This window comes from Vulpes vulpes, chromosome 16 (genome assembly GCF_048418805.1).
Source record: "Vulpes vulpes isolate BD-2025 chromosome 16, VulVul3, whole genome shotgun sequence".
In the NCBI taxonomy this organism is placed as follows: domain Eukaryota; kingdom Metazoa; phylum Chordata; class Mammalia; order Carnivora; family Canidae; genus Vulpes; species Vulpes vulpes.
The window spans coordinates 38,289,189-38,865,904 of NC_132795.1; the positions used below are offsets into that span (position 1 = coordinate 38,289,189).

The following is a 576,716-nucleotide window of genomic DNA, read 5'->3' on the forward strand; positions in this document are numbered from 1 at the left end:
TTCTCCCTCTGCCTGTGTCTCTGCCTCTCTCTCTCTCTCTCTGTGTATCTCATGAATAAATAAAGAAAATCTTTAAAATAAAATAAAATAAAATAAAATAAAATAAAATAAAATAAAATAATATATAAATAATATAAGAACAAGTATGTAAAAAAAAAAGAACAAGTATGTAGATAAATAAATCCTCAACAAATAAAAGATATATGTAGTGGACATATATCTTATGTAACACAAAATATTAGAATTCAGAGCATATGAATAACTGATTAAAAAACAAACAAATTAATAGAAAATGGGCAAAAGAAATAAATGGTAGTAGCAGGGAGTGGCAGAATGGCAAAACAGAAAATGCACTGATGAGGGTTTCCAAGGACATTGGTTTTGAGACCTAGCTCTGCCAACATCCAGTTACTTTTCTGGAACAAGTAACTCAATCTCTTTGAATCTCAGCTTTCCTATCTGTAAAATGGGAGTAAAGACTGGGCACCCAGCATGAAAAGGCAGAGAATGAGAAAAGCTTGAGATGGGGTGGGATTAGAGATGTATTTCAGTTAGGCCACTCCGGGTTCTTGAGGCTAGCTGCCCGTGAGGTTGGCCTAACGAACTTCTTAAACTTTTTAAACGAGCTTTTAAAAGGTAGTTTAAATCTCACCTTTGAGATTCTGTTCACTTACCATGGCCCTCAAACTCTAGCAAACGTGAGAATCACTTGAAGAGCTTGTGAAACCACAGACTGTTGGGCCCACTCCCAGAGTTCCTGATTCAATAAATCTGAGGCAGGGCTGATAATGTGCATTTCTAGTAGGTTTCCAGGAGATGCTGATCTTGGGAACCTACCCACTTGGAGAACAACTCAAAGTATGAGTAAAAAGGATTAGTGAAAATGCCAGAAGAGTATTTGAGAGCATATGCTTTTTTCTCTCCATTAAATGAGGAACATCTCTCACCACTGAAATTCCTCTGCATTTTGTTAGTCACACACACAGGATTTAGCTTTTAAAATACTTCTGGTCTAGGGTGGCTGAGCGGTTGAGCATCTACCTTCAGCTCAGGGCATGATGCTGGGGTCCTGGGATAGAGTTCCGCATTGGGATCCCCTGCAGAGAGCCTGCCTCTCCCTCTGCCTATGTCTCTGCCTCTCTCTGTGTCTCTCATGAATAAATAAAATCTTTAAAAATAATAATAAAATGAAATACATATGTTATGCTCAGAGAAATAAGTCTATACAATCTCACTCATATGTGGAATTTAAGAACCAAAACAGGATCACAGGGGGAGAGAGGGAAAAATAGAACAAGATGAAATCACAGAGGGAGACAAACCATAAGAGACTCTTAACTCTAGGAAACAAACTGAGGGTCCCTGGAGGGGCACGGGGGTAACTGGGTGATGGGCATTAGGAGGGCACGTGATGGAATGAGCACTGGGTGTTATATGCAATGATGAATCACTGAACTCTACCTCTGAAACTAATAATGCAATCTATGTTAATTAATTGAATTTAGATAAAAGAAAAAATATAGAAAAATAAATAAAACACATGTGTTAAGGAACTAACTCTAGAGATTGCTCCCAGGAGGGAAGCTGTTTGATTAGAAGAGATTTCCACTATATACATTTTGGTACTACATGAATTTTACACCACATGCGTGTATTTCCATACAAACAAACAAAAAGTAAATCCAGCAAAACCTTGGCTCAATTTAATGAGTAACCAAGGTAATAGAGAAACCCACTGAATATATTCTGTATGACTATCATCTTCCCCATATTTAGTACCCCAATATTTCTTACATTATAGTAAAATTCATTCAAACAGTTAACAAAAGATTGAAAAGGGGGTGGGGGAAGAAAGGAGGATAGATAGGGAGGAAAGGAAAGGAACATGGGCAGGTATAATAAAATTTGTGATTTGTGCTGAGTCAACTTCACTTTCAAGGCAGGCATACAGGTGCAGAGGCCAGAAGTCACACTGAAGAGCTAGATAAATATCTGGATCAAAAGGTACATAACAAAACATGAAGAAAGACATCAAGTCAAGGGCAAATTATCAATTGATAACATTTTTAAATACCTTATTGAGGGGTTTCCATATCACAATAACTTAGGAGAAAAGGAAGAAGAAAAGCAAGGCAAGCTGTCACCTACGGGTCTATATCCACCAGCGACACATACATTAGATGATAGATACATAGACAGATGATGGATAAGTAAAATACATTTATTTTGACTCTTTACATATTACATATATTTTGGTAAGCCTTGGTTACAAAGTAGAAATACAGAAGAATTTGTCATCGCAATATGCAGTGGCAAGCCGACTTTCCCAGTGCAAGTTCAGGATTTGCCCAGAAGAGGGAGATGTGAAACTACAAATTGCATCATGGTTTGTCTAACTTTTTGCTCCTGATCTTTCCAGGCTGAGCAGCCAGAGGGAAGTCCGGGATTGGGGCAGGGGAGCTGTCGGTGTCTGGATAGGTAAGCCTGTGTCTCCCACGCTGCCGCTCTGGGATCTCAGAACAGAGCACCCGGGCATGACATTCTCTGTCAGGTTCCTGTCCTTTACAACCTGGGAATCAAGATGACATGCTTACCGTTAGTTTTCATTCTTTTCACACAAACTGGTTAGAATACATAATGTGTTCACTGTTTAATGAAAAATGGGTTTACATTATTGACGTTTACGCAATCAGGAAAGCAGGAAATTTCTGTGAAAAGAACAGTGTTCAAGTTTTCAGAATTTTGATAGTTTTTCATTCTTCTTATTGTAAAAAGACAAACGTGATTACTTATATTTTATTAAATGTAATACAGTGAGTAGTTCCTCATGTACACTTCACTTGAAGTTACTTGAATAAATAAACCCCACTTAAATAACCATCAAGGCCTAGAAGGGCTCAATTATATTTTCACATGGGAAGTGGAGTCAGTCTCCTAACTTGTTTCATGTGATCTAGACAATTCAAGGAAGAGGAAAGACAAATGGCCAATAAACATATGTAAACATATTCATCCTTGCTAGGGAAATGCAAACTGAAATAAAAAGGAGATACCATTGTAGGCTCATCATATTGGTGAAAATTTAAAAGTCACATTTGAATATGGAGGAAAATGGACACCTTCATGCACTGCTGGAAGAGTTTAAATTGCTATAGCCACACTGGAGAGCAGTTTAACACATATACTAAAGTTAATGATGCATATACCCTGCAATCGGCCAGTTTCACTCCCCTTAAGTTGAAAACCTGGCTGCACATTTGACTCATTATCCCAGTAGGTTATCAGCCCACCACCCTATGAGAAACTCTTGCACATGTACACAAGGAAACAAATTCAAAAATGTTCACAGCAACCCTATTTATTGCAGCCAAAAATTGGAAACAACATGAATGTTCATCAAACAGATGAATAGTGAAATAAAATACATGGTAAAATCATTCAGTAGAAAACTAAAGAAACTACGGGGTGGGGGGAGCCTGGGTGGCTGAGTCTGATAAGCATCTAACTCTAGATTTCAGCTCAGGTCACAATCTGAGTCAGGAGATGGAGCCCTGAGTCGGGCTCTGCCCTGAACATATAGAGCCTGCTTAAGATTCTCCCCTCTCTCTCTCCCTGTACCCACCTCCCCACCCCACTTGCACTCTCTCTCTCAAAAAAAAAGAAGCTGCAAAGTACAGATGCATGCAGAAACATAATTGAATCTCCCAAATATAATTTTGAGTGGCAATACTCAACACACGCAGTGCAATTGCACACAGCAGTTAAAATGAATGACTTAAGCCTATATGTCAATCTTATATTTGTCTTCCGTGACTGATATAAAAAATTGCTAAAGACCGAATAGCTTAAAATAACACAAATATATTATCTTACATTTCTGGAGATGAGAAGTCTGAAATGGGACTCATTAGTCTAAAATCAAGGTGTCAGGAGGGCTGGGTTCCTTTCTGAAGGCTGAATGGGAAAATCTGTTTCCTGTGTTGATTTTGCTTATTCTCTATGCTTTCTGTACACTTGGAAGAGTTCATCATTTAAGATAAAATGATTCTAGGGGCGCCTACCATTCTATCTATCATTCAGTAGAGCATTTGACTCTTATCTCAGAGTTGTGAGTTCAAGCCCCATGTTAGGTATAGAGATTACTTTAAAAAAAAAAAAAAACGAAATGAAATAAAAATAGAATGCTTACATGCATCCCCATGACACTGTCTCAGTGGAATACTCATGCAAACTGACTAATCCTGTGGAAATTTTACTTATCATTTTGTTCCTTTTTTTTTTTTTAAGTAGGCTCTAACACAGGGATCGAACTTACCACCCTGAGATCAAGACCCTCCAGCCAAAGGTGCACTGCTCTCATTCCAGAATCTGGTGCATCACTAGGGCACTGGTCACCACACAAAAACCTCTGGCCAAATGGGGCCACTGGAAGCACAGGTGCCCCAGCTGAGGAAGTAGATGATTCTAATGACTGGGGAGCAGCTGACACATTCTTAAACGTGCTACTGATCATAAAATTATCTTACAATTCCTAAAGAATTCAAAGAAAACCCCATTTCATTCCCTTACACCTGTTTTTGTGAAACAGTTTTCTCAGCCTTTCCATTTATCATAAACAAAAGAAAAATGGAAAGAGAATTCATTCAACCTCCTGTCTTATTTTAGAAGTAAAAACCATCCAAAGAAATATGAACTAATTAGGAAATTAAAGCTCCATCCATTTCCCTAAAAGATGCTTCTCCAATAAAATTTTACCTTTTATGTTTAATAATTATTTTGTGAGATTTGTAACATATTGTTTCATTGATTGTGTAATGCTAATGATTTTAATAATAACTTAAGACAATATTTTTTAACACTGCAGAGTCCTGTAGTCAAAAGAAAGAAAAGAAATTTTAATGAATTAAAACTTATTTTATATATATTTTTATCACGTGGATTTATGACAAAAAAAAAGGCTCAAGACAAGCAAACATTTCCAAACATAAAATATAATCTGTTAAGATAAAATTCTATGGGGAAAGTAGAATGGAAAGATGGATTCAAAGAGCTAAAAGAATAGTGTAAAATTCCTGTCTGTTGAAAAGAGCTAATCCAAGGATTTTTTTTTATAAAGGTGAGTTACCAAATCACTATGGTAGTTAGATTCCATTGGATACATTTTATTTTTTTCAGAGTAGAGTTGACATACAATGTTGTATTAGTTTCAGGTGTACAACGTGGAGATTCAACCCATTGGGTATATTTTAAAATAGGAAACGACAGTTAATGTTAATATACCAATACTTAAAATATGATCCAATTTATCCTTTAAACTGTTTACAAATAGGATAAAACATTCTAGATATCAATCCAAAAATGGTCAGAGGAGTAGAGAGTTTTACGAGATTACTTTAGGGGGCACAGAAGCAAAAAAAATTCTCAAGACAGCTACTCTAGGGTGGAATTGCTGGATCTTAATGTATTGAAGGTATTAATCTTTATGGGATAAAGTCAAGTTATTTCACAGGATGATTGTACCAATTTACACTCTCTCCAGAAATCCATTTTCTTTGCTAATAGGTCACTTGAATTTACTAATGAGTTAGCTGAATTTCCCAGGAGTAGGAAAACATTTCTTTTTGCCAACTCTTCAGTGTTCATGGAGCTCTGCTCCTTGGTTAATGCCAAAGGCAAGAGCTTCATCAATTTTGACCTTCATGTATTCACCAAGTGTTTTTGCAACCCCCTAGCTTTGGTTTACACCGTTCCCTCCCCTGGGATGCCCTCTCCATCCACCTGCCACCAGTCTATCACCTATGCTTCCGGTCTGATCTTAAATGTCATTTCTTCGGAAAGTCTTTCCACAACCATGCTCCCTAAAGTTTCCTAATTCTCCACCACAGAACCCTGTAGAGTTTATACGAGTTAGGAATGATATATTTGCTTCTTTGCTCATATGTTATCTATCTCTTCCACTGGATTGTAAGCCCCTTGAAGGCAAGAACTGTATCTGTTTTATTCACCTACCTATGCCCTATCATTTAGTATAGCTCCTGATACATAGCAAAATCTCCATAAATATCTACTAAATAAACAAATGAATGAATTTTTTTCAGACTGAAGCAGACATCATCCCTAATCCAGTCATTGGTGGCTTTGAGCAGGATGTGGCAGGTGTTTCCACGAATAAAAAAATGTTATTCAAGTCTTTATGCTTCATTTCCATTTTGACCTGCTAAAAAGAATTCTAAAACCCTCTTCATATTACCATGCCTCCTCCTTTTTATTTTTTCCTCCTTCTTTTTAAATTCCTTTTCTCCCCTCCCTGCTCTTTAAAGTCTCTTCCTTTTTCTTTTTTCTTTTTCTTTTTTTTTTTTTAGCTCCCTCTGTACTATCTTCAATTCTAAGAAGATGGATAAATTTGGTAATTTTGCAAATGAAACAAGAACATTTCTCTTTGATTTCCCCCCCAATCTCCAGCTCCAAGTTTACAGGCAAACTTGGAATGTCAGGGATTGCACATGCAATTAATAGTGATGGAGTTCAAGATGTGATACTCCAAAATAAGGCACCTTGGCATACTAAATATTTTAAGCTAAGGGAAGTTGAGAAATGGCAGGTGCTGGACAGATTCTCTGATCTTGCCCTAAAGAAGACCATTAGACTTTCATAGGAGAGATGCCCTCCCTGTAACAAGATCCTTACACCCAAAGATTGAGAGAAATCTGAAGGAACAGGCCTCACAAAGTGCCCCCCTCCCCCAGTTTATTACATTTAGCTCATATCCTTTTGCCTATCACATTTCCCCCACTGCTTTGCAATCTTTATCAAACCTAGCATAAAAATGCCCAGATCTTGGGATCCCTGGGTGGCTCAATCAGTTAAAGACCGATTCTTGATCTCAGCTCATGTCATGATCTCAGGGTTGTGAGCTCAAACCCCATGTCAAGCCCACATTGGGATCTGCACTCAATGGAGAGTCTGCTTGAGATTCTCTCTCTCCCTCTGCTCCTCCCCCTGCTCTCTCTCTCTCTCTCTCTCTCTCTTTAAAACAAATAAATATACCTTTTTAAAAAAATGCCCAGGTCTTATTTTCCTTATGAAGGCTTCCATGTCACATGAAACTTACTTTAAGCAGATTTGTAGGCTTTTCTTTTAATAATCTGCCTTTTTGTACAGAGCTCTAGCCAGGAATCAAAAAGGGGTGGAAAGGAGATTTTTTTCCCTCCCCTTCAATAGTTAAGATAAAGTCATCAAATCCTCAGGTACAAGACAATACTTCCCCATCTGTAATACAAGTTTCTTAAGTGTGCACTGTCATTCTAAGCCCGCATTTTACTTAATTAATTTATTTTTAAAAGGTTTTCTTGTTAAGTAATCTTTATACCCAACATGGGGTTTGAACCCACAACCTGAGATCAAGAGTCATGGTCTCTACTGACTGAGCCAGCCAGATATCCCGCTAAGGCCACATTCAAAAAAAATCATTTGTGAGAGTGAAAGAACACAATTTTAAGTCTGTCTAAATCTAATTTCCAATTGTATTTATACTTATCCCTGAACCTCCCCTTTATGTTGTTCTGATTCTGTATATTCGAAGACGAATTTAGTGTTGATGATAACAATGACAACTCTACAAAGAGTTTCATGTTCATTATCTCATTTAATTTGATTAATATTAGACAGATGACTTCTAGGCAGGCCCTGGTAAGTCCTTGCAGGAAGAGAAGCTGGCAGGCAGCCCTGGTGGCTCAGTGGTTTAGCGCCGCCTTCAGCCCAGGGCGTGATCCCGGAGACCTGGGATGGAGTCCCACATCGGGCTCCCTGCATGGAGGCTGCTTCTCTCTCTGCCTGTGTCTCTGTCTCTGTCTCTCTCTCTGGGTCTCTCATGAATAAATAAAATCATTTAAAAAAGGGGGGGTAGAGAAGCTGGCAGCAGCCTGCCCTGGTACTGAGAGCATGTCTTTCCACAGGGCTCTGGTCCTGCTGTCACCACCCAGCACCCACCGAGTCTATCCACAGCTTCTCTCACAGGCCAAGGGCCGCACCCCAGATCTGGCCTGGCCTGGAAGGGTAAGTTTGTTCTCTTGCTTGAACTGGGACATCCATCTTCTCCTGTCCTCAGACATCAGTGGTCCTGGTTCTCAGGCCTTTGGGTTTGAACCGGAACTTCCCCTTGGCTGTCCTGGGTCCCCACCTTGCAGATAGCAAGTTGTAGGACTTGTAGCCGCCATAACTGCATGCGGCTTTCCCTCATAATGGATCTTTTTCTTTTTTTTGAAAAAAAGTTTTTATTTATTTATTCGAGAGAGCCAGCATGAGTGGTGGGAGGGATGGCGGGAGAGGGAGAAGCAGGCTTCCCTCTGAGCAGGGAGCCCAATGTGGGACTCCATCCCAGGACTCTGGGATCATCACCCGAGCCAAAGGCAGCTGCTTAACCACTGACTGAGCCCCCCCGATGCCCCAATCTTTGTCTGTGTTTATGCCCTATTACTCCTGTGTCTCTGGAGAACCCTAAGACAAGGACCAAGTATTTCAGAATCTGCCAGATTTAGGTGTGCTTTCCCACACAGATCCAGACTTTATTTTGATTTTTTAAAAATTATAATTAGATAGGAGTTAAGGGACACAAAAAGGCAGATACTAGCCAGAAGGTTTCACCGTCTCTTTATTTCTTGAAATAAGAGCACCAAGAACCCTGGGTATAACCTGCTCTCCTGCTCTCTGCTGGCAGGGATCCATATGGTCTAGGGTTCAGAACTGGTTCTGCTCCCATGGTCTCTGGGGACAGAGGAGAGAGGGGCTCTCCTCATCTGCCCCTGAGCCACTATATGCACAAGCAGGAGATCACTGTAAAGAAGCCAAAGTGTTTTTGATGTGGGAAGGGGCTAGGAGATGTCCTGGCCTCTTCTCTGCTTTCTTCAGAGACTGTGGGCTGAATGGTGGTATCTATAACGATTCCCTCATCTCACAGGGAGCACTGAGACAGGGGTTATTTCCCCATATTCTATAATAGTGGCATTAAAAATATCTGTTTTTTTTTTTTATTTTAAAGCTTATTTAAGTAATCTTTATACCCAACCTTGAATTCAAACTCACGACCTCAAGATCAAGAGTTGCATGGTCTTCTGACTGAGCCAGCTGGCTGCCCCAAGACAAGTTCTCAAATAAAAAGGGGGGGGATGGGGAACAATTGTTAGTAGGGAATCGGCAAAGTATTGCATATGCTATTCCACTGCCACAAATACATGGTCAACAGCATGGTGGTTAAGTATTAGACTCTGGAGCTGGACTGCCTTGGTTCTGATTCCAGCTTTGCTACTTTCTGGCTATACATCCTTGAGAAAGAATCGTCATCCTCTATGTCTTAATATTCTCACTATAAAACAGGGATGATAATGACAGCACCAAACTCACAGGGCTGTGATGAGGATTAAATTAGCTAATGCACTACAGTGCTTGGAGCTGCACCCATGCACATCTAAATGAGTGTTCCTTGTTGTTGTTGTTGTTATTTAAAGATATTCTTAAGTAACCTCTACACTAAATGTGGGGTTTGAGAGACCCCCATTGATCGCTTTGTGAGATCAAGAGCCAAGCGTTCCACAGACTAAGCCAGCCAGGCACACCCTCCACCCATTATTATGATTGCTGTTGTTCTGGGGGGAAAAACCCCCACAGATCCTTGTGGAGACTTAGTTAAGAATAACAAACAGACAGTAGTCATGGTTTTCTTATTCCAAACTGGATGTCAGGCCCTGTCAAAGAGATTGAGTAATGTAGGAATCCCAAGAACCAAGGAAAGGCCAATAAAGGAGGCTTTTTGGCCAAAGAGCTTCTCAGGGGGCCCTCCAATCATACTACTTGGGCAGTTACTTGCTCTGCCTCCTTGTACCCCACTGTGATCTCTGGCACTACTCCACAGCTTAAGGCTGTGCCCATAATAGGTAAACAGATGGATCTGGAAACCCCATTTCCAGCTAGATAGCCTTTAGATAGCCTGCCCTGGGTTTGTGCAACTTGACTGGAACTTTCAGGAAACCAGCAGTTCCAGTTTACATTTGGTGAGTGTATGCCGAGCTCAGGTGGACAGCCGAAGGGCCTGATGCCCCATCCCGTACCTTCACAGGAGACGCTCCCACTGCCTGGACAGACTGGGGTCCCTGTCGTCAGGCTGCCCTGACCCTTCACACTATGTACAGAGTTCTGAAGTGTATGACGCCATTTCAAATGCATTCTCTCTCTCCCAACAGCTATGAAGTCACATGTTCTTTCCCCATTTCCTAGGCAGGAAAACAACAGGCAAAGAGGTAAAGAGAGCTGGAAGCCAAGCCTAGATTTCTCCTGTAAACCTTGGGCTCCTTCAAATACACCTCAGCTGCTTCAAACTGAACAGATCTGACTCTCTGAGACCTCACCGAAAAGGTGATCTTCTTTTTATTCTAAGTGTCAGAGCTCTTTGTCTTTTACTTTCATTCATCATTCTTATTTTGATAATTTAACCTCAAAAATTTAACCTCGGGGATCCCTGGGTGGCGCAGCGGTTTGGCGCCTGCCTTTGGCACGGGGCGCGATCCTGGAGACTCAGGATCGAATCCCACATCAGGCTCCCGGTGCATGGAGCCTGCTTCTTCCTCCGCCTGCGTCTCTGCCTCTCTCTCTCTCTCTGTGACTATTATAAATAAATAAAAATTAAAAAAAAAAAATTTAACCTCGAACCTAATCAAAATTAATTAGGCAAGATTCTCAAATATAAGGAGTTCCCTCTGAAAGGCGATACAATTTTCAAATTGTGCAATTTGTCAAAGGACGTCGTCAGTCATTCAAGTTTTTCAACAGACATTTATTGAGCATCTACTTTACATCAGGAACAGTGTTCAGGTATGCTCTGGGGACTCACAGGAAAGAGGTGGGATCAGACAAATGAACAAATGAAAACAGTATAGCAAATGCTATGGCCAAAGAAGCACAAGGTGCTAGGGTGGTATGAGTAGGGGGGTAGAAGGCAAAATTTGTTACCCCAAAATATGTCTCTTTGGCTTAAGGATTATTTTAGGTTGATTACTTTTAAGAAACAGAAGACTCAGGAAGAACCTTTGTTCTTCCCCCTAACTGCCTAAAAGAATTGAGATTGAAGAGCTGCTCCAGGAAGGGAGTTATCACCATAGATAACTACAGTATAAAATGAACTAGGTGTTGTAGACACTGCTAAATTCCTGCGGATACTCTGTGTTGTTGTTGTTGTTTTTTAATCTTACTGTGAATTGTCTTTTTTTTTTTTTTTCCCTTTCAGGTCCCGGACCCCCACCTTCTTCTCCTCAGCTCTAGATGGCATATAACCCTCCATGCCTGACTGCCTGTGGGCCTCATAGTCCCAGATGGTAATCCTTTTTCCAAAATCATCTTTTTAGGGGCACCTGGGTGGCTCAGTGGTTGAGCATCTGCCTTTGGCTCAGGTAGTGATCCTGAGGTCCTGGGATCAAGTCCCCCACCAACTGAGCCAGCCAGGCACATCCTCTACCCATTATTATTATTGTTGTTGTTTTTTTTTAAAAAAAAACCCACAGCGAGCTCCCCACAGGGAGCCTGCTCCTCTGTCTGCCTATGTCTCTGCCTCTCTTTCTGTGTCTCTCATGAATAAATAAATAAACTCTTTTTTAAAAATCATCTTAAAAAGTATTTTATTTATTTATTAGAGAGGGAGAGGCACGGAGAGAGCACAAGCAGGGGGAAGATCCGAGGGAGAGGGAGAAACAGGCTTCCTGCTGAGCATGTAGCCCTTTGCTAGAATCATGACCTTAGCTGAAAGCAAACACTTAACAGACTGGGCCACCCAGGCGCCCGTCCATCATGTTTAAATAAGATTCTATTTACCAACCTTTGGCTTGTCTGGTTCACTCCTGAAGAGTATTTATGTAGACTGGTTTCTCTGTAAAAGAGGTAACAAAATTAGGCAGTCTTAAAATGTCTGCTGCCAAAGTATAATGGCAAGAATGTTATTCATTTCCTAAAATACAAGCATTAGAGCCACATACACTTCTTGGTATAATAAATCTTTTTGTTAGGGTTTGCTCTACATACTAATCCATCTCTGATTCTGATAACTGAATTGCAGCTGCCATTTCTTGTCTAACTTTGGCTGTTTTCCTCTGAGTGATAATACCATTTTTTTTTTTTTTTGTATAAGTGATGGGATTTAATACTTTCATCAGGATGGGCTCATTGAATATTCATATTCCACTTATATTGTGCAGCAGCCACATGGGAAGTTGTAGTGGAATTTCAAAGCAGACGATAGTCACTCCAATGAGAAGACTGTTACGTGTGGGTGTTGGGTAGTTATAAATATGAGATTACACAAAGCAAATTCTATTTTAATAATGATCTATGCAAAATGGAAACAGGTGATTTTGAGCAGATGGTTAAAATCTTTATAAAGCCGTTTTATTCAGAAAAAATTAAAGGTATTTAAAAGCCCTCATTTATTTTAGCTCTAAAGAGTTTTCTTGAAAATCAGAGATGAGTGTTTTTGGCGGAGAGGAGCTAAATTATGCAACTGAACATTTTAGAAGAATCGTGCCTTTTATTGCTCTCTTTTGCTTTTTCTCTCCCTGTGACCTTTAGTTTCTTCATCTCTTTCTCTTCTATCCTTCCTCTCCTGCTGTCTCTTTGTAGTATCTTGCATTGACCCTTCCAGGGCCTCATCCAAACTCACCTTCATTGTTACATTCTACTCTCTTCCCTCTCAGGGAAAGTGCATCAGAATGAAATTGGCAGGATCTTTTGACAGCTTGTCTTTACTACTGTGTTGCCAGAAAAGGGAAAAATGGCTATTTATACGGTCCATTTCCACAAGCTGCTGTTAAGTTTGTGGGCCAAGTTTCCTTTAAAACAATGATTAATATTTCTTGATTGACTACCTGGCAGACTGTACTGGACTCATCCAACCTATGAATGAATGAGATTTCCCTAGATTTGGGCAGGGTTCAGTTGAGCTTTCACTTGGATATTTGGAAGTGGGTTTTTAATGTTGAATTTTATTTATGCCAATTGCAGAGCACAGGGCTCATAGTAATACATTGCATCATATAACTGACATATTTTATGTCAAAAATGGTCAGATATTAGCAGCGTCATGTTGTGCAACTTAACAGATACCCAATACATATTTGTTGATTAGAATTGAAGAGACTATGGAGATCATTCTATAAAGGATTTGAGGTGCCGTATACGAAATGGAGACACACAGTAAACTAACAAGACAATCCTATCAAAACCAAAGAAATTCTCAATTAAGCAGGAGGTTTAAACAAGGTACGTACACACACGTAAACACACTGAAAGGTCCTCCATAACTGCAATGCTCTTGCTATAAACTTGGAAGTTAGCTTTTGGTACCAAAGAATCGTGATGATGATGACCAGAACAGCCAAAATTTATTTATGACTTCTGTGTCTGGGTTGGTGCTGCTTTATACACACTTTATATTTACTGCCTACCACAACCTATGAAGATCATTATTATCCCCATCTTACGGATGGAAAAGTTAAAAGGTTTATTATCTCGGAGGAGAAAACAGTCTAGTTTCTTGGAGATCCACTAAATTGAAAAAAATTCTCGACCATGTCGTCAACACTACTCAAGCAAATGTAGCTAGAGTTTTGTAAGGACATTCTTCTATTTTTATTTATTTTTTAATTTTTATTTTATTTATTTTTTACATTTTTTAAAATTGGAGTTCAATTTGCCAGCATATAAAGCATAACACCCAGTGCTCATCCCATCAATTGCCCCCCTCAGTGCCCGTCACCCAGTCACCCTGTCCACCTCCCCATCCACCACCCCTTGTTCGTTTCCCAGAGTGAGGAGTCTCTCATGGTCTGTCTCTCTTTCTGATATTTCCCACTCATTTTTTCTCCTTTCCCCTTTATTCCCTTTCACTATTTTTTTATATTCCCCAAATGAATGAGACCATATAATGTTTGTCCTTCTCCGATTTACTTATTTCACCCAGCATAATCCCCTCTAGTTCCATCCACGTCGAAGCAAATGGTGGGCATTTGTCATTTCTAATGGCTGAGGAATATTCCATTGTATACATAGACCACATCTTCTTTATCCACTCATCTGTCGATGGACACCGAGGCTCCTTCCACAGTTTGGCTATTGTGGACATTGCTGCTAGAAACATCGGGGTGCAGGTGTCCCAGCGTGTCACTGCATCTGTATCTTTGGGGTAAATCCCCAGCAGTGCAATTGCTGGGTCGTAGGGCAGGTCTATTTTTAACTCTTTGAGGAACCTCCACACAGTTTTCCAGAGTGGCTGCACCAGTTCATGTTCCCACCAACAGTGCAGGAGGGTTCCCCTTTCTCCACATCCTCTCCAACATTTGTGGTTTCCTGCCTTGTTAATTTTCCCCATTCTCACTGGTGTGAGGTGGGATCTCATTGTGGTTTTGATTTGTATTTCCCTGATGGCAAGTGACACGGAGCATTTTCTCTATGTGCGTGTTGGCCATGTCTATGTCTTCCTCTGTGAGATTTCTCTTCATGTCTTTTGCCCATTTCATGATTGGATTGTTTGTTTCTTTGCTGTTGAGTTTAATAAGTTCTTTATAGATCTTGGAAACTAGCCCTTAATCTAATACGTCATTTGAAAATATCTTCTCCCATTCTGCAGGTTGTCTTTTAGTTTTGTTGACTGTTTCTTTTGCTAAGGACATTCTTTTAGTATCCCTCGCCCTTGGGCAAAGATTCTCATGCATGAGAATCACCTGAGGACTTGCCCCTCATCCAAAATGTGGACCCTCTGAGTCTTTGTTCCTCAAAGTGTGGTCTTTATGACCACATTATCAGCCTGGTTGAGGAGCCTATTAGAAATGCATGATCTCAAGCCTCACTCCTGAAGGCATCGGGACCTTAGTTTAACAAGATTCTCAGGTGATTTATATGCATATTAAAGTTGAGAAATGTGGCTTTAAGTGCAGAATGTTTGAATTCTAAATAGACTCCCAAGGTGATTCTGATGAAGGTGATCGCTGGTTAGATCATACTTTATAAAACACTGCCCCGGGACATGATACCACAATGTAATTCACTGAAAGCACTACTGCAAGCAATTTGAGAAGCCACGGGGTCACAGAGTCAAGACAACATAAGTTATGCATGCACAACAGTTGCTGTTGTGAGGTTCTGCCTAGATCCAATAATAAAACCGAGGATATTGGTAGGGCTTCCCCTACTTTGCCATCCCAACTGACAGAGGAGAAGGTATCCGTTACAGGAAGGGGAGTATCAGAATGGCCTACTTTAGACATGAAACTATTTTTTTTTTAAGATTTTATTTATTTATTTGAGAGAGACAGAGACAGTGAAAGATTGCACGAGTCGGGAAGAGAGGAAGAAGCAGGCTCCCCGCTGAGCAGGGAGTCCCATGTGGGGCTTGTTCCCAGGACACTGGGATCATGACCCAAGCTAAAGGCAGACGCCCAACCAACTGAGCCACCCAGCTGCCCCGACATGAAACTACTTTTAGATACTGAAACTGTATCGAAAAGAGTTGTGTGACTTTGGCATTGACTCCTTAATGTGTTTGTATTTAACTTTTAAAATTGATTTCAGTTATTTAGAATTGGGCCAAAGTGGTACTGTAGTAAGGTGTGCGGTTTATTTTGTGGCTGCAAGGACCCCTGTGTATATTCTTAAATACACCCATGATATATGGCCACATGGTATGTTGACTAGTACTTCTGGAAATCTGGAGTGGTTCTGAAAGGCAAACACTGGATAATAGGGTGGATTAATACGTAGTAGGGATCCTACTCCATGGGGTGCTCTAAATTTCTCATCATGTGCCCCATCAAGTAGGAGTGTGGCAGGGGAGGGGTGAGCTTGAGCGGACCATCCCTGTTATACAGCTAAGAAAACAGCTACCACAAGGTGGAGCAAAGTCATGATATTAGAATCACAGTGGCCTGTCTCCCAAACTTGGCTCACCCCAGCTTCTGGATTTTAAGTCACAGGCATCTTCATATCCAGCTTTGTGAAACCAAGTGGGCTCCTAAATATGGAAAGAATAAGGAGAACCTGAAAAAGAGAAAACTATGAAAAGAACAATTGACTGTTCAGTCACACTGCATGGCTGGATAAGAAGAGGTCTATTGGGGGGGGGGGGGAAGAGATCCACGGAGGCAAAATCATGAATCAGTCAACACACTTCACCATATGTGAAGCTGCTTAAAGAACCATAATGCACAGGAAGCAGAGTAGAAAATTGAGAAAACCCACTATGGAAGCAAGCTGATAGGAGCTGGAATGCTGGCCCAGACAGGTCTTTACACATTTACTGGGCTTTCTAGTTTCTCAACTGTAAAATGAGGGCAATGGTATTCACCTTTGTAGGGCTCTTGTAAGAATGGACACAAAATGCTTTGTTTAGTGGGTGGGACCCAATTTCCAACAACGGTAAGATGGTGATTTACTAATATTAAGACATTGAAACATTTATTGGTGGTTTATCGGACATGTTGAAGTCAAAGATATTTGAGATACAGTCTCTGATTTTTATCTTTTTAAATCTTTTTTAAGTTTCATTTATGTAATCTGTGCACCCAACATGGGGCTTGAACTCACCACTCTGAGATCAAGAGTTAGAGGTTCTTCTGACTGAGCCAGCCAGGCACCCCACGCAGCTTCTGATTTTTTAAATAGCTTTCTTTCAAAGAAGATTAAAACTGAGATAATAATCACAAAGATTACTAACATCCTCTGGGTATGTACAATGGCTGATGTTGCTATCAGCACGGTAAGGGACTATCTCGGTAAGTGCTTATCACATCCCCAGGAGCTAGGCATTAACCCATTTTACAGATGAGGGAACCGAGGCCTGGAGAGGTGCTGTACTTTTTATCAGCTCACTCAGGAAACTGCAGAGCTAGAATTTACTTCTGGAGGCTCTGTCTTTGGGGTGTGTGCCTACCACCGTGGTTCAGGTCTAGCTTCAGCCAACAATTTGTTTCCAGGGGCTGTACTTTCCACTGCTAAGTTGTGCTTCCCAAGTGCAAATATAAAATAAATCTCAGTGGCACCATGAATGGATGATGTGAATCACATTTATGTTTGACTGCAACCATCACCAGAGAAAGCTGCTTATCTGTCTGTGGTCTCTCTCTGTCTCCCCATGCCCAACCTGTCCTTCCACCCTGCCAAGTTATCTTTATAAAACATATATGTGATCATGACACTTCTTTACTTAAAGGTTCCCTGTTGTCTGCAGGACGGGGCCCAAGAGCTCAGCACAGGAGCCCTCTCCCAGTTGGCCCTGACCCTCCTTCCCAGCCTCTCTGCTTTAGATATTCTGGCTCTTTACCCAATGCTCTTACATAAGACAGTTCCACATGAAATTAGGACAGTCAGGAGTTCCATAGTTAACCTCTTGTTTGGCAAGATGGAAAAAAAAATAATTTTTTTAAAGATTTTTTTTTTTTAAGTAATCTCTACACCCAACCTAGGGTTGAACCTACACCCCCCAAGATCAAGAGTTGCACGATCCACGGAGTGAGCCAGCCAGGTGCCCTGTTAAAAAAAAAAAAAAAATCTTTTAATTAAAACTTAAAAACCGTGCAATTTAAACAATGTGCACACATTATCAGCTGAAACATAAATATGTATGGAAATCTTCAAAATGTTGTTCACCTCCTATGAGAGGTCGGGTGTGTTAGTGGAGAACATCTTGTAAACTATACTTCGATTGCCCCAAAGTGTGTCGTTCTCTTTTTCCCCCCTGGAACCGAACCCCTTCCCTCTGTGAGGGGGCAAACAGCTTACTATTCATCCTTCCAGCCCAGTTTAAGTACCACGTCTCCCCAAACCTCTTGCGGCCCACTTTTTTCCTTTCAGGACTTCCAAAGCCACGAGTATTTCTCTTGCCTTACGGCATTATTGAGCTTTATTCTCTCTTCAGTCAAGCCTGAGATGCCTTAAGGCAGGGCCCAAGCACCTGACGTGGGAATCCCCAGCTCTTAGCCTGGGGTCTGGGCCCACGGTCAGGCCCAGGGTTACCGCCGGATACAGGGGCGCGGGGTCAAAGTCTCCAGGTCCCTACCCGGGTCAGATCCCCAGGGAAAGCATCTCGGGGGCCGGACACACCCCTCAGCAACTGCTTTGATAAACGAGGCCACACGGTGGAAAAGTGACCGGAGAGCAGACAGACGCCGGGGGGGGGGGGGGGGGGGGGGGGGGGGGGGGGGGGGCAGGCGGTCCGCGGGCGGGGGGCCGCGCCCCAGCCCCGCGCCCTCCCCGCGCCCCGGCCCCGCGCCCCGGCCCCGGGCGGCTTCCCCGGCGGCTTCCCGGGCGGGGAGCCCCCTGTGGCCGAGCCGCGCAGTCCTCTCCACGTTGCCCTCCCGGCCTCGGAGCAGCCGAGCCGCTCACGCCCCGTGGGCCCCGCGTTCTCCTGCTGGGGTGCAACACCTGGGGGCCCGGCCCTTCCCGGCGGGGGGAGCTCCGGCCCGCGATCCCTCCGGTGGGTCTGGAGCAGGCGGGTCGGGAAGCGCGACCCCGTGGGCCCCGGCGGCTCCCCCCGGGGCGGGGCGGGGCGGGGCGGGGGGCGGGCCGCGTGCGCGCGGGCGGCGGGGCGCGGGGCGGGGGCGCGGCTGAAGGCGGCGCGCGTGCGGGTGCGGGTGCGGGTGCGCAGGGCCGCGGCGGCCTCCTGGGGGCAGCAGCGCCGAGCGGGACGCGGAGGGGAGCGCGGGCGCCCCGGGGCCGGGCGGGCGGACCGAGGCCCCTCGCGGCGCCGGCTGTCGGGACCTGCGCCGCTGCTGCCGCTGCCGCCGCCGCCGCGCCCGGGACGCCGCTGGGTCCCCTCCCGGCCCGGGACCCCGAGCGCCCCGCGCCGCCGGCGGCTGCAGCAGAAGGAGGTCGCGGCGCCCGCCCCGCCCCGCCCCGAGCGCCGGGCGCGGGTCCCCAACAATGGTGCGGAGCTCGGGCGCGGAGCCCGCGTCCGCCCGGCGGCCCTAGAGGCGGCGGCCCGCCCCGTGCGCCCGGCCTGCCCGCCCCGCCCCGTGCGCCCGGCCTGCCCGCCCCGCCCCGCCCCGCCCCGGCCCCGGCCCCGGCCCCGGCCCCGGCCCCGACCCCGACCCGGCCCCGCCGCGCCCCCGACGGCCGCTCGGGCGGAGAGCATGGTGCCGGCGCCCGGGCTAGTCTAGTCCGCGGCTCCTTCTGGTTTCCGCCGCCTCCCCCTCCCCCTCCCCCTCCCCTCCCCCCTCCTCCTCCTCCTCCGCCTCCCGCGGGTGCTGCCCCCGGGTTCCCGGCGTGTGCGCCCCCAGCTGCGCCTCCGAGGGCCGGGTCTGCGCGCAGCCGGACGGAGCCCGCACAGCTGGATGATGTCCGCTCCCAGCAGATTCAAGAAGGACAAAGAGATCATCGCCGAGTACGAAAGTCAAGTCAAAGGTAAGGATGGGAGCGGCCGCCCCGCTCCTTTTGTGCGCCTCCTTGTCCCTGTGCTCGCGGAGTTGCGCCTCCAACTTGGGGGCCGCTCGGAGGAGGCGGCGAGGCGAGGGCGGCGGGAGCCCGTCGCGGTCCCCGTCCCGGTCCCCGCCCCCGCCCCCGGGCTCGAGCCCCCGGAGCCCGTCCCCGCCGCCGGCCGGTGCCCCCGAGCCCAGACCCGCAGCTGCCGCCCGGGCCGGGCCCCCGCGCCCCCGCGCCCCCGCGCCCCCGCGCCCCTAACTTAGCCTCCCTCCCCGGGCGCAGCTGCGTCCCCGCCCAGGTGTCCCCCTCCTCCCCTCCGTGTGCCTTTTAACTATCTTTGTCACAACGTTAATTTGTTTTTTGTTTTGTTGTTGTTGTTTGGGGAGTCTCTTTTTTTTTTTTTTCTTTCCGAAGTCTGGACACCCAAGTGGTCTAGAGCTTCACGGAGTGCACAGGATTTTTGGACACTGACACCGCTCACTCTGAATTTAGTGGGGTGAGCCCTGCCTTTTAGAAAACAGCTCCCTAAAATAAAAAAAATAATAATAAAAAAAGAAAGGAAAAAGAAAAAGAAAGAAAGAAAACAGCTCCCTGGAAGCCTGGCACTGGAACCGAGCAGGGACTAGTGGAATCCGACTCCTCCTCTATAATGGGCAGGATTCTGGGCCATCTTTACCCTCACGCGGGGATATTGCTTTATCATTTGCAGGAAGCTTCTCGCCTGTGAAGCGCTTTGAATATTTTAAGTACTCCTTTCAGTCCATTGACATTGTCAACTAAGGAAGCAAACTCATTAAGGTTGATTAAGCCTTTTTACTTAGTGTGCCTTGTGGTTTGGAAAAAAAATATATATATATATACCCTCTTTCTTTATTACAGGTATTTTGTGTGGCTGTCCAAGTGTTTAATGAACGTATATCTCTGTTGTGTTTGTGGGTTGTTGTTGGTTTTTTTCTTTTCTTTCTTTCTTTCTCTCTTTCTCTCTTTCTTTCTTTCTTTCTTTCTTTCTTTCTTTCTTTCTTTCTTTCTTTCTTTCTTTCTTTTTTTCCTCTTCTGTGATCTCTCCTGGGTGGTTTTCCCTATGGAGACAATGGGTGGAGTGTTGAGATAGCTGCTGTTATTTGGACTCTTCAATGCAAAGTTCTTAGCAATTGCTATGTAGACACCTGTGTTGTTTCAGATCCAGCCTTACAAAAGAGCTGCTGAGAGAGGAATTCCCTTACTTGCCTTGGGAAAGGCAGGAGCAGCCTGGGTGTTCTTTTGTGTGGCCAAGTTGTGAAAAATGCCTGGAGTCCTGTGACAGGACCTGGAGGGGTGACCCTCCATCACCCGAGGGTGAATTTGGACCATCTCATCCCGGCCACCGACCTATTGGATTTAGGCTAAACAGTGTTCAGGAAATAATTTTTAACTGCTTGTAATTAATGTAATTTATTCGTAGAGGAGCTGGTTACACTGGCCTGGAAGTTCTATTAGCAGAGAAGCAATTAAGTCCTTAGTGACAGGTAAACTTTTTAATAAGCGGAATCTTTCTTGCTGAGTGCAACACAGCCTAAAACCTTTCATTCTAAGGCAGAACTCCGGGTCGCCACTCCTCGTGCCGGTTTTCCCCCTGGCCCTTTGTGGTAGATCTTCGAGGGATGGCAGTGGGGCTTTCTGGCCGCCTGGAGCACTGATCCGCAGAATGCATATTCAAGTATTGGCTTAGTTATTTCTGCTCCAAAGTCATTTGTTCATGATCCAGTCCTTATATGAAAAATAGTCTCAGGATTAATTTCTACCAGCGTGTGCATTCTATTGTTACATGATTACTGATATGCTTGAGATAAAGGCCCTCTATGTTAAAAAAAAAAATCAATAAAATTGGACACGTTACAGTGTTTAGGATGCATCTATCAAATCCAATCCAAGGAAAATTATGGACAAATTCTGCCCCAGAGAAAGTGATCTCCATTCTCTTCAACCTTCCTCATACCGACAGTCTTCAGACTGCTTCAGGACTCTTTTCTACACCTGCCCTGCCCTTCTCATCAGGACCTGTGTCCAGACTTTATTTGCACACATCCTGTTTCTAACCCAGATCATTATATCCACATGTGGTTACGGGAATAGGATAGTACAGTTGAGTCGGATCATACGCACCTTTAATGGCACCGGTTTGTCTGTACTTATAAGCAAAATTAAGAAACGAGTAGAAAAAAAAGAAATAATGACAGTGACCTAGTGCATGGGGCCAAGCTGTCCCGTGCAGTGAGAGTAGGTTCCTTAGTAAGGTTGTGGAAATGCAGGACTCTGGTTTTCTAACAGCCCTATGTCCTGAGTCCCCTTGTAAGGGTGAGCGCCTTACCCTGGCACAGTGCTAGTCCACTGTTTGAAGGTATGTGGTTTTGGAACAACCACCTCTTTTTAATTGCAGCAACTATTTCACCTGATGATAAACAAAAGAAAGGTGGCCTGTTCAATTGCTGAAGGACAACCCGGCTGTGCTGGACAAATAAGACATAGGTCTGTTCCCAATGAATAAAGCCACACATATTGGAGTCTCTGGGTTACTTCAGGGTATGGGTGACTTCAAGAGTCATTTTGGGGGGCGCCTGGGTGACTCAGGCCGTTAAGCATCTGCCTTCAGTTCAGGTCATGATCTCAGGGTCCTGGGAGGAGCCCCGGGGAGGGCTCCTTGCTCGGTGGGGAGTCTGCTTCTCCCTCTCCTGCTTCCCCTCCCTCTGCTCATGCTCTCTTCCTCCCTCTCTCAAATAGTCATTTTTGATTATGTCTGATTTTTTTTAACCTTCTGATTTAGAACTTAAATCTCTGGAGTATTCTTTTTCTCTCTCATTTCCCTAATACCAGTTGCACGAATCTCAGAATTTCTCAGATAATGGTTTCATCTAAAGGAAAGACTCCAGGTATGGGATTTTGTCATTGTGGCTGCCCGCACATGTTTTGGGAACAGACTTCAGGGAGCTATTCTCAACTGTGAAAAGAACCATCATAGTTGACTATGTAAGACCATAATTGCATTTAGTTGGGTACATCATGTGGAGTAAGTCACTTAGCTTCTCTCTGGCTTTTGGTTTTCTTACCTATAAGATGAGGAGTTTGGATTCCCTCAGTTCTAAGGATCTTTGAGTCTGATTAAAGATGTGTCAGTTCACATTAACCACTCAGTAAAATTTTCAGGCTTTTTGCATTTTCTTTCAGCTGCCTGGTGTTGGGGCAAATCATCTTTGCTTTCACTTTTTTAAATAATGAATTCACAAACACTATGATCATTTGAGTTCTCAGAAAATTAAAATGTAATGCAGTGGGGGATACAGAAAAATAATAAAACCATGTTCAGGAAAGTATAGCACACACAATTGTAAGAGGGAATAGAATTACAAATTATACAAATTGTCAAAGAAGAGATAGGTTTAAATCAGGGACAAAAGGACCTCACTTAGTAATTTAAAAGGAGTGTGTCAGCTAGGAGAAGAAAGACTTTCATGCACTTAGTCAACTTCCGAAAGATTTAGAATCCAGTGAAGTTAATCTGTCTGCAGGGGCCCTTAAAAAGCAAGCTCATCTGAAGAAGTGTATGAAACACAAACCAGTTGACTATGTTACTTGTTAGCATCTCTGGGGGGGAAAAAAAAAAGCTTAGCAGTAGAATAAATCGTAACAACTGGCTAGCAGAAGGTTTGGAGATTATCTGGATTTTAGTATTTTATGCAATTTTTAAAATTCTGCAGCAAAAGTATTGTGGCACACATATAAAAAATACTGGTTCCCATATGGGAACTGAAAGAATCAAAAGACACATTTTGTGAGGTGGAATTTATGGACCGAGAGGTTGTGTTTGTTTTTAATAATGCATGTTGTTCGTTGCTAAGAATTGACAGCTATTATTTGCAATATTTTCCCAGGGATAATCTCATACTCATCTACATGCCATATGTACAGGAAGTGCCAAGAAAATCTGTTGTTCTTCAACCACTCTGCTGCCTGAACTACAAATAGTACGTTTTGGTAGCAGATGGAACGTGAGGAAATGCCAATTCCATTTGATACAAGCCCATGTCATGCAGTGGATTTCAATAGGAAAAAGTGCTGCTGTCACTAATATGGAACCTGTATCCATATCTGATGGTCTTTCATCCAACCTGTAATAGAAAACAGCAACAACTTAAATTATGAATTAAAACTTTATAGCTGGGAGGGACTTGGAACATTTCCTGTCCAACCCATTCATTTACCCAACCCAGGCCAGCATAATGACAGAGTTACACAATTAACTGTAACATACCTGGGGCTAGAACCCAGGTCATTTGTTTTCAGGAACAATGATTTGCTTTTAGATTCCTCACAAGTAGAGCAGGAGATAGAACACTGTTGAGACTTTTTTTTTTAAAAAAGATTTTATTTATTTACACACTCACACAAGCAGGTAGAAGGAGAGGGAAACAAGCAGACTCCCTGCTGAGCAGGGAAGGGAACTCCAGGTGGGGCTCCATCCCAGGACCCTGGGATCATGACCTGAGCTGAAGGCAGATGCTCAACCGGCTGAGCCACCCAGGGGTCCTCACTGTTCAGACTTTACATTCATTGAAGTAACTGTAATTGAACCTCGAAGAGAACAGCAGTGCCTCTGGTCTGTTAACAGGAGGAGTTAAATTGATTAACTGTAACTAAGTTGTTGTTGTTGTTGTTGTTGTTTTTTTTTTTTTTTTTTCACCAAGATCATTTCAGGAAACCACAATGTGCAGGCAACAGCTTCACATCCTTGCCTTAGGATCAAGAAAAAAAAATGGTGAATATGTGCAAATATAACTTGCTTGGAATTTTGGTCAGAGTAATTGCAGCTAATGCAATAAACCCTCTGATTTTGCCCAGAAACCCTGATTAGTTTCATGAACCTCAAAATGTATTAAGGAATAGTTTGGGAGACATTTTTGAGCAAAATGCATCCCTCTGAAATATAGTGAAGGTTGGCATGTACTACAGGATGATAAATCTCAGCTTTAACAGTCTGTATGGGTTTGCTTACTCTTGTAAAGTGTTGACCAATTTAGGAGCCACAGATTTTCACCTCTGATTCTCATTTGAGAGTCTTGACTTATAGCTTGGCCAGACTTCTTTTTTGTTGTTGTTTAAAATATTTTATTTATTTATTCATGAGAGAACGGAGAGAGAGAGAGAGAGAGAGAGAGAGGCAGAGACACAGGCAGAGGGAGAAGCAGGCTCCCTGCAGGGAGCCCAATGTGGGACTCAATCCTGGGTCTCCAGGTTCATGCCCTGAGCCGAAGGCGGGCACTTTAACTGCTGAGCCACCCAGATGTCCTGACCAGACTTCTTATTTCATTCATGCTACCCATTTTCTCTTCAATTTAAACAGTTAAGAGCTGAGGTAAAGAAAAGGCAATAAGCTATATGTTTCATCACTCTATTTTTTGTTTAATTTTTTGAAGGTAGAAGGTGGGATTAGGGACAGTTATTTGAAGATGTTTTTTAGTTATTTAAAAGTATATTTATCTGTTGGTCCCAAGTTTTTTTGTTTGTTTGTTTCTTTCTTTCTTTTTAAAGATTTTACTTATTTATTTGAAAACGAGAGAGGAGGAGAGTGAGAGAGAGCACAGCGGGAAGGAGAAGCAGGGTCCCCACTGAGCAGGGAGCCTGATGCAGGGCTCGATCTCAGGACCCCGGGATCATGACCTGAACCGAAGGCAGATGCTCAACCAGACTGAGGCTCCCTCTGAGTTATTTTCTAGTCTTTGGCAGCATGTATATGTGCACTCCTGTTGACATTTCTGGATGGGAGGAAATAGAACATATGGTTAAGAGTAGAGATTTTGGTGTAGCCATCCAGCCTTGCCACTGATCACGTGTGTGGTCTCTGAGAGTCAATTTCTTCATCTGTAAGATGAGGATAATACTAGTTCTTTCTTGTCTTTGTAAGGCTTCAGTGAGGTGCTTTGTGGAAAGCTTTATCACAGGCCTGGCATGTAATAAATAGTAAAAATCAGTTCTTGTTATCTGTTTAATTTTAGTTTTCTTTCCGTATCAACTGCTTCTTACTACATTCTGACTTAGATAAGCTTTTTGAAATTCAAATACTTAATCACCAGTCTGCTATCTGACTAGATCCCAAAGTGGGTGAATCTTTAATCATCCCGATAGAGTCCCATGTACTTTGGGGATGGAGTGGAGCAAGTTTCATGATGGAAATTAAAAGGGAAATGTGATAGGCAAACCAGGGAGATTGCCAGCTCCTTATAAGTGGATTTTATATGGTTATTATTTTTTATCCAAATACACGCAACAGAGCCTAAAAGCCTATTTCCTGGGCCTTGGCCGCCATGTGTCTGCTTACAATCTTTGCTTTGAATTTTCTTTACCTTGGTTTGGTGATGTTGGTATGGAAAACAAAAACTAGTCCAGTTCAGTGGATTTTATTTACCTGTGGTAAAAAGGGTTTTTCAGATATCAGATTTAAGAATCAGTCCCTGATTTAATTTCATGATCTTGAGAAAAATACATATATTTTAAAGTCAGTGTGGAAATGAAGAATTCACTTAAAACTGTGAATTTGGTTCTGCTTCATGAGACAATACTTTGATTTTTCCCCCCAGCTTTATTGAGTATAATTGACATATAACAGTATTTTAAAAAAAGATTATTTATTTGAGAGAGAGAGCTCGAGCAAGGAGAGGAGAAGAGGGAGAGAGAGAGAGAGAGAATTCTAAGCAGGCTCCACATCTGTCCTGTGGAACCCCACACAGGGCTCAGTCCCATTACCCCGAGATCACAACCCCAGCTGAAACCAAGACTGAGCCACACAGGCATCCCATAAGTACTTTGATAATAAAATTTATTGTTCATATATCTTTCAAACCTTTCAGTGCAGAGCCTTATTAATAACGTTTATTGAATGAGTAGAGTGCTCATTTGGATTGTCATTCCTTTACAGTGTAAGAATATGGTGATCATTCAAAATTTTGTGGGGTGGCCAGTAAAGTATTTCCAACAAAATTAAATAGAATTCAAATGGTGCGTGCCTTCTTCAGAATGCCATAAAATTAAAGCCAGTCTCAACAGTGGGGAGTGGTTACAGTGGGTAATGGTCAACTAAATTCCACCGGGGGTGGTTATCTAACGTGTATCTGTGGAATGTCACGCAGTTATTACCAGTAGTTTTTGAAGACCGTTTTGGTATGGAGAAATATTTTATAATAATTGGGGGGGAAAAGACTATAAAAGGGTGTTGAAATAATAACGAAAAGTAATCACAGTTAATGAGTGACCATGGTGTGTTGGTCACTGTTGTGGCGGCTTCACAGAGGAGACTGGGCCTTACCTGCCCATAGCAGGCTGTGATGCATGGTGGGAGGAATTGCTGGTTATTCTCACTTCTTGGTACATGTTGTATTTCTGTGTCTTTGGACCAGAAGGAAACCTTGGTAGGTTTCCTGGTTTAATGCAGGAATCTCACTTTGAGCTCCCCTCTCTTTGAGGATGGGGATGGGGCAGGGGTAAAGAAAATCCAAGCAAAATTTGGTCTTGGATTGAACCTCTGCTAATCACAGGACAATTTCAAACTTCTTATTTGCTTACAACTTGGTGATAGACTTGGGTTTTCCTTTGCTTTGAGTTTAGCTAGTGTTTGTGTGTGTGTGTGTGTGTGTGTTATGGACAGCAACTTCTCTTTTTTGGTATAATACACATACAAATGATAAAGAGAATGATTTCCATTAAAAAAATAATACAAATAATATCTCGACTACTAGCCACCAGGGCTAAGAATTACAAAATTAGACGTCATGTTGCTCTTTTCGTGACAAATCTTTCATCACATAGCCTCTGCCACCTGAGCAATTCTTTTTTTTTTTTTTAAGATTTTATTTATTTATTAATGAGACACGGAGGGGGAGAGAGAGAGAGAGAGGCAGAGACACAGGCAGAGGGAAAAGCAGGCTCCATGCAGGGAGCCCGACGTAGGACACAACCCTGAGACTCCAGGATACACCCTGGGCCAAAGGCAGATGCCAAACGGCTGAGCCACCCAGGATCCCCCACCCCAGCAATTCTGAATTGTTAAAGTCATCCTTTTGTTTTAAAGTTTTATGAACATTTGATAGTTTCCTTTGTAGTTTTGATGTACATTGTATTCATACATCAAAACCACAAAGCTGGGATCCCTGGGTGGCGCAGTGGTTTGGCACCTGCCTTTCGCCCAGGGCACGATCCTGGAGACCCGGGATCAAATCCCACGTTGGGCTCCCGGTGCATGGAGCCTGCTTCTCCCTCTGCCTATGTCTCTGCCTCTCTCTCTCTCTCTGTGACTATCATAAGTAAATTTAAAAAAATGAAAAAAAAAAAAAAAAACAAAACAAAACCACAAAACTCTTTAGGGGTGCCTGGCTGGATCAGTCAGTAGAGCATATGACTTGATTTTGAGATCAGGAGTTTGAGCCCCCATGTTGGGTGTAGAGATTATGTAAAAAAAAATACAGAGCTGTTTGTGTGCCAGATTTTTTTCATGATATTGAGAAATTGATATTAATTTTTTAAAATTGAAATAATAGTTTTTTGGCACATATAAAAATCTGTGTCCCTTGAATATACATGTTCAGATATTTATGGGTGAAATTAGAGTGTCTAGGATTTACTTCAAAATAATCTGGGGGAAGATGAAGTAGGTAGGAATACAATAAAATTGGCCATGAACTGATAATTGTTGAGTACATGGGGTTCATTATGTTATTCTTCTTTCGTGTATGCTGAAAATTTTTCCTGATAAAAAATTTTAAAAGTAAGTGCTCTTATGACTTCCATTTTTCACTCAATATTATGATATTAAGATTAATCCACATGAGGGGTATCAGGGTGGCTCCGTCAGTTAGGCATCAGACTCTTGATCTTGGCTCAGGTCTTGATTTCATGGTCATGAGTTCAAGCCCTGTGCTGGGTTCCAGGCTGGGTGTGGAGCCTACTTGGAAAAAAAAAAAGATGAATGTACATGGATGTATGTAGGTGTAGTTAATTTCTTTTCATTGGTATATTTATTCCAGTGCATGAAAATAGTCTATTCATTCAGTATGACATTTGGGTTATTTATAGTTTTTTTGTTATCAATAATAATAATAGTATAAGATGCTATAGGTGTCCCGTAGTGTACATGTTTTTTGAAGTATACTTGCTGTGTCATAGGGAATGAATGTGTTCAACTTTACTAGGTCATATCAGACTTTTCTGAAAATGCTGGGTATTTATACTCTTGCCAGCAGTGGATTGGAGTTCTGTGTCCTGAAGCACTATGGACTAATGTATTTAAGGTAATGCTAAACTATTATACTAAAGAGAACCCTAGAAAATAATAATGTAAAAATAGAGATTTCTCCTTTTCTGTTTCCTTCCCTTTTTTCCCCTTTTCCCATCCTTTCTTTCCTTTTTCCTCTCATATAACATTCTGAAGGTGTGCAGAATTGTTTTGCCACCAGAATTGTTTTACCTCACTAAATTATTTGGGTTTTCCTCCTCTGGTTTTTCTGCCATCATCTGGGGAACTGAACTTGTCTGCCTGAGTGAAACTGGGTCTTAAGTATATCCACGTTTTAGCTTGTGGGAAGGAAAATGAGTCTTGAGGAGCACCTGCCTCAGTGTTTTAAAACCCAGGCCAGACATATGCCAGACAATTTTCATTCATTTACTGGTGAGAATTTAACCACACAGCCACATCTGCTGCAAGGGAGTCTGACAAACATTGTCTACCTAAACAGTTCAGGTTCCTGCTACAACTCTATGACCACAGCAAAAGGAGAGGAAGATTTTGGTGGATAACTGGCAGTTAGCATAAAGACAGGGTGGTTTTTGAATTTTTTTCCCTAATTATTTATTTATTTATTCATTCATTCATTCATTCATTCGAGACACAGAGAGAGAGAAAGAGGCAGACACAGGCAGAGGAAGAAGCAGGCTCAATGCAAGGAGCCAGATGCAGGACTCCATCCCGGGTCTCCAGGATCAGGTCCCAGGCTGAAGGTGGCACCAAACCACTGAGCCACCTGGGCTACCCCTGGATTTTTTTTTTTGAGGGTAACTCTATTGGGGTGAAACTGTATTTTGTTTTAATTTGTATGTCTTTGATTGCTAAGAAGATAGTGCATCTTTTCACATGTTTACTGGCAGTGTGTTTTGGTCACTAAAATACTTACATTTTTGCCCATTTATCTGTTCGTTCCTTGTTAGTATCTTGTACTTACACAATTATAAAAGATATACCTTTTGATAAACAGGTTGTTTACCTTTTTTAGATGTATCAATTATTAACTTATGTTTGGTATTTAAGCAGTCTTTCCCTACTCTGACGTCAGAAGGTTATCTGTCTATATCCTTCTGTAAATGTTTTAAAAAGTTTCCTTTTGATGCATAGGGTTTTAATTCATCTGACGTTTATTTTTCATACCTTGAACTAGGATATATTTTTAGTTCTTTTCATATGGTGGATGACCAATTTTTTTAGCTTTATTTGCTAAATAGTTCCTTATTTTATTTTTTATTTTTTATTTATTTTATTTTTTTTAGATTTATTTTTTAAAGTAAGCTCTAGGGCTAGTGTGGGGCTTGATCTCATGGCTCTGAGAGATCAAGAGTTGCATGCTCTACTGACTGAGCCAGCCATGTGCTTCCCAGTCCCTTCTTCTAAAAAGTGATCGATCTATCATCTCCTTCTGTCTTGATCACAGTTTCATATGTGCATGAGTTTATCTATGGATATTATTGTGTTTCATTGGTTAATTTATGTGTTCTTGTACCAGTATTACATTCTCTTAATTACTATAGCTTTATAATAAGTTTTTTTATCTAATGGGCCAAATCCTCCTTCCTTATTTTTTCAGAATGATCTTGGTCTTTTCTGTTCCAAATACATTTCAGAGATTTATTTATGTATTTATTTGAGAGAGAGAGAGAGAGAGAGAGAATGACTGTGCACACAAGGGAAAGAGCAGAGGGAGAAAGAGAGATTCCTCAAGCAGATTCCCTGCTGAGCATGGCACCCGATGCTGGGCTGGATCCCCGGACTCTGAGATCATGACCTGAGCTGAGGGCAAGAGTTGGATGCTGAATGGACTGAGCCACCCAGGTGTCCCTCCAAATACATTAAAAAAAAATTTTTTTTAAAGATTTTATTTATTCATGAGAGACACACAGAGAGAGGCAGAGACAAGCAGAGGGAGAAGCAGGCTCCATGCAGGGAGCCAGACGAGGGACTTGATCCCGGGTCTCCAGGACCACGCCCTGAGCCGAAGGTGGTGCTAAACTGCTGAGCCACTGGGGCTGCCCTCCAAATACATTTTTGTTTTTTGTTTTTGTTTTTTTTTTTTTTAAATGTTTTTTTTTTTTAATTTTTTATTTATTTATGATAGTCACAGAGAGAGAGAGAGAGAGAGGCAGAGACACAGGCGGAGGGAGAAGCAGGCTCCATGCACCGGGAGCCTGATGTGGGATTCGATCCCGGGTCTCCAGGATCGCGCCCTTGGCCAAAGGCACGCGCCAAACTGCTGCGCCACCCAGGGATCCCCCAAATACATTTTTGAATCAGTTTTTCCTTCCCTGGGAAACCCACTGGCATATTGATTGAAACTGTGTGACATTATAAATCAACTAGAAGAGAGTTAACATCTATGTAGTATTAATTCTTCCTACCCATGAATACGAATATCCTCTATTTGCTTAGTTCTTCTTAAAAGATCTTACTGTAGGGGCAGCTGGATGGGTCGGTTGGTTAAGTGCCCAAATCTTGACTTCTGCTCAGGGCATGATCTCAGGGTCGTTAGATGGAGCCCCAAGTTGGGCTCCACACTCAGCGTGGAGTCTGCTTTAGATTCTCTCTCCCTCTTGCTCTACCTGCCCCCATGCTTCCATGGTCTCTCTCAAATAAAATCTTTGAAATAAAATAAAATGTCTTACTGTAAAGGTTTATATTTTCTGTTTTGTTAGATTTATTTCATAATATAATTCTTATTACTAATATTCATAAGATCTCTTCTAAAATTGTGTTCTAAATGTTTTCTGTTATACAGAAATGCAGTTTTCAAGCACTTTGCTGGTCTCTTATTATGTCTATTCATTTTCTGGTAAAAAGTACTTGCAAATCAAGACAGTTTTATCTCCCCCTTTCTGAACTCTAAGGCTTTAATTTACTTTTCTTGTATTTTTGCCCTAGGCAGAATATTGACTACAAAGTTAATAAAAGTGGTGACTTTGGCATTCTTTTTTTGTTCTGGATTTAAAGGAATGGTTTTAAGCTCCTCCTCCCTTAAAGGATGATGATTGTTTTTGATTAATTATATATACTCTTCATCAAGTTAAGTAAAATTTCCTGTCTACTTGAGGATTTTAATCATTAATAGGTGGTTGAATGTTATCTTTTTTTTTTTTTTTTTTGCTTCTAGTAATACTATTTTCTTTAATGTGTTGATGTGCTGAACAATGCTTATAGGTTTCCTAATAAACCATCTTTGTATTCCAGAATTAAACCTCTCTTGGGGTGCCTGAGTGGCTCAGTCGGTTGAGCATCCGATTCTTGATTTCAGTTCAGGCCTTGGTCTGAGTTATAAGTTCAAGCCCCATATTCATGCCCCACTAAAGTGGGCATGGAGCCTACTTTAAAAATAAAAATAAAACTCACCTGTCTTCATCATTGTATTTTATGTATATAAAAATAGTTGGGGGCACCTGGATGGTTCAGTCAGTTAAGCATGTGACTTGATCTCAGCTCAGGTTGTAATCTCAGGGCCATGAGTTCAAGTCCCACATGGAGCCTACTTAAAAAAAAATAGATTAAAAAAAAAGTTGGATTCAGTTTGCCAATATTTAGGGTTTTTTGCCTCTCAGTTCCTGAGTGAAACAGGCCTGTGGTTTTCTTGATATGTCCTTGTTTGGGTTCATAGCTCTTACACTAGCCTCATAGGATGTGTTGGAGAGTATTGCTTCTTTTTCTATTTTGTGGAAGAGTTTGACATTTTGGAATATTCCTTTCCTTGAAAGTTTGGTAGAATTATTTGAGTCTAGATATTTACTTTGTGGGAAGAACTTTTTAACTCATCAGCAGTCAGTCATTTCTTTATTAGTTATAGGATTATTTATTTTTTCTATTTCTTCTGGCATCAGTTTGAGTGTGCTATATTTTTCCAGAAATACGTTCATTTTATGTTTTCAAATATATCGATATGTTAATGATAGTATTCTCTTATTTTTTTAAGTGGCTGATCTGTATTGAATTTAAAATACTATTAAAACATTTCTTTTGCTTTATCTCTTTCTTGCTGAATCTTAAAAGAGATTTGTCTATTTCTACTTGTTTTTTAGTACTGTAAGCATTTAAAATAATACATTTCTTTTCTAATATAAATGTAATTTCTAATATAAACATTAGTATTCCTAACAAAGGTGTTTATTCTTTGTTTCTAATAAATATATATGATAATTCCCCTTCAAGTATCACCTGAGCTGCATCTCACAAGATTACATATACAAAGTTTATTAGAATTATGTTCTCAGTATTTTTAATGTTTCATAATGGTTTCTTCTTTGACCCATGAGGCATATAGGAATATGCTTTTAAATTAAAACAAAAAAAAGTGGGGATATTTAATTTATCTTTTAAAAAATATATAATTACATTGTGATCTGAGAGTAATAGTGTTTGAAATTAGTTGGGGATTTTTTTCCTCTTTTACTATTCTCTGGAGGATTTCATGTAAGATTGAAATTATCTGACTCTTAAATCTTTAGTAGGACTCATCAGTAAAGTTATTTAGGTACAGTGCTTTCATCAAGAAAAAACATTTGTCATTGCTTCCGCATTTATACATTTTCTGATTGACTAGCATAACATTGTTTATAATATTCTTAAATCTTTTTAACCTGCAGTAATGCCTCTTTTTTATCAATAACAATTGTCGGTGTGCCTTTTCCCCTTTTTTCCTTGATTGACTTTGCCAGAGATATATGTAGTTTATTAATTTTTTTAAAGAACAAGTTTTTTGCTTCCTTGATTTGCTATATTGTATATTTTCTATTTCACTATTTGATTCTCCCTGTTATTCTCTTCCTTTTACTTTTTTGTGAGCATTGTTTCGCCAGTTTTTTAAAGTTCTTATTTTCCAAGTTTTTACTTTCATTCTTTTCTAATGTAAATATGTAAGCTAATAACATTTCCTCTAAGCACTGCTATACCTGCATTCAACAAAGTTTTATATGTAGTGTTTTGGCCATCATTCAGTTTTGTGCATTTTCTATTTCCATTATGACTTTTGCCTGTAACTCATAATGTCTTGAAAAATGTGTTTAAAATTTTTCAAATATATAGTTATTTCAGTTATCATTTTGTTACTGATTTCTAACCTAATTGCATTGATTTTCTTTGGTATAAATCTTGTATACTATTGAAGGTTGTAAGCTATATCCTCTCTTGGCTCTTTCTACCACCCTTCCCTGCTTTATGTGTCTCCATAGCGCTTATTATCATTAATCTATTTTATACTGACTTTATCTTGGTTTGGAGCTTTTAAAATTCCTTGCTTATATGAAAGTGATGTGATTAAATCATATTTCAAAAACACTTTATCCTGCATTTTAGTTTTAACCAAAAAGGTCAAACTGGAGTATCTAACTTTAATATACTGTGGGAAATAGAATTCTAATACTCATTTTCTGAGGCTATCAATATATGATTTTTATTAATGAGATTTAATTGACATATAACATATCGGTTTCAGGTATACAATATAATGATGTAAATATTGCAAAATGATCACCACTATAAATCTGATCAACATCTATCATCACACATAGAATTTGTTTTCTTGTGATGAGAACTTTTAAGTAAAATTTATCCCCAACGTGGGACTTAAACTCACAACTCAAAGATCAAAAGTTGCATGCTCTTCCAACTGAGCCAGCCAGGTGCCCTGTGATAAGAACTTTTAATATCTACTCTCCTTAGCCCTTTTCAGACAATTATTTTAAATTTTTCTGTGTTGTTAACACAACAACCCTATACAATATATAGTTCAAGTTACTGTGAGAAGGTATTAGTCTTGTGTTATATCTTAAAGAATATTGTAGGGTCTGGTCCTTACTATGTAAAATAATGTTCATAATCCAAGATCGATACACTGAGTAAGATATACATACACAAGAGAGCGAATAATACTACACTAACAGTTTGAAATTCTTCACATATAGGTTTGCATCTGCACCTGGGAAAATCCAGGATATATGGATTCTAGGGATGGAAATGTGTAGTGAGGACTCCAGTAATGGGCAGAGTATGAAAACATCCACATTTTGTAAATAATCTGAGATACTATTGGAAAATCTCTGGGGTTTTGTTATTGCTAATCATGCAGACTCTGCTCTTTGATTCTTGCAATTTGCAGGTTACAGTTTCTCTCTTCTTGTGGATCTATGTCTACCATTTTCTTTCACTAGAGTTCTACTCCAAAGCTGACTGCAAAGACCTTTAATAATTCAGGGCCCCCTGGAAGAGGTAGCACCCTCCAGCCTTCTTGGCATCACGGCAGAATAGCTGACAAGAGCATTTACAAAGGTTCCAACAATAATTCTCAGAGTGCTTCATGTTCCAGTTTCTGGGCTCTCTTTATTAACTCCCTTCTCAGTTGGTCTATGGAAGACCTCTGGACTTTTGCCCTTTGCTCTTTTATTTTGAAGGTGTGGCTTACAAAAACAGCTCCCTCCCTCAGACCCCTTGCAATTAAGATAGAACAATAGGTGTCTGCTTATCTTAAGTCAGACAATTTTCACTTCTGAGGAAGTCCAGATTTTAGTCTGGCTGTGGAACTAGCATGTTTGAAAAATGGAATTAAGCCCCCAGACATTTACCAAGGAGAACAAGTAGGAAGAAGCCAATCTGCTCATCCTGTTTGACAGAGGTCATGGTTGGGTGGCATGTGTTGATGTCTGGTCGGTGGAGTTCACCAAAGTTCTCCCATGAGGATTAGGGATGGCTTTTCCTTGTGCCTCCGACAGTTCAAGCACAGTCCAGTCAAATTATAATTTCTAAGCATTAGGAGAAAGTCTGGAATTCCAAGCCAAAGGTGTGACCATTATAGGACAGAGTGCTACTAGCTGCCCGTCCTTGGAGGAGAGGAAAGTGAGGAGAGGTAGGTCAAAGGAGGCACCTACCTTTGGAGGCACCTTCAGAAGGTGCTGTTCTCTGGTGGGCCTTTGGGCTCTAGTCATTGGCTCTTATTTCTTCTATGTGCCCACCTTTCCTTTTTCTCTTCATCATTGCAGAGGACTGATGCATTCCTTACTGATAACGTGACACAGAAAGCTGGTTCCCTTTAGGAGAGGGAATTTGTTAGATTTTGTGGCACTTAAAAGAGTTTTCTGGGTACGCTACTATAAAAAAGAGAAAGAGCTGATGAATGCTTCTTCAAATGGCCACAACATGTTTTTAGTTGAACTTCTATTGCAGTTGAAGTAACAATGACTCTCATGTGTCCCCAAAAGTTTATGTTTGAGAGATTGCCAGACTGTTTTTCTAGAGTTTAAATTATACCCATTTTCCTGCATTCTCCAAATACCTAACATACAAATAGATATCTGTTGTTTGAAGCTGGTATATCTCCTTCCTGCAGTATACATTGTAGTCCCTCTCTCTTTTCTTTTTTTTTTTCTTTTTTTAAGATTTATTTATTTGAGAGAGAGAATGGAGGGAGGAAAGAGGGAGACAGAAAGAGACTCTTAGGCAGACTCCCTGCTGAGCAAAGACCCTAACTTGGGGCTTGATCTCAAAACCCTGAAATCATGACCTGAGCCAAAAATGAGTCAGATACTCAAACCACTGAGTCACCCAAGTGCCCCTGTAGTCTCTTTTTTTTTTTTTTGTCAGACATTGCAGTTGCTCAGTGGTCTTGGAATTAAATTGTGAAATAATGTACAGAAAGCTCTGTGCACTGTGAAATACAATAAAAGTTACTTTTATTGCCTTCGTGGTAATTCATCTTTTGGATGTTTCTGACATTCTCATACTACCGTATCCCATTTTCAGATACCACATGGTGCTCTGAAATAACGCATGCTAGCCTAGATCGATATGTTTTGTATGTTTTGTGTGGCATAGGAATAGCCTAGATCGATATGTTTTGTATGTTTTGTGTGGCATAGGAATTTATAGTTTATGGCTTTGGGAATCAGACTGTCGGGGATCTGAATCCTGGCCCGCCCACTCCCAGCTCTTTTAACTGTGGGCTATTTACTCCCATCCTGCCCTGCATTCTTGCCTATAACATGGAGACAATAATAGTCACTGGATGGGGGCTGTTTTCTGTGTGTCTCATTGCAGCTGCAGTGAAAAAATTCACCCACTACAGAACCAAGGAGATAGCAGTTATTGAATATACTGCACAGGAGCAGCGTGCAGGGCAGCAGAGGAGAGACTGTCTGCTACCAGGTGGTGATGAGGGCCACAGTTGTAGGGCTCTTTGAGAGAGTATGGGGACATACGGAAGTTCCCCTTTTTTGGTCACCTTAGGAACTATGCCTGGTTGTAAGTAACCTATTGGTCACTTAGGGCCTAAGGCTCTTCTGACAAGGGTTGCTACATGCACCTGTTTGTGTTCAGCCCCGTGATCTCCGTGGGCCCTTTGGCCTTACTCAAGTTTGCATCCATTGCCCAAGCCTACTGCGTAAACGTGGCCTCTACGCTTACCTCAAGGCATTGTTAAGTAGAGTGTTGAACAAACTGGCACCCAGTCCGTGCTCAAAAAATGTTAGTCTATTACCACTTTATGAGCTCTGGCTCAGGAAGCGATAATAATAAACTTCAGGTTATGGAAGCCTTAGTGGCCAAGTGGAGACGAGGGAGACAAGAGGACTAAATGTAATATATAATCTCTCTATGTACTTATTTACCAAATGTGGTCATTTGCAGAATCGTTAACGTTGCTCAGCAATGTATCACCTAGAGCAGTGCTACTCAGAGTTGGTCCCTAGACCAGAAGCTAGACTAGGCCCAATTTTAAAAGAATTATATCAGTAAACTTCTTATGACAAGAAGTACTTTGTTATAATTCTTTGCATCATCGTTGTTAGAGAACCTTGAGGGTTCATGAGTTCTGTTTTCTTTGTGTCTCATTGCAGCTGCAGATGTAGGTTGGCTCTACCATTAACCTGCACCAGTTAGTTGTTCATCAAGGGTCACCAAGAATAAATCATTTGCCAAACAGATGAAGAGAACCATGGTTATTCCAGCTGTTGTCAAAGGCATAATCCTCTCCTCTGCTTCCAGATAGAATATATCTGTATAGTGTGTTTCTTTCCTCCCTTCGAGCATGGCAGCAAGCATCCTGAAGAGCACCTGGAATAGACAGCAGTTTACAGGTCTTCCATAACTAAACTCTGATTTCTCCTGTGTTACCTACAGGTGTTCACGGTTCCTTTAAAGTCTTTATCATTTGACTATTTTGAGCTAAGATCTAGTCTCCCTTAATAATGAATCAGGAGAAAGCTTGGGTCCACACTTACGCTTGTGACCTGATGCAGAATGCCTGGTTACAATATAAAGGTCGTCTGCAGTTATCACTGTCACTGCTCACAATACCAGCAGCTAACATTGAGGAGGGTGTTTCTTTGAAAGAAGGTCTTATTGATGTCACCTTACAAGTGGGGAAAATGAAACTCAAAACTTAGAAAACTTAGTTTTCCCAAGATCACACAGCTACTAGATGATGGAGTCACCACAGTTCAAGCCAGTTCCATAGAGCTTCGTAACAATGCAGCGTTATGAAAAGTTAAATGCTTAGATTTTATGTCACTCACTTTCTTTAAATTTGCAGGAAGCTAGGAAGAATGATTGCCATTTTTGTCTTAATGAACAGTATATCAATTCAGATAAAAGTCTTTGTTGTGCAACAATATGTACTAATATGAAATTGTTGTCTTATCTCAATGGATTACTTGATGAGGAATCTCATTGTGGGGTTGCCTCTTAGTATGAAACAGAAAAGGCATTTTGGGGAAGAAATATTTAAAAACCTAAACCAAATACTCTTGCTAAATTTAGCGCTCTGTTCCTAGGGATAGGAATCTCTGCCTCAGCTCTCCTGTTACTCCCACCAAAAGGCATTGCAGGTTCCCCAGTGAAGAGGCCCTGGCCTGTCTTGATTTTTCCTGGGAAAGAAGTTGTATCCTGTTAGTTAGCTCCTTAGGTTTACCTAAGACTTCACTTCTTATTGTTCCTCTTTGAGCGAGTGTTGAGACTTCTGGTAGACCCATTCAGTACAGGTCAAACTCACCTAGAGGGCTTGTTTAACAGTTTGCTGGCCCCACCCCTTGCTCTAGGATTTGCATTTCTAACAAGTTTCCAGGTGATGCTGATGCTCTATCTAGGTCAGAGACCATAGTATGGGAACTGTTGCTGTAAAAATCAAAGCAGTTTTGTAACTTCCTTAAGTTAGCCAATTTAGATGCTAATTTTATTCCCTATTTCCCTAAGATCTTTACCTTTCTTACAATTGCTCTCGATTCCTATAAATGGACATCAAATCATGGCAATTTAAACTAAGAATATAGGAAATGGAACCCTCTGCTTCTTGCTTTGCTTCCCACCCTCCCCCTCCCAATCTTACTAATTCGTTGGTTTCTCAAATTATAAAAAACCTTTTCACATCACATCTGGGTAAATTGAAAACTAAAGTGGGAACATGATGAGCCCGTAAGGAATAAAGCTTCAATTTCCTTGCAAATCTGCATGTGCTTTTGAACTAAGGAAAGAACACAAGGCAAAGCAACCTTTTTAGGATCTCCTTTAGCACATTTCCATTTCCTACCTTGACTACCAACTCTTGGGACCTGATGCCTAACTGGAGCTACTGAAGTGCACCTTTTACTCTGGGTTCTGGTAAATTCAGGCTAGTGTAAGGGTGGAGTTTTTCTGTAAACAGGAAATGTTATTTTTCGTGAGAGCTTTTATTTGATTTTTTTTTAAAGATTTTATTTATTTATTCATGATAGTCACACAGAGAGAGAGAGAGAAAGAGGCAGAGACACAGGCAGAGGGAGAAGCAGGCTCCATATAGGGAGCCTGACGTGGGATTCGATCCCGGGTCTCCAGGATCACGCCCTGAGCCAAAGGCAGGCGCCAAACCGCTGCGCCACCCAGGGATCCCCTTTTATTTGATTTTTAAAAACATCTTGGATCCACTGATAATTTATGAAATTGTTATAGCAATAGTTATATAAGAATTATAACATGTGAGAGGCTCTGAAGTCAAACAAGTAGAAAACTTAAGTAAAACTACTCTTGAGAATCCCAAAGTTATCACATTACCAAGAATTGCATCTATTAAAGCTCAGAAGCCAGTAAACTAACGTGTGTGTGTGTGTGTGTGCGTGCGTGTGTGTGTGTTTTAAGTAATCTCTACACCCAGTGTGGGGCTCAAACTCATGACCCCAAGATTAAGAGTCCCATGCTCTTCTGAATGAACCAGCCAGGCACCCATGTTTGTTTGTTTTTGCTTATAGATTATGGCTTCCCACTTGCGTGTGGCCAAGGTCTAGTTGAAAGAGCAAATGGATGTTGAGGGAAAAAGATTTTCCTTCCTCCCCAGGTCCCTTGCAATTAAATAGGGATGTATACTTAAATCCCAATAAATGAAATGTGCTTATAGTGGGACTCCACTATATTGTTAAGATAGTTTAAACTTTTGATTCAGGTCATTGGTTTAAATGCTTTGACTGTCATGCTAGAATTAAATATCATTCATTCATTCAACAAACAACTATTGAACACCGTCTTTACCACACTGTTGTAGACTCTCCAAGTACAGATTTTTTTTTTTTAATTTTTTACTCAGGGCACCTGCTCTACCTTATTGTATTTGCTCAGTGTTTATTGAATTTATAGCTAATGAAACACAGCTTGTGTCTTTTTGTCTATTGTGCTCTACATTTAGAGATAGAGAAGTAAGTGAAGATATTTGCTAACTGGTATGTTAGAGGTGTTTCGATTTTATGGGAGCATTGTGCAGGAAGAAATTAGATCTGCCTGGGAGAGAACAATATACCCTCATGGGAGAGACATTTGAGCTAGCCTTGATGGATGAGTAGGAGTTCTCCAGGAAAGGCAGGGCATTCCAGGTAAAGGAGAATCTCTTCCAAGGAGTGATTCTGTGTTGTTCCTTTTTAGGAGGTGTTAGATTAGTGTTTTAAATACTTTGAGCAGAGTAAAGAGATAAGAATAGAAAGGTGTGTATTGGGTGTGTACCATGTGTCTGACAGTATAACTGCATTTTTCATGCATCATTTTGTTTCAGTCTCACAAGAAACACATGAGGTAGATGCTGCTCATTTGATTTTCCAGATGAGAAAGTTGAGGAAAGTTTATTTTGCCAGAGATGACCTAGTGAGATGACAACTATTATGCTTTATGTTTTTATAGGCATTTAAGCAGTTTAGACTTAAATGGATGGTGAGAAGATTCTAGGGTGCTGGGTAGGCTAGAAGAGTTTAGGTAGAGAGAGGCCAGTTTAGAAGTCTTGTACTCTCCAGTGGCATATTGAAGGCTTCAGTTCTGCCCTTGACCTTGAGGGTGGAAACGTTGAGAGATAAGGAGATCTGAGAAGTGGAATCTAGAGGACTTGAATGACCCACAAGAGAAAGAAGTCAACGATCGGGTTTACAGAGGGGAGAACAAGATGCACGGCAATCTGGTGGAAAACAGTGTCACGTATTATTTGTCTCCTTTCAAACCTTGTGTTTTTTCTGTGTATAATATCAACACATATTAGCACAGTAGGATATGTATAGTTTGTAATTATAGAATTGGAAACACATTGGGAATACTCACTTTTTCCTTCTGTGGTGTACCATCAAACAAGTTTGGAGGCTAGGATTCCAGTGTATCCAAAAGATGGGTCCGCATCCACTGGGACAAGAAAGATTGAATAGGTGAACTGGAAAGATGACTAGCTTACTTTCATTTCTGTAGATGATACTTCAAGTTTTCTTTGTGAGCCATTTGTCTTTTGCTTTCAAAATAATCCAAAACATCTTTAGAGGTGGGTTGATGATACTAAAGGTATTCCTTTCCTATGGGACTGATTCTCTTCTAAGCTGTTCTCATCATTGGAAAATGTTAGAAGTGGACCGGGCATTAAGGTCATCTCATCTAACATCTTCCTACCCATCCATAATCTCAGACAGGCAGCCATTGGGCTCTTGCCTCGTTGAGAGGTAGGCATGCAGTCCTATACAGGGAGGGTTATTGGTAGAAAGTCTTTCCTTGTATAAGGCGTAGTTTGCTTCCCTGTATGCAGTTCTACTCAGTGGTTCTTTCCCTTCCCTTAAAATCATTACAGAGCCACTAACACCATACATGGTGCCTTAAGGTTCACCAGGCACACATACATGCAAGTCATATTTGATGCTCACCACTCCTCTGTGCGGACCATGAGGCAGTTGAGTCCCATCGAAAAGCATCCTAGTTATTTTCCCTACAAGTGTTTGTCATGCCTGATTTGTATATTCTGTATAGGAAGCATTGAAGTACGAGGAGCCCTCTGATCCAAATTTCAGTTCTGGTTCCACCACTATTTAGGAACAAGAGCTTGGGCAAGTTATGTTGCCTTTCAGCTTCCTTGCTTATAAAATGGGGATATAAAAAAAATAAAATGGGATAAAGCTCTCCATCTCAGAGCCCTGCTGGGACCATTAAATCAGAGAACTCTTGTAAAGCCATCGTAAAAGTGTGGCTAAGAGTTAGATGTGCAGCCGTTGTTGCAAATGAGTGTACGTGCTTTGCCTGTCTCCTTTCAAATACATTTTTAAAAATCTGTGTATAGCATGATGTTTATTTTTGTCCAATTTTGTATTAGGGGCTTAGTTCCATTATATCAGCTAATAGAAGTTACTCTGTTTCTCCCCCCTCTTCCAGCTTTATTGAGATATAATTGACATAACATTCTATACATTAATGATGTTATATCATAACGATTTGATAACAACTATATATGCAAAATGATTACTACAATAAAGTACATCCGTCACTTCACATAGTTATAATTTTTTTGTGTGTGGTGAGAACATTCAAGATTTACTCTTAGTGACTATCAAGTGTATAATACGATATGCTTATAATCATTCTACTGTATATTAGATCTCCAGAACTTACTCATCTTATGTATGGAAGTTTGTGCTCTTTGACTAGTATCTTTCTATCCGACCCCCCCCCCCCCCCGGCCCTTGGCAACCACCATTCTATTTTCTATTTCTATGAGTTTAGCTTTTTTTTTTTTATTCCCCATATGAGATCATATGGTATTTGTCTTTCTCTGATTTATTTTATTTGGCATGATGCCCTCAGGGTCCAGCCACATTGTCACAAACGACAAAATTTCTTTCTTTTTTTGCTAAATGATATTCCTGTGTGTGTGTGTGTGTGTGTGTGTCATATTTTCTTTATCCATTTATCCATCAGTGGACACTTAGGTTGTTTCCCTATCGTGGCTATCATGAGTAATGTTGCAGTGAAGATAGGGGTGCAGATACCTCTTTGAGATAGTGTTTTTGTTTCTTTCAGATGTATACCCGTAAGTGGAATTGCTGGATCATGTAATAATTCTATTTTTTTTTTTTTTTGAGGAACTAATGGAAATTACTTTGGAACTTAATCCTATCATTTGTTTAGTTACCCCATGATGATTATTATCTTGATTTTGGAAAAGTTTATTTGATTATTTCAAAAGTCATAGAAGATGCATTATGAGATAGAAATTTCAGCTCTTTCCATTTTGAGAAAAAAATAAAAAAGCCCTTAAACCTGCATTGACTCTTTTAGAAACATTTAATTGTATATGACATCAGATGGGTCGTTTTACTGCCTTGTAGCCATATGGGACTAAATGAAAAGGAATGAGGGTAGGTTTTCTTTTTAATTTGAAATTTTTCCATCATGGAGTCATGCAATAAATGCATGCATATGTATACCTTTGGAAGTAAATGTTGAGAAAGAAAGGATCAGTTAGTTCCACTGGACTTTCTTTCGTCCCATTTTCGTGTTCTGTATGGAGGGAAAAAATATTATTTTTCTTCATTCTGAGAAATCTGTCCCTTTCAAGGGTTTCAACTCTTGATAGATGTGAAAGCCCTTGGACAACTGCTAGCTCGTGTTTAAGTGTATTTTTAGCCTGCCAGACTGTGAGCTTTCTGAGGCCTGGGATCCAGTGAGAATTTTTCACTCTGAATGGCACATAGCACAGTGCCTAAAAACATATAATAACTGATGAGCTGTTTTGCTGACCAACTGGAAATGTTATTTATTATTAAGTCTGTCAAAATTTAGTGAATGCAGATTTATTAATACATCTTGGGAGTGTGCTGCTTTATCTTTTACTGCAGAAACATAGACTTAAGGTCAAATATATAAATGCAGAAAAAAGATTTTTTTTTCTCCACAAATATACAGAATTATATTGAATGTCTTTACATAGAGACTGTAGAAAGGTAGGAAATGCTTTGTTATTGATGGTAATTTTTCTTTGGACTTCCTTGGAATTTTTTCTCTTGAGGAACACATTTTTCTGTCCCCTAGCACTTTGGTGATGTGGATGGTGCCATAGGCCCTAATTAGGTAGTCCAGGGTACATAGCAGATAAACTTGTCCAGAATTCCTGCCATCACTACTTTCAGCCAACAGTGAACAGCTCTGGTTCTTTATTCTTAAGGTCTTTTTATATGTCCTCTTCGGATTTCATCCAATAACACATTTCTGCAAAGGTGAAATCTTTGCCCATCTCCTGTCTTGAATGTTTTCCCCCAATAAGTCTAGCTATGCAGGGAGTCTGTTGTATCCATTTTCCAGCAACTTCCAGGGCTCTTGAGGGATAATAAGCAGAAAAGAATTCAAGGCCAGACACTGTGGGTGAGGGTATCTCCAGTTACAACTTTGACTTTTTTCCAAAAATTGTAATGACTCATTGAGGAATGATGCATTATGCATTCTGTGTATTTCTTTTGTCCATAGTGGAGTTGCTTGTGTTTTGTTATGGTCAGTTCTCTGTAGTAAATGTTTCACTCTTCATTTTATTTCATTTTAGTCATTATTTCTAAATCACTATGTTCTGTATGCTGAATCACAGTTCTTTCCATTTTCTTCCACTGTTTTGGCATTTTTGCCTCAACATGAATTTAATCTGAGAAAAAATTCTACTGTCCTGACTTTGGGCAGGAAGTATTTGCTTTAGGGAACTGACTTTTCCTTAAGGTCTAAAAAAAAATATATACGTAATGTTTGCCACTTGAGGTTTTCTAAATATTAATGTTACTCAATGTAATTAAGTTGTCTTTAAAAAATATGATGCATATAGCCATAGTTAAGGAATGTTTGCATCACAGGTTGACCACACACAGTGACATGTGATTATACTTTCCAGGTTGGAAAATGTACTTTCTTAGGATAATATTTGATTCATTTAAGGGTGTGGCATGATAAACATAATTCCTCATGAAGTATAAACTGATACACTTTTTCTGGAGTGATCTTTTGGAAGTCTGTCCAAAGGGAATAATCAGAGATGTGGATGAAGAAAAGTGCTCAAGAATGCTCACCATTGTTTTCTTTAAAAAGTAAATGATAATTCAAAGCCATATAAATCTCCAAGAGTCAGGAAATAATCAATTAGGGTATGTATAGAGAATGGAATATTATGGAACCACCAAAAAAAAAATAACTTTGAAGAGAAACCATTTAAGATATACCATTAAGTGGGGAAAAAAATCTTTGGTGAATAAAATATCAGGTGCATCAGAACATCACAATCATTTCTGAGTAAATGGGATGGGCAACTTTTAAAAATTTTCTTTGCGTGTTCTTGTATTATCCAAATTGTCTATAACAAATATGTATTACATTGATGATTAAATGAGTGAGTACATGTAAACCACTAAAATAATGCCTGTCTCTTAGTGAGCTTTCCAATATGCTTTTACTGTTGTGATATTTACTTTTATAATAGGAAAAATATTTTTAAGCCCTCTCTAATTGTAATTATTTTTATAACTCCTTATTTATCATCTGTTTTTCATAGACTGTGGCCCATTATCTGTCATATATATGCTGCCTCCAGCACTTACCTAGTATAGTGTGGGTGCTCGATAATTGTTTGGACTCTTCAAAGATCAGATTTCTAATATTTTATTTCAGTTTCCTAGTAGGAAGGTCTTCAGTGAGAGAGCTGTTAGAATGTTAGCTATTCCCAATTGAGAATTATGTTTTTATGAGTGTCTAAATGTATGTAAATGAGGAAATAGCCCTGTGCTAATAAATATGTTCCACCAGAAATTTATTTATTGGCGTATTTTATGTACAAATTGGCACTGAGACACCTTTAAATATTTCTTTAAATATTTTTCTAAAGTTACAGTTTTCAAATTTTAGAACATTAAGGACTCAAAACAGATTGTGACAAAGCTACTACTTCAGACGTCCTTTTTGATTGGTCCTAGGTTTCATGCTTAAGCAAGAAATAGGCGCATTTTAAAAAAAGATTTTATTCATGAGACACACAGAGAGAGGCAGAGACACAGGCAGAGGGAGAAGCAGTCTCCTCGCAGGGAGCCCGATGTAGGACTCGATCCCAGGACCCCAGGGTCACGCCCTGAGCTGAAGGCAGATGCTCAACTGTTAAGCCACCCGGGCATCCCGTAAGCACATTTTTAATGGCCTAGAAGGTTTTTTTAGTGGGACAGTGGGAATGTGTTTGGTTACAAAGATCCATAATTCTGTAAAAGGACAAAATTTGAATCTGTAGTTGATTACAAGTTTAAAGGTCTGTAATATACAAAGTTTCTTAATTGTAAATAGTGACTTCCCAAGGTTTGCTGACCACTATAAGGAAGTAATGAAACTCAGCAAGAATAACCGGCTGCTGTTTATGAAACCAAATAATAAAATTCACTTAATGAAAGTAATGTGCTGACAACAGTGTTTATTGTTTAAAACATAATAATCATGTTTATTGTATCTCTGAGACAGAATGTATCTGAGATGTACCAGAGGAAATTGAGAGTAATGTGTTTTTTCAAAAATGTGAGTTTATTTATATGAAACCACGTAAAAAGTTTGAAAAGCCTTTCATCAGAGGTCTCAGTTTTGTAGAGTTTAAATGGCAAAGATCACAAAATTGGAAAGTAACCACTGTTTATAAAAATCTAAGAAATTCAGAAATGTGAACTTGGAAAACATAGGCACTTGGGAAGAATTTTAATATCATGAACCAGAGACCTTGTGAACTCCAAAAGACCTTGAAACTCACTTGATGATGATTTTTGGAATCTCAGAACTAGTGTTAAAATACCATAGCATAGAAAAGAATAATCAGGAAGCTTAATGCAATCAGAACCTCATAGCCTGTTATGGGAAGTAGCATTTGGCAAAGCCTGCAAAACTACTGTAAATGAATGTTAATCGCATTTTATCAGCCACTTGTACTATCTTTGTTACATAATTTGAATATTTATGACCCTGTAAATATGTTTAACAATGAAATTACAGTGTTTGTGGAACTCAGATTCCAAAAAGCATATAACCCTTTGATGAAGAATTAAATCTAAAAAGTACACAATTCAGGATATTTCTACCATTTAGCAGTGGTCTGGATACTGTGGGGACAAGTATTTCTGTCTTAAATACTGTGATAGGCAGAACGATGTATGTCAAAATCAATTTTGAAGACAAACATGCTTCAGTGAATTTATTTTTTTATGAAAATTGATCAACTGGAGTATTTTAACTTTTGGGGATCAAATGAATTTTATTTTCTCACTGTAATGTGTATCATTTTGATTGACTGCATCCTTATCTGTTCAGAAATTATTAATGGACCTATGAACCAGGTTTAGAAATTGAACAGCTCCTCAAGTACGAGTAACGTTGAAAATGAAAATAATGGCTGGGAATGCTTTTTTAGTTTTCTAATCTGTACTTATTTAGCATATTATATGTACTTTGGGAAAACGTGACTCTGCCAATGCTTTTTTACTTCTTTGCAAACATAAACCCTCTAAAAGGTATTTTCCCTTTCAGAAGGATTTAAATGGCATTGTTCTTCTGGAAAGTATAATCTAATAGGAAAATACAGTTCTATCAGAACAACAACAAAAAAAGCCTATCATTAAGATGTGTCTCAGTCACATTTTTTTTTCCCCCTGTCTTTTGTTAAGACAGAAACATGGGCTCATTTAAGTAAATAAAATTGTGAGGTGAAACATTTGTTTAAAAGGTTATTAATGTTACAGATACCTGGCAACTTCATTTTGGTTGTCTAAAATATTAACAAAGTCTCATTTTTAAAAACTGGGGTATATCAGGTTTTTACATTTTGAGACTAATTTAGAATCTTTTGCACGTTGCTGTCCTTTCTCAACACTAGAGAGAAGTGACAGGGTGAGCTTCAGAGTGAGAGTGTTGGGACCAGATTCTAGATCCAGCACTCACTTAGCTTATCACCATCATTCTAATCAGTTTACTGAATCTCAAGGAGCCTGGTGGACCTACCTTCCAGGGGTTATTAGGAGGATTGCCTGAAATCCTCACAAATATGTGGAAAGTGCTAAAAATGTGTGCCTGGAGTCCATGATGGTTCTTACACATGGCTTACACAGTTTGATGGTAGAGCGTCTTTATGTTGTGGGTTATTTAAAACCCTTCATCTTTCTGCCACATTCATTTGGGAAAATTAGCTAGTTAGTATACTTTCTTATTAAAAACTTGACAAGGGAAAAAAATATCCAGAATGCAAGTCATCTCTGCTTAAAACCAATGTTTCAGAAGTTTTGATACATCAGACACTGAATCCTACTGCCTAAAATGAGATTGGGCCTTACTTTATCCTTTCATAATCTGTGCTGTTGCCTGCCTTACTGATACAAAGAGTTGACAGTTTTTTCTGTTAAAAGCCAGGAAGTGAACATTTTTAGCATTGTAGGCCTCATAGTCACTGTCACAACTACTCTACTCCGTCATTTGTATCCAAGACCAGCCATAATTTATAATGTGTAGATTAATGGGCATGGCTGTCTTCTAGGAAAGCGTATTTAGAAAAACAGGAGGTAGGCTGGATTTTGCCCGTGGACTGCAGTTTGCCAACTACTGTTACAAAGAATTGAGAGTTTTTTTTCTTTTTTAGAGATAAATTCTTGTCCTCCAAGCTGTAGTTGATATGACAATTGATTTTTTAGTTAGGTCTCTCGCATCTCTAGGAACAGGAGGAGAGGAATGGGGAATGCCTGGGTTACCTGAGAGGTTGGACATTACACCTGTTGATTCATAATTGAGTAGATTTTGAGTTATATTAGGCAGTATCGAGTTCTGGCTCTGCAGTTCAGGAGTCTCATCTCGTGACTCTGCCCCTTTCCGAGCTGCAAGCCATTGCCTTGTGATGTGGCTTTCCTGGGGCTCAGTTTTCTTATAGATAAAACAGTGATAATTTTTACTTTGTTGGATTGAGGATCCAATGAAGCCATGTGCATGGAGTGCAAGGCTCAATGCCTTAAAAAGATAAACCAAATAAATGGTAGTTCTTTTTTTTTTTTTAAGATTTTATTTATTTATTCATGAGAGACACAGATTGAGAGAGAGGCAGAGACACAGGCAGAGGGAGAAGCAGGCTCCATGCAGGGAGCCCGACATGGGACTCGATCCTGGGCCCCCAGGATCACGCCCTGGGCCAAGGGTGGTGCTAAACCTCTGAGCCACCCAGGCTGCCCAATAAATGGTAGTTCTTAAGAACTAAGATGAGACTCTTATCCTGAAGGTTACATGCTTTTTTTTTTTTTTAACTTACTCTATGTTTTTTTGTTTTGTTTTTGTTTTTGTTTTAAGATTTCCTTACTTATTTTAGAGAGGAAAGAACAAGTGGGAAGGGCAGATGTATAGGGAGAGAGAACCTCAAGCAGAATCTCAGCTTGAAACCCGACATGAGGTTCCATCTCGCTACCCTGAGATCATGGCCTGAGCCAAAACCAAGAGTCGGTGGCTTAACCAACTGGGCCCCCCCAGGCATCCCTCTTTGTTCTTTTTTTTCAGGGGTGGAGGGAAATACACTTCTGTGTAATTATACACTCAAAATTATTTGGAACTGTGCCTCTCAAGCTATCTGTGGTGAAAAACTGTTTTGTTCTAATCCGTCATGAATCTATGTTTTTATAAAATATACTGAGATGGACAGCCTGGGTGGTTCAGTGGTTGAGCATCTGCCTTCAGCCCAGGGCATGATCCTGGAGTCCCGGGATCGAATCCCATGTTGGGTTCCCCGCAGGGAGCCTGCTTCTCCCTCTGCCTGTGTCTCTGCTTCTCTGTCTCTCTGTCTCTCATGAATAAATAAATTAAATATTTAAAAATATATATAGTAAGATGAATTATTACAAAAATGTAATAAAGGCAGAGAGATATATACAAAGTCCCACCTTGGGTTTTTTTTTTTTCCCAAACTTTTTTTTTTTAATGATATCCATTAAACACATAAAATTTCAAAATGCTTACTCTCATTTCTCTATTTCTTTGGGGACTGGTAGTAAATAACTGGCAGCCTGGAAGTTCTGATCCACAGCCACACTTTTAGGAGCACTGGATTGGGGAGAAGCAAGTTCATGGGAATTCTTCTAAAATGGGTAATTTTGGAAAAAAACAAACAAACCCTTATCAGTCACTCTTGAATAGAAGTAGTTACTAAATAGTGATTTGTTTCTTCTTAAAAAGTACTCACCAACTGCAAGTGAAAGCTATTTACTGACCCAAATCCATGTTGAACCCATCAATGGAAGATGATTTGGTGTGAGGTAACTGGAGATGCTCCTAGGGGAATAAGCCTTGGTGTTGCTCCAGACCAAGATGACCCTCAGTTGGAGTATCCCCATCCACAGACTGTCTGGCCTGTGGCTCCAGGACTGACCCTGCAAGCCCAGAACTCATAGAATGTGGTATCTCAAGGTCTCCATTTGTCCTCCATCTTCGGCCATCCAAAAGTACCCCCCATAACCTCTCTTAAACCACACTTTATGCTATTTAGCCATTATTTTCTCTGACTTCTGCCCCACAGAACTGCAGGTTTTATGAGGATAGGGACTCTTTCATTCTTTTTTTGGCTCTGGCTGCTGGCACATCCTGGGTGCACCTTGAAAATGTATTGATGTGTGAATGAATGAGTGTGTGATGCTGCCCATGCCTCTCACCAGCCTGACGTCCTTTATCTGCATGCTCTTCACTTTGCTAGGGTCTCTCTCAAAAATGTAACCAGATTGGGAGGGGGGAGGGGAGATGAGGATGTCACTCCAGAACAACACGTTACTGTCAACACTTTTTCAATACCCATAACTGAAAAGAACATGCACTGTGTATTTTGGGAAGTCAGCTGTTTTCCTCATCCTTCATTTTTTTTTGGTGCCGATTGTGTAATAGCATTATAGGAAAGCAGCCAACGGTGGTGCTGCCACTTTCAAAGCTGTCACGTTGACTTTCTGGAAACTGTCAGGGACACACCTTACCTTAGTTGAAATCCAATGGCACTGAGCTCTTGAGATTAGATAGTAATTTTCTGGAGTAGACACAATGGTGTGTGAACATATGACTGGGCTGGAATATATCAAAGTACTTGCGTGGGATATTACGGATCATTGATGCATTACAGTAAACCATTTATGGGTATTTTATGATACATATGTGGAATAACATCACCCTATGATGAGAATAGAGAAAGCTATCAGAATTTTATTTGCATGGTAATAATCACCTGCAAGGGGGATCCCTGGGTGGCGCAGCGGTTTGGCGCCTGCCTTTGGCCCAGGGCGCGATTCTGGAGACCCGGGATCGAATCCCATATCAGGCTCCTGGTGCATGGAGCCTGCTTCTCCCTCTGCCTGTGTCTCTGCCTCTCTCTGTCTCTGTGACTATCATAAATAAGTAAAAATTAAAAAAAAAAATCACTTGCAAGGAGAAACAATTTACCAAAAATAAGTTATACCCTATAGTGATAGATTAGATTTTTTGGCAGTTATATTTTGTTTGGAGGACCAGTAAAGTTTATAGTATGTTGACTGTATGCTGGCTTTGGATCAGGATGTTTGGTTTCCCATCCTAGCTCCATGACCTCATTCAAATTAGTTAACCTCTTTGAGTCTTGCTTTCTTATCTGTAAAATGCAGGTAATAATAGTATGGAGGCATACACTATCATGAAGATTAATGTGATAATTCATGTAAATCACTTAGTGTGCCAATATTTCTTTAGCACTCACTATTACCACTTACTGTGTACAGATTATTTGTTGGCATAGTAGTAACACTTTTGGCAAGAAACAACAGGCTTTAGAATACCCATAGCAGTTGTATTTGAAAATTAATTTTATGTGCAGAGCACTATTTTAACATATTTCTGCCCCTTTTAACTATTTTATGTACATTGATTTATTCTTCTGGACTCCTTGAAATAAAAGTTACTTTAAACATTTTTTTAAATGTATTTTTCCTGTTCGCTTACATTTTATTGTTAGTTGAATTTTTTATAAGTTTGAAATTTTTATCTATTTCAGATTGTAGGTCTTTCCTTTTGCCCTTTCTTCTTTTGCTTATAAACCGAATGATCATTTCCCCCATAGACCTGATAAATATTATATTCTTTTTTCTGATGGTTTTTCTATAATTTAATCTTAATTAAATTTTAGAATGATTTTTAGAGTGAGTTTTAGAATGAGTACTTTTTCATCCCTTCAGTTTTTCTATTTGGTTGGAGCTACTTTGGTTTTCTACTTTAAACTTTTTAACACTTAATATTGATAGATGATTTATAGTGTGTTAAGAGCTTGTGACTCTTGATCTCAGGGTTGTGAGTTTGAGCCTCATGTTGGGTACAGAGATTATTTAACTAAAATAAATTATGAAAACCCTAACAGAAAATAAGCGAACCATATTAAACAAAGTTCTAATTCAATAGAATACAATATTAGGAAATAGTATGAAAACTAGCAATGTAGAAAATAAATGAAAAATCATATAGAGTTGTTTATATATGAATATAATTAAGTGAAATATGCATTTTGAGCTAATAAAAATACTACTGTAGTGTTGAGATTGAGAATAACTTTTTTCTCTTTACTTTCCAGTGTTTATAATATTGTGTTATTAAGTTTTTATAATTTATTTTTTTACAATTTATTTATTTATTTTTAGAGAAAGAGCATGAGCAGGAGGGGCAGAGGAAAAGGGAGAGAGAATCCCAAATAGACTCCATGCTGAGCCTGGAGCCTGACCTGGGGCTCAATCTCATGACCCTGAGATCAGGACCTGAGCCAAAACCAAGAGTCAGACACTTATCCAACTGTACCACCCAGGCGCCCCAAGGTTTTTATAATCTAAAAGTTTATTTTTTTATTAGAGAGCGCATGAGAAAAAGCGTGAGCGGGTGGGGTGGGTGGGGGGAGCAGAGGCAGAGAAGCAGACTCCCTGCTGAATCAGCAGCCCCATGGGGCTCCATCCCAGGACCCCATATGACCTGAGCCAAAGTCAGACACCTAACCAATTGAGCCACCCAGGCACCTCTATAATTTAAAAGTTTAAGAGACAAAATGTCTGCTATTTAATTGCTCAAAATGATAAATATTAAAAAATCATACTGTACCTAAGTCTTTTATTATAGCTAGCAAATTTATTGAAATTATTTACAAAGTGTTTGTTAAAAATCAGATCTGTTTTGTAAATCAACTTCCTATACTGCTAAGAACAAACAGGGTCTCTTGGTTTTATATTTTGGTACCCAAATATTAATTAGGTACCTGCCCAGGACCCAGACAGTTCTCGTAAAACTCTTAGTTACGTTTTGTAGATATTTTTAAAAGTAACTTGTCAAGGCCAAGGAGAAGTCAGCAGCAGAAATTTCTGTGACCCTTAAAGGGGCTGCCCAGAGGTTATCGCTGGTTCCTGAAGCTTGGGCGGGGGTGGGGGTGGGGGGGTTGGGTTATGCAGTTAGAACCCCGGGGAAAGTGCAGATTTGGTTCATCATGCAATGGCAGAGCTATGCCTCCCAGTCCAGGGGACCGTCTGCCAAGCTGACATCTGCCTGGCAGGGCCCGCAGGAGGGTCGGGCCAGCAGGCACCTTTCTCATTTAACCCTCAATGTCTTCATTTCCATGAGGTTTTCAAAGGAGAATGAAAGACTCAGCCAGGCAAGTGGTGGGATGATTGAACACATCCCAGTTTATGAAATTGTAGGACTGTTTCTTGGTGACAGATGAGATTTGTCCTTTGTCTATCTCAGGCTATCCCCAAAGCTTCTCTTGAAACAACACATTTTTCTAGTAGCAAAGGTAATTTACCAAGGTAAGTCTTTTCACCTGAAGTTAGAAGGAAACCTTTTTTTTTTTCCTTTTTTTGACGTGCTCCAGGCGGTAGGTCCTGACACATCTCTCATTGCAAATGCTCTTGTTCTTATGACCAGACATCCTCCTACATTGAAAATTTTAAATACACACACACACACACACACACACACACACACACACACACACATTCTGACTGAAAGCAGATGACATTTTGCATATATAAAATTGTTGAACTTGTAAAAATGCCTCTACTACCGGAATGTGTCTTCATGCTGACAGCCCTGCCCAGGGCTTGTTCATTGTTCAAGACATACCTTTATTTTGACATTTCCTGGAAAGGGAAATCCTTTCGAATGCATACAGTAAGAGCATTAGTCACCGAGATTTTTACATGTAACAGTTGGATATTATTATTAGTTTTGATTCCCACATTATTGGAGTAGATTTTTAAAATCGACTCAAGTTTAGGGAGCCCAATACGAAGCTTTCCCCCTCTTTCCTACTACTGTGCCTTGGAGAGCCACTGGCAGGAAGAAAAGCATTTTGCTACTTCAAACATCCCTAATAGCTGAACTGCTGGTGGGTAATACATTGTTGAGGAAACAGTGGTCTGGCTCATCAGATTCAAACTTGCTGCTTATATTTTCTAGAATATATGATATAATGGGAATAATCTGAGCTTTTTTCGCTACAGACCTGTCTAAAATTTATATTGAGTTGCAGTTTGAGCAAAAGTTAAAGACATGTATGTAAATTTTTCTAACTAAATATAAATAACTCAAAAAATACTTCATAATGAAAAGTCAGATGCAGAATGACTTAAGGCCCTCTCTGTGTCAGGATTTTGAGCAGTGGAGTCATGTAGAGGCTCAGCAACCCCCAGAAGGTAGCTCACTTCTGTTTTCTGCACAGGAATCTCCAGGGAAAACCTAGCACAGGAGGGAAAATAAGAAAAAGAAGGCCTGGGTGGAAACCCAGCTGGTGGCGGGTGGTGAGGGTATTCGTGCTTTCTGGAGAAAGGAGAGGAGAGGAAATTCTCTTGCCATAAACACACCATTTGGATCCATTGGAAACACTGGACTATCAATAGAGGAGGAAGGAAAGGTTTGGCTCATCAGACGTGTGAGCATCCACTTCAGAAGTGGAGTGTAATGCTGTTGAGCTGTCTCAGGTCTGCAGCCATCTCTTGAGGTTTCTTTCAGCTTCCCATGCTCTTATCCAATGACCACGAGCTTTCAGTTCAAGGAACAGAGTCTGTTTTGAAAAGAAGAAATAGGGGCGCCTGTCTGACTCAGTCGGTAGAGCACGCAACTCTTGATCTCAGGGTTGTAAGTATAAGCCCCACATTGGGTGTAAAGATTACTTTAAAAAAAGTAAAATCTAAAAAAAAAAAAAAAATTAAAAATTAAAAAAATTTTTTAAAAAAATTAAAAAAGTAAAATCTTTAAAAAAAAAGAAGAAGAAATGGTACTTTCCCACTTTTCTTTAAGGTTTTTGAGTGGCTTCCTAAGGTTTCTAGCTCTTTGTCCTCACAGCTTATCCTGTCATCTGCCCCAGAACTTTCCTCCTCTTGCTCCACGTCATGATCTGTCCAAGAAGCTCCATTTCTTCTTGACAAAGGGTGGTCATTTTATTTCCCCTCTCCCGAAGCTTGCAAACTGCCCTTTGGGTTTAAGCTGTCACAGTCTGACAACTTTAAGGATGATTTGTTGGGTCCACACTATGTTCTGTCTTTTAGAAGTATTGGTATAGAATTGGTATAGAATTTATTTTTCTCTCTCTTCTGGGTATTGAAATGCACACTTTGCAACATCCATCACTTTCCTGCTGGCTCCTCTTATCTGGTCATTAGCATGGTTTCTGTCTCCTGAGTCCATGTTATCACCTGTCTTGCTTCTCCAAGGGCAGCTGCCAGGTCTTTGACCTTTCACACCCATCCCTCTAGTCTTTTTGTTGTTGTTGTTGTTGTTAAATTGAATTTTTTTCAGCATGATCAGTGTACTCTTTGATCCCCATCCGCTATCTCACCCACCTCCCCTCTGGGAACCACCGGTTCTTTGTAGTTAAAAGTCTGTTTCTTGGTTTGTCTCTCTTTTTTTCCTTTGCTCATTTGTTTCTTAAATTCCACGTATGAATGAGATCATATGATACTTGTCTTTTCCTGACTTATTTCACTTAACATTATCTTTTTTTAGATCCATCCATGTTTCTGCAAATGGCAAGATTTCATTATTTTTTATGAATAATGTATATATACCACCTCTTCTTTATCCAGTTATCTATTGATGGACACTTGAATTGCTTCCAGGGTGTAGCTGTTATGAATAATGTTGCGATAAACATAGATAGGAGTGCGTGTATCCCCTTGAATTAGTGTTTTTATATTTTGGGGGTAAATGCCCAGTAGTACGATTATTGGATTGTATTTTTAATTTTTTAAGGAACCCCTAAACTGGTTTCCACAGTAGCCGCACCATTTGACATTCCCACCAACAGTGCGAGAGGGTTTCCCTTTCTCCACACCCTCCCTTAACACTAGTAGTTTCTTGTGTTTTTGATTTTGGCCATTCTGACATGTCTGAAGCGATATCTCATTGTGGTTTTGATTTCCCTGATGGTGAGTGATGTCGAGCATCTTTTCCTGTGTCTGTTGGCCATTTGGATGTCTTCTTTGGAGAAATCTCTATTCATGTCTTCTGCCCATTTTTTAATTCGATTATTCATTTCAGGGGTATTGAGTTGCCTCAGTTCTTTATATATTTGGATACTAGCCCTTTATTGGTTATGCCATTTGCAAATATCTTCTCCTATTCAACTAAAAGGTTGCTTTTAGTTTTGTTCATTGTTTTTGCTATGCAGAAGCTTTTTATTTTGATGCAGTCCCAATAGTTGATTTTTGCTGTTTCCCTTGCCTCAGGACACGTACTACAGAAAAAATGTTGCCACAAGTCAACGTCAGAAGGATTACTGCCTGTAGTCTCTTCAAGGACTTTTATGGTTTCAAGTGTCACATTTAGATCTTTAATCCATTTGGATTTGTTAATTTGTATGCATGGTATAAGAAAGTGGTCCAGTGTCATTCTTCTGTGTGTGTCTGTCACATTCCTCTGGTCCTGATCTGACTTTCCACAGAGACTCTAGAGCTCTATATGGAATCCAGAGGTTTTTATCTGTTGCCCTGAGTAGTGTTGAGTTTATTGTAGCTTTTCCTCTGTGTCTGTGGATTTAGCTTCTGTAGAGATATTCTTTCTTGCACTATCAGACATTGGCCCATCTTGTTCAGAACATGGAGATTTCTCTTTTCCAAGTTGGTTTGCTGTAAAGCACAAGATGGACCAAATTATAGGATTCATGTGTCCAAGGCTTTGGGTGTTGTGGGTCTTCATCTTCGTCCACCACAGGGTAGAGCTTGACAGGGGCTTGACATTTTTCTAGAACTGTGTAGAGCTGTTAAATGTTACGTTTCTTGTCTCTCTGTATAGAAAAGCTTTTTTTTTAAGTGACTGAAAATTCTGTTAAAAGTAAGAGAAACTAGTAACTTACCAACTGTCCGGGGACATGTCACTGTCTTCCATTTTTACCAAGTGAGATGAGAGTGGTCTCACATCATTAGGTACTTTTGCCACACAACAGTGCAGTTGTCTCCCATTTTGCTCAGAAGGCCAGCTCATGGCAGAACGAAGCCCCTTCAGGGTATTCCCAGCTGCCATAGAACCTTCTGCAGCCACCCTGGCCACCTGGGTCACAGCATACCCTGCCGCACACTGGGCATGGTTCTGTTGAACCTGGCACCTGGGCTGGAGAGGGTCAGTGGGGCTGCAGACCTGGGCCAAGAAGAACACACCTGAACCCTGCCCATGGCTCCTTCTTTTCTTAACTGTGTTCCCCGCGGCCCTCAAGGGCCATCCCCTGCACAGGTGGCTTGTGCCTTGAAAGCCGCACCTCTCCCCGTGTGTGTGGGGGTAACATCCATCCTGTAACCCGCAGCCCCGGGACCACAGTGCCCAGGGCAGAGCCAGGTGCACAGGGGATGCTGAGTGCTCCAACACATGTTTGTGGGAGGAAGGAGCGTGCGAGGGACAAAGGGGCATGGCCATCCCCGCAGGTTTGCACACGGTGTCCAGCTCATCAGCAGATCGTAGGTAGGAGAGCTTGAAACTCCTTTGAGAACTCTCACCTGGGAGGTGGTGGCCCTCCTGGCCTGGGCTCCCCATGCCCTCCCTGGCCCTCCACTCAAGGAGCTTTTAAGGCAGCGTATCATGTGTGAATTGCCTGGTCAAGTAGCCAACGCTCCTGCTCCTGTTCAAATTATAATGTCACCCCACGACTTCTGAGAGCTTTGCTCTGTAAAAACAGTGGAATGCGATGCAGTAGAGCTTGTCCTCGAAAGAAAATAATAATGGCCTCAGAGAGCTGCTTTTTTTCTTTTTTAAAAAAAAAATTTTTATGATTTTTTTTTATTTGTACATGAGAGACATAGAGACACAGGCAGAGGGAGAGGCAGGCTCCATGCAGGGACCCTGACGTGGGACTCAGTCCTGGGTCTCCAGGATCACACCTGGGACCAAAAGCAGGTGCTCAACCACTGGGACTCAATCCCAGGTCTCCAGGATCACACCCAGGGCCAAAGGCAGGTGCTCAACCGCTGAGCAACCCAGGCATCCCCCCTTTTTTTCCCTTTCTTTCTAAGATCTTTGTCATTTGGGGGCAAGGGGGGGAGTGAAGGAAGGGCTCAGCTAACGACTGGCTTTTCCCTCTAGAGATCCTGAGACCTGGTGTGTGTCATGCCAAATCGTTAGGTCTTTTTTTTTTTTTTTTTTTTTGGTTCCCCAAATAGTTACATCTTAGTCCAAGCATCTAACTTGGCCAGGCACGTGGCAGGTACCTGCTATGTATTTGTTGAGTGAACAAATATGGTAAGTTCTAAGCACTTCTTAGTTACGCATAGTTGAAATAAAAGTACAAGAATGTCTGATGGTTACTGTTTGTTTGCCACGAGCGAATGTTTCCTTTGTTCCACATAGTTTTTCCATGACATGACATCTCTCCCTAACTGACCTGTAGCTTCCCTCCTCTCTGTTGCTTTTACAAGTGGCTGCAGGTTCACCTTGATTATGTTTCTCGACCTCACAGGTACTTGTGGAGTGCTCCAGGCTCTGTACCTGCCCCGGAGGAGGCATTAATCTTAGCTCACCCCTCTCCTACCCATCCTCAAGAAGCTGGTGGGTGGGTTTTTTGTGCGTTTTTTTTTTTTTTAAGATTTTATTTATTGAGAGAGAGAGAGAGGCAGCGAGCATGAGTGGGGGCAGAAGCAGAGGGAGAAGGAGAAGTAGACTACCCACTGGGTGGGGAGCCTGATGTGGGACTCGATCCCAGGGCCCTGAGATCATGACCTGAGCTGAAGGCGGTCGCTCAGCCAACTGAGTGCCCCATCAGTGCTGTTTTTACCAGAAAAGAGTGGAATGGTTTGTTTTTGAGAGTCATGCTTACACTTTAGAGACAAATGTTGACAGAGGGGCCAAGGGGCAGGGGAGAGTAGGCTGGGAGGACGTAGATGAGCGGACAGGGGTGTGTTTTTTCTCCTCCATGCTGCTGGCTGCAGCAGCTCCTGGCCGAAGTTGGCAATTTCATTTCATGGTAGAAAAAATATAACCCAGGTTAATGCAAAAGGCTGTGTTTTCTGATTATGAGAAGTTGGAATCAGAGCTGTTTAGTTCCTGTGGTGTGAACAGTATATGGTCACACTGGGGGTTGGCCTCTGCTCCTGGTTCACCCCTACAAAGCCCAGCTGCCTCGAGGACGGGGAGGGAGGGCTCACCAGGCCTGGGTGGTAGCCACCTGGGCTCCTCAGGCCAAGCCTGCCCAGGCACCTGTAGCTGCAGAATTAAAGCTGCTCACCTGGATGTGTGGAAGGGCCGAATCATGATATTGTTCACCTGAAACTAATACTATGCTGTATGTTAACTAACTGGACTTGAACTAAGAACTTAAGAGACTAAGAAGCTCTTCACCTGGCCTGCAGCAGGTCCACACGGCTGCCCAGCTTCATCCTGAGCCAGGAGATAGGATGGCGGCCTCCCCGCCAGGCCCTCTGCTCTGTCCCTTTCCCGTCCTCCTCTACTGGGCCCTGGACAAAACTGTGTCCATTGTAAGTAAATGGCCCGGCCTTTTGCCCCTCTTCATAGGCTGGTCCTCCCCAGCTTTCTGTTTCCACCTCCTCCTTTCATCTCCAAGGAGAGCACATCCTTGGTGGCCTTTCCTAGAGGAAGCTCTGCACCCTGCTAGCTCCTCATTGCATTGATCCCAGACATCTTTTCATTCTTTTACCAAAGGCCCTCTTCCGTGGGGTCAAGCCACCTGCTGGACCCCACCCTCTCTTGTTCCTTGTGCTACTCAGGGACTGGGTTCTGGGTCACTCCACCACACTGATGGAGGTCTTTAGTACCTCCCTCTTAGCATCCTCGTGGCCCACATCAGAGGCCTTCACCTCCACACCTGAGTTGTTACCGGAGGAAACTTTTCTGATGACAAATAACTGCTCTTGCAGTCCCCAGTTTTCTTGCTTGTGTGCTCCCACATGCCTGTTCTGTAGTAGATGGGCCTACCCAGTCATGTGACCCCTCTCCGTTCTTTCCATCATCCCTACACCACATACTCTTTAGCCCACCTGCTTCTCTTGAGGTGAGTTTTGACCCCATCACAGCAGATCACTCCTGCCACTGAACCCCTGGGCTAACATTTGGAGCATATTAGTATATCCAGAAAAGAAACTGGCAAGGGAGGTAAACCTGTTCCTTCCTCACCCTCAAGAAAAGTAGGGTGTAGTGATGAAAGTTGTGTGTTGGGAAATTATGATTGAAATTTTGTTGTAGAGATTCTTTTTTTTTTTTTTTAGATTTTATTTATTTATTTATGAGAGATACAGAGAGAGGCAGAGACACAGGCAGAGGGAGAAGTAGGCTCCTTGTAGGGAGCTGGATGCGGGACTCGATTCCAGGACCCCCAGATCACACCCCGAGCCAAAGACAGACACTCAACCACTGAGCCACCCAGACGCCTATTATAGAGATTTTCAGAATTTAGTCTTGTAACTTTAAAAACAAAAACCCAACAAATTATTACCTAAGTTGTACATGTACCTAATTAACACATAATAGACAAAACAAGCTTATAGTGAAAAGCAACCATTCCCATCCCATCCCCCATCTTGAACTACAGGGTCAACCATTTTCAAATGTTTGGTTTTTAGTTTCCCTGGTGGTTACTGCCATATTTCTAAATTCTATAGTTTAATCTCAAATAGGGCTAGTGAAAAATAGCTCCTAAAATAGTGAAGTCATATGATATGTAACACTGAATTATTATTACCAATTTCATTATGAAAATTATCAAAAAATAATCTAGACAAATGCCTTTAGGTCATGATGATACAGAGTCCAAAATCTTCACCTCCCACTTTCTCTTTTTAAAGTGTTAGGAATGGAATTTTAAAAATATATTTCTGGATATATTTTGTATATTGATTTTGTATATTTTAATAGCATAAAACTGATGTTTTTCCCCAACTCTTTTTCTTGTTCTTGTTCTTTTGCCTCTGGAGGCCATTTGTGTTTATTCATTGCAAGAGGATACAGTATGGAAAGTTTACAGCACCTCATTTACAAAACCATGATAAGCACTTGTGTAGCTCTTTAAAGCTAGAGCTTATTTTGTCTTTGAATCTTATCTCTGAAGGTGGGCTTAGAAAGAGGCTAAGGACACGAAGGGTGGGGGGGACACGAAGCACTCTAGATGCCTCATTTTAGAGTGCAAAATGGCTGCCTGTAGTTGAAAATAAGTTGGTAGGTAGAGACTTTTAGTGCATTTAATTAAAGTACTGTGCTAAAAGAAATTGTAGCAATTATGTATTATTAACCTAAGAGGTGCCAAGGCTTTGAAGTTATTTGCTATGGCCCATTATTTTCCTTGATTGCATGCCATCTGAGATTGAGCTGGGCTGCTCAGTTATGTAGGCATTTAGAAGAAGAGCGACGTAGTAAACCCAAGTACAAAATTAGGATCTTTGGGACTCTGTGCTACATACTCAAGCTATCGCTCAGTGAACCCAGTCTTGTGCCACTACAGTTACTTTGTGATTAAGCTGCTTTCCCTGCCCACTCCCCAGTCAGACATTATTTAGTTTATTGGAAAATACATGTTGTATGTGTCACCTAAAAACAGGGTGTCATTTGGGGGCTTAAATGGAGGAGGATTTAATTTTAGGCCAAAGTGAAAGAATACGGAGATTGAAGATCTGAGAACAGTGCTGGGTCCATTATTCGAGAAAGCCAGGCTTTGCAGATGTAGGGCTTAGACGTCCTTACACGTGGGGTAGGCAGCAGGGGGGCATCTCTGGCCAAGAAGAGATCAAAATGTACTTTTCTGTATTAATAACTCTGCAAAGTGGCAGAGGGTTTCAGTGAGAAGAATAAAATAAGGTTCTAGATCTGATTTTATCATTTTTAAACTGTACTCAGCTACAGTTATTAAGTAGAAAAGGTTTCCTGAATACCCATGATAGCTAAATTTTGACAGTTGACAATGACTAGGAATCCTCAGGCCACTCTCTTCATTTAGCAGAAGAGAAAACAAACTGGAGAGGCCAAGGGACTTGTCTAAGTGACCTTGGACAAATCCCCACATAGTACGTCTGCTCCGTTGTACTTGTATTTGCTCTCAACACTTACACATATTTTAATATTGGTGAGAATTTCTGTTACTATAGTTACATGTGAGGTTATTATAGAGCTTCTTCCTGCATTAGGACACAAAAGCCCTCATCTGTTCACTGGAGGAGATGTTGAGCGTTTACTGTGTTGGAGGCACTCTGGTTGCTTTTTAAGATACGGCCCGTTAGCTGAATATAAAAGTTAGTGTTCAAACCCAGACCACAGCCTTTCTCTGGCTCCTCTGATCATCTGCTTATCCCGTGAGGAGCTTGTCAAGCCTCTGTAGAAAATGTGTACACGCATAGGACGTGCGGTTGAAAAGGTTTATAGATGTAGTCATACAACAGAAAATTCTGTTCTTTTTCTTTCCTCTACACTCAACTCTCTATACTTCTGTCTACCAAACGTGTGGTGTTTTTTTCTCCACACCAAGCAATTCTTAAGCAGCTAGGTGTCCTACAATTTAACTCAGTTGTGCCCTGTGATTTAGTTCTGACACAGTCTACCCGGAGATACCATCAGATCCCCCGGGTTAGGGGCTCAGCCCTACAAGGCTGCCCCACCCCCCACTTGAGATGTTAGTTCCAAGTCCAGGTTGTCACCTGGGCTTCTGACCAAGCAGCTACGAACTGGAAGTTCCATGGACTCCTTCCTGTCGCCCCCTCAGGTTCAATTGTCAGCTAGAATGGCTCACAGAACTCAGGAAAACCATTGATTTACTAGATTACTGCTCAATTATCAAAGGATACAACTCATAAACAGCCAACTGGAAGAGATGCATAGGGCCAGGTATGGGGGGGAAGGGGTATGGAAGCTCCACACTTCCGTACCACACCCTCTCCCGGTACATCATTCTCCCAGCACCTCCACATGCTCACCAACCTGGAAGCTCTCCAGATTCCTTCCTTTGAGGTTTTTATGGAGGCTTCATTATACAGGCATGATTTATTAAATCAATGGCCGTCTATCCATTCAACCTCCATTCCTTTCCCCTCCCTAGAGGTGGGGAGAGTAGGATGGGGTTGAAAGTTCCAACCCCCCAATCTTGTGGTTGGTTCCCCTGGCAACCAGTGCCAATCACAGGGGCCTTCCAGAAGTCGCCTCGTACGTAAACTCAGATGTGGTTGCAAGAGGCTTATAAATAATAAAAGATATTCCTTTTCCCATTTATCGCTCTTATCACTTAGGAAATGCCAAGGGTTTCAGGAACTCTGTTTTGGGAACCATGCACAGAGACCAGCATATATATTTCTCTTTATAAATCACAGTATCACAAGTAGCAACTTGCCACTATTTAAATTAAATTGTGTGAGGGCTTATGGGACCCTCGTGTTTACAGCAGGTTGGTCAGAAGCCCAGGTGACAACCTGGATTTGTAGTTGGCATCTGAAGCGGGAGTCGTTTTGTAGGACTGAATCCTTAAACCTGTGGGGTCTCATGCTACCTCTGGACAGTTGACTATTTAAATTTAAATAAAAATTATTTTAAAATAAATAATACTTAAAAATTCAGTTTCTCAGTCACACAACCACATCAGGCTATGTATTGGACAACACAGATTTAGAACTTTCTCATACAGGTCTTTCGGATGGGAGAGTGACTGAATCTAGACTTGGGATCCCAGGACCTGGAATTTGAATTCTGCATTTACCGTGGCCACTGTTACGTAAACTGGAAGGTCTTGAGTCCTTGAGTCTAAACGGAGCTTTGGTCTCCTTTTGTGTAAAATGAGGTTACATGTCTTACAATGTCTGTGAAATGCTTCATGTCACCCCTCAAGTGCTCAAGGTAGAAGTTGGGGTTGTTGGTTACTACTGAGGAATACTTGCCCGTGAAGATCTTTGCCTTTCTGCTTGCTTCCTGTGGAGTTCTAGGATGGGACGGCATCTCAGATTCATCTGTCCTGTGGATGAATTCTGACCCTGCAACACAGGGGCCTGCATGCCTTTGGTAGATCATAGGGTATGCCTTCCACCAGCCTTCTTGCTCAGGTCTGTTCTTCACCAGTGCAGCCTTCAAATAAGGCTCAGGGTAGTGTAATGGTGAAGACAGTTGGCCCACTCCGCCTCATACTCACTGTGTGACTTTGACAAGTCTGACCCTGTTTTCTCATCAATAAATGAGAGGATCCTAAACGGACATATGCCATAGACTTGCTGTGGGAGTTAAATGATGTAGTACTCATGCACTTTGCCTAGAGCACAGAATTTAGTGAATGTTCAGTAGATGGTTCCCGTTGATACAAGGATGATGACATTGTGAGAATTTAGTATAGAAAACACATGGGGGAATATTCTAGTTGAATTAAGGTTAGAGTAAGCCTTCAGGGTCTAAGTATTGATCACGAACACTGAAGGAGAGATGCTAACATGGAAAAGTTTGGAGATTTATGACATACGGGCTTTTTCACTAGACCTATAATTGATCAGCTCAGCAGAACAGGTTTCTGACTCTTCTCCCATGTTCTTCTTTCCTCTGCAGTCTCATGGGCAAATAAATGCCCAGGAGAAGCAGGTGGGGAGTATCCATGCATGCTGTGGGGAATCATGGGTGAGAAGCTTTGAGAATCGGAGGACTGCACCAAGCTTGTCAAAGTGGTCAAACCCCACTGCTACCCTTCAGCTAGTCATGATTCTGCAGGGACTGAGTGGTAGTAAATCTGGATGTTGTGTGAAATCGTCAGATTTCCAGTACTGGCCCATTTTGTTTAAAGCTCTGTGTGTACTCTAGAGACTACGTGGGTAGGAATGCTAATCTTTTTTAAAAGACAACATTTCTCAGTATCTTTCAGAGAATGCAGACTCCGAGTTGTTGATTTGGAATTATTTTAAAAAAAGGTTCTGTAGTCAATCAATTTTGGGGAACCTTGATTCTGTGACCCTAGATATGTTTAGATTTCATACTGGATTTGATGTGTTGAACTTTCTTGGTCAGAGGACCCTGCTCCCAGAGGACATGTATGTAGCTCTCCTTGTCACCACGCAGTGTGGTTGGCAGTATTCTGGAGGATGGTGGTAGGAGTGAATTGATCTGCTGGACCTCTTTTTGTACAACAGGTGTCCCTTGAATGTTAATTAACATGGAAGAGATCATTATAAGTTACTAACTCTTTTGTAATGTAAATAAAACCCTTGAATTGTCCATTTTTCGACAGGGTCAGATTTTCTGTTTTTAAATAAAAGATCTGCTCAGAGTAAAGCCTGGCTTTTTTTTTTTTTTTTTTGAGGTAGTTTATGGAGGAATAAATATTGAAATTACTTTTGCTTGAGGAATTAGGCTAATGTGCTCCATAACAATATGCGCAGCCAAATTTGGGGGAGGTAATAGTGTGAGAACCAAGGCCACTAGAGTTGTACTTAGGAGAATAATGTGTGGGCATGCCAGTTGTGGTCTCAAATTTACTACCACTACATTGTTTTAGTGGCTTGGTTATTTAGGGCAAATGAATATTTTCACTCTCGTCAATGAAATCTGTGCACAGTCTAGGGAGGAGGTGAAAAATTCCTCCAAAAGGAATTAGTAAGCATTTTATTTAGGCAGTAACTCTTGAACATGCTCTCAAGAATTCCTTGGGTAACAACCTCAATTTACCTTGCCTGCTATTTCAGATGTGTCTTAAAATAGCGTGATTTCCCACAGTCCTATTGAAATGATGGTGTTCTCCACTTAGTAAAATGTTTCTGCATTAGATTTCATTTAATTGCATTTTCGTGTGTCTTTATTCTGAGCCTCAAATTCAATTTGGGAACACAGTTAACTAATACAAATCTTTCTGGATATTTCATTTTGGTTAGCATTTGGATTTGGGAAAGGGAGATTGATTTTTTTTTCCCCTTGATGATTTCCAAAGGTATTTCTAGATATTAATATAGAAATCGGAGAACAAGAAGGCACAGAAAGCCCACCCGCCTGCAGCTAAATGTATTCCAAAGACTGAGAAAGAGAAAGGTTTAGGGACATGGGATGGTGATGTCTCATCCTCTGCGCAGCTGCTACAGTGTGATAAGAAAGCAGAGCTCAATTTATGCTGACCTTGTGTCCAACCAAAGTTCATCCTATGAACTGTTGGAGGACTAAAGGGAGAACTTCCTGTGAAATGCAGCTAATGTTGGCCTTTAAAGGGTTGCAAAATGAAAAGCTGTGAGCATGACGCATACTGGCAGGGGGGACTCCAACAGGATTTCCTGTGCTGGAAAGGAAGCTTGTTGGAAGCCTTTTAATTCATTCAGAAATGTGGAGACCAATATGGCAGTTAAGAGCTTGGTTTTGCAGTTGCGGCATCTAACCTAATACAGTCAGCTCAGTAAACCCATGTCTAATTTATAAGAAAATTATGCATTCTGTATTCATTCCGAACACTCGTGTTACCTTGATTGGGAACATTTTCCTTGAACATCTCATGTGTTCCCTTCTGATAATTTTAAAATGTAATGCTGCCAGATAAATGGACACTTCTTCCATGGGCACGTTAGCCTCTATTCCAATATGGGCAGTTTCCTCAAGTTAAAATTTAAATTATTGCAGGGTTTTCAACTGGATGTATGAAGACTTTCAAAAGATTTACATTACATAAATGTTATAGAACCGAAATAGACACCAGAAAATGTTCAGTCAGAATCATTTGTGATAATAGTATAAATCAAGACTCAGAGCAGCAGTTACAAGCCAATAAATGCATATTGGTATTTTAGTTCATGTTTGTGGAATCTTCATATTTGCCATTGTTAGATATTGCTTTAAAACTTTTTTTTTCAGGGCACCTGTGTGGCTCAGTTGATTAAGGATCTGCCTTCAGCTCAGGTCATGATCCCAAGGTCCTGGGATTGAGTCCCACATCAGGCTCTTTGCTCGGCAGGGAGCCTGTGCCTCCCTCTTCCTCTGCCTGTTGCTCCCCTGATTGTGCTCACTCTGTCTCTCTCTCTCTGTGTCAAATAAATAAAATCTTTAAAAATTTTTTTTATTTTTATTTATTTATTTTTAAAGATTTTATTTTTTATTCATGAGAGACACAGAGAGAGAGAGAGAGGCAGAGACACGAGGGAGAAGCAGGCTCCATGCAGGGAACCCGATGCGGGACTTGATTCCAAGACCCCAGGATCACGACCTGAGCCAAAAGCAGATGCTCAACCACTGGACCACCCAGGTGTCCCTTAAAAAATTTTTTTTAAGAGGAAAACATATAAGTAAGATTGAATTCAGGTATACCTTTTGGAAAATAATGCCTAAGAAGGCAAACCTGCTTGACTTTTTTTGCTTCAGATTGGACCAGTTTAGTTGGAAGAGTCTTGAATCTACGTATTTTTCTTATTGGCCACATGTCATTAGTTAAGTTTCACTGTGGTTTTTGCTATCTTATTTAGATCCAGCTGACTTACTGGGATGACATTAAAATTACTATAGTATAATATGCTATACTTTAAAAATTCTTCAAGAATCAAGTTTACTTTCTCAAAAAATAGAACCAGGTTTGCTACATAACAGGACTATTGCAAGTTTTATATTTATTGTTGTGTACACATGATTTTTATTAATCTCTGTATTTTGTATGTTCGTGAGACTCTAAGTAGCTTTGAAGAGTCTCTATTTTAAACTATCTCTGTTCCCATATGTCAGACTTTAGAAATAACTGATTATAAACATGAAGCACTGGACTCGATGCCAACGGGGTATGAATGTCAAGACTTTCTAGAGTCTCTGTAGAAGCTCTTTTTTTTTTTTAATTTTTATTTATTTATGATAGTCACAGAGAGAGAGAGAGAGAGAGAGAGGCAGAGACACAGGCAGAGGGAGAAGCAGGCTCCATGCACCAGGAGCCTGATGTGGGATTCGATCCCTGGTCTCCAGGATCACGCCCTGGGCCAAAGGCAAGCGCCAAACCACTGCGCCACCCAGGGATCCCCCTCTGTAGAAGCTCTTAACAGAGCTTGTTTATTGTTTTTTTTTTTTAGGTGTTGGAGGCAGCTTGAGAAAAAAGATAGGTAATAAATAATGGTTTAAGGTGATATACCAGATATACCAAAGGACTCCCCATTACCTCCAGTAGACCATTCTCTCTCTTGTTTGGTAAATAAATAGATGATGGTGATGAGAATAGCTCCATGTCTGTAGCTATAAACTAAGCAATGTCTCATATCTCCATTTGCCTTTTGTTTTTTCTAATTAAAGGTAAGCTCAATTACAAGGAAGAAATTATTGTTTAGAATTTTGTGTTATTGAGCTTAAAAAAAGAAATCATGTTTAAAAAAAATCATCCTAAAAGAGGAGGCTTATAAATAACAGGAGGAAGTTGTAGATGTAATGAAATACATCTATTTGGTGTTTATGGAATGTGAACTGTCAATCAAACTTAGGCACCTTTTTTTTGTTGGAGTCACTCACGGCCTGCATTTGGTCTACTGCTATGTGGCTGTTGTTCAAACATTTGTCAGACATTTTTAGAACACTTACTATGTGCCACTTACTGTCCTAGGAGTGCTAAGAATTTATAAATGAATACAATTAAGACCCTTCTCTTGGAGAAATTTCATAGTTATTCTTCAAAAATGCTATTCCTGGGGTGCCTGGGTAGTTCAGTTAAGTGTCCGACTCTTCATCTCTGCTCAGAACTCAATCATAGGGTCATGACTTGAAGCCCTGTGTTGAGCTCCCAGCACTCTTCCTACTATGTTTTTTTTTTTTTTGTCTCATCTATACTGAAAGATGAAGAACAAATAATTCCAAAGGTGTGTTAATTATTGAAGAAAAAACCCATTCATAGTCTGGCCCGTGTGTAGCTGTGTAAGTTTATTTTCTCCAGTTCTTCAAAGTGAAGACTCTTCTTGCTTTGTTGTCTTGTCTGGTCTCATTATGGCCCACCCTGAGCTCACCCATGTTGTTGTGTCTTCACTGTAGCTTGTTCCTTTCCACTCCCTGACTATGCAACTTGTACTTAAGCTTTAAGGTAGAGCAGAATTTTACTTTATCCACATACAGTGCCATTTTTTTTCCTGGTTGTTCTGAGCTCCCCATAGTCCTGGACAATCAATATTTGGCATCCACAGTTTAGCACTTTATCAGATACTGGTGTGTACAGTATGTTTTAAGTCCCACCTCCCCAACTTGATTGAGCTTTGCTCGGAGCTCTTTCTAACCACAGCTTGGATTCCCACCTGCTTTGGGAGGAAGGCTGGACTAGAGCATGGGAGGGCACCGGAGAGCCTGAGATTAAAAATTAATCAGATTATCATCAAGGAATGTAACCCATATGAGGAATAATCAACTCTAAGTTAAGCCTGTGAATTAGAATTATTTGAGCCCCGTAACTTGCCAACATTTTGTTTGAATATCCTCTCAATGCAATAAGTTGCCTAACATGGTTCTCCATAAACACTTAAATTGAGCTTTATTGGCTCACTAGAGTTAGCTGCACAGCTGCCTTGTTTGGCCTTCATGGTATTTGGACAATCAGGACATTTTACAAAAATTCGGATCTCTAGTTTGTCTGAAACAACCTCCTCCACCCTGGTGAACTGTAGGGGAACTTCAATGAGCTCATTTTCAAAGAGCCATGGAAAAGGCAGAGAACAACAGCCTCAACCACATATTGAATGTTTACTATGGGCCAGGCTCTGTTCCCAGAAAGGACAAACCGCACAGAATCTCTTGTGAGTAGATACTATCATTATCCTAATTTTATAGACAAGGAAACTGAGGCACAAAATGGTTAAGCATCTCATAGTGCCATCGCACAGGTTGCAGATGGTGGACTGGAGATCCAAACAGGAGCTAGTGCCCTGCAGAGACCTGTGCTCATCATGCTTTATTTCCACCTTCCCAGGGATTGAGGCCCCCTTTTCACAGGTCTCCTCTAAAATGATTGACAGCCTTGGTTATAAAGTAACAGAGTGGGTTTTATTTTTTTTTATTTATTTTTATTTTTTTATTTTTCAGAGTGGGTTTTAATGTGTGGAAGTAGAAGCACAGTTTATTTTCTTGCCATTTCCCTAGATTGCACGTGACTTGATTCTTTGAAACAAAATGACAGCTGCCCGAAGAAGCCTGCGCAAATCTATTTGCTTAAAATTAGTGTGCGTGTTTATTATTTTATTACCTACTTACTATTTTCATCATATTTGCTCATTTCCAAGGGTCTTAGCAACCTCATTTTTCCTAAACCAAACTGACCTCTCCTTTTTCTGAATTCTGGTTGTATTTCTCACTTGGTCACTTCATCATATACTGTCTAATTTGCATCTTGATCTCCCAATTAGACTGTAAGCGTTTTTAAGGGAAGAATTGTCCTTTTGTTTCTCGTGTCCATATGGCCTATGCACGTATGTATGTTTGTAACAACGTTTAGGACATTATTTTTACTAGGGTTTTAATAAGTATTACGTGTCTGAGAAGGTATTAAGATGAAAGGATATCTATTAAGTGTGCGTGTGTAAAATTTCTGTTCTAGAAGTTTGCAAGCATACTCAAAGTGGAGGGACTAGTATAAAAAAATCCCCAGGTACCTAGCAATACCCAGCTTAAACAATTCTGATATGATTTTATTTTATTTTATTTTATTTTATTTTATTTTATTTTATTTTTATTTTTTATTTATTTATTTTTTAAGATTTTGTTTATTCATTCATGAGAGACACACAGAGAGAGGCAGAGGCACAGGCAGAGGGAGGAGAAGCAGGCTCAAGGCAGGGAGCCTGATGCGGGAATCCATCCTGGGACTCCAGGATCACGCCCTGGGCCAAAGGCAGGCACTAAACGGCTGAGCCCCCCAGGGATCCCTCTGATATGTTTTTTTTTTTTTTTTTTTTTTTTTTATTTATTTATGATAGTCACAGAGAGAGAGAGAGGCAGAGACACAGGCAGAGGGAGAAGCAGGCTCCATGCACCGGGAGCCTGATGTGGGATTCGATCCCGGGTCTCCAGGATCGCACCCTGGGCCAAAGGCAGGCGCCAAACCGCTGCGCCACCCAGGGATCCCCTGATATGTTTTTAAATTGTGAAATATACTCTGAATATTGTACATACATACACTCTTAAGGGAATAACAATGAAAAATTAAACCCCATGCTGTAATCACCTGGCTTGAGAAATAAATGTTATTATGTACTGGAAGTCCCTGGAATGTGTCTAGTTGTCTCCCACCAGAGATAACTCTTACCCTAAGTTTTGTATTTGTGGCTGGCGTTGCCACGATTATTTGTATACCACCACCTTTCTCCTTTAGCAATGAAACTTCCCAAGTTTTAGCTGGACATTTGCCTTCTAAAGACCATTTCCTATGTTCCCCTGTAGTAACCTGTAGCCATGTGACTAAGTTCAGACCACTGTGATGTGAACGGAAATTATATGTGCAACTTCTTTGTAGTGTCCTTAGAAGGGCTGTGCTCTTTTTCTGTTGGTTGGAATGTGGACATGATGGCAGGAACCAAGGCAGTGTTTTAGAGACCATGAGACAGAAGTGTTGAGGATAAAGCGCAAAGATTTAAGAAGTAGAGTTTGTTTTCCTTGGCTCACAGTGGGCCATGCATGGCCCTTTCCTGATCAGTTGGCTTCTAATATACCCTGGTAAGTTCTCCTTCTCTTATACAGTTTTTAAAAGGATTTCACTTATTTTTGTCAAAGTAATACAGTCACATGTTCAATATCCAGAAGGTATTTAGGGTGGAAAGTTCCCCATTTCCCTCCTGCCTGTGACCTTCCACACAAAGGAAATAGTGGCACCAATTTCTTTTATATCCTTCCAAGGAAATTTATGTGGCACATTATGTATTTTAAATGTAATTAACTAGATTATAAAAATTAGAAAATAGCCACAGTTCCCAATCAAGAAATGACTGTGATTCTGCTTTTGGCTTTGGTTCTGGGTTTTACCTTAAGTGATAATTCTGTATTGTTAGTTTTGTTTTTGTTTTTTGGCTGTGGTTCTGGGTTTTACCTTAAGCGATAATTCTGTATTATTTTGTTTTTGTTTTTTTAAGGTTTATAATTTGAAAGAGAGACACAAGGCATGTGTGTATGACTGGGGGGCGGGCAGAAGGAGAGGGAGATCATCCCAAGCAGACTCCCCACTGAGCGGGGGAGCCCCCCATGGGGCTTGATCCCACACCCCGTGCCATCACGACCTGAGCTGAAATCAAGAGCTGGCCTCTCAATGGACTGAGCCACCCAGGCACCCCATCTGTCTTTTATTAGTTCCTTACTAAAGAGTTGTCAGAAAAAGAATTCTGAACCACGCTATGTGCAATTACAAAAGAAAATGTTGTCATTTGTCAAAATCTGAGCAGAGGCGGAGGTTAAGTGTCCAGGTTAACTGACAACTAAACTGTCATTATTTTTGAGTTCCTCAAGAGCTGAGTCGGTCAGAGCTGAGCAGAGGGGACACAGCACAGTCTTGTTTTTAAAAACAAATGCATAGGAGTATGTATGGGGTGGTCCAACTATCTCGGTCACTTGGTATGAAAAACCCAAATGAATGTACCAGAGCTCATGCAATTGACATACTGGGGAGGTTAAAAAGTCTACTCAAAACCCACACCCCAGCTTTGATTTATACACAGTGCTAAACCAGCAAGTTTAAGAAGTCTGCTTCCAAACATAGAACAATGGAATCCATGCATCGGAAACCAGAAACGGGTGCTAGCTATAAACAGGCCTGCAGACAGAAGGACAAGTAACAGCAGACAGGATGACAACAGAGGAAGGGTTTGAGCCTGGGTAGCCGAGGGCCATTTAGTGGGTGACACACACTCCCACATACCCCAGCAAAGCTCTCTTGGCCTGTAACACAGCAAAATGCCATATTTAGTGTGTTTTTGGAGATGAGCTTGAGTCCTCAAGATAGTGGGCTCAGTGCATTGTGTTTTAAAAGATTATAATCGGACCCATGCACGAATGATAACCTCTAGCCTTGAAACTCAAGATAAACAACCTAGAAAGAACACGAAGAGATCCAACGGTGTTACAATTAGTAGTTTCTACAACACAGAAAAAAAGAAACAGAAATAAAACAAGCTAAAAAACAAACCGGGAAAATAGGTTTTGGTGTTTATAATATGCAAAAGGTGAGGGGTGCAAGAGTGGCTCAGCCAGTTGAGTGGCTCGGATTTCGACTCAGGTCATGCTATCAGCAGGAGAGGGGAGTTCCTGCAGTTGATATGTTAAAAGAAGAAAAAAAAATTACAAAGGTGTAGAACTGTATGTTATTTTTAAAAACGTATTTTTACAGTTTTGAGGGGTTTTTTTGGGTTTATGTAATTGTTTAGTTTTTAAGTAGTCTCCACGTGGGCCCAGTGTGAGGTCCAGTGTGGGCCTTGAAATCACAACCCCGAGATCAAGACCCGAGCTAAGACCAAAGGTTCGGTGCTTAGCCGACTGAGCCACCCAGGCACCCTTACAGTCTTGTTTTTAAAAATAAATGCATGTGAGAATAAATGAAATATAACGGTAAAGGCATAGGACTTTGTTTAAGGCACACTAGAAAGATTGTCATTAAAATGCGTATAAAACATTGCTGATTTGTTGTTTCATCTTTTTGCATCCATACAGGAGGGAAAATATATTTAAGTCCCCAGAAAAGTTTGTTAAGACTATCTTACACCCTTGGGCAATTTTTCTGAACTATATAGAGATGTTTGAAGGCATTCTCAGAGGTCCCCGAATTCTCTAGAAATTTTTATTTAAGTACTTTAAAAGTCTTCTCTGTGATCTTACAGGGAATATATTTTGGATTATGACCTCTTGACCTATTGTTGCCTCGCATTTATTTTTCTCCCCCAAAAGCTTTATTCAGCTGTAATCTACATACCATATAATTCACTGGTTGTAAGTGTACATATCAGTGATTTCAGTAAATTTATAGAGTCATGCAGCCATCTCTGCAGTCTCGGGTTTGTTGTTTGGCTATTCTCAGGCTAACTTGGAGTTTGAGTCTAGATTGAAGACATGCCCGTTACCCCAAAAATGAATCCCTCCTGTTTTTATGTTATTAACCCCTGATCTAGCTTGCTGTCCTGGGCACCCACCAATCTGCTGTCTGTGTGTATGAAGTTGCCTTTCCTGAACATTTCACAGAAATGGAATCTGACAATCTGTGATATTTTCTGTTGTCTTTTAGGATGTTTTTGATGTTTATCAGGTTGTAGTGGGTCAGTAGTTCATTTCATTTCACTGCTGATCAGGATTCCACTGTATGGATCTCACATTTTGTTTATCCATTATCCTGTTGATGGACATTGGATTGTTACCAATCACACTGACTTTTGCTTTCATAATCAAATGGGTATTAATAACCATCATGGGGGTGTCTGGCGGACTCCATCAGTAGAGCACGTGACTCTCAATCTTGCTATTGTGAGTTCAAGCCCAACGTTGGATGTAGAGATTGGCTAAAAATAAAATCTTTTTAAAAAGGTAACTATTATAAAGCTAAAATTATGATCTAGGGTTTCTCAACTTGAGGTTTTTCGATTTTTCCAGGACTCCCTTGTATTTAAAAAGTTCACTCATTATTCAAATTTGAGAAACATTGTTCAGGTGTATAAGATTTGTCAGCCATATCCTCGTGCTTGGATTTACCTCCTTTTATTTATTTATGTATTTATGTATTTATTTATTTATTTTTAAAGATTTTATTTGTTTGTTTGTTTATTTATTTATTTATTTATTTATTTATTTATTTATGGTAGACAGAGAGAGAGAGAGAGAGAGGCAGAGACACAGGAGGAGGGAGAAACAGGCTCCACGCAGGGAGCCCGACGCAGGACTTGATCCCAGGACTCCAGGATTGTGCCCTGGGCCAAAGGCAGGCGCTAAACCACTGAGCCACCCAGGGATCCCCGGATTTACCTCTTTTAAAAGTGTTAGATGTAGGGCCGCCTGAGTGGTTCAGTGGTTGAGCATCTGCCTTTGGCTCAGGTCGTGATCCCAGGGTCCTAGGATCGAGTCCCGCATCAGGCTTCCTGCAGGGAGCCTGATTCTCTCTCTGCCTCTTTCTGTGTGTCTCTCATGAATAAATAAATAAATTATGTATATATATATATATACATATATATACACATATATATGTATATATATATATAAATGAGACATAATATTTATATTTATTTTTATCTGGATTGCTTAACAGCATAGTGAATACTGCCTCACTGGAAAGAATCCTTGGTCTCTGCCTAGTGAAGTTAGAACAACAGTTGGTTATAGTAACACATCAGTATCACTAGGTGAATTCCTAAAGGAATCTTCTGTAGCAGATATTCTTCAGGGGAAATTAGTTTATGTACTTTGTCTCAGTAAATCTCATGATACTTGTATGCATCCAACTGCCTTCCCTGAATATCCAAAAATAACCTTTATTTTCCCTCTTTTCTCAGAAGACACTGACGTGGGGTAACCTAAGCAAGGAAGGAGAAATTTATTCAAAATATAGAATTCTAATTATGGGAGACAGAGTTGAACAAAGTTGAAAGAATCCAAGGACAGTGTCTCTAAGGCACTAACGTTCAAGTAACTCAACTCCAAATGCCTTTAGTCCTTGGTGACTATTGAAAATCAGATTCCTGGGGGGTTGGGCTCCCCTGTTTTTCCCTGAGGAGTTGAGCATGGAGAGTGCTCGCTAGAGACCCACTGTGAGGCAACATCAAGCTTCCACACTGTACTTCTCTCCTTTTCTGGTAGCACCTTCCTTTTCACACATCTGCTCTATTTTGAAAAGGTTTTCTGCTTAATCCAGTTTGATGATCCAACGACATATCTCCCTATATTTACAGCTTTATTGAGATATACTTCACATTCCTTGAAATTCACACATTTAAGGTGGTTTAATGGCTTTTAGTATGCTCAGAGTTGTACAACTATTGCCACAATATAAACTCAGAACATTTTCCACACCCTAAAAAGAAACTCTTTACTCATTAGCAGTCACCCCAGTTTTTTTCTCCTTTATGCCCTACCCTAACACCAGCCCAGCCCCAAGCAATCACTAAGCTACTATCTGTTCCTGTGGATTAATCTGCTCTGTACATTTCCTATCGGTGGAATCCTACAAATATTTTGATCTTTGCGTCTGGCTTCCTTCACTGAGCATGTGTTTCAGGGTTCATCTGTGTCATCGCACGCATCAGTACTTCATTCCTTTTTTTTTTTTTCTTTTCTAAGATTTTATTTATTGAGAGAGAGATAGAGCATGAGTGGGCAGAGAGAGAAGGAGAAACAGACTCCCTACTGATCAGAGAGTCTGACGTGGGGCTGGATGCCTGGACCCTGAGATCATGACCCAAGCCAAAGGCAGATGCTTAACCAACTGAGCCATCTCGGTAGGCACCCTACTTCATTCCTTTTTTATGACCAAATAACATTCCATTGTAAGGAAGTATCACATATTGTTTATCCACTCATCAGTTCATGGATATTTGGGTTGTTTTCTTTTACTATTATGAATGATGCTGCTGTGAACATTTGTGTACACATTTTTTTATCGACATAAATTTTCCATTCTCTTGGGCATATACTTGGAAGTGGAATTGCTGAGTCACGTGGTTACTCTGTGTTTAGCATTTTGAGGAATCACCAAATTGCTTTTTTGCATTGGCTATGCCATTTTGTGTTCCACCAGCAATATATGAGGGTGCTAATTTTCTTCACACCATCATCAACGCTTGCTATTATCTGACTTAGTGATTTTATTATTATTTTTTAAGATTTATTTATTTATTTATTTATTTATTTATTTATTTATTTATTTATTTATGACAGACATAGAGAGAGAGAGAGAGGCAGAGACACACAGGAGGAGGGAGAAATAGGCTCCATGCCAGGAGCCCGACGTGGGACTTGATCCTGAGACTCCAGGATCGCGCCCCGGGCCAGAGGCAGGCGCTAAACCGCTGAGCCACCTAGGGATCCCCTGACTTAGTGATTTTAGCCATCCTAATGACTGTGAGGTGGTATCTCATCGTAGTTTTGATTTGCATCTCTCTGATGGCTAATGGTATTGAGCATCATTTTATGTGCTTAATGGACATTTGTATATGTTTTTTTGAGAAATGTCTATTCAAATTCTTTGCCTAATTTAAGATTGAATTATTTCTCTTTGTTGTTGAATTGTAAGAATTCTTTATATATATCCTAAATACAGATCCCTTGTGTAAGATACATGACTTACAGATATTTTTTCCCATTCCAGTGAATTGTTTTCATTTTCTTGATGGTGTCCTGTGAGACATAAAAGGTTTAAATATTTATGAAGTTCACCTTACCTGTTCTTTTGTCACTTGTGGTTTCGTTCCATATCCAAGAAACCATTGCCTAAACTAGGGTTCATAAATATTATATATTTTCTTCCAGGAGTTTTATAGTTTTAGCTCTTACATTTAGGCCTATAATCCATATTGTGTTAATTTTTGTGTAAGGTATGAGGTAGAGGTCCAGATTCTTTTTTTTTTTTTTTTTTTTACATATGGTTATCCAGTTATCTAGCACCATTTGTTTCTGAACTTGTTCTCCTTCTCGTTTTAAATATATCTTCACAGTAACAATTTAGTATAATCTAATAGCATTCATTTATGCATTTATAAAATCAACCATTGAACAGCTATGAAATTCATTAGGGCCTAATAGGCTTTAAGCCTTGTCTTCCATGATCTTATCTTTCTCACATGCAGACATGGCCTCTTGTGTGCAACCTAATTTATCTCCTATCATATCATTTGCTTCATCCTTTGACCTCCATTCTCTTTACTTTATGTTTCTGTACGTAGACTCTGCATTCTAGCATCTCTTTTCAACAAATCTTCTTTATATCCTTTCAAATCACAGGTCTTTTTTCACCATCTGTGACTGCCCCAGGCAAATATAGGCATTCCTATGTTCCTACTGTCTTTTGTACTTGGTTCCATTATAGAAATCATACTACTATACCGGAATTCTTTGAGTGTGCACTCTTGAACATACCTTTATAAGGCATCTTTGTAGCAATTCATCCTGTTTCATTATAATTGCTAATGAGAGTGTATATCGGTCAAGGTTCTCCAGAGAAACAGATTAAGCGGTATGGATTTCAGCAAGTTCAGAATCCGTAGGGGATGACAGCAGCCTAGAAACTCAGGCAGGAATTGATGCTGCCTTGAGGCAGAAGTCCTTCTTCTCTCTGGGAAACCTTAGATTTTGCCCTTATGGCTTTTCAAATCATTGAGACCCTATGGTCTCAATGGAGGCTACTCTCCTTTACTTAGTGTCAGCTGTTTGTAGATGTTTTAAATACCTACAGAATATCTTTACAGCAACACCTAGATTAGTGTTTGCTTATTGGGTACTATATCCCATCCAAGTTGACACGAAACTAACCATCAGAGTACAAATTTCTGTGGAGAGGGGTTGGCATCTCTATTTATCTTTTATTTACTATAGGAAGTCAAGCAGTGTTATGTAATTAATAGATGTTTTATAAATGCTGATTGAACAGGGTTAAGTTCAAAATCTAACTGGAAGACTTGAGAGTTGTAATTTTGGCAAGATTATTGCTGCTTAGCAGGTGTTCTATAGTGTCAGATATTATTAACAGGAAATTGTTTTCCTCAATCTCTGGCAACCTATTCATTTTAACTAAATAGGTCTATGCCTTCTGTTCTGGGTTTATTTCCAAGGTCACTGGCATGTAAACCACTGTTTTATTTTCTTTAGTTGACTATCTTTTTTAAAAAAAAATATTTTATTTATTTATTCATGACAGACAGACAGACACACACACACACACACACAGAGAGAGAGAGACAGAGACAGAGAGGCAGAGACAGAAGCAGGTTCCATGCAGGGAGCCTGATGTGGGACTCGATCCCGGGTCTCCAGGATCACACCTCAGGCTGAAGGCAGCACTAAACCGCTGGGCCACCGGGGCTGCCCTATCTTTTTTTTTTTTTTTTTTTAAGATTTATTTATTTGGGAAAGGGAGTGCATGCATGTAAGGGGAGGGGTTGGGGTGAGGAAGATAAGCCGGCTCTCCCGAAGCTGGTAGCCCCAGTGGGGTTCTATTTTAGGACCTTGAGATCATGACCTGAACTGAAATCAAGAGTCAGATGCTTAACCAGTTGAGCCACCCAAGCACCCCAGTTGACTATCCTTCGAACTCTACTTGATTATTAAATTTATCATTCCAGACTGACACAGCATAGCCTGATTCCTTCCCTACCATCTTTGACCCCATTTTGATTGTGTAAGCATTGAGATGCCTCTCTCTCCACGTACAATAATACTGAGTCTTTTGAAACACATTGAGGTCATGGCACATGGTTAAGGAAAAAAAATACATGGGGCCTTACAGTAATGTTTTCGTAATATCTATGAGACATGGTAACAAGGCAGAATTAGGAGGTTAAAAATATAACGAAAGCAGATATGCAGTGGGGAGGTTGTTGATCACGGTTCTAGACGTCATAACATTTTCTTTTGTGCGTTTATATTCTCTCTGCAGGTGATGGTAAAGCCAATATAATTTTTGCCTTCTGGGGACAGTGCTTGAACTTATTTCCTATAGGTCAGCTCTTTGGCAGGTGAGAGCAGAGTCCAGCCTACCCTGGTCTTAAAAGACCACACCTGTGGTTCAAGACTTCCATTGTCCTGACAGCTTCAGGGTGAAGATGTGGAAGTGTCTGGAGAACAAAGGAAAAAGGATTAGGATTCAGAAACAATACACTTGCCAATAAATTTGAAGTGTAAGGAAAATGAAAAGCTTAATATAACCCAGGATACTGAAAGCCTCCTAAAAGCATGTGTGAAGTGCCTTTAGCATCCGTAAGGTGGCCCACAGAATTCCCTGGCCTCAGAATTCTTCAAGTTTCTGCTAATGTGCCAGCAACATCTGAAGTAGCCTTGGCTCTATCTCTGGAATTTGTGCCGATGCTGGGAGCCCCTGTGCCCATCCATGCAGTGGTGGTGTTTTGTCTAGACGGCTGTGCCCTATGCTGATCTCCCTGAAAAGGCTTCACTCGATTTGGCTGCTGCTGGCTCTACAGCTGCTAAATTAAGATAAACTCTTACATTCCTGACCCAAAATTACTCCATCCCCTTGCTAAGCCTCTGTGTGAAGTGGCACCGCATTGCTTATTCTGTAGTCCCCAGTTGTTGTCAAACTCTGGGCAACCATCTCAGACTTTAAAATATTTAAGCATCGCCTTGATTACTTTACATTTCTAAGAGGTGCTAAATGTTTTAAATAAAGCCTGCCTAAACAGTCTTGTCTCATTCCGGTTTCCTCTCTCAGAGGAAGTGTCTTTCAATAACCCCAAACTACTGGCTTCTAATTTTAGGGATAACCAAGGTAAGATCAGGATGGAAAATAAGCTCCTCTCTATTGATTTGCCTTAGTCATTTTACTCCGAAGCCTATAATTAGCTCTATTTTCTCCACCTGTAATACGTGTTTAGGTTTACAGTGATGTTGAAGAAACAGTGGATGATGTACAAGGTTAGAATTTAGGGAGCCCACTTGGTCCTACTTTTGGATACTGATACAAATGACATTGTGGGCTTTGGAGTGAGGAGAAAAGGGATATTATCCATCCACTTCTTTTTTTATTTTTAGTGATATTAACTCACTTGACACTGATCACCCACAATTTTTCAGTTACTCTTTGGAGCGCTTTACCTGCATTAATTTAATCCTCGCAGTACGATAAACCTGGGGGTGGGTGGGTGTAGGACCATCACCCTCCCTCTCTTGGAGCTGAGGAGACTGGAAAGGGTAGATGTCCAAGGTCACGGAGCAGGTAGGAGGGAGCGTACACAGAGCCCACGATCTTTGCGGCTTTGACCAACTGCGAGGAAAGATGGCAAAGTCAAAATCAAAACCAAAAGCAGGACACGGAGTATAAACCTTGCTCCTCCACATCTGAATGTGGCATGATGGAAATTTTTCTCCATCATTTTAAAGCTATGATGAAGGTTCATTATCTGCAGTGTTAACTCTAAAGAAAGAGGAAGTCACCTAATTATAAGGTGGTAGGCATTTAAGGAACCCCACCCAGAGGGCTTAGTTAGATTCCCTTGTGACTGTCACCAGAGTTGTTTTGTAACAGAATTTTAAATACCCAGCAAAGGAATCACCTGCTTGCTCTTTTTTTTTTTTCCAGTCTTTATGAAATTTCACCAGATGGGGGCCATTCAGCTTATAAAGCTCATATTCAGCTTATAACCCCCTCCTCGACTGGCCTGCCCTTTCCCTCATGACTCAATTCTATAGAAATTCTTGCTTTTCCTGCCTCTGGGTGTTACTCCTTCTGCCTGGAATGCTCCTCACTGTATTTTTCTGGGGAATCCTCCCTTTTTTTTTTTTTTTTAAAGACAGTTCAAAGATCACATCTTCCATAAAGCTTTTTTTTTTTTAAGATTAACTCTCTGCCTCTCCTCATAAACTGATTACTTCCTTCCATGTGACACCAGCTTTACATACTTTTATTTTAGCATGTAATACCTTCTTACAGTGCTTGTCCATGGACTGAGCTGTGTTACTCTTCTTGTTACAGAAATTGAAGATAAGCGTTTAGAACTTTTATTTCATTTTTCTAGGTTTCTTTTTTTTTTTTTTTTTAAGTATCAGACTGTGAAAAATTCAAAGAAACTGGCCCTTCACCATGATAATTTGAGAAGTACTAGTTGTCATTTTTTCTTATCTATCCTCTCTGCGGGACTGGAAGCACCTTCAGAGCAAAGTTGACCTTGTATGGACAGTATTTTGGTGTCAACAGTAATGAATTTCACATCCAGAACAGAGAAACTGTAACTCTCATAAAACGGTTTTTCACAGCAGATACTTGTCCCTTTTTAAAGACTGAATTATACTGTTTTGTGCCTCAGTTGTTACACTTTTATGGTTCCATCTTTTCCACTAAATTCTTAATCCCAAGTGCCAACCATTCGCCAAAGTGTGAATGTTTGGTAATTGATGTTGATTGAGTGAACAGGTGAGTGAATTCCAGCTATTTATTTCTCCTTGTTAGTGACCTCCCTAACCCACAGGGAGCAATCCATAGATTGCTTATGATTTAACCCTCTATGCTAATGAAATGTTTAAAACGGGCCCAGAAGAATTAATTTCTAATGCTTAACTCTTTATAAAACTGCATTTCAATATAAATTAAAAATTTATATTAAATTTTTCACTGTAAAAATCACTAGGCTAACTATAGGTAGGACAGTTTCACTGTAAAAATCACTAGGCTAACTAGAGGTAGCACAGTTTTTTTCATATGAGCAAAGCATTTGCATTCTTTTATTTATTACCTGTACTACTGATAAAATGCCTTTGTATCCTGCTGCCACTGGTTCACGAGATTGTAACCCTGCTGCACTGGCATTCCCTCCTTTGAAGACTTGAGCTTTAGTTTTTGTCTCTGAGTTGTTCCTCTTTTCAAAAATAATGGTAGCTACAGGAAGCCCTATGTCTATGATCCATTTACCATATATTTTTCTTCTAGTGTTTTCTATCCTGCAGATTTACCTAGTTAGGATTTTGGAAACCCTTTGAACGATCCTCTTGTAATTTACATTTGAATTCTAGATTTCAATAACGTAGCTGACCTTGCTTGGAGAGTGCTCAGATTGTTTTCAGATACTGCATTTTAGCTTTCCCCATTTACTGAGCAGTCAGGACTTAGGTTTTGTTATAGTGTATTCGGCTCTTTGAGTTCTTTTTCTTCTCACCTATTTGTAAGAAATAGCCATCAGGAAATAAGTGAGGTATTTGAAATGGGACTAATGCATGCAGAACCGAATAAAAGTATACTTCCATTAACTTTGGTCAAAGATACATATGTTGTAAAATTAATCTTCAAATATTTCAAGCCAGGCTTGTTAAATAAGCAACATAATAAGAATCAACAGATCGAGTGTTTTCATTGTCATTGCTTAGTTTCTTCCAGGGCAAATTAGTATTTTTGAAAAAAGAGGAGGTAGGCAGGGTGGACTGTCCTCTGAATAATTTACTTCCAGGCAATCAGGAAGCATAAAAGTATAAATGATATTCCAAGCGAGCTGCCAAATGTTATAACCCAAATAAAAGCATTTCTAGGGGAACCAAAAGAACCAGGGATACTCTGTTTGGAATACTATGGGATTAAAAAAAAAAAAACTGCGAGCAGATTGCATTCATAGAGGAATAAACTCTGGGTGAGGACAAAACCACTAATAAAGAGGAGATGAGAGAATAAAAGCAGCGGTCCACATTTTGAAGATTTTTAGCTAGGGACACTGAGTGATCATAGCAACCGTCTCCAAGGAGACCCATGGAAATGTGAAAAACGCTGAGGTCACACAGGCGCCCAGAGAAATTCCGTATTGATTAACAGCTTCTAGATGTAGCTTTTTCGCTTCACCTTCAATGCCTCCAGCCTTTTAAACAGCATTTATTAGAAGGATAAAGGAAAACTAAATGTGATTTACTCAGAAGAGAAAAAGTAACTCTCAGAACAGACACTCTGCTTAAAACATTGTGTGCAGCCTTTCACTGCACTTCAAAAGCTATTCAGAAACTTGGATATTAATGAAGTGAGAAGCCCTAGGGATTCAATGGAAGCCTTGGTCATAGGTGGTAGTGATGGTTATTGTTTCAGTGAAAAGGATGCAAGTTTGAATTCTAGGGGCTAGAAGCAAAGCTCCCAGAAAAGGTTCTCTTGTAAGTTCTTCATTACTAAGCAGGCAGCTCCGGCTGGTTTAGGGACCCCACCCTTTTCCAATCCTCCCATCCCACTGGCTCTGCAAGGGCATTGTTGAGGTGGATGGTGAGAAACGATGTGTTGTGCACCAGGAGCAATGGTTTCCTTAGTTCACTCAGCCAGTTAACATCATTGTTTGTCTGCAGCAGCCCAGCCAGCTCTTTTATCAGACACTGGGAAAGCAAATGTCGCCTGGGGCCTCCAGATGCTAAAAGTTTAAAGAGGAGAGGGACTAAATAAAAAATGAAACCAGTAATTGCATGGGATAGGAAGCATGCACAGGACGTTATAAACGTACAGAGACTAGAGGGAGATGATGGGGAGACATTGGAATCAGGATGCAATTCCAAGAGGAAGCTTTGGCTGTGTCTTGAAAGCCCAGAAGGGGAGGATAAGGTGCCCTGGGTGAGGTTATGTGGTGGGATATAAGGTAGGTCTGGGAATTGTACCCAGGCCAGGAAGCTCAAGGGAAAGTAGTCAGGGCGTGGGATGGGACCGCAGTTAAAGACTCCTACGTGCTCCTCTTATTTATTAATTCTGGAGAAATAGCATTTTCTATTGGGAAAGGCGGTGTCCTACTTGGTCAAACTCAAGAGGCTGGACCACTGGGAGCTGCTGACTTTATTACTAGAGGACCTTTGGGGATTTCTGCCCTGATCTTAACCTTGTTCTGCAAGGTCAGTTTGCATATAGTTATCACATGTCAACTTTCATGAATCTCACTTACAGGATTTAGTCAAATTGCAAGCCTTCTATCTACACCATGGAGTAGTTATGCAGATTACATGAGCAAATATGTGTAAAACACTCAAATACTGCCTAATATATAGTAAGAACTGTAGAAAGGATCATTGTTATGAGTCAGTATTATTATGAATCTGGGAATCTTCCAAGTCATTGGAGCACCTGGAGTGTCCTCTGGATCCGTGGCCTGAACAGAGCTGGAACAGATCTCTCAGAAGCACTGAGAGGTCTCCAAGAGGCTATGGTCCCTCTGGAGGGAGGGGTGCCCTGGGTCCTTGGCTATAGCTCAGATGGAAAACATGGATTAATCCAGTGAAAGTTTCTTCTTTATGGTGGGTGTGCTGGGAACATCGTGAGCCAGCAGCACTGCAGAGTTTGATCCTTTTGGGTAGAGTTGTTGCTATAGAAATTTTTAGAAGGGACCACATGGGTTCCACACCAATAAAGGCCCCAGGTTTCTTTTTCTTTCTTTCTTTCTTTCTTTCTTTCTTTCTTTCTTTCTTTCTTTCTTTCTTTCTTTCTTTTTTTACTATATAATAAGGTATTTAACATGTGAAACACGGATTTATCTTTTTGTGGGGTTTTAAAAATTATTTATTTATTTATTTATTTGAGAAGGAAGGAGGAGGGGTGGAGGGGCAGAGGAAGATGGAGAAAGATATCTCAGGCAGGCTCCATGCTCAGCGTGGAGCCCACTGTGGGGCTCAGTCTTGCAACCCTGAGATCATGACCTGAACTAAAGTGAAGAGTTAGTTGCTCGACCAACTGAGCCACGCAGGCAGCCCTTGCTTTTTTGTTTTTGTTTTGTTTTAAAAGAGCGTGTTACAACCGGTAGTGCAAACCTACTCTCAAGAATTGCTAATTACTTTTTGAATATCATCTCCAGAGCAGAACCTGCTCAGGCCCAAAGTTCAAAACAGTTTAGTAAGCCTGCTTCTGGAGTTCTTGCATACACTGACTTCCCAAGCTAGTTGTGAGGAATTAGTGAGATAATGTGTCTAAGTTGTTTAGCTTAGAGAAAAGCCCTCAAAAGATGGCAGGTGCTGTTTTTACTCTGTTCATCTGGATGATCTCCTAGGTTGGTGTCTAGGGCAGATGCAAGATTAAATTGTTCTGTCCTCACTGGAAGTTTGGTGGTTACAGGGTTTTCCTAGCACATCTTTAGTTTGACCAGACTACAGAAATAACTATAGGATCCCAAATTGGTCCATGTTTTAAAATTGGACGTGGAGGAAGTTGGTCATAGAAAAACTGCCTGAAGAATTCCAGTTGCTTACAGCCACTGAGACAGACATCTTTCATGCGGGAAAATTATGTTATTGTGTAATAATAATATCGTGCCAGGAAAAGTGCTTAATTCATCCTTCCTTCTTTCCTTCCTTTGTAATGTCTCAAGTTTTTATTTAAATTCTAGGTAGTTCACGTATAGTGTAATATTAGTTTCAGGAGTAGAATTTAGTGATTCATCACTTACACATAACACCCAGTGCTCATCACTACAAGTGCCCTCCTCAATACCCATCACCCATCTAGCCCATTCCCCACCCACCTCCATCAACCCTCTATCTCTACAATTAAGTAAATTCCTTCCTTCTTCAGTGATCATAACCACTCCATTACCCTGTTTTATAGATGAGGATACTCAGACACAGTGAAGTTAAGTAACTCACTCATAATCACTCAGTCTAAGAAGACTGACTAGAGCCTGGATTTGAACCCAAAGGTGTCTGATTCCAGAGTCCCAGCATTAAATCCTTAGTGCTCTACTGCCTTGCTTGTGCTATCTAGGCCATTCGTTCATGCATTCATTCATTTATTCCACAAATATTTATTGTATACGTCAGGTACTCTTCTAGGCCTTGGTGATACTGAAGTGGACAAGAATGTCAAAGACACCACAGTTACAGAGTTTATGTTCCAGTGGGAGAAACTTAAGAAAATGAATGTGTGTGTTATGTATGTATATATACATATGTGTCTTGAGCAGGCATGTGTCCCATGAAGAAAAATAAAGTCCAGAGAAGGGGGACGGCAACTATTTTATACAGTTAGGGAGAAAGTAACTAAAAGGTTACCTAAAACAGCAACTTTCTCCTTCATCTTGTTTTAGCCATTACTTTGTATTTTAATTTATATTACCTGAATTTAACACACGTGCTACTGTGTTTGTAAGTTATGAAGCCTAACAGTATACCTGGGAATCTACCCCCCAATCTCAGTTCTGTTTCATCCCCCCTACTCTGTCTCAGCCCATCTACCTGTCTATTCTTTAGAGTAACCACTTCTTAAATTTTTCGTTAAATTTTTCTCTTGCCTTTTTTAGAAGTAGTGTTAATCACTTACTGGAAATATCCATAGCACTATAATGTTTTATTTTGCCTATTTTGTCTTATAAAAATAGTATCCTTTTTCCACATTGTTGCCATGTGGCTGTAGTTCATTCATTTTAACAGCTGAGTTATGGTCTGTTGGGTGAATGTGCAAAACTTATCGATTCGTTGCCTCGTTGATGGATATTTGGATCGTTTCCAGACTCTTACTCTTTGAACAGTGCTGCTGAACATTCTTTTGTGCACGTCTTGCGGCACATACATGGGAGTTTCTCCATGATATTCCTGCAAGTGGAATTTACATGATAATACCGAATTGTTTTCTAAAGGGGTGGTACCAGTCTATATTCCCACCTAGAAGTAATTAAGAGTTCCAGTTGATCCACTTGGGACGAGGAGACATTTTTGCCAGTCTAGTGGGAATAAGATAATGTTACATGGCGTCTTCATTGTCGTTTCCCCAATAACTAATGAGATTGAGTCTCTGAGAAAATGATTTTTGAGGAAAACCTGAACGAAATGAAGGACCAAGCCATGCAATACTGTGGAAATAGAACATTCCAAGACAGCATTTCAGAGGTAGAAACAAGCCAAGGAGCAGCAAGAGATAGTTGTGAAGAGAGAGAAGTGAACCAGGGGAGATGAGATGAGGGAAGGAAAGCAGGCACTAGGTCTCCTGGGAGCCCATGGTCAACACTGTGTTTTAGGCTTTATTGTAAGAGTTATGGGAAGAAATGGGAGGGCTCTTTAGATGGGGAGGAACATGGTTTGATTGATGCTTTTTTTTTTTTTAATTTTTATTTATTTATGATAGTCACAGAGAGAGAGAGAGAGAGGCAGAGACATAGGCAGAGGGAGAAGCAGGCTCCATGCACCGGGAGCCTGATGTGGGATTTGATCCCGGGTCTCCAGGATCGCACCCTGGGCCAAAGGCAGGCGCCAAACCGCTGCGCCACCCAGGGATCCCTGATGCTTTTTTTTTTTTTTAAGATTTTACTTATTCATGAAAGACACAGAAAGAGATGCAGAGACATAGGTAGAGGGAGAAGCAGGTTAGAGGGAGAAGTAGGTTCCCTGCAAGGAGCCTGATAGGGACTTGATCCCAGGACCCTAGATTATGACATGAGCCAAAGGCAGATGCTCAACTGCTGAGCCACGCAGGCGTCTCTTGATTGATGCTTTTAAAAGATCCTTTGGGGGCGCCTGGGTGGCTCAGTCAGTTAAGCATCCAACTCTTGATTTCCGCTCAGGTCGTGGTCTCAGGGTTGCGAGATCCAGCCCTGTGTCGGGCACCATGCTCAGTGCAGAATTGGCTGAGATTCTCTCCCTCTCCACCCCCCCTCTGTTTCTTCCCCTGCTTGTGTTCTTGCTGTCTCTCTCAAATAAATAAATCATATCTTTAAAAAATATAAAAGATCCTTTTGGCTTCTATGTGAATAAACTCTAGGAGGTGAGGAGAACAGGACCCTAGAGAGGAGTTGGACACATGCAGAAGTTACAGTAAGAGATGAATCTAGCTTCAACCAAAATGCTGGTGGAGAAGGTGGTGAGAAGTTGGGTTCAGGGCATTTGCTGAGGGGTGAGGCTGGTGAAACTTGTTGATGGTTTGGATGCAGGGGTGAGGAAGAGAAGAATTAAGGATGATCTCTTTGTTTGCGAGTGAATAGCAGTGGGTGTAGACTCATTAACTGAAATGGGAAAGACTGGAGAGAATGACAGCCCTGAGGAGATTTTTTTTTTACTGTAGAGACTGTATGTTATATCCATAGATACCTACTCACCAAGTCATCTCCTGATGTCTTAGAAGTCCCTCCAATTAAACATGGGCAAAACTGGACAAGTGCTGTCATCCCACACCTGAACGCCTTCCATCTCCATGAGTGGCAGCCCATCCATCTGGTTGGACAAGCCATAAATTTGGGAGTCATTTCTGACACCTCCGTCTGGCTTATCAGCATTACCACTCCATCTCCACAGCATGCCAGTTTTCCCTCTGAGATATTTCTGAAATCTGTTCAGTCCTCCCCATTTCTGCTGCGGCCACCCCTACTCTCAGCCAGCATCAGTTCTCACCCCCAAACTGCTGCTGTAGCCTTCCTAACTGAATTTTTTCTGGTCTTTCGATCCACTGTCCTCTTTGCAGCCAGCTCATTTGAAACCCCCAGTTGAAAACTTTTGAAAGACTTTTTTTTTTAAATTGCTTTTAGCATAAATCTAATATGACCAAAACCCATGGATAAGTAGACTTTGCTCATATCTGTAGTCTCATCTCTAGGTTTTCCACCCTCTCTGGGCATCTCTTAGTTCCTGGAAAGCACCAGTCCCTTTCCTTTCCTGGGGCCTTTGCACAGACTGTTCCTAGAATACTACCTCCTGTCACCCTATGTCATAATGATCCTTTAGATTTTAGCTCAACTGTTACGTCCTTGAAAAAGCCATGTGCACCATTCTCTTGCCAACTAGCTCAGGTTTTCCTGTTACCTGTTCTTAACAGGTATAATTTCAAAGTTTTCCTTCTTAGCACTTACACAGTACATATATTTGCATAGCTGTTAATATTTTTCCTTAGGATGTAAACTCTGGAAGGTCCATAAGACTCTATTTTGTACACCATTATATTTTCAGGGCTGAGCACAGTGCCTGGTACATAGAAACTACGTAATGAACATTTGTCGAGTAAATCAGTGAAAGGGGAGGAAGAAGCCTTGTCTAATACCTGAATCAATATTATAGGTCTTTCTAAGAGAGATGCTTTATTGATTGTGGTAGAGCCTTTCAAACTTGCTTGAAATAACCTAGTTCTGTTTTAGACATCCTTATCTGTCACAATTTTACATTCATTGTTTGCTGTAGATGAAATCAAGAATCAATTATTTCTAACCTAAGAAATTTATTTCTAACCTAACCTACTCTAAGAAATTTCTGGGCACAAATTTTAACTCAATTGAGAATATTCTGTTCATCATTCCAGAGCAAATAGCCAGATATAAAGGAGGGTGGCTGAAAATAATAAGTATTTCTTTTTTTAATATCATTTTTAAAAAGATTTTACTTATTTATTTATTTATTTGAGAGAGAGAGAACAAGTGGAGGGAGGGGCAGAGGGAGCAGTAGACTCCCTGCATAGCTGGCAGCCTGACAGGGACTCAATCCCAGGAACCCTGGGATGGTGACCTGAGCTAAAGACAGACACTTAACCCACTGAGCCACCCAGACACCCCAATAATAAACATTTCAATAGCATTTACAGGTTACAAAATATTTTTGTATTACAAATACAAAATTTCAGATGCCCTGGAATGAATGAAGTTCTTCTTTACGCAGCATGTAACTTCATCAGTTAAATCTTCCAAATAGTCTCCATTATCTACACAATTAAAATCTTAGTTCTTTATAAAAATAGACTAGGTCTCCATCATTTTACCCCAACCTACTTTTCTGGCATCAGGTCTCAACACGTCTTGGGTTATCCTTCACATTCCAGCAGCACCAAACTGTTTGCTGTTGCCCCAAGTTAGATCAAGCACCCCATCTCTGTGCTTCTGTGATACTCGGGGCAGGGTGCACATCAGTTTACTTGTCTCTCCAAATGGACTGTGAGCTCTTTGAGGGAAAACACGATGTCATTTTTTATAGTCAGCTCCAGTAGTACAGAGCCTGCTACAGAGTTGGAACTCAGTGAATGCTTGATGAGTGAATGAACAAACTTACAGTCAACCATAGGCATAGGTCTGTTTGATTTATAAAAGGGGGCACACACCTTAAGACTTGTTACTTGATCAATACTTCACCGAAGACTTATTTGATAATCAAGAACTTCTTCTCTATTCTGTCTGTATCTAATCCTATCATTTGTGTCATTGAGGTTAACCTTTGCTTTGGGTTGTGGGACTGCAGTGAGTTCCTGTTTAGAAAGCAGATAAAATGGAAAACCCAGAAATAAGCCCACAATAAGATGGCCAGATCATCTTCGACAAAGGAGGAATGAATATACAGTGGGGAAAAAATCTCTTCAACAAATGATTTTGGGAAGACTGGACAATCACATGCAAAAACAATGAAACAAAGCCACTTTCTTACAGCATACACAAAAATAAACTCAAAATGGATTAAAGAGCTAAATGTGACACCTGAAACCATAAAGATCCTTGAAGAGAGAATAGGCAGTAATTTCTCTGACACTGGCTGCAGCAACATTTTTCTAGATGTGTCTCCTAAGGCAAGGGAAATAAAAGCAAAAATAAACTCTTAGGGCTAAATTAAAATGAAGTTTCTGCACAGTAAAGGAAACAGTTAACAAAACCAAAAGACAACCTACTGAATGGGAGGAGATATTTGCAGATGAGGTATCTGATAAAGGGTTAGTATCCTAAATATATAAAGAATTGATATTGGGATCCCTGGGTGGCGCAGCGGTTTGGCGCCTGCCTTTGGCCCAGGGCGCGATCCTGGAGACCCGGGATCGAATCCCACATCAGGCTCCCGGTGCATGGAGCCTGCTTCTCCCTCTGCCTGTGTCTCTGCCTCTCTCTCTCTCTCTGTGTGACTATCATAAATAAATAAAAATTAAAAAAAAAAAAATAAAGAATTGATACAACTCAAAACCTAAAAAACAATCCAATTAAAAAATGGGCAGAAGACATGAACATTCTTTAAAAAAAGATTTTATTTATTTATTCCTGAGAGACACAGAGAGAAGCAGAGACATAGAGAGAGAAGCAGGCTCCTCGCAGGGTCCCACGTAGGACTCAATCCCCAGACTGGGATCATGCCCTGAGCCAAAGGCGGATGCTCAACCACTGAGCCACCCAGGCATCCTGAACAGATATTTTTCCAAAGAACACATACAGATGGCCAACAGACAAATGAAAAGACATCAACATCACCCATCATCAGGGAAATGCAAATCAAAATCACGAGATACCACCTCAGATGTGTCAGATTGGCTAAAATAAAAAATGCAAGAAATAACTAGTATTGGGAAAGATGTGGAGTAAAAAGAACCCTCTCGCACTGTTGAGGGGAATGCAGCCACCCTGGAAAACAGTATGGAGGTTCCTCAAAAAATTGAACATAGAACTACCCTATGATTCAGTAATTGCATTTCTGGGTATTTACTCCCAAAATACAAAAACACTAATTCAAAGGAATACCACTCCTGTGTTTACAGCAGTATTATTTACAATAGTCAGACTATGGAAGCAGCCCAAGTCTCCATGGATAGAAAAATGGATAAAGAAGATGTGGTATATATGTATATATATACACACACACACACACAAAGGAATATTATTAAGCCATAAAAATAATGAAAATTTGCCATTTGCAATGACGTGGATAGAGCTAGAGAATATAATGCCGAGTGAAATAAGTCAGATAAAGACAAATTCCATATGCTGTCACCTGTATGTAAAATTTAATAAACAAATGAGCAAAGTAAAAAAATCAAAACTCTTAACTATAGAGAACAAACTGATTGTTGTTACCATTGGGGAGGTGGCTGGGGGAATGCGTGAAATAGGGGATGAGGATTAGAGAGTACACTTACCATGATGGAAAAAAAAAAAAGCCAATAACCAGAGTAACCAGATAATTAATAGAACGTTTGATGGTATCTGCTGCGGGATATCTGTACTGTTTGCTACTATAATTCATGAGGACTCGCCTACTTAAGTGTGAAATCCTTATATTGGCCAGTCCATAAACTAAAAATGTTAATTCTATCACTCAGGAGTAACACTGTTAAAACTCTGTAGTACCTTATTAGTCTTTTATCTATGCCTATATAATTTTCCTAAAATGGGATCACACTGTGCCACTTTTTGGGTATGAGGACAAGGAAGTAGTTCTCAATATTTTTTACCAGTCATATCAAAGAAATTTCTTGTGATTTCACATAAAAGAGAGAAAAATTTGAGATTATAGCTTCTTGGGTACGTAATTATGATGGTATTTAATAGCTAGCCTCATTCTGTCTCTCTAATCAAAATTATGTACCTCCAAATGCCCATTTTTAAATTCATTGCATAATATAATCAAGATAATTTCCTCCCTTATTAGACTAAGTAAGACACTTTGATAACAGTCTCCTTTGAGTTTCTTAGTTTTATATAAGAAGTACACAAGATGGCTGTCAGAAGTTAATTTCAGGGAAAGTTACAAGAAAAGGCTCTAGTTTTGTACCATTGGCTCTGAAGCAACCAAACTAATTAATTAATTGGTAACTTGAACACTCTAACCCTGTAAGACACTCAACACAATTTGATATGTGACAAAAAAAAACAGTCAGCTCCTTTGTCTTCAGATTTTTGTTACTGTGCTAATTTTACTTCCTCAGAGGTGCCTCAGTTTATTATAGTCTTCTAATTAAGCCTCAGAGAAAGTGGGTATCATCTGTCTTTTAAGTTGAGTTTTTGAGGTTGAGCGGGGCTTCTATTAGGCATTCCCCACCCCAGTCTAGTGCTACATATGATCAGGAGGTAAGTGGGTCACAAACAAATTCTCTATTAATTTTTCATGTGTTCCCTGACTACGTATTTTAGTAGATCTTCTAATTTAGGCATGATTTTCTGGAGAAGCATCAGAACTTTTAAAAATGCCAATAGCTGATTTATTTTACGATTTCAAAAAATATATATTTGTAATCATTCTGATAACTAAAGAGTATAGGACTGAGCAAAAAAAAAATACTCTAATGAACTTTGCTGCTTAAATGAATAGTGGCTTCCTTGACTTTATTCTCTGGGTCTCTGCCACCTGTTACTGAGGACTGAGTAGGGAGCAGTTTGGGGAACTCACAGAGGGATCGTCCTCTTGGGGGTTTGGTTGCTTTGCAGCTTGGTTCTTGAGAGCCACTTTTTTGGGATGTGAAACTTGTAAAATGTGTGAAGGCCTCTAAGAGACTTCCAACCTTTAGGCTCTGTCTTTGTAGTGCCTGGCACATAGTACCAAGGCAATAAATATTTGCCAAGCGAGTGATGGAAATGAAGAATTAATTATTTTTAAACTTTTGTTTTTTAAAAAAATGAGATCACAGCTTGAGCCCAGCCATCCCATCTGGTTGAAGGCTATTTATAGCACTTAAAGTGGTATCATTGTGCCATGGTACAGGAGGGGTGACTGTCACTGTACTTGACGTTACCCTGTGTGTCCATAATGCTTGAAAGAACAGATGATTTAAAGTAGGTGTGATTTGTTGCCTGGATCTTGATTTAGCAGCAAAAGCTCTTTCAGATTAAGTGGCCAGCCTTCTCCAGCCTAGACTCAAAGATGGGCTGCTTTAGACATGTATCATACCAGCATTCGTAGATTCAAGGTGCATCTATGGCGGACATTACTCACTTTCTTCTTATGGGCTGTTTGCTTCCCACCTCCACAACTTAGTCTCTCTTTAAGGCAGTTAAATGCTAGGCCTTCACTTTTTTATTGCTTGGACATTTGGAAAAATAAATGGATGTACAGCATCTTCATTTTGATGAGTTAAATTAGAAGAAGAAAAAAATGCTAATATTTGCATACATTAAAAAGCTTCATTATTAAAATTATGCCACCTAAGGTGTACCTGCAGTGTGGAAATTAAAATTCATAAGTGACCTGATACCATTCTCAGTGACCTAGAATTCAAATTTTCGGGGGAAGTGTTACAGCAAAGAAAAAGTGCCAACACTTACTGAGAATTTATGTTACCTAATTTTCACAGTCACGAACATAGTATCAGAAGTAGGAAATCCAGGGGGGCTGGGTTGGTTCAGTTGGTTAAGCAGCCAAATCATGATTTCAGCTCAAGTCATGATCTCAGCGTCCTGGGATGGAGCCTTGTGTCCTGTTGGGTGGGGGATGGTGGGTGGGGGTGGGGGGGGGTCCATGCTCAGCAGGGAGTCTGCTTGGAGATTCTCTCTCTCTCTCTCCCTCTACCCTTCTGCCTGCATGTGCACTTTCCCTCAAATAAATAAATAAATAAATCTTTTTAAAAAAAAGGGGGGGGGTAGAAAATCCAGCAAGGAAGAAATGAGAATGGAGGAAAGTAAAGAGAGGGAAGAAAGGAGTATTTTGTGTGTGTGAAATACTGGATGCATTAATAAGATGGTCCTGGGAGGCGAGTGGAAAATCAGTTAGGAACAAGGAGGAATACAGTTTGGCTGAAGTTTCAATGGATTTCTCTTACGGCCTTTTCCTCCAAATTTAATTTTATTTCACGTGCTAAAAATCATTGCATGAGGTATATTTACAGCACTTTGATATTATACTAGTGGCTTAAGGTACATGATTGTCTCTCCTTCACACCATACATCAACTCTATGGACTATTTGAATGCTCCAGAATTACCTTTCTAATTTAATATCTTAACAGCAAACAAGTGTGTTTTTTTTTCTAAATATAACTAATAATAATAGCTATGAGTTACTGAGCTGGGACTGCGTGTTAGTCACTTTGCTGTTCAGTGTCCTTCAATCTGCACAATATCCATAGGGTGGATGCAAATACAGTTATCATACCAGTTCTATACATGAGGAAAATGAGGCTCAAAGAGGTTAAGGTCCTTGGCCAAGGTCATCCAGGTTGCAAGTGGAGAGCTGGGATTCAGATCAACTTTGTCCCCCGTCCTGAGTCTGAGCGCTGCCTTCTTTCTGGGTAAGGCTTACATCTCTTTTTGTTTATAGATCTAATGTCATCAGGATTTTCATAGGATTTAAATATGAGTTTCCAGTCATACTGAAATTATTCCATTTGTTATATTGCCTCATAATGAGCGCAGACCTCTCATCTAACGTTTCATTGTGTTTGCCAAGCATCTCTACCTGGATATTTTTCTAATACCTCACACTCCTCATCTCTATACACTCCGCTTTACCTACCCCCAAATATATTGTATAATAATGAGGGTTCAATGACTAAATACATATATATTTCATTTTTATGTCTCTGTTATTATTTTCTCTTGGAACTCTCGAATAGATTCTGCTCTTTTGGCTCAGGGGATGTTGGGTGATCATCCATTCCAATTCTGGAGTTCTAGAACTTACTCTTTCAGGCAGCCTGTGCACACCCCTACCACACTGCAAGATCCCCAAGGACAGGTATCACTGTATCCTGCTACCTAGTGTGGTCCCTGGCTGGCCCATATTATGTACTTGGTAAAAATTTGTTGACTGACTGGATTGCTACCCTTACACTGATGCTGACTAGCAGACAAGCCAGCCAACATATTTGAGATCACATCCTCATATTTACAAGGGAAACTGCAGATTCCTCACACCTGACCCCATTTTTCCTTAACTCACAGTGACCGAATCCTTTTGGCAAAATTGTTAATTTATGCCCTTCACACTTCCCATTTTGTTATTTCCTTAATACTCTAAAGTCTGGAATGAGAGCATTTCTGCTGTCACCATTTGTTTCAACAAGTCTAAGACTTTACTGTCCAACAAAAGCCATATAAAATATTATCTTCTTCATGAACTCATGCTCAGGCTCCTCAGACAGAAGTCATTGCTCTCATCTCAGTCTCCCAAACCTTATAACATCGGGAACACCATAATCTGCCTTGGATTTCTTTTCTCAGAGAACCAGGGATGGGGACCTGTGAGATCAGCTGGTTATACATGACTCACCAGTTGACTGATTTCCTTACTGTTTCCTTATTATTGAGTTTTTCAGAGCCCATGTGCATTTAATACGCTGAAATGCATTGTGAATCTTCAAGTGAAGGGCATATGTGGTGGCTTTTTTCTTTTGTTTGCCTTAGTGTCTGGCAACACCAGTATTTCACTCTTGGTATGCTGCTGTAGGACCAATACCTGTGGTGGTGGTGTTTGGGTTGTATTTTCCCTTTCTTTTCTATTTATTTTTTGTCAAATAGTGAATCCACATTCTCTGCTGCTTCTCCTTCTGGATGCTTTGCACTATGAAGATAGCAGCATGCTTTCCCCTAAAAGGCACTCTGGGATCTGCATTGCTGATGGGAGGGTAAAATGGTGCATCCGCTTTAAAAAATAATTTGACCTTATGAAGTGAAATGAATACCTACTACTTTCAGTCTTGTGCATTAGATTGTAATTAGATCTAACAATGAGTTAGATTGTTAGTGGTTTTTAAGTTCTTGTTAAAATAAAATTTTAAAATAAAACACTCTGACCTTCATGACAGTACCCCCAGATTCTTATCCCTGGCTACATGTGAGAATCACCTGGGGAAAGTTCTAAAAATAACAATACCTGGGGAAGGTGCTAAAACTCACAATACCTAGGTTCCATTCTGATATAATTGGTCTGGGGTGGAGTGTGGGCATTGCAGGGTTTTTTTTTGTTTTGTTTTTAAGCTCCCCGCATGAATCTAATATGTAGCTAAAGTTGAAAATTATTAGTTTTTTTTAAACTATATTTTGATGAGTAATGCTTTATGGTATTGCAACATTCTCAATTTCCAGTAATTCTGGTGCTGTATAACAGAGTAGACTTTATTTTCTCCATTTCCAGTAGCCCTGGAAGATCTTTCCAGAGAAAGCAGATCAACTTCACACTGAGCTTCCATAAAAATTTGGTGTTCACTTTGTTATATTTACGTGGAGAAATAACAGAAAATCTTAACATCAAACAAGACTACTACTTCTTATTCAAATCTTTTTTTCTTTTTCAGAATGAAACATTGCATACCTAAAATGCTCTAGGGGGGAAAAAAGCACTCCTCAAAGTTGAGAGGATAAAGCATAGAAACTTGAAAACACCCGAAATGCAAATTGTGAGGCCTTTCTCTTCAGAGCTCTCTAAATGTTAGGTGTTACTCTCCTCTCTTTTTAGTTGTGAATGCAGGCGGTGCTGCAAGAACAAGAGTCTCTGATTAATATGAGGAAATAGGTTACATTGACTTTTTAGTCTCTCAGAAGGACATCAAAGTACCTCGCTTTTGTTGGGAGTGACTGAGTGAATTGTTTGCAATTGCATTAATGGAAAAGATGATTATATTCACTGAGATAAGAAGGAAAACATTCACAGAGTGTCAAGAGTGTCATCAATGAAAAAGCCACATATGGCCCTAGACTCACAGACACACTTTGGAGTATTATGTAATGCTATTTTTACATTTGAAGATGAATATAGCCAGATGACTTTTTGCATAAATGTTTTCTAAATAAAGAGTTGATAAAATGTTTTTGTTTATATTCATGTACCTCTTACTGTTAATTAGTAGCTACTGGCTGGTTTATGTTTCTAACTTAATCCCTGTGTATTTGTATAGTTAGTGTTATCTTCACCCTCCCACCATCATTTGTTTTTAAGTGAGAAATAACCGAGTCATGTAAAGGAAATCTTTCTAATTATTGCAGTGTGTTTCTGCATCAATAATGAAGTAATGTTGGTAGTTTTATTTTTGTAGACTTGGGCAGATGATTCACATTTGTTCTGTGTGTTGACTGAAAGAATCCACCATTAATGGGCAAGAGGTAATCAATGCAGTAGCATAGTATACTTGAAATGAAACCAGTGGCCTTTCCCTGCTTTTTTCATTTCATAACAATTCTGATGTTGGTTTCTACATATTTAAAATGGTTTTCATTTTTTAAAAAGGATTTTATTTATTTATTCGAGAGAAGCATAAGTGGGGGTAGGGAGGCAAAGGGAGAAGGAGACGCAGACTCTCTGCTGAGCCAGGGAGCCCAATGTGGGGCTTGATCCCAGGACCCTGAGATCATGACCTGAACCGAAAATAGACACTTCACCAACTGAGCCACCCACTTACCCCTAAAATGGTTTTCATTTTGAACAAAAAAAGGTAATACCACAAATACAGAATACCATTGATCAGTTGATTAAACCAGTCACTTTCCTTTTTTTCTTCTTCAGTTTACTGTTGACTATCCTCTTGTTTAAGGATCATCAGAATTAATAATTTATACAGTGGATGTTACTGTTCCTGCCATACATAAGACATGATGCCAGGTACTGTGGGTCTTCCCAAGATGAATAAGGCAAAAATGGTAAGAGTGTTCAGAAATTGAACATCATACTTTATTAGGGAAGGCTCAAGATCAAGGAATGTTTTACAAAGTAGAAGACATTTGAGTGATGCCTTAAAATAAGATAGGTAGGATTTTTACCAGTATAATGGAAAGTGCATTCTAGAAGGAAGAAAGAGCAGAAAAAAACAAATGAGGGCTGGAGAGTCAGGCCCTGATCACGAGGTCCAGTTTAGGGCTTAGCGTATACACAGAACCACATAGGGTGAGGTCTGAAAATAAGAGAAGGCCAGACTATCAAACACCTTGAATGTTGTCAGCCCAGAGAGTTTGGTTAAATGTCTACCTGTCTTTGTGAGATTTAACTGAAGACACTGGGACAGGTGCTAATGAGATGTAAAGAAAAATTTTTAGGTGGTCAGTTTGGAAACAGTTGACTATGTCACATAAGATATATAATTTATTCTTACCATATATAGTTTGGAGACTTGCCTTTAGAGCCTCTATACTTATATTAGATTTGCAAAAAGCCCATGCAAAGAATAACATATGCAGATGACTATTTTCTGGCAGACCTTAAATTGAAATTAAGTTTCAGCCTTTTGCTGGTATGAATGGTGGTCCTACAAGAAATATTTATCATGAATTCTTTTAATAAATAGCAAAATTCTTTTAGTGAATCTTTTGGATTGTATTCCAGAGTCCTAGGATATACTGCTAGGGGCCTAACACTCTCATGAATTTTAATAGTGTGCTAGTTAGCAGAAGACCCAGTAATGTGATTTTATCATTGGTGGTTAAGATTGTACCTGCCCTATGCTTTCTTGGGTTTATGAGGGAGAAGAGCCTGCATTCTTTGCTCCTCTCCACTTCCCTATGTTCTTTTGCATTTTCTCCTCCATTCTGATCTGAGTCCAGCTGAAGTAGATAATCACCTAGCAGCCAACCGTGTACCTATGTGACTGCCAGAAAGCATCCTTACTTGAGGACAGTAGTTTTTCTATTCTTGGGAGACTGTATTTTGGAAGTAGAGGGGTCATACAGGTTCAGACCTAGGTTATAAATGTTAGAGAAGGGAAAGGGATGGGGAAAAGGAAACTATTTTCCATTCAGTAAATTGAGATGTAGCAGTGTCTATGAACTCAATCCCTAACTAGGATTAGAACATACAAAAACACAAAACCTGGTTAACTCGCCCTGAGAATATCCCGTCCAGTCAGTACTATTTAAGAGATGTAGAAAAAGGGCACCTGCTGGCTCAGTCAGTGGAACAAGGAACCCTTGATCTTGAGGTTGTGAGCTTGAGCCCCACAATGGGGTAGAGCTTACTTTAAAAAAAAAAAAAAGATGTAGAAAAGAAGACATTACCTAGGGACTGCAGAAGAGGCTCTGTGAAAAAAGCCATCATTTTCTTTCATGCCTTGTTTAAAAGGATGTACAAATACACTAATAGTCAACTATTTAGAACAAAAAGCATGAATAGTTCAGAGCTTGACTCTAATGTGAAGAAACTTAGAGAGCTTATAAAACTTGAATAAGTAGCCCCAGGTTTCATGAGCAGTCTTGCAATTTTAAGTGGACTAATGGTAATCCATAGAAGTTCTTAGTGTTATGTAGGATAAAATGGAAATGAAGAATGTCACCGCAATGTTAACAAAAAGGACAAGCTATCTACTGTCGATGTAAGTAGTTCTGGCATATGTGGGAACACACCCAAGGAAAAACCAGCATTGCCACTTGAAATAACCTTTATGCAAAAGCAAAGCTTATGGTGGAGAAGGATAGAAATTTTAACCTGAAAAACAGAAGAGACTCTTCTACTGAAGTCAGTTAATTATTGCCCACATGAAAGCCCTCCACTGGGCAAGGCATGAAACTCTCAGAGAGCCCATGGTGCTGCTTTATGTGTCCCCTGTTTATGACCCTTGAGTCAGTAACTCTGGCCTGATGTCTTGACTGAGCTCAACTCCCATATTACCAGCTGCTTTTGAATCTATACCATTGCGTTGGCCTCCCAGGGACATTCTGCCTGCCACAAGTGGCTTCCCCATCTCTGTTCCTGCCTCCATTCCTTCCCATCCTAAGAGGCCCAGAAGCTAAGCCACCACTTTCATTAAGTCATTGGGATATGCACTGGCCTACTGAGTCCTTCCTACCTCTGAACTCCTAGAACTCTTCACTGTTATATTTTTTGCAGTGTTCATTACCCCCCTTCCAGTAATTCTTAAATTTTGTCTATTCCTATGCATTTTTTAAAGATTTTATTTATTCATGAGACACACACATAGAGCAGGAGACATAGGCGGAGAGAGAAGCAGGCTCCCTTTGGGGAGCCTGATGCAGAACTCGATCCCAGGACCCTGGGATCATGACCTGAGCCAAAGGCAGATGCTCAAGCAATGAGCTTCCCAGGTGCCCCTATTCCTATGCATTATTATTTCAAGTTTATGTTACCCTTTAATGTTCTATAATCTGTGATTCTTCCAAGATCGGAGCACAGGTCCCTCCGTGTGCTCAGTAAGTATCTGTAGGCTGACCAGTTGCCTTGATGCCTTGAAGATACTGACTGTGGTAAGTTAACTAACAAGGGAAGAAGGGAATTTGAGGGGTCATCTCAGCCACAGCATGTCCCTTTCCTCCTGGACTAGCACGTTCTGTATATTTTCACGCATGTCTTGAGGTCCTCCCACGTCCCCCAGTATTTTTAACTTAACCACTTCATCCTCTCTTTTTCCCAACAAGTGTCTTAATCTGAATTCTTTTGTTTCATTGCACACTTGTTTGTTCTTGTTGAATGATCAAAGATGGAGACTAGAAAGTCAAAAAGAAGATGGGGAGACCAGATGCTTTGTCATTGGGAATTCTTACTGAGACAATGTCTTCAGTTCCCTGTAAGCCCTCTCAGCAGTGTCTTTGGGTCCTCCCCTCTCCTCTGAGCACCAAGAGGGCAGAGTATGCCTTTATTCTTATGTACCACTCAAGTCACCATGGCTTGCACAGGGCCTGGCACATGGTAGATACTCAATAAATAAAAACTTGTTAAACAAAAACAAGCCCAGGAGGGTTTGAGTGATGGCGGGTTTGTCATTTGGGTTTCATGCCACACAGAATTGTGCCTTAATTTAAGAAAACCCTGTCGGTAAAATCAGAGACCAAAAACCAGAGAAGTTATTAGATTAGTTTTTATAATAATATTTATGCCATACTTCTATCAAATAGCTACTTCTGTTCTTTGAAAACGTAATTTAAGTGTATAAAAACATTGCTTTACACAAAAGTATTTGTGGACTTTTCTCTTATGAAGGGAATTATCTAAGAATCATGCTTTCTAAATTTATATTTCTCCTACCTAGTTTGGCGTCATATTTTTAAATGGAGGACTAGCTTAATTATAAATATAAAGGGAATTGCTAAACATGAGGGAAATTACACAATACTTTCTTGTCTGAAAACAACACTGACTCACAGAAAGCATATCTTATTGCCAGAACGTTTAATAAGTTCTCTGAAAAGTCTTGGTGAGAAAGAGCATCTGAAAAATTAGTGGACATGTTTTAGAATGTTGTCTTATTAAATCTTCCTTCTTAATCCCCCAAAGAAAAAGAATAGCTTATTTAAACTGTCTTTGTGTGATCTAAAGATTTTGAATCAGCATGCATTTTTTTTTAAAGATCCTGTAACTGTACAGAGGATGGAAAGACGGAGGGGACCCCAACCCTCAGTGAGTTTGAATTTTAGTTGGGAAAACCAGGAACATTTATAACAAACAAAGATTACTCTCGTACATGGACACACATAAATAGAAAAAAGGAAAATAGGTGGAAGGGAGTGTTCTGAATTATTAGTAATGGTTATTTATCTCTCTTGATGAGACTCGGAATGATTTTTATTTGTATGCTTCTGAATTTTCTTCCATGAACATATATTGCTGGTATAATTTTTGAAAGTTATCTCAAACTACTTAACGCTGTGTAGTGAGTATGCAGTGAGAGGTATGAATAGAAAGGGCTAGAATAACCCAAGGGAGCTTGAACTCACTTGAGCTTGTGTTGTGAGGATACACAGAAGAATTGGGGCCTGTGCTGGGTCTTAAAAGAGTACGTAGTACCACAGTAACCATGGTATCTTGAACTTACGTGACACTTTTGTACCAGACCAGTTGCCTCCTCAGTAAACATTCTCCCTTTCTTTGTTGAAAGAGTCTCAGTTTTGTTTTCAGTTGCTGGGGAATTGTTTGGTTTAAGGTTGGACATGTGACCCAGTCTTAGCCAAGAAGATGATGAAGGGAAGTGTGCTCAGGTGTTTTTGAGAATGTTTCTTCGGACATTGAAGGAGATGATCCTTTATTGCCTGTGGACTTTATCTAGTCTGCTATCACACCTGGAGCTGCTGCGTAAGAGGAACCTCTTGCCGCCATAAGAAGAACCAGACAGGACAGTGAAATGTAGACGTCAAAGGAACCAGGGTCATGAACACCATTACTTAGCCACTGTGCTTTGGGCAAACTAGTTTCTTTTTCTCTACTTATAGGCTTATAATTTAACTAATTTCCTTATTGCTTAGAGCCATTTGGATTGGGCTGAAAGTGTTCTCAAGAACACAACAATTCTACAACGTGCTAACCTGTTCATATCCAATAATGAGTTTAAACAACAAATCGGTGCATAAGACAAAGTATTACGAGAACTTACAGGATGCGTGTGTGTGCGTATGTGTACGTATACACGTGCACATGCATGCATTGTACATATAGCAAAAGAGACTGATTTTTTTAAGGAACTGGCTCACAGGATTGTGGAGGCCATGTGAGTCCAAGATGTGATGGGGAGGGCTGGCTGGCTCAGGAAAGTTTCAGGTTGTATCCAAAGGGAACCTGTGAGGTGGAATTCCTTCAGGCTCGGGGAAGGAGGTAGAGAGGTTGGGGGTGGTGGTGAGAAGGTGTCAGCCTTTGTTCTTTTAAAAGGGCCTTCAGGGCAGGGTGGCTCAGCAGTTTAGCACAGCCTTCAGCCCAGGGCCTGGTCCTGGAGACCCGGGATCGAGTCCCAGGTCTCCCTGCATGGAGCCCGCTTCTCCCTCTGCCTGTGTCTCTGCCTCTCCCTCTCTCTCTCTCTTTCTGTGTGTGTCTCTATGAATAAAGAAATTTTAAAAAATAAAATAAAAAATAAAAATAAAAGGGCCTTCAGCTGATTGGATGAGGCTAACCCACACCAAGCGTTACTCAGAGTCTACTGATACAACTGCTAATCTCATCCAAAAAAACCTTCACACACACACAAAAAAATCCAGAATACTATTTGACCATTGTGCAGCCAAATTGACACATAAAACTGACCATAATTCTTCCCATTTATTGATGATGAAACCTAGGAAGCTACAACTTGCCTAAGGGTTCAAATCCAAGTTTGCTAATTTTAAATCTTCCTGCGAATGAAGAGATGCAGTGGTTATGCTCCATCAGTTCCGAACTGAATGTCTGCTCTTATGCCAAGCAGTGTTCTAGAAGCCAGAATCCAAAGTGGAAGAGGGGCAAGAAAAGACAACCAATAAATGTGAGAATGTGCTCAGTATTTGGCTGACAGAGTCTTCTATTGGCTTTCGTGGACGTTGCCTGTTGGTGGTTAGTGATTACCAGATCAGAAAGTTAAGTTGAGACTAGATTATGGGGACCTAAGAATTCAAGGCTAAAGAGTTAATGATTTTCTAAAATTTCTTTCTGCTTTATTTATATAGAAAAATAACCTAAAAAGCATATACATTGTAATGATGGAAGTGATTAATCCTTTTTGTTTTAGAGAGGCAGTTCTGTGATTGGATGCAGTGGACAAGAAGGATTTTATCTTTATCCATGTGATGTGCCTTTTTTAAACTACTGTAAAACATTATGTTAATTATTAATTACCACGATAATTTGGTTGGGATAGAATTCTTTTCTATTTGATAATTCTCTATATAGCAGGAAAAGCTGTGATGTTGACGAAAATGTCCCAGAATTAAACAGAACAAAAAAAGAAGAAGAAATTTAAAAGGCCTTTCATCTTTAAACAATTGCTAAATTGTTACATATAATTATATATATAATATACCATAAAACTTGAAATAAAGGAGATGCAAAAACCATCAAGAACATTTCTTTTTAGATGTGGATAATTTAACATTATCCATACCTCAAAAAAAATCTATTATTATTTTATGCATTATTTAGTTCAAATCAAACTTGTCTATGACATCTGGGCCCCATATGGTCGATTAATTAAAGCAGAGATGCTGAATTTGGATAGTTTGATATTCTCTTCAAAGACTGGTGTCCCTTAGGACTAAGACAGGAAAATCCTGACATTTTGATTTCTCTGTGTACAGGGATCTTTAGCATGAGAACAATAAAGAGCCTTTTGTAGCTTCTTAATGAGACGTGTAGTGTGTTATATTGACAACGGGAGCTTGCCCAAAACTGATCTCCCTCCCTAATAACTAATAAAATGAGTGCACTCTTTTTCTTTTCTCCGTTCACCCACGTTCTGCAGCCTTTATTTTCCCCCAGTATTAACTCCACCCCCTTGCAGTGTGTGGGAACAGCACAGTGATCTAGAAGCACCCCTTGGTATGCTTAGCCCGGAGTCTCCAGTGATTTCCCCCACACAGCCGTGGCAGCCCTGGATTAACAGGTCAGCCAAAAAGTAAGTTGAGTGTTTTGCACATTAGTACACCACACATGTGGGCCAAGGGATGTGTAATAGTCTCCAGAAAGGGATGCTGAGTGCTTGCTACTGAGATGAGAGCACCAGGAGGACGGGAAGCAGGCCACACTTCCCGAGAAGGCCTTCTTCGAGGAACCAGAACAGTGGGGAGATGCCTAGGAGATTAGAGGTGGGAGGCACAGGGCCTCAGGAAGACCTGGAGTGTGACAAGTGTCTGCATCCTAAGCTGGCTGGGTGCCTTCTCTGTTTCTAAATTTAAATGCTTACATTGTAGTCAGTTCACATTTCACTTTTCTCTGAGCCACATAAATTATGTAGGGACCTTTAAGAACCCTTGCAGATGGCGGGGGGGGGGGGGGGGGGGGTGGTGGTGGTGGGGAGAATAGCAGGTGCCACCCTAGTTTGAGGTGGAACCTTCTGGGCCTGAAAAGGTGTCTGATGTGCTCACCTGTCACCTGTGACTGCTGAGCCAGAGTGTACTCCTTCTTTCTGCTTGCTCATGTCCTGAGGCTGGAGAAAGAACCTTACCCTGGGAAACAGGATAGGAAAGAATAGTTGATTGCGTTTTCTGTTCCTCTTTTCATGGTCCTTTCTATGTAATATTGTCCAAATAAAAATGAAGCCTTGGGCACTTGAACAGCTGGAAGTTGCTATAAATTATGATGCTGTTTGTAAATGTATGGAAATAGAGCGAAACAATGATTTTCACCATATTGGCACTTTCTGACTGCATTTGTGAAATTCCTGTAGAAATGTATTTAATTTTGTTCTTAGTCCAAAATGTCTTTAATGAAAAGGTGCCTTAAAGGCTTAAGGTTTGCTAACGCACGTCTCAATTTAATCTGGGCAAAAGATGGTATTTTTATTTCTTCTGTATAAAGGTCTGAACTGAGTTTTTAATTCGTATACCAACAGTTCTTGCTCAGGCAGAAGTGTGTTCTACAGGAAGAAGCATGAATTCCAATCCCAGGCTCTTGCTGTGACCATGTCAAGGAGAACAGTAATGCTTGATCTCTGCTTGGGGGAAGCGCACCAAAATTTTTGGAAGGGCAAGTGCTATATATAGAAGGTATCTGTAATATATTTTCTTGTTGCTCCAGAAGAGGTTACAGGGAGTTTGCAGGGACTTGTAAAATGCAAGATTAAAATAATATATTCATATTTGATATATTAATAAATTAAATATATATTATATATGAATATATTAAAATATATTAAATGGAAGACCTGGAAGAAATGAGGAAAAAAATAAGGCATAAAAGGAAAGTAGAGATGAGTTAAGAAATGTGCCCCAGCACTACCTGGGGCCTCTCAGTTAACTGGCCCGCCCCAGGCCTCCCAGGAAGGTTTGTTTCCTCCCCTGAAGAGGGAAGCCTGGTCTGTTAAACACCTCACAGCAGCCATGAAGTGAAAAACATGTTTTTTTCTTGGGAGAAGAGTAATTATTCATCGTGTTAAGATCGCATTTTCTCCCAAGGGTGCTTATAGTTAGAGAAGCTGTAATTATGTTAACCGCCTGACATTATGACCCTGGGAAGGTAGCTTAATGGCTCTAACTTTTTCTTCCTTTCCATAAAATGAACAGATTGAACTAAAAGACCTTTCGGGTCCCTGCAACTCTCAAGTTCAGGGATGTGCTCTCCAGCACAAACTAGGTTTTCTTCTAAAAAGCGAAACATTCTCTTTTCTTCCTCTCTCCTGTTTCCTCTTACTGAACGTGGACACTCTTCCCCACCCCCCACCCCAACTCTCCTTTTGCTCTCGCCCACCCTGGTAGTTGTCCAGCCCCATGTCTTTCTCAGACAGCTGCTTATCTAGTTTCCCTGCTTTAAAAAAAAAAAAAAGTGCTGAGCAAAAAGGTCTGTGACCCTGGAATGTTCTGCGGTGTCCAGGGAGGAAGGGGGCGGGTGGTGTGTCCCTGGGATGGGGAAACACTGTCTGGAATGGAGGTCAGCCAGGAAGCAGGAAGCAGTTTTTATACTTCCTTCACTTGCAGGATGGTTGACTATTCCGCTTGGAAGCCTGGCTTTTTGTTTAAAATGTAGGCCACTGGGAGAACTGTCTCTGGTGGTGCCACTGAATGGCTAATTGTTCTTAATTGTATTCTTCTGTGTTCAGCAGACCACTAACTACAGTATCAGCTTAAAAACAGTGTTTAGGGAAATTGTTTGGGTCTCCGCTTATTTCTAACATTCCAGTGTTTTCATGGTTGGAGGCCACATGCCTCCGAGTTGTCACCATGAAGGCCCACAAGGGCATGAGCTTTAGTCAGCGTAGGGTACATCCCCTGGGAATTGTGCCCAGTTGACATCTGGAGAGTGGGCACTGCCTAAGGAAGCCCTGGACCCACTGTCAGCGAGATAGCTGGGCTTTACCTTCCCAAGACCAGGTAAGGGGGGGCTTTCCTCTAGATGGGGGCTGTGAGTCTTTCCCCCTCGTGTTCCCCAGAGACCATCAGAGCCTAATGGCTTCTGGATGGCAGTGCTGCTTTTGTATCATCTAGGGTTGCGGGTCTATGAAAGAGAAGTTTATTGTGGTAAGTAAGATAGTTGAGGCAGGGTTAATTAATGCCTGATAAATATATATTACAGTACAAGGCTTCCTTTCCATCAAATGTATTTTCTCCTACTTCTGGCACTTTTGCAGTTTGGTACCTCTGCTGAGATGAACTGTAATCCCTCGTCCTTCTGTTTGAGTTTAAAAAAAAAAAATGATTGTCACCGTGCCAAAAGATGAAGTAATTACTTTTTTTTTTTTTTTAAACAGGAGACTTGGGTGATAGGGCTTTCAAAGTTAAAAAAGATACCAGTTGGGTCCGTTGGATTTGGCTGTCAGCTCAACCAAGTGACTTATCTTGAGAATGTCTGTGCTGTTCTGTAGTCAATACGATAAGCTACATACACGAAGGAGGAGGGAAGCTCGTGGTGTTCCCTCAAATCATAGCTGGGGCTTTATTTCAGAATTTTACCTAGATTTCATCAAATCTGGCCTTTAATAGTAAATTGTGTGAACATTCTTTGCTCTACCTTAAGTGTTGTATGGTGTTTTCCAAGAGAAGGATGTGCAGCCCCTTTTCCCAATACACCAAAAAAAGCAAAGGAATTCACTCCTCTGAGTGGAAAGCCCTTTCTAGCATATTAGCCTTCCTCTTGCCTAACATCTTACATTTTGCTGAGAATTATTTAATGCTATTCTCTAGAGTAGTGATGCCAGTGAGCCTGGATTCCGTTGAATGGAATGACCCCACCTGGGCTGTGATTTCTGAGCTTTTCTAAGGAAATGTATTATTGTATTATCTTTCCTTGTTGGCACTTCTTGACTCTTTCCCACATTCAACCTACTGCCTCCATTACAGGTTTGTCAATCAGATCTCCAAGCGTATTAGAATTCTCTATAAAGTAAGAGTAAGTGCATGTTAATAATAACCTGAGGGGAACTCCTCTGAATCCTGTGCATTTATAACCATGCCATCAATTCTACAAATCAATCCCCTACCCCAGCTCCCTTTACTTATACTCAAGTAAGAAAAAATTGAAGGTAGTCTTGTTGCAGAGATTCTTTATGAGCATCAAAGTGATGAACAGACAATTCTAGCAGTCTTTGAGACTGTCATTTATACCATAAGGAAACCCTTTTTTTCTAATTAGATAGAGAGCGCACATGCGAATGAATGTGAGCAGGGCTGAGGGTGTAGGGACACACAGAGAATCTCTCTTAGACACGGAGCCTGACATGGGACTCGATCTCACGACCCTGAGATCATGACCTGAGCCGAAATCTTGAGTCGGACCCTTATAACCAACTGAGCCACCCAGGCGCCCCAGGAAAACACCCTCTGATGGTTCTTTGATTAAATAGAACATACTTGAGAGTAACCATGCACAATATGAATTATATAGATTTTCCAAGCAATTAAGTTAATAAGATATCTAAATAAAGCATATAATTATGAATTAAAATTGTATTGCCTTTTATTCTAAGCCATCTCAAAGTATGTAGAAGATTTGGCAACTGTGTGTTGGGTACGTGGCAGTCTCTTTTTCTTGTTCACTTCTGCATCCTGGTCAGATGCTGTTGTTCTTTTCCAGCCCAAGTGAGGCCATGGTGATTTTGCTGGTCGGCCCAAGTGGCCTGGATTTTCAGAAGCCTTTTACCCACTTTGCAGTGCATGTCATAGTTCCTCAGTAGCTGCTTCAGTGAACATCTTAATGAACCATTGTTGCCATCCCTGAAACTTGCCACTGAGCACTATAGTGCACATGGCTGTTACTTGTTTCTTCTCGTCTGAGCTTCTCCTCTCTCCTGCCCTCTGCACTGCTCCACACCGCCTTCCATCTGTCTGTTCTCCCCATGCCATCTCCCAGCATGCGCTCATTCCATTGTTCATCATTGGTCATTGTTTTTAACACAATGCCTAGCATATAAAAGTGCTCATTAGACAGACAGATATTTTTAATGAATGGATACATCCAAAAATTACTTGAGCTAGCTTCCAGTAAAAGCATTAAAATTAGAAACAAGAAAGGGAGCCCTTCAAAGTAACTGGGAAGGAGTTATAGGTAAAAGAAAATCTAGGCTAAGTCTAGTTACTACAAATGAGTTCCCAAGTTTAACTCTGTGTCTCTGGAAGGTTTCAGAAAAGGAAGCACAATGAGTTGTGCATCACTCATTGTCTGGTGGAAGGAAGAATGCCAGTGCACTAGGAGAAGTGGTTTTTTTTTTCTTAGCACTCATTGCTGTATATATGGTTGTTCATTCAATAAAACAATTGATAGTGTCATGGAATTTTATGATAAGCTGCAGAAAAAAATTTTCTCAGTTAAAAAAAAATGTACTGGTCATCTAATATGCACAAGGCTCTGTGCCAAGAACTCTCCCTACAAAAGTGAACAAGAAATACATAGTCTCTACCATCAGAGAAAAGCCTTATTTGTTCCATTGAGTTAATAGTAATAGTTAGCATTCATTGAACTGTTAGCGTGTTTCAGGCCCCTATCTAAGTGCATTAACATATTAGCCTGTTAATTCTTAGGACATTTGTACCATTTCTCCATTTTATAGTCGCAGAAACTGAGGCAAAGTGAGGTTAAATAATTTGTCAAAGACTCAGTAGCCTGTAAGTGGTAAGAGCCAGGGTTTGAACCCAAGCGAGGCTGCCTGGCTCCTACACCCTCCCTTTTAACAACTATCCTGTATTCCTTCTCTAGGGGTAGGAGAGAAGGACAAAGAATGGGTTTATGGGGACAGGAGGTGGGCAAAGATGACTGGTTTGGAATAAGTTGGTTTTGAGTTGCCTGGAAGTATTCAAGATAGAGATGTCCATTAGGCTGTGGGACGTACAGGTCTGCAGTTGGGCAGAGAGATGTGAGCCGACACTTAGGTGACTTTTAGGTGTCCACGGCACATAGTTGATGTATAAAACCATAGGGAGAAAGTCTATGAAATCAGTGAGGTGAATATATTTTTTAAATCGACTCTCGGGAAAAAGGTCCAGGAACATACATTAAATGCTAGGTCAGGAAAGATGACACCATAGAGAATTCATGTAATGTTGATAAGGACGTTTAACCTTCTGGCAACTGGAAGTATTTATGCAGGCTAGGTGCTAGAATTGAACTCAACTAACAAGGTAGAACGGGTCAGAAGCTTTTTGGTAGTAGCCGAGCATGTGCTAGGGCCTAGGGTAGGTCAGGTCTCACAGCTCTGTCTGGGAAGGTGCTCTTATCTCTTACACTTGAGGAAACTGAGGCCTAGAAAAGTAAGTAATGTGCTAAGGTTTGCATACTCACGAGTGGTAGTTTCAGGCCAGAGCTGTGTGACTGCCCTGTGCTTCTGTCCCTGCTACACAGGGTTGGGAGTAGAAATAGCAGTGGGGGTGAGAGCCTTGCCAGGGAAGTAGATGTGGCTCTCCTCCCCGTCGTGCAGCCAGACACCCAGAGAAGGTTCGTAGTTGCCTTTGACAGGGCTTGGAAGAAGTAACCCAACCTGAAAAAGCTGCTGGGGACGAGGGAGTGCTCCCGCCTGCTGTCACTCTCCTACAGGAGCCCCAGAACAGCTGCAGTGATGGAAAATCTGGTCTGGAGCAGGGCCGGAAGCCAGGGGCATGCTGGTTGAGTGAGCAGCAGAGTACCCCCAGCTCCGTCACCTGTCCCCCAGCTGCTGCCATCCTACCCCAGGCAACCAGCACCATAGGTCAGTTGCCCCTAGCCGGCCCCTCGACCTCCCCCCCCAACTGTGCAGTGCCATGGCCAGGTCACCAGTCCACTCCTCAGTTATTCAGGCAGGAACGATGACTTCCAGGCAGAGGCCTCAGGAAGCCCCCCCACCTCAGCCCCAGGAAACAAAACAAACAGAACTCTTCCTATTCTCCTGTTTTGACATCCTCTTTCTGCCCACCCCTCCCCCACCAAGAAAGAGCAGAAATTGGGATTCAGCACTTTTACTCTTAACTCTTTATTGACATCAGTATTGTTGGGTGGTCCTTCTTGGGGGAGAAGAGCTTCTCTGATCTTCTCTGATCATCTCTGTCTCGGTCTCTGTCTTTCTCCCTCCCTCTCCCCCCTTCCCCTTTTGATCATGGCTGGTGTCCAGCCAAGGTCCTAATAGCCATCTCCTCCTCACTTCCTGTACCACTCTACGTCTCAGCTGAGTCACCTTATAGACCCCACACCTTCAAAGTCTTTTCATCGTTGTTACTCTACAGAGGTCTGGATGTTACAGGACGTTGTCACCGTGTAGGATGGACACACGTACGTTTTGGGCCTTTGTTGTTGGCTGTCCATTAGAGTGATCATTTATTTTCTCTCTCGAAAATGGTGCTTTCTGAAATGCTGTTCCTTTACCTTGACCAACTTTCAAAAATTCTTTCTTTAGTCCAGATCGCTTCCACAAGCCCTCGCTCGTATTTCAGCTTTCTTCTGCTTTGAGGAGGTGTCTTAGGTCCTGCCCCCTGGGAGACAGATGGAGATTTGAGTGCACGCTGTTTATTGGGTAGTGCTTGGGGATTAGCCCCTCTCCTGAAGGTTGTGCTCATCCCACAGGGAGCTCTGGAGTTGGGATGACCCCGAGGATGGGGGTGGAATCTTGGGTGAGGCGGCTCCCTTTTGCCAAAACAGTGAGTGGGGAAGAGCTGAGCTGTGAGCCATCCCCAGCCAACTCTCCTGGCGGGAGTGAGAGCTTCAGCTTCAGAGCAGAGATTTGGGCAGGATCCCAGCATCCTCTGCAACAGTGTTTCTGTCCAGTCACTGCACCCTGATCTCTTCAGGCTCTGACGTCCCTTTGGCACAAATCATGTTGGCAACATAAGGAGCCTCTTCAACTAAAAATACCTCCTACCTACATTTGTCCTAAACTGCATCATAACTGGAGATCTTTGTAATGAACAATAGGAATAAGCCAACATAATGATGGGGAAGATGTGGTTTCCCTGTTCTCCTCTACACGCCCATTGTCACCATCCTGATGTTGGCCTTATTTACCTCTGTTTGGATTCATGGAATGATTTCTTTTTTCCTCTCGTCTTTTAAAAAAAGATTATTTACAGTTTTATTGCCATACAATTGATGTACACTAAACTGCACCTATTTAAAATGTACAGTTTGATGAGTTCTGACATATGCATATGCCCATGAAGTCATTAAAATAGCGAACGTTTCTACCACCATCTCCCCCTAAATTTTCTCGTACCCCTTTATTTTTCTTCCTTGAGTCCCTTCCAGCCCCACCGCTCCAGATCTGCTTTCTGTTTCTAGTTCATATTTTCTAGAGTTTTATATAAATGGAATCATAAAGTCCTTTTTCTTTTTTTGAGGCAGAGTCTGGCTTCTTTCACTTGGCGTAATTATTTTGAGATTCAGCCGAGTTACTTTGTCTACCAGTAGTTTCCCTCTATTGTTGAGTAGTGTTCCATTGGGTAGATGGATACATCATAAGTTGTTTTTCCATTGACCCGGTTGATGGACGTTTGAATTGTTCCCATTGCTGACTACAAATAAAGGTGCCATGAACATTCGTGTACAAGTAATTATGTGAACACATCCACTTTTACCCTCTGGGGTACTTAACTGGATCACACGGTGGGTCTGTGTTTAACTTGATAAACTACCAAACCATTCCCCAAAGTGTTAGTACCATTTTATGACCTCACTAGTCATTAGAGAGTTACAACATCACCAACACTTGGTATTGTGAGTCTTTCTAGGTTTCCGTCAGTCTGGTAGTGTGTACCGATATCTCACTGTGGGTTTATTTTAAATTTCCTTAGCCTGAAGTTCACTAATATTGTTCTCTTATTTTTTCTTTTAAAAGTTGTGTATTGGGATCCCTGGGTGGCGCAGCGGTTTAGCGCCTGTCTTTGGCCCAGGGCGCGATCCTGGAGACCCGGGATCGAATCCCACGTCAGGCTCCCAGTGCATGGAGCCTGCTTCTCCCTCTGCCTGTGTCTCTGCCTCTCTCTCTCTCTCTCTGTGTAACTCATAAATAAAAATAAATAAATAAATAAAAGTTGTGTATTTTTAGCTCCTACATTTAGGTCAATGGCCCATTTTAGCTTAATTTGGTTTATGGTGTTCGGTAAGGGTTTCCATTTTTTTATACGTGGATACCTATTGTTCTTGAACAGTTTGTGGAAAAGATTTTCCTTTACCTATTGAACCTTTACAGCAAATCAGCTGACTATATATATGTGTGGCTCTGTTTCTGGACTCTCTTCTGTTTTTCTCCTGACCTATATGTCTTTCTGCCGATACCACACATCAAATTATTGTAACTTTAGAAGAAGTCTTAAAATTACCTAGTATGAGAACTTCGACTTATTTTTTCCACAAGTGTTTTGGCTATTCTAGGTCCTTTACATTTTCCCATCAGTTTTAGAATGAGCTTATTGCACCAACTAGAACCTCTAGTTCTGTGTCGAACAGAAGCAGGGAGAACGGCAAGAGGTCCTAATTATAGGGTATAAGCATGCAGCCTTTTACTGTTAAGTGTAGTATTAGCTATAAATTATTCATAGATGCTCTTCATCAGGATGAAGAAATTTCCTTCCGTTCCTAGTTTGCTGTGAGTTTTTTAAATCATGACTGCATTTGAATGTTGTCAGATGATTTCTCTTCTGCATCTATTAAGATGATTTATGTTTTTTTTCTACCTTATTCTACACACCTCACTTTAGCAGTGAGTATAAGGAATCATTTCAACTGAAAATACCACCTGGTTTCTTTCGCCCTAAACTTAATAATGAAACAGAGGTCTCCATGAGGTAAAACCAATAAAAACTAACACAATGGAGAAGACGTAGGTTCCATTTCCTCCTTTAGTTACCATTGTCACCATCCTGATTTTGGCCTGAATTACCTCTAATTTGCACGCGTAGACTACTTCCTAACTGTTCTTCCCACCTGTCTCTCTCCCTTTCTAAGGAGAGAGAGATTTTATTTTTCTGTCTTGGTCTAAGAAAATTTTTCCTAAAGAACACTTCTGGTCATGATGTTAGTTGTCCTCATAACAAAAACCATCACTGGCCCCTCGTTACCCTTCTAGGATAAGATTCATCTGCTTGGTAGGGAGGTGAGTGTCTCCACAATCCATCTCTTTCTAGGGATAGCCCATGCCTGCCCTTCTTCTTGATCCGGTCTATCTACATCATGGCTGTGTTCTTATACTGAAGACACTTATCTGTTTTATTTGTCTGTTTTATTTTTCTCTATATCTGTTTATATTTCATATTTCCCCTGAGATGATAGGCCGCTGAGGATTCAAGGTACATTGTGTTTATTTTTGCATACCAGTAAGTGCCTCCCTGATATAATGCCTCCACTTCTGTAAGTGCTCTTTAACTATGATAGCTTCTGAGTGAGCACTTTGAATTCTCCATTGGTTTTTAGGAAATGTGGAGTCTTGGATCAGATGTTTTCATTTGAAAGGATATAATGTATTTTAGAAATGTGTTGGATCGCATATGTGGAATTTTATGACTTTGAAGCAGTTTGCAAAGTACTTATAGTTACAATTTATTTTTCTGACCATTACCAGAGTAATCCAATTATTCTTGTGGGGGAAAAAGAAGAAAGGAATCCAAACGAACACACACACACACACACACACACACACACAAATTCCCTTCACTCTGATACTGATTGAACCTAATAGCTCATGTTTTGAATTTCATAATTCTAGAAGAGTTAAACTTGAAAATGTATCTCTAAACAATGGCGCCTCTGTTTTTCCACCAAAAGGCAGTGATTGTGTTGAGCATTTTAACTGGTTATCAGACCTCAGGCTGCTGGTTTGAAGAGTGAACTTTGGCAATAGGAACTTGGCTCTCAGCGCTGTTTTGCAGCTGGCTAGAATGTGAATAAACTTCCTATTGAAAGAGAGACATATCTTCTCACAGGAGGAGAGGAATAAAGCCCTCAACCTACTAACCTTTCTCCTTTCTGTCTGCCTGCCCCAGCCTCTACTTACCTTTTTTGAAAGTATCTTCAGGTCTTAGAGATGTTTTTAGATTCTCAAAAACTCAGAAAAGAACCAGACAGTTATTGCTTCCTTGTAATCCTCATCCTGGAGGTTTATTCTTTATGAAATCCCTGTATCAAGAGTATAGTTCTCATCTAACTTATCCCTCGTTAAGGAATTGTGCAAATACCACAAGCCTTTGTGCTCGGTGGAGCTCAGCTGTTTCTCTTTGGCTTTTATTAGGTTCCATCTCTGTTTCCTTGCAGGATAATGACTTTCATGTACGCTGTATGCTTCCTTAGGTGGCCCCATGTCATCAGCTCATGACACGCATGAGGCTCTTTCCCACAGTGCTGCTTTGGGACAGCAGCCTGTTAGTCTCAAAAAAGGTTTACTCCTTTCTGAATCCCTCTGTGCCCTCCCTTCACCCCAGAGCCATCTTGACCAAAGTGAGCTTTGAAGTGAGGGGGTGATGAAAGCTGTGCAGACCTTCACATTCTATAGAATTTTTGACATTCTATGAATGTAGCAGAAACATTTGCGATGTGTTGGAAGCCCTGCCTGGGATTTATCTTTTCAAACAGTGAGCCGTTCTTGACTGTTCTCTCACACAGTGTTATCTCCTCTAGAATGACTTACTTGCCTACCCCGCACCCCCCATACCCCTACTCTGCATTAGATGTCCTGCATCTGGGTTTTCTTGCCCTTCCCTGCTTCTTGCTGTCATGGCACTTACCCTGTCTATGTGACACTTGTCTGGTGTTTTTTTAATTAGGTGAGCTTCTAGAGGTCAGAGAGGAACACATTGAGATCCTTCTTCTTTTTTTAATCTCAGGTGTCTTATCTGAGTACCTGACACATGGTGGGTGTTTAATTCATGTTTCTGAATGGACTAGTTCATGCCTTTTAGAACTAGTTTAACCATTGCCCTCACTTGTCTGTTGTGTTAAAATTATGTTCCAGCAGGGGTGCCTGGCTGGCTCAGTTGGTGGAGTGTGCGACTCTTTGTCTTAGACCTGTGAGTTCAAGCCCCTCATTGGGTGTAGAGGTGACTTAAAAATAAAATATTTTTTCAAAAATTGAAAATATATATGTTCCAGCAGCCACAGCAGTAAACCTGATGTGGAAAACAGAATTTTGTTTATTAAATCAGTATGGTATTCTTGACCCAGTTTTGGCAGATATTTTTAAGAGTGTTGTACATCTGAGTTTATAAAAGCAGATTAAACTTGAAAGCTTCTTTCACCATTGCTCTTCATTTCATCAGAATTTTGATGTATTTTTTAGCCTGACTTTCAGAATGTTTACATTGACAGTATGAAGATGAATTTTCTTAACTTTACAGACACTTTGGTTCCTGAGGCACGCTCCTTTTTTTCTCATTTAAAGGTTCTTGCTGGGGCATTTGGGTGGCTCAGCTGGTTGGGTGTCTGCCTTTGGCTCAGGTCATGATCCCAGGGTCCTGGGGTTGAGCCCCACGTGGGGCTCCCTGCTTCTCCCTCTCCCTCTGCCTGCTGTTTCCCCTCTTGTGAGCGCTCTCTCTCTCTCTGTCAAATAAATAAAATCTTTTTAAAAAATAAATAAAGGTTCTTGCTGTTGGGGAAAGGAGGATTTGTTTTTTGGACTTAGTAACTAATAAGCTTATGTAGCCTTTTATAGGAATTACTAACTTTTTAATCTCTCAGAGAATATATCTTTACTTAGTGGATCCAGCATTTTTGTTTTGTAAGCTCTGTGTGATTTAGCCAACATTTCTGTTTGTAACTGGGAATATGGAGAGGGGCAGCTGCTAACCCATAACTTGTGCTGAAGATGACTTGTTGGCCTAGATGTTTTACATCTTTATCATCTAGGACATGTGACAACTTTAGGATTTGCATCCTCTCGACTTTAAACATACTTTCTCCTGTGTCTTACACATACACACACACATACACACACACACACACACACGAGGATGCTTCCTGTTGCCCTTGTAAACCGAAATTGGTAAATCAAGATGGAAAAATAAAACCCATACTACTGAGCCTGCCTTCTGATTTCTGGATGAGAAAAAGAAACAATGCATTTGGAACACCAAATGGAAGTTAGCCCCAACGTGATCAACTTAGGGGATGACAATTTGTGTTATTTGACTTTAGGGATGCAAAAAATGCATCTATGAAGCCTTTACAAAGAGCCCCAACATGGGATATGAGAGCATTCAGGAAAGCTTAAATTAAGTATTCAATGTGAGAGAAGAATGGATGGCAGGAAAAGGAAAATGAAGGGGCTATCATTTTTTAAGCAATTTGCATATATCATCCCATTTAATCTTTATAGCCACCTTGATGGCAGGTGCTGTTCCCATTTTACAGAAGAAAAACCCAGACACCAAGAGGATAAGTCAGACAACTAATTAGTGACAGGAGTGTGGTACAAACCTCAGTCTCTGTGGCTGCAAATCGGTACCCCTTCCATTACCTTTGATGGCCTAACGTTCATGGTAAGTGACTGTTGATAGTGTGGTCACAGCATCTCAGGAAATGGAGAGGAAGGATGCCCCTGTCGATTAGTGATGTCTGCTACAGGGCTGAGGGAGACTGAAGGTCTCTTTTGGAGAGACTTGACATCATACACTTTCTCTTTAAATGTCAGTGTCACTGTCTTTGTAGAGAGAGGGAGAGGTGCCTTACCACTTTGTGAAGCCTTTGCCTTATTCTTACACAGGTCTTCATTTAAGTTTCTTGAGTTAGTGTATGCCCTTCATCCGGGGGAGGATGAACTATAAAGTTAAAGGCAATTGTTCCTCCCAGACTTTCATCCTCATAGCTGCCATCCCAGCATTTATTAAAAATAATATCAACTTGGCTTACATCAGCACTTCCAGCAGTGGTACTGCAGTAAACGGTGTGAATGCATTTGGGGACTCTGCCGTTGGCTTATTTCTGAGCCCTGGACAATTGCTGACCAATCCTCCTTGTGTATGAATATGGAAGAAAATGATATTTTTGCATTGTCTAAGTTTTTTTAAAGGTTTTATTTACTTATGAGAGACAGAGAGAGAGAGAGAGAGAGAGAGAGAGAGAGAGGCAGAGACACAGGCAGAGGGAGAAGCAGGCTCCAGGCAGGGAGCCCAACATGGGACTCGATCCCAGGACCCCAAGATCATGCACTGGGCCGAAGGCAGCGCTAAACCGCTGAGCCACCAGGCTGCCCCAGCATTGTCTTAAGAATTTTTGTTTTAAAAGACATTTTATTCTTTTTATTTTATGTTTTTTAATTTTAAGTAATTTCTACACCCAACATGGGGCTAGAATTTACACCCTGAGATTAAGAATCACATGCTCTACCGACTGAGCCAGCCAGGTGCCCATCACTAATTCTTTTTAATAGTTTGCCTGCACATTCTCTTGCTAGCACAGGCCCTCACATACATTGGTTTGAATGATTTTCCAAAAGCATTTTCTCCTGTCTTTTTTCAGCAGGCTGTGGTTTGAGAGTTGCACCATTTAAGTGGTTTCCCTCTGCCTCAAAAAAAAAAAAAAAAAAAGAAGGTAGTTCTATATACTAGCAGGAAGATGTCTTAAAGGGTCAATATATTAGTGTCACAGGATATTTAACATTTTAGCATTTTGTTTACTTAATTGCTTTTCCTGAAAAGCTTTTCTTGGTCTAGCAGTTTTTAGACTGATTTTCTTTTATACTTTGCTCTTTTGAGTGGAGATTTTTCACCTGCCTCCCCGCTCCATTTTCCATTAAAAAGGAAAAAAGCATTAGTAGAGGCAATTTGGTATGATGGAAAGATTTTCAATCCCCACAGATACAAGTTCAAACCTCAGCTCTGCTGCTACTTAGTTTGTGGGGACTGAGTATTTTATACCTTCTTAGAGCATCCATAAAATTGTTAGGGTAACTACTTTTGTGATATTTGTCATGCCAATAAATATTAGTATTTTTTCCTCCTTCCTCTTTCCCTTCTTTCTAAATACTTAGTTTAGCTAGACTTAATACCCCATATCCAGCTCTGTGTAAGGGGCTAAATAAGTATCTAGTAACTTGAGTCAGTTAAAATGTAACTTTTAGAGAAACCCTCATTAAGATATAAAATAAGAACAGCTCATAGAAAAGGCAGTGTCCTGCCAGTTGGTTTTTTTTCTTTTTTCTTTTCTTTTTTTTTTTTTTTTTTGAAGTGGTTCCTGAAATTGAATTGTCTTTGAAGTAAATAATGAACTGCTTCTGGACATATGAGTTGGGGGTAAGAAAAAAAAAAAAGCATAGAATACTTGCAAATGCATTTCTTTTGGTGACTATTAAATAAATGGATGCTTGGATGCTTTTATTTAAAATCATTTGAAGATGTACAGTTCTGATTATAAACCACTGCTGTAAAAGAACTTTTTATTTTCTTCTTAAAGAAGACAGACAGAGGATGAGCTAAAATGGTGGGCCTCTTTTAAAAGATGCCATCCAGAACTGAACATGTGTTTCAGGGTTTGTTATGACCGAGCCACTGATTGTGCAATGTGACTTGGACATGTTACTGATGCCTATTAGCTTCATTTGCATGACATAGAAATGATTCATACTCTTAGGCAACCTAAGTTTGTAAGAAATAGGAACCACTGAAAATGGTATGATATTTCGCAAACATATAATGCAGTTTGAAAATTTTGATAATAGTGTTTAATTATAGACCAGGACGTTCACCAGAAATCTCTCTGAATTACCAGAAAACTTCAGTTGTTGAAATTCTTTAGAAAATGTAGCATTCAACTAATCAGCAAATATTTGAGTACCTACTGGGTGGCAGGCAGTGTTCTTAGCTGAAGAGAGAATAGTGAACAAAATAGGCACATAACCAGGCACCTGGCTGGCTCAGTCCATAGAGCATGGGACACCCTCACCCCAATCTCAGGCTCGTAACTTTGAGCCCCACATTAGGTATAGAAATGACTTAAAAATAAAATTTTAACTGAAAAAAAATTTGGGGCACCTGGCTGGCTCAGTCAGAAGAGCATGGGATTCTTGATATTGGGGCTGTGAGTTCAAGCCCCATATTAGGGATAGCGATTACTTAAAAATTTTTTTTTGAATCTTAAAAGAAAGACACATAATCCTGCCTTCACAGGGCTCCAGAAGGAGGAAGACAAACAATAAATACATAAGTATGTAAATTATATGGTGTGTCAGATGGTGGTAGGTGCTAGAGAGAAAAATGAAGCAGGGGCCTTGGTACATTTTTAGTTAAAACCAGTAAAGAACTCACTTAGAAGGTAAACATTGGGCTGAGATGTCAAGAAGGTGAGGAGGCAAGCTTTTGGGACATCTGGGGGAGGAGCCTTCTAGTTGAAGGAATAGCTGGTACAAAGGCCCTGAGGTCAGAGCATGCTGGCATGCTGGAATAAGGACAGAAGATGGAGAGTTGTAGAGAAAGAACCCGTACAGTATGGTGTGTGAGGACAGTGGACGAGACAGGTATAGGCTTTTACCCTACATGGTATAGATTTTGAGTAGAGGAGGGACATGATTGTATTTTCTGTTTGAAACAATCACTTTTCATTTCTATGAGATGAAATGAATTTTGGCTTTTTAAAAATATTTTATTTATTTATTTGAGAGAGACAGAGCACAAGCAGGGGGAGTAATTAAAACCATTCCGGGACCCTGAGATGATGACCTGAGCCTAACCTACTGAGCCACCCCTGCGCCCCTGGCTTTGTGTTTAAAGTGGATTCTATGAAGCAAGGACTGGAGAGGAGATACTGTACTGCTTTACAAAATGCAATTATAGTAAAAACAGTCAATGGTTTTATTTTTTTAGTGAGGTGTTTTTCAGAATAGGTAAGCGATTTTTTTTTAATTACAGTGTCTTGTGATGATCATCTGAAACCCAGTTTTAATTAAGCATCATTTTTTTCTAGTTTTTTTTTAAGATTTTATTTTTTATTTATTCATGACAGAGAGAGAGAGAGAGAGAGAGAGAGACAGAGAGACAGAGACAGGCCGGCAGAGGGAGAAGCAGGCTCCATGCAGGGAGCCTGACTTGGGACTCGATTCCGGGTCTCCAAGATCACACTCCGGGCTGAAGGCGGTGCTAAACCACTGGGCCACGGCGCTGCCCTCTAGTTTTTATATTAGCCCTGGAGATAGTCATGAATGTGGCATCAGGAGAAGATATAAGAATTGAGTCCGACTGCAAGAGTGCCTGGAAAGTTTTTTTAAAAAAACTAAACTTTACCAGTTTTAATTCTTTCTAAAAGTGCAAGAAAAAAATATAATGAAATTGAAGATCTGTGTTTATTAGGTTTAGTCAGTCAAGATTCCACAATTTGTGGATTAAAAGAGCTTATTTTTAAAAGCGTACATTATTTTCGTAAGCAGGATGTACCTCCTTGGTGAACAGCAGGGGCACAGCTCTGTTGATTTAAAAAGCATTTGCTGAATTTTCACTCAGTGTCAAGCACCGTGCTCTATATGGAAGTTATACAGATGATTGAGATGTAGTTGCTGTCTGTGGAGCTCAGAATGTAGAAGAGATACATGCATATTAATTTCAACCCACCGTGGCTTCACTAGGGGCCCTCATAGAGATCTAAAGGAAGGTTAATGGGAGTGTCAGAGATAGTATTCTAATTGAGAAGATCTTAGATGACAAATAAATACTATACTGTGACATTTGTAGGTTTTCATGGACCAAAACATTAAGACATTTTTCACAATATAAATTTGTCCTTAAAAATTTGATCTGTTATGTAAACTAGAACTTCCATCAAATTCTTAAAGATACAGGTGCACAAATTGTTCAAGGAGTCATCAGTGTCAGTCAAAACCAAGGTGATGAAAACCCAATTCTCACTGTCATGAACTCATTTAGAAAGAAAAAAAGTGATAGCTCAAGATCATCAGGCGCTTGACAGTAGAGGCATATACTGAAAGAGAAGTAGGAAAATTACAAATAATTAAAACATGGGTGTTTATGGTAGTTCTATTCATAATTGCCCAAAACTTGGAAGCAAAGACGTCCTTCAGTAGCTGACTGGATAAACTATGATACCTCCAAAGAATGGAACATTATTCAGCACTAAAAAGAGATGAGTTCCATCAAGCTCCATGAAGGAACCTTAAATTCATATATCTAAGTGAAGAAGCTAATCTGAAAAGGCTACCTTCTGTAGGATTCCAACTATATGAGATTCTGGAGAAGGCAAATCATGGAAATAGTAGAAAGATCGGTGTTTGCCAGGGCTTGAGTTGGGGGACGAATGAACAGGCTGAGCACAAGATTTTCAGGGAAATTAAAATACTCTGTATGATTCTGTGATGGTGGATATGATATCATTCATTTGTCCAGACCCACAGAATGTACAGCACTAGGAATCAACACAGTTATAAACTATGGATTTTGGACAATTATGTCACTGTAGGTTCATTGATTATAAATAACAACTGTATCATTTCGGTAAGGGATGTTGACAATGAGGGAAGCTATACATGTTTGAGGGTAGGAGGATATGGGAAATTTCTGTCCCTTCTCATTTTTGCTGTGAATATAAAACTGCTCTAAAAAACTAGAGCATTTGAAAAATTACTTCCTGATACAACAAAAATATAAGGAGCTGCTACCATCTGACCCAAGGTTATGGGCATACTCCCTTCATTCATAAAATAGAAGTTTGTCTCTTGAGGATCAATAAGGGACATTTCTTTGGTAACAGCCTTAATATTGGTTCTTTTCTAACTGTCTTCTGTCATTTAGCATGAATTTTTCACAATTCATCCCTGTTGTAGTAGGTACCACTACTCCATTCCTTTTTACTTCTGAATAATACTCCGTGTTGGATACACAACATTTTACTCATTCATTCATCAGTCGGTGGAGATTGGGGTGGTTTTCCCTTTATAGTAATTATGAAAAATGCTGCTGTGAACATTTGAAGCACAGTTTTTTTGCCAGGTCATCTCTAAGGCTTATGGACCAGTAGGGCCGGACTTTGCTGGACCTAGAGGCCATGAGTCCTCACCATTACCCTAACTGGTCCAAGTGGGCCAGGAGGAGTGGGTCATCAAGCAGGTTGGCACTGGTGACCTTCTTAGGCATCGCACTCCTTGGCAAACTCAGTTTGTCAGTCTGCTGCTCAGGTTTAGGCCTCAGGTAGGAGACCACCATGAACCAGCAAAAGTGCCCACAGCTGGACCAGAGAGCCAGTACTTGTGCCAGGGACAGAAGGTCCAGAAGTACCTGACGTTGGAGCAAAGATGGAGAGGAGGGACCACAGTCAGGGCCTGCTGCAGCCTGGCCCTGGGAGGGGCCTCTGTCTAACTCAGCTTAACCATCTGCGATGTTCTCGGATACGTGGTGTCTGCGGTTAACTTTCATACAAAGTAGTTGTGTGCTCACTCCTGCCCCCACCCCACCTCCAATTTCGTAATGAGAAAGAGAAACCATATGGGAACTGAGAGTGAGCATATGGGTGTGAGGAAAAACATACGGGCGGATGGAGACAGGGCTGCAGTACCCGTCTGCTTGTCTTTGTCTGTTGGCTTCTTACTGTGTTCTCCCTCTCATCAATTTTCTTCTTGGAAGACTTGCCTTTTTTTCTTTTTTCTTTTTTTCTTTTTTTTTTTCTTTTGGCCTATACATGATTTAATCTTGAGTGAGCCATGATGTAAAAAATCTCCAGAAATGGTTCATTGGTTGGAATTGCATCTCAGTCTACATTGACTCAGTGGGCCCTTTGTTGGGAATAATTAGTAAATGCTGGTGGCCAGTGTGAGCCCCCAGGTGGACAAAGCTAATGCTTCCAGAGGAACAGAGAGCAGTCGCCAAGTACCTATTTGAAGTCTTTTGAGTCTGGCTTCTTTTCTGGCTCCAGATTTATACCAGGACAACATAGCAGTGAGTTTTCCCCAAAGGTCACCAAATTGGTTCAGAACATGCTTGGTGGGAGATAAGGCGAGAGGCAGGTAAAACAGCTCTCAGTGGTGTTCTTCTGGCCCCTGGATTCCTTCTCAGAGACTTTGAGGAGCCCCAGAAAGCTATGCTTGAAGGGTCACCCTTGCTACCCCCTCCACGCGTGCAGAGACTCAGCTGTTTGAAGCCATGCCTTGGCCTAATCCTCAGCACTCCCCAAAAGACTTAGGAATTAGAGCTCCCTCCCAGGAAAGCTCACGGCTCCCACTTACTCCTTTTTTTTTTTTTAATATATATATTTTTTTTAATTTTTTTTTTTTTTTTTATTCATCCATGATAGTCACAGAGAGAGAGAGAGAGGCAGAGACATAGGCAGAGGGAGAAGCAGGCTCCATGCACCGGGAGCCTGATGTGGGATTCGATCCCGGGTCTCCAGGATCGCGCCCCGGGCCAAAGGCAAGCGCCAAACCACTGCGCCACCCAGGGATCCCCCACTTACTCCTAATTACAAAATTGTCTATTAAGCGTCACAGGCCAGCTCTTATAGTGACCATTAACTACGATTGATTGTCCGTGTTGAACGACTTGACTTTTATGAGCAACTCCACCGAGTGTTTAATAAGGTGAAGTAGAGTCCAGAGGATACCATTTTAAAAATATTGTTTTTGGACAGCGAAGATGAGCATTTAATTTGCTGTCCTTTGGTAATTAGAGTTTGCAGAGAGGAGGGTGGCTGGACAAATAGTGGTACTTCGGCAGTCTGTATCTTAAGCTGCTTACCTGCTTCCTGCAATGTTCCCTCAAAAAAAATATGAATTTAAATCCTGTCCTAAAAATCAAAAATCATACACCACACCTTACTACAGACCATATCAACAGAATGCTAATTTTTAGTCATTTCTTGGATTCAAGGTCCAATTTCCCCTCGTCAGACTTCTTTTTCTCTGTGCGTCAGATTAATGGTGTGTCTATTCATGAAGCTGTCCCATTTATCTAAAAATATTTATTGAAGGTGGGTAATTGCTTTCTTGACTGTATATGAAATCTCTTGCCCCAGGAAGGTAATACAAACAGATGTACTGTACTTTATATAGTCCATCTTCCGCTTTGTCATTTGCAGGATGGGATGTATTTTTCATTACCAGACGATGGGGGGATTACTTTGCCACTTCAGTCAAAACATGACCCTAGTAAGATCCAAAATTTAATGTGGAGAATCTGTTTAATTTTATCTGTGCCAGAATGCCAAATACCGTCCATCCTAATCCTATGGCCAGTTCCAAAAAAAAAAAAGAAGTTACTGCATTTTTCCAGCAAAACAAGTTTTCAAAATTATCACCGGGGGAAAAAAGTTCTGATTACCAGAATCTAATTTGCAACATACAGAGTCCTTCAGGGACATAGCTTTTCCATAAATTGAGGACACCTGTATATATTCAGGGTTTCCCCCCCCCCCCCCCCCCATTCAGTCCTGATGCCAGGATAGCTAATTAAGCTTGGAGTATTTTACTAGGTTCCTTAAAGCAGTAGTGACGCCTGATGGATCCTTTAAAGCTGGGATAGAAACTAAGGAAATTCAGTTCAGCTGGCATTTATCCTGAAGACTTAAATCCATGTCATGAGATTATCCATAGTTACTCTGTGAGGTTTTGCTGATGTGTTTCTTTCCACATTTGAAATTCCTACTTGTGTGGGTTTTTAAAATCTGTTTGGAGAGCCTTATTAGATTTATTAATAATAAACAATATGTGTTTCTGATTATGGTTCTTCCGAACAAGGCTTTCAGTTAATAATAACTACCTTTATTGACGACCTACCCTGTACGGGACGTGAATAGGATATCATTGAACCCTTGTAGCAACAGAATAATATGCATTATCATGTCTTCTTTAAAGATGCTGAAAACTGGTGTTCAGAGAGCTAAGTAAGTTCCTCAAAGGTCACAAAGCTAGTATTATGGCAGCGTTGGTATTGAATCCAGATCTTTGAGATATCGAAGCCTGACATACAGGCTTTGATCCCCATACTACGTTCAGATGAATCCACCAGATTGATCTTTTGGTTTTGAAACTTGGAAACTCCTCACACTATACCTTTAAAAAAAACAAACTAAAACAAAACTCCTGAGCCCCGATCCACATGCCTTGGCATTAGGCTGAAATGACCAGAAACAACCCCCAAAACAAAACAAAACATCTGGAGGCCAGACTGACCCTCTTGCCCTTTTGTACAATATTATGCATCTGCATCTGTGAATAGCTGTTGAAAATCCTACAGAGCGCCTGCATGATGGATCAACTTTTTAGAACACCTCATATTGTGAAAAAGACTCTTGTGTTTTGGCCCATGAGTAGAATCACTGATAGACAGGACAGTAATACAAATACTCTAAATCACCAGCTGGACTAATAATTAAAATTCTCTCATGTCCTTCCCGCCAGCATCCCCATCAGGCCAAAGTTCCCTTCTGGAAGGTTCTGTGGGTTCTACATCCTTACTACCTCTCAGCCTCGTACTTTCTTCTCTTTGCCCACCTCCACTGACTAGTTTTAGGCATCTTCTCACCTCACCTCTACTCTTGCCTTCCATGGAGTGACTTCATCGGTCTCCCTGCCCCCACTCTGACTTCGCTCCAATTACTCTGCAACCTGAGTGATCTTTTCACGCCACTTTCCTGATGAAAGTCCTCCTCTGGCTCTCTGTTTTACTCTCCTTGTCTCCTAGAGGACTCAGTAGCCTATGGTAGGCTGAATAATGATCCATCAAAGATAACTTTATTTCAAGAATGTTATCCCATTTGAGGAAAAAGGACTCTGTAGATATGATTAAGTTAAGGATCTTAAAATGGAAAGGTTATCCTCGATTATCCAGATGGGCTCCATGCAATCACAAGGGCCCTTCTAAGAGGGAAGCAGGAGCGAGAACAAGAGAGAAAGGTGGTCATGTGACAGTATTAGCAGAGACCGGAGTGTGCTTGTAGTCCAGGGCCAAGGAATGTAGGCAGGCCGTAGAAACTAGAGGAGGCAAGGAATGGATTTTCCCCTAAACCCTCCAAAAAGGAACTAGTCTTCTTGACACTGTGATATTAGCCCCTAAAATGTTTTCTGGATGTCTGACCTCCTTCTGAACTTCAACAGGATAAACTTGTGTTGTTTTAAGCCATTGGGTTTGTGACAATTTGTTATAGTAGCAATAGGAAGCTTGTGCAGACTGGTCTTATAATCACTGACTTTTCTGCTAGACTTGTACTTTCTAATATGGTAGCTGTTTAAATTTAACTTTAAAACTAAATACAAAAACCAAACATTTCAGTTCCTTAGTCACACCACATTTCAAGTACTCAACAGCCAAATGTGGCCAATGGCTTCCATATTGGACAGTGTAGATCTAGAACATTTTATAATATAGCATGTCCTGTTGGGCAGTCCTGCTTGGGACAGAAAAATTGTGGCTGTGTACCTAGAATTGACTCCTTCTATTCTCACCCCAATTCTGTCTGTCACTACAAAGGGCTTTGGGTAGGTCTGGAGCAGAGATTGGGCAGGCCCTCGCAGCAGGCTCAGGCTGCGTGGGTAGGGAATATAGAATATATTCTACATGTGAAGACATGCCCTTGCGCCCAGGACTTCTTACTAACACAGGCGCCATCTGCCCGAGTCTAAGGGTGTCCTCTTTGCACCTGTCAGAGCGGATGGTGGATGCATGGCATTATTGAATAAACAAATTTGTTGAAAACTAATGCCCTGTTTTGTGTGAGTACTGGGATTTCACAGTGAATTAAACAACTTTCCCGTCTTCATGAAGCTTCCATTCTAGGGGTAGAAACAGCCAATAAATTAGAGCATATTCTATAAGTTACATGAAGAAAAATAACTATAGTTTTGGGAGCACTCGGTTGGTGTTGGGAGCTGACAGGTATATTTTATATTCATGGATAAAACCTTTCAGGAACAGTGACGTGTGAGGACAAACCTCAATAAATTTGACACAAGGGAGAGGAGAAGCAAGAAAAAGAGGAAATTAATTGATAGGGGGTTCAGTTCTAATTCAGAACCCCAGGTGCACTTTCCACATTGCCTCACACTGCTTCCCTTTGCATGGTCACAGTGGGTGTCCACACCGGCCAAGATTGTATTTTTTACTGATCACTAGTTAGATATTGAAAATCGTGTGTCTCTGGATGTGCAGACACAAGTTTACAATCTGAGGTGTTATTTAAGGTCTACTTGGAGAAATCCTTTACCATAAAACACTGTGTATCTCTGGAACAGTGCAGAATTACCATCGTATTGTAGCTTTTCTCCTGAACCCATGCTTTGCTGTTTGGGGTAAGAAACTGGTTGATTCTCTAATACCCATCATACTTTTAGACCACCCTATAAAATTGTGTGGCCCAATATGGTAGCCACTAGCCACCTGCGGTGATTCAGCATTTGAAGAGTGGCTAGTCCAAGTTGCCAATGTGCTGTAGGGGTAAATACACACCAGATTTTGAAGACTTACTACAAGAAATCACAAAAACATCTCATTAACGTTTTTATATTGATTATATGTTGAAATTACAATATTTTGGTATGTTGGCCTAAATAAAACATTTTAAATTAATTTCATCTGTGTCTTTAGCTACTAGAAAATGTAAAATTTTATATGGAATCTACATTTGTGGTTCATATTCTGTTTCTACCTGCTAACTTTCTGAGGTTTTGTGTCTACACTTTGGGTATATCATTTGAGTGTGTAATAATGTGGGGGAAGGAATATATTCACCAGCAGTCACTGACTTGTGTCTATCTTGAATAATATTTAACTCCACAGGAACCACTAGTGAAGAGGGAAGAATGAATAGATGGTGTGCTGTGCAGTAGATTACTGAGGAGATTTTTTTCTTTTTAAATAGGACTATTGTATACTTTAAAATTTTATCTCCATTGCATAATTTTCTCCTTTTTAGGTTTCTTTTCCCCCCCAGAACTGAACATTTAAGATAGCGAGTGTCATCCCTTTCAGAACAAAGTGTAATTTTTCAGGATCATTGGGGAAAATTTTTAATGAGAACCATCTTAGAATTGTGCACCCTTAAAATTTTTTCTTAGGGAATTACCTGATATACTTCAAGATAACATTGCTGAAAGAGATAAAATCATTGCTTTTTTTTTTTTTGCCCTAATCAACAGGTTTGTCAGAATAGCTTCAAAGTTTTCTTTTTAAATTGGTTTAACAAAGAAAATCGTGTGATTAGAAATTGCAAAAGTTGCTGGAACAGTATATATCGGTATTATTTTCCCCTAGTAGGGGTGGTGCAAAGGCTATTGTAGGTAGGAGAGAGGAAGTAAGGGACTTTAGGAACCTCCTTTTCATGCATTTAAAAGCATGGACTGGAGTCAGACTGCCTGGAGATTCAGAACCTAGATTCACCCTCTGGCCAAGTGACCACAGGCAAGTTCTTAACCAGTTTTTGCCCCAGTTTACTCATCTGTAAACTTGAGGTAATAATAACATGAAAATTAAATGGATTGATTCATCTAAAACAGAGCAGTGCCAGACATGATTTGTATTGAGTCACCTACAGCTGTAGTAATACGTTCTTAGTATAGTTGCCATTACTTTTATTAAGTACCTTACGGATAAATGGAAAATTCAATTCTCTAATCCCTTTGTCATTCATAACCTTTACCCTCTGACAACAGTGTGAGTCTGAGGGTTGAGGGGACGGGAGGGAGACTATTTATTATAGCTGTTTCTCATCCAGGTCTCTAAATTCCCAGTTTGCCCCTCCCAGTAGTCTGATAAGCAGGACTTTTAAACCTCAGTTTCACTGTGGTATACATTAAGACTATGTAACTCCTTAATTATATTTTGGGCTTTCCCTCTTTGAATTATACCCCAGAAACAGCTCACCAGTGAGTACTTGTGGGTGGCTTGAGAGTGTGTTTATTTTATGTAAAATCCCAGCCAACTCTAAATTTAAACATCACATAGCAGAGAGTTATCTTGTATTAAAATGATGGTGTCCTCATCTAACTTACGTTTAAAGCCCAGCTCTATCCGTCTTCACTGTGTAACTTTGAGTCACTTTTGTCCTTTTATAAAATGAGAATCATATGACTTTACTCTCCAAATCAGGATCTGGATTGTTTGTGTTCATTTAAGTGTTTTCAGATAGAGAATCTGTATCTCAAGAGCTTAACGTGAGGCTGCTGCTTGGGGAGGATATACATATACAGGCTCTGGCTTCTGACAAAGATGGATTGAAACCTAGCTCTGTCGTGTAGTGTTTTGAGGTCTTGACTAGTCACCTAATCTTTGAGTCTTATTTTTCTTATCTGCAAAACAGGGATATTGGAATGTATTTTGTAGGACTGTTGTTAAGGCCTAGAGGTAATTACCAATGAGCATGGCCCTGAGGAAGGAACCAGTGATGGTGGTTACTGATGGCTCTGGCATTTCTACCTGTGTATAGGCAGGTAGAGTCATAGCTTCTACACCAGAAATAGCTTCGAATAAACCATTATAAACCAATAAACCATTGGAAAGTCAAAATGGATAGAACCTAGAGCTTTCTGTATTAGAAAAATAGTTAGAACATAGAGCAAAATATTATCAAAATTACTCTCCCCATGATAGAAAATCAGGTGGGTTTTTTAAGTTATGGTCACTGACATTTTATAATAGATATGTCTGCTTTTGTAACAAGAAATGTTTTTTTAAAAAAAAAACACAAAAATTAATTGTCCCGTATTAACGGCATGTTCCTAAGATGGGTGATTTCCCCCCTTCCTTCTACTTTTCTAACCTTCTAAAATGAATATGTTCATATGAATAAGGGAAGAAATCAAAGTACATTTTTAATAGGCATAATCACCACCTTCAAATGGAATCTGCAGAGCATTAGAACTCACAAAAATGTGGATTCTTGAAAAATATGTTTAAATGTTTTAGAACCAATAGATATGAACATGATATTAATAAAAATAGGTAGCATTTGCTGAGAATTTTCTATGTGAGGCTCTATTTGAATTCTTTATAAGCTTTATCTAATTTATTCCTTGTAACAATTAAATGAGATTGGTTTCAGTTGAGGTTTAAATTTCTATAAATTACCCAAGGTCAGGACTCAGAATTTCAAGGGAAAAAAAAAATCTTGATTATACTAACAGAGGACATTTTCACTTTTGCTTAGTTGGGGAAACAAAGTTTTACACAGAATATATGACCAAGTTTTCTTTGGGCCAAGTCTTCTCAGCTATTACTGTCATGCAGACCTTAAACTACCATATAGTGAATTCTTTTTCTCAAATTTCTCTTAATTGGGCAACTTGTAGGTGGAGGGGGAATGGCGATGGAATGAACTGAATTATCTTTTTCTTGAGTTAGGCTTGAGGGACAGCATAGCAGAAGAAGGATACAGGTATCAATGAGGGAAGAGGTTTGTTAAATGAACACAAGTGAAACCTGGTTTGTGACCGCTCCAAGTATGAGAGGTCCTGGGTGAGTAAACCTCCTCCTAGTGTAGGTGATGAACTTGGTACCTGTCTTCCTTTTTAGCCTTTGGTTCCCAGAGTGATCAGGAAAAGATGTTAGGTTAGTCGAAGGAAGCTTCATATCTGAGTATTCATACCTATTTCCCTATTAACTATTAAATCGTTTCTTTCAAGTATTTCTGTATTCACTTCTCATGAATTGCCTTACATCTTAGACTTTTTGATTGGTTAGCTTTGTTTTGTCTCTTGAGTGCACTTATGCAAAATACCCTTTTGGAAATTTGAAATTTAATTTTAAAAATATTTCTGTGAATTCTTTGCAGAGGGGGAGGAATGTCTCAGCTTATTCATCTTTATATCGAAGCCACTAGTAGGAGTCATATCATTGGCATTTTGATAGGTTTTTGTCAAACCAGTGGATGAGTTCTTGTTTTAGTTCAAGAAGACTTCTCTAAGGGTTGGAGTTGCCAGATGGTAGCACAGGCTGCTCTTGGGACACAATGAATTCTGGGCAGGCATGGACTTGGGAGAATTTGATCACCAGACAGCAGCAGATAGGGCCAAGTGATTTCTAAGGGTTATTGTGAATTTGAGATTCTGTGATTGTTCTGTTTCTCTAACATGTGTCCAAAGAAGAGAGATACAAAAAGTAAATTGGAACACATTATTCAGTAAAGCCTTTGATAGCAGTGATGGTTAATGGGATTTGTACCAGCACTGGGAGAAGTGCTTTTCTCAGATTTCTTGAGTCAGCACGAACAGTTCTTGAGAAAGAGTTCCAATAAGATTGGACTTCAGATCATCTTCCAGATTTAGGGTAAGCCCCAGGAGAGAATGGTGAAAAGGAGAAACTGTTCTAGTATTTTCAATTTCAAGAAAACTAGTGTGAGTTTTAGAGTAAGTCAAGCCATTGTCATCCAGGTTACAAATATAAATTGACTTAAAAGCTGGGAAATTATACTACTCACTAAATATCATCTTGTTTTGATTGGTTTTCCATACACCATTTACATTGCTGCCTCATTTCTGAGGTCCCGTCAAATTATCATTTATCTCAGTTTTGTTTCTCTTGTTATATTTATGACAATTGAAGGTGTGATTTTGTCCAGGAAGCTTAGACTTTCTGTCAGGGAGCACAAAACGGTAGTCCAGAGGCAAAATCTGGCACAGAGATGGGTTTTTTTTGGCCCATACACTGTTTTTGCTTTAATATAATTAGTTGCTGATCTTGAAGAGTTTGGAAATTTTGCCCCAAAATCGAAATTTCAGGCTTCTCTCAAAAAACAAAATCAGATTGGGCTTAACTGGATCAGGCTTCCTGTGTAGCAACTGCTGTCTGGAGCTTGGTGGCTGGATGAGGTGCATGTTCCCACTAAGCATGGCCATTCCCTTCTCTTGTTATCTTATACCCTGTCCACTTCACTCACTTAGGGGACTTATCTGGATTGTGAGGGCATTTGAGTCTTTGACCCTTGCTCTGTGTGTAATGCTCACGTGCAGATCTTAAGGCTAGAAGTAGCTATTATTTATTTCAGCCTCCGGAGGGGACTGCTAGACAATGTAAGGTATTTGATTGGATTTGGACACAGTGTTGTGCCTTTGGGATGATCCCAGCCAGCTAACCCTATAACCAGAGGGAAGAAGAAAAAGATGTATCCATCCCATGCTCTGCTGCCAGCATTCAGGAGAGCTAGTCTAGGAGGCAGGGACTGAAGTGCCCTGTGGACTGTCGCTTGCCTAACTCAGGGTGACTTGGCACCTGCGCTGGGGAAGGATCCAGGGCAGTGGCAGGAGGCTCAGTGCCATCCATTCAGACCGCTTTCTGAATGCTGCAGCCAAGGGAGCATCAGCTGTGCCTGTGCGTAGTGTGGGTTCTCACCAGAAACATCTAAACTTAAAAGGGGGAGAAAAACATCATGCTATAGGTCAGTATGGAAAGCTTTGGGCCTTACTGAACTGGTCTCATTTTTACGTAGGAGGAAGACAGTGCAAGAATTCTGAAAGGTTCTACCTATTTTTAATGGCCTTTCTGCTCTACCCTTGAGGTGCCCAGATAACTAAAAATGCGCTGGGAGCTGCAAAAATTAATTATGAAAATAGGATGAATACAAAGAATTTCTGCTGTTTGGTCTGAGAGCTACATTAGAATTAGGGTTCCTGTGAAAGATGAGCCCGGATGAGTCCCATGCTCACTGATTGAACTTGAAGTTCCATTAAACATGAAATTACACATTCATGACCAATTTTGATTTCACCCACGTTTCTAAAGGTCTAGAAGGGGAAGATCTTATGATTCTGAATGACCTATGCTTTGGTTCTAATAAGAGAAAGAAATTAGGCTTGACCTGGAAATCTTATGCTCATGCTAACCTAAGACTACAGCCTGATATCTGGGATTTGGGAACAGCAGAATACTCTGGAAAAGTCTAGGAGCCTAGGACAGGCCTGAGTACACTAAAGCACTCTCTGCCCCTCCCATGCCCAAGACTGATGAAGTGACTTCCTCAAGACCTTCATCACTTTACATTTATTTCATTTTACCTGCCCCCTTTCCTCATACACCCCTCATTTTTCCTCTCTTACTTCTCTCCCTCTCCTCAATTCTTTCCTCCTTAAACTGTTTCCCTTTATCTTTTCTTCTCCCTCGTTTCCCCCAGTCTATCATCAGTTCATTGTCTTTTATTTTCATAGTTTTGTGACTTCCACCTCTTCCATAAGACACAGGTGTTAGAAAGTGGAGGAGGGACAGTGGAGTATCCCCTAGTCTGAGAAGGCACTTAGAGATGAGAAAACGAAGCAGGCCACCCCCACACAGTTGACGCAGAGTTGTGTTCAGGGTAACTTATTGATGGGGGATTGGGCAGGCAACCATCCAGCTGCACATTTTCTGCAAAGTCCAGACCTCAGTCCACAGCTTCTCTAGAACAAGCAAGAGCTCCTGTGGAGGGGTACTGTAGTGATGCCGAAGGGCTCGTTTTCATGCACCTTGAAGGGTTTGCATGCACCTAATTGACAGCTCACCTGTAATTAGGTCTTGTGGCACCACCAGTGCATCATCAGGAAGGGGAAAGGCTGTCATCTCTAACAGATTCATGGGAGGCCGAAACATGCCGCTCCCATCCTGGCCTTGGTGGGCATTTCTAGAGTATGTTTAGTGATCTCCAGAGAAGGCCATCCAGCAGCCATGAGCAAGATGGAGGGCCAAAGATGGAGTCATGTTTGCCAGCATTCCCACTGTACGGAGTGCTGTGTCCCGGGGTGAAATTCAGCAGAGGAAGTACACAGGGTGGGCAGAGACCTGGGGAGGAAAGGCTCAAGTGAAAGGCTGTATCTAAGTTGGGGGGCGAGGTGGAGAGAAGCTCCCTGGTCCTGGGGATTTGAGGGAAGGGCAGTGTTTCACAGCAACACACTGGGCTCTTTGCACAGCTGATCCTATTTAAAAATGACTCTTCCAGATGAGAGCAGCTGTATGAAAGCATGGACATGACAGAGGCTGTAAAGTTAATATTGTACCTGAGATCTTATAAAGAGCTTATAAAAAGGCGGAAGGTTGGAAAATGCTAGCATTTTTACCTTAGCATTTTTTTTTAAGATTTTATTTATTCATGAGACACACACACACACACACAGAGGCAGAGGGAGAAGCAGGCCCCATGCAGGGAGCCCGACGTGGGACTTGATCCCAGTCTCCAGGATCACAACCTGGGCTGAAGGCGGCGCTAAACCGCTAAGCCACCAGGGCTGCCCTACCTTAGCATTTCAGAAATGCTTTTTGTTGTGAAGATTAAATGATACAATATCTTTTAAGAAGTATGCCTTTTCAAAGTCAGTCATAAGATGATGGACGAGGGTGGAAGAGGGTGAGAAAGAGAGAAGATAGGCATTTTAAATAATTTGTCACTTTAAGCTACTTTAATTCAAAACTTAAATCCAAGTTCAGATTTAATTAGTGAAATAGAAGGCAATTCTAGGGACTTCTGGGTGGCTCATTGGTTGAGTGTCTGCCTTGGCTCAGGTCGTGATCTCAGGGTCCTGGGATCGAGTTCTGCATCAGGCTCCCTGCATGGAGCCTGCTTATCCCTCTGCCTGTGTCTCTGCCTCTCTCTCTGTGTGTATCTCTCCTGAATAAATAAATAAAATCTTTAAAAAAAATCCTTTAAAAAAAAGGCAATTCTGACCATGTATGGTACTTATAAATCCTTCCACTGCATATCCTCAGTATTCTACTGAATATAGTTGACACTGTACTCCCTTGTCTAAATTAGCATAAAATAATTTTTAAAAATCTGTTGTCAAGGACTTGGCAGGAACTGTCATTTTCTGGTAATTTCATCAGTTAGAACATAGTTCTACAGCTATCTTTTCTAGATGTGAATAATAAGCATTTGTTTTTAACTTCCTAAAACAATAAATTGTGAAACATTCCCGATAATAGTGAATGAGAAACTGAATAAAAATAGCATCCCTTACCATTTTAGACTATTTACTTTTATTTATTTATTTATTTTTAAGCTTTACTTATTTTAGAGAAAGAATAAGCACGGGGGAAAGGAGCAAAGGGAGAGGGAGAGAAAATCTCCAGCAGTCTCCACTGAGTGTGGAGCCCGACTCAGGGCTCGATCCCACAACCCCAAGATCAAGGGTTGGACACTTGACTTGACAGAGCCACCCAGGTGCCCTTATTTACTTTTAAACCCCCTGGTAATTGGCCCAACTCCTGCTTATCACTGTGCAATATGGAAGAGACTGCCATGTGCAATGCCCTGAAGTCTCCAGATAGTCCTATGCCTGGACCTTTGCACAGGCCAGTCCTTTTGCTCATAATGCCGTTCCCATACCTGCCCCCGACTTGGCAATTTCCTACTTACCTGCTAATCCTGGTTTACCTGGGCAGTTTGTCGCTCCTTCCTGTGTGTCCTCAGCACTTTCTTTCTGCTTCCATTAAAGGACTTACCACATTGCACTGTAAATGATGATCATTATAAAAATAAGTTACCTGCTTTCAGGTCTGTAGACAAGGAGCTAGTCTGAGAGGCCATAAGGCACAAAGCGGTTGGTTTATCTTTGTTTCCCCAGAGCTCAGTCAGCATCTGGATGGTGCTCTGTAGATGTTTGTCAGATGAGTAGCATAAGCATCTCTTTCTCACCTGTTCACTCGTTTAAGTGGACATTGTTGAGTGAACATTGTTGAATTCAATTTTGCAGATTATGTGGGTAAAAGTTGGATGTTTGTGCAGGACTAGAAATACTATTTTATCATAGAGTATGGCTCATATCTGAGGATAAAATAAAAGAATGTAATTTTCCATACATAGGTTGTAGCTCAAATTGGACATTTTACTTGATACTTTGAAGAGATAAAATAATGAGAATTAATGTTTTTTTTGACAATTTTAAAGATTTATTTATTTTTTACTTGAGAGAGAGTGAGCACAGTGGGAGGGGCAGAGGGAGAGAGAGAGAAAACCTCAAGCAGATTCCCTGCTGAGTGCACAGCTCAGGGAGGGGCTCAGTGTCACAACCCTGAGATCATGACCTGAGCCAAAATTAAGAGTCAAATGCTCAACTGACTGAGCCACCCAGGCACCCCCATTTCTGACATTTTAACTAGTTGATGTCCGGTACTTTCTTAAGCCTGAAAAATCTTGAAAGATATACATATTGATATATATAAGTAAATAAACAAGTGTGTGTGTGTTTTAATAGCATTTCTTTTAAGGATTATGTAACCCAAAGCTTGAAAGGCATTTATTTTATGATCCAGAACTGTGACTGTCAGTAAATATAAAATGAATATTGAGGAAGCACAAGTACTGGACCACTTTCTGATTTCCTTGTGTCACTTCCTGACTCAGTTTCAGTTCACTTGGAGCCAGAGATTATTGGAGCTCTTATGTGTTGAATTGTAGTTAAATCAAAGTAAAAATTTTTTAAAAAATGAATTAAAGTAACATATAAAGTTGCCAGTAGCAATCCAATTGAAGTCTGTAGTAGAATCTAAAGAAAATTAAGTGAAATGATTAGTGTTTCCTTTGTCATTTTTCTAGATGAAGGTTTTGTCTATGGTAGAAGTAGTCATATAAAATACCTTTAATTGAGAGATGTGTAAAACAGGATTTAACTGGAGTCTTTTCCCACTGTTGACCAAATAGGGCATGGTTAATGGGGGAAACCTTGTAGGGCTGGATGCCAGAAGTGCCACATGGAGCAAAAAAAGAAGAGTTAGTCATGAGGCAGTGGACTGTGGGGAGAAGGGAATGGAAAACCATTTTATAAATTAGCAAAATTTGGGTCCTGAGTCCGTATGTACATAACTAAGCCTTCTGATAACTCCTCTTACTGAAACAAACATTCATCACAGATAGTTATTAGGTATCTATTATGTGCTCTATGGAAATTTAAAGACATGATATTTGTATTCAGGGATTTATAATCTGTAGTTCAAAGCTTTACAGTAATTTTAACATATTAACAATTTATAACAATTTACAATTTAAAGCATCAACTTAATACCCAATTTAAAAGCAGCAGCAGTTGACCTAAATACACGATTTCCCATAAAGCCACAACATTCAGAAAATACTAGAGAGGGATCCCTGGATGGCACAGCGGTTTGGCGCCTGCCTTTGGCCCAGGGCGCGATCCTGGAGACCCGGGATCGAATCCCACATCGGGCTCCCGAAGCATGGAGCCTGCTTCTCCCTCTGCCTATGTCTCTGCCTCTCTCTCTCTCTGTGACTATCATAAATAAATAAAGATTAAAAAAAATGTTTAAAAAAAAAAAAGAAAATACTAGAGAATTAGTATTAGTCACTTAACTGGTTTTTATAAAATATTTGAATTTTGGAGAGAAAGAGGAGATTTTTTTGGCTTTCTTAATTGAAGTAAATAATAGAAATGTAATCATTATTATTTAAATTGATGCTAGCTAGTTACTTGGCAGTTAAATTTTGTTTGATACATTAAGTTATATACAGCACCTATATATTTTCTAACAAATTATCTAGAAGGCCAGCCTGGATCACTGGGCTTGCTTTGTATAATTATACACTATGTGTAATTGTTGAACCTGATAATTTTGTATCATGAACTTTGGAATCAGACAAACTTGAATGGGAATCCAGGCTTTCATACCTAGTAATCGTATGACTTTGGACAAAATAACCTCCCTCTCCTTTGATATCCTCATCTGTTTAATGAAGGCACTACATAATATGATTGTTGTAACAATTAAATGAGCTAAGCTATATCAGGCACCTATCACAGAATTAGGAGCGTAGTAGGAACTCAATAAATATTCTCCTGGCATTTACTATGTAAATGGTAAATTCCTTGGGAGGTTAAACTGTACAGCCCTGGGTGGCGCAGCGGTTTGGCGCCTGCCTTTGGCCCAGGGCGCGATCCTGGAGACCCGGGATCGAATCCCACGTCGGGCTCCCGGTGTATGGAGCCTGCTTCTCCCTCTGCCTGTGTCTCTGCCTCTCTCTCTCTCTCTGTATGACTATCATAAATAAAAAAAAAATTTAAAATAAAATAAAATAAAATTGTAATTACTGCAATAAGGAGAAGAGCCTTAATTTGAAAAAGGCTCAGTCTGGGGCATCTGACTGGCTCAATCAGTAAAGCATGTGACGCTTGAATCTTTGGGTTGTGAGGTTGAGCTTGACATTGGATGTAGAAATTACATAAAAATCTTTAAAAAAAAAAAAAACACCAAAAAACCTCTCAATGTGTAAGTAATTCAGTACAAAACAATTTAAACTACTTTAAACGTTTTTCTTTTTTTTTTTTCTTTTTTAAGATTTATTTATTTGAGAGAGAAAGAGCCCACAAGCATGAGCTGGGGGCGGGGTGGGGGAGAGGAAGAAGCAGACTCCCAGCTGAGCAGGGAGCCCAACTCAGTGCTTGATCCCAGAACCCCTGGATTATGACCTGAGCCAAAGGCAGACACTTAACCAACTGAGCCACCCAGGCACCCCCAAAATTTTTCATTCTTAAAATTTACTTTAAAAAATATGCAAGCTTTTCTGTTTACTCCACGAGACTTCATGTTGAATTATATCAGTAAAGAAAGTCAACGTTTAGAGAATGCCCTGAACCTCTGAAAGGTCAGCAATCCAGCCATCCCAAAATGTAAATCTTTGTACTCCCTACAGGTCAGTGATTTCCACACATGGTCTTTTTCTGGTTGTAAAAATCAATCTACTAATAGTCTGAAATGTCCTTGCTTAATTATAGGGAAGTTAATGAACTCTTACCTCTTGTGCATCCCCAATACAGGCATGATAGTGAATCATTCAGATCTGTACTTCCTTAAACGGGCCTTTCCTGCAGTGTATTAAACTGCAATAATTGATCACCTTAATTTATTGCATTTTATCCTGGCTAGCTTTCATCAAAAACAACAACAAAAACAAAAACAAAAAAAAGGTGCATATTTGTTTTCCATACTTCACCTGAAAATGCTATCTAGTCCAAAATATGTTTGGCTTTCAAAAGCTATGAAAACTGACGGTTTCGTACTAAGCTTTTATTCTAAAATAATACTGAGGATAATGTCCTTTCAGATGAAGATGTTGTAGTGGAAACTTAGAAAAGTGGATACAGCCTCTCTTTAGTGTCCAAAATGTTGTAAAAATGACTTTACTTTTACATCCAAAACAATGAGGATTAACTGTGCTGAGAGGACAGTTACCTTGTTTTATTCCAAAAGGTTTTATCATAATTCTACTCCCCTCCTAGAATTCTAGGATGAGACGGTGATTTTCAGCTTAGAATGGAAGCCACCTAATTTCATACATGTCTGTGCTACTTAGTTTGCTTAAATTGTTGGTAATCTCATAATTTAAATGCAGAAAGACTAAGGAGTTACATTTTCCATGAGGCAGTAACCTGGAAGGGTACATTTGGTCCAGCCACCTAAGCATCCTTCCCCAGAACCTAACTTTTCTGGGCCACAGTGTCAAAAATACCATTTTTAGTTTAAGAAACTACATTTCTGGGGATTCCCAGGTGGCTCAGCGGTTTGGCACCTGCCTTCGGCCCAGGGTGTGATCCTCGAGTCCTGGGATAGAGTCCCACGTCGGGCTCCCTGCGTGGAGCCTGCTTCTCCCTCTGCCTCTCTCTCTCTCTCTCTCTCTCATAAATAAATAAATAAAATCTTTAAAAAAAAAGAAAAGAAAAGAAACTACATTTCCATTCCCCAAATTTGCACAACCTTCCAAATCCTGCACATCCTTTAAAGGCAGTGCAGGACCACTGCCCTCTAAAGCTGTCCCTGAAGATAACCCTAGTTGGCCCATGATCCGATTTCTTCTCTGAAAGTCCTTTAGCCTTTGTAGTCAATATTATCAAATCTAGAACATCTTCTTTTTTCATTACACATTTTATGATAATTGGCCAGTACAGTGCTGTACAAGCTGAGAAGGTCTTTTCATTTCTCCGTAAAACCTTTCATTGTCTTTGCAAGGGGGAATATGGCATCTATAATTAGTAACCATTTTGCAGTTGAGGATTCCAAAGAGAGAGAGTTACTTTTCCAAGGTCACACTTCTAACTGCAACTAGTGTCTTGCTACTCTGTATTCCATCCCACATTTGCATTATGCTGGAGTCTGGTCTTCTGATCAAGCCTGCTAATTCTTCAAAAACCTTTTCTGATGAGAACTCGACATTTTAGATTCCACCTAGGAGAAACTTGGTTGCTAATTTATCCATATTCTAGAGGAGCTTTGTCATATAGATGAACTACATTTCTAATTTTAGATTTTCTTAATAATTACTTTAAAAAGTGAACAGAAACAGATGAAGAGGTGAGGTTAATTTTAATAATGTCTTTCTATAATCCAATGTCTAAAGTTTTATACCAGTCTAAATTTTTATATTTCAACATTAATGATTATCAATGAGACATTTCACATCCTTTCTTTTTCTTGCTGCAATTTTGAAAGCTTGTGTGTGCTTTACACTGACAGCACATCACAGTTGGGTCTAGCCACATTGGAAGCGCTCAGTGTGTCTAATGGCTACATATTGGGCAGCACAGCTCTAAAGCTTTCTCCACAATGTGGTTGAAAACCAGCTTCTGCTTTCTGATAACAGATTAAATGGAAATACTCATTAGTTCCATACCAGATGACAGAAATGAGTGATTCATAACTAATTAAAATAATAGGCCTAGGCAGGGGAGAACATGGATACCATTCATTCTTGTGAGGCTTTTATTGTTGGTTTGTTTTGCCTCGTAAATCATAATTCAAACAGGGAACCATACAAAAAGAAACTCTTATTTCTTGAGGTGTAGGATGTTTAGCATTTCATTTATTTAATTGGTTATTTGTATGATTTTTCTGGAATGCAAGTCTGATGGTATATCTTCTTTATTTGGAATTGTTCAGTTCTTCACTCGGGTTTCCTGAAGTTGCCCAGTGAAGAGTCACCTAGGTACTTAATTAAAATCCTCCGTTCCAGGTCCTTCCAGACTAACAAGATAAAAATAGCCAACCGAAGAGACTGGACACAGGTACTTTTAATAAGCATCCCAGGTGGCTTTTATCATCAAACCAGTTTGAGAAACTGATCTCGGATATAAAATCTTACTCCTTAGTGTTTTAACATGGGGCTGCCCTAGGCCCATAACTAGACCCTGTAGCCATCCAGGGTTGGGTTGCAGCAGCAGAGAAGCCCTTGGTATAACTCTCCTTGTTCTCTCCCTCCTCCTGCATGTGCATATGCTGTTCTTTCAGCCCAGAGTGACCTTACCCGCCCCCCACCCTTGCCCTCCCACCACCTGTATATATCAACACACTGCCAGGTCAACCTCAGGATCACTTCCTCGGTACTCACCCCTTTGCCCAACCATGGGAACTTCCTCTGCGCACTTCCATTGCTCTTTGACATTCATACCTTAAGGTCCTGCAGGTCACTGGCTCTCACTGCATTGCCTGTCTTCTCACTGAGCATGAGGCTCATGGCTTTCAGCCTATTATTTATAGCCCCGAGTAAGGAGCCTGGCACCAGGAGATAGTCAGTGAATAGCTTTGTAATGAGAGCCTGCAGATGCTAGTAATAACAGCATCTTCTCCTGGTGGTTTACAGATTGCCGCATGCTTTTCATTTCTACTCATTTAATCCTCATTGGTCCAGTGAGGTGGGACTATTATTTTCACAAGGTGATATTTGAGAGGTTAAGTGACTTGCCCCATGTACGATGATTTTTTTTTTTTAAGATCTATTTATTTGAGAGAGAGAGGGAGTGTGCATGTGTGAGTGCGGGGAGGGGCAGAGGGGCAAAGGGAGAGAGAGAATCTCAAGCTGATTCCTCACTGATTCATCACTGACATGGAGCCCGACCCGGGGCTTCAATCCCAGGACTAGGAGCCAGGATCATGACTGGAGCCAAAATTAAGAGTGGGACGCTTAACTGACTGAGCCACACAGCGTCCCTCCCATGATTTGTAATAGATAACACTGTAACTCCAGTCTAGATCCATATTGATGTCACCTAATTTCTGAGTGTAAGAGAAGCATAGATCTTGGATTTGGATTTCTCATGAAAAGGAGAAATGGTCTTTGTTTACTTTTGTGGATTTTTCTTTTTTGCTCCAAATTTCTAACCTAAAAAAACATATTTCACCAAAGTTTGCACCCAATAGTTAATCAGCAGCTGCAAGGTTGTGTAAACATTGATGGAACTAGTTAGAGGATCATTGGGTTCTTCTCTGAGACCTTCCATTGGCTCTCACCTGTCATTTGGGAAAACACTTTATATCCATTGGATAAAGGTACTGATAAATTCTAACAGAATGTATACCTTTTTTATTATCATAAGGAACAATCTGACCAAACAAGACTATGAAATAATTGAGATGATTTGGGATGACTTAGAAATGTTGTTGCATTTCCACTTGCTGGATGATCATGAGTGTCACACTCAATCTATCAGTTTTATGCACTAGTCCTAGTTATTTAGCAACATATTAGAGAAGCAACCCAGTCTCATGAACTTAATCTTTCCCTGAAATGTGCATCATCAGTCTGTGGTCTCCCACAAATTTATTTCAAGAATTAGGACTTCCCTTTATCAGAGCAATAGGAAGAAACGACTCCATTTCCTCCTTTCCTAGGCAATTCTGCTTTATTTAGTATTAGTCAGCAGATTTCTATAGCTTAGAGGAACTGTTTCAGTTTTGTTTAACAAAATAATTGATTAGTTTGAAAGCACACTTCTTGCTTATTATTGTTGGATTGTTCGTGTTGATTTCTTCTGTGATGTCACTCTGGTAGAACAGAGATGAAATAGTTAAGTCAGTTTTTTTGTTTATTTTTTTTAAAGTCAGTTTTTAAAAAGCAAATTTTAGCCCTGTTAAAATGGTCAGTATTATTATTTAGTAGGTCCTGACCTTGATTTAGATAATGACTGCTTAGAGCCTCCCCAGAGATGGCATTTTTCTGCCTAAAAGATATTGTGCTGTTTTATGCAGTTGTTTGGGAGTCATGGTAATGAGCCACTCCTAATGTTCGGTTAGGTAAATCTTTTCTATACCATTAGAGATTGTAACACATTAATGATGCTCACCAGTTAGTAAATTTACTAATCTCTGGCTTATAAACAAATTCAGGATGAAGTAAAAATACTGAAGCAAGAACCATCATGAAGACATCATTTTAAAGTGCTTGCCCTTACGTTGTCAAATTTGATTAATTACTAAAAAGTAGTAGGCATGGAAATATGAAGAGCTATTTTGTTGTTACGATTATGATCATTCTTGGAAATGTCTCCACAACCAGAATTTCGTGGAATTATGATCCAGCAGTATATCTTCCTTCATATAACAGCTGTAAGTCACAGATCATTTAACTCACTCACTGAAACTGATCATTTAACTCAGTTCACTGTTTTTTAGTGTGTTCACAGTTTTGTAACCATCACCACAGCCGCTTCTAGAACATTTTCATCATCCCATAAAGAAACCCGGCACCCCTTAGCGATTCCCTCCCATTTCCCCCAACTCCTCCAGCCCTAGTAATAACTCATCTGCTTTCTATGGATGAGTCTCTTCCAGGCATCTCGTAATGTAATCAGTTTCCCTTTGTGACTAGTATCATTCACTATAAGGTTGTATTTACAAGGTTCATCCATGTGGTAGCATGATTCAGTACTTCATTCCTTTTTATGACTAACCTTCTATGGCTAGACCACATCTTGTTTATCTGTTCAACATTGATGGACGACATGTAGATTGTTCCACTTTTCAACCATCACAAATAATGCTGCTATAAACATCTGTATAGAAATTGTTGTGTTCTCATTTTTCTTGGGTATGTAGCTGGGTAGGAGTGGACTTGCTAAGTCTATGTTAACTCTACGTTTAACCTTTTGAGGAACTCCTAGATTGCCTTCCAAAGTAGCTGCACCATTTTGCATTCCCACCAGCAGCAAACGAGGGTTCCAGTTTCTCCACATCCTTGACAGTACTTGTTATTATTTGTCTTTTTTATTGTAACCATCCAAGCAGGTGTGAAGGGGTGTCTCATTTCTTTTGATTTGCCTCTTTCTGAAGGCTGATGATATTGAGCCACTTTTCATCTGCTGTTGGCCATTTGCAGATCTTTTTTGGAAAAAATGTCTATTTAGATTCCCCATTTTTTTTTAAGATTTTATTTATTTATTCATGAGAGACAGAGAGAGAGAGAGAGAGAGAGAGGCAGAGACACAGAGGAGAAGCAGGCTCCATGCAGGACCGAAGGCAGGTGCTATACTGCTGAGCCACCCAGGAGTCCCCTAGATTCCCCATTTTAAAGATCAGATTGTGTTTTTACCAAGTCACAAGAGTTATTTATATATTTTAGATACAAGTTCCTCATTAGGTACATAATTTGCAAATATTTCTCCCATTCTGTGGGTTGTCTTTCGACTTTCTTGGTGGTTATAGCTGTATATCTTGTAATGTACTTATCCTTCAGGGCATTATGTCTTCCAAGCTCTTCCACTATCAGCTCCTCTTTCCATAGCTTCCTGGTACCTTTCTTCATTATAGCACTGAGCAATAATGTATTGATACTATCAATTTAGGATTCGTATTTCCTACCAGAAGGACTTGTATACTGTAAATCTTCATAACTCCTGCCTGACACAAAATAGGAGCTCAATAATGGCTTGGTTAATCAAATTAAAATGAAGCTTGAGTCTCCAAAAAATGATCCAGATCAATACTAATACATGAAAGCTAATAGAAAGAGTCCTGAAAGGATGTCTTTAAAGAAGGTGGGTGGGAAGCTGTAATCCCTTTTACAGAAATAAGACTGATACTTTTTCTAGAAATCACTCCTTAATGTGATGCTTTCATCAGTTCCAGCCCTAACGGATTCTTTGGAACCTGGGATGACAGTGGTGCTGTGTCCTGTAACCCCCTGTGGTCCCATTGTAAGGATGGATATGGTGTGGGGCACAGTGCATCACAGGCTTCTTTGACCTGTTCTGAGCAGTGGACCAAAATTTATATGACTATTTCACTCATTTATTTAAAAATATTTTAAATTTCCCAGTGCTGCATAAGGTTAGATTTTTTTTTTTTTTTTTTTTTTTTTTTTTTTTTTTTTTTCTGAGGGTGCTGGTTCTTCTTTCAGGTTTGGGATCCTTGAGCCCGGGGCAACCCCCTCGCTGGTCACAGACCCGGATCCGGAGGAATGAGTCAGGGGTCCTGCCGCAAGCATCAGCGATTCCCAGGCGGGTGCCCAGCCCAGCCCCAGCCCTGACCCTCCTCGACCCCCACTCACCCCCAAGGATGTTCTGATCCCCAGCCCTCCTCACCTGTGCTCTGGGCGCAGAGGAGCCTCACCCGCCCCGACTAAACTTAGAACCTCAGCACCTGGGACAGGGCCCCCGCGTTCAATGGAAATGTGATGAAGGGACATTTCCACCCTGACCCCAGCCACATTCTGGAGGTACAGCCCCTGGGCTTACCCCCACTCGATCAATCTCTCCTGTTGCAAAAGGGAGAAAGGAAGGGGGTGTATTGGTGTGGGAGGGAAGTGGGTGTGTCAAATCCCGGAGGGCTTGCAGGAGGAGGTGCCTCTAAAACCGGGTTCCTCATCTGGTGAGGTCATATTGACAAAGCTATACCATGAGTGGGGAAGTGAGCTCCCCTAACATTGTGCTGCCTTGTGGCTCTGATGTAGTATAAGGAACCCAAAGGTTTTCTCTTCCTAATAAAACATGCCTTATGATAGTACTTTTATATTGATTTTTTTTCTTTATGATCTTTTTTTTTTTTTTGGTGATCTTTTCCTCATTTGTCCCCAGCTTGTCTAAATTAAAGAGGGAATCAAATGAATTCTTCAGTTTTTGGAACATGTTTTATTTTCTCACCATAATACCCTACATTCTGTCCCTTCATATTTTCCTTCTTGAAAATGCTGCTGTCCTATTTTGATGGGAAAATTACAGATAATATGAAGGAACAGTTACTCCCTGCAAAAAGATGAGACTTTTAACTGTTTAAATATGGTCTTTAAAATTCCCTAGCTCTTGATTTTAAACACTGAAGAGAGTGAGCAAGCAGAAATCAAATGAGACTGAAGAAGGAAGCCTACAGAATTTTTGTGTAATTCTATTGAGATCTGTACTCTCGGCCACTTTTATTTCTTATTTGGCACTAAAGCCACTTAAAAGAAGGGGGGGGGACCCTTAGTTGACAGCCTAAGACCATTGATTTATTTTCTCTTAGCACAGCAAGATGTGCTAAAATTACTAAATCTTAAAAGACTTAACTGAGATTTCTGAATGAGAATACCCACACCCCAGATTTCTTTTCTCTTCACAAAACAAAAATAGTTCTGTATTTTTGAGGGAAAGAGTTTGGCAGACATGGTGATTATAATACTGTATTGAAAAACACTTACTTTGACTAAAAACCAGATGCTGTTCGTGGTAGTTAAAAGCCTCTAATAATGTTTTCACTTTGGTGATCACCACATTTCTATGAGATTAATAATAGAGTCCCCCAGTCTAGAGATGGAGAAACCAAGAGAGGACACTTGAGAAACGCTTACTGCCCTTTCCAGGGTTTCCCAAAGCAGTGTTGCCTGGAACATGACCTTATCGAGGGCTTCATGTCATAGTTATTGTGTCTTTTTTGCCATGATAAAATATTTAATCTCCTTAAGCCTGAGTTCTTTCTTTGTAAAATGTGGATGCTACTTGTACCTGCCTCAATAGGGTGTAGAATAGTGTTTGATTACTGTTAGCCATGATTAAATTGAGCAAGTTTCCTGACTCCCCATTCAGAAAGTGACCACCCTGCTCTTAACGAGCTTGATTAAACATGGCCAAATGTATGCATACATATCGTGAGTTTGGTCTTTCTCTGCTGAACAAGAATAATAGGAATTGAGGGGATGTTATTTGGACATCGATTTCTCTTTTTTTTTTTCAGATTTTTATTTTGGAGACACCTGGGTAGCTCAGTGGTTTAACATCTGCCTTTGGCTTAGGGCATGATCCCAGGGTCCTAGGATCGAGTCCCACATCAGGCTCCCTTGGGGAGTCTGCTTCTCCTTCTGCCTATGTCTCTGTCTCTCTCTCTCTCTTTCTCTGGGTCTCTCATGAATAAATAAATAAAACCTTAAAAAAATTTTTTTTAGTTTTAAGTAATCTCTACACCCAGCATGGGGCTCAAACTCACAACCCTGAGATCAAGAGTTGCACGCTCCACTGACTGAGCCAGCGAGGCGCTCCTGCACATTGATTTTTATTAACTCTACTCAATTAGATTCAGCCCTCATTTTTAGGGCCTGTGCACTGACTCTAGGAAAGATGAAATAAAGTTTTCCAGGATGAGTATGCTTGTCTGGAGGTTAGCCCTGGGTCTCAGACAAAAACAAGTCAGTAATTGTTGCTGTATCTCATTTTCCAAAACACACAGGTTTCATTGTTATAGTCATTTACAGATAGTTTTGCGTGACACCGCTCTGCTTTTGTGTTCTTTTCCAAATCAGTAAAAGACTAACCTTCACCTTCCTAATGTATTAAAATCATCAAAGGATTCTTTGCAGGATTATGTGTGTCAATAGAGCTGTTAGTTTGAACGATGTGTAAAAAGTGAAGGCCAGTGAAGAGCCTTTGATGTTGTGAATAGAATAATAAAGTAGAATCTGAGGATTCCACTTATGAATGAATTATTTGGTTATAGAAATAAGTTATTTTTAGGCTCAGCATCCCTATAAACCCAGAAGCTACGTGTTTTACAAACTAGAAATTTATGCACTAAATAAAAATTACCAGATGTCAGTGTCTGTGTTTGCCAACTAGCAAATATGCTGTGGTTTAGAAGTTTGGAAGAAATGATGCTCTCATCTTTGCCATTTAAACTCAAAAGGTACAGTTGAGGTAAAGTGCTATTGAAAAAAATTACAATGTGTGCAGCTCCCCAAAGATGTCACATGTTATGTAAATTATCTTAAAGGCTTTGCCCTCGTCACTCCATGCATGTTTGTGGCATTGCAAATGTAACCCATGTTTCTATTCCAATTTATAACATTCCTTCCTGGGATTTGTCTCATTCTTTTAAAGGGTCAGCAGATTATGTAAACGGATCTGGACCTAGGAGTCTCATAAAGGTCCAATATAGAGCTAATTATTACTTTTATCTTGCACATCCTGCACACCTCAGTAATTTTCACAAAATCATCAAATGTATTCTCTTCTTTCCTTAGAAATTCGAGCTCAGCTAGTAGAACAGCAAAAATGCCTGGAACAGCAAACAGAGATGAGAGTTCAGCTTCTCCAGGACCTGCAGGATTTCTTCCGGAAAAAAGCTGAAATTGAGACGGAATACTCTCGGAACCTAGAGAAGTTAGCAGAAAGGTTCATGGCAAAAACAAGAAGCACTAAGGATCATCAACAGTACAAGTAAGAGACACTTGACTCAAATTTATGTTTCCAAGGTGATAGACTACCTTCTAACTACCCTTCTTGGTTTTAGAATTTTCCATCTTTGAGAAGCTGTGATTGGCATATCCCCTAGGTAAAAGAAACTGTCTGCATTTATAATTTATGAGCATCAGTGTATCACATTTTAAAAGTATTCCTTTGACATTTTTCCTTTCCATAAATATATATTTGTGGATAGCTTTATATATAAGAAGAAAAGGTGTGTGTTTTAAAATCCCTAATCACAGAAAAGTGGGAGTTGGTCTCTACCACCAGGTAGATATATCAGTGGGCACATTTAAAATGGCTGCTTCTTCAAGCAAAGACCTCAGGATTTCTGTAGTGATTTTGGATGAAAATAAGCAATAAGGGTTGCTTATGTTTAGCCCCTACCCCCCAAGTTTAGCTGTGGTCACTGCAGTTGAGATTGACTTAAAACGAGGATCTTTAGTAAAATGCTTCTGACCAATTGTAGTTAAACCTTGAATAAAAAAAATTAATTGTACTTCATCTGTTCAAAAAATACAGATTTTCTGACAATGAAATTTGCTTTGTAATTTAGATCCTAGAGACAGAGACAAGTAGGCAGACAACTTTCATAGAGTAAAGTATACAAGTACTGTGACAGAGTGAGTGCAGGATGCCATAGACAGACCCGATGGAAATCCATTTTATAATGGAGATGGGGAAAGGAAGAAGTGATAATGTAAGTGAAGACATGAAGGACTAGTTGACAAGTTGAGGGGATCAGAGCAGGATGTTCCCAACAAGGGGAACATATCCTGCATTAGGGGGTAGAAGGGAAGAGGTGTAGGGCAGTTTTGCAGAACAGAAGTAGTTGGATGGGAGCGAGTAGTGAAGGGGGTCATCTGGGTGGCTACCTCTAGACTTTGTCCTGAGGTCATGAGAAGCCTTTGGAGAGTTTTAATTAGAAGTTACCAGCTTAGACCTTCAACTTAGAACGATGATGACGACCATCGATAGGATTGTGGACTGGAAGAAGCTGTAGTGGAGGGAGGGAGACCATGTAGGGGGCTCTCACAGTAATGGCATGAACCAGCACCACTGCAGCCAGAAAGGGACTTGTCTAGGAGATATTTAGAAGGCAATGCAGTCTTTCTGTTCTGGAAATAAGCTATACTAGGTAATCTGAAAAGTATTTCTGCTATAAAACTCTCAGAAATGCCGATTAAAATATAATAGACATCATTTTAAATGTGTAACTGAACTCATAGGAAAATAAGGGAAATTTCCAGGGGCCAAAAAATAAAGAGGGAACTGAAAACTCAAGTGGACATTCATATCCACCCTTTAGTCCCATATGAGGCAGATGATGAGGCCTGTGCAAGGTAGAGAGGTGGGCCTAACGGCTTCCTACCACCAACCCTATCACACTACATCCCACCCTAAAATTGAAACCAAAACAACTACTATCTTTGTGTTGGTGAAACAGAAAACTGCCAACCCACTTGCAACAATGAGGAGTCCTGTCTACTCAGGCTGAGCTGCAGGCTGGAGAGGGGCTGCACAGAAGCCCATCTTTGTCTTCACCGTTGGCTTTGCTGTTTTGTTTTATACCCCTCTATGGCCTTGGATCCTGTGTAAAAAAGTAGGATGAGCAGTACCCCTCGGGTACTTTTGCAGAAGCAAATGCAGAACAGCTCTAGATAGGGAATAATTTTTCTTTCAATGCCTCACCTCTTGTGTTGGTCCAGCCCAAAAATAAATCTTGGCAGTGGTTCCCAAGGTGGACACATGTCAGATGTACTTGACAGAGACTAGAGCTGGAAAGGAGATTGGAGCCAGTACTGTATTATAGTAACTGTGCCTTTTTAAAAGTGATTACAGGTAAGAAGACAGCCCATTCATCCATTCGGTAAATACTTTTTGAATGTTTTCTGTGCACTTGGAAATCCGTTGTGAACTGAAAACTGGTATGGACCCATGCACTAGTCTGATCCCTTAGGGATTCAGCTGCCCTTTTCTTTTTCCTGCTTTGTTGACGTGTTTTGTCCAGAGGTAAACTGTTCAGAATTTTCTTTGATTTGGGTAAGTTTATCAAATATGGAAATGAAGGTAATATGGTAATATGTCCTTTCTACAGAAAGGACAAACCAAGAGTAAGAAGCAAAGACACGCTTTATGAAAGAGCCAGACCTGGTTTGAATCTGGGCTTTGCTGCTTGGTTTCAGCCAAGTTGCTTGGCCTTTCTGAAACTTGGTCTCCTAACTTATAAAATGACATTTTGTGACCATTAAATGAGACACACCATGAAGCCCTTGATGTGATTGATAGCTGGCTTGGGTCATGCATTCATTGTTTCTTCTCTCCACCAAACAAAGGTTAAATCTTGGGCACAGTACTCAGCTTTGAGATGCTCTTTATGTAGAACAGTCCTCAGCTTAGGGTTGCCACTGACAGAAGACGGAAGCTTAGATCAGCCTTCCTGGACTCAAAGACTCTGATACTAGCTTTGGTCTTAATAGCAAATCAGCATGCCTCGCTAAGCTTCTCTCACTGATAAAGGGGATACAAAGAATTTCTGCCTTAAATTGTAGTGGTCGGATTATGTAGAGTTGCTGTGTGTAAAGTCTTCAGACCAGCCGCTAGATAAAAATAGCTAACTTTGTAGAGCACTTCCTGTGGATCTAAGGCATTATAGAAAGTGGTAGGAAATATATATCAACGGAAATAATCATCATAATCTTATAAGTACTGTTATTTTACCCATTCTCCAAATGAAGTTACAGAGGCAGAGAGAAGTTTGGATAATTGGGCCAAGGTCACACAGCTAGCAAGTATAGTTCTGGGATTTGGACTTGGACAGTATAGCTCCATATTCTGTGCTCTTGTGTAGTATTTCTTACAGTAGGTGCTCAGTACCTGATAGCTGCTATTATTGTTGTTGTTGGTATTCTTATCACTTACAAAGGCAATAATATGTGTTTATTCAGGGAGTGACATCACATTTATTTAATGTTTACCATGGGCAGGGCACTCAGGATACAAAGACGTAGGAAATGTTGTTAAAGTAGGAAAGGTTGTCCAAGAATGTATGGGTTACTTCAGTGTAAAGGATAGACATAGAAGTTAATATGATAAGGTGACACGGATCTCTTGGGCTGACCAGATAGAGAATGTCAGTGGAAGGGCTGCCAGGGAACCAGTGCCCCTTGCTTGATGGCTCTGAGGGGAAAAAAAAATAGGTTCTCTAGGTTGGGGGTGTAATCCTGGGGGCTTTTCTAGTGTGTGCCAGCACGAGGACCCAAGAACAGAGGACTGTCCCACTGCACTTGTTCCTGCTTCTGCTTCCATCCTCTACTTCTTCTTTCTTCTACAGAGGGTTTTGACTTAATTCAGTGTCAGATCCTGAATCTGAGGAACTTACAGGCAGAAAGAGCTGACTGAATGATTTCTTCCCTGATTTAATTAATATTCAGAGTCATAGATGATCGTGAATAGTAAGATACCATGTCTGATACAAATGGCTCTAGTGTCCTGAGTTAGGATAAGCATTCTTGTGCCTTTTTGTCATTTTTCAGTTAGACTTTTAAAAACAAAAAAGCATTGTACTTTTTTTTCTTTCTTTTTTTTTTTTTTTTAAGCAGTAGCATCCCAGTTAACTTGCTGTTTTTGAGGTTTGAAGATTTTTTATGAGTCCCCTTTTGTGGCTTATATTCACTTTTAGCTTTATTACCTGTAATAAACAAGGTAGGAGCACCTGGCTGGCTCAGTTGGGGGAGCATGAAACTCGTGATCTTGGAGTCATTGAGTTTGAGCTCCACGTTGGGTGTGGAGCCTACTTTAAAAAATAAAATAAAATCAAAATATCAGAGTAAAACAAAGGATAGTTACAAACATGAAAGTGTTTAATGACAAGTCACGAGCCACTACACTCCTTGGTTCTATTCATGAGCCTTCAGACAGTGTTGTAGAGTTGTGATTCCCAGGAACACTTTTTGGGATGCTGGGGTTTATGTATCAGGGGATTAATAAATAATCCTCAAATGTACGTTCCATGGAAAGCATACCTAAGCCAAATCTCTTTTCCAGCAGCAGACTGGACATTCAAAGCAGACTTTGTGTGCAGTGGCAACCACAGTCTGTCTGAGAGACAGTAGTCAATAGGTTTTTGTGTAAATAGAAACTACTTTCTTCAATGGGGTGATTAAAGCTGAAAGCCTGGCTGATTACTGTGTATATTAGGGTCCCATGGCCCTTGTCAGGAGTGGGGGGTTTTGACTGGTGTCCATGGTCCAAGTTTCTCCCCCCAAGTTTAGGGAATTTCTGGCTTTCAGCCATCACAGCCTGGAAGGCCATCCTCCTGGCTAGGGAGTAGCCCGCTATGAGCAAGACCAGCAACAATACCCATCTGTTGTGGCTCCTCGTTTGCCTTGGTGGCTTCCCTCAGCTGCTTGGGGCAGCTTTGAAATTGATGGTAATTCTATTTTTCTTCCCTTCTCAGGAAAGACCAGAACTTGTTGTCTCCAGTGAACTGCTGGTATTTGCTTCTGAACCAAGTGAGAAGAGAAAGCAAAGACCACGCAACTTTGAGTGACATCTATCTGAACAATGTGATTATGCGGTTCATGCAGATAAGTGAGGATTCTACTCGGATGTTTAAAAAGGTACATCCTCTCCCCCCCCCCCCCCCATCCTGGTGCAGTGTGTCTTCTCGAGAAGACACTGCGCGATGGAGAAGGGGCCAGCACCTTCGCTACTTATTTGTACTCTGTAGGTTTTGGCTAAGAGAAGGAAAATTCTTTTGAAAACTCAAGACACAAAACGATAAGGTCAGCCCTGAGCGGGCATGCCTACAGAGTTGTAAATCGCTGAATCTGTGACCTGAAGACAATGCAAGCAAAATTGTGAAATGAGATGGACCTGCAGATTGCACCCCTGTCCTTAGGAATGTGTTGCCTACACTTAGGAAGAAAATCAAACAGGAGAGGAAAAGCCTTTAAGTTCTGTGTTTTGGGCTCACACATGATCAGACACTTGTGAAGGACAAGGCAACCGGATGTGCTGCTCTCTGGGGAAAATGTTAGCATGGTTCATTTTTTTTTTTATCTTTGTTCTCACCAGACTAGCAGCGGAGGTGGTGAGAGGATGACATGAAGAAAATCTCACAGAGCATAGAAAGTTCAGTCTCTTACATGCCAGAGAGCTTCCTCCTTTCCAAATCTACTTTAAAAAGTAGGGGCTGGGCTTTTAAGCCTTCTTATCATTGTTAAGCACTCTCAGCCAGCCCTCAGTAATTTTATTTTTGTTAAGAATGGGAACAGAATCGGACCATATCCTGGGTAGGGAATGCAGCTACTTGCCCAATGAGACTCACTTTCACTTTTTATGTTTATGGGACAAGGGCTCTCCCCACCACTCCTCAGTTTTGTGCTTAGTGGTGTGGGGTGTCTATACCAGTATCTGTACTCTATTCAGTAAGTAAGCATTAGTTTCAGAAAGTAGGGGGGAAAAACCCCACCTTGTAGGTAAATGACATATTTATGTTTCAAAGGGGCCCTTGAAAACAAAGATGTAGTGTTCAGCGGGCCAGCTGGAAAACCTCTTAGCTATGTTTGATGTGTCCACACTAGGCTCCATTTCTTTCTTTCTTTTTTTTTTTTTTTTAAAGATTTTTTATTTATTCATGAGAGACACAGAGAGAGAGGCAGAGACACAGGCAGAGGGAGAAGCAGGCTCCATGCAGGGAGCCCGAGGTGGGACTCGATCCTAGGTCTCCAGGATCCCGCCCTGGGCTGAAGGTGGCACTAAACTGCTGAGCCACCAGGGCTATCCACTGGGTTCTGTTTCTGACCCAGAACTGTAATTTAGCAAACTCCAGGTCCTCCTTTGCTCTGTGAAATAGGAAAAAAGTAATAAATGTTTCAAACAAAGGAGGCCCTTAAATTTGGAAGAACATATTAAGAAGAGTACAGGTAGAGAATTGCCCAATGTGTCTTAGGAAATAGAAATTTGAAAAACAGTTTAGATGGAACCATGAAAGTGATTTTCTCAGATGTCAGCCCGTTCAGCCAAGGCCTCATTTAGTTCACTGGGGTTTTTTGAGCATCTTTTAAGAGCAGGAGATGGTGTCAGGTCTTGGAAAGTCTACATAGAGGAAGAAAAACCAGTCCTTGTGCTCAAGAAGGTCACATTCCAAATTTGGATGGCACTATATGATGCCTCTAGTTGTGTGAAGGCTGGCATCTGTTCAGCCAGGGCATCTGGAGCCAGCACCTTGTCAAATCCATTTTTTTTATCTGTTCAACAGAACATCTTTAAAATGCCTGAGGAAGCAGAGTTAAAAGACACGTCCCTGCCTGCATGGAGCTCATTATAGTAATAAACAGTTATCATGCTAAAGGGACACACAGCCCGCTGTGGGAACTCAAAGCTGAAGATCGTAACCTTCCTAGGGGGAGGAAGGGTCAGGAAATTCTTCATGGAAGAGGGAATCCTTGGAGTGAGACTTGCAGGAGAAGGAGGTGGTCATCAAGCAGACAAAGACACTGTTCTAGGGAAAGCAGTAATACAACATGTTCAGGAAAGAGTTTGCTGTCACTGGGCCAGGGTCACGTGGGAGTTGAGTGAAGAGATGTGAGGCTAGAAAGGATGGTGGCTATAGAAAGGGCCCTGTATGTCTTGCTAAGTAAGATGTAAGGATTTATATTTTGTGAGTCAAAGTCTAGGGCTTGATAAAGTTGATAGAAACCTGGGGCTGAGAGTTTGGATTTGAGTGGCAACTCTTCTGCTTACTTGCTTTGCAGTCTTGGGAGATGATTCAAGAGAGTGCTCTCCACTGTTGAAAGGAGTGGGTGAGGCAGGATGGGGCAAAGGGGGAGAAGCTGACCTCTGGTGGCTCTGGAGCTAGGGTGGTCCTTTGGAGTTGTGTCATATCCAAGCAAACAGGCCTCGCCTCTGTTTTGCAGTCATTGGATTTGAGCTGCCCTGGGGGAGGGGCTCAGTAATCCTAGGGTGAAGCAGCTCCTCTTGGTGGAGGGTAATTCCCAAGAGTAGTTCTCAGAGAGGCATCAGGTGCATCAGCAGCCAGCAACCAATATTCCCAGTTGTTAGGGGAATAAGATCTTGGCTCTTGAAGAGAATCTGGAGGATGTGCAGTAAACACACAAACGTGTGTAAGGCACTCACACACACATACCCCACGCCTGCTTCTTTGCTACCTAGAAATTCTTTTCTTTCCAGATTTCCTGGGACTCGCAAGAGTTATGATTCTTGGAATGCTATTTATAGGGGACCCCTGGCTGCTTTGGCATTTAGTGGGGTGAACAGTCTTCTAACCATTAGTGACCAGCTGGCAGGTTAACAGTCATTAGAGTTCTGGGTGTCGAATACTACTTTTCTGAAGCAAACGCAGCACACTCCACATCCCACTTTTCTGTGTATAGTCTTGCTGGAAAAAGAAAGGACAAGAGGCAGAGGGCAAAAGGGAGAGATTAAAGCTTATTGAGAAGCCAGATCAGCTCACTAGGACACATTTGTCATCTAAAAGAACAGGAAGCTAAACCCATACCTATCAAGTCCAGAGAACTTTAGGTCCCTTTAGATTAAAAAGCAAGACTAGTCTTTTCTGCCACCACCCCCCCCCCCTTTTTTTATTGGCTTTTTTGATTACCAAATGTTTCTCTTTGGTCCAGCTCTTCTTCCATTATTGTGATTCCAGAAGTACATTTTCCATCAGAATGAAAAGAAATAATCAGAGCTAGTCTGAAGTGACCTTAGAACTATTATGGGGTCCTTAGCACAATGCCTGTCTTTCTTGGGAAAGGATTTTGAGACTTCCTCATTTTTCAGGAATATCCCCATGTCTGTATGGAGATCCAGGTAGATGCTGGGGGTTTGACAGTTTCAGCCTCGTACACAGCTGTATTGTATTCCCTTTAGCCAGCGGTAGAAAATCCTTTTACCCAGGATGCCTGGGTGGCTCAGTGGTTGAGCATCTGCCTTTGGCTCAGGATCCCCGGGATCCTGGGATCAAGTCCCACATCGGTCTCCCTGCAAGGAGCCTACTTCTCCCTCTGCCCATGTCTCTGCCCCTCTCTGTGTCTCTCGTGAATAAAAAAATAAAATCTTTTTTAAAAAAATGACCCAAACTGTTCTTTCACATAAAGAGTTTGAAGCAGATAATTCTAGGAATGTTTTTGTGCCCAAATAGACATAATAATTGGAAAGACACATAAAAATACCTAATTCCACACATAGGTATAGGGAACAGCCTTAAAGCTTAAATTTTAATCACATCAGAACTAGTTAGAGTTTTCATCAGGTAGAAAAAGTAAAAAGTGTTTTAGAAGACAACAATACCCAATAATTCAAATACTGATTATTTCAGATTTAGGCCTTTAGAACTGTAAATGAATCCTGTTAGTCAGAATAACATAGTGGTTCATCTTTTAGGCTCCGAAATCAGATATTTTACGTTACGAATCTTGGCCTTTTCACTATTACTATCTGTGTGGATTTGGGAGTATTCGTAAATCCCTTAGGCCTTAGTTTTTTTAGTATCTATAAAGTAGATACAGTAACCTACTTCAGATAATTGTATGGAGGATTCATGAGTCATCCATGAAAAGCCATTTAGCCCAGTGTCTGGACTTGAGAAGTCCTAGGTAATTTTTAGCTATTATCTTTATTATCGTCTGTATTCTAAACCCTTACTCTGTAGCATTACACTAAATGTTTCCTCAAGTCATTATACTAAATGTGCCCTCATTCTAAGGAGAATATATGCTGCAGCTGTGATAACCACAGCCAGATCATTACGCAGCGTTGGTCTGTCACTTACTATGAAATTGTTCCAAACCATATTTGTAAGCACACTCTGAGAAATGTCCTCCCAAGATGCTTGTAGCCCAATTAAAATTTTGGTTCTCACATTTCATCACTTAGTGGGAAATCAGGTAGTAACCCAGTGAATATCCATGTTGGTCAACACACCCTCCACCCCACCCTGGGCCTCTGAGGTCCCCCCACAGCTATTTCACATACAGAGTCTTAATTTTGAGGCTTCACTGATTTCTTCATTCATTCAACAATAAGAGTTACTCAATTCCAGACCCTCTGTTAGATATGGACAGGGCAGGACTCTGTTTTTACTCTCTTAACTTCTGCTTTGCCTTTTTAGAAGAAGGTCAGGAATTGGAGCCTCCTTCTATACTTGGGTTTGTTTCATTATCAGCCCTTGTTTCTTTCCCAAAGAACAAGAGGTGGTGAGGTGTTTCTTGCCCTGTTCTCCAGCCCTGCCTCCCAAAGTGATGAGATTTTGTGGTCTTCTTTCCATTACTCATGCTGAAAAAGAGTGTCCTGCATCTGGTTTGGTGCTGCAGCCAGAAAATGTGCAGATCATATGCTACACATAAAAACATAATTAATGTCAGCAGTCATAATTGCAGGAAAGAACACAACCAGCTTGCAGTAATCACTTTATTTAAGCACCTTATCATATGATCTTATTTCCCAATTTTGAGACTGTTAATAGGAATATGTAGTTTAGAGGAAGCACAGTAAAATGGTAGCTGTTGAATATGCTAAATTCTCTTTGTGTGTTTTAAATTATCTTCAAGTCTATCATTTCCCCCATAGATTGTTTCAAAGTATTAATGTTTTTGTCTTCTTTGGTTTGCATAAATATGCGTACAAGTTTATTCTTCCCCAATCATACTGACATCTCTACACTACCACTTACCAAATTTTAACAACTGTGCACCAAGCACTGTGCTCTGCGTTTTTCACACATTCACTTACGTGTGCTGCCCATAAACAGGTTTTATCACCTACGTTTCAGAGAGGAGGAAATTAAAGATTCAAAGATATAAGTTGTAGAGACAAGCTAGTGGGTATATATTTTGTCTTTACCCATATGTCTTAGTTCACACTGTGACTTCGTTGGTATTTTTCCATGGTAACGGGAGATGTTATTCCATGCATAGGTAAAACACTTCTTAGAATTGGGACACTATGGTCTTGGCCCTATTTATTTCTTATGAAGATCCTGAAGAATGACAATTTTGGGTGAGGCAGCCAAATCTGTCCATCGTCCAGTTATTGGCAGGTATTCAAAGCAGCAGAGACCTGTCACGGGCCACTAAGAATGACTCCACTTGGGGATCCCCAGGTGGCTCAGCAGTTTAGCGCCTGCCTTTGGCCCATGGCATGATCCTGGAGTCCCAGGATCGAGTCCTGCGTCAGGCTCCCAGCATGGAGCCTGCTGCTTCTCCCTCTGCCTGTGTCTCTGCCTCTCTCTGTCTCTATCATGAATAAATAAGTAAAATCTTTAAAAGAAAAAAGAATGACTCCACTTTGGCACAGATACTATAGGTTATCAGATTCAGACTCACAGAAGTTAAATTAACCTACTTTGGGTATTGCTGATTGTGTTGTGTGGCCCAATCTGAAAGGAAGGAGAGATTATTAATAAAATTTGGAAATTTGCAGTCATTTTTTATTTTGATCAAGGCCAATCATATTCTACTTAAATACCCCAGTATGAAAAGAAAGAAAACCAAAACATTCCCTAGGAGGAAAAGTGTTGTTTCATTTAGATCATTGAAAACATTCAGAGTCTTTAATGTAAGTTGATAAAAGATACCAGTCTACAACAGATCTCTAACACTCTAACTTTGTTTTAAAGAAAACTTGCATGAGTTAAAAAAAAAAAAACCCTGAAAACTGGCGATCTGTTTGAGTCTCTTTTTTAATATAAAAATATATATTTGTTGTAGAAATGTAGAAAACATTAAAAGTGGAAATAATTCTCCACATTAATATGACCTGTGGTTAGTACCTTGGGCTATATCTTTTCAGTATTGGTATATATAAACATATTTGTGTAGTAAACAAACATACATATGTATGTATTTTACAAAATTGAGGTCTCGTTGCATATAGCTTGGGAACTTGTCCTTTTCATACAAAATTTGTTAGCATTTCCCATGTCTGGAAATAATCTTTTTTTTTTTTAATTTATTTATGATAGTCACAGAGAGAGAGAGAGAGAGAGAGAGAGAGAGAGAGCCAGAGACATAGGCAGAGGGAGAAGCAGGCTCCATGCACCGGGAGCCCAACGTGGGATTCGATCCCGGGTCTCCAGGATCGCGCCCTGGGCCAAAGGCAGGCGCCAAACCGCTGCGCCACCCAGGGATCCCTGGAAATAATCTTTTAAACTGGGATGCTTCATGTCTACTTAGTGTTTCGCTATCTGCATGGCTATGTTCTTTTGCTGTTTTTGCTCACTTTCCTGTTGTTTCACTCATCTATGGTGGTTTTTTTTTTCTTATGCTGTATTTCTTGAAGTAGAATTATTAGGTCAAAGAGTGGTATTGGAATGTCATGCTTTGGATAAAATTTTTATCTTTTGCCTTTTTGGAGAAAGGTGGTAATGGCTGTGATTTACCAAAGAGTAATCCATTCCCTGAAAAATTGCCTATTTTCTTAGCAAAGAGCTAGCACATGTAATTTAGGACGCTGATGCAACAGTAGTAAATAATATAACAAGAGGAACTTTTTTCAGAGCATTTCAGTGCAGTGTAGCAGAAGAATTAAATGCTATGCTGGTGGCATTGGGGGGCAGCTTCATTATTGATGAGACCTGGATAAATAAGTGAGAATAGTTCAAGCAGACATGACTATCTGCTTCTCTTGAGTCTTATTGACTCTATGGCTAGCTCATTTTTCTGAAAATAAGTCAAAACTAAACTCTGATACCTTATAGTGATATAATTTTCTGAAATATTATAGAAGATGTTTTTAATTTGTATTTATAAGTTGCTTATCAGTGTGGCTAGAACAGAGTACTTAAAAATTAGCAGTTGTCTGTGCTCCTGCTCGAGCATTGACATCATTGTCTTTATTAATGACAAAAGGACACATGTGGATTGACCTAGCTATAAATTTAGCAGGTGAGTTACTAGAAAATATCATTCACCATCAGTTCAGAAGCTTTACTAGAGATTTTTAGAGGACACTAAACAGGTGATATATATGTCTCCTTGCCAAGTGGTAGAATTAAAAACCTGACATAGTGAAGTTGGACATTTTGTCATGCAGCATGGTACGGTGGTACTGATGCTCTCGTGTTAGTGGCTGAGCCCATAATTACCTTGAGACCAATTGTTGAAAAGCCCTTGAAACTTACTTGTGGTTAAAAAAAAAACAAACCAAAACCTGGGAGTATATAAAACAGAATTTTTTTTAAGATTTTATTTATTTATTTGACATAGAACACATGTAGGGGGAGCGGTGGGCAGAGAGAGAGGGAGAAGCAGGCTCCCCAGGCACCAGGCACCCCTGGGATGTGGAACTTGATCCCAGGACCCTGGGATCATGACCTGAGCCAAAGGCAGACACTTAACTGACTGAGCCACCCAGGTGCCCCCAAAATTATTTTTAAATGGATATTTTCTCAGTTACCTTTCTTCCTTCTGTTTGCTTATCTATGATTTCTGATTTTTGTTCAATGAGCCTATTTATAAGACACACAAGAAAAGAATTATTGTAAACTAAAACCTTAAAGAAACTTGGCCCAGAGTACACGAGTCAACGTTTGCTGTTAAAAAGAAAAAAGTAGGGAGCTGTAAATAGTAACTAATTCTACTCCTAATGCTGTTTATTAATAGAGAAGTGGCGTGTTCTCCAGGTATCCTTGAAAACTGTGCTTTGAGCATATAGAATTCAGAAGATTAAAAAGAAGAGACGTGGTATCAGGGAACTTCTGAGCAAGATGGCAGGTTGCACATGGACTTCCAACTGTCTTACCTCCCAAATTATCTTTGAAATGAAAATATATAGGATATATATTTCCAATAGGAAATATTGGAACAATCCTTTTAACTTCAGGCAGGTCTCATTACTCCTTTCCTCACTGTCTTGGCTCCTACTTTACTTTGAGTAGAGTCTGCACCCCTGCTCACTCTATCTCTCTCTAGCACTTATCTCTTTCTGACATATCATATATTTACTTAATATTTATTCACTTCATTTCCCCTCTTTTTTTTTTTCAAAATTTACCATCTTAACCATTCTTTAGAGTATTTATTTATGATAGACACACAGAGAGAGAGAGAGAGAGGCAGAGACACAGGCAGAGGGAGAAGCAGGCTCCATGCAGGGAGCCCAACACAGGACTCGATCCTGGGACTCCAGGATCACGCCCTGGGCCAAAGGCAGGTGCCAAACTGCTGAGCCATCCAGGGATCCCCCGTTTCCCCTCATTTTAAATGTAAGTCCCTGAGAGAAGGGTCCTCGAATCATTCACTGAAGCACTGACTCGCACATAGTAAATGCTCAGTTAATATATATTGAATAAATAAATAATGAATGTTTACATTTGTATTAGAAACCAGAGATGAGTGTCACCTACATAACAGAAATTTCAAGGCATTTCAACCAGATCCAGTATTGACAGCTAGATTTAAGTAACACTGTTGTGTGCAGTCAGTCTACTTCCCAAGAGCAAGAAACCAGGAAAATCACATGGTTAGTTTGTGGCAGACTGGAAAAAATGAAGTACAAGCTCTCTAGTCAGAGGAGTGTCCTCAGGAACCAAAAAGTATCAGGCAGATTAGAGAGACAATGAAGATTTTTTTAAAATCCCATAAAGTTGTTTTCTTTTTTAAGATTTTATTTTTAAGCAATCTCTACACCCAGTGTGGGGAGCCCTAACTCACAACCCCAAGATCCAGAATAACACACTCCACTGACAGACAGACAGGCGTCCCCCATAAAATTCTTTATGAACTCCTCAGCTTACTCCTGAGCTGGATGTGCTTGGGTCTGGTTTTAGGCAGTATGCTTACCAAGGACTTTGAGAACTGAACTAAGGGATACACCACTGCCTGGATTCCAGACTGAACCCTGGATGGAGCATATACAGGATAGATCCAGTAGTGTTACAAAGATGTTGGAAAAGAGAACTGACTTTGAAACCACAACCTATAGAAGGCCGGTCAGAATTTGCATTCTGAATCCAACCAGGTTGATCTCTTGATAAAACAAAAATACCAGCATTTCACATATGGTTTAAATAAGACTCCAAATCTCATAACATAATATCCAAAATATCTAGAATACAATCCAAAATTACTCAGCATGTAAAGAACCGGGAAAACTTCAATTCACTTGGGAAAAGATAATCAACAGACTACTCTGAATTGATGCAAATGCTGGAATTTTCTACCAAAGACTTTTAAAGCAATCATGATAAAAATGTTCCAAGAAGTAAGGGCAAACATTCTTGAAGCGAAGAGAAAGATAGAAAGCAACCAAAATTTAAAACCCCTCACTAAATGGGTTCAGTAGCAGAATGGAGGTAACAAGGGAAGAGTCAGATTAATTTCTCTTAATCGTGAAGACAAATTAATAGAAGTCCAATCTGAACAACAAAAAATTTGAAAAAAAAAAAGATCAGTGCTACATGGACCTTTGGGACAATACCAAAATTCTGACATTTGTGTCAGCCAACAGCCAAGTCCCTGAAGGAAAGGAAAAAAGAGTTTTTGCCCAAAAAATATTTGACAAAATAATTTTAAGAAAACTTTCCAAATTTGGCAAATAGACCTCCACATTCAAGAAGTTCAGCAAAATCCAAACTGAATGAATCTTTAAAAGTCAATACCCAGATACATTACAATCAAACTGAGAGCTAAAGAAAAAAATATTGGAAGCAGCCAGAAGAAAAATGAAGCCTTCCTTATGGGAGAACAAGAATTGGAAGGCTGGATTTCTCTACACACTAAATGCCAGTAGCACCTTACCAGTTGTGACAACCCAAAATGTGTTCAGATATAACCAAACGCCCCTGGGCAGGAGGAGTTGGCCCACGTTGAGAACAGTGGATTCTTATTGAGTCCTCCATTCTCCCAAGCACATTTTTTTTAAAGAAATGTTATAATTTGATTTTTTAATTACAAGGTTTACAATTCTAGATTAAATTAATGAACATGGAGTAAGTCAAAAGATACCCAGGCTCTCACCTCCCAGAAAGAGGGGTAAAAAATATCATTCAGTTACTTATAACAGATCAACACTTAATAAAATTCCTTTTCAAAGAATCCACTGGCTCTGAATCCTTACCATTCTCCTCATCCCAGAAGGAAATTGCATCCTTAAGTAAAGAACTGATGAGGAGAGAACATTCCTACCATATGTCGAGGTGTCTGCCTTGAGATCAACAAAAGTCTAAAGCAACCTGAAAGCAGTTATTCTGGTCGCAAGCCAAGGTTTCTTACCGTTTGAAGACTATGTTTAATTTCACATGGTAGGATTCTAGAAAATATCTAGCAGCTGTAAGAAATGCCATATTGGGGGATACTGCACATAGAGTAAATATTTGAATTAAGAAACATTGGTGATACCTTGAATTATAGCAACCCAAAAATATGCATTTACAAACAGCACTGACTATGGCTGTCAGTTTGACTGTCAGATTGATTTCAGGGGGGAAAAATTACTCATTGTTAGAGGAACAATTAAGTAGAGACAAGTAGAAATTTTGCCAACTAAATACATGGTCATGTGAACATAGGAAGTTATGAAAATAAAAAAATTTTGACACTGAATATATGAACTATTTAGATTGAGAAAAAACAGTAATTTTCAGTAATTGATGGTAAATAAATACATGCACCGTTTTATTTTTTTTAAGCTTTGGTACTTTTAAGTGGCCACAGATTCCCAATTGGCTTAGTACACTGGCTTGAATAAACATGCCCATAAAAACTTCATCTCTTTAGCTCTTAAGATGGAGATTGCAGGGGTCTATTAAAACAATATTTTATTATTTGGCAAGGTCTTACAATTCACTGAACAGTCATGACAAATCTGTAATTTCTACTTTTCTTTCTTTTCTCATTTTTTTCTGGAACTTTACGGAAATCAGCTTTCTTTTTCAAAACAAAATAGACATTTTATTTTATTACTCACTCAACAAACATGTATTATCATTGTGCAACAGACACAATGATAGGTTCTGAGGTTACAAAAGTGAGTAAGATACGAATCCTCAGTACACCAGAGGAGCTCATAATCTAATAAGGAAAGGAAGTACACAAATAAAAATTACATTATAAATCAGTAACTGGTCCTACAGAGAAAAGACTTAAGACCACAAGAGCACAGAGGGGATTGTAAGGCATAGTGCCTAGGAAAATGCAGAAAGGTTTCACAGAGTGGCATTTGATTATCATCTTAAAGTAAACGAGGTTTTACAGGGGAATTAGGAGAAGTGCATTCTTTTATATGGAGACAACAGCAAAGAATAAGGTCTTGGGGTTCTGATCAAGCCTAGCACATGTCTAGGAAATGGTGGTAGGGAAAGATGGTGGTAGATGGGGCTCTTGGTGGTCCCATCTACCTAACTCTTAACAGTAGTGAGTCGTGAAGATATATTATTAGGCCACCTCCTTTTTGGCTCAACCTAAAGCTCACATCTGTTACACAGCTGGCTGAGGTTAGGAACTTAGGATGGTGAAGCGTACATAGTGGGATAACCGCTATCTGAGATTTAGAAAGGCATAGTTGGTGGGGGTGCAGTGGGGGGAGGTGCAAGAATTTCCTTAGTTTGAGGAATTGGTAGGTTGTGATCTAAGCAACCAAGGAAGCCAAGAGTTTTTCTCAGGGATACAACATAATCAGCTTTGTTTGTTGAAAGCATTGTGAAGAGTAAATTGGAATGGGAAGAAACTGGTCTTGGGGAAAGCTGTCGCATTAGTAATGTGACTGATAATTTTTGCTGTATCATGAATTAAGGCCAGAGAGGAGTTCCATACTTGTAATGATACTGTCTTCAAAAAGTATGCATCTGCATAGATTGAGATGCTTTGTTATTGTTGTTGTAGTTGTTGTTTTATAAAAGGTCTGTCCCAATCAGATTTTCTTAAGGCTTCTACTCTTTTATCTGATGGCTCTTTACCCTATTGGAAAAGAAAAAAGAATCTAACACTGATTCCAAGATTCTTGGGCTTATAGAAAACCACGCAGACATCGGTTTGGACTCTTTCCATAAAACAGGGTGATTGCAAGTGACTACAAGTCACAGGGCTGGTGTGTGTGGTTTCCTAATCATCCTTTCAAGATTTTAACCTCCACCCCTTGAAGTAGAAAGAAAGTACCTTTCTTTTTTTTTTTTTTTTGAAAGTACCTTTCATACCACTAGCTGCAAGACAGTAATAATCGGGGGGGGGGGGGCGGGGGGGGCAAGGAAAATGCTCTCTGATTTCTTTAAATTGTGTCATATAAAGAGTAAAGACACCGGGGAATGTTTAGTATGAAGAAAGTACTGACACCTTCGCTAGGACACAGTAGCTGTCTTCACATATTTGAAGACCTGTCATATAGAAAATAGCTTACATTAACTAGCTCTGTAAGTCGACAGAAATTAAGACCAGTTGATAGAACATGAATGGAGACAAGCTCCGTAGCCCAAGGAAGACATTCTAACAGCTAACGCGGTCGGATGTCAACCAGGAGGAGCTCAATAGAGTTTTGCTTTGTTGTAGCTTTGGAAAGGACTTTATCCTCCTTGCTACAGTACCTCAAACAAAATTTAAGTAGTCTAGAAAGTAAGTCTTGACTTAGACTGAAGTAACCACCTGAGACATACCAAGTTGAAAGTCAATATGAATATACTGTTGCGTCAACACTTAGAAAAATAGAGGGTGACTTCATGAGCTGAAACGAGCATATGACACTGAGTTGATAATAGCATCATAATGACAGAAACCACATTTATGGAGTTCTTCATATGTGCCAGATACTCTTTTAAGCACAAACAATGGATATCTCATTTAATTCTTATAAGAACCCTAAGGAGTATATGATTGACTCTTGAACAACATGAGGGTCAGAGGTGCTAACCCCCTGTACAGTTGAAAATCTGCATATAACTTTTGACTCTCCTAAAACTTAACTACCTCTAGCCTACTGTTGACTGGAAGCCTTACCGATAACATAAAGAGCCAATTAATGCATATTTTGTATGTTATATGTATTATTTACTGTATTCTTACAATAAGCTAAGCTTTGAGAAAAGAAAATGTTATTAAGAAAGTCATAAGGGAGAGAAAACACACTTAGAGTACTGTACTGGAAACAAACCCACGTGTAAGTGGACCCCTTGTAGTTCAAATCCCTGTTGTTTAAGGGACAACTGGATCTTATAATACTATTTTACAGATAAGGAAACAGCTCAGAGAAGAAAAAGATATTTTAGTCTGACTCTATACCATATTGAAGAAACCTTCATTAGGCTTTTTCCCCCCCTTCAAGTGGGCAGGTATCCCATGTACATTTGCCTACTCGCCACAGATGTTTTCTAAATTTCTCTGGTTGCATTCAGGGAGCCAAGTCTTTGATGAAAGGACACTTACACATGGGAATTTTTTCTTTTTTTTTTCCATCCTTAACCTAACTTTGGCTTAGATTGTTTCAGTAAGCCCAGATCAGGAGATCCCTGGGTAGCTCAGCCATTCAGCACCTGCCTTCAGCCCAGGGCATGATCCTGGAGACCCGGGATTGAGTCCCATGTCAGGCTCCCAGCATGGAGCCTGCTTCTCCCTCTGCCTGTGTCTCTGCCTCTCTCTCTCTTTCTCTGTGTCTATCATGAATAAATAAATAAAATCTTTAAAAAAAATAAGCACAAATCAGGCTAGATTGAAATCATTGTATTCATCTCTTTCACTAGGCTGTGAGGTTCCTTTTCCAACCTTGGCACATAGAAGATACTCCTAAAAACCGGTAGAGTGGGGGATCCCTGGGTGGCTCAACGGTTTAGCACCTGCCTTTGGTCCAGGGCGTGATCCTGGAGTCCCGGGATCAAGTCCCGTGTGGGGCTCCCAGCATGGAGCCTGCTTCTCCCTCCTCCTGTGTCTCTGCCTCTCTCTCTCTCTCTCTCTCTCTCTGTCTATCATGAATAAATAAATAAAATCTTAAAAAAAAAACAAAACGATAGAATGAATAAGTGAATGCATGAGTGAGTAGATGAATGAATGAACTTTTATTAGGATCTCAAAGAATCTCTGCCTTTGCTAATTCAATGGATGGCTTATAAATGAGCAAATCTACTTAATTGATTTATTTCTGTAAATAGTCCATGGTTTTTTCTTACCACAGTGCTATTAAGACTGAGATCTTCCACAATGTGGTTCCCTACATAATGTGGTCTAGTTTGCAGACTATACTCATAACTCCAGCCAACTGTGCCATTGACATAAGCTTTTGGTCACTCTGAGAAGCAGTGTGTGCCTAAGGATCCATGCACATCAGGCCTGCCACAGGAGAGAAAGTGATAATTTTGTAGACTCAGGTTCATGTACTATAGAGAATATATTATACCTTTTCATGCTAATAAATATATTATTATTATGCTAATAATAAGAAGTGTTACTAAAGTTTGAATTGATAAATTTTTGCAAAGTTCAGCATATTGAAAAATGCTCTGGAAATACACATTTCTTAAATTTTAGTCAATTATACTACAGTCTGAACCAGAATTTTATAACACATTCTGATTTTAATTGGATGAGTTTGTTTATATCAGCTACTGTGAAGTTATGCCTAAGTGATTATTCATTTAGTGACACTGAGAAGATACTTCTAATTTATCACCATTTTGAGTAGAGAAATAATCCTAGCATGAAAAATTGTTGTTTCTTGAAGAGATGAAGAAATGCAAGCTGAAAATGAAAATAGTTGTCTCATCTCCTTCATTCCCTGTAGGATTTTAAATGTGAGTCTTGAGTTACTTAATCTGTCTGCTCTGGTGCTGTTTATACCTGGGAAGTTATGAGTGACTTTGGATACATGACTTTGCGCCTTTCAAATTGTTGGCTTTCAGGCCAACAGCAGACCTTTTTCACCTGGCTGCCAAATGCCACATTTGCCTAGCAGTTTGTTAGTAAATATCCTAGGAGATGTTCCAGACACTTCCTTTAAGGTTAAGTTTTGTCTTGTTTCAAAATGAAGCTCTGTTTTCCATGCATCTGCGATTCTGATTTTCCCACATCTTCTTGAGGCATGGAGTTTTGTCTAAGAGAATATTGACTGATTTTCTTCTCAGGGATGAAGTAGATTGTGAGGCTAATTCCATGCACAATACTTGGTTGTGTGTTGTAATAAATACAAAGCCACGTCCCTTGACAGGTAGAAGGGAAATATTTGGAACACTATTAGATATTACCCAGAAGCTTGGTTCAGGCCATTAAGACCATCCCAGCTTTCTCCATTAGATGTTTTGGAGGATGCTGTTCCTCTGTCTTCAGAGTTTACGTGATTTTTTTGTTTTTATTCCTTAAAGATTTTTATTTATTTATTTATTCATGAGAGAGAGAGTGAGAGAAGCAGGCTCCATACGGGAGCCCGATGTGGGATTCAAACCCAGGTCTCCAGGATCACACCCTGGGCTGAAGGCGGCACTAAACCGCTGAGCCACCCGGGCTGCCCAAGTTTACATGATTTAAGAGAATCTAATCTCTCTCCCTGTATCTATCATGAATCAATAAATAAAATCTTAAAAAAAAAAAAAAGAATCCATTATTGGGGCACCTGGGTGGCTCACTGGTTGAGGGTTTGCCTTTGGCTCAGGGCGTGATCCCAGGGTCCTGGGATCGAGTCCCACATCAGGCTTCCCACAGGGAGCCTGCTTCTCCCTCGGCCTATGTCTCTGCCTCTCCCTCTGTGTCTCTCATGAATAAATAAATAAAATCTTTTAAAAAAGAGAGAGAGAATCTATTATTATAAAGACACATGAACATGAGCCTTGGAAACTTAAAAGTACACACACTATAGAAGTAGGGTCTGACCCTTTTAACCAAAATTTACATCCAAAACTCACTGAGCATGAGACATTAAAGTCATTTAAAATCTTCTCATTAAATATTTAATCTGGTTTTTCTCTTTCTCACTTATTCTCCCTCTGACTCAGCATAAGGTCAGGATTCTGGTCATCACAGTGGATTTACTTTAAAAATGCCTCTGTGAGAAGTCAGAAGCCCTCTGGATTGGTCATTTAATCCAACCACATAGATCACTATTGATTGCTCAGTGTACTCACATGTGGTTGTATTAATTATGCTCTGCCTTCTGCCTTTCTCTCTCTTATTTCTGGGAGTTTCCAGGGAGCAAGACTGTAGGCCTCCAGGAATAGAGATCCTGGCCAGAACCTGCACAGCGTAGAGCTTCTTACAGTGCTCTGTCCAGAAAGCTGTTTGGGCACGTCTGGCTCTTCCATGAGAATTTAAGCTGTGGAGTGCATTAGCCATGCTGTATTTAGTCAGGTCTGGGTCTATCTACTCAACAAATGTGTGTCTAGAATCTGTAGTATGCCAGGTACCCAAGCAAGCCCAGAGACATAGTGCCTACTCTCAAAGAAACTGTTTATGAGGAAAGAAATGTGGCAAGTGTACTATTAACGGGTAGCATCAGCTTAACACTCACTGTACGCCACATCCTGTGGTAAGTATTCGTGAGGACCATCCCGAGAAGACTCTGACGTGGAAACTACTGATGTCTCCATTTTGCCATTGAAAAAAAAAATGAGGTCTCACAAAATTATATAACTTAGGCACAGACTATATAACAGGTTTGGAAATAGGCAGTTCTGATTTTAGAGTATGAACTCTTAACCACTAAATTATACAGCCTTAGGAGTGGTGAAAAATGAATATATTATAAAATCAAAGAGAAGGGAAGATGTCATTTCTTTCTTTGGGAGACCAGGTGAAGTTACGAGAAAGTTTTCAGAGTAGCAGGTAGGATTGTACCAGGGAAGTGAAGGAAGGAGAGGCCTGGTCAACAGGGACCAGCCCTGGGAAAATATAGGGATGTGAAAGCAGGACAGGTGAGATGGCATTTTAAGACCATGAAGTAGACTAGTTAGGCAGGCGACGTTATGGGTGATTTAAGCATTTTGAACTCTATCCTGAAAAAATACAGCAAGCCTTTGGAGGGCTTTAATCAGAGAAAGGACATAATTAGATCTCTATTAAAAAAAAAAAAAAAAAAAAAAAACCTTTCTGATGGCGTGCAGAATGGATCAGCCCAGATAGATAGGATTGGTCACTTCTTCTATAGGGAGAAGTGACTCTTAGATAAACCCCAGATTCTGACTTGAGTGACACTGTTGTCCTAGAAGCAATACAAATTCATTAGAACCCCTTTAGAAAATAATCTTCTATGTATCAAGGGTCTTAGAAATGTCAGTACTTCCATCATACTAATTTCATTTCTGGGAACTGAGCTTAAGGAACAACATAAAATACAAGATGTGACCTTAGACCAGCAGTTGTGATCATAGTTCAGAGCGCTTAAAACCAGATGGGTAAAATGGAATGAATAAGTGACTAAATGATTGAATGATTAACGGAAAATGGTAGTTGAAATATTAGTAACCGTAATAGAAGAATGGTTAATATACATTCACTGGGTGGTTATGAATCCAGTAATGACAGTTCTGAAATTTATGCAAGTACATGGAGAAATGCATTGTAACTGGGGAAAAAAGCAGAGTAGAAAAAGATACTTCAGTATTATAGAACGATTACAAGGCAGACCTATGTTTAGATAAACAGACTTGAAGGAAATACGTCAAATTGTAATGGTAGTGCTGTGTCCCTCTATGTTTCCAATATTCTTCCGTGCCCTTAATTCATTTTTATAATGCAAAAAGGCTAAACACTTGGGGACTGTTAATTTTGAACTTCATGTTTGAGGTGTCTGAAACATCAAAGTGACAATAAGTAATAAACAATTAGAAATAGGCTTGGTTTTCAACTCTCAGCTTACACATTGGAGACAGTAAATGACAACTGAATTGAAACTCTAACCATTTTCCTTCCCCTTGGGTCAGAATTTCAGAGTTTTATTGTAATATATTAGAGGTTTTACCACCACTGGAACTTACATAGGCTCATCTTAATAGGGGCAGAAACCCAATTTTTCCCGTTTCCAACTCCATACCTGAAGCAGTTGAGGGGACTTGTCCTGCCCTTTGCAAAAGTAATTTTAATCTACCAGTCTCAAATAACATAGAAAATACCTGATTTCAAAAAATCAGGTATTTATTATCATTTAATAAAGCTATTCTTTTATAAGGAAACACTGATTCCTTTTCTTGATACTGAGGTATCATTTTTCTTTTTTTTTTCTTTTCTTTTTTTTTGGGGGGGCAGCCTGGTCAGGCAGGTAGAGGTATCATTTTTCTTACTTAGCAGTACTTATTCAAGGATCAAGGGTCTGCTTCACTGTTTTTAGAATTTTTTTAAAAAGATTTTATTTATTTATTCATGAGAGACACACACAGAGAGAGGCAGAGACAGGGGGCAGAGGGAGAAGCAGGCTCCATGCAGGGAGCCCAATGTGACACTCAATCCCAGGACCCCAGGATCACGACCTGGGCGGAAGGCAGACGCTCAACCACTGAGCCACCCAGATTGTCCCTTAAATATACACAATTTTTAAATTTTTATGTCTCTTTCTTAGAATCCCTCAATAGTCTTTGTACCCTGCTATGAGAATGAAAATAGTAGTCAAAGAAAACATTCTGCAAAGGCAGAACAGGTCAGATGCTAGAGGCACGAAGAAAGTGCTACAGGAAATCATAGGAAGACGGGGACTTGACGCTGTGTCCTGCCCGTGTATCTGTGAATTCATGCTTCACACATGAGTCACACGAACTAGTGCTTCAGTTCTTTAATAACAACCTTTGCAGACTAAAGAAATTGTGGGAAGACAATAGTTAATTTTGAAGTTATTTCCTAGACTATGGAGGATTTGGACTATGATTTCAAACAAACAGGGAGCAACTTTGGTGGTGCGTCACGAGGATAGCCAGGGGTTTACCCTACCTAAAAGGAACTTCCCACTAACTTTTCAGAAAAATCTAAAATTCCCATGGGAACCAGGATCCTTAAGTCCTCTTTCATGATTTGTATATATCTTTTCCTGTTGACTGGAGGAAATTTCCACTTCCCAGTGGATGTTTGATTAATTCATTGAGTACCACTAGGAGTAGGACTCCCATGAGAATGGAATGCAGAAAGGTAAGTTTAGTGAACATTTAAGGGTTAGAGCACAATACTTGGGACCTTCCAAATCAGGTATCCCCTGGAGGTTATCTAATGACCAGGGCAATGGGGAGGGACATCAAAATGAAATCAACCACCATCTGCCAAGCACTTTCTACTTGAAAGTCAATGAAGCAAGTGTCTTTACAGACCAAGAGAAAGAAAAATATGACGTGTCCTTTTTGCTCAACATTTGTAATGTTGCCATTACAAATAATGTCTGGGAAAGAAATAATTATAATATTTATGGGATGTTCTCTGTGTATTAGGTATTGTTCTAAATGCTATGGATGTGTCATCTGATTAATGTTCTCATCAACCCTGTGAGATAGGTACAATGACTAGATTCACTTTACAGATCTGGAAACTGAGGCCCCTGGGAATCCAAAGTCTTTGAAACTTAATGCTGGGTTATTCTGACTCCAGAGTCCTTGCTTTTAAGCGTTATACAATACTGCCTCTCAGACAAAATTTTTTTTTTTTTTATATTTCAGGGCCTCTGGGAAAAGGTGAAAGAAAAATGTAAGAGTATGTTTAGTAGAGTATAGTTTGTAATGCCAGATTTCTTCTACCTCACTCATTACCTGGAATCTTGTAAAATGTAAAATGTACAAAGAATCTTCTTGCTTGTTCTAAGATTTTTGACCTAGGATGGCTTGGCAGGACTCTTACCACCCCAAATCTAAGTCTTCAATCTGATTTTAAATATTCTTGTTCAGAGCTAATTGGACCTATGGGATTTTGTTGTTGTTGTTGTTATCCTAAGTCTTTGCCAAGAAATACTTTATTTTTGGAGTTTCTACCTGAAATATGGACAGCTGAGCAGAGTCACTTGGTGGCCTTTGATCCCATTAGAGAGTTCTGAATTGGTGACCCAGATCCTTCAATGAAATTTGATATTAAAATAACACGAAACTGAAGTCTTAGGAGATTGCAGTGTAATATATACGGTCAGAGTAACCAAGACTTGGGGAAAATAAAATGAGTTTAAGTTGGCTTCATTTGCTCACTTGTGACTTTCCTTTCACTCTTGAGTGATTCTTAACCCACCTCTTCACAATCAGGGACACAGCAAAACATACAGTCTCTAACTCCAATTTAAGGATTTTAGAAGCTAGCAGAGCTCAATAAATAGCAGTACTCTTTATCACGTCCAGAAGACCCAGTGACAAGTGCTGCTAATGAATTTGAATTCCTCAGAGTTCAGGTACTACTCTGATGTCATTGTCCCACACTGTTTTATCTTCCAGGAGTTTTTGCTTCACACATTTGGCCTTTTTTGAGGGAGGCCTAACCCAGTGACTGTGTTTACAGATGGACTGACTGTGTTTCAGCTAGCTCCTAATATTCTCTCTCTCTCTCTCTTTTAAGATTTATTTATTTATTTGACAGAAAGAGAGAAAAAATACAAGTAGAAGGGGCAGAGGGAGAGAGAATCCAAGGCGGACTCTGTGTTGAGTATAGAGCCCGATGTGGGGCTCCATCCCAAGACCATGACCTGAGCTAAAAGCAGGAGCCAGGCACCTAACTTTCTGTGCCACCCAGGCACCCCCTGCCCTTATATTTTCCTAAGAGTAGCCTGTAAGCTTTTCCTTTCTTCTGTCTCACCAATGTCCAGCCTTCAGCAGATGTAGTAACAACTGCAGCTATTACACAGACACAGTATTTCAGCTTGTTTATGGATTCATTTAGCAAGTGTTTATTAGAAGTTTCCCATGTGAGCCAGCAGGACCTGGTCTAGCAGGGGAGGGAATGCTACTGTTGGTTCCTCACCTGCCTTTTCCTGGTCCCGGCCTCGTTCCCAAGCAGCACTGTGCAGGACATGAGAGTCACAGAGCTGATAAAGATATAGCCCTTACCACCGATGCAGACAGTCCGGTGGGAGACACATAAATGATCCAGTGAATGTTCTTGATTCAAACTGTAGGTGAAGCCACACTACATTTTTTCCATTCTCTACAGCTGACTGCGTAATGAACTCGAAACAGGAAGCAAAAAAGTAATTTGGATATATGATTTCCTTTAAAATACCTTATAGATTTTGCTGGAAAAAATACTTTAATACTCATATATCAGACTCACACAATTAGCCTGGGGGAGACTGTTTTGAATGTTAGTTATTTACCAACTGTGCAGAAGAGTAGAACTCTTTTTCATCTTAATGAAAATAATAAATGCATATGAGCACCAGGTGTTGCATAGAAGTGATGAATCACTAGATTATATACCTGAAACTGTATTACACTCTATGTTAACTGGAATTCAAATACAAACTTGAAAAAAAAAGAATATAATAAATACAGAAGCAAAAGTATATGGATGATAAGTAGCCTCACCGTCTCACTGCTTTGAAAATGCTTTCCTAAAAATTATAGATAGTTCTTTTGACAAGGGAGAGTTTAATTTCTATTTTGGTTTCTAACTTAGCTTTTTGGGAATCACAAAATTTCTTTGTGACAGTACTAAGATGGGATGCCACAATTCATCTTTTTCTTTTTTTTAAGGTAGGCTCCACCCCCAGTGTGGAGCCCATCGTTGGCTTGCACTCATGACCCTGAGATCAAGACCTGAGCTGAAATTACGGGTCAGATGCTCAACTAACTGAGCCACCAGGCACCCTTTTTAGTGACTTTAGTTTGACAACTCAACTTCTGAGTAGGAACGATGCTTCACCCTGCTTATTTTTTCTTTCTTCATGATAAAGTCTGATTCAGATGATGGGAGAGCCTTTCAGACTCGACTTATTTGCCTCTATTTGGCCTGTGGTGACTTGGTGCACACATCTAGTGTTTAGAAAGAGCCATTTAACTAGAATCAAAAAGACAAGAAATACTGTTGCAAAGATGTAGAGGAAAGAGGACCCTTGTGCACTGTAGAAATGTTAATTGGTTCACCCACTTTGGAAATCAAAATATTAAAAATAGAGGGGCACCTGGCTGGCTCAGTTGGTGGAGCATGCGACTCTTGATCTCAGGGTCTTGAGCTCAAGCCCACATGGGATGTACAGATTACTTAAAAATCTTTTAAAAAATTCAAAATACAGCTATAATATGACCCAATACTTCCACTACAGGTTATTTGCCCAAAGATATTATTCTTTTCACTCATTTGAAAAGAAAGACATATGCTCCCCTGTGTTTATTTATAATAGCCAAGATACGGAAACAACCCAAGTGTCCATTGATAGATGAATGGATAAAGAGGTGGTATGGAATATTACTGCGACATAAAAATGAATCAGATCTTGCCTTTTGTGACAACATGGATGGACCAAGACAGTATTATGCTAAGTGAAATAAGAAAGATAAATATGATTTCATTTACATCTGGAACCTAAAGAGCAAAACAAACAAAAAACAGAAACAGACCCGCACGTACAGACAACAAACTGATGGTTGCCAGAGGGAAGGGGAGTAGGGGTGGGTGGGTGAAATGGATGAAAGGGTGTAGGGGATATAGCCTACATCCATGGGAATAAAAGGAACAGCATAGGGGAGATAATCAATGATACTGTAATAGGGTTGTATGGTGACATATGGGAGCTACCCTTGTGGTGAGCACAGCATAACATCTAGAGATGTTGAATTGCTTTGTTGTACATCTAAAACTAATGTAACATTGTGTGTCAGCTATACTTTAATGAAAAAGAGAGCAGTTTGGTCAAAGATGTGTATTATATTAGGAACATGCTGGCCTTCATTGTATTATATACATTCTCCTATTTTCAGTCACTGGACTTTTTAATATAAGTAATTTAGAAACAAGTTTCTATTACATTTTAAAATATACTTAATTTCTTCTTACTTACAGAGCAAAGAGATTGCATTCCAACTTCATGAGGATTTGATGAAGGTTCTTAATGAACTCTACACGGTAAGCATGTCATCTTTCTTCTTTTGCAGTAATCTTTGGTTTAGAATTTTGGTTTGCAGAAACAGAGCTCTAATTAGAATTTATTCCAAGCTACGGTGTTGATGAATCTTTCTCTGGTTGAAGTGTGGAACCAAGTGGATAGATGCACACTGCTATATTCTTTTGCCATCCTCTCAATTTGAGGAGACTGTATTCGAGTAAATATATATATATATATATATGCAGTTAGCAAACTTTTAAGGAACTAGAGGATAGGTGTCCCAGGAAGACATGTTTTTAACTGGTTGGATTATAGGTGATCTGTACATATATTTAATTCCTCAATATTTTGTCTTACATTGTTACCATTATTAAATTAGCCATTCCAGGATTTGAGCAATTTAGAGTTGCTTTATTCTGTTACTATAAGTAATCTTTTTTCCTATTTCAGTTAAACTGTTTGGTTAATGACTTAATATGATAAAATTACTTTGGGGAAGGTATATATTTTCTCCTGGGGAATAATCTGCTTTTTTGAATTTAAATTTTATTTAGGTTAATGCATATAATCATAATAAATTAAATAATTTAAAGCTTTTTTAAAAAAACAGTGAGGTTGCAGATTGGAATCAGTCATATGTTCATATAAATTTTTTTATACTTCATGATCATAATATTAAATGCAAATTCCTTCTGAAGGAATTTGATGAGTTTTTATTTTATAAGAGAGAAAAACATAATGAGAAATGAGTAATATTAATTCGTTATAGCTATAGATATTTGCATATTTTCATTGTACAAGATTATCTGAGTTCTTATTTATAGGCAAATTAAACCTGAAATATTATTAACATGTTTCTTGATTTACAAATTCCATTTGTTCTTAAAAAGCCATGTGTGTAAAATTCAATTTTGTAAATTGTTTTTAATGCTCCATTGATACTTGCTAATTAAAAGACACTGTAGTTTTAAGCTTTTTATTTATAAAATGAGTGATATGCTCATAAAACTCACTTCCCAATTTTTTTGTATGTGTGATAAATTTGTACTTTTTTAAAGATTTATTTATTTGAAAAAGAGTGCAAGTGAGTGGGGAGAGGCAAAGGGAAAGGAAGACAAAGTCTTAAGCACACTCCACACTGAGTATGGAGCCCCATATGGGGCTTGATCTCATGATCCTGAGATCATGACCTGAGCCAAAACCAGGAGTCACTTGCTTAACCAACTGTGCTAATCAGTTGCCCTGCTAATGAAATTGAGTTTTTTATGATAAAACCCATTTCTTAGGCCATGTTTTATGTGATTTGTTAATTTCTGATAATCTTAGTTGGCAACCATTTCTAGATTTAGAATTTAAATTTAGAATTTAAAAGTTAATTAAGCATCGTGCGTCTGAGACAGCCAAAGAAGAAATTCTGTATCATCTTCCATTGAACTGTTTTAAGATGAGAGTTCTGTGGCATTTTCCTTGTGGATCCCTTTGCTTGGACATTGTTTTACCTAGAAATATAAATCAGTCTCTAATACTTTAAAAAATAGATATGCTGATTGCCATGACATCACAGACAAGAGCACGTTTACTGTGGTCTGAAGCTAGTAGTCCTAGTCAAAGCAACAATGGCAATGTAAATGTAATTGTTGAATATGAAGAAAATCAGTAAAATGTGAAAATTTTATCTCAAGGAGGGATGTGTATAGTGAAATTTTTCCTGGATTTGGCCTATCAAATGGACTTAGACATTGTTATCAGACTCTATGTAGATGAATCAAGTAAGCTGACACCTCAAAACTCTCATCATTATCATTCTGAAAGAGTAAAGGAACCAGGTTCTAGGAGAGGCCACTGGAGTTTTAATGACCCTGCCAGAGTCATTTAACTTCTCAGAATCCATTGAAGAACTAAAGGATAGTGGAGATAAGCAATGACATTTCAATTAGGTAGTCTGTAGATCACTGTATACTCTTGGGGAAAAAATTTAACTTGGGGCACCTGGGTGGCTCAGTCAGTTAAGCATCCAACTCTTGATTTCAGCCCATATTTTGATCTCAGGGTCATGAGTTCAAGCCCCACATTAGACTCCGCACGTAGAGGGTGTGGAGCCTATGTTTAAAAAAAAAAAAAGATCTTAACCAGAGAGCATGCTCATATAAGGTCAGAGGTCATGATCCATTGGGAAAGACCTTCATGTTACACACACTGCTTACTATAAAAGATGATGTTTGGTTTCTCTTGTACTTGAAATTCAAATACACAAATTCTGTCTTGTTAAAATGAAATCTATTTACTATACATTTTCTGCTTACATTTGGAAAGAAAAGGTGAGCAGTATTTGAACAGGGGACCAGGAGTTGGGGGAATGTGATTGAGGTTCCTTGTGCAACCACTGACTGGTCATGTACAAATGACTGTCTGAGTCGCCTCATACGTAGGAGTTTTGTATAGCTGATGATGCTATAATGATTGCCGAAGCAACAAGTACAAAATATGTAGCCTTAAAGAATTGAGGAGGCTATTTTCAGACAAATGTTCATTCCTCCTTTTTTTTTTTTTTCATCCCTTGATACTCCTTGGGAGTCGAAAACATTTTGAGAAATACATAACTTCCTTATACCAGCAGAGTTGGAGTACTTTATTTTATTTTTAAATATTTTGTTTTTTTATTTATGAGAGACTCGAGAGAGACGCAGAGACACAGGCAGAAGGGGAAGCAGGCTCCATGCATGGAGCCCAATGTGGGACTCGATCCCAGGACCCCGGGATCATGATCTGAGCCAAAAGCAAACGCTCAGCCACTGAGCCACCCAGGTGCCCAGAGTACTTTGTTTTAAATTACAGTCAACCTTAGTAGTGAGCAGCAGCCTATGTGTGGGCTTCCTCACCCAAAGATATTTCTCCCAGAGGCCTAAATATTCTATCAGAAGGTTTTGTCTTAAATAAAATGCAAACACCCAGGAAAAGTAGAAAGAAATGCCTTAGGATCGTTTATACCTTAAAGTGAACCATGTTTTATCATCCTTTGAGTACAGGTTGGGTACATCAGACGTAAAGGCCTGGATTTCTGAGCAGAGGAAGAGAGGAAAGACTTTGAAAACATGCATTTTCTCTTCTAATTTTTTCCCCATCCTTGCCTTTATTTGCAGAAACAGGGCCCTCAAAATGGTTTTGAGCCTCCATTTAGATTTTTATACCATCACAAGGGCCAGCAAGACAGTTAGGATTCCTTCCGCTTTGAGGGGCAGAGACACTCAAAATCATGGTGTAAACAGGATAGAAGTTTATAATCTGTCTCACATAAAAAAATCCAGTGGTTTGTGGCCCAGTGCTGGTGTGGAGGTTACATAAAGTCATTCATGAATCAGGCTCCTCCTATCCCACTGTTCAGAGAAAGCTCATTGTAACCTTTGCCCTTATATTTACAGTAGTTGCTAGACCCCAGTCATGACCTCTTCATTCCTGAAATGGAGAAAGGAGATCCCAACAGAATGGAGAAGGGAGGGAGGGCAGGGCAGGCCTCCTGTCTCTTAAGGGGACTTAATGAAAGTCCCATGTGAAACTTTCACATATGTCTCATTGGCCAGAACTTAGGACAGGATTCCAGCAGGCTGTAGTGAAGTCAGGGAGTTATTGTCTTGTAGGTGGCCAGCTCGTTGCTAACCAGTTACAGATTGGGGATTCTTTTAATTTGAGAGAGAAGGGGAGATATTTGTAGGTAACTAGCCATGTCTACCAAAGTAGCTAACATTTATTGCATGCTCATTATGTATGTGCTAGTTTTTGTGCATAGCACATCACTTGCATTAAATCATGTGATCCTCCCAGCATCTGCCTGAGGTAGTTACTGTCTTTTCCTCCATTTTACAGATAAGGGAACTGAGGATCCGAGAGGTGGCCCAGGTTGCACAATGAGTAGTAGAGGGGGATGTCAGGTCCAGGTCTGGCTCCTAGAACCCATGTCCTATACTGTCATTTTATCTCCATTGCTATAGCTTCGGGGAAACCATTGTCTAACAGAGATCTCTAAATGTTAATGCCTCCCTAACAACATGGAGCACTTAAGCACTTTATTACTTGTTCATTTTTACTGTTAGAGTCTGTACATTGGTGTTGCTTTAATAAAAACAGGTAAAAAATTGAGCATGTGCCTCAATGGCAACCTTTCCTTCTTAGTAATATTAATTTAAATGATCTAACAGATGGACTCACCAGGCCAAAAAGTAAAAGGGTGAACCAATATCCTCAGACTCCCTGAGTAATCCACTAATGAACTTCCTTTTGCATCTCACGTTTGAAAGAGAACTTAAGTAGGTTATGAAAGCAGGAAGAGTGCTGTGTTAGTACAAAAAAAAAAAAAAAAAAAAAAAAGAAAAAGAAAAAAAAAGTGGAATGGCCTGGCAGTCAGCAAACATATTTGAATCCCAGCTCACTTAGCCAATCTGAGCATCTGTGTTAGCATGGATTCTTCAGAGAAACAGAACCAAGAGAATATAGAGAGGGAGAGAGAAATCTAAAGATTGATGATAAGGAGTTGACTCCTGTGGTACTGAGGCCAGAAGTCCCACAATCTGCAGCAAGCTGCAGAGCCAGGATGTGCGTTCAGTCCGAGTCTGAAAGCCTGAGATACAGGAAAGCCAGTGAGGTTCTAAGTTCTAGCCCAAGCTCAAGTCCAAAGAAGATGACCACATCTCACCTTGAAGACAGTAGAGCAGAGAGAGCAAATTCTCTTACTCCGCCCTTGTGTTTTGTATTCCGGCCTTCACCAGGTGGGATGAAGTTCACCCCCATCATTACGAAGACTTAATTTATTTATTCAACAAACACTTTTTTAAACGCCTATTACAGTACCAGGCACTTTGGGATATATTGGGGATGTAGGTGTGAATAAAAACAAGCCACATACTTCTTCTCCAGGTATTTATATTCTGATGGGGAGACACCGACAGTAAATACATAAATGTATAGGATGGCAGGCGTTAAGTGCTAAGAGGAAAAAATAAAGCTGAGTTAATATAGATAAGGCATTCAGAACAGTGCTTGGCACACAGTAAATGCTTAATAAGTGTTAGGTGTTAGTGTCATCCTGGTCGTGTCATCCTCTTCGTCATCAGTGGAGTGGGGATGCTATGATATCAACAGTAATTACAGATGGTTTTTGTGATATGTAGGTACATACACATGCATATGGTTTTTCCTTATAGTGGATACGTATTTTGTACAAAAAAGAAAAAGGAAAATAACTTCCCCTAAGAAAACCAAATCAATAGTAGATAGGAACAGGGCTGCCATCGGGTTAATGGGGAGGTAGAAACGCAAAAACGGAACACGGGTGACACAGAAAGTCAGAGGGGGGCATTCAAAACAAAGTTTGCCTTTATCAGTCTGGCAAACAGTAGTTTCAAGCATTAAGACTCTCCCCCAAAATCTCTAAAGATTATGCTGCATTTTAGTAGAAAAACCATGATCTGTCATATATTAATATCTCTTTGCTTTGCAGCATTATACTCAGCATTTTCAAAAACAAAGAGCTTGCCATCCTCAGTAAGCAAATTCTAACAAAGATTAACACAGACGGTCATGATAAATCCACATGAAATTGATTTTTAATTATGTGTAATTGATTATCACACCCCCTATACATCAGTGACACACATGGCTAACCAGACTCAAGAGGTAATCCATCCTCAGTTTCCAATTAACATTATGAGGAATGAACTGAGAAAATGAAGATTTATCCAACCCTTATCATGAAGCAAGCACGTTATCCCATTCATTTCTTGCAGCAGCCCTGTGAGGCAGGTATTCCTAATCCCAGTGAAACAAATGGGAACTGGGGCTCAGAATGATGAGCTCAGGATTACGCAGTTAATGAATGCTCCAAAATCTAAACCCAGCTTCGTCCTGAAGGCCCATCAGTTGTCCATCTGACAGCTGCCTTTCGGGAGGATGTGTAGGGCAGGTGAGGGAAGGAAGGGTGGAACGTGATCTAATAGATAAAGCTCATAGGTAAAACTCACACTGCATGCTCTCCCGGACACTTGTAAAAACTCATTTGAGCTTTCCAGACTGTCTACGTGGGTTACAGAATAGGAAACTCAAATGACTTCGCACCCCAAGCTTTAATGTTGGGGTCTGTGCATTTGGGCTGCCTCTTTAAGATAAAATCTTTCATTTATCTTTAACGTTGTATGTGTCAACACCACCTGTTCAGCTGTGTGTCCATATCCAGTGATTACTGCTAAGGATCTATTACTGGAAACTCCACTCACCTTTGTTTCCTCCTGCGTAACCTGTAGCTCTGATTTGCCTAACAAATATAAATAGAGAATGGAAGTTGTCCTAGTACAAACCCAGAGGCTTCTAAGCATCTTGTATAGGATTTGGAAAATGGGGCTGCTGAATGCTCACAGATATCCACCCGGGCCTTTACATATCATTGAGCCACTTATCTCTTTAAAATGTTAAAATAAAAAGCTAATTATTTTTGAGAAGGGATGAGAGGGAAGACACTGTTTATTATTTCAAGCCCTTCCTTGAAAACAACACCTCAGAGGACTGCTGAGGAAAGCTTTCTTGGCTTGCTTGTGAGCCTCCCACGAACCAGGAGCTAATGCATTCTTCTATAACAAAGAAACATGCCCAAGGCAAGGTTGAAAAGTCGTTCCAAAAAAGCCCAAGATACTTGCCACCACATATCAGAAGATTTTTCTCTGAGCCTCAAAGAGGATTTTTACCTATTTATTTTTTTGGCTATTTATTTTAGCTCGAGGGAATTTTAAGTATTTGAAATATATATCTTTGTAGTGAAAATGAAAATTCATTCCTTTGAGATGGACTACAAAAAGGTCTGGGTCTCAGAACAAAACATGAACAAAGAGAAATAAGATAGAAAAGATATGTAAAAAGCTCTAAAATTGAAAAGCTCTTGGGAATACCACATTCTCCATGATGCCACCTGGAAAACTTTTTTAAAAAGCAATCTATTTAGAGATCTTGGGCTGACAAAATGTTCACATATATCCTTCTGGCATTATTACTAGACACTTCGATGGAAAGAGAGAGAGGTGTTGGGATCAGATGACTCTGCCAACTTCTGAATTCTAATCTTGGGGTTGACACAGACTGACTTTGGAGACTAAGTTACCTAATTTAGCCTGGCTTCATTTTCCTCCCAAAATGTTTAGAATTAATAAAATTTTTCCATTGCATGAATCTCTGAGGACAGCTGTTTGATAAGAACTTTATACATAGATGCCTTTTAGGACACCTTGCTAATTAATGAAGCCAAATGATCCCAAGTGCCTGCTGGGGGTTTTCATTTTCTCTCTGTGACTTGAGATTTAGTTATGGTTGGTGCTTATGAACTACAAAGAAGACTATGTCTTAAAAGAAGTGAGCAATATGAACTGGAAAAAAATATCTGGCTTAGAAATGAAAAATAAAATGTTGTAAAGTATAGTTCAGGAAAAACAAAAAATTTCTAAAGAAGGTGTCATACAAAGAATCCTTCTCAAAGAATATTTTATTCTGTTACATTCTGAAATACAGTATTATGACATTTAAGCAATTACAGTGTTTTAATAACTAGCATCTTAATCAGAATGTTTTGTTTTTATTGGGTAATTAAAGTATTTAATTTTGTTTATCATTATTACCAAGCCCAAATATATAGAGACAACATACATATACATAAAATAAATTAGGAGCATTTTGCTTGGATTTCTTTTCTCCAAATGGACCAGAAATGTTCACGAGTAAAAAATGTAAAAATCATGTGACAGAAATCAAGCTCTAAATTAGTTGTATCCTTTTCAACATATCTTAACACATGATTTTCTAACTCCTGTGATTATCTGAATTTCACCCTACTCTTGGCTGACTGTAGAATTGTAGACTGTAGAATTTTAAGCACTGAACGGGCCTTAAAGATAATCAAACTAACCTCCTCATTTAAGGAAACTATTACAAAGACTCAGATTAAGTGATTAACTAAAAGTCCCAGGTTGGAACTGAAACCCAAGTTTTATTTTAATTCAGGTTAGTAAATAGTTTCCTATGCTGGCAGTTTCAGATGAGAGTTTCCGGTCAGGCTTCCAGTCTAGAAGATTAAAGCTCTTCCAGAACCTATCAGCAGCTAACTCTTATGAGGTCCTATTCTAAGCATTTGACATCATTAGCTCTTTAACTTGCCCCACCAGCCTCATGCGGTAGTGAGGGACAGAGAGCTGGATACCTTGCCAAGGGTCACACAACTAGGAAGTGTCAGACGAGGCACACACTGTAATTTCTTTTTTATTGCTGATTATAACCTAAGATGTAGACCATTATGTACCAGCAGAAGTTTAGGCAGAGCGTTTGGAGACCCAAAGAGGATTTGAGACACATTGAGGACTGAGAAAAATTCAGAGGAAAAGGTAAAAAAATGGACAGTGTTTCAGTAATGAGAGAGGTGAAGGAGGGAGCCTGGAAGGTTTTGGAGGCAGAGGAGTTAATGTGAGCCACTACACACAATTAGGAAGAACATGAGGCATATTCATAGAATTTCCTTCTGGACCCGTATCTAGAGAGAAAGGACAAGTCAGGAGTTGAAGCATTTCGAGAGAATACCAAAATGAAATCATCATCAACATAGGGCAGCAAAAAATGGTTAGACATCTCATCAAAAGCAGTTGAAAACTCAAAGGCTTCTTTGCACAGATTAAGGCCTTTCACCTCCCTTCTTTGTTCCTCCTCCAACCCTCTCCCCTTTTTTTGTTAAATAAATGGAATGAGAAATACTAGATTTGAAGCACAGGGTATGGTGTCAAATTCCAAACCATTTTCATTGAAAGAAGGATCCTCCACTGGTCTTTCCATTTTAGTTGATGCTGCAATTCTAAGCGTGCTAGGGCCTTCATTTTATGATTCCAAGTAGCCTGTGTCCTCAGTTTAAATATTTCACGTACTAAACCTTATAACTTAAATATCTAATACACACATGTAATGCCGTAGCTGGCACACAGGAGTGCAAGAGCACCTGGTTCCAGGGGTCCCAAGCAGACCCAGGTCAGCCACCTGCTGCTGACACAATCCAAAGGCAGAGAAATGAGTGGTGGTAAAACAAGAAAGGGATTTATGTCAGTGAGTCCCCAACACCAGGAACATAGTCAGTAGCTTCTCTGAAGTGGCAAGAAGACTTCCAGGTTTATACAAGGAAAATGTGGGGCAAAGGTATAGGTGGGTAGGTGTGGGTGGGCAGTGAAAGTCCAATCCATCACTGTCTTGGAGTCTGTCAACAGGTGGGGTCTGGCTGGTTCAGGACAGCCCTTCTCTCTTGAAGGGATTATTGCTTCCTACCAGGGAGTGCTCTGCCCTCAGGGTCTTCCAGGTGAGCCAAGAGGCTAGCTGGAAAGAACCCAGGTAGCAAGTCTGAGGTCAAAATGGAGGCAGCCAGTGTCCTGTTTCGATGTTGAAGACATGTGAAACAGTCTCCGGAAAAGAATTAAGTGTTTAATATTGTGGGAGACCTTGAAAGTCTAGTAAATTCTTTGGCTTTTCCATTTTACATACGCTTTCCCCCTCCATATTGCCAACTACTCTGAACTTTCCCTTTGCCACTGCTGCCACTGTGATCAGGGTGGCCCTGGTTAGTAAGTATTCCAGGTGCCAGCCCTTGGGTATTGTTTTTTAGGAGATTAAACTTGTATTTCAGTGCTCTGAGGACTGTCTGAAAATGCCTTTTGAAACAAGGGCTTGCTGAATGACCTTCTCTACACTGACTTTCTCTGTTGACTTGTTGAGCAAGGATTAAGTCTCTGCAGCTCTGTTCCTTTGATGCATAAAACAAAGACCGCATCCCTCTGCTCTCAGCCTCTCAGGTGTGAAAATAGACAAGTCAGCGTCGGTGGGGCTGAGGCCTTTGTGGGCTTAAAGGGTGTGATAGAAGGGTGTTTTGTGTGTTGTAACGGCCTCCATTAAGCACTCAGTGTGTGTCAGTTCCAACTGCAAGGGCTTGACATGTATTCATTCATTCATTCATTCTCTCTCCACAACAGCCTACAAGGTACTGTTCTTACTTCCAATTAGAGATGGGGAAACCTTCTAAAAGGCAAAACATAGATTTAAACCCAGGTTGTCTGGTGCCTGAGTTGAACCATTAGAGCCGGTGAGAAATGGAACCAGCTGTCCTTTGAGACTGTGTTCTCCTTCCTCAGAGAGAATGGTTGCCCATTCTGGGAGGAGGCCTATGATCTGTAATGTTCTAGGATTTATGGAATTTAGTTATTCGGCATTTGTCCCAAATCTTGGTCTAGTCCCTGTCTCTAAGTCAGTTAATGGAAAGCACTAAAAGCCTTGTCGCTCTTGCATCCAAGTACTACACACAGAGTGGCCTTTCATCAAATATACGGGTCCTGGAAATGCATCGATGACAGGCATACCCTATCACCAATGAGCTAGTCTAGTGAGATACTTCCATACATGGTGTTAGATGCTGGACTAGATAGAGACAGGTCTCCACAGCTCTGTGCAGAGCCCAGGGCCACCTGGGAACCTCCTGGAGATCGTGAGGCCTGATTTTAGTGATAAAGAGAGGGTAGAAAGAGTATTCCAAAAACAGTACCTGAGGGAAAGCACAGATGTGTGAAACCACGTTGCCTGTGCAGGGAACTCCATGTGCTTGAATTGCCAGAGTATCAGCGAATCATTGATATAAAAATAAAGGGAGTAGTACGTTGGGCTTTTAAAAAAATCCTCTGCCCTTACACCCTCTCTTTACCCCCACTACATATGAAATACTTGAGAGACAAGGAAGGAAAATATCCTTCACAAAATCAGAATTTCTTGGATAAAGTGGCATTTATTTCATATTAGAAAGCTCTGATAATTGTGAAGTGGCAGATTTTATGCCGCATTAATTGCTCTGATGAAAAATTACTCTTAGGCACTAATGAACTGGTATCAATCAATAAAGAATAAAATGTAATTGGATTTCTAGTAACAGAATGTAATGGAATCACATAGGACAAGGCCTATCTGTGGTACATAGTAGGGGGCTCCAGAAATGTTTGCTGAATGTGAATGTTCATCAAGAGTTCATAAACAAAACCAACAATCCCTATGACTCAAAGACTTAAATTAGAAACTGCCTCTAGTGACTGTTGCAAATAGAGCTGGGACAGATTAAGATTAGTAAGTACAGGTCACTCTAACTACAAATAGAACTACTCTCTTTTTGATGAGGTATAAAATAATTTATCTTCTTTAGGATAAATTCGTCATTTTTTATGAAAAATTTTTATTAAAGTAGCAAAATCTTGGGAAACTAATTGTAATTTATATTACCACTTTAAAATTATTAAGTTTAGCATTTTGAAAACGATGACTAATGCCCGGCTTTAACCTAAATATTACAATTAAAGAAAAAAAAGCATGTGGCAAATCTGTATATCACCCCCACACCCACCAAAGAGTTCTGGGGTTCTCCTCCTTGATGAGCACTTGATGATTGATCACTAATCAGCTTGGGAGCTAATTAAAGTCACTAGAGTGATAGATATCCTGGAATAAGGTTCATCAGTATAACAGTGTGTTAGACTATCTGGGCATCGTTCATTTCTAGGTATTTTCTGTGCAACGAGGCAGATGAGTTATGGCCTCAGAGCCCATGGAGGTTTAGAGGAGGAATCTTCTATTCTCAGCGTAGCACGCTGTACTACTTGCTGCCTCAAGTCAACAGAAGCAGAAGGCGATAATTAGTACAATTTGTTGTTATACTGGCTTTTCCTTGGGGTTAAAATGTATCTGCCATTTACTCTGACACTGAAAAAAAATCAATCCCTTTAGCCACCGAGAAGTATTTTACATGCACACACACTCAAATCATGAATTCTTACAGTATTTAGTGTTTGCGAGATGAGTATCTGAAATCATGAACCCACAGAATTTTAGAGTTGGAGAAAACCTGAGGGATCGTGTGGTCCAGCCGCCCCCTTTACAGGTGAGAAAGCTGTGGGCTAGCAGGCATATGAGTAGTTTTGCCACCAGGTCACCTGGGTGGGGCGCGATGGATTAAAGCCTCACTCCCTTGGATATCTAAGACATGAACGCGCCTTCCCCTAACACTGGCTCTTGAAGCTGAAGAAGAAAACAGTCCATTTCCAACAGAAAACAAAAATACTAAATATTAACAATGGCTTGTATTTTATTTTCCTATAGACTGCTAAATGCCATCCTGTATTATTTCCTCTGAGCTTCATCAACTATTTTCCTTTTAGCGGGGTATATTAAAATCCTTTTAAAAAGAAGACTTCTAGTTACATGATCAATTTTTTCCTTCTATGATTTGGCCTCTAGTTCGCACATTTTCTTTCATTCCGCAATTTTCAAGGTGTTTGAGAGGCACAGTTTGATTGTTCCCCTAATTTTGGTTATGGTGGGAGACCTCATGTTGTCATCTCTAATAGATAAGACTCGCACCCAGGGTCAGAAAAGCTGAGGTTACAGAGTTGTTTTGCAGCAGAGTGAAGATCAAAATCCAGGTTTATTGGATTTCATAGACCTAAGCTCTTTCCATTGAAATAGTGCTCTTTATAATTACTCCTGAAACAAAATCTTTAATGGTACACTAAATATAATTATTTTTAAATTTTCTTTAGCCATATTTCCTCCCTTTGCATGTATGTCTTCTCTATTTTCCTTTGTGTTTATTCTCTGCATTTCTGTTTCCCTGTCTTTTGGTTGGTTGGCAGTACCTTAGTCAGCAGAGTCCAGAGTCCCAGACAATGCCTTTTGTTCAAAGCATTTGCTTGAATTATAAATATAATTTGATGATAAATTCAGACTGTTGTACTGATTTCATTTCACTGGAGCCACAACATACCTCAAGTTTTCCTTGATAAACTAGCTATAAAGACAGCATATTGTGCTATTTTAATTGTTCACCTTGATTGATTTGCTCATTCTAAAGAGCTTTGCTAAAATTCTCAACATACATATAAATGAAAATATTGCCAATTTCCTTCCCTTTACCTCTATTAGACGTGATAATTTTGGGCTGCCTGGCGGGCTCAGTTGGTAGAGCATGAGACTCTTGATCTTGGAGTTGTAAATTTAAGCCCCATGTTGGGTGTAGAGATTACTTAAAAATAAAATCTTAAAGGGCACCTGCATGACTCAGAGGGTTAAGCATCTGCCTTCAGCTCAGGTCATGACCTCAGGGTCCTGGGATTGAACCCCACTTCTGGCTTCTTGCTCAGCCGGGGGTCGGCTTCTCTTTCCCTCTGTCCCTGCTTGTGCGCTCTCTCTCTCTCTCTCTCTCTCTCTCCCTCAAATGAATAAAAATGTTTATTTTTTTTTTACCTGAGCCAAAGGCAGTGCTTAAGTGACTGAGCCACCCAGGCACCCCAATAAATAATTTTAAAAAAATGATAATCTTTCCAGTCATAGAGAAATCATTACCTATTTTTAAAATGTGTTGTAATATGGGGTGTCTGGGTGGTTCAGTCAGTTAAACATCTGACTTTTGGTTTCTTTTCAGGTCATGATCTCAGGGTCCTGGGACAGAGCCCCATGTCAGGCTCCATGCTCAGTGGGGAGTCTGCTTGAGAGTCTCTCTTTCTCCCTCTTCCTCTACCCCACCCCCTTGTAGCACATGTGTTTTCTCTCTCTCTCTCTCTCTCTCTCTCTTCTTACTCTCCATAAAATAAATCTTTAAAAAATGTTCTTTAACCTTTTTTTTCAAACATCAATAACTGACATTTACTGTATACTTATTATGTCAGACTTTCTGTGTCCGTTACATGTGTGGACAACTTTAATCCTTCCAACTATGCTGGCATGCAGTGACTAGGAATGCTATGCTGGTTTTATAGTGAGGAAATTGAGGCACAGAAAGGTTAAGTTGCTTCCCTAAGATCATACAGTGAGTTAAGTCCAGAAAAAGGATTTGAACCCAAGCAGTCTACCATGTGAATCTAAGCTCAACCGCCATTATACTCTCTCTCAAAGTGAGTTCTTATGTTATTTTTCAAATATAATGGAATTTTGTGTTTTTTTAATTTATTTTTATTTTTTTTAAACTTTATTTATTTATTCATGAGAGGCAGAGAGAGAGAGAGGCAGAGACACAGGCAGAGGGAGAAGCAAGCTCCATGCAGAGCACCCTGATGTGGGACTCGATCCTGGGTCTCCAGGATCAGGCCCCAGGGGGAAGGTGAGGCTAAACAGCTAAGCCACCCGGGCCACCCCTATAATGGAATTTTGTAAATTCTGCTTTCATTGACCTACAGAGAGCCATATCAGCCTAGGAAGAGAAGATGGACTTATGAGAGTTCATCACTATGTCTGTCCTACAGACCACTCAGTACTTCCAGCCCTAATGCCACAAATGATAATAAACAACAGTGACAAGTGTCACTCATAGGCCTTAAGTGGGAGGTAGAGGTTGGGGTGGAAATAGATGGATCCATTGTAGGTATTGACTAGTAGTAGTAATGTAGAGGATTGGCTTCTCTTTTGTCTTTACATTCTTTTTTTTTTTTTTAAGATACTATTTATTTATTCATGAGAGACACACAGAGAGAGAGAGAGAGAGAGAGGCAGAGACACAGGCAGAGGGAGAAGCAGGCTCCATGCAGGGAGTCTGACATGGGATTCGATCCCAGGTCTCCAGGATCACCCCCTGGGTCGAAGACAGGGCTAAATCGCTGAGCCACCCGGGCTGCCCCCCCCCCCCATTTTTTCTTTTTTAAGTAAACTGTATGCCTAATATGGAGCTCAAACTCACAACTCCAAGATCAAGTAGCATGCTCTACCAACTGAGCCAGCCAGGTGCCCCCATTTTTACATTCTTGATATAAATAAAATATGCACACACCCCCTCCACTTTTCTCCTTAAGTGAGCTCCCAGACTTAAATGTAAACTGATTAAAAAGAAGGAATCTTTCTCCCACTACTATTCATTCAGCCTACCCTGAAGTCACAACTTTGCCCTCCCCACCTCGGGTTTGTCTTACTGTAAGAGTAGGCTTGCTTTTGCCTTCCCACTGAGTAGGGATTGTGCCTGTCATCTCTGGTCTGAAAGCCTAGTACAGTGCCTGGCTTATGATACTCAGTAGCTCTTCAGAGGATTAATAAATGCAGATCAATATACATTGCTTCATGAAACCTGGGCTAATGCCCACTCAATTTCACAGTAACTGTCAGCACCCTTGAAAAGGATGCTAATTGTGGAGTGTACGTTACAGACACGCTAGAGGCCTGTTTTCAAAGTATGAATTCACACTGTGTGTTTTATGAATACGTGTGTACACAGACCACCTGGACTTTCCTTCCTGATATATTCGTTTTTAAGAGGTTTTGGCTAGCCTAGGTCTCAACATGAAAGAGCAGGGAAGGCCTCCACGTGGTCTGCCTTGCCTTTCAGAGACAATGGCCTATACCTCTTAGCTTGGAGCCTCAATATGAAGCCAAGTAATCTGGCCCCGGAGCCCACATGCTTACTTCTATGTCAGATCTTAAAAACTGTCAAGAATCAAAACTATCCACTCTGTTATGTGCTTCTTTTTTTTTTTTTTTTTAATTTTTTAATTTTTTACTTAAATTCAATTTGCCAACATAGAGTATAACAGCCAGTGCTTATCCCATCAGGTGCCCCCCTTAGTGCCCGTCACCCAGTTACCCCATCCCCGGCCCACTTCCCTTTCTGCAACCCTTTGTTTCCCAGAGTTAGGACTCTCTCATGACTTGTCTCCCTCTCTAATTTTTCCTCAGTCAGTTTCCCTCTTTTCCCTTATAGTCCCTCTCACTATTTCTTATATTCCCCAAATGAATGAAACCATATGATGATTGTCCTTCTCCATTGGACTTACTTCACTCAGCATAATACCCTCCAGTTCCATCCACGTCAAAGTAAATGGTAGCAAATTCGTCCTTTCCGATGGTTGAGTAATATTCCATTATGTGTTTCCATGCATTCTGTCATCAAATGTGAATTTTACCTCAGAGGAGATAGGGCCCAGAAAGGTTAAGAAGCTTGCTGGCTAGTAAGCGGTAGGATAGAAACTCAAAGCTCTAGAAACTTCATCACCAGGGTTAGCTCAGTATTCTAAAGAGCAAGAAGGCTCGAGGTTGCAGATGGGAGGATCATGGCCTGGAGTGTTAATGAGTGTTCTCTGGAGGGTACTTCCTGCCACTGCCCCTATCGAAAACAAGCTGTGCCCCAGAGACACAGCTTGGCCAAGCAGATTCCATAACCTGAGGCTGACCAGCCCCGGGAAGGGCCAGGTTCCTTGCAGCACAGCCCCTGGGGCTTAGCATATGGTGGCCCAAGGGTCCTGCTTTCCTGGGGAACCCAAGAACTTGCTGAGAAACAACAGGAATGGGCTCCCAAGGCCTTGGCCCTGACTTGGTGGTTTTCCTAGTCTGGCACTTGCAGAAACTCAGTTACAATTAGAGCCTTCTCATGTACTGATTGTAGAAAAGCGACCCTTATCTTAGGATGCAGACAGTTAAGGAAACCCCAAAAATGTGGTTTCTCAGAAGAGCTTTCAATGATTAATGGAGTCACTAACCCAGCAGGCTCTGTATGGAATTAGGAAATATTGTCACCAACATTACTGTTTTTCATTTCCTCTCAGCCTCACCACCACACCTTTCTTTTCTCAGGGGCCATGAACTCCAACTCTAACTATATCTCACGATGATTTAGAGCTATTTATCATCTCATACGTCCACCCCTAGGTATTTAATTGACAATGCCATTTCGAATAATGGGGACGGAGAAGAATAATGTCAGGTGCATACTAGGTATTTAGTAAATAATTGTTAAATAAATATATGAATGGACAACCTGACTGTAAAATGCCTTCCTGCCCTTCATTTGTTGCTCACCAAATGCCCATTTTACTCCCACCCTAAAAAGGCAATATCAAGGGACGCCTGGGTGGCTCAGCAGTTGAGTGTCTGCCTTTAGCTCAGGGCGTGATCCTGGGGTCCCGGGATTGAGTCCCACATCGGACTCCCCACAGGGAGCCTGCTTCTCCCTCTGCCTGTGTCTCTGCCCCTCTCCGTGTATCTCTCATGAATAAGTAAGTAAGTAAAATAAAATAAAATAAAATAAAATAAAATAAAATAAAATAAAATAAAGTAAAATAAAAGCAATATCAAGAATCCAAAGGTGTGCAAGACTCTGTTGGTGCCCTAGCTGAATTTAAGGACAATCCATGATACTGGATCATACGCAGATATCTATGACACATGGCAGGGAGTCTGAAGTGCTGTCAATGAGAAGGTCTTGGCAGTTGGAAGATCAAGATAGCTCTGGTTGGAGAACCAGGGAACATTTAGCAGGAGGTGAAATCTGAGCTCGCCTTGGAGGATGTCAAAATGTTAGGACATAATGCTGGGAGAGGAATCACAGGCAGCAGGACTGGCTTGGGCGAGGACCACAGAGGCAGGAAAGCACGCATTCTGAGGAGGTAGTGTTAAGTGATTGGTTTAGAAGAGTGCACAAAGTGCTATTTGGGCCCATGTTAAGACCAGACTGGGAGGGTGTTGCACCCCATGGTGGAGGGAGACATTAAGTCAATGGAAAGGTCAGAGTAAGAACAGGAGAAAGGCCCTGTGACGATCACCCTGGATTCTCTTTCTTTCCATACCCTCTTGTTTTATGCTACATCAGGTTGCTTCATACCCCAGACCTTCCTGCATATCTTCACCAGATTACTGCTAAGATGCTGCTTTGACCATACCATTCACACCTCTGTGGATTCATGAATCCCTATAGAATACATTGTAAAAAAAATTTTTTTTGGTTGATATTTCAGGGCTCCCCTGATCTGGGCCATGACAATGTCTACAGTCTTATCCTGCTGCTCAATTACCCAACTATCCACTTTCCAAGCCCTGCCCTAGAGCCCCTTCTCAAAGTCGTAGTCTACACATGCCCACCATCCCTGTATGTTCCCCTTACCCACATACCTTTGCTGGGACTGTTCTTCCAGCTTGAGTGTGTTCTCCCTTATCTGTATCCATTAGAATTTCCAAGGCTCATTTTTTAATCTTCAACAATTTAAACTCTTAGAAGTAGGAAACCAAGTCTTTAGTTTTACACCCATCATTGCCTTATGGTTGGTAGACATCAGGCAAATGGTGAGTGAATAAAAAATTATCTTTCAGCCCTTCTTTTCCTCTGTTCCTAAATATAACCAGGAATAAATATATCCCCCAGGTAAAGAGGCCTTCCTTTTGTATAGTGCTTTAGAGGTTCCAAAGGTTATAGCCTAGCAGTCAGAACACCCAGTGTGGAACCATACTGCCAGGGCTCCAACCATTATCCTGCAGTTAGCACTGTGTGACCTTAGGCAAGTTTGTTAACCTCTCTATGCCTTTCTTGTCTCATCTGTACAATAGAAAGAATAAAGGTATGTACCTTAGAAGAGTTTTTAGAGGGACTAAATAAGCTATTATTTGTAAAGTACTTCGAATGGTATCTGGCATTATAGCAAGCATTATGTAATGCTTTTAAAGCTGATTATATACATATTATACATATACATAATCAGCTTAAATTACATTAATGATGTACATTATATACATATATACACACACAATACACATTGCAAGTACTCAGTGAAGTTTATTACGTGCACACATACCACACACCTAGAGATGCACAATTGAGTGACCACAGTGACCTTATAAGGTGAGCAAAAGTGTAAAATAAATTCCCCACACCTGGTAACTGGTAGATCCATTCTTAGAACCACACCTTCTAACTTCTGTGCCAGTGGTCAGAAAGTAAAATCAGTACACTGATTAATACACTGATTTCCAAACATGACAGTTTTCAGATACATAATGGTTTTATGACACTAAATATTAAAATTTACTATAGATATTTTAATTATTTTGATTTAAAATACAAGAGTAGTATCAGATACATTAGATGAGTCTGTTAGTAAGGAAAAAATATTAACAGTTTCTGTGCAGAAGTTTTGCACTGGATTTCACAATTGCAGAGAAATCTATTTGACTATATCCTGCAGTTAAGAAAAGATGGAGTGGGAAAGATAAATTGAGTGTGTTCAATGGGGAATTATGCATGAGGTTTTAGTAGAGAAGAATTCAAATAGGAAAATATGTTATTGGAGCATATTTAAATGGATATATGCCTATCCTGTCATTTGGTATGCAAATGCTTGTGTTTGTATTAGGCTGATGGAGAAGCTGTTATTTTCTTTGTAGTATGTATTCAAAATGCACCTTTAAAAAATAAAAATGTTCTTCTACTTCCTTGAAAAAGAGAAAACTGTCTGTTATTTTATTTTAAATACAAAACACATTTAACTTCTGTCAACAGCTTACATTTTAAATAATGTAGTTTGTACTTGCATTCATTATCTGCAATTAGAATTCTCAAAAAGCTTTTAGTGTTTTTCTCCTCAACTTTTAAAATTCATTCATTGTCATTGTTAATGTTTTAGAAAATAGTGGAAACCCTAAGTCGCATTGGAAAACTGAACAAAGAAATTTCCTTCTGGAAATTACCATTGAACTGGGTAGAAAAACCTCAGCTTTTGTGCTGAACCACATTTTGATGGGATATTCACACTCTTTTCTTGCTAGTATGAGGTCAAGAATGTTTTCTTTTTAACCCAGGCTAGTCCATAAGAAATACCATGCTGGCAGCCAGCTCAGTATCCTCAGTACATAAGGCTTAGATTGTGCAAATTGCTTGCTTACACAGGCCCTCAGCATCTAAATAAAGCAAGAGTTCAAGTCTTTTCTTTAGGATGTATTTAAAAGAAAAGAATTCTCAGATACTCAGGGCTATCTGGGATGCCTTTTCATCTCTCTGTGGTGGGAGTCACATTTTCTCATTTCTTCTTTACTGGCTTTTAGCAAGAAGAATACAGCTGATACAGCTGAGAGAGATTTATTGGGTTGTGGTTTTGGGTTGTTTTTTTGTTTTTTTTTTCCACTCTCTCTTTAAAGATGTAACTGGAACCAAGACCCAAATGGTATGTGGGTTTGCTTCAGGCAGAGTACAAACACAGCCAAGCCTAAAAATGCAAGGTGTGTAGTAGATTCATTGACCTCCTGTTTGCCCAGCTGTAGGGTGACTCCCCTTTCATTCCCCAGCTGCCCAGCTGCTTCTTACTGCTATTTTATTTTTCTTTTAAACTGCAGTAGCCAACCAAACTTCTCCTGGACAGGTTTGATAATTACTAAAAACAGATAACTTTGCAATTACACACAGCCCAGAAAAAGCTGCCACGACTTTGCAGTTTTGCCCTTACTTTGTTCTTGTTCAGCAGTGCCTTTAATGTGATGTGCTAGCTTACATTTTTAAGGAAAGACATCATCAGATTTTGTGAAAATAAGTAAAGGCTCTTCATTAACCCCATGTTTTACCCTGCAAATAGTCACCTTGAAAATGTGTAGTTAGTTGAACCATTCTCAAGAAAGTGCTGACTTTCTACCTTTTACGTAACCTACCAAAACAGCAATTTTCTATGCTTCAACCTAAATAAATATATTTCAGTGATGCTTCCAGTTCCCAAACTATTTTCAAACTCATCTTTTGAAATGGAAAAAAATCAAGGTCCTTACTTCAAACTGTTACATTAAATCTCTTAACAACTACATTTTAGTCCTAAAACTGGCTCTGAGTAATTTATGGATTATTTACAAATGAAATAAATTTTTATGTGGATGAGAATTTGACATAATTTTTTTTTTACTTTATTTATTTATTCATGAGCGACAAAAAGAGAGCAACAGAGACAGAGGGAGAAGCAGGCCTGAAGTGGGACTCTATCCCTGGTCTCTAGAATCAGGCCCTGGGCTAAAGGCAGCACTAAACCGCTGAGCCACCCAGGCTGCCCAAATTTGACATGACTTATGAGAAAGTGCCACCACTGACTATTGGGTGCTAAGTTCCAGTAAATTCCCTGATATGCATTTTGAGTCATACCTTTCCTGTGTTGTCTCTTTTAAGCAGTATAATTGTGCTTAAAATAAGCAAGTTTTAGAATTGGCCCAGGTGTCTGATTGCTTATAAAAGCAGATTGAAATTATGTTGGAAAACTGTGATTTTCAGGGAAAATCTTTTAAAATCTGTGACTATTACTCTGTATATAAGAATATGGGGATTATATATAGATATGATAAATATTATGAGTAAATACACTTATTTATTATTTGAAAAATATTTATTAAAATAACATCTATGTTTTTTAAATGCTTGGGAAATCGTATAGATCAAGTTTTTTTTTTCAAAATTGCAGAGTGTTAAATTGGCAATATGTGTCAAAAACCTCAAAAATGTGCAGATTATCTAACTCTGCAGTTCTGAAAATGTACCATACGAAATATGATAATTTTGTGCATAAATATTTGTGACAAATAAAGTGTTTAAGGATTTAAAATTTTTTTAATTTTTAAATTGATAATTCTTTATATAAGTTTACAGCATACATGGAAAGGATACATTACAAAACTTTATTTCTACATATTCCTAAATATATTAAAATGCAGCTCAAATGTGTATCATTTCTAAGAGAAGAAATGAGATAGGATATATGTATTAAGGGTTTCAGCACAGCTTCTTTTATAAAACTAAAAGTGAACTAAATATATTAAAATGCAGCTCAAATGTGTATCATTTCTAAGAGAAGAAATAAGATAGGATATATGTATTAAGGGTTTCAGCACAGCTTCTTTTATAAAGCTAAAAGTGAACTATCCTAAGATGTTCCACAATAGGAAATCAGTCGTGTCCCAGTCATATAAAGAAATATTATACAGCTCTTAAAATTATATTCTAGAAGAATATTTAGTGATACAGAAAAGTGTTCTGATATATTAAGTGAAAAAAGGATATAGGAGATTTAATACAGTATGGTACAAATTTTTTAAAAGGAGAAATATGTGTCATTTTCAAATGAAGATTGTGTGTGTGTGTGTGTGTGTGTTTTCATAAGAAAAAGACCAAATGGCTGTACCAAAAATTTTTTCCGTTTTAAATCATATGTTTTCTACATTGAACATAAAGTATTACTTTGTAGTCAAAAACAATTTTTTTAAACTGAAGCTCTGTATGAACCTTAATATTTACATTTGTATTTTGACCAGTAGACTTTATGCAAAAAAAAAAAAAAAAGTCTTTAGTAAGATCTGTACTAATTTGGAGTTTTTTAGAATTCTAAAACTGCGGTAAAATTTATCCATGAGTAATGGTTTATTCTGCAGATTAATAATGCAGAGATTTCAGAGAACACTTTTAAGCTTAAGGGAACTTTTCAAGTGCACTGAAAGCATGCATAAGACTCTGTAAATCATTTTTTCATCAAAGCCTGTCCCCTAAGTGCCTCTTCCTGGCAGGTGAATTTGCATATTTCTCTTTGCTGTACGTAGAAGCAATAGTCCATAATTCATCTATTTGACTAACAATCTGGCTCCCTCCCTGCCAGTTGGAAGGTGATATTTTTAACATATTCCTCACATAATGGCTTCCATTCACTCTCGGAGTTACAGACAGGCACCTTGTAACAATTTGGGTCACATTTTTGCAGGTGATGAAAACATACCATATGTATCATGCAGAGAGCATCAGTGCCGAGAGCAAGCTGAAAGAGGCTGAGAAACAAGAAGAAAAGCAAATCGGAAGATCTGGTGATCCAGTCTTTCATATAAGACTGGAGGAGAGACATCAGCGGCGCAGCTCTGTAAAGAAAATTGAAAAAATGAAAGAAAAAGTAAGTAAAAAAACATCACAGAGCCTTTCTGCCCTCACTTGAGGTGACAATATTAAGAACCCCGATGTAATAACTGATAGAAACACATTGTAAGTTATTGTGAAATGACACATTTCTTACCATGGGAATGAAAAATGCTTAAGAAACATAAAAACCAAAAAAATAAAAATAAAAAAATAAAATAAATTTAAAAAGAAACATAAAAACCATGTACTAACAGCTGGACATCTTTGAGTGCCGAATGCCAAGTACTATCAATATACCACGTGAAAAACTTGAATATTAACAAAGAGTTTTCCTTGCAGTTGGGCCTGAAGCCCAAATACATTGTTGAGCACTTTGAGTTATTTAAATTAGATTCAAAATGTACTTTTCTCAGAGGACTTGCAAGGTCATGGGCATATGTGGAATACATTGTCTGGATGAGTAGAAAGTCTCATATATTTCTCTGACTAAATGGCTTTGTTGTCTTTCCCAATACCTGGGTCATCTTCATTTCCAGAGACAAGCAAAGTATTCAGAAAATAAGCTAAAATCGATTAAGGCACGGAATGAATATCTCCTAACCCTCGAAGCAACCAATGCCTCAGTTTTCAAGTATTATATTCATGATCTTTCAGATTTAATTGACGTAAGTATTTGAAATTTTTATATTTTCCATATAGTTTTTATGTTTTATTTAACTATACTTAACTTTTGTTTTTAGTGATCTCTACACCCAGCTCAGGGCTTGAACTAAAGACCTGGAGATCAAGAGTCACTCACTTTTCCAACTGAGCCATCCAGGCACCCATAAATTTTTCCATAGTAAGATATAAATAGCAGTAACTATATTTCATTGATTCTAAAACACCATCATTTCTCAATAACCAATGTTATTTTATGTAATACTTAGAAGGAAAAAATACTGTCAATTAAACTATACATGATTCTAAGACAATATTGATTGTAAGATGCACGTGAAAAAGTGTGCATCCTAAAACCAGTGAAAAACAAATTATTAGGTTCTGCAAAGCTACGAAGGCCTGGTAAACTAGCTAGGAAGGGCAACCAGTCATTTTTAAATTATGCTACGGCACAGGCCTAACTGATTCAAAAACTATTGTGAGGTGCTGAGGCTATGAGAAGCATATGCAATTTTTTTTAAGTTTTTATTTTAATTCTAATTAGTTAACATAACAGTGTTATATGAGTTTCACGAGAACAATATCGTGATCCAGCAGTTCTGTACATCACCCTGTGCTCATCATGAGTGCCCTCCTTAATTCCCATCATCTATTTCACCTACCCCCTCACCCCCAACTATATACAGATCTTACCTTCAGGAATGTAAAGTGGAAAAGACAGATGTTAAGCAGATGACTACACACATGATAGCTTTGCTCCTAGTTGTGGTAAATAATACAAGCAAAGTAGAGTGGACTTAAACCACATTCATAAATTCATCTAATGCTGTACTTTTCTCTCTGAGGATATGCTATCAAAAGCAGTAATTTGGCTCATTTTGAACTTTCTAAGTATAGGGGCACCTGGGTGGCTCAGTCAGTTAAGCATCTGCCTTCAGCTCAGGTCATGATCTCAGAGCCCTGGGATCAAGCCCTGCATCAGGCTCCTTGCTCAGCCTGCCTCTCCCTCTCCCTTTGCCTCACCCCACATCCCCATCCCGCTCCCACCCTACCCCCCTGCTTGTGCAAATGCTCACTTGCTCTCAAATATATAAAAATCTTTTAAAAAAAAAAAAAGATCTCTTCAAGTATATCCATGCAGTGATTACTGCTATGACTTCCCAGCTTTAACCCTTTCATTGTTCTTTCATTTAGAAAACCTCCAATTGTAGGAGACTACATAGGTGACACAGAAATCCCAGTCCAAAAACATCCATCGCTGCAAATTAAAAAAAAAAAAAAAAGCAGTGTCTTGTAAGAAAAGCACAGATGAAGTGATAGAGGTTCAGAGAATTATCTGCTGGAAATTTATTCATGTGCTGCCCTGTATTGATTAAATTCAACAGTTTACAGATACAATAAATTTTTTTTGCCTGCGGCTCATAGTATCGTAATTTAGGTATGCAGTACATTAAAGCAACTTTATTTTATGCTGAATTAAAGTCTCATGGCTTTAACTGTTTTAGAGACACAGTTTGGGACTTTTGCAAAAGAACTGTTAAGTAAGGACATAATTTTTTAGTTTATTAACACTCTGATGTGCCTTTTCTTGGAGTCTAAAAACAGTTTTATTCCATACTATCATAATTTCTTTACACAGAACCCTTAAAAATAAAACCAGGGAAAACTTTTTTCTCTTCCTTTTTTATAATTATTTTAATGAAGTAATTAATTTTCTTTTAGCACTCTGATGAAATGGAAGGGAATTTTTTCTGCTAGACTGCTAGATTTTCTGAATAAAAATGAACAATTTTATGACCCCTGTCTTCAAACTTAGATTTATAGAGATTCTGCAAAGTTTATAGAACATGGAACTAATTCTTTGTAACTACTCTACATGTTTATTTTTTGGTTGGGGGCTTATTTTTGGAGTACTTGGCTAGACTACCAAGCCAATTTAACACCAGGAAGTTTCCATGTAGTGAGAAATATTTTTTTTGTAACACCTGCAAGGTACTAAGCACTATTCTTGACCATGGGGATTCAGCAATGCACAAAACAAAGTTCCTGTCTTAGAGAGTTTATGTCCTAATTAGACATCAGCTCATAAACATATTTACGTATACACACACATAATGAGAATGCTATAAATAAAAATAAAATCACTATCGGAGTGCTCTTTTGATGGTATTCAGGAAAAGTCTGATATTTGAGCAGAGAAGTGAGCTGGGCACCACATGGCATAGTGGGGAAGGAATCCCTCATACAGAAGGACTGGCAAGATTCAAGGTACAGAGTGGTGGCATGTTTGGTGAGCTCAAGATGCTCAGGAAGTAGCAAAGAGGAGGCCAGTGTGGCCAGAGCAGAGTAAGTGAGGAGGAAGGTTCTGGAAGAGAATGTGGGCAGAAGCCCAATTACTTAGGGTCTTTTTGGACAGGGAAAGGGGTTAGATTGTGTTCTAAGTGTTGTGGAAAGCCGCTGGAGGGTTTTTCAGGGAAGTGACATCACGTGTTTACCCTTTCAAGACTCCTTCTGGCATCTGGGTGGAAACAGACTGAAGGAGGGGATGAGAATGAAAACAGTGAGCTGTATCTGCAGTCTTTTGCAATTTTCCAGGCTAGAGACAGTGCTGGCTTGGACTGGGGTGGTTGCAATAGACCTGTAAGAAGTGGTTGGTTGGATTCACAATATATTGAAGGAATTTAACATGATTATAAAGTGAAAAGAAGGATAAAGATACGCCTCAATTCAGGTCCTGAGTAACTGGGTTAGCACTGGTGCCTTTAACTGAGATGGGGACCGTAGGGAGACATGCGTCAAAGGGCAGGGATCGGTAAGTTCTGTTACACTCAGGGAGACTGAGGTACCTGTTGGTCATCTGTGTGGAGAGGACAATAACATTCTCAATACTATAGGCACTTATAGGACGGGATTAACCTTTCAAGAGAGTCATCATCATTGTCGTGGGTATTTATTGAGCTCTTACTATGTGACAGGCAGGTTTCTAAGCATAACCTCATCAAATAATCACAAACCATGTGAGGTAAATACTATTTTCTATGCTTTATAGATTAAAGAACTGAGGCTTATATAGGCTAAATAGCTTGTCAAAGGTCACACAGCTAGGGAAGTTGGTAAGCTTCATACTCAGACTTTTTAACCTACAAATCTAAGTCTGATGTAGATACGTCATGGTTAAATACATCAAGTAACTTTGAATTTTAGGAAGGATGGACTTTTAAAAGATCAGCCTTAAAATGAATGAATAAATAAATAAATAAATAAATAAATAAATAAATAAATAAAAGATCAGCCTTAAATTTAAAATGTTGAGTAATTCTCAAGGAATACAACTTCATTATTAATTTTAAAAGAAGGGAGTTTGTTGTCATATCCAATTGAAATTTAATCCTTTCTTCGTGAAAATTATGCTTTCATTGACTTAATTGTTAAGGGAGTCAGAGGGTGGATGTGTACCTTCTAAAATGGCTGCTTATTTTGTAGGAATGCAATTTGCATATATAGTGGTGATCCTAAAAACCATTAAGCTTGACCCTACCTGGTGAAAAAGAAACACTGATTATCATGCAAAGGTATCTAGAATCCTTTATGCTTTGTGAGCTTATTTAGCAGAATCGCTTTAATAGTGAGCTAATAATTATTGGAAGAGTTGTTATATCTCTAATGAGAAAAAGTCAAGACAATGTTGTTGTTGTTGTTGTTTTTTTAATTTTGTTTATTTATTCATGAGAGGCACAGACACAGGCAGAGAGAGAAGCAGGCTCCATGCAGGGAGCCTGATGTGGGATTCGATCCTGAGACCCCAGGATCATGCCCTGGGCGGGAGGCCCGTGCTTAACCGCTAAGCCACGAAGGCATCCCAAGACAACATTTTTGTTGCTTAAGATGCTTAACATCTTATTTGTGAAATGACATGGAGGATACTGAATGTATCTTGACTGAGTCAAAGCAACATAAATAAGAATTCAAATTGAGACCTTCTTTATATACACGTCCAGTTTGCCTTCGTTTCTGCTTGGATCAATAATCTATCTCCTACATTTCCTGTGATGGACCATGATGAATGAGTCTGTTGGTATAAATAAAAGTCATACAAATTTTCCGTAGAAAATGATCATGACCTGAGCCAAAGGCAGATACTTAACTGATTGAACCACTCAAGTGCCCCTAGCATCTGTATTTTAAAACTGGTCTTTTATTATTACAGAATGAGTTCACGTAGGTTGTAGAAAATTAAAAAAAGAATTATAAGCAAAAATAAACAATCACATTCTTAACATCATGTAGACATTTTTTGTGTCTAGGTAGATATATAAATATATTTGTGTATATATATGCCAGCAGAGTATGAAATCATATACAGATTCTTAACTTACTTTTTTCAATCATTGATCCCCATCTTTCTATTTCAGAAAAATTTTAACTCTTCTAATAGCCACATCATATTCCTGTTTATGACCCCAAAGAAACATTTCACCTCTGGTATGTCTAGACTAGACCAAATTTAGGATCACACATTGCATCTAGGTGATGTGTTCCATTAGTCTTCTTTCTTTCTTTTCTTTTTTTTTTTTTTTTAAATCTAACAAAGCCCCTTGTTGAGGAGACATGGACAGTTGTTCCTCAGAACATCTCAGCTTTTGTTTTGTTTTTTGTTTTTTTTTTAATAAATTAATTTTTTATTGGTGTTCAATTTACCAACATACAGAATAATACCCAGTGCTCATCCCGTCAAGTGTCCCCCTCAGTGCCCATCACCCATTCACCCCCACCCCCTGCCCTCCTCCCCTTCCACCACCCCTAGTTCATTTCCCCGAGTTAGGAGTCTTTATGTTCTGTCTCCCTTCCTGATATTTCCCAACATTTCTTTTCCCTTCCTTTATATTCCCTTTCACTATTATTTATATTCCCCAAATGAATGAGAACATACACTGTTTGTCCTTCTCTGATTGACTTACTTCACTCAGCATAATCCCCTCCCGTTCCATCCATGTTGAAGCAAATGGTGGGTATTTGTCATTTCTAATGGCAGAGGAATATTCCATTGTATACATAGACCACATCTTCTTTATCCATTCATCTTTCGATGGACACCGAGGCTCCTTCCACAGTTTGGCTATTGTGGACATTGCTGCTAGAAACATCGGGGTGCAGGTGTCTCGGCGTTTCACTGCATCTGAATCTTTGGGGTAAATCCCCAACAGTGCAATTGCTGGGTCGTAGGGCAGGTCTATTTTTAACTCTTTGAGGAACCTCCACACAGTTTTCCAGAGTGGCTGCACCAGTTCACATTCCCACCAACAGTGTAAGAGGGTTCCCTTTTCTCCACATCCTCTCCAACATTTGTGGTTTCCTGCCCGGTTAATTTTCCCCATTCTCACTGGTGTGAGGTGGGATCTCATTGTGGTTTTGATTTGTATTTCCCTGATGGCAACATCTCAGCTTTTGGATTTGTCTCTGTTCTTTATGGTGTCAGTTAGCCTGTTTATCTGTTCCCTATAATTTCTTCAAAGTGAAACTTATATAAAGGCTTGATGACTTCAAATTAAGCACTTTGCAACAGATTACACCATAGGTGATGTTGCTGTGTCTTATGTAGATATGTAACAACATCTATTTAACTCACCACTAGGGATGCTAAAATTGATCACTGGCTTGGGGTGATGTGACCCTGATGACTCCATCATAGAGTTAAGTTTTTGCCCCTAGCAATAAACTAAGGACATGCTGAAACTTGTTGAATTTAGATCCTATTAAATTGGAAATATACTAATTTTGAATCAAGTCTGAGCTATAATTTACTTCAGTCAGCAAAATGCTTTTTCAGAGTACAAATTAATAATGTAAAAGAAAGTCCTAGATAAATTTTAGTTTGTAGAGTAACAACCTCATAGTTCGAAATCAGGTGGGAAGTGAAGGAAAAGTTAATTTCACACCAAAAACAGATGTTTATTTTGTCACTTGAAGAATAAATACAAATTTAGGGCGCCTGGGTGACTCCATCAGTTGTGTCAAGACTCTTGATTTCAGCTTGGTCAGCTTAGTCGTGGTCTCCAGGTTGTAGGATCCAGCCCCAAGTCAGCTCCACACTCACAGGAGAGTCTGCTTGAGATTCTCTCTCCCCCTCTCCCTCTGCCCCTCCCCCTACTCACACACACTCTTGCTCTCTCAAATAAGTAAATCTTTAAAAAAAAAAAAAAAGAATAAATACAAATCATAAGAAATAGATTGCAGATATTGGCCAAAGGAAATTTCATTGGTTTGGGAAAATAAAGGTATAATTATAAAAGAAAACAGATTGTAGTTTTATAAATAATAGGTTTCTCATTTGTAATCATTAGTATCTCCTTCAATAGGGGCATCTTTAAAAGACTGTAACTAGGGCAGCCCGGGTGGCTCAGTGGTTTAGCGCTGCCTTTAGCTCAGGGCATGATCCTGGAGACCCAGGATTGAGTCCCATGTCGGGCTCCCTGCATGGAGCCTGCTTCTCCCTCTGCCTGTGTCTCTGCCCCCCCCCCCTCATAAGTAAATAAAATCTTTAAAGTAAATAAAATAAAGACTGTAACTAATTCTCTTTAGAATCAGGATGGATTACAAATGTTACGACCCAGAAGAAATATCATGTGGGCAACAAGTATTTGTAGTTGAATGCTGAGATTTTCAAGTGATTATGATTTGCTAAGCGGACAGTACAGACCTTATTTCCCATAATCCTAGTTCTGCAATCAAATTCAGCATTCTGTATATCTGGAATTCTTCAAACAACTGATAATGTAGCCTCTCTCAGTCTCTCCGTTCCACACCTACCCACCCTCAAAAGGCATTCAGAGAAACAAAGTCCTCCACAGCAGAATTCCATGGTGCTTTGTCCCAGAGCATCTATCTGGTGATAATAAAGTATTTGTAATTCTTTTAGTAGAGTTTCACGGTTTCCTGTTACTCCCTGTAAGAGTTTGCAGTACACTTTGGAGTTTGAAGGATAAATCTTTGTAACTGTTGTGGAATGCTGCAACAAAATAATCCCTTACTGCAGCTAATTTTCTTGGTAAAGATATCTGTCATGTATTTTATTAGCCATTTATACAGAATGAAATTGAAATTAGATTACATCATATACTGCATGCTGTGTTGACTTTATCATGTCTAAGTAATCAGCTGTCCTAAAGCTTTTAGCCTTATCCTTTTGTCTCTAGAGACGTGTTTAATTAAAAAGCAACTTATTCAGAGTTCAGATTTTTCTTAATTACCTTGACTTATCCCCATACATAATGGTATTTAGATTTATCCATGAAAACCTGCCAAATTGTAATACTGCAGCTCTCATTAGGCCTGAACTCTTATTAGGAAAATGATAGAGAGATCATGGTAAATGGGTTAGGATAGTGTAGTTATCATGTAAACTGATTTATGTGTGTTTTTATCCCTTTGTGATTGAAGGGGTATTTAAAAGCCGAAATGAGTTGGGTGACTGAAGTACATGGTTTTAAAAGTTCCTTCCAGGAGCACCTGGGTGGCTCATTTGGTTAAGTGTCTGCCTTTGCCTCAGGTCATGATCTCAGGGTCCTGGGATAGAGCCCCGTGTCCAGCTCTTTGCTCAGCAGGGAGTCTACTTCTCCCTCTCCCTCTGCCCCTCCCCACTGCTCTGCTCTCTAATAAAATAGAATCTTTTTAAAAAAAATAATAAATAAATAAACAAACAAATAAATGTTCCTTCCAGTGGAGATGCCATGGGCATCTTTTGTTAAAAGAAGCTGCACATATCCATTTTCTACCTGCAGCATAGGCTGCCCTAAGTCTCCAGCGCTCGTTGTTCCATCTTGGCTGGACCTCTGAATATTGAAAGTCACCTAAGGCATGATCCTTGGCTTTCTACCTCCAGGTCCCTTACCTTAAATACCATATGATGGTTCCTAGATTTTTATCACCAGCCTTGGTCATTTTCCAGGACTTCAGATTCGTATGCAACTCCGCCCTGGACATCTCCAACCGGATGTCTAATGGGCATCTTGAACATGTCATATACTCAACTCTTTATACCCATTTGCCCGTATCATAATCCTCATTCTCCACACATGTAGCTTTTCCTTAGCCGTTTTTTACACCTCAGTAAGTGGCACACCTTTCCACCCCATTGTGCAAACCAAAAATCCAATTCTCTGATTTCCCACATAGAAATGCATCAGCGGATCTGTCACCTGCACCTCCTAAATATCTCAAGCCTGGCTGTTCCTTGCTGCTTGCACTGGCTCCTACACAAGCTCTTCATCTCCTGCCTACACTTAGCTTTCTAAGATGTCACTCAACTTCCACTAGGACCTTCTACTCAGTAATCCATTCTCTTCCCAAGAAGCCAGTGTATTAAAAAAGATAAACTAGACCTGTCAATCCCTATTTAAAGCTCTCTAGTGACCTCCCATTGTCTTTAGGATAAAATCTAAACTCTTCACCAAGACCTTGGTGAACTGGTGCCCACCTGCCACTCAGCATCGACATCTTCAGCTTCCTCCTTAGTTACCATGCTTTGGGTACATCGGCCTTTTTGTTCCCCAGACCCAGTAAGCTTTCGCTTGCCTGGGCCCTTTCTTTTTGTCTAGAACCCTCTTCCAGAGTTTTCCAAGACAGACTCTTCTTTTCATTCATGTTGCACTCAGCTGCCATGTATAAAAGAGCAAGACCCTTCTCCTCCCCCCCACCCCCCAACCTCAGCACTGCCTATTTTTCTATCTTCCCCATAGTATTACCAGTCAGACGTGTTTGTTTGGGCTTGCTTTGTTCGCCTTCCAACTTTGTGATTGGATTCAGGGTAGTTACAGAGATTTGGCCTGGGCAAAAACGCATCTGGTGGCAGCTCCTCTGAGAGAAATGATTGCCCATGGGAGTGGGAGCTGGGTTAGGCCCCAAATGATTACTGGTCCTACTCTTTGGCTCAGTCATATGCAACCTCCGTTCTCTTCCTGTTGCCTATTTTGTATCCATTCTGATGTACCATTTTGACCTTTTTGTTACACAAAAGAAACTCAAAACAAGTTTTGCTAAATGTTTGGCTGTGGTTATTAAAGCAGCAGTGAGAATTAAATTGTCAGCTCTTTACGGACCATCAGGAACTCAGACATGAGAGCAGGTGTGTAAACGTTGCCTGTAGAATTTTAAGCATCCAGTTCAGTCCCATGAGATGCCCATCTTGCACAAAACAAGTCTGTGGTTTCTGAGGTGAAGTCTGAATAGCTAGAGAGGAAAATAGTAAGGGACAAAGATAATTTATTCAGAAGAAGTCAGCTTTCTTCATTGACATCTAATGTAAAAGCTGAGAACTTACCTACTTCTGGTGCTTGGAAAGCCTACCCATGGTTATGTGAAAGGGGCTTTGCAATGGTTTGCTTGGGTTGCACTATTGTAGAAAGACTTAAAGTAAGGGGTAGACCAAGTCTTTACTCTGGAATGGTCAGAGCCAAAAGCTTATTAATTAAAAGCCAGTGGTGGAAGCCAGGACAATAGATCATGAAACCTCTCAGATGGAGGCAGGAATGATGAGATGACATTAAGATGGAATACTTACGCAGAAGAGTTCCTTCCCTCTGCATTCTCAGGACAACTGCTTAATTCTGCAGTCACATAGGAGCTTGGGGCTGCCCTCCTGCCACTCCCAGGGCTGCCCTGAAATGACATTGGCTAAAACAGTTCTGAAAACATGTATGTGGGACTTGCTTCCATTGGAATTCCATTACCTTTACTCCCACCTAGGACCAGATTTGTACCTAATAGGGCTTCTTAGGTCATTTCGCAAACAAATAAACAAAAAATTCTCTCCGTGCGTAGCCGTGATCCAATTATACATGATCGTATAACCACCAAGGATATTTCAGCCAACCTTTCAGCCTTTGGAACAAGATGAAGTACTTGTTACAGTCCTCAAAACCTGAATTTCATCTTTATTTTTTATATTATTTGTAACCCTTTTGCCTAAAGAAGTTAGCTTACTGTGGTGATTTAGACTAGTAATACCTAGTGGGATATATATCTTGGCAGCTATTAGAATATTTAAAAACAAAGCAAAATCAAAAAATACTCTTCTACTTCCAACACTTTTTCCTTCCCCAGTTTTAATCCGTAATTTTATGGATCCATGCAGTTTTTTAGCCATCAGAATAGCACTGTTTTGTTTTCATAAAATATCTTACTGATTTTTTTATGTATTTTCATCATTAAAGGCACTTGGGTTATAACTCAATTCTTTGTGCAGAAGCTGGTTTTTCATATTGTCATTAATAATTCATAAACTCCATAGAATTACTTTAGGCATTTTAACCAAGTACCGTGAATTTTAACATACTCAGTGCCATTTTAGCATCCAGTTTAGAAAAAAAAGATGATTGTGTGACTGGCCTTGCTGTCTCAGGAGACCTTGAATAAAAATTTTATTCTTGTTTCTTTTAAAGTCCAGGATGCTTGAAAAACCTAGAGCGTAGAAAACATTGCATATCAGAAGTAAGAGAATCATGCTAATTAAATGACTCTACAGACTGATAAGCTCTGTAGGGATCAGAGAAGGAAATTGTCCATCAGGCTCATCACAGAGACCTCCAAGTGAGGTATAGCATTCGAAGACCAGAAGACACCTGGGGGGCTCTCTGGATTGGGTACAAAGCCACATGCATATTTCTCCCCAGCCTATTAGGAAATCACCAGTGAAAGCAGGGCTATCTCACTAGCTCCATGCCCACCAAATCCACCTGGGTGCCCTGGGTGTGAAAGCGTGCACAGTACTTTTGTAATTTTGACATTTACTCCCCAAAGAAGCAACTCTTTGAAATTTGAGGAGCAAACTGTTTCAGTCTGGGAATAAAAAAAAAAAAAAAAAAACTTAGTATGTATTTTCAGAACTCTACTTCAATTAGGTAGTTGGGGCTGAGTGTCTTTTTTTTTTCCCTTCCTCTTTTTCCTTTGTTGTTCTTCTCTTTCTTCCTTTGTAAGCTGAAAAGAGACTCAGTTGGGGGGGGAGGGGCTTTTCTCTAGATTGTTTCTTTCCTCAGTATCAATTTTCTATTAACTCCCATTGGGATCAGTACTCATAAAATAAAGCAGCTTATGTGATCTGCTTCATTATAATCAAGCTGAATCTGTCTTCTTTCAGAATAGTGGGGTGTTTTGAAGCACAAGTACGTTTCAAAGAAATTAGGCCATTTCCTTTACCAATTCATGTTTGCACGAAATGAGGTATTACTGAAAGGATAATTTTTCGGTCCCTCTGATGTGTAAAATGGCTACACAGGACAGTTATGGATTTTGAGCAGCAAAAGAAATAAAAGAGGACTTTGCAAAAAAATTAAAAAATAATAAATAAAAGTGGACTTCACTCATCTGAGACTAGAATTTTTTAATTAACTGAAAATTATTCTGTATATTTGAGTGCAGCTGATTCCACTGAAAATGTACCAAAGATGAGCCTGCCATATTTCACAATTGTATTTTGCTTGTATTTGTAATTGTGATATGGCCGCTTCTTCCTGCTTTTTTAAAATCAAATAATATTTACTGAGGTTGATTCTCTTGCCCACTTGGAGAAATAGCACTCCCAGTGGACAGGGGGTTATAGGACCTTTTTGTAATTGATGGTTTAGTGTGGTGCTTCTCAAGCTTTAATGTGCATATAAATCACCCATGGATTTTTTTTTAAACTTCATATTCTAATTCGTCAGGGCTGGGGCCCAAGATGCTGCATTTCTAGCAAGCTCTAGGTAATGCTGATAGTCTACAGACCGACCACACTTTGAGTAGCAAGATTTTAGATTATCCCAATAGAAAAATCCCAAATTTAATAATTCTGAAATTGGAGGGTGAGAATAGAATTAAATATGTTGACATTTCTAAGGCTAGGTCAGTGATTGAATCTGTGCCTTCATAAAGGTCGATCTGATGGTTCATATCCTGATGGATGCATCCTTTGTACAGAGGTTACTTCCTTTGTGCCTCTCTACTACTCTCTTAGTAGCACAATAATAAACAACTTATATTTAAATTCCTTGAGAATGGAAATTATGGTTTACTACATTCCAGTCTTCATATTCCTGGAGCCTAGCAAATTTCCAGGCACCTAATAGATGGCCAATTAGTGGGTTGAATTGAATCAAATTGAATTGATTGAATTGCAGTAGAACAATATAGGGATGACCTGGTTTTGTACCTTTACAAACCACTTCTTCTTTAAGAGATCTATATTGCTTCCAAGTACAAATTTAAAATTCTTTCAGTAATTTATAACTGACCAATATCCATAGTTATATTTTTCAATTATATTCTCTTAAAATGCAACATGAAAAAAATAGATGCACATACAAATTAAAGGTAATGAAGATTTAAGAATCCCAAAATTCTATCTCCAGTAAAAGAACTTTGGCAGTCATTTCTTATTTATGAATTTTATTCTAGGTATAAGAAAGAAGACATTCCTGAACTTTTTTTGGCAGATTCAAACCAGTTCTTCTCACCTCTAAAAGAGTACGGATAATTATTGAGTCATCAGTAAATTATACAAATCCAAAATACTACAGTTAGTATGTTTGCATCCTACAAGGATTTTAAAAAATCATAGTACCAGTAAGCCCATGAACAAATTTAAATCCTATTTTTTTGGTTTTTCTGCTTTTATTTTTTAACATCTTTCTTGAGATATTACTCATATACCAATTGTTCATTCATTAAAAATCTACAGTTGTCTTTTAGTATAGTCAAAGTTATGTAGCCATCACCACAGTCCATTACAGATTATTTTCATTACTCCAGAAAGAAATCCTGCACCCCTTCGGCACCACTCCCTAGTTCCTCCATCCCCTGGCAGCCACTAATCTACCTTTTATCTCTATAGATTTGCCTATTCTAGACATTTCATATAAATGGAATCCTACAAGGTGTGGTTTCTTATGGCTGATTTCTTTCACTTAACATAATGTTTCAAGGTTGATCCTACATGTTGTAGTACATGTATCAGTACTTCCTTCTTTGTTAGGATTGGGTAATATTTCATTTTGTTTATTTATTAGTTGGACATTTAGATTGTTTCCACTTTTTAGCTATTATTAATAGTGCTGGTATAAACATTCATGTACAAGGTTTTTTGGTGAACATTTTTTACTTTTCTTGTGTATATTATTAGGAATGGAACTGCCAAGTCATATGTTAGCTCTGTGTTTTACTCTTTTTTGAACTACCAGATTTTTCCAGAGAGACTACAATATTTTATATTCCCATCAGCAGTATATGAAAGATTCCAATTTCTCTACGTCCTCCCTAATGCCTGTTATCTTTTTTATTATAACCATACTAATGGGTGTGAAGTGGTATCTCACTGTTTTAATTTGCATTTCCCTGATGACTAATGATGTTGAGCATCTTTTTCTGTACTTACTGACCATTTGATATGTTTTTTGAGGAATGTCCTGTTCCATTGCTCATTTCTTAGTTGGCCTGTTTGTCTTTTCATTATTGAGTTGTAAGATTTCTTTATGTATTCTAGATACAAATTTTTAAAATAAGATACGTGATTTGTAAAAAAGATTTCCTGTTCTGTGGGTTATCTTTTTTACTTTACTTAATCGTACCCTAGAAGCACAAAGCCTTCAAATTTGACGAAATCCAGTTTATTTTTTCTTTTGTTGCTTGTGCTTTTGATGCCATACCCAAGAAACCAATGGCTAATGCAAGGTCATGAAGGTTTACTCCTGTGTTTTCTTCTTCTAAGAATTTTATAGTTGTAGCTGTCACATGTAGGTCTTTGATCCATTTTGAATTAATTTTTATGTATGGTACTCTTTTTTTTTTTAAGTGCTGTGATCTTGGCTACCATGCAAGTCTGAACAGAGCCCTGAGAACATATCTCTCTGCAGAGTATAATCTTGAAACTTCCAGACACGAAGGCTTAGACATTATTGAGAATGCAGTTGATAACTTGGAGCCCAGGAGTGATAAACAGAGATTTATGGAGATGTACCCTGCTGCATTCTGTCCACCAATGAAGTTTGAGTTTCAGTCTCACATGGGTGATGAGGTCAGTAATTCATTGTTTTAAAACTAACGAGTTGTCTTTTTACTTACATTAGTTACTCTCCAGAACTAAAAGTTGTCAGAATTCCCAGTTGTGTTTTCTCTCCTGCCTTTGTATGAGATCTTTGCTAGTTATATCCTAGGATCAGCCCCACTACCACCTTCCCCTGCCCCATCCACTGCCCCCAAGCCATAACTGCCTCTTAAAGCCAAGGGTCCAGTACTCAAATGCCTGCAGAGGCCAAACCTTTGCACAAACTCGGTTGTAAGCACTACACTGTCTCAGGATAGTTCTTACTCCACCTCTAGACATTCAGATTTAAATTCAAAGTGAGACCCTCTGCTGGCCCAATAGAATCTATCTGAAGGCTTCTTGTAATCTTCCTTTAAAGATCCCCATAAAGAAAAATAATTGTAAATGACAGGAGAATGGGGCGGGGAGGTCGGGAAATGCAACACATTTTTTTAAGACTCAAGTTGTTTTCAAACTGGTAAAATGAGCATTAGAAATGATGTATCTTAGATTCTTTCTACAAATTTAGCTTTGTTTCCTGTTTTACCCAAGGAAAAAAAGTCCATCTGAGCTGTGTATGAGTTGCAGTGGTGTATTTTATTGTCTCTGGCTGGGAAAACAAGAATAACCAATTAATGAGCACGGTGTAGTATAGCACTTGGTGTTCCAGCTGTGCAAAACAACACTCATAGATTAAAAACTCAAGTTTAGCTTATTGTGGTGACAGCATGTTTTTAAAAATAGATATAATAGCAATGACAGATTCCTTTAATGTATTTTTTTTCTGAGACACCTAGTGTTAGGATTTATAAAATACGTGTGTGCCTGTGCATTTCTAACCCAATTTTATGTTTGCTTCATCTGATAGAGTAAATTACTCAATTAGAAATGGTAAGCAGTTTTTATGCCAATGGCACATGAATTTGACAGGCGAGTGGCTTATCCCACCCAGAGTCATGTTTCCAAAACCAAATGATTACTGTTATAATTTTTCAGTTATGGATATGTCAAACATAGAATGATAAAATATCACAGATAAGTGACTTCAACTGGGTTTGTAGTTTTTCTTTTTTTGGAACTATTATTATTAAAAAAAAAAATGAGTCGCTTGCCCTTTTTTTACAACCAGTTCTGCAGGAGGGCAATCATCTCTGATGTTTTGGAGACTCCATAAGAGTTGAAACGCCCATCTGCCAAGAGCGTCTCTTAAGAAGGAAAATGAAAAGAAACTTTGTTTTTTTCTGGTGCAATTTCGGTGGACCTAAATAGAATATAATTCAAAGGCTCTAATTTTGACCTTAACCAATGAGTGAGATCATAATAGCCAAAATGAGTTTCTGCTGCAGATTACAAGGCGTGGCCTCTTCACATTCATGATGAAGGATGTGACCTGGCTGATATTAGTGAAGCAAGCAATGGTTAAAAGACGCTAATAGTCACATTTTCAGAGTCTTTACTCTGTGCCAGGCAGTATGCTAAGTGCTTTATGTACATTAACTTATTTCATCCCCACAATGACCCCATGGCATAGGAACTCTTAGTGTCCCCGCTCTACAGATAGGGAAGTGGATAGTTAGTGACCTACCAGGGTCGCTCGTCTGACTGCGGCCAGTGGGCTCTGCTGCCCACCCTGCTTCTGCCTGCGTGCTTCCCCGGGGTCATCCTTTGCACTCTGTCCCCTGCCCCGTGGTCATCCAGAATTCCACAAGTGAGAGGTCAGCATCTGAGCTCCCTATGCAGCCACTGCCCCGTCCTTAGAGCCAAGCTGCCTGCAGCTGCTGCCTTCCCCGTCGTTGTATCCGGGCCACGCAGCTGCACCCTCTCCTCTTGCCACTTAGGGAGCAAGTCCGGATTTAAACCTGAAGTTTTGAGGCGGCTATTAAAAATAAATATGGAATTGGGATGTGGAGGGCGATCAGCGTGACTCAGGCAGCAGTTAAGTGGGAGAGCCGTGCCCCTGGAGGTGGCTGGAGGGCCGTGGCATGACTGCGATTTCTGTTTCCCCACCAGGTGTGTCAGGTCAGCGCTCAGCAGCCAGTCCAGGCGGAGCTCATGCTCAGGTACCAACAGCTGCAGTCCCGGCTGGCCACACTCAAAATCGAGAATGAGGAGGTGAGCTTGCTTTCTGCCCCACAAGAAATCTCATGTGCGCTGGAAGCCGTTTTCGCATGACCTAGGCATGTTTAACATTCCAAATGCAATCTCTCCATCATGCATTTTCAGCTCAGTCATGGTTCCTAAAATACTCCTGGTAAGAGATAAATGCAAAGATTCTGTAGTCGGCCAGAGAGGAGTCCTCTACCAGGGATTCACTGCATACACATGTAGACACACGTTTTAATTTCTAAATTTGTAATTCTTACTGAAACCGTTTCCCCTAAATGATCAAGGGCAACGTATGCGTCCAAGAATATACAGCAGTGTGGAAGTAAAATTTGACTGACATGCTCATTTAATCCTGACTTTTGAAAATAGTAAGTACTTTTCTTTGCTTTTTTGTATCCTTTAGAGTTCTGGTACTAAGCATGGCATTACTGATACAGTTAGTACAGAAATCATATTTTAAAATAGTACTTGAATGAGAATAGGAAATTGTTTATTTGCTGATATTAGCAGCTATAGGTGGATAAAACATAAAAGGTGAACTATAAATATATGTTGGGCCAGAAAGCAGTCACGCAGTTTAGCGGCCTGTTTCTGAAATTAATTTAATTGGATCCATGTTCTCCTTAAATAAAATATGAACCACAGATATTTCTAAGGCTCTCGGTTAGCATTTACAGGAACCCAAATCAAAGTTAGGTTAGGAGGTTTACTTACTGGTCAGTGTTTGCATAGCCTCAGCATGTTGGGGTCTGTATTCCGATGATACTATGAGAAGGCTCTCCGTCACTTTGAAGCTGTATCTTCATGTGTGTTGGTGGTTGTTTTCCCTCCTATTGGGATATCCCAAACTACGTGGCCCCTATAGCTTGCCATCTCACCCCATCTCAGTGTCCTTATCCCTGAACTAGGATCCTTTATTGGTCTGACTTAAACCATGCATATTTCTGGACCAGCCGTTATGTGCAAGAAATGGGATTCTTGCACCGATTAGCTTAGATGTTGTGCTCATGCATAGGGCCCTTTGACTGACAGCTCCCACATAAATATGTATTTCTAGAAAGAATTCCTGAGAAGAAGGAATGTGGGACAGAAAAAGAAAATAACAGTAATTCACCTTGATGAGACAAATTACCAAAATGCACTTTGATACCCTCCTTTATTTTAATCCCGCTGAGATGTTATGAACTACGTGCCCACGTATTTGGTTCTACTAAGAAACAGTGGTGTGTTTCTAGACCAGTAGAGTCTGGTCAAAATCCACTGCAGCTTTCTGGCTTCCATTCTTTCTAGCCAGAACCAAACCACCCCTTATTCACACGTGCGTATTTAAGATGCAACTGTGTGATTCAGGCTTCAGTTGCTGTGTCAAGTCCCACAAATGAGCCTTTCCAAAGGAAAGCTATTGCTCTTCTTGAGGTGTTTTAGAGCTTAGGGTTTTGGCAAGGCATCACAAAACACTTGCCTAATGCAGTTTACTGGATCCTAATAGATCTACAGTTTGTACGTCTAGTGACTTCCAATTTTTTTGTGCATGTGTATCCTCCTGCTGTTTTACTTGGAAACAGGCTCTAAACTCTAGGAAAATAATGTGTTATACACAAGGTCAAAACTGGCAGCCCACAGACCTGTTTTGTTTGGCTCCCACACTTTTGGCCTATTAAAAACGAGTGAGTCTGACGACTGTGACCCTGCATTGCCTCATGAAGGGAAGAGCTGGGGTAAAAAATTCCACTTTGCCATAGTCCTTTGGCTCCCAATTTTTTTTATATTGGACTATACCATTTCTGTTGCCTGTCTGGCCCCTGCGGGCCTCTGAGTACACTTATTTGGGCATGATGTAGAGAAGCACGGGGTCCTTATAAACTAATAATGGTAAGTAACACTTTCTGAGGGTTAAGAGCATTTATCATAGAAACAAATGAAAAAAAAAAGAAAGAAACAAATGAGTTAGACTGTCCTGATATTTCCAATGAGCCTGACTAGTGGTTTATCATCTATTGGAAATGGGACATACTCACTATCCCAGAATGGGATTCCCAATGAAAGGAAGATTTAAATTGGATTTTTGACACTCGGTAGATTTCCACTGATATAGAAGGAGGAAAAGATGTTTCAATGCATTTCAAAATGCCCTGGAAGAACCTTGGTTTCCCAGAGCAATTTGGTCATCATCCAGGTTCTCCTTGAGGATAAGCCAAAGGTGGAGCTAAAGTCAGATGACAAAAGACTTTGAGAGCCCGTTTAAGGGGTTTTGACACTATGAGTCAGTTCATTTCAGTACAATAAATATTTGTTCATCAACTTCTACGTTCCACATATTTTGTCAGGTGTGGGGAGTACAGAGATGAATGTCACAGCATCTGGGTTGCACGAGAGCCAGGCTGTAACAAGTCATTTATATAATGTAGAAAATAAGAGCCGTAACTTGGGAACAAAATAGCAATCATTGCTGATTTGGAGTCTTTTATAGCGTTTTCTCTATGATAAATAGGGAATTTGCCTCCCCATCCTCCACTGACAGAGGTCCAAAAATTGACACATTGCTCTCAAGCCAGAACACACAAGTCAAGAAACAAGTATAATTCCCTGCCTCTGCACAAACAGATACACACAGGGACCAAAATTCACTGGAACAAGTTCAGTTAACTAATAATAATTATGACTGCCCAGTGAAAAGATAAAAGTTGGAAGAGAATTTCATCCACGTTTACAAAAACACGGACAGTGCAGCTAAATAGAACACGAACCTTTTCACCAGTTCTTAACTACAAATAATGGATGCTGTTTAAAACTGTAGGAAGCCTTTTTAGAAGGGAATTTCCATGCTAAGAGCTTACAGGCTGTGGACAAATTCTGTTTGCTCTACAGCACTTGATTTTTAAAAATTAGTTGCTAGCATTTAACAATTAGAAGCCTTGAATAAAAATACCTGTGCCCAGTTTCTAAACAGCTACAAAGTCTGATCCATACTAGGCCTGTGTTTCTGCAGGACGATAATAACTGGCTTGAGCTGAGATGCTCCCCTTAGACTCAGAGCATGTGCTTCCCGTTTGCCATGCTCCCCACTCAGCCCACTTGCCTCATTTTCATTACTTCCTTGGCCCTCAAAGATATTTGAGTTTGCAGGCCTGGCCTTAGAACAAAGAGAGCAGTAAGCGTTTGTGAAGTGGCCTCAGAATACTCACACATAGCAAAAGCGGAGTGGAGCTTTGAGAAGGGCGTCATTGAATTCGGGGTGGATACAGATTAATAATGGATTGTTGTCTCCTTACAACTTTACCTTTGCCTATTAGGCCTTTTAAAATGAGCTTTCCATGTCATTACGCTGCACGCTTGCATCACTGGTACCTCAGTGTAATGATTTCAACCCCCTGTTGTCCAGCAAACAAATATTTATTAGTGCCCCCTCTGGGTTGTACACATAGAATAGAGCAGAGCCTGCTGCCCACACAGCTCTATTGCTATTTCTTTGTTTTCTTTTTCCTTAGAAGTGTAACTTTTTTATTCAAAACATTAGGACTTTAAAAAACAAAACAAAAAAAATTAGTACTTTTAAAGACCACACTTTCAAAGCAACCTACATCTAAATAATCATTTATACCTTTCTCACTGTAAATAGTCTCTAGACGTCTTTCAATCTAATGTCACACAGTTTTGCACACCTTCTTCAAGTTTACTTTTAACCTTTATTTCTTCAAGTTCACTTTTAACCTTTGTTACAGGCTAAAGCTACAGATTTTAGCTTGGGAGTCATTCCCTTTTCTTCTTTCTTTCCAAGCTAGCTCTGGATTGATTCCCCATAGTCTGCAGTTCCCTTTTCTTAGAGTTCCTCTTTCCACCCTTTCATCTAGACACGGCTCAAGAGAAGGAGAAGGAATTGTATGAGTAGAGTCATTATGCTTTTCATATTTTTAGTACAGCCTTCATTTTAAGGAGTTTGCCCCCATTTTCAGACCATCTGTCCCAATGTTTGGGCCAGAAAATAGAGTTTCCATAAGCGAGTCACTTCTGAGCCATGACTTATGTGTCATTTATAAAGTGAGTTTCTCTTAAGTTATAGATTTATCCCCCCAAAGGGAATGGAAAAGAGAGAAGCCTGTGATTCCTCAGTTAATTTGCAACACTGTTTAATGAACTGACAGCCCCATATAAATTTTCCTCACTTTACTTAAAATCTTTCACCGACAGTTTACTAGGGAGTAACTCAAAGACTATTCCAAAAATAGATTCCTTACCCAGGGTATTTTCAACCATAATGAACAAGATTTTATGTAAACATTTGAAACAATTTTCATGGCCTGGGTGATTGAGGAAAATAAGAGAGATTTTGGTTATACTGCCTACCTAGGGTGGAACAGTCCCATATCCCCCCAAAACATCCCATAAAACCACTGACTGCAACACAGTGCCAAGTCATGAAAATCCGTGATCAAACCCTTTGGGGCTATTGTCAAATTATTCTAAGACTTGGTATAAGATGTGGAGCTTGGTAATTACCTAATCATAATTACTATTTTTAATCTTCTCCGTAGCTTTAACTTTATTTTTGCTTATCTAACTTGTTTTCTTTCTTATTTAGGTATTTCTTATTGCCTCAAAGCTTCTATTGATGAGGCTTCTTCTGAAGCCTAAGTAAAAGATAGCTACCATTTATCCGTCAAATGATAGCACTATCTTGGCCATGATCCTTGAAAACAAGGATCAAATGTCCCTCACGAAAACGCACTTTTTTTTTGAAAACACTTATTTTTAGAAGCCATGTATGTGATGTGTATGTGTGTGTAGTTTCAAATAAGCTTTAACTCCCCGAAAGAAGAAGCATGATCCAGAAAATACCAAGCAGAGCGAGGAGAGTTTCTAGAAAGGACTTAAAAATGAGCCACGGGATAGGGCACCCTGGCTGGAATGGCAGAGTCAGGGTGGCTGTCAGCTGTGAAGGCTCCCGCTGTTGCTGTGTGCTGAATGTTTCCTTGACATCTGTGGATTTGAAAGGAGGAGGACTTCAACCTCTACCATTCATTCATTGAACCTTTTGGATAAGCCACTGTGGCCCAGGCACTGTGCTAATTAACTAGAGCTAGAAAGCTTAAAAAGCGATCTCCAACCTCAAGTTGCTCCCCCGTATGTGGACAGCAGAGCTCTCCCAACAGTGTGGTAGGTGCTGTGAGAAACGGATCTGGCTTCATTCTCCTCATTCCCCAGCACAGCCAAGGAATCTGCACCAGGAATGACGGGCCATGGCAAGATGCTCTGCCTCTGTTCCTGCCTTCCTCTGCCGGCAGTAAATTTCTGTCCCCTTGGCTGGTTAGCTATGGCATTAATCCAGTCTCCGTGTGTGTGTGTGTGTGTGTGTGTGTGTGTGTGTGCGTGCGTGCGTGCATGTGTGTCTGCTTTCTTTCTGGTAATTTTTAACACATCTGAAACAATACAGTGCTGTCATTGAAACGCATCCAAGGTCAGTCATGGCAGGAAGTAAGTAGATAGGTGGTGGAGGGAAGGTGGAGCTGGGGGTCATCCTCACAGATGGATTGATGAGTCTTTTTTTTTTTTTTTAAGATTTTATTTATTCATGAGAGACACAGAGAGAGAGAGGCAGAGACATAGGCAGAGGGAGAAACAGGCTCCATGCAAGGAATCAGACATGGGACTCGATCCCGGGACTCTGGAATCACGCCCTGAGCCAAAGGCAGATGCTCAACCACTGAACCACCCGGGCGTCCCTGGATTGATGAGTCTTAAAGGATGATGAGGCCTGTGTCATGTGCAAGACACAGTGTCATAAAATAGCGTGTGTGTTAGAGGTTGGATTGTGTTCCTCCAAAACTTCTGTGTTGAAGTACCAACCCCCAGTACTTCAGCATATGACTTTATCTGAAGACAAGAGTCTTCACGCAGGTAATTAAAGTGAGGCCATCAGGGTGGGCCTTAATCCAGTGTCATCAGTGTCCTTATAAAAAGAGAAAATTTGCACACAGAAGCAGAGAAGGCTGCGTGAAGAGCCCCAGAAGCTGATCATCTGCAAGCTAAGAAGGCAGGCCTAGAACAGGTCTTCCCTCGTGGCCCTAGGAGGGGACCGACCCTGCCCACACCTTGCTCCCAGACCTGCAGCAACCAGACCTGTAGGACGATAACTGGTGGCGCACGAGCCCCCAGCATGTGGTACTTTGTTCCGGCAGCTTTGGGAATCTACTGCAGGTGTTTAGAGAAGACACAACAACGGTTTTGTTTTCTCCAACGATTGTAACGTCCTGTGAGTTAAAAGGCAGAAGAGCCAGTCTCTGGGAGCCCGTGAAAGTCACCTCCTCTGTGTCATTCACTTTGACTCTCATCTCAGAGGCCAGGCCACCTGCACACCCCTCCAGGGTGGTACATTCTTTGGGTTTTCCATAATTCCTTGTCACCCATTCAGCCTCTCCTACCGAAGCTAACTGTGTTTTCCTGCTGCTAATGGGGCGTCATTACAGGCCTCCTATTAGCTGCTTCGTATTTGCCTCATTATATTCCCTCCTTGTGGCTTATTAACATGACTTGTGTGTCAGAAGCTGGTGTTATTCTTCGTCGAGAACATCCCATGGGGTGATATGTAGTCCCAGCCACCGTGTCTGGTGTTTCCTGTCACATCCTTTATTCTTCCTGACAATTCCAGATTTAGCCATGACGCTCTTGCTTCAGAGAAGAAAGTGGAGTAAAGGAGGAAAAAAACAGTGTCGTTGACAATGACAGGAACCACACGGCTCCTGCTCGGTCCACAGTCAGTGGACCTGTTACCAGGGGACCTGCTGGGTGTGGATCCTCTCTGGTCCCTGGGCAAATGGTACCGCCTCCAAGACCTACGACAGGAAGTCTGGTGCTGGGAGGATGGTCCACCTCAGGGCCCGCAGTTGGTCCACAGGTAGTGTGTCTGTTACGAGGTGCCTGAATGGGTGTGACACCCACCAGTGTCCTGAAGAGGTTCCTACCCAGTAGGACTGGCTCTGTACCCCAGCCGGAGCAGCTGGCACCAAGACCCAGGTCCACTTTGGGATGCATAGCCAGAACCAAGGCATGCAGGCCTGCCTGCAGGAGCAATAGGTAGGGCTGCTCCATGACTAGGGCTGAGAGGGTCTGGAACTACATCACAGGCTGCTACACAGTCCACAGCTAGGAGGCTCAAGTACATGTCCCTCCTTCTGGGGCCATTGACAGGTAGTTCTGGTGATAGGACCAAAGCCAAACAAGGACAGTAACAGTCCCCAGGGGGACACGGCTGTTTCTGGGACAGTAGCCAGGACCACCATTGGCAAGCCTCCCACCTGGGCCCAGACCTACTTTCTCAAATTGGTCCTCCTCAGTCCTGGGCTTTACCAAGGTTTTATCAGTTCTTACCTGGATCCCAGAGCTCCCACAAATACACTTTTGCCCCTGGATGGCCACCAGATTATTGTTGCAATGGGTCAGGAATATGAAGGGGAGCCTCCTATTTTGCTGTCTTGCTGATGTCACCTCTGGGGTGATGAGTCTTTTCATTCAGTCTATAAATTATGTAATCATGACTACCTTAAAGTAACCACTTAGAGTATTGTTTATTTTTAAATAACCTTTAACATGCTTTTTTCCATATGCATTGTGCAGATATCCCCAGCAATAATGACTAAGTCTGTTGAATTTCTTTGTGTTTTTGTTTTACTTTATCATGTGATCTCCTTAAGCATGGGAACTAACATTGATTGCCATTACTTCTTCCCTAAATAGTATTTTGTTAATTAAAAGAAAAGAGTAATTGATTTTATTTCTACTTCTTGTAATAGTGGACTGAGTCCCTCAGCTGATTATTTCACATTTCACTGTCCTGAACAAGGTGTCTGGCCAAGCCTGAAGTCCATGGCACAGAACCATATGTTCCCAAAAGGAAGAGCATCAAATATTTTGAACAAAAGTAAATCCAGTGATTCTGAACCATTAGTGCCCTGATTAGCTTGGGAAAAAAAAGAGACATTCTTTCTAGAGGACAGTAGTCTCACGCTAGATTTCAAATAACTCTACCAAAACATCCAGCAAACAGACATCAGATCACAGAGAAATACCCACAGGAGTTCCAAATATTGAGATTGTCAGAAATGAACTATAAAAGAACTACTTAACTGTGTTTGAGGAGATAAAAGCCAAGCTTATATTTCATGAACAATGAAGTAACAGGTTTGAAAATGTACCACAAAGGGATCCTAAAAGTGAGAACTACAGTGTCCCAAGTTAATAAATTGGTGGACGGTTTTAATATCCGATTCGACACAGCTGAAGAGTGAATTATCAAAGTGGAGGACAAATCAGAAGAAAATAGCCAAAATGCAGTGTGGAAAAACAAAAGGATAGAAAATGCAAAGAGGGGGGTGCTTGGGTGGCTCAGTCAGTGAAGTGTCTGACTTCGACTCACATCATGATCTCAGTGTCTTGGGATTGAGGCCTAAGTTAGGCTCCCCGCTCAGCGGGGAGTCTGTTTGTCCCTCTCCCTCTGCTCTTCCCCTCCAACTCATGTTCACATTCATGCATGCACACTCTCTTTAAAAAAAATATATTCTATGTATTTATTTATTTATTTGAGAGAGAGCACAAGTAGGGGAGGTGCAGAGGCAGAAGGAGAAGCAGACTTCCAGCTGAGCAGGGAGCCCAACTTGAGGCTTGATCCCAGGACCTGCAGATCATGACCTGAGCTGAAGGCAGATGCTTCACCATCTGAGATGCTCTGGCGCCCCTCTCTATCTTTCAAATAAATAAATTGAAGTCTTAAAAATAAAACAAAAAGAAAAGACAAATAGAAGGGTAGGAGATATGGAGAACACAGTGATGTGTAGCATAGTAATTAAATTCCCAGAAAGGAAAGCAATAGAAAAGGAGACAATATTTGCAGAGATAAAAGCTAAGAATTTATCAAAGTTTATGAAAAATATCACACAATTCAAGAAGTCCAAAAACATCCAGGTAAAATATATTTTTAAAATCCTTACATACACACATCATGTAAAACTGCAGAAAACTTTAGGGGCACCTGATTGAGCATCTGCCATCGACTCAGGTCATGATCCTGAGGTCCCGGGATCAGCCTGCATCAGGCTTCCTGCTCAGCAGGGAGTCCGCTTCTCCCTCGCCCTCAGTCCCGTCTCCCTGCTTGTGCGGTCTCTCTCTCTCAAATAAGTAAAATTTTTTAAAAATGTAGAAAGCAGCTGGAGAAGGAAGCAAAGTAGCAATAGACTCATAGAAAACTTCTCATTCAACAGGAACATAGAAGCAAGAAAATAGTGTTCAGTGTATTGAAAGAAAATAAACTGCCAACCAGGAAGAAATAACTTTCATAAATGAAAGTGAAATAAAAGACATTTTCAAGTCAATAAAAAGCAGAGTTCACCACCAGCAGACTCATGCTAAAAGGAATTTCTAAAGGCAGAGAATTAGTCTTAACAGTATAAGGAAATGAGGTCAAATAACGTAATATATGGATAAAGCTGAATGAATATTGACTATAACAACTGATGTATTTAAATATGTTAATACTTACATATGTATTCTATTATAATACATTATAAAAACAGCATATAAATAAGGAGAAGTGAATGAAGTTAAGATGCTCTAAATTCTGTACGTCAGGAAAAGGATAAAGCTATCGATTTACACTAGACTTTGATAAGCAAAGGTAGTATGTGGCCTAATTGTGCAAGATAAATGTAGACGATAAATTAAAAAGCTCCTAGAAGATAATAGAAGAATATCTTTATGGCTCCGAGATAGGAAAATATTTCTTAAGTAGGACACAAAAAGTACTAATCATAAAGGAAGGGATTGGTAAATTGATTACATTAAAATTAGAGACAGTTCATCTAGATACTAGAGTGACAAGCTGGAGCAGAGTGGGAAAAGATACTTGCAACACATAAAACTAACAGAAGACTCCTAGCTGTATCTACAAAAAAGTAAGAAAAATACTTATAAACCAGTAGAAAATTGAGCAAGAGATTTGAACAAAGCATTTACAAGAGAGGAAATCCAAATTATCTTAAACATATTATAATAAGCTCAATCTCAGGCATCAAAGAAATGCATATTAAAACCACAATAAAATAAATAAATAAAAAATAAAACCACAATAAGGGGGTATCCCTGGGTGGCTCAGCGGTTTAGTGCCTGCCTTTGGCCCAGGGTGTGGTCCTGGGGTCCCAGGATCAGGTCCTGTGTCAGGCTCCCAGCATGGGGCCTGCTTCTCCCTCTGCCTGTGTCTCTGCCTCTCTCTCTCTCTATCATGAATAAATAAATAAAATATTTTTTAAAATAAATAAATAAAACCACAATAAGATACCACTATACACCCAACACAATGGTTTACATTTTTAAAAACTGATAATGCCAACTCTTGATGTAGAGTAACAGGATCTCTTCTTATCGCGCTGGTGCAAATACAAATCAGAACAATAATTTTGGAAAACAGTTGGGTGAACCACATAAGCAATTCTGCTCTGGTATGCTAGACGTGGAGTCATAGCAGTCGTAGTCTCAGTGGCCCAAAACTAGAAGTTAGTCATCTATCAATAGAAAAGGGGATGAATTACGATGTGTTCCTATAATGAATATTCAGCATTCAGCAATGAAATCCTATACTCCAAAGAAATGAATAAATCTTACTACATAAAGTCGAACAACAGAAGCAAGACAAAAATCATACACGCTCTAGGATTCCATGTATATGACGTACAAAAAAGGCTAGAACTGATACATGACGTTAGAAATCAGGATAAGGGCTACCTTTGGGCAGGAGGAAGGGGTGTGGTCGTTGGGAGAAGCATGAGGATATTCGTAATGTGCTATTTTTGTTGATCTGAGTGGTGGTTACATAAGTGTGTTCAGTGTCATCAAGAAGCGATGCGCTTATGGTGTGTGGCGTGTGTATTTTGTGTGTGTGGTTTCACTCTTGATTTTATTTTTTTTATTTTATTCACTCTTGATTTTAAAAGATTACTTTAAAAGATGTAATTGAGAGAGCACCCGGTGATACATGAGATTTGTAAGGATTCAAATACACAGTAATGTCCTCTTGAGGATGATTTTGAAGAGAGCCTCTGTACATTGGCGATCGTAGTGTTGTGTACCCGTCCCTCTCTCCTCTCCTGGGGCAGGGCCTGTGTCTTCATCTCCGCCTGACTGAGTAGATTCTCACCAAGTGTGGGATTCATGAAATTAGGTAGTAACATGAGAAATGTGTTCCTGTCCCCAGGTTAAGAAAACGACCGAAGCCACCTTGCAGACCATACAGGATATGGTCACCATCGAGGACTACGATGTCTCTGAATGCTTCCAGCACAGCCGGTCCACAGAGTCTGTGAAATCCACTGTCTCGGAGACCTACCTAAGTAAGCCCAGTATCGCCAAGAGGAGAGCAAACCAGCAGGAGACAGAGCAGTTCTACTTTATGGTGAGTGTACTGCTTCCCATGCACTCTTGGGGCTCGGGTCTGGGCTCCCCAAACACAGCTGCTAGAGTTGGGTTGGAATCAACTGGGGTTCTTTATTAAAATGTGGACTCCTGGGACCCCTGGGAGGCTCAGTGGTTGAGCATCTGCCTTCGGCTCAAGTCATGACCCCGGGGTCCTGGGATCGAGTCCCATGTCGGGCTCCCTGCATGGAGCCTGCTTCTCCCTCTGCCTGTGTCTCTGCCCCTCCCCCTCTGTGTCTCTCATGAATAAATAAGTAAAATCATTTTTTAAAAAATTACAGAGTATGAACTCCTATCTGCCCTTGGAGTTCCCAATTCTGTTGCTCTGGATAGGATTTAGGAGTTAGTACTTTTTAAAAAAATTCCTCAGATGATGCCAATTACACAGATTTAAAGAAGACTGCTCTGAAACTACTTTTATTTTTTTTTTTTTGAAACTACTTTTAAATGTTAACACACATACACATCACCAGGAGAGCTTGTTAACATGCAGGTTCTGATTTCCATAGGTCTGGGGAAGGAGGCACCTGCGAGTCTGCATCCCCGCTGGGCTCCCAGGTGATGGCATCAGACTGCACTCGCAGGAGCAGGATCCTAGGCTCCAGCAGAGAAAAGTGGCTGGAGTTTAGATATCCCATGGGAAGTTCCTTGACATGAAATATATTTTTTTTAACTTAAGAATGAATCTTGGGGCCCCTGGGTGGCTCAGTGGTTGAGCATCTGCCTTCAGCTCAAGTCATGATCCTGGGGTCCCGGGATCGAGTCCCACATCGGGCTCCCCACAGGGAGCCTGCTTCTCCCTCTGCCTGTGCCTCTGCCTCTCTCTCTGTGTCTCTTGTGAATAAATAAATAAAATCTTTAAAATAAGAATGAATCTTTCCTTTTGCAGAAACTCAGAGAATATTTGGAAGGCAGTAATCTCATCACAAAACTCCAAGCCAAACATGACTTATTGCAGAGGACCCTTGGAGAAGGTCAGTTGCCAGAACTAGATGGGGAGGTGACATGGGTTACGTGTTGTGTCATGTAGCTAATTCTGTAAAGAATGCGCGTTGTGGATTTGTGTTTTAAGAAGCAGAGGGCACTGCCTGTTTAGACTGGGCTTTTGCTGTCACCGTAATAATCTAGTTTTCCCTATAATTGTTTTCTTTGTAAGCTTGGTGCTAACCTTGAGGAATAGTGAAATCTAAGGAGGGCTACAAAGCCAACACAGCGCTCCTGAGGAACGCTCTGCCCAGCCCAGTGCTCCTAACACCTGGTGCCTCTGATGGTAGAAAACTGGGCAGAGCTGTACCTGCTCCCACCTGCTGACCACCCAGCCTCTTCGTCCTTACCCTCTGGGACTCGTCCACCCTTCCAGCTCCGCCCCATTTGTTTTAGCGGGGGGCACTGTTTACTCTCTCATCTGATGCCTTCCTGGACTCCTAGAAACCAGTTAGACCAGTTGGGGAGACTTTTTTTTTTTCCCTTTCCTTACCCACTGTTTTTACTTGAGAAATTATCTAATGAAGTTAACTACTATAGCTAATAATAATAATAACAAAAAGAAGAATAGCTGCCACATCTATAGGGCTTTCTCTGGACTAGGCATCGTTCTGAACTATTTATTGAACTGGGCTATCACCTTCCCCATTTTTACAAATGAGAAAACTAATGGAGAAAAAAGGCTTATAGGCAAAAGGGACTGTGTCAATATTAGTTTCTCCTTTCATCTTCTTGAAATTTAAAAGGAAAAAATAAATACAAGGAAAGCCCCTTTTTTAAGGGCCTCATAGGCTGTAACTTCATCCTTTATTCACACTAGATCTTGCCAGAAATTATAGAAAGTGAAAGAGAATCCATTGGATGGGAGTGGGAAATGAGAGGACTGAGGTGTGTAACTCAGGCCAAAAAGAGATTGCTGCTCTTTGACCTAAACTCTTGCCCCCTACCATTCTAGAACCTTCCTACTGACAAGATGGTTTTTTCATCCCCTTATCTCCTGGTTTCCTCCAAAGGACACACTATCCTCAGGGAATGAGCACTTGGAGAAAGGTCATCATGACCTAAGGCTCCATGTATTTCAGTTAGGACGCCAGATTCTAAGATAAAAGGCTGATTTCACTTAGAAAAAAATTAATATTTAAACTACTAGAAAGTTGTCTTCAAAAATAAAATAACCAAACAAAACGTGTGAACTTTCATTAAGCTTTGAATTTGCAAAAAAGCAAATTCAAAAAAATTCGAATTAGCAAACTTGCTGATTCAAAAACACAAAAGTTACAAAAGACATTTTAAGGACAATTAGGGAAATTTAAACGTAGACAGACTGTATATTAAGTGACGTTATTGAATTAATGTTAATTTTCTAAGACATGACAGTGGTGTTATGATTATGAAGGAGAAGATTCTTAATCTTTTTTTTTAATTTGTAAGAAATATATGCTCAGTATCATAAATAACTTCTGCCAGTTACTTTCAAATGATTCAGGAGAAAAGATACAGAAGCGAAGGGGGCGGGAGGGGGGGAGAAGGAAATAAGGCCAATGTGGCAAAATGTTAACAGTTAGGAAATCTCAGTGAAGGGTACATGAATGTGCCCTGTACAAGGCTCTCAGCTCTTCTATAACGGAGGTTGCAACTTTTTTTAAGAAGCTCTTTTCCTTATTTTTTTCTTTTTTCTTCTTTGAATAGTTGTCTTATTGTAGCAATCCTGTCCCAATTTTTTTTCTTGTTTCCTCCATAGTATCATATAAGATCGTTTTTTCCACCTGCCACAAAAGGCCTGATATTTCAGCGATGCCCCCAAGGTCAGTGGCCGGTCCCAAAGCATAAATTATCGCTAAGTGTGGATGGATGCTTACAGGCATCTTCCCTGTAGGACGGCATCCCACTTTAGAAATTGTGAGCTGGAGGGAATGAAGTAGTGGGTGAATTCATTCTTGGCATGTGTGCAGACACATGTGTTAATTCACTTGGGGTCACAATCTGAAACTTTTATGATGCTCATTCTACATAGATTCCCTAATGCCTCCTGGAGAGAAAGCCCCAGCCGTTCCTATTATTTTTCATGCCATTATTGGATAGGGCTGTATTTTAGCCAACTTACTGAATCCTTTTGCCAGACCCCATCGTTAGCCCCTGTGCTGTGCAAAGCTGTATCGTACCTTGTGACCTCTGAGCCCAGATTTCTTTAACTTGGAGTTTCTCTCAATAGGTTTCAGTATCTTAGTGACACAAGCTGTGTTCAGGTGCACCAGGCCTTCACCAGATTGGATTGACTCAGGAACTTGGTGATCCTCATCCGATGGCATCAGACACCCTAGCCTTCGCCCACTTGTTGCAGGCCTCTGTGCCCCTTGGCCCCACCCCACACATGGGCTTGGCAGCACACCACATGTTGGTCGCTGCCCAGGCTTAATCCTGGCAGCTTTGCCCAGAGAAAGGCTGAGCTTGCCCCACCTTTCAGCTCCACCATGTGAGCCTGCTAGCTTTCCATGCAAGCCCTGTTCGAGGTAATAGGTTTTTACCAATGGAGACAAGGAGAGTTAATGGTGCCTGTCCCACAGTGAGATGATCCAATGGCGAGTCCTGATGAAGGAATCCAAATTTGGGTTTGGGGAAATCAGGTTAGTAGCAGAGGATTAGATGGTGTGTTTGGGGACAGTCCTGGCTTTTCATACAGAAATCATATCTCTGAAATAGACTAGACTCACTGCTGCAAAAACTGCCTTCATAGTAAAACAAATAGAGCCTAACCCAGGGATTTAGCAGTTGATCTTACACAGCTGAAACTGTAACTACAGACATGTGTTTGGCCTGCCTTACTGCCTGCTTTTGGCAGCCTACCAGAGGCCCAGTAAGTCCTTTGATTTACAACATTGTGAAGCAACTAGATTGGACTCTTAAAGGTGCACTGTCAAAATTCAGAATTCCAAATCTTTGAAAACTGTTGAAATACAAAGAAACACATAATGGGCTGTTAAGACCAAAGTCACCACCTTCTTCATCATCCTTCAGCAACGCCATTAAATCCTCTTGTGATGTCATTTGTTTTCAATTTGGAGACGTTACATCAACCCAGTACATGAGATATACATCCGTAAACCTGAGGCACTGAAATTGTTTCTTTTTCTTTTAATAATGAGCTCTCGTGTTCACACTGGCCCCTTTGTGTGCAACGTTGGAGTTAAGAGGGGGTGTGTAAATATCAGTGCCATTTTCGCTAAATACAGAAAATTTGACACTGGAAGCCAAGTCCCATGTTAGATTGTTTCTAGACCTGGGCGTAAGGTTTCTGACAAGGGAATTAAATGGATTATCCTCATTCAATCCATGTCTGTCTTTGAGTAGAAGTACAAACATACTTGGAAAAGAGAAGCTGATTGTGAATAATTATGTTTTTTAGAAAAGCAGTGTATTCTTAAGGAAGAAAAAGGACCATAAAGGAATGCCAGGAGTCCTTATCGGACATTCACAAGGGATCCAATTCTGGGTGCCTCCGTTCGGTTTGAGCTGTGCACATTTTAAATATTTCATCTAGTTGGGACTTTTTAAATCTCAAATTGCCACCAAACTGTTTTGGTTTTCCCTTTTAGTCTGTGGTGATAAAATACATTTGAGTGTGAAAAATAATCCACTTCTGAATTCTCAGGTGAAATGATTGGAGTAGTCAAAGTAGGTGTTTGTAGCAAGAACAGGATAGTCATGGGTAATTTTTTGCCTCCAAATGGCTTATATTGTGTGTGTCGCGGGGGGGTGGTGGCAGTAAAGGAAGAAATTGTTGTCTTTAATAATTAAATAGCCTTCCAAAGAAAGTGATTGAAATCTAATCCTCAAACCACTGGAAGCTTTCACATTTCTCTGGGAAGCAGAATCTTCTAAGCTTGTGTGTTATTGATCTATTAATGATGATACTGATTAAAAAATAAAACCTCATTCATCAATTGAGGCGCACTCAGTACTATTAGCTGAACAAAACAATGGATGTGCTGGTGGCAGTTACACTATGAATGATTGTTCTTGTGAAGCTTGCTCTTGGTTCATTAATCAAAATGTATCTTTTATAGGTTTTTAATTTTTTATCCCATACTATTAACCATGGATGGATGGAGCAAAATGATTTTAAGCCATTTAGTATATGATCTTTTTCTAAATCTAGAGGCTTTTTGCTTGGGATATTTTCACAAAAGTAGCTGAATTTCAAGGTTATATAAAACATTTCATTTGTAAGGAGTTATTAGTGACTTTGTCATTGAATCACTTGAAAGTGATTAACCTCAGTTATCCAATTTAATTTTGTAGACATTTTAAATTTTTATTTTTAGTTCATTTTTATTTTTTTAAGATTTTTTTTTAATCTCTATAACCGACGTGAGGCTCAAATTTACAACCCCTAGATCAAGAGTGGCACACTCTACTGACAAAGCCAGCCAGGCATCCCAATACTTGAAAATTTTAACTTACTGTGTATTATATAATTTAGTACATCTTTAGTATTTTGTATTTGACTTTAGCCATATGGGGGACACAAAAGCATAAGCCATAATCCCTTCCTTTCTTTTAGGATCTTTCGAAGTATTTGCTAGGGAATAAGACTTATATTTTTACAGTATATTACTTGGGAGCTCAAGTCTAGAATTAAAACAAACTTGATCAAAATAATACCAACATTTTTCACAGAACTAGAACAAACAATCCTAAAATTTGCATGGACCCAGGAAAGACCCCAAATAGCCAATGTAATGTTAAAAAAGAAAAGAAAAGTGAGAGGCATCACAATGCCTGATTTCAAGCTGTATTACAAAGCTGTGATCATCAAGACAGTGTGGTACTGGCACAAAAACAGACACATAGATCATGGGAACAGAATAGAGAACCCAGAAATGGGCACTCAACTCTATGGTCACTTGACAAAGCAGGAAAGAATATAAAATGGAAAAAGTCTCTTCAAAAAATGGGAAAATTGGACAGCCACATGCAGAAGAATGAAACTGGACCACTTTCTTACACCATACACAAAAATAAATTCAAAATGCATGAAAGACCTAAATGTAAAAAAAAAAAAAAAAAAAAAAAAAAGACCTAAATGTAAGACAGGAAACAATGAAAATCCCAGAGGACAATGCAGGCTGCAACCTCTTTGACCCTGGCCACAGCAGCTTCTTGCTGGACACATCTCCAGAAGCAAGGGAAACAAAAGTAAAAATGAACTATTGGGACTTCATCAAGATAAAAAGCTTTGGTACACTGAAGGAAGTAATCAACAAAACTAAAAGACAACCCCATGGATTGGGAGAAGATATTTGCAAATGACATATCAGATAAAGGGCTAGTATCCAGAACCCATAAAGAACTCATCAAAATCAACACCCCAGGGACACTTGGACCTGCCTCAGCTCAGGTCATGATCCCAAGGTCCTGGGACTGAGTCCTGCATCAGGCTCCCTGCACGGAGCCTGCTTCTCCGTCTGCCTGTGTCTCTGCCTTTCTCTGTGTGTCTTTCATGAATAAATAAATTAGAAAAAAATCCCAAAAATAAATAATCCAGTTAAGAAATGGGCAGAAGACATGAACAGACATTTCTCCAAAAAAGACATATAAATGGCTAATAGACACAAGAAAAAAATGCTCAACATCACCCATCATTGGGGAAATACAAATCAGAACCCCAGTGAGATACCACCTCACACCAGTGAGAATGGCCAAGATGCAGAGAAAGGGGAACCCTTCTGCACTATTGGTGGGAATACAAACTGGTGCAGCCACTCTGGAAAACAGTGTAGAGGTTCCTCAAAAAGTTAAAAATAGAACTGCCCAATGACCCAGCAATTGAACTACTGGATTTACCCAAAGGATACAAAAATGTTGATTCAAAGAGGCACATGCACCCCGGTGTTTATGGCAGCATTATCAGCAATAGCCAAATTATGGAAGGAGCCCGTATGTCCACCAACTAACGAATGAGTAAAAAAAGATGTGGTATATATAAATGCAATGAAATATTACTCAGCCACCAAAAAAGAATGAAAACCTGCCACTTGCAACAATGTGGATGGACCTAGAAGGTATTATGCTAAGCAAAATAAGACAAATACCATATGATTTCACGTATATGTGGAATTGAAGAAACAGATAAATACAGGGCAAGGGAAGGAAAAATAAGATAAAAACAGAGAGGGAGACAAACCATAAGAGACTCTTAACTATAGAGAACAAACTGAGGGTTGCTGGATGGGAGGTGGGCAGGAATGGGCTAAATGGGTGATGGACATCAAGGAGGGCACTTGTTGGGATGAGCACTAGGTGTTAGTTGTAAATGATTAGTCACTAAATTTTACTCCTGAAACCAATATTAGCACCATATGTTAACTAACCTGAATTTAAATTTTAAAAAAAATTTTTAAGATTCAGATATGTGTGAGGGAAAAATGTAAACCTTGACCCTAGGGCCAGACACATATACTAACAGCATGACCTTGAGTAAATCGCTTGCTTCCTATATGCTCATTCTCTTCCATAAAACAAAAATAACAGTACCTGCTTCATAAGGTTTTGTAAAAATTATGAGTTGATGTATAGAAAGTACTTAGAACAGTGTCTTAATAAGTATTGGACATCATTGCTATTTTTATTGTTGTTAGTAATATATTTTACGTCACTTTTCTATGGTAGTAAAGTCAACCTTTTGCTTATTCTCCCAACTTACCCTGTGTAATCTCAGCTAGGTCTTGTGCCCCAGAACAACCTAGATGGTGGTAACTCTCAAATCTTAATCTCCAGCCCTGTCTACCCTGTACAACCAGCTTCCTGCTGAAGGGTATCCCAGAAGACGCCACTTTATAGTAGATCGTCTCTCCCGCTTATGAATAGCTAGAGATTATTCTGGAGTTCTCTGTCCACCTTCTCCTTTTTCTCATCCCCCAAAATAGCAAAAGGCCAGCAGAAGGAAGGGAGCTAGAGTTAAATGACAGATAGAACTGGGTAGCAGGGGGTGGGGGCCGGGGGGAAACAGATTCCTCTCCTTTCTTCCCACCCCCTCTCCAAGTCATGGCCCAGAACTGATTCTAGTGGCCTGAATCTGGGTTGAGGAAGGTATTCTTTAATATTAACTATCATCCCCCATTCAATAAACAGAATATTAGTCAAATCCTTTGTTCTTCAAAAGTAAATAATAGAGTAAAAGACTCTGTTGCCTGGGAGTGTTCATTCACCATGTCCAACAAGCCAGTTTTCTCTACAGTTGTTACACTGGCCTCACCCCAGGAATCTGAATCACTGCATTATGATAGGATGGGCTGGGCGGACCTGTTGGTGCTGCACCAGGACCCTTCTCTGCCACCGAACTTCAGGCTGTTTCAGGACCACGAACATCATTTTGCAAACAAACTGGTGGAATGGTTCACTTTTCTGCACCCCTTCCACAGCTCCACCCTAAGTGTGAGAAACAGCAAACAGCAACTACAGACACATTCACTCTTGGAATTAGCACAGATTGTAGGTGCACTATGAAAATACAGAGCCGGGGATCCCTGGGTGGTGCAGCAGTTTGGCGCCTGCCTGGGGCCCAGGGCGCGATCCTGGAGACCGGGGATCGAATCCCACGTCGGGCTCCCAGTGCATGGAGCCTGTTTCTCCCTCTGCCTATGTCTCTGCCTCTCTCTCTCTCTGTGTGTGTGTGACTATCATAAATAAATAAATAAATAAATAAATAAATAAATAAATAAATAAATAAATAAATGAAACCCACAACTTTAAAAGAAAAAAAAAAGAAAAAACACAGAGCCAACGTTTAAAACAAGTCAAGAAAAAAAAATGATAATAAAAAATGAAAAAATAAAACAAGTCAAGAAGCCCAAAAAATTTATGTATTTATGTTATATATATTTATATATTTTTATATATTTTTATGTTATATATATTTATATTTTATATATAATAAATATAATATATACAATAATATATGTAATATAGCATATTACATATATTACATATTACATATATTATATGATATATTACATATATAATATGTAATATGTATATGTATGTATATACTATATATGTGATATATATTATATATACTATTTATTATTACATATAAAATATAAATATATATAACATATATTTATTATGTATAAAATATAAACATATAACAAATATATAAATATATATATAAACCCATAAAACTTGGGTTTATATATTTATATATATATATAAATCAAAAAACTCATGTTTTAAGTGACAGGGAACTCTGGAAGGCTATTAGCTTACAGGCTGTAGAATGTAGCATACTTTAATGTCCTTGTACTTAATTTCTGCCGGCATCATTCTGATTATAAAATACAACTTCTCACCTGACCATATATTATAGAAAGAACACGAACTTAATATAAAGGAAGTAGAGTTTTCCAACTCTACTATTTCAAACTCTATTTCAGACTCTGGAAATAGAGTTTTCCCAACCCTATTTGACCACCTTCTCCTCCCCGGGTATCAATCAAGACAGGAAATAACTAACGTTCGAACTTCAGATGTGTTTTATCTGTATTTCCTTGTTAACCTAACAGTTAAGATTAAGCAACTATTTCATGTGTTCTGAGTAACAAATAAATATCCCGCCTCAAATTGCCATGTGAAACATGTTTCTCCTATCTATAGGATTTATTGAACTTTAGGCATAGATTTTATGAAATGTTTACTTTGAATTATTTGTCTGTCATTTTATGCTATCCTCATGCTTTCCACCATAAAATTTGTAAGTTATTATAAACTCAGCATCTTAAAATAAGGGATGGGTGTTACAAAAAATTACCAAATACACATTCCACTGATTCCATTCCTTTTACTTATTTTAATCTTGTTTTCCCACAGGTCACAGAGCTGAATATATGACTACAAGGTAGGAAAATATTTTATTGTAATTCATTGTGTCTCTTTTTTTTTTTCCTTTAATGACAAGCATCCATTCAGTGCTGTGAGAATGAACATGTTTTGTTAACACAGAAGATCATTTTGACTCGACAAAACATAGTAACGTGAAATGTTTGGGGTTCTCACAAAAACCAGATTTGCTCTGGGAGATCTGAGCATTTCCCAGTGTAATTATAAAGCTCTTTAATGAGTAGACTGCTTAAGGAAGACCTAAATTGAATGGGCTTGGTTTATCTGATCCAAAACACTTTCAGTTCCTAGGAATAGTCTGATTTGATAATTTAATTAAGAAGCAACGTTATGTGCATATCTGCTATGTTAGCAAATAGAAAGCATGATCAGTTACTTTCTGCTCCTACTTTTCAATAAAACGTAGAAATATATCGAACCCTCAGGATTTTAGCTTCTTACCCCGTTTGGGTTCACATTAAAGATTTAACTTTTAATATTACAGCCATCTTGCAATTTTTTTCTTTCTTTCTTTTTTTTTTTTTTTCCTTTTTTCCATTCATAAAGGGATTTTGAAGCTACTTAAATTTGCTGAGAAAGAAAAGCCTTTTTGGAAGCAGATTAGATTCTGATTTAAGTTGGAAAAAGTTTGCAACTTTTATTTTTCTGTGCCAGCATTTCTGTAACAGAAATTATTCTAATTAACCTAGCTAGACTTTACACTCTTGAAGCAGAGTTCTCTTTGAGGTGAGAGGCATGTAGAACACTGGTGTGTGTGTGTGTGCGTGTGTGTGTGTGTTGCAATAATTGGCAAGTTGATTTTCAAGGCTCTATAATGCTTCTGCTGGGCAGTTTATTCAAAAGGAAGCCTCTCGGTGAATCAACTAGAAAGATACACGTGGTGACTTGTCTAAATGTTACAAAAATACTGAGGTTTTTTTTTTCCTACCTCATGTGCATGACAGGAGGAATATTACTTCTGCATAATATGCAGTTTATGAAGATTTTTTTTCATATATATTATCTCTTTGTGCTATCGAGTGGTTAACCTGTTGTCTGTGTATTATAATTAATGTCAGGCACTTCAAAAACGATTTGTGTTAAAAAGGGAGGAATACAAATATATTAATCTGCAGTAAGAACTATCATTGCTAAAAGACTAGATACTCATGTTGACCCGACTCGTGCTTCCTCTCCTCCACATGGGGTCCTACACAGGAGGCCAGATTATCCAGAAGTCCTATGGGAGACACCAAACCAGAACGTGTCACACAACCCAAGTGTTGCATGGCATGGCCCCGGTTCTGTTCACTGGATGTGTACATGGTAAAGCCAGAGCCATCAGGCGCCTGATAAGCCACCTCTGCTGCAGAAAGTACTTTGCTAAGCACTCGGCAGTTTGTTTTCATGTCAGGTTTCTTTCCCAAAGACCGTCTTCACATCTGCCTCCTACTTTAGAATAGTTAGGAGAGGCAACTTGCAGGCCTGTGGTAGACAACTCAAGAGATATATATTCCATTGCCCCAACCGGGGGTATTCTGGTCATCTGAGTCACACAGGAACAATGATCTAGCCCTCCTAGGGGGCTTTGGCTCCACTACAGGATTTCCTTGTCCCATGAATTGGTGACCAAACGAGCGGAGTCTGTGTTCTTACCCCTTAGCTTTGTCAACGGCTCCAGGTGTCAGCAAGTGTGCAGCTCTGCTGGGCCTTGTCATAACTATTTTTTTTTTCTTAATTTCTGTGTTGGATGCTTTGAGATCTTGGGGCTTTGCTGATCTTAGAGGGGACTGTCACTCCCAAGGTTAGTCAATTCATTGAAATAGTGAAGGTCCAGTGCTCAAGTATGCCTTTTTGTGTGTGAACTATCCAATCCAGACCCTACCCCCCCAACCACACCCTTTAGGCTTTCACATTCAAGGTCACTCTCCCCCCTTCCCTGATCACCACAAAGCCCAGTACCAGACAACTAGAATCAGTCCCTATTCCCCAGAGCCCACCAAAGTTATTCAATTTAGCCAATCCTAAACCTGCTTACCCTCCCTTGTTCATTCCTTCCAGTGGAAAACACAGCATTGCCTGCACTCTCTCTGCCTCCCCAACTGACCTGGGGTGTACCCCTTCCCCATGTAGTACCATGCCCCCTCCCCTTGGAGGTGTGGGTAACAAACTGCAATGGCAGTTGCTTCTGATCTGTTGGCTTCACCATACCTGAATAAAAATAAAGTCTACATTTTAAAACACTGGTAAAATAACAAAGGGCACCTGGGTAGTGCATTCAGTTGGGCATTGATGCTTGGTTTCAGCTCAACGTCACGAGATTGAGACCAGCGATGGGCTCTGCACTGAGGGCGGAGTCTGCTTGAGGCTCTCTTTCCCTCTCCCTCGGCCCTCTCTTCCCTCCCCCCATAAATAAATTAAATTTTAAAATCTTTAAAAAACACTTGTGAAATAATGAAAAGAGTGGCTGGAATCAAGCAAGTGCAGTTAAACCTCTTGGTGGGTGACTGTCTTGGTTCTTATGCCCACGAGATCCTTTCCTCTGTGAATAGCACAGGATCCAGGGTCTAGAAGAGATTTCAGAAACTTCAGCAGTGGCCGGACATGACATGCCCCCAGTAGAAGTTTCCATATTCACGTCTAGACACTTGCGAAAATGCCTCTTAACCTCTCGAGCACGTGGGGCTTCGGGTGCTGCTTGCGCACACCCTGTTAGCCCTGTGAGCCCACCTGCTGGTTGAGTCTTAGAATTTACCGGTGGAAGGCGAGCAGGTTTGCTTCTCTGCCTCCCTTGATAGCGTAAGAATGTGATAGTATCTTATGAATCTAGTCCGTCTTCCTCATACTCTTGGGATTTTGTTGCTCACCTAGCCTCCGTAAGCTTCAGTGAACTGGAAAGGTAATTCTTCCTAGACAGTCTGCAGCCGTAATGAAGGGCTTTGCCTAATTTCCAGGTGTGACGTATACCCTCATGTAAGCCTTCCAATTAAGAAGTTAAAATTGGACTGTCTGGAGAGCAGTCCTGGGACTCTTCCACATGTTCCAGTCAGCACAGTTGTAGAAGCTGAGTCAGGTGCTTCTGGCCTTCTGTGCTCTAAAGGAAGAGGCCAGAGAGGCTCCCTCTCTCCATGACAGAGCAAGATGATGCAGGGTCTCAATAGAGTGAGAGGTGTACCTGATACACATCTGTTAGACTAGCTTAGGCCTCGAAGCAAGCAGACTGGAGATGGAGAATCCAGAACAGAATAAAGGGGTGCCTCCTAATGCTCTAAATATTTAAGCAATGAGATAGTTTGTTATAAAGAAATAATAATTCATATGAGCCTGTATCCACCCCCTCCCCGAGAAAACACTGAAACCCCAAACTCATTTTTCACTTGTGACCCCACCAGTAGTCACTTTTGCATAAACTAAAGCCCCATTCGTATCTGAGGAATATTGAACAGATGAGATGTTATTTGCACTGAAGAATTATGTTGTAACTAAAAATGTTATATATAATTTCTCATATTGGGATTTATCAAGAGCCCTGATTTTTATGACTCATTGGGTTTTCTGTGTGACTCATAAGCCAGTTGAGTTTGTAACACTTGGCCAGATATCCCATTTTTAAACAAACTAGCAAACAAATGTCATATACAGCGTGCAAAAAAAGGGGTAGTCTGAATGCATGGTTTGTATAGTTTTTTATTACATAGGTGAAAGTAAATAAATGGGAAAGGGGGGAAGGACTATTTTCCCCCATGGGTGGGGGTGGAGAGGGAACACAATAATTCCTTTTTGTTTGATTTTGATGTGACCTATGGGTGTTTAATTTATTGTTTGATTTCTGCTGTGCTCAGTAATTATATTCCCTTCCCTTAGGCCTCCAAATGTTCCCCCTAAGCCCCAGAAACACAGGAAGTCCAGACCCCGCTCACAGTATAATGCTAAGTTGTTTAATGGGGATTTGGAAACATTCGTCAAGGTACTGGCACCAGCCATCTGAGTGGCTGATCTCCACGCTTCTTACTATAATGGTCTCAGCCTCTCATAAAAGGAGGCAGGTCATTATGTCCAAGTCTGTCCTGGGGCTCTTTGCTTTCCCAGAAAATCAATATAATATTTCCTGAAGTCAGAGAGGAAAGAATATTTGGTTTGAGTGCCTTCAGAAGAGAAAATAAATGTGGGTATTATGCTGGCAAAAGAGAAGGCCCTCTTCCTTTCTTAAAAAAAGGGTGGGGCCATAATTTGTGCAAAAAGGAAAAGAGCTACCTGATAAAATACTATGTTTTTACTCATGCGAATTAGATGGCACAAAATTGTTAAAGTATATTGTTAGGGTAGCTCTGAAGCACAGCAAGAGTTTGGATTTCCCATGACTTTAGGAATTCATTATATTGGATCAATTGTAAGACCCTGTGGTCTGTATCTTGTATCTCTGCTGTGTTTACTCTGTCTTCTTTTTCATCCTGTATTTCTGATAATGCTTCTAGCCGAGGACGAAGGAACTCACACGCGAGACATCAGGTATAGTGCTACAGGGAGGCGAGGGCACAGCCTCTTTTGCTCCTGGTATCATTTTCAAATCATAATCATGCTTGGCTTTAATTAGATGTTTTAAGGTCTTTGAAAGAAAAATGTTTGCAGTTGGAAATTAGGTTTAAAAATAGGTTTTACTATTTATAGATTCCTCTCTCACTTACTATAGAAAGGAATTATAGAAATCAAACACTGATTTAAGAGGAATTGTCGTTTCTAGTAAAAGTGGATAAACACTTAGTTTTTGGCTTACGTATTTGGCAGTTGTACTAAGTTTGAGTCGAGGGCTTTTGTTAAGGCAAGTCAATATTCAATACCAAATGCACGTTAGTACCGGATTATGGACCTTCGTATAAATTATACAAAAAAGAGAAGAGCTTTCTCTTTCGTGGCTAACATTTTATGTCACGGACTCCAGTGTTTCTGAAGAGTAAATTTATGTAGGAAACCACATCATTAGCAACCTCCCTTAATATGTTACAGATGTCTTCATGTCTTTAAAGGGAGATCTTGTCAAATATGTGCACTAATGGGTAAAAAATGTGTGTGTGCGCATGTGGCAAGGACAGATAGATAGATAGATACACATATGCTTGCACACACACAGAGATTGAAAGCCACTGGACAGTCTAAATTGCAATCACAAACCCACTGCTGTAAGCCTCCAAAGAGCCTTATTGGCTCTAATTTAATATAAAATGATTGTCAAATTTGATTAGTTTCCCAGCCCAAGGCTTATAAGCAGGGGCAAATTAGATGGAGAGAAGGGTAGATAAAGATAAGATGAGAGCAGAGATGTGCAGCTGATGGCCTGGCAGAGAAAGGATATAGAAAAGCTCAAAGAAACAAGTGTATGATTCCGTTATATTTGATAGCACAGTACAAGGGTGACTGCTTAAGATGCTAGGATAGCTCACATTTTTAAAACATTTTTTCATTAAGAACAGTTAATGGAAACCAAATTTAGGTACTAAAGAAGGAGCAAACCAGTTATCATGGGCAATTCACTTAGGTAAGCTCTTGCACTTCCCAGATGGCATATTAGAGAATCTTGGGTTATAGCAGTGAAACAGTGGATCTCGAGATCCCTGTGCTTCTGAAAAGTGCTCCATCAGTTGAGGTCCCCACAACATCACTGTGAGACAGCAAGAGCAAATCAGCTTTCCTTTTTCCTGTGGGGAAACTGAGGCACAAAGGGATAGATTTGAATGGTACGTAGAGCACAGCCCATTGTTTCACTTCTTATAAAATATTTTCCACTACAGCATCTGGCATCCATGAAATGAAATCAAAACACACACACACACACACACACACACACACACACACTTATTCCTTTTTTGACCACAAAATTCATTGTATCTGAATAAAATACTGATGGTAAGCAAACAATTGGCAATTACCTGAGTAAATGTAAAAACGAAAAGATTTTTTTAAATAATGTACAAACTTAAGACATTTTTATTTAGAACTCTCTTAGTGCAAACATTTTTCTTTTAATAACATTTTATTCTTTCTTTTTGTTTTAATACTAAGTTCTCAGCAGAAGTGTGAACTAATATTCTCCTTTTATCACTTACATTTAAATATTTGTTGCTCTTTTAGATTAGTGTTAAGTGAATTGTTCGTGTAAGAGTTACTTCCCCTAAAACACACTTGTATCTTAAAGAAAAATCCCCTCACATACTCAGTAATTGTCGATGTAATTACATTGCTCTTCTTGAGCTAACTAGTCCACACTAAAGAGTTTTTATTCTTAAGGACCTTCTCTAAGAAATTAATAAAATGTACATCCCTAAAACAAATTAGCTAATTAGAGAAGCTTAATACAGTCTCCAGAAGTGATTGAAGCATTAACTGGTTTACACACTGATTAGATGGTCTTAAAACCTAAAATAAAACTATTCCTCACAAGTGTATTAGCCATTCTAGGAATAGTAAAGAGTTTTAATGGCTCAGCTGCATTATTCCCAGTCCTTCCCCTGTTACTTAAGTGGAAAGGTTAGTGGATTCTGAATTGTTCTAATATATTAAAGCAACCAAATTCTTCTTGTGTTTCAGAATAAAATTCCTCATGAATTAGTACCTGATGTCTGCTAATTCATTTTGAACCTCCATGTTTCCTGTAAAGATCTAATTCCTGAAAGAGCAGAGTCTTTAAAAGTTCATGAAAAATAACTCCATAGTCAGTAACCTTCTTTAACTACATGGAGTGCATGGCATTGATACATATTTAACTGTGACTTCAGCAGCTCCTTCATCTCATCTGTCATCCTATACATGTTTTAAAACATTTCCAGAATTCACATTTGTTCAGTAGAGTGCACTGACTATATTACAAGATGTGGGGAAAGAGGCCAAAAAACTGCCCCTTCCTCAGGAAACAAGATCTAATGGGATGTGCATTTGTGCAGTTTTTTCATAAGCCTAAAAACGATGAAAAATCTATAAGGATGAGTAAGTTCTGATGCAAACCAAATGGATATATAACACATTATAATTATCTATAAAGCAATCTTCATATCATGCATCTGGAAGCATGTAAGTTTGTTTTATAACAGTTATCATCCAGATGGCGTGCTCTCAGGGATGTCACGGAGAGGATCCCGAGATGTCTGAAAGGTTGGGTTTAGTGACCAGTACAGCCAGTCAGCCCTAAGATGCTGTGGTTGGAATACACAGAGTTCTCTATAGGTCCATTAGATTAATTACTTATATAAATAACCCTTAATAAAAGGAGTGATTCATGTCTTCACTTTGATACATGAGCCTAAAAATAAGTAAAAGAGATGAATTAGCTTTGACATCTTTAGACATAACAGAAGAGACTGAAACAGAATTGCCTTAATCGTATTTAATTTGGTTTGCTCCAGAACTGAAATATACCTTTGGTTAAATATAATTTTTATTTTTGGCCTTAGTGGAACATTTTAGAGGGGGAAGTATTTGGAAATGATCATCTAAAAGAGTAAAAAAGTACTCCTCAATTAGGGTTAAACTGTGAACTTTATTATTATGTGTGATTTATGCCTCTCTTTTGTGGTTGACTGGTTTCCATCTCTTTACCCAGGACTCGGGACAGATTATCCCTCTCATTGTGGAAAGCTGTATTCGGTTCATCAATCTCTATGGTAAGGCATAAACTATGGAATTCTTCTTTTGTTTTTTGTTTTTTTTTTTTTATTTTATTTATTTATTTATTTATTTATGAAATTGCATGCTTCTGATGTAACCTTTTTGGGGTTTTTTTTTAAAAGATTGATTGATTGATTTATGTAATTGCTACACCCAACGTGGGGCTTGAACTCACAACCCTGAGATCCAGAGTCACATGCTCCACTGACTGAGCCAGCCAGGTGCCCCTGAAATTCTTACTTAAAAAAAAAATCCTTAGGGTCACTTTCATTTAACGTTTGGTTATTGGGAAAAGGGGGACCTAGAGGTTGTGATGGGATTTCTCAACCTCTCCATCTTCTGTTCTCTTTAGGTCTTCAGCATCAGGGGATTTTCAGAGTGTCTGGTTCCCAGGTGGAAGTCAATGATATTAAAAATTCATTTGAGAGAGGTAACTGCATGTCTGTACCCATAAGCAAAGCATGTCAAAAAGGCATCATCTGCTCTAGATTAAAGTGGCATACTCATTCCGTATATTGGAAGTGACTCATCCCAGCTGCACGTCAGGAATGTTTTCCTTCCTCTTAATACCACCCCCAGACTCCTTCCCCATGACCTTAGTTGGTGCCTTACTCTCGTTGTAATTGGCTATCAAATAAATCCTACTGCACTGTTACTTCGCACATTATAACTAGCAAAACACTTTAGTGTTAGGCAGACCCAGAATCAGATCACTCTTCCAGTTACTGATCATTTGATTTCAGTCACGTTACTCCTCTCCTGTTTGGGCCTCAGTTTCATCATCTGCGGAATTCCAGGATTGGTGTAAGGATTAGGTATAATCAGTGAAAATGCCTGACTCTGTGGGGATGGCTTAGTTATTAATGCGCCTCGATTGTAATGATTTCTATCATGTCCACTCCTGGCTACGTCTGCACCTTCCTTCCTCGGCTTGGAGGTCAAGCCAAGCATGCAGAGTGAGGGGCATCATGGCATGGAGGCAAGGCAAGCTTCTCTCTCTCTCTGCCCCTTTTCCCTTGGCAGAGAGCCCTTGAAAGTTTGAAACCTTGGTGGAAGTGGTAAACTTGGAGCCAGATTGTTTTCCTGTTCCAAGTTCTGTGACTGAAAATGATGTGTAGAGCAGAGTAGCCTGCCCTCTCAGCAGCTAAGCGGTCCACGTCTCTTATAGGAACCATATCCAGCATAATTTGAAATATATAAAAGCATCGATTTCCTGTGCCAGTCCCCACAAGCAAACTGCTTCATTATTTTTCCTTGGAAAATCCCCTAGTATTTGTTATTTGTTTCTGATCTCTTTGGGTGAGGCATTCTCCCGGGGGGGGGGGGGGGGGGGATATTTTGGTGAATTTGTGTTCAGTGATCTGCCAAAGAAAGTGGAGAAAAAGGAATCACAAGTCCCTGAAAATAAGCTGCCTAAGAGGCCAAAAAAAAAAAAAAAAAGTTTGAAATGTACAGTTTTTTATGAACCTTGGAACAGACCTGTGATTAAAAATTGAAGTTTGATTTTGATTTCATTAAGGCTGCATATTATGTTGAGCTTAAGAAATGTTTTTTAAATTCTTAATTTTAATCTCAAAAAAAAAAAAGAATTTTAATCTCAATTTAATTCTCAGGGGAGTGGAATAGCCATGCCAATTATGTACATTTTAAAACTGCTTACCATAAAGAATAATATAATTTCATATCTGTGATATATTTTTTAAATTTCTACCTTTTATACAAATCCCTGGTACTGGGGATCCCTGGGTGGCGCAGCGGTTTAGCGCCTGCCTTTGGCCCAGGGCGCGATCCTGGAGATCCGGGATCGAATCCCACGTCGGGCTCCCTGCATGGAGCCTGCTTCTCCCTCTGCCTGTGTCTCTGCCTCTCTCTCTCTCTGTGTGTGTGACTATCATGAATAAATAAATAAAATCTTAAAAAAAAAAACAAAAAAAAAACAAATCCCTGGTACTATTAAGGGTACATTTTCAAATTCCTCTGATTCCCAAATCTTCCACTGTTGAATGCAGCTTTCATATGTGCCATGAACACCATTGTGTCATTGTGGGAAACATTTGTTCAATTGTAGGTATTCACCATTAGATGCATCCTATAATATTTCTGATATTGTGACTATATTGTATTTTTTTTCCCAGTAGGATAAAATACAGAATGTAGTATTTGAATTCATGTCAAGCTAAGATTAGATTTTAACTTTAAGTCCCACAATATTTTATTTTAAGATTTGAGTAACTCGTAAGGGATTATTTGGTAACATAAGATATTTAAAAAGCTTTATTTCAGCAAACTATTTTTAGGTTAATCATGGGTTGTGATATCTCAACCAATTATTTTAATTTTAGTACCATATAATCTTTCATAAAGTATAATTAAAAGATACATGTATATATAGAAATGGGTGTGAGTATAGAAACATATTTTTGTTCAGAGAAAAAAAGAGAAAGCACTGTGCACGTAACTAATTTTTTTTTTTGTAGGTGAAAACCCCTTGGCTGATGACCAGAGTAACCATGATATTAACTCAGTTGCTGGCGTTCTGAAGCTCTATTTCCGTGGGCTGGAAAACCCCCTCTTTCCTAAGGAAAGATTTAATGATCTGATTTCTTGTATCAGTAAGTGGATTTCTTTCTTTTTTTTTTTTTTTTTAAGTCTTTTCCTACCAGAACTGTTTCACTAACCAATTTCCTGGAAAAGGCAGTGACCCCTCTTCACATATCCTCCCCCTAACCATTACCCCATTACCACCAAATTTTTGAGACCATTTGTTTTCTTTCTGGATCCAACATGAGTCATCCTCCCAGCTGTGGCCTCTCCCTCAACTGAGTGGGTTTCGCTCCTGAACATCACAAGCTCCATAGCCCAAGAGCTTCCCACTTAGTGGTTGGAATAGAGCAGAAAGGCAGGTGCCAACCTGCTAAGGGAGAAGAGGAAGTTGTAAGCATGGGATGTGACTTCTTTTTTGGCTTTTGGCTCTTCTCTTTCTTTGCCAGTCTTTGGATGGGAGTAATTTTTCCATCTGGTTATGTCCAGAACTAAGGTAAAATGACATAAATGGTCATTAGTACGGTGCAGGGATGCCAGATGGTAATTACCTGTCCGCGGGCATCCACAGCCAATAGGCAGAGCTGCTCTGAGACTAATGCAGGACATCCCATGACACTGATGATGATGAACAGCAGCAGATAGAGCATGCTGGTTTATTCAGGGAGGCTTCTGACACTATAGGACAGAAGGTGAAAGTAATAATCCTGGGAATTAGATATTAACCACATGGAGTTCCATTCCTCCCAAAATGCCATGCCCTTCTTAGTCTCAGTTCCCAGGCAGGAGCCTAGAGCTGACTCAGATCACATAGCAAGGACAGTAAGAATACGGATCGAGGGCACCTGGGTGGCTCAGCAGTTGAGCATCTGTCTGTCTTTGGCTCAGGGCGTGACCCCGGGGTCCTGAGATCGAGTCCCGCGTCAGGCTCCCCGCAAGGAGCCTGCTTCTCCCTCTGCCTGTGTCTCTGCCTCTCTGTGTCTCTCATGAATAAATAAATAAATGTTTAAAAAAAAAAAAAAGAAAGAAGGACCAAGTGCCTCTGAGGAAGAAACCTCACCCACCCCCCACTTCCCAACCAGTTTACCTTCCAATCCCCAAGTCCTACTGACCTCAAAAATCCTTCCAGCTTGCACTTCCTTGCCCGTTGCCATCACCAGTGGCTGGTGGCTCCTCCCTGGGGCTGCTGCTAACAGTCTCCTCGGTGGACTCCGTCCCTGCTTCTGGGTTGTGTCATCTTTTGCCACCACCCCCGTCCTCTGGGCCATTCCATCCTTCACCCTGCCCCTGGATCCGACAGGGCAGATTGGGTTATGTCACTCCCACCCACGCCCCCTTTTTAAGACCTATTGCAGATTTCCCAACTGAAGGCACAACCTGGGTATGACCAGCTCATAGAATCGAATTCTTCCTCTATCTGATCTCTTCCTACTCACGTGCTGCACGCCTCTCCTGCCACCCTTTCCCTGTTTAAATATCAGCAGTAGCAAACAGCAGGCATGCCAGGCCATCGCCTACCTGCGTGCCTTTGCCCACTCTCTTTGGTCCGCTGTCTCTGATAGCTGTTTGGCATCTGCTGTGAAGGCTTTCCTGATCTGGCGCTCCTCCTAGCCTGACATCCTCACCGCCACCCCAGCAGAGCCAGCCACTCTCTCCTCTACTGACATTCCACTGTGTGCGTAGGTCCATCATTTTTCTTAATGCCCCACATTGACAGTGTTTAACCCCTTCCCCCTCTGCTAGGGAGAGAATTCAGGAAAGAGGCTCCAAACGCAGGCTTTCGGCTCCAATAGCCTAGGTCCAGATTGCTCCCCAGCTCTGTGACCTTCGGCAGGTTTCTTACCCTCTCTGCATGTAGTTCCATCAGCTGTCAGGTAGGGAGCATAGCAGACCGTATATATCACAGGGCTGTGAGCATTCAATGAGTATTAATACCTGTAAAGGGCCAAGAAGAGTGCCTGGCAAAGAGTATATTCCATGAAATGCCTCCAGTGAACTCCAAGGCCTGTGAGGTCTTAATAGATTATTCAATTTTGCAGCCCTTAATACTCGGCAGGGTGAATTCCAGGTATGTGCTAAGTACCGAATTCATAGTTGTCAATTGTCTTCACCAAAATTCCTTTGGTGGAATTCATGCCTAAAATCCTGGCTCTCACTGGACTGAGTTCCCCGGTCGTTATTCCCCCTACCCCCATCCCACACAGCCTGATGTTTTGTGTTGGATTCAGAAGTGTGCCTGTGGTGTCCATTCCAAGGCCCTTACACAGCCTGAGTCATCACAGCAGGCCTGTGACCCAGCTGGAAAGATCAGAAAAGGAGGTGTCATGCTTCTGGAATTCTCCTTTGGCCTTGTCCAAGAGATTTTCCTTACATCCTAGCCAGAAAGCTTTAATCTGGAAAAATAATAAGGCACTGTACGGTGCTTAGTGGTTTTCTAGGTACATACATCCTATCAGCGTTTCTGCTCACATGTACCAGTAGGATAAAGCACCTTGGACTGCCTTGTCTGTATTGTAGAAGGACTTCATACTTTCACTGACCAAGAAATATTATTTCCTTGTGGTTGTTAAAATCTGAACCATAGAGTCAGAAAGATCAGGGTTCAAATGCTAGCTTCACCACTTGGTAACTTGGTAACCTTGGGCAGAGATTGATACTTAATCTTACTGAGTTATCTGTTGTTTTACCTATTTCATAAAGTCTGTGTGAAGAATAAACGAGATGATTCTTATAAAGTGCAGCATTGTGCCTGGCACACGGTAAACCCCAATAAATGTTGCTAGCTATCATCATGGCAACCGTTACAAGTACCCCCACTATGATCTGAGGTCATCTATGCCAGCACCTCGGTTAGCCACTTACCAGTCTGTTTCTTGACATAATTATCTCACATGCATTTAGAAATGATGCTAGTATAACCCAGAAGCATCGTTGTGGTGGTTCCAGCATGATTTTTCCCAGCCCATAAAGTGTTTCGTAACAACTGAAGTCAAGCTGTCTCACAGTGGAAGAGTCAGGCTTAGCAAAATATGAGGACCGTCGGGGAAGAAAATGGAAAATCTATGGAAATATCTTTCTTTTCATGCAGTGTCTTACGTGTGCAAGTGAAGAAGTTGCAAAGACATCCCCACTGTATTAAAACAGTAGATTGATTAGAGAATAAATAAATAAATAAATAAATAAATAAATAAACGGTAGATTGATGAAAAACAATGGATTAATCATCCTCAGGTTAGGGGCACCTGGGGGGCTCATTTGGTTAAGCATCTGCCTTCGGCTCAGGTTATGATCCCGGGGTCCAGGAATCAAGCCCTGCATCAGGCTCCCTGGTCGGTGGGGAGCCTACTTCTCCCTCTCCTCCCTGCTTGAGCTCCTCTGTCGCTGTCTCTGTCTGTCTCTCTCTCTCTCTCTCAAGTAAATAAAATCTTTTTTAAAAATTAAAAAAAATAATCCTCGGATTAATTTTTATGAAAATAGTCTCTATCCCAAGACCTGCATCTCAGAGAAGCAGGAGTCCAGGGCTTAAGCCTGCTAAGGATGCTAATCAGTAGACATTTACCTGTGCTGGTAAGTTAAGTAGTATTGTCCCTGTTTTGGTTAGTGCTGTAGATACAGAGTTGCATAGTGTTGAGCTGTCTACCCCAACCCTACTTTTCCCCATAAGTCCTGTTATATTTTAGTGCATAGTTTTGCAGAATAGGATGTTTTTCAAGAACACATAATGAGTGACGCTGTATATAATGACACCTTTTCTTCCAACATCTAATCTCTTAAAAAGGAGGGGATTTCTAGCCATTATTGAGTATTGATCTCTAAGCATTTTCTCATACCAGTGTGACCTGGATGTACCATGTTTTTTTCTGGATTTTCATTAAATTCTTTGAGAATGGTATAATATGTCATTCATCCTTATGTCTTCTCATCGATGTTAGGATTTTTGATCATTTGAACCATTGGTTAATTGCCTACGATCTGCAAAACTTTCTAGGGATTCAAAGACTTGATTTTTGCATTCAGAAGGTTTAAAAAAGAATAAGGGAGTGGAGATATTTACAAATAAATGCAGTCTAAGTATGTAATAGAAGCACAAAGATTTAGAAACTCTAGGAGAGAGAGAGAGAGATCTCACATGAGTTGATTGTTTTTATCCATGTCATCTTCTCTTAGCATTGTCATAATTGGATTGATTTTTCCTATTAAGTAAATATCATGTGATATTTACTTTGTATAGAAAAATCTTCCCTTTGCATCTTTTTTAAGAGTTTATGTAGGTCTCTGAAGCTCCTGAGGGGCTCAGTTGGCAAAGGCCAAGCATCCAACTCTTGATTTGGGCTCAGGTCATGATCTCAGGTCGTGATATCGAGCCCCCCTCCCCAGTGGGCTCTATGGGACTCCTCTCCCTCTCTCTAAAATAAATCTTTAAAAAAAAAAAAAGTTTACATAGGTCTCTGGTTACCACTACTTTTTGCTTACTTATTTTTGGAGCATTTGGGAAAGATGTTTTTTTAAGTGATAAATTATTAATGTGGGACATTTTATTTATGTCCCAAAATACTATAGTCTCTGGAAGCTTGCAAATATATGTAGTAAAAGAAAATGGGTATTAGCACGCTCTCGCTCACTCTCTCTCAAAAAAAAAAAAAAAAAAACTTATCTGGATAAAGACCTGGATGACTCCAGTGCAATATAAATTTGAAGTGACAAACTTGGTAGTTTCTCACCCGAAGATTGTTTGTGTTTGGTTGGGTTTTTTGTTTGTTTTTGTTTGTTTGTTTTTAAACCATCCACTTTGTGAATAGTTTTGTAACTGCTCCAGACTAGGCCCACATATTCTAGGCAGCTTCTAGAATGTACATATACCATGGCTTTGAGATTCCCTGGGGCGGAAGTCCAAAAGACTTGCCCTAGATGAGCTAATCAAGCAATTCGTGATCTTTCCTGGCTGCCTCAGGGCTGAGCCCAGATGACACATTTGCACTTCATTTTACATTTTGTGTTACTGTCTAGATGACTACTTGAGCACAAGGAAACTTTTTTTTTTAGGAGGGCCTTTTACCTATCACAGTACCAACATGTGGTCTTGGAGAATACTTGAAAAATACACAGATGCACGTAGAACAAAATACGATCCCCCATCCTCAAAGAAAATCAGTGGTGTATAGACATTTTGTTGCATGTCCTTCTGCTCTTTTTATATTCATACGCACACACAATTTTTTTAACAACCAAAGTGGAACTGTACTGTCCATTCTGTTCATAATCAACCTTCTGTTTGACTCTTTTATTATACATAATTTCAAACATCTGTAAAAAAGATACAAAAAATTGTAATGAACCCCAGTATAAACAATCACCTAACTTTAACAATTTTCATTTCTTGGACAAAATTATCCCATTTCTATCCCTTCCATCATCTCCCTGACATTCTAACACTTCCTCTGCATATACAAATCTCTGGAAGATGAGGATTCTTTTTTTTTTTTTATACAAACATAGCCATGATGTCATTGTTAGACCTTAAAAAATAACAATAATTCCTAAATTCACAGAACTCAATCTATTAATGATTATTAGAAAGATTTGCAAGCATTTCATTTCCTACTTAGACGAGCAGCTGGTAATTCTCATATTGAGGCTAAGCCAAGATTCTTCTAAATGTACTAGGACATCTTTTGGTTTTTCTCTTTCCCTTTTCATTCACACACATATGCTATTGATGCACACAACTGATTAAGACCTTGATGTTGTTAGAACCTAACAGTGAACCTAAAAATGACCTGGGACTAGCAAACTCACCTTGAACGCTGCCCGTTCAGCTTTGCAGCTCAGAGATATTTGTGTGGCTGCCCTTAAATAAACCATCTCTAAATGTGGCCATTCATTTCCTTCCCTCCTGTCATACTTGAGGATGAATTTGCATCTGGTGATTTATTATTTGTTTTCTGACAAATACTTTTGCAAATAGTGCCAAATAGAGGAACTGGCATTTCCAGAGTGTAATGGCCATTTGTGTTTTTTGCCATTTTCTGAAGTAACTTGTGTTTGTGTAGTGAATTTTTCACACACGTTCACACGGAGCCATCAGAGCCCCGTGCTGTGAAGTTGGGATGCTGACCTGGGAACCTGGCAGGGCTGGGAAAAAAAAACATGAACAAGCCTAGGGAGCTTGGAGCATGTGACCAAGATTGGATGAATTTCACTTTTCCCTAATTACATGAGATCCTGGATTGTGGAAACAAGGGCCAGCTTAAAAGAAATCCAGATGAAATACTGATTTTTCCTTACTGACAACTTTTCTGCAGGGAAGAAAAGATGCATCTTTTCATGGGGCATAAAATTGTGAAAGACTATGAATTGCCACACTCAGAGGCAGCTGGGAAGGCACATTAATCAGAGCGTATGGAGCAACCATAAATTTCCACCTGCTAACTGGACTCTGGAGAGTAAATGAGTCATTAGTACCAGAGCATGGCTCCTGTAGGATGTACGCTGCAGGCCTGTTGAGCAAGCAGCCAGGTAATACCTGAGTCCTGCCCACAGCCACCATGCTCTGAGGCCTTCGGGACAGATGGATTTGCTACTAGTTCAGGAAAGCCAGCAGTTCTGTTTTGCTTTGATTTATGTTTATGGTGGTTGCAGAGAATGTATACCAGCCTCCCATAATTTGATCTAGTCCTTTTGGTATCATTTTTTTGTACATTCTTGTTGCCTTTCTCTCCTGAAATCTTTCATTTGCGTCTCATGATGCCTTCCTCCCCCAATTCTTTTTAAATTGTGGTAAAATTTATAGAACATAAAGCTTATCATCCTATCCATTTTTAAGTGTACAGTTCAGTGGCATTAAATACATTCACACTGTTGTGTAATCACCACCACTACCCATCTCTACAACTTTTTCATCCTCCCAAACTGAAGCTCTGCGCCCAGAAAGCAACTCCCCCTAACCCCTGACAACCACTGTGCTGCTTTCTGCCTCTATGACCTTGACTACTCTAGATACCTTGTGTAATTGGAATCAAACAGTATTTGTCTTCTTGTGGCTTGCTTATTTTACTTAGGTTGTCTTCAAGATTCATCCAGGTTGTATGAGAATTTCATTTCTTTTTTAAGGCTGAATAAGGTTCCTTGGGTATATATATATATATATATATATATATATATATATATATATATCATTTGTTTATCCACTCATCCGTCAGTGATTGTTTGGGTTATTTCTGCCTCTTGGCTGTCACAAATAATGCTGCTCTGAAATTGGTATATCGATACCTGTTCTGTGGAAGTGTTGAATCACGGTATTGTACACCTGGAACTAAAACTACACTGTATGTCAACCAACTGGAATTTAAATAAAAAACTTTTTAAAAGTCAATTAGTTAAAAGAAAAGTAACCACCAAACAAACAAACAAATACCTGTTCCCCCAGGGTTTTGTTGTTTTTTTCTTTTAAGATTTTTAAAAATTTATTCATGAGAGACACAGGCAGAGGGAGAAGCAGGCGCCCTGCAGGGAGTCCGATGTGGGACTCGATCCCAGGACCCCAGGATCACGACCTGAGCCGAAGGCAGATGCTCAACCACTGAGCCACCCAGGCGCCTCCCCACCACCCCCCACCACCAGTTATGTTTAAATGAAAGTCTGAAACTACTTTTAAGGGGTAGGGGGAACTCACTTTAGAACTGAGAGATTGAAACAAGAGGATCTTAAATTAAGCCTCTTGGGTGTAATGCCTGTGTCTTCTTCTAGCCTGAAAATGGCTTGTCCACTCTGGGATTTGACAAAGATTAAAGATCAGTGATATATGAAGAGTAGTTCCTTTCATATTCTTTCCCTTTTTTCTCTAAGACCCCAAATTAGGCTGAAGTTGCTAAAGCCTTCTCCCTGACAGTTGACCTTAACCTTATACTGAGGATTAGCCTGGAGAATCAGTAGACTTCACTTCTGAAACAGCCCACGTCCTCAGTAAACAATGACAGAAGTTTTGTTGTTGTTTTGTTTTTAATCATAACCCTTATATGGATCTATTTGTGGCTAGAAAAGAGTAGAAGTTATTGCCAGTCAGGAGACCATTAATGGGACAGTTTGTCACTGTAATTTATAATTTGCATAAATATATTAAACCTTGCGACTGTTTGGTGTGAGGCATGAATAGAAAGTCATTAATGCACATAGTTTTTTAAGGACCAGAGAATAGATGCTAGTAAATCTCAATATTTACTTTTAAGAATGAGTCATAAGTCATTTCAAGTCAAGGCTGAGAACCACTGGTTTAAGAGGAATTGGAATGGGAAACTGAATTAGGAAAGTATTATTGTGGTCCAAGTTAAAAATAATAGACTTCGATTACAAAATTAGCAGTGAGATATCCAGGGGTAGAAGCAACAGAACTTCTGTTCTATGCAAAAATGAAAAATGAAGCGAAAATACCACCTTCCTAGAAGGGATGGTCCTAAGCGTGAGACCAGATGTGCTTGCCATTGAAGAGAACAAGCAGAGATCCTTGAAGGCTGACTACATTTATAGGTCGGAAAGGGTCAAAAAACTGAGAAGTAGAAAGAGAATCAGTTGGTTATTGTGTCAGAAATGAAGTCCTGGGGGGGAAAAAAAGAAGGCAGCCTGAGATTTTCAAGTAGGATATTTGAATATCTCAAGAGCAATTAAGAGCAAATGTAGTAATATGAAATTAGATTAAGCTTCAGAAATGTTTCTGAAATATTCTTTGAAATTTTTTTCCCAGGAGTGCCTGACTGGCTTACTCAGTAGAGCATGCAACACTTGATCTTGAGGTCATGAGTTCTAGCCCCGTGTTAGGCATGGAACCTACTTAATTAAAGAAAAATAATAAATAAATTGAAAAAGAAATATTTTTCCCAAACGTATCCTTGCTGGACATCTTCAAAGTTGTGCTTTATAAAGGGGGTGCCTGGCTGGCTCAGTTGGAGCATGCAGGTTTTGATCTTGGGTTTGTGGGTTCAAGCTCCACCGTGGGCATAGAGATTGCTTAAAAATAAAATCTTTTTAAAAAAATGTATTTTACTTGATAAAGTACTTTGAAATCCAAGAAAGACAACCAGCTTAAACAGAGAATAGATCTTAGTCCTAGCTCTACCCATCCAGCCAAGTAACAGGGGGTAAGCCGCTTACTCCATTCTCATCTTCCTAATCCATTAAATGGCGATGACATTGCATGCCCTGCCTACCCCACAGTATTGTTATCTGCATTAAATTGGACAGCAAATAGGAAAATGTATTGTAAAATACAGACCACTGTGCAAATAATGGAGTATTAGTACTTTTTTTGGCTGCTGTTCACAGGCACTTTTGTGTTTAGAAGCTTTGGACAATTTGTATTGCTAGGAAAGAGATATAAAATAATACTGGGAAGTCCCAGGTACCCCTGTCTTCAGGGAGCTCACTCTCCGACAGGGAAGACAGGAGAAGGAAGTAAACAACTGTAAACACCAGGGTATGAGTTCTGTGAGAACAGGAACCAAGTCGCAAACATATTTCTAATGCCTAACTCAGTACCTGAAACCTAGTGGGCTCTCCTAAAATGTGTGTTTAAAATTTGATGAAATAACATAATACAAAGTAAAAAGTCATATCAATAAAACACTATGATAGTTTTGAGGATGGAGAGATTCGAAACCTGGTACATGGCCTGAATCATAGGAACACACAAATAAATAGAGGAGGAATCAATGAATCATAGGGGAGATGTGCCCCAAAACTACTTTGGGTGACATGCAGCTTTTGAAACGAGTTGAAACCATGTCAGATGCAAAATCCAGGAAGAACAGCAAGTGAAAAAATGATTTCTAAACCTAGAAGACGCTAAGTTGCTCAAAACCATGGCAGTCAGAGAAAAGTGATGGGTCAGAGGAGATGCTCTCAGAAGTGGTATTATAGCCAAGCTGATCACTTTTTCACTGCTTTGTTTTGGTTTTGGGGTTTTTTATTCACTGTTTTTGGTTACAACTGCATCTCACCAGGGGCAAGGGCTTGCTTATGGTCAGATATGAAATTTGGTCCTCGGTGTTCTCTAGGCTCCATGCCCAGCATGGAGCCCAACGCGAAGCCTGAACTCACGACCCCTGAGATCAAGACCCGAGCTGAGATCATAACCAACACCCAGTGTTCTGCTTTAAATGTGGCAAGTGAAACAGTCCTGACCATGTTCTCTTCTGTCCACAGGAATAGATAATCTCTATGAGAGGGCGCTTCACATCCGCAAACTCCTCCTGACCTTGCCCAGGTCTGTCCTGATAGTGATGAGGTACCTCTTTGCCTTCCTCAATCAGTAAGTACCCCTAATACTCTAATACTCTGCCCAAATGCCTGTCCCGCACTTCCATTTGCACTGCTCTGAATTCTATCTTTGTTCTTGGATTCTACAAAATGGCCATTGGGTCCCATTTGTCAGCAGAGTCGAGGAGAAGATGATTGAATATAGACTGGAGCTGTGTTTTTCTTCCAGCAGATCAAGGTCCTTGTGTGATAGCTGAAAGATGCAGAAACTGTGGCCATACGTGCAAAAATATACAAATATCACCAAAAAGAACATTTGACAGTGAAATATGTGTTTTTCCAACTTCCACCCAAAGCTAATGTCATGAACATTTTTGTCAAAATGATGTAAACCGCCTGCTCACTGCAGAAAATTTCTGTGATTCTTCATGTGGAAGTCAAGGAAGGAGGGGAACTATAGATGCGAATTATATGCGGATCCAAAAAAGAACTTCTGCAAATTCAATATAATAAGACGTTGTCGAGAAGAAGATATTTATAAAAGGCTCAGCATCAATGTAACAGAAACCTTAAAAAAAAATCACTGCATTATTTTCAAGGAAACTTTTAATTTAAGCACCTTGACTTTTCATTTGTTTGACTTCCTTGTAATAAAAATGGGCCCCACTATACGAACACCTTCCCCAAGTCCTAGCTAAGGGTCCCCTTGCTAATTCAAGGATCTAGCTAAGTCCTTGGAAATAAAAGAATCTAGGAAGAGTAAGCTCGGGGCAGTGCCTTTTCCTTCTGACATGGTTTGGGTTCTCCCCCAAATTAGGGTATTTTTCTCTTCTCTATTTTTTTTCTTTTTGGAGGTTTAGAGTTCTCACAAGCCTTGGGGACTTACTACAGTCCTGCTGACTTTTACTGAAATCATACCCACCGAGGCTGACCCCAGAAACCAGGTATCATCCAATGGGGAGATGCTTGCAGGGAGCTAAAATATGCACAAATGACAGCAGGAACTAGAAACAGGATCAAGAGAGACGGAGCCTCATTGCCCAAGGGGTTTTAAAAACCTGCAGGCTTGCTGACCTGGGCGGGCGAGCTGGAGGGCTCCGAAGCTCCAGCGAGCTCCTGAGCAGTGGCCTGAGCTCGGGCAGCCGCACATCACAGAGGAGCTGCTGTGGGGCCAGCTCTATCCAGAGGTAACCCCTGAGGAGCTCTGCCCCTTGCTGGCGAACATGAGGGGGATCCTTATGTCTGTTGTATCTGTTGCATCAGCAGACATGGATTTCAGCCAGCCAGAGGGGTTCTTGACGGCTCAGAAACCAAAAAGCAAGGTGGGATCACTTCTGACCAAGCTGCCATCATTTCCAAATTCTGGAAGACCCATAAGACAGAAATTCGAGAGAGCCCCATGAACCAGAGCCATTGGGACTGTGGGCTGGGGGCCTGAGCTGCAGAGTTCATGGCAAATCCCAGGCAAGGCACTCGGCTCATGTGCACACCCCTCTTGCCATAATAGGGCTGGAAATAGGGAAAAGTAGCCTGGAATCTGAATTTCTCTGTTTGTTTGGCATTTGACCTGCCTCGCTAAAGATGAAGTTCTTGGAGCACAGGTGCTCATGATCCCTCCTTAGTTAGTGACTTGGGTTGAGTTTTGTTATTGTTGTTGTTGTTGTTGTTTTGATCTTATTCCCTCATTAGGATTAAATCCTCAAATGAAAAAAAAAATCCAGAGAGTTGCCATCTTCACCTTTCCTTGCACGTGCCCCCCTTCCCCAGTGTGGAGCGCCTCGAGTTCCCCCTGGCCCTCTACATGCTGTCCTCACCAAATTTTCCTGGCACACCTGAGCAAAACCCACTTCGAACCAATAAACCGCAATAGCCTAGGAAGGCAGACTGGGCATCAAGAAAATTCTCGCAACCTGAATCTAATTTGCCACGTATCTCAACAGAAGAACAAACGACATGCCACCAGTCAGCTGGCTGGCATTGCTTCCAGCATTTCTGCCCAGAGATGCCCCCTGGGGCTCGCTGCACCTGCCTTCGTGCAGAAACCAGCCCCAACCTCTAGGGTGGGATGCTTGGGACAGGAATTAGAAGAAGAGAGAAAGCCTCTTGTCCCTTAATTGTAAAATCAAAACATGGTTATATAACATTTTTATAACAAGATTTTGTTCTTCAAGCCAGCACTAAATTTAAGATCCAGAAAGATTAACTGTGACTCTCCCCACTGAGCTCACATGTGTCTTTTGAAAATTAGGCCGTTCTTATTCTGAGTCTCACTTCTCCTCCGTGCATCCATTTTCCAGATGATCCATAACATGATCGTTGCCTTTACTGTGAACTTCTTTAAAGAGCGTATGCTTGAGAAATGGCAGAAGGAAAAGACATATGTTAGCTGAGGAAATTACCCTTTTGTGTTTTCTGCTTTCTAGGCTATCTTATTTCCCAAAATGGGTAAAGGATCAGGTCATGTGGTATTGCCTTTTCTTTGTGTCTGTCACCATCCCACAGATGTCACTGAGTCTTTTTTTTTTTCTTCTTCCATTTGTCATCTGTTCACCTGGATTTCACATTTCCTTCCACAATTGACATTTGATTCTTGGAAAGATCATGTCTCTGGCTTCTCCCTAGAACAGCACCTTTTACACATGTTCCAGGCAGAGCAATAAAGAGCTGCCTTATTTTGAGTCACTTGTGGAAAATATCTCACAAATATCTGCTGTCCTGAATTTACAAATTAGGACTAGACAACCAGAAATTTCCCCCCAAGTCTGTAGCCTGCCAGCTCTATGAGGAATGGGAGTTTTGTCGTTGCCACGACATCTTTTGTGACATTGACTGTTGGGTAGTTCTGGTAGTCTTCCCCAGAAGCAGATTATAAAGCCCAAAGTTGTTTGCTTGCTTTCAGGGGTCACAAAGAAAAGGTGCTTTGTTTTCCTCTAGGCTTTCCTCAAGATTTATAAGGCAGAACTGAAATCTGAGATGTTTTTGAGTAGGTGGGAGGACATTTTAAAGATATCCACAAGGCTTTATGGAGCTCACTGCTGCCCTTCCCGCATCTACTGGAATGGCATTTAGAGCCTCACCATAGTGTTTGTGAACGAAACTCATTTACTTGATCCTGGTCTCCGTTGTAATCAAAATTATCTTAAGCTCTGTTCTGGCTTTGAAAAATTACACTTAATTAAGCAAGGAGGATTTATATTCCCCCTTTAGTTCTTCCTAGCTGAAAAGTTAGAAGTTGCTTTATTTTCTTTGTAATTTGCTGAGGCAACTTAAAAGAGATGGAACATTATTTTATTCTGATGATAAAAATAAAAACCAAACAAAATGCTTTGGATCCCTATTTTCAGAATATAAAGTTTCTTATCTAAAACATCAATTTTCTTTTTTTCTCTCCTGTTCTTTTGTAACCCTTTTCTTTTCCTTCATAGCCTTTCACAGTACAGTGATGAGAACATGATGGACCCTTATAACCTGGCCATTTGTTTTGGTCCCACATTGATGCCCGTCCCAGAAATACAGGATCAAGTGTCTTGCCAGGCTCATGTGAATGAAATTGTCAAAACCATCATCATCCACCATGAAACAATTTTCCCAGATGCTAAAGAGCTGGATGGCCCTATTTATGAGAAATGTATGGCTGGAGACGACTATTGGTAAGTCCAGGAATTTTAGTTTTTCACACCCCTGGGAAAATTATGAAAGAACAGATATCGATTTAATTAAGAAAAAGAATTGACTGTAAGTTGCCAAAGATTCCAATTTTAAAAAAGAAGAAGCAGGAACACTTGAGATAAATTAGAATACTAAGACGCATGACAGCACTGGCCTCTTACTGTGGAAATTCCTATTCATCCCTCCCTTTTCCCCGAGAATGATACCTTTTTAAATGGATCCGCCCTACTGTATCATCTGTAGAGAATAATGGTTTCAAAATGTATTATATGGAGCTGCATTAATTTTACTGTTATATCAGGCAAAGATAACTGATTGAACTGACAGATTTCATTTTTCATTCCGAAATAGTTTGGGCTCTATATAAAGAATTTCAGGGGCACCCGAGGGGCTCAGTCACTTAAGCATCTGCCTTCAGCTCAGGTCATGATCCTGGGGTACTGGGATCGAGTCCTGTATCGGGCTCCCTGCTCTGTGGGGAGCCTGCTTCTCCCTCTCCTCCCCGCTTGTGCTCTCTCAGTTGCTATCTCTGTCTCTGTCTCTCTCTCTAAAATAAATAAATAAAATCTTTTCTAAAAAATAAAAATACTCCAGACTTATCATTATAAAGGAGCCCTGTTAACCAAATATGTTTTCATTCTTAATAATATCCATTCTTACTAATTAGTATTATCCTAACCAATGATAGTAGTGCTGGTCATCTTAAGCAAATATATTTTAATTTGGGACACCTGGGTGGTTCAGTGGTTGAACACCTACTTTTGGCTCATGGTGTGATCCTGAAGTCCTGGGATCAAGTCCCACATCAAGCTCCCTGTGAGGATCCTGCTTCTCCCTCTGCCTGTGTCTCTGCCTCTCTCTCTGTCTCTCATGAATAAATAAATCCTTAAAATATGTTTTTTATTTTATCTAATTTATTATTAATTATGCCATTGGATTAAAAAGTGTTTAATATGGCCGTGTAGTCCCCGATGAAGTATGAAGATGGGGGTGGTGCAGTCAGTTGAATAATCCCAAAGGCAGGGAACCCTAACATGTTTGTGCTCACTATGTGATCTATGAATTCCTGCTTCTAAGAAGTCACATGCAATAAAAGTAGCTTTGCTTCCTGGAGCCCCTACTACAAACTGAAGGTTGACTATTTCCAGAAGCACTCCTTTCTAAATGTAAACAACAAAGCATGATAGATCCCAGTTCTATGGTGCATCCAGAAATTTGACACCTGAATTCAGAAGTATCTACTCGAGCACTTAGTGTGTGCAAGGTACTGAGTGAGCTTGGCTTTGGAAGAGAAGTGAATAAAACTCAGCGCTGCTGAGATGCATAATCTTATTTTCATCGTTGTATTGATTGCAAGGCCAATATTCAGGGCTGTATCAGTAAGTTCTGTTGTCTTGTTCCTTTTATCAAAGAGCGACATGTGGAGGTCTGGTCAATATTATCTGATACATTGGATCCTAAGACTTTTGTGGTCACTACTTTTTTACAGACAGACCCCATAATAGAGAGTCTTGGAGTCCATAACATGTGCTTGATTACGTCCTTCACCCATGCATAGCATCCTCTATGGGCATCGTTCATTTTATTTTATTTTATTTATTTTATTTTTTATTTTTTTGGCATCGTTCATTTTAAACAGAAAGTCCGTGATAAAGTAGTTACCCTTCTCCCCAACACCAGCAATATAAATGGGCTTTACAGCAATGTCAGGTTTGTATTTGTGACAGATGCACGCCATTTACTGGCATACGTTTGAGGAGTGTGATTGTATTAAAAGGTAAGTTTTTAGAAAGAATAAAATCATGACTCTCAAATCTACAATGAACATGTGTCAAGAAAAGAGAAAGATGCTGCAGCCAATTCAAAGCAGAAATCCAAGAGCCATCAATTTATATGCAGTAAGGTGTGTTAAATGAATTTGCAGAAACTGGTGTATCCATAGGGCAATAGTCGTATTCCCCTAGAATTCAACCAATTTTAATTCCTGTGGGTACGAATTATCTGTGTCAAAGATGAAGGGACCTGCATTCCCACAGGACCAGATAATCCTCGGAGCCTCCAGCATTTCATGGAAAGGCTTTCCAGCCACTTTTTGCCATTCCGAAGTCTTACTTTTCACTTGCAATAGCAGTTGTTCATTTTTTAAGTTCTTCCTTTGACTTTATAAGAATTTCTCTTTCCATTTTGCAGTGACAGCCCGTACAGTGAGCACGGTACATTGGAGGAAGTGGATCAGGACGCTGGTACAGAGCCCCACACCAGCGAAGATGGTATGCCCTTGTACCCATATCATTATAAAACTAACCTTAATATCCATTTTTTAGAATTATTTATATTAAGGATACAGTAGGATACAAAAGAATATTTAGAAAATATGGGTAAAGTATGAAGAATACTATTACGGTGAACACCACAAACCACTACCACGTTGAAGAAAAAGAACATCGCTACCTTTGCCTTCCCTGTTACCATTGCCTTCCCTACTCCCTGAGGGGTAACGGTGATATGTTTGTGTTTTTAAATGGTTTATTGTTTCATTTTTTATTTTCTTGAACTTTCTGTAAATGGAATCATACTATATATACTTCTCATGATTTTTTTTCTACTCAATATTATGTTCCCGAGATTCACCCACATTTTTGCATGCAATTATAATCACTTACTTTACCACTGTATAATATTCCATTGTATTTATTTTATTTTTTTCCTGGGTGTACTTATTTTATTATTGATGAATATGTGAGGTATTTTCTATTTTTTGCCATTAAAAACAGTGTTGTAATGTATATTTTCAACATGTATGCTTCTGCAGTACTGCGAGTGTACAGGAGTTTCTCCAGGATATACGCACCAAGGAGTAAGCCTGTTTTCAACTTCACTAGATAGAGCCAAACTATTTTTGAAAATAGTTGTGATGATACCCAGCCCCACCAGCAGTGTATCAGCCATCCAGTCGGACGTATTCATCGACACTTAATTTTATAAGATACTGTCATCTTTGCCAATATTACCATGCATCATGGTATCTTGTGATTTCAATTTGCATTCTTCTGGTTACTGATGATGTTATTTTACAATATAGAGTATTAATAGAAAATTTGGTGTGTAGTAAGGACAACAGATCAGGAGATGATTGCCAGTAAAAAAATACTTTGTTACTTACAGTACCCAAGAGAAAAGGGTACATCACGCGAGAGGTAGCCAAACAGAAAGCACCAAGGTGGGTCAGGAGGCAGAGGTGGAAGGAGCAATGGGGCAGGAGTCTTTGCTGTGGTTTCTGCTGGAAGGAACAGGCAAGGCAGGGTAAGCAGGTTTCAGATTGGCTAGTTTGAATAATTTCAGCAGGCTCTGGGATAGAGGGGCTGCCTCTGGTTGTCTGCTACCTGGCCCAGGTGATTAGAGCAGGTGCTAGTGACCCAGAGGAGATGGTTGCAGTGTAGGCTCTAAATTGGTTGGTTTGTATTTGAAACACAACAGACAGAGTTGTTTACATTCTCAGTAGGATTTGGGAAACCATGGGAGGGCCAGTCCCTCTGGCAGCAGCAAGGCCCCAGATGTCAGAATACAGAAAATAAAAAATATGGTTCCAAAATATATATATATATTTCATATGGATACACTAACTTTTATGTGCTTTGATTTCTTCTTTGTGTGTGTGTGTGTGTGTGTGTGTGTGTGTGTGTGTGTGTGTGTGAAATTTCTATTAGGGCCCATTTATCCACTATTCACATATCTGGGCTTTTTTTGCTTGGTTTAATTTGATTTGGCTTTTTTTTTTCTTTTTTTTTTGTATTTATAAGAGTTCTTGGTGGGTCTAGAGCAGGTCTTTTATTGTGTGTATGTTTTGCAAATATCTTGTGCCCTGTAATTTGTCTTTCGTGTGTTTAATATGTCTTTTGCTGAACAAGGAGCGTTTAAAGGAGTTGAAGTTACTCAATCTTTTCCCTCATGGTTGTTTCACTTTGTGTCTCCTTTAAGAAATCCTTCTGTGCTGAATGAAGGTATGAAGATAATTCCCCCATATTCTCTTTTAAATGCGTTTGGGTTTTCTGTTTCACACGTAGGTCTTTATTGTACCAGGAAATTCTTTGGAGGTATGGCGTGAGGTTGGGAATCCATTCCTTTTTCTCCATATGGATGCACAGTTGTCCCGGCATTAACTGTCCTTTCTCCAAAGCTCTGCATAAACGACTTGTCCTCTTTGCACAAGTCTCTTTTTGGGCTCTCTGCTTTTCCACTGGTCTACTTGTCTATCCCTCCTGTCTTAATTTTGATACCTTTTAATAAATCTTAATATTTGGTAGATCAAGATCCCTGACTTTGCTCTCCTTAAGAAGTCTTGATCTTTTGCAACTTCACATGAATTTTAGACTGTTTTTCAAGTTCTTAAAACAAAAAACTAAAAACCTGTTGGGGTTGTGATTGCAGTTGCACTAATTGACATATATTAACATGGAGAGAATTGACGTTTTTATAATATTTAGTCCTCCAGTCCACAGATATATTTTTAGTAATTTAATGTCTCTCAACAAACTTTTATACTTTTCTCTCTAGAGATCTTTTTTCTTTCTCTAACAAGTTTAATCTTTAACATTAGTTTTCATCACTTTTTTTTTCTTTTTAACAGTTTTTGTTTGAAGTCATATGTAAGATTACTTTATTCCTGCATCTTCTGAGTTGTCACTTCCTTCTGTTTGCTCCTTTCTTTTCCTACTCGGCAAGATTTGACTTTATGTTCAAGGATCTTTTTGCAGCCTTTGTCCAATTTTTGTCTTGTGACAACCATTTTGCCAGGGTCAATGCCCACGTGAAGAGTTGTGCCATTTCCCTCTCTTGCTTGTACTCATTCAATGAAGATGATATATTTCTTCTTGTAACCTGGACAACTTTGCCAATTTGCTGACCTTTGTAGTATCCTCATACAACTTGTATGTCATCATCCTTTTGGATGTGCATGGATCAAACGTTGCGCTTTAGTTTCAGCTCTTTGGAAACAGGGGATGACATAATCTTCCTGTGAATCTGAGAGGGTGCATTGAAATGCCTTTTATGGTTCTTGCCCCAGTCAGAACTCACAAAAGGATTAAACTTCATTTTAGCCAGTGGCACTTCAGTGATGGCCGTTTGACACTTTTTTTTTTTAAGATTCATTTATTTGAGAGAGTGAGCAACCTGGGGGTAGGGCAGAGGGAGTCTTAAGCAGACTCCGCACTGAGCACAGAATGCCACGCGAGTCTCAATCTCACAACCCTGAGATCACACTTGAGCCGAAAGCAAGAGTTGGACTCCCAACCAACTGTGCCAGGCGCCCCAACACTTTTTTAATATATGAACATATAAAGCTGCCAATTTTTTCTTAATACCTCTTCAGCTGTATACTTGATCCTTTTATTCTCTCTTTAGCTATGACTAATCTGCTTTAAACCCATCCAGTGAGTTTTATATTTATAATTTTTTTCGACAATTTCAGCTGCTTAATCATTTTTTACAGTCTTTTGCGCTTTTTTTTTAAGATTTTATTTATTTATTCATGACAGACACACAGAGAGAGAGAGAGAGAGGCAGAGGCAGAGACAGAGGTAGAGGCAGAGACAGAGGCAGAGCCTGATGCAGGACTCTATCCCGGGTCTCCAGGATCACACCCCGGGCCGAAGGCAGGCGCTAAACCGCTGGACCACCCAGGCTGCCCCAGTCTTTTGCTTTTAACTCAGACTGATCTTTTCCATTTTTTTGAAGTGTGATTCTAATCATTCTAATATCTACAGTCTTCCTGGATTTTTTTTTTTTTTTTGGAGGATGGGTTCTTGATCATTAAGTCTTATCTTCCAGCATGTTTTATAAACTATTTATGTATTCCTTAGAACCGTGTGGAATTCCTGTAGACTCAGTTGAAGGTAAGTTCCTCCAGAAAGGCTTTTCATCTACTTCTGCCTGGGGCACAACCAACCAACTTGGGACCATACTGAATTTTTAGCTTGTGGTCTTCCAGGCCACCCAGGCAGTGTGATTTTAAACTGCAAAACCTACCTGAGGACTGGAATGTGGTTGGGATTCTTGGAGATGATTTGTTCCAAGGTTTGAGATAGGTTCTATTTTTAAATCTAGAAGGGAGCAGGGATGATGTATGGAGAAGTATAGAGGGCTAGGAGGGAGGAAGATTTCTAGAACTAGAAGCTCACTGTGACACTGAGAGTGTGATCCTTTATGGGGGGGCTTACATTCTCTCTACACTGAGCAGACCCTTAGTTTTTTTTGTCCAGAATAAAAGCTTAAGTTAACCAGGCAAGGAAAATGCCCTCACGGAAAACTGACTCACATTTTCTAGTATTCTCCTTACCTCACCGGGTTCCCACTTTCATTGAGTTTTTTTGTCTTTAATATTCCTTACTGTCATGGTAGCTTATTAATGTAATTACAAAGATATTTTTAAATCCAGGATATTTGTTGATTTCAGTGAGAGGGTAATCAGAATGTTTAATTCCCACCCTTGGCTCTAAAAAAAAAAAAATTAATTGTTTCACTTCAGCATGCATTGCATTTTAACTTCCTTATTTGATTACATATTGAAAAGTTACATCTGACCCCCCCAAAAAAGTTTCTTTATGTTTTCAAAAGTAAGATGAATTGATATTTTCAGAACTTCATTTAGAAGAAATTCTTTACAGTGAGAGCTTCTACTTCTGTGATGTTGCTTTTGAAAGTCTTTGGGCCCTACCCTTGCCACCATCCCTTTTGTCTCGAGTTGTTTCTCCATATGATTTATTCCTTTCTCACTGATGTCATGTCTGTTTCCTTGCTTTCCCAAGTGGTCGGGAAAGCTAAGACAAAGCCCCAGCCATCTCTCTCCCAAACATCAGTCTGCCGTCTGTTTGTTGTTCTTACCTCTTGACTACAAAAGAGAAGTTTCACTGAAGGGCTCTATGTTTTCGATAACATTTTAACCATGTTCACCTGATTTTGCTGGAAAGAAAAGCATTGCCTGCAAAGGACAGATACCCTTGCACACAGCCAACCTCTAAAATTCTGTAGCTAAATTAACAAGATTATTGATTATCCTTGTGGTATCCAGGTATTGTATTTTCCTTTCTCTGACATACTATCACTAGACAAGGGTAGCTTTTGTTTCTGAAAGAGAGGCTCATAGAACAAAACCATCACCTGCAAGGGCAGTGGGTAACAGATCTAGGAGGGGAAGTGTCAGGAACGGCAAGGTCCCAAAGAGAAAATGCGATGGACTAGCATTTTATATGAGATGACAAGACATGGAAATGCAAGACTTGCTAACACCGGACAGTCAGAAAATCAGCTGTACTGAATTCTTTTTCCCCTTTACACAGAATTATAATAGCCATGCAGGAAAATGAAATTATCATGTTCATTCTTACTGTTATTGATGGCAGCAACATTCTACAGAGACTCTGCATGACCTTTTAAAGACCATATAACTCCATAGGAAAGGATATGGTGCATCACAGTGCCCTAAGATTGACTTGCTCTGCAATAGGAGACTAAGATGTGTATAAGTAGCTTATTGATTGATACTTGACTGCGAAATGACTCCCACAGGAATACAAAGAGTTAAAATAATGAAATTGCTCAGACTTACTAGTTGATACAGAATTACCAATAAAAATGTACTATGATTCTTCGGGCCATTCTTTCATAATCTCCCCACGTTTGAATTAAATAAGCAGAGTCTGATATTCCTGTTGCTAGTTGTTTCAACAGATAAACAGAGATAACAAGCATAGAGTGCATGATTATGAAATTATGATAAAATACATGTGTATCTGTTAAATAGTCTTAAATAGCCCTTGGCCAGCATTGACAATGTATGACTGAATGTCTAATTATTAATGTCTAAAGACTATTAATGGTTCTTTCTTCATTTCCCTTTGACAAGTACATAGACTACCCATTATGTTATGAGCTGGTATCTTTCCTTTTTTTTTTTTTTTTTTCAGTAAAATGAAATTCAAATTACATGGGCATGTTCACATAGGAATTTGCAAATTACATGTCATGAAGTTCTTTTTAACAAATGGGCACGTCTTCTTTCCTTCCCATGGATATGTTTATTCATGTCCCCTGTACCATGAACATGTTTATTTCTTTCCCCGAGGAGAACTAGGGTTATAAAAAGTTGGCATCTGTCATCTCTGATCAACCAGGACTTTATTTTTATCTGCAATTTTAAAACAAGCTATAAAGTCAGCTCTTTGAATATAAAGTTATAGTCCCTCCTCTATGAAGCAGATTTATAGATATTTAATAAAGCTGCTATTCATATTGTTTTAATAAAAAATATTATTTTAGGGGCACCTGGATGACACAGTCAGTTAAGTGCCAACTCTTGGTTTCAGCTCAGGTCATGATGTCAGGGTCATGGAATCAAGCCCCGCATGGGCTCCACCCTCAGTGCAGTGTCTGCTTGAGATTTTCTTCCCCCTCCCCCACATGGTCTTTCTCTCTGTCAAATCTTTTAAAATTAAATATACAACTTTAGGGGGAATATTAGAGTGCTAACATATGATCTGAAAGCTATAGTCAATTGTTAAAGGACTTAAACTATTGTTTTAAAAATTATTTTTACTCCTAGTTTGCTAAGAAGTACACTACATGTAGATTATAGTATTGTGATTTTGTCATATGAAATAATTATTCCCCTTAAACATTATCCACAGGACACCCGGGTGGCTCAGTGATTGAGCACCTGCCTTCGGCCCAGGGCATGATCCCAGAGTCCCGGGATCAAGTCATGTCAGGCTCCCAGCATGGAGGCTGCTTCTCCCTCTGCCTGTTTCTCTGCCTCTCTCTCTCTCTCTCTCTCTCTCTCTCTCTCTCTCTAATAAATAAGTAAATAAATCTTTTAAAAAATATCATTATCCACTAGCAAAAAGATAGGGCAGCTTTTTTGTCTTTATTTTAAATGTATAGCTGAAATTCACCCAGGTCCTTCATATAAGGTAATCCCTAAGCTTTATCAAGTGAGAAAGAAAACTTAGCTGGTTATCCAGTGGTTTCTTATGCCATTATTCCATATAAGATGTTAAACATATCTCAGGAATCTTTGGGGGAAAATAAACTATTTTAAATGCGGTGCTTCATTATCAGGCAAAATAGAAGATAATTTCATGAGAAAATATTTGGCAGACAGGTTTTAATCTCTCAGGTGTGTATATATGCTAGAGTATTCAGAAACTAATGCATGCTCAGTTTCTAGCAAATGAGGTATTGCTCATTGCATAGATACATTTCTCTGAACATTTAGCACTTGTATTGGCCCTTTTTATTTGTTACTGATTAGACGTTTACTCCTCTATTGTAGATAGCAGGGGTGAAGATGGGGGGATGGGGGGAGACGGAAGGAAAGATCCTAAGGCTCAAAACTGAAGGGCTTTTTGCAATAAGCTGAATCACAAAAAGTATCTCTTGTAGTTGTTTTGTATAGTTTGTCCTCTTGTTTGCCCTCAACCTTTGTGATCAGAATTAGATCAGGGCTGAAATTCCAATTCTAGGCCCACAGTTTAATATCTTTTTTATTATTATTATTTTTATTTTGCAATCGTCTTGGGTTCCCATGCAGTTGTAAGAAATACTCCAGAGAGATCCCAGCTTCCCTCCATGGTAAAATCTTATATAACTGCATCACGGTCAGGAAATTGACATGGACACAACCCATCCGCCATATTCACATTTCACCAGTTTTACATGCACTCTTCTGTGTGTGCAGACGTTTACTTGGGCACATACAGTTTTATCACCAGGGTCCCTCGTGCTCCCCCTTTGTAGCCATGGCCATTTCTTCCCAACCTCTGGCAACCACTAATCTGTTCTCTGTCTTGACTATTGTGTCATTTCAAGCATGCTATATAAATGGCATCATTTTATAGCCTTTTGAGATTGGTTTTTTTCACTCACCACATCCCCTTGAATATCTTTTGATCTCTGGATAATATAGCATTTGAATCTGGTCTTTTGAGTACAGGGCAGTCTAGGTTAGGCTTGTTTCATAGGTAACTAGAATTTACTACTGATACTGGAGAAAACAAAATTATCTTGACTGTTGGTGGTAGTTGGAAGATTTGATAGTGCCAGAAAAGTACATGAAGAAATTAAATGTACTCAAACAGTATTTAATATGCTGGGTTTTGTAACCTTGATTTTTCTTTAAGCAGATAAAGCATAAACTTCCTAGTGTTCGAGGATAGTGATTTTTTTCCATGTTATCCATGGTTATTAATATGTTACAAGGGAACTCCATCATTGTCAAAATAATATTGGAGTTATTATGGAGGATATTACAACCTAAGGAAAGATCTCATACATCATGTTGCAAAGTTTAAATATTTTTTATTAGACTGTCATTCTATCTCTGGTAAGAGGCTGTGGAAATTAAGATCCAGTGTTCCATTTTTCTTGGCCTGAAAAACTGATGACAGCAAGAGAATGTTTTTCTGTATCTCTTTTAACAAAGCCTGATCTTGTCCTGCATTGATGATTTGCTTACTACCTTGTTCGTTCTGGATATGGAAATGGCCTTGTCTATTGTTTATTTCTGAGGCCTCCTAGAGAACTTTGTCATAGTGTTTTGTGCTTACGTCACAACTCTCTCCCTCACCGTCTTCTGGTGTGTTCTTTGTAGAATGTGAGCCGATAGAAGCAATAGCCAAGTTTGACTACGTCGGGCGATCTGCCAGAGAACTGTCCTTCAAGAAGGGTGCCTCCCTGCTGCTCTATCACCGCGCATCTGAGGACTGGTGGGAAGGCAGGCACAACGGCATCGATGGGCTCGTGCCACACCAGTACATAGTGGTGCAGGATATGTGAGTAGTGCCCACTCCCATCGCCAGAGAGCTCCCACCAGAAGACTCCAGCCACTAGGCTTAAATGGACCTTGGTCTTTCCAGAAGAGTGGAAGGGATTGCAGGGCCAAAACCTCTGAGCTGGGCTGGGCTGGGCTGGGCCGGGCCCAGTCCTTCACCTTGCTATTGGGTCTTTGCTAATAGGGTACTTCGAGGCCAGCAGGCTTTCATTTCCCAAACTCCACCAGGAGATGTAGAGCAAGAGCTAGTGAGAAATGCCTTTTGAAGCTGCTGACAGTGAGGCTAGCAGTGGGCCAGTCACTGAGGACAAGTCTTAGAAAAGTAACCCATGTGGAGATTAGCTCTAAGAGCTATAGTAGTGCTACTAATCCTAAAACCAGTGGTGCTCATCTCTTGCTGTCTGACTACCATTTCAGTTCCAGATTCCCCAGAGGAAGGATACTGACTTAATATCTAAAGAGAATCATCTTCAAGCTTCTTTTTTTTTTTAATATTGCTGTAATTTAAAAATATCTGGGGCACCTGGGTGGCTCTGTGGTTGAGCATCTGCCTTTGGCTCAGGTGGTAATCCCGGGATCGAGTCCCACTTCGGGCTCCCCACCTGCTTCTCCCTCTGCCTGTGTCTCTGCCTCTCTCTCTCTGTCTCTCATGAATAAATAAATAAAATCTGTTTTAAACAAATAAAAAAAAATTAAAGAGATGAGAAGATGGCCATAATATATATTAAATGAAAAAAAATAATATGCACAGCATAATCCCTATGTTATGAATATAATATTTCACAGTGCAGCATGAATTTCAGAGCAGTTTTTCAAGGAAAAGAGAAATATACTATATAAAATGTATACAGCGATGAAATGATTCAGCCAAAATTTTAGAAAAAGAAAAAAGAATGTTAAAATGTATATCTCAGAATCCAAGAAATATTATGTGTGTTTATACAAACATACAGTCACATACATCTCAACTACATAAACATATAGGTAGCTATAGTATAAATACCATACCCATACATGCAGACATCCTACATGTTTACCCAGGCATAGATAAAAAGTCGTGAGGGATATTTTCTAAAATTCTAGCAGTGGTTGTGTCTGGTTGTTATGTCATATTGGGTGATTGTGAATTTGCCCTTTTTTGTATATATGAATCTTCCACTTGACCTGCAATGAAATTGTATTACTTTTCTTACGGAAAAAGTCATTGATAAGGGAAAGACTTCGATATGTAAATGCCATCACTTATTTTGTTCCCATTCATCTAACAAAAGACCCTCACTCTTGATCCTCTGTGTTTCAGGGATGATACATTTTCAGATACCCTGAGCCAAAAAGCTGACAGTGAGGCCAGCAGTGGGCCAGTCACTGAGGACAAGTCTTCATCCAAGGACATGAATTCCCCAACAGACCGTCACTCTGACGGCTATTTAGCCAGGTAGGTGGAGTCTGATAATCAGATCCCTGAACCCCCACTTTTCCCAGGGCTTTTAGGAGCCACAGAACCCGCAACTTTGTCGTATTGCCCAGGATGATAAAATCCCGTTTTCTCTCTCTTTTTGTGTATGTCTAGACAAAGAAAAAGAGGAGAGCCACCCCCTCCAGTAAGGCGTCCTGGCAGGACCAGTGATGGCCATTGCCCCTTGCACCCCCCGCATGCTCTTTCCAACTCCTCAGTTGACCTGGGTTCCCCAAGCCTGAGCAGTCACCCCCGGGGCCTGCTGCAGAACCGTGGCCTCAACAATGATAGTCCTGAGAGGAGGCGCCGGCCAGGCCATGGTAGCCTGACCAATATCAGCCGGCATGACTCCCTCAAGAAGATCGACAGTCCTCCTATTAGAAGGTCCACATCGTCAGGCCAATACACAGGCTTCAATGACCATAAGCCATTGGACCCAGAGACAATCGCTCAGGTAGGATGCATGTCATGGGATGGCACGTGCTACATACCTGGGGTGTGATGAAGGAGGTATGCAGACTTACTGTTCGTAGTCATGGTTTTTGTAGAGAAGCAACTAAAGAAAACAGAAAAGAAATTACCTCATTCTTAAGGCCTAAGGATCTCTTTAGATGAACCATTTGTGGGCCACCTGGGTGGCTCAATGGTTGAGCGTCTGCCTCAGGGTGTGATCCCAGGGTCCTGGGATCGAGTCCGGCATCAGGCTCCCTGCAGGGAGCCTGCTTCTCCCTCTGCCTGTGTCTCTGCCTCTGTGTGTGTGTATGTGTGTGTCTCTCATGAATAAATTTAAAAAAAAAAAAAAAAAAGGAAAGAAAAAGAAGAACCATGTGTTACTGGAAGGACCCAAGTGATAAGGTTTGTGTTGATTTAAACAGAGACATGCCAGAAATGTAGGACCCAGGGCATTCAAACACATCACTGCTAAATAGCTAGGAAAAATCTGAAAAAGAATAATAATGAGGGAGGACTGGCCCTATCAGGTCCTGAAAGTATGCTAAAGATAATAAACTAGACAAATTAATACAAAGAATAGGGAGCCCAAAGCAGATAAATGTTAGTGTATGTGAAACATGACCCTTTCAGCTTAATAGAAATGCTGGATTAGTTCGTGAATAGTAGGAGAGATAGATCGTGGCTAGCCCTTGGAAGAACGGCAGGTCTGAGTCCGATGTCACTCTTTACTTCCCAACACGTAGTGCAGAGGACTTTATAGTTTTTCCTAATGATTAAAACTGACAAAGGTAAAACAAGATTGATTAATGGATTTTTCCATCACTCTGCCAGTTTTCCCCTAGTGTTTTTCCCCCTAGCATAGGCCATCAGAAAATAAAGGTATCACCAATGACAAAAGAGGTGACTGGATTCGGGATTTGCCATTTTAGTCTAAAGCATCTTCTAGCACCTGAAGCTTAAAAACGAACTAAGTCAATCAAAAACGAGAATGAGAAATAAATGGAACAAACATGAGGAACTACTAAGGATGGATTATTTTTAATAAAGAGTACCCAAGGAGACCTGCACTGATGTGACAAATTTCCAAGCTATTACCAGTGTCCTAACTAAAGAAAATTTTGGATGTAAATTAAATTGTGAGGGGCTCCATGTGTTTTTTAAAAAATTAAACCAATTTTAAATGTACAACAGTTTCTCAGCAAAAATCAAGAAGACTTGACCTTATGGTTTTCTCTATTTGATGTACTATACAGGGTCCTTGGAGACCTATATAGAACCAGTGATATTTGATTACAGCTGAATTTAACAATTTGAGAAATCCGTAACATCACTGCTTATAATGAGCAGGTGAAACAGGATTTAGGTTAGAAAGATAGGGAATTAGGAGCTTGGGAGTAGGAAGGAAGGCATAACAAGGTCTGTTTAACCCTTTTGCTTCTAGAACCAGGAAATCCTTTTTTTTTTTTTTTTTTTTTTTTTTTTTTTGAAGTAGGTTCCATGCTGGGCTTGAATTCACAACCCTGAGATCAAGACCTGAGCTGAGATCAAGAGTCACATGCTCAACCAGCTGAACCACCCAGGCGCCCCAGGAAATCCTTTAATTGTATATCATAAAAACAAAAACTCAACAGATAAACCAGGCTCTGCTCAATGTCTCTGGGGCAAATACTTGTTAAAATTTTTTTTAAAAATCCGTATGTTTAGCATCAAATAGAAATCACATGCGAAAATAATCACTTGAAAAGTGATGTCATCCTCACAAAACAGCTTCCAGCTGCGTCCTTTATTTATCTTTCCATCTCTCATCTTCAGATTTTCCCATGAGGACAAGTAAGCCTGCCATCGTGGTGTTCATACAAAAAACACGCACATTCTCTTATTAAACAAATCAGTGGAGTCCCTGATGGGTTGTTTAAAAAAAAAAAATGGACAGTATCCATATGTGACCATTGTATCTTGGTTTACTTATTTAGCAAACCTTTATTGAGTGCTTCCTGGCACCAGGTGCTATGCCAGGCTTCATAGAAGCAAAGTTAAATCAATAGCCAGCTGCTTTCTGAAGGTGCTTACAATCCTGTGAGGGAGGCAGATATGGAAATCGGGTACATTATGCAGTGCCATGAGGCTTATGCTCCAGGTGAGCGAAAGAAGCCCTGGGAGTGTAGACAAGAGGCAAGTCAGTCAGACTGGGGCAGTGGTTCTTCACCCCGCCTGTCTCATACAATACTCCACTTTTGGTCTTTGTGTGTATGGTAAAAACACAGAAGGTAAAATTTACCATCTTAACCATTTTTCATTGTATGGTTCTGTAAAGTATATTCACACTTTGTGAAACACTTTTTCAAATTGCAAAACTAAAACCAGCACTTTTTCAAATTACAAAACTAAAACCCTATGCCCTCTGAAGAACAACTCCTCTTTCTCCCGTCCCCTAGCCCGAGCCCTTGGCCACCCCCATTCTACTCTCTGCTCTGTGAGTGTGACTACCTCACATAAACGGAATCATATGGTATTTGTCTTTCCATGACTGGCCCCTTATTTCACTTAGTGTCCTCAAGGTTTATCCATATTGTAGCACGTGGCAAGATTTCCTTCCTCTTCAAGGCTGAATAATATCCCATTGGTGTATATACCACATTTTGCTTGCCTATCTATCCATCAGTGGAGCACACACTACCTTTTTAAAATATATATTTTGTAATCCCCCTTCAAATAAATTGGTAGATGTGAAATAAATTGGTAGATGATATGCCTAATTTGAAAAGACATATAAAGCATATAAATATAAAAAATTACAAAGAAATATTAAAACAAATGTACTTTGGTTAATGCTTGAGTACACCAGAAGACAAAGAAACAAGTAAGACACTTTCACCTACATATATGGTTATCATAAATACAACAATTAAAAATGCATATCGATATAAGACAGAGTTAGGGTCTGGACTCAGGTTATTATAAACAGGTTTTTCACCTACGTAAGTGTCTGAAGGACATTTCAGGAGTTGAACAAGATGTGGGACAAGTCATTGCAGGTAAACTATTCCAGGATACTGAAACATATCAAGTATGTATGACCTCTGCTCACCAAATGCCAATAATGCCACCCCATTGTTGTGGTGTTTAAAAATACACATAGGGCGCCTGGGTGACTCAGTTGGTTGAGTGACCCACTTGATTTCAGCTCAGGTCACAATCTCATGGGTGATGAGATCAAGCCCAGCATTGCGCTCTGCGCTTAGTGGGGAATCTGCTTGAGAATCCTCTCCCTCTCCTCCTCCCCCAACTCATGCTTGGCACACTCGCCTCTCTCTCAAATAAATAAATACACTTTTTTTTTCTTTTTTTTTTAAAGATTCATTTATTTATTTGTTTATGATAGACATAGAAAGAGAGAAGAGGCAGAGACACAGGAGGAGGAAGAAGCAGGCTCCGTGCCGGGAGCCCGACGTGGGACTCGATCCTGGGTCTCCAGGATCGCACCCTGGGCCAAAGGCAGGCGCTAAACCGCTGAACCACCCAGGGATCCCCAATAAATACACTTTAAAAAAAAAATACACAGCATATTACCAAAATGCCCTCTATGAGGCAGCACCACTTCCACCAAGATCCCCTGGACAGGGGCCTCAGGGAAAGGCTAAAACTGAATTTTGAAGAACTGCTGGGAGTCAGTCAGGTACATAGCAAGTGCTCAAAATTATTTGTTAAATGAGTGAAAGAAGCCTGCTCTTCGTTCCCAGCCCCATGTATTTCTTGAGAAATCATTGCAGTATCTAAAGTGAAGCTACCTTTTACCGTTAAGTTGAAAGAGATTCCTGGACGGTAAGTCAGCATGTAAGGTAGAAATCACGAGAAGTCTGCCTGGCACCCTTAGCACGGCAGACGTTTGAGGTACGGCTCCACGCACGCTGGGTCTTGGTCTCCTCAGCATCCAGAGTCGAAGTAAATTGTGTGAGGTGGCGTCGTGCTGATAACTCCACAGAGCTTGAGGTGGGAACGGTGCCTGTGCCTGTGCTGGCCTGTCTGCTTTGAAACCAAGTGCATGGGTTTCTGTGCCTCAGTCCTAACCCTGGGCCTCTTGGGTCTCCCCCTCCGGTTGTTTTTCAACAGGATATTGAGGAGACGATGAACACTGCTTTGAATGAACTCCGAGAACTGGAGAGACAGAGCACAGCCAAGCACGCCCCCGACGTGGTGCTGGATACCCTAGAACAAGTGAAGAACGTGCCCACCCCCGCCACCTCCACAGAATCTCTCAGCCCCTTGCACAACGTTGCCCTCAGGAGCTCAGAGCCTCAGATTCGACGTAGCACGAGCTCCTCCAGTGACACAATGAGTACTTTCAAGCCTCTGGTGGCGCCCCGAATGGGTGTGCAGCTGAAACCCCCAGCGCTGCGGCCCAAACCGGCCGTTCTCCCAAAAACAAACCCTACCGTGGGACCTGCCCCACCTTCCCAAGGTCCAACAGACAAGTCTTGCACAATGTAAAGACCAGCCGGGCCAGGTCATATGGGGAGGTGATTTGAAAAAATATATATATATATATGGATTAGTGACAAAAGTCAGTGATCCATAACTTTCCTTAGTTTTGTGCTTATAACTGGAGATTTTCGGCTTTTCTATGTTCTCGAATGTAATGTCTGAGACTAGCTAAATTAACACGGGCATTTGTATTTTGTAATTTTTTTTCTTTTTTTTTTTTTTAATAACTGGACATATGTCATTTTAAAGACAATAGAAACACTTAGATTTACTTGAAAATCCAATGCTGCACCATTCGTAATGAAGGCAACACCGCTCTGCTCTCCGCGTTGTATGGCGTTTCAGGCTTAGTGTAGCCTGGGTGAGTCCTAAATGTCTGGATCGGAAGGCACAAGAATCTGGAGTTCCAGGCCTTGGAGTAGAACCAGTGTTGGTCTGTGCCATGTGGGGGTAATGGCTGAAAGGTGCTGTCGGCATTGTGTGGTGGCTGACAGTGAGCACCCCTGCCCAGGTCCCGCTCACCCTAAGACTTGCAGTTGTCACAGTGGGACGTTCCCAGTGGGACTTGCGGCCCACCGCCTGAATGAGTTGGATGGTTGCCTCTTTCCTAAGAGTCGTTTCCCTGGGTCCGGGCTAAAAGCTCAGAGGAAGAGGTCAGAACCTCAACAGTTACTGCCTGAACTGAACCTAGGAAAGGAGAGAGAGAGAGAGAGAGAATCCTCCAGAGCCATTGGTGTGACTCCTTTCACAAGCCTGACCAGGCCCTGGAAGATTTCCAAGCCCATCCCCTGCATTCACGAAGGACTAGAACAGTCTAATTTTAAAGACTTCCTGGTTACCCTGCTCCACAGACTCCTTCAGCAATCTGTTGTTCCTAACTGCCTAGGAAATACTTCTAGCTCCCCTAAACCTCTGTGATCGCCCCCTGGAAATGGGGAATGCAAGCGGCACACAAGCCCTTGGTTCACTCAGCCTTCCCTTCTGGTTAAATGACTTTGGTCCCTTTAACCACCCTACAGAGGTCTGCGGAACCTAAGTTGAAGCCCCAGCTCTGCTCTCCGTAGGTCTCTCTGAGCCAACCCAGACCTGGCTACGGTACTGGAGTACGAGCCACGCTGACCAAGGTGGGAGGGTCACCTCATGGTTCCAGGGTGATTTCCTTCCAATATGGCACCCTGGAACCCAGATTTTTTTTTTCTTTTTCTTTTCTTTTTTTTTTTTTTTTTTTTCCACATGGTCTCTACATAACTCAGATAGTCCGGTGAGCCTCTTTCTCCAGCCTCCTGGCACAAAGACAATTTTCTGTTTCCCCTCTGTCTTAAAAAAGTTGCTCCGAATTCAGTTGTTTTTACTAAGGTACAAATCACCTCTCCTACCAGCAGCAGCTGATGTCATCCTATCTACTCTCTCACTGAACCTACTGATGAAGAAACTTTTTTTTTTTTTTAAAGAAGAAATGGATGGCCCCGACTAACCCCTCTCGACCACCATTGATTCCCTTCTAGGTTTGGATTCCAAGTGGCAGTCGTTTGCCTGCCCACCTAAGAGCAACACAGTATAGACTTGAACCTGTTAACCCACTGGTGAATGCCTCCTGCAGGAAAGGAGGAGGATCTGTCCTAAAAATCAAGATCATTACTGTGATCTCTCCCTCAATTTGCCAGTCTAATCATTCTAATGCAGACAGAGATTAAATTAATGAGATAGAGTTACCTTTCAAAGTCACACTTGTGGTTGCTAGCCAGTGGCCTAATTTCACAAATGGACTGAATGGAGAGTTGTGTTTGGGGGGGAGGGGTGTTTTTTCTCCCAAAGTATTTCCAGGTATGGTAAGCTTTTAAATCTTTGATTTTTCTTCAATATCCTCTTTGCCCATTTTGAAAACGATGCCCGGCTCAGCATCTTGTCCAGCCCCTCACCATTTCTCTTGAGCTTTAGTGGTCCTCCAGCAACTTGAGACACCAGGGAGACAGCCAGGATTGAGCTCTGAGTAGCACTAAGCCTTTTCAACAATCTTCCCAGATTCCTAGGAAATTGAAACCTTCCTCAATAACCTCCCAGTTCTTTCCAGAAGAACTCTATTGCTATATGGGGACACAGAAGCAGGGAATGAAAGTGGAAATCAGTGGAGGAGGAGGGAGGGGAGACCTTAAATCTTTTAGAAACTGAAATAAAAAGGATTTCTCTAAAACTATTTTCCATCTTTGATAGAAGAGTGAGATGTGAACAGAGGGCATCCAAAGAGCGAGGCATGTTGAATTTAGTATGGGGAGAGGAGGCGTCTTTCACAAGCTTTCACTCCAATCTTACTCCTGCAAGTTCTTCAGACTTCTTCAGAAGTCTTCAGACTTCTCCCTGGTGATCCTGCCCAGTGCCTCCTCTCTTCAGTGTTTACACTTCTGATGACATGAGGGTCGCCTTTCCAACCACCAAATTAGGACTCTGCCCCCTTAGGTAGCAGAGGACATGCTGCTCCAGAGCCTCAGAGCCTCAGAGGCTGTGCCTTCTCGCAGGAACTTCTAATGTTCTCGCATCACTCCCTTACGTGTCTCTCTCTTTTCTCCCTATGCCCCTGTTGACACCCTGAGAACTGCCTTTTTTTTTTCTCTTTTTTTCCCCCAATCCCCAAGGAAGGGTGTGACCTCATAGTGAATAAGGCTCACCTATTCTTAATTTGTTTTAGTAAGAGTGTTCAGATTCCAGGGATAAGACAAGGTGGCTGCTTCACAAAGTGTCCAGAATAACACCCTATAAGCTCATTAAAAGCTTCTGAAGCTGAGAGGCCTCACCCCATACGTGGCCACATGCCCTTCTCTATGGCCACAGGTGCAGCACACCGTGGGGGGAGGAAAGGTGCAAAGGGATGGGGGGAAAGGAAAGAATCCTGAGATACTCTGCCCCTAGTTTCAAGGATCATATTGTTTTTCATGCAGTTTGGGAAGGGGGTCATTTTGATGATGGGCAAAGGATGGCTCTACGGAGATCACCAGGCTCCACTTCCACCAGAATATAGGCTCACAGCTGATAGAACTGCTCGGGTCCCTTCCACAGAGCTCGCGGAAGTAGGCTTACCGCGTTGGCCTTTTGGTTTGGGTCAGGGGTGTTGGGAGAGGATCGTTAGGAGGGAGAGAAAGATGCTGAATTTCTGATGAGTGTTCTGTAGATTATTTGAACCAGTCAAATGGCCCTTTGCAGAGCTCTGGATCCATGTTCAGGGTCAACGCTTTTGTTCAACAGTTTTGCACTTTTTCACACAATGTCATCTGACTTTGGTGCTCATTGAGCCATCCATGGAATAATTTACAGCAGGGTCCTGCTTAATCTACTGCAGTGAGCGTGAAGAGCCACCAGAGAGTAGATCACATGGTATCGGTCAAGAGTTTTCTTTGTACTTTTTGCCATTCCCAAAAATGGGTTTATAATTTAATTAAGGAAAAGATACAAGTGGGAAGGGTAGTGGTCTCCTCGGCTTTGGGAGCGACACGGGGTCTACAAAATGAAGAAACTTTAATATCATCATTACAGCCTCTAAAATTTAAACTTAAAGAGCCCACATTGTGTGTCACCTAACTGGAATTTAAATAAAGAGCCCAGAAGTCTGTTGAGGATTTAGAGAAGACGTCAGATTTGGGATCCTGTTCATTCTATTCCCGACCACAGTAGTGAGAGACCACGGATGCAAGAAGAGCGCTGGGGACTGAGTCCTGCCCTGCGTTACCCCGCCACTGACGGTGGAGCTGGCGAAACAACTTAGATGTAAAGGCTCAGCCGGGTGCTCAGTGGAGCTTCCCCTGAGCTGCAAACCCAACCTCCAAGCTGGACCGGGGCGTCAGGCGTGGTGCAGGGTGACTGGCACCCCTCCTCCGTTCGGATCAGTAAGACAAACTGGAAATCGAGCTTTCACTTCCCCTACTGTAGTTTCTTTAAAAAAAAAAACTACAACCACCACCACCAATAGTCCATGTGGTATGATCGAGATGGGTACCTGTATCTTGAATTACATAGGGACTTTTGTATGTTTAAATAATTGTACTGGGTTCCATAATGCTTATCTTAGAAACTGTTTAGTGCAAGGAGATCTAGAAGCCGTGCGTCTGTGAATGCCCCCGGTAGAGCGTTCATCCAAGTCCAGTGTGTAGTGTGATGGTTGTGCTAGGTGTTCCAAGTATAGTCAGTGGCTGTGTAACAGGAGAGACTGCTATTACCTACGGACTCGAGGGGGACTCCTGCCCACGTGATAAATCAGTATTGTCCTTTTTCTGTCGGTTTGCTCACAGTGCTGGTAGCTTCCTGCTTGTGACTGTCACCTAATCGTGTCGATGTACATCTGTAGTATGTACATGTGAAAGTGCCTTTCTATTTTAGAGGAGTTTTAGCCTTGCTTCGCCCTGTCGCCTTGTCCTGCCCGTGCACCTGCCCCTGCACCTGCCCCTACACTTCCCCCCCGCACCTGCAGCCGTCCCTACCCCTGCACCTGCCCCCGCACCTGCCCCTACACCTCCCCCCCACACACACACACCCGCACCTGCCCTTGCACCTGCCCCCACCCCCGCATCTGCCCCTGTACCTGCACCTGCCTCCGCCCCCACATCTGACCCCGCACCTGACCCCGCACCTGCCCCGCTCCGGGGTGGAAGCGTCCTCCAGGTGCTCCCTACCTCCCCGAGCCTCGGTGCTCCGTAGCGTCCGCCCTGCGTCCCCGTGGGTCCTCAGACTGTGTCGTCTCGCTGGTAGCCGTGACCGTGCCTTTCCCACCCGCAGTGTCCCCGCGTCGCCCCTCCCCGGCTCCGGCCCTCGGTGCCTGTGCTTGGTGCTGCCTCTGGGAACAGGTGGGCCCTGGGCCCCCAGGGGCAGAGATAAGGGGGGGAGGCTTTTACAGTTCTGGAAGAAAAGAAACGTTTTTGTTAACCTGTTGTGACAATGCACTTTTATGTATAGTACTGTACATTTGGCATGTACCATTCCGGGCTTCGGTATACAGTCGGGTCTGTTCTTCACTGTGTATCTTTATAATAAATAAGATAGTTCTGGCTGCCTTTGTCTTCTTCCGATTCCCTGTGACTCTCCAGTACGATTATCATCCCCTGCCCTTTCTTTTCCTGATCACTGCTAACCTCCTCCTCCCCACGCCACCCCCTGGGGAGCTGAGCTGCATTAGATGGTGGGAAAATACTTTTTTCCCCCCTTCATGTTTTTCTCTCACTTGCATTTTTATTTGTGACCTCGAAAATGAGACCCCAGGCCCGGGGCCTCGATCATGAAGCCAGAGTTTTTCAGAGGATGATCTGGAAACCCCCTCTGTAGGAAGGAAAGGGGATCGATTGGGACAGGGCAAGCAAGCCTCCTAAACTCCCCCCGGATTGAAGTCTTTGAAAAGGCTTCTTTAGCAAAGTAAACCTTCTCAAGCTGATCTTTGGATCCATTTGAAGACACTGAAATGCAGTCCTTAGTACAAGACCAAGTTTAGAGTTCCCCATGTATTGATTTTTTTTTCGTCAAACATTAAAAAAAAATAACCAACTCTTGAGGTCTATCCATACCTAATAAATAGTTTTGTAAAACTATCAGCAATGTGCTGGATTGAATATTGATAAGAGATGTGGATTTTTTTTAATGACACATAAATCAAGGGGGAAAAACTGTTTATTGGAGTATAAAATACAAACAGGAAAGTGCACAAATTATTAGTGTAAGAGTTTTCACAAAGTAATACTGTAATGTATTCACCACCCAGATCGAGACAGCCGGTATCCACATCCCGGAGGCCAGGCTTATGCCTCTCCAAAGTTCATATCCTCATGAATAACACCATGGTTTGGCTTTGCCTATAGTTTGAACTTTCTATGAAGGACCTCCTACCATGTAGATTTTGTGTCTGGCTCCTTCTGTTGAAATTTGTTTTTGTGAGAGTCACCCATGCTGTTACATGTAACTAGTTTCTTCCATTTTGACTGGTGTATAGAATTTTGTTATATGAATATGCTTGGTGTTTGTTTTCTATTTCCTGATTAAACTTTGGGGATTGTATGCAGAGATCTTTAAATGTGGACAAATGAATGGGAAGAAAGCCCACCTGTTAAAGGAAATATTTTCCCAAACCATGATGGAATGATGTTGAACCAAACTATTGACCGATAGGCGTACCTGAAAACAGGTAGACCCATTTTAGGACTAGAGTTGGATTTAGAGGCTGCCCCACAGGAATGAATGAGCAAGTCAGACCATAGGATTGTCCCGGAAAGGACCCAAAAAGGTCCTGGAAAGCCAAAAACAATGGCAAATTCCATTGGCAGATTCCATTCGACTGGCCACATGCCTCCATTTCAGTTTTGGAAAATAGTCAGTATACCATTGAAATGATCCTCGTGAGGTTCCTTATTCTTCAGTGGCCTTTTATTTGTTTCTACACAGTAGATAGAAAACCTGCTTTCTGTAATTAAAAGCAAAACAGTCATTTTATCAAGATCAGCAAAAGAAGCTGGAGACCTGGGACTGGGCTAGATATCAAAATGTGTGTGAGAGAAAGAGAAAGAACGAGAAAGTGCTCAAGTGAGCACTCCTCCTGGAGTCCTGTAACAACATGCTTTGTTCAGCATTATCTTGAAGAAAGTTATGATGTGATCCAAGACATCTCCAGCTCTAGAATATTTGCAGCCCAATTCTGGTGGGTCTGTTCTTCATATTCATCAGCTCTCTACCAGGTATGCTCCTGGGGGGGAATGGCTTTCTTTTTGCTGCTTGGGTGTGCAGCTAAAGTGAGGACTATTGATGAAATACCCTCCCAACAACGATGCATTGTGTTAATCTTTTGTCTTTGACATACCAGGGAAATTTCTTGTGTAAAAATCATGTCCATCTAAATGAGAGTGGATGATCATACAATGGTGTGATGTTAACTAACTTGAAAATGAGATTTGGGGTTCTAGGCCTTTGATGGGCTGCACCCATAAAAAGCAGTATGATCAGAATTTGTCATAGAAGGTACTGTCTGTGAGCCAAAGATTATTATTGCATAAGTAACTGAATATTAGCAGATGCATTTGAAGAGGGAAAGAAATTTTAAATAAGACAAAAATCGATCATCTGGTCCTAATTCAAACTCAGTTTCTAGACTTCATCAAATCATCAGCTGTACCTCAGTTTCCCAAACAAATAATCCACAGTGACATTTTTGTATATTGTCTTCTAATCTTAAACTGTGCTTATTTTTAGCACAGTTAAATTCATATTCTATATATAATTGTGTATCCTGGTTGGTTGTTTTTCTCCCCCACGCCAGTTCCCATTAGAAGTGTCAATGAATATGATTTATCTCAATGGCTACATAATATTCTAGTATATGAACATACCATAATTTATTTAATCATTTTCTTATCATTGAGTGAGCCTATTTGCAGGTTTCATTTCTTCAGTTGAATATGATGTTGTAGTGAGTAGCACCATGCACAATTATTGCATTTTGGACCATTAATTTAGCATTGACTCCAAGAGGTGAAGGAACTGATTCAGGGGGTATAAGCATCTCTAAGGCTCATGATAAATACTGCCAGAAAGATTGCCCACATTTATACTACTGTGAAAGGATACACAATACAAGTGTAAAATCTTGTCATTTTTTCCCTTTGCCAATGTAATGGGTAAATGATAGGTTCAGTCGAAATTCTCGGCAGTCTTAGTTACAGGCACACCCACACTTCCAGAGAGGAAATCTCCCTGTGTTTCTCACGTCTTTGTCCTAAGTGTCAGATGTCGCACTGTGGTTTCAGCTGAACATCAGCAGACAGACTTTTCTCAGGCACGTTACATTCAACAGACCTTAAAAACTAAAACCACTCTCTTTAATTCCAAAACATATTCTGCACCCCTGACTTCCAGTCTGTTTCACTGTCTTTTACCTCTGCTTTAACCTCATTCTGTGCTCCTCTCCTTTCTGCTTCAACTATGCAGTAGCCTCCTGCGCCCGTTTCTTGGGTCCCTTGTCTCCCCTTTGCACCAATGCTCTACACTCATGCTAATTAATCAGCTTCCTTCAAAACAAAACGAAACATAAAACTGACAATCGTCAAACAAAACTTTACTAGGTACCAGGCATTGTTTTCTTTTTTAATATGTATTTTTTAATTTTAAGTATAATCTGCCCCCAACATGAGGCTCAAACTCATGACCCCAAGATCAAGAGTCGCATGCTCTACCGACTGAGCCAGCCAGGCACCCCTCAACATTGTCTTAAACGTGTTTAAGATTTTTTATTTATTTATTCACAAGAGACACAGAGAGAGAGAGACAGAGACAGAGACACAGGCAGAGGGAGAAGCAGGCTCCATGCAGGGAGCCCGACGTGGGACTCGATTTCCGATCTCCAGGATCACGCCCTGGACTGAAGGCAGATGCTCAACCGCTGACCCCGGGTTAAGGGCTGCCCTTAAACGTGTTAATAGTAACTAACACATATTGAGTACCAGGCACCATCCTACAGATACTAAATTAATCCCCACGAGAGAGCCAAGAGAAAGGGCTACAGGGATTATCATCCTTACAGAAAAGAAAATTAAGCCAAGAGGGGTTAAGATCTTGCTGGGGTGGCTCAGCTGGTTAAGCATGGGACTCTTGGTTTTGGCTCTGGTCATGAGTTTGGGGTCGTGAGATCGAGCCCTGCATTGGGCTCTAGACTCAGTGTAGAGTTTTTTTGAGAGTCTCTCTCACCTTCTCTGCCGCTCCCCAACACTTGTACTCTCTCTAAATACAAAAATAACTAAATAAAATCCTTTAAAAAAAAAAACAAAAAGAACTTGCTGTGTCACAGAGCTCTCCACCGGTGGGGCCAGGATTTCATTCCAACCTGCCTGGTCCTGGGGCCTGTGGCCCTGCTGCATTCTGGCCTGGTCCTGCTGCTGCTCAAAAGCCATACGTGCCTCCCCACTGCAGGCCTGGAATTTTGTCTTCTCCCTCTTTGTACCTTCTCACCTAACAGGATGCTAACTAAATAGCAAATCAGTGAAACTGAAATGGATTCATGCCCCATGCCATCTCAGCCCTCCTGCCCGCTACCCCATCTCAGGAACCTTTGCTTTCAGCCCAGGCCGGTCACCTTTCCCTGAACCTGCCAGGCCATTCCTCAGCCTCAGGTGTCTACTACGTCACTTGGATATCTGCCTTCCAAGTAACATTTATCCTTGAAAACCCAGTGAAAAGGTTAGGTCGTCCATGAAGCATACCCCAAACCTCTGGGCGGGCCTGCCTTGCTTTCTCCTCCAGGCTTCCCATGGGCTTCACTTGCCTCCCATCAGGCCCTCTCCTCAGGGAAGGACCGTGGACAAGACGAGCAGGCTTGCCGGTGAGATAACAAGCACTGCACAAACAGGCCCACAACTATTTCAGCAAAGTAACTTCTGGTACTAACACCTGCTCCAGAGAGCCAAGGTGAAACAGAAAAGGCCGGTAGGACTTAGAGGGCCTGGGAGGGGACAGCTTGGAAGTCACCACCGAGGTGGTGAACCCAAGCAAAGTTCTGAACGAAGGGAAGAAAGCAACCACATGAAAAGAGAAGAATTTGGCAGGTGGGGGGAACTGCTCGTGCAAATGCCCTGCATGTCGGCCACACTCAGAGCAGTTAGGGGGCTAAGAAGTGTGGACAGAGGCCAGAGTTTGGAGGACCATGGAGGCCAAAGTAAGAAGGGTAGTTAGATGGCACTTGAAGGTCGAGGAGAGCCATTGGAAGGACCTAAGCTGGAGCGCAACATCACTCCTGCTTTTAAAAGATCGCTCCACCAAACCCCAAGGTGGGATCACCGCACACCTGTTAGGACGGCTGAGGAAAGAAAGGGAGGGAGGGAACTGTTGGAAGGAATAAAATGATACAGTCGCTGTGGAAAACAGTCTGGAAGGGCCTCAGAAAACTAAAAATAAAACTACTGGGGCACCTGGGTGGCTCAGTGGTTGAGCGTCTGCCTTTGGCTCAGTTCATGATCCTGGAGTCCTGGGATCGAGTCCCGCATCAGGCTCCCCATGGGGAGCCTGCTTCTCCCTCTGCCTGTGTCTCTGCCTCTCTCTGTGTGTCTCCCATGAATAAATAAATAGAATCTTTTTAAAAAATAAAAATAATAAAAATAAAACTGTTGATCCAGGGGCACCCAGGTGGCTCAGTTGGCTCAGCTTCTGCCTTCGGTTCAGGTCACCATCTCAGGGTGGTGAGATCGAGCCCCATGTCAGGCTCCCCGCTCAGCTTCTCCCTCTCCCTCTGCCGCTCCCCCTCCTTGTGCTCTCTCTCTTTTTCAAATAAGTAAATAAAATCTTAAAAATAAATAAAGAACTATATGATCCAGCAATCCCACTTTTGGGTATGTATCCAAAAGAATTGATAACAGCATTGTGAAGAGCTGTTCGTGTACTCCTGGTATCGCAGTATTATGCACAACAGCCACGAAAGCAGTCGAAATGTCAATCAGCAAGCAGATGGATAAAGATGATGCGGCACATACATTCAGCCTCACAGAGCGAGGAGGGGGGGGGAATGCTACAGCGTGGATCTTGAGGACGTCCTGCTAAGTGAAATAAGCCAGTTACAAAAAGACAAATACTGCACAAGGTCACCTATGTGAGGTATGTAGCGTAGTCAGAAAGTAGAGTGGTGGGGGAGTCTGCGGGGGAGAGGGGCTGGGGAGACGCTCAGTGGGGAGAGGGCTTCGGTTTTGCAAGATGCAAAACTAGGTAGAGACCTGTTGCACGACAGCATGCGGATGCTTCATGCTTCCCCTGTGTACGTGCAAAAATGGCACGGCGGTGAATTTTATGTTACGTGTTTTTTACAATAAGAAGAAAAGGCCACTCTAGATGCTCCAAGGAGCACTTGGCTGTGGGGATGCAGGGAGGGAATGGCAAGAGTGAGGTAGGAGACCACTGTTCAGAAGCAATAGTGAGGACACCTCGGGGGCTCAGTGGTTGGGCATCTGCCTTCGGCCCAGGGCATGACCCTGGGGTCCCGGGATCGAGTCCCGCATTGGGCTCCCTGCAGGGCCCCTGTTTCTCCCTCTGCCTGTGTCTCTGCCTCTCTCTGTGTGTCTCTTGTGAATAAATAAAATCTTAAAAAAAAAAAAAAAAAAAACAGTGAGAGATGAGGGTGGCTTGGACCAGACTCTAATAGAAGGGATGGATTGGGAGTTAATTTTAGAGTTAAAGCAACAGAATTTACAGATAAATTGGATATGGGGATAGAGAAAAGGAAAGAAGCAAGAATGACTCCCGGGTTTTGGTTTTCAAGCAACTGGCTGTACAGTACTGGCATTTACGTAGGACAAACCAGGGTTGGGGGGCTGGTGGGTGGGGAGGAAGAGGTCAACAAGAGGCGCACAGCCAAGAATTCGGCTTTGGGCTGACTTAAGAGGCCTGTGGGGCTTCCAAGTGGAGACATCTGGGAGGTAATCGGGTCTGACTCAGGGCAGGTGAGTTAGTTTGGTATTTAAAGGTCTGAGCCTGGAGGAGATCTAGCAACAGAGGAAGGATGAGAGCCCAGAGTCAGGCCCTGGAGCGCCCCAACCTGCAGAGCTTTGGTGGAGTGCAGTGAGCCGAGGAGGGGGCCGGGCAGCCAGGGAGGAGGAGGAGGCCTGGGAGGCTGTGACACTACCTGAGGGAAAGTCATCGGGCCCAGAAGCTCGTGGGACTTGCTGAGATGTCTGGGTGCTTTGTCTTCTCACCTCACTGGGGTCACCTCTTCTCATGATGCCCCCGACGTAGAGAGGCCCCTGCCCCCTGCCCCCCGCCCCCTGCCCCGCTCTGTCTCTGGCATGCTTCTCACTCTGGCCCTTACCAGGCGCTGAAAGTCCTTAGGACCCCTCTAGGTTATAGACCCAGCCTTAATTCGGTCATGGCTAGTGTTTGCTCCCATGTGAACCAGGTAAACTTCACAGTTACTTTGAATGAACATTCTCCCCACTCCCAGCTGGGGTCTGCGGCGGAGGGGAGGCCAAGACCTAGACGGGAAAGAGCCAGAAGGGCGAGGAAAGGGGGCAGGAAGGTTCTTACCTGAGCAGCACCACCTGCCTCCACCGGCTCTGTGCTTAAGCCAGAGCTGCACACGGACTCTCTCCCCGGGGGGCACTGTGGTGAGCACCCGGAGCCTCCCAGCCTATCGGTCTCTGCACGACTGCCCCTGGACGCCACCTTATGCGTCATCTCTCCTCTGGCCGTTTGCTTACTGCTTCCTCGGCAGGCAGGAATCCAGCTCAGGCCCTCTGGGTCCCGTTCTCACCTCCGGGCGATCCTTGGACCAACCAAGGCCTAAGGTGACCCTGACTCAGCTTGGCCCACTGCACGCACCCCCTGCCCTGCAGACCCGGGAAGAGCAGATGGCCCCTTCTCCGTCCCCTCCTCCATCCGCACCTTACCTGGAGGTCTCACGAGGGAAGTCAGACTCCACACACACACACACACACACACACACACACACCTGTGTCCCTCCACTGCAGGGGATGTATGTCAAAGTTGGGGGTGGGATGCCCATCGATGCCCTTCTCACTAAGGTGGAAGTGAGCACCAGGCACCCCCAATCTTCTCCTTCAAGGGGTCCTCCCAGCACACCCACACTCCTCCCTAAAAGCCTCCTCATAAATCATTCTCCTAACATCCAGAGTCTATATACCACTAGAGAAAAGTGAGGCATTTAAAGCTTTCAATGAAATCCTTTGATTTGGTCTCCTATGTTACATGTTTTATTCCCCATTATGTGGTAGTAAACGCCGTGTGAAGAATATACAGCAAGATAATAGAAGAAAGGGGGCCGGGGAAGTGCTGTTTCACTTTATCGCAAAATATAAACATTTAAGATGTACTTAATTTAGAAAAGGCAAGACAGGGCATCCCGGGGGGCTCAGCGGCTGAGCATCTGCCTTCAGCCCAAGGAGTGATCCTGGAGTCCCGGGATCGAGTCCCACGTTGGGCTCCCTGCATGGAGCCTGCTTCTCCCTCTGCCTGTGTCTCTGCCTCTGTGTGTGTGTGTGTGTGTGTGTGTGTGTGTGTGTGTGTCCTGAATAAATAAATAATATTTAAAAATCTTTAAAAAAAAAAAAAGAAAGAGAGAGAGAAAAGGCAAGACAGCAACATGAATCAGACACAAGAACGTGTTAGAAGGTATCCAGTGAATGGCTCCTTCCCATCCCTGCCCTGTGTCTCCCCGTTCACCAGCCTAGGTAACCTGTCTAAACACTTTTGTGTGTGTCCTTTCGGCCGTTCTTTTTTTTTTTTTTTTTTAATCAGGCACATACAAGCCTGAAGTATTCTTGTTTTAGCCGCTCCTTACACAAATGGTAGCATGCCACCCATGCTGTTTTGCACTTTGCTTTTTTTTTTTTTTTTTTTTTTTTTACCTGATTGCATATCTTGGAGAGTTTCTCCTCTCAGGACTTGGAGATCTTCCTCCTTCACCTTTACAGCTGCAAAGTTAAGAAAGCCCAATGTGTGAATGTTCTACAATTTATTTATAATTTATTTAAATTTATTTAATGTTCATTACTTTATCGATGGTCCTCGAGGACCATGTAGGGAGTCTGCAGGCTGTTGTTGTTCCCAATAACCTGGCAACGGAGGACTCTACGCTTTGGCCACTTCCCAGGCGGGCCTGAACCCGCAGACTGACCTCCGGGGGTGGCTGCCCTGGGCGAGGGGAATGCATGTCTGTCACTCGGGTCTGTTACCTCGGGCCTGGAACCAGGGTCTTTAAATCCGCAGGTTGTTGGGGCTGCTTCTCGGCAGAGCTCGCCTGTGAGCAGCAACCCGAATCGCAGAAAGGAGCGATCCAGGTCCAGGTCGGAGGCGACAGGAGCTCAGCCTGGCAAGGGGGCAGCAAAACTTGCTCTGGGCCACCAGGCAGGTTGGCAGGCGAAGCAGGAACCGGGCCGCGTGCACGCAGGCTGGGGGTTTGGATTTTATCCCGAGTGGCATGGGGATGGCGAGTCCGCAGAGGGGCTAGAGTGCAGAGGTGACGCGAGGTGTGTCCATTTTAGATTACTGCCTGCCCAACGGTGTGTCTTGCTCATCAGAGCCAACCGAATTCTTAAGTGCAATGTAAACATCCATCCTAAAAGCCTCTTTGCGACATCTGGGAAAACTGTCGATACGCAGGGAATTCATTAAAGACAAGCCAGCTTCGGTGAGGCCTGGAGACCTAAGTCGCCCTACAGATGCGCCCTGTGTGAGCCTGAAGGCCACAAAAGGGAGAGGGTGCGGGCAGCCCGGGGGGCTCAGCGGCTTGGCACCCTCCTTCAGCCCAGGGCCTGATCCTGGAGTCACGGGATCGAGTCCCATGTCGGGCTCCCTGCATCATGGGGCCTGCTTCTCCTCTGCCTGTGTCTCTGCCTCTCTCTCTCTCTCTCTCTCTCTCTCTCTCTCTCTCTCTCTCTGTGTGTCTTTCATGAATAAATGAATAAAATCTTTAAAAAAGGGGGGGGGGGAGAGGATGCCTGTCAATCAGGGAGGCCTAGACCCAGGATGAGTGTGCGGACACCTGGCGTCACCGTTTGTGTTACTCATTCCCTGGGACTGGATTCCTTAACTCCGGAAGCCGACAGGGGCTCTCCAGCTCGTGGAACTTCTCCTTGACCTGAGCAGCCCCCGCTCTTCCACTAGTTTCCCGTAACGGTGCTGTGATGACAAGGGGACAAACAGAGTCACACATTAACAGTTTGCACGGTTTACAGTAACCTGCGGTTTCAAGTCCACTCTAGGCCTTTCCTTAGAAGCTGGAGAAGAGAGAAAAGAGACAGTGATTTCTTCTGTCCTGCCGGGTGGACAGGTTGGCAGAGAATCGCCGGCCCACGAATGCCGAGGGAAAAGGCCCTTCCTATGCCCACCAGGCCCAGCGGCACCCATGGGGTATGTACTGCACCGTGTTCCTTGCCTTCAGCATCTGTTTTTTTTTTTTTTTAAATAAAGATTTTATTTATTTATCCATGAGAGAGGGGTGGGCAGAGACCCAGGCAGAGGGAGAAGCAGGCCCCATGCAGGTAGTCTGATGCGGGACTCAAACCCAGGTCTCCAGGATCACACTCAAAGGCAGGTTCTAAACCGCTGAGCCATCCAGGCTGCCCTCACATCTGTTTTTACTGAAGTGCTTGTTACCTCACTCAGGGCCACCGTTGGGACCTCTTTATCACCTGCCAACACGGACCTGGTTTGCTTGCCGTGGCACTGTCCCCTCCAGATGTGGCCACTGCGGCCCCAGCACCCACCGCTCTGCTCACAGGACTTTGCCTGCGCGGGGCCTTGGGGGCCAGTGATGATCCAGCAGCCGGGGCCCGGGGGTGTCGAGGCTGGGGGGACCCGACGACTTCTACATCCCCTGAGTACGGGGAGCCAGGGGGAATTCCATGCAGCCGCAGGAGGGAGCACCTGAGGGGGGAATAGATGAACTTCTGCAAATTCTGCTGCACCTGGTGGTTGGGGGTTGGGACCCAGGCAGTCAAACTGGAAGACTGAATAAGGGGGTGAACCCCACCATGCAGGGACTTCATCAGAGCCTCGCTTCTCTCTCTACCATGGTCAATATTTCCGTGTCCTGAAGTTCCCGGGTCTTGTCTTAGGGAAGGTTTCCCCCTCGTCCCGCCTTGCCAGGACTCCCCCCCCCCCCCCCCATAGCTTCATTCTACATCTATTTCTCAACTCCGGTTGGCTTCTTAAACTCATGACCAGCACTTGGCCTACATTTGAATTCCTATTTTGAAATTTTTCTCTACTTAGTATAAATTATTCCCAGAGCCCGTGTGATATTTTTCATAAGCAGATACATCCGAACCCGTTCTCGCTCACCTTCATCCCTGGGACACTTGGTTCCCTGGCCATAAAGCTCACTGCTTTTTCTCCATTAACAAACTCCCATTCTAAACAAGCTACAGAAGAACATTTCTTTTTTCTAAGTGCAAATTTATGAACTGTCATGAATGGTAATTTTACTTGTTTTGGTGTATTCAGTCAGAATTTGTGCTTGTGTGTTTTCACACCACGGTAAGCAAGTTTTCCTTCTTTCTGAGCATCTTGATTTTTTTTTTTCCTTAAATGTTGCTGTTGCTGTTAAAATAAGAAAAACTAAAATCCCTCCAAGAAGAAAACGAGACACTTTCTCCCACTATTTAGATCCCAAAGATCTGGCTGAGTCTCTTCTAAGCCATCTTCTCCTGAGGTGGCAAATGCAATGTTCACATCCCTTTGGTGTCACTAGGTGCCATTTTGCAACGGTTGTGGTCTGAAGAATTTGGGAAATTCTCCCTGGGAAATTCTCTTTAATAGTAACTTGGTCTAGACTATTACTCACCTCCTTAACATTCGGGGTTTTGGGCACCTGGCTGGCTCAGTCGTTGGAGCATGTGACTCTTGATTTCAGGGTTGTGAGTTTGAGCCCCACGTTAGGCCTCGAGATTACAAATAAATGAACTTAAGAAAACACCATTCATGGTTCTGTTTACCCTCAAGAACAATTATTTTTACCTTTATTAGGAAGACTATTCTTTCTGAATACGTGTAAATGCAAGCAATAGAAGCCAACTCTGGCTAATTTAAGCAGAAGGGAATTTAAGAGCCTCAAGGAGAATCCTCTGTTTGAAGATGGTGATTTGAACACAGACATTTACCTCCGCTGCCTCCTAAGACCTCTCTAATAAAGGACATTTTTTTTAAGTAGGCTCCACACCCAAGGTGGGGTTCAAACTCATGACCCTGAGATCAAGAGTTGCCTGCTTTACTGACTGAGCCAGCCAGGTGCCCCAGGGCATTTTTATTAAGAAATTCAAAAGGACACAGGCACCCGGGTGGCTCAGTGGGTTAAGCATCTGCCTTCAGCTCAGGTCATGATCTCAGGGTCCTGGGATGGAGCCCCACATCAAGTTCCATGCTCAACAGGGAGCCTGCTTCTCCCCCTCCCTCTCCCTCTGCCCCCACTCGTGTTCTCTCTGTAAAATAAAAAAAAAATCTTAAAAAAAAAAAACAAAACCTGAAATACACACATACACACACACACACACACACACACACACACACACACACAAGACATAGTCAAAGAGAGTAAGGGAGATAACACAGTAACACAGTTTTGGAAGATAGAAGATAAAAAGCATCTCATCTAGCATCTGGGGACAGTTGACTCCTAAGCTGGGAAACTCATATGCACTAAAGAAATATCTCAAAGGCTCAGAGGTTGATTGTACTTGGTACTTCTGTGAGATGAGGCTGAAAGAGGGAGATTTGCAGACGTACAAATGAAATGGGGAACCAGCAGGAAGCCAGCTTGAGTAGCAGAGTGAGAAAGAAAAGAGAGTAGAACCTGAAGCAGGAAAGCAAGCCAAAGCTGATGGAGAGCCCTCAGAACACACTGAGGAGTCTGGATGTCCTTCTAAGGGTGATGGAAGATTCGAGGAGGGGTGCGAGGGGGTCTGTGTAACAAGCTGAAAGTGAAAATGGTGCAGTACCTAATCCTGCCCCTCTCACAAGATTAAATGACTCGAGGGTAGGTATATGGCCCAAACTGGGCCAAAGGAGGACCAGTCCTGGGACTACTGTTTGACTTTTGGAAAATCATTTTTCTCTTTTCCCTGAGGAGGCTAAGTCAATAGGATATAGGCCTGGAACTGTGAGCGGCCATCAACGCCATCCTGCCTGCCTGAGAATGATGCCAACACAGAGAAAACAGACATCAGGAGAGAAATAAAAAGTGACAGAGGAACCAAATTTTGCTGACATTGTGTGAGCCCTTGAATGCAGGTGAGCCTAAAATGAAATACAGTGTTGGAATTACCAGCTTTGTAAGCCAATATGTTTCCTTTTTTTTAAACTCAAGGCAGTTTGCACTGGGTTTCTGTCACTAGCAAGATTTTGGATTAATAGAGACACCAATTAATTTTTTAAAGATTTATTTATTTCTTAGAGAGAGAGAGAAGAGAGAGAGAGAGAGAGAGCATGAGCAGGAGGAGGGGCAGAGGGAGAAGCAGACTCCCCGCTGAGCAGGGAGCCTGATCCCAGGACCCCAGGGTCACAGCCTACACTGAAGGCAGATGCTCAACCAGCTGAGCCACACAGGCGCCCCAGACACCAAATTATTAACAGTGATTATCTTAATAAAATAAAAATAAATAAAAAATTTTAAAAACCCAAAACAATGATTATCTTCAGTAGTGAGATTATAGGTGATTGTTTTGTTTTTAGTAGTGACAACAAATTTACTAGTTTTATAATAAAAGAAATTAATGTATTATTTTAATATATGGAGGGGAGAGATAGGATGCCATTGAGGTTAGAGAACCAATAGATGTAAAAAAAAAAAAAAAAGAGAGAGAGAGAGAGAGACAACAGATGTTTGATCAATCTAACAAAGGGCTTTGGACCCTTCTTGGCAGTCTCCAATTCCTAATTTGCTTCTAGGTTTCTCTTGTACCCCCCTCCTTTTTGTTACTTACATAATCTACTCTATTTTTTAAGATTTTATTTATTTATTTGAGAGAGAAAGAGCATAAACAGTAGGTCCCTGCTGAGCAGGGAGCCTGATGCTGGGATCATGACCTGAGCCAAAAGCAGCCACTTAACTGACAGAGCCACCCAGGCACCCCTACATAATCCAAATCCAAAAATCCAGGAATAGAGAAATGACATTAATGATTTCTGAAAGTCTCTGCCAAAGCCTGTGATTTTCAGGAGGACCTCTATTCTACATGGGCCATAATGGTACTCTAATTAAAGCTAATGTTGATGCTGTATTTTTCTTTGCAAGAGAAAAGGATAGAACATGAGAAATTCTTTTCTCTTCCAGTAAACGCTTGTCCAAAAAAGATTTTATTTATTTATTTATGAGAGACACAGGCAGAGGGAGAAGCAGGTTCCTCCTCCGTGGGGAGCCTGATGCAAGACTCAATCCCAGAACCGCAGGGTCATGCCCTGAGTGGGAGGCAGAGGTTCAACCACTGAGCCACCCAGGCGTCGTCCCTCCAGTAAACACTTTCATACTTATGTACATAAAAAGGAGGGATGCCTCGTCTGCCTTCAGCTCAGGGCGTGATCCTGGAGTCCCGGGATCGAGTCCCATGTCGAGTTCCCTGCATGGAGCCTGCTTCTCCCTCTGCCTGTGTCTCTGCCTCTCTCTCTGTCTCTCATGAATAAATAAATAAAATATTTTTTAAAATAAAGGAATGTAAAAAAAGAAAAAGATGCTATGAATAAGATTTTGGATGCTGATAGCTGGAAACTCCATTAAAGTTAGCTTAAACATGGTGAGCATATTCCATTTCTAAAGATCCAAAGGAAATGGGCTTCATTTGGTGCTGGAGCGAGTTCACCTGAAGGAAAAATTCCGGCTCCTCAGTTGAGGAAGTGATGCTATTACCAAGGGGAGGGATGAAATGAATCTTGGGACTGACTCCTCTGGGGCTGCCAAAATGGGCTCTGGATCTCCCTGGAAATTTGGCTGTCACTTTGCCTGGGCCTTGACCTCCCCTCCCCCCCACTTAAGGTTCTTCCATGATCAGTATGTCTTTGCAGAGCGCAGAGTACCACAGTTCATGATCACAAGAAAAGAAAATCGCCCTGGTAACCTAAGCAAAAGTGGAATTTTTCTTTCTTTCTTAAAGATTTTATTTGTTTATTCATGAGAGACACAGGCAGAGGAAGAAGCAGGCTCCCTGCAGGGAGCCCAGTGCAGGACTCAATCTGCGGGCCCCAGGATCATGACCTGAGCCAAAGGCAGACGCTCAACCACTGAGCCACCCAGGCATCCCAAAAGTGGAATTATTTTAAAGACTAAATTGTTAACTTGGAGAACCTCCAGAGGTCCAGAGAATTGGGCCTGATGGCCATCTAGCTATGAATCCACTGAGGGTAATGCCACAGTGACTAGGTGAGGACACTTGCCTCACTCCTGTCCCTGAGCCCAGACCTCACAGACCATACCTATGACCCCTTCCCCAAACTGCCACTTGCAAGAAGAGAAAAGGAAAGAAGGAAAGGGGGATGGAGGGAGGGAGGGAAGGAAGGAAGGAAGGAAGGAAGGAAGGAAGGAAGGAAGGAAGGAAGGAAGGAAGATGGATCTTAGATCATAATATGGAAGCCATGTATTGAGGATAACAGAGAAACAAGGTAGGAAGATCCTATCTGACTAGAGTACTATTATTTTGGCCTCTGTTATAGGAGATGAATCTGTGTCCTAAATAATCTCCTCGGATTTTATCAAAATAGCCTCCTTTGCCTTCAAAATCTATGGCAGATGGCTTTGGACAAAAGAAGTGAAGCCAATGGTGGTTGTATGACACCATGCTGGAAGGCTCCAGCAGGAAGTAAGAGGCAATTAATAAGGTGAAAACCACTCATCTTTGTTGGGCAGCCTTGGTGTGTTTAGGGCTTCCAATCAACCTATAAGAAACAAATCTAGCAGGGGAAAAAAGTATCACCAGCAATGTCCACTACAGGAAGACATAAAGGCACCACTTTAGTCCATTATCTGGAGGAAGGAGCCCTGTGGGTGTTCATGAAAGCTCAAGTGCTCTCCACAGGCTGGATTAACCGGTTCTCTCACTTTCCTGGGTGGACGGGGGCAACAACAAGGGAAGGATGGTTCCCTCCACATTCTTCACCCGAGAGGACTTTTCTTCCCACTGCAGCTAGTTGATGGTCATTTAGGCCACAGACTGCCTGAAGATCGGATAACTGTGGAAATACAGATTTCTACGGTCCACCCAAAAAAATCTGAATCAATAGGTCTGGAATGCTTATTGTGGTAAGCATTATCATTTTGCAATATATATAAATATTGAATTATTATGTTCTACATCTGAAACTGACGTAATGTTGTCTGTCAATGGGAATAGGGTCCAGCAACCTGCATTTTACACACTTGCCAGGGGATTTTCCTGCACAACAGAGTTTAAGAATCACTGTCATGAATAATATGCAAATCTTTTATAGTAGCAAACTCAAGTAAAAATAGACCCCCCAAAAGATGCACCAAAAAGCCTTTTCCACAGAGTTCATGTTCATACTCCAAAGTAATCTCAGAAGAATGGAAAAGGTCCGTGAGTTCAGATGTGTTCCAATATATTTTTCTCTAAATTCTCTAATGAGCCCCAATCGAGGCCAAATCATTAAAATTACTACCCTTTCTTTTCCAGAAATCCAAAATAAGCATCTAAATTGGTTCCTTGGGAGCTTTCAAGAAAAAGGTCAATCACATCTATGTAACATAAGAACAACATCTATTTCCCATTGATGATCCCACACAGTGGACTCAAGCAAAGAGGACTGAAATCTCTAGCAGCACCAGGAGAGAAAAAAGAGCCAGGCTTTCGGCTGCCTCTCCAAAGGATTCAAAGTGTGATTCTAATAACCACGTCAATGAGGAGTAGGCGATTGGCTTGAATTGGTAAGTCTCCTTCATATTTTATGCAACCTACAAAGGTCAGAGTCAGAAACAGAGGTTACAATGGTAGTTGCCAGGGAGTGGGGGAATGGGGAGAGGTTGGTCCAAGGGTGTACATTTTTCAATTATGAGTAAGTTCTGGGTGTCTTAATGTACAGAATGATGATTATAGTTACTAAAAATGTATTACATTTTTTTGAAATTTGCTAAGAGAGTAGATCTTAAGTGTTCTCACCACACACAGGCCAAAAATAACTATGTGAGGTGATGGATGTGTTAATTAGCTTGATTGTGGTAATCATTTCACAATGGAGAGACATACAAATCATCACACTGTTCGCCTTAAATACATACATTTTTTTATGTCAATTATACCTCAGTGAGGCTTGGGGGAAAAAAGTATCCCTTATCGTTTACAATCCATTAAATTTATTCTGACCTTATACCATTTCATACCATTTCATACAATTTCATAGTTATTTCAGAATAACTTTGGAGGAATTCAATGGAGTTTGGCAGAAACCCTCTTAGAGTGATAAAAAGAAACGTAGCTTCTGCAATGTCATTCTTTAACATGAGCCATAAAAGACCTAGGGGTGGGGGTGGGAAGAGTGTCTATTCTCATAACAGAGTTGAAAAGATTTAAGCTGTGTGATCTAAGAATAAGAAAAGATAATATAAATCCCGAAATGTATGCACAGAGTTTGAAGCTGGACCCCCTTTAAAAGTGCTCTGCAGTATGGTCAAGTTTTAAGGAAAGAAGGAAAAGACAGGGCTTAATGAATCCACCTCCTCTAAAGAAATTGGTCCCCCAAATTTCCATTTCATTGCCATGACAACCAGTACTCCATCATTGCCATAGCAACCAGTTGAATAGCATTAGTCTAAAGACAAGCTCTCTGATTGGGTGACCAACGGAGGCCATGAGGAGCTGCACAACAAGGCTGACAGGCCACTCTGGGATCACAGTGACCTATTTCTCGCCTTCAGGCAGGTTTCAGTCCTCCACTGTCTCCCTAAACCAAATATTGTTTTTGGAGCCCGACGATTTCAAGAAGCATATAACCATTATCCTCCCACATGTCAGTGATAAATTGGAGGCCATTTATTTTCTAATTTTCCAGAAGTGTGGTAATAACTCACAGCCACACACTTCACCATGCCTTGCACTTTAATTATGACATCCCCTCTGTGTTACGTGCGCTAGCCATGTCTACCACCAGATGTTGGCCACTGATGACAACAAGCTGCCTTCTCTGAGGAGGCCCCTGACAAGCTGACCTGGGAGGAAATGCTGAGGGTGAGGAGTGGCCCTCCTGTGGAGTGACAGAGGGAGGAACAGATCTGTGCGTGTGGCAATGCTCTCATTTATATACATACCTGAACTGGGATTCATTCTCTCTCTCTCTCTCTCTCTTTAAGGTTTTATTTATTGATTCATGAGAGACACACAGAGAGAGGCAGAGACACAGGCAGAGGGAGAAGCAGGCTCCCTGCAGGGACCCCGGGGTCATGACCTAAGCCAAAGGCAGACGCTCCACCACTGAACCACCCAGGAGTCTCTGAACTGGGATTCTCAATGCAAATATAGGTTTTTGGTTTTTTGTTTGTTTGTTTGTTGTTGTTTTTTTAAATGCTGTCCTTTCAAAAAATCTGTGGAGCTTTGGAAAGAAAAACATTTTCCAGGTGATAGTCTTGCTTGGTAGTTGCTCGAAGCAAGACTGCTTGTGTATTCATAAACCATTCCTGGCACGCTCCTGGAAGCAGAGTTGCCTTGGGAAATCCGTTCCACTCCCAGCCTTACCTTCTCTGGGCAGGTGGACCGTGCTGTTCCCACATGTGTACTGTCAGGAAACGTCCTTGACGTTTTCCAGCCCTGGAGTCTCATAAGAGATATATTGAGACCCACACTTGGGCAGCACCAAAGCTTCCAAAGGTGAGGGCTTGAAAGAGCAAAGGCGTTGGGGAAGGGAGGGAGGGGACTTGTGCATGCTCTGCAAACCCAGCTAGGAGACAACTGAACATCCCAGAGCAATGAAAATACAGGGTTCTTAAGATGCCTCTATTAACTCGACAGATATTTTAGAGCCCCTGCCAGCTGGCAGATGCTCTTCCAGGTGCTTGAGATGCCTAAGTGAGAAGGCAACGAGCCCTGCCCTTGTGAAGCTTACATTCACATTTTCCCTAAGGCTGGGAAATGGCAAGTGTCTGCATCCAAACATAGAATTATTTTGTGTGGGATGATGGAAATTATGGTGGGAGGGGCCCAACCTCCAGCGTTCCCAGGCACTGCCATGGTGCATGTTATACCCCAGCCACTGGGTATAAACGAGTTTTGGCCTCTGGCCTCGGAAAGTTGAAAGAACAGAGAAGGAGATGGATGGCCGTCACTTATAAGAGAAATCAGGGCACAGAAGGATGAGAATCGAAGAGCCCACAGCCAAAGGAGACTGAGCAAGGCCAGGCAGAAAAGGGGCTAAAGCTTCCAGAGGAAGTGCTGATAGTGAGAATGAAGGTACAGGGGGGTGACAGACAGTTTGGGGTAAGGAAGAGCCATCGAGATGCAGGAAACAGCTGAGGTGTCCCAGGGAAGAGCTGCATGAGATGCAGCTGGGGCAGGGGGCACGGGGTGGGGGGGCACGGGGGGGAGCACATCCCTGACAAGACTCAAACTGCAGGAGGTAAATTAAAATAAATGTATTAAAAAATAAATCCTTAGATCAGTAAACCATGTACTGAATCAGACTACGCTCCTAATTAATAGAATTTTACTTTAATCTATGCATGGAAAACAATTCTTCCGGTTTGGGTCAGGGATTACAATAAAGGGAATTTGGTTTGGTTGGGGATTAGGGAAAAAGAAGATTTCAGCTCAACAAACAGTTCTCGAGCCTTGTCTCTGTGCCTGGCACGAGGCAAAAAGAGCTATGAGGCCCGGCCACTTGATCCTTACAGTCTAGTCATACATGCAGCATTCTACAAATCCATCTAGAATATTCAGAAAGTAACCAAAGAGGGGATCCCTGGGTGGCTCAGCGGTTTAGCACCTGCCTTTGGCCCAGGGTGCGATCCTGGAGTCCCGGGATCAAGTCCCACGTCGGGCTCCTGGCATGGAGCCTGCTTCTCCCTCCTCCTGTGTCTTTGCCCCTCTCTCTCTCTATGTCTATCATTCATAAATAAATAAATAAATAAATAAATAAATAAATAAATAAATAATCAATCTTAAAAAAAAAAGTGACCAAAGAGAGGTGCCTACACAGGGCCACCTCCAGCTGAACATCTGTACCTCGCTGAGCTGAGGACGTCAAATGATAAACCTCCCCAAGGCCAGATTACCTCCCTTCCTCATGCCTGTGAGCTGGACTACTCCTGTTCTGGGAGCATCTGCCTGGCTCGGTCATAGAGCATGTGACTCTTGATGTGGGATTGTGAGTTCAAGCGCTACATTGGGTGTAGAGCTTACTTAAAATTAAATAAAATAGGGATCCCTGGGTGGTGCAGCGGTTTGGCGCCTGCCTTTGGTCCAGGGCGTGATCCTGGAGACCCGGGATCGAATCCAGCATCGGGTTCCCGGTGCATGGAGCCTGCTTCTCCCTCTGCCTGTGTCTCTGCCTCTCTCTCTCTCTCTATGTGTGTGTGTGACTATCATAAATAAATAAAACTTTAAAAAAAAATTAAATTAAATTAAATTAAGTGAGAAGGGATCAGATAAAGGCAGATTCCAGCGCCTGCTTTTTCTCCATACGATCTGTGTAACTTTAGGCAAGTTAATTAACTACACCATGCCTCAGTTTCCTCACCTGAAAAATGGGATTCCTTCATTTGCTATCACATATGACAATTGGTAGGTTAGATAAAGCCTCTGAAGTGCTTTGCGTGATACGTAACCAACACTCAGGAAGCCTAGCTACCATCGTAGTGCTCCTTCTCAGCAAAGCAAGGGTCGGGAGCTGCTGATTACCGAGCATCCTGCCACCCTGAGGATCAGGGATTGACTCTCAGATCTGTTTTAAGCCTTTCAGAACACTTTAGTTTCTCCCTTCTAGGAAAGAATTTAGTAATAGTACTTTCCTGTGTGGCTGCAATAGGAAGATAATTCATTTTAAACGTATACTTGAGAACAGAAACTGATGTAGAGCTAGCACCAAGAGGACAGATGCAACCCACAAACGATGAGTAAAGTGTTTAAGACTGTGCCTCGAAGGGGGAAAAAATCAGTAATTCCTGAAATGAGCCCTTCTACCTGGCAAGAACAGAGTTGACTATCCAAGGGATACCCTCTGACCCAAGATAAGGAATAATACAGGCAAAATGGCTTTTTGTTAACAGGCTGCATTCGGTCTTCTCAAAGCCATTTTTAAAAAGATTTTATGTATTCATGAGAGACACAGAGAGGCAGAGGGAGAAGAAGCAGGCTCCCTGTGGAGAGCGTGATGTGGGACTCAATCCCAAGACCCCAGGATCATGCCCTGAGCCAAAGGCAGCCCCGCTCAACCACTGAGCCGCCCAGACGTCCCTCTCAAAGCCATTTAGAACTAAAAAGTACTACATGTAAATATTTATCAAATTGCTATTAATAAGTACTATCTTCCCTTTATATCCATTACTTGACTGTGAGAGAGTAAGCTTTCATAATTCCCACGAGCACGGCCAGGTAGACACAGCAACCCTGGGCTGAGTTCTTAAAAGAGGATTCTTCTTCACAAAGGCAGAGTTGATGCCAAACAAATGAGATTTGAAGCATAGGAACCAACAATACACAAATAATTTCTTCCTTGTAAGGGGGAATGCCTTTTGTGCATCTGTTTCACAGAATCTCAGACTTTTCCATTTGGGAGGAACTGTACAAGCCCCTGTAGATCAGCCTCCCACCTACGCGATCACTATCCTAGTCATTGGTTTAAAACGGGGAAGAGAAAGGAAGGGAAGAGGAACAGAGGAAGGTTGAGGAGGAGGGAAAGGGGAAGAAAGGGAGAGACCATGTGAAAAATTAAACAGTCCGGGGGTGAAATCTGAATCCTGCAACTCAACACTTAACCAACTCTGCACCACCAAAAAAAAAAAAAAAAAACCAACTCTGCGTCTCCTCTTAGGCTGATTTGATTTTATGTGGTTTGACCAGGTATAGAGAACTGTAGTAAAGGCCCCAGTGGGTTCACCCTGTCTTTAATGGTCCCTCCAGAAAGTACACTGAAGCTTTTGCAGAAAATCAGACCCACCCCTGCAGCTTAAACAACATTCTTATTTTTACTGTGACCTAGATGAGGCCATATACTATGTCATGACCATGGGCCAATGAATGTCTTTCTGAAATTTTGCTGGAGAGCCCAGGATGTGATCTACTTTGTCAGAACTTTTAAAATCAAAATAGGGATGCCTGGATGGCTCCACGGTTGAGCGTCTGTCTGCCTTTGGCTCAGGGTGTGATCCCGGGGGTCCTGGGATCAAGTCCCCCATTGGGCTCCCTGAAGGGAGCCTGCTTCTCCCTCTGCCTGTGTCTCTGCCTCTTTCTCTGTGTCTCTCATGAATAAATAAATAAAATCTTAAAAAAAAAAAATTATTTCTGCCCCTCCACCTCCTCTCTCTCTCAAATAAATAAAATCGTTGAAAATAAAATAATAGCCGAGCAAAAGTCAGAAGGATGGACCAGAATACAAAGAAGCAGTGAAGAGGTTTGAGAATGAAAACATAAAGAAGGAGTTCAATAAGACTGACATTGAACAGGAGAGAGAGGAATCAGAGGTGACTTTGAAGTTCTGAGGGTCACCGGAATAAGAATCATACCAAGAAAAGAATCAGAGGTGCCAGGGGTGAGCAAGTTTGGGCAAAGCAAGTACTGAGTAGCCTGCGGGATGTCTAGGTGAAGACACTCAGTACTAATTTCTGGCATGGCCCTAACCTCCAAGACTTCATTGCAACTCCTGAATAGCTCATTTGGATTTCAGCAAGAGCTTTTCCCCAACAGAGATTTTTATCCTGGGGGATGTGGACACACGGGGGTCTCCGTGAACCCTTGAAATGATGGAAGTGACTTTTGCTTGTAGTCACGGGCATTTCTGTGGGAGGAAGTATTTTCTGTACAAATTCAAAGGGCATGTGACCCTCTTTCCCCTCCAAAATTGTTAAGTGAGCTCTCTGTTCACCATCCTAAACACTCTAAGCACGGTAAGCCCTCTTTTCTGATCATTTTGGGAGGAGGCACGAGTCTCAGAACAAACCAAAAAAGTTTCTAACGAAGCAGCAGTGAGAGCCCAGTGACTCGTGAATGGTTCTGAGTCAGTAGAAGCTCACCGCACAGTCATCGGATGAGGACAGAGTTTGGAATTTCTTGGTTAAAATTCAATGGACATGACAGTAGAGACTCATCTCTGGAACCAAATCTTGTCTGCATACCTGTCTCTACAAGGACAGTCATGAATACCCCAACTTTTAATACTAAACATGGTCATTTTTACAGCAACTCCCCCACTGCTCAGCTCCTGGCTGTCCAAAGAAGCCAAACTGCACTAACTGTGCCCTCAGGGAAAGGAAGCCACAGTTCAGGAGGCCCCTGTTGCTTCCCTACTACCCTCTACTGGCCGGTTCCAGATACTTCCCTCTCGAGCTTTGCCAGGCCAGGTGGAAGATTTTGCAATTATGCCACTTCGCATAAAGCGTCTCTAGAGAGGTCAGGCCCCAAAGGGGTCCAAAAATTTTAAGACACATCTCCCAGCTCCAAAACCAAAATAAAGCAAGATCAAAATGTCAATAACATTGTTGGGAAACTGCAACATTTTCTAAAAGAGTGCTTTTTTTTTTTTTTTAAGTTGAAAGAAAGTTGTTATTTTGTTTGTTTGGTTGGTTGGTTTTTAGTCTTAGGAGCAGAATTTAGAGATTCATCACTTCCATGCAACACCCAGTGCTCATCACAAGTGCGTTCCTTAATGCCCATTGCCCACTTAGCTCATCACCCACCCTCTCCCCTCCAGCACCCTTCAGTTTGTTCTCTATAGTTAAGAGTTGGCTTTATGGTTTGCCTCTCCCTTTTCCTCCCCTATGTTCACCTATTTCGTTGTTTAAATTCCATATATGAGTGAAATCACAGGGTATTTGTCTTTCTCAGACTTATTTCCATTAGGATAATACTCTCTAGCTCCATCCATGTCGTTGCAAATGGCTCTAATAGTGTGTTTTTGCCCCTTGCTTTTTTCTTTTTTAAGATTTTATTTATTCATGAGAGACAGAGAGAGAGAGAGAGAGAGAGAGAGGCAGAGACACAGGCAGAGGGAGAAGCAGGCTCCATGCAGGGAGCCTGATGTGGGACCCGATCCTGGGTCTCCAGGATCAGGCCCTGGGCTGAAGGTGGCGCCAAACCGCTGAGCCACCGGGGCTGCCCGCCACTTGCTAAATATTCATTAATTCCAGATAATTAAGACAATACTTTCAATGTGATATATATAATAAGTGATAATAAATAAACAAAAGAGGCCAAGATATTAGGAAATTTAACAGGTATGCCCACAGATTGGAATAAGGAAAGAAAAGCCTTGAAAATAGCTGTTTGTTTTTTTCCATTAAGACTAATTCCCTTTGTTAGGTAGTATGTGGAAAGTGGTTTCCAAGTAAGCTTAATACATGTATATTTGTCAAATCTACCTCAGTAGAGCTGGAAACTAATAGAAGACTGATTATATTTTGCCTTTCCATTAATACCTTCCAATATAATCGATATATGCATGATAAATGTAAGTTATCCACCATCTGATGAGGCGGCAAGCCCTGATCAGATTTACAGTTCAAGAGATCTTTGTTGATAATGAAAGGACTCGTCACTGTTTCTTTTTTTTTTTTTTTAAGATTTGTTTATGTATTTGAGAGAGAGAAAGAGCAGGGAGAGGGCCGGAGGGGAGAGGGAGAGAGGGAATCCCAAGTGGACTCCACACTGAGCGTGGAGCCCGACCAGGGGCTCCGTCTTACCACCCAGAGATCATGACCTGAGCCGAAATCAAGTCACTTAACTCCCTGTGTCCCCCAGGCGCCCCCTCACTATTCCTTTCTTACTATAACTTCAGGGACAGAAGGGGCATGAAAGAAAATATCGCCCTTGCTAACATGTAACTTAGATGTCCACTCTCATTTTCCCTCCTTTGAAGTCCTTCCCCACCCCTCAAAAAAAAATCTACAAAAGTTGCTAAAGATTTCATAGGGAAGAAGGGAGACATTTACCCTGCAGCCTCTCCACCAGCCCCCTGAAAGCCCTCCTCTCAGGCATTTTTGGCCACCTCTGCAGTGGTCCATCCAAGGGTCTAATTCCATGGGCCGGGGAGCACCTCCCGGCTCCTTTCTCCATTTTACCCCGCCAGCCTTCCTCCCCCACTCCCCACCCCCCAATTCTTCCTCCAGGGAAGTGAAAGGAAAATCCTGGAGGTAGCCAGACCAATTCTACACCAGGCACCTTCTCAAAGCATTTCTACCAATCATTTATACTTTCCCCCAAGAAGAATTTTATCAGCCTCTAAGTGGTCGACAATTTTCCAATATTGTTACAATTCTCACTTGTAGGTAAAGTTTGACAAATCTATACAATTTGTTGAAGCTAGATATTCTTTAGCTGCTGTAGAGTTAACTTCATTGGAGTTAATTCCTTGAGGACAGACAAGAAAGTTCTCTTCTTTTCCTCAATATCATCATCCTTCTAAAAAGTACACAGGATTACAGAGGCTCAGCTTTGATAAAATGAAATGATATTGCTCCTGGAGATTCGTGGTGTTAAAACGAAAAATAACATTAAAAAATACATAAAGAATCACCTTCTCCAGCTGTCCAAGGACAACTGTGCTTGCTAAGCCAGATGGTTACAAATACGAGTCTCAGAAAGTGGCCTTGTTATTGAAAGCAGTTGTTAAAAATATGGAAATAAGACACTCGGTCTGCATTAATGATTTACTGTAGAATTGTATGATTCCACATCAACTTAGCCATATACAGTTTGATCAAAAAGTTTAACTGGTGTGTCCAGACTTTGACAATGGGAGTGTGTAAACTGAGGTCACACGTATTTATTAATTCCCATTTTAAGAAAAGTTTAACTCCTCATCATGCTTGACTGCTGAAATCCCAGGATCTTGGCAATCCCTCTCCTTACAATTTCTGAAAGTCGGGATGCCACCCCAGGCGTCTGTCTCCTCACCAGTCCATGCTCTCTATGCACAGGCTGTCCATCGCTCTGCTGCAAACCACCCCCTGCCATTCCTGGATGTGGTCTCCCTCCAGCTACTATTGCCTACTCCTCTTCTGCCTCTACTCAAGCAAAGGTAGAGACCCTTCTTTTAATTCTGATGACACTTCTCAGCCTAACTGCAACCTTTAGGAAAGCCTTCTCTGACAGTTTAAGATAATGGAAGGGATATTGTAACACCAAGAATACTTCAAGTTGAAAAAAAAATACCTCAGGCTGTACTGGATCTGGCAACCCAGACACACCTCCAAATCTCCTTTTTAAAAAGATATATTTATTTTGGAGACAGTACACATGCAAGTAGGGTGAGGGAGAGAATCTCGAGCAGACTCCCTGCTGCGCCACAGAACCTAATACAGGGCTTGATCCCACAGCCCTGAGGTCACGACCTGACCCCAAATCAAGAGTCGACATTTTACCGACTGAGCCACCACCACCCAAGCACTCTTCCAAATCTTTTATAATAGTGATCTTTGGACTAGGAGTCTACTACCCAGGGTGTAGTAGTGATTATTTCTCAAGATATGCAAGAATAGAGATCATCATTAGGAAATCAATTTCAGGTCCTCAACTTCCCTATGAACTCTTTCCCAAAATGAGTCTCTGAAGGAGCCTTTAGTGGAATTAAGCTACTTCTCTCTTCTTTATTTTTTTAAAGATTTTATTTATTTATTCATGAGCAATAGAGAGAGAGAGAGAGAGAGAGAGAGAGAGAGAGAGAGGCAGAGACACAGGCAGAGGGAGAAGCAGGCTCCATGCAGGGAGCCTGACATGGGACTTGATCCCGGGTCTCCAGGATCACGCCCTGGGCTGAAGGTGGCCCTAAACTGCTGAGCCGCCTGGGCTGCCCTACTTCTGTCTTAATAACTGCCCTTCTCCCCCATAAGTTTACATTAGGAGTCAGTTTTCTGTGTGTGTTTCATGTTTCTGCAGGTCTTGAGAGTGAGGCACTGTCTTTAATTCGGACTTTCAGGGATGTTTGTGTCCTTGTGAGCATCCTTGGGACACAGTGTCTCCCTTTGAGAGCAAAGTGCACACATGGTTACTGTTGAATTATGTCTCCTCTCCACCAAAAGATGCTGAGGTCCTAACTCTCAGGACCTCAGGATGGGACTTTGTTTGGAAATATTGTCATTGCATTAGTTAAGATAAGGTCATGCTGGAGTAGGGTGGCCCCTAGTCCAATATGACTGGTGTCCTTACAAGAAGACAGCCATGTGAAGACAGAGAGGGAGGGTACGCCATGTGACAACAAAACAGAGGCTGGAGATGTGCAGTTGTAAACCAAGGAACACCAAAATGGCCAGCAATCACTAGAAGCTAGGAAGGCAAGAGATTCCCCTACAGGTTTCAGAGGGAAGATCCCTCTGCCAACACCTTGATTTCACACTTTTATTAGACTTCAGAACTTAGAGATGATGAGTTTCTGTTGTTTTATGCCACCCAACTAGTGGCACTTTGTTATAGCAGCCCTAGGAAACTAATACACCGTCCAGAATAATAATGTTTCACTCGAGCAAATGAAAGGCACACTTACCGACCGTTGTAAGATTTGGGTTTCCTGAGATCAGAATTCTTCTCCTGAAATGCAGTCTATGGCATGAGCCGGCATCCATCTGGGCCCATCCAACACTGACCCTGAGGAAACTGGGGCTCGGGGAACATGCAGAAGTGGTCATATTCTGGCTCTTGCTACTGCTGTGAGTAATTATCTCCCGTCTTCTGCCAGCATCCATGAAACTGTGGCGGGCTAGCTTGTAAAATCCTCAGACCTTGCACAGTTCTCAACATGGGGTATTACTATAGGGTGTAAAAATCTCTGCCCACCTAACAAAGGAACATCTAGATAATCTGTTTCTTCAACCAGGTCATCATAAACACATACTCATTTCACTGAAAGAGATGGTCCAAATAAAGTTTCTAATATATACGTCATTTGCTCATTAAACTCTTAGAGCTAACAGAAAGAATATTTATACATGTAATATGCTGAGATAGTATTTAATAGGGTGACCAGTAATACTTCTGAGAAAATAAAATTCATATTAGGATAAAATTCTATGGGAGACATAGAATGGAGTTTAAGGAACAAAAAGAACGATATAATATTACAAAGCTTGTTAAGATATCTTTGAATAGGGAAAATGGTTGTGATGAAGTCTCTATGGTATCCAGATTTCACTGGACACATTGAAAACAACAATTAGCATTTTCATTTTATTTTTTTTTAAGATCTTATTTATTCATGAGAGACACACACAGAGAGAGAGAGAGAGAGAGAGAGAGAAGCAGAGACACAGGCAGAGGAGCAGGCTCCATGCAGGGAGCCTGACGTGGGACTCGATCCAGGGTCTCCAGGATCATGCCCTGGGCTGAAGGTGCCGCTAAACCGCTGAGCCACCAGGCTGCCCAGCATTTTCATTTTAAATGTCAATATCTACAATATATGGTAAGATAAATCTTTTGAGACTATTTACATATAATGATGATGACTTCAGATTAAAAAAAAATCAAGGTATCATGGCTTTTCAAAACTGGGAGGAAGGTATGCAAGTAAAACAGGTTTGAAGACTATTCATGGCCTTCCCATTTAAGCTCTCCAGCTCCTGGTCTGTCAGGAAGGCAGGAGCCAGCTCACCTTACTACCTGCACAAGCCAAGGCCCGTGTTTATCACGGCCAACTGCTGTATCACCATCCTTAGCATGGTTGGTGCTTAATAATTGTTACATGAACTAATGTTGGAAACTAGAAAGCAGCCATTCATATCCTCTGTCTGCTTCTTCTTTAGGGACTGCTCTAACACTGACCTACCCTGGCGTGACTGAGACCAGGATGGCCTTGGGGTCAAGGGGTGTCCTGTACTGACATATAATTGTCACATCAAAAAATAATCCCAAATAACCTCCTAGATACACATAGCACTCCTTGGCTGTAGTTGGCTAAGTCTTGTGTGCTCATGAAGTGGCTGGGCCTAACAGGGGTCACCCATCAGTGTCAATACTGAATATTTCCCATCTACATCTTCCTTTGTCACTGCCTGAAAAAGACTAATGAGTTGTAAAAAATAATCAAAATGAATACTTTCGAGTATGGCTTTCCAAAACTGGGTCAAAGCCCACTGGAGTATGTGCTGGCTCCCTGAGGTAGGGGGTAAGGTGACTCAGTAGAATTGATGAGGAAGATACTAGAAACTAAGGGGGGTGGGAGTGGGGTGGGGAATGAAGGAAGGAAGGAGAAAAGCAGAGGAAAATAATCAGTAGTAATTAAGAGAGAAGAATAGTAACCATAAGAAATAAAGGAAGATCATAACATTTACATAAAAGTGTCTTGTGGTAAGGGGAAAAATGGCTGCCTTGTTTCAAATTTGGGGTTAAACCTAAGCAGAAGGCAGAAATACTCATATACATTTCTCATGTATATAAAAGCTCATCCTAATTCATTATTTTATTATTTTTTAAAATATTATTTTTAAGTAATCTCTACACCCAATGTGGGGCTTAAACTCATAACCCGGAGATTGAGTTGCATGCTCCACTGATTGAGCCAGGCAGGAGCCCTCTAACCATTGTTTTAAAAACTGGTAAGAGGGATGCCTCATTGGCTCAGTGGATAGAACATGCAACTCTTGATCTCAGGGTTATGAGTTTGAGCCCCACGTTGGGCATAGAGCTTAGTTAAAAAAATAAATAAATAAAAACAGGGGCACCTGGTTGGTTCAGTCGGTGGACTATGCGACTCTTGATTTTGGGGTTTGAGGTCAGGCCCTATGTTGGGTGTAGAGATTACTTAAAAATAAAATGTTAAAAAAAAAAAACTGGAAAAAGCATCAAGCATTTATCCAGCCATTCCTATATGAACTGTCTTTTAAGGTAGCCAAATAAAGTTTCTCCCCATAAAAACATCCCATCTAATAAATGAAAAAGGAATGACATATTAGACCATCACTATTCTGTAACCTTCAGTACCGTAACTGACCTAGGTAATGCCAGATATTAGCTGCCTCCCAATAAAATACACAAGTCACTACAAAAAAAAAAAAGGGGGGGGTGGTGGGGGAGAAATCTGATCAAACCTCTTCATCTAACTTCTAATATAAAAGGAAAAAAAGACAGGAAAGCATGTTCAGTGATGGCTTAAAGATACTATCAGTAAAGTCCTGATTGTAAAAACTTCACAGGTATGAAATGCGACAAACTAAACACTTCAATCCCAAGGCAGAGATGGTCAGATTGCAGCACACAGAGATGGTTATTGCTCTTTTTAAATCAGTCTATGGTTAGTTCTTAACCATAGACACTTTAAAAATAAAGATACAAATAGTGAGAGGATAGGAAAAGACGTACCATGTGAACAGTAAGCATAAGCAGACTGGATCACAAAAATACCAGGCAAAATGCACTTTGAAGCAAGGAGTAGTAGTAATGGAGATAAAGCAGGAAACTTCATAGTGATAATCTGGCTGATAAGCGAAAAAGAAAATGTCTTTTAATTCAATTCAAATTTGGGGTTAAACCTAAGAAGCATTTGAATTTTAAAATGTCTATGGGTCTGTAAGAATATAGACTGAAGTGATGCTATCAACCAACCACAAAAATTTAGGAATAAAGAACCATGAGGGTTCTAAAATAAGGAGAGAGGGAAGGGAGGGTGAGTTGATTAGGAATTTATCTGCCTCCTCTTCTCAACTATACTGTTCAGAGTGACTAAGCACACGTTTATGCCACAGATCTGAAGAGAAAGACGAGAACAGGAGAAGTGCTGAGTTTAAGGAAAGAATGGTCTATCTTTTATTTATACAGTTTTCAAGCCCAAATAAGCTTTCAAAGCCTTTCTTACATGCATGATGTCATTCCATTCTTACATATCCTCTGATAAAAAGCAGGCCATATTTCCTTATCCCCATTTCACAGATAAGAAAGTCAAGCTCAGAGGCTGACAAGCCAAAAAAAAAAAAAAAAAAGCAAGTTTGCTGCTGGATCAAAGAGAGAGTAGACACATATTTTTAAAGACCCCGTGAATGACTCTATAGGAGTGCAATGAGTTACCAGCTATTTTCTTTCCTGTAAATAAATTTCCTACAATATGTCCAAATGCACAAAGAAATAACATAAAGGTTATTGGCCAGTCAGTTAAGAATTAAGCTATACAGTAGGTCCCTCTTACCCTCGAGTGTTTAAAACACCGAACAGGTGCCTGAAACTGCGCATAGTACCCAGCTCTCCGTATATACTATGGTTTTTCCTATACATACATATTTGATGACAAAGTTTAATTTATAAATTAGGCACAATAAGAAATTAACAGTAACTAATAATAAAATAGAACAATTACAACAATGTTCTGTAATCCAAGTTATATGAATGTGGTCTTTCTCTCTCTCTCAAAATAGCTTATTGGGCCATACTCACCCTTCTTGGGATGACGTGAGATGACACAATGCTGGTGCAGTGAGATAAAGTGATGTGAATGATGCAGGCATTGGGATATAGCAACACACTACGACTGACCCCCTGATGATTGGTAGAAGCCCCGGCTTCCAGCTTCCACACTGCAGTGCCCGTGGATAACTGAAACCCAGGTAAACACAACAGCAGGTAAGGGGGGACGACTGTATTTTCACACACTCCTTGACATGATGTCATCACATACAAGGTTGGACCCCAGAGGACAAAGTTGTGAACGTCCAGCCTGTGTCCAAACAGCATCCTAAAGTAGACACTCCTTGATGGCCTTGTTGGCAAACTCAGTGAGTGTTGACCACGCCCCTGGCTATACAGAAAAACTGACCAAGTTGTGGTTTAGAAACAATTTCAAAGTAAACAGTCTGCAGAAAATATGCAGATTTAATCTTCCAGTTAGCAAGACACAGACTTTACAGATCCATTTCATCAATTACTTTAGAGGACAAATCTCAGAGTAGAATCACTTTGTTTCTTGGCTTGAACCAAAATATGCTTAAAAATAAATACACCTTTTTAAATATATTCTAGACAAGGAGTGATTATGTAAATATTATATGTAAGATTTATTTACACTCTTCTCCCTGTTCCACTGAAGCAAATTTCTTTTCGGTACATGGGAGACCAAACATTAAGGCTAATGGTGGTTTTATCTAGGAAAAATACATAAACACCAAGGGATATTTTTTCAGCTTCTTGGTAAAACACAAAAGGGAAGAAAAATGATTGTGGACTTTTTAGTTCCAGTTGTTTTCAATTTTTTATGTAAGTTCAATGTTCAGATTTGTAAAGAACCTGAGTGAATAAAATGTAGAAGTAAATCACTACCTATTTTAAGCAAACTGGCTTTTTAGTTACAGGACTTTTATTTTTTAAAAAGGGGGGAGGGGAAGAAAGAAAGAAATAGAAAAAAGACCAGTAGGTCCTTTCCAGCAGCTGGTCCTGCCTGAGGCAGGCAGGCCTCCTGGCACAGGCTGGGAATGGCTCTGCCCACTGCCAGCTTGCCGGCTGTGGCCCAGGAAAACCATGGCTCCATGCAATCATGAGAAACTGGACCAAACTGGACCGATCTGATCATTACGTCGGATACAAGCATTGAAGGAACTATCAAATAGTAACAAAACTCAATGACTCTTTGTGGCTTATTTTCATTCTGAGTCAATAACCAAGGAGTGACGTTCTCCACAGCCCATTAGGCCTTCACGGGTCCATCTACTTCCTCGTGAACACGACTGAAGGAGGGTGTTAAGGCAGCAGGTGTTAAGATGTATCACTGCTTCTAAAAGTAATTTGGAGGAGACAGGCATGAAACCCAAATTCAGATGTGCTTAAATTAAGTACTGATTTGATTACTCAGCTACGAAGAGGTCTTCTGAATGCACAATTGACTTTTAGCAAGTACAAGGTATCGAGACCAACCTTTTGAGGTTATAAAAGCAGGCTAAGTCGCATGAATGTTGAAGAGTGGCCGAAAAATGAAGGCTACATGCTTTTTTGGCCTAAGAATAAGCAGGGAGTGGAGCCAAACATGAACATACATTTCAGCAGAAAGGTGATAAACAGAAAGCCAAGTAGATAATATGCCGAGGAGTGAAGAAACCCCACATAAGAGCTTATACTAATTTTCAAACAGAGTAAAAAATTCACCTTCATAAGGGTAAAAACAAACATAGTTAGGTGTGTAGATCACCCCAGAAGAACCCATGACTACTAAAGTGTTCACGGGAGTTTTCTAAACTGTTAAAATTGATATTACATGACCACTCTGATTCACCCTTGATTTTTAATAACTGACAGAAATTTCTCACCAAGACTGATTTTGGCATCCAAAATACTAATTTGTTGATGAGAATCATAAAACTCCTTTCATGTTAATTTGCTAATTTATGAGATAGAAAACATACAGTCCTTGATTCTGAAAAGGCCATTTAATCTCTTATCTCAATTACTGGTCCTGGAAGGGGAGAGGAGAAGGCATGTGGAACTGCATTAAAACAAAGTTTAGAACAATATAAAACACGTGGAAAGACAAACCAAAGGCCAATCAATATTCTGTCTATAGGAAATAAAGGAAAATGGGAGAAAATACTGAAAGAACTCTGCTGTACCATGGAGATACACAGTAGCCATGATCACTTCCTAGATTACTCTTTGGATACTTGATTCAATTGGCCTTAATTGCTTATAAAGTGTGCAACACAATTAGGGAAGATTTGTCTTTAATTTAGCTCTCAAAGAAGCATGAATGGATGGAAACTCTAATCACAGACCACAGTAGATCATTAGAGCAATTAGGAACACACTTTCCAGTCTTGAAAACCTTTCAGACAAATCACCTGCTAGCCTTTGGAGCCAGGCTTCAGACTTGCAAAAACTTTGGGGTTCTTAAGGGCAAGTGAGAGCTCATTGAGGAAGGAAATAAAGTGGGAGTCTCTTTCAGATTTCTTTGATTCAAAAATGACGACAATGGTAAAGTGAGGTTCTGGGCGGGTTAGGAAGTAGGTGCTCTGAACTTTGTCATCATAGAAGTGGACCACCTTCTCCAAGCTGTTCAGTTCAGACATGCGGTCTGTCATGATCATGATGACATTGGGCCAGTGCATGACGGGCCTGTCACTGGGCAGGGACACCACGGCTGGATACTGGTCCACACCCTTAGGGGCCTCTCTGTAGGAATGGGGGTGGTGATAGCCATGACCCTGAAAGCTCTCGGAACCTCGGTTGTCAAAGATTAAGGACACATTGGCAGCATCATACTTCCGGATGAAGCTGGAAATCTTCCCAAAAAAGTCTGGGTTGGCTTTGGCAGTCAACGTTTTCATTTCCGAAGCAGTCGTTTGTCGGCTCAGCGCCTCGTGAAAGTAAAAGCTAAACTTGGCAAGAAGCATGTTTTTGAGTTTCATCAGCCAGAGGAAAAGGTGTGGGGGCTGAACGGCCTTCTGAGACTGCCCTCCGAACAAATGTTTCTTGGTCTCCCGCTGCTTTTCAAAGATCTGGCCCCAAGTCTGCAGCTTGGTGTGAGCACTGTGCAAGTTCACCAGAGACGGGAGGAACTTCCACTCGGAGACCTGGGCCTGGGCCTTCAGAAGATGGCTCAGGACATCCACCTCCAGCTGGAAACTGCCTTCCAAAGGACTGAGGATGGGGTGGTGAAATCTAGAGGGGAAGGGGAATGAAGAGAAATAAGTAGAAGTGTTACTCCACAGTGACATTTTCCATCCTCAAAACAGCACACCATGGTGGCCAGGCAAATCTTACTCCATTTGGGGGCGGTAGGAGGAAAGACTGAAGAGCTCCATGTTGATTCTTTTAAAAAATTGTTCTGGGACACCTGAACAGCATCCGAATCTTGATCTCAGTTTAGGTCTTGATTTCAGGGTTGTGAGCTCAAGTCCCACATTCAGCTCCATGCTGTGGATGTGGAGCCCACTTAAAAAATAATAACAAAAATAAATAAATAAATCAAAAGTTATCCTGATATAACTTCACCATCTCAGAATGATGTCAGCATCATATTCTCCTGTGGAAATAGCCTGATATTTATTTTTAAAGATTTTATACATTTATTCATGAGAAGATACACAGAGAGGCAGAGACATAGGGAGAGGGAGAAGCAGGCTCCATGTGGGGAGTCCCATGCGAGACTCGATCCCAGGACCCCAGGATCATGACCTGAGCTAAAGGCAGACGCTCAACCACTGAGCCACCTGGGTGCCCCACATAGCCTGATATTTAAACAAAAGATGAGAGTAGTGGCTGCCTTCCTTTCAAATACAAAGAAATTAAATTAGCTGTACTTTTTTTCCTGGCCTATTTTATTTATTCTGGGAATTGTATAACTAACATAATCAACAAAACACAGCATCCTTTTTTCAGAATGTGGTCCTAAAGAGCTAGAGGTTAAAAAAAAAAAAAAGTCACTAAAACACGTATATAATACATGTAAACTTAATATTCATAGGAACTCCATAAGGTATTATGGTAACTCCATAAGATAAGCCATATTCAATCCTAGTTCCCAAATTTCCTTCATATTTCATCACAGTTAAAAACAAAATGGTAGCTAAATAACAAATACCTAACATTTCAACATTTATGTTTTAAATTGGATTACTACTCACTAAATTAACTTTATGACTCATGGATTGTTAACCTGCTATTTGTAAAACATTTTTTCTAATTCACTGGTAACAGTAATATTGGGTAGTAGGAGGGGAGAGGATGTGGGAATACCTCCTTCCAGGGAGAAGAGGGAAAAGGCCACGTGCAAAGACCCTGAGTCAAGTGAGAACATCTTCTGATGCTTCAGGTCTGCTCTTCAGACTCATTTCCTTAAAAACGTCTCCTCTGTTCATCTCCAGACTAGGTCGGGTGACCCCAATTACATCCTCTAGTTTCTTAATACCTGTCTCCCACTTGAGTAGCTTCATTACCTAATTTGTCAGACAAACTGGGACCTATGGTCACCTTTCTCTGAGCTCCTCGAGGAGAAGTGAGAGTTGCCTACTTCCTTCACTCCTTTATCTCTAGAACATATGGCACATACTAGAGATTCAGGAGAGGTTTGGTATACATGGTAACCAACTAGGTTAAGACTTGAATCCTACTCTCTGCCTCCTTGATTCTGTTGTTTGTGATCTAGATGAAATTCTGTAACAATGGTTAAGGAGAGTCCTCCCTGTATGGACCTCTTAGAGCTTTCTTGCTCAGGGTTCTTCTTCTGAGAAATTCTCCACGGGTGGGGGGTGGGGGGGTGTTTCAGTATCTGCCTGGCCTAGTGCACCTTCCTTCTCAAGGAGCCAACAACAAGCCCTTATACTCTTCCCAAAGGCCCAAAGCATCTGCAAGTGACCGTTTTAAATATGTGGGCAAGATCTAGCATTTACTGATCATATCTTATGCCTCAGGAACCATGGGAGATGATTTACGGGCCTGGACCCATGCAAGTTAATTGCTTCACTGTCAACAAGACAGAAGCTTCTCATACAGCTGTTTCAGCCCCAACCGAAGAGGAAAATGCTGGTTATCAATGAAAAAGTTAAGAAAAAAGATCATCACAAGTATAGCCAGAGTTTAAAAATTCACTTAAACATTAATTAGAGGGATTATTAAACATTAAAGAGCCCATACTAAGCTGGATATTATAAGATAGAAACTCATTATCATGTGATAAGGATATAGTTACTCACATGACAATTTTTTTCCATTACCAGCATTTTACCTTCAATTAGCTTCGAGAGAGGGAAGCTAAAACATAGGTGGAGGGTCTCAGCCTAATAATACATTCAAAGATCGAAAGATAGGGGTGCCTGGGTGGCTCAGTCGATAAGCATCTGACTCTTGATTTTGGCTCAGGTCATGATCTTATGGGTCGTGGGATGGAGCCCCATAAAAGATTGCAAGCCCAACAAGGAGTCTGTGTAAAGATTCTCTCCCTCTATGTCTCCCCCTACTCATTGTCTCTGGAGCTCTCCGTCTCTCTAAAATAAATAAGTCTTAAAAAAAAAAAATCAGAATAAACTAGATTTTAAATCCTCTAGCTTATATGTTTAATTAATTAATTTGGACTCTTCAAACATTGCATGCTTTGAATTAGGCATTACGAAATCTAATACACATGTATACACACAACTTCACCACGTCTCAAAATCTTTGAATTGTACAAAATGCTCCTACCTCCTTAGCCTTTGAGCCCTTTAACGCTTAATGGCCATAAAGCATCATAAGATTCTATAATGATGGGTATCAATAAAATTTCCCAAGGAATTTGAACACAGTAAGACTTGAGGAAAATGTTGTGAGATTGAAGAAAATTCTACCACAAATAATAATACTCTAAGTTATTTTTCCTGCTTCATTGGAAATCATTTATATCTAACATTCTCCTTGAAAGAACATGAATTCTCTGTACAGATCTTCAGAAAGAATTCTGAACAGGCTCTTCATAAACATATCTTAAAAGTGTTTAAATGTTCAACATTTATTAGGGTGAATGTGAATGCTGAAGCTATTTTTCATCCTTAAGAAGAACTAAAAAATCATGTTAATGTTATTCTGCCAAGAGTTTGAGATTAGCATTATGATGTATCATTTTCCCATTTCCATTCTGCTCTGTGCCTCATACCCATTTACAACTCACACTATAGGGGGATCTGTTAGATTGTTGTAATCCAAAAATACAAACCTCAACTATGGCTTGAAAAGCATGAAAGAGTCCAAATATGGAATAAGTTGACAACAATTTACAGAGAACATCTGCTCTAAAAGAAGTCAAAAAAGAGAGGAGTGCAGGGAGAGGGGGAGAGAGAGAGAGAGAGAGAGAGAGAGAGAGAGAGAGAGAGAGAGAGAGAATTCTCTCCTTCACAAATCCACATCAAGGAGTTCCTTCCAAAAGAAGTATCCAGGTCCCAAGTATGTGAGAAGTCAGATAAAAACAATGAAAAATAAATCTCTACCACAATGTGAATGTACTAAATGCCATAAACTATACACTTAAAAATGGTAAATTTTATGTTATGTATATTTTAACACAATAAAAAAATCAATGTTTTCACTAATTTTTAAATATAAATACACTGAAGATAGATGCATTAGCCAAAGGTTTGCCTTATAGAGATTTCCCATGGTAGAAAGAGGTACTTATAATGGATACAAGTAAGTAGTTAACACATCTCTTATGAGAAGTACAAAATACAGTAAGGTTTTAGAAAACGGAGCAACTTCTTTTGGTTGAACGATTATGCAGCCCTTAAGGGAGACTGAATTTGAATTGAGCCATGAAACTTGGTGAGGGCTTACATTTCTGGCCCCATTCTTAATCACCTCTGAATCCACACCCTCTACCAGGTGACTCTGCAGGTCTTCCCACCAGAGGTGGAATATACTTTCTCACCCCTGGACTATGGACTGAGTCATATGACTTGCTCTGGTCAAAGGGATGTTAGCAGATCTGATGCTTAAAACGAGCTTGGTTGGGCTTATTCTTTTGCACTTGAGTAATAGCCACTGCGTAGCTGGCTCCCCACTCACTTTGAGCTCAGAATGAACACATACATGTGGAGCAGACCAAACCCAAAGCTCATAGTAATAAGCCAAGCCCAGTGAGAACAGCGGTAAGCAGAGCTATCCAGCTAAGCCAAGCCTGTAAAGTCGGCTTCCAGGAGACCTGCAAGCCTATGTGTGTGAATTTTAGGGTGTTCTGTTATACATAATGATTGTGGCAAGAGCAACTGATAGATGATATGACAATATGATAGGCTTCAGAACGTACTACCCCAAAATATGGCATCTTGGTATACTAATTTATGAATACATTTAAGAAACATGTGCAGCAAAGATTTCCTAACCCTCCCCTAAAGCAGATCATAAAACCCTCAAGCGAGAGGTGCCTTCCCTCTACTCTAAGGAAAGGAGCATCCTTATCTCCAAAGGCAATGGGACACAGAGAGGAATCTGAAAGAACAGGCCTTGCGGCTTCCCCTTAGCTCATACCCTTTTTCATCCTAGCACATTTTCCCACAACTCTTCAAATGTACTCGGCTCAGTTTTGTTTTTTTAACAAAACCTACCACGAAAACACAGGTTTAACAGCTTCTTTGGGTCTTCGTTATTTTATGAAGGCTCCCCTGACACACAAAACTTACATTAAATACACTGGTATGTTATTCTCTTGTTAATTTGTCTTTTGTTAAAGGGCCCCCTGCTGAGAATTTAGAAGTGTAGAAGAAAAACATCTTTTTCCTTCTCTCCGAATTCAAGGACATTCTAGGCAAAACAAATAATGAGCCAAGGTAGGAAATGGCAAATAGTTATGGGGAACACATTAGATTATGGATTTTTTGGCTTCTGCTTAAAATCCTTAAAGATTTCTCTTCAAAGCTTCTTTTCTACTAAGAGTTTGGGTGCAATTTAAGGCATTTGATGGGCCTTAGATGAATTTGGAAAGATAGGCTGGGGCAAGATAACAGAAGGCCTTCAGCCCTTACTGTTAAGATCTAGACATGCTGAATGCCTAGAGCAGAAGGTGTCCCACCGAAATGGCACTATTGTCGGTCTTGCTTATGAAATTTTCCATGGGCGAAAATTCACCTTGTTGAACGATACACACACAACTAACTGTTAATTTCACTTATCATCACAAATCTTTTTCTGAAGGGAAAGGGACATGAGGCCTAAGGAAATCACAGTTCTACCCTTGGTGAGAATCCTGTCATCTGAAGCATTCAGATCAAAAAACTGTGCTCCCTAAAATGCCAACAGGATTTTTATGTGACTCAATTTTTAAAAATGTTCTTTGGGGCGCCTGGCTGGCTCAGTTAGTGGAGAGTGCGACTCTTGGTCTCAGGACTGTAAGTGTGAGCCTTACTTTGGTGTACAGATTACTTAAAAGTAAAATCTTAAAAAAAAAAAATTCTTTAAAATCTAGCTCTAAAATCATGGTTAAAGGATATGTCACTTAATGATATATTACTGTCATATCAAGGATTTTTTTTTTTTTTAAGATTAACTTATTTATCGGAGAGGGTGGTGCGCACAGGGAGGAGGGGCAGAGGGAGAAAGAGAGGGAGAGAGAGTCTTAAGCAGACTCATGCTGAGCATGGAACCTGACTCGGGGCTTGATCCCACAACAGGATTGTTATAGTCAAAACCAAGAGTCAGATGTTTAACCAACTATGCCACCAATGTGCCCCCACCAGTGGGATTTTTAAAAACTGTCTAGAATGCATAAATAATTTCTTACTTCCTTAAAATAATTATTTCTTAAAATTATACTCTTGACTTAGGAGAGTAAATTTTTGCATTTATAATCCATCTTCCAGGTTTAACTATGAAACAGAAAAATTAACCAGAATCTTCTTTTATGCCCACTAAGAGTTAGGTAAGTAAATTCAGAATGAATTTTACAGAATCAAAAAATGTTCCAATGATGCTTCCCTGGAGGGAGGGGGAGATTAAAAAACCCAAGTTCCTCCTCTCCTCAAAAGTATTCAAGGAATAGTAGACACCCTATTCCTGTATGAGCTAAACTCGTATTTTTTTCTCCTCAGGGTACACAATAAAAACTAATATGATTAATGTTAATTATTCAATTTGAAATGCAGCACCACAATGACTGTGGTTCTTAAGCAATAATTTACATTTGCTTAATAATGTAATAAGTTTGCCAGAAAGGGAAACCTTTAGCACTATTCTACTCTTTTTCTTTTCTTTAAAGATTTTATTTATTTATTCATGAGAGATACAGAGAGGCAGAGACATGGGCAGAGGGAGAAGCAGGCTCCATCCAGGAAGTCCGGTGCAGGACTCGATCCCGGAACTCCAGGACCACACTCTGGGCCGAAGGCAGACGCCCAACCGCTGAGCCACCCAGGAGTCCCAACCCTACTCTACTCTGACCACAACTGGCTTCCAAAGAAAAACAAAACAAAACGTGCTTCCCCTTCTTCTCTGAAAGCAGACTGGACCTTGCAATAACTCACACAGAATCTGCATCTCAAATCATGTCCACAAGTTAGACTCCATGTTATACATCATGCATGTTAATTTTTTAATACAAAAGCATTTCATCATTTAAAAGATAAAAGATTCACATGCTATTTTAGAAGTGCTCTGACATGGATCAGATATATTGGGGCAAATAAACATTTCCTGAAAGATAAACTTGGGTCCTTTGCGAGAAGGATTAACTCTTTCAATACAATAGAATACCAAAATATTAATTACTTCTCTAAAACACTGGAACCATGAAAGAAATGTTTGGTATAGCACAGATACCAAATCAAAAGGTCTACAGAAAAGAAAAAAAGAAGAAGGGGGGGGGGAAAAAAAGGTCTACAGAAAAAAGAATATTATCCTGGCAAAAGGCAAAGTATGTTAATTTTCGCCTACCATAATTCCACCTCCCCCTCCAAAATCAACATATTGTACAGAATTTCAACTTTTCAGAACTTGTTAACTAAGGGATTTATGTTAAGTTAACCTCAAGTTTCCAATTGAGATAATTTTCAGGCTTGGATGTGTAATCAGTAATTAATTAGATAAAGGCAGCACTAGTGGAAGATGGAGAAAGATGAAAACACCTTGACCTAGGTGATACCCTGCCCGGTATCCTGGCTCTATCAGATTCCAAGAGTAACCACTCTGTCCTAAAGAGCTTCAAGAATGAAAGCTGGGCTTTTGAGGGAAATGGAAGGAATTCTCAAAGATCTGGGAAATAGGATGTTCCAAAGAAGGTAAAAGATGATAGATCACAAATCTAATCAAATAAAAATAGCTAAATAATAATAATCATTCCTATGAAACACACATACATATACATACTGTTAAAGTTCAGTACCTAGTATATTCCACTGCTGGCACCTCTCTTTCATTTATCCAAACAATTTTTTTCATGTAGACTATTTTCAATATCACAGGGAACTTTTAAAACATAGAAGTTTCTGGGCACTCAACTGAGAATCACTAAATCTTACCCTCTTGAGGAAGAAGGGCAGGGCAAGGGCAGGGGGCAGGTATGGTTCCTTTTCTTAAGCTTTGCAAATGGGGGATCCCTGGGTGGCGCGGCGGTTTGGCGCCTGCCTTTGGCCCAGGGCGCAATCCTAGAGACCCGGTATTGAATCCCACGTCGGGCTCCCTGCATGGAGCCTGCTTCTCCCTCTGCCTCTCTCTCTGTGTGTGTGACTATCATGAATAAATAAATAAAATCTTTAAAAAAAAAAAAAAAAAAAGCTTTGCAAATGGTTCAGCAAACCACTTTCACATTAACATTTGGGAATCACCACGTGAGATCTCTTCCCTTTGAGAATTAGATCTCAAACTGTACTTTTGTTTTTGGATTTCAAAAAATTATGTTATTAAAAAAAAAAATCCAAATCAGGTTTGAGGAAGAAATAAAAGTTCCAAACATAGAAAATCTGTTACCATGTAAAATTTGTTTATAAAATGAAAATGTGTATATTTATATGCAGAGACTGTCTCTCAAGAATGATAGGAAGAACTCGCTAACAACATTCATTGTCTCTTAGGAAGGGAATTAAGTAGATGAAGAACAGGGGCACTTTTCACTATGTATTCTTTTGTGCTTTATAAATTTTGAGATGTATTAATGTATTACCTACTAAAAATAGATGAAACACAAATTTAGAATATATCATAAAAACAAAAAATACATGACAATAAAAAAAAATAGTAAGAGGACATTTTGGATACAATTGGGGAAGTCCGAATATGGACTACTTACTGCTGATGATAGAAAAAAAATCAGTGCTAAATTTCCTAAGTGAGAAAACTATGTTACAGTTTTGTATAGTTCTTAGAAGATACAATCTGAGTATTTGGGGGTGAAGTGTTATGATGTTCCCATATGACTTCCAAACAATGTGGGAGGGGTAATAAAATTATATAAACAGAGAGATAAAGCAAACATGGCAACATTTTAACAATATGAGTCCAGGGGAAGAATGTTTGCATGTTCACTGCACAGCTTTATTTCTTTTTAAAATCTTTCTCTTTTTTAAAAAATATTTTATTTATATATTTGACAGAGAAAGAGAGCAAGAGAGCATAAGCAAGTGGAGTGGCAGAGGGAGAGGGAAAAGCAAGCTTCTGGCTGGGCAGGGATCCTGATGGAGGGCTCAAGACACAGGGCTCGAGCCCAGGACCCTGGGATCATGACCTGAGCTAAAGGCAATTGCTTAACCGAGCCACCCAGGAGCCCCTGTTTATTTCTTTTTTAATAACAGCTTTACTAGGTTATTCACATACATAATGTATACTCTTTTATAAAAGGTATAGAATTCAGTAGTTTTAGTACAGAGTTGTGCAACCATCACCACTAATTTTAGAACAGTCTCATGACCCCCCCAAAAGGAATCCTGTACCCATTAGAAGTCACTCCCCATTCTCACCTTCACCCCAACCATTTTCTGTGTCCATCATCTGTAATCTATATTCTGTGTTTATGACTTTGCCTATTCTGGACATTTCCTATAACTGGAAGGATACAACATGTGATCTTTTCTGACTGGTTTCTTTCATGTAGCATAATTATTCAAGGTTCATGGATGCTGTGGCATATATCAATACCTCATTCCTTTCTACAGCCGAACAATAACACCTAATGCTTCTCAAAATCCTTTGGTATTGTTTTTTGGCTCAGGAAGTGAGCAATACATTACAGGCAGGCTCACAAATGAAAGCAGCAATTTCCTTCAAATATAAGTTTTCCAGCTGATCAACATCTTTTTTTAAAAAAAATTAAATTGGATGGGATCCCTGGGTGGCGCAGCAGTTTGGCGCCTGCCTGTGGCCCAGGGCGCAATCCTGGAGACCCGGGATTGAATCCCACATCGGGCTCCCGGTGCATGGAGCCTGCTTCTCTCTGCCTATGTCTCTGCCTCTCTCTCTCTCTCTGTGTAACTATCATAAATAAATAAATAAATAAATAAATAAATAAATAAATAAATAAATAAATAGGAAACCAAGTTGGATTCCTTAAAAAAAAAAAAAAAAAAATTTAAATTGGCTACAAATAGCTTTTTGACTATCAAAAAAAATTTAAGTATGCCCTCCTCAAAATCACAGATGCCTGTCTCCCCTAAGAAAGTTTAAAACAAAACCAAAACTTTGCCACAGGCATAGAATAGCATAGAAAGCAATTATAAAGGAGTTTCCAACACATGTGAAGTAATGGTTAGTTACATCAGAGGAATAAGTGGATAACTCATCAAGGTGATTACTTTGTAAGGGACATTTATTTGAATAATAGTTTGTAAAAAAAAAAAATCACATTAGTTTATATACAGTTCTTGCTGTGTGAACTCTTTTTGAAGCAGCAAAATCAGTTATAATACATCTTTTAAGGATTACTTCATTCTTGGCCCTTGGTTATTGCTTAGGGAAGTATCCACCCAGCATGGTGTTAATGAAGCCCAAAGGAGGTACCTAATGTATAGCCATTCGTTAATATGTATAAAATGTAAAACAGCTATTTCTCTATTTCAGTTATTTCATCATAGATTTTCCTCATAAGAGTGTGGGGAAGTGGGGCACCCTGGTGGCTCAGTGGTTGAGCATCTGCCTTTGGCTCAGGTCATAATCCCGGGGTCCTGGGATCAAGTCCTGCATCAGGTTCCCTGCAGGGAGCCTGCTTCTCTGCCTCTCTCTGTGTCTCTTAGGAAGAAATAAATAAAATCTAAAAAAAAAAAAAAGAATGTGGGGAAGGAGCTAGTGTGTGTGGGAGTGAGAGGCTGCTCTGGCCATCCCTCCCTCCTTCCCTCCTCACCTGGAGCTGTATTTCTTGAGGATGGTGTCCAAAAGGCCAACGAGCTCCTCAGCATTGATGAACTTCTGTGGGCTGAGGGTGTACATCTTCTCATAGAAGTCTGCGATCTCCATCCGGGCTTGCACGAAGAAGCACAGCTGCTCCGACAGGTGGGAAAGTAATTCTTCCACGTGGGGGGCGTTCCCCCCGAGGGCACCGCGGCCAGTCACCACCTTCTTCAGCTCGTTGTGCAGGGAAGTATAGATGGTACGGATAGAATCTTTCCTGCTGAAGAAGGACTGGCCCCCTGGGAGGCAAATGACATTAGCAAATGACAAGTAAGGAAGAGAAACTAGGAGAGAACACCTCCCAGCACCCAAAAGGAAAGGAAGGGCGCCTGGGTGGCTCAGTGAGTTAAGCACCTGCCTTTGGCTCAAGTCATGATCCCAGAGTCTGGGATCCAGCCCCCTGTCTGGGCTCCCTGTTCAGCGAGGAGTCTGCTTCTCCCTCTCCCCTGGCTTGTTCTCTCTCTCTCTCTTGCTCCCTCTCTCTCAAATAAGTAAATACAAAAAATCTTTTAAAAAAAGAAAAACCAAAAAGAAAGGAGTAGAGTCTGCTGAGCTCAATGAGTTATCACCTACCATATTCTCTGACTCCTATGATTGGAATTTAAATATTTTGTGATTCATAATTTCACTGAAGAATAAGAAATGAATGCCTGGTGCACCTCCTTAGTGTAGTAACAGATGAGTGTATGATTTCCTTACCCATATACCGATTCTCCCCCAAACCAATTCAATGAGGATTCATATTTATTTCAGAGGAGAATTAACCTAGCAGGTGACATCAACCTGAATCCAAATAGCCCTCCTTCCACATACATGTATTTAAAACAAAAGAGAATACCCAACTGGAAAACACTGTTGTTATTCCTGATAAATCAGAAAATTTTATTTCTGCATCAGGGCTGAATTTTCCTTTGAATCTTTTAAGCTATACCAGAAAATGGAAAACACATGTATCACCCTTACACAAGAACACAGAATCTGGGGATCGCAGGGGAAAAAAAGGAAATCTTTAGTACTTTTTTTTTTTTTTTAAGTAAGTTCTACACCCAATGCGGGGCTTGAACTCATGACCCTGAGATCAAGAGTTATATGCTCCTCCAACTGAGCCAGCCAGGCACCCAGAAATCTTTGGAACTCTTGATAAGGTTTATACAATAGATTATAACAAAATAAGCACCACATTGTGAATGATTAAGTGCAGGAAGTAATTATAAATAACTATTGCTGTAACTCAGGAGTTCCAAAGGAAATGGGGGGGGGGGGGGGGCGGGGACCAGGGGTGCCTGGCTGGCTCAACTGGTAGAGCGTGTGACTCTTTTTTTTTTTTTTTTGAGCGTGTGACTCTTATCTCAGGGTCTTGAGTTCAACCCCTACACTAGGCATGGAGCTACTTAATTTTAAAAAAAAGACAAAATACATCCCTTTCAGCAGTTAATAGGGATCAAGTGGCATCGATCATTTCCTTACTCGGTATTAACACATGATCAACTCTAGTTCTAATAATTATAGAGCCAGCTTTATAGATGTTTTCTTAAGCAATTCTGCACTAAAGAAAGGGTCACAGGCAAGACATTAAGAGAATGAAAAGAAACAGTGCAGCTTTAAAACAGTAATTCTTAGAAATATATAAAAACCTCAGAGATGGATGACAGTTTACATTTTCTATTGCTATACACAGAATGCTTTAATGAATAAACTTATTACTTTTATACATGTCAATTAAGAGTGAAAAATTATTTATCGAGGCATTTTGTAAAATATCCCTTTGACAAATGAAACATTTCACAATGTTGTTTCTACTTCACTGCCCAGTTTATATTTCAAGAAATGAATCTTACATCCTTTCCTACTACTGTGACCAGCATGTCCAAGGTTATCCACGATTTTCACAGTTGGCTCTTAAAGTCTGGCTTCTCAGAAAGCCCTTAGTCCCACGCCCTGGGAAGCTCCCTGGCCCTGGGTAAAGCTAGAAGGTTGGTTACTTATAACTTATTTTTAAGCATTAATAGTTTGTGGAATAAGTTATTAAGTGACCAACCTTCTAGGTTTGTAGTTGTAGTTAATAGTTGTAAAAGTAATCAAATTAATAGTTTGTGGAATGAATGTTTTCTTCAGTATACTGCCTAGACAAAGTAACTAGTATTCAAATCATTTCCTCTCCTAATAGCAGCAAAAACCATGTGGTACAGTTGGATTGACCCCAGCACTAACATCCCGCACAGGACTGTACCCTGAAGGGTTTGCCCTCCTTCCCTGCCTATATTAGTCTAACCCTGCAGATTTTGTGAAGGGACAGTATGGAATAAATAGACCTCTGTGACCAAGTTTAGGAGAAAAAATGTCTTAGGTTAAGTAGGTAACGAGAGTACCATGCAAAATCTATGGGGTGCCTAGATAGTCAGGGGAGTGTGCAACTCTTGATCTCAGAGTTGTGAGTTCAGGCCTCACATTGGGTGTACAGATTACTTAACAATAAAATTTTAAAAAAACAAACAAAACAAAACAAAAAAAACCTAAAAGCTCTGGAAGTCTGACAGACTTAGCCCCAATTCCAGCTTCCGAATGTATACTCTGTGTGATATGCCAATGACTTGGCTAATTTGAACCTTAGCTGTGGTTTTTAACACGAAACAAGTAATAGAGCCAAGAAGACAACATGAAATCACATCTGGTATATAATGTGCCTGGAGCAAAGTGCATGTTGCATAACACTAGTCCCCTTCCCTTCCATTTGTAACTGACGTAAGAAGACCCTGAATATTACCTAATTGGGCTTCTAAAACTCTATAGTAAATTGGGAGCTTCATATAATATAAACAAGAGTAGCCACCTATTTGAAAGCTAGTGAGGTGACTCTCAACTGCGTACTCACCTCTTAACAGGGTGGCCTTAGTGACAGTTTTAACTCTGAGTGAAAAAGAACTTCCTTCATCAGATTACCCTCTCTGAGGGAGTGGAAACACCACACAGATGCAAAGAGTATCCTGAAAAGCTTATCAATAATCATCAGTCACCAGTATGTGAAACCATGTCAAGGGACACTATAAGGAGGGGAGAGACCACCAACGCATTTCTTTTAAACTGGTCTCTTTTCTCAGAGCTCTCAGGAGCACAATCCTAAATATTTACTACCCTGGTTAGGAATATCCAGAGGGGACTGGTCTTCCTTCATTACTGGGAAACAAGGAAGCAGGGACACCAGACATCTTCCTCTTTTCAATTTTTTGAACTCACAAAATAGGATTATGTTGAATTATTTCCAGAAGGCTCTTTGTATTGTATCTTCACTATTTTTCAAGATTTCAACAGTCCACCTCACAGGATAAAATTTCAAGTAACAAGTGTATTAAAGGAGTATGTGAAACGTCTAATTGAGTATTTTATTCCACAATGTTTTGTTAATGATAGTTTGTAAACGTTGGTTCTCAAGTTAAAGTCATTTTCTACCGTGCTAAATTCTAGCAACCAGAGGTTGAGGAAACTCTCCAGTAACAAAACAAAAGGGAGAGATGTATGGCCTAAAGTCCTCCAAAGGCATTGAGATGGCATATTTTTATCCGTGATCCTTCCCCAAACAGGTATAGTCTCTTCTCAAAGCAAAGAGAAAGCTCCAAGGTAAGGGCTCCACCCAAAGTTGTTCAGAACTGAGCCAGTACAGGAACAGAAGGCTCCCTGTCAGGTCCATCCTTTGCCTAAAGTGTTTGCCCACACGTGCATCTATAATCAGGATTCACTGCCAAGGTCTCTGATAAACATCAGTCACAAGAGTGAGGTCAGAAAGACGTGTTTGGATCATGTTTTTTAAATGTTTAAAGATACACATAAAACATTTTGTTTTGCTTTTTAAAAAAAAAAATATCATACATTCTAATTACCAAAGGATGTGAAGAACATGGGAATGTCTTAAGTGTCAACACAAAACTTTTTCCCCAAGGGTTTAATTAAGAAAATAGAGCCCACCTAATAATCACAGAATCATATGGTAAGCCTGCTGATATCACAAACATTCCAGTATCAAAACACTGTAAGATAGCTGCAAATTTAAAAATTTAAAATTTGGAACCTACGTTTACTATACATTGAAGAAGTTAATGAGGCGTTAAAGTTAAACGTGCCATTCTCAGAACATTCACTCAGAAGTGACAGATCACTGGGAGCCTGAACCACGCCTGGGCATGTTTCAGAGTGTCAACTGCTCCCGGTTGAATTTCACGGTGCAGCCTTCAGGCTCATCCATGCAAGCAGGGGGTCCATGCAGAACTAATCACTTTATGTGACAAGGGCCATTTCACAGAACCCAAGGCTGAGACCCTGATGATTTTACACCTGCTCTTAACACACAGAGCAGCCAGTGCTGTTTACCTAAAACCAGACACATACAACTGAAACTAGAATAGCAGATTTTTAAACTGGGGTCCGTGACTAGGCTTTAGGAAATCCGACTGAATGGAAACCTCTCAGATTATATGCAAAATTGTATTACACATATATTTTCCATGTAAGTGCATGGGCTTCATCAAAATCTCACAGATGAGCTTAAACAAATTAAGAATCATGGCCCTGAGGGGTCAGTCACCATTCTTCATGAGGTGAGAGAATCTAAAAACAACTAGAACTGCCAGAAAATTACCCACCTTCAATTTTATGGCCAGAATCTTCCCCACTTCCAAATACAGTTGACCCCTGAACAGTGTCAGGGGTAGGAGAGGGTTTGCTGGGGAGCTGATCCCCCCCACACACACACATAGCCAAAAATCCGGGTATTAACTTTTGACTTCCCAAAAATTTAATTACTAATAGCTTATAGTTGACTAGAGGCCTTACTGATAACATAAACAGTAGGTCAACACGTATTTCATAGGTTATATGTATTCTATGTTGCATTCTTATAATAAGGTAAGCTAGAGAAAAAGAAAATGTTAGGAAAATCATAAAGGATGAGAAAAATATTTACTGCACTGTATTTATCGAAAAAAAAAAATCCGTGTATTAGTGGACCCATGCAGTTCACACCCCTCTTGTTCAAGGGCCAACTGTATACACAAAGTATATGCTTAAATCATAATACGGACACCAACTTTTTACAAATCATATGGATAAAAACACAATCTGACAGTTCAAAGGCAGGTATTCTGGTTTGAGATCTGTCACCTACCCACACAGGTGCGCGCGAAGACAATTTGCCGATCTACAGAAAGGGTAACAATGACACTGCAACAGCAATTGCAAATTTGTGAGAAGTGCCACTGCAAAAAGGGGTGGGGGAAAAAAATGCACAGGGTGAATCTAACTGAGCACTTTTGCCAGTAAGTCAACATACTACACAACAAGGTATTATCTGAACAGCCAAGGCACAGGTTAAGACCTCAGAAAGCCCTGCACACACCCCCCCCCCCCGGGGGGGATTACTGATCATGGTCCCCTGGCCATAGGGACGTGGCCACCTTCAGGCAATAGAAGGAAACTGGGGGTTAAAATCAAAATGGAATCTGCACTCAACTTTTATCTTTCTATTCCTATTGCATAGATGTATCCTCCATTCATACCAGCCCCTGTGCTTCCGATTACTGAAACGTCTAAAAACAGGCCAAAATACTAACACCCCTTTGAAAGCTCCAGGATCCATAATAAGGTACTGTTGGCCATGATAAGTAGTGATATTTTATATGCACAGCCCTTGGCTTCCTCGTATTTTATTTCCTTCTGATCTACTCATACCATTTCAGCTAGTAAAAATCGGCTGAATCCGTTCTTTCACCTCACTTCCAGAGGCCAAGATTCATGATGATGCAAAGTGTTTACCATCTTCCCCCAAGTGCCCTCTTGCTAGTGTCAGGCACGTTTCTTGCCTTTCCTGTCCGGTACTCGCTTATTTCCTCATGCTTTAAATTATTTATTGACAGCCTAAGAAGAAGGGGTAAGGACGCCATCCGCAACTCTCAGGGGCCTCGGCTTTAGGAGGCTGGGCTGCAAAGGTGTTCATTGGTTCTAACTAGGTTGCATTGCCCAGGTCTGCTCCTCTGGCCAGTGTCAGCGGGCAGGCTGCTTAACTTCTCACTGAGGGCACCAATCCGTGCAATGGGCACGCACGGAGACACCCCTCGGTGGGAGCCGCAGCCCCGGCGGCAGCGGAGGCCGGTGGGCGGGGCCTGCGGGAGCCGGGGGAGGGAAGGGGTCGCCGGGAGGTGAGCCGGGAGCGCCGAGAGGAGCCGGAGGCCGCGGCGAGGCAGGGAGCCAACCCCCTTTCCTTCCTCCTCAAAGGGCACGGGGGGCGGGGCGGAGGTACCTAGTTTCTGCCCCAGGTAGGTGAGGCTGTGATAGACCTTCTCGGCCGCGGCCAGGTGGGCCAGGGCCGCCAGCAGCGACAGCCAGCTGCCCCCCGCGCTCTTGTTGGCCTCTCGCTCCTTGTCCACATTGTCCTTGGCCTTGTCGTAAGAGAAGATGCCCAGGTGAGAGAAGAACGTCTCCAGCACCGCCTGTTCCACCGGGACCGGGGCGGCCAGCGGGATAGACTCCCCCATGCGAGCTGCGACCCAGCTCCACCCACGTGGCTCTCCGCTGCCTCGCACTTCCGGGTTCCTGGGGAACGTGCGCGCCGGCGTGCGTGCGTGCGCGCGGCCGCGGCGAGCGCCGGGCTCGGGGGCGCGCGGCCGGGCCTGAGCGAGGAGGCCCCTCCCCTCCCCTCCCCCTCCCCCTCCCCCACGCCGTGAGCGCCGCGGAAGGCGGGACGCCGCGGCCCGGCCTGCGTCGCCTCAGTTCCCGCCGCGCCCACTAGTCCGACCCTCGGGGCAGCACCCAAGACGGACGACTCGCCGCTCCGCGGGCCTCACGGCGTCCCGAGGTGAGCCGGGAGGCCCCGCCCCGTGAGGCTGCGTCAGTGCTGGTGACGTCACGCCTGCATGACGCCAGCGGCCCGTGCGCTGACCTCCGGCCTGGGCGTGCTCTGGGCCTCTGGGGAGCGGAACTGTCGGCCCCCGGAGCTCCTGAACCGACGGCCGACGGCGCGAAGCACCTGCGCCCGGTGAGGGTTTGTATCTCCTCTCCCGTGTCGGGTCTTCACCCGGTGACGCCCCTGACGTCAGCTCGCACCTGCCTCCCGGGCCGGGTGTCTCAGCTCGCGCTGCGGAGACGGCGTCGGAGCCGAGCTCTTCAGCTGGCGCTTGCTGCCCAGAGCTTCGGGGGCGGCCTCCCGAACCCCGCGGGGGGATGAGCGACGCCAGCCCGCGTCAGAGCTTCGGAGTCGATGCCCCGTGCCGGTCAGATCCATTGACGCCTCTGACGTCTAAGAACCGCCCGAAACGCAGCTCCCAGGTACGTCCCCTGCTCGGAAACCCCGCCCATCACCTGCGCAGGTGTTTCCTGGCTCCTGCCTCGTGCTTGAGTCTCTGGCGCCACTGGCACCATTTCATCACGTGTCTTCTTCACACGCCCCGTCGCCCCGAGGGGTGAACCAACTCCCTGCGGCGGGGTCTAGGCCTCGCTCACCTTGATGACCTCCTCCTAATGGATAGCGCGACGATGTTTGTTGAAATGGGGGGACTGGGGATCCCTGGGTGGCGCAGCGGTTTGGCGCCTGCCTTTGGCCCAGGGCGCGATCCTGGAGACCCGGGATCGAATCCCACGTCAGGCTCCCGGTGCATGGAGCCTGCTTCTCCCTCTGCCTATGTCTCTGCCTCTCTCTCTCTCTCCCTCTGTGACTATCATAAATAAATAAAAATTAAAAAAAAGAAAAAAGAAATGGGGGGACTGTCCGTTTTCTTTTTCTTTTCTTTTCTTTTTTTTTTTTTGGTAAAATTAGATCTGTTTTGCCATCGCTGCCTTTTAATATAAATCCAGTCATTTGACTTTAATGCCTATATAGTACACGTGTTCCCTGTTTTCAACAATATAATTGGATAAGCTCGACCCTATTAACTGTGATACAAGGCAGGATTTTAGGCGTTAGGAAGGTGAAAAAGGAGTCAGCATTCATATCTTTTTGGAAGAGGCAGGGAGGCCTCCCGGAGGAGAATGTGACGGTTTTTAATGAATAAGTAGAAGTTAGTAATTTTTAAAAGTGTACAGGAGCACCTGGGTGGCTCAGTTGGCTAAGCATCCAGTTCTTGATTTTTGGCTCAGGTTATGATCTCAGGGTCTTGAGATCGAGTCTCACTTTGGACTCCATGCTCAGCATGGAGTCTGCTGTAGATTCTCTCTCTCTCTCCCCACCTCCCCCTCCCCCTCTCCCTTTCTCCCTCCCCTTCCCCGCTTTTCCGTCTCCCTCTGCTGCCCCCCCCAGCTCTCTCTCTCACAAATAAATCAATCTTAAAAAAAAAAAAGTATAGTACTAACACCAAAACCAACTGAAAGAGGGTTATAAAGCTCAAAAACATACCCAAGTAATTAACACAAGGTTTACTGAGGTAATAAAGGTGGCATCATAAGTCAGGGGGGAAGAAAAACTTAATTGATAATGAAGGAGACATGACTATGGGAGAAAAACAACTTCCATGTCCTGCCACAAAAAGTAACTACCCATGTAAAAAACGAAACCATAAGCAAACTGGAAAACAAACGCAAGTGAAAATTTAATTGATCTAGGGATAGGAAAGGGCCTTTTAATTATAAAAGAGTTAGAAGAAATTACAAAGGAAGAGGTTGACTTGACTGTAAAAACGCCAAGAAAACATGAAGTCAACATTGTAACATAGGTTAGAACTTTAGTGTGTTTAACATTTTAAGATCTAGTAATCATAGAAATGCAGATTAAACTTGTATTTTTCACCTATCAGGTGTTTTTGAAAACTTTTTTTTTAAAGATCTATTAGAGACACACACACACACAGAGGCAGAGACACTGGCAGAGGGAGAAGCAGGCTCCATGCAGGGAGCCTGATGTGGGACCCGATCCTGGGACTCCAGAATCACACCCTGGGCTGAAGGTGGTGCTAAACTGCTGAGCCACCCAGGGATCCCGAAAACTTTTTCCTAAGTGCTGATAAATATGCGGTGAGTTTGTTCTTAAACATTGCAGATGGGAGTGTAACTTTGTATGACCATTCTGGAAAATGTTTGGCAACGTATGAGGGTATGTGTACAGTGTCTAGAACACTAAGACAAGTACATGCTTAATAAGTATTAATAGTGTCTTATTATTTTTACTATTATCGCTAACATCACCATACCTTTTAATCGACAGAACAACTGGAATAGTATCTTGAATTTAGTGGATGTTCGTTAAATATTTGATTGGATAATTCTTCTTGTGTCATAAGCATTTTATAGGAAAAGATATAGGCAGAACCATATGATAGTTCAAAGAAACTTGTCTTTTATAACTTTAATGCTGTAGCAGGTTGACGTCATTAACTCTATAAGTAGGATACCTCGTATGTAGTAATAAATGTTTGTTATTGATAGTTAGCTATCTTTTGCTGCATATCAAATAACCTCACAACACACACCAAGGGCACTAGGCTGGCTCAGTTGGTAGAGCATGCAACTTTTGATCTTGGGGTGGTGAGTTCAAGCCCCATGTAGGGGTAGAGTTTAATAAAAACTTACTTGGGGGACACCTGGGTGGCTCGGTTGATTAAGCATCAGCCTTCAGCTCACATCATGATCTCAGGGTCCTGGGATGGAGCCATGTGGCTGGCTCCGTGCTCAGCAGGGACTGGGGAGCAGGGGGGGGGGGAGGATCAGTTTCTCCTCTGCCCCTCCCCTCAAATAAATAAAGAAGATCTTTTTTAAAAAGTATTTGGGACACCTGGCTGGCTCAATTGGTGGAACCTGTGACTCTTCATCTCAGTGTCTTGAGTTTGAGCCCCAATGTTGGGCATAGAGGTTACTTAAAAAAAAAAAATTATAAAAACAAACTTAGTGGCTTAAATCAATAAAAGTCATGTATTATCTCTCATAGTTTCTGAGTTAGGAATTCAGGAGGGGTTCAACTGGGCTTTTCTGTTTCAGTCTTCTAAGGGTGCAGTCAGATGTAGGCTAGGACTGTGGTCATCTGAAGACTTACTTGGAGCTGGAGAATCCACTTCCAAGGTGTTTGGTTCTCTCACATGTCTGGCAGGTTGGCTTAGTCTGTTGGCCACATGGGCTTTCCCACAGGACAGCTTGAGTGTTCGCACAGCATGGCAACTGGATTATTCTGGAGCAAGTGATCGATCTGAAAGACCAGAGCAGAAGCTGCAGTGCCTTTTATGACAGAGCCTTAGAACTCACACATCACCTCAGCCATATTCAGAGCCAGCCTTGATTGAATTTGGGCAGGAGAGTAATGAAGGGCATGTGCTAGAAAGTAAGGATCAGTAGAGCCTGTCCTGGAGGCTGGCTACCACAGACGAGGATGACATTTTCAGCTGGAGAATTGTCTGTCTTCTTAAAAATGTGTAAGGATAGAAGCCTTTACACGTTCCTTTATAATATTGCTCAAGAAGTTGTTTCTTGGGGAGCCTGGCTGGCTCAGTCAGAAAAGCATCGTGACTCTTGATGCTTGGAGGCCCCCATCAGGTGTAGATGGAGGCCCCCATCAGGTGTAGAAATTACTTAAAAATAAAATCTTATTAAAAAAAGAATTGTAGGGCAGCCTGGGTGACTTAGCGGTTTAGCGGCGCCTTTCAGCCCAGGGTCTGATCCTGGAGACCTGGGATCGAGTCCCACATGGAGCTCCCTGCGTGGAGCCTACTTCTCCCTCTGCCTATGTCTCTGCCTCTCTCTCTTTCTCTCTCTCTCTCGTTCTCTCTCTCTGTCTCTCATGAATAAATAAATAAAATCTTTAAAAAAATTTTTGTATTTTAATTTCAGCCATGATCTCTCCTATTAAGTCTTGAGAAACAATTCTGTTCAAGACTATTGATTTGATACTGCTCTTTACAGCTTCTTTGAAAATTTCCTTAGTGATGGTACCAGTGACAAAACCATTGTAGTGGGGTACCTGGGGGGCTCAGTCGGTTAAGTGCCCGCTCGCCTCAGGTCATGATCCCAGAGTCCTGGGATTGAGCCCTGTATCCGTCTCCCTGCTCGGTGGGGAGCCTGCTTCTCCCTCTGCCTGCTGCTCCCCCCTGCTTGTGCTCTCCCTGTCTCGCTATCAAATAAAATCTTGTTTAAAAAAACCCACCATTTTAGTGATAACAACCCATTTTGGGGGCAAAGGAACACTGAGAACACAGCAAGGTGATCATTCATTCATCTATTCTTGTCATTTATTTGATATACAGTGGACTAAATTTTATGTGGTCAATAGACATAACAGTAACATATACCAGAAATAACCTTACAACTTAATGATTACGTCAGTTAATTATTACCCAGGTTTTATATTATTTGGTCTCACTTCCCTTGTACTGTTCTATTTTCTTGACAAAATATTGGCATAATAATAAAACTCCTTGATTTAGCACTTACTTATGTGCCAGGTGCTTTACATATCGCTAATCTTCCAACAAACCTTGAAAGGCGTAGTTATCACCCTCTGATTGTGGAATAATTAAGTAATGTGTCCAGAGTACACACAGTAACTGACAGGGCTGGGATGCAAACCAAGATCTGTGTCTCTTTCCTTCCTAGATCATAGCTGCTATTAGTGACTCATCCCCATCCACATGCCTCCCACCTGAGAGGTAAGAGACTTCCACATTGTTATTTAGGCATTTTTAAGTTGTTGCTGTAGGCATCTCCGTCACTATATTGACAGTACGGTTGAAAGGTATGATTTCAGTGAGAAGTCTTTTTTAGTTTACCAAGAGGAACCAGATATTTGATAGGAAACAATCTCCTTCATTTTCTTTTCAGATTATTTACTAAAACATACCAGACAATTAGTGATACATTATACAGCTGTTTAGCACCTAACTTTCAACTAAACCACCTTCCTTGTTATATGTAAATAAAAATCTGGCCAGAGGCACCTGGCTATCTCAGTTGGAAGAGCATGCAACACTTGATCTCAGGGTTGTGAGTTCAAGCCCCACACATTGGGTGGAGAGATTACTTTAAAAAATCATGTCTTAAAAAATAAAAATCTGAGCAAAAAAACCCCAGTTGACACGCAAAAAAATACATGCCACTTTTGTTACACTTAAGTCTTGCCATTTTGTTTTTCTACACATCTAAATATATGATTTTGAAAATCAAGATTAGGAGATTATACAGGATGATAAGTTGAGAAACTAATCCAAGCTTAAAGAAAGAAAGAATATTTTAGATCTGTTCTCTAATTAACCATTGATTAGTATTAGTATTGGTATAGAGGTGCATTGTCCAATATTTGGTAACCACTAGCGATACGTGGCTATTTACGTTTAAATGAATTGAAACTAAATAAAATTTGGAATTTGCTTCTTCATTTGCATTAGCCACATTTCAATTGCTCCCTAGCCACCCATGGCTAGTGGCTACCATACTGGATGGCACTGATACCAAAGTTTTCATCATTATAAAAAGTTCAATGAGACGCTGGAAAGAAGCAATATCATAAGAAAGAATCTCATGGATAAAACAAAATAAGCCAAAATGAGCAGCAAGGTCTATTATTATTTTAATCCTATTTCATATTTTCTTCTTGACAATATTCATATTTATGCTTTCTCTTTCTAATGTTTTATGTGTATGTTTCTAAATAATTATAAATTTATTGAATATTTAATACATTTCAAGAATTGTGCTAAGTGTTTCATGTGAATTAACTCATTTAATCCTTAAGACAATTCTGTGTTAGTTGTAGAAAATCTGGAAAATATAAAAAAGAGAGAGAAAACCAACCTTAATCCCCAAACCCAAAGATAATTGTTGTTGACATTTCTAGTGGATACTGTAGTGTGCTGCCCAGATTCCAAGATACAGCTTCCAGGAGTGTTGGCTGCTAATGACTCACAGTTGGATTTCTCTCCAAAACTGCCTTCTGTGAAGGAAACTGCCTCATGCTAGGTTATCTTCACTCCCTTGGGGCAGCTCAAATCCAATGGTCAGTTGTGGAGATACAAGGCACAGTTCATCAATCGTAACAATCTGGGACATTCAGCTTTAGAAATCCCCATAGGACCAGTTAAAGCCTCTGTGGCAAGTGCCATGTAGTTTACCTTCCCCTGCCTAATCCTGCCTCCCTCGTAGGTGCTGTTCCTGAGAACACTGTTGAGTAAACCACCTGCATGTAAATCCCTGCCTCGCAGTCTGTTTCCTAGAAAACCCAGCCTAAGTCAACATTGTCAGAATATGAGTTCCAGTTTTTTAATTTTTTGCATATGTCTGAATTTAAAAAATCTGTCCAAACTTTTTTATCCCAACAAATTTGATGTTTTCTTATCTATTGTTTTACATGTTAATTTTTTGGTTGATAACATTTTATGAATAACTTTGCATGCACCTAAGTATTCTGTACCACCATTTTTTTTCTGAGTTTTATTTAGATAGTTCCAATACAACATGGGGCTCGAACAGGACCCCAAGATCAGGAATCACAAGCTCTTCCAACTGAGCCAGCCAGGTGCCCTGTGTACCACATTTTTTTTTAACAGCCACTTGGAATTCATATGGCATATCATACTCCGTTACTATATTCTCAGACATTTTGGTGTTTCCTGGTTTTCACTGTGGCAGACCCTAGAACTCAGCAGGCCAACACCCATTTCCAATTTTCCTCCTGCTTGCCTGCTATAGGTTAGGGAAACCAAATATTCCTATATATTTTGTCTTCCTCATCTTACTTAGACCTAGGACTTGTAGCATCCCAACCATCAGGAAAGGAAATAAGCTGAAGATTACTGAGGTTGAGGGGGATGTTGCAGGAAAGGAGACATACTGTATTGCCACCTTCCAAATAAGGTGGGACACAGGCTCGTCCCCCTGGGCCTCTCATAGTGTCCCATGCCAGAGCAAACCGTGGCCCCGAACCATTCCCTGGCCTCTGTGCCGTAGGCTGCAGGCACTGAAGCGGGTCGCACAGTGGAAAATAATAAATAAGGTAGGACAGCCAAAACTGGTAACATTTTCTTGCCTATCCTTTCTGCTTTGTGAGCAGTGAGATGTCTGGAGCTGTAGTAGCCATCTTGTATCCAGAAGGAAAAATCAAGAAAATTCAGGGCCTTTGACCTTGAGAAAATTCAACATTTAAACACCAATGCCAGCAATGACCTATCTCTGGATTTCTTGTTATGATGAGAAATAACTTTTTTTAACCTCCTTGTATTTGGATTTTCTGTTATTTACAGCTAAAATCACTTATAAATGTCATTGTTCCTGACATGCATGATTAGAGGTAATGCAGTAATGAACATTGTGGGTAAATACTTGAACAAAAACAACATAAAAATCAGGGAGGAAGAGAATTACAACCCTGCTTTTACAACATTTCTTCTTCTTGACTATATGCGGCTCCGTTCTTAACCTTCCCACTTTTTTTTTTCCTTGTGAGGACCAGAAAAATAACATACATAGGCTTCCTAAATTTTTCCAAAACAAAATAGTAGTTGGGAGAGGAAATAGACCTTTTATACATCAGAAACTTATCTCTTCAAATAGGATATTTTAGCAAATGCACTCTGCCATGGTGTTCATGTCCATTAATACAGAATCAGTAAGGCTTTTTGGAGCAAGTATTGTGTGAACTGGGGTACATTTTAGGCTGAGTCATAAATTAACTCCATATATTTGACTGGAAATCATTAATATCTCTAGAGTTAGGATATTTTATCTTCTCAGAATAAGCCTGGAGAATCAAAGAAGCTGAACTGAACTATCATTTGGAGTAAAAAGAGCACTGTTAAATGCAAAATAGATACTGAGATTGTGTTTGATTTCAGCTTTCTAGTGGCAGGCACTTGACAATGCAAAACCTGAATCTGGTGAGTCTATTTCCATGACTCCCACTTCTGCAGTCTTGAGGCTGTTTCTCATTCTGCAGCCCCAGAAACCTTTGCTTGGCTCATTCTGGTTCCAAGTAAAGGCATGAGGATGCTTTTTGATATTGTAGTGAATCAGTTTATCTAGGACCTGAAGTGTTGCAAGTTAAAGATGTTCTGGCTCATTCCCAGTAGTGTCTTTTGGGGTGGAAGATAGCTCCAAGTCCGCCCAGACTGCTTGCAAGTTGCTCCAGACTATACTGCCCTTCTGTGCAGACTAAAACTGAACTGGCGTAAGCAACAGAGTGGGGAAAAAAAAAAAAAACCCAATCTTAAGGAAGTCATAAATCTGTTAAGGGTATAATATCAACATTATATTAAAAAGTCCTGGGATCCCTGGGTGGCGCAGCGGTTCGGCGCGTGCCTTTGGCCCGGGGCGCGATCCTGGGGACCCGGGATCGAGTCCCACGTCGGGCTCCCGGTGCATGGAGCCTGCTTCTCCCTCTGCCTGTGTCTCTGCCTCTCTCTCTCTCTGTGACTATCATAAATAAATAATAATAATAAATTTTTTTAAAAATTTAAAAAAAATAAAAAGTCCTATAGCACAGCAACAGAAAATATATATCTCAATTTTATTTTTTTCTTTTTTAATTTTTTTTAATTTTAGGTAGGCTCCACACCCAACGTGGGGCTTGAATTCATGACCTTTGAGATCGAGTCACATACTTTACCAACTGAGCTAGCCTGGCGCCCTTTATATCCCAATTTCAAAATGGGCAAAGAAGATATACAAATTGCCAACAAGCATTTGAAATGATGCTCATATGAAATGATGTCACTAATCATTAGGGAAGTACAAATCAAAACCACAGTGAAAGGTCACCTCATACTCATTAGGATAGCTACTATCAAAAGAACCAGAAAATAACAAGTGTTAACAAGGATGTGGACAAATTGGAACCCTTTTGCACCATTGGTAGGAACAGCTCTTTTGGAAAACAGTGTGGTTCCTAAAAAAGTTAAAAATTAGCATTACCATATGACCCAGCAATCCCATTCCTGAGTGTATATCCAAAAGAATTGAAAACAAGATATATTTTTTTTTAATTTTTATTTATTTATGATAGTCACACACAAACAGAGAGAGGCAGAGACACAGGCAGAGGGAGAAGCAGGCTCCATGCACCGGGAGCCCGACGTGGGATTTGATCCCGGGTCTTCAGGATCGCGCCCTGGGCCAAAGGCAGGCGCCAAACCACTGTGCCACCCAGGGATCCCCCCTAAGATCTTTTTTTTTTTTAATAAATTAATGTTTATTGGTGTTCAATTTACCAACATACAGAAAAACACCCAGTGCTCATCCCGTCAAGTGTCCCCCTCAGTGCCCGTCACCCATTCCCCCCCACCCCCCGCCCTCCTCCCCTTCCACCACCCCTAGTTCGTTTCCCAGAGTTAGGAGTCTTTATGTTCTGTCTCCCTTCCTGATATTTCCCACACATTTCTTCTCCCTTCCCTTATATTCCCTTTCACTATTATTTATATTCCCCAAATGAGTGAGAACATACACTGTTTGTCCTTCTCCGATTGACTTACTGCACTCAGCATAATACCCTCCAATTCTATCCACGTCGAAGCAAATGGTAGGTATTTGTCGTTTCTAATGGCTGAGTAATATTCCATTGTATACATAAACCACATCTTCTTTATCCATTCATCTTTCGATGGACACCAAGGCTCCTTCCACAGTTTGGCTATTGTGGACATTGCTGCTAGAAACATCGGGGTGCAGGTGTCCCGGCGTTTCACTGCATCTGAATCTTTGGGGTAAATCCCCAACAGTGCAATTGCTGGGTCGTAGGGCAGGTCTATTTTTAACTCTTTGAGGAACCTCCACACAGTTTTCCAGAGTGGCTGCACCAGTTCACATTCCCACCAACAGAGAGTTAGAACAAATTATTTTAAGATTTGTGTGGAATCAGAAAAGACCCCGAATAGCCAGGGGAATTTTAAAAAAGAACACCATAGCTGGGGGCATCACAATGCCAGATTTCAGGTTGTACTACAAAGCTGTGGTCATCAAGACAGTGTGGTACTGGCACAAAAACAGACACATAGATCAATGGAACAGAATAGAGAACCCAGAAGTGGACCCTGAAATGTATGGTCAACTAATATTCGATAAAGGAGGAAAGACTGTCCATTGGAAGAAAGACAGTCTCTTCAATAAATGGTGTTGGGAAAATTGGACATCCACATGCAGAAGAATGAAACTGGACCACTCTCTTTCACCAGACACAAAGATAAACTCAAAATGGATGAGAGATCTAAATGTGAGACAAGATTCCATCAAAATCGTAGAGGAGAACACAGGCAACACCCTTTTTGAACTTGGCCACAGTAACTTCTTGCAAGATACATCCACAAAGGCAAAAGAAACAAAAGCAAAAATGAACTATTGGGACTTCATCAAGATAAGAAGCTTTTGCACAGCAAAGGATACAGTCAACAAAACTAAAAGACAACCTACAGAATGGGAGAAGATATTTGCAAATGACATATCAGATAAAGGGCTAGTTTCCAAAATCTATAAAGAACTTATTAAACTCAACACCAAAGAAACAAACAATCCAATCATGAAATGGGCAAAAGACATGAAGAGAAATCTCACAGAGGAAGACATGGACATGGCCAACAAGCACATGAGAAAATGCTCTGCATCACTTGCCATCAGGGAAATACAAATCAAAACCACAATGAGATCCCACCTCACACCAGTGAGAATGGGGAAAATTAACAAGGCAGGAAACAACAAATGTTGGAGAGGATGCGGAGAAAAGGGAACCCTTTTACACTGTTGGTGGGAATGTGAACTGGTGCAGCCACTCTGGAAAACAAGATCTTGAAGAGATACTTACGTGCCCATGTTTGTAACAGCACTATTCATAATAGCCAAGAGGGGGGAGCAACCCAAATGTCCATAAACAGAGGAATGGATAAACAAAATGTGTCATATCCATACAATGGAATATTATTCCGCTTTACAAAGGAAGGAAGGAAATCCTGTCACATGCTACAACATGGATTTTGAGGACATTATGCTAGGTGAAATGAGCTAGCAAAATCACACACACACAAAAAAAACCACACACCATATGATTCCACTTATACGTGAGGTGTCTAAAGTAGTCAAATTTACAGAAACAGGTTGCCAGGGGCCAGGAGAGGAGGGGAAGTGGAGAGGGAATGGGGAATTAGTATTTAAGAAGTGTAGAGTTTCAGTTTTTCAAAATGAAGATGTTCCGAAGATTGCCGCATAGCAATTAATATATTTAGCACTGAGGAAGGGGGAGGAAGGAGAGGTGAAGTTGGTGACCCACTATGCTTAAAATACTGTCTTGGTCCATTACAGAAGACGTTACTAACCCCCATAAATTATATTATTCATGGCCCATTTTGCATTTTTATATTTTGTTGCTGTGTTAGGTGCAAGAAGTAGGAACCACTCACACCATTTTAAGCAAAAGGGGATTTAATACAGGGAATGAGGAGCTGAGCAAATCATTGGAAAGGGTTATTGGGTCCCTCAGGGCATCTCCAGGAATGATTCCTAGGACTGCTGTTGTGGCCTACTGGAGGAGCTGCTACCTCTGCAATAATCAGAAAGGTGCCCATCAGTGGACTCCATTGGTACTGCGGAATTCAAAGACATGCCACTGTAGCTGTGAGCCAAGGACTAGAAAACACTGCCACCACTGTGACTACCTCTCAACACCCATGAAGTTAGTACCTAGACACTGAAATAATGCTGCAGAAAAGCCGGATGGGTCTACAGTGAGTTTGCATCAGAAATAAAATAGGTGACTCCAGCCTTGCATTCACCTTTCAAGTGCTTCTAATTGGCAAAAGCAAAACTCTAGCTGCAGAGAGGTGGGGGAAATGTAGTTTTTCCTTTTTTAGCCCCTGCAGGGTCAGAAAACACACTAGAGGGCAGCCCCAGTGGCTCAGCGGTTTAGCGCTGCCTTCAGCCCAGGGCCTGATCTTGGAGACCCCGGATCGAGTCCAACGTCCGGCTCCCTGCATGGAGCCTGCTTCTCCCTCTGCCTGTGCCTGTGCCTGTGCCTGTGCCTCTGCCTTTGTGTGTGTGTGTGTGTGTGTGTGTGTGTGTGTGTGTCCTTGAATGAATGAATGAATGAATGAATGAATGAATAAATAAATAAATAAATAAATTTTCTCTATAAAAAGAAAACACACTAGAGGTCTGGAGTGGATGCTGAGAGCCAGTTCAGAGCACCCACCCCAGCTGGTTTGTAGCTGTAGGCTCTTTCCAACACTTCTTATCCTTGGCCAACTCCTTATTCTATTATTGAGGAACCTTCTCTGACACTCCCTTCGTTCCCTCCACTAGCACTAGATAGGATGCCCTTTTGTGAGCTCCCATAGCTCTAAGCTCTAGCTCTGCCATGTGTATACCACTCCATACCATAAGATCCTGGTTTTTTTCTCCAGTAGATTGCAAGCTCCTTGAAAGTCCAAACAGTCTTATTCGTTATTGTGTAATTGGTGTGTATTTGTTGAGAGTGATGGTTACTATACTGTAACACCTCAAATAGTATCTCTTCTGTTTTTATTGTTCCATATTCTTGTGTGCTAATATCTCTATATAGTGAAAGCTCAGTAAACGTTAACTTTCTGGCTTTCATTTAGGCTAAGCAAAGAGAAATTCCACCAATGCTGTATTTGTGTGTATTCTTATTTTTTTTTAAGATTTTTTTTTTTTTTTTTTTATTTATGATAGTCACAGAGAGAGAGAGAGAGGCAGAGACACAGGCGGAGGGAGAAGCAGGCTCCATGCACCGGGAGCCCGATGTGGGATTCGATCCCGGGTCTCCAGGATCGCGCCCTGGGCCAAAGGCAGGCGCCAAACCGCTGCGCCACCCAGGGATCCCCTAAGATTTTATTTATTCATGAGAGACATGGAGAGAGAGGCAGAGACATAGGCAGAAGGAGAAGCAGGCTCCATGCAGGGAGCCAGATGCGGAACTCGATCCCAGGACCCTGGATCACACCCTGAGCCAAAGGCAGATGCTCAACCACTGAGCTACCCAAGTGTCCCATGTGTATTCTTATTTGACTCTATACTTATATAGATTGGTAAATACATGGAACCGCTAATGTTTTTTTACAGTTTCATCATATGTGTTTAAGTATATACACTCAAGTGAGTGTATGTATAATCCTCACAACTGTCCTATTAGGGAGACACTATTTTTATTCCCATTTTATAAAGGAAGAAACTGGGGCTTAGGCAAGTTAAGTAGGTTATCCACAGTTAGACCAAGTGGCAGAGCTGGGACTCCCCTCGGGGTCTGGCAAATATGAAAATCTGTACTCTTAGCCATGATGATGATGATGGTGATGATGGTTGTGATAACAGTGACAGCTGATGGTTCTAGGCATTGTGCCAGGCAGTTTAAATTTTTATTTATTTATTTTTAGAGCAAGTGTGAGTCAAGGGAGGAGCAAAGGGAAAGAATCTCAAGCAGACACCCTACTGAGCTTGGAACTCAACACAAGGCTCAGTACCACAACCTGGAGATCATGACCTGAGCTGAAATCAGGATTTGGACACTCAACCGACTGAGCCACCCAGGCACCTCAGTGCTAGGCATTTTACATGTGTTGTCTTAAGCAATATATTTCATTACATAGAATTGATGCTTAATAATTGTTACCTGTGGTAAGGTAGAGAAACCTCTCCATGTCTGTGGGCTCTCCCACTGATTCACTGTGTGACTTCAGGCAAACTACTAACCCTTCTGAGCTCCAGTTTTCATTTCTGCAAATCAGTGAATGATTTTAAAAATACTTCTAGTTCTAAAATTCCAGAACTCTGAACCAATTCTACTTTGTTTTTCATTCCATAATTATTCTGTGTAGTAAAACTTTTCTTACCCTGAATTCTAAGTTTCTATAGCATCTTGATTTTGTTTTATTGTTTTCTCACATCTTCACGGTACTTAGTCCAGTGCTCAGCCTAGAACATAATAGCCTCATGGAAGTGTATATGGAGATAATGTTAATTGAAATCTATCCAAGGGGGATCCCTGGGTGGCGCAGCGGTTTGGCGCCTGCCTTTGGCCCAGGGCACGATCCTGGAGACCCGGGATCGAATCCCACGTCGGGCTCCTGGTGCATGAAGCCTGCTTCTCCCTCTGCCTGTGTCTCTGCCTCTCTCTCTCTCTCTCTCTGTGTAACTATCATAAATAAATAAAAATTAAAAAAAAAAGAAATCTATCCAAGGGGAAATATCCATCTTCACAAGAAGCTATACTTATTGTCGGATGTTACCTTCCTTTGGAGGTGACATTCAAATGTAACTTAGGGCTGCCTCAGAGATAGCCGTATTCAAAAAAAAAAAAGAGAGAGAGAGAGAGAGAGAGATAGCCTTACTCAGCACTTTTGGAAACTTTTCTGTGGTCAGAGATAAGATTCTTATCCTTAAAGCAAAGTTGTGGTCACTGCCTAAGAGTCTACTCCTATGATTGAATACAGATAGGTTTATGAAAATTGTACTGGGTGCATATAAAATGAGTTCCTGGCCTGCGGATGATGCCAGATGTGGTAGGGCATTTTCTACAGGGAACCCGTTTTTATTCTTCGCCCTATCTCTTATAGGACAATCAGAAACTCACAAATAATTCCATAGCTTTTCTGAATCTTTGAGGAATTACTTATTAGAAAATGAAGTTTAAAAGAAAGAACAGGGGATCCCTGGGTGGCGCAGCGGTTTGGCGCCTGCCTTTGGCCCAGGGCACAATCCTGGAGACCCGGGATCGAATCCCATGTGAGGCTCCCGGTGCATGGAGCCTGCTTCTCCCTCTGCCTCTCTCTCTCTCTCTCTCTCTCTCTCTCTCTCTCTCTCTCTCTGTGACTATCATAAATAAATAAAAATTTAAAAAAATAATAATAAAAGAAAGAACAGAATTGTCCCCAAACCACTGAGTGGTTTATGCGCAATGCAAAATGATGCTGAAACTTTGACTTTACATCTGTACTTCAGATAGTTTCAAGAAAAATAGTACCTTAAATACAGATCAAATGGGAGAGTTAAGCCAAAAAGCAGGTGAACAGCGAAAGATAGTAAATAACTTTTTTTTTTTAGATTTTTGTTTATTCATAAGAGACACACAGAGGCAGAGACACAGGAAGAGGGAGAAGCAGGCTCCCCATGGGGAATCTGATTCAAGACTCAATCCCAGGATCATGACCTGAGCCAAAGGCACATGCTCAACAACTGAACCCCGATAGTAAATAACTTTTAGAATAGTTATTTTTAGCTGCTATTTTACATTTTAGGGGAATGGCAAAATTCACCTCTTCGGCAAATGGAGCTTTTGTTTGAGAAGCAAAAAAAGAAAAAGGTTGGCCTTTTGGGAGGTGGTCAGTTCATACGGGAGGAGGTTCGACAATGAGAATTACACTGCTTGGAATAATAGAATTTCAGAGATTGGACCTGAAGAGCTCCTGAAGGAAAGAGATGAAGAGGGAAGTCTGAACAAAATGGCAGCAAGCAGGCCCTGAGAAGAAAACCACAATGAGAAATTCCCTTTGTTGAAAACATCCAAACAACTTTTAGATAATTCTGTTTCCTGTCCTATGCTGTATTATGTCCTCTGTTATTCCCAGACTTTCTTGAAAAGTCTGTCATAAATAACCACTTGTATATAATGGTGCTTGGAGAATAAATGAGGAGGGGGCAGTGGTCACAGGTAGGATGAAATGGGACACAGAGAAGACAGGAACCACCAGTAAGACGTGATCAAAGGGAATATATTCCTTGGGGAATATACCTATAGATGAAAAGATTGGATGAACTTAGAAGCCTGGGACACTTGAGGTCATTCCAAACAATGCATGAAGGGTTAAAGCCTGATCCAAAGCAGGGGAAAACTCTTGAACTGTGCAGAGTCAGCACAGATGGGTCCACTTGCTTTCGGTTCAGTTTTCTTCAAGAAATGACTATAGACTTGAAAGACCTGAATATAGAGAATCCAAGGAGAAAATTGGAGACCACCGTTAAGAACCATTCATCTGACTGGAGAAACTCCATTTTTAAAACAATAATAACAACAAATAGAACTTTCTAACCCACCCATTCATAAGTGGATCTATGCATTTCTTAGTAACTGTCACCATGGTAGCAAGACAGTTCGACAAGGGCGCCTTCTTAGCACAGTACATAAAAAGGGGAGAGAGAACTGCTAATCGTGTACTGCCTTGTACCTTCTGTATTTAATTGTGCTGATCCTATATTCCTATTAGCCTCTGACACTTCTCTCCCTAATAGCATCAAGTACAATGCTAGGAATATATTAGGCACTCAAACATATACACTGATTGGCTGAATTAAATGCGTGTCTCTCCTATGTCTTCCTTTCCAATCTATAGAGAGTGTCGACCGGCAGAAATTTGATTTTACAATGGCTCCTGCATTTGTCTGAGGGATCAAAACTAGGCCATTCTCTTGATTGCACTGGCCCAACATAGATTTCAGGTGGAGAGGGTGAAAGGACGGTGATTAGGTATTCTCAGATACTGTAGTATTGGAAGGCTAACATGGGAGTGTGAGTAGAAGCATTGAGGGCATTCAAGTCTGGGAGCTTCGTGTAGGACTTGCATGCAGCACTGTTTCCTGGTACAAACACAACTTTGGCAGCAGTTCCTGCAGTGTTTAATATTAGGCCTGGGTGACTACCCTGAGGACAAGGAGCTCCACCGATTCTGGCTTCAAACCAAGAAGGCTTTTAAGCCCCTAACCTCACCTTATAGCCAATTCACATGCAGCCTGGGAAGTCTCCTCATTATGGTCCCTTGAATTAATGATAATCTTTTACTATAGCCTTTTCTCTAATACATTCCAACATTTCAATTGTCATCTGTATAATTGCTCTCCATTTCAGTTCCATTTTTACTCTTAACGTTTTGTTATTTCACATTTTCTTTTAAAAGTTTGTAACTATATTGGGGGATCCCTGGGTGGCGCAGCGGTTTGGCGCCTGCCTTTGGCCCGGGGCGCGATCCTGGAGACCCAGGATCGAATCCCACGTCGGGCTCCTGGCATGGAGCCTGCTTCTCCCTCTGTCTGTGTCTCTGCCTCCCTGTCTCTCTCTCTGTGACTATCATGAATAAATAAAGAAAAAAAATCTTTAAAAAAAAAAATAACACCTTTGTCCTGGTTCTATTAAAAAAATAAAAATAAAAATAAAAGTTTGTAACTATAGACACACCCTCTTTATTTTAATAGCCAGCAAACCCATGTTTGCTACTTTAAAATATGAGTTCTGGGGCACCTGGGAGCTCAGTTGGTTAAGCATCTGCCCTCAGCTCAGGTCATGATCCCAGAGTCCTGGGATCAAGCCCTGCATCGGGATCCCTGCTGGTGGAGGCGGTGGTCTGCTGCTCCTTCTGCCCTTCTCCCACTCATGATTTCTCTCTCTCACTCACTCTCTTTCAAATAAATAAAATCATTTAAAAAAAAATCTGAGTTCCTACAGTTTCAGCAGATCTTCAAAGTGTGCCACCTTCAGTTTACTGATTGATATTCTAATCATGTTCAAGACAGAAATCAGCTGCAAGAATTTGTCTCTGGAATTCTTTAGCAGTAGCTTTCTGTTGATAAAGCCCACATTTGACGAGTTTGGTGGGGTCAGCCACGGAGGCGTGGTAACCATAATGCCATCGCCCTCTCTGGGACAGACTGAGCAGGACCAGCCTCCTCTGGAACAGCTGCAGCTTGTCACTATTCCCAGAGAGAAACAGGTTAAATCCTTCTAAACCTGCTAAGGAATTTGACCTCAGTCCTTGAAACTAGAGTGTAACTTGAAAGTATAATTGGTTGCAAATGTGTTTGATTTTTCCTCACATTACTCCTGAACCCCTGTGAGACAGAAAAAGGCGTTTCTGTTTATTTACATAGATTCAGATCACCACTGTTGATAAACTGGACTAACTCCATATGAAATTTGGGGAGCAAATAATGGGACTTCATTTTATTAAAGGAATGGTTAGGGCCCTAGTTTGAAAGTCAACGAATACACAACTGATGTGGTGATAGCATTTAAGTCTCCTCTTGATTTTTTTGCCAGTGTGTTTAGCGCAGTGCTAGGCACAGGTGCTCACTGAAAGTTGAATGACTGAATGAATGAGTGAATGAATGAAAACCTTTTCATAGTGTGACTCCTACCTGCTTTTCCAATTATATTTCATATATATATGTATATAATGTGTATATATATATGTGTATATGTATATATATATATATATATATATATATATATAGTAGTTCACACTCTGGTAAAACAGCTGTTCCGTTTTCCAGAAACCTCTCCTGCTTTCCCACTTCTGTACTTTTGTGGTTGCCATACTACTACCTAGAATGCTCTTCTCTCATATCCTAGACTATGAAAACGTTGCTGTTTCTCATCTCAAATGCCACTTCATGAAAATTTTACCAATTACTTCAATAAGAGAAAAGCCTTTTCTCCCTGTAATTCACAAATCTTTGAACCTCCTGGTCATTTATTATCAACCACCTTTTGTTGTATTTATTTCTGTGATTAACTGATTCCTCTTGCTATATAGTAAGCTTCTTGAAAATGGGCACTGGGTCTTATTCTTTACAGTGATTAGCACATAGTTGATACTCAAGAACAAATTGCTGAAATAATCTTAGTAATCAATTTTACTAATGCTGTACTATGAACTCCAGCAAACATTTTTTATCATTTTTCTTAATAAAATAAAAATGTCATTCTCATATATTAACATTATTTGAGCTCCAGAACTAGATTGAAAATGTATCTTTGTCGGGACGCTGGGTGGCTCAGTGGTTGAGCATCTGCCTTCAGCTCAGGGTGTGATCCTGGAGTCCCGGGATCGAGTCTAATATCGGGCTCCTTGCATGGAGCCTGCTCCTCCTGTCTCTGCCTCTCTCTCTGCCTTACTCTGTGTCTCTCATGAATAAGTAAATAAAATCTTTAAAAAAAAAAAAAAAAGGAAATGTATCTTTGTCAACGTATTCTTTCTAGTTAATTCTTAGGAGATTGAAGCATTTGTTTAGACTCTTTTGTGTTTTAAATGATCATGGACCTTGTTTGGTTCTTTTAGTGACATCATTAGCATCATTAAAATTCCTATCTTTTGAGTATTTTTCCTTAAGTATGTATATATCATTAAATTCTTCACTGATCATTCATTCCTTCTTGTCTACATTATTGAAAGGTGTCAGTTCCATTTATTCATCCATTTGGGTATGAGGCAAAGGTCTTCATAAAGACTCTTGGGGCTGTGCTTTCTGCATAATATTAAATGTTTCTTTCTACAGATGACCTCTTCATGACACATAATGATAAAACCAAAGATTCTCTTCCAATTCTTTTTTTAAATTATCTATCACCACCTGCAAGGCATAAAAAGAGAGGAAATGGAGCACAGATTATCCCAAAATTGAGTCTGGAAGTCATTTGAGATACTTCCCTCTTGAAAGTAGAAACTCTGCTATGTGCTTTATTTCCTAAAATTTTTAGCCTTCCTGAAGAAGATTTGGGAGATCCTAAGAATTTAAGACAAAAGAAGAAGTGGAGAAGATTGTCCTTCACAAAATTTAGGACAGTCTTTATTCTGACCAGTGCATAGGTACTTTCCTGGATTACAACTTTCCTAGGCTCTTAAAAGCATCATTCCTACAATAAGTGTTCCTCCAATCAAGCTTTCCCCAGTTTTTGTTTCATTTTATATATTTTTTAATTTTTTAAAAGATGTTATTTTTAAGTAATCTCTGCACCCAACGTGGGGCTTGTACTCACAACCCCACCATCAAAAGTCACATGCTCCACCGACTGAGCCAGCCAAGTTCCCCTCTTATTTAAATAAAAAAAAAAAATTCTTTTGAGTAAGAAGAAGAATTTAGATTGAGGAATTTCAGCTAACTAGCCAGCTGTTCTAAAAGAAGAGAGACAAAATGATTGCTTCCCTAGGGAGCTTGGCTGGGACTGATGAAGATCTTCACAGCCTGGTGTCCATGCAGGAACCCACTACTGGAAACAACATGGATCTGGGTGTATCAGCATATGGGCTGAGTTCCTGGCTTTAATTACAAACCACCAGGTCAACGGGAGTTTATCGTTGCTTACATCACACATCTGTACGACATCTAGACCTCCTCACCAGCAAGTCCCAACAACAAAGGCCCATCTGACCACAGTCCTCTTCCAGCTCTTTTCAGTTGAATTCTCCAAGTTTACATAGCTGAATCCACTAGTAAACTTCTGAGAGGAACCAGTTTATCTGGTATCTACAGTAGAGGCTGGCAAGGACCAAGTAGCCTGTAGCCTGTTACTATTTATTCTTTAACAGCTTTATTGAGGGGATCCCTGGGTGGCGCAGCGGTTTGGCACCTGCCTTTGGCCCAGGGCGCGATCCTGGAGACCCGGGATCGAATCCCACATCAGGCTCCCGGTGCATGGAGCCTGCTTCTCCCTCTGCCTGTGTCTCTGCCTCTCTCTATCTCTGTGACTATCATAAATAAAAAAATAAAAAAAAAAAACAGCTTTATTGAGATATCAGTCACATATCATACAATTCCCCCTTTTAAAGTATACATTTCATTAGTTTTTAGTCTGTTTACTGAGTTGTGCTACTCCCATCACCACAGTTAATTTTGTGACATTTTTATCACACCAGAAAATCTAACACCCATGAGTAATCACTCCTCCAAATGTAATTAATCACTAATCTACTTTTTTCCATATAGATTTGCCCATTCTGACATTTCGTGTAAATGAAATCATACCATGTGTGGTCTTCTACGACTGATTTCTTTTACTTAGCATGTTTTCAGGACTTAGCCATGTTGTAGCACATCGATACCTCGTTTTTTTTTTTATTGCCAAATAATTCATTATATGGCCGTTTTCACATTTTGGTTATGAGTAATGCTACCATAAACGTTTGTTACGATATTTTGTGTGAATATATGTTTTCATTTCCCTTGTGTATACACCTAGGGGTGGAATTGCTGGATCATAGGATAACTTTATGTTTAACCTCTTAAGGAACTTGCCAGACTGTTTTCCACAGCTACTGTGACATTTTGTATTCTCACCAGTAAAGTGTGAGAGTTCCAATTTTGCCAAGAATTGCTGTTATCTTTTTTATAAAGTCATCTAGGGTGTGAGAAAAGGTATCTCATTGTGGTTTTGTTTTGCATTTCTCTAATCTGATGCCAATTTTTTATATAGTCTAAAAACTAAAAATGGATTTTAAATGTTGAGAAAAATATTTCATAATACATGAAAATTATCTGAAATTTACAGTATCTATAAATAATCTAAAATTTAAATTTCAGTCTCTATCAATAAAATTGTGTTGTCCTTATCTCATTATGTATTGTCTGTGGCTGCTTTTCTCACTACAATGGAATTAAGTCATTACAACAGTGACTGTACGGCCTGCAAAGCCTAAAATATTTACTGTCTGACCATTTACAGGGAGAGTTTACCAACCTCTGGTCTTCAGTATAGTTGGATGAGACCAGAGTCTGGGGTAGGAAGGAGGAAATATGCCCAGTGGGAATGAATTTTCTCTCTCTCTCTTTCAGGTAGGCTCCCCACACAGTATTGGGTTCAGAAGCTCACAACCTGAGATCAAGAGTCACATGCTCTACTGATTGAATCAGCCAGGAGCCCTGGATTTTTTTTTCCTTAGTAAAAATAGAATGCAAGCTGGCAAAATGAGAGGAAACAAATCAGGTATTGTCCCCTGAATCATTATTATAAGATCTTTCCAAATCTGGGCTCTCCCCATCTTACAAATTTCTCCCAGAATTCTATTCCTGATCTGCTGCTCTGATATTATACTGTTTATCAGAATCATCTGAGAGTCTCCCACACCCACAAACTCTCTTAGGACCATGATATGACAACATCTTATAGCACTCACCTTTCTTTCTTCCTTTTCTTTTTCTTTCTTTTCTTTTCTTTTCTCTTTTCTTCTTTCTTTCTTTTCTTTCTTTTTTCTTTTCTTTCTTTCTTCTTTCTTTCTTTCTTTCTTTCTTTCTTTCTTTCTTTCTTTCTTTCTTTGAGAGAGAAAGCACAAGTATGCATGACCAGGGAAGGGGCAGGGGAAGAAGACAAGCAGACTCCCTGCCAAGCTGGGAGCCCAACTCCTATCTCCTCGTGACCCCAAGATCATGACCTGAGCCAAAACCGAGAGTCGGAGGCTCAACCAACTGAGCCACTTGAGTATCCCAACACTCAGCTTTGATAGAACTAGATCACCCAGCCCAAATTTCAGGATTCCTCCCTCCCTCCCTTCCTCCTTCCCTCTGTTCCTTCCTCCTTCCCTCTGTTCCTTTCTTCCTCCCTCCCTTCCTCCCTTCCTCCCTCTCCATGCCCAGTGTAGACCAACATGGGGCTTGAACTCATGACCCTGAGATCAAGACCTGAACTGAGACCAAAAGTCTGACTCTTATCCAGCTGAGCCACCCAGGTGCCCCCGGAATTCTGTGCTTTCATTTATACTTTCTCTTCTACATGGAATGCTTTTCTCTTCTCCAAATTCTAGACACACTTTATTACTGTTATTGTGAGATGTCTCAAGCCTACAGAGAAGTAAAGAGAATAATATAGGAGTATCTGCACTCATCAACCACCGAGCTTTGTCAGATCTTACCATTTTCCATGTTCTGTACTGTTAAAAATTATTACAGACTTAGATATCTTTAAAACCTCCTCAAATGCAAAATCTTCTAAATAGGCCTCTTTGATGCACCTCATCAGAATTAAGCTCTTCTTCCTATGATTTCCTGTAACACTTTTTTTTTGTGTCCCTGTCACCTGACCAATTCTGCCCTTGTGAAATATTTTGAGTATTCCTTACTTTGGTGTTCTCATAGTGGGGCACAAAGGTTATTTTAGGTATTCTAAGAAAAAGACATAAAAATGTAAAAACTGTATATTTAAAAATGTACATTAGAAATATATGTACAAAAAAATATATGTACACACAAGAATTTAAAAATCTATATCTAGAACATCAACTGCATGGTTTCCCAGATGTCCTTCAGGACATGGCTAAAGCAGGTAGATGTAGTAGAAAATTATTCAGTAAATAATAATGTTAGAAAGATAGTAAATAAAAATACAGATGATATAGCAAAAATTTTGAAGATTGTACTCAAACCATTTAGCTTAGAAAAGTTAGCTTGTTAGAACAGGGACCCAATTTTACTTATTTTTGTACCAAACTAACTCAGAAAAGATGCTTATTGAATTGAATTAATTTCTCTCTGGATTGAGATCCTTGAAAATTATGTGGAACCTCCTAAACCTCTCACAGACCACTTAAGAGATTTTGCCCACATTGACTGTCCCTGGCACATGTGCTAGGGACAGATGGTGCTTTTTCCCCCTCTCCTTTTCCTGTCCATTATGAGACGTTGCCCCAGTTGGGGCTTGATGAAGTATGAAATAATGCTAGTGATAGTCCTGTTCTGAAGGAATGAGGACTCCAGCTTGCCAGGATGTTCTCATCAGCATCACTTCAATAGACCAATCTCAACAAATTTCAGTTTGTGGATCACTTTAGTTCTTGGATCTGGTCCACTACACACACACTCTCTCTTAGGCTCAGCATACTTTATGTTTTAGAGAAATATTTCTTGGTCTCCTTAAAATTCACTATTTTGTGGCATCTTTTCATTATTGTTAACACTAAACCATCTGAAGTCACGTTGGCAACTGAATTTAGTCTTGAGACTTGGCAATGAGGAATCACTTTGTAAAACCCAATGCACGATGTTAGCCAAATTATGTCAGAGAGTTACAAAACTCCTGTCCTATCCTCCAGTGTTTCTGAGCAAAAGTGACTCTTTCAGAAGTTTCGCTCCTTCTACCCTAAAATGACCTTATATGCTCTCAGATATCAGAGGAACCTAATTGTGATAAAATCTTTCACTTTATTCCCTTTCTTATAGCCTGCTTTTTGAGGTGGTATTTTGGAAGAGTGGGGAGTAGTGGGGACCCCTAAGGCCTCTGAGTCATAAAAAGAGATAGAATATGTCTGAAGTTTGGTTTAACCCCCAATACTGGACTAGATGAGCCTCTGGGGGAAACCTTTGAAGCTTCTATATATGGCTTTAACATCTTTGTTTCCTAATTCCTACGAAGGCACAGGCCTTTGCTGATCTTAAAACTCCTTGCCAGGACTAGCTTATAACCAGGACACTTTTATAAATGAAATAGGGGGTACTGGGAAGAAAAAGGCATAAACCACCCAGGGAAACCATGATGTTAAGTCACTATACTTGAAACAGTTGCTTAACCTCTATAGGAGACCCTTTCACATTGGAGACTAATTTTCCACTGGAAAGTCTTTAGGGTTTCTTAGAGAATTTAACATTTGGTTTTCATTTTAGTGAGATGCCTGTGTTTGCATTGATTATACTGATCCATTGTTTGTCCCCTAAGTGGAAAAACTCTAATTGTCCCTGGCCAAAAAAGAGAACAGAAGCAGACTTCACTTACAGGTAGGGAAATGTTCAAGCCAAGCCAAGTAAAGGATAGCCTGGCCTGTAAAGAATGACCTGTAGTAATTCTGAAAGAGAAGAGTGAAACATGATAGGGTACTGAACTTGCGGTACCTGGGGGGCTCAGTTGGTTGAGCATCTGCCTTTGGCTCAGGTTGTGATCCCGGGGTCTTGGGATTGAGTCCCACATCAGGCTCCCTGCATGGAGCCTGCTTCTCTCTCTTCCTATGTCTCTATCTCCCTCTGTGTCTCTCATCAATGAATAAATAAAATCTAAAAAAAAAAAAAAAAAAAGGATACAGAACTCAAGAGGCTATGTTGTACATTTTACTGTATGCATTTTGCAAGAGGAGATGGAGGTTCAGCAAAACAGCATGTGTTACATTAATGATAGTAATTTGTATTTAATTTTATAAAATTTTCAATCATAAGTTTGTGTTGATTTAATAAGCATAAGAAGTTTTCTTACAGCTAGATTGACGTTAGTACATATTAAAGAAGCGTGACAACAAAGAAAAATTTTTTAAGGTCCACGGGAATTTTAAAAGTTTAAGAGTCAATTCTCCTGCTAAGTGCAAAGTTTTGCTTTTATTTCTTTTTTTTTCTTTCTTTGTCTTCCTAGCCCTATTGTGCCCTCTGGTGGTTATAGTTGCTAACAGAAGTAAAATACTACCTTTATAAATGTGTTGCTTTCACATTGGTTTGTAGGTCAGTTGTACAGCAGACAGAATAATTTCCCTGTAGAAACAATGTAATACACAATGAAGTTCTTGCAGTATATCCCACAGAAACCCACAGTGGCCCTGTGTCACTTGATCTACAATCTCCTCCGTCCTCCACTGCCTTCCTCACTGACCAAACGGATCACCATATCTGCAGTCACTGCCAATGCCACCACTATCCTGTCCCCATCATTTTCAGGAGTCAAAAGAGGACTGAAGTGATTTAATGCTTTGGTCAAGTCCAACATCTTTGCTTATAGGCATAACTTCCGCTCTGAAATCCCACACCCCTCCTGGAGCCTTCTGAGGAGTGGGCCACCTAGAAGGACATTTAGAGGTCCTTTTTGCCTCTTTCAAGAATCTTGGGGCATATAATCCTGCTTCCTTTTCTTTTGCCTTTTTGCCTTTTGCCTTCTTTTACCCAGAGCTCCTCTTACTTCCTCGGGGTCAGAGTCACCTTCCAAGTAGAAGGCAACAAGAAGGGAAAAGTAGACTAGAACAAAATGGAAAGAAAAGGAATTTCTTTGACTCAAGGTTTCCCCAAACCCAAAAATCTCTGATATCTAACCAATAAACCTTCAAACACCTTGTCTTCTCCATGCTTGAAAACCTTTCCTCACCAGGCCCTTCTAGGAGCTGACTGGAAGAGGAAGGGTGGAGGGAAGACATAATCTCGATCTACCTGGTACATATCATACCATCAGCACTTACGTGAGAATCCGAGGGCCCCTCCCTGGTAAGGGACAGTGATGAAGTGGACTCTGCTGTGTCTGAACAGATAGAAATCCTCTTTTAAAGGGATTAGAAGAACTCTATGGAGTATTATTGAATCCATTTATAGTGACAAAAGGGGAAATTTATATGATTTTAACGAAGTAGGAAAAATAGCAGTAACATACAGACAAATGAAACACTTCGGCTGAGTCCTGATGGTGGCGAATTACTTAATTTGGAATTACCCTGACATTGACAAATGTATAATTTTATTTAAAATAAATGAAAATATTTTTGATTGTTTCATTTATCTATTGCTTTTTTTTTTTTTTTTAAGATTTTATTTATCTGACCCAGAGAGAAAGCACAAGAGGAGGAGTGGCAGTCAGAGGGAGAGGGAGAAGCAGTCTCCCAGCTGATGAGCTGGAAGCCTGACAAGGGCTTCAATCCCTGCACTCCAGGGACTTGAACCGAAGGCAGACACTTAACTGACTGAGCCACCTGAGCCAGCCAGGCACCTGTGTCTACTGCGATTTAATAAATCACCCTGGAGAGCAGAAGAAACTTAGAAGCTGGCCAGGAAAAAAAGTGCTATCAGGGTTTTTTTTTAATACACACCAGCAGCATCACACTGTGATATGAATTATTTTTCTCTATCATTCTTGTAGGAAAAGAAAGCAGGAAACATTGGAAAGATAAATAGAGTCTTTTCTGTGAAGGTAAGCTTCATTATTTTTCTGTTGAACTTTGGTAAAATGGCAAGGGTTAGATTGATTCATGATAACAACTGAAGATTTGTGAGATTGGGTAGGGTACCTAATACCACCTAAATATTTATATTTAAATTTTTCTCTGCTGGGAGCGCGTGGGTGGCTCATTTGGTTAAGCAGCTACCTTCGGTTTGGGTCATGATCCAAGCCCTCACCGGGCTCCCTGCTCCATGAGGAGCCTGATTCTCCCTAGGCCTCTGCTGTTCCTCCTGCTTATGCATGCTCTCTCTCTCAAATAAATAAAATACAACAATAAAATACTTTGGGTTTGAAAAAATAAATTAAAAAAATCTAAAACGTAGAAACTTGAAACAACCCTTTATTTAAAAACAACACAAAACAAAAAGTTGAGCTCATAGAAACAGAGTAAAAAGTGGTTACCAGTGGCTAGGGTGCAGGGGAAATAGGGAGAGGTTGCTACCTCTCTATACTTTCAAGGGTACAAACTTTCAGTTGTAAAATGAAGAAGGTTTGAAAATCTAATGTAAAACATGGTTACTATAGTTGATAATACCCTATTATGTAATTGAAACTTGCTAGGAAAGTAGAACTTAAATGTTCTCACAAAAAAAAAAAAAAAAAAAAATTCAGGAAGCCCGGATGGCTCAGTGGTTTGGCACTGCCTGCAGCCCAAGGTGTGATCCTAGAAACCCGGAATCAAGTCCCACGCCAGGCTCCCTGCATGGAGCCTGCTTCTCCTCTGCCTGTGTCTCTGAGTCTCTCTCTCTCTGGATCTCTCATGAATAAATAAATAAAATTTTTTTTAATATTCACCAAAAGGTGAATATGGTAACAGATGGATGGGGGGAAATCTTTTTGTAGTGTATAGGCAGATGACATCATCACATGGTACACTTATAAATAACTTAGAGTACTGTCAGTTATACCTCGATAAAAGTGTAGAGAAACCCAGTCCTTTATTATATCTCACAATTCTGTGGATTGGCCAAGTGGTTCTTATATAGGCCTTACTCGGGTCTCTCTTGAGTTTGCTGTGAAGTGACAGCTGGAGCTGGTGCTCCTCCCTCTGGACTCCTACCATTCCCTGAGTCCCTTCCTTCACTCAGGGCACAAGCAACACTGTACCAGGCAGTACTCCTGGTGTTAGTTTCAGTATTGAAAAGACAAACCAAGGCCAGACCCTCATGGAGCTTACATTCTTAAGTTCTTACATTGCAAAGAATAACCAGGTAAACAAATGCACTATAATGTCATGTCCATGGGTGGGAGGCTGCTTTGGAATGATCAGAGAAGCCCTCTTTGAAGTGACACTTGAAGATCTTCAGGAAGGCATTTGCTAGTGCAAGTTTCCAGGATGTAAAGGGATTTGGGGATTCAAAGGAATGCCACAAAGGCCATTGTGTTTGGGGTGTAGTAAGTGAGGAGAACGATTGGCTTAGGTCATGGAAATAGAGGCTAGGTCATGAAGGGCCCTGAAAGCCATGGTAAGGACTTTGGATCTCATCCAGGGTAATGGGAATGTTTTAAATTATAAATATATTGATTTTCTTGTTCAAAGGTCACTCTCACCCTAGAGAAAGGACTGTAGGGGTCAAGGGGTCACTGTTGCAGTAGGTGCTGGAGGTTTGGACAGCTATAATTCGAAGAAATATATATATAATATATATATATATCTCAGTAGAGCTTATTACCATGAGTTTACTTTTAGTGCAGATAGTAATTGGCAATGCTTATATATTATAAAAATGGTCAAGGAGTCTGGAATCTTCAGCCCAGCCTGAAAACTAGCTATATGTGCTTCCTATTTTGGTGATACTTTGTTCTTATAAAAAAAAAAGTATATGTAATTTTCATATTCAAAATTTTTCCACAATTAAATTTCCTAAAAGTAACTATTTTGTAGTTGAAGTCAATACTTAGTCAATCAGATGTGTCAGGGATCCCTGGGTGGCTCAGCGGTTTAGCGCCGCCTTTGGCCCAGGGCGTGATGCTGGAGTCCTGGGATCGAGTCCCATGTCAGGCTCCCTGCATGGAGCCCGCTTCTCCCTCTGCCTGTGTCTCTGCCTCTCTCTCTCTCTCTCTCTCTATCATGAATAAATAAAATCTTTAAAAAAAAATCAGATGTGTCTGATCACTAAGAGAGATGTATTATTTAGTGATTTTCTTGGGTTTGGCAACGCTGTAAAAAAGTAGGAAAGAACTGTAGCAGGATAACCCTTTAAAGTGTTAATTTTGGGGTTCCCCTCCCACACTGCAAACAAATAGACAAATTCCATAAGAAAATCAAGATGGGGACGCCTGGGTGGCTCAGTGTTAAGCATCTGCCTTCAGCTCAGGGCATGATCTTAAGAGTCCTGGGATTAAGTCCTGCATCAGGCTCCCTGCATGGAGCCTGCTTTTTCCTCTCCTGTGTCTCTGCCTGTTTGTGCGTCTCTCATGAATAAATAAATAAAATCTTAAAAAAAAATCAAGATGACAAATCTTCAAGCATTAGCTTTCAAGAATGTCAGTAATGTAACCCTGCGTGGAAAGATTCAGATGCATTCTGACAGAGCTTTTGCTCCCACAGATTAGATAAAGTATGGTCTCAGAGAAAAGAGAACAGTGGGAGAGAAGAGGCATCAAGCACCTAAGACATGTGAGAGGAAGCCCATGCCCTCTCTGGAGCCAGCACTGCTACTAGCCCAGAGCCAGGGCACTGTTTAGAAGCTGAGGCAGAGACTTGATTCTCTTGTCATTCCGTAGGTTCCACCATTCACCAGTGGTCACCCCACTGTCCATCATTAGTGCAGTTTGAAGTATTGTTGCCTTTATCCCAAGATTCTTTTCATATGCTTCTGATTGACCATCTCCTGGGAGCAGTCCCTCATCTGACAGCCCAGGACACTCATAAACACCATTCTACTCCATCTCTCCCCCACATTGGAAACTACTAGAAGACTTGTAGTCCTTGATGGGTGATAGTGGAAAAGGCTTGGACACTTTTTGGGGTGAGAGCTGAAAAGAAATGTTTGGTCTGAAGAAAGCAGGATTATTTGGAATCCATGTGAAATCACCCACTGAGCCAGGATAGCAGAGGAATGCACTCCCCCACCACAGAGCATTAAGAAGTATCTGGTCACAGGTAGAACATGTTAGAGCTGGACGAGAGCTTGCGGAGCATCTCGTCCCACACTTCCACAGAGCAGAGTAGGCTGTTTGACGTCCAGTAGCTGGTTAATGGCTCAGCCGCAACCAGTAATAAAATGTCATATGTGAGTTTAATCCTCTCTCCAGTATGAGTGCATCTGGTTTGGGAGCTCTTTCTTTGGGTTTTTCTCTCATCCTCCTTCAAGTCATGCTAATCAAATACAGGACCCACTTTCTAAGTTCTTAGCCCAAATTCAATAGCTCACAGTGACACCAAAGTGAAGTTTTTGTTGGATTAGTTTATTGCCATAAAATAGAGTGAAGACTTTTTTTTCTTTTTTTGATTGTTGGGAGAGCCATAACTGCTTACAATTTCTCTATCACTGAGACTGCTTGCACTAGTCCACAGGTGCCTGAAACTGAGCACTAGAATGTACTTAATTGTGTTGAAGAAAGTCCAAGCTTCCTTCCTCATAAATGAAGATCTCACCTTCCTTATAGCTATGCCTGTGTTCTGCTCATTCTCCTATGAATACTTATTTCACTATAATTTTGACAGGTGGAGAAAAAAGGGCAACTACTTCTTGCTCAGCATTTCTCTAGTGATCACTATGTAATTTCTACTCCCTGGGATGCCAGGGTGGCAGTAGTTGAGCATCTGCCTTCCACTCAAGTTGTAGTCCTGGGGTCCTGGGATCCTGGTCCCGCATCAGGCTCCCACAGGGAGCCTGCTTCTCCCTCTGCCTGTGTCTCTGCCTCTCTCATGAAGAAATAGAATCTTAAAAAAAAAAAAATCTACTCCCTACAGTTTATCTTTGGACATTTCAGTGGCCTCATACCACTTACCATTGTTACACCAACAAAACTCATCAGGTTACACTTTATACATTTGCTTTCCATGGGCTTCTGTTCCCTTTGTAGTTTTTTTTTTTTTTTTAGAAACTTATTTTTAGAGAAATGCTCATTTTTAGCACCACTTTACATATGTCAGTGTATGTAAAGTTTCTTTTTCATGGATAAAAAAACTTTAAGGACTTCTCTTACATATATTGTTGGAACATTCAAATAAAGTCTGTTTATAAGACACAGGGATAGCTAGATATTAAACAAATGAAACAAGATGACTCATAAATACTAGGTTGACTCCTGGTTAACATTTTAGACTAATATTTCACACACTGTTTCTGTTCAACTAATTTCAGAACTTCATGAAAAAGTTGAATGGTAGGTTGGGTAAGAGGGTACCACAATGGGAGCCTTTTTTCCAAGGCTGGCATGTGAATAAAGTACCTGCAAATCATAAAAAGAAACAAAATAGCTTTAAAAACAAGAATTTAACATTGGTCACATCAGTATATAGACACTCACTGGCATAGGACTGTTGGATATGGGGATCTAAGCCACAGGATACAGCTAGTATTTTCAGTCATCTGATCTCTTCTAGGTTGGGTGACCTAGGAGATCTCTGTTATGTGAGCCTTTCAGCTCTTTGAGACACTTTCCTACAGCAAAGGAAGTGAATTTCATTACTAATATATCCGTTATCAAGACATTAATAGGGAAGCCAGGACTGTCCCCACCACCGCGTGGGCTGAGGCTCCTGATTCTTGTTTGCTTGGGTAATACACAGGAAGTTGAAATGAAAGAGTCAAGTTGTGAAGGGTAGGGCTCATCCCCATGGCCTTAGTAAAAATTTGGGAAAGGCCAGGGGAAGAAACAAAAATGAGAAAACCTTAAGTCTTCCCCTGATGGCTTAGGAGATAGGCTCTCACATTAGAATCACCTGGTGAGTATTTTAAACCTCAGTACCCAGGCCCCACCACCGATGAACTGAACAGAGGTGCTCCAGGTGAGACCTGAGTATCAGGATTTTTTTTTCATAGTTACTCCAGTGATTCTAATGCACGCAGGCTGAAAATCGGGATTTTAAAACAAGGATCACAAGCCTAAATGCCCACAGGTAACCCACTAGGAAGAAGGTCAGGTATGAATAGAGAGGAGGCTGTGGCACACTGAGTACACAGAGGCAGCTGCTGGTGAGCTCCTGCCAACTATCGTCATGCAGGACTCTGACACCATTTTGGCAGTTGTTCTGATTTTTAAATGTGCATAACTAATATTTAAAAATTGGTTCGTGTGATACATGCCACAACATGGACGCACCTTGAAAACGTGATGCTAAGTGAAAGGAGCCAGACACAGAAGGCCATGTATTGTATGATTCCATTAATGTGAAATGTCCAGAATAGGCAAATCCACAGAGAAGTGGATTAGTGGTTGCCAGGGGCTGGGGGGAGGGGAGCATGGCATGTGACTGCTTAATGGGTACCAGGTTTCTTTGGGGGTGATGAAAATGTTCTGCAATTAGATGGTGGTAGTGGTTGCACAACATTGTGAAATGGATTACAAGTGACTGAACTGCACACTTTAAAATAGTGAATTTCGTGCTATATGAATTTTACGTTAAAAAAAAAAAACTGAGGAAAAAATTAGGTTGTGTGGACCAATTCAGAGCAGGCCAAATAAAACCCTTTTATAGAAGCCAGAGTGGAACGATGGTGTAAAACCAACCACATGGAGGAAAGACAGAGTCCACAAATTGGGCTGAAATTTTTTAAAGAGCCAATCTAAGGCCATAATGTATGCCTCCACATTCTTTTATGTCTGTGCCCAAACTGGTGGCAAAGCAATGCCTGCTGTACCCTTTTCATCTTAAGTCAGACGCAAGCTGGGTTTTTTCCTTGATAGGTGCTAATGCGGGGCTGAGCGGCTGCCAGCCTATAAATAGAAGCAGGAACCCCTGAGGTGCAGAACAAGCTGGCTGATGAAATCAGTGCTTGTTACTGCTCTTCCTTACTGTTTTGTTCCTGAGTAAGAGAGGGGGTGAAGGAAACAAAAAATAATAATCACATTCATTAATTGTTTCTCCTTTTATCAATTGCTTTTCTTTTTCTTTTTTCCCCAGTGCTTCAGTTAAATTCAAAATCCCTAATTCATCATCCCCTTCGGTAGGGTTTGTAACTCTTGATTACTCACAGCATGTTAAAATCATTACTAGCCTCTGTGAGGTGCTGGCTTCAACAAAGACAGTGAGAAACAGTTCTTCAAAGAGAGTTTGATGTTTCATTAGTCTTTTCTAGGCTGGGAATACACTTCAAATGGCAGTGGTTCTTAGAGCTCACCCAAACCCTACCGTACCGCGGATCAAAGTGAAATATTATTAAAAACAAAAACAGAATCGCCCGTCTTCACTTCATCTTCTAAATACTGGGCCACGCTGCAGTTCTGCATGAGAATCAGAAATGAGTGGCTTTTGCTGCTAATTAGATTCAGACTTCTCTTACCTGAATTCTTCTCTGTACTCATTCCTGATATACTCAGCTAAAGTCTTGCTGTACTGCAGGCAGCTCTTGAGGATGTAAAATTGCTGATACAACAGAACTGCTTGGCTGGGACTTAGCAACTGAAATGAAGCTGAAAGCCCTTTTACCATTTGTTTCACAATACTGTCCACGAAAGTGATCTACGCAGGAAAAAAAGCAGTTATATGTAGGCCACATGCCACCCATAAGGCACCTATTTCAGCTGGGGCTTCACTAAATCTAGGCTGAAGTCCTCACCATCCTTACACCAATACTCTTGCACTATTTCTCACTGAAATGGTACTCAGAGAGCACCAGACCATAGGCCGATTGGGTTTACCATTCACCCCCCTCTAAGCAGAATCAGCACGAATTCTGACTGTCAAGGAGATTTGATTCCAGTGTAAATGGAGAACATTGGAAGCAGGAGTGGGGGATAGAAGGGGAGCTTGAAAGGTCTATGGGCTCCTCCAGGAGGGAAGATGATTTCTCTTCTCTTCTACTGCAAAGAACAAATGACCCACAGAGATAAAGGTCCTGTGACTTTCCAAGAGGGTTCCTCCAAGGCAGTGGCTCTCAAAATTGAGTATGCATAAAGATCACCTGGGCAGCTCAATAAACATGTGGAATCCTGAGCCCCACCTCGATATTTACCATGAACAATTCTAATGGCTTTGTTCCTCAGACATCACCTTGACAGACAGTACGTGAGAAAGCAAAGAAAACCAGGCTTGACACAAGCAAGTGATGTTGATACCACTGTTAACTGGGGTTTTCATCAAGAGTATGTCTGCTATCATTTCTGAGGAGGAAATTAAAATGGAAACAGTAGCAATAATGTGATGTTTTTAAGCTGCTGCTTCTCACACACAAAGTCATTTACAACAGAACCAAGGGGTTTCTGGCTGGCCCAGTTGGTAGCGCATGTGACTCTTGATCTTGGGGTTGTGAGTTCAAAACCCCACACTGAGTGTAGAGATTACTTTAGAAAACAAAAAACAGAACCAAATAACAAAAACTAAGAACAATGGATTCCACCAGTCTTTTTTTTTTTTTTTTTTTGAGGGGGGCACATTTTCAAACTATCCATAAATGTAGGCTACCATAAAAACAGAAGGGAATTTGGTGTTTTAACTTAAAAAAAAAAAACAGAAGGGAGCTCTATTGTCCTTTCAAGCTCTAACCAGAAGGCCCCTTTGCATGCCCATTAAATTAGTATTAATAAATGTGTTGCCTTCTCTGTTGATGTTGCTGCTACTGGCCCTTCCTAAGTAGGACAGGTGGTTTGGAGTGGGTATTCCCCAATCCAGATCTGTTTACACATACTGACTAAATACTGTGTCAGGCAAACACAGATTGAGGTTGGAGAGTCTGGAGGAGTAGAACAAAGCAATGACCATTTGGGAATTAAAATTTTAACTTCTTCTGCATCCTGCTCTAACCAAGTAAAAGAAGAATCAGCCAGAGCAGACTAGCATGTAGGTGGATTCAATGATCACAACGGTTTTCTTGCTTGCACATTTCTCTCAAATGGCCTGTTTCTACCCATACTCTAGAACTGAGTTAATACTGAAGCTTTCAACAACACTAGTAGTCCTTTTGCCACCTTTCTTTCATCCTAGTGTACTTTATGGTCACAGACTGGCTTCATACTCAACTCAGTTCCTTTGGTGAACCAACCCTGTAAGTTGATAAAGAAACTTCCCTGTGGCTTGGAGTCCTTAGTACCCCCAGACTTCACACATCAGTTCAGATGATAGGGTCTGCAACCACTGCACAGAAAAAAGTAAGGGTCTTGCATCTTGCACATACAAGCTTCTGTTGCTATGAATGTCTAGAACTTTATGATACTCCTTGAAGCGGGCCAGAGACTAGTTAACCTCTGTGTGCTGCTAAAGAAGCCACATCCATGGGCTCAGTCTCTGTATATGGCAGCTGACTGTGTACCCTCTGGCCCTAGCCAGATTTTTGTAAACATATGTCACAAGGACCTGGCATATTTAGTATAACTATAGAAAATACTCCAAAGTAGGTAACCACTGATAGTCAACAGAGGCATGTTTGTATTTGGAAAGAGAACATATTATATCAAATCCTCCATTAGCAATGAAAATTTAATTTGGTTTACTACTTTTTGAAGAGATCTCCAATTAAATGTATTTTGATCAAATGCATGAATACATGAATGAATAAAGGAAAATTAAGTTTGGGGAGATGAGAAGACATTAAGGAATAAAACTTAAAAAAAAAAAAGGAATAAAACTTTTAGGGAATTAATTCAGCAGATGTTTTATTGAATATCTGCCTACCACAACAGGCATAGCTTCCACATTCATGGCACTTAGAGTCTGTTGGGGGAGAATGATATTGTGTCAATCTTTTTTTCTTTTTTTAAGATTTTATTTATTTATTCCTAAGAGATAGAGAGGCAGAGACATAGGCAGAGGGAGAAGCAGGCTTCATTCAGGGAGCCCGATGTGGGACTCGATCCTGGGACTCCAGGATCACGCCCAGAGTTGAAGGCAGGCACTTAACCACTGAGCCACCCAGGCACCCCAATACTGTGTCAGTCTTGACTGACTAGGTTATTACTGTGGTAACAAACTTCACAAAATGTTGATGCTTTGCTTAACACAACAAAGGTTTACTACTTGGTCACATTGTTTGTCCCTTATGGGTTGACAGGGTGTTCTCTTCATTGTATTCACTCAGGACTGTATGAAATGCTGTCACTTACCCTACCAGGAGGACAAGAGGATGCAGAGAAGCATGCACTCGCTCTAAAACCTTCTGGCAAGAAGTGACACAGGCTGCTTATGCTCACATTCTGTTGATGAAAGCAAGAACAGAGACCTAAGTTCAAGTGAGGAGTGAAGTACAATCCTACCATGTGCCTGGAACCAGGGAGAACCAGAATATATGCGGCACTAATGGCTGCCACAGTAAAGAACTGAATAGTAACACCAACAAATGCAAACTGCAACAGTAACAAGTCCTATGGAGGGAAGGAGGAAGACACTAAACTATGACTATGTGTGCCAATAGTGGGGAATGTGATCTAGTCAGAGGTGAGAATATCATCCCCCTACCCTATCTCAGGAAGGGGCACTGAAGATTAGGATTAGTAGGAGTTAATGTAGAAAAAGAGGGAAAAGCATTTCAGACAGACAGAAGGACTGGTAAAAGTCCTGCAATGGAGTTGGAGGTGTTGGGTTATATAGCTGGGAAAGTGAGAGACTAGATGAGCCTTGTAGGCCATCTCTTTTTTATGAGAGATTTAAAGCAAGGCATGACATAATCAGATTTTTTTTAATCCCTTTGGTCTGGTGGGAAGATAGGGACAGACCATGTAGACGTGATTGTAATGTCAAGAAGGGAGACAGTGGTACTATGGACTAGGATGGCAGTTGCCAGGACAGAGAGCTCCGATGATCCCAAGTGTTAATTCATACTCCCCAATCCATACTCCCTGTTTAAGATAAATGTTCAGGGGGCGCCTGGGTCACTCAGTCGGTTAAGCAGCCTGCAGTTGATTTCAGCTCAGGTCATGATCTCAGGATCCTGTGATTCAACCCCACATCTTCAGGGCTCCCTGCTCAGTGGGGAGTCTGAGGAATCTCTTCCTCTCCTCTGCCCCTGTCCCCTGCTCATTCTCACTCATTCTCTTGTATTCTCTCTTCCTCTCAAATAAATAAATAAATAAATCTTTTTTAAAAAAAAAACGACAAATGTTCATTTTTTCACTTACTTATACAGCCAATATTTTAATATATTCTGTTTCCTACAGAATGTATTATAGGGTTTTTCATGAAATAAGGATCACATTTAAGATATCATTTCAGGGGGTACCTGGGTGGCTCAGTAGGTTAAGCATCTGACTCTTGATTTCAGCTTATTTGGTGATCTTAGGGACATGAGACTGAGCACTGCATCAGGCTCTGTACTAAGTATGGAGCTTCCCTAAGATTCTCTCTCTCTCTCTCTCTCTCTCTCCCTCTCCTCCCTTCCCCTGCTAATGCTCTTCTCTCTCTCAAAATAAATAGATGATAGGCAGATACATAGATAGATAGATGATAGATAGATAGATAGATAGATAGATAGATAGATAGATAGATAGATAAGTAAATTTTTTTTTTAATTTTCATTTCAGTACCTTAAGCACTCAGGCCCCAAAGATCAAAATGCTTTTTTTAAACCAAATAATAAAATGATCAGATTTACCTTTTGCTTCTGTTTTATAAATATGTAACTCCTTATAGAGAAAATTTGTGTTTTATTAAGCAGAAGAGCACCTGTTTATTTAGCTGTGAGTGGTGGTTTTGTTTTTGCTTCTTGGTACTTACTATGGAAGGATGACTTTGTAGGAAGGACATCATCCAGCTAATAGCAAACTTTGTTGATCCCAATCCAAGATTTCCCTAAAAGACTCAAGGAAATAAGTTTTGTTCATGAAGTTCAAGTTGTGCATGAAAGGATATTCATTCTCAAATACAATTTATCTTAATTAATGAAATCTTTATAATCAGTATTTAGAAAAAAATTAAAAGTAATTCAGTATTTAGGAAATAAACTGGACGAGTACTTAAGAGCAAATGTAGTATCATTTAAGTCAGCCAATTTTGGAGATCATCTCTAACACAAGTATAGTAAATGTATATTATTAATCATATATATTATCATAGATATGTAATAGTCATGTGATATATAAAAAAATCACACAGTATAATATGTATAATAAAATATATATTATACCTGCTGAAAGACAAGAAGTATCTCATATAAAAGTGCCGTAGCTGTATCTGTATATTCCACAATAAGCTTCTGTAACTAGAATTTTAAATAATAAGATATCATTGTCAGGGCCAAAAAAAAATAGTCATTTCTCCTGTTTACCTTTAGGTACTTACAAAAGAATTTTTGGTTAACTGAAAATATAATGAGTGTGGTCAGTTTTCCTGTTCTGTTTGATTCAATCGTTCTCAAAAAAAAACCCAAAAAAACAAAAACGGCTTTCATAAAAAGACTACACATTGTATAATGTCTAAGAAAGTGGGTCAGGGAAAAAAGATACAATGGCCCATAGAATACTGATTTGCACAAAAAAAGCACAAAAAAACTGATTTACAAAATCATTCAGATCAAGAACTGTACATCCTTTCAAGAGTATTGAAATATGCTCCCTAGAATTTAAGGTGGGCAATTCTCTGGGAAATTTAATTTAGGCTTATGCCCAACGTGTACTACAACTGCCTCTGTAACATGGGTAAATATAGGGCTTAGATATTTTCTTTTCTCTCTCTCTCTCTCTCTCTCTCTCTCTCTCTCTCTCTCTGTCTCTCTCAAGAACTCCAGTTAGTGAGGCTGTCTTCTGGTCTCAAGTCTTCTAGCCCATACTCCACTTGGTCACTTGGTGCATGAGATACTATGTTTGTAGGCGTTGCTGCCGGCCCACTCACTTTCCCTGATAGTATTCTTTTCAAGGAAGAGCTCTAGTTTGAAATCTCCCACTCTGCTGGATCTTGGAGCCAAAATGTATATGATATGCTCACGGCTTCACTAATAGTCCAGGTGCCAAAATCACCAAGTCCAAAACCAGAAAACTCAGACTTACCTATTCTGCCCATGACCTATTTTTATATGGAAATACCATAGGTAGTCAAGTCAACTAATCCAAAACCAAGCTCGTTGTTTCCCTTTTGAGCCTACTCTTCTTGCTATAATTCTTACCTGATACCAGGCCAGAATCTAAATGTCATCTAGTCTTCACAATTTATTTTCACATCAACATATCAATGCAATTTCCTAAAAATTTCTGGGATCTATCCTCTTTACAACTACTCTCCCTTTTCTTCATTTATGTATTCAACAAATATGCATCAGACACTGTGCTAAGTTTTGGGGATTCAATGGAGATCAACAGAGACATGGACCATGACCTCACGGAAGATACTGGAGCACAAACAACAATCTAGCAATCCAGTAATTACATGCATGGTTGCTAACTGAGACAAGAGCTATGAAAGAAGAGTATAGGAAGTTAGGAGGGCTCTACAAAGAAAGCCTAGTCTTGTTTCGGGGGTGGAGGATAGCTTCACTCTGGCCTATATCACTTCTCACCTGGACTACAGAACTAGCTTCTTAGCCCGGCCTGAGTTTTACTTCCATCCCACTCTTTAATCCCTAATCCACTTACTCCACTGTTGAAAATGGTATCATAGATACTCCATATAATCTATAATACTCGTATATTTGAATATATAGAAATTACTATTTCTATAATATTCATATGTATGAATATTTGTGTTATGTTTAACATTTCTAACCAGAATGAATATGAATTTTTCTATATTTCTCTAATATTGATATGTATGAATATTATATTTGTGAATATCTATAATATTCTATTATATTCTCATGTTCATTTTATGTTTAATTAATACCTGTCTCTCTAACCAAACTATAAACCGATGAGGGCAGAGGTTGTGTCTGTTTTGCTTCTTGTTTGGACCCCACTGCCTACCATACTGTTTAGCTCATAATAGAGTTACAATAAATATTATTAAATGAATGAATAAATTTAAGAGTTTTCTAAAACATAATGCTAATTGTACATTTAAGAAGTATCTAATCAAAAAATTTTTAAAAAGAACTATTTAATCATATCCTATCCTTTAAAAGAATTCTGTGTTGTTCTCAAAATAAACTAATAAGCTGATTTATTCTCAGAATATTGCTTTTTCGGTAGTCTGATATTTCTAATGTATTAGTAAAACCTTAGGAAAAAAAATAATTCTCACTGAGTTTGCACTACTTAGATATATAAAAGGGATGGTAAACTAAAGCAAGAGAGTTAACCCTAAAATCTCTTAAAGACAGTGTTTTTTACTATTAGACTCCTAATGTAGAATTACATACACATAAATATTTTGTATAGAGACATAAACAGATTTATTTAATGCATACTGAATACTAATCCTTTTCCTTAGTATTCGTAGTTTAAAACATATAAAATAGATATATTATTATTATTGGTTTTAAAGATTTTATTTATTCATGAGAGACAGAGAGAGAGGCAGAGACATGGGCAGAGGGAGAAGCAGGCTCCACGCAAGGAGCCCAATGCAGGAATTGATCCCAGGAGTCCGGGAGACACTCAACCACTGAGCCACCCAGGTGTCCCTAAAATGGATGTATGAATATTGATAATGGGTACCTAAGTTTTGAGGTTAATGGCAAAATTTACTCTTTGATTTAATTATATTTCTGTATTCTACAATGTCATGGTCCACATTAGAAAACAGGAAGCCAGGGTACTCTTATATGTTATATTTAGTCTACCGCAAAATTCTCATCTCACCTCAGCATCAAAAGACATCTCAACTAAAGTTGAATCAGCCACCAACTGGATATCAAACACAGGACAAGATTTTGGAATCTGAGGTTCACTAATTAAAATTACCAGAAGATTAAACAATATTCCCCTAAAAAAATAAATAAAAGGCAATTAATGAATAAAGTTTGAAAACAATAAAGCCAAGTTTGCAGACATTGAATAATACTTACAAGTATAAACCACTGCAAACTATTCTTGACTGAACTTTTGAATTCCTGGACATGCAAACAATTAACTAAGTAGTGATAAGACATTTAAGTGAAAAATACGATTTCTTGATCTTTTGACTCAAAGCAAGTTGTTTTTTTTTAAGAGAGTGTGTGAAAGCGTGAGAGCAGGAGTGGGAGGGGCAGAGGGACAGAAAGAATCTTAAGCAAGCTCCACAACCAGCACATAGCCTGACAAGGGGCTCAATCTCATGACCCTGAAATCATGACCTGAGCCCAAATCAAGAGTCAGTCATTTAACAGACTGAGCCAACCAGACACCCCTCAAAGCAAGTATAGCTCTACAAGTTCACATAGCTTAGAAAGCTTGGTAAGTCTGGACTTAAAGGAAATTTGGGTGATTTCAATTATACCTGTATTTTCCAAAGGGCTCTTTTTTCCCCCAAAGGGCTTTTTATGGGCTACTAATTCCAGGCAGTATTATAGTCAAAATAGATTGTGATTCAAAGAGATAGAGGAAATACTTAGTTAAACCAAATTCATGAGATATCTATACTGTTAGACTTCTCAGAAGCTTTAATATGCTTGCATGCACTGTATATCTCCAGGACAAAGAAACTTTTGTATGAAGCATTTCCTAAAATGCTTTTTAAATTTTTTTAATTGAAATATAGTTGACATGCTAGTTTCAGGTGTATAAGATAGTGATTCAGCAATTATATGCATTATCAGATGCTTACCACGATAAGTATAGTTACCATCTGTCACCATACAAAGCTATTACATGATTAACTATATTCCCTATCCCATACTTTTCATCCCCATGACTTTATTTTATAATTGGAAATTTGTACCTCTTAATCCCCTTTTACCTATTTTTCCCATCCCCTCATCCCCCTGCCATTTGGCAATCACTTGTTTATTCTCCGTATTTATGAGTCAGTTTCTCCTTTTGTTGTTATTTTTTTGCTTTGTTTTTTAGATTCCACATATAAGTGAAATCATATGGTATTTGTCTTTGACTGACTTCTCTTAGGATAATACCCTCTAAGCCCATCCATATTGTCACAAATAGCAAGATTTTATTCTATTTTATAGCTAAGTAATATTCTATTGTGTATATACACAATATCTTTTTTATCCATTCATCAATCAGTGGATATTTAGGTGGCTTCCATATCTTGGCTATTGTAAATAATGTTGCAGTAAACATAGGACTGCATATAATTTTTTAGATTAGTGTTTTTATTTTCTTTGGATGACTATCCAGAAATAGAATTACTGGATATGATACTTATATTTTTAGTTTTTTGAAGAACCTCCACACTGTTTTCCAGAGTGGTTGCACCGATTTATATTCTCAACAGCAGTGCAAAAAAAAAAGAATGGAACTCATTTTTAACAAAGCATTTGAGAGGTTTACTGTCCCACTGAAGACTACTAGCTATTAGTTAATAAAACTAATATTACTTTTTAAGTCTTTTGCTTTCAAAACTAGTGTACTACCCATTAACCTACACTAATAACTCATTTAAATTGTTACTATATGTTTGAATAATATACTCTATTACTTGAAAATAAAGAGAAAAAAAATCACACTCCAAATTAAGGATCCTGAGGAATGGGGTTTGGCAACACCATCTTCATATTTGTCATGCAATCTATGTATAGTTGTAAAGGAGCTGAAGGCGGACCGCTAGGAAAATCCGTTGCCTAACCAAAGATAGTATCAGAGTAGCTTTGACAGATGGGAATAGTAAAAGAATTTATAGATAGGACTATATATAAATCCTCTATAACCATTAGCATTCTCTTCATAATGGAATAAAAGAAACTACAAACAATCCCTATTTAGTAAAAATTGAGGCTTCCTAATCTTTTTACAATCACTTAAATCATTACCATGATTAGAAGTTCATGATTTAAAAAATAAATAAATAAATAAATAAATAAATAAATAAATAAATAAATAAAATTTGTTTTGAAAGTTCATAATTAACCAAAATTTTAATAAAAATAAAACCCCTTCCTTTCTCCAACTGAAAAAGCAAGTCAGTTCTCATATCTGCAAAAGAAGAATCATGTCATCATACTTCTCAAAAAAGCAGGATATGTCCGACAGGATATTTGTTAATGTTTTATTCAGGCTACTTTAAAATAGCCAATCTTACTTTAAAAGACCCTTCCAAAATCAACAAAACATTCCATTTAGAAGCTTTTCCTGATACTAAGTTTGAAATGACATTCCATTTACTACTGTTCTATTTAATTAAGGTCCTTTATTTTCAGCAACAGCTTCTTTGCAGAGTATCATATAATCCAGAGTTAAGGGAAGGAACTCTCAAATTCTGGGACACTTGCTGTGATGATACATGAATTCAACCATATGAGTATTAAAATATGAATGGGTTTATGGCACATTTCAGGAAGAACACAATGAACTGAGCTAAGCTAATAAAATCTCTACTTATGAAGAAAGGGAAATGCTGAAATGATTAAATGCTTTTTTATTTGCTCACATGGAATTTAATTTTAAATCTACTCCTTCTGCCAACACTATTTAAAATCCACTAGGTCAATAATAGAAGAAATTTTAATCAAAATGGTAGTTTCATCCCCAAAATAAAAGACTTATATAGGATTGACATCACAGCCTTTAAAAATAGTGTCAACAGTTTTGATACTTTCATTGTTTAGATTGTCATTTCCAATGGGAGAATTTTGAATGCATTGCAAAATATTTTCTAATATATAGAGACTTTGAAAGGCAAACTCATGGTCTCATAACTTGGTCTTTGTTATTTTGATATGCAGAATTCTAATATGGCCCCAAGATTTTTGCCCCCTGGTATATATACCCTATATAATCCCTTTCCTTTAAGTATGAGCAGGACCTGTGAATATATGAGGCTATTACTTTCGTGATCATGTTATGTTAGATGAGAAAGGTAAGGAGATTTTGCATATATAATTAACGTTCCTAATTTGTTGACTTTTGAGTTAATCAAAGGGAGATTATCCTGGGTGAGCCTGATTATCCAATTGAGCTCTTCAAAGAATGCTTAGGCCTTTTCTGAGCTCAGAGATAGTCTCCTGCCAAAAAGCAGGCTATCATGAGTTTATAGCTATGAAGAAATTAATTCTGCAAAAAAAAAAACCCAAATGAGCTTGGAAGATGACCCTCCAAGCCTCAGATGAGACGCAAACCCAGTCGACACCTTGACTGCCATTTGTGATAACCATAGCAAGATGATCCAACTGAGCTATGCCCAGATTGCCTGATCCACAGAAACTGTGGGGTAAACAGTTTGTATTGTTTTAAGCCCCTGAGTTTGTAGTAATTTGTTACAGGGTAATAGAAGACTAATGCAGTTATATTAGACATTAACTATGCTAGTTAAGGCTACGGGTAACATGACTGGACACTATGCATATCAAAATTGGCTGAATATATTACAACCAGACTCTATTACAGCAATATAACATATGCATTGAAATATATGAAAAGAGCTAGTCATATCAGGAAGGAAAGAGGCTATCATAGAGCTGTTGTGGCCAAACCAAGTTAAGACAGAATAATTAAAACAGCAGAGTTTAGTAAGAATGGTGGTTTCTCAGCTCAGATAGAGAGAGGTAGGGACTTAATGGTAGACAAAAAGGGTAATATGATTCAGCATTAATTCAGTATAGTAAGATAGAAATATAAGAAGTAATCTTTAATTTCTGTCGTGGAGATTGAGGAAATAGTACTATCAACTGCATAAAGAAGTATACAGAGGAGGCATCTGGCTGGCTCAGTCGGTAGAGCATGAAACTCTTGATTGCAGGGTTATAAGTTCAAACCCCACTCTGGGTGTTGAGATTACTTTAAAAAAATAAAATATTTAAAAAAGAAAAAAAGTATTCATAGAAAATAATAGAGTATATCTTCCTTGTTTGCTGTAAAGCAGAGGTCAACAAACTATGGCCTGTAGGCCAAATAGCCCAGAGTCCGTTTTTATAAATAAAGCTTTGTTGGAACAGAGCTGTGCCCATTGATTTATAAATTGTCTGTAACTGTTTTTATGCTGCAGTGGCAAAGTTGAGTAGCTGCAACAGAGACTATATGGCCTGAAAAGTCAAAAATGTTTGTGGCCCTTTATAGAAATGTCTGACCCTCCTGGTATATAGCATAGTATGCCCATAGTCCCTGGCACATAGCAATTATCATTGAAATTCACTTGTAAAGTTCTCTAATAAAAAGCCAGGACAAACATTACTAAAAGTTCTTATTCTTCTCCCTAGCTCAAATGTTTTAGAGCCTATGGCCTTCATTTTCTTTCCACCTTTAATACAGAAAATGTTTCTTTTTTTAAAGATTTTATTTATTTATTTGACAGAGAGAAAGAGAGAGAGCACAAGTAGGGGGAGCAACAGAGAGAAAGAGAGAAGCGGGCTCTCCTGTGAGCAGGGAGCCCAACACGGGGCTTAGTCCCAGAATCCTGGGATCATGACATGACCTGAAGGCAGCTGCTCAATTGACTGAGCCACCCAGATGCCCCTAATACAGAAATTTTAGATAAACAGTTGGTGGGGGGGTGGGGATTAAGATTATAGTCAGAACACTGGCCCAGGATGTAATTCATAGTCCATAAATCATATAAAAAGGTCATGTAAAATAACGCAAACACATACTTCCTGTGGCAAACAATGCTATTGTTCTCCTATTATACATTCTTTCATTCTTCCTTTTAGTAACAGGTGTTCCTATCACCATCTAAAGTTTAGCTAGGTATAGAGCCATGCAACTAGAGACACATTTAACTTCTCTTGCAGCTATATATGGGCATACGCCTAAAGTTCTCATCAAAGGAATATGAGCAGAAAAGTCTTACATGCCTCTCTTAAAAAGGAAATTTGCTTCCTTCTCCTTCTCTTCCTGCATCCCACAGGATTTAATGAAGTCACAAAAGTCAGTCTGCTTCAACCATGGGGAATGGATAGCATAGTAAAAGATGTCAGAGCAACAAAAGGGAAGGAACCTAGGTCTCTGGCTGATTTTGTGGAAGAAAGCGTGGCTATCTACTCTGGACAAGTATGTAAAAAAGATGTAAATTTCTATCTTCTGTAGGCCATATATTTTAGCATATCTTTATTATAGCAGCTTACTTTATATGTTGATAAACCCCCCACTAGCATTCAGTTCAAAGTCACACAATTATATATTAAATGAAACTACTATAATTCCTGCCTTTGCAATGTAAACTTTCTGTTATGTGGGTATAAGGGTACTCTGTAAAATTCTAGTAGAGAACCCTGGCTTTTAATGTCTTATGGGGCATTTGGTCCTTTTCAAGTTCACCAGACAGTGACAGAAGATAACATGCTAAGACGATCTTTGTGCCCTTAAAAATCCAGAGAGACAGAACTCACTATGTGCCAATCAATCTGCTCATCCAGAAAGAAGTGGAGAGAAAGAGTTTAAGATATTTCCAAGGGGACTGAACAGAGAAGTAAGAGAGCTATGAGTTTTGGAAGACACTCAGTAGAGTAGTCTTGGGTTGCAACTACAAGGTCCCAATGTCTTCTTCTAGAAGACCTTACTTCTTAGCTGCCAATGTGTTCAGGCGCGATGACTCAGTTTCTGTTTCTCTGAACATCAGTCCCAGAGTCTGTATAATTTCAATGCATGCTCTAGAAAACAAAGAAAAAAGCATAGAAGTGGCATGATTGCATTGCAAGTTCAGAATTTCACAAAATTAGTAATCCTTGATAGAATTGCTCTCAGATACCTATATACAAAAATAGATGGGAAGGAAATTCTGTATATTAAATTGTCAACATCGAGTGCCTGCCTACACTGTGATAGCTACGTAGTAAACACTCAACAATATTTGTTGAATGAATTAGTTAATAGCTGAATGTCAGGCTTAGAAGTCATTTTCATATTGTTCTTTTGTCCTTAATTTTTTTGATAATCAGACACTATTTTAAAATTATTTTTAATAATTTTATCTTTTTCAAGTAGGTAATATTTGGCTCAAAATTTCAAAAGTAAAAAAGGGAATACAGTGAAAGGTGTCTTTCCTTCAGACACCCATTTTTGTTCCCTTTTGGAACAACGAATATTACTAGTTTCTTACATAGCCTTTCTTTAAAAAGTAGAACAGGGGTGCCTGGGTGGCTCAGTTGATTAAGTATCTGACTCCAGATTTCAGGTCTCCCTTTCCCTTCCCCCCAAAAGTAGAACAAAATGAATGCTCTTTTTAAAAATCTATGTGAAGCAAAACTTGCAGCACCATTAATCATTAATACAATATATATTTTATCCACTGCCTTCCATTTATCTTTAACACCCTAGGGGAAGAAAAATCTATGATTATCCAGTTAGTACTTACACCAGCTCATCAGCCCTTTGGCTCTTATTTTGAAGTGTGCTCTTATCCTTGGACTCTGGCAAGTATTCATGAAGTTTATTCACTAGGAAATAGAAAAGATCACTGGTCTGTGAAAGCAAGCAGGAAAGAAGATGGTAATTAGGTATCAGTTGGTAAAACTCTATCTTTACGTAATAAAAATATGAATAAATTATTTATTGTCTGGGGATAAACTGAATTATAGTATCTCTCATTACTATTAGCATAACCGAAATTGAAAACACTTTTACTTATATCCAGGAGACCACTGTCCTGGTGAACAGAGCCAGAGCTAAAGCCGGGGGGGGGGGGGGGGGGGGGGGGGGGAGGCAGAGAGATACCTTATAGGGCAGGTTCTAAAGTCAAGGCATTGTCATTCAGTTACCCGGGAATCGTATGTTAAATGGAGTCTAACTCCTGGCTTTCCAAAGTACCTTGGCCTTTGTGAAGATACAATGAATAATGGCTAGAAAAACACTTTTTAAAATGTTTGCTAACCTAAAAGCAAATGCACAGTACTGGTATGGCCTAATGAAGATGGTGAAGAATGATACTAATAATTCTCTTAATACAGTGGTAATGTGGATTGCCATCTCTGATGACAAAATAAACACTAAATTAAGAGTGCAGGAAGCAGTTTTTCCGGGCTTCTGTGCAGTCTCATGAGATAAATCGAGCATGAAATAAGCACTGGCCCATGAAATCAGGCAAGTTGGCACTAATGAGAAATATGTAATTGCGTCTTTTTTCTTTTCCTCTCTTACTCATTTTTTCCTCAGGACTTTTGTTTACTAGTCACAAATTAAACTCTTTGTTTAGAGAGGTATTCTGTGTACCTTTACATAAGTGATATGGCTGGAGAAGAGGGTAAGGATGGCAAGTGGAGAGAAGAGAAGGAGCAGGATATTCAGGCCCTCTCAGAAGAGCTGCCGTTTATCCAGGCTTCTGGTAAATAAGCACAGTGTGGTAGCTTTATACACTAACCCTGGTCCCAGGCTCTTTGAGTTCACATCCAGGCTCTGCCACTGATTAGCTATATTATATCTGGCAAATTACTTACATACTCTGTGACTCAATTTATGTCTAAAATGGAGTTAATGTCACCTGATGGGGTTAAATAAGATAGCATTTGTAAAGCCTGAATGATGCTCAGCTCATCATAAGTGCTTAATAAATTTATGAGTTACTATGGTGATCTCCCACTCGTAAAATATCTTCCACCAAACTGCAACAACATGGAGAAATCTCTAAACTATTATGCCAAAAGAAGCCAACACAAAAGAGTACATGGTGTACAGTTCTGGGTAAGTGGAATTCTAGGACGGGTAAAACTAATCTACAGTGACAGAAAGCACAAAAATTGCCTGGGGCCAGGGATGGGAGGAAACGGCCTGCCAAAGAGTCTGAGATAGCCCTTTGGGGTGATAGAAGGATTCTAAATCTTGATTGGGGTGATGGTTCTATAGATATATACATTTGCCAAAACTCTTTAAATGGAACCCTAAAAGTGAGTACATTTTATTATATATAAGTTATATCCTAGTAATTTCTCCAAAGAAGATGTACATATGCCAATAAGCACATGAAAAAATACTCAACATCACTAATCATTAGGGAAAGGCAAGTCAAAACTACAAAAAATGAGAAAACAAGTGTTGACAAGGATGTGAGAAAACTAGAACCTGTATGCACTGTTGGTGGGGATGTACGATGGTACTGCCACTGTGGAAAACAGCATGGTGATTCCTCAAAAAATACTGTATTATTCAGCCTTAAAAAGAAAGCAAATTTTGGCACATGCTACAACATTGACGAATCTGGAAGACATGCTAAGTGAAATAAGCCAGTAATAAAAATCACTGGGTGATCCCACTTACATGAGATATTTAGAGAAGTTAAACTCATAGAAGCAGAAAGAAGAATGGTATTGCCAGGGGCTGGGGGAAGACATGAATAGGGAATTATTATTTAATGAGTATAGTTTCAGTTTTGCAAGATGAAAAGAGTTCTGGAGATGGGTGCACAACAATATAATGTACCATCTTAATACCATTGGACCATATACTTAAAAATGGTTAAGATAGAGGAGCCTGGGTGGCTCAGTGGTTGAGCGTCTGCCTTTGGCTCAGGTCATGATCCAGGGTCCTGGGATCGAGTCCTGCATCGGGCTCCCTGCTCAGCGGGGAGTCTGCTTCTCCCTTTCCTCCCTGCTCATGCTCTTTCTTGCTATCTCCGTTGCTCTCTCTGCCTCTCTCAAAAAAATAAATACAATCTTAATTTTTTAAAAATGAACAGTATTTTAGCTGAGCCATGATGAATGGGTAGGATTTTAACAGGAGAAAATGGAAGAAGGAACAGCCTAGAGATAGGGAACAGCAGTGGAAAACAATGAGGGGCTGGAAAGGACAGGGTGTTTGAGTCATCCACGTGGCTGGAGCTTCTTGAGGAAAGAGGTGAAAACAATGAAGTGTGTGGGGTTGAGTGGTTAGGTCTAGCTTCATTCTCTTTCTCTACATCTTTCTTTTGCTCCACAACCAAGGCTACTTGCATCAGGCCCATTTTAAGATTGGAGACGCTTAAATGGCCTCCAGACCAATACTCTGGTATTCAACACTAACACCCTTCTTCTTAGTCTAACCTGTAGGAGGTACCTCAGTGTTCCTACCTCACCACCTGCTTTAAATCCAACCCCATGATTGTGTCCCATTTTATCTAAGTAGACTTCTCTGGGCCCTGTGCTAAGTCCCTTGCCAATCTTCTCTCTGCTACTGGATTTACTCTTGACAACCTTTATATCCTGGTCACCTTCTCAACCCCACATTCCATGAAGGCCCTATTGCCAAACTAAACAATCAGATTTTCCCGGTACCAAAGGTTTGTGCAGACATTTGGGTGAAATCCACCCACATGCTGGAATGCCCTGATCTTTCATTTTGTATACGATGTAGGGATCACTCTCAGCCTTGAGGACGGTGCCTTCCCTGGAAGCATCTACAGCTGGATTAGTTCATCCTGTGCCTGCCCTATGTAGATGTTGGCCCCTTCCTGAAAACCCACCTTGCTAAAATAAAGGCTATGCCTGTCCAGATTTGGAATCTGTGACAAGAGGTCATTGGTGGAGAGCCTTAAATGCTAAAGCCAAAGTGTTTGTACTTAGTAGGGAAAGCCAGCAAGATCACACAGTTACAGATTAAACTGATACCAAGTGTGGGATGGGCCGGAGAAGAATATGTGGGTGGGGTATAATACCAATTTCCTTAGTCTTTCCACATGAACTCCATTTCCATTTTTAGGCTATGTAGCACAACATCATCATTACCTGTGACAGTGTTATGGGACATTTAACATACTATTCTATGTAGCTAATATGCCCTCTAATTAGGGTGCTCCACCATCCCAGTTTACTTGGGATGGTCCTAGTTTTTCAACTGATAGTCCCATATCCTGCAAATTTCCTCAGTCCTAGTGAAACTGCGACAGTTGGTCACCCAAGTCTGGGCAAACCCAGATGGTTGGTCATCCTACATGTGAAGCACTTAGAATCCTAAGAAGTGGCCAGGACTGTCTTGTATGTTTGAGGAACCTGTGCACTTTACAGCTGCTCAATAAAATGTTGCCATCCGTGAGACCACTGGCCAGAATTAGGATACGATGCATAGCCATCATCATGAGCTCCCCTCCTCCCTTAAGCCTCATTAGCTCCTCACCAGTACTCACTGGGGCTTCTGAATACCTTCACCTTCACCTGAAACTACGTAGTCTTACAGAGTAAGTCTGTAACTTGCTGAGTAAGAGAGCTAGGTTGCTTTGACTCCCCAAAAATCACCTTTTTAAAAATAACAGTCCTACACTCAAAAATAATTTTTTTCCATTTTATTTTTATTGTAGGGATACCTGAAGCTAAATCTTCTTGAAATCTATTTTTTCATTTCACTGTACTCATACATCTTGCATGCCAGAAGCTTCCCCTCCAATCATCTCTCTCTGACTTGAAACCCAACTCATGTAAGGTACTATCTTTTTGCTACCATTCTCCTCTTTGCTCACCTCCCCTCCAACACACACATACACGTTATTGATTACATCACAACATTTCAAGTACTGAGTCATGATTGCATTAAATTTAGTCAACATTTTAAAATATATCTTCCATCAGGGTGCCTCAGTGGCTCAGTCTTTTGAGATTCTGACTTTTGTTTTTTGTTTGTTTGTTTTGTTTTGTTTTGTTTTGTTTTTGTTTTTTGAGAGTCTGACTTTGATTTTGACTTCTGGCTTCACGCTCAGCATGGAGTCTGCTAATGGATTCTCTCTCCCTCTCCCTCTGCGCACTCCCACTCTACTCATGCCCTCTCTCTCTAAAATAAAATACAGCCTCTGAATACAAGACATTTATTTGTATTTTACTTTATGCCTGATTATGCTGCATTTGGTAAACAGGTGGAACAAGTTTCAAAGATTAAAAATAAAACAAACCACCTACTTTCCAGAACAGTCGTTTAAGAATGAAGTTTTTCTGGGCTGCTACTTTGAGTTCCGTAATTAAACAAAGTATCTTCTGCAAAGTATTGTCTTTAAGAAAAAGTTCAGATTTAAGTTGACTGAAGTGCTTAATTTTCTCCTCAGATCTACAGAAACACAAGAAAAAACTTCCATGTAAAAAAATGATAAGAAATAGCAGTTGAGAAATATCAATGATTTTGACAGGTTTGTAAAACTTTATTACTAATGGAATTTTTATATAGTTTTGTGCTTCTAGCTTTACTACTCATTAGTAATGAACCTTGCTTTCCCCAGATTGAACTGTTTATTACTCTCCAGACGTATTTTCCCCCATGCCCCTTTACTCAAGCTGTATCCACCATATCAGGAATTCTCTCAGTGTCTCTAGGAAACTTGTCCCTCTTTCATAGCCTAGCTCAGAGTTTGTTCACATACCATTTACCATACTGCAGGGACCATATGTAATACTATTTGCTTAATATTTTTTCTTTAACTCACTTTTTGTGTGTGCATAGAGTAGTTTATTTATTTATCTAAGATTTTACTTAAGAGAGAGAGAGCAAGCATACACACAAGCAGTGAGGAGAGGCAAATGGAGAGGGAGAGAGTCTCAAGTCAACTGGAGCTGACCAGTGATCCCAGGACCCTGAGATCATGTGACCTGAGCTGAAACCAAGAGTCAGACACTTAACCAACTGAGCCACCCAGGTGCCCCGGGAACCAGTATCATGTGCCATAAATAGCAGATAACTATAAAAATGGCATGGAAGCAACACAATTCTAAGTTGATGCACCACATTCTAAGCCTGAGGCCTGCTCTCTCTTTGACAAAAAGGCAGTTGAGTGTGTGTTAGAGACCTGCCACTTTTGGCACCAAGCTGAGAGGTTCTCCCTAATGAGATTGGACTAGTTGGAAAAGGAATTACTTTTCCACTATGGAATTCAAAGTTATTTCCTGCCATGTCAGAGTACCAAATGTATTCATCCCTTCTCACTGACCTGTGTGTGTTCCACAGTTCAGGAAAAGCTAGCTTTGCTGAAAAGAGAAATACTTTCCCCTTAAAGCTTTCCCTAATTCCTCCATGAATGGGGAACCTCTACTGTAGCACTTTTTCCACACTTCTTATATATCACGCTAATCCTCTTTTGCCCCATTGTCGTGATTTGTGTGCTTGTCCTGTGTACTTTTCATGGACTGGCTCATTCAGTCCCACTAAGGGGGCAGAGCCTGGAATTACTGTTGCATTTATAGGATATTAGAAAGGTTAAGTAACCTGTAAGCAGGGTGCAGGGGCGCCTGGCTGTCTCAGTTGATAGAGTGTGTGATTCTTGATCTCAGAGTCATGAGTTCAAGCCCCACATTAGGCATGGAGCCTACATTAAAAAAATAGAATGAGAAGAGGGGTGTGAAGTAATGATAGGAGAGATATTTCATGTTTTGTGTAGGTTGATGGAAACTTCCTAGAATTTCCAACTTGAATTAAAAATATTCTTGCTACGTACTCCATAAACCTTGATACCGACCATTTATCCCAATACTAGTATCTGGAATCTTGGCTCTTGCCCACTACCTCCCCCTTTATCTAAAAAAATCTAAGATGTTCTCCTCTATCCAATCAGTGAGCCTCTCTTATTAACAAAAACATTAAGACTTCCTGAAAAAGAGTCTCTTTTCTACTGGAGACCCTGGGAGAGAAATGATCATTAAGAATTCAATGATAGAGTCACAGAGGCAGAGAAACATGATTATTAAACATGGGGATCAGACAGGCTATAGAGTTTAGATCTGCCTCTATTCAGCTGAGTAATTACCATGGGCAAGTTACCTAGTCTATCTGTGCCTCGATTTCCTCAACTGTAAAATGGAGAGGATGATAGTACCTATCCCATTGTTTTGATACTTTAGTATGTGCATAGCACACAGTATTTAATAAATGGCTTCTAAATAAAATAGGAATGAGCTTTGAGATCCCACATCCTATACATCCACTTCTAATTACATTCCCATTTCACTTAAAAAATAACTATAAAATTCCTCTATTCTCTGAGAACTCCAAAAATAGCATAAATGTAGTTTTCAGAAACTGATGAGCTTAGAAAAGCACAAGCTGAGAAAGAATACCAGCAGATTCACTTTCAAATAGACTTTCCTATTTTTCCTATTAATCAGCAATTTGCTGCAATCCATATAGAAACAATTTTTTATCTTTTGGCACCTGTGATAATAGACTATAATACCAAACTTTTCTTTCAAAAAGACTAAAACAGGTACCTGGGTGGCTCAGGCAGTTAAGCATCTGACTTTGGCCTGGATCATGGTCTCAAGGTCCTGGGATGGAGCCCAGAGGTAGGCTCCAAGCTCAGCAAGAGCCTGGGCTCTGGCCATTCCTCTGCCCTTCCCTCTGGTCTTGCATCTGCTCACTGTTTCTCTCAAATAAAATCTTTTTTAAAAAATTAAAAATAAATTAAAGGGGCACCTAGGTGGCTCCATGCTTGAGCATCTACCTTGGGATCAGGTCGTGATCCTGGGGTCCTGGGACTGAGTCTTGCATCAGGCTCCCTGCAAGAAACCTGCTTCTCCCTTTGCCTGTATCTCTGCCTCTGTCTCTGTGTCTCTCATGAATAAATAAATAAATTCTTAAAAAAAAAAAAACTAAAAATAAAATTTTAAAATAAATTTTAAAAATTTTCATAAGAAAAAAATACACTAATCTCTTTATACTAAAAATCAATTTAGGGGCTCCTGGGTGGCTCAGTCAGTTGAGCATCTGCCTTTGGCTCGGGTCATGGTCTTGGGGTACTGGGATAGAGCCTTGTATTGGGCTCTCTGCTCAGTGGGGAGAGTCTGCTTCTCCCTCTCCCTTTGTGTTCTCCCTCTCTCTCTCTCTCTCTCAAATAAATGAATCTTCTAAAATAAAAATCCACACATAAGTTGAGGTCTCACATACATCAAAAATACAAGTTAGATTCAAGAGTCTATATTTCAGGATCAGTGGCTCAGTGGTTTAGCACCTGTCTTCTGCCCAGGGCGTGATCCTGGAGACCCAGGATCAAGTCCTACATCAGGATCCCTGCAAGGAGCCTGCTTCTCCCTCTGCCTGTGTCTCTGCCTCTCTCTGTGTCTCTCATGAATAAATAAATAAAATCTTTTTTAAAAAAGTCTTTATTTCTATATGGAAGCCATATAGAGTTGCAGTTTCTTTGACTATTCAGAGAATATTTTTACATAGATGATAAACTTTATTTGGCTAATTTAAATAATAAAAAGTCTAGTGCCAGAAGACTCCATTCATAAGTTGATTTCGGAATAAGGGGAAGTTTTACGTTATTTTTAATGGATATTTTATATTTTCATCAGCTAGGAAACATAAATTCACCCAAATAGTGTGGCAAGAAGGATTCTGGATCTAATGATAAGCTCTATTTTTCCAGTATTTTTTCATTTTTCTGGGTATTTTATATAAATAATACATTCATATAATGCTTTACAGCTGGAAAAGGCTTATCATATGTTATCTCAGAAGCATCATGTATATGTATATGGATATGATCACTGATCACTATGATCACTGATCATATGATCACTGATCATATACACTGATATGTATATGGATATGATCACTGATCACTATGATCACTGATCCTGAAATATAGACTCTTGAATCTCAGAAGCATCATGTATATGTATATGGATAGAGATGCATGGTCCCTATCCATGCATGTGAAGTTACAGAACTCACATTGGTGACAGACTTCTAATTTGAAAACCCAAAGAGTATTTACTCCTTTTAGGAGTAAAAGGAGTAAAAGGTAAAATGAAGGTTCCCCCCCCCAAAAGAAAATAAATAAGTAAATAAACAAACAAACAAACAAACTGAAGGTCCCTTGCGGGCACAGACCTGTCTTGTATATCTTGTACATATTACTGCATTCCTTGCAGTGCATTTTAAATCACTGCATCTTAAATATGTTGCCTTCAGGAATTAACTATGCAAGAAATATTCTTTCCCTGAATCAAGCTAGTAGTAGAACTCTCCTTTCTGACCTCCAAGGATAAATTTCAAGTCACACACATATACAAAGTTAAAGCCTATTTTATTATCCAGTTAGTTTAAAAATCACTTTAAATAAGCACTAAAGTTAAAACTGAAACTTTTTAGAGTAAACATGAAAACATATAGAAAGTATTTAATATATGTAGAAATTCTAAGCTATTTATATTACCATCTTTAAGAAAAAAGAAATCACATTGTTATTTAACCCCTACATACCTCAGAACATATCTCAAAATAAGCATTTTCTTACAAAATGATCATTTTACATCCATTATCAGTACTTCTCTGGCATTGGCTAATATCCCATCCATACTCAAATATCCTCTATTGTCTTAAAAATGCCTTTTTTACTTTTGTTTTTTAAAGTCAAGATTAGGGGTGCCTGGGTGGCTTAGCCAGTTAAGCATCTGCCTTCCCACTCAGCTCATGATCTTGGGATCCTGGACTTAAGCCCTGCGTTGGCCTCCCTGCTCAGCAGAGAGCCTGCTTCTCCCTCTCCCTCTGCCCCTTCCCCTGCTCATCCGTGCTCTTTCTCTCTCTTTCTCTCTCTGTCAAATAAATAAATGAAATCTAAAAACAAAAACAAAATATAAATAAGATACTTATTATATTTGCTTATTGTGTCTCTTAAGCCTTTAAAATCTTTTATTAAGCAATTTTTTAAACATACACAAAAATGGAAAAAATTGAAAATAAACCTCATGTATATACCGCCTACATCCAAAAATCTTTAACATTTTCCCAATCTTGTGTTATCTATTCCCTTACTTATACACACACAGACACACACACACACTCACTCCTGTTTTAAAATCGAAAGAAAATATACATAATATAAAATTTACCATTGTAACCATCTTTAGGTATACAACTCAGTGGTATTAAGTTCATTCACAATGTTGTGCAACCATCACTACTATCCATTTCCGAAACTTTTTCTTCTTCCCAAACAGAAACTGTATCTGATTAATAGTAGGTCCCCATTCCCCTCTCCTCTCAGCCTCTAGTAACCTCTGTTTTATTTTCTGTTTCTATGAATTTGCCTATTCTCAATGCCTCTTATAAGTGGAATTATACAATATTTGTCCTTTTATGTCTGGCCTATTTCACTTGACATAATTTCTTTAAGGTTCATCCATGTTGTCACACAAGACATGACTTCATTTTCAAGGCTAACATACCCACACTTTTAAGTCAGATTCAAGTTTAATTGTTTTAACAATTTATTCATTCATTCTATAAAGGCAGCCTGCTATGTGCCAGTGACCAAGGTACAGTCCCGGCCCTTAAGGAGCATAGTGTATAATAGGGCAGCACATAATCAAACAAGCAATCATAAGACAGACTGTTAAAAGCTACAAGACGGTAAGCACAGGATGTTGTGAAGGGGCCCTCTTTTTTTTTTTTTTTTAAAGATTCTATTTATTTATTCATGAGAGGTACAGAGAGAGAGAGAGAGGCAGAGGGAGAAGCAGGCTCCCCGCAGGGAGCCCGACATGGGACTCGATCCTGGGACTCTGGGATCACACCCTGAGCCGAAGGCAGATGCTCAACCATTGAGCCACCCAGGCGACCCAGAGGGGCCCCTCTTAATGCAGTTTTGAGAACAATTTTTAGGGAAAGGGATAGTAAGCTAAGACTTGACAAGCTGAAGTCATTCATGAAAAAGAAGAGTAGAGAATAGGCTTCAGAATAGAGGAAAAAAACAAAACAAAACAAAAAACAGTGCACTTTCTGAGAACTGCAAGATCATTTGGAGCAGGAGCATAGGGGAGGAGATGAGGGGACACAACAGTTGAAGATGGAGAAATGAAAATAGACATCAGGAATATCTTTATAAGCTGTTGTAGAGTTTAGACCTTCTGAAGGCAATGGGGAGCCATTCAGAGGCTTTAAAGTAGGGAGTTACATGATCAGATTTGTGCTTCCAAAAGATTTCTTTGTTGTTACAGAGAATGGTTTAGACAGGGTCAAGAGTGGAGGCAGAGGCCAGCTAGGAAAATCCTATAGGAGCTCAGAACAAAGGTAATTGGACTGAGCATGTGACAGTGGAAAGAAGTAGATGTTATCCAGACACATTAGAGAAGAAAAATGAATCCCACAGTGATTGGATGTGGGCGGGGGGGTGGAGCAGGGGAGGTTATGAAGTGAGAGAGGAGGTAAAGATGACATCCAGGACTCTGGCTTAGGTGACGTGGGGACAAGGACAGCAGGCCCCGTGTTAGGAAACACAAGAGGAAGGTCACTTTGCAGAAGGAAGATGCTGAGTTCTGTTTTGAATATGCTGACTTGAAGGTTCTTGTAAGACCTCTAAAAGGTGATGTCCAGTGGGTAGTTATGTTTGCAGACCTAAAATTCAGGGCAGAGAGTTGCAGTAGAGGTATAAATGTGATGGGCAGCAACACATGGAGTTATGAGAGGCAAAAGGAGAGAACAGCCCCCATGTGGCTCTGGCATGTCATCGCTCCTTACCTATACGGCTTCTGACTTCCAGGTGCAGAACCGAGCTCACTAACGTATAGGGGATCTTGTAAAAGAGTAGCTTTCTAAAAGAGGGAGGGAAAGCAGGAATAAGTTAAAGTTTTTGTTTACTGAAAATCAATTTCTCCTGTTTTTAGTGAATACCATGTATCCATTCTTTAATCCCTTCTATATATGTGATTTGTTTATGTAAATAATACCACAGGGCATTTCTTTTCCTTATATAGTTTTTAAAAAATGTTAAACATGACATTTGCTCATTATAAAATAAAATCATCTATCAAAATCAAACAGTACAAAAATGCCTAAACTGAAAGATAAAAGTTCTCTGTCTCTCCCTTCCCCTCCATCCCACTAGTCAAAGTACCTCACTATACACCCGAAACTAATATGATACTGTATATTACTTATACTGGAATTAAAAATAACAATAACAACAAAGTACCTTACTATATTATTATCAGCTCAGTTTATATCCTTTTAGGCATATAAAACCATATTAATTATAACATACATCTATAATATATATACATATTAGGTGACATGTTTTATAATATATATTTAATACTACCTAAATTACATCACATATATTAATCTGGAATTTTTTTCCTCACTTAATATATGATAGACGGGCAGTTTCCATGTCTCTGTATATAGGTTTACTTTTATCTTTTTAATGATTACCTAGTATTCCATAATAGAGATTATACAAAAGTTTTGTTAACTATTCTCCTATTAATAAGGTTATTTTTTCCTTAGATCTTTAGTGTTTCCAATTTTCATTCATTCTAGGTCCCCAAAATAATGAGTTGATAGTGTTCAGCAAGTTCTCCAAATAATCTTTTCTTTTATGTTGTGGCCTAAGAGGTCAGAAAGAATTTCTGAAATGTTGCTGATTTACAACTCCAAACAAACTTAGCTCTGTCTTATTCCTTAATATCAGAGCAGGATGGTGGGTGGGTGGGCAGGGGAAAAGTATGTGCTCTTTCTCACTATTTTTGTTTTTTACAATCTGTTTGTTTTTTTAAGTAGGCTCATTGCTGGAGCTCATCATGGGGCTTGAACTCACAACCCTGAGATCAAGACCTGAGCTGATATCAAGAGTTGTAAGGTTAACCGGCTGAGCCACACAGGCACGCCTATTTTTGCTTTTTAAAGTAAGCTTTATACTCAGCATGGGGCTTGAATTCATGACCCCGAGATCAAGAGTTGCCTGCTCTACCAACTGAGCCAGCCAGACATCCTTGTTCTGACTGCTTTTGTCATTGCTTTTAGTTTTAAAAAAGCTGTCTTTTTCCCCCCTCTCTAAATGTTTATATTTACTGGGGTCCTGGGTGGCTCAGTCAGTTAAGCATCCAACTCTCGCTCTCAGCTCAAGTCTTTTTTTTTTTTAGGACTTTTATTTATTTATTCATGAGAGACACACAGAGACAGGCAGAGACATAAGCAGAGAGAGAAGCAGGCTCCTCATGTGGAGCCCAGTGCGGGACTCAAACCCAGGACCCCAGCATCATGACCTGAGCCAAAGGCAGATGCTCAACCACTGAGACACCCAGGTGCCCCCTCAGCCTCATGTGAACCTACTTAAAAAAATGTTTATGTTTACTTTAAATCTAGAATTTTAATTTGGGGATGCTCCTTGGTTATTTAGCTTTCTAGTACCTATCTTCACAATATGTAAAGGGCAAAAAGTTGCCACATATTAGTTTTGTAGAATTTGAGATACTAAAGAATTCAGATTTAACTACTGTTGATAAAAGTTAGAGATAAAATGAGTTCTGAAGGAGACTTGGCTCTTTGGAAACCCTTAAAATCAAAATGAGTGCTAATCTCTCACTGGTTGGTTTAGGTTTACCTGAAAGTATAGAGAGAGTTAAGATGTCCATTCCTTTTTCCCAGTAACATTTCCTTACTTTAATGTGAATGATCATTCTGGATCTCAAAGTACAAGAGATCAGTCAGCCAAGATAAATCTGACCTACCTTCAGGAGATGATTTTTTTTTAATTTCCTAAAACTTACAAAGGCATCAGCAAGAATGGCCAAAGTGATCAACATGATGATAGAATTAGTGTCACAAAAAAGTCACAAATTCTAAAATGTTTTTATTGAATTAATATCTTATTTTTATGAGAATCTCAAATGCAAACCTGATTCATCATTTATGTATTAAATATCTGCTTATCCATTTTCCATCATTCAAGGGATAGAACATTATTATTTTTTAAGGTGGGGGGGGAGAGGAAAAGAGAGAGAATCTTAAGCAGCCTTCATGCCTAGCCCAGAGCCCAACAGGGGGGCTCAGTCTCACAACCTGAGATCAGGACCTGAGCCAAAATCAAGAGTTGGATGCTCAATGAACTGAGCCACCAAGGCACCCCAGAATGTTAATTTTTTTAAAGATTTTATTTATTTACTTGTTTGTGAGACAGAAGGACAGGGAGGGGCAGTTAGAGAGGGACAAGAGTCTCCTCGCTAAGCTCCATCCCAGGACCCTGGAATCATGACCTGAGCCAAAGGCAGATGCTCAACCAACTGAGCCACCCAGGTACCCCCCAGAACATCATTTTTTAATGATAGTATCTACCAATTCGAAGATAACTCCCATCCACCCAGGTTTATTTCAGTGGAAAAAAATCAGACTATTGAGATTCAAACCTCAGCTCCATTCTAGTTGTGCAATCTTGCATATATCTAATTTCTTGGTGCCTTAATTTCCTCATCTATGAAATGAGAGTAACAGTCCTACCTCCTGGGGTTGTTGTGCAGATTAAGTGAGTTAATATACGGAAACCATCAAAGCAGATCCTAACTGTTAATACATGTCAGTTATTGTTATTGCTTTTATTATCAGAAGGGCTATGAGTTTGCCTATCTGACTTGCCCCAACCATGCCTCTCCTGCAGAATTAAAGAGTATCACTACACTTATATGATGAGCACTGGGTATTGTATGTAAGTAACAAATCACTGAATTATACTATTCCAGAAACCCAGCATTGCACTGTATATTAACAACCTAAAATTTAAATTTTAAAAAATAATTTTTTAAAATAAATGAAAATAAACATGTTGCAATTCATCTTTTTCATTCACTATCATTATACCAATAACCCTTAACCACTATATTAAAAAAGAATAAAAAATAAAAGTAGTACTAAAACCAGGAGTTAGTCAAGTCAGGGAAACATATAAAGTCATTTTGAAATATTTAAATAGATTAAGTTTTTTATTTTTCTATTAGAACATATGTGGCCTCCTTTTAATGGACCAGGGTTTCCCCTCTATGATTTGTTTACATTCTTAGTTTGGAAAAAGCAGTTTAGGAGCACCTAGCTGGCTCAGTTGGTAAAGCATGTGACTCTTGATCTTGGGGTTACAAATTCAAGCCCCACATTGGGTGTAGAGATTACTTAAAATCTTAAAAAAAATAAAAATAAAAATTTAAGGAAGAATTTTGAACATTTGACATTTAAACATTAACCATTTTGAACTGTGCCATGAGAAAAAAAACAGTTGTCTTGAAATCTGTCAATTTTTAGACATATATGAAACCTCCTGCTTCCTTAGCTTCTTCTGAGTAAAAGAGCCTTTCATATTTCTTAACATTATTATGTTGGAAGATTAGTGATAAAAATTATACATCATTGAAGATAATTGAAAAGGATCATGTTATTCAGGTAATAAGTTACTTATTTTTAAACTCATCCTGGTATAATAAAAAGATCCCTAAATGAGAGTTCTGACTCTGCCCTTAAACCCACTATATAATCTTGAGTAAATCACCTAACATATTCAGTTTATTCACTTATAGAATAAGGTACTTAGACTAGGTAATCTCTATAAAATTATCTGCTCCTATAGCAATGACTCCCATTAACCTACTTTCAATAGTGCAGCTAAGCAATAGAGACATATTGACAATGTTGAACTTTATCTGAGCTCCTTGCTCTCTGAAAGCAGGAATGGCTGAGAAATCACGCCAGCCAACTGAAAAAGACCACCCTGCTCACAAATATTCCAAGATAAGATCTCCATTCTTTTCCAGAATTCCCAGGAGGCTTCCTTATTTACCCATCTCTAGAAAACCCCTGGTCCATCTCCTTTTCTTTAAGACACTCCTTAATAATGAGCATTTTCCTTCTTGGAATAGCCTGAATAAAATCAAACCCTTACTTGTCTTTCATATTATTACATTTCAAGGCTAAATTTCCAAAATGGAAATTTTGGAAAGCAGAAAAGGCATGTTTGCTTTTAAAAAAGAATACTCCAGCCAGGGGCATTGGGAGGGCGCAGCTGGCTAAGCAGCCAACTCTTGGTTTGGGCTCAGGTCAATCCTCTGGCTCCTGGCTCCTGGCCAGCTTCAGGATTCTCTTTCTCCCTCTGCCCTTCCTTCCCTCCCCAACATCCCACCCCCCCCAAATGCTCTCACTCTCTTTCTCTAAAATAAATAAATAAATCTTAAAAAATAAAATCACTGCAGCCGAAGTTAATTTATGAGTGCACTTACTATAATATAATTGTTCCATGAACTTTTTAAGTGCAGAAATATTGATGAGGTTGTGGAAATAACATACAAATGAAGTTCTGAAGCCTTCTGCTCTAGGTTCGGCTTGTTCTGTAAAGGGGAGGCCAGCGAGGAATTTCCTAAGTAAAACTCATTTCCGTTCTCATTGCACTTGAAAGGGATTTCACTTAGAGAACCTCTGTGATCTGGAAGTCCCTTGGGTTCTTTTGTGTTGGTTGTGCAAGATGGCAAGCTGACAGCCCTTCCAGGGGCTGCTGTGGATGGACAGCTCCTCCTGGAGGGGGTAGGTAAGGGTCGGAAGGCACTTGGGCCATGAAGAGACAGCTTCCGGAGGTCTGAAGGGGGACATAAGGTTGAGTCCTTGGATGGTGTGCTGCTTGCCTGGTGGCACCTGTCAGGTAGAATTTAGCATTAAACATAATATTCAGACTTTAAAGTAAGGAACAAAGAGAATCCAGTGACCCAACTGCAGCAGTTTAAGACTCTGAAAGTAAATACATGTCTTCACATAAAAGGAATGCTTAGTAAGAGAAGGGAGTGATTTAATCTCACTTGCTTACCCACTGACCTAGTGGACATACGGTACATTTCTTCATTATACTTTCCTGCTTTCAGAAATAAAACTGTAGACAGCTCAGGTGGCCCAGCGGTTAAGCACCTGCCTTCAGCCCAAGGCATGATCCTGGAGCCCCAGGATGGAGTCCCACATCGGGCTCCCTGCCTGGTTCTCCTTCTACCATTCTCTCTCTCTCTCTCTCTCCTTCTCTCTCTCCCTCTCTCTCTCTCTCATGAATAAATAAAATCTTTAAAAAAGAAAAAAAAGAAAGAAAACTGTACCCAATGTCATCTAAAGCACTTTCTGTATCCGAAGTATTGTGCGTGTCCTCCACAGAACCCCAGTATTTCTAATGAAAGAACTTTTCATTCTGCATTTGAAACCTGACTCTTCTTTCACTGTGCATTTTTCAAATGGACCCTGTAAAGAAAAGACTATTCATATGGAGGTATGAAGTGAGTTTTTTTTAATGGTGTTTTCTTTGGTTCATGTCTTGCTAACACTCCTCTCATTTTTCTAGTGTCATTCCAATAGCATCAGCACACTTTTCAGAGTCAGTCCTGTGTTCTCCCCTCACCTTCCCAGCTCTCCACTTCACCCTGACCATTTCTCTCTGCTGCAAGTGGTAGAGGCTAAGAAGTTACAGGGTCTGATGAGAGCCAAGTTCCAATCTTGGCTGTGCCACTCAGTGGTTATGTGACTTTGGTTGACCCAAGCTTCAATCTCCTAATTTTAAAATAGAAACTATTAAGGGGAACAGCCTGGGTGGCTTAGCGGTTTAGCACTTGCCTTCGGACCAGGGCATGATCCTGGAGATCCGGGATCAAGTCCCATATCGGGCTTTTTGCATGGAGCCTGCTTCTCCCTCTGCCTGTGTCTCTGCCTCTCTCTGTGTGTGTCTCTCATGAATAAATAAATAAAATCTTTAAAAAAAAAAAAAGAAGGAAAGAAACCATTAAGGGGCACTTGGGCAGTGGGCACCTGGGTGGCTCAGTCAATTAAGCATCTGCCTTTGTCTCAGATGATGATCCCAGGATACTGGGATCAAGCCCTGAGTCCAGGCTCCCTGCCCAGTGGGGAATCTGCTTCTCTCTCTCCCTCTCTCTCAAATAAGTAAAATCTTTTTAAAAATAGGAACCAATAATAGCACCAATCTCAAAAAGTTTCTGTGAGGATTAAATAAGAAAACACATGCAATGTGTATGTAGCACTGAAAACACTCAACAGGTGCTACCTTTTAATATTATCCTATATTGCCTTGGATTGCTGGTTTATTATTTTATAGGAAAATATGTTATCTCCCTTTTGAGATTAGAATCTTCTTGAAAGCAGAAAGCCACTTTGTTTTTATTAGTCCTTACATTAATTTTAAACAAGTATAAAATTCACTCAGTATATCTACAGTAATGTGAACTGAGTTGAGTTCTGACCCTCAGCCCCCTCCCCTCAATGTTGCAGGTGCATGTGTGCACACACACACATCAAGTGGCTACCCCAGTTTGCTCATCCAGGTTCCATCCCCCTTAAACAGCCACCCCTTGCCAAACTCTCAGGCTTTAGGATATGCACACTGGCATCGTGGTCCCAAAATTTGATCTGGAAAGGAAAGCATAAGAGCACCCCTTCCTTCCTGCCCCCTTCTTGCCCTGTGGGTTAACACATGGTGTGGCCAGATTTTAAACACACAACTTAACAAATTACTGTGTAACTCACAACCCCTGAATGCTGCTCAGTAATTATCTTACCCTATTTTTTTTTTATAGGATTCTAGTACTATGTAATAGTACTATCAAGTGTCTAAGAATAAGGGATGCTTGGGATGCCTGGGTGGCTCAGTGGTTGAACATCTGCCTTTGGCTCAGGGTGTAATCCTGGGATCCTGGGATCCTGGGATTGAGTGCCACATCAGGCTTCCTGTGGGGTGTCTGCGTCTCCCTCTGCCCATCTCTCATGAATAAATAAATAAAATCTTCAAAAAAATAATGTAAGATGCTCACACTAAGTATTTTCAGGTAAATGAGTATTTCCAGTTCAGACATGGATGATACATACTCCAGTCCTCTTTTTAAAGAGATGATTTTTCTTTATTCCTTCCAATCACATATTTAAAAAATTTTTTCTATGGATATTGAAGAGCATTAAATAACCAGTACGTAGATTGGGCTACATAATGTTACAAAATTATATTAAAATGTTCACTTTAGGCACAATCTGTGTTTCATATAAAAGCTCAGCAAAATGGTTTCAGGTAGTTACAGAAAATCTCACTTGAAGTGACTATTATTGATTCAATTATATGAAAAATCTATTATTTTGGAGAGAGAAAAAGGATTTCTAAAAAGGATTGCCTTTTTGGCAGCATAAATGAAAATACCATGGAAATCATAGCTTCACCAGTTCAGCAAGCAACTCATAAAATTAAACCATATTCTTTATTTGAAATTCAGTAATACCCATCTTTACTAGTCTGATTAAAGAGTAGTTTGTTACTAAGCAAGAGTTCTAGAACCTCAAATTTGCACACATGTCAACTTCATATTTACAGAACTAAGTTGCTAAAAGTCAAGTTTTTCTTTTTTTTTAAAGAATTTTATTTTATTTATGTTAGTCACAGACAGAGAGGGAGGCAGAGACACAGGCAGAGGGAGGAGAAGCAGGCTCCATGCACTGGGAGCCTGGCGTGGGACTCGATCCCAGATCTCCAGGATCGCGCCCTGGACCAAAGGCAGGCACTAAACCACTGCACCACCCAGGGATCCCGTAAAAGTCAAGAGTTTTTCAAATGAGCTGTGTATCTCTAGGGAGAGCCCAGCCACATTGGAGGAAGAGATGAGGGAGGTAGGAAAGAGAACTCCAAAATCAAAAGTATGTACAAATCACTTTTTCTTTTTTTTCCCCCTCTGCATCAAAGACAGATAAACCCCTTGAGGCTAAAAATGTTCAGGTCATAGTCAAAAAAGCAACAGGGAAAATGGAAGAAACAGCTTCACAAAAATCTGTTAGGTGCAAGTTCAGCTAAGAATGAGAAGTACATGCATGCTAGCATATTGATACTCTAACAAGAAATGAAGAAAACTGATAAATTAGAAAAACTTAGTATTTAAGCAATTCTTAAAAAGGATAAGAAAGAAGTTAAATGAATATGAAATGGAGAGTTTAGTTTTCACAAAGAGCTTAGAAACCTATCACATTGAAATAGATGGTCGGGGTGCCTGGGTGGCTCAGTAAGTGAGTGTCTGCCTTGGGTTCAGGTCATGATCCCAGGGTCCTGGGACTGAGCCTTGCAGCAGGCTCCCTGCTTGGTGGGGAATCTGCTTTTCCCTCTCCTCCCCACTCATGCTCTCTCTCACTATCTCTGTCTCCCTCAAGTAAATAAAAACTTAAAAACAAAAAAAACAGATGGGGACTCCTGGGTGGCTCAGCAGTTGGGCATGTGACTCTTGATCTCAGAGTTGTGAATTCAAGCCCCACTTTGGGTGTGGAGCATACTTAAAAACGAAATAAAATGAAAAATAAAGAACACATTCCAATTCAGAAGATATTAAAAAAATGCCTCATGGAACTTTTAGGAAGAAAAATACACTACAACAACCAAAAATTTAAAAATTCACTGAATGATCTCAGTAAACAGTATGGAAATGACAGAGGAAAAAGTCATTGACTTTGAAGATAGATGAACAGATGTTATCTGATCTGAACAACACAGAAAGTAAAGATTGAAGAAAAACATGAACAGAATTTCAAGGGACTGACAATATGAAAGGTCTAATATTCATGTCTAGAGTCCCAGAAAGAAAGGAGGCAAAGTGGAGTGCAAAAAAATATTTGAAGGACTAATGGCCAAAAACTATCCAAATTTGGCAAAAGAAAAACTTAACAGATTCAAGAAACTCAGTGAATCCCCAAAAGATAAACTCAAAGAATTCCACACCAGATGCATCATAATCAACCTGCTGAAAATAATAAAGGAAACTAAGAGATACTAAGAACCAAATGACAGTACATGTCAAAATACATGTGTTCAGCTAAAGTATATTTTACAGAAAAACCTATGGTTGTTTTTAACTCTGAATCCTGTTTAAGTGCTATGGAGAATTTTTTTTAAAAAATCAGGCAGTCAAAAAAAAAAATAAATAAAAAAAAAATAAAAAAATAAAAAAATAAAAAAAAAATCAGGCAGTCAACTGCTATATGCATTCTGTTCAAGATTTTTACTTGCAAAAAAAAAAAAAAGATTTTTACTTGCATTCAGAGTGAGAGAGGTGGGGTGATGTGTACTTGCTCCATCTTGACCAGAATCAAAACCTTAATTAATTTTATTACATCAAACTTAAAATTCTCTTCAGTAAAAGATACCACACAAAGCTAATCGATAGCTGACAAAATGGAAGGAGATATTTTTAATATCTAAAACCAACAAGCAGATTCATAGATAGGATGAACAAAGCAGTTCAGTTACTGAGTATCGATCCCAGGGAAATCTTCGGACAGGTCCATGAAGGGAGAAAGGAGGAAGGAAAAGAAAGACGAAGAGAGTGATGCAGGAGAAGAATGAATATTGATTCTACCCCGATGCTCAATAAATGTATTTTTTATAAGTGTATAATTGAGCAGTAAATGTTAATAATGATAAACTATGAGGAAATTATGTATACAAGAATATATGTATGTAATGTTTTCAGAGCCAGTTTTGAGAATGATGAAGACATAACATAGACTTATAAAAATAGTTTAAAAAATAGTTTTTAGAGGCCTTGAATCCTTTCTCTTGAGTCTTTTTTCTGTATCTTTTTAAGATGTTATTTATTTATTTAAGAGAGAGCGCACAAGCAGGGGTGAGGGGAGAGGCAAAGGAAGAGGGTGAAGTAGACTCCCCACTGAGCAGAGAGTCTGACACAGGGCTTGATCCCCGGACCCTGAGATCATGACCTGAGCCAAAGGCAGACGCTTCACCTACTGAGCCACCCAGGTGCCCCTCTCTTGAGTTTCTAAATGTTCTGGATTCATGTACTTACACATATAGTATATTTACATAAACACAGGGCTGGTCCTCTAATACAACTGTAACAACCTATTTTGCAAGAAATTCTTAGAAAATTAATATTAAGTGGTGCCTGGGTCACTCAGTGGTTGAGCATCTATCTTGGGCTCAGGTCGTGGTCCCAGGGCCCTGGGATCAAGTCCTGCATCGGGCTCCCTGCAGGGAGCCTAATTCTCCCTCTGCCTATGTCTCTGCCTCTCTCTCTGTGTCTTCCATGAATAAATAAATAAAATCTTTTAAAAAAGAATCTTAATAAAAAGAAAATCTAGATGCTACCTCATGCCAAGTTATTGCACAATAGAATTTTTATTTTTTAAATACAGTAGTGTCATTAGTGTTAAAAAGAGGAAAGTTATTCTGTCCTAAGTCTTCATCGGGGATTCTGAGGATGCCAAATAAATTATTGCTCAGTGGCTGACTTACTGATAATCAGCAATAACAAAAGAGCTAAGTTTTAGTAGGAACTAAGTGCCACACAGAGTTTAAGCACTTTACATGTGCATGATTGAGCCCTCACATATCATCCCTCTGAGAAAGGTGCTATCATGAGCTTCATCCTACCCCTGGGGAGCGAAGCCTGGAAAGGTTAAAGAGCCCAAGGCAGAATCAGGATTCAGAATCAGCCAATGTGGCCACAGAGCCTGCATGCTTATGTGCTACATGGAGAGAAATAGCACAGCTCCCTTTTTCTCTTTTCTATCCAGAAGTGCTCCTCTTTCAAGAAAAATATAAGGTTCACATTCTTGGTTTCCCCTCCCTTTTACTTTGCTAATGGTGATAGCTAAGCACAGCACATTCTCGTTTCATTAGGATTGTCAGCTCTACTTCCGTTTATTAAACTGCTCAGTCTCTACAAAAGCTCATCCTCCTACTTGCCATGCGTTGTGGTTAGAAATTCTACTTTTAAATTTTCACTAGCCAGATATCGGTGGAGGCTACAAATAAATGTAAAGTCAGATCAGAATCTACCCTGGTGGGTACCGAGCCTGGCAGACCTGGACTGAGGGCAGAGCATTATCACTGTTTCTTTTCCTCATGGATTATTAAAGGTGAACTCAATTAAATTTATATAAATCTTCCTCTGTACCAACACTGTAAAAGTGTTCTATTGATCTCAGCCTTCTTCTCTGCTTCTTTACACTCTCAAGCAATAGGAAGCCTTTTTTTACCCCCTGACAGCTTAGGAAACTCTTAAGTAGGTCACAATACTCTATTTCTACTTGAAATATCTACTTGGGTTTTCTCCTGTAAAATGCAGATGAGAACCTGGAACTATCCCCTAATGAAGAGCTACACGAAGGACAGAGAAACCTAAATACTGAATCTCATTATCAGAGATCACTAGTCGGTTTTCCGTCCCTTAGGTGTCAGAAGACCTGTTGTTTACTATTACCCTGAAAAGTAATCATACTTATGTAAGTCTAATGTCCCAAGATAACCGCATCCTTCTCATGACCTGCAGCTTCTCATAATTAGGCCTAAAACTACACCTCAGAGATGTTTCAAAGCTCTGCACATGATAACATTCTTTAGTCCTCTAATTACTGTGTTCTGTCCTAGCCTGCCTTTTGTTTATGCTTTTGACTCATGTGTTTAATTAAGGAGAGGATAGTGTTGGAAAACTATGGGATGGATAGTAGACCTGATTCCCTCCTCACCCCCTTTCTTTGGAAACCACTCCTTCCCTCCACACATGGAATACACAGAAGCTGCTGTGTTTTTAAAGACTCTGACTTTCTGGCTATGGTGGATATTTTTCATCAGTGAGTGATTTATTCAAACAAGGGCATCAGAGACCTCCCCAGGATTTTTAAACTCAATGCAAGAAAGTGTGAGAGTTAACCTTTGTCTGGAGGTGGGAGTTGAAATGTGAATTTAAGACAGATGGTAACCTTGTTTGTTGCCCCATGGTATTGGGGTGTCTGGGTGGCTCAGTCGTTGAGCGTCTACCTTCAGCTCAGGTCATGATCCTGGGGTCCTGGGATCAAGCCCCATGTTGGGCTCCCTGGTTGGATGAGGGTCTGCTTCTCCATCTCCTTCTACCCCTTCCCCCTATGCATGCATGTGCTCTTTTTCTATCAAATAAAATCTTTTTAAAAAAAGAAAAGAAAGACATGGTATTCAGTGAGAAAAAATGAGCCTGATCCATCAACATCAGAGGATACAAAGTCCTATGCCCACTTAAATCCCCATTTCTAGCTCTGCCTCAATCTTAACTTCATTCTTACCATTCCTGCATTCTACTGTTGGGCTTCTATCTTTTGCTGATTTCACTCAGTGTTGAATATCTAAAACTGAATACAGAGCCCAGCAATTAAAGTGTGCCAGATTAAACAGGTAGGTAGGTAGATCCACATTTGTGTCTGTATTTATGTCTATTTCTGTATATATCTGTTGAATGAGTGTTGAATGACATGAGTGGGCCCGGTTATTCCAATACATTCCCCTTTTTAACCTACGTTGGACTTCTTTTACTTCTAACAAAGTTCTGACCTCCACAGGAACCTAAAACAACTACTGCAAGCATTATTTAGAAACCTCTTTTATTTTTCTACATTGGAAGAAAACAATGAGAGTATCTGAGTGGTCTGGTAGACATTAATACACCCAAATGTGAAATGAAGAATATTTTTTTTTTTGAAATGAAGAATATTGAGTCTGAGAGCATGTGGATGGCTACTAGTGGTATTGCTTTTCCCTCACCACTTCTAGTTATGAAGGCCGTGTTAGCAATTTCACTTAGTGTCCTGTGACAGCAGAGACTCCTCCTCCCAGAACTAATAAGTCACAGCACTTAAGGGCAACAATGGAAGTGCATCAATCCTATAAAAGTATGCTTTCTTATGGCATGGATTTAGGTCAAATCATGCTTCCCCAAGCCTATGTAATACAAGCCAGGCTAGGTTATAAAGAACATGATTAATCATTCAACAACTATTAAGCAGCCTGTGCCAGGCAGTAGGCCAAGCACTAGAAATATATCCATGTGCAAGAGTATCTCAGTCCCTGCCCTTGTGAGGCTTACATTCTAGTGGAAACACAGACAATAAGCTATAGATATGTAATAGCTGTTTATGAAAGTACAATGACATAAACAGAGAACTCTGAGACAACCTGGGTGTGTCTTTTGGAGGGTCAGATACTTCAGACAGGTGATCAGGCAAGACCAGTCTGAGATGTGGACATTCAAGCTAAGACCTGAAGGATAAGAAAGATGAGCCATGTAAAAAGCAATGTTAGGGAAGAAAGGAAGTGTAAAGGCCCTGAGGTGGAAAAAGCTTGAGGTGGTCTAGCCAGTGTGGTGAACAAGGGGTGACATGACTTGAGATGAAGCTGGAGACATAAGCAGAGGTCAGGTCTTCCAGGGCGGTCTAGATGTGTAAAAAGTTTTATTTTCTGGGCAATGGGATACTATTGAAATGTTTTAAGCAAAAAAATTTTAAAAATGCTTTGGAAAAGATCATTTCAAGGTGAGAAATGGATTCAGAGAGGGGTGGAGAGGCAGTGTGTTGGCTTGTTTGGGCTGCTATCAAAGCAGTCTGGTCACAGACTGGGTGGCTTATAAAAAAAAAAAAACAGAAAATGGGGGGAATCCCTGGGTGGCTCAGTGGTTTTGCACCTGCCTTCGGCCCAGGGCGTGATCCTGGAATACGGGGATTGAGTCCCACGACGGGCTCCCTGCATGGAGCCTGCTTCTTCCTCTGCCTGTGTCTCTGCCTCTCCCCCCATCCCCGGGTCTCTCATGAATAAATAAATAAAATCTTAAAAAAAAACAACAACCAGGAAATATATTGCTCACAGTTTTTGAGGCTAGAAAGTCCAAGATCAGGATGCTATTATGGTCACCGTATGGTATGGACCCTCTTCCTGGCTCCTAGCCACTTCCTTCCTATTATGCCTTTACATGGTGGATGGGCTAGTGAGCTCTTTGGAGTCTCTTTTCTAAGAGCACTAATCTCATTTGTGAGGTCTCCACCCCCAAGATTAAAGCACCTCCTGAAGGTTCACCTCCGAATTACCATCACTTTTGGGGGTTTGGATTTCAACATGGGAATTTGGGAGGGACACAACCATTCCCACCACAGCAGATACCAAGAGTAGAGATGGAGAGAGCAGTTAAGAGGTGTTGCAAACCCAGGTGAGAGGTGACAGTTGCTCACCACTAGAGGACTGACAGTGAAAGCAAAGAACAGTTGATGGATTATAGATATATTACAGTTGTAGAAGTCAGGAATCTCAATAATCCAGGAGTCGATTGACTGCTTAGCCCAGGATTTCCTGAACATGGGTAGCTAGCTCATCTAGGGAGCCACCAAAAACAGACTGCTGAGTCCTAGCCCTAAAGCTTAGGATTCAGGAGTCTGAGGTGGAGTCCAGAAGTCTGAACTTTCCATGAACTCTTGAGAGATGCTGACATGAGGCCAGGCTTGAAAAAAAACATGGATATGTTCTGTATTCCAGGTGAGCTCTATTCCCAAACCCTGCTTTGGGCTATCTCCTCACACAGCCCAGCCAGCACGCACCTTAAGAGGGTGTACTCATCTCAAGGCAGTAACCACTCAATAGGAAGCAGCAACGAGTGTCCCACATTCTGGCTTCCTGACAAGCAGGTTCAAGCCCCATAACCAGTCTAACCTCCAACAGTGGGAGTACCTGGGGATATGAGCCCTGCTACTGAACAGACTCTCTAACTAATCTTGTTTGGGATATTTCACTTTGTTGAGATTTTTTTTTTTTTCTAAAAGTGTTTTTATCTTCTTGTAGTCATGTGCATAGGTCTAGTTGGGTCCTTCTGAGATTCATGGGGTCTTCATTATTATAGTCTGGAACTGGAGTTTGGTAAGTCACATTGGCCTAAAACAGCAGACTCCCAGAGGCTAAGGGGAGAGCGGGCTTTGCTGGCCCTCATTCCCTAAGATCTTCAATAGCTTCCCACCCTCAGTAAGCCACCAAAAATAAATACATATACCACATAAAACAGTTTGTGCCAACCAAAGGAAAAAAGTTTCCTAACGACCCCCCCCCCCCCGTTTTTGCTGCCCTCTTTTATAGAATCTCTTTTATGAAAATTCTGGAACTATCACTGGCTCTAGGAAGGATCTGAAACCAATCCAAATTCCCTTCCATATATACTAGTGTAAAGATTAAAATTCTACTAGTTGTTTTTTCTTTTCCTGTTTCAGGCCAGGATGGAGTGATAGGGACTAGATATACCCTCTCACCTGGATAAAAACCGCTTTTAAGACACTGGATATCGGACAACATAAGACAGTCATCTCGGAGTGGTGGGAAACAAACAAGGTGAGACCTGTCCCAGCTTACTGCCTTGAAGAAGTTTCCAGACCATAGGTAGTACAGAGGAAATAATAGATAATGATTATGGTGACGCTTTCCTGGGTGTATACACTGGACAAAATATATCAAACAGTATACTGTGTTGTCAGTTTTACCTCAATAAAATGAAATTCTAATAGAGCTTCTTTCCTTGAGCTTCTGGCTTCCATGCTGTTAGGATGGAAATCCCACCAAAGCAGGAACCATTTTAAAGTCGTTTTATTATTATTACCTTAACCCACTGTGGGGTCAATAAAAACCCAAGCACAGAATTTCATAGGGAGAGGAGGAAAGGTGAGAGAGAGGATTGTAGAGAGAGGGGAGAAAGAGCATGGGATGGGGAAATACAAACAAACTTGTGTTGCCAAATGCAATTAGCGGAGATGGTTCCCGTGGAAATGTGTGCTGGTGGGCTTTTTTCATTCCCACAATAAATGAGGAGTGTTACAGGCATTTAGTGGAAAAGAGCCAGGGACTCTCCAGTCCCACAAGTGGTCCCTCCACCCCCCCCCCCCCATGCTGGTAGCACCCTGCTGAGAAGCCCTGGTAGAGGGAATTCAGCAGGACTGGCAGTTGGTCCCTCCCCCACTCCCAGCACTACAAAGGGGTCTCAGTGCTTTCAGAGCTGCAGTTTGGAATGCAAAACAGGACACTTACTGCTGAATCCTGTTTTAGCCAGTTAACTTTTCCTGATGCTACAAGCTTCAAATATAATCAGAATTTCCAAAGCCTTGAGAACACTGACAGGACCACAGAGATAATTTTCTTAATTTAGTTTGGTTTTTTTTTAAGATTTTATTTGATAGAGAGTGAGCAAGCATGGGGAGGAGAGAGGGAGAGAAGGTAGTCTGCAGGGACTGGGGTTGGGGCTCTATCCCTGGACCCTAAAATCGTGACCTGAGCCAAAGTCAGCTGCCTAACTGACTGAGCCACCCAGGCGCCCCTTAATTTTTTTTCTATTATCATCTATCTTAAGATTTTATTTTTTAAGCAATCTCTACATCCAGTGTGGGGCTTGAACTCACAACCAAGAGATCAAGAGTTGCGTGCTCTTCCAGCTGAGCCAGCCAGGCTCCCCAGAGGTCATTTTTAAAAGTTTACTCCTTAAACTTCAAAACCTTTAAAAGGGGCAGCCCCGGTGGCGCAGCGGTTTAGCACCGCCTGCAGCCCAGGGCGTGATTCTGGGGACCCGGAATCGAGTCCCACGTGGGGCTCTCTGTGTGGAGCCTGCTTCTCCCTCTGCCTGTGTCTCTGCCTCTCTCTCCCTGCATCTCTATGAATAAATAAATAAAATCTAAAAAAAAAAAAAACCTTTAAGAGAATAATAGTTACTGTAGCCACGTTTCCACCAATATTCTTGTCCAGAATAGTTGGTTGTAAAGTTAAAATCCTATAAAGTACGGATCCCTGGGTGGCGCAGCAGTTTAGCGCCTGCCTTTGGCCCAGGGCGCGATCCTGGACCCGGGATCGAATCCCACATCGGGCTCCCGGTGCATGGAGCCTGCTTCTCCCTCTGCCTGTGTCTCTGCCTCTCTCTCTCTCTCTCTCTCTCTCTCTCTCTCTCTCTCTGTGACTATAATACATAAATAAATTTAAAAATTTAAGAAAAAATTCTATAAAATAAATAATGACGATGTGTTCTTAGTACTGTCTCCTATCTATCTATCTATCATCTTCCTAAGCCAAATTCATTTGTTTGTGTGTGAGAAAGGAAGTTACAATAATGAAATGCAGATTCAGAAGAGATTTTGTAGGTCATCTTGTTCAGTGAGAGAAGGTTAGAGTGAGAAAAAGTGCAGTGGGACCCCTCCCCCCAACAACCTAAGTTAATGCATTGTGTGGAACAGCACAGGTTTGTGGGTGCTCCCCAGTTAGGAGTTCACTTTTCCTTTATAGCATTTTGCAGTGCTTTCCTAACTTGGATATTCCCTCCATTCCATGAGCTATCTTTCAGGTCTCCAACTCACATTCATTTTCCCCATGCCTGTATTCCCCCTGACTTGCAGCTCTTCGGATCCTGTGTTCCCTTCCTCCTTCTAATGTCTAGACAGTTAAGGTGTATAATAGAACCGTACCTCAGGTTATGCAGCTTAGAAAACTCCTATCTGGGGATCCCTGGGTGGCTCAGTGGTTTAGCGCCGCCTTCGGTCCAGGGCGTGATCCTGGAGACCCAGGATCGAGTCCCACGTCGGGCTCCCTGCATGGAGCCTGCTTCTCCCTCTGCCTGTGTCTCTGCCTCTCTCTCTCTCTCTCTCTCTCTCTCTCTCTCTCTCTCTCTGTGCCTTTCATGAATAAATAAATAAAATCTTAAAAAAAAATAAAACTCCTATCTATCTATCTATCTATCTATCTATCTATCTATCTATTTATCTATCTACAATTTTTGTTTCCTTTAAAGTAAGCTCTATCCCCAACGTGGGTCTTGAATTCAAAACCCCAAGATCAAGAGTCGCATGTTCTACTGACTGAGCCAGCCTGGCGTCCCAGGAAACTCCTTTTTATTTTATTTCATTTTTTAATGTCTTTACTTACTTATTTCAGAAGAGAAAGAGAAAGAATGAACAGGGGGAGCCCGACGCGGGACTCAATCCCAGGACTCCAGGATCGCGCCCTGGGCCAAAGGCAGGCGCCAAACCGCTGAGCCACCCAGGGATATTTTATATCCCTCAATAAATATTTTTTAATTTAACTTTAATCAGTTATTTATGTTGTGAAATCCACAGATTCCATTGACCTGAGAAATATTATATTTTACTATTTAAACTAACTAGATTTGAATTTAGAAGAAAGTTGTCCTAAAATATCTTCTTCATTATTGTATATATGAAATAAACAAAACTCGGTCCAAAGCCATCAGTAGAGAAAAAGCATTAAAACGAACAAAGTGAGGTATAAAATAAGTTTTGGTTAGCAAGTTAAAAACATACTCTGAACAAAATCTCACCTGAGAGAGGATTCATTCAAATTTCTGGGCTCTTTGCCACTCCAAAAGACCGGGCCATTAATCTCTTCTTTGACTAAAAAAAGGAAAAGAAAAAAAGTCATTTGATAATTACATAATTTTTTAAAAGATTTTATTTATTTATTCATGAGAGACACAGGGAGAGAGGCAGAGACACAGGCAGAGGGAGAAGCAGGCTCCATGCAGGGAGCCTGATGTGGGACTTAATCCTGGACCCAGGATCATGCCCTGAGCCAAAGGCAGATGCTCAACCGCTGAGCCACACCGAGGCATCCCTTAATAACATAATTTGATTGAGTTTGTGAAGAAGTTACAGTTACATGTAGTGATTTGATGACTGTTCATAAATCCTCACAAAAACTTGCAAGTCCTGGGACTCCTGGGTGGCTCAGTTGGTTACATGTCTGATTCTTGATTTCGGCTCAGTTCATAATCTCAGGGTTGTGAGATGGAGCCCCACATCAGGATCCACGCTGGGTTTGAAGCCTGCTTAAGATTCTTGCCTTTTCCCTCTGCTCCTCCCCCACTTCCCTCTTTAAAAAACCCCAAAACATAAAACTTACAAGTCCCAAATTATAAACTGGGCAGCATGACGGAACAAAGGGAACCTTGGCTTTGATGTTAAAACATGTGTGTAACTTCGGACTCTTGTAAAAAGTTACTTTACAATTTACAAGCGTTTTACCAGTTATTTTATCACTCTGGACTTAGTATTTTAATTTATAATAATGAAGATGGTAATTCTGTGAATGAAAATAAGGTAATGTATATAAAAAGGACTCATGGGTGCCTGATAGAGTAGTTATGCAATAAACATTAAAGTAAAAATCAGGGGCTCCTGGGTCGCTCAGTCAGTTAAGCATCTGGCTTTGGATCAGGTCATGATCCCAGTGTCCTGGGATGGAGCCTCACATCGGGCTCCCTGCTCTGTGGGGAATCGGCTTCCTCTCCCACTCCTCCTGCTTGTACTTTCCCCTGCCCCCCCCCTTCATCAAATGAATAAATAAAATCCTAAAAAAGAAAATGAAAATCAAAGAGCCAATCATAACTTACATCAAGAAAACTGTCATGTCCTTCCAACTATGTAAATGTATTTTGTTTATTTGGAGGGACAAATAATAATAGTATCTAATAAGTATTCTGAGCAGGAACCAAACTTCCATTTCCATAAGCTACTCCAAGAGGTCAGTATTATCCTCACATTCTGAGCTCCAGTGGAAGCTCAGTGTTCCCTGTGGCACCACCTCCCCATCGCTGCAGAAGGGTTGGAGTCATGCTTAGTGATGCCTAAGCAATACCTAGAGCCAAGGAGGAAAAGAGAGAAAGCCCTGCTTCCACAGAGAATTCCTTTTGGGGATTTCCCTGGTTCTGTCAGCTGCTTTCTTTCTTGGGTTGCTTGCTTCCCTTTCCACCTCCCTTCCTTTTGATTTTTCCAGGTTTTTTTTTTTTTTAAGATTTTATTTATTCATTCATGAGTGACACAGAGAGAGAGGCAGAGACACAGGCAGAGGGAGAAGCAGGCTCCCTACAGGGAGCCCAATGCGGGACTCGATCCCAGACCCCAGGATCACACCCTGAGCCAAAGGTAAAAGCTCAACCGCGAGCCACCCAGGCATCCCAGTTTATTTTTCTTTTAAGGTAAAATACACACAAAATGAATTAAAAATCTTAAGTGTGCTTTCACAGAGTTTGTCCCCCTTTCCTTTTGAACTCCTCGGCGTAATTCTCTTTCACTCCTGTGGGTCTGAGAGGAGCCCAAGGCACCTCCATGCTTAGAAGAAAGAATCCTCTCACCTCAGAGAGCTGAAGGTGATCCTGGAGGGGGTCAATAAAAAGATGGCTGGAGGCTGCAGGCCATTCTGGCTTGCTCTGGTCTAGACTGAAGGAGTAGTCCACATAGCCCCCTTGAAGTCCAGCTTTTTTTGGAGGTGAATGTGTTGAAAATTTTATTAACATTTAGTTTAAAAAGCTTTACACCCGTGCCAAGACAATTCATAGAAGGTTCTCAAAGAAGTTACCCATTAGGGTTTGGTCCTTTGTTTAGAAGTCGTGGGGCCTTGGTGTTTTTTTGTTAAGCGGTTTAAGAGTTCATCAGATTTGGGGATCACCTAGGGACTTGAGGCAAAAAGCCTGATAAATGGTAGGAAACTGAGAGGTGCCTGACTGGATCTGTCAGTAGAGCATGTGAGAGACCTAGGGACCTTAATTCCCTAAAAGACTCCAAGATCCTTCAATAGATTCTCTTTGGCGTTTGATCTTGGGAGTGTGAGTTTGACCCCCACGTTGGGTGTAGAGTTTACTTAAAAATAAAATCTAAAAAAAAAAAAAAAAAAAGTAGGAGACTGGAACTGCAGGAGATAACTGTCATTTTATCTTTCCAGCGCCTTACCTTCTATGAGGAGCTGGCCTCTTCTACATACAGTATGGGTGCCCCATACTTTTTTTTTAAGATTTTATTTAGTCATTCATGAGAGAAACAGAGAGAGAGGCAGAGACATAGGTAGAGGGAGAAGCAGAGCCCAGTGCGGGACTCGATCTCAGGACCCCAGGATCATGACCTGAGCCAAAGGCAGACACTCAACCGCTGAGCCATCCTGGTGTCCCCTAGAGTCCCCCATCTTTAAAAAAAAAAAAAAAGATTGCTCTTTCCTGTAAAAATAATGATGATTCAGCTCCAGTGCCCCACACTTATATGCATTCCTTCCAGAGTCGTAGGAGAGGCCTTAACAACATGTGCACATGGTCAAATGTTTTTATAAAATATGTAGAAGGAAGACATTTCAGCCACAGTCATTCAAGACCTCAGGCCCTTCCCACTTGAGTTTTCCTTCTGTCTCACTTCCTCTCTTGGGAGTATCCATAGGCACTTTATGTTTGTGATTCCTTCTGCCCATATTTCTTGGAAGTGCTGCAGTCTTTTTGATGTGGGAAATGAAGACAAAAGAAAAAATTAAATTTCCTTACTGCCCATTGACAAGTCCTCTAGGGACTCAGTGGACTTGATGTTGATACTTTTTTAAGGGCAAAAGGCAATCTTAGCCTGACACCCCCCCCCCCCCCCGCAGGATCCTGTAATTCTCCTTTAGCATATAAAAATTCATTTGGAAACTTCCTTTATCTCCATCCCCCAAGACATATGTTGGCAATCATCCCCATAGCATAGGACCCACCAATATACATCTGAAGGGTCTTCTTAGAGACTCCTGCTATCCCTAATGCCCTCCCTACTTGAAGGTATACATTCAGTCACCCATCACAACCCCAGGGCAGCTCTTCTGCCCCATGGGTCCTGTCCCTGTGCTTAAAAAAAAAAAAAAGAATTCTTTCTTGACCATTTGCTCCAACCCCAACATTTCCACATCAATTGTATTACATGTCTTGACTCTTTTTTAAAAAGGCTCTGCAAACTGAGTTTTGGTCCTCAAAAAAATCTGGATCCACCCTGTCCTAGCCATAGCTGGCTGGCCTGGGAGTGGGCTCTGTGTCATCCAAGTTGGGCTGATCAATGTCCTTCTAGACTTAGGACATTTGGACATGAGAGGCAGAGCTAGGAGTCTTTGAAACTGGCCACACTGAGAAGAAGGTCCCTCACAGGTTGTTCAAGTCCAGGAACAGGCCACTGGGTTTCTGGTCTTACACTCTTGGGTTTCTTCTGTTCCCCTCTTGATTCCCTAATAGACTCCAAAATCTTTCAATAGATTCTCTTTGGCATTAAGGTAGGCAGAGTCAGTTTTTTCTGCTTGTAAGTAAAAACAAAACAAAACAAAACAAAAACAAAAAACCTCTACTAGTTACATAAGCTTAAGACCTCAGTCATCATAGACACTTCTAATAGTAGGCATTTCACAAGTGTGGGTACTAATGGTGATACAAATAATGCCCTTGATCATTGCTGGAATTAAGTAGAACATATTAGCACGTGTGGCACAGAGGTTGGACGGCTTGAGCCTCTTGCTTCAGGACCACATATTACAGACTGTTTGGGAGGTGAACCACAGGGGTCCTGGGTATACAGCAATACTTCGTCAGGGAACAAGCATTTTGGAGGAGAGCTGGAAAGAAATGGAGCACAGCACTGTAGGCATCCTGGAAGTGGGAAAGAAATCACTGAGGCTTTTCTGTTTGGGAAGCTGGTATTACCTACACAATCCACCGAAGTTGTCTCTTAAATCTGATTTCATCCAAGTTCACTAACCAACCATGAACTTTTTTTTTAAGATTTTATTTATTTATTTGACAGAGAGAGAGAGAGCACAAGCAGGGGGAACAGCAGGCAGAGGGAGAGGGAGACAAGCAGACTCCTCACTGAGCAGGGACCCCGATGGGGGGCTCCATCCCAGGACTCTGAGATCATGACTTGAGCTGAAGGCAGATGCTTAACCAACTGAGCCACCTAACCCTGAGTGCCCCTCAGCCTTGAAGTTTCTCTTTTTTGTGTGAGGCCATTAAAAGGTTATGACAGAAAACAACTCTACTGTCAATGCCCCTGCCCCTCATTATGTTAGCTTTAAATGTCATTTGTAACAATGGTATGGAGAATCTTAGGATCATCTATGACCTCCACTGAGAAATGAAGCACAACTTGATCTCTGTTTCTACATCGGGTGGGAGGGTCTGGCCTCCTAGATGCCAATAGCCAGGGCCTGGCAGGTTTAGGGCCATAATGACAAGAGAGTCAATACAAATAGATGATAGAGTTTTCTGCCAATGTTATCTAGTGTGCACACAGCAGTTTACAGTCTTCTTCAGTAGCTTAGGTATGAAATCCTTCCACCATTTAGCGCGATGGATATCTGATGACATGTTCAGTAGTGCTGGTCAGGAACATTTTTAGAAAGGACACTACCCAAGAAAATGCAGTGCTTTAACTGCAAGAGGTCTGATTACATTTGTCAAAATCCTATTCCTATGGGGAAGACTGCCAAGCCTAGGTAAAAATTAACCACTAAACCTGAGAGATTCATCAGTCCCTTGTTTTAGTTTTCTTTTTTTTTTTTAATTTTTTTCTTTCTTTTTTTTTTTCCTTTTTTTTTCTTTTTTTTAATAAAGATTTTTATTTATTCATGAGAGACGCACAGAGAGAGGCAGAGATACAGGCAGAGGGAGAAGCAGGCCCCCCATGGGGAGCCCGATATGGGACTCCATCCCAGGACCCCAGGATCACGCCCTGAGCTGACAGCAGATGCTCAACCACCCAGCTGCCCCTTGTTTTAGTTTTCTACTGCCTCAATGATTTCAGAAAAGATGTGGAATTTAGGTATAAAATAAAATCTTATGAAAAAAAAATAAATAAAATAAAATCTTATGTATTTACATTTATATGAAATCTAGTTCAGTTTATGTGTCATCAGATTACTATGTTTCATTCTGATTTGAGGATCAGTCTACTTCATGTTATGCCAGTGTTTCAAAATATGCCACTAAAGCCATTAGTCTTTTCTACGCATCTAGAGCTGCGGTGACCAGTTCTTTAGCTACTAGACACCTGTGACTATTAAATTAAAATGCAGTTAGTAATACTAGTCACAGTCAAGTGTTCAGTGGTCACAGGTGGCTATTGGCTACTGCATTAGACATAATTAGACTACATACAGAACAGCTCCCTCATTGCAGAAGTTTCTACGGATAGTGATGTTGATAGTAACTCAATTCATTCTAGAGCTTTAGCAGCTAACACAGCTCACCAGTGTCCCTCTTCTCCTGTTGGAATTGTTCCTTTAGAGTTTAATACAATCCTCTTTCATCTACATATAAAAAGTACAATCTGAAGTGCTATCTCTGACCCATAGAAGGACACATGTATATACTGTAGAGAAAAGCCTCTTTTTCTATAGATCTCCAGAAAAGTAAGGCCTAATTAGGAATCCTGTTGACAACGTGACGATGAAACTAAGTATTTTTACTACAAACGATTTGCACTTTTGAGCTTCCTTTGTTAGGATAATCCAGTTGATTTGAGTGTGAGCTTCTTTGCCACCTGACACAAATATTCCCTAGGCTTCCACCCAAGAGGTTTGGAGTAGTTCTAATAATTATCTTTATTTAAATGCTGAGCAGTTAATGTGTACTACTTCTCTAGGCATGATGTCATCATTATTAACACTAAAGACTCTAGTGATGACTGTTGTCAAGTAGATGGTCAGACAGGTTTGAACCTTTCTCTTGCTTAGGGACCACATATTACAGACTGGGAGGTGAACCACAGGGGTCCTGAGTATACAGCAATACCTCACCCAGGGAACAAGCAGCTTGGTGGAGAACAGGAATCAGAGCACATTACCATTGGCATGCTGGAAAGGGGGATGTTTTTTATTGTCTCTTGTGTGCTGTGTATGATCCCTCGTGACAGTGGCAGTTTTGTGTTTTCAAAACTCCCTGCACAAACGTATCACATGGAAGCTTCAGAGATGAAAGTGGAGAAGGAGGAGTGGAGGAGAGGTATAATTCTACGAATAGCCTTGTGTATGAACACAAGATAAGTTTTTTTTTAAAGCATCTTCACTGCTTTTAACATCATTTGCAAAGTTTCTAGGAATTTAAATTTCATAAAACTTCTACCCGTAATTAGCTTCTTTAATGTGTGTTTCTATCTTCTTAGACTTGGTGAGAGGGGAAAAAAGCCAAGACTAATTATGCGTGTGGACAAGGATAAATATGCATTTAAGGCAACCAATGCCAGTTAGGTACCCTAATTAGTGTCACAGGAGACCTGGTGAGCAACCAGGGATTTCATAAGTCTGATTACAACTTCTACAAACAGTTGCCCTGCCATAGAGTGTCGGTGTGGAGAGGTGCTTGTCCATGTAAACACTGGATAGTTTTCTCACACTTTGTGAGATCAGTACTCTAAGAGCTCTGAGTCAGACTTGGAGTGAAGTCTAGTGAATTGAGTGGAATGGGCTGGTCTAGCTACCCTGGCTAGAGGCCAGAAGTGTAAGGGCCTTTCCAGGAGCCCTGTTGGACCTCATTCTGCTCTTCTTCTATGCTAAGGATGCGATCTCAACAGCTGATGCTTTCCTGCTATGTGCCCAGCCTTGCCCACATTATTTCATGTAGTACAACAACTCTGTGAAGCTGGCAATAGAGTCAAAGAAACTGAGGCTCACAGAGACTGTGACTTGTAGACAGGCACACAGCTGGGAAAGGTTGGAGCCAGGATTCAGATGTGGGCTTAGCTAGTCCATAGCCCATGCTCTTTTTCTCTGCTTTTTACCAACTCCCAATTATAGGGATTGATACCTTAAAAGGCTCCTTTAGAAATGTACACATTTCATACACATATATAAAATAAGACCATGAAATAGTGTACTGCTCAACTATATATTCTATTTTTAAAAATTTGTCCTTGAATTTTTAAAACTTATTCACTAGAAACATTTAAGTAAAGCCCAAAATGTGAAACATAAAAGCAAGGAAGTTGTGGTTGAGCTGATAAGTACCAGGAGCCCTGATTCCTCATCCTCCCCCTTTCTCCCCACCCCACTGTGGATTTTTTAGATCTCCTTGTGCACAATGGGAAAATCTGCATCAGATGCTGAGCTCCCTAAAAACAAAATTAAAGATGGCTTTTCATCTTTTTATAGAAGTATGAATCATAGTTCTTAGGTGAACAGGTTCCCAACAAATATTTTTGAATGAAGAGTGAATACTGTTAATAGCCATAATAAACCATAATTATCAGGGAAGAACCTTGTGGCTTCCCTTGCTTGTGGGAGCCCAAGATTCACAGAGATGACTATCAGGACTTTTCCTAAAGCCAACTTCACAATCATCCCAGTTATCCCCTGTACTTCTTGATCAGGTTTTTAATTAAAATTTGTGGTTGTTAATAAGGGTATTAAAATTAAACAAGAACTGACCAAATGGAATCCAGATTCTAACTCGTTCTTTATTTTTAAACCAATATTTAGGAACACACTTCTTTCTCTCTTTTTCTTTCTTCTACCTCTTCTCTCCATTTCTTCCTTTCCTTTCTTTTCTTTCCTTCCTTTTTTTTCCTACATATCCTCATGTATAGCAGACTATGCCCCGGCACTATGCTGCTGAGAATGGATGGATCAACTCACTAATCATCATGGAATTACAAATCAAAACCACAATGAGAAATGCCTGGCTGGCACAGTGGTTGAGTATTTGCATTTGGCTCAGGTCAGGATACAGGGGTCCCAGGGGTCAAGTCTGCATCGGGCTCCCTGTGAAGAGCCTGCTTCTCCCTCTGCTTTTCTCTGTGTGTCTCTCATGAATAAATAAATAAAACCTTAAAAAATAACCATACACACAATGAGATACCACCTCCCAACTGTTAGGATGGCTGTCCTCAAAAAGCCAAAAGATAGCAAGTATTGGTGAGGATGTGGAGAAAAGGGAACCCTTCCTTGTGCACTGTTGGTGGGTATGTAGACTGGTAAAGCCATCATGGAAAACAGTATGGAGGTTCCTCAAAAAACTAAAATAGGACTACCATATGATCCAGGATTCCCATTTCTGGGTTTATATCTGAAGGAAATAAAATCACTATCTCAGATACCTGAGATGTCTTACATACTGCCCTCTTCATAGCATTATTTACAGTAACCTAAGTGTCCAGCAATACGTGAATGGATAAATAAAATGTGTGTGTGTTTCGGGGGGGGTGTACGTGTGTACACACATGCATGCACACCCAATCTAATATTATTTAGCCTTTATTTTATTTTTAACATTTTTATTTATTTATTTTTGAGAGAGAGAGAGCACGAGCAAGGGGAAGGTCAGAGGGAGAAGCAGACTCCCCGCCGAGCAGGGAGCCTGACAGGGCTCAATTCCAGGACCCCAAGATCATGACCCAAGCTGAAGGCAGATGCTTAACTGAGCCACCCAGGTGCCCCATATTTAGCCTTTAAAAAAAGGAAAATCTGGAACGCCTGGGTGGTTCACTCAGATGAGCATCCAGCTCTTGATTTAGGCTCAGGTCATGATCTCAGGGTCCTGGGATCAAGCTCCAAGTCTGGCTCTGCATTCAGTGAGGAGTCTGTTGAGGATTCTCTCTCCCTCAGTCTCTACCCGCCCCTCACCCACCACTCGCATTCTCTTTCTCTCTCTTTCAAATAAATAATGACGAAAGAGAGAGAGAGAGAGAGAGAGAGAGAAAGAAAGAGAAAGAAGAAAGAAAGAAAGAAAGAAAGAGAGAAAGAAAGAAAGAAAGAAAGAAAGAGAGAAAGAAAGAAAAAGAGAAAGAAAGAAAAGAAAGAAAGAAAGAAAGAAAGAAAGAAAGAAAGAAAAAAAGAAAAAAAGAAAGAAAAAAGAAAGAAAAAAAGAAAGAAAAAGAAAAGAAAATCCTGTGATACCTGGCTGGCTCAGTCAGTAGAAAATCTGACTCTTCGTCTTGGGGTCATGAGTTTGAGCCCCACATTGGGTGTAGGGATTAGTTTAAAATATAAATAGTAAAATCTAAAAAATACAAAAGCCTGCATTTGGGACAATCTAGATGAACCTGGAAGACATCAATCATGCTAAGTAAAATAAAGCAGATACAAAAGACAAATACTACAAAATCTCAGTTCATGGAAACCAAAAAAGGCAAACTCGTAGTAACAAATAGTAAAATGGTAGTTTACCAGGGGCTAGAGGTTAGGGGAAAAAGGTAAATGTTGGTCAAAAGGTAGATGTTCATTATAAGAGAAATAAGGTCTGGAGACCAAAATGCACAGCATGGTGACTATAGTTAACAATAACGGAACGTATACTTGAAACTTGCAAAGAAAATAGATTTTAAGTGTTCTCATCACTCACACAGAATGATAGCTATGTGAGATGATTAGCCTGATTGTGGTAATCATTTCACAGTATATACATAGATCAAAATATCACCTTATATATAATTTTTATTTGTCAATCATATCTCAGTAAAGCTGCAGAGAAAAAAAAGAACATTCTTTTTTGTCTCAAAGAAATGCATCTTTTCTTGTGTCACGTTAAGAAATATATTACATACCTTTTTTGTTGTCAGAACTAGCATGATGAAATGGAAATGAAAATTTCTTGATGCCTTTTGATTTTTCACACTCTTTTTTCAAAACAGTTGAAGAATGGATGATACGAATATGTTGGTTGGTTTCTCTATCTGGTGGACTCAAAAACTGTGGATAATCATCAATCTGAAAAAAAAATTATGATAGAGCTGATTGAGGACAAATACAACTGTTTATCTATCCTGTGATAATAAACCCGTAAAGCTTAGGGCAAGTTTAAACTGCATTCTCTCTCTCTCTTTTTTTTTTTTTAAGATTTTATTTATCTATTCATGAGAGACACACAGAGAGAGAGAAGCAGAGACACAGGCAGAGGGAGAAGCAGACTCCATGCAGGGAGCCCAATGCAGGACTCGATCCCCAGGCCCCAGGGATCACTCCCAGAGCTGAAGACAGATGCTCAATCGCAGAGCCACCCAGGTATCCCTAACCTGCATTCTTTTTATTTTTTTCCCTAGGAAATCTTTCCTCTTCTTGTCAGGTCTCTCAATTCTTCCTCTATTTGTTTTAGTCTCTACTAAAAATGCACTTAGCAACAGAACCCAAGAAGCTATTTACACTATGGGATTGCTAAATAAATAGTAACAGTGTTTTTGTTAAAATATATCCCTCCCCATTTCATTTTGAAAATAGATTTTTTTAGGGGCTCTGGGTGGGTCAGTCCATTAATCATCTGCTTTTGACTGAGATCATGATCCTGGAGTCCCCAGATTGAGCCCTACAGAGGGGTTCTGCGCTCAGTGGGGACCCTGTTTCTTCCTCTCCCTCTGCCTCTCTCCCCCGCCCCCAGGTTCTCTATCTCTCGCTCTCACTCGCTCACTCACTCACTCTCAAATAAATAAAATCTTTTAAAAATTGGATTTTTTCCCTCTTTGCAGATGATATACTGTATATAGAAAACCCAAAAGACTTCACCCCAAAATTGCTAAAACTCAAATAGCAATTTAGCAATGTGGCAGGATGCAAAATCAATGCACAGAAATCAGTGGCATTTCTACATACTAACAATGAGACTGAATAAATAGAAATTAAGGAATCAATCCCATTTACAACTGCACCCAAAACCATAGGATACCTAGGAATAAATCTAAGCAAGAGGGTAAAGGATCTATATTTTAAAAACCACAGAACACTTATAAAAGAAATCGAGGAAGACACAAAGAGATGGAAAAACATTCCATGTTCATGGATCGGAAGAATAAATATTGTGAAAATGTGCTACCCAGGGCAATTTACACATTCAGTGCAATCCCTATTAAAATACCATGGACTTTCTTCACAGAGTTGGAACAAATAATCCTAAAATTTGTATGGAACCAGGAAAGACCCCAAATACCCAGAGGAATGTCGAAAAAGAAAACCAAAGCTGAGGGCATCACAATGCCTAACTTCAAGCTGTATTACAAATCTGTGATCATCAAAACAGTGTGGTACTGGCACAAAAACAGACACATAGATCATGGGAACAGAATAGAAAACCCAGAAATGGACCCTTAATTCTATGATCAACTCACCTTCAACAAAGCAAGAATATCCAATGGAAAAAAGACAGTCTCCTCAATAAATGGTGTTGGGAAAATTGGACAGCTACATGCAGAAGAGTGAAACTGGACCATTCTCTTACACCATACACAAAGGTAAACTCAAAATGGTTGAAAGATCTAAATGTGAGACAAGAATCTGTCAAAATCCTAGAGGAGAACCCAGGCAACACCCTTTTTGAACTTGGCCACAGCAACTTCTTGCAAGATACATCTATGAAGGCAAGGGAAACAAAAGCAAAAATGAACTATTGGGACTTAATCAAGATAAAAAGCTTCTAGACAGCAAAAGAAACAGTCAACAAAACTAAAAGGCAACCTACAGAATGGGAGAAGATATTTGCAAATGACATATCAGAGAAAGGGCTAGTATCCAAGATCTATGAAGAACTTATTAAACTCAACAGCAAAGAAACAAACAATCCAATCATGAAATGGACAGAAAAGATGAACAGACATTTCTCCAAAGAAGACCTACACATGGCCAACAAGCACATGAGAAAATGGTCCACATCACCTCCTATCAGGAAAATACAAATCAAAACCACGATGAGATAACACTTTACACCAGTGGGAGTGGCTAAAATTAACAAGACAGGAAACAACAGATGTTAGTGAGGATGTGGAGAAAGGGGAGCCCTCTTGCACTGTTGGGGGGAATGCAAGCTGGTGCAGCCACTCTGGAAAACAGCGTGGAGATTCCTCAGGAAGTTAAAAATAGAGGTACCCTATGACTCAGCAATTGCACTACTGGGTATTTACCCCAAAGATATTGATGTAGTGAAATGCTGGGACACCTGCATCCCAATGTTCACAGAGCAATGTCCACAATAGCCAAACTGTGGAAGGAGGCACAATGTCCTTCGACAGATGAATGGATAAAGAAGATGTAGTCCATATATACAATGGAATATTACTCAGCCATTAGAAATGACAAATAACCCCCATTTGCTTCGACATATAGAACTGGAGGGTATTATGCTGAGTGAAATAAGTCAATCAGAAAGACAAGAATGATATGGTTTCGTTCATAAATGGAATATAAGAAATAGTGAAAGGGACCATAAGGGAAGGGGGAAGAAACTGAGTGGGGAAAATTAGAGAGGAAAGACAAAGCATGAGAGACCCCTGACTCTGGAAAATAAACAAAGAGTTGCAGGTGGGTGGGTGGGTGGGGTAACTGGATGACGGGCACTAAGCAAAGGAGGGCACTTGATGGGATGAGCACTGGGTTATATACTCTATGTTGGCAAATTGAATTTAAAATATGTTTAAAAAATAAAAAAAACAAATTTAATAAATTTTAAAAATGGATTTTTTAAAAAATCTCAAAAATTTATAATTAATTAGAATTTTTCTATGCAATAGATAATTACCATTTGGGGGGAACAGTATACAAAGATTCTGTGAAGACAAACGTCTAGGTTTGAATTATTAGAAGTTTCCTGTTCCTTTTTTTTTTTTTTTTAATGTTTTATTTATTTATGATAGTTACAGAGAGAGAGAGAGAGAGAGAGAGAGGCAGAGACATAGGCAGAGGGAGAAGCAGGCTCCATGCACCGGGAGCCCGATGTGGGATTCGATCCCGGGTCTCCAGGATCGCGCCCTGGGCCAAAGGCAGGCGCCAAACCGCTGCGCCACCCAGGGATCCCAAGTTTCCTGTTCCTAAATAACTATCTCTTCTCTCCAAAGTGCTGTTTTCTATTTATGATTAGAAAGGAAAAGGGTCTCAATAAATACTTAGGATTTCTTTTTTTTTTTTTTAAGTAGGCTTCACACCCAGCATGGAGCCCAACCTGGGGCTTGAACTCACAACCCCAAGATCAAGAACTGAGCTGAGACCAAGAGTCAAATGCTTAACTGACTTAGGCGCCCCAATCCTTAGTGTTTTGAGATCTTTAACAGTCTACTTCCCTTCTCATGACAGCAGCAGTAGCATCTGACTGAACAGCCAAGAGTAAAGCCAGAGAATCACCAGAGGCATATTTAAACCTTTAATCCAAGCATGAGGAGGAATAACTCTATAAGCTTTTTGCAAAGTTACTTAGAATTTGAATAAAAATATTTCCTATGATCATCTACATTCATCCTTCTCTTTTCAGAAATAATAATAATAATTTAAAATCTGATTCAGGGGATAAATTAGTGAAAAGATATCTGGATCTACTCAAATGTAATTTTTAAAATTATTTTCAAATATATTAAGTAATTCAAGCCAAGCTAATGAAGCATAGCCCAGTACAGGGCTTCAAAGGACGTGCTTTTGTTAGTAATAAAAATTCATAGTTAGTAAAAGATCCTATTCTGAACAGACTCTTCAGAAACGTCTTAAGCTATTTGATACCTGCAAAGATACACTGGTAAGTTAGACTCCTATTTCACATATGGCTAAGGTTTCTGTTTGTTTTCTTTAACTCTACTAACTCTTGCCTTTGTCAGGAAAAATTATGAAAGACTTTGAAATGGACAAAAAAGGTGATCTAGGTATTCTCCATCATTTATTGTCTTTGAACTGTTTTAAAACACTGTACGTGGGGACACCTGGGTAGCTCACTCAGTTAAGCGACCAACTCTTGATTTATGCTCAAGTCAAGAACTCAGGGTTGTGAGCTCGAACCCCACGTGGGGCTCTGTGTTCAGCCGGGAGTCTGCTTGAGATACTGTCCCTCTCCCTCTCTCCCCACTCGAGCACACTCTCTGTCTCTCTCTCTCTCTCTTTCTCAAATCAATCAATCAATCTTCAAAACCCTTTAAGTTGTAGGGGTCCCTGGCTGGCTCAGTTGGTAGAGCATGTGACTCTTGATCTTGGGTTTGTAAGTTTGAGCCCTATCGTCTTTCAAAAGAAAACACTGTAAGTTGTAGAAAACTGGTGCAAATTATTCCAGTTCATACTAACACAAGTGGAAGGCCACCAATTACCACCCTTTGATAACGAGAACGATTGTTGGATATCTGACCCAGTGAGATTGTGTATTTCTGTGTTTACTGCTCTGAAGCTGTCTGCTCTCCATCTAGATTTCTGTAATTTAGAAAAGCCCTTATCTCTTATATTAGTAGATATTTTCATATTTCTAAGAGGTATTAATAAATTAATTATAAAGACTAAGGAGCTCTGTTTTGAGGACTAGTAAAGATAAACACTTTTATAAGAAAAAATGTTTCTGTAATTCCCCCAAAATAAGGAAATTTCACATCTAATACTTTATTTATTAATTTTTTTTTAAGATTTTACTTATTTATTCATGAGAGACACAGAGAGAGAGCCAGAGACACAGGCAGAGGGAGAAGCAGGCTCCCAGCGGGGAGCCCGATGTGGGACTCAATCCCCAGATCCGGGATCACACCCAGAGCCACCCAGGCGTCCCAAGATTTTGTTTTTAAGTAATTTCTATACCCAACATGGGGCTCAGACTGACAACCCTGAGATTAAGACTTGCACACTCCACTGGCCGAGCCAGTCAGGTGGCCCAACATCTAATACTTTAAATGTGCTATACCTAAGAAAATTATTCTTACAAAAACAGACAAAAGTCTCAAGACTGTAAGTTTATGTATTAAAGTATGTCTTTGGCAAATAAGACTCGTTTAATAATTCTGATTTAATAAAATCAGCTATATCTTCTTAGATTTATTAGTATTACATTAAAAACTGTATTTTTTAAAAAACTGTATTTTAGGGGATCCCTGGGTGGCGCAGCGGTTTGGCACCTGCCTTTGGCCCAGGGCGTGATCCTGGAGACCAGGGATCGAGTCCCACGTTGGGCTCCCTGCATGGAGCCTGCTTCTCCCTCTGCCTGTGTCTCTGCCTCTCTCTCTCTCTGAATGAATGAATGAATTAATGAATAAATAAATAAATAAATAAATAAATAAATAAATAAATAAATAAATCTTTTTAAAAAACTGTATTTTATTCTACTGGAATTTGATTTTCCTAAATGTATATAGATTTGCTAATCAAACAAGCAAAACATTACTCCTACATAATGTTAAGAACCAATGAAAAATGTAAATTTATGCTTAAGGAAACGGAATCATTCTGACAAGTTTTTATTTAAACTTTAATTGAAGACTGATTGAAGGTAATTTCCAAGATCTTTAGGTAACTTAAAACCTTGCACAGATACTAAATTGAATTATTCAATGGATAATCATTAGATAGCAATATAATTTTTAAGTAAGAAAATGCTGAAACATTGGTTATGCAAGCATAATTTTAAGTATATATATTTTTACTTCTTTTTTGTATAGAGAGAATGTATCTTTTGATCATATTAATGAATGTGCTCCTTTACAAAGGTGCCATGTTAGTGAAAGAGATTCTTTTTTTTTTTAGAGGATATTTTTCAAAGATTTTATTTTATTTATTTATTCATGAGAGACACAGTGAGAGAGAGGCAGAGGCACAGGCATAGGCAGAGGGAGAAGTGGGCTCCATGCAGGGAGCCTGATTGGGACTCAATCCTGGGACCCCAGCATGCCCTGAACCGAAGGCAGATCCTCAACGGCTGAGCCACCCAGGTATCCCATGAGATTCTTTTTAAGAAAGAAATTGCTTTCTATATCTATTTTTTAAATGGTTTATAATCACTCTGACTAGATAACCAGGTTTTGTTTTCCAAGTTTTTGTTGCCCATGATCCTTTCTTAACCAAGTGTCCAAATCTCCTCTAATAACCTCTTGATTTTTGCTTTGCCCAAATCAGATCCTACTATAAATACCTAGATAGATAGATTAATCAGTAGATAGGTAACTTTCAGGAATATCTTTTTTCTTTTTTTTATTTATGATAGTCACACAGAGAGAGAGAGAGAGAGAGAGAGAGAGGCAGAGACATAGGCAGAGGGAGAAGCAGGCTCCATGCACCGGGAGCCCGACGTGGGATTCGATCCCGGGTCTCCAGGATCGCGCCCTGGGCCAAAGGCAGGCGCCAAACCACTGCGCCACCCAGGGATCCCTCAGGAATATCTTTTATACCTAATGTATCTTTGAGGTTTCTCAGAAGACCTCTGAAAAAAACATCATAAAGACTTGTTCTTTCCCCTTACAAAAAGAGAAGTGCTTGAAATAATTAGGCACATTTAGTCTATTTACCTTTTTGTTTTTAAGTAAAATAGTATAAATATTTCAGAAACTGTGTTTTTATGAGAAATCTTTGGAGATTTCTCAATGCCCTCCCCATCCATGATTTTTTTTTTTAATTCTATTCTTAGTGGTGGTTTTGTCTGATTGTATTAGACAATAGCCATCTAGTGTTATTGGTCATAATTTCAGATACTATACAGAATGTTAACTTGGCCACAGCCTTGCTTTTAATTTGAATTTATCATCTTCTAGATCAATACATTTTTAGTGAGGAATTATGTTAATCTTATCTGTGCAGTTTGTAAAAAACAGATTATCTGGGCCCTACTTCAGACTTACTGAATCTCTTTACTGGCTAGTCTGAGTTTAAAGTTGTTATATAATCTGGGGCTCCTGGGTAGCATGGCTGGTTAAGCATCCAACTCTTGGTATTGGCTCAGGTCCTAATCTCAGGGTTCTGAGATCAAGCCCAGAGTCAGGCTCCACGCTCAGTGTGGAGTCTGCTTAGGACTTTCTCTCCCTCTCTTTCTGCCCATCCCCACTATGTGCTCATGCTCTCTCTTACTCTCAAGGAAATAATTTTTTTTAAAAGTTGTTTTAATCTTGGCATAGTTTATACATATATACATATAATATATGGTGACTATATATCTTGTATTTCAGTATTATGTTATATTAAAGACTTTCTCCATATAAAAATTGTGTTCATTTATTTTTACAAATCAGATGTAACTTTTATTCATGTCTTTAAAAATAGGCTTTGTCACTATCCTTAGAGACATTTTGTCTGATTTTTTGTAATGGCTTTATTATCTTTGTGTTGCATGCTATAGGACATGTTTTATATGTCATTTGCCTATTTTTAATATGAAACTTCATCAGACCTTTCATATTTGAAAGTTCTCAATAATAAATCAACCAGTCATTTGAAGTCTCTGTCTTCTACAGATAGTTTTTGTTTTATTGTGATGCTTGCTTGAAGTTTCTGCTATAAGCTAAAAGTCAGTTAACTATGTCCTGACTTTGTGTCCTCAACAAAGGACAGTCTCAGAGCAGAGCCACCTGGAAAAGGATTGAGACAGGCTCTTCAAACTATTAACACTTCAGAGCTGAGCTAACATTACTTAGACAACTCTCAGACCACACCGATGGACTGAGTTAGGAGTTCCAGGATTCCATTAGGTCAAGAAGCAGTTGGCTTCATGAGACTCCTAACCCAATATGTACCAGAGTAAAACTTAACTTTATAGGACTAAATGAAACTGGATAAATTTTATTGTGGTTTTTTGTTTAGAATATTATTGATGTTGTTCTAATGTTCTATTTTCTAGATATAGGAGGAAGCTTTTTCTCTTCCTTCTTAAATTATAACCAGTGTATAACCCATAACAATTTAGTAGATTCTTCTCTCATAAACCAAAAATGTTTAAATATCTGATTTTCACTGGTTCCCCCAGAATTCAGAAACTCTTACTAGATTCAGTAAAGATCTGACTTCCTTTTACCAGCATATAATCGTACACATTAATTATATATCCAAGGCCTTATGTGAAGTGTCATATTTAAGAAGGATATTCATTTGAGGCACCTGGGTTGCTCAGTTGATTAAGCATCTGACTCTTGATTTCAGCTCAGGTCCTGATCTCAGGGTCATGGCATTGAGCCCAGCATCAGGCTCTGCTCAGTGGGGAGTCTCCTTGGGACTCTTTCTCCCCCTCTCCCTCTGCTCTTCCCCCTGCGCTCTTGTGCACTCTCTGTCTCTCTCTCTCTCTCTCTCTCTCAAAGTAAATAAATCTTGAAGAGAGAGAGAGAGAGTCTATTCATTTAACCAGGTATGGCCAAAGGTTTGGTGTATTTATGGAGCCAGTGCTTACAAAGCCCTCCCAGGAAAACTAGCCCAGGGACTCATGCTTACAATTATTAGGAAGATGACTTCCTGGCAGGCAAGGCAATTAAGAAATTTTCAGGACCTCAAAATTCACTCAAATTGATAGGTACTACAGGAGAAATCTGGTGGAGAGAGTTTCTTGTGCCTGATTTCCTAGCCTAGGAAAAGCAAAAGAGGCTTTTAAAAGTCAAACCTGAAAAAAATAAAAATAAAAATAAAAGTCAAACCTGACATTCATGAAAACTTTCAGACAGAAGTTTTTGCAAAGAATTTTAAGGAGGCCTATCTGGTAAATTAAAACTCTTGCTGCACCTATGTAAATAACGAGGCCCACCTAAAGAGAGTTTTATTTTGTGATTGAGTGATCTTTTCTTTGAGATTATTATGATGGTGGACATGGGACAGGAAAACTGTGAGAGACTTTGAAATGGGGAAGGAGATTAGTAGGTATTCAGTTCAGCTAACCTATACAGGTTATCTATGCCTTTCATTGTCTTTGGGGTTATATTATACTGCTGTAATTCATAGAAAACTCTTTTGTGCACTTTTTAAAACAAAAAGAAACTTAAAATTTCTAAGTGGTAAATCTGTCAACTTTTGTCCTTTCTATTTATGCTTAGAAATATCCTCTACACCCTGAAATTGGGTAAATATTCACCTATGTTTTATATTTCCTTTATGGTTTCCTCTTTTACAGTGAGCTTTCCAGTCCTTCTGGAGTCTCTAGAGTGTCCCTTAAGACTTTGGTCTAACTGGCTGTGGTTCCAAGTGTATTTAATATTAACCTGGTAAAAATTATGCTTCAAGTAGAGACTGAATGAGTGTAAATAAGTATGTAAATATTTCTGCCTCAAATTGCTTATAAGCAGTTTGGGGAGGAGACAAAGTACCTATAATAATTTGCCTAATAATTACACAGTTTATGGAACATGGTAAATATATAATATTTGTAACACATCTATAAGGTGGTTATTTTTAACCCCACTTAGCAATGAGAAAACTAAGGTTCAGAAGGAGTTAAGTTTACAAAATTAATAAATGGTGGAACTAGAACTCTAAGACAAGGCAGTTGGTTTCCAAGGCCAATTTTATAAAAACAACTAAGATTTAAGACCACAGCCCTAACTAGTGGTAAGAGGTGGGAATTTTGTCAGGGAGAAATAGAAGCCTTTCTTCTAAAGCAGGGCTGGAGCTGCACCTGGCTGGCTTAATCTGTGGACATATGACTCTTGATCTTGGGGTCATGAATTTGAGCCCCACTGGGCATAGAGCCTACTTAAAGTTTAAAAAGTAAAAAAAAAAATAAAAAATAAAACCAACATGCACACACACACAAAACCACACACACTAAAAAAAAAAAACAGGGCTGTAATCCAAACAGTAATCAAGCAGCTGGATTCATTATTATGTCAGTGTTTCAGCGAATTATGCTAATTCCTTTATCTGAGACTGAAGTAGAGCCAGACCTCTTTTTTTAGTCGCTATAATCACCGAATTTGGTTAGCTTTGTCATTCAAGAACATAATACCTTCTTTAAATACACTGTGGAGGCATTCATTCATGTAAAACATTCATATAAACTTTTTCTGTATTTATTGGCACAGAAAGTATCCATAACATGCTGCAAAGTAAAAATAACAGATTATAGAACAATATTTGGAATATGGTTCCATATGTGTTAATGCATAGAACACAATTTGGAATGTCCTACACCAAATTTTCTTACCGTATGGTTAACTGTGGTTATCTCTGGGTGGTGAGATTTGTTCAAAGATAAACCGAGGCATATTAAAATTTTTAAGAGTCTATTTGGGCACAAATCTATTCAAATCTGGCAGCATCCAATCTAGCAGATAGAAAGGAGTTCCAAGGAGCTGTACAAAGTGAAAGACTTTTAAGCAGAAGGGAGGGAACAAGGAAGTTACCCTTGGCAAAAAAGCAGGTTAGTTATTGCAAAGTTCCTTTAGGGGATTGTAGGGGTTTACCAGGCAGATTACCTAACGAGTGCTGATTAGGAGATTCACACACACCCCCTTTTTTTTTTAGTATTTTATTTATTTATTTAGAGAAAGCAAGCAGGAAGGACAGAGGGAGAGACTGTCAAGCCGACTCCCCGCTGAGCATGGATTCCCAACTCAGGGCTGGGTTTTTCGACCGACCGACCAACCGACCGACCGACCGACCGACCGAGCTGAAATCAGGACTCGGACCCTTAACCAACGGAGCCAGGAGATTCATGATTGACTGGTTTAAGAGTCCATTCTGCAAGAGCCAAAAATGTAATTAGGTCAAGTCTCCATTTAGGGCTTGTCTTGTTTTTAACAGATTGTAAATACATAATTTATTTTTATTTTTTATCCATTTTAATTCTAAGAATCATCTACATGCTACGATAAAGACAGTTGTTTTACTGATTTTTAAAAATATTTCATCGGGTAGCCCTAGCATCTCATAGTCATAAAACACATATGTGTGCATTCTTCTCTGGAAATTTGTCACCAAAGAACTAAAGGGGGGTGGGCAATAAGGACAACATCTAGTATGACACATGAAGACAGTCTGTTTACAGCAATATGACTTTTTTTTTTTTTTAAGGAGGCACCACACTCACCAGGGAGCCCGATTCAGGGCTCAAACTCATGACCCTAAGATCAACACCTTGAGATGAGCTCAAAGGTCAGACACTTAACTGTCTGAGCCACCTCGGCACCCACAGCAGTGTGACTTGGATGGAACTGGAGGGTATTATGCTGAGTGAAGTAAGTCAATCAGAGAAGGACAAACAGTGTATGTTCTCATTCATTTGGGGAATATAAATAATAGTGAAAGGGAATATAAGGGAAGGGAGAAGAAATGTGTGGGAAATATCAGAAAGGGAGACAGAACATAAAGACTCCTAACTCTGGGGGGGAGAAGGGTAGGGGGTGGGGGTGAATGGGTGACGGGCACTGAGCGGGGCACTTGACGGGATGAGCACTGGGTGTTATTCTGCATGTTGGTAAATTGAACACCAATAAAAAATAAATTTATTATTTAAAAAAAGGCATTTCCATGCATACTACTATAGTGACGAGGCCTCTGTTGCTGATGACAGCCACACAGCCAAGGGAACACATCTGTTGTCTGTAAAGGGGTGGATGATGTCGGATAAATGGACACTAACTCTGAACAGCAGTAGGGTCAAAATGATCTATCACTTTCCACTTCCTGCATTCTCTTATTGGTTCATCTAATGATCATAATCTTAGTTGCAAAGACTATGACTGACTATTGTAGATAGAACAAACTCTTACAAAAACATGTAATTCAACTTGGACTTGAATTATAAGGTGTTAGACTCTCATTTTCTTTTTTGCATTGAAAATTTTAAAAAAATAAAAATAAAAATCATTTGTAAAGACCACAGCATGTTTGTGAAGTGTGAGATGACCACACAGGAGCTAAGCAAAGCTAATTTACACATCCATGGGAGGTAAAAAAGTTTTCTGACTGGGAAGCTTCTCCCCTGTCAGGCAAAGAGATTTGGTCCAAACAATATGCTGTCAGTGCCCGAATGAAGAAAAGTTGTTAAATGGGACACAGCTGAACTCAATCCTGTGCTAGCAATTTATTTTAGGCATAGTGTTATCTGAAAAGAACATTTTTGCATTTACTCCAGAGACATCATTAGGAAATTCAAAAGCCAGAGTTTCCAATTTACCCCAAAGTATGAAGATAGATAGATGATAGATAGATAGATAGATAGATAGATAGATAGATAGATAGATAGATAGACAGATAGAAGGAAGACAGATGATGTAATGCTCCGTCAGAACTACTTTGTTGAAAATCTTCTAACTAGAGGCACCTGGTGGGCTCAGTCAGTAGAGCATGTGACTCTTGATCTAGGGGTGTGTGAGTTCAAACCCTATGTTGGGGGTAGAATTTACTTTTTTTTTTCTTAAAGATGTACTCATTTATTTTATTTTACGGAGATGGGGAGGGGCAGAGGGAGAGAGAGAATCCTAAGCAGACTCCCTGCTAAGCATGGAGCCCAACACAGGCTGATCCCATGACCCCAAGATTACAAACTGAGATGAAATCAAGAGTTAGACACTTAACCGACTGAGCCACCCAGGCACCCCAGGGGTAGAGTTTATTTTTATTTTTAAAAGATTTTATTTATTTATTTATTTATTTATTTATTTATTTATTTATTCGTTCATTCATTCATTCATCAGAGACACACACAGAAAGAGAGAGAGAGAGAGAGAGAGAGGCAGAGACACAGGCAGAGGGAGAAGCAGGCTCCATGCCAGGAGCCTGACACAGGACGTGATCCCAGGTCTCCAGGGTCACGACCCGGCCAAAGGCGGTGCTAAACCGCTGAGCCACCAGGGCTGCCCTAGAGTTTAAAAGAAAATTAGAATGTTCTAACTTTATGTCTTAAAATTAGCTTAAAATAAGCTGAATAATGAGTTAAATTTTATTTTGTAAATGAATATACAGGTTAGAAATAAGATTGTTTGTTGTGTCCATATAGCATTGAATTTGTTTTTAGGACATAAGTTGAAAGAAGTGCTTTTACCCAGACACGTTGAAGCACAGATAATAATTTCTGAATATGTACGTGAAAATAACTTTAGAACTCCAAATCAGGACACAGGACAACTTTTTCTATGACTTGCAGACATAACAAAGTCTTATATAACAATTAAATCAAACTATTTACATATATTTGATAAATCACCTTTTATTTTTTAAAGATTTTATTTATTTATTCATGAGAGACACACAGAGAGAGAGAGAGAGAGAGGCAGAGACACAGGTAGAGGGAGAAGCAGGCTCCCTGCAGGGAGCCTGGACTCAATCCTGGGACTACAGTGTGGAGGCCAAGAAAAATTAAGGCCATCCCACCTAAAGTTTAGCATTAGCACAAGTACAGCCATCTTAGGCCCCTGTGAATAAGAGCTGAACTTTATGGGAAAAACTGCAGAATGTCCTCAATGTCCTTGGCAGAGAATCCCATATCAGAAAGACAACAGAGCCCACACCTGTAGTAGAAAGTCCCATATTAGAATGAGAACAGAGCTCAATGCCCTTAAGCCCCATATCAGAATATAAACAGAACTTGAGATATTCCTCCACCCCTTCTGAAAATCCCCTAGACCAGCCTATAAAAAACCCAGCTGTAACCCACTTTGGGGTCCAAGTCCCTGCTCCGCTGTGTCGCTGTGTCGGGTATACTTGGACCCAAGCTCGAGCTTGCTAATAAACCCTCGTGTGCTTGCATTGGTGTCAGCTCCTTGGTGGTTTCTCGGATTCACAATCTTGGGCACAACATACAGGATTACACCCCGGGCCCAAGGCAGGCACTACACCGCTGAGCTACCCAAGGATCCTGATAAATCACCTCTTTTAAATACAGTTGCATCCAGTGCTATACTTAAAACTTCCACTAATATAAGTAATACCTTTAGCTTATGTTTTCTCATTAGAAACTAAGGCTGGCAAGTTAGAGTTATTTGCAGATGGCCTCCTAAGTTCTTCCCCCCAGTCAAAATTATAAAACTTCTAAGACCATTCATAAATTGTAGCACTTTCTAATGCCTGACCTGACTTTCTCTGCCTCTGAGAAAGGTGTCTACTGTATAACCACCATTACTGGTAGTTTGGAGCCGTGTGGTACACCAACTGTAAAATTTGGGCCTGCGGGAAAATCTTTAAAAAAAAAAAAAAAAAAAAACAATATCATACTGGCTCATCAACTAGGTGTACCTTTTCTCCATCTATGAAGTTTAAAAGGTAGGTAAGGTGTGCAGAAAAAGGATTACCTCAACAGGTCTGGGTTGTCCATACCTTGTACCACCAAAGAAAGGCCTATCTTCAGGAGTAGCCCTTGCCTGATCTTAGGAGATAACCAATGAGCCTTGTAATGTTCCGACAGCCTAATACAAGCGGGTGTTTCTGAGACCTGGGGCCATGCTGTACCATTTAAGCAGATATATTTATTCTGACAATGTAATGTGTGATAAACACCTGTTTTTCTGGGGGTGAGAGTAAGGAGGTGGAAGGAGGGCTGGAGTCTGAGTAGCTGAGATCGCTCATATAGGCTTTATTTACATATGTGACTGTCTCCAATACAAACTCTGGACACCAAGGCTCAGGTGAACTTGGTAATACTTTGCAGATGTTGTAACACGTTGCTGGGGAAATAAGTACATCCATGACACTCCACTGTGGGAGGACACCTGGAAGTGTGCACTTAGGTTCTCCTGGATTTTATCTCATGCATCTTTTCCTTTTGTTGAATATAATCTGTATTGTCTCATTATAATCAACCATTTGGATCCTGTGAGTCCTTCTAGTGAATCATCAAGCATGAGGGTAGTTTTGGGGACCCCCTACACAATAGGACAAGCTGACACAGCCATAAGGTCATTGGCTGCTTAGACCACTGGTTTTGCCTCCTTTGAGCACTGCAGTTTTGCCTTTTCCCCAGGCTGAGTCAGAGAGGGCCAAGCCACCTTTCCATTCTTCTTTTTCAAAGGTTCATAAGGATTCTGATCCTGTGGCTAGATCCTCTCCAGAGTTAGGATGGTGAAGAGGAAGGATTCAATGTTCAAACAGTATCACATAGAACAAAAATAAAAGGAACATTTATTGAGCACTTACTATGTGTTCTTTTAAGTGCTTTATACATATTATCTCACTGAATCCTGATACAACCCGAATGTTGGTAAAAGTATTCCTGCTTACAAGGAATTCAAGGAATTTAAGGCTCAGAGAATTAAGGGACCTGCTAGAGGTCCCTACTCCTAATAGGTGGCGGGCCAGATTCAAAATGATGCTTGTGCTCTTAATTTATACAAAATGACACACAAAGTATGAAACATGCATTTATCAAGAAACCAAACTGCGGGTCAAAAAATAAAATTGTTTCCATTGTGAGATAAGACAATATTACCATGGGGCGGATTTTTGTATTCTCACCGTGAAACTTAAGGAGAAGGGTCTACTACTCAAACATGATTCCTGTCATAACAAATGTCACACAACCCTCAAAAATTCTAAATTTCCTAATTACTGAATTGACCCATTTTGCCCAGGTGGCTCTCATTCTTTATGCATTCTGGTGAACTGTCCACTTACAGAGTTCCTATCAAAAGCCTGACATCAAAGAGGGATTAAAACATGAAAGGGAATCTCAGACTAAGAAAGCCAAAAAAAAAAAAAAAAAAAAAAGAATTCATTGTAAAATAGTGTACAAAGATCAGGATTAAAATCACTTAAAAGCCAGATTTATGACTGGAAGGTACTAACATGTCTTAAAGGAAAGCCATCAGGCAGACAGCAATCTAATTAGTATAAATTATTCTTTTTTTTTTAGTATAAATTATTCTAATTAAATTCTTACGGACCAATTCATTATTTTGTGCCCTAATTGTTAAGTATATCATGACCAAACTAGATAATCATAGTTAGCATCCTGACAGAAATTTGGAATGTTGGAGAAACAATATGAATTAACAATCAGGAAATCTCATTTCGAATGGGGCTTTCCCTATTAACTAGCAGTATGATTTTGGCCAAGTTACTTAATCTCTTTTGGCTTCGATTTCCTCATTTGTAAAATGTGGAATCTGTTTAAGGTCTCTTTCAGCCTGAACAGTATATATATTTAATATATATTATATATATTTATATAAAATTATATTTATATAAAAATATTTTATATAATTTATATATAAAATATAAAAATTATATAAAATATATTTTTAATACAAAACTATATTATAACTTTATAATATTAAACCTTAATATTGGCTGGCTCAATTAGAAGAGCATGAACTCTTAATCTCAGGGCCCTGAGTTTGAGCCTCACGTTGGGTATAGATTACTTAAAAAAAAAAAAAAAAAAAAAAAAAGTAAAACTTAACTTTGCCAAAAACTGTATTTCAGGAAATATATTTACATGATCGGGAAAAAACAGATGGGCTGCTTTGCAAAGATGCAGCCAAAGAGCAGCTGCAGAGTCCTGTTTTGGAGGAGAGTGTATTTATGTAAATATGTAATTATGTATGTGTTTTGTTAAGAACATTCCTTATGAAGAATTCAGCATCTATATCCCAAAGAACCTATACTTTGTAAAAGGCACTAGTACTATCAGCATACCAAAAATACTAAATATAGTGGGCACCTGGGTGGCAGTTAAGCATCTGCCTTCGGCTCAGGTCATGATCCCAGGTCCTGGGATGGAGCCCCAGGTCAAGCTCCCTGCTCACTGGGAAGCCTACTTCTCCTTCTCCCTCTGCCTGCCACCCCTCCTTGCTTGTGCTCTCTTGCTCTCTCTCTCTCTCTCTCTCTCTCTCTCTCTGTCAAATAAATAAATAAGACCTTAAAAAGAAAGAAAGAAATACTAAATGGAGTTCTTCAAGCTGAAAAAAAGGAAACCAGACAGTAACTTAACACCCGCACGGAGAAACAGAGAACACTGATAAGGATAACTACACAGGTAAAAATAAAAGACAGTTAAATGTATGTTTTTCTGTAATTCATTTTTTCTCCTACCCAGTTTAAAAGACACATGCATAAAGCTATAATTATAAATCTGTGTTGATGGGCACATAATGTAGAAACTGTAATGTGTATGATAACAATAGCACAAAGGAGCAGGGAGGAAATAGACTTATCTTTTTAGTATACTATGGCAATTAGGTTTGTAATCATCTGAACTACATTGTTACAAAGTAGGATGTTAATTGTAATCCCCAGAGCAAACATTAATTTAAAAACTCCAAAACACATAGTAAAAGAAATCACAAGAGAATTCAAAGTGCATACTAGAAAGTATCTATTTGATACAAAGGAAGGCAATAATGGGGAATAGGGGGAAAAAGGCATGTGAAAATAAATAGCAATATGACAGATGTAAATTCTACCTTAGCAGTAATTATAATACTGTAAATGGATTAAACATTCTAATTAATGTCAGGGATTGAAAGATTTTTGATTTAACTAATGATTCACTTTATTACAAGAGACCTACTTTTTTTTTTTTTTAAGATTTTATTTATTTATTCATGAGAGACACAGAGAGAGAGAGAGGCAGAGACACAGGCAGAGGGAGAAGCAGGCTCCTCGCAGGGAGCCTGATGTGGGACTCGATCCCAGGACCCGGGGATCACGACCTGAGCCAAAGGCAGGTGGTCAACCGCTGAGCCACCAGGTGCCCAAGACTCACTTTAGATTAAAAAACATAAATAGTTTGAAAGTAAAGGAATGGAAAAGACATCTCATGCAAACAGTAACCAAAAGAGAGCTGAAAGGATGATAGTACCGTGAGACAAAATACGACTCAATGCTAGAAAAATTTTACTAGAGGGGCACCTGGCTGGCTCAGTGGGTAGAGCATGTGACTGTTGATCTTGGGGTTGTGGGTTCGAGCTCCACTTTGGGTGCAGGGATTACTTAAAATCTTAAAAAAAGAAAAAAGGAATTTTCCCTAAGGAAGTTCACAAAAGAGAGATGGCAACCAAATGCAACGTATGCTTCTTGGCTGGATACTAGTTTGAACAAACTACCTGTGAAAGACAGCTGGAAACAGAAAAGCTATGTGGTTTTCACTAAAACAGGGCGCTACTTAGTTCCACTGATTTGGGTTTATACATATTGTAAAAAGCTGATCAAGCACACGCTATTCTCTCCTTTTGGAATACACTTGCCCTCTATTATGCCTAGAAACTTCTATTCTTCCTTCAAAGCCAAGCTCAGGTTACTTCTTTGGTGAACCTTCACATGTTTGTTCCTGCCACCCTGGCACCCCTCCCCCTACCAAAAAAAAAGAGTATGTCACTTCCTCTTTTGGGTTCCCACAATATTCTATTTATTACATCTATTCTCACATTTCATTATACTTACCTGCTTATGACTGTTTTTCTTCTTTCCCATCTGCTTGCATTCCTCAAGGAAGTTACTTAAAAGCAGGTACCACTATTTATTCCCTTATATATTTGTAGTCCCTGGTAATTCAAAACATTGGTAGAATGTGCCATATAAAACCTAACATCCATTCAATAGAACTGTACAGTGTAGAAAGAAAAAAAAACATAAAACACAGGAAAAATCAAAAGGGAAAAAACTGAAGGCAGACATCACATACTGGTGCGCAGTTTGGAGATCATTTTACTTAGTGGGACATTAGGTTGTAGAAGTAAGGCCCCCAAGGAGCTAAATCATGAAATATTTTTTGACTTCCACAGTTCTTTCTGGACTTAACTTCCTCTCTGATAGTACGCTCTAAGTCTCCTGTCTCCAACAAAGAGAGGAAAACAAGTAATAAATTAATTCACTCAAATTTTGATTTAATGAATTACCTGTTCCAAGACTATTTCAGAACAAATCTGAAGGAGGACCAGTGGTAAATCCAAAGGATTCAAGCTACTGATGAGATAGCTAATCAATATATGGAGATTTCTTGAATGGCTTTCCCTCAAATTAAACCACATTAGCAGTTACCTATGTCACACAGTACATAAGCTTATTCCTAAGTAGAAGCTATTTTTACAGTTAGCATTTGGCAAATCCTTCCACTGTCATAATTAAAAAACTCATTGTGGCCTCCACCAGGTGTTTTTTTTTCCCCCATTATACTCTACCTGGCCTTTGTGTACCAATCCCTAAGGAAGTCTGAGTAGATGAGGTCTTTTTGGAATCTGTGAATATTGCTGGCAAGAATGATCCACCTACATATTCCAAAAAGAATTACCAGTTTGGAAAATTGAATACTGCCCCCATAATACTGGAGACTCCCTAGTCTATTTGAGCATTAGCCTTGAAAAATAACCTCTGGGACATTGCCTCATTGCCTCATTGCCTCTGGGACAAGAGCCACAGCTAAGAAAAAAAACTAAGAGAAAAGAAGCTCTTAAGGTTTGGCCCTGTGAAAAGGATGCTACGTCCCTTCTGCGCTTTTCCAAACCAAGCCTGTCCTTGAACATCATCAGAAACAGCAATGACACCAGTCTGAGTGCTGAAGGGCAACAATCTTGAGTACAGAGAAGTGGTATGGGGAGTGAAAAAAGTGTTTTAGTTATAATGTCATTCTTTCCTTCCTGACAGCCAGTGCCCAGGAAACCATGTAATCTGCATACTGTGAGGTAACCATGTCCTGTCTATTGCAAAAACCTAAAAACTAATAAAGAAATTTGGAATTTGGAATTTGGAAACCAGGAATTAGTAGAAGATCAGTTGTTACTATGTGCATGGTGGTTAAAGATTGCTGGCTATAAGGTCAAAAGCCCTGAGTTTATTTTCCAGCTCTGATATTTTCTGAATATGACCTTGTGCAAGCATTTCCCCTTCGCTGTCTCAGTTTTGTCATGTTAAAAAAAAAAAAAAAAAAAGACAGTATTCCCCTTCCTTCGAGAGTTAATAAGATTAAATGAGACAAAGTATTTTACACAAGGCTGGCACATAGTACATCCCCAATAGATATCAATTACAATTAATGGCCTCTCATAAGAATTAAGGTTCTCATAAGAACCTCAGTAATGCAATACTGAGCCAGATTCATGGCCTACCCAGCATGGTATTTGTCTCTGATGGTGGCAGCAAGGGGCATGTTGGGTGAGAAGAGAATGTTCTTTTCTGTTATCGCAAATGAATCAGGCTTTATCTGAAAATATCTCTGAGTTCTTTGACTACTTCTATGAATAATATATCACTCATGAATGCGCCTACATTTTTGACATTTTTGTATTTGCAACTGGTACTGACTTCTTACTTTTATCAAAATACTTTCATTTTTAAAGATTTTATTTATTTATTCATGAGAGAGGCAGAGACACAGGCAGAGGGAGAAGCAGGCTCCATGCAGGGAGCCCGACGTGGGACTCGATCCCGGGTCTCCGGGATCATGCCCAGGGCTGAAGGCGGCGCTAAACCGCTGAGCCACCCAGGCTGCCCCAAAATACTACTTTTAAAATGTAAAGGGATATCACTTATTTTTTACTTTTTAATTGAATATAATTGACACTCCTCATTTTTGTTTTCTATCTTTTTAAGATTATTTATTTGAGACAGCACGAGCAAGGGAAGGGGCATAGGGAGAAGGACAAGGAATCTCCCTGTTGAGCACAGAGTCTGATGCAGGACTCTCTCTCAGGACCCTGAGACCATGAACTGAACTGAAATCAAAGAGTCAGATACCAAACCGACTGAGTTACTCCTTGTCTTCTGTATTTTGTGAGCAATTCTATATTTATCTTATCCCTTAGTCTTGGTTCAGATTTTTTCTATTGGCTTTAATTTCAGGAATAAAAACACTCTAAACTCTTAGCAGTGGATTATCTAGTTTCTAATTTATCCAGTTCAATACATCATGGATTCTCTGAGTTCTACTACAAAATGCAAAATTGATGGGCAGCCGGGGTGGCTCAGCAGTTTAGTGCCACCTTCACGCCAGGAGCGTGATCCTGGAGGCCCAGCGTCAGGCTCCCTGCATGGAGCCTGCTTCTCCCTCTGCCTGTGTCTCTGCCTCTCTCTCTGTCTCTCATTAATAAATAAATAAAATATAAAAAAAAACAAAATGCAAAATTGAGAGATGCAAAATGTAAGATGAAGTTTCTGTTTTCAAAAAGCTTAGACTAGGGATCCCTGGGTGGCGCAGTGGTTTGGCGCCTGCCTTTGGCCCAGGGCGCGATCCTGGAGACCCGGGATCGAATCCCACATCGGGCTCCCGGTGCATGGAGCCTGCTTCTCCCTCTGCCTGTGTCTCTGCCTCTCTCTCTCTCTCTGTGACTATCATAAATAAATAAAAATTAAAAAAAAAAAAAAGCTTAGGCTCTTCCAGATATTCAGTCAATGATTTTTTTTTTTTTTTAATGACCTGCTATGACTGAGGCAGCTATATCTAGAGAGTCAAAGCATTGACTCTGAAGCCAGACTACTAGCGTTCAAATTCTGATTCTGGCCACTTAGAGGATGACTTGGGCAAATTGTGTTTAATATTAGGTTTGATGAAGAATAGAGAGTCAATAAATCAATAACAAGTTGCTTAAGTTCTCCATACATCTATTTATTACATCTATTCTCAGATTCTTTATCTGTAAAGCTGAGCTAACAATATTATCTAGGGTTGTTGTAAGGATAAAGAAGTTGTCCCTAGTTAAGCACTTAGAACAGAGGCTGAGTGGCATATAGTAAGCACTCAGTAATTTGCAGTAGACATTAGAGCTGTTCACAAATATTCCTTTTATCTCTTGGAGACATGTGGGATGCATATATGGTAAAATCATATTTGCTGTCCCCCCTTTATTTTTAAGATCTTATTTGTTCATTTGAGAGAGAGTGTAGGAGAGCAAGTACAAACAAGGGGAGGGCATGGGTAGAGGGAGAGGGAGAAGCAGGCTCCCTGATCAGCAGGGAGCGGGACCTGGGGCTCAATCCCAAGACTCTGGGATGGTGACCTGAGCTGAAGGCAGACACTTATCTGATTGAGCTACCTAGGCACCCCTTTCCTCCCTCTTTTAACTTAGGCATATGCCATGTGCCTGACTCTGGCTAATGAAATGTGAGAAGTGACTGTCACTTCTGGATAGAACCTTAAAAATCAGTACATAATTGGGGCGCCTGGGTGGCTCAGTCAGTTAAGTGTCCAACTCTTGATCTTAGTTCAGGTCTTGATCTCAGGGTTGTGATTTTAAGCCCTGTGTTGGGCTCTGCTGGGCATGAAGCCCACTTTAAAAAAAAAAAAAAAAAACAGTACCTAATTTGCCAGGTTAACTTCCTTCTGCCATGCTGATTAAGTAGGCATGTGCTGAGATGCAGTCCCTAATACTAAGATGTGTGACTAATTATCACATATCTTGTGACTAAGATGAGCAGAGCCTCTTGCTAATCCACAATCGACAAGTAACTTGAATGGGACAGACTTTATGTTGTGTTAAAGCCTTAAGACTTTGGGGTTGTTTGTTAGTGCAGCTTGACCTAGGCTATCTTGACCAATACAGTCATTCTGGGCACTGGGGGTACATCAGTGAATCAAACTGACAAAAACACAGGCCCTTGCAGAGTTTCTCAAAACTCGAAAACAATATCCAAACTATTCTATACAAACCATTAAGAAACCAAAATGATAAGAGATTACCACCTTTCTTCCTTCCACAGTGAGAGTTTTGAAAGACTACAAATGAATCAAAATAGAAAAAAGAAATGCTAGAAAAGAAAAGCAGCGTCCATAATATGGTTACATATCTTACATAACTCTTAACACCAAAATGCAGGACTCAGGTAAACAACACAGGGATCATCTCACACAAGCACAAAGGAAGCATGAAAAACGCTGACCCTGAGCATCAAAAGACCTGTGAGAATTTACTCTGGCTCCTCCGCTAACTGCCTTTGTGATGAGTTGTCAAGTCTCCAGGGAGCCTCAACACTTGGAACAAGGAAAGAGGATCTCTCCCTCAAAAAAGTGAACTACATGATGTATCTGAGCATCCGTTTATTCATGTATTCATTCTTCCAATTGACAAATAGTTATTGACCATCTCCTCTGTGTCAGGCAATATGACGCACAGTGACCCAGGGATGAATAAGACAGACAAGCTCTCATGGAGCTTACATTTACTATGGGAGAGAAGCAATACAAAGTCATTAAACAGATTAATCTTATAATGCTGATAGTGATAAGTGCTTTGACACTAACAGATGTGACAAGTGTGACAGAGGAATGGTACATTAGACTGGGTGGTCATGTGAAGCATCCCTGCAGATGTGATTCTGAATTTGGAATGTGACTGACAAGAAGGAATCAACCCTCTGAAGATCTGGAGAAAGAGTGTTACAGATAGAATGGCAAGTCCAAAGGCCCTGAGGCAGGAAAGAAGAGCATAAAGAGCTCAGGAAAGAGTGGGAGGTAAGTCAGAGACAAAGAGGTTATCATGGAGGCTCTTACAGACACTGAGGAGTTTGGAAGCTAATGGAGATTTTGAAACAGAACAGTGACATAACTAAATTTATAATTTATGTTTAAAAAGATCATCCCAGGGCAGCCCGGGTGGCTCAGCGGTTTAGCCCCTGCCTTCAGCCCAAGGTGTGATCCCGAAGTCCTGGGATCAATTCCCACATTAGGCTCCCTGCCTGGGGCCTGTTTCTCCCTCTGCCTGTGTCTCTGCCTCTCTCTGTCTCTCTCTCTCTCTCTGTGTGTGTGTCTCTCATGAATAAATCAATCAATCAAAAAATTTTTTTAAAAAAAGATCATCCCAACTGCTAGATGGAGAGGAATGAGTTTAGAGGCAATTTCAATAGTCTAGATAAGGGATTGGACAAGCGCATAAGTAAAAGGAGTAAGAAAGGTCATGGCTGGATATATTTTGGATGAGAAGTGTCAAGGTTCAGAACCCTCCCCCAAAATATAACACCTTGGTATACTGAATATTTTAAGCTGAAAGAATTGAGGAAACAGCAGATGCAGGAAACTCTCTCTGACCTTTTCCCACACCTGCTCCCTTGAAACAGGTCATAAGACCCCCATAGAAGAGGTGCCTTCCCTGTGCCCAAGACAAGAACAGTGAGAGGAATCCAAATAGCCCTTGCTAGTTTTTCCTAGTTTATTATTCTTAGTCATGCTCCCTTTTTTTATACTATCCTATTTTTCCGTGACTCTATTCTTCATCAAACCTAATATTAAACACACAGATTTACCTGTTTCTTCAGGTCTTCATTTCCTTATAAAGGCTTCCATGTCATGTAAATTTTATATCAAATAAATGTGTATGCTTTTCTCCTGTTAATCTGTCTTTGTCAGTTTAATTTTCAGACCCAGCCAGGGACCCTGAGAGGGTCAAGGAAAACTTTTTCCTCCTCTACACAAATCAAGGGGGTATGCTAATTGTTGGATGTAAGAAGTGAGAAAATTAAGGCTGATGGAAGATGATATTATTTCCTAAAATAAGGAAAGCTAAGGAAGGAGCAGATTTGCAGGTGGAGATCAGGAATTCTGTTTTTTAACATATTAAACTTGACAAACCTACTAAGCAGATCCTCAAGAATAAATGAAATAATGTATTTAAAACAGCTATTATCAGTGCTCAAAAAACAGTTATTTTCTTTACAAATTTACTAAATATCCTAAATTCAAGTGCCGTAATATGAAAAGAGAACATAATAAGTATATTACAAATTCATAGTGAGCCTTAGTAGACTTAATGTATGTGAATAAAAACTATCAATAATAACATGTATGTAGCTCTTACCATGTGCCAAGTAGTTTTAAGTGTGTTACATTTATTAATGAATTTAATCCTCCCCAAAACTCTAAGGAAGGTGCTGTTCTCTCCATTTTACAGATGAGAAAGGAAGGCACAGACTAGAAGGTAAATAATTAAACCAAGTCTACACAGGTAGAAAGCAAAAGCTGAATAAAAATATCTTATTAAAAAGTGTATTATTAAATACCCAGTGTATATTGCAGATAATAAATTTAGAAACAGAAGAAAGAGATTATGTTGAACATTTAACAAATATTTATCGACCATCTCATCTGTACCAATCAGTGTTCTAGGAACCAGAGATACAGCAATGAACAAGCAGACCAAATGTCCTGCCTCATGGTCTAGCCAAGGGAAAACAACTATGAGAAAGAATGACGGGCTTCGCCTGGAAACATGTTCACTCTGAAAACTGAAGTGGGAAAAGCGGCGATCAGTTGGCAAACTATTATGACCCCATCAGCACACAGTTTATGACCTGTTTCTGTTCAAGCCAAGATTTTTTTATTTTTTTTTTAAAGCCACTCAGGTGTCCCTGTTTTTACATTTTTTTAAAGCAAACCCTTTGCCCGTCATTGGGCTCAAATTCACAACCTCAGGATCAAGAGTGATATGTTGTACTGACTGAGCCAGCCAGGGACTCCTATTTTTACATGTTTTAAGAGGAAGAAGATGGGCAGCCTGGGTGGCTCAGTGGTTTAGCACCGCCTTCAGCCCAGGGTGTGACCCTGGAGACCCCGGATGGAGTCCCACATCGGGCTCCCTGCAGGGAGCCTGCTTCTCCCTCTGCCTATGTCTCTGCCTCTCTCTGTGTGTTTGTCATGAAACAAATTTAACAAAAATAAATAAAGTCTTTAAAAAGAGAGAGAAAGGGAAGGAGGAGAGGAAGAGAGAATTGGAAATATGAAGATTTGAACAACTTTGAAGGAGGAGGAAATGTTCACCCCAAGCAACAGGCCAGGCTGTAAAAGGTGCATTTGTTGCTTGTTCAGGAAGCCACATGGAGCTGGGATGGCTGGAGAGCCCATATTCACTGGGAGGCGTGGTAAAAAGAACAGACAAAGACAAGCAAGAAGTTAGAAGTGAAGGCTACTGGATTTTTTTTTTCCTCTATAGGTGATGGGATGGCAGTGAAGGAGAGTGAATTCATAGGAAATTCACTTTTGAATAGTTGCTTCTCACTTAAAAAAATATTTAATCTTAGAAGAGTTTACTCTTTTTTAATCTTAGAAGAGTTTAAAGAAATGTTTTGATGCCCACAACAAGAGCAGAACTTGAGAGCATTCTTCCAAAAGTAACTTTTAGGGATCCCTGGGTGGCTCAGCGGTTGAGCACCTGCCTTCAGCACAGAGCATGATCCTGGAGACTCAGGATCGAGTCCTGTATCAGGCTCCCTGCATGGAGCCTGCTTCTCCCTCTGCCTGTGTCTTCTGCCTCTGTCTCTCATGAATAAATACACAAATAAATCTTTTTTTTAAAAAGTAACTTTTATTTTTTTTTTAATTTTTTATTATAGTCACAGAGAGAGAGAGGCAGAGACATAGGCAGAGGGAGAGAAGCAGGCTCCATGCACCGGGAGCCTGACGTGGGATTCGATCCCGGTTCTCCAGGATCGTGCCCTGGGCCAAAGGCAGGCGCCAAACCGCTGCGCCACCCAGGGATCCCTTAAAAAAGTAGCTTTTAAAGGAATGTCAGCCTTTTTATAAAAGTTCTGCTCAAGCAACCTTAGAAACTCCTTCTTTTAGGAGATGAACCAGATCAAACAGCTACAGAGATCTCCCAGTGCACTTTAGGCTCATCTTTGCTGGAAGGGAAATCTCATTTGTATCCAATCCAAGTTCTGGTCTAACTTTTTGTTGCTGTTACCTTCCTTTTTTTTTTTTTTTCCTGAGGGGAGAGAATGATTTTTTTTTTAATTTTTATTTCTTTATGATAGTCACAGAGACAGAGAGAGAGAGAGAGAGAGACATAGGCAGAGGGAGAAGCAGGCTCCATGCACCGGGAGCCCGACGACGTGGGATTCGATCCCAAGTCTCCAGGATCGCGCCCTGGGCCAAAGGCAGGCACGCTAACCCACTGCGCCACCCAGGGATCCCAAGAGAATGGAATTTTATCTGTATATTTGCAAATTATATTCTGAAGTGTAACTGTAAGAGGTGTCACGGAGCCAGGAGGGCTAGGGCCCAGAGGTATGAAGGACTGTTTTGCTTAAGGGCTTTATTACTGTGACAGCTAGAACAAAGGCAGGATGGGAACCTGAACCAACTGAAAGTTAAATAACGAGACTAATGTGTGCTGTGAAATGAGAAAACCTTTGAGAATGGAAAAGGGTGTCTAAAGAGTTAGCCTCAGAAAGAGGACAGCACCCTTAAAAAAAAAAAAAAAAAAAGGAGAGTAAACAGTTTATCTTTAAAGGAAGGAGGAACTGGTTCTAAAAAAACAAAGCTGCCTGGCACTGAAATCATGTCATTGAAGTGACTAAGTTGGTATGGATAAAAAACAACTTATATAACACAGAAATCAAGAAAATTCTCCACATTGTGGTATTAAGTAAGGACCTGATGTTCACAGAGGGACAGTTAGTCAACTACACCTGTGGTTATTAATTAGCACTATACCTAGTCCCTTACCAGCAATTCTGATACCCCTATTTCACATACCCTGTAGAGCTATGCAAACCACTGAACTGCACTAACCCTGGATTATTTTTTAAAACCTTAGAAAAAGGGCAGCCTGGGTGGCCTAGTGGTTTAGCGCTGCCTTTGGCCCAGGGCGTGATGCCGAAGACCCGGAATCGAGTCCCACGTCAGGTTCCCTTCAGGGAGCCTGCTTCTCCCTCTGCCTGTGTCTCTGCCCCATTCTCTCTCTCTCTCTGTCTCTCATGAATAAATAAATAATCCTAAAAAAATTTTTTTGAACCTTAGAAAAAGAATTGGCTAAGGCATTTGTACTTGGCATGATTATATTTATTTCTCACTGAAACACTTTTTTTAAAAAAATGATTACCAATATTTTAAAAAGATTTCTTTTTAAAAAAAAGATTTATTAATAAATAAATAAATATTTATTTATTTATTTATTTATTTATTTATTTATTCAATGAGAGACACACAGAGAGAGGCAGAGACATAGGCAGAGAGAGAAGCAAGCTCCATTTGGGGAGCTCAATGGAGGACTCAATCCCAGGACCCTGGAATCACAGCCTGAGCCAAGGGAAGGCAGACCTTCAACCATTGAGCCACCCAGGAGTCACTAAAATATTTCTTCATTTGAGGGGGCAGGGCAAAGGGAAAGAATCTCAAGCAGACTCCCTGCTGAGTGGGGAGCCCTACGCGAGGCTCAATCCCATGCTATTAATGTTTTTTAAAATGAGTAATCATTGGGGCACCTGGGTGGCTCTGTTGGTTAAGCTTCAGACTCTTGGTTTCAGCTCAGGCTGTGATCTTAGTGCCGCGGGATTGAGCCCTGTGTCAGGCTCCCCACGCAGCAGGGAGTCTGCCTGAGATTCTTTCCCTCTCCATCCCCCCTCCCCTACACCCCTACTCCCCACACCCACTCTCTCCCTTTCAATAAGTAAATAAACAACATTGATAGGAAACGCTTCTGCATTTATTTGCTGTTGTAACTTATTACCACATAATCTGTGGCATTAGACACAAATTTATTCTCTCATCTTTCTGGAGGTCAGAAGTCCACATGGTCCTCACTGGGCTAACATCAAGCTGTCAGAAGGACTGCATTTCTTCTGCAGGCTCTTGCCTTTTCCAGCTGCTAGAAGCTGCCTACCTACATCCCTTGGCTTCTGGCCCCTTTCCACCTTCAGAACCAGTAGTCTCTTGTGTGCAGCACTCTGCCTCCCTTTTCCACTTTTTGAGGATTTTGCGATTACATTGCCCCCCCCCCAATGATGCAAAATAATCGTCCTATTTTATCTATTTATTTATTTTAGCTTGTTTCTTTTTTTCTTTTTTCTTTCTTTTTTTGGGGGGGACAGAGGTTTCTTTGTTTATTGGACACTTTGGGGTTTTTTTGTTTTGTTTTGTTTCTGTTTTTGTTTTAATTTCCCTATTTTAAAGCCAGCTGATTAGCTGGAACTTAATTGCATCTGGAACTTTAATTCCTCTTTGCCATGTAAAGTAACATATTCATAGGTTCTAGGGATATCTGTTGGGGGCCATTACTCTGCCTACCACAACTTTAGCCAGAGTTAAAATATATTGTGCACAGTGGACATTCAATCTATCAACAATGCTGAAATCTTAGATTTGTTCAGCACCTTTGCACATTCTCCTATATGCCTGAAAGGTAAATGTTGTACATAAAGGATGACCAAATGAATTGGCACGCCTTTTGGGAGGAATCTTGGCTTGGAGGCCTAGGAAACTTTACTGTACTTTTCAGTTTCTGACAGCTCAAAAAGAAAGATATATAACAACTATTGGAATACATGTACTGTGTCTTGTTGGGTAGAGTAGCAATATCCTAAAATCATTATGTTTTGTCAAAACGATAAATGTTAACACTGCAGACAGAAAAAGCTGAGTATCTAATGTTTTAAAAAGCATTTGATAAAGGAAATTAATTTTTTTTAGTTCAAGAGAATGAAAATCGTGGAAGTGAGGAAAAAGGCAGTTTTGCTTCCAACTTTTTTTCTTTAAAGATTTATTTATTTATTCATTAGAGACAGAGAGAGAGAGAGAGAGAGAGTCAGAGACACAGGCAGAGGGAGAAGCAGGCTCCATGCAGGGACCCCCATGCGGAACTCCATCCCGGGTCCGGGATCATGACCTGAGCCAAAGGCAGGTGCCTAACCGCTGAGCCACCCAGAAGCCCCTTGCTTCCAACTTTTAATCAAAAACAAACAACTCTGCATAGTGATATTAGCCCACAGAGGTATTTTAAGAAGGAAAGAAAGGCATTATTTTCACTAAATTTTATCCTTTTCTTGCAGATGTGTTGCAAACAATCTATGCTGGTCTTGGCAAAACAGCCCTACAGAGTCTTGCCAACTTCTCCCGTGGGGGATGCAGAGACTGGAGGGGGAGGAGGAGGGGTTGGGTACAAGGCTAGACACCTGTCCCCAGTGGAAAAAAGAGCACACCTGGAGAGTTGCTCAGACAAAGGGAGCCAAGGGGGAAAAATAGTAATTAGAGAGGAGACTGCTTCCAATCTGTTGCTGGTTTATACGGTAAATGTATTTCTGAAGGACAAGGATACAGTAGCAGCACACTAAAAACCGGAACAAGGAGTATCTGTGCCAGATTGTATCTTCTTGAAGAAGTTCTGAAGCCCAGGTTGGATCAAGTGACGTGCCTGAGATTGCCAGGCTTCCTGAGCTTGTCTCATTCATTCGTTCATTCACTCACTTATTCATATTGAGCCCCTAGCCTGCTCTAAGCGCTGCTGATTAAGAAATAAAGAAGGCATAATAGTACTTAGCACACTGCATTGATTTGCATTGGTTTTGGCTTTTTGTGTCTCCCACTGCAGCTTCTAGGAAGGGGCCCCTACTTTTGATCCTCAGCGTCTAGACAAGTGGCTGCCACAGGCTAGGTGCTTAATGAACGAAAAAATGACTTTAAAGCATACTCTTGATAGAGGGCTGTGTTCTCAAACCTGTAGCACTCCGGGGGGGTGGGGGGCAAGGGGTGAGCGGTGCACCCTGCAGGCCACAGTTGTCCCGGGGCTGCTGGACCTCGGGTAAGTGAAGGAAGCGCGGCAGGCGAGGAGGGGTGCAGCGGGGGAGGGCGGCTCCTCCCGCCCCTCCCGCCTGCGGACGGCTGGAACCGGGACCCCGAAGGCCGTCGTCCCCAGCCCGCCCCCGCGCCTCACCAGCTCGATGGCCAGGACGTCCCGCAGCGCCGCGGCTCGCCGGAGGCCCCGGGGCGGGCTCTCCGCCAGGTAGATGAGCCGGTCGCTGAGCACCACGTACTGGAGGCTGAGCCTCTCGGCGTCGGACCCCACCAGGCACCGCTCGCAGGCGCGGACCGCGTCGTAGACCTCGGGCGGCAGGTGCCTCCGCAGGAAGGCGTCCAGGCGGCTGTGCGTGCGCGCGGGGAAGCCCGACCTCGCGGGGCCGGCCATGAGCGGGGCGCGGCGGGGGACCCCGGGGAGGGGGAGGGGGAGGGGGAGGGGGGGGATGGAGAGATTGGGAGGATAGAGGGGTGGGAGGGATAGGGGGATGGAGGATGGGGGGTGGGGAGGTTGGAGGGATGGGGGATAGGGGGATGGGGAGGTGGGGGATGGAGGGATGGGGATGGGGGGTAGAGGAATTGGGGCGGTGGGGAGCTGGGGGGATGGAGGGATGGGGGATGGGGAGATGGGAGAGATAGAGGAAAGGGGGGATGGGGTGGAGGGATGGAGGGATTGGGGGGCGGGGAGGTGGGGGGATGGAGGGATGGGGTGAGGAGATGGGGGGATGGAGGGATAGAAGGATGGGGGAGTGGGGGTGGGGGGTGGGGGATGGGGTGGGGCAATGGGAGGATGGGGAGGATGGGGGTGGGTGGGAGTGGGGGATGGGGTGGGGCAATGGGGGGATGGGGAGGATGGGGGTGGGTGGGAGTGGGGGATGGGGGTTCCTGGGTCGGGGGATGGAGGGGTCCCTGGAGCCGCCGCCCCCGCCCGTGCCGACCTCAGACAGCGGCGGACCAGCCGGCGCGCTCGTCCCTCGGGGAAATCATCCTCCAGCGGCCGTGGGCTGCCGGGCGGACATTCGGGGGCGCTCCACCCAGGCCACGTACAGAATCCACAATTGCAAGCTGCTTGTCTATTAGAAACGAGATGAGAGTTACTGGTGTATTCTTACATGCGTAGAACAGCCCTAGAATCCTATGAAGACCAATCACGCAGTGTATTACATTGCCTGGTAACAGTCCTCTAGTCATTAGTGTAAACGTAGGTCTTTTCTCTCCAGCTAATTGAAAACGCCCTCTCTCTCTCTCTCTCTCTCTCTCTCTCTCAAGGAAATCTTATTGATTTGGCAGGCCCAAACCTAATGGGTGTGCGTGTGTTCCCAAGGCTTAGGACCAAGTCCTGTGGACCGGCAGTTCTCTGTGTAGGATCAACGAAGGGATGAGGCCTACATCTTGAAAAGCTGAAGACCAGCGGTGGAGGAATGCTAATTGTCACCCTTGAAGCTGCAGGACAGTACAAGTATTGCTTCGTTTTTACAGATAAGGAATCACTTATTATAAATGAGATTGAATAGACGAGAAGGGCACACAAAGCAAAAACTTGTCTCTAATAACCATAGGTAGCAACTTTCATTATGATTTCAAATTCTAGAAAAGTCATCCTCTCTCCCTGCCCATTCACCCAAAGAAATGGTACCCGTTTGTATTTTTGCTCCAGCTACCCACAACTCAATCAAATTGTATATTCTTTTTTTTTTTTTTAAGATTTTATTTATTTATTCATGAGAGACACAGAGAGAGGCTCCCTACAGGGAGCCTGATGTAGGACTCGATCCCAGGTCTCCAGGATCAGGCTAACTGAGCTACCTGGGCTGCCCCCAAATTGTATATTCTTTATTGCAGTTCATATTCTCCTTATTTTGCTGTTATCTACTGTATGGTGTAAATAACTTCAAATCTTTCGTGGAAAAAGTATAAAAGATTAAAATACATAAATAGATATTGTAGAGTAAGTCAGTGCAAAAAGAAGCTGGGGAGAAATGTTTGGGTGGCTAAACAAATCTGAGGAACTCAATAGCAGCAAAGGAAAATTATTTCTTTTATCGGAGAGATTGTATATAGTGACTAAGGAGATAAGTGCCACCTGCTGACAAAATCTTAAATGACCTAGCATTCCAAGTTTCTTAGAATCTGATTAGACATCTGTCTGACTCCTCATAACTTCATAGGTGGATAAGAAGGGAGCCCAGAGGCATGACTGTTTCCTCTAAAATAAAGACTATTCCATACCTAAACTACTCTAAACAGTTTGTTGCCTCAAACCAACCAAAGGTAAAGGCCTTTCACCTTTGCCAAATACCTGCTTCACAAGAGCCGCTCAGAAGCAAGGGACTACATTGGAAATGAAATGTGAAGCCCAGGTAGGGCAAAAAGCTTCACTCCAAGCTGCTGTTTAGTGTCCTTCAGGCTTTTGCTTCATACTCAGGACTAAAATAACTTCACTGGGAGTAGAAAAGACAGTATACCTGACCTATCTGCCAAGAAACCCATCAATTGTAAGCTTTTGGTAACAAGGGCACTAGACTTAATAAACATTAAAATGAAGCACATGAAGAAGGGAATTTGACAAAAGGAATGATGGTTAAGGTGACTTCAATTAACTTTTAAGTTTGTGGCACACAGAAAAGGCAGTGTCATGGTTTCTAGGCACTTAATGTTCTGTATTGTTGCCACAGTAATAACAAAGTTCAGATCTCAGGAAAGGACATTATTAGTGGGAAAAAATCATGGGATTTGGAGTCAGGAGAACTGGATTACAGTGCAAACCCTGCTGCTCACAATCTGTGAGCTTTCCGGAAAGTGTCTTAACCTTTTTGGACTTCAGTTTCATCATCTATAAAATGAAACTTCCGATACTTGCCTGCCCAACCAATAAGTTGGTATGATGATCATGTACAGTGAATTATGAATTATGAATAGACATGTATTCATGATTCATATTTTCTTATCTTTTGATAAGCTTTATATGGATAATTAAATACCTCCAAGATAGGCAATTACTCTTTAACGTCTAAGTCCATCTAAAATCAAGAAGCACTCGGTACAGTTCCTATGCAATCAAGCACTAATAGACGTATCTTGTTAAAACTATCAAAAGTAATGGAACATTATGCACCCAGAACTAATCCCCAAGTCACTCTCCTTAACCAGAACTTTCACCAGAACAGAGTAGCCTTAGGTAGAGGGATAGTCAATACAGCTAGTTTAAAAGGGCAGCACAGGGATCCCTGGGTGGCGCAGTGGTTTGGCGCCTGCCTTTGGCCCAGGGCGCGATCCTGGAGACCCGGGATCGAATCCCACGTCGGGCTCCCGGTGCATGGAGCCTGCTTCTCCCTCTGCCTGTGTCTCTGCCTCTCTCTCTCTCTCTGTGACTATCATAAATAAATAAAAATTTAAAAAAAAAATGGCAGCACAGCGGCACCTGGGTGGCTCAGTGGTTGAGCATCTGCCTTCGGCTCCAAGTTTGACCCCAGGATCCTGGGATCCAGTCCCATATCAGACTCCCTGCAGAGAGCCTCCTTCTCCCTCTGCCCGCCTATCTCTTGGCCTCTCTCTGTGTGTCTCTCATTAATAAATACATAATCTTTAAAAAAATAAAATAAAAAATAAAAGGGCAGCACAGGACCATAGAGCCAGATGACCTGGGTTCAAATTTCAGTTCTCACATTCAGTAACTAAATGATCTTGGACAAGTTACTTTAATTTCTTAGGGCCTTAATTTAATTTTTCCATACGTGAAATGGGGTAAAAGTACCAACTCCAAAGAGTTATTGTGAGGATTAACAATATTTCTGAAAAAAAAATATTTCTGGGAAAAAAAACAAAAATCAAAAAACAATGTTTCTGAAGTACTTTATGACAGGTACCTGGAACCGAGTAAACACTAAGTATTTTAAAAATAAATTGAGTAAGTGTGTGATTTCCTGGTGTATATATATATATATATATGGTCATTTGGTTCCGCATATAAAAAAGTAATATCAAATTCTCTGTTGGATGCTAGCCTTTTTAAATTTTAGATTAAAGCTCAAGACAAAAACCTAATCTACATATATACACACAGACAAAAGAAATGGCATTTTTTTAAATTACGTTTTTGGTGGATAAGTGATCATGGGTCATAAGAACCCTGTAAGGATTTCAAACCAGAAATATACTTCAATCTAAGGATCCCAAGTGTTCCTATCTCCCAGTTTGAAACTCAAGACGGTATGCATAGAAAGAAACTTGAAATCTGTAGTAGGTAAATAGAACCTGAATTTTTAAAAGATGTCTGATTTAGGAATCTTTTGGTATTTATTTCTATTCAGTATCAATGAATACTGACCATTTAAATAACTATTAACATTAGCAGTCAGCTGACATGTAATGTCATTTCATGTAATTACATTTCATGTAATTACATTACATTTCATGTAATTACATTACATTTCATGTAATTACATTTCATGTAATGTTCATTGTAATGAACCCTAAGGGACTATATATACAGTCTTTTGGATTAAAAATTAAAAAAAAAAAAAAACCTTTTTCCTTTACTAAATAATGCTTCAATGCTCTATTCTGCCGCAGGCTTCCTGCTTCACATTCACTTCCTCTAAAAGAAACCAAAGATTGGACTAGGACCAGTAAAGACAGCTTATCTGACCTATTTTCCAACTTCTTTCTCTGCCAGGAAACCCATCTTGGGTCAATGAGCTTTTGGTGACAGTGGCACTGGGCTTAACAAACATCTAGATGAAGCATATGAAGAAGAGAAGTTGACACAGAACTCAGTGGTTAGCAGCTCAGTTATATTATTTTTGATTCAAGTAAATGCATTTCACAAGTATTCACTGAGAAATCACTATCCTATAAACAGAATCAAGATAAGATTTATTTTCAGTCTTCAAGAGTGGACTCATGGGTAAGACAACCACACAAATTTAACACAAAACAAAAACACATTAAAATATATTTATGACATAAAAGAGGTTGAATAAAAAAAGCAACATCAAAGAAATGATTAAACAAACCTAGTTGAATAAGGGACATAGCATTCAATATGTGCTCAAAGGAAAAAAAAATGCTCAAAGAGTGAATGAAACCATTTTTTCCTTTTATTAGAGTCAGTTTTGAGTTTTATTTTTAATGTTTTTCTGATTATGAAAATACTACATGATCACTGGGGAGGATTTTTTTTTTTTGCCTTTTTATGTGTTACTTTTAAAAATTAAATTCCTAACATATTGTATATTATTAGTTTCAGGGGTAGAGTCCAGTGATGCATATAATACCCAGTGCTCAACACATCACATTGTGGAGGATTTTTTAGTGTCCAAAAATGTACAAGGAAAAAAAAATCATCTGTAGATGATCTGTAATCTCACTACCTAGAGATAACAACCTTCCAGTATAAATGAAGTGGGTTTGAATCCCAGCTCTACTATCTTTTATGTACTTCAGTTTCCTTATCTATAAAATACGGATAATGATAGTACCTACCTCATAGAATTGTGAGGATTAACATATGAACACTTAAAGCTGTTTCTGGCACATAATAAATGCTCCAAAATGTTGGTAATTAATACATAAAAACATTGCCATGTCCAAGTAAATATGCTTTTTTTTTAAAGATTTTATTTATTTATTCATAGACACACAGAGAGGCAGAAACACAGGCAGAGGGAGAAGCAGGCTCCCTGCAGGGAGCCTGAGGTGGGACTCGATCCTGGGACTCCAGGATCACGCCCTGGGTCAAAGGCAGATGCTCAACCGCTAAGCCACCGGGGGATCCCCAAATAAAATGTTTTTAAAAGAATAATGTGAGTTTTCAAAATTGAAAGATTTTAGAAATCCTAGATATTTGAACTACCATAAAGGGCCAATGCTCCTAGATAGGCTGTCGATACAAGGTAAATGGAATATACATAGATTGAAGATTTTGGAGCCACTCTAGGCTCTAGACTAGGATTAACATTGGGTCTCCATAGTTCATAGCTGACCAACACAGGTAATGTAAGAACCAATCCGGGCAATCATCTATTCATTGAGTCGTAATAACTACAGGGTGGCACTGTCCTATGTGCCACACTCCGGAGATATACTGAAATAGGACAGGAATCCTTGCCTGGCATTTCAATTTTTTTTTTCTTAAGATTTTATTTATTTATTCATGAGAGACACAGAAGAGAGAGAGGCAGAGACCCAGGCGGAGGGAGAAGCAGGCTCCATGCGGGGAGGCCTACGTGGGGCTCGATCCTGGGCCTCCAGGGTCATGCCCTGGGCTGAAGGCGGGCGCTCAACCGCTGGGCCACCGGGGCTGCCCCTCGCCTGGCATTTCAAAGTCACAGACGTGATGCAAAAGTGATGGGAAACACCGTGTGAAGCGAGCGGTGCAGCGCCTTGCACGGGGTCGCCGAGCGCATGTCGCTGCTCGGGGTTACCTTCACTTGACCCTGCCTGTCCTCCGGACTCCCCCTGCCAAGACCCGTTTGTCACTGCGGCCTGCGTGACTGCAACCTAATCCGCAGCGAGGAGTCAGCAATGCAACTAAATCCTGAGCTCCCTGCGTGCAAACGCGTGTCCCCAGCGCAGCGCGCGCGGGAGCCCTCCGAGGTCAGGCCCGCGGTTGCCCCGTTGGGCGGGTGGCGCAGCTGGTGCAGCAGGTGGGCGGGCGCGGGGCGCACTCGCGGGCCACGAGGTCGCGGCTGCAGGGCGTCCCCCGAGCAGGACGCCTTTTCACCCAGGACGGCGCGTGCGAAGCCTGCGGGGCGCTAGGCACGCGGGCCCACGGCGGAGCCACCAGCCACCGGCCCCGCGCGGCCCGCAGCGCCGTCCTCGCGGCCCCCCGCGGCCACGCCCCCCGCGAGACCCGGCGGCGGGGGAGGGGCTGGCGCCGGCGCCCCGTCCCGGCATGCACCGCAGGCCCCGCGGGGCGCCCGGAAGCGCCCCCGCCGCCCGTTGCACGCCGGGAGTTGTAGGCGTCCGGCCGGGGTCCGCGGGCCGCGGTCCCCGCTCTCCATGAGGCTGCTGGGGCTGCTGGCCCGCGCGGCGCCGACGCGGGGAGCGCGCTTCGCGCTGACTCAGCGGCGGCGGAGGCGGCGGCGGCGGCGTTAGCCGGGCCCTCGCGCTCTTTCCCTTCCTGGGGCGCCGACCCCGCCCGCCTGCTGGCTCGCCTGCCGGCCGGGCGCCACGCAAGACAAGGCGCCGGGGGACGCGGAGGGGCGCGCGGCCGCGGCAGCTCGGGCCCCGGCCGCGGCGGAGGACGACGGCGACCGGGACGAGGGCCGCTCTCCGCGCTCCGCTGGCCAGCCCTCGGGGGTGCAGGCGGGGAGGCGGGATGGAGCCGTAGGGAAGGTGACTCGGGGCTCGGGGCTGCCGGGGAGCTGGCCGGGCGCGCGGGCCCGGGGGGCGGAGGGCGCGGGCCGCGGAGGGCGGTGCAGACCGGGGAGGGGTGAGGGACGGGGGGTGCGGGGCGGGCCGGAGAGGGGTGCGGGCCCGGGAGCCCCCGCCGGGGAGGGGTGCGGGCCGGCGGCCTCGGGCCGCTGCCCCCGACGCTGGGCGGACGCGGTGGCGGAGCGCGCCCCGATGCGCCCGCCGTTGCCCGGTGTTTCATCACCCGAGCTGCCACGAGGCTCCCTTTCGGGGAGGGAGGGCGGGAGGGGGCGAGGCTGTGGGGTCGGCAGCGCCCGTGGCCCCGCAGCGTTTGGCGCGAGAGCGGCGCGTCCCACCGGCTCCCACTGCGGGGACCTCAAACTTGCTCAGCCCCCAACCCCCACCCCCCCGCCCCAGGACAAGAAAAAGGGGGGGGAGAAAAGTGATATTTCTGTGCAGTAATTTGCCAGCACAGACACGCCATTTCTTCTCTTCCCTTCCTCGCCGTTCTGCAGGATTCGACAAGCGTGATGTTTCCCTGGAACCAGAAGACACGAGCACTTTTTTTTTTTTTTTTTTGAAAAGTGCTAATTAGTTGTTACTGGGGGGAAGTTACGTTTTACTAAAGCGACTTGTCAGCGTGGTGCTAACAAGACTGGAAAGATTCAGCCCCGGTCTCTGAACAGTCTTTAGTAGGTGTGGAGAGATTTCCCCAGATGGCTGGATTTTTTTTTTCTTTCTTTTTTCTTTTTCTTTTTTTTCTTTATTTATTTGATGGCAATCAAAGCAAAGCTGGGGCTGTTTTCAGTGTGGTGCTCGCCTTCCCCCGGGAACAGGACTAGATGCGTAGGTGAAGGGTTTATCGCATTGTAACAAAGGTTTGAGCCTGCACCTCTGTGCCCCGCCAGCACCTCACCTGTTGGTGCGCGGCCTCTCACCTGGGGACCGGGGACCGGTCACCTTTTTGCACAGGTTGTCACTCACCACTTGTTTGCACACATGTGGGTGCTTAACCGTTTTATGGTTATGCGTCCCCGCATATGGATCATTATGCAAGTTCCCTCTCTATGGGGGATTCTTTATGTGCTGACAACTGTTAACAGGTTTATGTTTCCTTAGGTTATGGACTAGCCGGGGTGTTTTTGTTTTTTTTTTTTTTTTTTTTTTTTTTAAGGCCAGTGCTGTGTTTTTTTGCTTGATTAAAGGAACTCAACCACACTTAAGCAGTTTTCCCTTCATTTCAGGGAGTCTTTTAGAGAACCTTTTAATCTGGGATTCACAGAAACTCACATTTTCTTTTTTTGTGTTTACATTTTTTTCCAGGGAATCATTAAATCTGCTTGTTTTTTTGTCAGGGATAGAGGAGGAAAATCACTGCCTTTTTTGTGTGTGTTTTCCCATCTGTTCAAATGCCCATTGATTAGTATGAGATGGTAAATCTAGACTGCTCCAAGTAGGTCCCATCCCCCACGAGACTAGCTCTAAATTATGATCTATTAAGGACCCACTGTGTGCCAGACATCCCTTACATACCTTGTCTCATTGAATTACAACTTTATGAGATACACATTCTCTTTTCCAGTTCATAGAAAGGGCTCTCTCTCCCACATTTCCTATTTGTCCATGTGGCCCCAGTTTAAAAACGACTAAATTAGAGTACAAACCCAAAGCCTATGTTCTATGTCCTAAGGGCATAATGACAGATATTTAAGGTATCCCTTTCCCTTTAAGATTTTTGAGAGAAAACTTGTAAGCAGGCAGTGACAACATATCAGCACTTAACAAGGGGCCTTTAGTCCAGTTTTGGAGAATTGAACAATAGGGGTCAAAGAAGTGTCCTTGAAAGAGGTGACCCCTAAGCTGAATTTTGAAGGACAGGCAGGAGTTAACCAAGTAACAAGAAAAGAGCAGTGAGTGCAAAGATGAAAGTCAGAATACCACTGACCTGGCTGGGTTGTGGTGCCGAGGAGTGAGGAGTCCTTCAAAAGAGTTTGGATCTTAATCACGAGGGCAGTGGGGAGCTACGCTGCCTTGCTGTAGTCTGCAAGTATGATAGAAATCAAAAGGGAAAGGGTTGAGCTTTTCTCTCCAAGGGCTCTCAGCACATAACCTGACTTAGCATTTGTTTCAGGCAGGCCCAGGGGAAGACAGAAAAGCATATTGTAGCTGGGGTCCTCTAACCTGGATCAGATACTGGCCTCACCGTTCCAAAAAGGCTGTGCACCCTCACCCTCTGCCTTTAGGCTCTGATTTTCTCTTTGCTGTATGATAATTAACACCAGGGCAGGTAAAAGCCCTACAGCTTTTTTTTTTTTTTTTTTTTTTTTTGCCCTACAGCTTTTTGATGGAAGTAGTAGGATGGTCTCCCTACCCCATAGGTATTGGGAGAATGAATTTGATTTTTCACATCGTTTAGAATTTGTTCCTTGTTCCCTCATCTATACATTCTGTCAAAAACCAAGTTGCCTTTTGGGGCTTAAATCATGTTCTTTTTTGAGAATGTTAGACCCTATACCATGCAAAAGTACATTCCTTCCAAAGACTAAAAGAATGTTCTTAAATTAGCTCTAGCTAATATTCAATATTAAGTTGTGATTTATCAGTTTTTATAGCTACTATTAAAAGTATTTTTTTGAAATACATTTCTAAAATTGTCCAGAGAGTCTGTTGTTTAAAAGTTAAATGACTGTTTTTTCACTGTTCTACTTCCTCTTTGATTTGACTTATCTTGAAGTACTTTAGACACTCCAGTAAGGATATTGAACACAAAGATCACTGTTTAGTCAGCCATTCCAAGGTGGTTTTTTTTTTTTTTTTTTTTTTTTACCTAAAGGTTTGTGATATTGATAAATGGAAGTAGGTAAATTAGTATAATAAGATCTAGATTTGTAATTTTTTAGTATAGTTGCATGATTACACTTTTAAGTACTGGGGATAATTACACTGCATAAATTAGATGCTTCTGTTTAAAATAGAAAAGAATTTCTATATTGATGATCTTGAATAAATTCTGTGGAGTATTTAGTAGGTCCATTCTTCTGAGACTTAGGCTCCTTTAGTTGTAATTTTGGATAGTTTCAAAAGAAGTTCTTTCAACATTTAAACTTCCTTGCATAATGTTACCTACCTAGGATATTCTGGATATGCATCAGTTTTGTTTACCAAGTATTGCTTTCTGTCACCTTTTTTTTTGTGTGTGTGTGTGTGTGTGTGCAGATGTTTGTGGATTCTTCTGTGGGATCAGAGGGCACACCTATTGTAATCAGAAAACTCCAAGACTAGTGGCAGGGATGGATGAACAGGCTCTTTTAGGGCTAAATCCAAATGCTGATTCAGACTTCAGACAAAGGGTAAGTAAAGTCATTTTAATCATTTCTTTAAAAATCATTACAGATTTATATTAGAGGACTTTATAAAGTACATATAATAAAGGTTTCATTTGAATAGAAATGGACAGATTTGAGGTACTTGAATATATTCTGAATACAGAAACTATAAGCATTGTGATTTATGTTCTTTTTAGTTGGCTCAACAAAGGTATTAAAATCTCATGTGATTCAAGGCAGCTCTTTATGTCATATCAATCATTATTTCTAATTATTTAAAAGTTACAGTGAGAAGGATTTCTTGAGGAACTTTCCATGGTGGCAGATGTGCATACTTTATCTTTCCATGGCCTGGCTTGGTCTGGACAAATTATTTAGCCTTCATGTTAGTGGTATTTAACGTCCTTGTTATTTAGTCCAGGCAGACATGTAAATTAGTAGATATGATATGCCATGTTTTAGGTTACATAAAATGATTAGATGACAAGGAATCCATTATGAGGTGCTAGGATATTTGGGCAAATATAAACAAACATAATGTAGGCTTGTACCTGTAATCGTGACTACAGGTGAATGACAGAAGATTTTAAAGAATAAGCCTATAATTGAGTTTTTTTTTAAAGACGTGGGTGTTTCGAAGTATAGGGTAAGTGGAAGGAGAGGCATTTTCTCTTTCTACTTCTCATAGCAAAGGATATTTTTATAAATGAGCTGAATAAGGGTAACAGTCTCACTAAATATGGTTCATTTTTGTTGTGCTTTTAAGGAGAATTTAAGTAAAAAAAAAATCTCAAGTAGTTTCTAACATGCTTCCATGCCTCTGCTGTTAAATAAGTAACCAGTCATCTATATAATAAAGGGAAATAACAGGAATTTAGATTTAAATAATCTAGTTACAAGATAACTAACAAACTAGAACATCAAAAGACATTTAAAATCCATTTTTTCTGTGTATAGACAGAGAAGTAGGAGTTTAAGCTACCTACCTTCAAAGCCTTAATTATATAGTCAAAGTATCTATGGTAGATCTTTACCTTGGTAATACTTGTCTGTAACTAAAAGCCCTTTACTATTTGTTTGGTTATTAGATAGCCTTCCTAGTTTTTTGGTTTTTGTTTTTTTTTCCACTAATGATCCTTTTTGGAAATCATTTGTTTTTTATTAAATACAGATTAAAATGCAACAATTTTTTAAATGTGCAGTAATTTTCAGGAAAGTAAACCCAATGCATTGTTACAAGTCTTTTTATAAAGTTATGCTTTTTATCAATAAAAATGAGTTCTACCCGTTACAGACCTATGTTAAGCGTCCAAATTCAGGCTTAATTTGATACCCATTAAGCCAACCTGAATAACAGAATTAATTAGGATAAAAAAGAAGGAATCCTTAAAATATCAAAAAATTTAAAAAAAAAAAAAAAGAAGGAATCTTAAGGAAAGTGAATTCTGATAGTTCTCATGTTGGAAATCAAGAGTAGTGGAACACTAATCCAGTTTGATTGTAAGATAACTGCCAACCCCAATTCTCAGTTGTCCAGCTATAGTCCTATTTTTTTTACAGGAATAGTAGCTGAAGTGTAACTATTGCCACTTAGAGGCAGTAGAGCATTAGAGAAAAGGTATGAAAGAGAAGAAAAGGGGATAAAAGCTTTGACTTCTTCCTGATTGCCATAAAATTTCACTTAAAAATGCTAGTAAATGGGGTGTCTGGGTGGCTCATTTGATTGAGCATCTGACTCTTGCTTTTGGCTCAGGTCATGATCCCATGGTCATGAGATCAAGCCCCGTATTGGGGCTCTGCACTCAGCTGAGAGTCTGCTTGAGATTCTCTCTCTTCTCTCCATCTGCTCCCTACCTCCTCCCCGCACTCGCTCATGTACTCTCTCTCTTTCAAATAAATGAATCTTTAAAAATAAAAAATGCTATTAATGCACACATTCAGAGTGTAAAGACTTTAGTTAAAAACTGAAAACTTTTAAGTTATTTTCACTTTTTTAATGGAATCACTGTCTTTGATTAAAACTTGCTATTATTTAAAGAAAATGGTATGTCAGTGATAATTCTAACAACTGAATCACATCCGCCCCTGTCTTTTCCTCCCCCCTTTTATGGCAAGTGAGGTACTAGATAGTAATGCAACATACATGATTGACTTCCACCATCTCCTTAAATGAGACCATAAATGTTCCTAAAGGAAACCCTAAGTTTCATGGAGTATTGTTAGACAACTGAATTAGGTTCTTTGCAGCAGCCTAGTTTCTTCTGTTCTTAATTTCGAAAGATAGCCATTTATATACTTAACATAGTATTTGGTTGTCTTCATCTACTTACCTTCATTTACTTGGTTCTCCATCAGTGGGAGCAGCAAGTGAGACCACATAGGAAAACCCATTCCCTCAGTCATACAGCTATAATAGAGGTTTTTTCCTTTTCTTTTAAAATCTTCAACCTAAAGAAAAAAATTTTACATTTTCATTGTGTGTGTATAGACGTGTATAACTAAGTATTTTGTATATATGTATATATACACAACTTGAAAACAGTTTATACAAAATGGTTATTTTTATTATGAACAGTGTACTCTAATACTGTTTGTCATTTGTTTTTGTTTTTTAAGATTTTATTTATTTATTCATGAGAGACATAGAGAGAGAGAGGCAGAGACACAGGGAGAGGGAGAAGCAGGCTCCATGCAGGGAGCCTGACGTGGGACTCGATCCCCGGACTTCAGGATCATGCCCTGGGCTGAAGGCAGCACTAAACCGCTGAGCCACCCAGGCCTCCCTGTTTGTCATTTTTTGATTGCTGATAAAGACCTATACAGTGGATTTCATCACTACTGGGGTACAAACCATAGTTGTTTTTGTTTTGTTGGGTTTGGGTTTTTTTTATTTTAAGATTTTATTTATTAGAAAGAGAGCACAAGCCAGAAGGAGAGGGAAAGGAAGAAGCAGACTCCCTGATGAGCAAGGAGCATGATGCAGGGCTCAATCCCAGAACGCTGGGATCATGATCTGAGCTGAAGGCAGACACTTAACCAACTGAGCTACCCAGGTGTCCCACAAACCGCAATTTTTAAAAATATTTATTAATTAAAATTAGGTTTTTCTAAGGGACACCTGGGTGGCTCAGTCGGTTAAGCATCCAACTCTGTTTCAGCTCAGGTGATCTCAGGGTTGTGAGACTGAGCCCCACATCAGTCTCTGCTGGGAGTGGAGCCCGCTTGTGATTCCTTCCTCTGTCCCTTCCCACCCACCCTTAAAAAAAAAATTAGGTTCTTCTATTTCTTAACGTTTTTTCTACATCATTTCAGTCCTTGATCAATACATCAGTTACTTTAAAATTATCTAGCACTATCTTTGTGTAATTTTCTGGACTGAGATACTTTTCACAGGTTGTTAGGGTTACTGTTTGTCCATTGTCATTGATGCCAGCTGCAACATGCTAATGGAAAAGAGTGACAGAAGTCATTCCCATTTCCCCAACATTCTGATAAAGAGCACATGGACTTGATGCTGCATCTTTTCTAGACTATATTTACTCTTATAACAAAGCTCTGAATTCATGAACAGAGAAATGAGAAACATTTCCTAAAGCTTTTCAATTATTTCTGGTTTTCTAAAATTCATATCATGCGTTTTGGACTCTAATTTTGATTTTTTGTTTTTTACTTCTTTTTAACATTTTATTTTTATATTTATTTTTTGTTTTGTTTTATTTACTTTTAATTAAAAATTTTTAAAAGATTTTCTTTATCAGAGAGAGGACGAGTTGGAGAGTCCACATGAGTGGGGGGGGCAGCGAGGGGGGGTGACTGATGGAGAAGGAGAAGCAGACCCTCTGCTGAGCAGAGAGCCAGTCATGGGTCTCTATCCCAGAACCCTGGGATCATAACCTGAGCCACCCAGGTGCCCCTTAATTAATTTTTTAAAGTTGGCTCCAGGGTCACCTGGGTGGCTCAGTGGTTGAGTGTCTGCCTTTGGCTTAGGTTGTGATCCTGGGGTCCTGGGATCGAGTCCCACACTGGGCTCCCTGCATGGAGCCTGCTTCTCGCTCTGCCTGTGTCTCTGCCTCTCTCTGTCTCTCATGAATAAATACAATCTTAAAAAAAAAAGGTAGGCTCCACGCCCAATGTAGAGCCCAGTGTGGGGTTTGAACTCACAACCTTGAGATCAAGACCTAAGCTGAAATCAAGAGTTGGATGCTTCACTGAGCCAGGCACCCCTGGTTTTTTTTAAAGATTTTTTTTTTAATTTTTAAGTAATTTCTACACTCAGCATGGAGCTCGAACTCACAACCCAGAGGTCAAGAGTCACATGCTCCACTGACTGAGCCAGCCAGGTGTCCCTAAAGATTTTATTTTTAAGTAATCTCTACACCCATCATAGAGTTTGAATTCACATCCCTGAGATCAAGAGTCAACACACTCCACTTACTGAGATAGCCAGGCACCCCATGGACACTAATTTTGTAACTACCTCTTTCATAACATATTTACAACTATATAGGAAAAATGCCATTTATGTATCGTTTTATAATTGCATATACCTCAGTAGCATAGTACTTGACAAAATACTTCAGTAGTTTTTGTCTTCATTTTCACAATAACCCGTTGAGGTCTGCATGGCATTTTTGTGTTGTCTCCTTTGCTGTAAGGGAAAGAGGTTTGAGTATCTAACTGAGAGAATTTGTTTTTTACTTAACTTTTTTCTGGGAATGACCACTAGTTGCACTTACTCAGAAGCCAGAATTCAATGTTTTAGCTATTTTTCTTCAGATTGACTGATTAGTATTGGTTTGCTACTCCTAGAACATTTTAATATCAGTAGGGCATTGAGATTGACTATTCGAAATGCATTTTTGGCTTTGCAATCTTACAGGCCCTGGCCTATTTTGAGCAGTTAAAGATTTCCCCAGATGCCTGGCAAGTGTGTGCAGAAGCTCTAGCCCAGAGGACATACAGGTAATTAAAACAAAATTTACGTGGCTAACAGGAATTTAAATTTCCGTGAGACCTGTATTTGGAAAGTGTTTTCGTAAAGCCATTTTATGGCTTGTGTTTTGGAAAACCAGGGTAGAAATGGGAAAAATATAAACTAGAAATTTGGCCATTCTGGGATTGATTTTTCAGTAAAACTATACTTTGCCTTATGTTGGGTACCTGACAGCAGATCTCAGGTGGAATCTTCTTATGGTGGCAAGTGATAGTTGGTTTTCTAAAAAGTTGGCAAAGGAGGAAATCATGAACTGTACAAATCTTAAGTTTTTATTTTAATTTAAAGTATAAAAACATTCATTTGCCAGTTTTTTAATATTGGACCAAAGTCCTGCATTCACTTCATCCTTCTTAACATTGATCACACTCACAATCCATCCTCTACAATTTCCACTTTGTGTCTCTAAGGGATTGAGGAGCAATTAGCACAGATTCCTAGACTTTTAGTTATTTTTCCCCACCTCTCACAAGTGTTCAGAGTATCTAGCCCATATCAAATATGCACTAGGTTTTTTCCTTTTTTGAAAAATTTTTAATATACTCAAAACATGAGCAAAGTGAAAAAATAAGAGAGACAAATCAAGAAACAGACTCTTAATTATAGAGAACAAATTGATGGTTACCAGGGAGGAGGTGGGTGGGAAGGGGTTAAATACATGATGGGGATAAAGGAGGGCACTCGTGTTGAGCACAGGATGATGTATGGAAGTGCTGACTCATTATATTGTATGCCTGGAACTAATATAAAACACTGTAGGTTAACTGGAATTAAAATTTAAAAATACATAAGATCTAGCTTTTTATTTTTTTAGATCTGACTTTTAATTGAAGTATTCCTGAAGTTTATATTTGAGTGGAAAACATGAGTTTTGTGTAGTTCATTTAAGGTTTCAGTGTCAACCATGATAAGAATAGAAACCCTAAGGTCTTAGAAGAGGTGCTAAGAAACTTAAAATTTTGAAAGATTAAGTTTTATCTTCTTGTGTGTGAAATTATTTTGTTTAGTTAATTCATATAGTCTAAGTTAAAATATCTATTCTTATATTGACCAGTTAGTTTTATATGTGACAGATTCTTCCATGACTAAGCCTGGCCCAAACCAACTATTTTAGATGAGCAGATTGTTGTTCACTAAAGAGATTTTGTCAGAGATTGTAGCTGGTTTACTGCAACTCTGCATCACCCCTGAGGAGACTTGAGAGTAGATAATTGAGAGATCTGATTTAAGGCTGAACTACCAGTCCAAGTGACCCTGCCTGTTTTGGATTTGACTGCAGTGGAACTGTCTAGGGTTGAATTTTAGATAAGACTTCACTTACCGTCTCTGATTTGACTCAGTCTCTGGCTGTGTGACCATTTGTCATTTTACACCTCGCCTTTCTATCATAAAGTGTAGAAGTTGTTCCAGTTAATCCTAATATCTACAATTTAGGATGGATTGTGAGTGTGATCAATGTTAAGGATGAAGTGAATGCAGGACTTTGGTCCAATATTAAAAAATTCCTTGTTTTCAAAGCAGTATCCTTAGGTGCACTTAAGTTTTTTCTTTTCTTTTCTTTCTTTTTTTTTTTTTTTTTTTGCTTGTCAGATTTAATGAAACTATTGAGAATGGTATAATATGTAACTTCTAAACATTTAGAGACTGATGATGAATAGAACGTAAGCCAGAGGTCTTATTTGAGAAAGAGGACTCTTATGATGAATAGAACGTAAGCCAAAGGTCTTATTTGAGAAATTTTTTCAACTGTATTTTACTAGTACTTGTACTTTACTTTTGTTTTCTCTAAATTATATTCTGCTTATCTGATTTTCCTTTTTTCTTTTTCAGTGATGATCACATAAAGTTTTTCTGCTTTCAAGTACTAGAACATCAAGTTAAATACAAGTAAGGCTTTTCTCACTGTTTTGACTCTGAAATTTGTGGGGAGAAGTCATTTTTTAAATTCGTTTTTCTCTCTTTGGGAAAAATCATAATACAAACTGTAAATTGAAAGTGTGTAAAACTGGGGATCCCTGGGTGGCTCGGTGGTTTAGCAACTGCCTTTTTTGGCCCAGGGAGTGACCCCAGGGTCCCGCGATCAAGTCCCACATCGGGCTCCCTGCATGGAGCCTGCTTTTCCCTCTGCCTGTGTCTCTGCCAATCTCTCTCTCTGTGTCTCTCATGAATAAATAAATAAAATCTTAAAAAAAAAAAAGTGTATAAAACATATCCAGTTTATAGGTGTGTTTCTGATTTATCCTAAAGTGTTTTAAAATTACTGAGCTAAATGGTTACATATTAAAAATCCAGACATTTCACAGAAAAAATTAGATTTCATACTTCTCTGGAAAAAGAAAATCTAGCAACACCAGACCTGTTTCTACATGACAACTGTTAAAGGTTAGTGGCAGCATGGCCATTCGATTCCCCTGCCTTAATGAAGTGGAAATAGTGAGTCACTGCTCAGAGGACGCTCCGTTTGCCTCCTGTCTCTGTAAGCGACAGTCCTCAAAATATAGACATATTTCCATTTGAGAAATTCCACAGCTGCCATTTTGTTTTAACATGACCTGGACCACAAATCAAAGTAAGATCAGTGATTGTGTTACACTGTCTACCAGGCCGACCCCATCTTTTCTTTAAAGCCGTGATGAGGGACACCTGGGTGGCTCAGTGGTTGAATGTCTGCCTTCAGCTCAGGGCGTGATTCCGGGTCTGGGGATCGAGCCCCACATCGGGCTCCCTGCATGGAGCCTGCTTCTCCCTCTGCCTGTGTTTCTGCCTCTGTCTCTGTCTATCATGAATAAATAAAGATTAAAATAAAATAAAGCTGTGTTGAGAAGCATTATCAGTTTATTTTAGGAAGTTTTAAATAATTGAGTATTACACAAATTTTCCCTTTCAAATATGTGAGGCTGTTACTTTTTAAATCACAGACACCAAATATAGCCATTATTATTTTTCTTCTCTATTTTGAACAGATATTCAGAACTAACTACTGTTCAACAGCAACTAATTAGGGAGACGCTCATATCTTGGCTTCAAGCTCAGGTAAAATAGTAATAATTATGTTCAGTACCTCAAATTTTTAGATATTTAAATTTTTAGTTTTGCAAGAGTTTAGAACTTTCCCTCAGAAATGTTGATCGTTTATCCTCCCTTTGATCCCAAAGCTTTTTTTTAGAAAGTGCTGGTTTCAAAGATTATGGGTATATAAAAACTTAGTGATAATTTTAAATTATATTAATAACTGAGACTGTCGTGCTTTCCATGACACATTGTTGAAACTTTGGTTTTAAAATGGGTTTTTTTGTTTTGGTTTGGTTTGGTTTGGTTTTTTAACTATTTAACAAGAAAAAAAAAAAACTTTTTTTTTTTTTCGCTTCTAAAGGGGGAGCTCTCCTCGACAGCCTCTTCACAAAGAGCCTTTTACAAGGGAACCACTGGAGTTCTTTATTCACATTATGTTCTTTTTTGTTAATTTTAACTAAACATATAAAGCAGTTATGTAGTTATGTAGCTAGAATTATTTTTCCTAAAGTAAACAGCAAGAAAAAAACAACAACAACAAACACAATTTAACTAGTAGAACCAAAAACTAGTCAAATTCTGCACATGAAACTTTAAAAGTATAAGAATGAGAAGTAAACATAGCACCTTTGTTTTCCATCTGGGAAGTCACTTAAATACCTTGGTAATTTTCAAGCATATTTGTTGCATAGCTAATCTAAACTGTCGAGGTTTGGTGAGTTTTTGCTTATTGATAATAAGTAGGAAAACAATCTGTTTGAGACTTTGCAATTTACATTTAATTTCATGGGCAATTTTTCTGTTTGTCAGATGCTGAATCCTCAACCAGAGAAGACCTTTATACGAAATAAAGCAGCCCAAGTCTTCGCCTTGCTTTTTGTTACTGAATATCTCACTAGATGGCCCAAGTTTTTTTTTGACATTCTCTCAGTAGTGGACCTAAATCCAAGGGGAGTAGATTTGTACCTCCGAATCCTCATGGCTATTGATTCAGAGTTGGTGGATCGTGATGTGGTGCATACATCAGAGGCAAGTAACTTCCCATTAATCATTAGTTTTTAATGTAGATTTTGTAGGAGAGGATGAGCACATAATAAAAAAAGCAGGAAGTTTCTTTTTTTAGAGACAAATTTATTTACTTTACGTTTAGTAATCTTTCCACCCAGTATGGGGCTCAAACTCACAGCCCCTTGATCAAGAGTCACATGCTCAAAAAAAGAAAAAAAAGAGTCACATGCTCTTCCAACTGAGCCAGCCCAGGCACCTTCAAATTAATTCTAAATTCGCCAACTTTTTTTTTTTCCCAAGCAGGCTCCACACCCAACATGGGGCTTGAAATCATGATTCTGAGATCAAGTTATGTGTTCTACCGACTGAACTACCCAGGCACCCCTAAATTCACCCAACATTTTGAATTTTGTCTACAGAGGACTTGAACTGGGTTCCCCCCCCCCCAGGTGTATGTTGAAATTAAAGTATAACTTTAGATTTTCTTTTTAACTATGCAAGCACTTTCTCCAATAAAATGCACAAATTGGTTGTTTTATGAATTTCTGGAGAAATGTTGTCTGTATTTACTACTAGATAGTGAGGAGGAATCATTGCTTATGAATCTGCTAGTTTATTCTGCATTCTCAGTCATAAAACCTGTCACCTTAGTCTTTCTCTGTGCATAATCCAATGTAACTTTTTCCTTATTCTTCAAGAAGACAACAGAAGTTGCTTGATTCAAAAAAGAGAGCGAGGGGTGCCCTGGTGGCTCAGCGGTTTCAACGTCTGCCTTTGGCTTGGGGTGTGATCCTGGGGTCCTGGGATCAAGTCCCACATCGGGCTCCCTGCATGGAGCCTGCTTCTCCCTCTGCCTATGTCTCTGCTTCTCTCTCTCTCTCTCTCTGTCTCTCATGAATAAATAACTAAAATCGTTTAAAAGAGAAAAGAAAAAAAGAAATTGCTTGATTCAGATGTGTATAATAATTTAAGGTCTTTGTCTGTCAGACATACTTATAACTTTAAAGGTTATTATCATACATTTAAATTATTGCCATTCCTGGGGCACCTGTGGGGCTCAGTCGCTTAAGTGTCTGCTTTCAGTTCAGGTTATGATCCCCAGGTCCAGGGATCAGCCTCATGGTGGGCTCCTGCCTTTCCTTCTCCCTTTGCCCCTCTCCCTACAAGCACATGCACTCATGCTCCCTTTCTCTCAAATAAATAAAATCTTAAAAAAAAATTCTCTCTCCTTTTCCCTTTTCTTCTGTCCTTCCCCATCCTCCCACTCTCTCTCTAAAAATAATATAATAATAATAATAATAATAATTACCATTCTTGGGGCACCTGGGTGGCTCACTCAGTGGAACATGTGACTCTTGATTTCGGGGTTGTGAGTTTGAGCCCCACATTGGGCATAGAGATTACTTCAAATCTTTGTTCAGAATCGAAAAAATAGGGATGCCTGGGTGGCTCAGTGGTTGAGCGTCTGCCTTCGGCTCAGGGCATTATCCCGGGGTCCTGGGATCGAGTCCCACATCAGGTTCCTAACAGGAAGCCTGCTTCTACTTCTGCCTGTGTCTCTACCTCTCAATCTGTCTCTCATGAATAAATAAAATCTTAAAATATATATGTATTTCATTTAATTAAAAACATTTCCATTCCTTTAAGTAGTTTATGTTTGCATAATATTGAAAATCCCTTTTATCATATGCTTTAGATTTCTAAGTAAATGCTTATTTGTAGTTTGTGTTTAAGAAGAAAGTAAATCTGCCTTTGAGGAATATAATGGAAAAAGGAAATTAAAAGAATCATAGGATATGATTTTAGAATTGATAAGTAGGAAATAGTGGCAGGGAATGTGTTAACAAGTCTGGAAGTTTAATTGTGAGGAAATTACTGTATGCAGCTATTCAGATGTCAGAAATTATTTTGTGTAGTAATCTACTTTTTGCGTGAGGTGTTTTGTTTTGTTTTTTAGGAGGCTCGTAGGAATACTCTAATAAAAGATACCATGAGGGAGCAGTGCATTCCAAACTTGGTGGAATCATGGTACCAAATTTTACAAAATTATCAGTATACTAATTCAGAAGTGACATGTCAGTGCCTTGAAGTAGTTGGGGCTTATGTCTCTTGGATAGACTTATCCCTTATAGCCAATGATAGGTAAGTATACCTATATTTTAAAGATATAAACCTACAAAATACAGTATGTAAAACTCATGAGTTTGGAAATACAACAATTTTTTTCTCCTATTGCCAGGTTTATAAATATGCTGCTAGGTCATATGTCAATAGAAGTTCTACGGGAAGAAGCATGTGACTGTTTATTTGAAATTGTAAATAAAGGAATGGATCCTGTTGATAAAATGAAACTAGTAGAATCTTTGTGTCAAGTCTTACAGTCTGCTGGGTTTTTCAGCATTGACCAGGTCAGTAAATTTATGTATGAAGTTTTAAAAATTGTTAGAAGAAAAAAAAAATAAAATAAAAATTGTTAGAAGAAAGTAGGATAGGCACTAATTTAAATATGCTTTCTTTTTCCTTTTTTATTCTTTTTTTTTATGTGTAAACTCTCCTTGAGATCGTAAAGAAACACTGTAACCAGAAAGCCATAATGTACCTGTAGCATTTGCCTGGGACAGTAGATTATACCAGTTCTAGACCTGAAGATCTGGGATGAGGGACGCCTGGGTGGCTCAGTAGTTGAGCATCTGCGTTGAGCTCAGGGCATGATCCCAGCATCCTGGGATCGAGTCCCACATAAAGCTCCCTGCATGGAGCCTGCTTCTCCCTCTGCCTGCGTGTCTGCCTCTCTCTCTGTCTCTCATGTATAAATAAATAAATCTTTAAAACAAAACCAAAAACAACAACAAAAAAAAAGATCTGGGATGATACCTGCAGTTCTACATTTCTCACAAACTTGAATTTGATTACAGACTACTGGTCTATACTTTTAAGTAGCAAGAAACTATACTGTGTACCTGGCAGTACATTTTGACCAAAACTAGACTTAGTTATGATTGTTACATTTTCACCATACTTTTGTTATTCATTTGAGCTGTTGGGAGTTTAGCTCCAATAAGCTGAAGGCTCTGAGTGTGATAAGTAATTTAGAAACAGAATTTGAAGATTTTTATTTACCTGTGACAGTGATAAAAAATTTAAGAAATATTTGTTTTGGTGATAAGTCAGTAATGCAGAAGAACAGTAGCGTTTTCTCACATAGCTGATAATTGTCCTGTTTAGTCTATGGTAAAAGTCCTAAAATGATGAAGGTAACATCTCTTTCTGTAGGAGAGTATCATAAGGGTAACTAATAAACAGTCTCACTAGTATGACCTTAGGCAGGTAGTTATAATAGCAGCTCTATGTCTTTGCAACATAGTTAGGACTCAAATAGTTTCAGAAAGGACTGCTAGAAGTTATTACACATACTGTAATATATGACATCATTACAGCATGTTTACTAACTTGAGCAGTTTAGAAAGAAGGTTTTTAAAACCACAAATCCCTTCAAGCTTTTATAAAATTGGCAGTGTCTATAGGCCTATAACCATTAAAAAGAGTTGGTTGAAAGAGTACAAATGGTTAATAATAATTGAACTGAAATTCTAAAAATTGTTTAGTCAAGACAGTAGAATGGTTAAATGTCTGATGTTAGTTTAAAATTGAATCTTAGGGATCCCTGGGTGGCGCAGCAGTTTGGCGCCTGCCTTTGGCCCAGGGCACGATCCTGGAGACCCGGGATCGAATCCCACGTCAGGCTCCCGGTGCATGGAGCCTGTTTCTCCTCCCTCTGCCTGTGTCTCTGCCTCTCTCTCTCTCTGTGTGACTATCATTAATAAATAAAAAAAAATTAAAAATAAAATAAAAATAAAATAAAATTGAGTCTTATAATTGGCTCCTTGATTCATACTAAAGTTTAGAGTTTCTCTTCTTATTCTTAAGTGGGCGTTTTTTTCTTTTTCTTTTTTTTATGTGGGTGTTTCTAAATTGAGATCTCTTTTGATTGCTTAATAGGAAGAAGATGTTGACTTTCTAGCCAGATTTTCTAAACTGGTAAATGGAATGGGACAGTCATTGATAGTTAGTTGGACTAAATTAATTAAGAATGGGGATATCAAGAATGCTCAAGAGGCACTACAAGCTATTGAAACAAAAGTGGCTCTGATGCTGCAGCTACTAATTCATGAGGATGATGACATCTCTTCTAACATTATTGGATTTTGTTATGATTATCTTCATATTTTGAAACAGGTAAGTCGGGCAGCCCTGGTGGTGCAGCGGGTTAGCAACCCCTGCAGCCTGGGGTGTGATCCTGGAGACCCAGGATCGAGTCCCACGTCGGGCTCCCTGCATGGGGCCTGCTTCTCCCTCTGCCTCTCTCTCTCCCCACCCCCTACCCATGTGTGTCTATGAATAAATAAATAAGATCTTTAAAAAAAAAAAAAGAAAGAAACAGGTAAGTCCTTGCTTTAATCTTTTTTGCCCAGTAGATAATATGGACAAGCCATAGAGAAGTGGAAAATATGGGAAATTGAAAAGAAGAAAATATACATAATTCTATTAGCTAATGATATTTACTGTTATATATTAATGTATCTCTGTCTTCCTACCCCCTCCAACTTCAATTCACTAGACTTTAACAAGCTTTGAATTATTGCTACAGGTTTAGGCCATTTTTTTTCATTTTAAATCTGTTGGTTATTTTTTCCCTTTCCTTTTTTTTCTTTTGTTATTAAGTAGGTTCCATGCTTGGTGTGGAGCCTAATGCAGGCCTTGAACTCACAACCCTGAGATCAAGACCTGAGCTGAGATCAAGAGTTGGACACTTAACGGACTGACCAAGCACCTTTGTGTTTGTTTTTAAATACAGTAATTTTGTTAAACATCATTCATATTTTAATTCTATATGCAGTATTTCTAATGAACACTTTTTTTTACAATTAAAAATTTTCTCTTAGACAGTTGCTTCCAATAAGAACTTAAAATGTAGACCATAATAGTCTCTGTATAATGGCGAATAGCCTTTTAAAAATTAGTAATTTCTCATTATGTCATTAGGTGAGAAAACAATTCCTATTTCAGTTACATATGATTGGTTAAACAAAGTCAAGCTTAAAGTATTAGTTCCTGTATTATTGTTATAAATGTAATGTATGTCTGCATACATACCTTAAGGAACTTTTTAGCTAATAGAAAAGATAATGAAGAAAGTTAAAATGACTCCTGGTAATTACGCTGTGTGTCTCTTAACAGACTTCTAGCTTTTTTGCCTTATTTGAAAACAAGGGAAGACCATACTTTACTATCCTGTAGACTTCTTTGCTAAATTCATTATAAATATCCTTAAAATTGAAATTCATCTATATGTCAGATTGTTTAGTAGAAATGGAATTGCTAGATGTTAGGTTAGGTGCGTTTGAAATATAGAAGGGTACTTCCTGGGATCCCTGGGTGGCGCAGCGGTTTAGCCCCTGCCTTTGGCCCAGGGCGTGATCCTGGAGACCTGGGGTCGAGTCCCACGTCAGGCTCCCTGCATGGAGCCTGCTTCTCCCTCTGCCTATGTCTCTGCTTTCTCTCTCTCTCTCTCTCTCTCTGTCTCTCTCATGAATGAATAAATAAAAAAATCTTTAAAAAAAAAAAAAAAAAGGGTACTGCCAAACTGCCCTCCACAAAAGTTGTGTGCATGTTTTAAAAGATCTTAATTGATTAGAAAAATATTTTGAGGGGCACCTGGGTGGCTTACTTAGTTGTGTCTGCCATCGTCGGCTCAGGTCATGATCCTGGGGTCTTAGGATGAAACTCCTTGTCAGGCTCCCTACTCTGTAGGAAGTCTGCTTGTCCCTCTCCCTCCCCCACCCTTCATGCTCTCTCTCAAATTTTTAAAAACATTTATGTATTTTCAAAGATTTTATTCTATTTATTTGAGATGGCACAAGCAGGGAGAGGAGCAGAGGGAGAGGGGAAGCAGGACTCAGAGCTCAGACTTGGGGCTCAGTCCCAGGACTTCAGGATCACGACCTGAGCCGAAGGCAGACACTCAACCAACTAAGCCACCCAAGGGCCCAAAATAAAATCATTTTTAAAAAGGCGGAGGAGTGGGGCACCTGAGATTGAGTCCCGCAGGCTCCCCACAGGGAGCCTACTTCTCCCTCTGCCTGTGTCTCTGACTCTCTTTCTCTCTGTCTCTCATGAATAAATAAATAAAATTTAAAATAAATTTTTTTAAAAAATATTGTGATAAGGGAGTATAACTTTAGGAACCTAATAAATTATTTCTTACTTTTTAACAGCTTCCAGTGCTCTCGGATCAGCAAAAAGCTAATGTGGAGGTAATTCTTTTTTGCTTCTCTTTTTTTTTTTTTTTTTTTGCTTCTTATAAACCAATACTAGAATATGTATCTGTAGTCTGTCTTGAAATACAAGTTAATTTCAAAGTATATCAAGTTAAAGGAAACTGACAAAACATTTTATTCTTAATTTTAGGCAATCATGTTGGCTGTTATGAAAAAACTGACTTATGATGAAGAATATAACTTTGAAAATGAGGTAAGAATTTTACAGTGGGGAAAAAAAAGAATTTTACACTGGGGGGAAACCAGTTTTAATTCGTTATTTACTTACCTCAAATTAACATTTTAAGTTTTGATTATGTTAGAGTCCTTTAAAACAGGAAGTATTTTAACAGTCACTCTTGGTTACGATTGATTTCAGCCTTAGGTGAATTAATAGAAGCCTTATAATCCTTCATAATATCTTCAAAAAATACCTTTTTGGTATTTTGTCACTTTTTTAAAAACATTTTGTGGCATTGAACTTTGTAAAATATTGACAATATCATTGGTGATCATATTGCAGTTTACATTTAATAAGAGTGATGAGTTGAGGCCTGGTCAGTGGACCTCAGATCATAAGTGTCTGTGGGAGAGTAGGAATGAGTCATTTAACTCTCTGGACCTGTTGCAGTTACAAGTCTTGTCCACGGTTGCCAGTGAGTCAGTTTACCATCAAATACAACGATCATCAAGAGCTTCCTATCAACTCAGGCATGGCTTATACTATTTTGCAATGTACTAAGTGTTCATTTCCCCACCTGAGGCCTCAAAAACTTTGGACTGTGAAAAGATAATGGTGATGATAACACATGACACGCTTACAAAGAGCCAGGCTTGTTACAGATATTTCCATTCATATGGTATTACAAGATACAAGGAGTACAAATAAGGTGGTGAAGTTCTCATAAAGCCCAGCATGAACCCATTTGGTTTCAGATTCTTGTCCTTAATTTAACCTCCTATGTATACTGTTTTTGGCTCTAGGCTTTTGAGGTCTAGGGCTGTGTTCAGAAATGCTTATTTGTGAGGAGAGAAAAGGTACATACTAAATTTATAAATGCATAATACTATATGAGAACCAACCATTTATGTGAATTTTCAGGCTTTTAAGTTTAAAAATGTTTAAATATATCTTAGGGTGAAGATGAAGCCATGTTTGTAGAATATAGAAAACAACTGAAGTTATTGTTGGACAGGCTTGCTCAAGTTTCACCAGAGTTACTGCTGGCTTCTGTTCGCAGAGTTTTTAGCTCTACACTACAGTAAGTTTAGTACTGTTTTTGTGAAAAGTCTACGCCTTTCCCTTTTTCCTTGATGATCATCTACAATAAATTATTCACATAACTTACAAATTTTTGTTACTTATTAAGATTTTATGTGTATCTCTGAAGCAATGCACTTGTCTCTATTTACCTGTTTTTTTAATTCCAGTGTAGTTAACATACAGTGTTACATTAGTTTCAGGTACACATTATAGTGATTTAATGGGTCTGTACATTATTGCTCATCATGATAAGTATTCTTTAGTACCCATCCCCTATTTCACTCATCCCCCACATCTACCTCCCCTATGGTAACCCTCTGTTCTTTATTGTTTAGATTCTTTTTGTTTGTCTATCTCTTTTTCCCCTTTGTTCATCTGTTTTGTTTCTTAAATTCTACATATGAGTTAAGTGACAGGGCATTTGTTCTCTGGCTTATCCCCCTTAGCATAATACACTATAGCTTCATCCATGTCATTGTCGTCTCTGTTTATCATTATCCTTGTGGGGAAACACTGCTCTTTGAAATGTAAACAATGAAATGGACTGCACCAGTTATTTTTTACTTTTGTGATGTAAGTTTTGTCTTCTGTTGAAATTAAGGAATTGCTATGACTTCTTCATAATTAAAGAGGCTTTTGAGACGCCTGAGTGGCTCAGCTGTAGAGCGTCTGCCTTCGGCTCAGGTCATGACCCCGGGGTCCAGGATCGAGTCCTGCATCGGGCTCCCTGCAGGGAGCCTGCTTCTCTCCCTTTGCCTCTCTGTGTCTCTCATGAAAAAAAATAAATATTAATTAAAGAGGCTTTTGTTGGTGTTGCATAAAATGTTTATATTCAGATCTCACGTACGTATTCGGTCTTGGTAGGAATTGGCAGACCACACGTTTTATGGAAGTTGAAGTAGCAATAAGATTGCTGTATATGTTGGCAGAAGCTCTTCCAGTATCTCATGGTGCTCACTTCTCAGGTGATGTTTCAAAAGCTAGTGCTTTGCAGGATATGATGCGAACTGTAAGTATACTACAGATAATTTATTTTGAACATGATTTTCTGTTTTCACTGTGAGCTAGTGGGAGTTCCTTAAGTTAGCATCTGTTAACACTGGGGCATTTTGATGTTACGATGAATAAGGACAGATTTATTAACTTTTTCCTGTTCCAGTTGGTAACATCAGGAGTTAGTTCCTATCAGCATACATCTGTGACATTGGAGTTCTTCGAAACTGTTGTTAGATATGAAAAGTTTTTCACCGTTGAACCTCAGCACATTCCATGTGTACTAGTAAGTATTCATTTATTCTCAATTTCGGGGGGGGGGGGTTCCCATGTACTTTTGCTATTGAGCAGATGGTATTCCTTCTTTATAACTTTTCCCAGAGCCAAAAGTTCTCAGAAACTCTAAATATCCTGGAACTGTCCCCTCCTCTGTTTCTTTAAAATGGACAGTTTCTGGCTTAATCAGTCACCTAAAGCAAGTCCTCAAGGTGCCCTCCAGGATTACTTGTTAAGTATACCTGGTTCCTGCCTTCTAGGAGCTAAGAAGTAAAATTTGATGGGAACAAAAATGTATTGTGACAATGGCAACAAAAACTTAAAATAAGTGCAGAAATAGTAAAGGTGTCTCTTTCTTTAGATGGCTTTCTTAGATCATAGAGGTCTGCGACATTCTAGTGCAAAAGTACGGAGCAGAACTGCTTACCTGTTTTCCAGATTTGTCAAATCTCTGAAGTAAGTATTAAATATCAGCTGTTATGTTTACTTTTTGTTTTTAAGATTGCTAAATAAGACCTAGAAGTTAATTTTCTAAAAGCCTGTGGTAAATTTGATTCTATTTGTTTTAGGTTTATTTCTTTTAATCAGGTTTTCTTTTTTTAGTATCATAATGTTATGACCTCTTCTATTCAGTAGCCAGGTTCATCACTGCAAAGAGATTTGTTTGATTGACATATACTTTTTGCAGTTGTATATACTTTTTGTATATATATATATATATTTATTTGCAGTTATATGTATTTTTATATATAACACATATCACCAATGACATTAGTTATGTATTTAACCAACAGTTTTATTGTTATAGATTACTGTATGGCTTCTTTGAAATTCTAGAGAATATATTTCATGGAAAATCTTTTAACCTAAAAAAAAAAGGAAAATTTTTAACCTTTCTGTTTCATATTGTTTCTTATTAGTACCATTTTCTTGGTATGAAAACTACTTTTTCTTAGGTTTATAAGTTTGTAATTTTGGGGAATGCGTTGGTGACTCAGCAGTTGAGCATTTACCTCCAGCTTAGGGTGTGATCCTAGGTCCTGGGATCAAGTCCCGCATCAGGATATCCATGGGAAGCCTGCTTCTCCCTCTTCCTATGTCTCTGCCTCTCTGTATGTCACTTATGAATAAATAAATAAGACCTTAAAAAAAATGTTTGTAATTTTTAAAAATTCTAGCTTGTCTTAATGATCACATCTGATTAGCTTAGAATAGAATTTTTTTTGTTCCTACCCTTTTTAAAAAGGAATTTTGTATTCTGAGCACAGTTGTTTACATAATTGTGATTTCTCCCTTTTTGCCTTTATTCAGTAAACAAATGAATCCTTTCATTGAAGATATTCTGAATAGAATACAAGATTTACTAGAGCTTTCTCCACCTGTAAGTATCTGTCTTTCCAAATTACAGATTTTACCCAAGTATCATTGATGGCCACACATGCCTTTAGTCTTTAAGGCTTGTGCCTCATGGACAGTTTTCCTAATGGGGTTGGCAGTGGCAGGGATGGGGGCTTGTGTACAAGGGTTAGTTCTGGTTACCAAAATACTGTTGAGATTAGTAAGCAAAACATATCAATAGAATTAATAAAAACAGAGGGGCACCTAGGTGGTGCAGTTGATTAAGCATCTAACTCTCGGTTTTGGCTCAGGGCTCGATCTCAGGGTCAGGCTCTGTACTCAGTGCAGAGTTTGTCTCTCCCCCTGCTCCTCCTCCTAATCTCCTCAAATAAATAAGTAAATCTTTAAAAATATTAATAAAAATGGAAAGGAATCATAATCAAATGATAAATTTGGCAGAGTGGGATATGATCGGCTTTCTCTTAAATGTTGAAGTATTTTATGGAGAAAGAAAAATTCAATTTCTAAATTATTTCCTGTTTAGTATATGATCATATTAGCTGTTCTAAGTGACTGCGACCATTAGATTGACTTTTTGGGGATAATTTGAGGCTTTGGATAAAAAAGTTTAAATGCTGATTGCTATTTTGGTGTTCATTTCGTAAGAAAGATTTAAGTGAGATGCTTTGTAAGTGTGTTTTAACTTCTACATATTTTTTTCATTTTGATAAAAGTTACTACTGAAGTAGCCACTTAGAAGTGTTAAACATAGGGCAGCCCCGGTGGCACAGCGGTTTAGTGCCACCTGCAGCCCAGGGTGTGATCCTGGAGACCCGTGTTGGGCTGCCTGCATGGAGCCTGCTTCTCCCTCTACCTGTGTCTCTGCCTCTCTCTCTCTCTGTGTCTCTCTCATGAATAAATAAATAAAATCTTTAAAAAAAAATGTTAAACTTAAAAATACTTTTATTCTTTGAAGTAAATATAAGTATTTAGAGTATAGTAGTTATATAATTTTACTGCATGAAGGATTACTAATGACTTCTGTGGTTAAATTATCTTTGTACAGTACAAAAACCTCAATATTAAACTTCACCTTAATTAAGGCCAAATTTTCTCTAGCAGTTCACACTGACCAATGAGAGTTAGGCATTCAGAAAGTTCTGGGGTAGCTGGGTGGCTCAGTCGGTTAAGCAGCTGACTCTTGATTTCAGCTCAGGTCTTGATCTCAGCTCAGGTCTTGATATCAGGGTTGTGAGCTCAAGCCCCATAATGGGCTCTACACTGGGCATGGAGCCAACTTAGAAATCCTATTAAGTTATATTATCTTATTAAGTAGTTCATGTTTTTGTACCATTAATATTAACAGGGGCTTATACCCGTAATCCCTTTTTACTATATAAAAGGCTTTGTTCAAATTGCTTTTACCTGATGTTGTCTGCTTAATAGGGTAATGAATATCCATTTTTAAAGTACCTTATATAGTTTATCTTTGTGTTCTCAGCTCCTGCAGCAGTGGTTAGTCCCAGTGGTACTTAAATGCTTTAGCATCTTTTACATAGGGACATGCTTCTTTTAATAGATGAGGTGTTTTTTTTTCTTTAAGATTTATTTATTTTAGAATATGAGTTGGGGGAGGGGCAGAGGAAGAGGGAGAGAATCTCCAGCAGACTCCTTGCCAAGTGCAGAGCCTCCTGTGGGGCCCGATCCCACAACCCTAAAATCATGACCTGAGCTGAAATCAAGAGTCTGATGTTCAACTGACTGAGCCACCTAGGTGCCCCTAAGATGAGGTATTCTTTTATATAAAATCACCACATAATTTATGTTTTAAGTCTAGATTTTTATGTAATTTTTTACAAGGAGCTTTAATATTGTATCTAGAGGCCACACCTGATATTTTCACCCTCTTTGACCTCTCTGTATGCATAAATGTAAAAAATAGGGGCACCTGGGTGGCTCAGTCAGTTAAGCATCCAACTCTTGATTTCAGCTTAGGTCATGATCTCAGAGTCTTGAGATCAAGCCCCATGTTGGGTTCCACGCTAAGTGTGGAGCCTGCTTAAGATTCTCTCTAAAAAAAATTATATATAAATGTAAAATATAATAAAATTCATTAACAAGAATTAAGTATATGGGATATTTACTTGTGCTTGAATGAGAACTATTTCTCTGATTTGCAGTCTTATTTTCAAATGTTTTAAAGTAACAACTGCCGTATATGTATTATTGTGTGGTTTTTATTGCTACTCAGTACTTAAGCTCTTTAAAATATTAACCTATATGGCCTTTATACTAATGTTCAGTGCACCTTTGTACGTATCATTTTTAGCCTTGTAACAGTTTTTATAAATAAGATTTTTACAAAAAGAGAACAAGTCAGAAGGCTAACTAATAATTATCTTCTATGACAATTTGCAAAGTTTTATCAAGGGGAGAATTAGGCAGCCCGGTGGCTCAGCAGTTTAGCACCACCTTCAGTCCAGGGCGTGATTCCGGGAACCCGGGATTGAGTCCCACGTTGGGCTCCCTGCATGGGGCCTGCTTCTCCCTCAGCCTGTGTCTCTGACTCCCTCTCTCTCTCTGTCTCTAGGAGTAAATAAATAAAATCTTTAAAAAGGGGGGTATTAGACCTGTGACCCTTAGGCCTCAAATTCAGTTTTCTTTCCATTATATGGTGCTGGGAGAAAAATTTTTTTTTAAGTACTTGATCTGCTTTTTAATAATGAGTTTATATGATAGATTACATCTCCTGTGCCTGTTGCATTAACTGTGCTTAAATGAGAGGAACTAAACAATGATAAAGGGGATCCCTGGGTGGCTCAGCGGTTTGGCACCTGCCTTTGACCCCTGCCTTTGGTCCAGGGCGCGATCCTGGAGTCCCAGGATCGAGTCCCGCGTCGGGCTCCCAGCATGGAGCCTGCTTCTCCTTCTGCCTGTATCTCTGCCTCTCTATCATGAATAAATAAATAATCTTTAAAAGTAAATAAATAAGCAATGATAAACACCAATAGGACTAAATTTCTTTCTAGGAGAATGGTTACCAGTCTTTGTTGAGCAGTGATGATCAACTGTTTATTTATGAGACAGCCGGAGTGCTGATTGTTAATAGTGAATATCCAGCTGAACGGAAACAAGCATTAATGAGAAATCTGTTAACTCCACTAATGGAGAAGTTTAAAATTCTATTAGAAAAATTGATGCTGGCACAAGATGAAGAAAGACAGGCATCACTAGCAGACTGTCTCAACCATGCTGTTGGATTTGCCAGGTGAGTGTGATTATAATTAAATTAAAATTGTAAAGTGAGTGTCTGCATACACACAGAACCATTTACTTGGCTCCTTTTAGAATTGGGGAAACACATCTATGTTTTGAAAACTGGATTGTCCAGAGAATTATCTAAACCTCTCTTCTCTAAACTCAGTGAATTAGAAGATTTAGCTGAAGAAGGGAATAGATCATGTAATATTCTGCATTTCTGGTTTTGACCAGTATCTAAATCCTTAATTCTTCTGACTTCCTTAATATAAATTGATCATGTATTTAGGGGGATTAGCTGAAGAGTTTATGTACCAATGACATATTGGGCCATTTTGGATCAGTCTTGGCACTGACAAAATCTTGAGGCTTCTTTTTAGCTCTTGTCTTGTGTCCTGAAGACCACCTAAGCTGCCTTTTCTTTCTCCCTGCCCGTACATTTTATTGGCAAACAATAACAATATGAAAGTTGTAGCGACTGCTGATTCTACACAGAGAAGTTGCTCTGCAGAATACTTCAGCGCAAAAGCTAATGTAGGTTGTATAACTTGATTCTAAAGATTGTTTTCTAAATTTAAATCAGTAGTTTGCAGATTGTCTAGTACAGACAGCCCAGTCATAGTAAGTGGATTTTTTTTCTTTTCTGTATATTTTATCAGTAGGATTTTAGTAAAACATTTAGGTGGATTCTTATTAGAATTGTATTAATTACCTCTCATTCATTTAATTTGAACCCTTTCTGGAATGGTAACTGGAAGCAATAGTATAACAAATAACCATATTAGCTAAAGATGGAAGTAGTCATGACATAGAAAATAAGTAATTGGCTTCTTAGTTTCGTCAATTGTGTAATTTTTTGTGCATTATTTTTTATTAGTCTGTAAAACTTTTAAAGAATAAAGTTAAAACTAGTTGTCTGATTTTGCTTATATAGCCGAACCAGCAAAGCTTTCAGCAACAAGCAGACTGTGAAACAGTGTGGCTGTTCCGAAGTTTATCTGGACTGTTTACAGACATTCTTGCCAGCCCTCAGTTGTCCCTTGCAAAAGGATATTCTCAGAAGTGGAGTTCGTACTTTCCTTCATCGCATGATTATTTGCCTAGAGGAAGAAGTTCTTCCATTCATCCCATCTGCCTCTGAACACATGCTCAAAGATTGTGAAGCAAAAGACCTCCAGGAATTCATTCCTCTTATCAACCAGATTACAGCCAAATTTAAGGTACCTCAGATATTCAGAGCCCAGAGACTCTCCTGACTTTTAAATTAGATATATTTATCTTCAGATACATTTTGGCATTTGCCCCTTGGTTTGTTTTTTTAATATAAGTCACTTGAGGCCATGGACCATAGTCCTCTCCAGTGTCTAGCACACTGCCTGACACATAGGCCATATTTAATGGATGCTTTAATAAAAACCTTACCTCTGTACAGAAGAAAACAATCTACTATTTTAGAGAAGCAAATGAAAACAACATTGAGTACTAAAATGTCTAGCAGTAAATAAGAACTTGTAACTTTGAGTGCCCAGGCAGAGTTTGAATAATTCAGTGTATTAAAGTCAGTTTTATTGTACGAAGAAATTTAAGTCAAGTATAAGCTGGCTAATAAAAATGGTTAACACATAGTGCTTTCTGTGTTCAAAATCTGTTTTAAGCTTTCTTTTGTATATTAATTCATTCGCTCCTCCTAAAGATAACTATTCTATTTTATAGATGAAGAAATTGAGGGGCGTCTAAGTGGCACAGTCAGTTAAGAATCTGCTTTTGGCTCAGGTCATGATCCCGGGGTCCTAGGTTCAATCCCCACGTCAGGCTCCCTGCTCAGGGAGGGAATCCACTTCTCCCTCTGCCTCTCACCCTGCTCTTGCTCACTCTTTCCCTCTCAAATAAAATTTAAAAAAAAGAAATTGAGACAGAGAAGTTAAGCAATTTACCTCATGGCATGAGAGCCCAATCATATAAATTCTACTTATAATTTAGCAATATAATGTAGCAAATTCTTGATAATTTAAATTAGAAAATATTTTATGGTAATATTCAATTGTGAAGTATATCTGAATCCCTTTTTTTTTTTTAAGATTTTATATATTTGAGAAAGAGAACACAAGCTGGGGGGAGGGGTAAAGGGAGATGGAGAAGCAAGCCCCCCGCTGAGCAGGGAGACCAATGCTGGGCTTGATCCCAGGAATCTGAGATTATGACCTGAGCTGATGCTTAACCGACTCAGCCACCCAGGTGCCCCTGAATCCCTGTTATTTTAACCTGAATCTTGAACTATAGGAAATGAATTGAACTTAACAATTTTGAAGATTTCAATACTGTATATCCTTAATGTAGATTTTTGTCCTGACATTGATATTTGCCAACAGAATTATGTAAATATATATCCTTAATAGAAACTCTGGATAAAGCCTTATGTGAAGCATGTTTTTCTTAGTTTCATATTAATAATTATCTTTCACCTTTCGGAAGTAGTAATACTTGTTTTTTATCTTCAGATACAGGTATCTCCATTTTTACAACAAATGTTCATGCCTCTCCTTCATGCAATTTTTGAGGTATTGCTCCGACCAGCAGAAGAAAATGACCAGTCTGCTGCTTTAGAGAAGCAAATGTTGCGAAGGAGTTACTTTGCTTTCCTGCAAACAGTCACAGGCAGTGGAATGAGTGAAGTCATAGCAAATCAAGGTGGGGGTGCTGAGATTATCTGCTTGAGGCTTTGTCACAGTTGTATGTCAATATGAGCAAAAGCTAGTTGAAGTAAATATCATACTTTAAAGTGGTTGTATATTTCTCCCTGGGTTGGCAGTTCATCATTATCAAGGTGGGAATCCATTTCATGTAGAGGGTCTTAAAATTAATTTGTATTTAGTTCCCATTTTCCCAGGACAGTATTCTTTAATTGATTCTTTAGTGGTATAAATAGCATGGTGGCAGCTTACCAGCATTGACCTGACAGTTGAGAACAAAATAGAGAACCCAGAAATGGATCCTTGATTCTATGGTTGACTAATCTTCAATAAAGCGGGAAAGAATATCCAATGGAAAAGAGTATCTTCAACAAATAGTGTTAAAAAGGACACAGAACACAGGCAGCAACCTCTTTGACCTCTGGCGCAGCAACTTCTTTAACTAGATCTGTCACTACAGGCAGGGGAAACAAAAGCAAAAATGAACTATTGGGACTTCATCAAGATAAAAAGCTGCAAAGCAAAGGAAACAACAAAACTAAAAGCCTGTGGAACGGAAGGATATTTTCAAATGACATAAGTGATAAAGGATTAGTATTCAAAATCTACAAAGAACTTATCAAACTCAACCCCCACAAAAACCAAATAACCAAATTAAGAAATAGGCAGAAAACATGAAAAACACTTTTAGTTCTAAAAAGAACTATCCAGATGGCTAACAGACACATGAAAAGATGCTCAACATCACTCATCATCAGGGAAATGCAAATCAAAGCCAGCTGAGATATCATCTCACACCTGTCAGAATGGCTAAAATTAACACAAGAAACGTGTTGGCAGGAATGTGGAGAAAAGGGAACCCTCTTGCACTATTAGTGGAATGCAGATTGGCACAGCCACTCTAGAAAAACAGTATGGAGGTTCCTCAAAAATTCAAAAATAGAACTACCCTATGATCCAGAAATTGTACTAGCAGGTATTTACCAAAAGGATTCATGCACCGTGATATTTATAGCAGCATTAACAATAGTAGCCAAACTATGGAAAGAGCCCAAATGTACATCAACTGATGAATAGATAAAGAAGATTAGTTACCCATCAAAAAGAATGAAATCTTGCTGTTTGCAACAACATGGATGGAGCTACAGCATGTTATACTAAGTGAAATATACTAAATAAGAAAGACAAATACTTTATGATCTCACTCATGCGGAATTTAAGAAAGAAAACATGAACATATGGGAAGGAGGAAAAGAAAAAAAAGAGAGAAGCTGTAAGAGACTCAATGATAGAGAAGAAACACGGTTGATGGTGGGAGTTGGGTGGGGGATGCGCTAGATGAGTGTTGGGTATTAAGGAGGGCGCTTGTTGGTATGAGCACTGGGTGTTGTATGTAAGTGATAAATCACTGAATTCTACTCCAGAAACATTCCACTGTATGTTAACTACCTAAAATCTAAATTAAAAATAGTAATAAAAGAATTTTAAAATACAGGTTAATTAAATTATCCAAAAATAAAAATTAAAAATCATGAAATGAGTTGCCTTTGGGTTGCCTTTCTAGGTCTTATTAAATTTAAATTCAGGGTGCCTAGGTGGTGCAGCTGGTTAAGTGTCGGACTCTTGGTTTTGGCACAGGTCATGATCTTAGGATTGTGAGATCCATATTGGGCTCCTGGCTCAGCAGGGGTCTCCTGGAAGATTCTCTCCCTCTGCCCCTTCCCCCACTCACATGCTCTCTCCCTCACATGCTCTCTCCCTCGCATGTGCTCACACGCATGCACTCTCTCAAATCTTTAAATTCAAATTGTTATTTCTCTTCAGGTGCAGAGAATGTAGAACGAGTGTTGGTTACTATTATCCAAGGAGCAGTCGAATATCCAGATCCGATTGCACAGAAAACATGTTTTATCATCCTTTCCAAGTTGGTAGAACTGTGGGGTAAGAAGATTTAAAAACATAAAAAAAAAACGTGATTCCAACCTGTTTCCTAAGACCCTTAGAAAGGAAAAATGGAACCCTAGCTCTAACGTAGACAGGAGCTCGGAGTTGACTTCCCCCGATGATAACTAATTGCCTTTTTTTATATACAAGATGAAAATTTGAATTGTCTTGACAGGAGGTAAAGATGGACCAGTGGGATTTGCTGATTTTGTTTATAAGCACATTGTCCCCGCGTGTTTCCTAGCACCTTTAAAACAAACCTTTGATCTGGCTGATGCACAAACAGTGTTGGTAAGCACCCAGGAATCTTTGTTTACCTTGTGTACATCGTGTGTATTCTAACTCACAGTTTCTTTAAGGCCAGGTTGACCATGTTAGTCTCATTGCCGTTATTTTTCTTTTTTTCTTTTTTTTCTTTTTTTTCAGATTTTATTTACTTATTCATGACAGAGAGAGAGAGAGGCAGAGACATAGGCAGAGGGAGAAGCAGGCTCCATGCAGGGAGCCCAATGCAGGACTTGATCCCGGGGTCATGCCCTGAGCCGAAGGCAGATGCTCAACCGTTGAGCCACACAGGGATCCCTATTTTTCTTTTAATTAATTTCACATTGGGATTCATTTTTAAAAGATTGATGATACCTTCTGGACCTTTTGTGGATTCTCACTGAATCCTGATATTAAAATTTAATTTATAAAATCCAGCTCCTTTAACAGCCTCCAACTCCTCTTTTTTAGGACCATGAAAAGGGTACATGATATAAACACTCTTTACAACTTGATTTGAGTTACTAGTTTTCTACTATTTTCATTATAAACCTTGGTGCTTAATGCCTTTTTCCTAACCATTAAGAGTAACTTTCTCTTGCTTGGATGATAGTTTCCCTAGATCTCATTTTCAGAATACTCCTGTCAAGCACTGCCCTCTACTCATTTCCCCAAAGTCTAGTTAAAGCTCTATAATTTCATATTCTGCAGTAAGACAGCGTTTTTAAATTTTTTCCTTTTTCTACCAACCCACTTATTTCATAGACCTGTCACTGTCCTTCCTCTGTCCTTGTTTGGCAGTAATTGTTAATAAGCAGTGGCCACAAATAAAAGTGGAATCAGTAACCAAAAATGAAGTGTATTAAAATTCTCACGCTTGTTTTTCCATAGGCTTTATCTGAGTGTGCAGTGACTTTGAAAACAATTCATCTCAAACGGGTAAGCTTTGCGCTCCATGCCCCTTCACTTTCGTCTTACATGTAGATTTGTTAGTGGTTTTTTTGTTTGTTTGTTTTTTAATTTTTTTATGAGAGAGAGAGGCAAAGACACAGGCAGAGGGAGAAGCAGGCTCCATGCACCGGGAGCCCGATGTGGGATTCGATCCCGGGTCTCCAGGATCGCGCCCTGGGCTAAAGGCAGGCGCCAAACCGCTGTGCCACCCAGGGATCCCTTGTTAGTGGTTTTAATCGTGTTTGACTTGTTGCTATATCTTTTGGAAAAGTTGAGTTCTTTTTTTTGAATGTGAGGAAGGAGTTGAATGCAAATAGTAGCATCTATTACTGCCCTTTATGTTTTGGATTACAGGAAGTTTATAATGTATGTCTGTTTTGGTTTGACAATGTGAAAAAACATAAAAAGATCCACATTTCATGACTTAGTTGGCTCTTCACAGCTGGGTTTCTCAGTCTTAGTATTGCAAATGGTTAGAGTGCTTCACAACTTTAGAATGTTTTGTTCTTCTTGTCAATCTAATCATTTGTAAAATTGTAAGTGAATTTGGGCTGAATCCAGCTGGTGAGTTGTTTGCCTTGTACAGTATTCTTTAATAACATGAATTGATTGTTAACTTTTTCTTAAGATTTTATTTATTTATCCATGAGATACATAGAGGCAGAGACATAGGCAGAGGGAGAAGCAGGCCCCGTGCAGGGAACCCGATGTGGTGCTTGATCCCAGGACCCCGGGGTCATGACCTGAGCCAAAGGCAGATGCTAAACCACTGAGCCACCTGGGTGCCCCTGATTGCCAGCATTTAAAAATCAGGTACAGGCCACCTGGCTAGCTCTATCAGTGGATTATGCAACTCTTGATTTCAGGATTGTGAGTTTGAGCCCCACTTTGGTCATGGAGCTTACTTAATAATAGAATTATAAAAATAAAAAATCAGGTCCTTTTTTTAAAAATAAAAACTCCTATCTCCAACTTTGCTCAAAGCTAGAATGCCAACACAGGACTGGACATTCCCACATAGCAGCTCCCCCACCCCTCAGAAAAATATTCACCCGTCTCCATTCAGTCCATTCCCTCATTTGAACTTGAGTTTTTGATTCTTCTAATACAGGTTTGAAGGATTTTCATTTCTGCAGCATTTTCTATGCCTACTATGCTAGGATGAAGAGTATGTGTGGACTGCGGGGGCAGCAGAGGAACTATATAAAGATGAATTAGGTTTAAAAGTCTCCCAATATTTTTAGGACTTGGAATCAGGAAAGAAAATATATAAATAACTTTCAGTTAAGTACTTGAATAGGGATAAATTAATACATCTATATTAAGTGTAATATTGTGAGACTAAAGGTGAACAAGCAATTTTGCCTATCACAGTAATCGAAGAAAGCCATAGGAAAGAAGTGGTTTTGTTTTTGGTTTTGGTTTTGTTTTTTTAAAGATTTTATTTATTTATTCATGAGAGACACAGAAAGAGAGAGGCAGAGACACAGGCAGAGGGAGAAGCAGGCTCCATACAGGGAGCCCGACGTGGGCCTTGATCCTGAGTCTCCAGGATCACGCCCTGGACTGAAGGTGGCGCTAAACTGCTGAGCCACTGGGGCTCCTGTTTTTGTTTTTTTGATAGGCCTCAGGACACATGTAGATTGATTGGACTGACAAGAGGGGGAGCTGTCATTCTGGCAAAGTTAAGCAGGTATATGAAGACAGAGCAGACATTGCCTTGTGGATTTGATAGAAAATAATAGAAATACCTGTTTAGCTAAAGTATGGAGATAAAATTAATAGCTAGAAGGTAAAGTAGGATTAGGTAGGAAGCCTTGTGTTATATATGTATGAAAAGTTGAGAAGTCCATAGGCACTAGGGTTGTAATTTGAGATAGCTTGGAAGCATGTTCAGAGAGCTTTGGAATATGGCTCTGAAGCAGTTAGAACTAAATACTGATTTTGGAGTCCACAAGGTAAAGTGGTAGGAATGAATGAGAATTTCTAAGACCAGGATACAAAGAAATCTGGCTAAAGCAAGAGTCAAGAAAAAGCTAGAAGTAGAACCAGAGGTATGAATGCTAAGAGAAGAGTCAAAAGAGAGAATGCTAGAAAGTCACAGAGAGGGGTGCCTGGCTGGCTTAGTTGGTAAGTGCATGTGGCTCTTGATCTTGGGGTCATCAGTTTAAGCTCCATGTTGGGCATTGGGCTTACTTTAAAAAAGAGAGAGAGAGAGGGATCCCTGGGTGGCTCAGCGGTTTGGCGCCCAGGGCATGATCCTGGAATCCTGGGATCGAGTCCCGCGTCAGGCTCCTGGCATGGGGCCTGCTTCTCCCTCTGCCTGTGTCTCTGTCTCTCTCTCTCTGTCTCTCTCTCTGTGTATCATGAATAAATAAATAATTAAATATTTTAAAAAGAGAGAGAGACAGAGAGGGAAAGGTGAGAAGTTCTACTTTAAATAAATAAATAACTTGGATTTTGCAGCAAAATGCAGCAAAAAAAAAAAAGTAAGAAAGGAATGTAGAAGCAATCTTGAGAAACTTTCACAAACAGTGCATTGTTAGCTTCTCTGAATTAGGAATAGCTTTCCTTTGAAAGGTCATTAAATTATGCCACAGGTCCAGCGAGTTAGAGGACCAGGAGTCAGTGTAGAGAAAGAAACATAAAAAAATTCTTTGATTCAGAAGTATATTAAACAGGAGCACCTGGGTGGCTCAGCAGTTGAGCGTCTGTCTGCCTTTGGCTCAGGTTGTGATCCTGGGGTCCTGGGATCAAGTCCCACTTTGGGGTCCCCATGGGGAGCCTTCTCCCTCTTCCTGGTTCTCTGCTTCTCTCTCTGTGTCTCTCATAAATAAATAAATAAAATCTTTTTTAAAAAATATATATTAAACAGGAAATTCAAGTGTTAAGGCAGGGAGAAGTGCATTGAGGAGAGATGGGTTTTTTTCTTTTGTGATTTCACAACTGTTACTTCCAGTTAGACTAGGTTTGGAGTTATCAACATATTAAAATCTTTAAATCAGATTCAGGTTTGAAAGTGAGAATACCTTGTGCGTGTGTGAGCGCGCAGAGGTCACCCTTTCAAACACGTTGCTATAGGAAAACCATTTTCAGATTGTATCCTAAGTTCCTTTGTAGCTTCTCTGAAGGGCTAGGGGTTTGGGATTCATTTGTAGAGTTCTTCTGCCTTCCCTCCACTAAGTTTACCAAAAAAAAAAAAAAAAAAACCAAAACAGCACTATTGTCATTTTTAGGAAGATGGCAGAGAAAACCCAGAGAAAAACCTGGGGTTAGAAATCAGGTGACCTGCTTTTTAGTACAGATGTAATCAACAGCAGACTGGGCGAATCACCTCATCTTTCTTCTTGATTTCCTCATTTGGCTGCTTAATTCCTGTTCCCTGATGGCTGAACAGGAAAAAGGGAGGTGTACTTGTATTGCTATTATCTCTTAACATATCATTTTGTTCATCCTCACTTGTATTTTAGTTTCTCAGGATGGTTATAACCCTACCCTTGCCCAAAGGTTTCCCCTCATGCACCCACAGATACCATATAATCCACCCGGTGGTAGATTGAACAGGATCACCTCTGTTTGCTGTCTTCTTTCAGTGCTTTGAAGACTCTGGCATTGTTACTTCCTTAATTTAGAACATTTGTTTAATCTTCACTATATAATGCTAATAAGTAAGGTTAACATGTAGTGCATGCTCCGCACTATTCTAAAAGTTTTATATTTCTTAACTCATCCACTCCTCAAAATAACTCCCATTTTTCAGATGGGGAAACCGAGGCTCAGGCTAAGTAACATGCTCAAGTTACCAGAAATTTGCCAAAGTCAGGCCTTAAACCAAAGCAGTCTGGCTCCAAACAATATTCTTAATCACAATACCATACTGTTTGAAGTGTATGTGTGTCATTCTAATCTCTTTTTATGCATTATTAATATTAAGAAAATGATTCAGTTATAATTATCTTTTAATTTCCAGGGCCCAGAATGTGTTCAGTATCTTCAACAAGAATACCTGCCTTCCTTACAAGTAGCTCCAGAAATAATTCAGGTAAAAGCTCAGAGTAGATATTTCTCTTAATTTTAGTTAAAGAAATATGACTTGTAGTTCAATCTTAATTTTGAGTCAAGAAAGTAAAACTGCATTCAACTTGATGTTTTACTATATATAAGATAACAGGAGTTCAAACTTCAGGGGTATATGAAATTGAATGGGAGAAAATGGTATTTTCATTTTCACTAACCTTTAACCAAAAGTTTATTTTTTTTATTTTTTTTTTCAAAAGTTTAATTTCCTACCATTGTGTAGGTGACAAATCACAAAACATAGTAGCATTCGCATTGCCTGTGACGTTGTCACCAGTGGAAATCAGAAGTGTTTTTGTGTTTTATTAGTTGTTCCAGGGGTCTCACAAACTATATTTCAAAATATTGAAATTAGGAGTTATTAAGATATATCACTGGACCTTGTTATCTGAGTCAGTAAATCTTACTACTCTACCACATGTTTTTGATAACCATAAGTCATTTTTAGGGGGAAGATTTTACTTATTCATGAGAGACATGGGGCGGGGGGTGCAGAGACACAGGCAGAAGGAGAAGCAGGCTTCCCTTCCCGCAAGGAGCCCGATGTGGGATTCAGTCCTGGGACTCCAGGATCACACCCTGAGCCGAAGGCAGATGCTCAACCGCTGAGCCACCTCAGGTGTCCCGATAACCATAAGTCATTATAGTTAGTTTCCTTTGTAATCCCATGTATTATAAATTGTAAAAAAAACATTCTAGAGAGTCCAGTAGGCTCTCCCAGACTGCCAAAGGGCCCCACAACTCACCAACCTATTGTGAAGATTTGTGCTAGATCATTCATTTTACATATGCCAAGCTTATCATTGCTTATTTTTTTAAATCTGAAACTATTGTGAAGTATCTGGAAAGTGATCTTAAATTTTTACCAAATTTGCAAAGTGAGGGACACCTGGGTGGCTCCCTGCATGGAGCCTGCTTCTCCCTCTGCCTGTGTCTCTGCTTCTCTCTGTGTCTCTCATGAATAAATAAAATAAAATCTTTAAATAAAAAAAATATTAAAAATTGCAAAGTGATTTTTTTTTAATGGCATTTAGTGATTTTCTTGGCATGAGTTGAGTTATCCAGACTTGTCCAGTAGCACATAGATGTAATTGAGGTATCTAAATTTTTATTACAAATCTCTTCAGTAGGTGCTAGGAATTGTTTCTTCACCAACAGTATTTTTAAAAAGTTGTTATGATGCTATTTTATGAAAGACATTGAAAAAATCAAGTGAAAAACAGGCTCTATCTTGGATAAGAGTGATGTCATTTTTAATGAGTTTTATGATCTCTTTTTTTCATGACCCAGCATCTTTATCTTTAGAGGTATTAATTTTCTCAGCTATAATTTGTTACGTAAGTAAGGTAATGTTTTAATAAAAAAGGTAAATTACTAATTACTCACATGACCTTAATGCCCATCAAAAATAGAAATATACCAGATTGCTAAGTAAAACAAAATTATATCTCTAGCTGATAATTTGATCATAAAAAAGAAGCATCCCCAATTTTCCCTTTTTCATATACCTCTGCCAACAGTGTTTACAGAATTCTATTAGACTAACCTCATTTTCTTTTGGTCAGGCTCTGCTCAGTTACCACTCTTCCAAGATGAATACAGCCTGAGCAGGGTAGTTTTTGCCCCTCTCCCCTTCTCAGGCGTGAGTCAACTTTGTCTAGGAGAGCCATGTTCTCAAAAGTGTCAAAAGCCTATATCTGACAAGTGTTACATGTGAAAAAGCCATAGAACCTTTTTTTGATGAGGAACTGTTCTGGTTCACTTTAATAAGTTATCATACTACTGTAGATTTGAAGCAACTTAAATGCCTTTTGACAGTTGAAGGAGAAGTAAAATGCGGTATATACACACAGTGGAATATTATTCTGCCTTAAAGGACATCCTGTCACATGCTACATACAACATGAATGAACCTTGAGGGCATTATGCTAAATTAAGTAACCCGGTCACAAAGATTCTATAAATACTGCATAATTCCACTTATATGAAGTATCTAAAGTAGTCCAGCTCTTAGGAACAGAAGTAGAATGGTGGTGGCAAGGGTTTGGGAGGTAGCTTTACAAGATAAAAAGTTCTAGAGATCTGTTGCACAATAGTATGCATATAGTTAATGCTGATGTACTGTACATATAGAACTGATGGTTAAAATAGTTATGTGTCTTTTTTAAATCACAATTTTAGAAAGAAAACTGGATTTGAATTACAGTGAATTTAATACTTTTGATTCATTCTCCTTCTTTCCTCCTGCCTCCCCCCCCCCCCCCAGGAGTTTTGTCAAGCGCTTCAGCAGCCTGATGCTAAAGTTTTTAAAAATTACTTAAAGGTAGGTATTTGGAAACCTTATATATCTTCTTACAGTTGGGTAATATTTTAGAGCCTAGAGAGGATACTTATTGTAGATCCTGTGTCATACTGTAATCTTACCATTTATTACTTATTTTGGAATGTCTTCTAAAACCTGCTTCTAAAAATCTATAGTTTTAGTTCTACCTCAGAATCTTGTATAAAGTCACTTTCAACTGAGTTCTTAGAAAAGATCATAAAAAGTGACTTAAGCACACTGTGCATGCTTGAACATATTATGAAAATGTCAGTTTCCTTTTACAGTTTGTGGTGTAATTAAATAGGAACTACAGGACTGAGACAAGAAATAATGTTTAAGAACATGTGCCCATATTGACTTGAAAGAAAACTAAAAATATAAAAAGAGAAGTACAAGTTACTTGGCTATATCTATTTTTGAAACTTTTGAATTATAAAACGGACAAAAAGAATGTTCAGATTCGGCAATCAGGGCTCTTTTTACATTCATAAATTGAGTGAATTTTTTCTTTTAAAGATTTTGAGAGAGGGCACGCAGGGATGGAGTAGAGGGAGAGGAAAAAAGGGCAAAGAATCTGCAGCCGGGATCCCTGGGTGGCGCAGCGGTTTGGCGCCTGCCTTTGGCCCAGGGCGCGATCCTGGAGACCCGAGATCGAGTCCCACGTCGGGCTCCCGGTGCATGGAGCCTGCTTCTCCCTCTGCCTGTGTTTCTGCCTCTCTCTCTCTCTCTCTCTCTCTCTCTCTGTGACTATCATAAATAAATAAAAATTTAAAAAAAAAAAAAAAAAAAAAAAGAATCTGCAGCCGACTCTGTGCTAAGTATGGAGTACGATGCGGGCTCAGTCTCACAACCCTGAGACCATGACCTGAGCCAAAACCAAGAATTAACTGACTATTAACTGACTAACTAATCAGTTAACTAATTAGTTAAGTTAACTAATTAACTTAACTGACTAAGCTACTCAGGCGCCCCCTAATCGGGTGAATTTTTTAATTTTTTAAAAAACTCTCCAAGTTGGCAAAAAGCATCAAATGTGTATTTGGTATTCTTATTTACAATTTACAACCCACGAGATACAGCTGTCTTGCTCTCACTCAGGTAGTCAGTCATTCATTAATCTGTGATGGCTTTTTATGTAACAGGTACTGTACTAACTGCTGCAAATATCCATATGAGTTACTCTTCCTGCCTACAAAAGACCTCCATCTGAAAATAAAGTTACAGTGTGACAAAATGAGCAACTGCTCTTTGTTTTTATTACCTTCATTCAACAAATTTGAGGACAAAACACTATGCTAAATATATTGGTAGCAGGTGACTTAATGAACGACTGCCTAGTCCTTTTGTCCGAGGCTTTCAGTAATTTCCTAAGTCTCGGCCTTTGCTGAGGAAATGTGTGTCATCCTTTGACTTTGGTTCTATAACATCTTCCCTTGTCAGTTTTTTCCCTAGTAATCATTTGTCGGCTTAAACCAATAGGAGTTTGTGAGAAGAATATTGGGAATTACGATTTTTCATTAGGAACCCTCCCCACTCCCATTTCCCTATAAAAAAGCAAAGTGCCTTCGGAGGTAACATCTGTTAAATAACTGTGACTAAACTGGGTGAAAGGACTCACAGAAACTGTAACTCTCTTAAAGGTGTCTGTAACCGCAGATCCAGTGTAGCAGGTTTTTGCTCCAAACATAGTAATTCATCCAGCTGCATTTATAAATAAGTCTTCCTCCGGATTCCAGCTTTTCAGTGTGAGCATTATCTCCAGGAGAGCACTGTTCTTGGTGGGAGAAGTGAGGTTCCCTCTTTCGTGCCTACTCTCCTTACATGGAGTGGATCCCTAGATCTTGCAGATTCTCTCCTCCTCACTGTCAGCCTCCTCTCTATCTCCACTGCTGCTACTCCGGTGTGGATTTGTGTCCTCTCACACTGATACCCCTTCCCTTGGGGCCCGGCTGAGCTGTTTGAAAACCCTGAACAGTCCTCTGAAATTCATTCCCCTTATACTCTTCATAAACCTATACCGTTAAATAAAAATAGGTTCATTCAGAATTTTTGTTGTTTTTCATATTCTGATCTCAGACCGCCTTTCTGGTTTCTCTTGCAGGAACAGTCTTTGCTATTCTTGCTGTTCTTCCAAAATTCTGCTTTATTAGCAGCCCTCCTCCTTTAGGAATCCTACCCACTCTGAGGCTTACCTCAAGCAGAGCCTCTTTGTAAGACTTCATTTTGCTCACACAGTGATCTTTCTTCTCTTCACTTAGTCAGTAGGTTGTTAACTGAGCGTCTGATCTCGTAGGCACTAAGGGTACAGTAATGAATATGGTCCTGAGTGAGTTACTGCCTACCAGTAGTCTTTTGAGTGCTCTCTTAACACGCACCTAACTACGGGGGCGCCTGGCTGGCTTCATCTCAGGATATGAGTTCATGGCCCACACTGGGTGCAGAGATTACTTACAAATAAAAGCTTTATTAAAACACACACACACAAAACATGTACCTAACTGTGGAAGGTAGTGGGCAACACTGGGCCAGTCACCAGCATAAACTCTAGCCTATTCATTCATAGTCTCAAATGTTGAATTGCAAGTATTTTTTTATGATAAAAAATAATTAGTAAATTCCTTAAGGGATAACAGCTGCTATCTTTAGCTTTGATTTGTTTCTTCCTCAATATTTCATTTCTCAGTATTAGCTTTGACAGCGTGTCAGTCAGCGAAAGGTAAAGAGCGTGTTTTCCTCTGACCTTTTGAATTCTCATCACATTAGACTTAATACCATATTTTCACTAGTTGCCCAACTAATGTCAGTGTATCTCTAGACCTTCTCAAATTGTCCAGAAAAGAAAGTTCTTGTGCCAGGTGTGGATTTATGAAATATGTGAAATGTTCTAAATATTGATTGTATTTTACAAAAGAGTGACTAGCACTTACTGACTTAGAGTCATGCTTCTGGGGAAAGGTGATACCTTCTGACCTCAGTGCTGATTGTACTTTATTTACAGGTATTCTTCCAGAGAGCAAAGCCCTAAGGACTGGATCTCCCTGTGCCTACTTTCTGATCAGGAATTCCAGTTAATTTATAAAGAAGCAGTTTTTGTGTGCCATTCACACTGGTCTTTTTAACATTGCTTTAAGCTTATCGCAGTATATGTATTGGGATTTTTCTGTAAAATGGGTGTAATTTTCTCTGAATACAGGTATGTGACAACAAGAGAAGTTGCTTGCATGCCAGTTCAAATTGTTCTATAGAAAAATGCTGTTAAAAGATACAGCATGGTCATCCTAGTACTTTTTTTTTCTTTTTTACTTGAAACATTACAACCTTTATAAAGACCATAGCAGGAAAACAGCGTACTTTTTTTTTAATTGCTAAATATAAAATGTTTGAAAATTTTAATTTTCCTTTATGTGTGCAGTCTTAAAATATGGGGGGAATACAACAAATCAAAATAATTTTTTTGTAGATAGCCATTACGTTTCTTTAAACTGTTTCAATGCCAATGTGTGTTCTACAAGAGAATGGTTTCATAAATTAACTGATTTAAGAGGAGGTACCAGTGTTACACACTTTTTATAAAAAAATAAAAATAAATTTTATGTAGCGAAATCTTTCAAGTCTTTTTTGGAATTATTATTATAAATAATCTTCTGTTCTGTCTCCCTGATTTCCCATTTAAAGAATTGCACATATAAGCTTATAGATGATTGATTTATGCTCCCAGAAGGTTACATACAACTTAGTTCTCTTAGATTCTTTTTAAAATGTTAAAAAAAGAAAGAAAGAAAGGCTGTTTCAATCTATTCATAGAATTTAAAATCCATTTTTTCCCTCTTTTATTGGAGTTACTTAGGACACTGTATCTATGTGTTGATGTTGCTTACAAGTAGGTGGGTTTTTGTTTACTAGAAGTTTTTTCCCCCATTTTTATTCATGACAATGCAAGAAAACAAGAAGAAAAATAATAGTATCACTAACTAGTTTTAGAAAATTAAGAGGAGGAATAAACTGAGCAGCAGGATTACTATTACAGTCATTTAAGTTTAAATTCTAAAAGCTCAAGATTTTAGGGGTTTTTTTTTAACCCTTGGCCCACATGTTTCCCCTAAAGTTTTCATGATGGGCTTCAGTGGTCTATAAACTCCCTAAAACTATTCTAATTTTTTTTTTTAAGATTTTATTTATTCATGAGAGAGGCAGAGACACAGGCAGAGGGAGCAGCAGGCTCCATGCAGGGACATGGGACTTGATCCCGGGTCTCCAGGATCATGCCCTGAGCGAAGGCAGTTGCTTAACCACTGAGCCACCTGGGTGCCCCTAGAGCTTACTTTAAAAAGAATAAATTCTATCTCAAAAAAAAAAATGTGGAGGGGGGACACCTGGGTGGCTCAGTCAAGTGCCCCTACTTTTAATACCAGCTCAGTTCATGATCTCAAAATCATGAGATCAAGTCCCAGTTTGGGCTCATGCTGAGCGTGGAGCCTGCTTAAGATTCTCTCCCTCACCCTCCCCGTCCCTGCTCACTTGTGAGTACTATAAATAAATAAATAAATAAATAAATAAATAAATAAATAAATAAATAAAGTGAAAATAGGTATGTGAAAGCTTGAGTGTTTCATAAACGTTTCATTGGGAAAGATCATTACATCTCGTGCAATTGCACTAACTTTTCAGAGTATACTAACAAGTCACAGCATAGTGCTTAGAGCTAAAACAGGTTGCAGATTCAGTGGGTTCAAATAACATTTCTGCCTGTCACTGGTTTTAAGAAGCTTAAGCAAGTTAAATGGCTTCTTCATGCCGCAGTTTCCACATCTGTAATATGGGTGAAATAGTGGTAGCTACCTCACAACTAAGAATTTAAGCCTGAAGAGCTTATTACCATACCTGCCCACGAAGGCTTCATAGTAGCTATGGTCACTACAAAATACAGTTCCGTAGATGTAAAGGTGACAGCTCCTTTTTGCCTGGCTTTTTGAGGCCTTTCAAAAGATTCGTGTATGTTCAGAGCCACGAGAAAATGACACGGAAATTAAAGAGTCTGCAGTAGTAAATAAACTTCCATGTCCTGTAGTCACGCATAGTTCCCATCTTTCCCTGAAGTTACCCGGAGCGCTTTAGGGAGGACCATAGCAATTAGGAACCCCTGCTTCATCATGAATGACCTTATTTGTACTGTATTTAGTTTCCCCAAAACAAGCACCCAAATAACTGTCTCAAGAGTGACTCTTGACAGTTGCGGCCATGGAGGTCAAAGACGGGGATTTGTGTGACTTGACTATGGAACACCAACAAGGGTTTTATGATGCCTGGTCTACTTCTGTGCCTAAGTTTATTTAAAGTCTTGATTGTTCCTTGGTTCCCAAGCAGCTCTACCTTTAAGAAAATACCTGTGGTATTTCAGTGTGCATCTCTTACGTGGTAAATACGTGAGTCAAGGCCTTTGGCTCAGCTAATGACATTTTCTCCCATAAAACTTTTGAGTTGTAGGTCTTCCTGTTGTAAAGGAACCTGGACAGATCTCATTCTTGGCATTACATACAGGAAAACAAACTGGAATTGTAAACAGTATAAATGGATTTGTTGTTACAGTGGTTCCAGTACTTAAACATTGTTTAAAAGTCTGATAAAGTGACTTCCTTTTGTTCCAACGCATTACTACTGTGGGCGTTTGTTACCGCCACTGTGCACAGGAGGGGAACAGACTTGGGGGGAAGAAGGCCGCCTGGAGTCGGTACTTGGTGGGGAGAGTTGGGACTGCACCCCCAGGTCTGTTCTTAACCCGTCTGCCATGGTTTCCTGTTTCGTCCCTGGCTTTCCTGTCGTCCTCCACTGAGAACTCCTCCTCTTCCAGCTCAGAAGTGTAGCCGAGAACCCGCAGGAGTCTCTGACCTCCCCATCTGCGCACAAAGGCCGCAGCGCAGTCCGCGGGCCGGAGGCGTCACCCGAAGGAACGGCCGCGAGGATTTCAGGACCCGGAGTAGTCAAGGTCTCCAGGATCGCCCCCGCCCACAGACGGCTGAGACGGGAAGGCAGTCCACATCCACTTCCGAGGCCTTCGCCTACCGCACAACGCCCCCCCCCCCAAAAAAAAGTGCATAAAAATAAATTGAGCCTATCCACATGAAGAAGTTCACGTGTGGATCATCCCAAGCCGCAGTCCTTGCAACAGTCACAGAGGCCTCCCTGCAGACTGGGAAGCTCCCCAGCGCCCCGCGCACCTGCGGCTCTCAGGGCGGCTCTCGCGGCGTCCGCGGGCGGGGCGGGGCGGGGCGGGGCGGCGGGGCCTGTGCGACGCGGCGGGACTTGCAGTTCTGGGAATCAGGTCTGGAATCGCAAAGTGCTGACTGCGCGGCTGCCCGCTTCACCCTCTGAGCGCGGGCGAGCAGGGAGGGTGAGGCCCGGGTCGGACTCCGGGCGGCACCCCTCGGCCTCCACTCCCCGCCCCGGCGCCCCTCCTCCCCACCCCGGCCTCACCCCCTACCCTGGTCTCCCTCCCTTAGCCCCCCCCCACGCCTCCCCCGGCCTCCTTCCCCCGGCCCCCCTCCCCTCCCCCGCCCTCCCGGAGCCCCCTCCCCTCCCCCCGCCGGCCTCCCCCTGCCCCATCCCCGAGCACGCTCCACCCCCTCGCCCTGCCTCCCTCCCCCGCCCCCTCCGCCCCCTCCCCTGGCACCCTTGCCCCCTCCCCCGGGCTCCCTCCCCTCCCCCCCTCCCCCGCCCCCCCGTGTCCCCGCCCGCCGGCGAGCCCCGGGAAGGCAGCGGCCGCACCAGCGCTCCCGCCTCGTGTGCGCCGCCGAGGCCGCGGCCGGTCCGGCGGGTGTGCGCAGGCGCACCGGCGCGCGCCGGCCGTCGGTCACGTGGCCCCCGGCCAGGGCTCGCGAAGCCGGAAGTGCCCCGAGGCTCCGGGAGGCCGCGGGAGCCCGTCGGAGGTGCTGCGACGGTCTGGGCCGGCGCGGTGAGTGGGGCGGCGCGGGCGGCGCGGGCGGAGGGGCCGAGCGGCGCGGGGCCGGGGCAGCGGGGGCGGCAGGGCCCGAGCGCCCCCCCCCGGCCGGGAACCGGGATGCTGAGTCAGGGCGGGGCGGGGCGGCGACCGGGGCCGAGCGCCTCGGGACCCCCCCGGCTGCCCGGACGCGCCCCCGCGGGTCCGCACCCCCGGGTCGGCGCGCGGCGGCGACGGACGGGCCTCGGCCTCCGCGAGGCGGGCCGGGCCGCGCCGCTCTGCCCCCGCGCCTGCGAGGGGGTCGGGGCCGGGCCGGGCGGCGGGGGGCGGGGGGCGGCCGGGGGGCCTGCCCGGAAGCTGAAGCCGCGCGGCGATGCGGGCCCGCGCCCCGGTGTGGGGCAGCCCGCCGCGCCGCGACTCACCCGGCCGCTGCCTGACCCGAGCCCGGCTGCTGCCCCCCTGGCGCGGAGCGGCCGCCAGCGCGGGCCCCCACCCCGCGGCCCGACCCCGCGGCCCGACCCCGCGGCCCGACCCCGCGGCCCGTGCGAGCTGCGGCAGTGGGCGCCCCGCCGCGCCCCGCCGCGCCCCCTCGCGGACCCGCTGAGTCACCGCCCCGCCGCGGCTCCCGCGGGCCTTCCTGGTCGTCGCGAGACTGCGCGCGCATCCCCTGCAGGCAGCACGCACCTTGGCAGACACAGGTGTCTCTCTCTGCCACTCATGACCCGGGACAAGGCTCCGAATGACACCATTTTTGCATTTTACAGTTATCTCAGCGCCAGGATTTGGGGCAGGTTTTTTCGTTCCTGGAAAATATCTGAGAAGACAGTTGAGGAAGTCCCCCCCGGTTCCCTCCACCAGCATATGTGTGTCTGCCTTACTTGTGAAACAGCGCATCTCCTTTTTCTTGCTTATTGCCACCACATTGCTGCGTGTGACATTTCCTCATCTAAATTAGACGGGCGGTAAGATTAGATGTCTTAATATGCGACCCTGTTGCAAATGGGCCATTCATGATGTCCCTAAGCCTTCCTGGAATATGGGTAGTCACCAATTAATTCATCACTCAACACCCCACTCTGCTCTGATGGACTGACCACAAAGGAATATGAAGATCTGTCCGGATCTGATACTACAGCAGGTTGAAGGGGGCATGGCGAGGCTACAGTTCACGCTGATTTTTATTCTAACGTGGAGCTCAAGTATTTTTAATATCCTGATAGTAATAATAGTTTTTCTGTGTTAAAGGAGAAGGCTAGGTAGGGGTGGATGCTTTTTTTTTTCTTAAATCAACTTTATTTCTTTTTTCTTTTTTTTTAAGGTTTTATTTATTTTTTCATGATAGAGACAGAGAGAGAGGCAAAGACACAGGCAGAGGGAGAAGCAGGCCCCATGGCAAGAGCCTGACGCAGGACTCCATCCCGGGACTCCAGGATCACGCCCGAACCGCTGAGCCACCCAGGGATCCCCCTCAACTTTATTTCTTAGAGCAATTTTAGGTTTACAGCAAAATCAAACAGAGGTTACAGAGATTTTACTTAATACTACATAGCCTCCTTTCCTTGTTTTTTAAGACTTAGTAATAAACACTTAATATGTGTATTGGGAACATTATCCTCAAATTAATTCAGGAGAGTTGGTAACCTTCGAGGAACAAAAAAATGTTTCACTTTTCTTTTATGATTGTGAGGCTATGTGCTGGTGAAATTTTGCCTCCTGGAAATGTTCTGCAGTGGCAACAGTTGTTTTCATTAGTGTAGCCCTGCCCTTAAAGAAACAAGATATTTTCTATATTTCTGTTATGTTTTACACTGTCACGTTAAAACACCTTTATCATCATTGAGGGGATGCCTGGGTGGCTCACCTTTCATCATTGAGGGGATGCCTGGGTGGCTCAGTTGTTGAGCGTCTGCCTTCGGCTGGGGGCATGATCCTGGAGACCCAGGATCGAGTCCCACATTGGGCTCCCTGCATGGAGCCTGCTTCTCCCTCTGCCTGTGTCTCTGCCTCTCTCTGTGTCTCTCATGAACAAATAAATAAAATTAAAAAATAATCATAATAATTCATCATTGATTAATCTTCCAGAACATTTGAAGGAGTTAAGTGGCCAGTATCACTCTCTCTGAGATAAAATTAGAAGGGACATAAACATTTCTGCAGTTCTGTGATAAGTGAGTTAAAGCGAATATATAAGATGTCATTGGTTAATGTTTTTTTTCAGAGCCCACACAGCATTTTAGCCTTCAGTATTGTTGGAAACTGATTTTTATGTGAGACTGTACACTTCAGTTTAACAATAAGTGGTGATCATCCTGGAGACTAAAAATAGCTCATGTTTGTTCCTTAAATGTATTATTCCCTTAAAATGTGCAAATTTTTTCTTCTCTCTTAGCGTAACAAGATCTCCTGACCAAGCCGAGATGCAGAGCACTTCCAATCATCTGTGGCTTTTATCTGATATTTTAGGCCAAGGAGCTACTGCAAATGTCTTTCGTGGAAGGCATAAGGTTGGTTCAGAGAAAACCGTGAAGGCTTTTTATCACTGTATATGTACTCTTCTGAGAAGCACACTTGTCCTAAAACATGAGACAGAATGTTTTTGGTTATACTGTTTAAAGAGAGTTCCTGTTTTTGTGGTTAAAGTATAGCTTGTGTCAAAGAGAGTGATACTTACCCAGTGGTAGCACAGATTATGTGTTGGGAGTGGAGAAAAAAAGGAGATTGGTTAAAAAAGAGACTAGGAAAATTAGTGTTGTACCTTTTGATTTCTTTCCCCAACCTGGTCCTTCTGTGGTAGCGAGCGATCTCACTAGCAGAGAAGTTGGCAATGCACTGAGGTGGGCTACACACAAGGGAGAAGTATGGGAAGGCAGATGTACAGTTTGAGGTCAAGCCACAGGATTCTGATAGGCGGTACTACAGCTATGTGTCCCAGTAAACAGCATCCTACAGGGTAGATTGCAATAAAATGAGATTATCAGCAAGGAGCCCACCCTTAAACGGTATGAGGTAAACAGAACTTGTTAATGGACATGAGAATAGAATAAAAGGGCTAATCTCGGAGGCACTTCAAGAACCAAAAAGGTTTTCTGTCAGATTCTATACTGGAGGATGAAAATAAAGATAATTAAAATAATTTAAAATGAAATTTAAGGTCATTAAAGTTCCTATTCTGGAAAGTAAGCTGGAAAAATAATGGACTAAAAACATTCTTTTATAATACAAGTAATCCACTAATTTTTCACACTGTGCATTTGTTTTGAGCTTAATGATGTTCAGAGCTTTTTAAATTCTTATTTTGAGAAACAAGAGTTTAAAATATTTTAGTAAGGAGGAGTTTCTTCATGTTTTCCTTCGTGTTTTCCGGTAGCCTTGTGATTACCAATCAGTTCTGTCGGAAACCAGAAGATAAGCACTCAGAAGGGAGGGGCTGTTTCCTCTGGAGAGAAATGAGGACTGTAAACAGCCTCTGGTTCATAGAGAATGAATCAGAAGTGTGATATGGCTTTTAGCCTTTTTCCCTCTGATTCCAGAATTGTCCACAGGTTCTAGTTCCTTGATTCAGTTTGTTATGGACTCTAGGTCCTTTATCAAATCCATTGTGGTCACTTTGGATATTCCTGTCCTAGAAATTTTTGTTTTGTACTCTATCCCAAGAAGAGAAAAAAATGGATGATGACACAGGATTTAACATTGAGACCCTATCTTACTGTCTTCCTGTGACCCAAATCAACTTAACTTTTTTTTTTTTTTTTAATTTTTTTTATTTATTTATGATAGTCACAGATTGAGAGAGAGAGGCAGAGACACAGGCAGAGGGAGAAGCAGGCTCCATGCACCGGGAGCCCGATGTGGGATTCGATCCCGGGTTTCCAGGATCGCGCCCTGGGCCAAAGGCAGGCGCCAAACCGCTGCGCCACCCAGGGATCCTCAACTTAACTTTAATAATCACTTGGTATGTGACAGGCACTGTGATCGATTTAGTGAATGTGCAGTTCCTTCCCACAAAGAGTTTTGGGTTTAGTAGCAAGTTTGGCATTGGAAGGGATGTAAGTTGGAAACTGATGGCTTGATAGGTGGTCAGCAGTGACAGAAATTGGGTGAGGCATAATTCATATATTCTGGTCCTCTTTCCTTAGATACTCGGTGTCCTTCATTTAAGTTCCTGTATATAGTATGCATTCTGTAGATGTTTGTGGAATGAATGAATGAATGAATGAATGGGGACAGATTGGACTACCCTAAGATAAGCTAAAGTTCTTCTTCAAAGGAAACAGTGTATTTTATTCAATATAGTCGGAAAGCCTAAAATAGGGATTTGAGAGTTATAGGAATTTACTAAAAGATTGTGAAGAGTCAGTTTAGTATTCAGGCCCTAATATTCTTCCCAGGGATGTATTTTGAGAAACCATGTTTGTTCTCGGTAACATCAGTTTCAAAGGTTTAGGGCTATGCCCACAAAAATCTTACTTGCCCTTAATAACTAAGAATTTTTAACCATGATATTAGTTAAACCTTTTTATATTATTTTTATATTATTGCCTAGAATGACCCAATTTCCAAATTTACTACTGGTTATTCAAAGTATATTACCTCCTTCAGCTGTCTCTCATTGAGTTGTTTTTAGTTACTAGTTTATCTGATGAATGTGTATGTGTGTGATGACCATGGTGAAGTTAAAGGGAAGAGAGCTGTAGGAAGGATATTTGATCTGCCTGTATTTATACATTTGGCCCTTGAACAACATGGGTTTGAACTGTACGGGTCTACTTACACGTGATTTTTTTTTTCAATAAATACAGTATAGTACTGTAAATGTATTTTCCTTATGAGTACTTTTTTTTTTTTTTTTTTTTGAGATTTTATTTATCTGAGAGAGAGCACAAGTGAGAGAAGAGAAGCAGGGGCAGAGGGAGAGGGAGAAGTAGAAGCAGACTCCCTGCTGAACAGGGGGCCTGATTCGGGACTCAATCCCAGGAACCTAGAATCATGACATGAGCTTACTTAACCAGCTGAGCTACCCAAATATTTCTTTCTTTTTAAAAAAAAAAATTTTTTTTATTTATTTATTCACAAGAGACACAGAGAGAGGCAGAGACACAGGCAGAGGGAGAAGTAGGCTCCCTGCAGGGAGCCTGACATGGGACTCAATCCCGGGTCTCCAGGATCAGGGCTGAAGGCAGCACTAAACCGCTGAGCCACAGGGGCTGCCCCCAAATGTTTCTTAATAACATTTTATTTTCGCTGCCTGCAGCCCAGGGCGTGATCCTGGAGACCCGGGATCGAGTCCCACGTCAGGCTCTCTGTGTGGTGCCTGCTTCTCCCTCTGCCTGTGTCTCTGCCCCTTTCTCTCTCTGTCTCTCTCTCTCTCTCTCTGGCTCTATGAATAAATAAAATAAAATCTTTAAAAAAATAAATAACATTTTATTTTCTGGCTTACTTTATTGTAGGAGTGCATGTAACATACAAAATTTACATTGATTGTTTATGTTCCCAGTAAGACTTCTAGTCAACAATGGGTTATTAGTAGTTAAGTTTTTGGAAAGTCTAAGTTAAATGTGGATTTTTGACTGCACGGAGGGTCGGCACCCCTAACCCTCACATTGTTCAAGGGTCGACTATATATACATATGCACATAGATCCTCTAAGTATTACTCATCTATGCTTTGACTTAGGGACAGTGACTGCAGTTGAAAAAGGGAGAACAGTACATTCCCACACATATGCCAGTGATCTCGAGGTATGATATAGACTACAAAAGTTTACAAAATACTAGCCTTGATGGCATTGGGCACTTTGCAACATTGTCTTATTTTCCAGTTGCTCCTCTGTTAGGAATCTCCTAATTTTAGACTAGGTTGGAAACAAGTATCTTCAAGAAAAATCTTGGTTGGTGGTATACATCTGGCAGTGTTCTTATACCGGTTAAACAAATGGAAAAACAATGTAGTTCAACTGTGGTTCGGTTGTTACTCTATTTTCATATTGTCTAAAGATGGGTGGTGGGGAAGAGTGAGGGAAGTGTGATCACATTACATAGGTGGTGGTCTCCAAGTAGTGATCTTGACAAGATGTTGTGAAGCAGTTAAATGGTTTTAAGAAAAAAAAAAAAAAAAGATCATGAGGTTTCTGAAGTGAGAAAAGGATCGTGAGCTTCTGAGGTAATCATGGCTATAAGTGGTGAATCTGTATGGAAAGCTTTGGAAAGGGCATCAAAGCAGGCACAGCACGGAGATCCTGACAGGCAGCCATGAAATATCTTTAGGCAGGTGGTGCTTGATCCCCAAAGTCAAAGAGGAAATGATCTTTCCACTTGCTCCAGGGAAGTTCAACCTTGGATTGTGGGAAAAGTAAGATTAAACTCAAAGAATCTGGACTGACCACCAAGGAGAGGCTTGCGGATTAGAATGATTGGAAGGAGATGGGAGGGTCTGGAAGAGAGCCTTAAAGTAAAGTTAAAATGAAGAACATAAGAAGGTAACGTTTACCTGAAATTCAGCATATATTTCTACTTCTAAGAGTCCCAGCTACCGCTGTGCATTGTAATTTTCTGTGTAATCTATTTCAGTATTCCATGAGAGAGTAAGAGTGGGGTGCTGTAGCTACATCCAGAGAGAAAAGGAAATATCTTGGATTCTCTAAGAGAAAGCTCTATAAAGAAACAACCTGGGGCACCCGGGTGGCTCAGTGGTTGAGCATCTGCTTTTGGCTCAGGTCATGATCCCGGGGTCCTGGAATTGAGTTCCACATAGGGCTCCCTGCATGGAGCCTGCTTCTCCCTCTGCCTGTGTCTCTGCCTCTCTCTGTGTGTCTCTCATGAATAAATAAATTCTTAAAAAGAAAAAAAAAAAAGGAAAAGAAACAATCTGCCCTAGTCATCTAGATGAAGTCACAGAAAGATCTTCAAGGCAGCAGTGATGCAATCCAAGGAGGATAAGCTACTTGAATTCAGCTCCTACTTCCACATAACACATCTACACATACAGTATTGCAGCTAGGGAGTGTCTCTTTTTTTTTTTTTTTTTTTAAAGATTTCTATTTATTTAAGAGAGAAAGCACACTCATGCAGGGGGGAGAGCAGAGGGAGAAGATCTTCAGGCAGATTCCCCACCAAGCGCAGAGCCTGATACAGGGCTCAGTTCCAGGACCCATGACATCGTGAGCTGAAACCGCACCACCCGGGTGCTCTCGAGTGTTTCTTAACAGTTAATTTCATTACCTTGAGTTTCTTAGTGAAATTTCATATATGGAGTATTGTTTTCAATATCTCTTTTGCTGTTTTGTTTAGTTTTTAAATTATTAGGCCCTGGAGAAACCCTTCTGAGTTTCTTATCTGACTTTCTTATCTAAAATATACTCTCAAAAAAATACAATAAAAATAAAATATACTCTCACATCTGGTATTATTAGAGTTCTTTTTTTTTTTTTTTTTTGAGTTCTTCTTATATGTAAATGGCTGTCTTTGCCTCAGGTATCATAGTGGAAGCTTTTCTTTTCTTTTTTCTTTTTTTTAACTTTTATTTACTTATTTTTAAGTAGGCTGTAGGCCCAATGTGGTACTTGAACTCACGGCCCTGAGATCAAGAGTTGCATGCTTTTAACTTTAAAAGGAAATCAAGAGCCCTACTATAATTACCTATGCTGAAAAATATTTGGGTGTTCTATAAGACAAATAAATTGTTATAGCTAATTCTAATAGTATTTTTTTAATCTTCATTATAATATTATAAATAAATAAGACCTTTCTCTCTCTCTCTCTCTTTTTTTTTTTTTTTTTAGAAAACTGGTGACTTATTTGCTATCAAAGTGTTTAATAACATAAGCTTCCTTCGTCCAGTGGATGTTCAAATGAGAGAATTTGAAGTGTTAAAAAAACTCAATCACAAAAATATTGTCAAATTATTTGCTATTGAAGAGGAGGTAAGTAATCAAGTTTTAGGTAATCTTGTCCTATTTGTTGTAGTTATTGCAATCCAGGAGGTATGACCTAATATAAAAAATTGTTTTATAAACAATGAGTTTTTTTAAATGGTGAAAATGAGAGCTCATATAACCAAACACTCTGTCATCAAAGATTCTTGAAGAGATAAAACAATGGAAATGAAGTATCATGGAATCCAAAAAAGTAGTATAAGAACTAAGAGTAAAGAATATGGTTATCAGGGCAGCCCTGGTGGCGCAGCTGTTTAGCACCGCCTACAGCCCGGGGTGTGATCCTGGAGACCCGGGATCAAGTCCCACATCTGGCTCCTTGCATGGAGCCTGCTTCTCCCTCTGCCTGTGTCTCTGCCTCTCTCTCTCTCTCTCTCTCTCAATAAATAAATAAATCTTTTTTTTTTAAAAAAAGAAAAGAATATGGTTATCAGTATTTTTACTAAAACCAAAAACTAGGTGAAGTTAAATTGACATAATTATAAAAGGAGCAAATCAAACAATACAAAGAAGGCTTTATAAAAGAAGAATCCAGAAATCAATACAGTATATAAAGTATATACTATATAAGTTAATATAGTATGTAAAAGAATTGACTTTAAGGAGAAACAGTGAAAATAAGAATGTCATTAGGAAAATTCTCAAGAAGTAATGGAAATAGGAATGTAGTTTAATCCCTTTAGATATGAGTAATCAATAAAATCATACATTTTGAATAATAGTTTGGCAGTTTGTATTCCTTATACTGATTTCATTTTTAGTGAGTACTTCTTAGGAACTAATCAGAAATGTAAATTACAGTTTTATGCACAAAGATGTTCATTACTGCCCTATTTATAATAAAGAGTGGTAAAATAAATTAGAATATGTGATGGAAAAAAAGAAAAAAGAATATGTGATGGATAGTTATGCAGTTTGTTGTGCTCAAGGTTAAGAGAGTAGTCCTCCACACTGCCAAGTTTGTTCAAGACTTTTTTTTTTTTTTTTTAAGATTTATTTATTTATTTATTTATTTATTTATGATAGACAGAGAGAGAGAGAGGCAGAGACACAGGCAGAGGGAGAAGCAAGCTCCATGCCGGGAGCCTGACCTGGGACTTGATCCCGGGACTCCAGGATCACGCCCTGGGCCAAAGGCAGGCGCTAAACCGCTGAGCCACCCAGGGATCCCCTGTTCAAGACTTCTAATGCCAATGACCGAAGAGTTTGACGCCATACTACACAGTCAAATAGAACAGTCCCCACAGGACTCCGCTCATTCAGACACTAGCTGAATGATTTTCCTAGGGCTACCATCACTTCAGACCAGCTGGCTACAAATTTGGGGCTCCTCAGGGATCCCTGGGTGGCTCAAGGGTTTGGCCCCTACCTTTGGCCCAGGGCATGATCCTGGGGTCCCGGGATCGAGTCCCACCTTGGGCTCCCTGCATGGAGCCTGCTTCTCCCTCTGCCTGTCTCTGCCTCTCTGTGTCTCTCATGAATAAATAAATACAATCTTAAAAAAAAAAAAAAAAAAAAACAGCAGCCCTGGTGGCCCAGTGGTTTAGTGCCACCTTCAGCCCAGGGCGTGATCCTGGAGTCCTGGGATCGAGTCCCACATCAGGCTCCCTGCATGGAGCCTGCTTCTCCCTCCTGTGTCTCTGACTTTATCTCTCTCTCTTTCTGTGTCTATCATAAATAAATGAATGAATGAATGAATGAATGAATGAATAAATCTTTTTTTTTTTTTAATCTTTATTTATTTATGATAGTCACAGAGAGAGAGAGAGAGAGGCAGAGACACAGGCAGAGGGAGAAGCAGGCTCCATGCAGGGAAGCCCGACGTGGGATTCGATCCCGGATCTCCAGGATCGCGCCCTGGGCCAAAGGCAGGCGCTAAACCGCTGCGCCACCCAGGGATCCCTGAATAAATCTTTAAAAAAAAAAAACAATAAAATAAAACCAAAGGAAGAAATTCATAGGACACTATATAGGAGGATTCCAAACATTAATCTTGTTTGTCCTCATAGATTCATAATGATGCATGACAGTATGCACTGAAAATCACTAGCCTCAGAAACTCACTTGAGCCTTTGGTGTCCAGAGTTTTTATTGGATTTAATCACATACTGCCTGCCTTTAGTGTTTAGCCCTTTCCAGAGGTTCAGGTCAGTACCTTTAGTCTCAATTTCCTCTGGAAATTGAGATAGACATGTACATCCTAAAACCCCTGTTGTAAAGTCACATCATTAAACAGTTACATGGCCAAAGCCCTCATTGAAAGAAAGACTTCTAGCAGACAAGATATTCAGATGCTTAGTGACCACCTCTTAGTAGCCGCGGGCAGACAAATGCTTTACCTTATAGGATAAAATTTATTCTTTGCTACACAACAGTAATGAAAAGAGAGATTTACCAAAGTTTTAATCACCTGGGAACGTGCTTGTGTGTAATGCTTTGGGAGAAAAACAGGATTAAGACTAGATATGCGGTATGATCTGGAAAATACAGTATTATGTACAAATAGTGTTATGTATCTATAATGTGATTTGATATATAGGAAAAAGACTGAAAGGAAATGCACCAAAATACTAGCATAATTCTCTCTAGGTGATGGAATTATGAGTATTTCCCAAATTTTCAACAGTCAACATATTATTTGATTATTTAGAAATAACAGTCTTTTAAAGTTATTTATCTCTTCTTATAACTAATAGTAGAGAAATACAAAATATTTTATAAAACTGTTTTGGGGATATGTAGAAAAACTTATAAGAGAAAGGATGAAAAATTGGAGATGAATGCTGGATTTTAACACTCCATAATCACATTTTCAAGATCCTGAAATGGGCATATATCTTATAATCAGTATATATATGTAATTTGGTGGTTGTTTCTTTTTCCCTCTAAAGCCGTTCTTAAATTGATGGTGTATCTTATAGTCAGTGGTACATTAAAAGGTTTAAAACAAATCAGTAGCTCAAATGCAGATAGATAGACTAGAACGTTGTTACAAGAGGGACTACTCAGCCATCTATTTGTTTCTAAGACTAGCACTGCATTCCCTGAAGTAAAAGACTTGTCATGAGAAGAATTTCAGGTGTTTTAAAAGATTTGTTAGAAGATTAATGTCCTAAATGTATTATTATGTATTTGAAGGTAAAGATAATTTTTAAACAACCATTATAATAGTGTAGCAGTGATTTTCTAATTCAGATTAGGCAACTTTCATTGTGGTTTGATTGTCTTCAAAAACAAATCCAGGGGTTCCTGGGAGGCTCAGTGGATGAGCGTCTGCCTTTGGCTCAGGGCGTCACCCCAGGGTCCTGGGATCAAGTCCCACATCAGGCTCCTTGTTTTGTTGTTGTTGTTGTTGTTGTTGTTTTTCAGGCTCCTTGTATGAAGCCTGCTTCTCCCTCTGCCTGTGTCTCTGCCTCTCTCTGTGCCTCTCATGAATGAATGAATGAATGAATGAATAAAATCTTAAAAAAAAACAAATCCAATAGGAGTTTAGATGTTAATTGTTACATGTGTTGTATATTTAGAAGATGTTAATTGTTAAAAAGGAGGGGGGCAAAGATGTTAATTGTTATTTGTTAAATATTTACAATCACAATCAGTAAATATTTAACAAATCCCAGGTAAAGCAGTTCACAGTGCCTTCATCATTGTAGTAGATTCTACATTTAAGTGAAATCAGGTAAGTACTAGCAAATGATAAAAACTTATTTTTTATATTGAGTCCCAATTAGTGATTTCTTTTTTCCAGACAACAACAAGACATAAAGTACTTATTATGGAATTTTGTCCATGTGGAAGTTTATATACTGTTTTAGAAGAGCCATCTAATGCCTATGGACTGCCAGAGTCTGAATTCTTAATTGTTTTGCGAGATGTGGGTATGTTTGTTTATATGATTTTATAGATATATGCATATATAATTTAATGACATTAGAAAAAAATTTTTATGGGCTTCACACCCACCATGGAGCCCATCACAGAGCTTGAACTCACTACCCTGATATCAAGACCCAAGTTGTAATTAAGAGTCAGACCCTTAACTGACTAAGCCACCCACGTGCCCCTAATGACATAAGAATTTTCAAAGATAAGATATTCTTTTTATATTCAAAACCAAAGACCTTTTTTGCAATACTTTCTTAGATATGACATCAAGAGCATAGGTACAAAAAGAAAAAATAGGTAAATTGGATTTCATCAACATTAAAAACCTTTATGTTTCAGAGGATAATATCAAGTAAGTGAAAAGACAGGCCATAGAGTGAGAGAAAATATTTGTAAATCATGTATCTAATAAGGAATTTTTATCCTGACAACAGTCAAAATATAAATGAGCCAATTTAAAAATGGGCAAAAGGAAAAAATAAAGTAGGCAAAAGATTTGATAATGATTTCTTTAAAGAAGATACACATAGGGGGATCCCTGGGTGGCTCAGCGGTTTAGCGCCTGCCTTTGGCCCAGGGCACTATCCTGGGGTCCCGGGATCGAGTCCCACATTGGGCTCCCGGCTTGGAGCCTGCTTCTCCCTCCTCCTGTGTCTCTGCCTCTCTCTCTCTCTCTCTCTCTCTCTCTCTCTCTATGTCTATCATGAAAATCTTTAAAAAAAAAAAAAGAAGAAGAAGAAGATACACATACATGGCCAACAACACATAAAAAGATGCTCAGGGCTGTTGGTCATTAGGGAAATGCAAATCAAAACCACAAAATGATAGCACTTCATACGTACTAGCATCGCCAAATCAAAAAGACAAAACGGGCATCTGGGTGGCCCAGTCAGTTGAATATCTGACTTCTGGTTTGGGCTTACGTCATGATCTCAGGGCCATGAGATTGAGCCCCACTTTGGGCTCTGTGCTCAGCAGGGAGCCTGCTTGAGATCCTCTCCGTCTACCTCTTCCCCTCCTTGTGCTCACGCACACACATAGGTGCACTCTCTCTCTCTTTCTCTCTCAAATAAAATTTTAAAAAGACAAAAACAGGTTTAGCAAGAATGTGAAGAAGTTGGAACCCTCATATAGCTGGTGGGACTGTACAAAGGTACAGGCACTTTGGACAACAGTCTAGTAGTTCCTCAAAAGATTAAACATAGAATTGCCATATGACTTAGCAGTTCTATTCCTAAGTATTTACCTAAAAGAACTAAAAACATATGCACCCAAAAACTTGTACACCAGTATGCATAATACCCAAAAAATGGAAATAGCCCAAGTGTCCATCAACTGGTAAATAAGCAAAATATCCATGCAATGACATATTACTCTTTCATGAAAAAAAAAATGGGGCGCCTGGCTGGCTCAGTCAGTAGAACATAGGACTCTTGGTCTTGGGGTCGTGAGTTCAAGTCCCATATGGGGCCTAGAGCTTACTTTAAAAAAAAAAAAAAAAAGTACTGATACATGCTGTCTCATGGATGCACCTTGAAAAATTATGCTAAGTGAAGGAAACCAGACGCAAAAGGTCACAGTATTTATGATCTCATTTATAGGAAATGCCCAGGATGGGACACGTGGGTGGCTCAGCGGTTGAGCATCTGCCTTCGGCTCAGGGTGTGATCCAGGTCCAGGGATTGAGTCCCTCATCGGGCTCCCGGCAAGGAGATTGCTTCTCCCACTTGGTCTCTGCCTCTCTCTGTGTCTTTCATGAATAAGTAAAATCTTAGAAAGAAAGAGAGAGAGAGAAAGAAAGAAAAAGAAAGGAAGGAAGGAAGGGAGGAAGGAAGGAAAGAAAAGAAAAGAGAAAGAGAAAAAAAAAAAAGAAAAGAAAAGAAAAAAGAAAAAAAAGAAAAGCCTGGGATAGGCCAATCCATGGAGACAGAGAGCAGATTAGTGGTTGCCAGGGGCTATAGGGGATGGCAGACTTGAGTGACTGCTAATGGGTATGGAGTTTCTTTTTGGCATAATGAAAATGTTCTGAAAATAGTGGTGATGGTTGTACACTGTGACTCTTCTAAAAACTACTCAATTGTGTACTTTAAAAGGCTGAATTTTATGATGCATGAATTTTATCTCAAAGCTATTTAAAAAAAAAAAAAAAAATATGGCACCCAAAGGGAATAATATCTTCTTGACGAGGAATGAATCAGTATTTGAGGATTGGGAAAAGTCCAGTGATAAAGAAGGCATAAGGTTAGTGGGAATTCTTAAACTTGACACTAGAAGCAGTGTGGAGACCCTTTAGGCAAGGATAAGATGAGAGAGAAGCAATATATGCTACAGCCTGTTTAACCAAGTAGAAGTTATAAATAATCTATGACTTCCTAAGAATACCAGTAGCCCTGAGTTTCCATAATTGAATGTGATGCCCCTAAACTGATTTTCATGTTATATTTGGACATTCACCTGTCAGCTGTCAAATGTTTCAAACTAGCATTCAGTGGCACTGCCAGTCCACCAAACAGCTTAATTTCAGTAACGTAGCCATCTTTATCCTTAAAAAAGGAAATGGCCTTTGAAGAACAGCTTTAAACTTATAAGAAATATATTCTTACGGAAACCAATCTGACACTTTGCCTCTATTACTTTTTTACTGTTTTATGTATTGAGTCCAGTTTACTTTCTTACGGAATTTTTTCCCAAGCTAAAGAAATATGAAATTATGGTGAAAATTTGATATCTTTCTCAGAAATCCTTATCCTGGGGATCCCTGGGTGGCGCAGGGGTTTAGCGCCTGCCTTTGGCCCAGGGCATGATCCTGGAGACCTGGGATCAAATCCCACATCGGGCTCCCGGTGCATGGAGCCTGCTTCTCCCTCTGCCTGTGTCTCTGTCTCTCTCTCTCTCTCTCTCTCTCTCTCTGTGACTATCATAAATAAATAAATATAAAATTTAAAAAAAAAATTAAAAAAAAAAAGAAATCATTATCCTTAAGTTTAGACAGATTACCTGTATATAGTCAAAAGTAATTCAGGAAGTCATATGCTTAAGACCATTTTGTTCCTTTTTTCCTAATAGTATTTAATTAAGAGAGATTAGATTCTTCCTTAGACCATATTGATCCTTACTCTTACTCAGACATGAGATATAAAATGTAAAATACCATCTATTCCTTCTTTGGCAAAAATGACTTTAGACCAACTTACGGAAAAACATATTGAATGAATATGAGTGAATGATATCAATGAATTTGATGTTCACACATATATGCATAGATGGCCTACATTATGATTTCTTTTGTTTTATTAAGTGGGTGGAATGAATCATCTCCGAGAAAACGGCATAGTACACCGTGACATCAAACCAGGAAATATCATGCGTGTTATAGGGGAAGATGGACAGTCTGTGTACAAGCTCACAGATTTTGGCGCAGCTAGAGAATTAGAAGATGATGAACAGTTTGTTTCTCTGTATGGCACAGAAGAATATTTGGTAAGTCATGTATCACTAACTTATTTAAAGCTGAATATGCTGTAAATATGGGTAACTGCTCAACTAGTTCACTATAAAATGTAACTTTTATGACAAAGATAAAGCTTTTTTTCTAATTATATGGTATGTAATGAGGGAATTAGATATTGGTATCTAAGGATGTTGTTATTTTTCTGGTAAAAGATTCTTGTCTGATAACACTCATAAGTTAATTTTACTAATGCTATAGATCTATAGTAAAAGAAAAAGCTGGGGCGTCTGGGTGGCTCACGCGGTTAAGGGTCTGCCTTCGACCCAGGTCATGATCCCGGGGTCCTGGGATCGAGCTCCGTGTCAAGTCTCTGTGCTCAACGGAGTCTGCTTCTCCCTCAGCCCTTCCCCCTGCGTATATTCTTTTGTTCTCTCTCTCTCTCTCTCTAATATAAATAAGTAAAATCTTTTTTTAAAGAGTATATTTAATTTTTCAAAGAATCCCCATACTATTTCAACACAGTGGCTACACGAGTTTACGTTCCCAACAATGGTACCCGAGGATTCCCTTTTCTCCACATCCTTGCCAACACTTGTCATTTCTTGTCTCTTTATACTAGCCATTCTGACTGGTGTGAGGTGATATGTCATGGTTTTCATTTACATTTCCCTGATGATGAGTCACGTTGAGCATCTTTTCCTGTTGACCATCTGTTTGTCTTCTTCAGAAAAATGTCTTTTCAGGTCCTCTGCCCATTTATTAATCAGATTATTTGTGGGGTTTGGTATTGAGTTGTATGAGTTTAGCTTTTGCCTCTTAACAGACTTTTAAAATGGAAAGAACTGAACATTAAATTAACTCCCCAGAGTTCATGCTGTACTACACGTTGAAATTTTATTCTAATCTCTTTCCTATTTCAGACTATGCCCAGTCCTCTTTTCAAGTACAGTATACCAAAAGTTATAAAAAGAGTTAATAGCCTGAAGCTCAGCAATCTAGAAGTATTTATGTTTAAGTGAATATTTTTCTCATTTTGGAATTCCCCGACCAGATCTTAAATCTTCCTTCCCTTTGTTTGTGGAAGTCCAAAGAAAACTTCAGTATTCTTTCTTCCACCATTTTTAATATGATGGATATCTGAATAATATACACTGAGAGCTTTACAGTAGCTTTATCCTTATGTTCCTATTCCATATGTGTAGACGCAGGCTCTACACAAACAAGAAGCACATTCAGGAGAGAGCCAGTGAGCACAGGTATGTCTAACCAGCATGTATTAAGCCAGGATCATCAGTCAGTCACTCTGTGGGGAATTCTACCAGTTAGGAAATGTATTATTGCACCTTTTGAGGAGATTCCCCCTTCGTCTCTTTCTAGAATCGTTGTATCTCCTCTTCCCAGCGTGGCACCCTCGTGTGCTAGAGGATGTCGGGCATATCCAGGTACTCTGTTCACAGCACCATTTCTACACTAAGTACTACCTACTGGTCAAAGGTCTGGCCAGCACTTCTAAGGACAGTAGTTTCTGTGCTATACCACAAAACCAGCAAAACTGCATAGACCCCATATGTCTGGTAGGCATATGTTTTGACAGTCACTTCAAACCCCTCATGTTTATCACGTCTTTTGGTTTCTCATTACAATGTATTTCCCAATTTCCGCCACCCCTACCCTCCCACTCCCTTTACCTCTTCCACCTCCGTACTCCCCCCCCCCCCCCATTACACACACACAAACATACACACACACACTGTCTCCAGGGATTGTGACCCTTTGGGAGTCAGATTCATAGATTGCATCATTTAGAAGCACCCTCCTAGTAGTGTTATCTGCATTGGTTCCCAGTCCTTGGGCCACAGCCACATACCACAATGTCATAAGGCTTTTGTTTTGTTTTTTGTTTTGTTTTGTTTTGTTTTTAAGGCATTTGTTTTGATTTGGATGATGATTCTACTTTGGTCCAGAGTACACACTTATAGCTTTATCTTTCAAGAATCTTAAAGTTCTAATGCATAACTTTTTTTTTTTTTTTTAAATTTTTTATTTATTTATGATAGTCACAGAGAGAGAGAGAGAGGCAGAAACACAGGCGGAGGGAGAAGCAGGCTCCATGCACCGGGAGCCTGATGTGGGATTCGATCCCGGGTCTCCAGGATCGCGCCCTGGGCCAAAGGCAGGCGCCAAACCGCTGCGCCACCCAGGGATCCCCTAATGCATAACTTTTATAAAGGCAAATGTCAGGAGGCTAAGCATGTATGACTCCTGGTTGTATTCTGCAGAACTAAATGTCCATCAGAATCTCTGTCTGGACCTTTAAGCTCCTAAGCCATGTCCTATGAGATGTATCTGTACTCCAGAACTCTAGTATAGTGTCTCCAGGGCTTAAAGTCATGTGTTTAACATCAGATTAGCTATTTGGCTGGGTTGTTGCTACATCCCCAGTTAACCCTCTGAAATAATTCTAAAAAATTTGATTTTTATCTCAGAGTCCATATGACTTGCTCTGATGGATTGCATGTGAGGGATGAGAAAAAGGAATCAAGGCTGCCTGTTAGGTTTGGGGTATAAGCAACTAGATAGATGATGGTACTTCTTTCCTAGAGGATAAAGATTAGAAGGAAACCAGTTTGAGAATGAAGACCAAAAGTCTCTTTTAGATATGATGAAGTTTGAGCTACTTTTTAGTCATTAAAGAAAATAGTATGGGCAGCCCAGGTGGCTCAGCAGTTTAGCGCTGCCTTCAGCCCAAGGGCCTGATCCTGGAGACCTGGGATCGAGTCCCACGTCAGGCTCCCTGCATGGAGCCTGCTTCTCCCTCTGCCTGTGTCTCTGCCTCTCTCTCTCTCTCTCTCTCTCTCTCTATATATATATATATATATACACACACACACACACACACACACACACACATCTGCCTGAATAAATAAATAAAAGCCTTTTTAAAATAGTAGAATATATGAATCTGGAGGTCAGGGCAGAAAATAGTTTTGGGAGTTAAAGTATATAGATAATATTTAATGCCATAGGTCTAAATGGGAGATGAGGAAATGAGGCAGTTATCAGGTGAACAGCTATTTTAAGAAGTTTTGCTATGATGAGAAGCAGAGAATTGGGTCATAACTCAAAGGGTTGTGGAGTCAATTTAGGTTTTTTTTTTTTTTTTTAGATGGGAGATCTTAGGGATGCCTGGATGGCTCAGTCAGTTAAGCATCCAGCTCTTGATTTTGGCTCAGGTCATGATATCAGAGTCACGAGATGGAGCCCTGGTCTCTGCACTGGGTGTGGAGCCTGCTTAAGATTCTCTCTCTTATACTCCCCCTCCCGCCCCATCTTCTTTAAAGAAGGAAGGAAGGGAGGGAGGGAGGGAGGGAGGGAGGGAGGGAGGGAGGGAGGAGAAAAGAAAACAGGAGATCTTAAAGCATGTATGTAAGCTAAAAGAAATGATTCAATGGAGGAAATTGAAACCAAAAAGGGTTAGGGCACGTGGGTGGCTCACATGGTTGGGCATCTGCCTTTGGCTTGGGTCATGGTCCCAGGGTCCTGGGATCAAGCCCTGCATAGGGCTCCCTGCTCAGTGGGAAGCTTGCTTCTCCCTCTCCCTCTGCCACTCCCCCTGCTTGTGTGCTCTCTTAATCAAATAAATAAATAAAACTTAAAAATTAAAATAAAAGGGATAATTGCAAGAATTGATTTCTGGAATTGTTGAAACGATAGGGTAGGTTCCACAGCACAGATGGAAAAGTTAACCCTTGATAGCAGTTCCATCATAACTGGAAAGTAGGCCTGGAGTCTGGACATGGATTCATGTAGGTTGGTATTTGATAAAAGGCATAAGGGAGAATTGATCTCTGATTGCTTCCATTTCCTCATTGAAGTATGAAGTGAGGTTTCAAAATTGAGAATCAAAAAAAAAAAAAAAATTGAGAATCAAAGGAAGGATGGTATTGGAGGTTTGAGTAAAAGAAAAAAACAAACGTAGAATACTCTTTTCAGGAATGCCTGGGTGGTTCAGTCAGTTAAACATCTGCCTTCAGCTCAGGTCATAATCCCAGAATCCTGGGATCAAGGCCCACATCAGGCTCCTTGCTCAGGGGGGAGTCTGTTTCTCCCTCTGCTGCCATTCCACCTGCTTATGCTCGTTCTCTCTCACAAATCAAAAAAAAGAAAGAAAGAAAAAGAGAGAGAGAGAAAGAAAGAGAGGGAGAAAGAAAGAAAGAGAAAGAAATAGTCTTTTCAGATTGGAGAAGTAAAATTATTTGGAAAATATGACGGAATTTGTAGGTGTTTTTGAACATCCATTTGTATGTAATGTATTACCATGGAACACAAGTTAGTTTCTTCGTCCTTTTTTTTAAGCATCCTGATATGTATGAGAGAGCAGTTCTAAGAAAAGATCATCAGAAGAAATATGGAGCAACAGTTGATCTTTGGAGCATTGGGGTAACATTTTACCATGCAGCTACTGGATCACTGCCATTTAGACCATTTGAAGGGCCACGTAGAAATAAGGAAGTGATGTAAGTGGTTTCTCCATCTGAAATTAGAAATAATTTTTAAAATGTATTTCCGTATTATTTTGTTTCATCATGCATTAGGGATGTACACTAATGAAAATTGCTTTTAGCCATCATTTCTGGTATTTCATGCTATTTTGTTTTGAATAAGAATGCAACCTTATAAAGGCATAATTTTTCATACTGTGTTTAAGTATTTTATATACAAAGTGTAAATGGCATCAGTCTTTGGTCCATTATTAAAAATACACTTCCTTCTGGATTCGATTTCAGCACACTGTTTATTTCTCTATGTGTACTACTTATCGGGGTGTTTTTCCTTTATATAACTGAAAAAAAAGAATAACTCTGTGAGGTACTAGAACCATTACCAGATTTAAGAGAAATAAAAATTTTTTAAAAGGTGGGGGGGGGCGGCCCCGGTGGCTTTAGCAGTTTAGCACCGCCTTCAGCCCGGGGTGTGATCCTAGAGACCGAAATCAAGTCCCATGTCGGGCTCCCTGCATGGAACCTGTTTTTCCCTCTGCCTGTGTCTCTGCCTCTCTCTCTCTGTGTGTCTCAAATGAATGAATAATTTTTTTTTAAGTTTAAAAAAAAAGATTTTTACCCTGATCTGATTTCTTTTACCATTTCAGAAATAACATTTAATATACATATATAACATTTAATAATTTTTTTCTAGTGTCGTGGTTTCAGTCCAAAGGCTAAAAATGTACTTTAGTATAGTACATTATACTTTTATGTACTGCCATAATTATTGGGAAATAGTTACCTTGTATAAAATCACTGTTGGTAAACCAAATAAAGGAGGAAAGAGAAATGGAATTCTAGATGTGAAATTTTTTATAAACATCTCTACACTGACCACATGTCTTTTTATTGTAAGAAAAATTAGTGAATGACCCTGCTTCATGAGAAAGGGCCAATCTATGTACACATAAAGCTGTAAGGTTATAAATGCTGTTTAGAGAATGTTCTGGGACAGTAACTCGCTGACAGCCCAGTGTGTCCAATCATTCATTAGCTCTTAATATTTCTCTCAGACCTTTGCATTTTACCTGCCTTTTGTAAGCAGACATGATTTAAATAGTCACAACTATAAGAATATAATCTTTAATATCACTTCTGGAAATTGAAGGAGAATATTTTTCAATATGTTTGTTGATTTGAGGAGGTAGAACCAGTTGATACAGTGACTCTTGCTAAAACCTGTATATCTGAATGTTTTCAGCAAGGACAGTCTGAATATTCATGCAAAGAAGACTCATCCATTACTGTACTAATGGTCTTGGTATAATGTCATTTTGAGCCTGCTTTACAGCAGTGCCTCTTTTATAAAAATCTTTTCATTAATGAAGGCTGAGAGTCAGTTTGTGTTTTTCTCATTAAACCTAAATTGTGCCTAACAGTTAATCATGTTTTTATAGTCATACATATATTTTAAAGATTTTGCAGCATTTCTTGCTGCCCTAAAAATGGCTTAAATAAAAGCATGGTGTTCCCTAATAAAGGAAACGTGACAAAATGATAATTTTTGTCCTCATGTGCACAGATACCCCATTAGAAGAATTTATTTCTTTATATGCACAGCTTTTCATGAACACTGATAATGAATGTTCAGAGATGCTTGAGATAGTAATGGACTGTTTTACTATTGAAGGATGCATTCATCACGTTATAGCAGTGTTGTTACCTTGGTATCTCATTTCATGTCATCAGTGTATTTATATATGGATCTTATCAAAATGAGTAAAGCTTTTCCAGAAATTTTAAGAATTGTGCCCACTCATTCTGTTCACCACTTCTTTCTTACATTAATCTCATATCTCTACTTACTCCTCCACAGTCAGATCTTTTCCCATGTGAATGCAACTTACTTTTCACATTAAATTCCTTCTTCTGTGAAAAATGTTAAAACCGAACTCCTGGCTGCCTCTCCTGAGAAAGCAGCAGGTGGTCGAAATCAATGGTACTAGTGTCTTCTGCTTTTTAGAGAATATATTGATTTGCTCAGAGCACATTTCTGTAGACATTAAACAAACGAACAAAAAGTCATGTCAGAAATAATATCTATAAACTCATGTAAGACTGCTATATTATGTTTTACATTTTCATCTGTATTTCTGAAGGCATGGAACCCTTATTTCTCTCCCGCTCTCAGGTTTTGTTTAGGAAAGTGTTGAATCCTGCCAGGTTTCATGAACTCTCTCATTGACTTGCTACATCTTTATGGTATTCCTTTGCTTTCCCCTCCAGCCCTTTCTCCACCTCTCTTTTTTTCTTTTTTTTTTTTTTTATCACCTACCTCAAGGATCCAGTTAAATTTGGCTTTTAATGTTGGTACACACCCCTATTCCTGTATGTCTATGTATTTTTTTGATTTTCAAAAAATCTTTCTGATACTGTACTGTGTATAGTGTTGTTTTCTTAAAAAAAAAAAAAAAAGAAAGAAAAGAATGCTATTGTTCATCCTGCAGTAATTTCATAGTCTAGTTGACTGCCTTTGGATAATATGGGTAAAATGAATTTTTATGGCCTAGAAACATTCTGTAACATAACTTTTTTTGTGTTTGCTCGATTTTTTCAGATGGAAAATTAATATTTTTGTTGTCAACATCAAGATGCTGTTATATGTCACTCTGAGATCCCAATGAAAATTAATTATGGCATATATAAAATAATCGTACAACCACACTATTCTACTTCAGTCAGTCAGATTCAAAGTATTTTGATTGTTTTATGGATCCTGTGAACATCAATCACAAAGTTTCGTCTAGTAGATAATTGTAGGTGCAACTGAGGAAATATTTTTGCAAAGCCCATTGATATGCCATGCAATAATGAACTGCTTATTTTATTCTGCATTTATTCCTCCCAAGGTATAAAATAATTACTGGAAAGCCTTCTGGTGCAATATCTGGAGTACAGAAAGCAGAAAATGGGCCAATCGACTGGAGTAGAGACATGCCTGTTTCTTGTAGTCTTTCTCGGTCAGTATGGTGTATCCAGTTCTGTTTTACACTTCAGTGTTTGAAATCTTTATTGACTAAAATCACAAATACTTAAGTGTAGTTTGATTTGGGTTTTCGGGGGGGGGGGTTTTGTAAGATGTTACTATGTTTTAGATGTGCTTTGATTTGTCATCTTTGGCCTTGTGGCACTATAAAGATTGATTCTGATCTATATAAATAGTTTTGTCAGATCTCTATTAGGACAGAGGACAAACATTTTTGAAATTGCTAATCACTAGTCTTAGAATTCTGTCCTGAGTAGAGATCCAGCTTAGGACCTTGGCATCTTCTGTAGTGACCATCCATATTGACAGACCACAAATAGTGGTACAGGTGGGAATAACTAGAGTTCTAAAGAACACTCAATAAGTTTAGTAATATCCTCATTTTTAAAAAGTCTTCATATTATTGAAAAGGGGAAAAAAAAAAAGGGGGGGAGAATTAATCATTTTCTACTACTTTTTTCAGCATCTCAAATGTTCAGATGGGTCGTCTTTAACTTAGCAACCAGAACTCAAAAAAATTATATTATCAGACGTGAATTCTGTTACCTCAAAGAAAAATTTAAGGAGAAGGAAATTAAAAGTAAAGAGTAAATTATTTTAGATTTTACTCTGGAAATAAAGCCAAGACACTTATCAATATTTAGAATTTCTGATTACTAAATTAACTTCCATTTTTCCTGAGTGTGGCAGTTGTGTAATCCACAGGTAACATAGGTTATGATTTACTAGCTTAACATCTATTATAATTTGTGGGTACTTTTTGAATGCAGAATTTTTCTATAAATAAATTCAAAAGATATTTTAAATTTATTTTTATAAATACTTGAAGTAATACAAATTAGCAATGAAAACAACTGCAAAAAAAAAAAAGATAACCATCATTATATGTATTAGCCAAAACTGTGTAAGAAGTGAGAAAGACCTAATAACTTAGTTTGTAGGTGAAAAAGGATATAGATTGACCCTTCTCATTGAAAGTTCACATGTGTATGTGACTCAAAGCCAAGCTGAATCCTTGGACTCAGACTGTTGCGTCAAGACTTGGTCTCTTCAGATCATTAGATCTGCTTTTCTCTGATTTGTCTTTACTCTGGGTCAGGCTTTTTGCTGGTAGCCACAAGGTAGCTGCTGCCATTCGCAGACTTACATTCTCAATACTTTGAAAGCTCAGTCTAAGACCCATAGCAAAGATTTCTGGGTTGATTCTCATTTAACTGACTTGCATGCTACCAACTGTCCACCTCCAACTAATGATAATAACCACACCAAAGAATTGTTCCAGTGTCTGTTACCATAGTCAATATATAGTTTAGGGACACCTGGGTGGCTTAGTCAGTTAAGCGCCCGACTCTTGATTTCAGTTCAGGTCTTGATCTCAGAATTTTGAGTTCATGCCCCATGTTGGGCTCTACACTAAGCATTGAGCCTACATTTAAATATATATATATATTTTTTTTTAACTATTTGAAATTGCTAATTGAGAGTCTGAGTATATTATATAATTCAGTGAAAGCATGAGAAAAAATAAAGGCCTTTCCATTCTTTTTTTAAAATTTTTTTAAATTTAAGCTTTTTCTAAAAATTTTATTTGAATTCAGTTAATTAACATATAATGTATTGATTGGTTTCAGAGGTAGAGGTCCGTGATTCATCAGTCTTATATTATACCCACTGCTTATTACATCACATACTTTCCTTAATATCCATCACTCAGTTACCCTATCTCCCCACCCACTCCCCCTTAAATTTAATCTTATTAGTCAAAGATTATCTCTAGTTGAGTTGGCACTAATTGATTGCTGGATAATTATATTAATTTTACTTGCTAAAGAAGTAAACTACAAAAAAAACTACAAAAGGCATATAAATTCAACATTAAAATTATATATTAGAGAGCCATATTAAAAAGACATTAAAGATCCTGAATTAAAGATAATTCAACCATTATCTTATCATCATGACTGCATGGTTCTAATCCATTGATCTTGCCCGGATGGCCATGGATATATATAACATTAGAATGTGTTTGGAAAAGTAAGAAAACTTGAGAAGGAGCAAATCAAAGAAAATAATCAGTAAAATATAAGGTAACATAAAAATACCATAACCCCTGATTGAGATGTGATCTTAAACTAAGTTACCTGACTTTCTGAAAAGTTGGCAGATATTTTAAAATTTTAGATCAATCTAAGTTGTAGCAGTTCCTTTGATTTGTTGGTAAATATTATGATTCTTGTAACTAGACAAAATACAACATTCACTCTTCAAGTAACTTTTTCAATACTATTTTAGGGGTCTTCAAGTTCTACTTACCCCTGTTCTTGCAAACATCCTGGAGGCAGATCAGGAAAAGTGTTGGGGTTTTGACCAGTTTTTTGCAGAAACTAGTGATATACTTCATCGAATGATAATTCACGTTTTTTCACTGCAACAAATGACAGCTCATAAGATTTATATTCATGGCTATAATACGTAAGTACCTCTTTATGTTTTCATCCTGTATCATAATGTGTTCTATAATTATCTTCCTAAATTAATAGAGAAAATGGAAAAGATGTCTCAGCTTCTCCAAAGACACCCACTTCCCACTTAGGAAATTACGTTTCAGTGCTTAATAAGTTCTTTTTCTCTTATTTTTGGAGTAAAAGGATTAATTTTCTACTTATAAAATTTACGGGTAAATTAGTTCTTAAACTGCAAGTTTTGCAAGACAATTCTTTTTTCTATGCCTTCTCTCTTACATAATCACATAACCACAAATAACATCTACCAATAAATGGGCTGGGTTCTATTAAGAGTACTGCCCTGTCAGGGTTGCCTGGCTGATTCAGTCAGTAGAGCATGCAACTCTATTTTTTTTTTTTTTTTTAGGATTTTATTTATTTATTCATAGAGACACGGGGCGGGGGGGGGGGGGGGGCAGAGGCACAGGCAGAGGGAGAAGCAGGCTCCACGCAGGGAGCCCGATGTGGGACTCGATCCAGGGTCCCTGGACTGCAGGCGGGGCTAAACCACTGCGCCACTGGGCTGCCCAGCATGCAACTCTTAATCTCTGGGTCCTCAGCTCAAACCCCATTTTGTCGTAAAGCTTATTTTTTAAAAAAAGAAAACTGCCTGTTTTGCTTTGTTGGCCCTGCCCTGTCATTTAAAAAATAATAAAACAGGACACTTGCGTGTCTCCGTTAGTTGAATATCTGCCTTCAGCTCGGGTCATGGTCCCAGGGTCCTGGGATCAAGCCCCACATCAGGCTCCTTTCTCAGTGGAGAGTCTGCTTGTCCCTTTGTTCCTTCTCCCTGCTCTTGCATGCTCTCTCTCTCCTCAAATCTTAAAAAAATTTAAAGCATAAGTCTTTTTTTTTTTTTTAAGATTTTATTTATTTATTCGAGAAATAGAGAGGCAGAGACACAGGCAGAGAGAGAAGCAGGCTCCATGCCGGAAGCCTGACGTGGGACCTGATCCTGGGTCTCCAGGGTCACGCCCTAGGCTGAAGGCACCGCTAAACTGCTGAGCCACCCAGGCTGTCCCTAAAGCATAAGTCTTAAATATAGTTAGTATGGTTATTATTTGCATACGTGGCATAAAATCCTTATTAAGTGCTAGAGAAATAATCATTTGTGTTAACTAAACAAAAACACATTTTACCTATATTATTTTTGTTTAATCTGCCTATGTGTTAGAACTGCATGTAACTGGGACGCCTGGGTGGCTCAGTGGTTGAGTGTCTGCCTTTGGATCGGGTCGTGATTCTGGGGTCCTGGGATCAAGTTTTGCATCGGGCTCCCTACAGGGAGCCTGCTTCTCCCTCTGCCTGAGTCTTGGGCTCTGTCTCTGTGCCTCTCATGAATAAATAAATTAAAATCTTAAAAAAAAATAAAGAAGTGAACGTAACTAAGTATCACACACTTACATGTAAAACTAGGGAAATCTGAATATCATAGGTGGATTATATCAGTATCAATATCCTGGTTGTAGTATACTATATTATATGCAAGATGTTACCATTGGGGAAAACTGGACAAAGGGTATATAGTGTCTCTGTATTATTTCTTACAACTGCATGCGAATCTACAGTGGTCTCAATGTTTTTTAAAATGAAGAGGGAAAAACAAAAAAAAACAAAAAAACAAAAAATAAAAAATAAAAAATAAAATGAAGAGGGAAAAAACATTACACCCATTCTATAAGCCTTAGTGTCTGTTTTGACAAGATTCAAATAGCAGTTTTGATGTCTCATAAAACTCAAAAAGAGACCTTTACTGGCAATTAATTAAGGAATAAAATCAATTAGATAAAATATTTTAGATTGTAGTATGTACCATGTATAATATACTATTAGTATTATAAACTTAAATATATAGCAATATAATAAAATAATATTAATATGACATATCAAATAAATTTTTTATCTTTGTCTTGTTATATAATAGCCTAAGTAAATATGTATCATAGGGGAATGCCTGGGTGGCTCAGTCACCAACTCATGATTTCTGCTCAGGTCATGGTCTCAGGGTCCTGGGATCAAGCCCCACCCCACATTAGGCTCTGAGCTCATCAGGGAGTCTGCTTGTCCCCTTTCCTCTACTCCTCTTCCCACTCATGCGCACTCTCTCTCTCTCTCTCTCAAATAAATAAAATCTTTTAAAAAAACAAAATGAACCGTAGTTAGGTACTAGCCACTATTTCATTTTAAGAGTACATCTGAACATCAGAAGCCCACCTAAGCCTGAGCCAAATCACAGCATTGCTGCTGATATGTCTCTAGTTGCATAGGTCTATTCAGGGAGAACCTACCTTTTTCCCCAAAACATCATTTTGAAAAAATCTTGTTTTATTCATTTAACAAATATTTTACAGTCATGTCTCAGAGACGTTTCTCAGCTGTTTAAGGCATTTAATCCTCACCATGGTACTGTGAGGTGGGTGATACCACTTGCGTTTTATAGATGAGAAAACTAGCACAGAGGAGTTAAGTAGCTTGATAACTCAGCAAGTAAATAGAACTGGAATTTGAACCCAAGTAGCCTGATCCAGAGTCCATGCTTGAAGTGCTTTGCTATGTTGACTCCCTGTTATTAAACATTAAGAATCCTCTATCGTGGGACGCCTTCGTGGCTCAGTGGTTGAGCATCTCCCTTCAGCCCAGGTGGTGATCCCAGAGTTTGGGGATCGAGTCCCACGTTGGGCTCCCTGTGAGGAGCCTGCTTCTCCCTCTGTGTCTCTGCCTCTCTCTCTCTGTGTGTGTCTCTCATGGATAAATAAAATCTTAAAGAAAAAAAAAAAAAAAAGGAATTCTGTGTCTTACACATATCCAGCATGGGTATTCAGACATAAAACTATTTTAGAATTGATTGCTGTCTAGACAGGTTATGTGGAATTTTCAGTTTAATAGACATTTTAGTACCCACATCAACAGTGTTTCTATAGCCTGGCCATGATCTGAAGTATCACATAGAAATGAATGTTGTTGTACTCAGCCCAAAATTTTTTTTACGTTTAATCTCAATTGTGTTGTCCTTTTGAATTTTTCTCACACAGTGCTACTGTATTTCATGAACTGGTGTATAAACAAACCAAAATTATTTCTTCAAACCAAGAACTTATATATGAAGGACGACGTTTAATCATAGAACCTGGAAGACTGGCACAGCATTTCCCTAAAACTACTGAGGAAAATCCCATCTTTGTAGTAAGTCAGGAACCTCTGAGTACCATAGGATTGATATATGAAAAAAGTAAGTTGGGATTTTCCTGGTGATCTTGCTAGCCATTAAAAAAAAAGATGACCTATAAAAATAATTGGCATTTTCATAAAGTTTATTGATGATAGTAGTGTAGAATTTTCATAAACATTAAAATTGTGTAAATTAGTTGAATTAGACTAGTAATAAAAGTGAAAAGCTTTATAGGCTACAGAATTTGACTTTGAATAGTTTCAAAAAATGGTAAAATAGTTTGTCATGCATGTTTTACTGTAGCTCTCTGCTTTTAGTATTTATTCACACTCAAAATAACCTTTTGTATCATAAATATGAGCAAATATTTATTGTATCCAGTGTGAATAGGATACTTTGCCAGGCTTTGGAGTCTAAGAAAAATTAGATCTACATTTGGAATCAAATTATTAATCCTACTGGTGAAGAAAAGATTACCCAGATTTTACTTTTCTATTTGGATCTTTGGGATTTGATTTAAAGAGAAGCATTAAACTTATTGTGTTGGAATATATTTAAGAAAAAAACAGAACTTCTTAGAAATATTTTAGGGAACTCTGTTGTTAAGGAATGGGCATTAATTGTTTAAAGTGATTTATTTATGTTTTTTTAAGTGATTTTTTTTTTTTAACCTGGAGAAGAATGTTAGAGTTTTGCTACTAATGTTTAATTTAGAGGTAATCTAGAGGTTAATATTTAATTTTTTAAAAATTGCTACAAAGGCTCTAATAATTTATTCAAAATATTTTATTTCTGATTTTAATTATTTTATTATTTTATTTTATTACTTCAGTTTCCCTCCCTAAAGTTCATCCACGTTACGATTTAGATGGGGATGCTAGCATGGCTAAGGTTAGTATTTAATTAAATTACTATGAACAAAATTACTGTGTAAACATCTGAATTAAAATTATCAATAGTAGAAACAGTAAAATGTATTATCTCTACATATGCCTATATGATTTAGGAAATTATTTATTTAAATGGTTATCCGTTGCAAATTATTTTGTGTTCTCTTCCTTCTTTGAATTCCTAAATCTTGAACTCCTAAATCTTGAATCTCTCTCCTAGAGAAAAAATTTTCTCTCTAGAGGCAGTGCATGTTTAACATTATCATGTTAATAATGAAATATTTATTGTATCTGTCTATAGCTTTTAGAAATTGGTAGTTTGTGTTTTTTAAATAACCTGATAAAAATATATAAGCTTGAAAATTGTTATGTAGAAGCTTTTCTTACCCTGTACCACAATTAGCACCAAATATTCACATTTTGTGTTTCTTCATTAGGCAATAACAGGAGTTGTGTGTTATGCCTGTAAAATTGCCAGTACTTTGCAGCTTTATCAGGAATTAATGCGAAAGGGGATACGATGGTTGATGTAAGTAATAGATTGAAATTTGAAAATAGGGGATCCCTGGGTGGCTCAGAAGTTTAGTGCCTGCCTTTGGCCCAGGGTGTGGTCCTGGGGTCCCAGGATTGAGCCCCACATCAGGCTCCCTGCATGGAGCCTGCTTCTCCCTCTGCCTGTGTCTCTGCCTCTCTCTGTGTATCTCATGAATAAATAAATAAAATCTTTAAAAAAAAAAAAAAAACGAAATTTGAAAATAAGTGGTAACTTATCATTGACACTTCACCTTTTTAGGTAAGGTGAAGAGTACAATTTGGGGTGCTTGGGGTTTTTTTGTTTTTTTGGTTTTTGTTCTGTTTTGTTTTTAAAGATTTTATTTATTCATTCAGAGAGAGAGATTGGGGTTGGGGTGCTTGGGGTTTTTTTGTTTCTTTTTGTTTTCTGTTTTGTTTTTAAAGATTTTATTTATTTATTCATTCGGGGGTGGGGGCAGAGACACAGGCAGAGGGAGAAGCAGGCTCCATGCAGGGAGCCTGATGTGGGACTCAATCCCGGGTCACTCAGGGATCCCCAAGGACTTTAGTCTTAACTAATCTCGCACCCAACATGGGGCTGGAACTCACAACCCCGAGATAAAGAGTCACATGTTCCATCAGCAAAGCCAGCCAGGTGTCCCTTAGATTTTATTATAATACATTTATTTCACATTTAGTTTATAAAACATTTAGCAACTATGTTTTCATTTGATTCCTACAATAAACTTGTGAGACAGGTAGGACAAATACTATCTGAATTTTAATTTAAAACTTACGCCACACTCTACAATGTCATAAATGAAATCTTTTTCCAGGGCCCTTACTTGGCTGTCATTTCACTATCTTGGTAGGCTTTAGGTTTTGTTGTTGTTAAAATTTTATTTATTTATTTGAAAGAGAGCATGTGCATGCAAGCAGAAGGAATGGCAGAGGCAGAGGGAGAGGCAGGCTCCCCACTGAGCCACCCAGGCATCCTGGCTTTTTTTTTTTTTTTTTTTTTTCTTTTAAGATTTTATTTATTTAGCTGAAAGAAAGAGAGAGCACAGGCGAGAGGGAGGGGCAGAGGGAGAGGGAGAAGCAAAATCCCTGCTGGGCAGGGAGCCCAACTCAGGGCTTAATCCTGGGACCCCAGGACCATGACCTGAGCCAAAGTAGACACTTAACCAGCTGAGCCACCCAGGCATCCCCACTTTGGAATTGTTATAATGCAGTACAATCTGTACTTGTTCTAAAGTTTATATCCTCGGAATCTTCCTGTTTCTTGCCTTTTTCCCAAATGAAGTATACACTCAACTTTATTTTTGTAACAGCATTTTTGAGCTATAATTCACATATTGTTTAATTCACCCATTCTTAAGTGTATAATTCAGTGATTTCTAGTACATTCACAGAGTTGTGCAGCTGTCACCACTCATTGTATTTTTGTCACCCCAAATAGAAACCCTGTACCCACAAACAACAACAACAAAAAAGAAACCCTGTGTACCCATTAGCAGTCACTTTCCATTTCCCTTGTAACCTCCTAGCCCCAGGCAATGACAAATACACTGTCTATATAGGTTTGCCTATTCTAGACTTTTCATAGAAATGAAATTATACAGTGAAGTGCACACTTACTTTGACAAGCAATAAAAGCGTGTTTTTACTAAATAACTTATTCTAAGTCAGAATATTGATCATCTAGTTAAGATCATCAAGTTAAGATCATCTAGTAGTAGTTAAGTTACTAGTCTAGTAAGTCTCTTCCCTGAAAGTAACCAACCATAAGAAATGTTTTGTGGATGAATATGACTTGCCCTTTTTGGTTTTTTGTTTGTTTGTTTGTTTGTTTGTTTGATCTCTCGATTTGTAGATGTTATCTCTCATCTGATAGAAGCAGAGAATAAATGGTCTCCCTTGAACATCACATCTCCAGTTTCTATACATCATTTGAGGCTTTTGAATTTTATGTACACGTAGTAATGGCCTCATGTTCTCTGGGTTTACAATGCTCTTTGGCTTTAATGCTTATGACAGCTTATTTTTACCTGCCTCATGCCTACCCTTCCCTTCTTGCACAAACATGCATGAAGCATCTCATCATACTCGTTCTGGCTCTTTAAGAAGAAAAAAGAATGATGACACTTTTTTTCTCCCCTCTCATTTTTATGTTTAGTCCATAGGTTGATGGAGTTTTTTGTGTTCACATATCCAGTTTGTAAGCCTGTGCTTTTCTCTGTCCATTGAGGAGCCTCTCATTTTTACTAAACACTTTCTGGAGAAGTAAACTCTTACTTTTGTGGTATTGTTACTAACAGCTCTCATGTTCTCTTGCTCTTGCTATCTACCACAGTCACTACTCCAAAAAGCTTTTTTATTCCCTTTACGTCCTATCTTTTCATTTCATAAGTCTTGAGAAAATAGTTAATAAGTATTTTAGACTTTGTGGGCCACATAAGGTTTCTTCTGTTTTTACAACCTTTGAAATTATAAATATTATTCTTCACAAGAACAAATTGAGTTTGTTGGCCCTTAATGTAGACCAAAAGCCTTCCAGTTTTATTACATACTATGTTATCCTGCTTCTTCAGAGTCATAATCTACTATGAATAGTAAAAATTAACTCTCCTGGTATAAAGCATAATGCTATTTATATTTAGGTATTCATGTGATTATAGATTAATTTCATTCCTTAATTTAATTTTTTTTACCTTAATTCAATTTTTTAATGCCTTAGATTTCCAAACTGTTAACCTACTAAGTAATAATTAATGGGTTGTGCCCTAGATAAGTATAGGGGTCAGAGCGATGCTTTCAGTAATAAAAAGTGAATTGGCAAGATTAATCCCAAGGGGGAAAAATGAATTAGCTTTCATAATATAACAAGATTGTTAATAAATTTGTCTAAACAGTAGTAACACAGTGTAATTAGTGATAGACAAGAGAAAACAAATCATTCTTTAAAGCAAACAAATCTGGGGCACCTAGGCGGCTCAGTGGTTGAGCATCTGCCTTTGGCTCAGGTTGTGATCCCGGGTTCCTGAGATTGAGTTCCACATTGGGCTCCCCACAGGGAACCTGCTTCTCCCACTCCCTATGTCTCTGCCTCTCTCTGTGTCTCTCATGAAAGGCGGGGGGGGGGGGGGGGGGAGGAAGGAACGAATGAACGAACGAACGAAATCATTCTTTAGATAATCTAATGAGAATATTATTATTTTTTAGAGAATTAGTTAAAGACGATTATAATGAAACTGTTCACAAAAAGACAGAAGTCGTGATCACACTGGATTTCTGCATCAGAAACATTGAAAAAACTGTGAAAGTGTAAGTAGATTACTTAATAAAGTGGTTAAAATGACAAATATTGTCCCATTTCTCTTTCATTTATTTAGCTATCCTTGGCATAATATAGTTGCCATGCAAGTGTTTGTAGTATTAAGATATAGTCTTAGATTAAGTTAATTTCTCACAAAGACAAAAATACTTAGTTGTCTCAGTAAGAAATGAACATTTGGTGGCATTTTCTCCTTCCCTTTGCAAAGGAAAAGGTAATCTTGACATAGAAATATCTCATTTTTTAACCTTGCAAGGTAGACACTCTGAATAGGGAAAATATAAAAACTGCAGTCAAGGGATCCCTGGGTGGCGCAGGGGTTTGGCGCTTGCCTTTGGCCCAGGGCGCGATCCTGGAGACCCGGGATCGAATCCCACATCAGGCTCCCAGTGCATGGAGCCTGCTTCTCCCTCTGCCTATGTCTCTGCCTCTCTCTCTCTCTCTGTGACTATCATAAATAAATAAAAATTTAAAAAAAAAAAAAAAAAACTGCAGTCAACGAAGGAAGTAGGAAAACATATTCTAGAACTGTATTTTGGTAGTGTTTATAGAATTTGGGGTTTACTTTTAGTTTACTATTATTTATTAATTAATATTATCCCTGAGACTGTTTTTTGAAACAGAATATTTTAGACTTCCCTGTTCCTAGGCTGTGTTATTTATACTGTAGAGGAAATACAATTAATGAAATTAGTATGTACTATTGACTGCCATTCCACAATCTAGTATTTTGACTGCTCTGCTGGCATAAGACTTAATAATTGTCTTTTTTATGTTATCGTACATTAAAATTTATTAGTAGAAGTGTATAAAATTCCTTCTTTATAGAGACATCAGGTTTTCTTGGAATCTGTTACTTTTAGTAGTCTTTGCATTCAGTATTCTAAATAATTATAATAACATATAATTTATAAAACATCTTTTAAAATCTATATATTCATAGTGCTCATTGAATTTTTTCGTACTTGTTTGCATACAGATATGAAAAGTTGATGAAGATCAACCTAGAAGCAGCAGAGTTAGGTGAAATTTCAGACATACACACCAAGTTGTTGAGAGTAAGTATTTACAAAATTATGACTGTCATTGGAACTATGCTAATGGTTCTCCTACTTGACTTTCACAACAATTCTATGAGATACAAAGTATTGGGTAGCCCCGGTGGTTCAGCGGTTAGCGCCACCTTCATTCCAGGGCGTGATCCTGGAGACCTGGGATCGAGTCCCATGTCGGGCTCCCTACATGGAGCCTGCTTCTCCCTCTGCCTGGGTCTCTGCCTCTCTCTCTCTCTCTTTCTCTCTCTCTCTCTCTCTGTCTCTCATGAATAAATAAATAAAATCTTAAAAAAAAAAAAAGATACAAAGTATTAACCATATTTTACAGGTAAAGAAACAAGCTTAATTGGATGATTAAAAGTATTTTGTATGTTTTTTAAGAAAGGATATTTAATGTAAGAAATGATTTATAAAATGTATTGTCTTATTTTATTATATGATACTCTTGGTGGAAATTCAAGCCAAGAAATGGTCCTTGCATTTTTGAATTTGAATTGACGTAATATAAAAAAGAGTATGATTCAAACTTTAGACTCCATTGGCGATGTGATTATCATTTCTGTATTTGGCTAATCTGAATCTGATCCCATTGGTTTTATTTAGCTTTCCAGTTCTCAGGGAACAATAGAAACTAGTCTTCAGGATATCGAAAGCAAATTATCTCCAGGTGGATTACTGTCAGATACATGGGCCCATCAAGAAGGCACTCATCCAAAAGATAGACAGTAGGTTATATAACTTTATTAATAGTTTCTGTTCCTATAATTAAATGTCCTTTTTCACATTGATTTGATTAATTTATTTGGATTTTTTTCTTTATATAGTGTAGAAAAGCTACAAGTCCTGCTAAATTGCATCACAGAGATTTACTATCAGTTCAAAAAAGACAAAGCAGAACGTAGTAAGTAAAATTTGCCACTTGTTAATGTAATGAATCAGCTCAACTAGTTGTAATTCAGTTGAATTAATTTGGTATATTTATAAGGGTGGCTCCTTAAGTTATTTATTTCAGAGATTTGATTCTGTTGGAAAAGAGGTTCAATATAAAAAAAATGATCCTTGGGATCCCTGGGTGGCGCAGTGGTTTGGCGCCTGCCTTTGGCCCGGGGCGCGATCCTGGAGACCCGGGATCGAATCCCATGTCGGGCTCCCGGTGCATGGAGCCTGCTTCTCCCTCCGCCTGTGTCTCTACCTCTCTCTCTATCTCTCTGTGACTATCATAAATAAATAAAAATTTTTAAAAAAATGATCCTTAAAACCAACCTTTTGAATATTTTAAATAAAGGGTCCTGAACTCTAAAATCTCTAGAGATCAGTGGTGTAACAGAAAGAAATGAGATTGGACATTGGAGACTAAGGAGAACAGAAGAGGAGATACCCATGTAAAGGGGAGAATCACTACTCAGTTCACCAGATTCGTTGCCCACAATCCTCCTATTCTCAAGAGAGGCTGGAAATACAGATTTTATTAGAAATATCCTGCACGGGGGATCCCTGGGTGGCTCAGTGGTTTGGCGCCTGCCTTTGGCCCAGGGTGCGATCCTGGAGTCCCGGGATCGAGTCCCACGTCAGGCTCCAGGCATGGAGCCTGCTTCTCCCTCCTCCTGTGTCTTTGTGCCTCTCTATCTTTCTCTGTCTCTGTGATATGTCTATCATAAATAAATAAATAAATCTTTAAAAAAAAAAAAAAGAAATATCCTGCAGGCACCTGATTGACTTAGTCAGTGAACATGTAACTCTTGTTCTCAGGATCATGGGTTTGAGCTACACATGGGTATAGAGGTTACTTAAATAGTCAATAAATCTTTAAAAGAAAATATCCTGATGTTAAATGTTGAAAAAAAAATAAAAATAAAAAATAAGTGTTGGCAGTTAATATTCTTCAAGTTAACACCGTACAGATCAGTTAAAAGGCTATATATATATCTAACCCATGGGTCATGAGTTTGTGTCATCTTACGTTCTTGGCCTTTTTGAAGTCATAATCTCAAAAGAAAAATGTGCATGATTTTGTTATTCTACATTTACAGAAGTAACATTTCTTATTTTCAGGATTAGCCTATAATGAAGAACAGATCCACAAATTTGATAAGTAAGTGTCCATATTATGTTTAATAATAATTATTTTTGGTTATGTTATTAATACAATTCCTCTTAAAGTTGAAATTATAATAAAAGATACATTTTAATCTTGGCTTCACAGAATCGTTATTATGTGTGCACATATTTGAGGCCCACATGTCTGGTCCCTGGTTGAGAGGTTAAGGAGAAGGGAGAATGAAGGGGCATCTTCTGCATCATGTGCTCTGATTGCGGAAGGATGGTTAATAGAAAACAGAGGCAAGGGCAGACTTAACCACTTTCTTTACCTTAACATCATTAAATATTTTTTGGCCATTCTCCATTATGAACCTTCTCTTTTAGTTCTTGCTACTGTAATATCTGTCTTAGAACCCTTTGGCTTTCTACTATAAATATTCTAAAGCCAGAACAGTCATTAAGAAACATAAATTTTATGTATTTGAAAAGTTTTTATCAGAAATAGAAACTGTCACATTGGTTTAAGCCTGTGATTATTTCTAAATTATAGGCAAAAACTGTATTACCATGCAACAAAAGCTATGACCCACTTTACAGATGAATGTGTTAAAAAATATGAGACATTTTTGGATAAGTCAGAAGAATGGATGAGGTAAGTAAACTTAGTGGTTGACTGTACAATGTACAATTCAGTGTACATTGTATACTTTAAATAAGATTAATATTTCATTAGGCTTCTTATTAATTGATTCTTTTTGGTTTTCAGAAAGATGCTTCATCTTAGGAAACAGTTATTATCCCTAACTAATCAGTGTTTTGATATTGAGGAAGAAGTATCAAAGTATCAGGACTACACAAATGAGGTATAACTGGCAAAGTATCTAGAAAAAATCGTTTTCCTGTTAGGAGAAAATACATTTCTTCTCAGTTTATATTTGCAATGACTGAAAAGAGAGAAATAGGACATAATAAACCTTATATTTATTTGTCTGCTCATTCGTAATACATATTTTGAGCCAACTTTTCAGAACTTAGATGTTTTACAGTTAAAAGCATCTGATAAAATATAAAAAACTAAAGAAGCTTTTTTAAAAAAAAACATCTAACAGACCATTCTTTAATCATCTTTGAAAAAGTTTTTTTTTAATATTGTATCATTCATAGTTTTGAGATTAAAATTTGAAGCTATGAAGGGCATATTGAAACATGTAACATTTGATGTAGTCTGTACTTTGTTCAGTGATTGATGTGGGGTTTTTTTTATGTTTCAGTTACAAGAAACTTTGCCCCAGAAAATGTTTGCAGCCTCCAGTGGAATCAAACATACCATGACCCCAATTTATCCATGTTCTAATACATTAGTGGAAATGACTCTTGGGTAAGAAATTTATTTTGTGTACCTATGATATTTCCATTCATTTTTATTTCAGTTTGTGATCTTCTTTTATTTTGAAATTTTGGTATTTGTTGTGAATACATTTGCTAATGTTATTTAATGGCTTCACCCTATCTAAAACATAATGTATTTCTAAAACATTTGCATACTTTTTTTGAGCAAATGCATTGATCTTTGTTTTGTTTACATAGTATGAAGAAATTAAAGGAAGAAATGGAAGGGGTGGTTAAAGAACTTGCTGAAAATAATCATATTTTAGAAAGGTAAGTAATGTAAATATCCTGCCCTGTGATTTTTAAAAAAAAATTTTTTTTTTAAGATTTTATTTATTCATGAGAGATAGAGAGAGAGGCAGAGACATAGGCAGAGAGAGAAGCAGAGAGAGAGAAGCAGGCTCCATGCAGGCAACCTGATGCGGAACTCAATCCTGGGTCTCCAGGATCACACCCTGGGCCAAAGGCAGGCGCCAAACCGCTGAGCCACCCAGGTGTCCCCTGCCCTGTGATTTTATATGCAGCAGAGTACATACAGATCTGTGCTTGTACCTGTCTTCCTATATCCAGTAGGTTAAGTAGTGGGAAAGGGACATAAAGTCCATAAAAAAAAACCCTGTTGTTTTGTGATTTTCAAAATACCTTTTAGTGTGTTTGGTGTTGCTTGGATAAAGACAAGTCAACTGTGATTGATTCCATTTTATAGTAGCACTGGTTAATAGAATTATTTGCTTTTTTAAATCAGTTTGTGAAAATGAAAATGTTTTGCACATTATTTTTCATACATCTCATTAGAATTATAATTTATTGGAGTGCCTGGGTGGATTAGTCAAAGGTCCAAATGAATTTCAGCTCAAGTCATGATCTCAGGTTCAGTGGATGGAGCCCAGCCTCAGGCTCCATGCTCAGTGGGGAATCTGCTTGAGGATTTCTCTCCCTCTGCCTCTCCCCACCCTCATTCGCTCTCTCTAAATAAATATATCTAGAATTGTTATTTTATTTTTTAAATATTTATTTGAGGGACGCCTGGGTGGCTCAGCGGTTGAGCATCCGCCTTCGGCTCAGGGCATGATCCCAAGGTCCTGGGATCCTTCTTCTCCCTCTGCCTATGTCTCTGCCTCTGTCTCTGTGTCTCTCATGAATAAATAAATAAAATCTTTTAAAAAATAAAAAATCAATTCACACTTGAGTTTAAAGAACAAAATACTCTGGCCCAGCCTCTTCACTCAACTTTACTTCCCACTAGTTCCCAAAATCACATTCTGTTCCAGCAAGATTACATTCCTAATTGTCCATTAAATATGTCATACTTAATCCCAACTCCTTATCTTTGCTTTTCTAAATCCCACCCCACCAAAAAAAAGTTACCCAATTCTTCCTAATACTTTCTAGATAACATCCTTCATGCTTTTCTCTTAAGAAGTCCTCCCAAGCCACTGATTGATTTTTTCACATATTTATAATAATACCACTGTGTTTCTGTAAGAAATAGAACAAATCATAGTTGCTTAAGCTCTTTAAAAATAACAGCTTATTCATCTGAAAAATATCCTATATTCTTCTTTAAAATGTCAGGGGCTGGGACACCTGAGTGGCTCAGTGGTTGAACATCCGCCCTTGGCTCAGGGCATGATCCCGGGGTCCCTGCATGGAGCCTATGTCTCTGCGCGCCTCCCTCCCTCCCTCTCTCTCTCTCTCTCTCTCTCTGTGTGTGTGTCTCATAAATAAATAAATAAAATCTTTTTCTAAAAAAATGTCAGTGGCCAAACAAATGAATCATCTGAGATTTCCTGTTTTCTTTTGTGTTTTAGGTTTGGCTCTTTAACCATGGATGGCGGCCTTCGCAATGTTGACTGTCTTTAGCTTTCCGGGAGTTTAAGAACAGTTTTAGTTTGCACAAGAAAAAATGCTGAGGCATTAAATGAATGCCTGTATAAGTGGTCTCTTATTTCTACAATTCAGTATTTGATGTGGTCATGTAAATATGTACAGTATTGTAAATACATAAAAAATATATAAATTTTTGGCTGCTGTTAAGATGTACTTTTACCTTTTAACATTTATAATTAAATGAGGACATTTGACCTCAGTGAGCACTAGAAGAAAGCCATGACTGATATGTTGAAATACTGATCCTCTACTCTTCTGAGTAAGGCTGAGTTCTACATCTCTGACTGCCTATTGGAAACATTTTTTAAATAGAACCAAAATTGTCATCCTTACAAATAGAAAAGACTGATAGTTGACACGTTTATAAGTGATAAAATGGAGAAGTGGCTTCTTTGGGTGAGGAGCCAAACCGAACCACTATTTTATTAGGATCACAATTTTGGGGGAAGGATAAAGTGGTATCATTTCATTTTACAAGGTGCCAAGATCCCAGTTATCGTCATATCTGTTTAATTTCAGATAAAGTATTGAGCAAAATTTTTAAAGTGATTTAATTATTAAAAACTATTGATTTTATTTTGGCCATAAGTGTATAACTCATAAAAATTTTAGAATTATTTCCACTGTGTTTCAAGCTGTATATTTCTTGTTTAATTTAATTCTGCTTACTCCATCATGAAAAATATCAATAAATTTCTCAATTTTAATGTAAAACTTTGTATCTTTCTGTGTATAATAGTTTGACAATTTGTCTTTTGAAAAAGAATATCTGTAGTGATGGTAAATCATTCTCAGACTATTGAATATAGGGACAGTCTTGTTTCTCTTCTAAATCTGATTCTAAGTTTAGTATAAATTTCTCCCATAAATATATGCTATCTAAACCCAAAGAGAACATTTTCTTTGAAACATCTACCCAGAGTCCTATGCTAAAGGATATACTCAACAAGAAATTATTCCATCCAGCAAGTATGTGGTTTTGATTTTGGTTTTGGTTTCTGACTTACCAGATTATTGAAGTGTGAGTGTGCACAACCTGCATATCATGAAGATACCAAGTCCCAAAGAGTAAATAAATTTAACTACCATGAACATTGGAAAACTGAAAATGGATTAGGTTTTAATTTGAAATCTCAAATCAATGCATTATTGTAGTAGAAAATTTTAAGTTTCACCTGTACACATTATAGAAATAAATGCATGGGTGAATGGTCCCTGTCAAATACCTGTTTAGTCTGAGAGTTTGTCGGGTGAAGGGGTGTTTAATCCCTCTTGATTTCAATTTTCCTTTGATTATCTAACATGTATGTATTTAGTTATACAGTTTGTTTATGTCACTGAACATTAGGTAAAATTTTACTTAAATTTATGTGATGAGTTTATATATTTGCAGATTCAGTTTTCAGCACCTCTAGAAAAGATTACCAATAGACAAACCCATGCTGCAGGAACTGAATTTTTATGAGTTGTATGGATAAGAACAAATCCATTTCACATTAATATTGGTTAAGATTTAATGTTTTATTCCCCATTACAGCAACATGGAAACCAAGCATTCTTGCTTTTAATATTTTGTCTTCAAAAATGCAATCCTGAGATGCCTGGATGGGTCAGCAATTGAGCGTCTCCCTTGGCTCAGGTCATGATCCCACTGTCCCGGGATCAAGTCCTACATCGGGCTCCCTGCATAGAGCCTGCTTCTCCCTCTGCCTGTGTCTCTACCTCTCTTGGTGTCTCTGATGAATAGATGAATAAAATCTTTTTAAAAAAAATACAATCCTAAAAAAAATATATATACAATCCTCATTCAGAACAGGGGATCCCTGGGTGGCGCAGCAGTTTGGCGCCTGCCTTTGGCCCAGGGCGTGATCCTGAAGACCCGGGATCGAATCCCACGTCGGGCTCCCGGTGCATGGAGCCTGCTTCTCCCTCTGCCTGTGTCTCTGCCTCTCTCTCTCTCTCTGTGTGACTATCATAAATAAATTAAAAAAAAAAAAATTTTAAGTTAATGAATACCTCGTGATACTAGTGCTAACCTAATAATAACCTAGTAAGTTACATCTTCAGTTTAGTAGCCTTTTTTTCAATATTATATTTTCAAAAGGTAAGAGATTAATGATATAAAAATAATATGTAGTTCGTGGATTTAACTATTTACATAAGCTATATAGTTCTAGCAGCAGAAGAAATAAAATAAGTGAACATAATAAAGTATATGGGTAAAAAGGGCTGTTTTTGAGTGAATAAAAAAGGATGTAGAGGTTAGGGAAAAAATACGAAAGATAATCCCATAACATCTTCTGAAGTTCCAGGTTCAATGATTTTGGAAATTACCAAACACTGTATAATTGGCTTATAGAGGGATCCCTGGGTGGCGCAGTGGTTTGGCGCCTGCCTTTGGTCCAGGGCACGATCCTGGAGACCCGGGATCGAATCCCACATCAGGCTCCCGGTGCATGGAGCCTGTTTCTCCCTCTGCCTATGTCTCTGCCTCTCTCTCTGTCTCTCTGTGACTATCATAAATAAATAAAAATTTAAAAAATAAATAAATAAATAAATAAATAAATAAATAAATAAATAATTGGCTTATAGACCTATGACACTATGTCAAGCAGGGTACCTCTTCTTAAATATCAAAGATCTCATAATATTTATTTCAAAATATGTTTATCAATAAGTCATCCAGAAAAGAGCTATAATAATACTGGGTTTATACTGCTATCCTGTTATTTTTTTAAGCAATGGTTTCGCTTTTCAGGTGTTCTGTGCTAAAAATAAGAGGTACATTGTTTGGAATTAAGAAAAAGGTGCTGTCGGTAGGAATGAGCAATCTCAACTGATCTATCAGAAACTTACTCTCCCTTCAGAATTACAGTCACAACCAGGATTGGTCTGCTATTTCTGATTTCACTCCACTCAGAAGTGCCTATTACGCATGGTGCTTTGTCTTTCAGGAAGTGCTGTAGGAAATTGACTCATGTTTAAAACTGAGAAGTGCTGAAAATATAAAGTGTTGAAAATATAAAGGAGTTGTAGCACTATTGTTTTAGCTGGATCCACCACCCACATCCCGCTTTTAAGAAGGCTAAAGTTGGGGTGCCTGGCTGGCTCAGCGAGACCATGCAACTCTTGATCTCCAGGTTGTGAGTTCAAGCCCTACATTGGGGGTAGAGATTACTAAAAAAAAAAAAAAAAAAAAAAAAAAAATTAAGACCCAAAGTATCTTCAAAACTCTTACACTGCTGTTTTATTTGGACTTCCTCCCCAAGTGTCACTTCCAGGAAGACTCATAGTCCAAATTCCTAAGAAATACTGAAAAGGGAATAGGAAACAAAGACACTAACATGGAAATAAAAACTGGTAATATCGTTTATGTTTTTTTAGTATATAAACCAGCAGCAAAGGTTTAGTGTGGTGTATAAAAGCACAACTCAAATATTACATCAGCATGTTTAGGGACTAAGCAAGCCATCATAAGTTTCTTTTGACATTAAGAGAATGTGCAGGAAAAAGAAAGAGAATGTGCAGGGACTAATGATTAGACATAGCTTCAGGTGGGATGACCAGAACGTCAGTCCCAGTTGCTTAGTAGGCAGCTAGACGTTGGTGTCTGCTGAGATAATATACAATAATGTTAAAGGTCTAGAAAAATACTGAACAAAGGGTCAAATTCCAAAATAGGACCCTAGAAAAAGGGGATCCCTGGGTGGCGCAGCAGTTTAGCGCCTGCCTTTGGCCCAGGGCGTGATCCTGGAGACCCAGGATCAAATCCCATGTCGGGCTCCCTGCATGGAGCCTGCTTCTCCCTCTGCCTATGTCTCTGTCTCTCTTTCTCTGTGTGACTATCATGAATAAATAAATAAAATCTTTAAAAAAAAAAAAAAAAAGACCCTAGAAAAAAATCTTGTTCTTTTACACTTTTCTTGGCTTGTAAGGATCAATTTTTTTTTTCTGGGATAAATTCCTGCCAGAGTTTAAAATACGTATCACTTTATCCCTGGAAAAATTCTCAGTTTGTACAAAATAAAACATTTTTAATTTGTATGAAACAAATGCAGTCAAGGCTGTGGCTTTGGGAGGTAGCTTGTTGATCACCACCAAACCCTACAAATTGCATTGAAATTCTGCTGGATGCTGAACTTTACTGGACGCTGGTTACTTCGTTCCTCTATGGAAGTAATTGTGGTTTTATGAAGCGGGGTGGGGGGGTGGGGCGTTGTCTGTGCTTAAAAATTATCAAGTGTTATAATAGGTTAGAGTTTCTGGAGCTTAAAGCTCTTTCTTTAGAAAGAACATCTATTAATACAGTTTCTAGTTATGAGGGCTAAGGTCTAAAGGACAAACCAAAGGAATGACAGGGGAAGGGGATTTAGGGCTAACAGGTGGTCCCCAGACATATTGGCTGGAAGAGAGTTCACAGCTAAAGTGTCAGATGTGGGTGTTACTGTGTTTTCCTCATCCATATTCTCTGTAGGGAGTCATTCTGGAACATTCATATTCTAGCTATGGCCATAAGAAGTGACTTCAACAAGACCTTCAGAAGAATAGCCCGACTCTTCTACTGGTTCCCCAAATCACTGACCTGCTCAAAGAATCGGAAATCCAAGTTGGTCTGCAGCCAAGGTAGAGGTAAGTTTTCTCAAGCTAATGCTTCATTTCAGATGCTTCCCTCCACCTCCCCACCCCCGTTACTAAAATGGAACCTCCCTCAAGTATGGAGAAAAAATAAAGCTCTTAAGGCATTATTCAACACGATTGAGGAAAAATTGAGAGAAAAATGAAAGCAATTGAAAGTAAGGTATTAAAAGCCACAAAGATTTCTGTATTTCCAACTTTATGTTTCATAGGCGTTTAGGTTCAGAGTTTTCTACAGAAAGACGGAGGAAACTTTAGCTTTAAAAAAAAATAGCTTTTATTTTCAATGAACCTTAATTTGCTTGTACAATTAAAATACCTCAGACCAAACAGAAAAGAGTAAATCAGTAGTAAGGTTCACCCTCTTTTCCTAGAAAACTAAAAAGGGCAGTGGACCTTGTATTTCTTTGGGGTCAGTTTTATGCAGCATATTTAAGTCAGGAGTTTTTGTGTTTGTTTTTTAGAGTCTTCTTAGGCATTGATGGGAGATTTTTTTTTTTTATACAGTAACATATTCTTTAGAGGGTAATTTTTTTTAAGCTTTATTTATTTATTCAGAGAGAGAGGCAGAAACACAGGCAGAGGGAGAAGCAGGCTCCATGCAGGAAGCCTGACGTGGGACTCGATCCCAGGGTCTCCAGGATCACACCCCAGGCTGCAGGCGGCACCAAACTGCTGCGCCACAGGGGCCGCCCTGATGGGAGATTTTAAAGTACCTTAAATACACTACCACACAAAGCTCTGCATTTTCTAGCCAGTCCCGCCTGACTGGAGTGAGACAGGGCCCGAGAAGAGGGGAATGGAGGGAGTAAAGGAGCTCCTGGGTCTTGTTGCAAGCGCCTCCTGCAAGGCCAGCTTTCCCCCTTGTGCTCTGCGGAGGGGGGGGGGGGGGGTTGCATAGCACCCTGAGCAAGGTGAGCAAATTCTCTTTCTCTTTAAAATGTCTCATCCTACAGTGGGATTAAAGTTATAATCATGTGCTCTTTGATACCCACGTAGTTCTGCGTCTTCTTTAGAGCGTAACGGTTTCCCCTTGTCTGGAAGATTATCAGACACAATGATGGTATGACAGATGATCTAGAACCACATCCTCTTTTTTTTTTTCTTTCAATAAGCTCTATGCCCAGTGTGGGGCTTGAACCCACGACCCCTAGATGGAGAGTCACATGCTGTACCTATTGAACCAGGCAGGTGCCCCCAGATCCTCTTTTAATTAAAACAGAAATGACTACGGTCTGTAATCACTAAGGAACATATCTGATTAAGAAATCGTGGGGGATCCCTGGGTGGCTCAGCGGTTTAGCACCTGCCTTGGGCCCAGGGCATGATCCCAGAGTCCCAGGGTCAAGTCCCACGTCGGGCTCCCTGCACGGAGCCTGCTTCTCCCTCTGCCTGTGTCTCTGCCTCTCTCTCTCTCTCACTCTCTGTGTCTCTCATGAATAAATAAATAAAATCTTAAAAAAAAAATCTACAAAATGGGAGGCCTAGTACATTTCAAGCATCTATTTTTCTTTTAATTAATATTTTACCCTTTTTCACTGTCGAAACATGGGGAATCTAACTTAATAGTTTTTTTTTTTTTTTAAGATTTACTTATTTATTTATTCATAAAAGACAGAGAGAGGCAGAGACACAGGCAGAGGAAGAAGCAGGCTCCATGCAGGGAACCCGACGTGGGACTCAATCCCGGGTCTCCAGGATAGCGCCCTGGGCCGAAGGCAGGTGCCAAACCGCTGAGCCACCCAGGGATCCCCTAACTTAATAGTTTAAAAGTCCCTCTATTGAGACACCTGGGTCTTAACCTTCCAAAACTATTACATGGGAGGAAGTTTATCCTACATTATACTTATTGACCTGGTGCTCTTGTTACCACACCACACTGCTGTGTGTGGTGTGTGCACATCAGAGAATGTGGACATATAAACCCTCACAGAATATTTCACACAGAGCCTTCGTCATTGGATAACCTATACCCAGAAAGTCTGGTTATTTATTCTTCCAAAGCAGAGCTTGCTAGTCAGTAGTTTGGAGATGAATAACCTGTTTCCAGAAATCTTTTTACTTACAATCTAATAAAATATGGGACGCCTGGGTGGCCAGTTTGGTGCCTGCCTTCAGCCCAGGGCATGATCCTGGAGTCCCGGGATGGAGTCCCACGTCAGGCTCCCTGCATGGAGCCTACTTCTCCCTCTGCCTGTGTCTCTACCTCTCTCTGTGTGTCTCTCATGAATAAATAAAGTCGTAAAAACAAACAAACAAAAAAAGTCTGATAAAGTCTTTAGATGAGAAATTACCCTATTCTAAAGACATTACTTAAATACATTGTCTTATAAAGGTTCCTGGCTGGCTCGGTTGATGGCCTACTCTTGATTTAGGCTCAGGTCATGGTCTCAGGGTCCTGGGATTGAGCCCCACATCGGGCTCCGTGTCAGTGGGAAGTCTGCTTGAAAATTCCTTCCCTCGCCCCCTCCCCCTGCTAATGGGTACACTTTCTCCCTCTCTCTTTCTCACTCTAAAATAAATCTTTTTATGAATGAATGAATGAATAAGTGAATGAATGAATGAATGAATGCCTTATACAATTATATCCCCTCAAAAGCAAGAACTATTTCTATCCTGTCTCCCGTGTTTGACACAATATTTTGAATAGTGGGCAGTTAATACTATTTTTCTTACTGAATTGACTTATGAAGACAGCCATAGGGATCTGAATTGGATGAATTGACTCTTAGAAATCAGCTAATCCCTTGTTCCAGCTTTTTGTGTAGATTGATGGATTGTGGCCACCTACAAAAGATAGCTCAACATCAGGTCCCTGCTGCCATTCATCAATATGTTATTGCCTAAAGGTGCCACAGAAATTTGTCAAGGGTTCCCTACATACCTCTATCCCAACCAACCCCACATGAAAACTTAAATGGTCTCAAGGCAAGACTACTGATTGATATTCTAATACTAATCAAGCAAAAGCTCTCAAATAAGAGCTTTATCGCCCTGTAACTTGACCTCACTCTCCTTTATTTCTTCTCTATCTTCCCACCTTACAAAGCAGTTAAGTTATAGCAAAGCACAAACTAGCAAGAAATAAAGTCACAAATCTGAATTCAGTACATATTTTAAGCACCTCGTTAATCTATGGTCTTGAAGGGGAAGAATGGGGAAAAGTATATGAGAAAATCCACATTCGATGGCCTGGAGCCATTCTAGTCAAGTTGAGAAACGTTAGCTACGTGTGAAAAGCACCCAGCTCGGGGCCTGGGCGTCCGATGGGGCGATCACGGGACTGTGGCAGCAGACCTTGCTCCTGCCGCTGACAGCTCTGTGGCTCTGAGTGAGCCACTTGTGATTTCTTATCTGCAAAACATAGAGATCAGACTTGATCTTAAAGATTCTTTCCAGGGTGCCTGGGTGGCTGGCAGTTAAGCATCCGACTCTTGGTTTTGCCCCGGGGTCCTGATCTGGGGGGGGGGGGATCTCAGGGTCGTGAGATCAGGCCCAAGTCTGGCCCTGTGCTCAGTGCGGAGTCTGCTTGGGACTCTCTCTCCCACTCCTTCTACCCCTCCCCAAAACCACCCCTTGAGTGTGGACTCTCACTCTCTCTTGCTCTCTCTCAAACAAACAAGTAAATCTTTAAGATCGTCTATTTAACTAAACACTCACTGGGCCCTTTCAAACTGGAAACATGTAGCTTTCAATTCTAGGAAATTTTCTTGCATTATTTCTTTGAGAATTCCCTACCCTCTGAGTCTTCTGTTCTCTTTAAGGTTATCAGCTCTCCTAGTCTCATCCTCTAACAATTTCTCCCCTGGGCCACCTCTTTGACTTTTCTTTTCTTTCTTTTTTTTTTTTTTTAAGATTTCATTTATTTATTCCTCTTTGACTTTTCATCCTGCATTATCCTAGCAGCTGGCTGTGGGCCCCATGAGGATGGAAACATGTCTTACTCCCTATCCCCAGTCCCTTTCCCAGGACCAAAGAAGTTCTGGACAATTACCTATAAACCTAATAAACTCTAGAGGGACCAGAAGTACTTCTTTTCAGCTTTGGAAGCTCTTAATTATATAATGACTTAAGAAAAACAAATATCGGGGGAAAAGGGACTGAAAAGTAATGAACTTAAAAACAATTGCAGTCTGTTCTGACTCATAGCATCTGGGCTGGACTGCTGTTTGCTTTTGTGCATGCTGTGAAGAAAGACTTGGCTAAACAGATTATTTGAGAAGTAGTTGGGATGTTAAGCTGGTTAAGAAAGCAAGCTTTTTGTAAGTACTTTATTAAATTATTTTTAACAAAGACCGTTGCTAATTATAAAATTAATGTTCACTGATTTTATTAAAAGGAACTGAGGGGTGCCTGGCTGGCTCAGTCAGTGGAGCATGTGATTCTTGATCTCAGAGTTGTAAGATTGAGCCCCACGTTGAGTGTAGAGATTACTAAAAATATTCTTTTTATTTTAAATTTTTTTTAAGATTGTATTTATTTATTCGTGAGAGACACAGACAGAGGCAGAGGGAGAAGCAGGCTCCCTGTGGGGAACCCCATGTAGGACTCAATCTCGGGACCTTGGGATCATGACCTGAGACAAAGGCAGATGCTCAAGTGCTGAGCCACCCATGTGTCCCTATAATATAAAGTTTATATCAGACTTCTAAATACTGGTTACTCTGGGAGTGAGATTGGAAGTTGGAACAGGGGAAAATGAACTTTTCTTTTTAGTGTCTTTTTTTTTTAATAAGATTTATTTATTTGAGAGAGAGCACACACACTCAAGGTGAGGGGAAGGGAGACAGCAGACTTGTGAGGAGCCCTTCTGGGGCTCCATCCCACAACCCTGAGATCATGACCTGAGCCAAAATCAAGAGTTGGATGCTCACCCAGCTGAGCCATCCAGGCACTTCTACTCTCTATTGTTTTTATGGCTTAACTTAAAAAATTAGTTAGCCATAGCTAATGAGAACAAAAAACTAATTAGGAAGTCAAAATCTTTTGCAGGATGGATTTCAATTCAGCACATTCTATGGTTGGCAGCACACTCACTGGCCTTTGATGTACTCTATCATAAAAGATTCTATGCTCAATGAGTTTGAGAAACACTACATACCAGATCTCTTTGGAGACACCCCACATAAATTCAAGTTGTTGGGGTTTTTTTTTTAATTCAAGTTCTGCAGTAAAGAAAACTATTTAACTTTACTGAACCATTGTTCTAAAACTCATCTTCATTTAATTTTGGCTTCAGTGTATTTACTTTTATTGTCTTTTTCTTTCTTTCTTTCTTTTTTTTTTTTTTTTTTTTTTTAGATTTTATTTATCCATGAGAGACACAGAGAGGCAGAGACACAGGCAGAGGGAGAAGGAGGCTCCTCGCAGGGAGCCCAATGTGGGACTCGATCCCAGGACCCTGGGCCTTGAGCCAAACGCAGACGCTCAACCGCTAAGCCACCCAGGTGTCCCTCTTTCTTAATTTTTTTTTTATTTAAGTAATCTCTACACCCAACATGGGGCTCTAACTCATGACTCTGAGATCAAGAGTTGCATGCTCTGACTCTGACTGAGCCAGCCAGGCACCCCTATTGTCTTTTTTCCTAATAGGACACCCACTAGACACCAAGAACATATTCAAGAGAAGATGTGGTACAGGATGGGGGGTGGTGAAAGATAAGACAAATGCCATTGTATGACCCAGTTACTTATATCACCAAACATCATCTGGAGGGAACACATATTGGAAAATGCTTGCAGATTCATTACTTTTCTTCCATAACTAAAAGCTTGAAACTTCTAGAAGTCACAAGGTTGATCCTACATGGGCACATGACTTGAAGACATCTCTCCCAACTTCATCGCATTATTTTCAAAAATAGATTAGCTCTTAGGGTAATAGAAATCAGACCAGTGTTCACCTGGCAAGAGGTGAGGAGGATTGACTACAAAGGACCATGAGAGCGATCCCTGGGTGGCTCAGCGGTAGAGTGCCTGCCTTTGGCCCAGGGTGTGATCCTGGAGACCCAGGATCGAGTCCCACATCGGGCTCCCTACAGGGAGCCTGCTTCTCCCTCTGCCTGTATCTCTGCCTCTCTCTCTGGTCTCTCATGAATAAATAAATAAAATATTTTTTAAAAGGACCATGAGAGTTGATGAAAATATGTTAAATCTTCACTGGGGTGGTGGTTACAGAGGTGTGTACCTCAAAACCTATGCAACTGAAAACCTGTACATTTCCTTGTATGTAATCTATACCACCAGGAAGTTAACCAGGATATTTATGTACTCTGAAGAGAGTAAAATCAGAGCAGCATTGCGACGAAGAGCTCTGGTATTAGAACCAAACTGCCTAGGTCCATAATCCCACCCCACCACCTTCCATGTATGACCTTGGTCAAGTTCCTCAGTCTCTCCCTAAAATGGGCATCCTAATAGTACTTCCCTTGTAGAATTATTTGTGAAGACTAAGTGAATTGATAGAAATAATGTATTTACATCAGAAACTGTCACAAAAGTATTCGACATAGATACTAGCTTCTCCTTCTGGTTATTTTTTTTTTAAGATTTTATTTATTTATTCATGACAAACAGAGATAGAGAGAGGGGGGCGGGGGCAGAGAGAGAAGCAGGCTCCATGTGGGATTCTGGGTCTCCAGGATCCCACCTCGGGCCGAAGGTGGCGCTAAACCACTGGGCCACCGGGGCTGCCCTCTCCTTCTGGTTATAATGGTGCTTTCAGAAAAGCTAATTTTTGATCCCTTAAAGGAAAAAAAGTGCGTATTGTATGTTTCCAGACTGGAAGCCTAGATATACGTGTTAAATATGAATGTGGTATTTCAGTTCTCTGGTTTTCTGTTGCTATTCCTGCCAGCTAAAAGTATATTGAGGTCATTACTGAAAAGAGGACACTGGGAAAAAAAAGAGAAACCAAATAACTGGTTGAAATAGTGGGTGTTGGTAGTCTCTGAAGAGTCTACATTAAAGTCTTAAAATAGACGTATTTGAAATGTCTATGAGCCCAGCAACAAATGCAAAAATAGACAAGTGGGACTACATCAAAGTAAAAAGTTTCTACACAGCAAACAATCAGTAGAGTAAAAAGGCAATCTGTGGAATGAGAGAACATATTTGCAAACCATATACCCCATAAGGAGTTAATTTCCAAAATATATAAATAACATCTACCACTCGATGGCAAAAAAAAAAAACCAAAAAACTAATTACCCAATTTTTGAAGGGGCAAAGGACTTGAATAGACATTTCTCCAAAGAAGACTTACGGATGGCCAACAGGTACGTGCAGAGGAGCTTGGTACCTCCCACCATCAGGGAAAGGCAAATCAAAACCACAATGAGATACCACCTCCCATGTGTTCGGATGGGCATTATCAAAGAGAAAAAAAGCAAGTGTGGATGAGGGTGTGGAGAAACTGGAACTCTTATACTCTGATGGGACTACAGTATGTGCAATGAGATAGAAAATAGTATGGAGGGGCCCCTGGGTGGCTCAGTCGGTTAAGCATCTACCTTTGGCTCAGGTCATGACCTCAGGGTCCTGGGAGCGAGCCCTCTATTGGGCTCCACACTCAGCGGCAAGGCAAGTCTGCTTGAGATTCATTCCCTCTGCCCTTCTTCCCTGCCTCCCACACTCTCCCTCTGTCTCTCTCAAAAATAAATAAATAAATAAATCGTTACCTCCCCCCAAAGAAGGAAAATTGTAAAGTAGTATGGAGTTTTCTCAAAAAATTAAAATAGAACTTCCCAAGTCCCAAGTTGCAGCTTCCCAAGTCCCAGTATTAATTTCCTCCAAACGTGAAATCAGGATCTTGATTTTAGCACGCCCATAGTCATTGCAGCACTGTTCACAATAGCCAAGGCGTGGAAACAACCTAAGTGTCCGTTGACAGATGAATGGATAAAAAAGTGTGATAAATAAATATATATGTATATTTATATGTGATAAATACATATAGATGATTGATAGATTAGATAGATGATAGATGATAGATAGATAGATAGATAGATAGATAGATAGATAGATAGATGATAGATGGATGATAGATGGATAGATTGGACCCAGTGCCACTTCCTTGTAGCCTCCAATGTTAGGGACCAGCCCCCACCATCCGTTCCCTGTAGTCGCGCCCATGCCGGGCGTGCCACTCACACGGACAGGTAGGAGATGGGGGTTAGAGCAATGGGGAGCTGAGGAATGCTGCTCTTTGATGGGGAAGTGTGTCCCCCACTCCTTGGACGGTGGCAAGAAAGCAGCATCCCTCCTGTGAGGCTGAGCTTGGGCTCCTGATCAGATGATGACATCTGCGGCTCTCCCTGCTGGGCCACATCCGCCCTCCATGCGTCCTCTGTGTCAGCGGGGTGTGCTAATCACACAGAGACTCTGAAACATCGGTAGGTCGGCCTCGGCCAAAATTAAAGCCAGAGAAGTCTTTTGATTTTGAAAATCCTAACCTGCGGATGTAATGCAGACCGATCACATGTGGGCCATAAACATGCTCAGAGGAGGAAAGACTAGAAAGTCCGGGTAGCGGGATCATGGGTTATAATTTTCTTCCTTCCACGTGTCTTATGGTTCAGTTTCCCAAAGCTTCATCCTGGTCATTACCATTCATCATTTTGGGGGTGATGAGTCTGCGTCCATGGCCTAAACTGCAACACCACAGGTCTCCTTATTCCTCACCCCATTTTATTCTGATCAAAGAAGCTCAAAGGCTTTCAAAGCTTAGTGGCTTGTCCAGGTCCCACGGCTGAGGGTGGCAGGGGCTGGGGATGCGCCCAAGTCTGAGCGCTCCACCCGCCTCTGGGTGCCCTGCTCCAAGCTGGGAATACAGCCCTCCCGCGCTGGGCTGACCCCCTCCAGAAGGGAGGAGGAGTGTGAAATTGTACAAAGTTCGACTTGTGAAGCTTCAAAATCTTAATTTCACACTTGTAAGTTCCTTGGAAACAGCAGGCTCTTTTGGAACCCACGAGGCACGAAAGCAAATGCCTTTGGCAATGCCCTGTGTTTCCTGCGACGCGGTTTTCCAGATGCATCCGGGCCGTGCAGTCAAAGTAGAGCAGCTCCGAGAACACCAAGGAGCCTAGGTGACAGGATGCAGCCTCTCCAGGCTCGAAACTACCTTCCTTCCTTCCTTCCTTCCTTCCTTCCTTCCTTCCTTCCTTCCTTCCTCCTTCCTTCCTTCCTTCCTTACTCCTCTTTTCTTTTCTTCTTTTCTTTTCTTCTCTTTTTTTTCTTTTCTTTCCTTTTCTTTTCTTTTCTTTTCTTTTTTTTCTTTTCTTTCTTTTCTTTTCTTCTTTTCTTTTCTTTTCTTTCTCTTCTCTTCTCTTCTCTCTTCTCTCTTTTCTCTTTTCTCTTTTCTTTTCTTTCTCCTTTTTTAGGAGCATATAAAACAAAAACAAATTGCAACAGGACTTCTGCTCTCCAGATGTCAAGTCTACTATTTTCCTCTCAGCCCCTAGGGTGGGGGGCGAGAAACTGGCAGCGCCTGTCTCAGCTCGTCCAGCCACCATGCAAGGCCGTGGTAGGATGTACTCAGCGCTGTTGGTGAAATGGTTAACTTTTTTTTTTTTTTAAGATTTTATGTATTTGTTTGAGAGAGAAAGAGCAGGGGGAGAGACAGAGGGAGAGGGAGAAGCAGGCCCCCTACTGAGTAGGGCACCTGACTCCAGGCTTGACCCCAGGACCCCGAGATCATGAGCCATGACGGAGCCACCCAGGTGCCCCTGCAGTGCACATTTTCAATCCCGGGCCTACCTGCCCCCTCCTCCCACCAAGCCCACCTGCACACACGGCTCTTGCCGAGGCACTTTGCGCATTGGCCACCATCAGAGGGTCGGCGATCGCCTCTTACACCTTGTGTCCAGAGCACTGAGACCTGCTGGTGAGGGGGCCGCGCAACCCAAGGCACAGGAGCCCACGAGTCTCTGCCATCCCACCCGAAGGTATCCTCTTGGCTGCATCTCAAGGGCCGGCGGCCTCCTCGGTCTCAGCTAAAGAGGCCGGGGACACAGAAGTTTCTGTGTCCTGTCTGGGGTTTAAGATGCAACAAAGTAAAAAAAATAAAAATAAAAATAAATAAAAAAATAAGATGTAACAAAGTATACCACCTGACAATCCGGTTCCCTGGGAAAGTGGGGAGGGAATATCGTCCTCTCTGTCCCCCCCCATTACTCTGGGCCTCTGAACCCCTCTGAGAATCCAGGAATAGTGTTGCTTCTAGACTCACTACCTTCCCCAAATCCAGGGTGGGGGGCTTGGTGGTGGGCGGGGGGCGGTGCTGATTGATGCCTGGGCAAAGATGCCCATATTTTTTAAAATTGCCACCCTGTTCTTTCTCTGAAATCCCTGTCTCCTCTCACTTGCTGCAAAGAATGGGTTTCCCAACACAGGCATTGCCTCCCGGACAAAGATGTTCCCTAAGGTCCCAAACAGCTCTCCCGCTTTGCCCCACAAATCCACGAGCCTGTGACACCAGCTTCATTTATTTGCTCATCAAGCTTGCTCCATCGGTGTGTGAAAATGTTTGCAGTAGTCTTTTATTTTTTTTTTCCTTAAGATTTTATTTATTGTGATGCCTGGGTGGCTCAGTGCTTGAGCATCTGCCTTCGGCTCAGGTCGTGATCCTGGGGTCCTGGGCTCCAGCCCCGCATTGGGCTCCCCGTGGGGAGCCTGCTTATGTCTGTGCATCTCTCTCTGTGTCTCTTGTGAATAAATAATATCTTTACAAAATAAATAAAATAAAATAATAAATCTTGTAAAAAGAAAAGAATTTTAAAAATTAATGCAAGGGTACCTGGATGGCTTGGTCCGTACACCATGCAACTCTTTTTTCTTTCTTTTGAGCATGTGACTCTGAATCTCAGGGTTGAGAGTTCAAGCCCCACATTGAGCCTGGAGCCTACTTGAAAAAAAAAAATGCATATAAAGTGCAAGGTTCCCAGCACATTCAGTAAAAGGCAGCTTTTGTGTTCCATCCAGCACTTCCCAAACTTCACTCATTCACAGGCCACTGTCACAATTTTTGTCTTGCCTGGGTAACCCTCTACTGGAGTTTATGTAATACTGGTTACTAAATAACTCGCCCTTTTTATTTAGCATCATCCTAAAAATCGATACCTGGGAAATAATTGATGTGATGTACTAACATTTTTTTTACACATTAAAATTAATACATAACTACCAAAAATCTAAAACTCTTGTTTTAGGTACCGCCATGATATGTCTACCACCAGTGGGAAACACTGGTCTAATCCAACTTCAGCTCAGGAAACAGACTCAGAAAGGCTCAGTGGATTTTCCAAGGTCACACAGGGAATTGTTGGAAAAGCCAGAAATAGAGGAATTCAGATCTCCTAACTAGGGCAGGACTCTGTATCACATCAAATGGATGATTTTGCAGGGTTCTTAAAACACACCGCGGGGGGCGGGGGGGGCGGGGGGGGGGGGGGGCAGGCAGGGGTGCCTGGCTGGCTCCGCCGGTAGACCATGCAACTCTTGATCTCAGGGTTGTGAGATCAAGCCCCATGTCCTGCATACAGCTTGCTTAAATTAAAAAAAAAAAAAAAACATTTTGAAATGTACTGGAAAAGGAACATTCTTTTGTTAGTCTGAGGTCAGGAAATTGGAAATAACTTTTATATGTCAAACTGGCTATGAAGACAACCTCCATTCAGCATTAAGCAGAAGAGGACGTGCAAAGGGCAGGTTCACCTCACTGCATCCCTCCCTGCTCCCTCCCTGCTGCTGGCTCACAGGACTGGAGGCCCAGGAGCTGAGCCCTGGTGGGGCAGTGGGCCTGCCGGCAGCTGGTAACGCTGCAGATAGGGTCTGTGTGGGGCAAGAGAGCTAAGGGACGAGCTCAGGTTCAGGCGGGCTGGGGTCTGATGTTCGCCGCTCCAGGCTTGTCCTCCCATAAATCACTTTGCCCCCCTGAACCTCGCTGCCCTCTGTGTAATGCCCTCATAGGGTTCCTGGGAAAGTTAGGTGCCATCTAGAGACAGTGCAGCAGGGGTCGCTTTTTTTTTTTTTTTTAGCAAGGGAAAGAGGGGGGTTGGTGGAGGGGCAGAGGGAGAGAGAGAGAGAATCTGAAGCAGGCCGCATGCCCAGCACGGCTCCATCTCAGGCCCTGAGAGCATGAGCTGAGCGGAAATCTACAGTCAGGCTCAGGGGTGATTTTATTTTTACTTTGCTGTGCATTTTTCTAGACTGAATAATCGTATGCAATGAAATACAACTAGATTTTAAGCTGCAGGTTTAAAAGAGTAGGGTATAGAAAACCTGCCACGGGGGCCCCTGGGGGCTCAGCAGTGCAGCATCTGCCTTGGGCTCAGGGCCTAACCCTGGGGTCCTGGAATCAAGTCCTGTGTCGGCCTCCTGCAGGGAGCCTGCTTCTCCCTCTGCCTGTGTCCCTGCCTCTCTCTGTGTGTCTCTCATGAATAAATAAATAAAATCTTTGTTAAAAATAAATAAACAGGGCAGCCCAGGTGGCTCAGCGATTTAGCCCCACCTTCAGCCCAGGGCGTGACCCCCGGGGTCCCAGGATAGAGTCCCACATCGGGCTCCCTGCATGAAGCCTGCTTCTCCCTCTGCCTGGGTCTCTGCCTCTCTCTCTCTCTCTCTCTCTCTCTCTCTCTGTGACTATCATAAAAAAATAAAAATTAAATAAATAAATAAATAAATAAAACAGAGAGAAAGAAAGAAGAAAAGGAAGAAAGAAAAGAAAGGAAGGAAGGAAGAAGAAAAAGAAAGAAAAGAAGGAAAGAAAAAGAAAAAGGAAGGGAAGAAAGAAAAGAAAGAAAGAAGAAAGAAAGAAAGAAAGAAAAGAAGGAAAGAAAGAAAGAAAGAAAGAAAGAAGAAAGAAAGAAAGAAAGAAAGAAAGAAAGAAAGAAAGAAAGAAGAAGAAGAAAGAAAGAAAGAAAGAAAGAAAGAAAGAAAGAAAGAAAGAAAGAAAGAAAGAAGAAGAAAGAAAAGCAAGCAGCGTGTCACTGGCCCTGAGAGGCGAAGCACAGGTGGCCTGGAGCCTCTGGGGACCCACGACAGCATCTGTCCCGGAGTCGCCCAGCACTGAGGCTCCCGGAGGAGCACGGACCCCCAGGGATCTTGGGGTGACCTGGAGGCCCCATGACAGGAGCAGCAGGAGCAGCAGGCGCAGCATCGCTCTTTGCGGGGGAGGCCCCCGCACCCCGGGCGGGCCACGGTCCCCCCACAGAGGATGAGGGCCCACGGAGGGGGCGCGGGCACCCGGGGCCCTGTTCCCACAGATGCGGGGTACCCCAGGCCGGGCGGCTCCAGTGTTGCTGCGAGTAGAGGGGATGCCTGTTTGAGCCCCTGGCTGGAAGTGCTAAGGGGCTGCCTCCTTCTTCGCAAGGGTGGTTAATTTTTTTTTAATTTTATTTTAAGATTTTCTGTATTTATTCATGAGAGACCCAGAGAGAGAGAGAAAGAGAGAGAGAGAGGCAGAGGGAGCAGCAGGCTCCATGCAGGGAGCCAGATGGAGGAGTCAATCCTGGGACCTCAGAGTCACACCCTGGGCCCAAGGCAGGAGCTAAATCACTGAGCCCCCTGGGCTGCCCTTTTTTTTTTTTTTTTTTTTTTTTTTAAGATTTTCTGTATTAAAAAAAAAAAAAAAAGATTTTCTGTATTTATTCATGAGAGACCCAGAGAGAGAGGCAGAGACCCAGGCAGAGGGAGAGGCAGGCTTCCTGCAGGGAGCCCGACCTGGGACTCCAACCCGGGACCTGGGGTCATGGCCTGGGCCCAAGGCAGACCCTCCACCGCTGAGCCCCCCAGTCTCCCCACCTAGATGGTCATTATTACAAGTGGTCCCTTCCCCCCAACACTGAGAATCATGCTCTGCTTCACCACATGGAGTGCGCTTCCTTGGAAGCAGCTGAAAACCATGACTCCAATCAGTCAGGAACCCTGCTCACAAATGCAAATTTAAGTTTATTTATTATTATTATCATAATTTTCAGTAATCTCTCTCCCCGTCGTGGGGCTCCAACTCACGACCCTGAGAGCAAGAGTCCCAAGCTCTTCTGAGCAGCCGGCCAGGGGCTTCCGAATGTAAATTTCATCACGAGAGAAGCGCAGGGTCCCTTGCAGCCCCCGGCCCAGGACGCTGCGGCGCTCAGCGGGCTGGGGACCCCAGTCCCCTCATCCTGAGGAACAAACCAAGGCCCAGCGGGGCTGACCGAGGCCACCTGCTGCCTGGGCCGCGCAGGCCCCTCGCCCCTGAGCCTGGAGAGGCTCCCCGGCCGGTCTCGGTGACCCGGGCCCCCCCGGTGAATGTTCCAGAGCCTCCAGGGCAGAGCCGGGCAGCGGGGAGCCCCGAGTCACTGGATCAGCCCGGGGGGAGGGGGGGGGGGGCCCGCGGACACTTGCAGGCGAAGGACCTCGGCTGGCCGCAGGCGCCGGGGCTGTGGGAGGGGAGGAGCGGGGAGCCCCGCCTCGGCTGCGCTCCCAGGCCCGGAGGCCTGCAGGCTGCGGCCCGCGGTGGCCGTTGGCCCTTTGGGTTCCCATCCCAGTTTGCTCACAAGTGCCCTTTATTTCCCATCAGGCACGTTTCTCCTGAGTTAAATGAGGGGTGGAGGGCAGCCCGGGGGCTCAGCGGTTGAGCACCTGCCTCAGGCCCAGGGCTGAACCTAGAGACTGGGGATCCAGTCCCGCGTCGGGCTCCCTGCGTCGGGCCTGCTTCTCCCTGTGCCTGTGTCTCTGCCTCTCTTTGTGTCTCTCATGAATAAATACAGAAAATCTTTAAAACAAATAAATAAAATAAATGAAGGGTGCAGACGACAGAGCCCTGCAGCTTCTCTCTATTACAGGACAGCCCAGTGGGTCGAACTTTCCGGAATAGATGGAACATTAACTCCAGCATTACTTTGACCAGTTATAAATATTGAAGACATATGTTTGCAGTTCAGATTCTTCCTAAAAGGACGCAAGGACTTTGAAGCTTTAGTCCGCAGCTCCCAAATCTTTCTTTAAAAAAATTTTTTTTATTATTTTTCTTATTTATTCATAGAGAGGCAGAGACACAGGCAGAGGGAGAAGCAGGCTCCATGCAGGGAGCCCGATGTGGGACTTGATCCTGGGTCTCCAGGATCACGCCCTGGGCTGCAGGCGGCGCTAAACTGCTGAGCCACCAGGGCTGCCCTCCCAAATCTTTCTTGAGAAGCGATGGAAAATGTGTTTGGGCTTGGGGGTGGGGGGGTGCTGGAAGGAGGATGGTGGGGGTGCTCGGGTGCAGGGCACGCCGGGGAAAGCTGGGGCTTCTACTAGCTTCCAGGCGTGGGCACATACGGGTTCCGTGTCCCCACTGTAATGTCACAGCACTTGCCACACTGTGAGCATTGCTTCTCATACCCGTTCCTCCCACTGAGGGCTGAGCCTGAGTCTCAACAAGCCCTCGGGTGAAGGAGGCACTAGCATTTTCTGCATGGATTTAAGAATGTGCACAAGCAGGTTAGCTGCATAACGTTGAAGGACACAACCAGTGGAATTTGCTACCTTTTGCAAGATTGAAATCATGGCAGGTCCAGAAACTGATGCCCAATTCCATTTCACTGGCATCAAAAAATATTTCAACTCTTATACTCTCACAGGTAGAATGAATTGTCTATTGGCCACATATGGAGGCATTGCTTTGATGATTTTATACTTCAGATTAAGGTCTAAAGAAACACCAGTTGTGAGAGCAACATAAATGGACTTTAACTTGGACCTCATCTGTTAAGGTCCCATGCTTGGAGAAGCTAATGTCAACTCATCATGTGATACTCAATTTGTACAATAAATTATGAACCTGGGGGGAAAAAAAGAATGTGCACAAGCATGAGAAATAAGTCCCTGCAAATTAGTTGAGTTTGACTCTCAAGGCTCTGGCTTCCAGGTCACCTTTGTTTTTGTTATTGTTACTGTTTTAAGATTTTATTTATTCATGAGACACACAGAGAGAGGCAGAGACACAGGCAGAGGGAGAAGCAGGCTCCATGCAGGAACCTAATGCAGGACTCGATCCCGGGACCCCAGGATCACGCCCTGAGTGGAAGGCGACGCTCAACCGCTGAGCCACCCGGGCACCCCAAGATAAAACTACTTTAATGGGTAAAGTTATCTCATGCTCAGGCGTCTTCAGTCCTTCATAATGTAATGGACTCCATTCCTAGACCAGTACTGTGAGGATTCTGTTTGCTGGTAAACAGAGTTGCAGAATTTCTCCTGTATGTGCTGTAAATGTGGCTGGAAAAGCTCTGTTAAAGATGTTTATCCTGGAAAATGGCTTGGAAGTTCCTAAAAAAATTAAACAATTACCACATGACCCAGCAATTCTATTCCTAGGACTGGAACCAACCCAATGTCTATCAACCCACAAGTGGATAAACACAAGGTGGCCCTTCCAGGCAAGGGAATATTAGTCAACAATAAAGAAAGAATGGAATTCTGATATGTGCTACCACCTGCGGGGTGAAAGAAGCCAGACACAAAAGGCCGTAGATTGTAGGATTCCATTTATAGGAAATGTCCGGGGGTGGGGGTGGGGGGGAGAATGTCCAGAGAAGGCAAATCCATAGAAAATAGATTTGTGGTTGGCAGGGGCTAGAGGAAGAAGGAAATGGGGAGGGACTGCTAACAGGTAAGGGATTTGTTCCTGGGGCGATGGAATGTTCTGGAATTTGATCGTGGTTACACAACATGATGAATATACTGAAAAAGACTGAATTTTACTCTTCAACGTGGTGAATTGTACATTATGTGACTTTTTACCTCAATTGAAACGTTATATATATATATAATATGCATATTATATATATTATATATACTTTTATACATATATTTTATATATATTATATATAATATGTAAATATATATACATATATACATATATTGAATGTATATATATATATATATATACAATGTTTCTCAATTGAAACATTGTATATATAACATACATATTATATATATATATTTCTAGTAGCCTAATCTGTCTCTGTGGAATACATTCACCAACATATCATGTTTAGGTTTCAGCGAAGGCCAAGACAGGCCAGGTTTAAGTTGCCCCACACACTGCTGTGAACCAGTGAGCCTTGGGGGATCCCAGGGTGGCCCAGCGGTTTAGTGTCGCCTTCAGCCCAGGGCCTGATCCTGGAGTCCCAGGTTCAAGTCCCGCATCGGGGTCCCTGCATGGAGCCTGCTTCTCCCTCTGCCTGGGTCTCTGCCTCTCTCTCTCTCTCTGTGTCTCTCATGAATAAATAAATAAAATATTTTTAAAAAAAAAAAAAGAAAAGAAAAGAACCGGTGGGCCTCACACAGACAGGTTCGGTACCCGGGGTCCCAGCCGCCTTTGGCTGGGGGCGGTCGCGCTCCGGGCGCCTGAGCTGACCAGGAACCGTGGCCCTCTCTTCCAGGGGGCAGATACGTCTGTCACTCTCGCTGCCGAGACCTGGTGCACCTGGACTGTGCACAGAGTGGGGAGCTGCCGAGCTGCGGGGCGGCCAGCGAAGTGAGACCGTGGAGCCGCAAGGACCCCCAGGTAGGCTCTGCGGGTGTCGCTCTGGGTGGGCCAGGCCTGGGCCCAGCTCGGGCCTCCTCACCCCTGGGCTTGCCGGGCGGCCGCACGGCCCCGGCCCCAGCCCGCGGCCACACTCTCCTCCTCCTCCTTTCCTCGGGGCCCAGCCAGCAGGAGCTTGGCTGCGTGGCCTGGGATTTTAGAAGTAACAGGGTAGAATGTTCTGAGAGTTCTTCCAACAGATTGGGGATAAGATCTGAGGCTCCGGGTGCACAGCTGCTCGTCCACGTCCTCTGAATGTGCTCCTGCTGCCAGGCGCGCTCACTGCCATGAGCATGGGACAGCAATGCGAACGTGCGTGTGTGTGTGCATGTGTGTGCATGTGTGTGCACACGCGCGTGTGTGTGTGGGGGGCGGATCTCTGATCAAGAGGCTCAGCAGGGAGGCCCTGCCAGGGCAACCCCAGTTGTTCCATTAAAGCAAGGACCTCGGGGCTCCTGGGGGGCTCAGGGGTTGAGCATCTGCCTTTGGCTCAGGTCATGACCCTGGGGTCCTGGGATTGAGTCCCGCATCAGGCTCCCTGCATGGAGCCTGCTTCTCCCCCCGCCTGTGTCTCTGCCTCTGTCTGTATGTCTCTCATGAATAAATAAATAAAATATATATATAAAAAAAAAACCAAAGCAAGGACCTCTAGCGAGGAGGTCGTGATCTGCTTCCCAGCAGATCCTCCGCACTGTCCTCCCTGCCTCGCTGAGATTCTCCAAGGGTGGGGGGGCGGCAGGCCCTGACACCGGTTTCCCTGCAACCTGGACTATTTCTAGCATCTTCTCTCCTGACACATGGAGGGTTTTCTTTGAAAGGCGGGGTATATTTGTTAGTCCGTCTGTTTGTCTTGCCATAAGGTTGAGGACACTTGCTGAGGATGATGTTTGCTGCCCACCCACCCACCCCCCCCCCAGTTTCTGGAAGCTCGCTGCTGGCCCTGAACAGGATTACAAGAGTTAGGCGGCACCCCTCCAGCTTTCCTACATGAGCAGCACTATTGTTCAATTTGGGGCCACTAAGGCTGACTCCCCATGGGCCCCCCGACCGGCGCTGAGTACAAAAGACCAGAACCAAGGTCTGGCCGCTGGTTTCCCCCTAACAGACTCGTGATCGAAACAGTTAAGAGCTGTTGGGAGGACTTGGCTCAGCGTGTGCTGCTCCCATCTGCTGAATTCCCGTTCGGCTTAATTATACGTGGCAGGAGCACAGGGCACGAGTGGGGAATCTGGAGGGGCCACGACTGGCACACCGACGGCTTCATTATGGGCAGTGACCCATGTGAACTTTACCACTGGAGCCGACTGGGGTTCCTGTAAAACTAACCCCACAATGTGCCTTCATCTCAGGAGGAAGAGCTTGGGTTAGGGATGCACTTTGCAATTTAATAGGATGACTTGGGAGTCAAGTCATCCTATTATTATGTATTCTGTATGTATGTATTATGTATGTATGTAAAATAGTATTATGTTAATACTATTTTAAGAAAGTATTAACATGAAAAAAAAAGGAAACAAAGAGGGAGCAGAGAGGCTAATAGCGGAGTGATGAGGAGCTCTGGGGAGGACGAACAGAAGCTTGTTGGCCTCGAAAAAAATTTCTGAGTTCAAGTGCAAGCTTTCAACAAATGCTTTAGGAAGTTGCTGAGAAGGTACCTGCACTTCCAGGGCTTAAACACTTCACATTCCTTCTTTGCATAGAGTCTTTTTCTTGTATGGATTTTTTTTTTAAATTTTATTTATTTATGATAGGCACACAGTGAGAGAGAGAGAAGCAGAGACATAGGCAGAGGGAGAAGCAGGCTCCATGCACCGGGAGCCCGACGTGGGATTCGATCCCGGGTCTCCAGGATCGCGCCCCAGGCCAAAGGCAGGCGCCAAACCGCTGCGCCACCCAGGGATCCCGATTTTTTTTTTTTTTTTTAAATAACGCCGAGCTGTCTCTAAAAGCTTTAGAAAATGATAATTTGATACTTATTTTAGTTCAGTCATTTTGAGATTGTAGAATGTTAAGCTGTAGCGGTTGACATTTGGGGGAGTCCCAGATTTGGTTTTGCAGGATGGAGCCACACAGAACATGGTGACAACAGCCTTCCCAACAGGCTGCGTATAAAATCCCTCTGTGTCACAGTAGGAATAGGGAAATAGGGAATGCCACGCTAGCAGATCATTTCCTGTATGTACATCTCGGGGATAATGATCCGTGCCTGTCCAGGGTGATGAGAATCATCTTAGAGCTTGAATATTTGTTTTTCCATGAGGCATACCCCAAGACGTGGCGCGTGTTCTCAACGGTCCACCTAATCAAGCTCCTCTGGTGAATTGGGATGTGATACTTAGATTTTTCCCCTACTGGCTTTACACGTACAAAATGATAAATGCAGTCGTTCCAAAGTCATTCACAGGATTCTGAGTGTTGGCAATGTCTGCAGCCTCAGGAGGTGTGGGTCAGCCAATTGTGTGACAAGATCTCTCGGTCTAACCATAATCCCCAAGCGGTTCGTGTTGGCCACTGATAGTTGGAGAGACTTCAGGATGGTTTCAGTTCAGGGAAGACCCTGGAAAAGAATGATTCGAGCCGAATCTCCTAGAAGCCATAGAATTTGGCCAAAGAGGCAAGAAAAGAATTTGCCCTTATTTTCCTGCAGCCTTCTGATACGGTGAGGACCTTGAAAGATTATTGAAAAGCACTTTTCAACTCTAAACCATATTTTAAAACCTATGTAGTTACTTGTCAACCTCAGATTTTGATGAAGCCTTGTGTTCAGTTTTTACATGAAAGACTTTGCAAATTGCTTTTATATTCCATATTTTATATTTTTATATTTTTATTTTTATTTATTTTATTTTATTTTTATTCCATATTTATTCCATATTTATATTCCATATTTTATATTCCATGAAGACTTTGCAGATTGCTTTTATATTCCATATAGTTGGGATGCTGGGGTGGCTTAGTGGTTAAGCGACTGCCTTCGGCCCAGGGCCTGATCCTGGAGACCCGGGATCGAGTCCCACATCGGGCTCTCTGTGTGGAGCCTGCTTCTCCCTCCTCCTGTGTCTCTGCCTCTCTCGCTCTCTCTCTGTATCTCATGAATAAATAAATAAAATCTTTTTTTTAATTTTTATTTATTTATGATAGTCACACAGAGAGAGAGCGAGAGAGGCAGAGACATAGGCAGAGGGAGAAGCAGGCCCCATGCAGAGAGCCCGACGTGGGATTCGATCCCGGGTCTCCAGGATCGTGCCCTGGGCCAAAGGCAGGCGCCAAACCACTGCGCCACCCAGGGATCCCAATAAATAAAATCTTAAAAAAAAAAAGAAAAGAAAAAAAAAAGAGAATCTTTAAAAAAAATACTCCATATAGTTTTGTGATTATGAAAGTAATACATGATGATTTGGGAGAATGTAAAAAATTTTAAGAAAGTATTAACATAAAAAAAAGAAAGAAACAAAGAAAACAGGGCGCCTGGGTGGCTCGGTCAGTAGAGTGTGTGACTTGATCTCTGAGTTGTGAGTTCAATCCCCATGTTGGATGTGGAGCGCACAAACCCAGAAGTAATCCCTGTGTATTTCAGTATCTTTCCTCTTTTTAAGTGTCTATTGTCTATATATATTTCTTATAAAATTAGGAGCATTAGACAGATATAGATATATCTTCACTCTTCATTACAATGTGACCATTTTCTTGAAGATCCAGTATTTCGCTTATTCATGTTTTGTAATTGATTTAATGACTTTATTTTACTGAAGAATAGTAATAGTTGCTTCTTACTACTACCAAAAAAAGCTGCAATAACATATTTGTATGAAAATCTTTTTGCATGTTTCCATTTATTTCCTTAATACAGATTCCCAAAGGAGAATTATCTGGTCAAGGGCTTTCATGGCTCTTCATACAAATTGCCAGATTCTTTAACAGAAAGTTTCTATCAGTTTGCACCCTCACCAGCCCTTCCTAACCAGGCTTATCCCACTATAAATTCACCTATAGTCTCCTGCACTCCTGCATAATGTATTCCATTAAAAAAAAATTTTTTTTTTTGGCAGGACGTGGGTGGCTCAATCAGTTAAGCACCTGACTCTTGATTTCAGCTCAGGCCAAGATCTCAGGGTCCTGGGATAGAGCCCTGCGATGAAGCCCCACCTCAGGCTCCCTGCTCAGTGTGGGGAGTCTGCTTCTTCAACTCCCTCTGCCTCCCCTCACCCCGCACTCATGTCCTCTCTTAAATAAGTAAATTAAATATAATTTTTTTTATTTTTTAGAAAATTTTAAAAGATTTTATTTATTTACTCATGAGAGACACACTGAGAGAGGCAGAGACACAGGCAGAGGGAGAAGCAGGCTCCATGCAGGGAGCCGGACGTGGGACTCGATCCAGGGTCTCCTGGGCCGAAGGCAGCGCTAAACTGCTGAGCCACCTGGGTTGCCCTAAAAACTCTTTTTTTTTTTAAAGGCTTAGTCCCTTAAGATTTGGTTAATGAGGTGGGGAAATGACTGAGTGGTTGGGTCTATTCTAATTTTTCAAAATTGTGATTAGTAAAGCTAGGACTTGGGCAGCCCGGGTGGCTTAGCCGTTTAGCGCCATCTTCAGTCCAGGACGTGACCTGGGGTCCCAGGATCGAGTCCTGCATCGGGCTCCCTGCGTGGAGCCTGCTTCTCCCTCTGCCTGTGTCTCTGCCTCTCTCTCTCTCTGTGTGTGTGTGTGTCTCTCATGAATAAATAAACAAAAAATCTTAAAAAAAAAAAAAAAGGTAAAGCTAGGACTCAGAAAAAGTGGTGATTTTGTGCTCAGTCTGGTGTTTCTCAGAAGAGAGAAAGACCCTTTATGCAGAGGGTATGGGGTTCACCATCAATTGTCCTTAATTTTCAGAGAGCAGGTCTTCTTCCGAAGTAGGGAAGAAATGGCAGGTCTGAGAGAGCCAGCAGCAAAGAAGGTACAAAGCCCACCACCGCCTGTGTTTCTGATTGAGCAAGGGTGGGGATTTAAGGATGAAGGGTGTTGAGAGAGATACAGGGGAGTAGAAAAGCAGCCCCAATTATTAAAATCCCTGAGGGGCTTGACTAGCTGTAAGGAGAAGTTGTCTGGGGATCCCTGGGTGGCGCAGCGGTTTGGCGCCTGCCTTTGGCCCAGGGCGCGATCCTGGAGACCCGGGATCGAATCCCACATCAGGCTCCCGGTGCATGGAGCCTGCTTCTCTCTCTGCCTGTGTCTCTGCCTCTCTCTCTTTCTCTCTGTATGACTATCATAAATAAATAAAATTAAAAAAAAAAAAAAAAGGAGAAGTTGTCTGTTCCTCATTTACCTCTATATCCCACAGGCCACAAAGTCATTTTTTTTTTTTAAAGATTTTATTTATTTATTCATGAGAGACACACACAGAGGCAGAGACACAGGCGGAGGGAGAAGCAGGCTCCATGCAGGGAGCCCGATGTGGGACTCAATCCCAGGTCTCCAGGATCAGTCCCTGGGCCGAAAGCAGGCACCAAACCGCTGAGCCACCCAGGGATTTCCCCCACAAAGTCATTCTTAAGTTGTCGTGTGTTTGTTTCCTTGGTTTAGCACTTGACATACCCAGATTTTTAATTTCTCCCCATAGAGCAGCAATTAATAGCTTTGACCCTATGAAATTGCCACCTTCATGGGTCACAAGTGGCTGACCAGCAGCTAATTTCTCAGGGCTCAAACTCAAATGTACGGAACTCCTCTTCATCACTATCGTTAATGGTAAAGTTCGGTGCTGGGAACCCGGGTAGTGTGGCTTCAGCCCCGCTCCTCTTGGTGGGTGCACACTGGTGGTCGGCGCCCGCCCCCCCTCCCGCCTCCCCCCCCCCCCCCCCCCCCCCGCCTGCTCTGCGGGCCACGGAGAGGGAGAGCGGCTATGCCAGCAGAGGGTGCTCTAGCATCAAGTGTTGTGTTTGCGGGGTTGCCAGATTCCAATGGAAAACACTAAATATAGGATCACTGCTAGCATTTAATGTGCATTTATGGACAGAGCTAAGGTGTAGGGGGGCGCCTGGGGGGCTCAGTGCTTGAGCGTCCCGCTTTGGCTCAGGTCATGACCCCAGGGTCCCGGGATCAAGTCCCACATGGGGCTCCCTGCATGAAGCCTGCTTCTCCCTCTGCCTGTGTCTCTGCCTCTCTCTGTGTTCTCTCATGAATATATAAATAAAATCTTTAAAAAAAAGAACTAAGGTATAAACATATTATTGTTTTTATTGTTGACATTGATTAAACTTCCATGTGCTTACCACGCATTATTTCATTCCACACTTACCATAATTCTGTCAGCGAGATACTATTATTTTTATTTTCACAGATGGGAAGGCCAAAGCTTGCAGAGGCTAAATGGTTTTACAAATGAGAAAAATAAAACAGATTTTATCTACAGGCTCAACCCTTTACTAAAGCTTTCTCTCCTTCCCTCCCTCTTTTTTCTCTTTTCCCACTGGCAAGTCAAGGAGATCTAGCCTTGCTTAAAAAGAAGGGGATCCCTGGGTGGCTCAGCAGTTTAGCACCTGCCTTTGGCACAGGGCGTGATCCTGGAGACCCGGGATCGAGTCCAGCATCGGGCTCCCTACATGGAGCCTGCTTCTCCCTCTGCCTGTGTCTCTGCCTCTCTCTCTCTCTGTGTGTCTCATGAATAAATAAATAAAATTTAAAAAAATAATAAAGCAAAAGAGCTGAAGCTTATTCCATTGAGCCTGCAAACTTTCCAGCCCTGCCTGCCCGCTGCTAAAGCAGTATGGCAACCACCCCCCGCCATGCCTGGTCCCACACATTTCTCAGGCTCCTGCTTCTATGACTCCTTTCCTCCAAGCTTGCCTGAGATGGCTATTTGATCTTGGTTTCACCCTTATTCACATCCCAAGGGGTGGAGGGCGGACAGGAGGAAAATGTTAGGATTCTCCATAACCCCTCAAAGATGGCGGCTCTGTGTATTCCCCAGCGCTTCACAGGTGGTGCACGAACCACCTGCCCACTGTGACCCAGCAGGATCCAAGGCATACCTCCGCCACGGGCCGGCCGGCCTTGGTTAAGTCATTTAACCTCATCCATCACGTTTATGCAACATGGAACTATCTCATTCTTGAGATTTTTGTGGAGATTCAATCAGCACGTAGAAAAGTACAATCCAGGGCCTGCCAGAGAGCTATTCAATTACGTTTGGTAACACTCCCATTTTCTTTATTTCTCCCCACAACCTAGAAGGGAGGCGTTCAGCAGAGAACCTGGCTTACGGCAGATGTGTGGAGTGCTGGTGGTTAACAGAAGGGGAAATCTGAGTTCCCAAGAGGCCGAGTGACCTGCCAAAGGTCAGCCGCTAGCATTATAACTACAACATATTTTCAAATTTTTCAGTCTTTGATAGGCGAGACTGAGAGACATTATTTTCAAATAGGTTATCAAAGGCACACAGCGCTGTAGGTCTCTTGTGTAGACCTTACACAAGAGCTAGAGGCCTTCCAGAAAAGGCCTGGTGTTTGGTAGTTGGGGTTCCAACAACACAATCCCACCCTCAGCCCAGATTTCAGGGAGCCTTAAAGTTGATTTCATTTAAATATTGTAATGTGACTCTCCGAACAATTAGCATTTTCTTTACACTGTTGAAAAATATGGGAGAATAAGATATATATATATATATATATATATAAATATATGAATATATATATATGAGAAAATAATTTTGGGGACTGGGGCTCATGTCTAGAAGGGGGAGGGAGAAAGAGAAATAAAGTGTGGTGGGAAAGCCAAGAACTAAGGGAAGAGACTGGAACCTTAGTTTTGTCCTTTTTTTCCAAAATGAGCAACTTGGATTCTACTTTTTGTTTTGTTTTTGTGATTTGAGGGGCGCCTGAATGGCTCAGTTGGTCAAGCATGTGATTTTTTTTTTTTTAATTTATCCAGAGAGAGAAGCAGAGACACAGGCAGAGGGAGAAGCAGGCTCCCCATGGGGAGCCCAATGTGGGACTCGATCCCAGAACCCCGGGATCAGCCCTGAGCCGAAAGGAGACCCTCAACCACTGAGCCACCCAGGTGTCCCTAAGCATCTGACTCTTGCTTTCAGCTCAGGTCATGATCTCAGGGTCCTGGAACTGAGCCCTGCTTGGGGTCTCTGTGCTCAGTGGGGAGTCCTGTGATTTGAATATTTTCTTTCTACCATTATCCTGCAGATCTTTCCACATGCTCTATTATTATTATTTTTTTTTAAGATTTTATTTACTTATTCATGAGAGAAACAGAGAGAGAGGCAAAGACACAGGCAGAAGAGAAGCAGGCTCCCTGCAGGGAGCCCGACATGGGACTAGATCCCGGGTCTCCAGGATCACACCCTGGGCTGAAGACGGAGCTAAACCACTGAGCCACAGGGGCTGCCCTACACAGGGCTTTATATTCTCAGTACCAGCTTTAGAGGCCTGCAAGTTGTTACCTTTTTCTTTCTTTCTTTCTTTTTTTAAGATTTTATTTATTTATTTGACAGAGAGAGAAAGAGCCAGAGAGCACAAGTGGAGTGAGAGG

General features: G+C 40.5%; 5 protein-coding genes, 1 long non-coding RNA gene, 1 other non-coding gene and 2 pseudogenes across 16 annotated transcripts; 5 read left to right on the plus strand and 4 right to left on the minus strand.

Annotated features, from left to right (window-relative positions):
* The first annotated feature begins 19,118 nt into the window (after positions 1–19,118).
* On the plus strand, positions 19,119–285,810 carry SRGAP1 (SLIT-ROBO Rho GTPase activating protein 1). 2 transcript variants are annotated; one of them, XM_026001787.2, is made up of 22 exons: positions 19,119–19,428; positions 150,481–150,676; positions 155,163–155,325; positions 178,579–178,641; positions 201,172–201,354; positions 201,857–201,985; positions 215,800–216,021; positions 218,041–218,142; positions 229,373–229,570; positions 230,480–230,564; positions 239,440–239,467; positions 243,313–243,415; positions 247,040–247,100; positions 247,457–247,534; positions 249,582–249,716; positions 259,840–259,945; positions 263,319–263,543; positions 265,753–265,832; positions 274,208–274,388; positions 275,688–275,822; positions 275,958–276,297; positions 280,407–285,810. In XM_026001787.2, exons 1-22 carry the CDS (start codon positions 19,359–19,361, stop codon positions 280,782–280,784), a joined length of 3,261 nt encoding a protein of 1,086 aa, XP_025857572.1. In that variant the 5' UTR covers positions 19,119–19,358; the 3' UTR covers positions 280,785–285,810. The 2 variants fall into 2 exon arrangements, with proteins under 2 accessions (XP_025857572.1, XP_025857573.1); XM_026001788.2 differs by lacking the exon at positions 243,313–243,415 and adding an exon at positions 243,924–243,957.
* Positions 268,220–268,656, minus strand: LOC112922311 (large ribosomal subunit protein uL24-like; annotated as a pseudogene).
* A 30,321-nt stretch (positions 285,811–316,131) lies between the features above and the next one.
* KICS2 (KICSTOR subunit 2) lies at positions 316,132–336,855 on the minus strand. 2 transcript variants are annotated; one of them, XM_072742924.1, is made up of 4 exons: positions 335,879–336,740; positions 335,316–335,406; positions 330,114–330,399; positions 316,132–319,987 (listed from the first exon to the last, which is right to left on the minus strand). In XM_072742924.1, exons 1-4 carry the CDS (start codon positions 335,879–335,881, stop codon positions 319,171–319,173), a joined length of 1,197 nt encoding a protein of 398 aa, XP_072599025.1. In that variant the 5' UTR covers positions 335,882–336,740; the 3' UTR covers positions 316,132–319,170. The 2 variants fall into 2 exon arrangements, with proteins under 2 accessions (XP_072599025.1, XP_025857570.1); XM_026001785.2 differs by lacking the exon at positions 335,316–335,406 and having other exon boundaries at positions 336,447–336,855.
* A 7,110-nt stretch (positions 336,856–343,965) lies between these two features.
* LOC112922424 (small nucleolar RNA SNORA42/SNORA80 family) lies at positions 343,966–344,089 on the plus strand. Its single transcript, XR_003235435.1, has one exon. It is a non-coding gene; the product is annotated as a small nucleolar RNA SNORA42/SNORA80 family (small nucleolar RNA).
* Positions 344,090–361,681: 17,592 nt separating this feature from the next.
* Positions 361,682–362,503, minus strand: LOC140596008 (uncharacterized). The gene is made up of 2 exons (XR_011998030.1): positions 362,241–362,503; positions 361,682–361,840 (listed from the first exon to the last, which is right to left on the minus strand). It is a non-coding gene; the product is annotated as an uncharacterized lncRNA (long non-coding RNA).
* A 4,639-nt stretch (positions 362,504–367,142) lies between these two features.
* Positions 367,143–455,200, minus strand: C16H12orf56 (chromosome 16 C12orf56 homolog). The gene is made up of 13 exons (XM_026001786.2): positions 454,242–455,200; positions 423,609–423,771; positions 413,618–413,690; positions 399,725–400,133; positions 395,208–395,281; positions 388,661–388,805; positions 384,163–384,269; positions 383,369–383,458; positions 377,583–377,706; positions 374,978–375,052; positions 374,569–374,643; positions 370,208–370,386; positions 367,143–368,153 (listed from the first exon to the last, which is right to left on the minus strand). Exons 1-13 carry the CDS (start codon positions 454,491–454,493, stop codon positions 368,027–368,029), a joined length of 1,893 nt encoding a protein of 630 aa, XP_025857571.1. The 5' UTR covers positions 454,494–455,200; the 3' UTR covers positions 367,143–368,026.
* Positions 455,201–460,265: 5,065 nt separating this feature from the next.
* On the plus strand, positions 460,266–503,095 carry XPOT (exportin for tRNA). Of its 5 annotated transcripts, none has more exons than XM_072742920.1 (26): positions 461,311–461,440; positions 461,974–462,154; positions 464,675–464,808; positions 469,664–469,746; positions 471,608–471,664; positions 472,741–472,810; positions 473,600–473,818; positions 475,755–475,939; positions 476,037–476,205; positions 477,797–478,033; positions 480,073–480,111; positions 480,266–480,328; positions 481,252–481,376; positions 482,243–482,387; positions 482,538–482,657; positions 483,009–483,103; positions 483,959–484,028; positions 487,015–487,253; positions 488,178–488,463; positions 489,742–489,931; positions 491,758–491,874; positions 492,053–492,168; positions 493,033–493,080; positions 497,063–497,134; positions 499,436–499,492; positions 502,491–503,095. In XM_072742920.1, the coding sequence occupies exons 3-26, from the start codon at positions 464,749–464,751 to the stop codon at positions 502,515–502,517; spliced, it is 2,889 nt and encodes a 962-aa protein (XP_072599021.1). In that variant the 5' UTR covers positions 461,311–461,440; positions 461,974–462,154; positions 464,675–464,748; the 3' UTR covers positions 502,518–503,095. The 5 variants fall into 5 exon arrangements, with proteins under 5 accessions (XP_072599022.1, XP_072599020.1, XP_072599024.1 ...); XM_072742922.1 differs by having other exon boundaries at positions 461,974–462,150; XM_072742921.1 differs by lacking the exons at positions 461,311–461,440; positions 461,974–462,154 and adding an exon at positions 460,266–460,699.
* Positions 503,096–506,231: 3,136 nt separating this feature from the next.
* Positions 506,232–546,720, plus strand: TBK1 (TANK binding kinase 1). 4 transcript variants are annotated; one of them, XM_072742929.1, is made up of 23 exons: positions 506,367–506,441; positions 507,191–507,388; positions 508,816–508,930; positions 512,747–512,901; positions 514,204–514,344; positions 518,105–518,234; positions 521,540–521,721; positions 526,049–526,209; positions 529,086–529,196; positions 531,515–531,694; positions 534,759–534,955; positions 535,728–535,786; positions 536,223–536,314; positions 539,521–539,622; positions 540,612–540,690; positions 541,291–541,412; positions 541,512–541,588; positions 542,740–542,779; positions 543,278–543,379; positions 543,494–543,590; positions 543,999–544,105; positions 544,315–544,386; positions 545,928–546,720. In XM_072742929.1, exons 5-23 carry the CDS (start codon positions 514,273–514,275, stop codon positions 545,977–545,979), a joined length of 2,034 nt encoding a protein of 677 aa, XP_072599030.1. In that variant the 5' UTR covers positions 506,367–506,441; positions 507,191–507,388; positions 508,816–508,930; positions 512,747–512,901; positions 514,204–514,272; the 3' UTR covers positions 545,980–546,720. The 4 variants fall into 4 exon arrangements, with proteins under 4 accessions (XP_072599027.1, XP_072599028.1, XP_072599029.1 ...); XM_072742927.1 differs by lacking the exon at positions 512,747–512,901 and having other exon boundaries at positions 506,308–506,441; XM_072742928.1 differs by lacking the exon at positions 507,191–507,388 and having other exon boundaries at positions 506,331–506,441.
* Positions 546,721–566,126: 19,406 nt separating this feature from the next.
* LOC112922240 (ATP synthase membrane subunit K, mitochondrial pseudogene) lies at positions 566,127–566,444 on the plus strand (annotated as a pseudogene).
* The last annotated feature ends 10,272 nt before the right edge of the window (positions 566,445–576,716 follow it).

Excerpts from the sequence above, each read along its gene's own strand:
- SRGAP1 (XM_026001787.2), top strand. The coding sequence starts at position 19,359 with ATGATGTCCGCTCCCAGCAGATTCAAGAAGGACAAAGAGATCATCGCC. Across the intron at positions 247,101-247,456 it reads TCGGTTCATCAATCTCTATG|GTCTTCAGCATCAGGGGATT; the intron begins GTAAGGCATAAA and ends TGTTCTCTTTAG. Across the intron at positions 263,544-265,752 it reads ATGGCTGGAGACGACTATTG|TGACAGCCCGTACAGTGAGC; the intron begins GTAAGTCCAGGA and ends TCCATTTTGCAG.
- KICS2 (XM_026001785.2), bottom strand. The coding sequence starts at position 336,681 with ATGGGGGAGTCTATCCCGCTGGCCGCCCCGGTCCCGGTGGAACAGGCG. Across the intron at positions 330,400-336,446 it reads CTACCTGGGGCAGAAACTAG|GGGGCCAGTCCTTCTTCAGC; the intron begins GTACCTCCGCCC and ends TTTGCCTCCCAG. Across the intron at positions 319,988-330,113 it reads CTCAAGAAATACAGCTCCAG|ATTTCACCACCCCATCCTCA; the intron begins GTGAGGAGGGAA and ends CTTCCCCTCTAG.
- C16H12orf56 (XM_026001786.2), bottom strand. The coding sequence starts at position 454,493 with ATGGCCGGCCCCGCGAGGTCGGGCTTCCCCGCGCGCACGCACAGCCGC. Across the intron at positions 388,806-395,207 it reads GGAAGTCAGAAGCCGTATAG|ATCTGAGGAGAAAATTAAGC; the intron begins GTAAGGAGCGAT and ends GTGTTTCTGTAG. Across the intron at positions 377,707-383,368 it reads AACACATTGGCAGCTAAGAA|GGGAATATTGTTTAATCTTC; the intron begins GTAAGGTCTTCT and ends TTATTTTTTTAG.
- XPOT (XM_072742921.1), top strand. The coding sequence starts at position 464,749 with ATGGATGAACAGGCTCTTTTAGGGCTAAATCCAAATGCTGATTCAGAC. Across the intron at positions 469,747-471,607 it reads CTAGCCCAGAGGACATACAG|TGATGATCACATAAAGTTTT; the intron begins GTAATTAAAACA and ends TTTCTTTTTCAG. Across the intron at positions 489,932-491,757 it reads TGAAGTCATAGCAAATCAAG|GTGCAGAGAATGTAGAACGA; the intron begins GTGGGGGTGCTG and ends ATTTCTCTTCAG.
- TBK1 (XM_072742927.1), top strand. The coding sequence starts at position 507,288 with ATGTGTGTCTGCCTTACTTGTGAAACAGCGCATCTCCTTTTTCTTGCT. Across the intron at positions 534,956-535,727 it reads AGGATTGATATATGAAAAAA|TTTCCCTCCCTAAAGTTCAT; the intron begins GTAAGTTGGGAT and ends TTATTACTTCAG. Across the intron at positions 544,387-545,927 it reads AATAATCATATTTTAGAAAG|GTTTGGCTCTTTAACCATGG; the intron begins GTAAGTAATGTA and ends TTTGTGTTTTAG.